At 37.0% G+C, this 554,311-nt stretch overlaps 1 long non-coding RNA gene across 1 annotated transcript; it reads left to right on the forward strand.

Moving 5' to 3' along the window:
• Positions 1–41,403: 41,403 nt before the first annotated feature.
• LOC133056709 (uncharacterized) lies at positions 41,404–460,285 on the forward strand. The gene is made up of 5 exons (XR_009692885.1): positions 41,404–41,511; positions 70,311–70,522; positions 401,235–401,341; positions 453,847–453,944; positions 459,552–460,285. It is a non-coding gene; the product is annotated as an uncharacterized LOC133056709 (long non-coding RNA).
• Positions 460,286–554,311: the final 94,026 nt, after the last annotated feature.

Raw genomic sequence — 554,311 nt, forward strand, 5'->3', positions numbered from 1 at the left:
CTTTTCCATTCCTGTGGCCGCTGCTGAGTTTTCCAAACTCGCTGGCATGTTAACTTCAGGACTTTAACAGCATCATCTTTCAGGATGTGAATTAACTCAGCTGGAATTCCATCATCTCCACTAGCTTTGTTCATAATGATGGTTTCTAAGGCCCACTTGTCTTCTCATTGCAGGATGTCTGTCTCTACGTGAGTGATCACACCATCGTGGTTATCTGAGTCATTAAGATCTTTTTTGTATACTTCTTCTGTGTATTCTTGCTGCCTCTTCTTAATAGCTTCTGCTTCTGTTAGGTCCATACTGTTTCTATCCTTTATACACGTTCTGAAATTATTTTGTTCTCCTCCTCTGTATTTATGTTGTTGTTGTTTAGTTGCTCAGTAGTGTCTGACTCTTTTGCGACCCATGGACTATAGCTTGCCAGGCTTCTCTGTTCATGGGATTTCCCAGGCAAGAATACTGGAGTGGGTTGACACTGCCTTCTCTAGAGAATCTTCCCAACCCAAGGATCAAACTTGTTCTCCTGCACTGGCAGGGGATTCTTTACCACTGAGCCACCTGGGAAGCCTATTCTGTATTTATGATTATGTTAAATGGTCCTTCAGCTTCCTGTTTTACCTAAAAATGTACCTTGGTTGTCACTCACTTTCTTTTTTCATTTTCCATCTCTGTGAATGAACAGCACACCCTCCACTCAGGCTCTTAATTGCATCTTATTTGTATTCTAAATTGCAACTAGGAATCATGATGGGTTAAATAGGACCCTAATCTAGCAGTAATGCAAGCCTAAGGAAAATCCTCTGTAGTTGATGTGTGTAGATAATACATTCAACATCATTCTAAGACTTTCTTTGGGAAACAATAGCCATTTAAAGTAGTCCTGTTAATACCATGGTTCTGATTAGAAACAGAGATTAATAGTTATCTAAAAGCAAGCACGTTTTTTAGTAAAGGTTGAGTTAAAATAAATAAGCAAACAAATTTCTCATTAGCACTATTTTGAACTGTGTTCCTTTATCTTTTGTCTTTTATAATTAACAAGAGTCTGAAACTAGTGGCTCATATGAAATATTATGCCATTTTACATAAATACATTAATTAGAACATTATTTACAAAAAACTGTCATGCTAGAAATATCCATAATTTTCCCCGTACAGTTAGAAAAATTGAAATTGAGAAAGGAATTTCCTTACACCACAATGGGCGGGGGGGGGGGGGCAGGGAGGAGAATGTGCCCCCAGATAGATTAAACTTGTATCTTGTCATTTAATGTTAATCTCAGTGAACATATTTGTTGATAATATTTTCAAATGCAACAAATGTTATGAAATGATACAGACATGTCAACATTAAGGTAAGAGAATTTTTAAAATGAAAAAGTCAGACTCAGATGACATGGTGACTCAGAAAGCAGAAATTCAAAAATTGACTCATAGTAAAATTTGCCAAACTGCCTGAGGCACTTCCCCATCAGTATGTGTAACATGTATTCAGCTATTGTAAAGTTTCTCTAACAGTCCTGGGAAGGACTCTGACAGTAACAAGGAAGATTGATAGCAGATTCCATGGCTCTTTGTTAATCACTTTAAAGAACACTGCTTTGTATTCTCTAATGTTGTGTCTGGAAATATATATGCTCACCACACCATATCGAAAACTTTTATCCTATTACCCATCTGCTGCCAGTAAATGATCAGTTTAATGCAAAAATGGGTGATAGGGGTGTGAAACTTAAAGAATTGCCAAGAACACAATTTTTCTAGCCCTCGTTCTATGAATCACCTTGTGGGAAATGAAAGAACCTAATGCACACCACATTTTGAGATGTTTCCTTAGGGGATTTAAATCACATTTCATGTAACTTGAGTTATATGATAATGACAAGCCTGTCTTCAAACATTCAGTTTAGTTCAGTCACTCAGTTGTATCTGACTCTTTGTGACCCCATAAATTGCAGCACGCCAGGCCTCCCTGTCCATCACCAACTCCCGGAGTCTACCCAAAACCATGTCCATTGAGTCGGTGAAACCATCCAGCCATCTCATCCTCTGTCTTCCCCTTCTCCTCCTGCCCCCAATCCTTCCCAGCATTAGGGCCTTTTCCAATGAGTCAATCTTCGCATGAGGTGGCCAAAGTATTGGAGTTTCAGCTTCAACATTAGTCCTTCCAGTGAACACCCAGGACTGATCTCCTTTAGAATGGACTGGTTGGATCTCCTTGCAGTCCAAGGGACTCTCAAGAGTCTTCTCCAATACCACAGTTCAAAAACATCAATTCGTTGGCACTCAGCTTTCTTCACTGTTCAACTCACATCCATACATGACTACTGGAAAAACCATAACCTTGACTAGACAGACCTTTGTTTGCAAGTAATGTCTCTGCTTTTAATATGCTATACACGTTGGTCATAACTTTCCTTCCAATGAGTAAACTTCTAATTTCATGGCTGCACTCACCATCTGCAATGATTTTGGAGCCCCCCAAAATAAAGTCTGACACTGTTTCCATGTTTCCCCGTCTATTTCCCAGGAAGTGATGGGACCAAATGCTATGATCTTAGTTTTCTGAATGTTGAGCTTTAAGCCAACTTTTTCACTCTCCTCCTTCACTTTCATCAAGAGGCTTTATAGGTCCTCTTCACTTTCTGCCATAAGGGTGGTGCCGTCTGCATAGCTGAAGTTATTGATATTTTGCCTGGCAATCTTGATTCCAGCTTGTGCCTCTTCCAGCCCAGCATCTCTCATGATGTACTCTGCATATAAGTTAAATAAGCAGGATGATAATATACATCTTTGACATACTCCTTTTCCTATTTGGAACCAGTCTGTTGTTCCATGTCCAGTTCTAACTGTTGCTTCCTGACATGCATACATGTTTCTCAAGAGGCAGGTCAGGTGGTCTGGTATTCCCATCTCTTTAAGAATTTTCTACAGTTTATTGTGATCCACACAGTCAAAGGCTTTGGCATAGTCAATAAAGAAGAAATACATGTTTTTCTGGAACTCTTGCTTTTTCTATGATCCTGCGGATGTTGGCAATTTTATCTCTGGTTCGTCTGTCTTTTCTAAAACCAGCTTGAACATCTGGAAATTCATGGTTCACATATTGCTGAAGCCTGGCTTGGAGAATTTTGAGCATTACTTCACTAGTGTGTGAGATGAGTGCAATTGTGCGATAGTTTGAACATTCTTTGGGATTGCCTTTCTTTGGAATTGGAATGAAAACTGACCTTTTCCATTCCTGTGGCCATTGCTGAGTTTTCCAAATTTGCTGGCATATTGAGTGCAGCACTTTCACAGCATCATCTTTCAGGATTTGAAATAGCTCAATTGGAATTCCATCACCTCCACTAGCTTTGTTCATAGTGATGCTTTCTAAGGTCCAAATTGACTTCACATTCCAGGATGTCTGGCTCTAGGTGAGTAATCACACCATTGTGATTATCTGGGTAATGAAGATCTTTTTTGTACTGTTCTTCTGTGTATTCTTGCCACCTTCTTAATATCTTCTGCTTCTGTTAGGTTCATACCATTTCCGTCCTTTATCGAGCCCATCTTTGCATGAAATGTTCCCTTGGTATCTCTAATTTTCTTGAAGAGATCTCTAGTCTTTCCCATTCTGTTGTTTTCCTCTATTTCTTTGTTTTGATCACTGAGGAAGGCTTTCTTATCTCTCCTGGCTATTCTTTGGAACTCTGCATTCAGATGGGAATATCTTTTCTTTTCTCATTTGCTTTTCACTTCTCTTCTTTTCACAGCTATTTGTAAGGTCTCCTCAGACAGCCATTTTGGCTTTTTGCATTTCTTTTCCATGGGGCTGGTCTTAATCCCTGTCTCCTGTACAATGTCAGGAACCTCCATCCATAGTTCATCAGGCACTCTGTCTATCCAATCTAGTCCCTTAAATCTATTTCTCACTTCCATTGTATAATCATAAGGGATTTGATTTATGTCATACCTGAATGGTCTAGTAGTTTTCCCTATTTTCTTCAATTTAAGTCTGAATTTGGCAATAAGGAATTCATGATCTGAGCCATAGTTAGCTCCCGGTCTTGTTTTTGCTGACTGTATAGAGCTTCTCCATCTTTGGCTGCAAAGAATATAATCAATCTGATTTCGGTGTTGACCATCTGGTGATGTCCATGTGTAGAGTTTTCTCTTCTGTTGTTGGAAGCGGGTGTTTGCTATGACCAGTGCGTTCCCTTGGCAAAACTCTATTAACCTTTGCCATGCTTCATTCTGTACTCCAAGGCCAAATTGGCCTGTTACTCCAGGTGTTTCTTGACTTCCTGCTTTTTCATTCCAGTCCCCTATAATGAAAAGGACATCTTTTTTGGGTGTTAGTTCTAAAAGGTCTTGTAGGTCTTTATAGACCCGTTCAGCTTCTTCAGTGTTACTGGTTGGGGCATAGGCTTGGATTACCATGGTATTGAATGCTTTGCCTTGGAAACGAACAGAGAAGAAATGGAGTAGCCATCATGGTCAGCAAAAATGTCTGAAATGCATTACTTGGATGCAGTCTCAAAAATGACAGAATGATCTCTTTTTTTTTTCCTTCAAACCTTAGAGATGGTCATTTTGAATACATATATTGGGCATAGTGACTATTATTTGTTTTTCATCATAGAGTATGTGATGAAACTCATTATTAGGATTTGGAGTTTATGAAAACATGTTTCCTTCCATTTAGCTGGAGGTGTTTCTCATACTGGTTGATCAGTTCCCAACATCTATAGTCAGATAAATAAAAAGCCCTTAAGAGTTGCAACAAGAGGAACAAAAATATAGTGGTGAGACATTTCATTTGTTGGGGAGATAGAATTTATTTCCTCAATTACTTGTGACTATCTGCAGGTTATAAAGAGGAATGTACATTAGCACAATTAACCATCTCTTTTTTTTCTTTTAATTGTGTTCGTGGATTCATTTCTAAGTATTCTAATCAGATTTTCTTCAGTGTCAGAAGTTAAGGCCAATGCCAAACTTATTTTTGTGAATAAAGAGATCACTTAGGTAGTAGATTTTCTTCAGTGCTTCTAGAAGTAATAAATAATAGCAAAATAAAGATACAATTAGTCATACCAGTAAGTTGCTCATTAGAAATATTTTAAAAAGACTAGACCATTTCCAAATTGGAAACAAAATTATTATTTAATAGAACAGTTGCAATTTGCTCTCATGGTGGAATGACTAGCTGGGACCAGTAAACAGCATAACACAGTTGTTAAATGTAAGGTGTAAGTAGGCAGAGTGTCTGGGTCAAATCCTGACTGTATCACTTAACAATTGTGTGATTTTGGGCAAGTTTCTTATCTGTATAGCTATAAAACCTATCCCAGACTCTTAAGATTACTTTAAATGTTGGATATTAAATTCACAAATCAGAAAGATGTTACTTCCATACATGTACCACCCCACTGCTTAAAAATTTCTTGAATAAAACTGTACAACCCTTCAGATGAATCATGAATGAATCCTAAGAATATAAACTACTGTGTAGAATGATAAAATATCCTTGAAAGAGATCTACAGCTCTGGAGAAGCATAATCTAAGAGAAACAGCTTATGTCAAGAAGGAGAATCAAACTCATTTTCTTTGTAACGAATGTAAATGTCTTATTGACTACACTATTGGTGAGCGTTTTCCCACATATGGCTGATTGTCTCAGTTGAGAGTACAACCAGGCTTCGTTTCTTGTAACTGGGCTGTATGTACTTTCAGAAAATGCAACTTAAGTTAAACTTGAATCAAAGGAAAACACATCAGAAAACATGAGTTGTATGTTAACAAAAGATCAACCAACCTTCTACATAACAAACCAAAGTATTTTAGATAAGGTAGACCATCATTGCTTTCTTTTAGAACAGGTAACAAAAAATTAAGCCTATCACTTTCTAAAGATTTAAAAACAAGACCTATCATATCATCAATCAGATATTTCCAAATAGTTGCCTGAGAGGCAATAAAATTTAAGTACAGTCTTCAGAGAGGCAGTAATTGCTAATCATTACTTTGATGTAGAATCTCAACTATGGTTATAAAGAATTTTTCTTCTTCTTATGGTTATTTAGTGCATTGCCCTCTTAGTAATTATTTTCATAGTTAAGGAATGCAGCCTTCTCTGTATTTAAAAACACACTTTGTATGTAGCTTCCCATAGTAGTTTTGCTCTCACGAATTAGATCAGAGAAAATAACAAATATAAGTTTAGGGTGTTTGCCTGGGAGGAGGATTGTCCAGGAAGAGAAAACTTGAATCAGTTTGTTATGGGTTGGAGAAGGCAGACTAGAGACAAGAATAAGTACTGGGATTGTATTGAGATGGTTTAATCAAAATGAGTCAGGAGATGCCTGGTAACTTGTTGTTCTGTGTCCTGAAACCTTCCTTCAGTAAGAGAAAATTTGAACAAAGTGAGGGGATGGATAGGTGTCAGTGGAGAAAAAGAAAAGAAGATAGAGAAGAGAAGTGGAAAAAGGTAAAATCTAAAGAAAGGAAAACTTACCAGAGGTGACAAAGAAGGAACTACTACTAAACAAGAAGGAAGGAACTACTAAACAAGTGATAAAGTCCACAATAAGCCAAGGATTATCTGATCTGATAAGGACTCCAATCACAAGGGCTACAGCTTTTAGGTCCAAAGCAGTAGAGGAGGCATGGACCTGGAAATGAGACCCACACAAAGCCAGTACTCTGGAATGAATGTAATCTCCTTGAACAAAGGACAAGAAAAAAAAAGTACCCACTGACCCCCAAACAGCAGATTGTTTCTACTCATGGCTTCATGTAGAAAAAATTCTCCTGTTAAAATGAAAACCAAAGCTTTGTATGGATATAGGTCTAAAAATGACAGCACTGTTGTAAAGTGGGGTGCACAAGAATGGTCATGTCTCAGGTCTCGGGCGAGTTTCAGGGATGCCCACCTAATGAGGGTCCCTGGCTTCACTCAGGAAAGAAGTCAGGAGCAGCCATAGGAAAGTGAAAGCAGGTTTATTTAGAAATATACATTTCATAGACAGAATGTGGACCATCTCACAAGGTAACAGTGGCCCTGGCTTTTGCGGATGATTAGTTTTTATGTCCTGGGTAATTTCATAAGCTAACAAGTGGGAGGAACATTCTAACTATCTTGAATAAAGAGTGAGCGTTTCCAGGAATTGGGCCACTGCCCACATTTTGGACGTTTATGGGTACTGTCATGGTGCCTGTGGGTGTGCCACTTAGCATATGCAAATTATACTAAAATAAGCACATAATGAGGCTCAAGGTCTAGGGGAAGTGGAATCTTCCACCATTTTGGGCCTATTAGGTTCTAACCAGTTTTTGTTGTATCCTCAATGGCTTTGCCTTTTTTTTTTTTTTTTTAATTAAAGGTTGCGCTCTGCCTTCTTCTCTCTTGTCTCAGTATTGTGTTGTTGTTCAGTCTCTAAGTCGTGTCTGATTCTTTGCAGTCCCATTGACTGCAGTATTCTAGGCTTCCACGTCTTTCACTATCTCCCAGAGGTTGCTCATATTTATGTCCATTGAGTTGGTGATGCTATCTAACCATCTCATCCTCTGCCACCTCCTTCTCCTTTTGTATTCACTCTTTCCCAGCATCAGGGTCTTTTCCAATGAGTCGGCTCTTTCCATCAGGTGGCCAGAGTCTTGGGGCTTCAACTTCAGTTTCAGCAGCAGTCCTTCTGATGAATATTCAGGGTTGATTTCCTTTAGGATTGACTGGTATCATCTCCTTGCAGTCCAGCACCACAGTTCAAAAGCCTCGATTCTTTGGCACTCAGCCTTCTTTATGGTCCAACTCTCACATCCATACATGACTATGGGAAAAACCATAGCTTTGACTCCATGGACCTTTGTCAGTAAAATGATTTCTCAGTACTGCATGATATCAAAACTCAAAAAATACTCCCCCTCCCCAAATTATCAAAGAGAGGATATTTCTACTTAGTAGGGAAAAAACATTCATAGTGGCTCTAAAAGAACATTTCCATGATCCAGAGCAACAATGATATCCAGGAGCAAAGGGGAAATCCTTTGCGGTGGTATCTCTGCAAAAGCTTTTGAACCACAGAAATACCATGAAATAGATTCAGCAGACACTGTAACAGGATGAATTCTCCAAGAATTAGAGCTAGTAGAACAATATAAATGATACTTTGTAATTTATAATTGCTAAGGTGCTACAAGAAGGAAGTTAAACAGTAATGCAAAATGCTTTGATTGAAAAAGAGGCAGATTAGCAAGAGAAACAAGGACCAAATAGTTTAGAAATGAAAACGTATGAATATAAAGTACACACTCTTGAGACAGGCCAAACAGCTGATTAGAAACACAGGAATAAATGTTGATGAACCTCAATATAGGCCTGAGGAAACCATATAGAAGCTGAAAAAAGAGGTAAAGTGATAAGAAACATGAAACAAAATAGATCTAGAGAGTAGAATGAGAGGTTACTTTATTTTTAATGGGAGATTGAGGATGGAGAATAGAAAATAAAGACAAAGCAACACTTGGAGAGGTAATAGTTGAAAAATTTCCAGAAATAGTAAAAAACAAAATAGTGAAGCCACAAAATTACTGTATATTCAAGAAGAGTAACAAAATCTGTTTTTAAAATGTAAATTCATGATGAATTAAAAATAAATCTTTCTTAAAAAGATATAAATATTGTTATGCTATCAAGATAAAGAACAACAATGTTAACATGTGACAACAACAACAAAACCACAAAGACTCATTTTATTATGAACATATGACTGTGATATAGTATGATTGTTAGTATTAAAAATTTACTATGACAAGTGACAGTATAAACAGGGTAAGACCATATATTGAGAAAATGTATTATAACACTAATATCTTAAAGAATATATAATTCAGCACAAAAGAGCCAACAATCCAACAGAAAATGTTTTAAAGACTATGATTAGGTAATTCACAGACTAGAATATGAATGGTTAATCATTATATGAAACAACTTTTAAAAGATAGCAAGCATTTGGAAAATATCTCATGTTATATTCTCAAAACTACTTTTGAAAGGAAGTACGTAATATCTATAGAAACTAAAATTTACCTTATGATCTAAGAATCCTATTTCAATTGCCATACTTTTGGCAGTCATTACAGCTTAGGATAAATAAGTGATGCCATATTATAAATGAATTACTATGTATTTACTTCCACAGTCTCTCCATTGTTCAAGGCGTGAATTTTAGTACTTTGTCTACCTACCTGACTCTTTAAAGGAAACTACACTGCTGGAAACAGTCATGGAAGAAGAAAAGCATAGGGCATCCCTTGAAGAAGTGACCACTGATTTTTACCAGAAAGAGATACATAGATCAGCAAAGCTAATCCCATCTGATAAAAAACACTATGCCTAAGAGTTAAAATGTCAGTTTGCTAAAGTGAAAGTAAAACTGTTAGTACTTAGTCGTGTCCAACTCTTTGAGACCCCAAGGACTGTAGTCAGCCAGGAGTATACTATATTACACACTATATTATGAAAGTGAAAGTGAAGTCGCTCAGTCGTGTCTGACTCTTTGTGACCTCATGGACGGTAGCCTACCAGGGTCCGTGGTCCATGGGATTTTCCAGGCAAAAATACTGGAGTGGGCTGTCATTTGCTTCTCCAGGGGATCTTCCCAAGCCAGGGATCGAACCCCGGTCTCCTGCATTGCAGACAGACGCTTTACTGTCTGAGCCACTAGGGAAGCCAGTCATCTATATTTCATACTCTATTACATACTAAATTACAGTCATACTATATTAAATACTATATTACAGTCATCTATATTACATACTATGTTACATACTCTATTACAGCCATACTATATTACAGTCATCTATATTATATACTATATTACAGTCATCTATATTACATACTCTATTACAGTCATACTATATTACATACTATATTACAGTCATACTATATTACAGTCATACTATATTACATACTATATTACAGTCATATGTTCTCTGTACATGGAGTTTTCCAGGCAAGAATATTGGAGTGGGTAGCCTTTCCCTTTTCCAGGGAATCTTTCCGACCCAGGGATCGAACCCAGGTCTCCCACATTGCAGGCAGATTCTTTATTGTCTGAGTCACCAGGGAAATTCAATTTTCTGAGTTAGTCATATATTCTTTCTCCAGAATTTGAGCAGAAAAGTTTTAAGATAACTCCACAGTAGCCGATCTAGAAACAAAATAATGTAGGTAATAAGAAAGAGATCAGAAGAAGAGAAAACCTATGAAAAGAATCAGGAAAGAGTTAACTTCCTTTCAGTTGGAAAAAAAAAAAAAAAAAAACTCTCTCCCACCCTATTGGAAACAGATGTTTTTGAACTCTAACTTTAAAAAAAGTGTAGATAACATAAAAATATAATTAATATAATTATAAGGCTAAATTGTTGCTGTTTGCATTTTGAACTATTTTTTTAAGAAAGTGTGTAATTTTATTTTTAATTGGAAACTTTTACAAGCTACAGAAATCACTTAACAATCCTATTTACCTAAAAATAAGGCAAATAAAAACCTTTTCCACATTTACGAGTATAATTCTCTTATGTGTTTTTCTCTTATGTGTTTTATGTTTCAAGGATACACTGACTTTATAAACTGAGGTTTAACTGTGATAGCTTAATTTTTTCCCTTAATTTTTGCCTCAGAGTTGGTTCTCCCATTTCCTGATAGAATAGATAATGAAAACTTGGTTCTTCATACATCTGACTTCCGAGTGAGAATTTGGAGGGAGTGGTATATAAAAATAGTGAAACACAAGAAACACAAACTGGCATTGAAAATAATAAGGTAAAATCACTCCTTAACTAAGAGTAGGATTATATATTTTGTGCCCCCAAGGAAAATTAGATCCTAACATAAATCAAGTATTTCTTTAAAATAACAAGTTAGGAAAACAAAAAAACAAGAAATAACTGAAGACATTATAGATGTTAACTCAGCTAGTAGTTTATGAGATATTTTTGAATTAATTATGCTGATACTTTTTAGGCAGTGGTGTAGCATGAAAGTAGTGGTGTGTGGGGATATTGGTCTATAGTTCTGAGCAGATTCCATTCCCATGGTTGTGAAAATAGAAAGCAGAAGAGACAGGAAGCAGCAGTGAATGCAATAGTTAAAACTCAGCTTGCCCTAAGGAGGAGAGGGGGAAGGGTGGAGGGAAAGAAAAAAGCAAGAGAAGACAGGTCATGTAAACCATGAGCCAGGAAGTGAATTCTTTAAAATGATGCTTGCCAGAAGCTAAATTCTTGTAAATGTGGGTCTTTTTTTATTTCCCTACGCTATTACTATTGGAATGAGGACTACTTGGGGACCGGATGGGAAAGAGGTCAGAAGTCACAAAATTGTAGTTTTATGAAGAATATAATTGCTCTGCTTCAGTTTTAACATTAAAAGCTATAGGCCAATGAAAAACAATTTGCCTTCTCATGAACCACCATTTCCAACATTTCTGGGAGATTTATATTATATGAGAAACAAATTTTATCCTACAGCATTGGTTTATGTTTTTAAAAATCTGTCTTTAGTTTAGAGCCGCTGGGAGGAGTTGGGAGGGGGCTCAAGGGCAGAGAGGAAGTTGTTACTCAGGAATGGCTGCTGCTGCAGTTGGACCAGGAGGAATCCAAGTGACTTAATAATCGCAGTTATCTAAAGAAGTTGGTCTGTTTCTTATCCAAGTGTCTAGTATAAAAATAATTTTTGGCCTGTAGACATAAAATGTCTCTCAATCATTAAAACCTCAAACATGCTAATCCAGAGTTCAGGTTATTGACTTCAGTGCTTTAAAGATGAAATACAAAAGTACGTCTTCTTACCATAGTATGTAAACGCAAACATATATATCAATTTCAGTGATGAAAATCATGTGTCAGACATATAGCTGTGATTGCCTTAGTGTTAAGAATCAACTAATGAAATAGGTGTTTGATTTCTAACAGTATTTTTACAGTTGCCATAAACCAATCATTATCATGTAAACCAAAGCAGAACCACCATTAAGGAACAGCTTGAGTAGAATGATGTTAGAAATGTTTAAACTGTAGAGTCTTTTAGAAAAACAGGAGAGGGAGAATGAGAAATGCTCCTTTTGTATTAATCTCATTTTAAGTCTCATTATAGGAACCTTAGTTAAGCATGAAAATGTACGCTTGCAAAAATTGCACAAACTTAATGTGACTTTTATCAGGCAAAATTACCTTCACTTTTAAATTCCCTTAGTGTGACTGATTTTACCCTTTAGATAAAATAAGTTTAAATTTCAGGCATTTGACATATCACTATGTCAAATGTATATTGTAGAAATGCCTATCTCTGCTTTCAAGAAGAAAAGTACCTGCTCAAGGGATTATTAACATCCTTTTAAAAGAAAATGTTTGTTCCTTTCTTTAAATTTAAGCTTTTTATAAAGTCTGCTCTAAAAATACATAATCAGAGGGAACAAATGTTAGATAAATAAAATTATTCAAATACCCAGAGGACATTTTCCTCTTTGCATGGTTAGCAACAGTGTCTAGATTTTCATATTCAGTGGTAGTATCTTTAAAGCTGGAGGTCTCTTTTCCAAGCACTAAATTGCTCAAGAATTTCAGGAACAATTTTTAGTAATCCAATGCTCAAAGAGCTATTATGGTTAATAAACTGCATCCCACCTGGGCTTTGAGTCAGAATACTCAGAGAGCTTCTAGAAATGACAGTATACAGAGAAAGTAAAGGTAAGATACAGTAAAATTTTTTTTACTAAAACATAACTTTTTTCATATTCTTAGAATTATTGAACATTAATTTATCATTTCAATATATATTAAAATAGCTATATTATCTCCAACTTCCTCAACTATGAAGTTATACAGAAATAATATTTACTGTACTCTATTTAATAACAGCACTTTCTTTCAATAAGACATTGTTTGGGAGGAAAACTATTTTTCCTTCCAGTTTTCTAGATTCTTAACTAGTTCTCTGTACCAAAACACAGATTAACAACAGAAAGCATAGAAACCTATTTAATCTGAATTTTACCTAACACAGGGGCCCTCATGAGGAAATGCAGATCTGTAGAAATGGTTAAACCTAAACATTTTTATGCTAGGTTCAATGAAGAGTAAAAAGTTGTGGGAGAATGTGGTAGGATAGAGGCTATGAGCTTTGTCTTAAACTAGGGGAAACTTAGAAGGTCTGTTGGTTTAGATTCCTTTCAGCACCCCTCTGTCTTCAAAGTGAAGGATGCTTCTTTTCTCTGGGTATAGGGAGGGCACTTCTCACATAAGGCTCTAGTGACCAGCTTCATTAGAGAAGCTCAGAGAGTCTTTCTGTCACTCTTCATTTCTTGGTTTCCTTCAGCTTAAAAGGGTCAAGATAAAAAAAAATAAAATAAAAGAGTGAACATGCCAAAGTGCCAGATTTGGGGGTATTGTGACCTGAGTCTCATCAATATCACAGTGGAGACTTCCAGAGTGTGAATTACAGAAAATAAAAGTTAATTAGACAAGTAGTGACATTGACTTCATTAAGATATCTGAGTATTTATCAGAGGATGTAATATCTCCGTGCTTTCATCAGAATGCAAGACAGACATAGTGTTACCTTAATTGGATTCAAGTAACAGGGAAGGACAACTTTCAGTGGGTGTCCTTATATGAGAAATCTGTAGAGTTAAAGAAGTATTAAACTCAGTATACTAGGTAGTGTACAAGTTGTTTACATTTGAAACAGGAATTATGTTATTAGAATATATTAGTGAGCACAACGTAATACCCATGTGAAAGTAAGTGTTTCTCCAATATTCTCTTGGGTGTCTGTCTCACCTGAATATCTCCAGAGTTGGTATAAAAATAGTCTGTCAATGGTTAAAGCAGACTGAGAAATAGCAGTCCTGACTCCTCTGGCTCATTTTCCAAAATACTTTTGGGCACCAGGGAGTGAAGCTTGCTTTTAACTCAGTGACTGTACAACAAGCATATTCCTCATGGAAAACATGTGTAGGAGGTCATATTTCCTCATCACAGCTTGGGTCACTCCTCTTAGAAAAACAGAAGAAAATGAATGCAATTATTTCACCTCAGTTAATTTCTGACTTTCCCCAATAAGACTTCAGTTTCAAATTATATTTTTGTGAAGAATGAATTTTTCAGCACTTTGGAAGTTTGAGCCACATGTGTGTGAGAGAGAGAGAGGGAGAAAGAGACAGAGACAGAGAGAAAAACAGAGAGAGAAAATGATTTATGATGTAGTATGGGAATCCTTATCTCTCACTGAATAGTACAGATGGGCTCATTTTTTACTTTAGCTAAATTTAAAAATATATAGTTTGGGGGGAAAAAAGGCTGCTTTTTGGTACCGGACCCGGTGTTCCTATTGGGCAAATTGTGAAAAAAAAAAATTGATTGAAAAGTTTATACTTAAAATATCTTGTACCTCAGCTAAGCAAAGTACTACTCAGAATGTGAGAAGTCCCAGAGCTATCTACTGAAGACAGTAAACTGATTTTTGTTTCTTCTTTTTTGTAACCATCTTTTTCTGTGATCACAACAAACTGTGGAAAATTCTTCAAGAGATGGCCATACCAGGCCATACCAGACCAATTTATCTGCCTCTTGAGAAATCTGTATGCACGTCAAGAAGCAACAGTTAGAACTGGACCTGGAACAACAGACTGTTTCCAAATAGGGAAAGGAGTACATCAAGGCTGTATACTATCACCCTGCTTGTTTAACTTACATAGAGCACATAATGCGAAATGCCGGGCTGGGTGAAGCACAAGATGGAGTCAAGATTGCCAGGAGAACTATCAATAACCTCAGATATGCAGATGACACCACCCTTATGGCAGAAAGCAAAGAGGAACTGAAGAACCTCTTGATACTTGATGAAAGTAAAAGAGGAGAGTGAAAAAGCTAGCTTAAAACTCAACATTCTAAAAACTAAAATCATGACATCTGATCCTCTCACTTCAAGGCAAATAAATGGGGAAACAATGGAAAGAATGACAGACTTTATTTTCTTGGGCTCCAAAATCACTGCAGATGGTGACTGCAGCCATGAAATTAAAAGACACTTGCTCCTTGCAAGAGAAGCTATGACCAACCTAGACAGCATATTTAAAAGCAGAGACATTACTTTGCCAGCAAAAGTCAATCTAGTCAAAGCTATGGTTTTTCCAGCAGTCATGTATGGATGTGAGAGTTGAACTATAAAGAAAGCTGAGTACTGAAGAATTGATGCTTTTGAACTGTGGTGTTGGACAGGACTCTCAAGAGTCCCTTGAACTGCAAGGAGATCAAGTTAATCAATCCTAAAGGAAATCAGTTCTCAATATTCATTGGAAAGACTGATGCTGAAGCTGAAGCTCCAATGCTTTGGCTACCTGATGCATATAACTGACTCATTTGAAAAGACCCTGATACTGGGAAAGATTGAAGGCAGGAGAAGGGGACAACAGAGGATGAGATGGTTGGATGACATAACTGACTCCATGGATATGAGTTTGAGCAAGCTCTGAGAATTGGTGATATACAGGGAAGCCTGGCATGCTGCAGTCCCTGGGGTCACAAAGAGCCAGACAAGACTGAGCAACTGAACTGAACTGAACTGTTCTTTTCTTTCTATAGTTTCACTTGCTGAGTGACTATTATATGACAAAAACCATGCTAAGCCTTGCTTGAAAAAGAACTAAAATGAAGACCTTGATCTAATAGAATTTATACCCTAAATGGGAAAATAAATACACATAAAGAAAAGAAATTAAAAATTATTGAGCACATGTTATATTTTAATCACATATTCACACAAACTATATAACTTGTGCTTTGTAAAAGTTCTTTGAGGTGGATACTATTAAGTTACAAATGTTGAACATAAGGGCAGTTAATTTCAAAGAGGCCCAAAGTCCTACTGCTAATGAATGCCAGACCTAGGATTTGAGCCAGAGAAGATTCTGTCTGCAAGCCATGGGTCTCTGTTATGTACCAAGTCCCTCTCCTCTGGTATGTTTTTCTCCATATAACTTCTTTGCTACATTTCTCACTTTCTATTCAATCATTCCTTAATGAAGGATGTACTCAAGATTTGCAGAAGGGCTCTTGGTGATGACCCCAGTAACAGCTGAGAAGTAAGAGAGGCAGATATTTTATACAAACACAAAACAGATAGAGTTCTTGTGGATCAAGATGAAGTTGATGGGCGTTTCCTTCAAATAGATTGTATCCTAACATCACATCCTAGAAAAAGGCTTTTAGAGAAGCCTTTCTTATCTCTTAAGACTTAACTCAAGTGGGCCTTGCTTTGGATTACCATCAGTGATAGGTGAAATTAAATATGGTCAATGTTCAAACTCTTAATGTTATATTGATATATCAGTTTATTGTGGCATTGTTTTTAGACAGTATATTACATGAGGATATACTGATTGAAATGAGTAGTTAGTTATGCCAAGAAGTCCAGAATGCACTGTGTGAGGACAATTCACAGAAAGAAAACAAGAATTCCAAATTTGAGTTCTGTAATGTACTGATACCATCCAACTCCCCAAAGGACAGAGAGATCTGATTCTGTCAGTATTAAATTGGATTTGTATCACCTATTGGTCCTGTTTGATATTAAGCTTACTGAAATGGTATTACCTAGACTTGAAGTCACAAAATATATGTTCAATTCTGGATTTGTTTTTATATAAAGTGTGTAATTTGAGCCAAAGTATTTTAGTTGTTTGGCCTGAGGTGATCCAGCCCTGAAATCTACAGGCTCTATGGTAGGGTTAATGGCAACCCCCAAGAGGGCTTATGCCAAAGGGCACCTCCCAGGACTGCTGCTGCTGGTGCCCTTGCCCCTGTGAGAAGCCACTGCTGACCCATTTCTCCAAAGGAGAACCTCATCACTAGCAGGTGGATCTGGTTCAGTCTTCTGTGGGGTCACTGCTCCCTTACCCTGGGTCCTGGTGCATACAGGATCTTATTTATGCCCTCCAAGAGTGGAGTCTCTGCTTCCCCTGGTCCTGTGGAAATCCTGTAATATGGCTTTCAAAGTCAGACTCCCTGGGGATTCCTAGTCCCTTTGCTGGATCCTTAGGTTGGGAAGCTTGATGTGGGGTTCAGAACCTTCATAACAGTGGGAGAACTTCTTTGGTACTTCTGTTCTCCAGTTTGTGTGTCTCCTACCTGGCGGGTATGGGATTTCATTGTATTGTGATTGTGCCCCTCTTGCTGTTTCATTGTGGCTTCTCCTTTGTCTTTGGATGTGGGGTATCTTTTTTGGTGGGTTCAAGTGTTTTCCAGTTGATGGTTGTTCAATAGCTAGTTGCAAGTTTGGTGCTCTTGCAGGAGGAGATGAATGCATGTCTTTCGATTCCACCATCTTGAACCAATCTCTCGAGACAAGGCATTTTAATCACTGTTGATCTCAATTTCAGTGGCTGAAAAATAGCAATAGGCAGTGTATTTCATACAAGGTAATACAAATATTAAATGAGGGAAGGTCAATAAAAATGCCTAGTTTAATATCTGGTATAGGGAGCTTAGTGGATATCAAATGACACTGGGAATAATTTGTTCAATCAGAAGACCTTGGGACTTAGTGCATCTGACATTTTGATGTATATTACTGAGCATTTGCCCAGGTTAGATCTTGGATGCTTAGACAGTGGATGCATGTACAGTGAACTAAACAGAAAGCATCTCAAGAAGAAAGAGGGGAGGACAGTGTACAATTTGCCACTGTACTGCTTCAAATAATGTAGTCAAGTTTTACAGTGCCCAAAAACAGAAGCAGAGCTCAGAATACTTCCACAGCAGATAAAAAAAAGTAGATGTATTAAGAAAAGTCTAGATGATAATTAAAAGCATGAAGAGCAGAAAGGCAAAACAAGGAACTAAGAATGGAGTCTGCAATCTGAAATCATCATCACTATTTTTGTAAATAATACTTTCTGCTTTTAATACTTTCAGTTCATAATTTCATTGCACATTTTCTGTTGCTTGGCAGTATGCTGTGCACTTAATGTATGTGTCTCCCAAATTGATATTTTGAAGCTCTAATCCACAACGTGATTGTATTTGGGGGTGGAGCTTTGAGAGTATTCAGATTAGAATGAGGTCATGACGGTACGGTTCTCATGATGAGGTTAGTGCCCTTGTAAGAAGAGGGAAAACACCAAAGTCCTCACACTTTCTCCCTTTCTGCCATGTGAGGACACAGGGAAAAGACTACTACTGCCTGCAGGTCAGGAAAAGGGCCTTCACAAAGAACTGAATATGCAGGCACCTCAATCTTGGTCTTCGTAGCCTGCAGGATTATGAGAAGTAGGTGTCTGTTACTTAAGCCATTAAGTCTGTGGTATTTTGTTAAGGCAGCCTGAGCTGACGAAGGTACAACATAAGCACTCATTTACAACCACACCCTTCTTCAACATCTCAGGTACTGAAGCTCGTGAGTTCAATAAGTTCCTGTTGATTCCCTTGAAATAAATTATCCTCATTTTTTGAAAAATTAAATCAAGTTGAGGATAATGCACAAACCTTAGGTTGAACTCAGGAAATACTCTTTGTTTGCTACCAGGTAGGGATACTGTGCAGAGAAGGCAATGGCACCCCACTCCAGTACTCTTGCCTGGAAAATCCCATGGATGGAGGAGCCTGGTAGGCTGCAGTCCATGGGGTCGCTAAGAGTCAGACACGACTGAGTGACTTCACTTTCACTTTTCACTTTCATGCATTAGAGAAGGAAATGGCAACCCACTCCAGTATTCTTGCGTGGAGAATCCCAGGGACAGGGGAGCCTGGTGGGCTGCTATCTATGGGGTCGCATAGAGTCGGACACAACTGAAGCGACTTAGAAGCAGCAGCAGCAGCAGGGATTCTGTGAGATTCATTTGAGAAGAATCAGAAATGATGATCAGGGTGCCAGGTGTTGCTGTTGTTCAGTTGTTAAGTCATGTCCAACTCTTTGTAATGCCATGGACTACAGCACACCAGGCCTTGCTGTCCCTTACTATCTCCTGGAGTTGCCCAGGTTCATGATCACTGAGTCGGTGCTTTATCCAACCGTCTCCTTCTCTGCCGCCCCCTTCTCCTTTTGCCTTCAATCTTTCCCAGCATCAGAGTCTTTTCCAATGAGTCAGCTCTTCACATCAGGTGGCCAAATTATTGGAGCTTCAGCTTCAGCAGCAGTCCTTCCAATGAATATTCAGGATTGATTTCCTTTAGGATTGATTGGTTTGCTCTCCTTGCTGTCCAAGGGACTCTCAAGAGTCTTCTCCAGCACCACAGATTGAAAGCATCAATTCTTTGGCACTCAGCCTTCTTTATGGTCCAACTCTCACATCCATACATGACTATTGGAAAGACCACATCTTTGAGTACACAGACCTTTGTCAGAAAAGTGAGTGTCTCTGCTTTTTAATACACTGTTTAGGTTTGTCATATTCTTTCTTCTAAGGAGCAAATGTCTTTTAATTTCATGACTGCAGTCACCATTTGTAGTGATTTTTGAGCCCAAGAAGAGAAAATCTGTCACTGCTTCTACTTTTTCCTTTTCTATTTGCATAAAGTGATGGGACTGAATGCCATGATATTAGTTTTTTGAATGTTGAGTTTTAAGCCAGTTTTTTCACTCTTCTCTTTCACCTTCATCAAGAGGCTCTTTAGTTCCTCTTTGCTTTTCTGCCATTAGAGTACTATTGTCTGCATATCTAAGATTGTTGGTATTTCTCCCAGCAATCTTGATTCCAGCTTGTGATTCATCCAGCCTGGCATTTCAGATGATGCACCTTCCATATAAGTTAAATAAACAGGGTGACAATATACAGCCTTGTCATACTCCTTTTCCGTTTGAACCAGTCCATTGTTCCATGTAAATTTCTAACTGTTGCTTCCTGATCAGCATATAGGTTTCTCAGGAGACAGGTATGGTGGCCTAGTATTTCTATCTCTTTAAGACTTTTCCACAGTTTGTTGAACTGTTGAACTGTCAAAGGCTTTAGCATAGTCAATGAAACAGAAGTAGATATTTCCCTGGAATTCTCTTGCTTTCAGTATGATCCAATGAATGTTGGCAATTTGATCTCTGGCTCCTCTGCCTTTCTAAACCCAACATGTAACTCTGGAAGTTCTCAATTCAAGTACTACTGAAGCCTAGCTTGAAGAATTTTGGGTATAACTTTACTAGCTTGGAAAGTGAGCACAACTGTCTGGTACTTTGAACATTGTTTAGCACTGCCCATCTTAGGGTTTGGGATGAAAACTGATCTTTTGAGGTTCATTGATTCATTCATTCAGTGATTCATTCACTTATTCAAGAAATGCTCTTTATATGCTAACAAGTAGGAATTCTGTATATTTTGAGATTCATTTGAGAAGAAACAGATAGTGATGACCCAAGTGCCATGGATCCCCATTATTAACTAATCAAGGTTTCTTTCTTTTCTTTGCTCTAGTTAAAACCATAAAGAAGGTTACGTAAAATTAAATTGAAATCATGAACTTCTAAATTTTAAAAGGAGGAACATGATTGAAAGTGATGTCCATACCTCTGACTTTCATATGTCATTCTATATTAGATTAGCACTGATTTTTTGTGCACTTTTTGTCAGTGCTTTGTATGTACCAGAATGTGTCTTAGAGGCATTTATTATCATCATCACCACAGTGGATTAAGGTAGGCTCTATCCATAACAGAGGAGGGAATAGACTCAGAATAATGATCTTGATGAAGCTACTGAGGCAGCTAAACATTTGAGCTGGGATATTAACCAATGCTGCCAACTCCAAGTCCCAGGCTTTTCCATATGAAAATGTAACTTCTGATGTCTTTGGTTATATAAATTTAAATGACCTTCCTTCCATGTTTTGAGTACTTTTTCACTGGAGAACCTAGCCTCAGCAAGTTCTTAACAATACACAGTAGCAGCGGTAGAAGAAAAGTGAGCACAAGTAAGAGTCTAGTTAGAATCTTTACTTATAAACAGAATATTTTCTCTTCACCATTTACCAAATGTGCAGAATATACCAAGCGTTTTGGTTATAACAGCAATGCATATGTTTTCCCCTAAGTTTTTCATTTAATTTACATGTTTTGAGGGATAATATTTAGGCTAATTTAGGATGCTACTTTCATTTTTCTATCAGTTACTTTTCTCTTTATAGAATATTAATTTTAATTTCTCTTTTACTGGCGGTTTCCCTTTTATCTTAAAATCAGTTCAGTTTGGGGAACTGAAGAGCAGATTCTGATATCTAACATATATCAGTTCTTCCTTTTTAGGAAAAGGCTAAGAAAACAGATACGCAATTGTAAAATATATTTTGGTGAATCATACACTTCTAGGTAAAAAAAAAATAAAACCATTATTTCTATTTCTGATAGTAACTAGACATGGTAACTATAATTTAGACTTCATAAGAAGATATACCTCATATATTTTCAATGATTTCTGTGCCTTGGGCTGCTACTCTCATAGGAAGAAATTTTATTTGAAGTTAGAAAGTAAAACATTCTATGGGAAAAACATAACAAGAACTGGGATGATGTGTGTTGGGAGGAGGGTTACAGTGTTAAATGGAGTGTTAGGCAAGGTTTCCCTGAAAAAATGACATGTAAGAAAAACTTGAATGAAGTGGGGAAATCTGAGGAAAAAGTGTTCTAGACAGAGAAGCTAGACAAAGACAAGAGTGTGATTAGTGCATTTGCAAAACGGAAGGTAGCCAGTGTGACTGAGGCAAGGTTAAAGAGGTAATGCACAGGCAGATTATTCACAGGTTTCTATACATAAAAAGGAAAATATATAACATAAAAAGTAGTATAATGTTTATCCTGGCTGCTCTATTGAGAATATAATGTAAGGACAAGAATGAATCCAGAAAGACAAATAAGATTATTACAGAAATGCAGTAGAGAAACCCTGGTAGCCTGGACCGAAATGGTAGCTATAGGACTGGTGAGAAGTGGTTGGATTCTGGATATATTTTGAAGGTAAAAACCAACAAGGATTACTGCTGTACTGAATGTGTGGTTTGAAGAAAGAGAAGAATCGATGATGACTTCAAGAATTTTGGCCTGAGGGGCTAGCAGGAAAGAGTGGTAGTTATTAATAATTGAGATTGGGAGACCCATGGGAGAAGCAGGTTTAGTGGGTGCAGATCAGGAATATAGATTTGGACACATCAAGTTTAAGATGTCTATCACACACACACGGTAATATGCTGAGATGGCAGCTTGAAATATGCGTATAGAGTTTAGGAGATGTGAATATGGCTGCTGTCATCATGTGGATGGTGTCTAAAAGCATGAGATTAGATAAGATCCCCAAGTGAGTAAATGTAGACAGAGATGAAAGCAAATCCAAAATCTGAGCAGCTGGTTAACTCCAACTTTAAGAGATAGACTTGGAAACATCAGCCATGTATACTGAGAGGTAATTGTCAAAGTGCAGGAGTAAAACTAGCAGAATGTACTGTATTGAACTTCAGGCTATAGACAGTTTCAAGGATCTGAGATAAGAACTGGATAACTTGTATAACCATGAATTTTGTGGATTCTTCAATACACCTTGACATGTAAAGTAATAATATTCTCATACACCATTATCTTATCAAACATTATGAGGTCAGAATTAAATATGAAATATTGGGCAGCTGTACTGTTTGTTGTACTACTTACTCATTGAAGGAATGATCAAAATTATCAGGGTCTCCTTATGGCAGAGAGCTATATTTCTGCCTCTTTCCATTATGAAACATGATAAATACGGCTGTACATTGTATTATACAGAAAATAAATGGTGGGAAAATCAAATGTTACACCCTAATTAGCATGAACTTTTTTTTTTAAAGTGCCAGAATACATTAGTGTTTTGTATTCTGATCACTTTGACTTTAAAAATCTAACAGTCTTGATACAAAAACCTATATATTGGGAACATTCATGTGATTTAACAAAGTATGAATTGTGTCCCAGCAGGTTGGCCATAGACTCCTGAAAAGGTAAGCTCCCTATATGTCCTCACTGGGAGGACATTTACTGACCAAAAGGGAAAAAAATACATGTACATTGTAATTTTCGTATGAAAAGAGAGGCTTTACACAATACTGAAAATTATCACAGAGCAAGACTGTGGGAATATGCATAAAAACAGCATATTTGTCTTGTTAATTATGTCATTATGATAAAAAAATGATGTAACTCCTGACCTTGAGGAATAATAGAAGTGATTTTAAGACCGATAACAAAAGATAAACAATCATAGTGGTCATTTTCTGTTTTTAACACCATATTTGGAGAATAAGCAGAGCCCGCATCTCACAGGAAACAGCTCTGTCGCTTATCTGTGAGCAGTTTCATATTCCAGGAACATCCGCTCCACACGCTCCCTCCATGTGCTCCCTCTCCTCGCTATTCTCAGCCCCACCTTGCCTTCTCGCCCCTTCAACACTGGACGGAAATTAGCTTCATCTGCAGCTCTTGATGTTCTTTCTCGCTTGCTCTTTCAGCCTTGCGCTCTCCCTGTCTGTCTTTGTACTTGGGCCTCCCCTGCACCATATGGCAGCTGAGAGCAGGGAGAGCAATGATCTGGCTCCGAACAAAAGGGGCTGCGGCGTCAGAGCGGCCCATGAATGCATGGGCCGCAGTCCTGTATCGCAGGGCCTCCGCCCTGTCCTGAGCACCCAAGGCTTGCTGACATCGCTGACTGTGTGGGTGGAGAAAGAGGGAGCTCCCTAGGCCTCAGGTTTAAATTCTTTCTCTCCGTGTGTCCTTTTCCCCTCTTCTTCCCTGCATTTTTGTTGTTGTTGTTTGTTTTTTAATTCTGTGCCCAAATCATGTTTGTTTACTAATGACAAAGTCAGAATGTGTGGCAGAATAGGAAATTAAGGAATTAAAGCAAGTCATCTTATTTACCTGCTTTGAAATATCTCTAGAGACGATGAAGAAACATACAGCTGTCTACACATGGAAAGGGAATCAGATACATTTCAAGAAGACCATACCCTTTTTTCCTTTCCCCTAAAGAATCATTCCACACACTTACACAAATTAGGCAGCTCATGAAAAACAATATCTGGTTAATACACAGGAATACAGGCATGAAGGAAGGAATTCTGATTATAAGAACTGCAATTTCTAAGATTATGCCTTTTATCGTATATTGCTGTTTAGTATGTCGTTCAAGAAAAAGGGCACATTCTCCATATTTCCCTTCTTCCCTCTTTCTTGTTCTTCCTGAACTCACATCCTTCTCCTATGCCTAGATATGCATCATTTGCTTCAGTGGAGAATTTCTGCAAAGCAGACACAACATTTATATTAGTGACGTTAACACCATGCTAGAAGAATAGTAAATTCAAGCTGTAAATCCACCAGCTTTCAGGAGACTCATTTATTCTGTTCCATGTGAAATAAAAATCTACTACAGGGGAAGAGTTGAATATGACCATATACCTTTATGAAGGAACATTTTATGCTTTATTGCTATTGGCTACTGCTGGTCTTCGAGGCTGGTGTTGATTTTATTTGATAAAAATAAGAGTTTAATAAATGGAAGAACACCTCTCAACCACTGTCCATCCACCCACCCACCGAGGCATCCTGGATCACAGAATGCCAGGTCCCTGGGGTTATTTAAAGGAGTCTGGGCAGGCCTCCAAATTCTGGTGTCTGACCTTTTACAAGTAGGCAACAATAACAGTTCCTCATGAAATAAATCAATGGACATGTGTAGAGTACTTCAACAATGCTGTGTACTTTTCCACCAAAATCTTTAATAATAGAGTGAAGGTTGTGTGGCTCATTTCAACACATTGTTCATAACACACTCTCTAAACAGTGTTTCTTTTAAGAAATAGTTTTAATTTGAACACATCTTCCTTTTCTCTTTAGCTATGAAGTCATTTCATACCTGCCAATTATAAGTGCAACTTTGAAAAACTCTCATGTATTGTTTTTCTTTGTTCAGTGTAGTCTGATACTGATCGCTTTCTGTCAGTAATTCAAAAGCAAAATTATATGGGCTTTTCAGTTCTTCATACATTCTCTTTCACAATTGCCATAAATGTTTGGTCTTATGCAAAGCATTCGTTAAAATAAACATTCATTAAAATAAACAGAGCCAAGAGCTGAGGGTGCCTGTGTTTAGCAAAGATCAGGTTCTGTATGTTTCTACAGGCAGTAAGAGTTATGTGGTACATCATCTGCCAGAAAGATTTGTATAGAGAGGACCCTCTGTGGTTCAAACAGAAAGCAAGCAACAAAGCAACCATTCAACCTTTTCTATTCACTGCGGCCACATCTGTTGACATGGCCTCTGCTCGATCCTGAGAGGTTTTGTCCTCCCACCTCCATTTCATTTTACACAGCTCTCTGGGGCTGGTGGTTGGAAGATTCTTTTTTTTCCCCCTTTAAGACCTAAGGATTCAGATCTGTTTTGTGAAACAAAAATCTGAAAAACAGGCTTACAGATAGCAGTTGGTCCTTTTTCTAGTCTATCCAGTTGGAGTTCTAGTGAAGGATAACTATAAACTCCAACTCTCTCATTAATTTTTAAAGTAAATTTAACACACAAGATAAGTTTCTTTAGGAGGCTAGGAGACTATATTATTTTCCCAGTTCTGCTCATTACTTGATGTCAGTTTGCTTTCTTCTGTTTGACACAGCAATTGTATTTTTTAAAAATAGACTCTTTCCAAGTGAAACTGTAATAAATGAACACACTATCTAGAAATCAAATATTACAGAATTCTCTATGAATACTTTATAATAACAGATTATATTTTTATGACACTTTATATGTTACAAAGTGATTCTATCCACATTAGTTTATCAGATTCTCAAAAAATCCCTGAGGAAGGTAGAACAGATATCATTATCACTGTATTACAAAAGAAAAACACAAGCTCACAAAAGTTCAATCAAGTAAATTTTAAAGATCTAATTGGCTTTATTGAACAATTCATGAATTGGGTGGCATCCCACCTAGTAGGAAAGAGAGGACCTTTGAAGAGCTGTACAAAATGGGAGGCTTAGATAAGCAGAAAGGGGGAAAGAGTGGATTGTTTTCAGGCATAGGTAAATTACCCATGAGGGATGGAAGGGAGCTTTATGTCACATTATGTCATTGGTGCTGACCAGAAAATTCCAGACCAACCAATTAAGACTACATTCCTGTGGGAAGTTGAACTGCCAGCAAGTTAAGTATTAAGTCTTGGTTTACTGACATTGGAGTTTAGCACAAGTGACTTCATTTCGGGATCAGTGTTTCTTTTTCTCGACACTTTTGATCAAACTCTCAGGTTAATTGAGAGATGTGATCAAAATTTAGGCATTAGTGTCACTCTTACCTATCTCTCTGATTCTCAAAGCTTTGTTGATCCCTTGTGTGGTATCCACAAGTCACGATGTTTTTGCTTAATTCCTATGATAGTGACAGATTCTCTTCATTCCTTTTCTGATGTTCCAGTCTTAGGGAGATCATTTGCTTAATGCTTAGCAGCTACAAACACATATTTAAAGCTTTTCAGATAATACAATGCACCAGGGAGATTATTATAATTATAATGAGCAAATTAATTCCCAGTGTTTGGAGGGCACTTCAGAGCCATGGTCCCCAAGACCCAAACCAATTAAAATCAACTAAGTCAAAGAAAATCATAGGTTGATGTACCATCCAACTACATTATCTTCAATTTACTTCGGAGAGATGGCTTGAAAAATATTTCTATCAGGCTCTAAATATCAGCTTTTGATCTCTTACCAACTCCGACCATAGGGCTACCTAATTAAAAAAAAAAATCCCTTGAAATATCTTGCCAGATTTTTAGCTGTTGTTGTTGTTCAGTCATGGTCATATCTGACTCTTTGTAGCCCCAAGGACTGCAGCATGCCAGGCTTCCCTGTCCTGCACTATCTCCCAGAGTTTGCTCAGACTCATGTCCATTGAGTCGGTGATGCCATCCAACCATCTCATCCTCTGTCGCCCCCTTTTCCTTCTTCCCTCAATCTTTCCCAGCATCAGGGTCTTTTCCAATGAGTTGAGTCTTCCCATCAGGCAGCCCAAAGTATTGGAATGTCCGCTTCAGCATCAGCCCTTCCAATGAATATTCAGGGTTGATTACCTTTAGGATTGCCTGGTTTGATCTCCTTGCAGTCCAAGAGATTAACAAGAGTCTTCTCCAGCACCACAGTTTGAAGGCATCAATTCTTCAGCGCTTAGCCTTTTTTACTGTGCAGCTCTCACATCCATACATGACTACTGGAAAAATCATAGCTTTGACTATGCAACTTTGTCAGCAAAGTGGTGTCTCTGCTTTTTAATATGCTGTCTAGTTTGTTACATTTCTGGCAATATTGATTGATTTCTTGGACTCAAGAGATGCCCTCAAAGAGGGTGCAAGTTATATTTTATTTTCCTATCTCTTCTGGGTACTTGGGTTTCTCTTACCTTGAGCAGGGTATCTCTTTATGGCTGCTCCAGCAAAGCACAGCCACTGCTCCTTACCTTGGACAAGGGTATCTCCTCACGGCCGCCCCTCCTAACCTTGAAGATGGAGTAGCTCCACTCAGCCCTCCTGCAACTGCGCAGCCGCTGTTCCCTGGAGGTGGGGTTGCTCCTCTCGGACACTGCCCCTAACCTTGGACATGCGGTAGCAGTGGAAACAGTGTTAGACTTTATTTTTCTGGGCTCCAAAATCATTGCAGATGGTGATTGCAGCCATGAAATTAAAAGACGCTTACTCCTTGGAAGGAAAGTTATGACCAACCTAGATAGCATATTAAAGAGCAGAGACATTACTTTGCCAACAAAGGTCCGTCTAGTCAAGGCTATGGTTTTTCCAGTGGTCATGTATGGATGTGAGAGTTGGACTGTGAAGAAAGCTGAGTGCTGAAGAATTGATGCTTTTGAACTGTGATGTTGGAGAAGACTCTTGAGAGTCCCTTGGACTGCAAGGAGATCCAACCAGTCCATCCTAAAGGAGATCCGTCCTGGGTGTTCATTGGAAGGACTGATGCTGAAACTCCAATACTTTGGCCACCTCATGCAAAGAGTTGACTCATTGGAAAAGACCCTGAAGCTGGGAGGGATTGGGGGCAGGAGGAGAAGGGGACAACAGAGGATGAGATAGCTGGATGGCATCACCCACTCGATGGACATGGGTTTGAGTAAACTCCGGGAGTTTGTGATGGACAGGGAGGCCTGGCGTGCTGCGATTCATGGGGTCGCAAAGAGTTGGACACGACTGAGCTACTGAACTGAACTGAACTGGGTACTAGTGATAGAGATCTAGGAGAGCTGACTCTGGTAGGAATTTTAATTTTTTTTTTTCCCTTGGCTATTAATGGTCTTCCCTGGTGGCTCAGAGGTTAAAGCGTCTGCCTGCAATGAGGGAGACCTGGGTTCGATCCCTGGGTTGGGAAGATCCCCTGGAGAAGGAAATGGCAACCCACTCTAGTATTCTTGCCTGGAGAATCCCATGGACTGGAGGAGCTTGGTAGGCTACAGTCCACGGGTTCGCAAAGAGTCGGACAGGACTGAGTGACTTCACTTGGCTATTAAATGGAATAACATATCAATTTACCAGAGGAAAAAACCCTCAGAGTCTCATCAACTTTGGGAGAGGGCCATATGGGTATCCTCCTGTGAAGAGAGATATGGAAGTGTCTGTAAGGCCATTAATTGTTGACTTTTGCTTATGATCGTGCAGTCTTTTTAGAGTGAGACAAACAATTCAGACAGAGGATTATTAGAATGAATGCTAAAGTAAAGGAAGTGGGGGAACAATAGGATTAAGTTTGTCTTATAGTCTTTTGTTTAATTTTTTTCCTTTTTACATTTTTTTTTCTTTTTAATTGAAGGATAATTGCTTTTCAATTTTGTATTGCTTTCTCCCATACATCAACATGAATCAGCCATAAGTCTTTTGTTTTAGATGTCTTGTATATTTAATTTTTGCATTAGCATTTTACAGCAAATCTCTCAATGAAGCTATTTTGAGATTTTTTTGGAGGTTTCTGCACACCAATTACAATAGGTATTCCATTCTGTTTGCTTGATTTGGAAGCCATTGTTTTTAAGTGCACTTTTAAAAACATTTTTTTAATCTTTTATTAAAAAATTAAATTACTTGCAGTGTTGTAAAGAATTTTACATATAATTTCTTTGCAGTGTTGTGTTAGTTTGTTGTACAACAAAGTGGATCAGCATAGGTATATATATATATATATATCTTTTCCATCTTTGTCCTCCCTCGCACCCCATTAACCCATCCTACTCCTCCAAGTCATCCCAGAGGACCGAGCTCTTTTTCAATAAACTTATCTTATTCGAATGTTCCTTCTAATGGCCATTGTAATTTCCCTGAGAGCTGGCAGCAGTTTGGGAAGACCCAGCTGCAAATGGAGTTCAATCCACATTTCTGCTTGGCCATATTTTGAGGCCCCAACCTGACAGTTGGGCTTACCAGTGGGCTCAGCCATAAAGAATTCACCTGCAATGTAGGAGACCTGGAGATGGAGGCACAGGTTCCATCCCTGGGCCAGGAAGATCCCCTGGAGGAGGAAATGGCAATCCACTGCAGTAATCTTGCCTGGAAGATCCCATAGACAGAGGAGCCTTGCAGGCTACAGTCCATGGGTGTCATAAAAGAGTCAGACACGGCTGAGAGACTAAATAACAATGGCAACAACCTGCCAGTTACCAGGTTAGGTTCTCAGGACACAGTAATATTTGGCCATTTTCACACACATCTACCACTTCTCGAGGACTTCCCCACTGACTCAGTGGGTAAAAATTCTGCCTCAATGCAGGAGTCACAGGAGATGTGGGAAGATCTGGGTGGGGAAGATTCCCCTGGAGAAGGGAATGGCAACCCACCCCAGTATTCTTGCCTGGAGAATTCCATGAACAGAGGAGCCTGGAGGGCTACAATCCATGGGGTCACAAAGCCAGATATGACTGAGCTATTAAAGATGCACCGCTTCTCGAATTGTAGTTCCTAGACATAAAGTAAGTTCTGGAAGGTGGCACACTTGACTAGAAATTAAAGATCTCACTTGTTTTAGTTGACCTTTATCTACACAAAGCAAAACAGACAAAATGACCAACATTAGGGACTGCTGTTAGCTTCAGTTGTTTCTGATTTATTAAACAATTGATTTCAAACATACAAACTTTGAAATGTTTGAAAGCTAAATAGTGAAAAACACTAATAGTAACAGGAGAGTAGCTGGCTGAAGAAATTCTAATAAATGCCACTCAGCACATGTTGCTTTATGTGAAAGAGAGTGAATGAGAGAAGGAGAAAAAAGACAGAAGAAGCCCTTCACTATCACAACACTAGTGCACAAGACAGAAAACCTTCATAGAAATGCTCTACAACTGTATTTCTCATCCCGTAGTTAGGCAACAACTATTTACTGGATGTATTAATTGTTATGGCCCAGAAAATTAAAAAAAGGTAGAGAAAGGTCATTACTGGATAAATTAAAAAATATTAGTCAGGAAATTTTACCTGAAAAGAGAATTTTAAAGATATCTCCCAATGAGAAGTAGCAAAATGACATTTCTTTAATTCTAATTGTTTTTATTATTTATTAAAACTTCCATGTAAATAACTTATGGTAAATTGATATTCAAGCAGTAGCATATTCTAGTCCACAAAATACTTGTAAAATTAAAAATTAGATCAGTCTTCAGCAGCCATAAAACTCAGTTTTAGCAGAGGATAGGAGATATTTCCAGTCCTGCTCTGACTTGACTTAAGTATGTGAAAAAAGATTCAAAACTTAAACTGTGAACTAAAATCACATTTTTTCCCTTCTATTCAGAAAAAATTATTTGAAGAAACATCAAACATAGCTTTAAAAAGAAAGATAAAAGGCACAAAAGTGAGTGACATTGATGGGGAATTGCATATAGTTGCCAAACTGGAATTCAAAACCATGCCTACATTTTTAAGAGTTAAAGAATAAAACAACAATGAAGATAATTGGTATTTCCTGAGCTCAAGGACTAGTCTCAACAGGACATATGGTTTCATTTTGGGGTCTCTTGTTTCTTATGAAAATGTTACTATTTCTGTAGGCATCTTCATTTATGGGAACAAGAGAAATAACTAATTAAACCGAGTTAGTTCAGCTGATTTTGGTTTTATCCTTTGGTTTTCACCTTTTAGCATAGTGAATAATTGGATTCTTTGTCGGGGTGGGGGGTGTATATTAAGTAGGGGAAAAGTAAAGCATTTAAAAATCATATTGTCTCAAATACATCCCAAATGGTATGTATTAGAAAAAATTGCAAATCTCCTTTACTGTATTTCATTGTTGCTAAGAAGTTTTATCCATTTTCAGTTTTACTTTTTCATGAACTAGAATGTGCTATTTCTTGAATATCAATTTATCACATTGCAATTCTAATAAATAAAAATTATTTCCCAGAAGTTATGGTATCATATAATTAAGACAGTATTTGTTCTATGACACATTCAAAAACAACTAAGAAAAGTAAGACTTCAAAGTTTATCAAGGGAAGTGGTATTTTTTAGGGAGAGTTGTTTTCTCTTTATTAGAAGGTCTATACCCAACCTTGACAAGATTTTCTAGAGCCAACTTATCTCAGTTCTTAAATATGTTGACATCAGAGGGCATTATGCTACACTGACTATGCAAAATGTATATGGCATTATATCCTACTACTAAATGGTTCGTTTATATAAAATATACATGAACAATTCTTAAAACAGATCATGTTTAATTCTAAATAAAAGAATCATATACAGAATACAAGAGGAAATCATTAATTATGCTATCTCAATACATAGCTTCAAAAGACTAAACTATTAATATATTTAAAAGACAGATAGGAAGAGTTGTTTTGGTTCATTCAAAAGCAGATTTTCCCAGAGTAATATGACATTTTGCTCTTTATTACCACTGAATATATTATATATATAGTATGTATATATATAATATTAAGTAAAATTTATATTTGTTAAAAAAATATATGTTGGCCCAGAAACTACCAGCCAATGTCTGTTTTAATGTAAATACATTTACCCTGTTTATACAGTCAAAGAAGACCCTACACTTCTCTCTTCTACTTACCAACCTTAATTATTAGGAATTACACACTCTAAAATATCCTTTTTACCATCATATACCCTTGGGTTAACACAATGAACAATTTAAGAGTTTTCCAAATCTGCCTCTCTCAAAGATATTCTAGTTTTAAACTCATTTCAGTTGGACTTTGAGGTAAAAAATAAAACTTTTACATTAGTAAAATGATTTTCCCATTATAGAAAACTGCAGAAAAGGTACTAAAAAACTTTAATGAAATATACTTCAAGATAATGATGAAAAGAGTGGGAAAGATGAAAATCTTTATAGTGGCTCCCATTAATCCCAGATTCTTTCTCTGTTTTCCTAAGACTCAGTAAATAAGGTCAAATTCATTGAATAGACTGTTTATTCAAATGAAGTCACACTAGAGCAAGCTTTCTTGAATGGTAACTGGGATAAAGCTATGTAGTTAATTTGTCTCATGAAATTGATTTTGAATCTTTCTCTGTATTAGAGAGGAAAGACCAAAATCTACCCAAAGATGAACACTGACAAGAAGAACTTTGGACTTCCACTAGTGAAAGGAAGCTGCTCATCTTATAACTCAATAAGAAAAAAGCATATGTCAGAAAAAAAAAAGAATAGATTTTTGCATATTCACATGTGTGAGTAATTTTGAGGGTTTTTTTTTTTTTTTGGTAAAGTTTCCAAAAACTAACTCTGTGTTATTGCCAATTCATTGTTATTATTTTCTGTTTGTAAAATATTCAGTAGTTACCTAATACTAGTAGAAAATAACAAAATTTGGAATACTTCCTAAGACAATAATGATTTCCAGCTGACTTATAAACAAGCTTTGTGTTAATATAGCTTCCCTTTTTGTGGTTCTGTCTCATTAAGACATTTTTGGTTGGGCACAAAAGGTTTCCGATTAAAAAACTCAACTCTGAACCAGTGTGGTTACTTGGGTCTGGTCTACATAAACAACATTTGCTGTGGCTATATGGGTTTTTATTTACCTTAGCAGTGTTTGTTCCTGTGATCCTGAGATCCTCAGGAAAAAGAAAGGAATGTTCTGGGATTTTACGGTAGAATGACATTTGCTTTTTAGGTTGGCAGTCACCATTAATTCCAGGTTTGTTTCCTCTAGGCTGTTTTTTTACTAATTAGCTTGCCTTTGTGTGATTTTTTTCTCTACATATGGCACTCACAGATCTTTGAAAACTAAACTGCACACACATACAAATGGTTGTGAATTCAACATGCATTCAACTTGCCTATAGAGAATGTGGAAATTAAAAAATAATGGAGCTATTTCAATGAACCCTAAAGCATTTACAAACAGTAATGTCTCCTACCCAAGTTTACTGAGGTTCATACCTTTGTGTTATAAAAGTTAGAAAATTAAAAATGGATTTAGAATGATAAATCAGCAGAAGCTGGTGAAAGGGAAGGAGCCATAGATGAAAAGAGGCTATTGCAAGGAAGTGGGAATGAGGTGGAATGTGCATTTATTCAAGGGGCAGAGAGTTGAAGTGGACTGACAATTATATTTAATTAACTAAATAAGAGCAATTTAGTCAGGAAAGGTCCCAAAATTATAGGTTTTGTTTTTTTTCTAGGAAATATGTGAGGGACTAGGTGAGGGAGACGTGCGAAGAGATAAGGGTTTTGTTCCAAGGGACAAGAGAATTATTCGAATGATTTCACAGATGACATTTCTATTCTAAAAACAAAGGGAAATACAAGAGCCCAACAAGAGAGAATGTCCACTGTCACTTGGAGAAATAAATTGATCGATTTGATAGACACTTAGTCAGAAGAGTATTCTTATCTTAATCATCATCACCCTCCCTGTATTCACTGTACTCCCATGGAAGCTTAATGCTTTCTCCTTCCTAATTCCATAGAATGCTAAGTCTGATATAAACTTCTATTGTGACACAATGTATTGTCTTGATTTTTGGTTTTATTTACTTTTTTTTTTTTCATTTCTTCCCAGAATTAGCATAGAATCTGATGTAATAGTAGATCTAAAATGTTTCCTAAACTAGAGAATCAAGTTCATCTGTGTTGTTTGCTATAGTATATCTACCTGTTTATGAATTTTATGCCATGAATTCCTTCTCTTATAGAAGGTCCATTGGAGAATAAAAATTTTAATCCAATTATGATCAGAAGAATGAGAAAACAAACTACAAACTGGGAGAAAATATTTGCAAAAGACACATCTAATCAGGGATTGTTATCTAAAATATACAAAGAACTCTCATAACTCAAGAATAAAAAAACAAACAACCTAATTAAAAAGTGGGCCAGAGACCTTAACAGACATGTCATCAAAGGAGATACACAGATGGCAAATCAGCATATGAAAAGATGCTCTTTATCGTATGTCATCAGGGAAATGCAAATTAAGACAACACTGAGATACCACTACACACCTGTTAGAATGACCAAAACCTGGGACACTGGCAACACCAAACGCTAGTGAAGATGTGGAGCAACAGGGACTTGCGTTCATCTCTAGTGGGAATCGAAAATGTTACCAACTCTGGAAGACGTTTTGATGATTTCTTAGAAAACCAAGCAGATTCTTATCCTACAATCCAGCAGTTGCACTCCTTGGTATTTATCCAAAGGAGTTCACAACTTCAGTTCAGTTCAGTTCAGTCGCTCAGTCGTGTCCGACTCTTTGCGACCCCATGAATCGCAGCATGCCAGGTCTCCCTGTCCATCACAAACTCCCGCAGTTTACTCAAACTCATGCCCACCGAGTCAGTGATGCCATCCAGCCATCTCATCCTCTGTCGTCCCCTTCTCCTCCTGCCCCCAATTCCTCCCAGCATCAGAGTCTTTTCCAACGAGTCAACTCTTCGCATGAGGTGGCCCAAGTATTGGAGTTTCAGCTTCAGCATCACAACTTATAACCACACAAACCTGCACATGATGTTTATAGTGGCTTTGTTCATAATTCTCAAAACTTGGAAGCAACCATGATATCTTTCAGGAGATCAATGGAAAAATAAACTGTGGTATGTACTGAAAATGGAATATTATTTACTGTTTAAACAAATGTACCATGAAGTCATAAAAAGTTATAAAGGAAACATATGTATTACTAATGAGTGAAAGAAACCAATATGAAAAGGTTATGTCCAGTATGCTCTAATTATATGATGTTCTGGAAAAGGCAAATCTATGAAGACAGTAAAAGAAAAAGAAAAAGAAATCAATGTTTGTGAGGGATAGGTAGGGGGAGGGATGAGTAGGTGGAGCATAAAGGATTTTAAAGGCAGTGAAAAATACTCTGTATGATGCCATAATGATGGATATAAGTCATTATATATGTGTCCAAAACCATAGAATATACAATGGCAAGAGTGAACCGTAATGTAAGCTAATGACTTTGGTTGATTATGATGTGTCAGTGTAGGCTCATCAGTTGTACAAAGGTACTTCTCTAGAGGGGCATATTGATAATAGAGAATCTGTCCATGTGTGGGGTAAGGGACTATATGGGAAATCTGTATATCTTCCCCTCAATTTTTCTGTGAATATAAAATTGCTCAAAAAGTAATCTTAATAAAAAAATTTAAAATGATATTGTGATTTATACAAATAATTGAGAGAAATGGAGAGATGTAAAGAATATGAATTTAAGGCTAGACTCATGGTTTGCCTCTCTTACGATGGAGCAATAGAGTACTAGAGCTGTAAATATTAAGAAGCTTATGTTCTGGGCTACGTGAAGGATAAGACTAGAATTTTATAATAGGAACTAAGAGACTGGACCAGGCTGGAGGCAGTGCTTCCCAAAAACTTGGGATTGATTCTTGCTGCCAGTGGGTCACAGCTGGGAGAATTTAATGAATAGAGTCCAAGTAGAGGAGATTTGACTGAACTATCTATGTGACTGAATGTCCTTGACACACTTGAGTGGGACCTGGGAACTGATGGATGTGTTTTGCTAACACACAATCACAAGAACCAGTATATTTAGATCTCTGCCACTCAGCATAGCTTTCAGGTTACTGTAATTGGATTGATAAATTTTATTCAACATCCTAAATCAGTCCATTTACCCATATGTATACAACAAATATAAATTTTTATGGCTGTTTTTTAAGATAAGTAGTATGAATTGTATGAATTAAATGCAAATAATTACAGGTCTGTAAACAAGGAAAAATATATGTGCACTCTAGTTGAATTGACATGGTGATCTTGATAACTGGTTCCGTAGGTGCACGAGGGGAATTTTGGCTTGGCACACGTTCATAAAACAACTAAGAATCTTTTTATGTTACTCTCTTACTGCCACGAAGGTTGATGGTGCTGCCCTGGGATGAACTGAGGAGTAGCCAACAGTTTTGATGAAACACTCTTAAACCAACCTAGTTGGTAATTTGATCAGTGATCTTTCAAATGCCAAACTCAACAGTAGTATGTTCCACATGAAATAAATAAGGAAAATAGTGTGCAAACACAAATACATTCAGAGAAAATTTAGGTCACTGCAGGGTCTTTATCTTCTCATTTGGCTCCTTGCTCTACTGTTTCTCATATCCTCTAGGTCCAAATACAGCAGTCGGTCTGTGAGACCTTTAGTCAACTTTAGAAGTCAAGATGAGGAAGTACACTTCTATTAGATTTGCTGAAATGTTTTAATTTAGAATGCACAGGCTTCTCATTTAGAATATATGTAGCTTAACCCTCAATTTGCCAGGGGAAAAAGTCATAACTTATTTGCTCTGGGCTTAATGAACACTTTAAATTTAATTTTCAAAATATCTTAAATCATTTTACAAGTAATCTGTAGAATTTTAAAAGTTTACTTAATTTTAAAAACTTAATTTTTATTAAAATTTTAATAATTTTGTTATAGTAAACTATCAAATATTAACAGTAGTATCAAGACATTTACTATTTTTATCAAGTTTGACAAGATGCTTCATCAAATACATATATAATACAATACAGATATATATATCCTTCTAGCAAAATGTGATGGTTAAGTTTTTGTCAAAAATTTTATGTCATGAAGTCCCTCTTCGTATTGATTGACTAATTAGGTCAGAAAATCATATTACCTTTTGTCTTTAGAATTATGTTGCTTCCTTATCAAATTTGAGTTTGAAAAATTCTTGTAAGTTTTCATCAATCTAAACACTGATAGTCTGAGATTTTGCTTATATGATCAGTTTTACCATCAAAGTGTAAGGTGCAGTTTTCTTTGCCTTTGCATTCACCTTCTGATTTGTCTAATGGTTTTGAAATGTCTTTCACTGACAGTTTTCTCCTCTTTGCTCAGATAGGCAGGAAAAAAACAAAACAAAACTGATTTTACTGTTTTCAATGAAAGCTAAAAGCAGATTATAAAAAATAATGACAGGCAGATTTCCTTTATGCCTTCTTGAAAGATGATGCATTACTTTGTACAACACAGTAAGAAAGCTAAAGAATAACAATTTATTTCACTTTTGTATTATTCTTCTAAATGTTTCATCATTCTTCTATATTCTTATTATTTTATGATTTTTTGGATAGTTGAGATAAATTGATGCACAACAGATGATGCAAAAATTGATACACAATGTATCTTTTACAAAAATAAAAGTGTTTAATGAACCCATATGGTAATTACAAAGTAGAATGAGTTAACAATTTTCTGTTTGAACTTTGGAGATTTTTAAGAAAGACTAAGACTCATGAAATATCAATCCTTACCAAATGCTCAAAAAAGAAACTAAAAAACTAGAATTGAGCCTAATGACCTTCAAGTCTGATAATTCTTGAGTGTTGCTGAGACTTAACGGAATGACGCCAAGAGGTCAGGGACATACACAAATCAGTAGACAGTGAAATACAATCACAATCATTGATTGTGTACAGAATGCATCTGCTAGGATGTTATGAAATTTTGGAGGAGAAGTCAAGTTCTACATGAAATAGGGAAACTAATAATGTGATAATAAGCTGTATATATCCAAACAAATTGTGATTTCTATACATTTTAAAAGGTCTTATTTAAAAATAAGAAATCTAACCCTTTGGTGTTAAGAAAAAGCTTATGTAAAGAATCTTACTATATATCATTATTCTGGCTTCACATAAATCTGATTTTGAATTACTTTACCCACCTTTAATTATAAGAGTAACCCTCTATGAGATTATGTATAGTGACCCAAGTAATGCCAAGAATTTCATGTTCAAACTCTTTTCTTATCTGATAGTTCTTGGAAGGTTGTCTGGTATTTCTTCCTTATCAAACAGTTTAATTCTTTAGTTATTAATATAAAAACATTCTCAAAATTCATATGTTTAAAGAGGAATGATTCAATTTTGCATTAGTTTTGTTAGTTTTGTATGTTTACTTTCAGATGGCATGTTCCAAGAAAAGATTTGAGATGTTTGCTTTGAGGACTTAGATGTTTCATTGGCTGGTATATAGAAACACACCCTTTTGAAGGAAGGGGCAATGCTCTGCGGAGGGTGATTTTGTATCCAGTCAGAGGACTGCAGGAAGTTAGTGAGAGACCATGTCCCAGAGAAAACTGGTGTTTTGCCAAGGGAGTACTGTACAGACAGGAGTGCAGTGTCAATACCACCAGACACTTCCACACTCATGGTGATTCGGTTTTCTCAGCACTTGACGGTCCTGACTTAGAAATAGTTCTCCAAAAACATGTATATGTTTATATCATGAGAGAGTTCTGAAACCACTGCAGTGACAGGTACTTTAACTGTGACAGGAGCCTCAATCTCTTCAACCAAGTACAGACAGAGGGAGAATATTAATGCCTTAATGCTTGCTTCACTTCTTTTCTACATTTAAGAATAAGGAGAAGGAAGTGAGGAGAAAAAGGAGAAGAGAACAGGAAGACAAGAAGGAAAAAAAGGTAGAGAGGAAAGGAGAAAGGAAGGAAGCGGCCTTTAAAAAATATTTGAAACAAATTTTGGAGAACTTAAAAGAGAAAATATAGATGTCATTTTGCACTGTCAGTCAGATATGCAGACTGCTATGGTTGCCAGCATCTTTTAGAAATCATGGAGGGATCACTGACAGACTGGGGATAAAGCCAACTGCAGGACTGAGTATTCTGGTTTAGCTCACATGATATATTCATCTTGAACTGCAGGGGGTACATTTTCTAAATAGGTCACTGGGGATCCCCACAAATCCCATTAGCTGGTAATAGGATTTGTGTGCATAAATTCTCTTGCCCTGAAAATTCAGATTTTGGTGTTTAATTTTCCATATGACCTGCATATCCATTAGTGTAAATTAGAAGGATAGTCTCTGGGAAATTTCACATAGATTTTTTTTTTTTTTCCTTTTGTCTTTTCTAAAAAGACAACTTTTTCCAAAGGTTAATATTTGAAAATTTCTTCAGTGTCTGAAAAGTTCTGAGGGAGGATTATGGAGCAGAGAAAATCCTGAAATACAGTTATTCATGTTTGTTAGCTTATTAGGAGAGGCTCTAAAGGAAAAAGTAATCCATTTCTTCTGCTATACTTTTAAACTGTGAGAACAAGCAACATTATGTTTTTTAAAAGTATGCTCATGTTTATCAATGTTTGTACAGTCAAGTTAACATAATTTTTGTTTTTGTACAGTGGGTATCCAAGAAAGTGTTACCAATTTTGATTTTGTGGGAATAAAGTCTGTCTTTGGATCCAAAGGTTAATTCCGGATCATGAAATTTTCAGGTGATGATCAACTTCTCAGCCAGTTAAGAAAAACAGTATCAACTTCCCATCCAGTCCCTATGAACTTAAGGAAGGAATACAGGAGATAAAGTCACAACTAGAACAAAACATAAAAACAACTTGTTTGAGTTCTCTGAGTGTTGTTTGAACTCCAAATCAAAGTAAGAGCACAAGGTTTTATTCTTTGAGCATGGACTTGTAGAATGAGGGCAAAAACAACAAAACAAAACTGTATGTGCCCTGGGCTTATTCGACTGAGTTTCAAACAGTTCATTTGACATAATAAGATATGTCTTACTGTGTAGCAGTAGCAATGACGATGACATGCAATGTCACTTGTTTAAACAAAAATGGAGAGAGTATGGTAAGGATACTATGGGATATACATCTTAGTCTGGCTAGAAAAGAGAATGGAGGCTGCCTGTAGCTCCAGCAAATGCCTCCAATATGTCTTTCTCATTTGTCCCTTTTAATAAGCTGAGAAAATAGCTTAATAGAAAACTGTCAAAATATCCGTATTTTGACAAAGGAAGACAGAGATGCTTGGAAAATTTACTTTTGCTTCCCAGGCGTACACCGTTATTTGTGCTTCAGTAACCTGGTTCTGCCTGGTTCTAAAGATAGCTCTGTGATCATCCAAGAGCACAACTGAGTGACTCTTAACCACCCCCCCCCCCCCATTTCATATCATCCCAAGAGATGTGAATGCTAACACAAGGGCAGATTTTAAGTTTCTGTTCTGTTTTGTTTTAGTGGCTATGCGTTTGGATAATCTTAAGTGCTGGATTTAAATCTTTGACTGTAGAGGATGGTTCAAGAAGAGATACATATTCCCATGCATGGATTCTCCATTCTTTTTCTTAAAAAGGACCTTGCATTTCCTCCACTATTATTTCAAAAGAAATTTCTTTTAACTATGGCTTAAAAACAGGAATGCAGTTTGGTTAGGGGAGTGACCATGTTGTTACCATGCGGAGATAATAGACAAATGAAAAAGAGTCCAAGCGGAAAGGGCCTGAAGGGTTTGGGGCTGACCTCACTCTCATGGTGCCAGAAGAAATGATTAACTTTGGAGGGTCAGCGTCTGGATTAACAGTTGCTTCAATAAACCTGGGTAATGCATAATCAAAGGTCTCAGCAGCCCTCAAAAGAAGAAATGGTTTATTTCATGCACCTGCGGGGCCTAGAAGGGCTGCTAAATTGGGCTCGGCTGGGGCAGCTCTTCCCCACACGTCCGTCATCTCCCTCTGATGCACTGAAGACTGAAGGCGAGTCTTCCTCCTGGTAACAGCAGAGGATTAAGCAAGAGACTAGAAAGCTGCAAGGCGTCTTGCGGCGCCATAGACCCAGAGCGGGTACACTATCATTTCTGCCATATTCTGTTCGCCAAAACAAGTCTCATAATGGTGGTGATGGTGGTTTAGTCACTCAGTCGTGTCCAACTCTTGTGACCCCATGACTGCCAGGCTCCTCTGTCCGTGGGGTTCTCCAGGCAAGCATACTGGAGTGTGTTGCCACCTCATGGCCAAAAGCCCAAAGTCAGAGGAAAGAAAACATACTGTATCCTTTTAATATAGGAGGAGCTACAAAGTCACGTGGCAAAAGGCACCTATAGAAGGCAAGGTGAATCACGGTGGGCCCGGATGCGAGTTGTTGCAGCGTTGCGGAGTAATCTCTGAGTAAGGAGAGAGGACTGAAGAATTGTTTGACTCCAAACCAGGAAGCTGAAGGATTTATGAACCAGGTAAGTCTGTTGGGTTTTATAACCCCCATGGCAAAAATTCAGTTCCCAGTGGTTTGAGGAATATTCAGGCAACTGTGGTAATGTGGTTTGTAAGACTTAAAGAGTCCTTCACACAGATGCTGTGTTAATTAAAAGATTAAGAGGTGTGTAATATCTTGGGCAAATGGGTATTTTAGCATCTACACTACCCTCTCTCTTTTTTTTAATGAGAAAAGAATTTTCTGAACTACAGAAATTACTGAACTACAGAATAATTAATATTGTATTAATTCAAACTTCCCTCATGCCCTCAGGCCTTTCCTTTGGTAAAATAGCTGTAATCACTTATGACTAAAACTTCACACTCATATTGTGCTTGAATTTTTATGAAATTATTTCACATCTATTATCTCAATGGATTCCAAATAACCCCATTACATGAAAAAGGCTGAGATTAATCACGCGGAATTACACATGAACCCACCCACCTAATTGTGGGCACTTTGCTGGTTCCAGAATTGTTCACACCCTGAAGGTCTCTAGCTCCCCTTTACTTCTCATTTCCCTCTCCTCTGAAGCCTTCCTACTCCTCCACCACTGCTCCTAACAACTACCCTATCTAACTGGTTTTCAACTTCCAAATGTTGTTGCCCAGGACCCTCTTCCTTCTTGCATGTGTTTCTATTTGGTGGGGGAAGAGCAAACAAGTGTTAGAGCAGAAGCGAGGATACAAGTGTAAGCAGCTGTGCTTTCCTCTGCCCAGGGCTGTGGGCTTCCAAGTGGATTTGCCGAGGGGCCATTTGCAAAAATTAGTTGGCTCAGCATCCTTTCTGGAATCAGAAGGAAAAAAGGAAAAAAAAAATATTACTGGTGGGGTGTGTGTGTTGGAAGTGGAGTGCTGGCTATTTTTTCAAATAGTAAAAATATAGAATGAAGGTGAGTGTTTTTGCATTTTTTTAAATAACATCTTATATGGTACATAAGTATTTTTACACTCTGGTCCTAGACAGTACTTACCCCTCAAAATGGGCGGGAAAGAGGCTGACTGGATCTTTCTTTAGCAGGTAATATTCATATCACCTTAAAAAAAAAAACAAAACAGTGGCCATGAAATTTCCACATGACTTATTTTGTATAGCGACTATGGATGTAAGCTCTTTGCAAACACTGCTATAGTTGTTGGAAGTATCTTAGAAACTATGCTATCACTCTGTATCAAAGATCACCAAGGTCTAGCCTGCCAGAATTGGTGGGCAGTAACAATGACTTTATTATGTGGTGTCAGAGTTCCTTGAAAAAGCTGTGTTTCTTTTTTTTACATTATCAGAGAACAAAGAGAATCATTATCTTTACAGGTGTATTCCTGTAAAGGGTTTCTGTTTCTATTTCTAAGGGTTCTGTTTCATTCTTAATGGGTACAGTTTGAGCTCTGTTGGGGAGCTACAGGGAGGAATTGCTTTCTTATTGTTTGAATTTGTTAGTCGTATGAATAAGAGCCCTTAAGTATAACATATATCCATGTGTGCCTGGGTAAATGCTGAAATAGATCTCTCTGAACAATATGTTACTAAATAATTTGCTTCATGAACAACTGTTTTTTTAAAGTACTGGTTATTATGGGATTTTGAGAGAATTTCTGGAAATAATGTCAGCAGATTGTTTTTTAGCACAATTTTGTCTTTTAATCCTGAACATTCTTGAATCAGGAAACAGCCCACTCTATACAACACACTCAACAGCTGACTCCCGCACTCGTGGACTCCAGCTTATGGACTGTGGTATCAGCAGATATTTTAAGAATAGATTTGCTAGAATTAAAATATTTTTATTAATGTGAAACTCTACATTTTTTGGCATGTGTGTTTTTCTGGTATTTAATTTTTTGAAAATGTACAGTTTTACCATAGAACATATGTATTATATTTATTAAAGGTATGGATTATCTTAATTTTCTAGATATATAAAAATCTATTTAGCTACTTTTAAAATACCTTATAATGATAATAATGATAAGCAGCAGTTATGTGACAATATACTACTAATACATATTGGCATTATTTCCTTAACTTCCCCAAACATGTTAAGAGGTAGATATTTATTTTTGTGTATTGCTTTATAGATGGGTAAACTCCTCTATGGAGGCTTCCCTGGTGGCTTAGACAGTAAAGAATCTGCCTCCAATGCAGGAGACCTGGGTTTGATCCCTGGGTTAGAAAGATCCCCTGGTGAAGGGAATGGCAGCCCACTCCAGAATTCTTGCCTGGAGAACTCCATGGACAGCTCCCCATGGAACCTGGTGGGCTGCAGTCCATGGGGTCGCAAAGAGTCAGACACGACTGAGTGACTAACACACACCAAACTCCTATACAGAGTCTGAATCACTTTCCAAAAAGTCACATAGTAATGTGAGAAAAATCCAGGTTTCAAAACCAGGGCCAGCTAATGACATAGGTCACTTTTTTAACCACTATGCTTAATTAATACCCAGAACTGGACATGAAACTTTAGAGCAATAATAGTGCAGCTTGTGCATTTTTTTTTTCTATCCTAGCATAAAAAATAGAAAAGCCAGTTGATACTGGAGACAGTTCCTTTCACAGAGTTTGAAATAAATAAAATAATACCTTAAGTAAAAATGTGTGGAGAAAAGGTTTTCTTTTCTCCAACTATTTGAACACTCTCCAGTGTGTTCTAGGCTTCTATGTGGTAGAAAGATAGCACCAACTGTTGGACAGAAAGGAACTGTGTCAAGAGGATAATGTTGTCTCATCAGTGAAATGGAAATCCATGACTTGAAGCACTGGGGCCCGGATGTGTGGCCCCACCAAGAGCAAGCTGTCTCTTTGGCCAGGGGATTATAATAGCTTCTAATGTGATTAAGGAGTCTACCTCAAAACAAAACAAAAACCGTTATACCAGAGCCAAGGCTGGGCTGTCAGCTTGTGGAGATGGAGCCAACAGTGGGGCTCTTTATTCAGCAGCACACGTGACAAAATTCAGCTCAAACTAAATGGGGCTACACTTTTAAATGAGGCCTCATGGATCCCATTATTTAGTAAGGGCATTTCTGGGTATCAAGTCTCACGCATGAAAAATCTAGGTGACCAGTTTTCCATGTGACAGCAGTTTATTAAATTGAAAAAACCTGAGCGAAAGGGTGCAAATGTTCTGGCAACTTTCACAATTTTCTTTCTCTTATATCTCTGCTTTGTCAAAAATGATACATTCATTGACTAGTAAATAAGCTTAGTGGTAAACTTAGTCTAAAATGATGGTGTGATACAAAGTAAATTTAAAAAATTACATGTCGTCTGTATTTGATGAAATTTCTCTGATGGAAATAATAAAGTGAATTGAACCGGCGCAGTCCCTGGAACCAGGAAAGACCCCTTGCATGTGTCTTGAATCTGATGGAAAAAGCTTCTCGGAAAAGGACTTGGTTTTAATTATTAAGCTGCTTCTATCACACAGATGCTCTCTGGGTAGAATTGTATAATTTTGCTTTCCTTGGTGCTGGAACCAGGTTATAAAATATGCATGTTTTATTTATTTGTCTTGGAATTAGTGGCTGAAGACTGCTTAATTTCATAACCATGAGCTTGTTCATTTCCTTTCCTGTCTTTCAGAGTGTGGAGGGAGATTTTTATACAGGAGCTAAAATGCTGTGATGCCGTTTTGCTCACATTAAGTTGAATTTTTGCCAGGTGTTATGTTCAGTGCAGTCACTGCTGGGGATTCTGTGGGTGTTAGTGAAAATTACTTGGACAGAAAAACAATATGTTGGCTCAGGACAGGCTGAGAAAGTGATGATGCAGGGGCACCAGGGAGTGCTTTGCAGTGTGTGGTGGTGGCTGGAATTCTTTCTGCATCATTTCCAACCCAAACATCTCCACTCAGAGCTTTGTCACTTTACAGTGACAGTATTATTTAGGCCAAACCTTCTTCAATTAATAGGTTTAGACTTTCTCCCTGCTTAGCACCTACCAAATCCATTAATTTTTAACACTATTTAAAGACAGTATGTCTTGGTTTAAACATGTGAAAATCAATAAAGAAATTATCAAGGAATGTAGGATCTTGATGAGAACTTTTAAACAAAATATAAGAGCTGTAGACAATAATAAAAATAGAAGCTTCTCTTCCTGTTTTGTCTCTCTCTTTTTTTTTTTCCCCTCTACCATTTAGTATATGTCTCTTGCTTCTCTCAGCAGGGTACATAAAGGGACCATCTGTTCTTTAGCTGTTTCTCCACATCAGTGACTTTCAAATCCTTTCCTTGAGGACTCTCTCACCCTTAGTTCTGGTTCCTTAATCCAACTAGTCAAACAGAATTACCCTTTCAGACTGAGTGCCTGCAACTTAGTTTACTTTTTTATAAACTTTAGAGATTTATAAATATGTAAGTAAATTATATTTATAAATAAATGCAGTTTTTATAAATTTATAATTTTTAAAGTTTCAAAGACAAGCATGTATTTTATAATCAAAGCCTTCCTGGTTAGCCTGAAACTGTCCAGTTTGGGTACTGAAAGGCTTGTGTCCTGAGACACCCAGGAATCCCAGGTACACATGGGAAGGTAGGTGGTCATCCAAAGAAGATAACAATAGTTCTAAACATCCTGGCAGCCAAGGCAAAGATGAAAGGCTGCTATTTATCATGGAACTCATTATTAGGAGGAGTAAAACCTATCAGTTCTTTTGTGTAACCTAGTGTGTGTGTGTGTGTGTGTGTGTGTGTGCGTGTGCACATGTGTTTGCTTGTTTTATTGCTAAATTACTAATTTTGAATAAAAGTTTGGTTAAGCATTACTGAGGAGGTACTGAATAACATTCAACACTTTGTCAGTTTCTCAAAAACAAGAAAAACAATGACAAAATCCTCCTAAATCCTAAAACAAATATGAAATCTATAGGGGTAGTTCTTAGGTTGATTTTTGGAAAAGGAAAGATCCAAGCCTGGATCCCACTAAATAAAAGTAATTCTGTGGGTATCTAAACAGCTAATGCCACTTTCTGGTAAGTTACATATATAAAATACTAAAGCAGTAAGTAGCTAGTTTGTCTCCTTAAGATACTATCCTGTGTGTGTTGAAAGTCACTCTGTCATGTCCAACTCTTTGCAGTCCTCAGGACAGAACACTGGAGTGGGTAGGCGTTCCCTCTTCTCAGGGATCTTCCCAACCCAGGGATGGAACCCAGGTCTGCTACATTGCAGGTGGATTTTTTACTGAGCCACTGGGGAAGCCCATACTATTCTATAACAATGATTTATCTCTGATAGATATTTTGCAGGACCTAAGTAGCAGAGTTAGACATTACAGTTTGGTATTTTTAACTGCTCATGACAGATCAACTGGTGTGATAGCTTAATGTTATCTAAAGTAGTGAGTCCAAAGTCCTAGGCCACCTAAATGTTATTACCACTTAAATTGAATCCCAGTAAATCCCTTATGACTAAACAGTGGAAGTGAGAAATAGATTGAAGGGACTAGATCTGATAGAGTGCCTGATGAACTATGGACGGAGGTTCATGACATTGTACAGGAGACAGGGATCAAGACCATCCCCATGGAAAAGAAATGCAAAAAGGCAAAATGGTTGTCTGAGGAGGCCGTACAAATAGCTGTGAAAAGAAGAGAAGCAAAAAGCAAAGGAGAAAAAGAAAGCTATTCCCATCTGAATGAAGAGTTCTAAAGAATAGCCAGGAGAGATAAGAAAGCCTTCCTCAGCAATCAATGCAAAGAAAGAGAGGAAAACAACAGAATGGGAAACACAGAGATCTCTTCAAGAAAATTAGAGATACCAAGGGAACATTTCATGCAAAGATGGGTTCAATAAAGGACAGAAATGGTATAGACCTAACAGAAGCAGAAGATATTAAGAAGAGGTGGCAAGAATACACAGAAGAACAGTACAAAAAAGATCTTCATGACCCAGATAATCACGATGGTGTGAGCACTCACTTAGAGCCAGACATCCTGGAATGTGAAGTCAGGTGGGCCTCAGAAAGCATCACTACAAACAAAGCTAGTGGAGGTGATGGAATTCCAGTTGAGCTATTTCAAATCCTGAAAGATGATGCTGTGAAGGTGCTGCACTCAATATGCCAGCAAATTTGGAAAACTCAGCAGTGGCCACAGGACTGGAACAGGTCAGTTTTCATTCCAATCCCAAAGAAAGGCAATGCCAAAGAATGTTTGAATTATCGCACAATTGCTCTCATCTCACACGCTAGTAAAGTAATGCTCAAAATTCTCCAAGCCAGGCTTCAGCAATACGTGAACCATGAACTTCCAGGTGTTCAAGCTGGTTTTAGAAAAGGCAGAGGAACCAGGGATCAAATTGCCAACATCTTCTGGATCATCGAGAAAGCAAGAGAGTTCCAGAAAAACATCTACTTCTGCTTTATTGACTATGCCAAAGCCTTCAACTATGTGGATCACAATAAACTGTGGAAAATTCTTAAAGAGATGGGACTACCAGAACACCTGACCTGCCTCTTGAGAAACCTATATGCAGGTCAGGAAGCAACAGTTAGAACTGGACATGGAACAACAGACTGGTTCCAAATAGGAAAAGGAGTTCGTCAAGGCTGTATATTGTCACCCTGCTTATTTAACTTATATGCAGAGTACATCATGAGAAACATTGGGCTGGAAGAAGCACAAGCTGGAATAAAGATTGCTGGGATAAACATCAATAACCTCAGATATTCAAATGACACCACCCTTATGGCAGAGAGTGAAGAGAAACTAAAAAGCCTCTTGATGAAAATGAAAGAGGAGAGTGAAAAGTTGGTTTAAAGCTCAACATTCAGAAAACTAAGATCATGGCATCTGGTCCCATCACTTCATGGGAAATAGATGGGAAAACAGTGGAAACAGTGACAGACTTTATTTTTTGGGCTCCAAAATCACTGCAGATGGTGAATGCAGCCATGATATTAAAAGACACTTACTCATTTGAAGGAAAGTTTTGACCAACCTAGATAGCATATTAAAAAGCAGAGACATTACTTTGCCAACAAAGGTCCATCTAGTCAAGGCTATGGTTTTTCCAGGAGCCATGTATGAATGTGAGAGTTGGACTGTGAAGAAAGCTGAGTGCTGAAAAACTGATGCTTTTGAACTGTGGTGTTGGAGAAGGCTCTTGAGAGTCCCTTGGACTGCCAGGAGATCCAACCAGTCCATCCTAATGGAGATCAGTCCTGAATGTTCATTGGAAGGACTGATGCTGAAGCTGAAACTCCAATACTTTGACCACCTCATGCAAAGAGTTGACTCATTGGAAAAGACGATGCTGGGGGGGATTGGGGGCAGGATGAGAAGGGGACGACAGAGGATGAGATGGCGAGATGGCATCACTGACTCGATGGACATGAGTTTGAGTAAACTCTGGGATTTGGTGATGGACAGGGATGCCTGGCATGCTGTGATTCATGGGGTTGCAAAAGTTGGACACGACTGAGCGACTGAACTGAACTGATATTTATAATAAATGCTTCTCATATTTTTGGGGGGCTTCCCAATTAGCTCAAATTATGAAGAATCTGCCTGCAATGCGGGAGACCTGGATTTGGTACCTGGGTTGGAAAGATCCTCTGGAGAAAGGCATGGAAACCCACTCCAGTATTCTTGCCTATAGAATCCCATGGACAGAAGAACCTGGAAGGCTACATTCCATGGGGTTGCAAAGAGTTGGACATGACCAAGCAAGTGAACACACATGACCGAGCAAGTGAACATACACAAACTTACTCAGGTGGCTATCCATATTTTCCATCATTTTCTTGGCCTTTTTGATTCTCAAGATGAGCCTGATCTCTTCCAACTAAAAATTGATCCAGCCTTTTTCATTCCACACGTTTGCTGAGCACTTTTCTGTGCCAACTACTGTTTTAGGTACCAAAGATGTAATGGGCTACAACAGACTGACATCCCTGTCATCATGCAGCCTAAAGTCTACTGGGTTGATATAGACAATGAGCTGACAACAAGGTGGTGATCAATACTTTGTAGCAAGGGAGATTCAAGGAACTAGGAGAGTGTTCTCCTTTCAAAGAAAGTCCTGTTGGAAAAGGGCCTAACAGAGAGAAGAGAGCAGGCCATGGAGATATAAGAGGAAGATATGGGAACTAGTGCATCTCTTTTTTGATACTGTTTTCCTTTGTACCACTATTCTTTATTACCCATTGCTTGGATATAGCACAAATGGAACAGTCTCAAGGTGTCAGTAAAATTTATTTTATAGTTAAAACAATAAACTAGGCACAAGATTGGAGTCTTACATCTTCCCTGTATCAAAATTGGAAAACAGCTGTAGTTCTAGTAACTAAATTTTCCTGTTATAATTTTGTGGCCTCAATAGGGTGGTTTTATGAAAAATACTACTGGATTAGAGAGTTGGGAAACCAGGGTTCTGATTCTGGCTACACTTCTAATAGATATGGCAGTTGTACAACCCATATTCTGATATTCCGATATTCTGGTTCTGTTTGTTTTTTTACATGTTAAGGAATATCAAGGTGTATCATACTGAAAATTCTAGTTCTGGAATAATTAAGATTCTGGAATTAGACCAATTCAAAACATTACTCCACTATAGAGAATAATAATGCGTCTCATGACCGCTCCCTTCCCACCTCATAAATGTACTGTTGTAATACTTTGATGCTTAATCATTCAGTCATGTCTGACTCTTTGCCATCCTTTGGACTGTAGTGTTCCAGGCTCCCCTGTCCATGGAATTTTCCAGTCAGGAATACTGGTGTGGGTTGCCATTTTCTTCTCCAGGGAATCCTCCCAACCCAGGGATTGAACTTGAGTCTCCTGCATTGCAGGTAGATTCTTTACCCACTGAGCCTTCAGGGAAGCCCATGGAACATTTAAAAAACACCCTAGAGAAGCAGTGTGCCATGTAGTGTGAAGCTGAAGATTCCCAATACGTTGCTCTTTTTTATAATTAAATTTATTTTTAATTGAAGGATAATTGCTTTATAATATTCTGTTGGTTTCTGCCAGTCAACATGAATCAGCTGTAGGAATACCCATGTCCCTTCCCTCTTGGACCTTCCTTCCTCCTCCCTCCACATCCCACCTCTCTAGGGTGTTACAGAGCCCTGGTTTGAGTTCCCTGAGGCATATAGCAAATTCCCATTGGCTATCTATTTTACATATAGTAATGTGTATGTTTCCATGTTACTGTCTCCACACACCCTGTACTTCCTCCTCTCCTCCTGTGTCCATGAGTTTGTTCTCTATGTCTATGTCTCCATTTGCTGCCCTGCATATAGGTTCATCAGTACCATCTTTCTAAATCCCATATGTATGCATTAATATACAATATTTGTTTTTCTCTTATTTATTTCTCTCTCTATCTAGGCTCCAGGTTCATCCACCTCATTAGAGCTGACTCAAATGTGTTCCTTTTTATGGCTGAGTAATACTCCATTGTACCACAGATTTTTTTATCCATTCATCTGTCAGTGTATATGTAGGTTGTTTCCATGTCCTAGCTATTGTAAATCGTGATGCAGTGAACACTGGGGTACATGTGTCTTTTTCAATTTTGGTTTCCTCAGGGTATATGTCCCGTAGTGGGCTTGCTTGGTCATATGGTGGTTTTATTCCTAATTTTTTTTTTTTTAAGGAATCTCCATGCTGTCTTCCATAGTGGCTGTATCAATTTTCATTCCCACCAACAGTGCAGGAAGATTCCCTTTTCTCCACACCCTCTCCAGCATTTATTGTTTGTAGATTTTTTGATGATGGTCATTCTGACTGGTGTGAGGTGATATCTCATTTTAGTTTTGGTTTGCATTTCTCTAATAATGAGTGATGTTGAGAATCTTTTCATGTGTTTATTAGCTATCTGTATGTCTTCTTTGAAGAATGGTCTGTTTAGGTCTTTTGCCCACTTTTTGATTGGGTTGTTACTAGGGGCTTGCCAATATGTCTCTCTCTTAACAGTTATAGTAGGCAGAATTCTAAATTAACTAACAATCACCTAAACTAATGTATCAGTAGAAATGGAATTGCTACAATAATCCCATCTAACTTTAAAAAAAAATCAACATACACTGAAGACCAAAATCTCATTTACTATCATAACATAGGTAATTTCAGTGAATTTTCCTTTAATGAATTTCTAGACAAAGATTTTTATTTTCCCAATACAAAGCATAAAATACCAACCAATGTGTCACCTGTGGCATTTATTCTACCTGCAGAGGACTGTGGGCCCATAGACTTAAACAAATGGATGTTTTGTTGTGGTCAGTTAGACTACACCTCTCTGTCAGTATGCAGCTTTGAGGCCACTGGTCAGTTATGTCATTGACACCTGTTTCCTACAGTTCTATAACTCAAAGTGGAAACAATTTTTTAACTCTTAGGACCAAAACTGAGGCACCAAACTAAAACTTAATGACATCCCACCTACGTCTCAGTTGTAACTCTCTTAAGCCTTTCAGTGATTTGTTGCAACTCTCAAACCCTTGTATTATTTATTTTGCTTTACTACTTTATTTTTAATTGAAGTATAGTTTATATACAATATTGTGTTAGTTTCATGTGTAGAGCATTGTGATTCAGTGTTTTTGCAGACTGTACTCCATTATAGAGTTTTCTAAGATAATGGTGTAATTCCCCATGCCATACAGTATATTGGTTGCTTATCTGATCTATATACAGTAGCTGAATTTGTTAATCCCATATTCCCAATTTGTCCCCCCAGTCCCACTTATCTATCCCCTTTGGTAACACAGGTTTGTTTTCTATATCTGTGAGTCTGTTTCTGTTTTGCATAGGCATTCATCTGTATTATTATTATTTTTTTTGGATTCCACATGTGATATCACACAGTATTTATCTTTCTCTGTCTGATTTATCTCACTAAGCATAATATTCTCTGGGTCCATCCATATTGCTGCAAATGGCAATATTTCATTATTTTATATGAATAATATTCCATTGTGTGTAAGTGCATAAATATATATACATACTCACATTTGCATGTGTGTGCATACACAATATATATGTACACATACCAAATCTTCTTAATCCAGTTTTCTGTTGATGGGCAAATGGGTTGCTTCCATGGCTTCAGTTCAGTTCAGTCGCTCAGTTGTGTCTGACTCTTTGCGACCCCATGAACCGCAGCACCCCAGGCCTCCCTGTCCGTCACCAGCTCCCGGAGTCCACCCAAACCTGTGTCCATCGAGTTGGTGATGCCATCTAACCATCTCATCCTCTGTCGTCCCCTTCTCCTCCTGCTCTCAATCTTTCCCAGCATCAGGGTCTTTTCAAATGAGTTAGTTCTTCTCATCAGGTGGCCAAAGTATTGGAGTTTCAGCTTCAACATCAGTCCTTCCAATGAACACTCAGGACTGATCTCCTTTAGGATGGACTGGTTGGATCTCCTTGCAGTCCAAGAGACTCTCAAGAGTCTTCTCCAACACCACAGTTCAAAAGCATCAATTCTTTGGTGCTCAGCTTTCTTTATAGTCCAACTCTCACATCCATACATGACCACTGGAAAAACCATAGCCTTGACTAGACAGACCTTTGTTGGCAAAGTAATGTCTCTGCTTTTTAATATGCTGTCTAGGTTGGTCATAACTTTCCTTCCAAGGAGTAAGTGTCTTTTAATTTCATGGTTGCAATTACCATCTGCAGTGATTTTGGAGCCCCAAAGAATAAAGTCTGACACTCTTTCCCCATCTATTTGCCATGAAGTGATGGGACCAGATGTCATGATCTTAGTTTTCTGAATGTTGAGCTTTAAGCCAACTTTTTCAGTCTCCGCTTTCACTTTCATCAAGAGGCTCTTTAGTTCTTCTTCACTTTCTGCCATGAGCGTGGTGTCATCTGCATATCTGAGGTTATTGATATTTCTCCCGGAAATCTTGATTCTAGCTTGTGCTTCCTCCAGCCCAGTGTTTCTCATGATGTACTCTGCATATACGTTACATAAGTAGTGTGATAGTATACTAGTGTAAATAATGTTTCAGTGAACATTAAAATGCATGTATCTTTCCAAATTATTGTTTTCATTTTTTCTGGATATATACCCAGAAGTGGAATTGCTGATTCATATGGTAGTTCTATTTTAATTTTTGAGGAAGTTCCATGCTGTTTTCCATAGTAGCTATACCAATTTACATTTCAACCAACAGTGTATGAGGGTTCCCTTTTCTCTACATCCTCTTCAAAATTAGTTATTTGTAGACTTTTTGGTGATAGCCTTTCTCACAGATATGAGGTGATATTTTATTGTGTTTTTGACCTGCATTTCTTTTAGTTAGTGATGTTGAGGAGCTTTTTGTGTGCCAGTTTGCTATTTGTATGTCTTCTTGGAGAAATACTTATTCAACGTATTCACATTTTTTGGTTGGGTTGTTTATTTATATGAGCTGTACTTACCAGTTGCATCATTTGCAAATACTTTTACCATTATATAGGTTGTCTTATTGTTGATGTTTCTGTTTGTTGTGCAAAAGCTTTCAAGTTTAAAAGCTTTTGGTTTTATTTATTTTGTCTTAGGAGACTGATATAAGAAAATATTTCTGTGATTTATATTGAGTGTTCTGCAAATGTACTTTTCTAGGAGTTTTTTAGTTTCAATTGTTAAATTTGTCTTTAAGCCATTTTGAGTTTGTTTTTATATATGGTATGAAGGAATGTTCTTATCTCATTATTTTACCTGTAGCTGTCCAGTTTTCCTAGCACTACTTGAAGAGAGAATCTTTTCCTCATTGTATATTCTTGCTTCATTTGTCATAGATTAAGTGACTATAGGTGCATGGGCTTATTTCTGGGTTCTCCATTCTATTCCATTGATCTGTGTGTCTGTTTCTGTGCCAAAATCACACTGCTGTTTTGGTTGCTATAGCTTTGTAAGATAGTTTGACTGTAGCTTTGTAAGATAGTTTGATATCTCGGAGGGTTATGCCTCCAGCTTTGTTCTTTTTTCTCAGGGTTGCTTTGGCAATTCAAGGTCTTTTGTGGTTCCTTATAAATTTTAGGTTTGTTCTAGTTCTGTGAAAAATGCCATGTGCTTTTGAAAGATCACATTATGTTCTGTAGATTTTAGAGTATAGGTCTTTCACCTTCTTAATTTTTTTCCTAAGTAATTTTATGTGATTTTTAAATGGGAGTTCTTAAAATTTTCTTTCTGAAGTTTCATTATTAGTATATAGAAACAAAATATATTTCTGCATATTAATCTTATATCCTGGAATCTTGCTGAATTCATTTATTTCTTATGGCTATTAGATGGAGACTTTAGGGTTCTCTCTGTATATAGACTATTTTGTCACCTGAAAATAGTGCCAATATTACCTCTTCACTTCCAAATTTGGATTCCTTATATTTATTCCCTATATTTATAGAGCTCTGTTAATAGAAGTTTTGAAAAATAGGCATCCTTGTTTTGTTACTGAGTGTAGCAGGAAGGCTTTCAACTTTAGTGTTGAGTATTGTGTGACAAACTTGGGTTTGTCATAAATGGTCTTTACTATGTTGAGATATGTTCCCTCCATATCCATTTTTGAGAGTTTTTAATCATGAATAGACAATGAATTTTGTTAAATGCTTTTCCTGTCTATTGAGATGATCATGTAATTTTTCTCCTTCCTTTTTTCTTCTTTTTGTTAATGTACTATATCACATTGATTTGCAAGTATTGAACCATGCTTTTGACCTGGGAATAAATGAAACTTGATCATGTTATATTATCCTTCTCATGTATTTTTGGATTTAGTTTGCTAATATTTTGTTGAGAGTTTTTGCATCTATATTCATGAAAGATATCAGCTTGTAATTGTCTTTTACTGTGGTGTCTTTGGTTTTGGTATCAGGGTAATAATGGTGGCCTTGTGGAATGACTTTGGGATTGTTCCATCCTCTTCAAATTTGTGGAATAGTTTGAGAAGGACAGGTATAAGTTCTTCTCCATATGCTTGATAGAATTCTCCTGTGAAGTCCTGTGGTCAGAAGCCTTGTTTGCTGGGAGGTTTTCTGTTTTAATGACAAATTCTAGTGATATATCTGTTCTAGTGATCTATCTGTTCAAATTGCCTATTTTGTCTTGACTCAGTCTTGTCATGCTGTATAATTTCTAGAAATTTTTTCCATTTCTCTTAGATCATCCAATATGATGGCATATAACTGTTTGTAGTATTTCCATGACCTTTTGTATCTGGGTGACATCAGTGGTTATTTCTCCTCTCTCTTTTATTTTGTTTATTTGGGTCTTTTCTCTTTCCTTCTAGATGAGCCTGGCTAGAGGTTTACCGATTATCTTTTTAAACAGAAACAGTCCTTGATTTCATTGATCTTTATTATTTTTTTCTTAAAACCGTGTTTTAAATATCTTTCTGTTTGAATTACTTAGTGTGGTTTCTATTTTCCTTAATGATCCTTATATATAATAGTATATACTTGTGTGTACTTAGTTATATACTTATGTGTACTTAGTCACTCAGTTGTGTTGACTCTTTGTGATCCCATGGACTGTAGCCCACCAGGCCTCTCTGTCCATGGGATTTTTCAGGCAAGAATACTGGAGTGGGTTGCCATTTCCTTCTCCAGGGTACTCTTCACAACGCAGGGAGTGGGTTGCCATTTCCTTCTCTAGGGGAATCTTCCTGACCCAGGGATCAAACCCACTTCTCCTGAGTCTCCTGCATTGCAGGCAGACCCTTTACCCACTGAGCCATCTAGGATGCCCCAATACATACGTACTGACACAAAAAAATAAGATCTAATTAGCACTAATCAGTTAGATAGCTAATTACTGTTATTTTATTATAATCATAAAAGAAAATATAAACAATTAAGATTTTTTATTTTTGAAGATTTTAACCTGTGTTGATACTTTCCCTGGTTTCACATTAGACTCATAGAGTCTCAAATGTTATTACATGTTGTTTATATGTTTCTCATCTGCAAGAAATCTTTGGCAGAAATAAGGCAGTTTCACAGATTATGGGATGTGTTTACATACAGTTAGAGTAGCTCAATCTAGAATTCTCCTCACATCTTACTTCCTACATTGTCCTTCACTTCTGAAAGAATCACCTTGGAGTGATGATTCATAATTAAAATGAACTCTTTAATATGTTCTTAGCCAGATAGTTAATTTGATGATCAGTACATATTATATATTTTTAGTTATTTTTTTATTAATGAGTTTTATAGTTTTACAAGTAAAAATGTATAGGTAAATGTGGCATATAGAACACTGAGAAGTAAATATATTAATTTTATTTATTTATATTGAGATATACTTGATATATAATATTGTATTAGTTTTAAGTGTACAACATAATGACTAGATATGTGTGTAATGAAAAATGATCATCGCAGTAAGTCTAGTCAGCATCCATCACTTCACATTATTTCTTGTGATGAGAATTTTTAAGATTTATTCTAACAACTTCCAAATATGAAATACAGTATTACTAACTATATTCACCATGTCATTTCATTATGTCCTCAGGACTTATTTTATAAGGGGAAGTTTTTACCTATTTGTCACCAGAAGTACTTTCTATAGTGTGATAGAGAGAGGGAGACCCTTATCTCTTCTGAGACCCCTCAAATGCATATGTAGATTTCTAAATTTTCCCCTACTCTCTAGGACTCCCGTGTTTGTCACACAGCTTTTGTGTAACTAATTCTATAAAGACAATATTTAAACATACATCTCCAATTAGACTTTAATATATCTACACTTGCAGACTGAGAAGTATCGGTATGTATATTAAAAATGTTACAGTTCTCAAGAATTTAACTAGCCTGCACTGAGACAGGCTATCTCACCCCAACAAACACATGAAATGGAGGCTATTCAGAGAAAAACCATCTTGTGGTAGTGAATATGAAATCTGCTGTTTGACAGGGCGAAGCATAACTGCTTAGCTATTTCTTTCAAGCTCCATATCCCCCTACAAAGGCCTATTCTTTGGGCCTGTAGTTCAGTTCACATCAGAAGAATGCAAATCTTTGATGTCTAAAGCTAGTTTAAGTACATCACAGAACATGAAATCTGTATCATTCTATGTGTATGCTGCAGTAGTCAATGAATTCATGTCTTGAATAGGGATCAAAAATTTTAATAGAGACATCTTATTTAACACATCTGGAGTATAATTCATAGGAAAATCTGAAAGTTTTATGTTAAAACTTCTAGAAGAAAAAATCTTAAATGAAGAGTTTGTAATAAGAAAAGTTTTATGTTTATGTGGCTTTACATTACATTTAACTAAATATCACCCTTGTTGACAAGGATAGAAAAGAACACACAATCAACTTTTACCAGCATGCTTAAATTATTATTAAGAATGCACCAAATTTTAGTATCTCTTAGCTAATACTTGTTCTTGAAAAATTTAATGCAGCAGAGGAAAGCATTGAGGTGAATAGTTTGTGTTTCACTGTCTCATACAGAGAGATCTTAGACCTCATATAAGAAACAGAAACATGGATTTCTTTTGGGGGGAAAAAGGAGTTAAAAAAGTTAGATTTAGGGGCCATGGACTAGACATTAAGCAGAGATTGTGTGTTGGATTCTTACAAGTCATATATATATATATATATATATATATATATTTTTTTTTTTTCTCATCATCACCTGTTCCACAAAGAAGTTCTAATTCATTATCTTAAAAATATGAGATACAGGTTTACCAGGAGAACCAGCCAAGAAAAAGGCCATGAAGTTGAGAAATTACACAGTTATAACTGATGGCAAAAAAACAGAATGCTTATTGTTAAACCTAAACAGAAATTTAAAAGTAATCCAGTTAAGTTCATCCATTTTTCTTTGGCCTTCCCAGGTGGCACTATAGAAATTTAAAAGTAATCCAGTTAAGTTTATTTATTTTTCTGTATATTATTATAAAAAGAACATAAACACATGGTAGAAAGATCAAAACAAAGATACACACACACACACACACACACACACATATACATATAATATTTATATACATACAGAGAGAGAGGCTCTTTTAGGTCTAAAAGCCTAATTCTTTGGTTCCTTCAGGTGAAATAAGTACTAAGGACTTACTGCTCATTTTCAGAAGGGCAAAAACTAGAAACCAGGCCTCCTAATTCCTACACTCATGATACTACATTTAAGAACAGGATGAAACATGTGTTCATTATGACAAAAAATAAAATTAAGAATTTATTTCTGCTTACATGCAGAGTTTTATACTATGCAGAGACTGTGTTCAAAAATCGAAATTCAACTTTTTGCAGGTATACATACAACCTACCAAGCCATTTCGGGGTAAACAAACATATCAGAGTTTTCCAATATGTGGTTGGCAAACCATTAGTGGTAGTGAGATCAACATGGTAGATCATGAAGACATTTTTTAAAATAAAATTAAATAGAACAGACAAAAAATAGCAAGATGTACTACTCATGGTAAGGGTAAGTAAAGTTTTGTAAAAGTTTTTACCTTTTAAGTTATATGTATAATGATATATTTATAACTTTATATATTTAAGTCTCAATGTATACATGTGGTTGCAATAAAATATATTTTTTCTTATTAGTCACAGGGAAAACATTTTTTTTCAGACCACTGGTTATAGAAATTCCATAAGAAATATATCCTATGTGAGACACAAAGAAGACAAGGAAATCAGATGTGAAGTCTTACTGCAGGAAATATGGTGATGCCAAAATGCAATATGCTTTTATTATAAAAATTTCTTTGGAAACAGGCAGACTATTTTGTTAATTAAATGCATCCCAGCGAGCCATCTCAAAGAGCTTTACTTTATGGAGATAACTTGTGTTATAGACACAAGATCTATGACTCTCCATTATTTTGTCTCTGCCTCTGTCTTTGCCTTTCTGGAGTTCACAGCTCACCTCCATCATCCTCAAACCAAGCCAAAAAGAAGTTTATATTAAAAATAAAGTATATGAAAAACAAAACCCACCACCACTATGAAGTTCTTGTTGGTTCCTAAAGACAGTGTCAACAATGAAGTTTTTCTGGCATTTCCTCACTGTAGTGTTGAAGAGTGAGGAAGATTTTATTTCATATGAACCAACTGAGCTTCCCTTGTGGCTCAGTCAATAAAGAATCTGTCTGCAATGCAGAAGACCCAAGTTCGATCCCTGGTGGGGAAGATCCCCTGGATAAGGAAATGGCAACACACTCCATGGACAGAGGAGCCTGGCGGGCTACAGTCCATGGGGTAGCGAGAGTCGGAGACAACTTAATGACTAAACCACCATCACCACAGTTCCAAGCACTGAATTACAAACTCATTAACAGTCACTTTTCAAATAGGTGATATGGATCTATACTGGAATACAGTTGAACACTGGTTCTTTCTTCCTTGGTACAAATGTCAGGCCTTTAGCCTACTGATAACCCCCTCTTCCTTTGTTACACTGAGGAGTATGTGATTTAAAGAGGACTTGGGTGCATTAAGGCAGCCCCCCCAGGAATGCTGTAGCTGGTACATGCTAATGATTGACTGTCTTCAGCCAAGCAATAGCATACAAAGTGTTAAAATCAAAATTCGGTTTAAAACTTCTGATAATCAATAACATAGTCATAGTAAAAGTAACCTGCAGAATAATGTTTCAGGCATAAATAGACTATATGATGGAGTATATCTTTTATGTATGGAGAGTGATGGCATTTCCACAAGTTCTGATTAAGCTGTTTTCAGCTAAGTCATATTTAAGTGTAAGTAGCAAGCAGCCTAGGGTTGCATTTATAGGCAGTCTACTGATCTCAATAATAAATCCTGGATTCATTTAAGCGCTGAAGTTGCAAACTGCAAATCCTGATCACCAGTTCTCAGAAGCAGAAGTTAAATTCAAATTTCAAGTTCTTAGCATACATTCTCTTTTGAATTAGTAAAATATTATAGGTTAAGCTACCTCCCAAATGTAGCTTTCTAATTCCAGCCATTAGAAGTCTTGTACGGGATTTATAGAATTTGTAACATGGTTTGGATTGTGATCACATATAAAAAATGAGTTAATTTCAGAGACATACTTTTAGTGTACAAGACATAGAAAATGAAACCTCTTTCTGAAAATAGTTTTGAGATTTATCTGTGATCACTTTTCTGAGTGCCATTTCTATATTGAAATTGAACCTCCTAATTTTCTCCCCTGTAGGGAAAAAAAATGGTGTGTCAAGTTTTATGATGCCATTAAGAGACTCTGATTGCTAGAGTTGCAACAACATAAATTGTCATGTCTGCGATAATAAAGACTGACCCTTGGAGATTATATATTTTTAAGTGTGACCTTATCTACACATACAGGGTGAAAATAGAATTGAGACAATGTAACTTGATGAATCAGTCTAAAGAACATGTTCACTAATTGAACCAAAGGAAGCTTCAATTTTTCCAGATGATATCTAAATTTTCCAGTTTCTTCTTATATTTATAACTGGAGCCTCTGGGCATTAGCCAAAATGATTATTTCTTGAATGTGATATTATTCCTTATGTCTCAACAGAAAATAAAGTCTGAGTCAGAATTATTTAATAATTTAATAGTTGCCACACATGCAATGACTTCTATAAATCAGGAGCTTCTCACCAGCCTCTACTATAAACTCTTAATTATCTAAACAACACATAAGGTCCATATGATGAAATAATATTGATACCCCAAACAACAGTAATTCTAAAAGTTCTACTAAGTAAAAGAAGCCAGACACTAAAGAGAATGTGATGTATGGTTGCTTTTATTCATGAAATCTTAAAAGACAAAGCTGTAGTGATCGGATACAAGAGGAAGATCTGAGTTTGTCAGGGGCTGGGCTTTCGAGAGGGGAAGGCTGCAGAGTGACCCAGCTGAACTTCGTGTGTGTGTGTGTGTGGTTAGTCATGTCCAACTCTTTGTGACTCCATGGACTATAGTCCACCAGGCTCCTCTGTCCGTGGAATTTTTCAGGCAAGAATACTGGAGTGGGTTGCCATTTCCTATTCCAAGGGATCCTCCCGAACCAGGGATCGAACCTGGGTCTCCTGCATTGGCAAGTGGATTCTTTACCACTATGCAAATGTTCTAAATCACACTGATGCTGGTGGTTATGGTACTGTATCCGTTTGTCAAAGGTCCTCACAAAAAAGCCCTGAATTTTATTGGGTGAAAAGTACATCCTAATAGAGTTGATATTTGAAAACTGAAAAAAGATAAACATTACCTGAGGTAAAGGTTGTATATCTGTTTTGGTGTTGTTATTTTTAGTGGGAGAAACAGGCTGAAGTTGAGTAAATTGAAATTGCACAAGGTCACACAGTCTGTGAACTGGACCCACTCCTGTTCAGCCCTAAGATGAAGAACTCCACAGAGGCAGGTGTGACATCACCAACTTCTGTTAATGGGTCTTGTCTGGAGTAGATACTCAACATATACATGCAATGCATACATGAATGAGTGCCTGGAAGCCCCAGTGTGGCCTGCTCTACTGCACAACCTTGCCTCATAATACATTTTCTTCTTCATAGTCTTCTATTTCTTCAGGAAAATCTGAACTGGGAAATCAGAAGTTCCTCAAATGGCAAAGGTGGTATAGAAACATACTAAATCTGTTGTACTACAAAGCCATAAATTACAGTCTTTACCTTTCAAATCAAAAGCTATTTATTCTGGAGGATTAGAAGCATGAATTTTTCATGTTGGCGTTGAGATTCTAGAGAGCATTACTTGCATAAAACTCCTTTACTGTCTTACTGCAATCCTGAATAAGAATATTGGAAATGTGTATATTACTGCTTTTTTGTGTTTTTGGCTGTGCCGGATTTTCCTTGCATCATACGGTCAGGTTACTTGGGGGCATGGAGGCTCATTAGTTTAGACACATGGGATCTAGTTTGGTGACCAGGAATCCGGGCACCCTGCATTGGGAGTGCAGTGTCTTAACTATTGGACTGCCAGGTAAGTCCCTACTGTTTTCTTTTTGAGTTGCTCTATTTGGGCCTTTTCTCTATGGAGTTCCTTCTAATTAGTTTGAAATGGGAGTTCCACATCTTGAAAGTGGTACAAAGACTCAGTGCTTGGTCAAGAGGCCCCGCCTTGACTTGTCTGATGGTCATTCTGTTTATAAATGGCTTTGTATCCTACCACACACTCCCCGAGCATACCCAGATTTTTGGTTTTTGTTTTTCTCTCTGAGATCTCAAACACCACAGTCTCTCCTTGCATCTGGAACACCCATGCTTACTGGAGAGGGTTTCTTATAAACAATTTAAATGTGGTTGTCAAAATCCATGCCAGCTGCTTCAGCTTCCTCCTCCATGTTCGGGATAATTACATTTGCAAATTACAAGGAAACAAGGTCTCTCTCTCATTTCCTTACTCTGTGTATCTCTCTTTTCAAAGACGTCCAGACTCACTGCCTATTTCGGATTGATGAAAAGTATAATTTAAAGAATGGTCTTTCTTCTTTCCTACAAAAAAAAAAAAAAATCCCTTTAAAAAGCTTCAGTGGAAGTATAGATTGCCTGTATATAAAGTTCATCCAAGATGCCATTAAAAAATAGCAAACAGATTGAGACATAAAAAAAGCAGATGTAGGTTTGGATTGGAAACATTTCTTTATAAGGATCATAAGTCTCTTGCTATCCATTAGCTAGAAATACCACCAAAAGATACATTGTATTAGCATTTAATGGAAGGAAGCAAAATAGTCAAAGCAATACCAAGGGCAGTAGCAGGACAATCATGTGTACACAAGTGAGGAAAACTCACTTCATCCCAATTATTTATATTCATCTAGTCACTTCATGCCTTGCAGGAGGTATATGATATGTACATAGAATCCAAGAAGAAAGAGAATGTATTATTGCATTTACAAGCTCGATCAAACTATTGAAGGCGATAAATTTCCTTAAAAAAAAAAAAGAATTAAGGATGCTTTTCCTTTAAGCTCTTTACCTCAAATGAGTCAATACATATATTTACATATCAATATCATGAGCATTGCACCTTTCACTGACAGTTATTAGACAGTTATTAGAAGTTATAGTATTTCTATTTTAGCACATAAGCTGCATTTTTTATAACTAAAAATGCTTATAAGGAAACAGATTGGTATAGGAACTAAAAAATGCTTATTTAGAAGTCTGAAAATTACTATGTACCAATGATATTCTTGGTGATAATATACATACATTTTAATAGTAGGTATTTCAGTGTAAAATACAAAGGAAAATGTACACAGAAACTTCTGGAAGGAATTTGGATCAGGGTTGAAAGATTTGACAAATGAAAATGTAGAAAGTTTAGTCACTCAGTTGTGTCCAACTGTTTGTGACCCCATGGACTGTAGCTCACCAGACTCCTCCATCCATGGGATTTTCCAGGCAAGAGTACTGGAGTGGTTTGCCATTTCTTTCTCCAGAGGATCTTCCCGACCCAGGGATCAAACCTAGGTCTCCCACACTGTAAGCAGACACTTTACCATCTGAGCCACCAGGGAAGTCATGAACATTTACTTAAATTTCAATTTCAAGTTAATTACAAATATTTTTTTACTGTAAGTATATCCTATGAAATGTTTGAAACACATTATACTAAAAAATTATTTGTCTGAAATTGAAATTTAATAGATGTATTTTATCTGGCAACCCTAATATTGGTATAAAATGGTATAAAAACAAAACTGAGTTACACTGCAAGTACTAAAGTGACTTCAAAATTAATATTATACTACGTAATCTTGAAATCTGTTGTCACTCTTTAGAAGATATGATAGTGTTGGCCGCCTATTCATGAAGCTTTCGTTTTTCAATGAAATTTTGTCATTGAATGCCAATGAATAGCAAGAAATAGTTAATCAAGTTTGTAATAAAGGTAAAATGTGATTAAATGAACATTAGAAGAGATGATATTTTTGCTATTTTTTTGTTATTTTTTAATTAATTTTTACTGGAGTATAGTTGATTTATAACATTGTGTTTCTGCTATATAGCAAAGTGAATCAGTTATACATATACATATATCCCCCCCCCCCCCTTTTTAGATTCTGTTCCCATATAGGTCATTAAAGAGTACTGAGTGGAGTTCCCTATGCTGTATAAGTCCTTTTTATTTATTTTATCTATCAGTTCAGTTCAGTCGCTCAGTCATGTCCGAGACTTTCGACCCCATGAACTGTAGTACGCCAGGCCTCCCTGTCCATCACCAACTCCCAGAGTCTACTCAAACTCATGTCCATCAAGTCGGTGATGCCATCCAGCCATCTCATCCTCTGTCGTCCCCTTCTCCTTCTGCTCCCAATCCCTCCCAGCATCAGGGTCTTTTCCAATGAGTCAATTCTTCGCATGAGGTGGCCAAAGTATTGGAGTTTCAGCTTCAGCATCAGTCCTTCCAATAAACACCCAGGACTTACCTGATCTCCCTTAGGATGTCTGTATATGTCAATTCCAATCTCCCAGTTTATTCCTCTCTCCCTTGATAGCCATAAATCTGTTTTCTACATCTGTGACTGTCTCTGTTTTGTAAATAGGTTCATTTGTACCATTTTTTAAGATTCCACATATAAGCAATATCATATATTTGTCTTTCTCTGACTTACTTCATTCTAGGTCCATCCATGTCACTTCAAATGGCATTATTCCATTCTTTCTATGATTGAATAACATTCCGCTGTGTATAAATACCACTTCTTTATCCATTCCTCCATCAGTGGACATTTCAGTTGTTTCCATGTCCTGGCTATTGTAAATAATGCTGCAGCAGACATAGAGATGCATGTATATTTTTGAATTATGGTTTTCTCTTGATATATGCCCAGAAGCAGGACTGCTAGATCATATGGTAGCTCTATTTATGTTTTTTTAAGGAACCTCCTTACTGTTCTCCATAGTGGCTATATCAATTTACATTCCCACCAACAGTGTAAGAGGCTTCCCTTTTCTCCACACCCTCTCCAGCATTTATTGTTTGTAGCTTTTTTGATGATAGTCATTCTGACCAGTGTGAAGTGACCCATCATTGTAGTTTTGATTTGCATTTCTCTGATAATTAGCAATATTAAGCATGTTTTCATGTGCCTCTGTATTTCTTCTTTGGAAAAATGTCTATTTAGATCTTCTGCTCATTTTTTGATTGGGTTGTTGGTTTTTTTGATATTGAGTTGCATGAGCTGTTTGTATATTTTAGAGATTAATCCCTTATCAGTCATTTCATTTGCAAATATTTTCTCCCATTCTGTGGGTTGTATTTTTGTTTTGTTTATTCTGCTATTGTTTTAAAAATATGTTTAGTTGATGAATAAAAGAGGAAATGACAATGTTAGTCCTTTATTTAAGGTTTGTAAAATCCAGAAGTTCTGGTACTACTTTTGTTTTTTTCATCATCTGAATCCCTGTGATTTTTATCTGATTAGAATCAGAGTAAGGAAACTGTTTTACCTTTTTTAATAACTGGTTTTCTTTCCATTGACTGATACTCACATGATTATGGCTCTTTTTAAATTTTTTTTATTATAGCTCTTTTTTTTGCTTTGGTTCAATCACCACCACACTTAAGTAAGAACTGTTATCTTATTTGTAATAAAATCTGCTCAAAAAAAAAGAAAGAAGGCTTGCACTTTCAACTTACTACTGATTATATTGTGCAGCTTTACTTGGACCACTTATGTCCTTTATAAACTACCTTCTTGGTCCACTTTATTCTCTTCTGTACATCTGTAGCAGCCTCTTTAATGGATTCCTCTCCTTTCCCTCCTGTCCCATTTCACTTCATGTTACACAGGGTAGGTATCTGACTTTTAAGAGATAAAATCAGATAGTATCACTTCCTTGTGTAAAACCCTAGGGTGTTTTTCCATCTCCCTTAGAATAAAAACCCAATTAATGACCAACCCCTAATGATCTGATAATTTAAAAATGATACCTCTCTAGCTATATTTATCCCTATCTCTTGTTTCTCAGACATGCCCCTAATTTATCCTCTTGCTGGGCAGTGCTTTTGTATTTCTTCCCTATGGAACGTCTTTCCTATAGGTAGTTGCATTACTCACTTTCTTAAGTGAGGTCCAGCTTCGATATCCGTTTCCATGTATATAGTAAGTCATCACCTAGCTCCATCCCTCATATGCATACTTCTTCACTTTTTTCCTCCTCATTTTTATTTTTCTTTACAGTATATCAGAATACCCAACACTAATTACTCATTTATTATGTAACACTTGTTATTTAGTCTCTTAGTCATGTCTGACTCTTTTGTGACCCTATGGACTGTAACCCACCAGGCTCCTCTGTCCATGGGATTTTCCAGGCAAGATTACTTGAGTGGGTTGACATTTCCTCCAGGGTATCTTACTGACCCAGGGATCAAACTCATGTTTTTGCATCTCCTACAATGCAGGTGGATTCTGTACCAGTGAGCTACCAGGGAAGCCCTTATATAACTCTATATATTAGAAAATAAGACAAACACACAGTAACCTCATCTTTCTTGTTTTTTGCTTTAGCTCCATCACCTACCACCTAGATTTTTTTTGTGTGTGTGTGTGGTTGCTGTTCAGTGGCTAAATCCTGTCGAACTCTTGTGACCCCATGGATTGCAGAATGCCAGGCTCCCCTGTCCTTCACTATCTGCTGGAGTTTGCTCAGATTCATGTTCATTGAGTAGGTGATGCTGTCCAACAATCTCATCCTCTGACACCCCCTTCTCCTTTTGCCTTCAATCTTTCCCAGCATCCGGGTCTTTTCCAAAGAGTCGGCTCTTTCATCAGGTGGCCAAAATATTGGAGCTTCAGTTTTAGTATCAGTCCTTCCAATGAATATTCAGGGTTGATTTCCCTTAGGACTGACCAGTTTGATCTCCTTGCAGTCCAAGTGACTGTCAAGAGTCTTCTCTAGCACCAGAATTCAAAAGCATTAAGTCAGCACCCAGCCTTCTTTTTAGGGTCCAACTCTCATATCCTTACATGACTACTGGAAAAACCATAGCTTTGACTAAATGAACCTTTGTCAGCAAAGTGATAAATCTGCTTTTTAGTATGCAGTCTGGGTTTGCTTCCAAGGAGCAAGCATCTTTTAATTTCATGGCTGCAGTCATTGTCTGCAGTGATTTTGGAGCCTAGGAAAATAAAGTCTGTCCCTGCTTCCACTTTTTCTGCTTCTATTTGCAATGAATTGATGGGGCTGGATACCGTGATTTTAGTTATTTGAATGTTGAGTTTTAAGCCAGCTTTTTCACTCTCCTCTTTCACCCTCATCAAGAGTCTCTTTCGTTCCTCTTCACTTTCTGTCATTAGAGTAGTTGCTTAATAACTATTTGTGGAATAAATAAATGAATTGAACATCCCTAAGCATGGAAACCTGGCCTAAGTCTCATAAAGTCTGGATTGGAAGACAGTTTTAGTAAAATAATTTTAGTTATATTAAAATTCTCCTTTCTGTATGATCTCAAACCTTGTTCCTATCCTTTCCTTTCTGAAATAATTTTGGTGTCTCTTGAGAACACTGACCTAGAGGTTAAGAAGCATCCATTACATAGAGGTATTTGCTCCAGGGGTTAAAGGGATATTCTTGGTACTTATCCTACTAGCCTGTCATATCTTACCAAACCGAATATGAAATTACAGGAGACAGAAAAGGTTCTTATTCTGAAATTTACTATAAATATAAAATGAAATAAAATATAAAATGAAAAACTTTCTCATTTAAAGCCACAATGATTGTCCTTCCAAGTAATTAACAGGAGTTTCATAAAAGAGCTTTAAGTACGTTTTTTCCAACTGGAGCCAAAATATAGTCCTAAAGATAAAAATCTTATATGATAATTTTGTCTAAGGGTCTGCTACGCCAAATAATCCAAAGAGATCACAGTATTACCGAATAACTTGAATAGGAGTGTTTACACTTACTAGAGATAAACATGCCATTAAAAGTTAAGGCTGAATGAGTGTTCCAAGGTGTTGGTCATAAATAATATGAAAAGCATCAATGGAATATGCCTAGCACATAGTAGTTGCTCCATAACGGTTAAATTATTAATTTATTCTTTTCTTTATTGAAGTCTTTAAAGTGATTGGAAAACTGTTTACTGAAAATAGAGTCTGGAAACTCAGACTTTCCTTTTTACAATATTCAAATATCTATTTTAGTTCTTCTTTTCTGCTTAACAGATGACTTCCTCCCTGAAGTTGCTTCTTTATGTGTTACACTGATACTCTGTGAAACTGAATCCCTTTCCAACATTTTTTTCCTAAGTTATCTCTTTTGATTTCTTCTCTTCCTCTTACTGGCCCATATGTCTAAATTTCTCCAAGACTCTGTATTTACCAGTGACCTTTTAAGTTCACGCCCTTGGAGAGTTCATAAATTTTCATAGCTCTAAATATTTCCTCTATGCTGATGACCCAAATAGCATTTCTAGTCTTCACTGTTCAATGAAGCTCCAGCCTCCAGACTTAGAATGCCTGCTGTCACATTACTGATTCCAGGGAAAAACGTTTTTCAAGAATTCACAGTGACTCTAGCTTCTTTCTTAAATTATATTTAGGGAGTGATCCTTAGGTTTAAATTCTATTTCTCCAGGTGCTTTTCCCAGGGTGCCCCAGGGTGAACCCTCTCCCACTGAAGTCACTATAAATTATAATTCCACCTTCTCAATTTCTATATATTTAACATCATACTATTCTTTTCTCAGAGTGCCTCCTGCACTTCTTAAATATCCAAAACCAGTATAAAGCCCTAAGAGAGATGATATGGTGGCTAAAAGATGGAAGAAGGTGAAAAAATAGGAGAATCTAATTTGCAGCTAACTGGATGACCCAGCAAAGTAATTTCTCCCTATGTCTCAGTTTCAACATGGTGTGTTTTGGGGTTAAAACTTTAACTCAGTAGTTCTGTTCAGTCTCATTAGCTCTTTTTCATATGAATATAATAATTCACCATTTTTCATATTTCTCAATGAGGAAGTAGTAACTGTCAAGCTTCTTGTGATAAGTTTTTTCTTCATTGAGAAAAGGTACCTGAAGCCAGGTCAGACCACTTCTTACGACAGTCAACTGACATGATGCCAAGTGTGTCTTCCCCTCATTGCAATATAAAGACCATAACAGTATGAAATAGAGCTAGAATTAAACCTGTGTACATCTGTGAGATGAGAGTGTGTGTTTGTGTGTGCATGTACCAGGCAACTGTTCATGGAAACTGAAGTAAATTTACATGTGGTAGAGTTAGAGGTCATAGCTGTCAATAATCCCAAAGACTTGGGAGGTTTTGAATATTTTAACAGTAAGAAAGGCAACAGGTTTTCTTTAAAAAATAATATCCATCTTTTTTCCTCAAAAGGTTCAGGAAATATCGAGACTTAGAAATGGACTACCTATCTGTGAATAAAGAGCTCACTATTTTCAGTGTCAATAAGTAGGAAATGTGAAAATGAGATTCCATAATCATTTAAATCAAATATATTCACTCCAAAACTGAACTATCATATATAATGAGTTTGTTGAGCAATCTTAAATGACCAAGTCGTAAACATGAAACCAGTTTATTTTGTTCAGTGTCTGCCCACATCTTTGTAAAATTGAGGCTCATATTCTTGCTGGCTAAAAGTCACATTTGTTACAATTCTTTGGCCCAATTTCATTGTTTTTCAGCTGCTTTCACTTATTTAGTCTCCTCTTGGTCTATATGACTCATCCTTATTTAAAACTTTATTTCATTTTCTAACAAAATTCTTTCCTTACCCCCAGGTGAGTATAAGCTGAAGTTCTAATGGCTACTACACAAGGGGGTTTCATGTGGCTCTTGTACTACTTCTTACTCACTTTTCATGATGCTGGCTTTTCAGGTACTGGTGCGTGGAAGAGAATGCAAACACAGATCCGTACTCACGTGACAGCTGCCATCCTCCTGACTGCCTCCCAAGGCACTGCGCATGCCCACTGTTCCAGCACTTTATCCACAGCGTCAGTGCCGATGGATGGTAACTCGCTTAAGAGCGTTGCCCTGAGGCACTCGTAATTCCCTGAGAGTCTGCGCTCTCCAATAGAACCCCAGGAGGTAAGTGGTTTCCAGCGGTGAAATCTCAGTAAAACCTCCAAGCCCAGCTGAGTCTGTTTGGACCTGTGGGCACCTGCAGGCTCCATCTCCCATATTCTTTGGGAAATGGGAACTGCTGGGAGAGGAATGTGGTGGTCCTTGACAATGACTCCCTCTGCAAGGCCTTTCTCAGTTCATTTCTCTACTGTTCCACTAGCAGAAAGCATTACAGCCAGCAGATTTCCAAGAACGTCATACCCGATTTGCCTTCTTGCCACTTTCCCTAATTGCTCAGGGAAAAAAAAAGCAGCCCCTAGTTTCCAGAAGAATTGGGTTACATCTTTGGATTAGATAGCATGGCAGGAATCAGGAAATCTTTTACTCATGCAGACAGACTTTCTAAGACAGTAATGCCTCCTCTTTTTCTTTTTCCCTTCTCCATCTATTTTATTCTATAAAGTTTCCGTGGCTTTATATAAGACAATTTGTAGCCCTTGGCATCTTAGCATTTTTACAGCCAAGAAAGGAAGAGCTATGCACTTCTGGCAAGACAATAGCATTTGAAGCTCAGCAGGCATGTGATTTTATAATCATGTCAAAGGACCAAACAACTATAACTTTTAACCCTTCATATTTGGGGTGATAATTCCAGGCAGTTGTATTATTTGACTTTTTGCTTCTCGCTTTCCAAAGTTCAATAGTGAAGCTGGATTCCCGAGGGAGAAAAAAGTACTTCCTGCATCTTGAAGCAGGATGGCATTAAGTTTCTTCCTTCCTTCCCATTGTTTGGTTTAGCTGGTTGACACTCTGAGCTTACTGTGAACAGCTTTTGGGAGTTTTAGGGAGGTTAACTATTGGGTTTCATCTCTAGCTTCATGTGAAGCATCTGCAAATAATCAAGATACAGCAAGAAGCTCAGAGTGGGAGCAGCCTCCGGGATTTGATTTAACTAAACCTTCCTGCGAGCCACATTTCTTTGTTTACATACATTCTTGCTCTGGAGGCCAACTTCCTGTCGTAAAGCTGCATACCAAATTTGAGCATTTAGAAAACAGCATCGCTCAAACCATCATAAACTATGGAAACAGACTTCAAGTCATTATTGTTTTTAAAGGATGTATTAAGGAAAAAAAAAAAGTAGCGCCTAACCCTCACTTTCTTGATTCAAATCTTTATCATCATATACATTCACACACTTATATATAGAAAGGAAAATTAGCGCTATTTTCTGCACAAAAATATCTGTCAGTACAGACCTTGTGTGGAGACATCAAAGTGACAGAGTCTGAAGACTGAAAAGGAAAGGAAGTTACTTTTCAAAAGTGATGAATCTCCACGAGAAGAGACACAGTGTGACCAATCCCATACAGTTAAATTCGAGCAATACAAGTCTCTCAGATAATTCTGGTGTCATGGTTCCTTCAGCTCCTTCAGTGTATCATCCTTTACCAGTTATTTTCTACTTTTTGGATCTATGTCTGCCTTCTTTTTCAAAACATCATTTACTGTACCCTTTCCTTCTTTCTCTTGGTTCTTCCTTCTCTCTTTCTCCCAATAAATCTCTTAATTTCCTTTCTTAGGTGATGTCTGTTTTTAGCATAAATGTGAGTACATTTGTATGTTCCTAGCCTACTGCTCTCCAAGATATATATATCATAAGATTCAGGGTCCAGTCTGTGCTTGTTGTTTAGTTGCTCAGTTGCATCCAACTCTTTGTGACCCCATGGACTACAGCACTCCAGACTTCCCTGTCCTTCACCATCTCCTGGAGTTTGCTCAAATTCATGTCCATTGAATCAATGATGCCATCCAAAAATCGTATCCTCTTTTTTCCCCCTTGTCCTCCTGCCCTCTATCTTTCCCAGCATCAGGGTCTTTTCCTGTGAGTTGGCTCTTTGCATCAGGTGGTCAAAATGTTGGAGCTTTAGCTTCAGCATCAGTCCTTCCAATGAATATTCATGGTTGACTTCTTTTAGGATTGACTGGTTTGGTCTCCTAGCTGTCCACAGTACTCTCAAGAGTCTTTTGAACTGTAATGTTGGAGAAGGCTCTTGAGAGTACCAGCGTGTGCTTCATTCAGCTCAGCATTTCTATGCTAGATCAAATTAAGACTTAATTAAATTATGTCTCTGCCACCTAGAAATCAATCTTTCCCTAGTCACCAGTGACCTCCTATTATTAAAAAATCAATGGGCAGCTTTTGCTGTGTGTTTATTACTTTCTCTAGAATTTGGTTCTCTTGATAGCACCCTACTTAAAATCTGTTCCCACTTTTGTATCTGTGACAGTACTAATTTCTGCATTAATCGCAATTATAGGCTCCTTTTCTTCCCACATACTTTAAATCTAGGGGCTTCCTAGGGTACCATTTTTAGATGTAGTGTTTTTCTAATCTACACATGTTCCCACTTCCTTTTCCATAGCATTAGTTACACAGTATATGCTGATGATTCCCACATCTATATATCTAGCTTCTGGTTTTCCCTCACTTAATGCATCCTTTTAGTGACCAGTTTTGCTCAGTCCTGTTTACAAATCTCTCTTGAATCTAGCATTTATCACTCTCTCCAATCTTGATTATGTTCTGTGCTCAGTCGTGTCCAACTCTTTGTGACCCCATGGACTGTAGCCCTCCAGGCTTCTCTCTCCATGGGATTTTCCAGTCTTCAAAATAGTATAATGTAAAAGGACCCAGACTCAAGACTCCCTGTGTGTAAATCTTGGGTCTGTCTCCTGTTAGCTTTGTATGTCTGGGTAAGTAACTTAACTCCACTGCACCTCAGCTTCCACATCAGTAAAATGAAGATGGAAAGAGCAACATTCACAGTGCATGTCAGTGTTACTATTATCACTATTTTAATTAATCATTTTTAAGAATCTCAATAGTTGTAATGACCACGGAACAGAATTCCCCCATTTTTGGCTCTCTTCACCTGAAACTACCGAAACATTGTTAATCAGCTGTACCCCAATATAAAATGTTGTGAGTGTTAAGGAAAAAAAAAAGTGATATGTTGGCAACAGCTCTATCTTCCTAAAGTGTTAGAATATCTTTTCAGTTCATTTAGTCCTGGGATGGTGCCCCTTAATTTTTATAATCTGACTGTGATGAGCCATGTTGTATGTGGTGATTCCTGCCAGTCTTTTGTACCTAACCAACCTGTTAGCGCAGAGCAGAACAAAGAATACCAGATCTCCCCTCCAACTTTGAAGCAGCAATTATGATGCCATATATGCAGCCTCTCAGTAATAGAATTATTTTCCCTTTGGCAAAAATTTTTATTTGTTTCTTAAACAGCATTCTAAACAGATAGACAAATTGAAAATGAGAGTTAATAATTTTTATGGGCACAGCCAAGTCATGTATTGAACCAGCAGTACTCAAATACAAATATCATTGCACAACTTCTAAGCATGCCCACCTGTCATTTATATTCTTTAGTTGTCTGACCTCCTTTACATTTTGTTCCTAGCATTGCATTCTACTCTGTCATGCTTCACTGTACTGAAAGCAATAACCGTGGACATGAAATAAATTGATTGTGTTCAAGAGAGATAGCGTAGATGGTAGAAGTAATTAAGTAGAGAGGTAAATCTTCCTACAAAACCAAACCTGACATTTTTTTTTGTAGTCCTGAAACTTTAGTTACTCCACATTGAAACTAGTGTTTACTTAAGTGAAAGAAAAGAACAGCCCAGTATGCACAGCACTAATGTGAGTTCTAGAAAGTGGACGATGAGGATAGTCATGAGCTAGCATCCTGAGAATCACTGAAATTGTAGACAGAAAAATAATTAGAGTTGGTTAGAACATTGTAATATACATATGTACCATAATATCCAGTTTCTCAGTATCTGAAAGGGCATAGGAATGATATTTTTGCTGTTTGTTATGGACATATATATATATATATATTTTTTTTAATTAAAGTAACTTGATTAGATTTTGGAAGTGTTGTGTGTATACCCATAATTTTATTTGTGATAGCAAACACAGAAAGACACAGTGGCTTAATAGAAAGAAATCACAAAATTGGAAGAAAAAACACATCTTTGCCAATTTCTGGGCTTCCCTGGTGGCTCAGACAGCCAAGAATCCATCTGCAATGCAGCAGACCTGGGTTTGATCCCTGGACTGAAAAGATTCCCTGGAGGAGGGCATGGCAACCCACTCCAGTATTCTTGCCTGAGAATCCCAATGGACAGAGGAGCCTGGCACGCTGTAGTTCATGGGGTCGCAAAGAATTGTACACGACTGAGCGACTAAGCACACATGTCAATTTCTCTATTACTTTTTAAAAAAGTGTTGACTTCCTTCATGTTTGTGAAACTGACGTGAAATACTTGAGGCAACTTTATCAAATAATATAATTTTTAAATTGTAACTTGAGAATTCTCTGTTCAGTTTTTCAGATTCATTAGAACAGCATTTGGTTAGGGTCAGTATTTTTAGGTATTTAAAAATGTAGAGTAATCTCATTAGAGTTACTTACACTACTTAAATTAGTTTTTTTTAGCTGTTACTGAAAGCATCTTGTTATAATGATTTCTGAGGTGACAGCATTACACATTTATCTTCTAGGACTGGTATGAATTGATCCTTGGCCTATTTCTGTAGTACTTTGTTTTGAGGGTTATTTTTTTTTGGGGGGGATAACTATTTAAAGCTTCTCAAATTATTTAGGTAATATATTCCAATAAATAATATTGCATATACTTACTATATATCAGTGCCCAGAGACAAGAGAGATGATATCTCTTAAAGATAAAACTGAATGAAAATTTCTTTCTTTGTTTACAGGTGTATGGCTCTAGAGCCATAATGTAGGATAGCTGAAAACACAGCAAAGGAAGGGCTTCTTTGTTTAGCTGTGTCTTCTTACATTTGTGAATATGGGTTGGGTCATAATGGCAGTGATAACAGGAGCGCTGGTGTTGAAGCGATTTGCCAGGAGTGATGCTGCCTCATCAGCCCCTCACACTGCAGCAGGGAGCTGTCAGCAGAACTGTTCCGAAGTTTGCTTTGTGGAAGGCAGATAAGTGGTCCCTCAGGTAAGAAAGACTCAGACAATAAAGCTTTACAGATTCCAAGTGACACCTTAGCTGTGTTTGAATGCGAACAGGAAGTCCATGCAGTTCTCTGCTGTAACGTGAAGTTTAGATTCCTCAGGAAGCCTGTGCTTTGTTCTGTACCCTTAGAAATTTCAGAATAGATGCCAACACGATATTAATATTTGATCATCTTTAATTTTTCAAAAGCTTTAATTTGAAACAATCAAGAGGCACATGGAATATATCATCTTCCTGAGTGTTTGTAATACTGTTATGCTGTAACTGGGTTTGTGCTTATCCAGATTTAATGAAACTTATGTAAAGAGGAAGACTGCATATCAAAATATTCTATCTTTATCACATACCATCCAAGTCCTTCCTTTGCTGTATTTTTAACTATTCTACATTATGACTCTATTTATAGGTTTTATTTTATTTAAATATCTTACCAATTAGCCTATAAGGTCTTTGAAGACAAAAATCTATGCCTGTCTAGGCTTATTGCAAATAATCAGAAACCAGTTAAATCTCTGAAATTGGAGGGACCTAATTAATAACTATCAGCTGAATGAATTAATGCTTTTTTAAGTGTTGTTTTCAAAAGTGTGAGGAAGACAGTACTGTTTGATTTAATCCTAGAGCATACAGTACAGTGAAGAAACACACCCCATGCATGTTTACTTTTAATATATGAATAATATTAAAGCAAGAATTCCTTTATAAAATTTCTTATATTCTTACTATGAAAAGCTACAACAAAAACCAAAACTATTTGTGCAAAATAAAATGGGAGAACAAATACAATATTTGTAAAAGTAAAAAAAATATACATGTAGAATTTCAAATATCAGCAGTATTTTTCCAGACTCTATCCTGATATTCTTTGTAAACAGAAGAAAATATATAGTAGAAAAATAATATGGTTATGTCCTTTGTGCAAAATAATATTGTTACTGATCTATCAGTATTTTTCTAGGTTTACAGAATTTTACTTGTCTGGTTACCATTGTGACCAATAGCAGAGGTTTATGAAATGACTGGCTGGAGGAAAGGGAGACAATTTATGTCTATGGAGTGTAGAAAAATTAACAGACCTCCACAGGCGTTAAACTCATGGTTTCATTGTGTTAGCTCAAGGCTTATCCCAAAGGAGCAAAGCTGCCAGGGTTTAGGGTCTGTTTCTTTTCTCATACAATGCCCTTTATAGCTCATCATTGCACTCAGCTTTTTCATAGCTTTGCAGCTTGAAAATTCCACCACTTTCTGGTTGCACAACTAATGTAAACTCCAAACTATAATCGACTTCTTAGTATAAGCAAATGTTCAAGACCATTTCCTAATATAGAAAGATATGCTATTTTGATCACGTTCGGCAGCGTTTGGCTATTTTTTGTTTTGTTTTGTTTTGGCCCACCCTGAAACCTCATTTTAATGTGGAAAGCTCTCAAATATTTAGATAGGAATATAAATAAAAATGACTCCTGTCTTCTTTTAGAAATCTATTGCTACTGTTACTCCTCTGGCATCATTTTTAATTTTTTGTATTTAACTACAATGAAAATTCTTAATTTGAGAGTTTTTTTTTCCCTCACATATAGCACTTAAGGTTTGTAAGTGTTTTATTAAAGATCAATTCACTTAACATATCCACATGCTTTTTTGTTGGCCTTCAGTATCTCAAACAATACTTACATGTAGTGGTTGCTTAATAGTTGCACTGTAACTACCTCTTGAAAAAAAATCATCACAAAAGGTAAATTCAGTTACTTTCTGAGAAAAATATATGTATATTTATAAACATATATAAGTATGCATATATCTATTGATCTGTGGTGGTGGTGGTTTGGTTACTAAGTCGTGTCCGACTCTTGTGACCCCATGGCCAGGTTTCTCTACCCATGGGATTCTCTAGGCAAGAATATTGGAGAAAGTTGCCATTTCCTTTTCCACGGGATCTTCCCCATCTTCCTGACCCAGGAGTCAAACCTGGGTCTCCTGCATTGCAGGCAGATTCTTAACCAACTGAGCCATATATGCATATACATGTATAGATATAGAGAGGATGCTACAGAAAATAAATATATCAAAATCAAAATCACCATAGGAGTTATGCTATGGAAGGCATATATGTGGCAGGTTTTGTTTAAATATGGTACTTTTGAGAATAAAGATATTCCCCTCATTTCAAAAAAGCTGTGTTGGATCTAGAAGACCTAAATAAAATGGACTGCATTGAGTAGTACATTTATATATTATTCCAAGAATAATACATGTCATAAGTCAAGAATTGCCACAGCAGTTTGCAAAATGGTCAACAAATAACATTAAACTCCAGTGCAAGGAATACTGCAGATTATTTTGTTGAAAGCCATTTACCCTGTACTTTGACAGAAACTGTTGGCAAATTATAATCAAAGCAGATCTCAACCTACACTTTGGTGTCATAGGAGTATACTTGACATATTACTTTGTTATCAAAGAGAAGGATAGAGAAATGAGGATGGCGAGAGTATGAACAGAGAAATGTTTTTCAGAGAAATTTTATTTTTTGTGTTTATCTTTAGTAAGATGCTTATAAGCTTACTATCTTTATTTTGGAAAAAAAAAAGACTCTCCAAAAGGAAAATAAATAAAATTTGAGCTTTTAGTGCAAATCCAGAGTCTCCTCTAAATTGTTCTTTGTTCTTTATATTTATTCTCAGACAGAAAAACATTTCCTATTTTTTTTTGATGTTTTAAATGTAAATTTTGAATATCAATATTTAAGTGACATAAGAGGACTTGAAACTGAAAGTACTGTGTCAATGTTAGGATGTTTCTAGATACAAATATCAGAAGGTGCCATGTGGTATACTTCTAGAAGGGAAATTCAAGAATTACACTTCTGTTTACAAAGCTGTAATGTAAAACCCTGTTAGGAATCCATATGGTGTAAGGAGTTTATTGTAATTCAATGTTTATATATTGTTAGAATGTCACACATTTTGTTTTCACTGGTGTCCATTGCTCCATCCTAAGTTTGGGGCGAGCTCACTGCTTTTCATCTTCCCTGGGCTTATGATTGCTTCTCCCCAGTTCTCTGAGGAGTTACTTCACATCCCAAACGAAAAACCACTTCGGGCTCTTATGACAGAAGTGTGACAGTGACCACACTCCTTCTGTTTCTTCCTAACCCTTACTCAAGACAGTAAATTCTGGCCATTGAATTAGAGTTCATCCAATTTCTCAGTCAACATCAACAAATAACTTTATTCTGGGAAGGCAAAACCTTAGGATCTATCTTTTTGTCCAAAGTTGGCACTAACTGGAGAAGGCATTATTAAACCTGAATTACTTTTAATCTCAAGAAACAAAACTGTAGGTTTTGTTCTCAGTGATCCAAATCAACCTCATTGATTTCTCAATGGGGGTACACGGTACTGCCTTACAGAATTTTAATAGGTGCCATGTAGAAAAAAAAATTCCCATTTAAAAAAATAACTTGGAGTGGGGAGTGATAAAGATGGGTTTAAAAAGTTAAAGAAGTGTCTTTAATGCAAGGATCTTGGAGTATTCAATGTTAATGTGCAGCATCTACAAGGATTTCCCTGATAGTTCAGTTGGTAAAGAATCTGTTTGCAATGCAGAGACCCCAGTTAAATTCCTGCATCTGGAAGATCCCCTGGAGAAGGGATAGGCTACCCACTCCAGTATTCTTGGGCTTCCCTTGTGGCTCAGCTGCTAAGGAATCCACCTACAATGCAGGAGACCTGGGTTTGATCCCTGGGTTGGAAAGATCCTCTGAAGAAGGGAAAGGCTACCCACTCCAGTATTCTGGCCTGGACTGTATGGGGTTGCACAAGAGTTGGACATGACTGAGCAACTTCCACTCAACCTACAAAGTGTCCTTTATAAAAGGGAATTTCAAGTTTCACCCAAACTCCACTGCTGAGTCAGCATTATACACAACTGCCTCCACCCTGAAGAAGTGCCACGTGACTCAACCACATTATATAAGAGTACAGTTTTCAAAGAAAATGAAAGAGTGCACATGGGCATAATCTCTAGTCTCGCTTTTCCTCCTGTGAAGTCCAGTGAGGCTCCTACAAAGTGTTTACTTTAACAGGCCTAACACAGGCAGCTCTAAGGACTGGAACCAGGAAATGGCTTTGGCTTACTCTCTGTCTCCAGGCAGAAGAGTGTGATTAACTTTGATACGTGGTTACAAACTTTGTACTGCCCAATCTTGCTTTCTCAAGTCTTTCATTAGGATTTCAGAAAACAGTCTAGTGAACAACAACTTATTCTGTCTCTCTCCTACAAATATTCCTCTTAAAGGCATTATGAGTGAAATAGTTTTGACTGAGGCCAGAACTGAAGTATTATGGGTACTACTAGCCAAAGTCACCTTAATATTTTTTGAAATCACACCTTAAATGCATCCTTTCTTTAATATTTCTGTCATATATAACTTCTATACTTGCTTAATCTCATAGTTTTAAAATTTGAATCTATGGAATAGCTGCTGATTAAGTAGCATTGAAATGTTGGTTTCACTACTTACTAGCTAGGTGGGCTTCCTTTTTTTTACTGTCTTTGAGCCTCAGTTTCCTAGAATATAAATGGAATTACTAATACCCATCTCCTTGTGTTATTTCAAGTACTGATTGAAAAAAAAAATATATATAAAGTCATTAAGATAGTACATGGCATGTCATAAGAGCTAGATAAATTGGAATAGCCACAGTATTCTCCTCTTATAATTTCCTCACTGCAGCACCAGATCAAATTGGATCATCCCTTTGTTTAATTCCATCCCCTGAGGTTCAATCACTTTTATTGTTGAATAGGTTCTAAACTTCCTGAAATTGACAGGTAACATCATCCCCTTCCTATTTAGTTCCCCTGATTGTGCCACTTTTCACTTCTACATCTATCTGGTCCCACCAGCATTAAATCTGTTCATTTAATCCATCAAGCTTGGACTACTTACTTGTACTTGCTGTGCTTATTCCCTAGAATTCTCATCTGCAATATTTTTATTTGGTTGAATCCCTTTTATCACTTAGGTCCCAGTCCAAATGTTGCCTTTCCTGAACATATATACATATACTATTATTTTAATGATATTTCCCACTCACTGAAATTCCCTTGTTTCTTTATTTACTTGTTTTCACATAGCTTCAACATTAGAATGGTGTCAGGTGTAGGGACCTTCTCTGTTGTGTTCAATGCTGTATTCAAAGTGCTTAAAATAGTATTTGGAACAAGGTAAATACTCACTTTTTAGTCAATAAAATTAATGGGGTAGACTGTGGCCTCATAAGTGATTCTGCAGTGGTTTTGGCCAGGACTAGAAATTGTGACTATTCTGGTATCTGGCACCAGAGGGAGGTGTCTGGGGGATAGCTGAGTGAGATATTTAGTCAGTATTCTTAGCTCTTCGTTTTAATTATTTTTACATTTCCTATTCAATGTTATGGTGGCTCAAACAGTAAGGAATCCATCTGCAATGTGGGAGACCTGGGTTCAATCCCTGGGTCAAGAAGATCCCCTGGAGGAGGGAATGGCAACCTACTCCAGTATTCTTGCCTGGGAAATCCCATGGACAGAGGAGTGTGGCAGGCTTACAGTCCATGGGGTCACAAAGAGTCGGACACAATTGAGTGACTTCACTTCACTTTGCCACCTCAGCTCTCTCAGGGAGAATACCTTCTTTGTCCTGCATGTCCTGGTTCTCCTGGCCAATCCCCTCTGCGGGATTCTCCTCTTCTTATTTCTGGGATATGACGGGACTAGGACTGTGGAGTGTAGGAGACCTGGGAAGTCAACTAAAGAAGGGAAGGCAGAGGGGAAATGGGACAACCTATACTCCTCTTCTCTTCTGTCACTGGGATTGCTCAGTCAAAATGGCCCATGATTGACTCTGTAGAAATGAGTGATGAGTATACTAATAGTAACAGTTTAAATATAATTCAAAAATATTTATTTAATACTTTATAGTTGTTAATCTATTTGTGTTTATATATTAAATAAATGTATATATGCATGAATATATGCATGAATGAGTTAATGAAAAGGCAATATTTTTATTTTTGCCTATGTTATTACAAAAGTTATTCTTTAGATATTTTATGATTTTTGACAGGAATAAAGCAAGTGGAAAAGAAGTTAGTTTTATTAGGCATAAATCAAGCAGATGAAAAAGAAATCCTTAGGTAATTTTATGTCAGCTAAATTTAAAACAAAATAATAGCATCCTTTTATGTAATTATTTCCATCATATAAATCAAAGGCTTTTTAGAGACATTATCTCATTCTTTCCAAAATCATTGTGTAGATTATGGTTTGGATAGAAAAAATATCTCTTTATATATAAAGAATAACTTAAAAATTCAGGCTGTGACAAACATTGTTTAATTTAGTCATTTCTAAGAAGCCTGAATTGACCAACTTCCTTTGGGTTGTATAACTATTTTTAGCTTAGGGCAGTTATTTATATATAATTCCCCAAGGAAACTATTTATTCTTAGCTCTATTCTCAGAATACTGATTTCGAGAGAGAGAGAGATACATGAAAGCAAGCTTAAAGAGTGGAAACTTATATGAGGTTTCACATATTTAAATAAAGATGCTTTTTTTTTTTTTTCAAGATTAGCAACTTCACAAAAATGTTATATTGGTACAATAGAGTGAAATTGATGATTCTCCTACATCACTGGTGATAATATTGATTGATCTATTTTTGAGAAACAACTAGAAAGTCTCTTGAATTCCATTTGGAATTAGTAATTTCATATCTTCAAATGTAGCATTGGCAAAGAATGCAAAATATTAAGAGGGGAAAAAACTCAATTCTAGAAAATGAAATTTAATATAACCTCCACTTGGAAATAAAAAAAGAAACAATTTAAAATGGACACAAATAAAGGACTGGATAAGAAAGTAATATAATACCATTGGAGGGATTTATGTGGTCATTAAAATATTTGCAAAGAATGTTGAACAATTTAATGCCTTAGTAAAGAGCCAGTATGAAATAGTGGATGCTCTCAAAAACATTAGCTTAATACTGATTAGATGTTGATTATTCTGAAGTTTACATATCAACTTTTAACAACTATTTACCGAAGTTCAATTGATTTCAAACTTATATAAGGCATATTATTAGTCATACTGTAGCTAATTCAGTTTGATGGGAGTGTGGAAAGCCATGTTGCTAAAATTGACTATTTTTAAAAGCAATTGAATTTAAAAGCAAGTTGACTATTTTTAATGCTTTCCTAGGGTTGTTATGGTTGACTAGTAACATGACGTTAAAAAATTTCCAAGCTAAACTCGTATTAGTCATGTACCACTGAGTAAAATTTGAGGAACTCAAGTGATTAGTCACATGTTGCTTTGGACCAAAAATAAAATAAAAGGGAAGAAAGAAAGAAAAAAAGAGGAAGAAAGAAAAAGAAAAATCTTAAAAGAGAAATTTTGGCTTTGGTTTTTGCTATTCTGTTTGTCACAGACTTTTGAAGGAGACCAGATTAAATTTTTCAGTTTTCCATGAAAGTTTACAAGCTCATCTTCTACTCACCTGATTCCTAGAGCATAAGCTCTATCATTCAGCCAAATATATGAGATTAGTGTGATACGCAGAATTTTGGTCCCTGTGGTCTTCATCCCCTGTGAATGTTTCCTTATGTGATCAAGGGAGCTTTGCATGTGGAATTAAAGTTGCTAACCAGCTGATTTTAAGGAGTATCCTGGGCTGTCAGTTGTGGCCAATGTAGTCACATGTGCCTTTATAAGCAGACAAGGTAGAAATAGAGGCAGAGAAGGACCGTTCTTAAAGACGAAGACGGCCTTGAGTCAAGGAAGTGGCTTCCAGAAATAGAGAACAAACACAGTGACAAATAACCCTACAGCTGCTTGAAACTGCATTGTGCCTTCCCTGCAAAAACCAGGGAATGGATTCTCACCCAGGGCCCCCAGGAGGGGCTGTCGCCCTGCTGACCCCTAGACCCCTACCTTGTAAGACGAAGCAGAGGCCTTAGCCTAGCCCACTTGACTTCTGAAGCGATGAGATACCCATACCCACCGCAACCTACCACCTAAAAAAATTGTTAAATAGTAAATCTGAATTTGTGGTATTTTGTTACAGCAGCAGAAAGAAGCTAATACACTAGTAGACCTTACTGCCTTCATTGGAGAGTACTAGTGTCTCAAGACAATACCGTCCAAAGGCCAAAAAGATAAAAAATCTGTTTATGAAGGAGTTGGAAAGATACAAAGTCACATTTTCCTCTAGATGATTCAATCAAATTGGATTAAGCCTGACAAAATTACCTTAGTTCTGTTTAGATTCACCTTCTTTCTCTTAATTGGATTTTAACACTGTTCCTTTGCCTTTATAAACTTAGGTTGGAAAAGCCTGACATGTTATATAACTGTTTTCACTTTTAGATTTTTGAAAAATTCACCAAAGCAAGGCAGTAGGACAGAGGCTGGCCTCTCCTGTGGCAGCCTGGTTAATCAGGGCCTCATGGTATCCTCACTGAGAGGAGTATATTCTGAAGCCTCAAAGGCTTCCTTGTTCATTCCTAAAGGTCCCCATCAGGTCATTAGTTTTACCATATTGGTGATCTGTTTGCTGTTATCTCTTTTGACTGACTTCAGTTCTTGCCCATCTCAAGCCTCTCTTTGGACCACAGTTGAAAAATGAAACTCTCTGGTACCACAAGCATCATTGGCCTTCGGGAACAAGATTTTCTCTCCATTGCCCAGTGATTGAGGTGATAAAGAAAATTCCTCTAGGTGCAAAACTGTCTCCATACCCAGACCACCTTCTTTGACTCACCTTTTTGACTACCAGCTGCCTTAAATGATTACATCACCTTTGAATATTATTCTGCAATGTGATATTTTTTTCCTGTCACTTTTTTTATACTTTTGAGTTATGTGCCTATTCAGCCTAAACTGTGCTGACTCCTTGAAATGTTTATGTACTCCTCTGAGATGAAAAAAAAAAAAAAAAAAAAATGTGCTGTTCTGAGAAATACATCACTTTCTTCCTGGAACCTGTGGATGTGAAGATGGCTCCTGTCTGCTTACAACTTAGGAATCAGAGAAGTGTTTGAGAACTGTTAATGAGACTCTGGGTGGGACAGTCAATATGAGGGCAAGGTCATAGGGAAGATCCATCCCGAAAGATTATACCAAAGTGCATTTCCAGGATGAATTTCTTATTTCTTCCATCTTTTGGAATAAATTATTTTTCTTTTTCTATGGGAAAAAAGTCCGAAAAATTTATTCTGTGCCTCTCTATATTGTTCTAATCACATATAACTATATGATAGGAGAAACTAGTGTTTTCTTCTCTATATTTAGAAGTTTAATAACCAATTATGCTGCTTCTCTCTTTTCACTGCTAGAAATCTGAGTGCTAATTCACTATTCAAATATAAGCATATGGTAATTATGGTCATAAATAAGACCAAACACATGTACCATCAGCACACTAGTTTTCCCCTTTATTGACTTTCTAATTATATTCAAACATCCCATGTTCTGATTTTTGTTTTAATTTTCTTCCCCTGACCTTATTGTGTGAATTTATTTTTGTAAGATCTTTGAAATTCTTTGCAGATTAATGTGGGAATATATAAAGTATAAATATCAATCAATCAGTGTTTATTTCTGAAAGTGTACCCATGTATATTTGATTTCTGAGATTGCTAAGAATGTATCAGTGTATACTTTCTGTATCAATCGATAAGAAGAACATCTAAGCTTAGGGATTTTGTTTCCCTGCTCTATCCATATTTTTTCCTCCTCGAACCTGCCAGTGAAGTGTATACAAAGTGCTTCTCTCAAGCAGATTCTGTTTAATGTAGCTACTGATCTTTGAGATATGAGAACTCTCACAGGGAGAAATAGAAACATAACTAGTAATATAGCATATAGCATTTAGAAAAGCTTTATCTTTTAATATTTTGTTATTACTCTGTTTTGTGTGAATTGTGTGTCTCCCCACTGACATGGGAAAGAAAATATGTCTAAGTCTTAACACCCCAGTATCTGTGAACGTGACCTTATTTGGAAATAGGATCTTTGCAGATCCTATTTAAGTTAAGGATTTCAAGATGACATCATCCTGGATTTAGGATGGGTACTTATTGTTACCCTTGTAAGAAAAATAGCAGAATAGCATACACAGTGGGCATATGAACATGATGGTAAAAATTAGAGTTATGCTGCCATTAGCCAAGGAACGCTTGGGACCACAGAAACAGGAAATGATGATTGTTGTTCAGTCACGCTGTCATGTCTGACTCTGCGACCCCATGGACTGCAGTATGCCAACTTTCTCTGTCCTTCTCCCAGACCTTGCTCTGTCCGTCTCCCAGAGCTTGCTCAAACCCATGTCCATTGAATCAGAGGTGTCATCCAACCATCTCGTCCTCTGTCACCGTCTTCTCCTCCTGCCTTCAATCTTTCCCACATTAGGGTCTTTTCTAATGAGTCAGCTCTTTGCATCAGGTGGCCAAAGTATTGGAGTTTCAGCTTCAGCATCAGTCCTTCCAATGAATATTCAGAGTTGATTTCCTTTAGAATGGACTGGTTGGATCTCCTTGCAGTCCAAGGGATTCTCACGGGTCTTCTGTAACACTACAGTTCAGAAGCATCAATTCTTTGACCTTCTTTCTCGTCCAGCTCTCACTTCCATACATGACTACTGGAAATGATGCTATAGTCTATGTAATTTCCCTCATATCTATTTCTCCTTTGACATCCTTGGAGGGAGAGGGGAAGGGAGGGGCAAGGGGTAACCACAGCAGTGCAGGAAGAGGAAGGAGGACTAAGAGGAGGAAGAAGAAGGAAAACAAAGGAATATATATTTTAAAAGGAGAAACAAAGATCACAGATATTTATTTTAAGCCATTGCTTAATTACTGGATCAAGCTTTTTGACTTTGGCTACTGAGTCCAGGTGAAAGGAATTATATCTATTTATAAAATTAACAGTTCTTAAGCTCAGATGTTGAACAGATTGCATTTGCACTTTCCCATCTTAATACTGTTTCACTGGAATGAACAGAAAAGAATGCTCTCTTCAAATGAACAGGTGTGGATCTGTATCTGTAATCTACCTGTCTTACTCCTTTTAAGAGACTGGGTTGCAGATTTGCCTTTGGAGGAAAACTCTTGTATCAAGTTTGCTGTGGCTTACGTCAGCTAAAGTGCTTTTAATTCTGCTCTTACTCTCAATAGAAACTTAATTATCACTTCTCTTCTTTTTTTCCTCAGAAGTATCTTAATTACTGGGATAACCCCAGGCCTATAGGGCCCTGGTTAAGAAAAAATCCTGCCAACCCAAATTCCTAGGTTGAGATAAAGCACATTTTTATATACTGAAAAATGACAGTTTATCCTGGGATTGACTCAGGGCAAATTAATTCCTATTAATGATTTTTTTCTTCTAGGGAAAAATCCCTTTGAAAGTTATGCTGCTGTGGATTTTTTTTTTTTTTTTTTTTTTTGCAGAGAATTGGCCTGAGGAAAGAAATTTCCTAGAATGAGAAGGTGTTTTTCTTCTTTTGTTTTTGCAGTAGGGAAAATTTTAAATATAGTTATTGATTCTGCTCCCAAATACTTAATAGAGCTCAGAGTTGCAGAAAACCAACTGTTGTAGAAGCTTAATAATGTCATAGTCAATTTTTGTGTACTGGGGATTGTTAATACTAAATGTTAGTATGAGAATCTATTCTAATTTCTTCCTCTGTACTTTCAAACCTCCATATTTCCTCTCTAAATACATAATCATTTTAGGTGTACCCCAAAGACCTTTTTCCTCCAATAAGTAGTCTACAGAGAATGTGTATTTCCCAATATGAAAAGGAAAACAGGGCTGTGAATACAGCACAAAATAGACTCAGATACATACTTTTGGAGGTAGACTGGGGAAAAAATTCCCTGTGGAAGTTCATGCAGGCACCAAGCTGTCCTTGCTTTCTAAGAAAGCTCACAGACTGCCAGTATTAACTCTGAGAATCTCACTGTGAAGCCTGACTAGCTATATTTCTTCCACCATCCCAAATCATCTAGTCTTGAATAGATAATTTATTGACCTAAATTCTGGCCCATTTCATTAGTGTGCACCCAGATACTATGTTGACATTGTTGTTATTCAGTAACTAAGTTGTATCTGACTGTGACCCCATGGATGGCAGCTCACCAGGCTTCCCTGTACTTCACTATCTCCCAGAGTTTGCTCAAACTCATGTCCATTGAGTTGGTGATGCCATCCAACCATCTCATTGTCTGCCACCCCCTTCTCAATTTGCCTTCAATCTTTCCCAGCGTCAGGATCTTTTCCAATGAGTTGGTTGTTTTCATTAGGTGGCCAAAGTATTGGAGCTTCAGCTTTGGCATCAGTCCTTCCAATGAATACTCAGAGTTGATTTCCTTTAGGATTGATTGGTTTGATCTCCTTGCTGTCCAAGGGGCTCTCAAGAGTCTACTCCAGCATTGTAGTTCAAAAGCATCAATTCTTTGGCCTTCAGCCTTCTTTATGGTCCAACACACAAATTTGTACACGACTAATGGAAAAACCCTTGCTTTGACTACATGGACCTTTGTCAGCAAAGTGATGTCTCTGCTTTATAATATGCTACCAGGTTTTTCATAGCTTCTCTTCCAAGGAGCAAGTGTCTTTATTTTCATGGCTGCAGTCACTATCTGCAGTAATTTTGGAGCCTAAGAAAATAAAATCTCTATTTTCACTTCTCTACATCTATTTGCCATGAAGTGATGGGACTGGATGCCGTGATCTTAGTTTCGTGAATGCTGAGTTTTAAGCCAGCTTTTTCACTCTCCTCTTTCACCTTGATTCAGTTCAGTTCAGTTCAGTTCAGTCGCTCAGTCGTGTCCGACTCTTTGCAACCCCGTGAATCGCAGCACGCCAGGCCTCCCTGTCCATCACCAACTCCTGGAGCTTACTCAAACTCACGTCCATCAAGTCGGTGATGCCATCCAGCCATCTCATCCTTTGTCGTCCCCTTCTCCTCCTGCCCCCAATCCCTCCCAGCATCAGGGTCTTTTCCAGTGAGTCAACTCTTTGCATGAGGTGGCCAAAGTATTAGAGTTTCAGCTTCAGCATCAGTCCTTCCAATGAACACCCAGGACTGATCTCCTTTAGGATGAACTGGTTGGATCTCCTTGGGTCTTGCAGTCCAAGGGACTCTCAAGAGCCTTCTCCAACACCACAGTTCAAAAGCATCAATTTTTCAGCACTCAGCTTTCTTCACAGTCCAACTCTCACATCCATACATGGCTACTGGAAAAACCATTGCCTTGACTAGACAGACCTTTGTTAGTAAAATAATGTCTCTGCTATTTAATGTGCTATCTAGGTTGGTCATACTTTCCTTCCAAGGAGTAAGTGTCTTTTAATTTCATGGCTGCAATCACCATCTGCAGTAATTTTGGAGCCCCAAAAAATAAAGTCTGACACTGTTTCCACTGTTTTCCCATCTATTTCCCATGAAGTGATGGGACCAGATGCCATGATCTTAGTTTTCTGAATGTTGAGCTTTAAGGCAACTTTTTCACTCTCCTCTTTCACTTTCATCAAGAGGCTTAAAAGTTCATCTTCACTTTCTGCCATAAGGGTGGTGTCATCTGCATATCTGAGGTTTTTGATATTTCTCCCGGCAATCTTGATTCCAGCTTGTGCTTCTTCCAGCCCAGAGTTTCTCATGATGTACTCTGCATATAAGTTAAATAAGCAGGGTGACAATATACAGCCTTGACGAACTCCTTTTCCTATTTGGAACCAATCTGTTGTTCCATGTCCAGTTCTAACTGTTGCTTCCTGACCTGCATATAGGTTTTTCAAGAGGTGGGTCAGGTGGCCTGGTATGCCCATCTCTTTCAGAATTTTCCACAGTTTATTGTGATCCACACAGTCAAAGGCTTTGGCATAGTCAATAAAGCAGAAATAGATGTTTTTCTGGAACTCTACTGCTTTTTTGATGATCCAGCGGATGTTGGCAATTTGATCTCTGGTTCCTCTGCCTTTTCTAAAAACAGCTGAACATCTGGAAGTTCATGGTTCACATATTTCTGAAGCCTGGCTTGGAGAATTTTGAGCATTACTTTACTAGCATGTGAGATGAGTGCAATCGTGAGGTAGTTTGAGCATTCTTTGGGATTGCCTTTCTTTGGGATTGGAATGAAAACTGATCTTTTCCAGTGCTGTGGCCACTGCTGAGTTTTCCAAATTTTCCAAATCACCTTCATTAGGTGGCTCTTTAGTTCCTCTTCACTTTCTGCCATAAGGGTGATGTTGTCTGCATATCTGAGGTTGTTGATATTTCTCCTGGCCATCTTGATTTCAGTTTGTGATTCATCCAGCCCAGCATTTCATGTGATATACTCTGTATGTAAGTTAAATAAGAAGGATGAAAATATACAGCCTTGTAGCACTCCTTTCCCAATTTTGAACCAGTCTATTGTTCCATGTCTGGTTCTAATGATTCCTTCTTGTCCTGCATACAGGTTTCTCAGGAGACAGGTAAGGTGGTCTGGTATTCCAATCACTTTAAGAATTTTCCAGGCTTCCCTGTGAGATAGTCAATTCCTAGGCAGGTTTTCCTAGTGGTCTGGAGTTCTCAAGGAGGGGAAAAGGACAAATGGTTTTTCCTTTAAGCCCAGAGCTGCTAATTGCACAACAAAACAACTCATCTTGCTCAAGGATATGTTTTCCCTTAAACCCTTGGCTGTGATTATATAACAACAATGTATCCTGCTTGAGGGCATGTTTCTCCTTGAGAACGTTCTGACTAATCCTGCCGTATTAAAATGTATATTATAAAAAAAAATGTATATTATGGGAGTGGGTCAGGTAAGATCTTTCTATTGTTAGTTCTAATCCCATTATCTTAAAAGGCAAATTGTGGGAGTGGTAAGACCTGGTAAGACCTTTACAACTTGAGACATTCTTTTGATTTACTATAATAACCAACTGAAAAAGTATATAGCTTCCTTGCTAAGACTAGTGATGGGGCACTCTTCGTCCCCCTTCTGAAGTCTATGTCAGAAGATTTCTCTGTCCCTTTTCGTACTTTAATAAAATTTGGCTACACAAAAACTCTTGAGTGATCAAGCCTGGTCACTGGTCCCGAGGGTAATTCTTCCTCTTCAGAGATCACACATCTGAGACCTTTCACTGTAAGCTGTCATCTGGTGGCTCAGACATGAAGAATCTGCCTGCAGTGCAGGAGACCTGGGTTTGATCCCTGGGTTGAGAAGATCCCCTGGAGAAGGGAATGGTGACCCATTCCAGTATTCTTCCCTGGAGAATTCCATAGACAGAGGAGCCGCGCAGGTCCATGGGTTTGCAAAGAGTCAGACATGACTGAACAACTAATACTTTCACCAAGAATTTCCCACAATTTGCTGTGATCCACACAATCAAAGGCTTTAGTGTAGTCAGTGAAGCAGAACTGTATTTTTGTGGAATTCCTTTGATTTTTCTGTGATCTAGTGGATGTTGGCAATTTAACCTCTGTTTTCTTTGCCTTTTTTAAATCTAGCTTGTACATGTGGAAGTTCTCAGTTCATGTGCTGCTAAAGCCCAGCTTGAAGGGTTTTGAGCATAATCTTGCTAGCATGTGAAATGAGTGCAATTCGTAAGTTGAACATTCTTTGGCATTGCCTCTCTTTGGGGTTGGAATGAAAACTGACATTTTTCAGTCCTGTGGCCACTGCTGAGTTTTCCAAATTTGCTGGCGTATGGAGTGCAGCACTTTAACAGCATCATCTTCTGGGATTTATGATAGCTCACCTGGATTTCCTAGCTTTGTTCATAGTAATGCTTCCTAAGGCCTGCTTGACTTCACATCCCAGGATGTCTGGTTCTATGTGAGTGACCACACCATCATTGTTATCCAAGTCATTAAGACCTTTTTTATACAGTTCTTCTGCTTATTCTTGCCACCTCTTCTTAATATCTTCTGCTTCTGTTAGGTCCTTGCTGTTTCTGTCCCTTACTGTGCCCATCTTTCCATGAATTGTTCCCACCTATCTCCAATTTTCTTGAAGAGATCTCTACTATTTCCCATTCTATTATTTTCCTCTATTTCTTTGCATTGTTTACTTAAAAAAAGGCTTTCTTATCTCTTCTTGCTATCCTTGGAACTCTGCATTCAGTATGGTGATTTGGGTAAATTTAAGTTTTAACAAAAGTAGATAGTTATAAATATGCATCTCTAATATAAAAATAATGTGGAATGTTTTCTCTGCTTCTTAAGTTTCTCCTTCATACTGTTCTTTTTGATTCATTTCTAAAATATTTTTAGAGAGTTACAGAAAGGGCTCCTCCATGAGATTTTAATGATACATTAAAGTATTTTATAATAACACTACTTTTCCTATACTGCTATTGATAGTTTACCTCAGATAAATATTTCTTTGATGTGTTCAATCCTAAGATGATGAAAGTTAATTAGAACAAAGTGATGAAGATTGATACTACACACACTGGACAATTGAATAATTCTAATCTGCAGATATTCTCTTACCAAAGGTAGTTTGTTTTTTTAAAATATAAACATAAATGCCTTTTGCTTGCAGTTAAATGCAGTGATAGTACAGAGTTGTGGAGCAACTGAAAATGTTCTAGTCAATTTTAATGGGGCCTTGCCTTAATGATCAGGGGAGTGGACAGCATGCAGACAATGTCATTCTCCCATGCACCCCAAACTTAAACAGCTATTCCAGCCAGTTTTTCTTTTCTCTTTTTAGGATATAAGTAGCTTAACTCTCTACTTGAAACATACCACAAATGAGAAATAGAAAACTTTATCCTAAGGAATGTAGAAGAAAGTAGTGACAGTGAAAAAAGAAAAATAGTATCTTTCCTGAAGATCTTGGCTACCCTATTAAGATGCTTATTGATCACATTGAGAGACTTCTAAGCATGAACAGATTTGAAAACAGCAATAACAAATGTGCAAGTCTCTCCATCTTTCAATATTTGACATCTGTATAATAAGCCATTCATTGGTATTTGGCAATTATTTATGATTTTCAAGTGAAGCACTCTTGTTTATTTGGATCTTGATTTATAATTTGAAATAATCTTCCCAGAAGAATATTAAATATTGTGGTTGACACATGAGTTGAAGTTTAGTCATCATCTATTACTGAAATATACCAAAATGAAATATTAGGTGTTTTTCTGTCAGCCTGAAATATTTCTGACAGAGAATTTTAAATAGATCATTAGTGTTCACACTTCTATTACATGATGAAAGATTCAGTTGATGATTGAAGAGCCTTTTCAGTTTTCAGAGTTACGTTGAGTTTTACAGATCATAGAATCACATAGTTGGAGGAATCGTAGTTACTGTTTAGACTTAGAACAGCTTAAAGTTCAAAGAGATTAAGTGACAGTTAATAACCTCCAATGTGAAATTTATTTTAAGTCAGATTGCCCTTTAGTTGTGAAAATTAAACAAAAATTAAATATGTCATAGAAATATGTAGAAAACATTCCAGCCTTGTGGATAGCATTGTGTCTAATACTTCAAAGTGAGTTAGTACTCTAAATGTTAAATAAGTTGGAGAAGTATGTTCCATCAGAATTCTACAACATATTGCAACTAAATGGTTGAAATCCTTTAGAATTCCTAGAATAAGTTAGTGCCATTTGAACAACTAACTTTATTTTCTCTCAACAGTGAAAGATCAGTGAAATGTTCTAAGAAAACATAGATAGTAGGACTTTGATAAATAGACTTTAGCCAGTTTAACAAAGTTTCATACAAATTAAGCATGTTAATATGCTCTGTTTGCTGATTGAAGCTGTGTAAATGGAAAAAGCCCAAACCATACAAATGGGAATCCATTTGCCTTCCACTAATTTGTTTTCACTTCTTGGCCTCCAAATTAATAGTAACTAAAATATGTCTGGAAAGAAGGCCTGATTATTAACATTTCTCCCTTTTCAGACTGTGCAAACTAATAAATCATAATTAACATTGGGGACAGTATCCATCTATTACTATAAAATATAACTGCAGCTACAAACTTATGCCCTCAGATACCTACCTACATACTTGTTTTAGAAAAACACATTTGTTTAAATAGTAAATACTTATAAAACAGGGGGATTGTAGGATTGCGAACCAATATAAATATACTCTGTTTTTACTCTCATTGCTTTGTTTTTTAAATTTGGGAGATGTTCTTTTTCCAATGTAGCACATATTTCTCCTTTACTAGTCTATAATGCCAGTTAATCAGAAAATGCATTTTGTTATCATTTTGTCACTAATGTAAAGAATTGCTGCATATTCTGCAACTGAACCAGTCGCTATTTTCCCACTTAAGAAAAATAAGGCATATTTTATTAAAATACCTATTAGATAATAAGTTTCAGTGCTAGTGAAGGGCTTTTTAACGGAGTTAGCTACATTTTACTCATTCCTGCAGGTAATGTAAGTGGAACTTAAGCATATTGATTCAAGTAAAGAGTTAAGAATTTAAATTAACTGAGACAGCTGTAGTATTAAAAACCTGATTGGAATGTCAAGTAAAGAATATGAAAAGGTGTGATTTTTCAGCCTGAAATTGCTATTAGAAAGGTCAATTCAGCATCTGTCTTTGTTATCTCTAGTTCAATATGATGTATTTAAGAGAAAACCTATGATTTCATAAAGGTCACTGGAGTCAGAAATGCCAAATCACATTAGTCTTACTTGGCTGACATAAAAGTTACCTACTGCCTATCTGCTTTTTTTTTTTAATGTTTCATTTTAAACTCTATTTTTTTAATCTTTTTACTTTAATTAAAAATTTTATTCAAGTGTAGTTGATTTACATACTGCCTATATGTATAATGTAGTGTTGCTTGATTTAGTTGTTAAATGATTATTTTAAGAGGGCATGTTTCTTGAAACATGTTTGCTCTAGGAAATAAACTTTTAAAAAACAATTGCATTGTATTAACAAAGTTAAAGAGTTCTGTTCTGCCAGCTGAGGCTCTTTGTCTTACTTGAAAGGTTTTATCCTTACATTTGACCATAACTAACAGGTTAAAACTTAGCAGAAACAAATGTATGCATAGACCACAGCATTTCTCAAATTTTTAAAGACATTCTTTTTTTTTTTTTTAATTCATGAACTTAAACAGAAAGCTGAACATTTGTGCATATGGTCACACTGTAGTGAGGGTAATTGGAACCAGCTGTTACACTTTGTAGTTTCTGGAAGCCTGTGTATTGCCTTCTAGCTACATTGACTTTGTGCAGGCCTTAATAAAAGAAATTAAAGAATGTGCAAGCCCGAATGACTTCCACATCCTTCTTCAGAAGAGCTTTAATTCAGACCAGATGCAAGAGGCATGACTTTTCTGTTACTACTTGTTTATAACCCACATGCAGATGAAATAATGATTTTTTATTGTCATGATTTAATGATTTGCAAGCTTTAACCATTCTTCATTTAAATGTATCTATTTATTGTAAGGCACCTTACTAGGTTATAGTTGAAGATTTATGAACACACACACGCACATGTCAAGGATATCTAACATCTCTTGTTTGTTTAAAATGTTTTCTGGTGTAACATATAAAGTAGCACATAGTCAGACAGAGATATTTGTTTATGGGAGGCGTGATAGAGTTGTAATATTTTAAGTTATCTTCTTTTGATTTTTCAGGCTAACAGCAATAGTTATGGTGAGAAATATATGATAGTTCAGGAGAGGATTCTGGGAAGACAGTGTCAGCATTTTAAAAAAATCTCACTATTATTCTGAATAGGTAAAATAATAATGGCTTCCTCAAAGATACCCATGTCCTAAAGATACCTATGTTCTGCCTTGCTTTATAAGGCAGAAGAGATTTTGTGGATATGATTAAGGATTTTGAGATTGAAGACTATGCTGGTTTATCCATTGGTGTAATGTAATCACAAAGGCAGGAGAGAAACAAGAGTGTCAGAGTCATCATAAGATATGAAGGTGGTACAGATGACTTTGAAGATGCATATGGTGACCCTGTACCAAGGAATGCAGATAGTCTCTGACAGTTGGAAAAAGCAAGGAAGTGGATTCTTCCACAGAGCCTGATTGGAACAAGGAACACAGCCCTGCTGACACCTTGGTTTTAACACAATGGGATTGATTTTTGACTTCTGATTTTTCAGAACTCAAACACAGTATACTTGTATTGTTTGCAGCCATTGAACTTGTTGTTATTTGTTATTGCAACAGTAGGGAAGTAATATATTAATACTAGTATAAATGGGACAAAAACAATTAAATAGCTTAGTAAAAATAACATGGACAGCATTTACCCAAAAGATTGAGTGGCATGGTATTCTTATGAGCACAAAATCTTAGGTGGATGGAAACAACGCCTATATTATATCAGCATCTCTGTGAAAGGAAAAAGAAGGAATCAATGCTGGAGCATTAGATGCATCTGAAAATAGAACATCAATTTTGTGGAAAATACACAGGGTTGAAACTAGCATGAGGTGAGGGTCAGGGGACATCTAATAGCAGGTGAGTGCAAAAGACTGATTGTAAGAAGGAACACAGAGCCTGGAACAGATGGGTTCCTATGAACCTCAAAAATGTATTTATCAGGATACCTTTCCAAGAAAGGAAGAATGCTGTAGATGAAATGAAAATTTAACAAGACGGAATATCAGAAATGGAGTAAAACAGAGGTTTTACCAAAGATTTGGAAGGGAGTAGAGCAATGCAGGTATAGAAAACAGGCTTTTATATGTTTTTATATCATACCCAGTAAAAAGGTGGGAGAGAGAAAGGAAAAACAAAAAAGAAGTTCTGTGAGGTTAGAATGCTTTCTCATTTCAAAAGTCTAGGAAAACAACTTTTCAATAAAAATAGGAAATAGGAAAACACTGGGTTAAACCTCATACAAAATGACAATAAGAAAAAAGATGGTACAGTTGTTCTTGAACAATGTGGGTATGAACTACCTGGGTCCAGTTATACATGAATATTTTTCAGTAATAAATACTGCAGAATGGCTTGATCTGTGGTTGATTGAATCTGCAGATGTGGAGAAACTGCAGATACTATGGGACCAACTATGTAAGTGGATTAACCCCTGAGTTTTTCAAGGGTCAACTGTAATAAATTCTCTGAAGACAAGGAAAGCATACATTATAGATGACCTCGAAAAACAGATCAAAAGATACTAAGAAAATGACAGTAAAAGCTCACCAATACTCTACTCAGGGACAATAGGACTCCTGAGTAGAAAAGAAAAACACAACAAGCCAGTTACTAAAACCATAATTCAGTAAACTTTCCAGAAATAAAAACTTTCCTGAAATAAAATATTTTAATTTACATGTTGATAGAGCACACTGTGTGACAGCATTAAGATATTCTACTTATTGGTCTTGCAGAAAAAGACATCAGACATCAGACAGTTTATGCAATTTTTTATCAGACTTTTTGACAGCAATGCTTTATGCCGGAGGGAAATGAGAAACATATTAAACAAAACCAAAGACAAAGTGTGAACCAAGGGTTTTGTATCTAGCAAAACTGGCTTTCAAGTATAAAGGACACAGAAGAGTTATTAACATGAAGAATGGGAATGGATTATTCAGGAATTCAGGAATATTCCTGAATATTTCCTCAGGGTTGGCTAGAAAATGCACTTAGATAACCACAGATACCTGGTCTGATAGCCAGAATGACAGGAGATGCATCTACCCAGGAATTGGTGCTGAGCTCTATAGTGAGTATAGTATGCGGTTGGTTATATGCTCTGATAATAGTGATAATACAGCTATTAAAATATAGGGAAGAATGGGGAGATTATACACACAAAGAATTGGATGTTTTCACAACCATATTTGTTGGTTGTATTAGTGTTATTCTGCTGCTGCTTTGTGTAATATGAGGATTAAAGAAGCGTTTGTGTGTCCTTTAAAGTTGCTCAGTCATGTCCAACTCTTTGTGACCCCGTGGACTATAGGGTCCATGGAATTCTTCAAGCCAGAATACTGAAGTGAGTAGCCTTTCCCTTCTCCAGGGGATCTTCCCAACCCAGATATCGAACCCAGGTCTCCCACATTTCAGGCAGATTCTTTACCAGCTGAGTCACCAGGGAAGCCCTAAGTGACCTTGAGAACTGGTATTGGTGCTATGGAAGGAAAGACATAATGGCATTGGAAAGGGAAATAAAGCTTCCTAGTTTTGATTGTTTTAAATGCTTATTTTATATTGGAGCATAGTTAGTTAACAATGTTGTGTTAATTTCAGGTGTCCAGCAAAGTGATTCAGATATACATATATAAATTCTTTTTCAGATTTTTTCCCATTTAGGCTATTACAGATATTTTGAACAGATCTGATTTGAACAGATTTCCCTGTGTGATGCAGTAGGTTATTTTTGATTATCTATTTTAAATATGTTAGTGTGTACATGTCAATCTCTATCTAGTCAATCTATCCCTCTCCTGATCCTTCCCCCAGTAACCATAATAAGTTCATTCTGTTCGTCTGTGAGTCTGTTTCTGTTTTGTGGATAAGATTATCTGTATCATTTTTTTTTTTTTAAGATTCTGCCTATAAGTAATACTATATGATATTTGTCTTTCTCTGATGTATTTAGTATGCACTCAATATGCCAGAAAATTTTGAAAACTCAGCAGTGGCCACAGGACTGGAAAAGGTCAGTTTTCATTCCAATCCCAAAGAAAGGCAATCCCAAAGAATGCTCAAACTACTGCACAGTTGCACTCATCTCACATGCTAGTAAAGTAATGCTCAAAATTCTCCAAGCCAGGCTTCAGCAATATGTGAACCTGAACTTCCAGATGTTCAAGCTGGTTTTAGAAAAGGTAGCGGGACCAGAGATCAAATTGCCAATATCTGCTGGATCATCAAAAAAGCAAGAGAATTCCAGAAAAACATCTGCTTCTGCTTTATTGACTATGCCAAAGCCTTTGACTGTGTGGATCACAATAAGCTGTGGAAAATTCTTGAAGAGATGGGAATATCAGACCACCTAACCTGCCTCTTGAGAAATCTAGATGCAGGTCAGGAAGCAACAGTTAGAACTGGACATGGAACAACAGCCTGGTTCCAAATAGCAAAAGGAGTATGTCAAGGCTGTATATTGTCACCCTGCTTGTTTAATTTACATGCAGAGTACATCATGAGAGATGCTGGGCTGGAAGAAGCACAAGCTGAAATTAAGATTGTTGGGAGAAATGTCAATAACTTCAGATATGCATATGACACCACCCTTAAGGCAGAAAGTTAAGAAGAAGAAGAAAAGCCTCTTGATGAAAGTGAAAGAGGAGAGTGAAAAAGTTGGCTTAAAGCTCAACATTGAGAAAACTTAGATCATGGCATCCACTCCTATCACTTCCTGGCAAATAGATGGGGAAACAGAGGAAACAGTGACAGACTCTATTTTTGGGGGCTCCAAAATCACTGCAGGTGGTGATTGCAGCCATGAAATAAAAAGATGCTTGCTCCTTGGAAGAAAAGTTATGACCAACCTAGACAGCATATTAAAAAGCAGAGACATTACTTTGCCAACAAAGGTCTATCTGGTCAAGGCTATGGTTTTTCCAGTGGTCATGTATGGATGTGAGAGTTGGACTATAAAGAAAGCTGAGCATCGAAGAATTGGTGCTTTTGAACTGTGGTGTTGGAAAAGACTCTTGAGAATCCCTTGGACAGAAAGGAGATCCAAGCAGTTTATCCTAAAGGAAATCAGTCCTGAATGTTCATTGGAAGGACTGATGTTGAAGCTGAAACTCCAATACTTGGGCCACCTGATGCGAGGAGCTGACTCATTTGAAAAGACCCTGATGCTGGGAAAGATTGAAGGCAGGAGGAGAAGGGAACAACAGAGGATGAGGCGGTTGGATGGCATCACTGACTCAATGGACATGAATTTGAGTAAACTCCGGGAGTTGGTGATGGACAGGGAGGCCTATCGTGCTACAGTCCATAGAGTCGCAAGGAGTCAGGCATGACTGAACAACTGAACTGAACTGATGTACTTAGTATGATAATCTCTAGGTCCATACATGTTGATGCAAATGGCATTATTCTCTTTAAAGACTGAGTAATAATTCCATTGTATATATGTACCACATATTTTTGATCTATTCATCCACTGTTGGACATTTAGGTTGCTTCCAAGCGTTGGCTATTGTAAACAGCACTGCAGTGAACATTGGGGTTTATGTATCATTTCAGACCATGCTTTTCCCTGAATATATGCCCAGGAGTGAGATTGCTAGATCTTGTGGTAACTGTTTTTAGTTTTTAAAGAAACCTCCATACTGTTCTCCACATTTCCACTAACAGTATAGAAGGGTTCCTTATCTTCACACCCTCTCCAGTATTTGTTACTTGTAGATATTTTGATTATGGCCATTCTGACTTCTGAAGTCGTATCTGAGGTTGTAGTTTTGATTTGCATTTCTCCAATAGTACTTAGATGCTCAGCAAAAAAAATGTTTTCATGTGCTTTTTGGCTATTTGTATGTCTTCTTTGGAGAAATGTCTGTTTAGATCTTCTACCCACTTTTTTGATTGATTTTTATATATGTATATATATACATATAATAAATTTGGGGGAATAATCCTTGTTGGTTCCATCATTTGCAAATATTCTATGGATTGTATTTTCATTTTGTTTATGGTTTCCTTTGCTTGGCAAAAGCTTTTGAGTTTAATTAGATCCCATTTTCTTACTTTTGTTTTTATTTCCATTATTCTAGGAGATGACTGAAATTAGATATTGCTGTAATTTATGTCAGAGTGCTCAGCATTTTATATCAAAGAGTATTCTACCTAAGTTTTCTTGTAAGAGTTTTAAAGTAGCTGATATTTCACTTAAGTCTTTAATCCATCTTGAGTTTATTTTCTGCATGATGTTAATATTCTAATTTCATTTTTAAATTAATATATGAAGTTGTCCAGTTTTCCCAGCACCGTTTATTGAAGAGACTCTCTTTCCTCTATTATATAGTCTTGCCTCCTTTTTCATAGATTAATTGACCATAGGTGTGTGGATATCTTTCTGTGCTTTCTATCCTGATCCATTGATCTTTATTTCTAGTTTTGTGCCAGTACAACACTGGTCTGATGACTCTAGCTTTGCAGTGTAGTCATTCCTACAGCTCTGTTTTTCTTTCTCAAGATTGCTTTGGGTATCTGGAATCCTTTGTGTCTCAATACAAATTTTAAGATTTTTTGTTTGAGTTGTGTGAAAAATGCCATTTGTATTTTTTTTCTTTTAAATTTATTTTTATTGAAATGTAGTTGATTTACTATGTATTTTTTCTGCTATACAGCAAACTGACTCAGTTACATATTTTTTTAATTTTCTTTTCCATTATGTTTTTTAACAGGATACTGAACATAGTTCTCTGTGCTATATAGTAGTAGGACCTTGTTGTTTATTGACTCCATATATTATTACTTACATCTGCTAACCCCAAACTCACAGTTCTATCCTCCCCCAAACCCTTCTGCCTTGGCAACAAATATGTTCTCTATCTCTGAGTCTGTTTTCATTTTTTAGATAAGTTCATTTGTGTCATAGTTTAGATTCCATATAAGTGATACCATATTTGTCTTACTTCACTTAATGTGATAGTCTCTAGGTCTATTCATTTTGCTGCAAATGGCAATATTTCGTCCTTTTCATACCTAAGTAGTAGCCCCTTGTGTATAGGTACCACATCTTCCTTATCTGTTCGTCTGTTGATGGACATTTAGGTTGTTTCCATGTCTTGGTTATTGTGAATAGTGCTGCTATGAACATAGGGGTGCACATTTTTTTTGTTTTAATTTTTTAATTAAAGGATAATTGCTTTACAGAAATTTGCTGTTTTCTGTCAAACCTCAACATGAATCAGGCATAGGTATACATATATCCCCTCCCTTTTGAACCTCCCTCCCATCTCCCTCCCCATCCCACCCCTCTAGGTTGATACAGAGCCCCTGATTGAGTTTCCTGAGCCACACAGCAAATTCCCCTTGGCTCTCTATTTTACATACGGTAATGTAAGTTTCCATGTTATTTCTTTCCATACATCTCACCCTCTCCTCCCCTTTCCCCATGTCCATAAGTCTAGTCTCTATGATTGTTTCTCTACTGCAGTGCTGTAAATAAATTCTTCAGAACCATTTTTCTAGATTCCATGTATGTGCATTAGAATACAATATTTATCTTTCCTTTCTGACTCACTTTACTCTGTATAATAGGTTCTAGGTTCATCTACCTCATCAGAACTGACTCAAATGTGTTCCTTTTTATGGCTGAGTAATATTCCGTTGTGTGTATGTACCACTATTTCTTAATCCATTCATCTGTCGATGGACATCTATGTTACGTCCATGTTCTAGCTATTGTAAAAAGTGCTGCAATGAACAATGGGATACATGTGTGTTTTTCAATTTTCATTTCCTCAGGATATATGGCTAGGAGTGGGATTGCTGGGTCGTATGGTGCTTTTATTCCTAGTTTTTAAGAAATCTCCATACCGTCTTCTGTAGTGATTGTATCAGTTTACATTCCCACCAGCAATGCAAGAGCATTTCCTTTTCTTCATACCCTCTCCAGCATTTATTGTTTGTAGACTTTTTGATGATGGCCATTCTGACCAGTTTGAGGTGATATCTTATTGTGGTTTTGATATGCATTTCTCTAACAATGAGCGATGTTGAGCATCTTTTCACGTGTTTGTTAGCCATCTGTATGTCTTCTTTGGAGAAATGTCTGTTTAGGTCTTTTCCCCACTTTTTGATTAGGTTGTTTTTCTGGCATTGAGTTGTATGAGCTGCTTGTATATTTTGGAAATTAATCCTTTGTCAGTTGTTTCATTTTCTATTATTTCCTCCCATTCTGAGGGTTGTCTTTTCACCTTGCTTACAGTTTTCTTCACTGTGCAAAAGCTTTTAACTAGCTCCCACTTATTAACTTTTGTTTTTATTTCCATTATTCTAGGTGGTGGGTCATAGAGGATCTTGCTTTGATTTATGTCATCGAGTGTTCTGCTTATCTTTTCCTCGAAGAATTTTACAGTTTCTGGTCTTACATTTAGGTCTTTAATCCATTTTGAGTTTATCTTTGTGTATGGTGTTAGGAAGTGTTCTAGTTTCATTCTTTTACATGTAGATATCCAGTTTTCCCAGCAACATTTATTGAAGAGACTGTTTGCCCCATTGTATATTCTTTCCTCCTTTGTACAAAATAAAGTACCCATACGTGCATGGGTTTATTTCTGGGCTTTCAATCTTGTTCCATTATCTATATTTCGGTTTTTGTGCCAGTACCATACTGTCTTCCTGACTGTAGCTTTGTAGTATAATCTGAAGTCAGGAAGGTTGATTCCTCCAGCTCCATGCTTCTTTCTCAAGACTGCTTTGATTATTTAGGGTCTTTTAAGTTTCCATATGAATTGTGAAATTTTTTGTTCTAGTTCTGTGAAAAATGCCATTAGTAATTTGATAGGGATTGCATTGAATCTGTACATTACATTTGGTAGTATAGTCACTTTCAAATATTGATTCTTCCTACCCAGGAACATGGAATATTTCTCCATCTCTTTATGTTGTCTTTGATTTCTTTCATCAGTGTCTTATAATTTTCTGTGTACAGTTCTTTTGTCTCCTTAGGTCAGTTTATTTCTAGATATTTAATTCTTTTTGTTGCAATGGTGAATGGGATTAATTCCTTAATTTCTCTTTCTGATTTTCACTGTTAGTATATAGAAATGCAAGTGATTTTTCTGTATTGATTTTGTGTCCTGCAACTTCTAAATTCACTGATTAGTAAGTTTCTGATACTTTCTTTAGGGTTTTCTATGTACCGTATCATGTTATCTGCAAAGAGTGAAATCTTTAGTTCATTTTTTACTATCTGGATTCCATTTGTTTATTTTAAAATGGACTGAAATGGGTGAATTTAACTCAGATGACCGTTATATCTACGACTGTGGGCAAGAATCCCTTAGAAGAAATGGAGTAGCCGTTCATACTAAACAAGAGTCTGAAATGCAGTACTTGGATACAATCTCAAATTACACAATGATGTCTGTTCGTTTCGAAGACAAACCATTCAATATCATGGTAATCCAAGTCTATGCCCTGACCAGTAATGCCGAAGAAGCTGAAGTTGAATGGTTCTATGAAGACCTACAAGACCTTCTAGAACTAACACCCAAAAATGATATCCTTTTCATTATATGGGACTGGAATGCAAAAGAAGGAACTCAAGAAACACCTGGAGTAATAGGCAAATTTGGCCTTGGAGTACAGAATGAAGCAGGGCAAAGTTTTTCCAAGAGAACCCACTGGTCATAGCAAACACCCTCTTGCAACAACACAAGAGAAGACTCTACATGTGGACATCACCAGATGGTCAACACCGAAATCAGATTGACTGTATTCTTTGCAGCCAAAGGTGGAAAAGCTATATAGAGTCAGCAAAAACAAGATTGGGAGCAGAATGTGTCTCAGATCAGGAACTCCATATTGCCAGATTCAGACTTAAATTGAAGAAAGTAGGGAAAACCACTAGACCATTCAGGTATGACCTAAATCACATTCCTTATGATTATACAGTGGAAGTGAACTATGGATGGAGGTTCGTGACATTGTACAGGGGACAGGGATGAAGACCATCATCAAGGAAAAGAAATGTAAAAAAGCAAACTGGCTGTCTGAGGAGGCCTTACAAATAGCTCTGAGTAGAAGAGCTGTGAAAAGCAAAGGAGAAAAGGAAAGATATACCCATTTGAATGCAGAGTTCCAAAGAATAGCAAGAAGAGATAAGAAAGCCTTCCTCAGTAATCAGTGCAAAGAAATAGAAGAAAACAGTAGAATGGGAAAGACTAGAGATCTTTTCAAGAAAATTAGAGATACCAAGGGAACATTTCATGCAGAGATGGGTTCGATAAAGGACAGAAATGGTATGGACCTAACAGAAGCAGAAGATATTAAGAAGAGGTGGCAGGAATACACAGAAGAACTATACAAAAAAGATCTTCATGACCCAGATAATCACTATGGTGTGATCACTCACCTAAAGCCAGACATGCTGAAATTCAAAGTCAAGTGGGCCTTAAAGCATCACTACGAACAAAGCTAGTGGAGGTAACAGAATTCAGGTAGAGCTATTTCAAATCCTAAAAGATGATGCTGTGAAAGTGCTGCACTCAATATTCCAGCAAATTTGGAAAACTCAGCATTGGCCACAGATCTGGAAAAAGTCAGTTTTCATTCCAATCCATAAGAAAGGCAATGCCAAAGAATGCTCAAATTACCACACAATTGTACTCATCTCACTCGCTAGTAAGTAATGCTCAAAATTCTCTAAGTCAGGCTTCAACAATGCGTGAACCATGAACTTCCAGATGTTCAAGCTGTTTTTAGAAAAGGCAGAGGAACCAGAGATCAAATTGCCAACATCTGCTGGATCATTGAAAAAGCAAGAGAGTCCCAGAAAAACATCTATTTCTGCTTTATTGACTGTGCCAAAGCCTTTGACTGTGTGGATCACAATAAACTGTGGACAATTCTGAAAGAGATGGGCATACCAGACCACCTAACCTGCCTCTTGAGAAACCTATATGCAGGTCAGGAAGCAACAGTTAGGAATGGACATGAAGCAACAGACTGGTTCCAAGTAGGAAAAGGAGTACGTTAAGGCTGTATATTGTCACCCTGCTTATTTAATTTATATGCAGAGTACATCATGAGAAACCCTGGGCTGGATGAAGCACAAGCTGGAATCAAGATTGCCGGGAGAAATATCAATAACCTCAGATATGTAGATGACACCACCCTTATGGCAGAAAATGAAGAAGATTAAAAGAGCCTCTTGATGAAGGTGAAAGAGGAGAGTGAAAAAGTTGGCTTAAAGCTCATCATTCAGAAAACTAAGATCATGGCATCTGGTCCCATCACTTCACGGCAAATAGATGGGGAAACGGTGGAAGCAGTGGTAAACTTTTTCTTTGCGGCCGGGGGGGGGGGCGGGGACTCCAAAATCACTGAGGATGGTGACTGCAGCCATGAAATTAAAAGATGCTTACTCCTTTGAAGAAAAGTTATGACCAACCTAGAGAGCATAGTAAAAAGTAGATGCATTGCTTTGTAACACAGATCTGTCTAGTCAAGGCTATGGTTTATCCAGTAGTCATGTACAGATGCGATAGTTGGACTGTAAAGAAAGCTGAATGCTGAAGAATTGATTCTTTTGAACTGTGTTGTTGAAGACTCTTGAGAGTCCTTTGGACTGCAAGGAAATCCACCCAGTCCATCCTAAAGGAAATCAGTCTGGAATATTCATTGGAAGGCCTGATGTTGAAGCTGAAACTCCAAAACTTTGGTCACCTGATGCGAAGAGTTGACTCATTTGAAAAGACCCTGATGCTGGGAACGTTCGAAGGCGGGAGGAGATGGGGACAACAGAGGATAATATTGTTGGATGGTATCAGTGACTCAATGGGCATGAGTTTGAGTCAACTCCAGGAGTTAGTGATGGATGGGGAGGCCTGGCCTGCTGCAGTCCATGGGTTTGCAAAGAGTCAGACACAACTGAGTGACTGAAGTGAACTGATTCTCTGATTTCTGTAGCTAGGACTTCCAGAACTTTATTGAATTATTTGGGGAAAGTGGGCACCCCTGTCTTTTTCCTGATCATAGGGGGAATTTCACCATTGAGAATGTTTGCTGCAGGCTTATCATATATGGCTATACTATTTTGAGGTAGGTTTATTCTATGCCCATTATTTGAAGTGTTTTAATTATAAATGGGTGATGAATTTTGTCAAAGACTTTTTCTGCATATACTGAGATTATCATATGTTTTTTATTTTTCAATTTATTTATGTGGTGTATCACATTGGCTGATTTGGTATATTAAAGAATCGTTGCATTTCTGGAATAAACCCAACTTTTTCATGGTGTATGAGATTTTGATGTGTTGCTGAATTCTCTTTGCTAAAATTTTATTGAGGGCTTTTGCATCTATGTTCCTCATTGATATTGTCCTGCAGCTTTCTTTTCTTGTTTTGTCTTTGATTTTGGTATCAGGGTGATGGTGGCCTCATAGAATGAGTTTGGAAGTATACCTTCCTCTGCAAAGTTTTGAAACAGTTTTAGAAGGATAGGCATCAGCACTTCTCTAAATGTTTGATAGAATGCTCCTGTGAAGCCGTCTGGCTCTGGGCTTTTGTTTTTTGGGAGATTTTTGCTCACAGCTTCAATTTCAGTGCTTCTAATTGCGTTATTGGAGAAGGCAATTGCAACTCATTCCACTACTCTTGCCTGGCAACTCCCATGGGTGGAGGAGCTTGGTAGGCTGCAGTCCATGGGGTCACAAAGAGTCTGACATGACTGAGCAACTTCACTTTCACTTTTCATTCTAATGCATTGGAGAAGGAAATGGCAACCCACTCCAGTGTTCTTGGCTGGAGAATCCCAGGAAGGGAGGAGCCTGGTGGGCTGCCGTCTATGGGGTCACAGAGTTGGAAACGACTGAAGAGACTTAGCAGCAGCAGCAGTTGGGTTATTCATAATTTCTATTTCTTCCTGGTTCAGTCTTGGAAGGTTGAACTTTTCTAAGAATCTGTCCATTTCTTCCAGGTTATCCATTTTATTGATATATCGTTGTTCATAATAGTCTCTTATAATCTTTTGTATTTCTGCATTGTCATAATCTCTCCTTTTTCATTTCTAATTTTGTTGATTTGATTCTTCTCTCTTTTTTTCTTGATGAGTCTGGATAAAGGTTTGTCAATTTTGTTTATATTCTCAAAGAACCAGCTTTTAGTTTTATTAATCTTTACTATTGTTTCCTTCATTTATTTTTCATTTATTTCTGTTTGGATCTTTTTGATTTCTTTCTTTCTACTAATTTTAGGGGTTCTTCTTTTTCCAGTTGTTTTAGGTATGAAGTTAGGTTGTCTATTTGATGTTTTTCTTGTTTCTTGAGGTAGGATTGTATTGCTATAAACTTCCTTCTTGGGACTGCTCTTGCAGCATGCCATGGCTTTTGAGTTGTGTTTTTATTGTCATGTGTTTCTAGAAGGTTTTTGATTTGCCTTTTGATTTCTTCAGTAATCTGTTGGTTATTTAGAATTGTGTTATTTAATCTCCACGTGTTTGTGTTTTTTACAGTTCTTTTTTTATAATTCGTATCTAGTCTCATAGCATTGTGGTCAGAGAAGCTGCTTGATATGGTTTCAATTTTCTTAAATTTACTGAGGTTTGATTTGTGACCCAAGATGTGGTCAATCCTGAAGAATGTTCCATGCGCACTGAAGAATAAGGTGCATTCTTCTGCCTTTGGATGGAATGTCCTGAAGATATCAATGAGATCCATCTCATCTAATGTATGATTTAAGACTACTGTTTCCTTATTATTTTTCTGTTTTGACGATCTGTTCATTGGTGTGAGTGGGGTGTTAAAGTCTCCTACTATTATTGTGTTACTGTCGATTTCTCCTTTTATGTCTGTTAGTGTTTTTCTTATATATTGAGGTGCTTCTATGTTGGGTGCATAGATATTTACAATTGTTATATCTTCCTCTTGGGTTGATCCCTTGATCGTTATGTAGTGTCCTTCCTTATTTCTTGTAATCTTCTTTAAGGTCTATTTTGTCTGATATGAGGGTTGCTACTCTAGCTTTCTTTTGCTTCCCATTGCATGGAATATATTTTTCTGTCCTCTCACTTTCAATCTATATGTAGCTTGAGATCTGAGGTGGGTTTCTTGTAGACATCATATATATGGATTTTGTTTTTGTATCCATTCAGCCAGTCTGTGTCTTTTGGTTGGATCATTTAATCCATTTACATTTAAAGTAATTATTGATATATATGTTCCTGTTGCCATTTTCTTAATTGATTGGGGTTGATTCTGTAGATCTTTTTTCTTCTCTTGTATTTCTTGACTACATAAGTCTCTTTAACATTTGTTGTAAAGCTGATTTGCTTGTACTGAATTCTCTTAACTTTTGCTTGTCTGAAAAGCTTTTTATTTCTCCATCAGTTTTGAACGAGATCCTTGCTGGGTACAGTAATCTTGGTTGTGGGTTTTTCCCTTTCAGTACTTTAAATGTATCCTGCCATTCCCTCTGGCCTGCAGAGTTTCTGCTGAAAGATCAGCTGTTAAGCACGTGGGGTTTCCCTTGTATGTTGCTTGTTGCTTCTCCCTTCTTTAATGTTCTTTCTTGGTGTTTAGTCTTTGTTAGTTTGATTAGTGTGTGTCTTGGCATGTTTCTCCTTGGGTTTATCCTGCATGGGACTCTTTGTGCCTCTTGGACTTGATTGACTATTTCCTTTTCTATGTTGGGGAAATTTTCATCTATAATCTCTTCAAAAATTTTCTCATCCCTTTTCTTTTTCTCTTCTTCTTCAGGGACCCCTATAATTTGAATGTTGGTGCATTTGATATTGTCCCAGAGGTCTCTGAGACTTTCCTCAGTTCTTTTCATTCTTTTTCCTTTATTCTGCTCTTCAGAAGTTATTTCCACCATTTTATCTTCCAGCTCATTGATTTGTCCTGCCTCAGATATTCTGCTATTGATTCCTTCTAGAGTATTTTTAATTTCAGTAACTGTGTTGTTTGTCTCTGCATGTTTATTCTTTAATTCTTCTAAGTCACTGTTAACTGATTTTTGCATTTTCTCCATTTTGTTTTCAAGGTTTTTGATCATCTTTACTATCATTATCCTGAATTCCTCTTCAGGTAGTTTTCCTATTTCCTCTTCATTTATTTGGAATTCTGCATTTCTAGCCTGTTCCTTCATTTGTGTAGTGTTTCTCTGCCTTTTTATTATTTTTATTTTATTTAACTTATTGTGTTGAGATCTTCTTTTCCCAGGCTTCAGTGTTGAATTCTTTCTTCCTTTTGGTTTCTGCCCTCCTAAGTTTGGTCCAGTGGTTTATGTAAGCTTCTCTAGGGTGAGATTTGTGCTCAATTTTTGTTTGTTTGCTTTTCCTCTGATGGGCAAGGCTGAGTAAGGTCTTAATCCTGTCTGCTGATGATTGAGTTTGTATTTTTTTAATTTGTTGTTTAGGTAAGGTATCCTGCACAGGGTACTACTGGTGGTTGGGTGATGCTGGGTCTTGTATTCCAGTGGTTTTCTTTGTGTGATTTCTCACTATTTGATACCCCTAAGGGTTAGTTTTCTAGTAGACTAGGGTCTTGGAGTCAGTGCTCCCACACCAAAGGCCCAGGGCTTGATCTCTGGTCAGGAACGAAGATTCCACAAGTGGTTTGTTATGGTATTAAGTGAGATTAAAACAAATATCCAAGATCAAGAAACCAAGGATGAACCCCAGACAAATGGCAGTTACAAATTCAAGCAAATAATAATTGAAATAATGGACTATACCAATATACATAAAACCCCAAGAGCAAAGTCAGAACAGTCCAACAAAAATAAAGTACAATAAATTGACCCAGTGAACAAAGGAAATAAAAAATTATATTTACCAGTTAAGAACAAAACTAACTAAAGCACAAACTGGAAAAAAAACTAAAGCAAGGTGCCAATTGGGGAATAAAGCAATGAGAATAAAACTAAAAAACATTTGAAAAGAAAGTAAGGAAAGGAAAGAAAGAATAGATTTGCAAAGTTAAATAGAGGTAGATGAAGAAGATTTATATATATTAAAGATTAACTGCAAGGGGAAAAGAACAGTAGGAAAAGCAAACAAAGAAATAAATGTAGGGAAAAAATGGGTTTAAAAAATTAAAAATTAAAATAATATAAAAGAGAAAAGAAAAAAAATGGAAGAACAAAGGAAAAACTCCACAGAACTGCAAAAACACAATGTAGAGGCAGAAGTTTATAGCAACAATAAAAAATATGACTGAATATACACATATACACCCGTAAGCAAAATCAGAAGAGTCCAACAAAAATAAAGTACAATAGATTGAACTGGTGAACAAAAGAAGCCAAAAATTATGTCTACCAGAACTAAACTAACTAAAGCACAATCTGGAAAACAAAACTAAAGCAAGATGCCAATTGGGGAATAAAGCAATGAAAACAAAACTAACAAATGTGTTGAAATGAAAAGACGGAAAGAAAGGAAAGAAAGAATAGATTTGCAAAGTTAAATAGAGGTAGATAAAGAAGATTTATATATATTAATTTATATATATTAAGATTTATATATATTAAAGATTTATATATATATTTATATATATTAAAGATTAACTGCAAGGCACCAGTCCCGAGCATGTGTCTCATGCATCCAACCTGGGCTGGTGATCTGTTTCACCCTTGATAATATACATGTTTCGATGCTGTTCTCTCAAAACATCCCATCCTTGCCTTCTCCCACAGAGTCCAAAAGTCTGTTCTGTACATCTGTGTCTCTTTTTCTGTTTTGCATATAGGGTTATCATTACCATCTTTCTAAATCCCATATATATGTGTTAGTATACTGTATTGGTCTTTCTCTTTCTGGCTTACTTCACTCTGTACAATGGGCTCCAGTTTCATGCATCTCATTAGGACTGATTCAAATGAATTCTTTTTAATGGCTGAGTAATATTCCATGGTGTATATGTACCACAGCTTCCTTATCCATTCATCTGCTGATGGGCATCTAGGTTGCTTCCATGTCCTGGCTATTATAAACAGTGCTGCGATGAACATTGGGGTGCATGTATCTCTTTCAGATCTGGTTTCCTCAGTGTGTATGCCCAGGAGTGGGATTGCTGGGTCATATGGCAGTTCTATTTCCAGTTTTTAAAAAAATCTCCACACTGTTCTCCATAGCGGCTGTACTAGTTTGCATTCCCACGAACAGTGTAAGAGGGTTCCCTTTTCTTCACACCCTCTCCAGCATTTATTGCTTGTAGACTTTTGGATAGCAGCCATCCTGACTGGCATGTAATGGTACCTCATTGTGGTTTTGATTTGCATTTCTCTGATAATGAGTGATGTTGAGCATCTTTTCATGTGTTTGTTAGCCATCTGTATGTCTTCTTTGGAGAAATGTCTGTTTAGTTCTTTGGTCCATTTTTTGATTGGGTCATTTATTTTTCTGGAATTGAGCTGCAGGTGTTGCTTGTGTATTTTTGAGATTAATTCTTTGTCTGTTGCTTTGTTTGCTATTATTTTCTCCCAATCTGAGGGCTGTCTTTTCACCTTGCTTATAGTTTCCTTTGTTGTGCAAAAGCTTTTAAGTTTCATTAGGTCCCATTTGTTTAGTTTTGCTTTTATTTCCAATATTCTGGGAGGTGGGTCATAGAGGATCCTGCTGTGATTCTTGTCGGAGAGTGTTTTGCCTATGTTCTCCTCTGGGAGTCTTATAGTTTCTGGTCTTACATTTAGATCTTTAATCCATTTTGAGTTTATTTTTGTGTATGGTGTTAGAAAGTGTTCTAGTTTCCTTCTTTTACAAGTGGTTGACCAGTTTTCCCAGCACCACTTGTTAAAGAGGTTGTCTTTTTTCCATTGTATATCCTTGCCTCCTTTGTCAAAGATAAGGTGTCCATAGGTTCGTGGATTTATCTCTGGGCTTTCTATTCTGTTCCATTGATCTATATTTCTGTCTTTGTGCCAGTACCATACTGTCTTGATGACTGTGGCTTTGTAGTAGAGTCTGAAGTCAGGCAGGTTGATTCCTCCAGTTCCATTCTTCTTTCTCAAGATTACTTTGGCTATTTGAGGTTTTTTGTATTTCCATACTAATTGCGAAATTATTTGTTCTAGTTCTGTGAAGAACATCGTTGGTAGCTTGATAGGGATTGCATTGAATCTATAGATTGCTTTGGGTAGAATAGCCATTTTGACAATATTAATTCTTCCAATCCATGAACTCGGTATGTTTCTCCATCTGTTTGTGTCCTCTTTGATTTCTTTCATCAGTGTTTTATAGTTGTCTATGTATAGGTCTTTTGTTTCTTTAGGTAGATATACTCCTAAGTATTTTATTCTTTTTGTTGCTGTGGTGAATGGCATTGTTTCCTTAATTTCTCTTTCTATTTTCTCATTGTTAGTGTATAGGAATGCTAGGGATTTCTGTGTGTTAATTTTATATCCTGCAACTTTACTATATTCGTTGATTAGCTCTAGTAATTTTCTGGTAGAGTCTTTAGGGTTTTCTATGTAGAGGATCATGTCATCTGCAAACAGTGAGAGTTCACTTCTTCTTTTCCTATCTGGATTCCTTTTACTTCTTTTTCTGCTCTGATTGCTGTGGCCAAAACTTCCAAAACTATGTTGAATAGTAGTGGTGAGAGTGGGCACCACTCTCTTGTCTTGTTCCTGATTTCAGGGGAAATGCTTTCAATTTTTCACCACTGAGGGTAATGCTCGCTGTGGGTTTGTCATATATAGCTTTTATTATGTTGAGGTATGTTCCTTCTATTCCTGCTTTCTGGAGAGTTTTAATCATAAATAGATGTTGAATTTTGTCAAAGGCTTTCTCTGGATCTATTGAGATAATCATATGGTTTTTATCTTTCAATTTGTTAATGTGGTGTATTACATTGATTGATTTGTGGATATTAAAGAATCCTTGCATTCCTGGGATAAAGCCCACTTGGTCATGATGTATGATTTTTTTAATATGTTGTTGGATTCTGTTTGCTAGAATTTTGTTAAGGATTTTTGCATCTATGTTCATCAGTGATATTGGCCTGTAGTTTTCTTTTTTTGTGGCATCTTTGTCTGGTTTTGGAATTAGGGAGATGGTGGCCTCACAGAATGAGTTTGGAAGTTTACCTTCTTCTGCAATTTTCTGGAGGAGTTTGAGTAAGATAGGTGTTAGCTCTTCTGTAAATTTTTGGTAGAATTCAGCTGTGAAGCTATTTAGTCCTGGGCTTTTGTTTGCTGGAAGATTTCTGATTGTAGTTTCGATTTCCTTGCTTGTGATGGGTCTGTTAAGATCTTCTATTTCTTTCTGGTTCAGTTTTGGAAAGTTATACTTTTCTAAGAATTTGTCCATTTTAGTCATTGAATTTAAAGGCCACCTTAAATCCAGGATAATTTCATCCTGAGAGTCTTGCTGTTAATAATTGCATCTGCATACTCTATTTCCAAATAAAGTAACAGTACATGGTTCCAGATGGACTTGACTTTTGAAAGTCACTATTTCACTACATGAAACTGATTATTTTAGTCCAGAAGAGCTGTGATGGGATAGAAGAAGTGGAATAATAAAACAGGGGGTGTTTAGAGTATAAAATTTTGTATATGAAATAAAGAAGGAATTCAAAAAGTGGAATGCTTACATGTAAAAATCTTTGAAACTGAAGCAGCTCTGAATGCTGAGCCATTTCTTTGAAGAATATAGGAGAAAATCCAAACTGCAGAGGAATCAAAATGCAATGGAAAGAGAGGAAACCAGAATAGAGAATGTTGACACACTTTCCAAAAGCATAAATGGAAAGAAAGCAGAGAGAGACAGTATCAAGTGAGGTGCTTGTTTTTTGTTTTTTGAGCTAAAATAAATATATTTCTGTGCTAATGGAAAAGAATCAATGAAAAGGAAAGTGAAGACAAAATAGAGGGAAATTTGATGGGCAAGTAATAAGAGAAAAGAAAGGAACAGAGTCTTTCGTGCATGGGGGAGTTCTAGCCACAGGTAAAACTGATAAGCAGTGTGTGTATGCTAAGTCACTTCAGTCGTGTCTGAGTCTTTGCAACCCTATCAGGCTCCTCTGTCCATGGGATTCTCCAGGCAAGAATATGGGAGTGGGTTACCATGCTCTCTTTTAGAGGATTTTCCCAACCCAGGGATGGAACCTGTGTTTCTTATGTCTCCTGCATTGGCAGGAGGGTTCTTTAACCACTAGCACCACCACCTGATGAGCAGAGAAGGTGCTAAGTTCCTAGTATGCAAAGAAGTTGAGAGAGGCAAGAAATGGAAGGAGGTCACCCTTAGTGTCTTAACTTATCTGAGAAGTAGGAGGTGTGTCCTGCTGAGGTGAGGTTACAGATGGCTTGAGGAGTATGGTGACCATTTAGAAGAGCCACTGCTTAGCACAGAACACCAGTGGAAACTGGAGGCTTGTTGTTGGCTTTTTATTACACTTTACAATTACGTAATGCTTGAGGATCTCCCGACGGCTGAGATTTCTTACTGTAGTTCTCATATGGCATGGAAAGACTGAGGTTATTTACCTCTGAGTTTGGTAAATGACATTGCCTTCAGTGCTTGTCTACAAATTGGAAAGAAAAGTCAATCCTGTAGTCCATTATTTGCTAAAAGGCTGTTGGAAATTTATTCAAGATATTGGCTTCCACAGAACCTACATACGGATTGTATTTATGTCCTGCTGACACCAAGCAATTTATGAAGCTAAATAGAAAGATCAGTCTTGGAAACAGGGTCATAATATTTCCCTGTAGCTATCACCTAAGTAAAGTGAAACATATTAAAGATCTCATTATAAAGAAACTTATCCACCAAACCTTGGAAATGAACTCTGAAAACTAGCCAATGACTTTGAGATTCAAACAGTTTCTTAGAGTAGCATTTGGTCCTAAATTTAATCTGTAACAGAAGAAGAAAATGGAATGGAATTCATCATATCACTTTTCAGAGTAAAGCCCTCGATCAGAGAACTGGGTGGTGAGTAAGAGAATGGACACTGGAGCCAGAAGCCTGGGTTTGACTTTGTGTCTTGTTACTTCTGCCACCTTATATGTGTTAGTTAACCTTGCAGTGCCTCAGCTGTGCCATATGCAAAATGCCATATGTAAGATGAGAACAGAAGCAATACCATGCCTGGTTGTATGAATTGAATTAATAGTTATAAAGACACAGGTAGAGCCTAGAAAATAATAACCTTAAAACATTCCAGGTGCTTTACATATAAGTCAGATTTCATAGGATAAAATCAATTTACACACATGCACATGTATATATATATACTCTCACATACACACTCACACACACACTATTATTTTTCTTATTGTTGGATAATTGAGGATGAACAGTACTTTCTGAAAGCCACCAGGATGCAATTTAACCCTATTACAAAATAGGAATAATCAGATTAAAAAATTAGTTTTTGGTCAATGTATAGCTGAGTCTCTGAACATTAATGAGAAATGCATTCTTATGTTTTCTCTTGCTCCCAAAGGTATTTAATGAATAACTGATTCTTATATAGATACAGGATGGTAGGTTAGATTCCCTGCTTGTGCTTTTCAAATTCTTTTTATTCTTTCTAAATAGGTTATACATATTATTTCATTTCTTATATATAATAACTTCATATGCGAGGTGGGTAAATATTGATGGGCTTCCCCTGTGGCTCAGACGATAAAGAATCTGCCTGCAATGCAGGAGACCCAGGTTTGATCCCTGGGTTGGGAAGATCTACTGGAGAAGGGAATGGCTGTATTATAAAATATAAACCTCTTGAGTCACTTATGAAATTACAAATGTTACATTCAAATCTGTGGAGATCCCATTCTTTGTGTAAAAATGAATTTGTGTGCTCCTACTCTGAAACATAGAATTCTACATATGTTTCCATGTGTGTACTGAAAATCTGTGTATGATCTGAACAAATCTCAAACATTTTCATTGGCTTTATGAAATTTTTCATTGTTTTCAAAGTGGACATTTTTCTCCTAGCAACCAGTCTGCATGATTTGCCCACTGTATGTTCAGCAAGGTACAGACCCACAAACACATTGGGATCATGGACTTCAGGGAGGTACATTTATAAGTAGGGAACTAGTGTATGTTTGTCTTCTGGGCATTTATGACTCCTTTTGTAGTTGATCTTAGTTTTTTGACTCCCTGGACTGAAAAGTGACCTCAGGAAGTTCATCATTGCCCAGGAATACTTTGAAAATATATCTTTGAAAATATATCAACAGCACAACAGTTAACATTACTGCCTAATTCTTAAGGCATATAGTTTTACCACTTGTACTGAAGCCCCCATGTGATTTAATGGTATATATTATCTCATAGTGCTCTGTAATGGTTTGGCTATTACTATATCATACTTATGAGACTCTAAATTCTCCAGAGTTCCTTACAAGAGATACTCATATGGTACCCCAGCATAGACTGCTGACTCACTCTTTTGTCTGTCTTGACATTTTTTGCATGTGCTTTAGAGTTGAACTCAAATTCCAAATCACCTATGACAGTCTGTATTGATTTCTCCCTCTCCTGAATTTCCAGAGCAATATTCTATTCCTAGTAGTTTGCAGGGATTTCCCCCCCAAATATTCATATATAGACATGTGCTTTTATTTGGAAATGCTATGTATTTGTAATTTGTTTCCCTTGTTCAATTGTAAGCACTCCAGCATACTTTGTATTCCCTTGGATGGGCCACGACACTTCCTTCAGTAATTTGCATAGAGCATGAAACAACAAACACTTGGAGAATCAAAATTTATGCAACTTATGTGCATAAAATGCAGCACTTTTGTCTCATATTTCTTTCCTGTTTTCTATATTACCTAGAATAGCTGAAAGGCCATAGTACTTTTTTCCAAAAATGTGTATGCGATGGCTGTTACCCAACTGATAGCCCCATAGAAAATCTGTCTTGATGTTCAGATGGCTTTGAGGAAATGTGACAGAGCATAGAAAAAGCAAATTATTAATTTCAAACCATGGTAAAATCCCCTTTAGTGATAAATAGATGATGTGGATTTACAAGGAAAGGTGTGCATTTATAGAAAAGACAGCTGTCATACAGAAGAATAAACATGGATTTTAAAGTCTTATTAGAGTTTTACTCCTGGCCCTATTTCTTAATAGCTGTGTGATTTTGAACAAGTTTTTGTTTATTTTTAACTTGTCAAAAATTCATTTTTTATATAAGAAACTCATTTTTTATTATTATGTAATGAAACTTATACCAAAAGGGTTTGACTTAATGTGACAACAGTGACAAAAGTGCTTTTAGCTATATGAAGTTAGAATTTTTAGAATTATTTTGATATTAAAATACGTTACTCCAACAGAATTCATATTTCAGTTCTTAAAAAATTTAAACACTATCTTACCTAAGTAATATAGTACCGTATACAAATATTCTTCACCAAAAAAAGAGAAAATAAGAAGAAAACAAAAAACCATCTTGTATTTCTAGAGTATTTTCTTTGTGACAAGTTGTAACTCAACCAGAATTTATTGAGTACCTCTTGAATACAAAACACGTTCTTATCTGTAAAGAACAAAAAGGCCTCACGAAATGAAATGTCATGAGTCATCCTTTTATGCTACTATGCATGCATTTTTATTAAAAATGTTTAAATCAACACTTGAAACTGAAGACATTGTAAAACTTTTGTTGTACTCTTTCTCCATCTTCCACAAGTCAAAGGAAAGTTTAGTAAATTCTTAAGGAAATTAGACACTAAGCTGATTATTAAATAATGAATAAGTTCATTATTCATTCATTCATTCATACATTCAAGTATTTACTGAATATTTGTTTTTTGACCCAGCATGGTAAATATTGTATATTCTAGGTAGGTAGTTGTAAACTATACATACATGTACTCTCCGTTTCTAGAGTTTGTGGCCTAGTCAGGAAACAAAATATATGCAGGGAAACAAATTTAGCATGTATATAAATGAAATTTGTGATAAATGAAAAAAGGAATAAAGGGGAGTGTAGGTTTTGAGATTAACAATATAGGACCTACTTTCAAAGAGAAGGAAGGAAACTCTTGTTCAGTGAAGTGACTCTCAGTTGAGTCCTGAAGGATCAGAAGTCAGTGTTGTGAAGAGCAGAGGAGGGATGTTTACAAAGCCCCTGAGGAAAGAAGTGTGGTGCACTTCTAGACTTCTGAGCCTAGAAGCTTCTGTGGTTGGAGCAGGGAGCGAGACAGAGGTGGAACAAGAGAGGACAGTTGGATAGACAGGACTGGGATCACGCAAGATCTTGGGAGCCATGGTAAGAAGTCTGGATTTTATGTGAGGTGCAAAAGCAGTGATCTTACCCTGTTACAAAGGGTAACAGATTGACACCTTTAAAAATGGATTTTCTTTAAGTTGGAAGAGAGAAAAAGGGGAAGCATCGAGATCATCCAAAGCCTCTTGCAGAAGCCTGTGTCACCTCAGTGATAGGTGATGGTGGTTTGGACTAGTGTGGTAGCAGAGAGTGAAAGCATCTGTCTGTAGTACATTTGACTTTAAAGGCAGAACTGGCAGTGGAGGAAATTGAACTGGGGCTTCATTTAAAATTCTTGACTGACTTTGGTGAGAGGAGGGAACAGAGATTTTTATTAACTTTACTGCTACCCATACAAATATATTCATGGAAATCATATCTCTGGTCTGCCTGGCCCTAAAATACTTTATCTTGGAACATTCTATTACTTCCAGGAAGTTATGGTCTCCAGATTGTCAAACATTATTTTTTACACATATATTTAGCACTCTCTATGTACCAGATACAGTGATGGATGTTTACTGTATATATTTTCATCTAATTTCCATGACAATACTATCTCCATTTTTGAGCTAAGGAAAAAGGAGAAAATAAGAAACTTGTCCAAGGTCATACCACCAATTACATTTAGTGACTAAATATAAACTTGCCTGCACCTGACTCAAACGTCATGCTTTCTGTCCTAATTTACCAGTTATGTCTTTCCTTTTTCCTTCCTTCCTCTCTCTCTCTTCATTCCTTTATTTTAAGAAGTTATAAGTTTATTCATATTTTAGGGTTTTTTTGCATTGATTTTATATTATTTTATTCAGAACATTTACTTTCTGGGTTCTACAAATAAGTTCTTCATTTCTCCTTACTATTCTGACACTCTAAATAAAACACAGAGGGGAGGTATTAACAGGTGATTCATCCTGAAATAACTCTAAATCACTGTTTTCATTCTGAAACTTCCAGGCTCCCCAGAGGCAAGCCTAGCTCTGCCCTAGCATGCTGATAGAAATTTGGATGAATTTACCACTTGTCACTTGAATTTACCAATGAGACATATTCTGAACTTGGCTTCTTATCAAACATTCCTATGTTTTCCTACAAATATTTCATGTACTTAAATGAAAATAGACCCCAGATGGACCTAGCTACTCTTACTTCTTTAATATAGTCTACCTTCAGAACTTGTTACAATGAAAACAAATGGATAAAGTTAAGCAGTACAAAGCCATATGAATCCCTTTGAGTAGAATGGGGAATCGCCTAAAACAGTAGTTGTAGAAAAAGCAAATATAAAGGAAAGGAATATCCTTGACTGACCTAGATCAGTTTCTCAACCTCAGTACTACTAACATTTTGGACTGGATAATTCTTTATCGTGGGGGCTGTCCAGTGCATTGAACATGTCTGCCAGCATCTATAGCATCAACTCACTTGATTCCAGGAGCAGCACACCCTTCCTCCCCCAAGTTATGATGACTAATAATTTCTCCAGATATTGTCAGATTTCCTGTAGGCTCAAAATCACCTCTGGTTAAGAACTATTGTTCTAGAACACAGGATGCTACTCAGGGGGATGGGGGAACTTTTAGAAAGTTCCCACAATATTTTTACAGAGTTCCCATGATGTTTTTAAATTGCTAAGTACTAGCTGGGTTATAGAAATGCGTACAAGATACACTCAGTGTTGGGGAAATTGACTTAGTACTTACCTAATGGTATAATGATAAACATTTGTGTTGTTCAGAAGAAGAAGAAATGAATAACTTTGACTGGAGTTTGGGCTACTGTGAAGATGACATAGCCTGGATGCTACTCCAGGTGAATGGGGTGGGGCAGTGGTGTCTGCAAAGAGGATGAACCTCCAGATAGGAAAGAAATACCCTAGGCAAAAACACCAACTGCAGATGTGCTTGGTTTTGTTTGGAGAAGTGAACATTATTCACTGTACAGGGTAGAAAAGAAGTTTGCTGACATGCTATCAACTCAGTTGAAAAAGCCTCCTTATGAGAATTCCTGGTGGTCCAGTGGTTAGCACTCAGCACGTTCACTGCAGGGAGCATGAGTTCCACCCTTGGTCAGGGAACCAAGATCCTGCAAGCCTAGTGGTATGGTTGAAACAAAATAGTCTTCTTATGCCTAGAAGTTTATGTCATATTCCAGAGACAAACAGAAGTCATTAAATGGTTGCAAGCAGAAATTTTGTGATATGACTTCTAGAAATGGAGAGTTGTGTGAATAGGTAAGAAAGTTGTCACATTTGCGGGTCTGTATTAGGTGTCAGCAAACTACAACCTGTGGGCAAAATCCAGTTCATTCACTACCTCACTGTGTAAATAAAGTTTTATTGGACACAGCCTCACTCACTCATGCCGCAAGGGCAGAGTTGAAAAGTAGAGACTGGATGGTCTGAGGGCCTAAAATATTTCATATCTTGTCCTTTTACCAAAAAAACTGCTGCTACTTTTACCAAAACTCCTTGATGGCTCCATGAAATGTGTCCACTCAAAATTTGTATATTGAAGCCTTGGCCTTTGATGTGACTCTGTTTGGAGATAAGGCTTTTAAGGAGGTAATCAAAGTAAATGAGTTTCTAAGGGTGGGACTGTGATCTGATATGACTGTTGTTTTTATAAGAGGAAGAGCTCTCCTCTGCATGTTGCACAGAGGAGAGCCCATTTTGAGGACATAGCAAGAAAGTAGTCAAATATGATCTAAAGAGAGAGGCCTCATCAGAAATCAGAAATCTCCAGAGCTGTAAAAAAATAGGTTTCTGTTGTGTAAGACACCCTATTTGTGGTTTTTAGTAGACTAACACACTGACCCTTAGCCTAGGTCATTTATTTAAGAACATCATGCATGTATGATGTATGTGACAGGATTTTTATAGAGCTTTAAAATGACAGAGATGAGAAAATCATTTCTCCCTTACTGAAGCTTATATAGTCTAGTAGAAAGAGATGGATGACAACGTGACAAAATTCCCTACATGTACAACTTTTAAACAGTTTTATTGGATAGATTCACCTGGCTCGTCCTTTTAACCCTCCAAGAGTAAGAAAAGCAAATATATTTTGTTACCCTCTGGGAGAATGTGACCATTTGTTCTTCTCTTTCTTTAAAAAAAGGGTAAGCAGAGTGTTTGTATGAATAGTTTAGTGTCTTATTTTAATGTTTTTTCAAAGGACATTGTCAAAAAACAAGATGACTTGAAGGAATAAGAGAAATGCTTTGAAGGTGCAAGAAAATGCTTATGTCACACCAGAAAGAGATCACCCTGGCTGGGGGAGGGCTGGAAAAAATACATCTTGTTCTTGAACCTTAGCATTCAGGGCCCTCTTTTCTAGCAGTAACTCAAGGTCATAGCAGAACTCCATGAAGGATAGCTTCCTAGTAGGTCTAAGAGAGCAAAAATGGGTTCTTGAATGGTGAAAAAAATCTTGCATAATGTAATATTTTGTGGCCTCTTTAATGATCATAACAGACTATAAAGAGATGGACAGTATAGCTATACAGAGGCAATTATTAAGGAGAAAAGAGTTGGGAAACACTGGTGTAGGAAAGTGGAGCAATTCTGAGAATCCCACTGAGGATCCTGCCTTCTCTGTGAGACTCCTGTCCCAAGTTTAGATAGAAGCAGCAGAGGAGCCACACCCAAGGACCACATGGGCATCAAAAACTATATTTCAGCAGTAAACTAAAATGGTGGGTGACTGAGGGGCCTCCCCACACCCTGGTACTATAATAGAGTCCTTCAGAAATGTGGTAGCAACCTTGGGACAAAAGAGCTCTAAGAATAGTTGAAGTTGAGTTCTTCAGCATAGTGGGCCTCAAGTTGAGAACCTGGGAAATGGACTACTATGGCTTTCTTGTACTGAGTTGGTAGATGATATTTAGACCTGTTGCTATGAAAACAATAATAAGGAATAAATGGTTAATAATGATAAGTCTGAAGGAGCGGGTGCTGAGAAAACAATACTAAACTCTAAGACAGGAAGCAGAGGAAGGGGTAAGGTATTTTTAGAAAAGGATCAATAGGTAAGATTCCAATTAAGGGATGATGGCAGTCAAGTGGAAAACAGTGGTAGTGGAAATTGGACATTTACTACCGAGTAGAGGTTTAAGAGATATTTAGAAGGTACAGTTGATGGAATTGGGCTACTAATTGAATCTCAAAAGGAGGGAGTGCATGAAGGAGGTATTTCCTTTCTGGAAAAGTAGGAAGAGAAGCTGAGGTCCTGGGAGAAAAACAATGCTGGTTTCCTTAGGACAAACCCAAAGTTCTAAATACTTCATAATAAATTTTGGTAAAGATTGCTTGTCTTAGAGCAAAGTTTGTAAATTGACAGCCGTTAGGCTAAACGCCTTCAGAGAGGTCTGTTCATGGAATTGTATTGTTATTCTTCAGTTGCTAAGTCGTGTCCAACTCTTTGAGACCCCATGGATTGCAGCACACCAGATTTCCCTGTCCTTCGCTACCTCCTGGAATTTGCTCAAACTCATGTCCATTGCATTGGTGATGCCATTCCAACCATCTTATTCTCTGTCGCCCCCTTCTCCTCCTGCCCTCAATCTGTCCCAGTATCAATATTGGCAACACATTTAAGAAATCGATCTTTTTAAAATAGAAAACAATAATTTGTCAACATCTAAAAATCATACAATATATTCATAATAAACCAGATTTGCGAGATCTTGGGTCTTCATTCTCACCTAACCACAAAAAACTCAGCTGGAGCTGTGACGTGGAAGCTTCCTTTAGAATGGGAACATTGTCCAGTTTACCTTAACCTTTCCACTCCCCTGAGGTCTTCCCCTCTGCTTCATTCAGTGCCTGACTGGCTCCACAGGACTTCAGCAAGTACCAGAACTACAGGAATGAAACTATCAAAGGCATCATAGGATGAAATATGCCTCCAACCCAGAGAATCAAGGGTGTGCAATACGAAAACAGAAGTTTAACTGAAGCCCTGCATTTGCATGGCATTTATGTTAGCAGTGTTTCAAGAAAAGGGGAAGACTAGCTAGGATAGATTTACAAGAAAATTAAACATGAAATCAGAAAATATGCACTCAGAAGAGATGCAATAAAATACTATAATTGAAAGAAAAAGTCAAGTAGGCTTTCTAGTTTTGGTAGAATTTCCAATTCTTTCTAAATTCTCAGTGAAGAGGCTTTCTAAACTTAGCCCCAGAATTTAAACTTTAAGCTAATTTGTTATAATTATCAGTGATGCCTATCTCCCCAAGAAAATGCACAGTCTCCAAATTATCACATAATGTTTACCCCTTCAAAAATTTTACAGTTTTACACACCTATCTTCACCACATCCGTACTTATTTATTTAAAAGCTGTTCTCTTAGGCTGATTTCTCCTCCAGTGCTAGAAAGAGAAGTGCTAAAGAACAAGCCCATTTTATCACAGAAAGTTCACTGTGGTGACATTCTTCTCCGATTTCTGAAAATACTGAACTATTTTGCACCCAGCTTGACCCAACAGCTGTAGCTCTTCTGCTCTCCTTCCCTAATTTGTTTGCATTTGGCTTATATTCCTAGCTCTTCGGAGTGCTGATAATTATAGTTGTCTGGGAGGCTTGGAGGCTGTAAAAAATCTGGACCTTCTCACATTTCAGCACAGGCAGACAGGGTTCAGGCTCCAATTTGGAACTGCAGAGACTTAAATGGGGCATGTGATCCCAGAGACATCAACAGCAGTCAGCCAGCTTGAAGACTCTTCTCCAAAGCCTCTCGCCATATGTTTGGCTACACATTGTGGATCAAACAGGCCAAAGTGTTACACAGGATTCAAATGGACCACTGTTAACATATGTGGTTGGCATGGAGCAACTGAAGTGTTGATAGTTAGAACCTCATAATTCCAGTTACAATATCATTGGAATATTTTCCTCCTCTTAGAGACACCTTTACAATCTACTTCTTAAAAAAAAAAAAAAAAAAAAACACTTCATAAAATGATTATAGAGCACTTTGAATGGAAAGAAATAAAAAATAATAAAATTTTACATTGAAGTTTGTTTTTAGGAGATATGGGCAAGAAATGATGTCCGATATGTTTAAATGATAGTGATCATATCAGTTTGCAAAGATTTTAAAGTTATGGAAAAGATTGTCCAGATATATAAGAACATTTTTATATTTCATAGCTAATAATGAATTTAGTACTGGGACTGAGTACATGGAGAAATTTAAAATGTAGCTCTTCCTAGAGATTCTAAATTGAAAACCTAAAATGGAGTTAAATTCATGTTAAAACGTTAAATTTAAGCTGGAAATACAGTTTCAAGGATTTGGAAATGTGCTCTAAAACATTTAAATTTGGTTTCTTCTATGTCACACTGACCTAGTCAACATGGAGCCAAAGATGCCTGTCGGAAGTAACTTCAGTATCAGTATTAATGTTATTTTGTTCAGTTTTTGGAGAAGTAGTAGTCATGTCCGTGACAAACTCACTCCTCTTAAATGGTTGTTCTTTAAAGATAAAACTTTTGTAAAATCAGACAGGGATTTGAGACTTACAGTTTTTTCCCCAATGAATTTTCTTTTTACCTGTTTGGATTTGAGATTGAATGAATAAACAATTAGGAGAAGATTATATTTTCCCTATTTTCAACCCCTTCTGTGAATAAAACTACTACCTTATTATACTTCAGAGATGTCAACTGCTTCAAAGAGCTATTACATTCATGTTTAAAAAAGATTTTTCTTTTCCGAAGACTGCAAAAATAACCCAACTAAGAGTTGTTAATTATCATTAAACAGTGAACATTTTTAGTGTTTCTTCAAGTCAAGTCATGGTTCCCAGAAGAAGGGGAATTAGAGTTACATCAAGCATGAAACATGTGTTTTAAAAAGTGACTTGCCTCAGAACTAGAACTTCATATGAGAGCTTAAAAGATATTTTGTTTAGTTTTAGCACTTAATGAGATAAAGTTCACAGTTTTGAAATGTGGCTGCCTTGGAAAATCATATTTGGAGAATGTGTATGAATCTGTAAAAACAAACACACCCTATAGAGAGCTTTTCAGCATGGCTGGAACTGACAGAAATCCAGATGTTCTCCTTTTATATTCTTGGATGACCACCAAAGAGCAAGCAAAAAATAGCACCGGTCAGGGCTGACCCATATCACTTGAAGAGGAAGTACTAACCTTAAGACAGCAGGAATTATTCAACATTCTTCAACAGAAAGCTGGAGATCCTCGCAACTTGGCACCGCTCTGCACATATGAGTCCCAATTAAATTTGCTGTTATAAAAATATGCATTTGACTATATACCACCTACCATCCACACACACTCCAATCAACCCAATGGCCCGTTTTATTGAAACTTCAGTTTTTAAAACAAACACTAACAGATCAGGGCTCTGGCTCTTCTAAATCAACAAAAAACAGAACATAAGATAAGCCTACTTTAAAAGCCAACTGCTTGCCTGTCAAGAGTGTGACAATTTGCCAGTACGAAAGTTTGAACCCAAATTCTAATCTTTCCTTCAACACCTTCTACTTCTGTGGGTCCCCCAAAGGATACAATCTGACAAAAGTACCAACTATGGAGATAGAATTTCCTTTCTCCTCTTATTTATTAAAAAAAGTTGAATTAAGTGCAGCCCTAACTTGAAAAAGTAAAAGATACCACTAAAAATTAAATACTGCTGTTAAATAAGAAAAGTGTCTCTTAGTCCTGGAGAGTTTGTGTGTGTGTGTGTGTGTGTGTACATAATTTTCTGGGGTCTATTGAGGCAGATACAGATCAACTATGGAGTGTGCTGATGGGTTGGAAGGAGAAATCAGTGACTGAGAAAATACAAAGTGTGGAAAGAAAATAAATAGTCTGAAAACTGTGGGAAATCTGCTACCTTTGCCTTTAGAGAGAAAAGAAATGTCTGTGGAAAGATAAAGGGCAAAAAACCTGAAAACTTTTCCCAAAGCAGAAATAAAACAGCTGGAAATTAAAAGGATCAATAGAGGTTAAATCAGTGAGAAGGCAAATCTTTGAGAATTAAAAATACCAACTACCAAAAAAATTCAAAGTCAGAAGAAAAGTAAGTAAATCTTCATTATGCTCCATTTTTCATGTGCTGCATTTTTCATATGCTATGTTCTTCTTTATACTATGTATTAAAAATACAGAAATATTTGTGAAATAAAATCTCATAAAAAATTTAGATTTACTCACTTTACAGCAGAAATTAACACAGTATTGTAAATCAACTATACTTCAGTCAAAAAACTTAAATTTAGCTTTATTTTATCCACATATTCTGAAAGCTATGTTAATATCTATTTTAAAAATATATGATCAGGTTTTGTGATGAAACTCATAGTTCACTCTACTGTGTATTATGTATATATTTTTAAGATCACATATCTAAAGAAATAAATGCACGGAATTAGATAAATACTATACTAGTAATATGCTAAGTAAATAAATGTATTAGAAAATATTTACTGCTACTAGTCAATTTAAGCTATTTTATGTAGATGTTTATTTTAACAAGAAATACCATTGTCTCAGTAAGTTTACTATTTTTTAGTTTCTCTTAAAAATCATTCTACTTCTGCATTATGTAGAAAATATCTTTGGCTAAACTCATGTGATTTTCTTTTTTAAACTTTTTAATAGTAAACTGAGACGACAATTCTAGGAAAAGGAGTGCAATTTTTTAATACACTGAAAAGGTAATGTTATTTCTAGATACATCATATTTATAGTTTAATACAGAAGAATGAATCAAACAATGCAATTCATCAAAATCCATAAAGAGAATTTTTAATACGTGGCAGTCCCTTTCAAGTTAATGATTTGTCTGACTCTCAGGATGATGATGGCTTCCAATTGCATCAGTTCTTGGCAGGTTGATAGACAGGCATTTAAGTGAATCTCTAAAACTTGATTCTGTCACCTAATGACAAAAACAACCTGATGGTATGCAATTATTTCAATCAATCAATCAACAAGGATTTTGAGCACACACCATTTTCTCATCATTATGCTAGATGTAAAGAAGTGTGTTAAAAGATAAAGGAGTGTAAGATATTGATACAAACTGAAAAAGTATGCAAATTGGCTTGAAGAAGAAAAAACAATACACATGAAATAATTAGCAAAGTTCATGGCATATTCTTTTTTTTTTTTTCTTTTTTTCTTTATTTATTTTTTATTAGTTGGAGGCTAATTACTTCACAACATTTCAGTGGGTTTTGTCATACATTGATATAAATCAGCCATAGATTTACACGTATTCCCCATCCCGATCCCCCTCCCACCTCCCTCTCCACCCGATTCCTCTGGGTCTTCCCAGTGCACCAGGCCCGAGCACTTGTCTCATGCATCCCACCTGGGCTGGTGATCTGTTTCACCATAGATAGTATAGATGCTGTTCTTTTGAAACATCCCACCCTCACCTTCTCCCACAGAGTTCAAAAGTCTGTTCTGTATTTCTGTGTCTCTTTTTCTGTTTTGCATATAGGGTTATCGTTACCATCTTTCTAAATTCCATATATATGTGTTAGTATGCTGTAATGTTCTTTATCTTTCTGGCTTACTTCACTCTGTATAATGGGCTCCAGTTTCATGCATCTCATTAGGACTGATTCAAATGAATTCTTTTTAATGGCTGAGTAATATTCCATGGTGTATATGTACCACAGCTTCCTTATCCATTCATCTGCTGATGGGCATCTAGGTTGCTTCCATGTCCTGGCTATTATAAACAGTGCTGCGATGAACATTGGGGTGCATGTGTCTCTTTCAGATCTGGTTTCCTCAGTGTGTATGCCCAGAAGTGGGATTGCTGGGTCATATGGCAGTTCTATTTCCAGTTTTTTAAGAAATCTCCACACTGTTCTCCATAGCGGCTGTACTAGTTTGCATTCCCACCAACAGTGTAAGAGGGTTCCCTTTTCTCCACACCCTCTCCAGCATTTATTGCTTGTAGACTTTTGGATAGCAGCCATCCTGACTGGCGTGTAATGGTACCTCATTGTGGTTTTGATTTGCATTTCTCTGATAATGAGTGATGTTGAGCATCTTTTCATGTGTTTGTTAGCCATCTGTATGTCTTCTTTGGAGAAATGTCTGTTTAGTTCTTTGGCCCATTTTTTGATTGGGTCATTTATTTTTCTGGAATTGAGCTGCAGGAGTTGCTTGTATATTTTTGAGATTAATCCTTTGTCTGTTTCTTCATTTGCTATTATTTTCTCCCAATCCGAGGGCTGTCTTTTCACCTTACTTATAGTTTCCTTTGTAGTGCAAAAGCTTTTAAGTTTCATTAGGTCCCATTTGTTTATTTTTGCTTTTATTTCCAATATTCTGGGAGGTGGGTCATAGAGGATCTTGCTGTGATTTATGTCGGAGAGTGTTTTGCCTATGTTCTCCTCTAGGAGTTTTATAGTTTCTGGTCTTACATTTAGATCTTTAATCCATGCTGAGTTTATTTTTGTGTATGGTGTTAGAAAGTGTTCTAGTTTCATTCTTTTACAAGTGGTTGACCAGTTTTCCCAGCACCACTTGTTAAAGAGGTTGTCTTTTTTCCATTGTATATCCTTGCCTCCTTTGTCAAAGATAAGGTGTCCATAGGTTCGTGGATTTATCTCTGGGCTTTCTATTCTGTTCCATTGATCTATATTTCTGTCTTTGTGTCATGGCATATTCTTAAGAGATGATTCATGTTGAAGAGCCAAAATTGCTATAAAATGTTAAGGATGGTAAAATGGTAAATAAGTGTCAGAATGATGAGAAGTAATTTCAGTGGGACAGACTTTGGAAGGGAGTAAAATTTAGATAGGGAAAAGGGGAAGAAACTTTTCCAGTTAATGAATGAACATCCATAGCATAGCATGAGTGCATAGCATTCACCAAACATGGAGGACAATGGGAAATAAGTACAGATTCTGAGCATGTGAAATGAGCCATTTTGTCAATGGAACTGGATGGATCTGTCAGAGAACAAAGAACATATTGATAACCCATAGATGTACATGGAGAGCCTTGAAAATCAGACTTTGATTTTCAAATCAAATCAGCTCAAATCAGAATTTGAGCTTGATGAGATAAGTGACTAGGAGTCAGTAGTAATTTTATTATAGAGGAAAATATGATGAAAGAGTAAAACTAATGTAGAATGCAGATGAAGAGGAGAGAAAAAGTGATTGAAAGGGCCAAAGCATTCATAATGAAGATAGGATATATTGTAAATTAATATAATTCAAAAGTAAACCTGGTTTTCAGCAGTCAACCATGCAAACTAACCATGCAAATTAACTAAATTTAGTGTCAGAGACCATTAAGTGGTCATTTGAGTACTGGATGGTGGCGGTGTTACCAGCGTTCGGAGAATGATGATATAAAGGATAATTCAAAGGAACACTAATACAATAGAAAATGAGCGATATAGGCTACACCCTTATTCAGACTCCAATTAATTTTACTGCTGCCTCTAGGCAGGCCTTTCTGTGTGTGTCTGTGTGTGTTTAGTTTGTTTTTATTTTGCTTTGTTTTGCTGAAAATTATTAGTAGAAGAGTAGTTGCAATTTTCTCCATCTGCCCAATAAGTTCTTTCTGTTGTAGTGGGAAGTTACGCTGTTCTGTAAGATAATACATATGATGTACTATATGATGCATTTTCTCATAGAACAGCGAAATTTCCCCCTACACCAGAAATAATTTATTGGGGTTTCCCTGGTGGCTCAGGTGGTAAAGAATCTGCCTGCAATGCAGGAAACCTGGGTTCAATCCCTGGGGTCGAGACATTACCCTGAAGAAGGAAATGGCCACCCACTCCAGTATTCTTGCCTGGAGAATTCCATGGACAAAGGAGCCTGGCGGGCTACAGTCCGTGGGGTCATAAAGAGTTGGACACGACTGAGCGACTAACACTAAGCTGTTCTGTGAAAATACATCAAAGCTCTTTTCATGATGATATCGTATGCAATTATTTCAATCAATTTCATTATGTTTTTATGGGATCCCATGTTAATTAGGTACAATACTACTTTGAAAAGGTAGTTGGTAGAACATTCAAGTTCACAGCATTTTTTAGTTTCTATACTTTCATTCCTTTAATATTTTTGTCCAATTAAGGCACTAAGAAATGGCCACTGAGAAGAAATTCTGTATGTGCTCCTTCTATTGACATCAAATGGCCGCATGAAAGTAAATGTGTATAACTGGTTGTTTTTCTATAGTGCCCACATTTATGACTACTTTGGGAACCAATTATACTGCAGCATAAGTTCCTAAAACCTTCAGAAGACCACAGTGAAAGGAATCTGAGGAAAGTCCATTAATAGCATTGCATAACTTGTTATATAGCCTTAATGAGAAAAAATTTATCAATTTCAGTCCCTCATTTTCCATAATAGATGAAATGAGGTATTAGACATCCAAATGATCAGGTCATGAATATGTATAAAATTTTATTAGTATAAAATAATAGTAACTATTTTATTGATATATATTATGATTGTTTGATATAAGCTTTAGTTCTTCAGATATAGCTGAATATCATGGTAAAATCATTATCTAAATGTATTAAGACAAATTGTATTATTAGTATGTGTTAAAATGTTACAAGAGGCAGAATGAGAGTAAGGGAGTAAAGACACATTTCTCATCCTCACTGTTTCACCAAGTATGTATAACTTAGGAAGTTACTTAACTTCCAAGGATCAAGTAATTTTCATCTGTCAGTTGATGTGATGTGGGCTAGGTCAACATGTCAAAATAATGTTACAGCAAATATAATTCTACTGTATATACATATTTATTAAGGAATGAAGGTAAATTGATTTAGCTTTGTAAACAGCTTAAAGAAAATTAAGGAGGTTTCTTTACTGCATAAATTCCCAGGGATTTTGGTATACTCAGATGTCACATAAACAACTGAGTATCTGTTTATTGTGAATCTCCAAACAAGATGATTAAAGAGTTGAGTATAAAATCAACATGATTTTCCAAATGTATTCTGTGTTGTAAAATTCGTTATGATGACAGTTTAGGCAATACCAGATTAGACCTTACTTTTGCATTTTACACAGTACTGAAAATCTTTTAACACTATCCTTTGTCCAATAACAGTGGCTTTTCTAGTGTTTCTCAATATGGTCTGTCAAGATCCCAGGTCCCCTGGATCATCTTTTTCTGAGGATTTGTCCTAGCAGGTTGGACTGAGAATCAACTGGACTAATCAAAGCTTAATGTATTTAAACAAGAAGAAAAATAAAATAATAATAAAAAATCTGGCCCATAACTCAACACTCAGGATTTTGAAGTCAGTGTGCTTTGTGGTTTATTATAATAATACCATGTTTTAATTGATTATAGTTTAATTTAGTATAGTTGAATTGCAGTGTCATGTTAATTACTGCTGTACACAAAGTGACATATATGCATATACATACCCGCTTTTTCACAGTCTTTTCCATTATGGTTTGCTACAGGATATTGAATATAGTTCCCTGTGCTATGCAGCAAGGCCTGGTTGTATATCTATCTTGTACACACCAGTTTGCGTCTGCTCATTCCAAACTCCTAATCATCCCTCTTCCATTCCCCTCCCCCTTGGCAACCACCAGTCTGTTCTCTCTGTTCATGATTCTGTTTATGTATCATCTATAGGTTCATTTATATTGCACATGTAAGGGTTTTCATATGGAATAATACCACATTATTAATCACGTCTCAAAGCATTTTGAGAATACAGTGTTCTCCATGTTGCTCTCATTTTAGTAAACTTTGATTACTATTTCTCTTCTCTATTTGAACAAGTTTGTTTTTCAGGTAAGCTTATTTTACTTTTAGTTATGCCATATGAATAAGACTAGCTTTATTGCTTAGTGTTGGTGAGCACCGAGGTCTGCAACTTCCGGTGACCCTCTTACAGATAACCTTCTGTCCCACCAGAATAGGCTCTATCTCCTGCTTACACAGTCTTACACCACCCTCCATTGGTCATCACAGCACTTGGGGCAATTTGTAGATAGATACATATATAACTGTGGGTATTGGTGATCATTTGATTAATTTAGATTATTTGATTAATGTTTCCCCTGCTCTCATCCAGGATTATAAACTGTGTGAGGACAAAGCCTAGTCTTCTTTGCTTGCTCTTATTTTTTGTTAAGTCTAGAACCCTGCCTTACCCATAGTAATTCCTAAACAAATGTTGAACTTCAAAAGCACTTAGTTTATAGCCTTCTACATGTAAATGTTTGCTCTTAGATCTAACTGTTCTTCTTTAGCAAAAAGAGATAAGATATCCATTTCCTTAGTTTAAAACTTTTGATCCTTATGGAAATAAAATTTTTCCTGTCAGTGGTAGTGTTTTAAATAATTATCAACCAATCAGGTTTAACTTAGCTGAGAATGAAGTATCATCTGAGAATAGTATGAAATGAGAGAGAGACTAGGGGTGGGAGATAAGTGGAGAAATGATAAATAATAGATACTTTTCCTTAAATTTACTTTGCTATCAAATAATTGTGTCTGAATCTAGGTTTGGATTCTTAGTTTTCTAATTCTCTAAGAGAAAGCTCAAATATAGTCTTTTGTTATTTAAGAAAAGCTGATGTAATCTCTATTTTGCAATGACTATATTTTCTAAGAGGAGCTGAGGCACTTCTTGAAGCTAAATAGCAAGTCAATAGAGAAAGGGAAGTAAACCAGAATCTCAGAATACATCTGGACAACTCATGAGGATTCTGCCCATAATCACTATAAAACACACAGCCAAAAGATACATGAGGAAAATTTATCCCCATCTATAGAGAACATATTTTGTAGTTTGTGTTACTTTTTAAAGATGAAACAAAATAGATAGCTTTTATGTGTGAAACCCTACCTCAGAGCAGGATAAATGTTGAACTATTAAATATGTATTACAGATTTGAAATTATAGGTACCACAGTGACCATAACACAGTTCACATAAATATGAAAGAGTTTATGATATTTTATACAAGGCAATGAGTGCCATTTGCCATAAAACAATGTTGCTTACTAGTGGTTTTTGGGGTTATTTTAATTTGAAAGTTTAAAGTTTATACCACCATAGTCTGAATTGGTTTGTATTTAACAATATATTCATGTTTTTTGTATGATCATAATTATTTGCATTCAACTTTATTCAGTGTAAAGGACAAAACAAGCAAGTGGGGAGGCCATACATTTCTACTAATTTTTTTTAGTTGAAATTAGTACTTTTGTTGCTCTCTAGTATACTATCAAACCAAAAATCCAAGTTTAATTTCATAATAGTGCATCTATAATGTGCAAGCCATGTGCTAGCTAGTGTAGGAAATGAAAAAAATAAACCACAAATGTTGCTGCTTTAGGATCTAATGCCCAAGGAATGAATAATCAAGTAGCTAAATATGATGGTTAAGTAGTAGTGTTAATCGCTCAGTCGTGTCTGACTCTTTGTGACCCTATGGATTGTAGCCCTCTAGGTTCCTCTGTCCATGGGATTCTCCAGGCGAGAATACTGGAGTGGGTAGCCATTCCCTTCTTCATGAAATATTCCTGACCCAGGGATCGAACCTGGGTCTCCTGCATTGCAGGCAGATTCCTCACCATCTGAGCCTTCAGGGAAGCCCAATATGATGATTACATGCATGAAAAACAGGAGTCTTGGAGAAGAGAACCAAGAGAAATACAAAAGAAGGAGGGACCATATCTACTTGATTGCTCAGAAGAAACTAGACTTAAGTGTGTGAGTTGATCTGGGTTTATGGAAATGAGTAAAATGTCAACATGAACCTTATCTATAGATAGATTGTATTTTAGCATATCACATTTACATTCATAATTAGGACATTATTCAAAATGATTTTTCTATACAATCAATCAAAACCTTTTGATTCTAAATTCAGGTAGGATTCTCACCATCATGATGTTAGTAAAAATTTTAAAGGAGCAACTTCTTAACAATCATAATTTAGTTTGGAATCATGAAGAACTGTGAACAAATTTACACTCCAAATGTATATTCTTTGCCACCAGTATACATACATACAGTTACAAAAACACACACAGTAGTAGGCTACACTCTCTCTTACAGATAGAGACAGGCCTTTGTCAGTTCGTCTCTCCACTTTCCATTTATGAGGCTCCCTTTATATGGCAAAGTGCTTAAGTGTAGCAATATAAAGGGTAAAAGAGAGAGGGACCTTCAAGAGAAATAATTCTAACTGATCTTTTATTCTAAGTACAGGCAGTTCCCAGTGACACCACAGTACATCCACTCCAGCGGAATTTTGAGAGGGAAGAATGGATCTCTTAGTTGAGATAGAAAAAATGCTTAAATATTAACCAGATAACATATGTAAGGGAGTGTTGAAATCTACACAAAAAAGGAAACCATTTTCAAAAGTAAGAAAATACTTCAGTTTGAGACACTGGCTTTAGTTATATATGGTGAGTATATACATTATCAGTTGAGAGAGATGATGTGAAACTAGAAAGAGAAAACTTAGACATGAATCATTAATGATTTTATCATTTATTTTAAGGATTTCAAATATTGGATAGAAAACTTCTAACTGCTAAAACAGCTACTCATTATATAAAATAAAATTGAAAAAATATAAGGAGGTATTTATAAACCCATAATACTTGGGAGATCTTAATATAATCCTTTCAGAAATTGACATATCAAGCAGAGTATAATATGTATACAGAAGTTTTGAACACAGCATGAAGTTTATCTATTGGTCATATGTATACCACTGTATCCTCTCAAATTGTTTCCAGGCATACATGGAAATTGAAACATGATAAAATTAAAAAGTAAAACACTGACATTGATCAGATAGGACTTTGAAGAATAGTTAGGACATTTAAAAAAAAATGGGATCAAAGTGGGCTACATAAGACAGTTCAACTGTTAATGTATTGTTTTAGTTCTTTACTTTTTTACAAAAAAAAAAAATACAAAATGTTGAGGGTTGACAAAGCTTGGTGATAAGTACATGCGCTTTAATTTTTTTGGTTTTCTATAGGCATGAAATATTTAATAATTAGAAAAGGGTTAGATATAAAAGGAAAAACTTGTAAAAAGACAAGGATGAAGGAACCAGGGAGGAAGGTAGACTTCTAGAACATGGTTATTGAAAGTAAGGGAAGGAAAGAACTTTTCCAAAGAGGAATTGATCAGCAATATGCTTCACAGGTGGCACTAATGGTAAAGAACCTGCCTGCTAATTCAGGAGATGTAAGAGATACAGTAAGATACTCAGGAGACACAAGAGATGCAGGTTCCGTCCCTGGGTTGGGAAGATGCCCTGTAGGAGAGCATGGCAACCCACTTCAGTATTTTTTCCTGGACAATCCCATGGACAGAAGGGCCTGGAGGGCTACAGTCTGTAAGGTCACGAAGAGTTAGACACGACTGAAGTCATTTAGCACACATGTACATAATAATATAAAATGCTTGTGAGGTACCAAATAAGATAATTATACATGTACACACAAGCATAGACACAAATACTGTAGATGAAGATGGTCTTGTTGAGAGAGGTTTAAAATATCAATGAGGAAAAGGCCATTTTTCAATGCATCGCAGAATGAATGGGCAGTGAAGAAAGGAATAAAGAACATATGTACAGCTCAATAAATAAATCTGACAATAAAGGAAGGAGATTGGAGTTTAGGGAGGGTGATTTTCAGTTTTCCTTTTTTCTTAATGACTGGAAATCTTTGAAGTTATTTCAATGCTGATAAAATGAAACCAACAAAAGAAGAGGTCTACTAACATTGTCAGATGAGATAAAAGATAGTGAAGTCATTAAGAATAAGTTTAATGAGATCTGGAGTATCATTACAGGGATTAACCTGGGGCTAGAGAAATGCTTCTTTGATTCTACCTGAAAGATAGAGGAAACATGCTTCCATGTGCAAGTTGGATGGCAGAAAATTAGTGAAGATCTCTGGATTAAATATCCTTAGTGATTTGAGAGGCAACTTCTAAAAGTAACAATGGCAGAGTGATGACTATTTTAAATAAGCTGTGGCAAATGAGAGAGACTGAAAAATAATCTGCTGGCAGCCTTGAGGATTCAGTTAAATGTAAATATCATGAATTCAGAGTCACAGACTGCACTGTTAACAGCTTTTTGCCAGCAATTCAGGAACCTGCATGTTGCCATAGGAAAGTGAATGTTTAGAAGACTCTTTAGTGTAAGTGTTTGCGAGGCATGTACAGCAAGAACAGAATGTAAGTGGCGAGCTAAAGAATGACAAGAAATTTAATTGTAATGATACAGAATAGATTGAAATAATGAATCATGTCCTCCCCTGAAGTCTTTTCTCACCCACATCTAACATACTGTGCCTTTATCAATTTTGTGAAATTAATGAACTATATACAGATGGTCCCTAATTGTCAATAGATAGAAAATGTTTTCTTCATTTATAATACAGTCAAACAGAATATTTCTTTTGCACTTTTCTGAACAAATGTATATCTTTAAATATTTATTTTAAAAGTTGCATTATTACCATACTTTTTGTTGAAAGCTAATAGCACATTGCTAATTTCATTCTAAAAGATTTTTATTTTAAAGGTATCAAGTCACTAAGAAACTGTCAAGGTGGATAATTTATGATGGTTTTGATTTTATAAAGTGTCACTGTTTTCTCTCTTGGTATTTTTCGGTCCTTATTGTAGTTCAGTCGCTTAATCGTGTCCGACTCTTTGTGACCCCATGGACTGCAGCATGCCAGTTTTCCCTATTCTTAATCATCTCCTGGAGCTTGCTCAAACTCATGTCCCTTGAGTTGGTGATGCCATCCAACCATCTTATCCTTGTTGTCCCCTTCTTCTGCCCTCAATCTTTCCCAGCATCAGGGTCTTTTCCAGTAAGTCAGCTCTTTGCATCAGATGGCCAAAGTATTGAAGCTTCAGCTTCAGCATCAGTCCTTCCAGTGAATATTCAGGATTTCCTTTAGGATGGACTGGTTTGATCTCCTTGTTGTCCAAGGGACTCTCAAGAGGTTTTTCCAACACCACGGTTCAAAAATATCAGTTCTTTGGTGCTCAATCTTCTTTATCGTCCAACTCACATCTATACATGACTACTGGATAAACCTTAGCTTTGACTACACGGACATTTGTTGGCAAAGTAATGTTCTGCTTTTTAATATGCTGTCTAGGTTTGTCATAGCTTTTCTTCCAGTATAACTGTTTCCTCTATTGGTATTTTTTTTGGCTTAAAGCCTACTTTACGTGTATGATTATACTCTCATTCTTTTGGTTAGTCTTTGTATGATAAAACTATTATTGTATTTTACTTTCACATTCTACATTCTTATACTTTTGCCTCCTGTAGTTGGATTTCTTTTTGGATGTTAGTGTTTTTTCTTGATCCAGTCTTGTGTCTTCTATTTGCAGCATTTGGCACAGTTACATTAACATAATAAATATGTCTGTCAGTTGCTTAGTCATGTCTGACTTTTTGCAACCCCTGGGAATGTAGCCCATGAGGCCCCTCTGTCCATGGGATTCTCCAGGCAAGAATAGTGGAGTGGGTTGCCATTTCCTTCTCTAGGGGATCTTCCTGACCCAGGGATTGAACCTGGGTCTCCTGCATTGCAGGAAGATTCTTTACCATCTGAGCTATAGTTAGGTTTAAATCTATGATCTACAGTTTCCATCTACAATTAGTTATTTTCTCTTTTTTCTTAACTTCTTTTGCGTTAACAATTCTTATTTTTGTTTTCTATCCCTTTATTTATTAGTTATAATTCTTTTTGTATTATTTTCAAAAGTTCTTATAATTTTAGTCTGAGTTGATGTTTATGGTATTATAAACTTACAATAGACAACCTTTAGTTATATTTTTACTATATTCTGGGTAATGCAAGGTTATTACAACTCCATTTGTTTCCGACCTCATTTCATGCTCTTTTTCATCATTTACAAATGTCTGTTATTGTTCAGCCACTCAGTCGTATCCCACTCTTTGTGACCCCATGGACTGCAGCATGCCAGGCTCACCTGTCCTTCACTATCTCACTGTGTTTGCTTTAACTCATGTCTATTGAGCCAGTGATGCCATCCAACCATCTCATCCTCTGCCACCCCCTTCTCCTGCTCTCAATCTTTCCCAGCATCAACACCTTTTCCAGTGAGTTGACTCAGCGTCAGGTGGTCAAAGTATTGGAGCTTCAGCAGCAGTCTTTCCAATGAATATTGAAGGTTAATTTCCTTCAGGTTGACTGGTTTGATCTCCTTGCTGTCGAAGTGACTTTCAAGAGTTTTCTTTAGCACCACAATTTAAAAGCATCAGTTCTACAGTACTCCTACAGTGCTTAGCCTTCTTATGGCCCAACTCTCACATCCATACATGTCTACCAGGAAAACCATAGCTTTGACTATATGGACCTTTGTCAGCAAAGTGATGCCTCTGCTTTTCAATATGCTGTTTAGGTTTGTCATAGCTTTTCTTCCAAGGAGCAAGCATCTTTTAATTTTGTGGCTGCAGTCACCATCCCCAGTGATTTTGGAACCCAAGAAAATAAAGTCTGCCACTGTTTCCATTGTTTCCCATCTGTTTGCCATGAAGTGATGTGACTGGATGCCATGATCTTCATTTTTGAATGCTGATTTTTAAGCCAGCTTTTCCCCTCTCTTCTTTTACCCTCATCAGGAGGCTCTTTAGTTCCTCTTTGCTTTCTGCCTTTAAGGTGGTATCTTCTAAATATCTGAGTTTGTAGATATTTCTCCTGCAGTCTTGATTCCAGCTTGTGATTCATCCAGCCTGGCATTTTGCATGATGCACTCTGCATAGAAGTTAAATAAGAAGGATGACAATATACAGCCTTGACATACTCCTTTTCCAATTTTGAAACAGTCCATTGTTCCATGTCTAGTTCTAACTGTTGCTTCTTGACTTGCATACCTGATTCTCAGGAAGCAGGTAAGGTGGTCTGGTATTCGCACCTCTTTAAGAATTTTCCACAGTTTGTTGTGATCCACACAGTCAAAGGCTTTAGGATAGTCAATGAAGCAGAAGTAGATGTTTTTCTTTATTTCCCTTGCTTTTTGGAATTCCCTTGCTTTTTGAAAGCAATTCCCTTGCTTTCTGAAATTCCAATGCATGTTGGCAATTTGATCTCAGGCTCCTCTTTGCCTTTTCTAAATCTAGCTTGTACATCTGGGAGTTCTTCATTGATGTATTTTTAAAGCCTAGCTTGATGGATTTTGAGCATTACCTTGATGGCATGTAATGTGGGTGCAGTTGTATGATAGTTTGAACATTCTTTGGCATTGCCTTTCTTTGGGATTAGAATGAAACTGACCTTTTCTAGTCCTGTGGCCGCTACAGGTTTCTCCAAATGTGCTAACATATTGAGTGCGGCACTTTAACAGCAACATCGTCTGGGATTTGAAGTAGCTCAGCTGAAGTTCCATCACCTCCACTAGCTTTGTTCATAGTAATTCTTCCTAAAGCCCACTTGACTTCACACTCCAGGATGTCTGACTCTCTGTGAGTGACCACACCATCATGGTTATCTGGGTCATTAAGGTCTTTTTGTATAGTTCTTCTGTGTATTCTTGCCACTTCATCTCTTTTGCTTCTGTTGCTGCTGCTGCTGAATCACTTCAGTCATGTCCAACTCTGTGCGACCCTGTAGACGGCAGCCCACCAGGCTCCCCTGTCCCTGGGATTCTCCAGGCCAGAACACTGGAGTGGGTTGTCATTTCCTTCTCCAGTGCATGAAAGTGAAACGTGAAAGTGAAGTCGCTCAGTCGTGCCTGACTCTTAGTGACCCCATGAACTGCAGCCTACCAGGCTCCTCCGTCCATGGGATTTCCCAGGCAAGATTACTGTAGCGGGCTGCCATTTGCTTCTGTTAGGTCCATACAATTTCTGTTCTTTATTGTGCCCATTTTTGCATAAAGTGTTCCCTTGATATCTCTGATTTTCTTGAAGAGATCTCTAGTTTTTCCCATTGTATTGTTTTCCCTCAATTTCTTTGCCTTCTTCAGAAGGCTTTCTTAACTCTCCTTGATATTCTCTGGAACTCTGCAGTTAACCGGGTCTGTCTTTCCCTTTCTCCTTTGCCTTTGCCTTCTCTTCCTTTCTTAGCCATTTGTAAAGCCTCCTTAGACAACCATCTTGCCTTCTTACATTTCTTTTTCTTTGGTTTGGAAATCCTTACTTATATCTTTAAGAAATTAGCCATCAGTCCTCCTGTTGCCCTTGGAAGATAACATGTCTTTCTGCTAATAAGTTTGTCTTTTTGTTTTAGGTTTCAGTAGTTTCACAGCGCTGTGCTTAGATGAAGGTAAATCTCAAACATTCTCTCTTTAAATATCACCTTTTCCCAGTGCGTTTTTTTCCTGAAAGTGAAAATGTTAGTCGTTCAGTTGTGTCTGACTCTCTGTGACACCTGTGGACTGTAGCCCGCCAGACTCCTCTGTCCATGGAATTCTCCAGGCAAGGATACTGGAGTGGAGAGCCATTCTCTTCTCCAGGGGATCTTTCCGACCCAGGGATTGAACCCTGGTCTCCTACATTGCAGCCAGATTCTTTACTGTCTGAGCCACTCAGGTAGCCAGTTACATCAGACCTTTTCACTTTCCACTAAAGTCATGTATCTTTAATGTACTTTCCCATACTTTTCATCCTTTTTTTTTTCATGATCCTTCACTTTGGAGTTTCTTCAGAATTATCTTCCAGTTTATTATACTTCTCTTCTGCTGTATGTTACAGAGAATTCTTAATCATATTTATTATTTTCTTTTGCTTTGACTCACATTTGATTATTTTCAGGGAGCACACTAATGACATTCCCTTTTTTCATCCTTTATGAGCTTTTTAATCATATTTTTTAAAGTCTCTACCCAACACTCCAGTATTTTTATAGTTTGAAATAATTATGTTATTTTTAATAAATAATTTTTCTTTGTGGTCTTTTTTCCCTGTTTTATGACAGACACTAAATTTTTAATTTGAATGATGAATGTACCTGTTATATGAAAATGGGTACAGCCTATAAATGCTATTGTCTCTTTTGTGAGGCCTTAATTTTCATCTAGCTTACCAACCAGGTCTGAGCAGCAGATAAAGGACTTTAATTTAGCTAAGTAATCATATTATATATCTAAAACCCTGTTTAAACATATGATATCCATAAGTATTTCTTGAACATAATTTTAATAAATCATGAAAAACATTTTCAAGTCCCAAACTTTAAACATTTTTTAAATTTATTTTTTTAATCGAAGGATAATTGCTTTACAGAATTTTGTTGTTTTCTGTCAGACCTCAACATGAATCAGCCTGAATCAACATGAATCAGGGGATACACATATCCCCTTCCTTTTGAACCTCCCTCCTATTTCCCTCCCCATCCCACCCCTCTAGGTTGATACAGAGCCCCTGTTTGAGTTTCCTGAGCCATACAGCAAATTCCAGTTAGCTCTCTATTTTACACATGGTAATGTAAGTTTCTGTGTTACTCTTTCCATACATCTCTCCCTCTCCTCCCCTCTCCCCATGTCCATAAGTCTATTCTCTATGTCTCTTTCTCCATTGCTGCCCTGTAAGTAAATTCTTCAACACCATTTTTCTCGATTCTGTATATATCCATTAGAATATGCATATTTCTGTTTCTGACTTACTTCACTCTGTATAATACGTTCTAGGTTTATCCACCTCATAAACATTTTTATATTTTAAAAAATTACGAATACTTAGCACTGTGGACATAATCTCATTATAACATGGTAGCATTATATACATACATCTGGAAAACAGTGCTTAAGATTGGGTTCACTCTTCAGTGCATTCGTGGGCTCATGTGGCTTCTGTGGCATACAATTCTAATAGATTTCTGAAAAAGCTACAAAATAATCCTTTAGGAGAGAATATATAATATAGACAGAGTTCCTGGTATGCTATGTATTCACTGTAATGTTTTTATATTATATTTATGTACATATGACATATATGAAAGTGAAAGTATTAGTCACTCAGTCATGTCTGACTCTACGATCCCCTGGACTAGAGCCCACTAGGCTCCTCTGTCCATGGAATTCTCCAGGCAAGAATACAGGAGTGGTTTGCCATTTCCTTCTCCAGGGGATCTTCACAACCCAGGGATCAAACACCAGTCTCCTACATTGCAGACAGATTCTTCACTGTCTGAGTCACAAGGGAAGGTCATGACATGACTATCTAGTTTGTATTTTATATATTACAATGGCATATATTTACACATTAATGTATATGATTAAAATTACCTTTATAGATTATAATATTTATTAATCCCTCTTATTTCAATGTTTTTTCAGAAATCTGACTTATGAAGTAAACTTGCAAAATATATTCCATGTTCCTCCCACAGAAACATTCTTAAAATGAGAGACTTCACCAAAGAATTGGTATAGTGTATCTATCAATATAAAAATGTGGTATTATTAGGTTGGTGCATATATAACTGTAGTTTTGCATTGTTGAACTTTGCCATTTGATATTAGAATACATTCTTAAATAAATGTGGCTATGTTATGCATCATTTTAATGTGTGCGTCTTGCTTTTTGTTAATGATTTATTACTTGCTATTTATTTTATATGTATTTTGGCCTATGAAAATGATGTTAGACAAAAATCAAATTTGGGCATTTTTTTATTCAAGTTCAAAATCAGTCATAAATCAGCAGAGACAACCCTCAACATCAGTAATGCATTTGTTCCAAGAACTGCTAATGAACATACAGTGCAGTGGTGGTTCAACAAGTTTTACCAAGTGGACAAGAGCCTTGAAGATGAGAAGCTCAGTGGCTGGCCATTGGAAGTTGACAGTGACCAACTGAGAGGATTATTGAAGCTGATCCTCTTAAAACTATACATGAAATTGCCCAAGAACTCAGCGTCAACCATTCTGTCGTTGTTTGGCATTTGAAACAAATTGGAAAGGTGAAAAAGCTCAATAAGCTTCATGAGGTGACTGCAAGTCAAAAAAATCGTCATTTTGAAGTGTTGTCTTCTCTTATTCTAGTATAACAGCAACGAACCATTTCTCAGTCAGATTGTGACGTGCAATGGAAAGTGCATCCTATAAGACAACCAGTAATGACCCGCTCAGTGGTTGGACTGATAAGAAGCTCCAAAGCACTTCCCAAAGCCAAACTTGCACCCACAAAAGGTTCATGGTCACTGTTTGATGGTCTGCTGCTGCTCTGATCCACTGGTTTTCTGAATCCTAGTGAAACCATTACATCTGAGAAGTGTGCTCAGCAAATCTGTGAGATGCATGAAGAAACAGCAACACCTGCAGTTGGCACTGGTCAACAGGATGGACCCACTTCTCCACAACAATGCCTGACCGCACATCGCCCAACCAACGCTTCAAAAGTTGAATGGACTGGTCTATGAAGTTTTGCCTCATCCACCATATCAACCTGACCTCTTGCCAACTGACTACCACTTCTTCGAGCATCTCAACAACTTTTTGCAGGAAAAATGCCTCCACAACCAGCAGGAAGCATAAAATATTTTCCAAGAGTTCATTGAATCTGTAGCATGGATTTGCATGCTACAAGAATAAACTTATTTCTTGTTGGCAAAATTTTGTTGACTGTAGTGGTTCCTGTTTTGATTAATAAAGATGTGTTTGAGCCAATTTATAGTGATTTAAAATTCAGGGTCTAAAACTGTAATTACCTTTGCACCAACCTAATAAAAGGAAAAATAGAGATTTTTATAAAATTGATAGTAATGAAATTACATCCAAAGTCCCAGAATATTGGCATGAGTGTGCCCCTTTATAAGGGATTTCACCTTATAGGAAGGAAGTGACTATGAAAGTGTCCTGGAACTTTGAAGGACCATACTCTCTAGAGAGCAAAATTCATACAACCAAGCAGAACATTACAAATTTGGGGGGTAAAGAGTAGATTATTTTTCCTCAAGTATTAGGGCCTTCTCTTAAAAAATCTGTAGTATTATGAACTTAGATTGATATTGCAGGAACATTTTAGTAAGTGATAAAATTAAAGAATTTTATCCAAGTAATCCAAGTCACTGCCCTTACTTTGCTGTTGGCTCTGAACAATTAGCATCTCACCAAGAAACCCATTTTTAACTGCCCTGCCCTGATTTACAAAATCTATACAGTTAACCTTTTTAAAACTTGTAGTTCCAGTTGACTGCTTTAGGCTATTTAGAATAACTTGTATCATACTAAGCCCCCTACTGAGAATAACTATGAAAGATAATAGATTTTTTTTTAAAGGGTGGGGGCATTGAAAAATAACCAAGGTATCCAAGAAGGGAGAGATGAGGGACGGGATCCCCGAGGAAAGGAAATCAAAGAGAAGTAAGTTAACATACTGCATGTGGTTATCCTTCCAGGCATTTGCCAAATGCTGTGTATGTGGAAGACAAGGACAGAACACCAAGTAAAAAATAGTAAAAGGCAAAAAAAAATGTTAAACAGTTGTTTTTTTCCCCCAACTATCTCTAGCAGAAGAGCCACCATGTGGAATTTGGGGGTCAACAACAAAGTGGGGCCCTTGTAAACATCCCTAGGTCTCAACTCAGGTGCTTGAAATGGTTGTGACTTTGGCATAGACCATTTAGGAACTTTTAAAAATGCCTTTCATGTTTTATATTTGTAAATATAGAACACTGACTCACCAACAGGTGTATTCCGATTACACTAACATAATGGTGATTTGAACTTTTTCTGACAATTTAATTGTAAGAACTATTTCACAAAATCCCCACTGGTCTAGAACAAATCTATGTACTTAAGGTAATTTATTATGCAGATGTGGCTCCAGGGCATTGAATATAATATTATTAGAGTACCCAAAACATGTCAGAATGCTTTAGTTTATCAAACTTTTGTTCACGAAGTACTCATTGCTGTCATATCTCACAGTAGACTTTTTAGCTATCTTTTGTTCACATGCACTCAGCAAATACAGGATAGTACCTCTTGCAAATCTGAGTTTTAAATCTTTAAATTAATAGGCATAATAATGACTCTGTTCTTAGTTATCTTCCCAGCATTATAAATCTTGGGAAAAGCAACCTATCAGTGGTGAGGCAGTGGACATTGAATTCTTTTAATAAAATAGGTTTACTTTTAAGTGTTGGTGGTTATTCCTAGAATGACTGTGTTCAGATCTGTATTAACATGAGCTCTTCTTAAGGGGATGTAGATCTTTCTTAGTTCTAGTGCTGGAATAGTATATGTAAAACAATTTGGGGGCTATTGTTCATTTGCACAAATGCTAACTAAATATCTGTAGTCTACCAAAAGGCAGGAGGAGAAGGGGATGGCAGAGGATGAGATGGTTGGATGGTATCACCAACTCAAAGGACATGAGTTTGAGCAAACTCTGGTAACAGGGAAGGACAGAGAAGCCTGGCATGCTGCAGTCCATGGGGTCGCAAAGAGTTGGACACGACTGAGCATTTAAACAACGTAATAAAAATATGCTTGGTTTTATGGAAATACAAAATATTTAACATCCTTCTTTCAGAATCATTTCTGTAAAAAGTGTCCCCCAAATCCTTTGAGACAGTTTTAAAAACAATGAAAAACAGTCACAGGAAGCTATTTTAAAATGATATTTTTTAATTGAGTTTTTAAAAAAATTTATGTGTAGGTATGAAATATCAATAACCTCAGATATGCATATGACACCACCCTTATGGCAGAAAGTCAAGAAGAACTAAAGAGCCTCTTGATGAAAGTGAAAGAGGAGAGTGAAAAGGTTGACTTGAAGCTCAGCATTCAGAAAACTAAGATCATGGCACCCGGTCCCATCACTTCCTGGCAAACAGATGGGGAAACCGTGGAAACAGTGGCTGGCCTTATTTTGGGGACTTCAAAATCACTGCAGATGGTGATTGCAGCCATGAAATTAAAAGATGTTTACTTCTTGGAGGAAAGTTATGACCAACCTAGACAGCATATTAAAAAGCAGAAACATTACTTTCCAACAAAGGTCCTTCTAATCAAGGCTATGGTTTTTCCAGTGGTCATGTATGGATGTGAGAGTTGGACTATAAAGCAAGCTTAGAGCCAAAGAACTGATGCTTTTGAACTGTGGTGTTGGAGAAGACTCTTGAGAGCCGCTTGGATTGGAAGGAGATCTAACCAGTCCATCCTGAAGGAGATCATTCCTGGGTGTTCATTGGAAGGACTGATGCTGAAGCTGAAATTCCAATACTTTGGCCACCTGATGCGAAGAGCTAACTCATTGGAAAAGACCCTCATGCTGGAAAAGATTGAGGGCAGGAGGAGAAGGCGACGACAGAGGATGTGATGGCTGGATGGCATCACCGACTCAATGGACATGAGTTTGGGTAAACTCTGGGAGTTGGTGATGGACAGGGAGGCCTGGTGTGCTGCAGTTCATGGGGTCATAAAGAGTCGGACACGACTGAGTGACTGAACTGAACTGATGATGCTCGGATGTTAATCTAACTGTTATTAGATACTTTGTATGCCAATTTAAAAATTGTAAATCCTGAGACATTACATGTAAGTAATTTAGAAAAATTTACAAAGCTTTCCAGTTGGAACATTCCTAACACTTAAACTTGGAAAGAAAATATAAAAGTAGTGAAAATAGGATGATTATTTTGTAAGACTGGATATTCCTGTTGGTGTCTAGACTTCTGTTAATATATATTAGATGTATTCAGCAATGTATTTGTCAGTTTAAGAAAGAGAATCCTTTTTCTGAATTAGGCTAATCCAATAATACATGGAACAACAGACTGGTTCCAAATAGGGAAAGGAGTACTTCAAGGCTGTATATGGTCACCCTGCTTGTTTAACTTATATGCAGAGTACATCATGAGAAACACTAAGCTAGATAAAGCACAAGCTGGGATCAAGATTGCTGGGAGAAATATCAATAACCTCAGGTATGCAGATGACACCACCTTATGGCAGAAAGTGAAGAGGAACTAAATAGCCTCTTGATGAAAGTGAAAGAGGAGAGTGAAAAAGCTGGCTTAAAGCTCAACATTCTGAAAACTAAGATCATGGGTCCCATCCCTTCATTGCAAATAGGCGGGGAAACAGTGGAAATAGTGACAGACTTAATTTTTGGGGGCTCCAAAATCACTGCAGATGGTGACTGCAGTCATGAAATTAAAAGATGCTTGCTCCTTTGAAGGAAAGTTATGACCAACCTAGGCAGCATATTAAAAAGCAGAGACATTACTTTGCCAACAAAGGTCTGTCTTGTCAAAGCTATCGCTTTTCTAGTAGTCATGTATGGATGTGAGAGTTGGACTATAAAAAAAGCTGAGCACCGAAGAATTGATGCTTTTGAACTGTGGTGTTGGAGAAGACTCTGGAGAGTCCCTTGGACTGCAAGGAGATCCAACCAGTCCATCCTAAAGGAAATCAGTCCTGAATATTCATTGTAAGGTGATGCTGAAACTGAAACTCCAATACTTTGGCCGCCTAATGGGAAGAACTGACTCATTTGAAATGACCCTGATTCTGGGAAAGATTGAAGGCAGGAGAAGGGGACAACAGAAGATGAGATGGTTGGATGGCATCACTGACTTGATGTACGGGAGCTTGAGTAAATTCCGGGAGTTGATGATGGACAGGGAGGCCTGGCATGCTGTAGTCCATGGGTTCACAAAGTGTCAGATACGACTGAGTGACTGAACTGAATAATATGTCAAATTGTATTGTAATCCATAACACACACACACACACACACACCTCACCCCACCCACCCAATTGTGAAATCAGTTGAGCCAGAACACTAGGTTTAAGCTGCAAGTTCAAATTTATAATCAGGGATTTTTTTTTAATCCTTATGATAAAACAAATACATGTAGGCAAAAGTTTCACAGCATCATTATACAAAGATGCATAATCTTTTTATATTTATTAATTTTAATTGAAGTATAATTACTTTACAATATTGTGATGGTTTCTACCATACATCAACATGAACCAGCCACAGGTGCACATTTGTCCCCCCATCCTGAAACCCCCCTCTTACCTACCTCCCCACCATTTCCCTCTGTGTTGTCCCAGAGCACTGGTTCTAAGTGCCCTGCTTCATGCATTGAAGTTGCACTGGGCATCTATTTTACATAAGGTAATATACATGTTTCAGTGCTATTCTCTTAAATCATCCCACCCTCACCTTCTCCCACAAAGTCCAAAAGTCTGTTCTTTACATCTGTGTCTCTTTTGCTGCCTTGCATATAAGATCATCACAGTCATCTTTCTAAATTCCATATATATGCATTAATATACAGTATTGGTGTTTCTCTTTCTGCCTTCTTCAGTCTGTACAAGGCTTCAGTTTCATCCACCTCATTAGAACTGACTCAAATGTGTTCCTTTTTATAGCTGAGTAATATTCCATTGTGTATATGTACCACAACTTATCCATTCATCTGCTGATGGACATCTAGGTTGCTTCCATGTCCTGGCTATTGTAAACAGTGCTGCAATGAACATTGGGGTACACGTGTCTCTTTCAATTCTGCTTTACATGATGTGTATGCCAGTTGGGTTGCTGGGTCATATGACTATTCTATTTGTCTATTCTATGGCTATTTTTTAAGGAATCTTCACACTGTTTTCCGTAGTGGATGTATCTGTTTGCATTCCCACCAACAGTGTAAGAGGGTTCCCTTTTTTCCACACCCTCTCCAGCACTTATTCTTTGTAGGCTTTTTGATGGCAGCCCTTCTGACTGCTATGAGATGATACCTCATTGTGGTTTTGATTTGCATTTCTCTAGTAATGAGTAATGTTGAGCATCTTTGCAGAATCTTATTGCAGTGTTACATGAGAACATCCTTTCTTTTAAAACTCAAATGCTCTGTAGTTATCTTTTTTGAGAATGAGAGCCAGAGCTGCCAAGAGTAGATTATCTAACACAGCCACCTTTTTTTTTTTTTTTTTTTTGGCACGATTGATTGACATCACTAAATATATTAATCTAGGATGATGATTCCACCTTAAAAATAATCTCCATAGAGAAAAATTTGAAAACAAGATAGTTATATCCACACCTCATTTGACGCTTTAAGTTTTTTAAACTACTTAGTGATATTTTTCAGTTGTTTCCTCTGAATTTTAAAATATCCTCTGTTTTCAAAATGTAAAGGTGGTAGATATAAGAAGTGGAATAAGATACTTAAATAATTTGAAACCAGAGTAAATTTTTGCAGACATCTGACTGGAAAGGTCTTGACAGATAGAAAGTTCACTGTATTTGACATTCAAACAAGCAGTCAATGTTTAAAGAGAAGTTCTCCTTGTTTTTGAAATATTGATTTGAGGAGAAAATAAGTTGTTAGGAGGAACTCTAGCTACTTGAAGTTCAAATCTATGTGCATTTCAAAGCTATCTCAAGGAACAGTTGCCCCTATAAAGATAAAAAGCATAAATACATTAGAAATGAGAAATAATTATCTTGAATTTCAAGCCTGATATAAATGTGGAAATGCTCCATTGACGTGGAAAAGTTTCAGAAGGTAACTAATGCCAATGTGCTTAATGATTTAGAAAAACCTTGGTATGAGGGAAAAAAACAATTTTTCCTTGTTAATAAAATAAATGTTACCATTTGTATGTTTTCAATATGGTTTAATATAGATAGATAGCATGCATATATATATTTCCTCAACATAAAATGTTTCCTTGACAAGAATTCATAAACAAGAAGAAAACCTTTGTCTACATTGTGATTTAATCCTAAATTCAAATTTTGTATAATTTTCAAGGTAGAGCTAAAAGAATCACTTGTTGTTTGTTGTTTAGTCGCTAAGTTGTGTCTGACTCATTGTGAACCCTTGGACTGCAGAATGCCAGGCTTCCCTGTCCTTCACACTCTCCCTGAGTTGACTCAGACTCATGTCCATCAAGTCGGTGATGCCATCCAACCATCTCATCCTCTGCTGCTGTCTTCTCCTCTTTCTCTCAGTCTTTCTTGTTATCCAGTGAGTCGGCTCTTCACATCAGGTGACCAAAGTGTTGGAACTTCAGCTTCAGCATCAGTCCTTCCAATGAGCATTCAGGGTTGATTTCCTTTAGGATTGACTGGTTTGATCTCCTTGCAGTCCAAAGTTCTCTCGAGAGTCTTCTCCAGCATCACAAAAAAGAATCAATAAGAAGGAATATTTTTTCTTCAACTACCTGACCTAAATTTTCAGCTTCTAGAATATTCCAAATGATTTAAGTAATGACAACCTAATTTCTCAGAACTTTGTGCACGTTAAAAATGGCATATTTTTTTCAGAATATGGCTGTTACACCTGCATGCAATCAGAAATTTTTGTTTCGTTTTTAGAAATTCTCTCTACCTTTCTTAAAATATGCAAGTTCGCCAGGTGTTTGTAATGTTAGTTTGGTAGCAGAGTTATGAAAACTTAATAGTGCTTTTTCTTCCTGTCACTTTGAACTAACTTTTTCATCTGTGCTGTAACAGACTTGTGGGTAGTATATTTGTTATGTTCACAGTAAACTAAAATATCTTCCATTTACTTCAAACATTTCTCTTTTCTTTGGGGAAAAAAAAGTATCACTCAGCCACATGGTTTTACCTTTCTTTAAAAAGCAGTCTGTTTGCTGTAGGTTTTGTTTTTCCCTATCATTGACTCTTCCTAATTTTTTTTCTGAAGTTCAGTAGGAACTTTTTAAAAGTTTTTTAAGAAGCAAAAGATAAACAGGTTGAGAAATTTCTCAAGTCTATAATCCAAAATTGGAAGGAACTTTTTAAAGTGGTCTTACAAAGGAAAGTAGAATCATCTATAAGGAATAGACTTAAAAAAAAAAAAAACAGTTTTCCCTCTGTCTTTTAATCAACTGTTAAAACTTTCATTAAAAATTATGAATGGTATGAATAATAAAGAACATGATTTCATATTTGATCCAGTAATAGGAAACAGATGACACAAAAGGTGATTCAGTGATATCTGAGAGTAATCCAGTTGAAGTGTAAAAAAAAAATCTGTGACCACATTAAAATTAACATATAGTTTAATTAAAGCATGATACCAGTTATTACATGCTAGATTGTAATTAATGGGTAGCTTTGAGTATTTTCTATTTTTCTTTTATAAACCTGTGTTTAAATATGCATCATTTATGTAAAAATGCTAGCAAAGGAGTAGGAGATATTTTATTAACTTTTATTGGAGTTGAGTTGCTTTACTATGTTGTAATAGTTTCTGTTGTACAGTAAAGTGAGTCAGCTGTGCATATGTATAAATTTTGGATTTCCTTCTCATTTAGGTCACCACAGAGCACTGAGTAAAGCTCCCTGTGCTAAACAGTAGGTTCTCATTACTTATCTGCTCCATACATAGTAGTGTATATGTGCCAGTCCCAATCTAAGGGAGGAAGAGATTTGGGGAAGATTGCAATGGTGGTTTACAGAAGAGAACCACAAAGACTGATAGGATAGTGTGGTGATGTTGGAAGGTGAAAAATCTTTGTGAGGCATTATTGTTTTGAGAAACAAGGAGCCATAATGTTTACTTGAGGTTTTACCAATTGTCTGCTATGGTGTGGTATTCCCTGGGTGTCTTATTCAAGTAAAAGTCTGGATCCTGACCCTTAAGCTTCTAATACATTTTGAATACAAGTTAAATCAGCTTTAGAAAGTGCCAACGATGCAGATATATCTCTCAAACACAATGTTGAATGAGAGAAAGTAGATACAAAGGAATGACTTATATTAATGATTTAATTAATAGAAAGCATAGGTAGCTCAGCTGGTAAAAAATCCCCTGCAATGCAGGAGACCCTGGTTCAATACCTGGGTTGGGAAGTTCCCCTGGAGAAGGGACAGGCTACCCACTTCAGTATTCTTGGGCTTCCCTAGTGGCTCAGACAGTAAAGAATCTGCCTGCAGTGTGGGAGGCTTGGGTTCGATCCCTGGGTTGGAAAGATCCCCTGGAGGAGGGCATGGCAAACCACTTCGGTATTCTTATCTGGAGAATCTCCATGGACATAGGAGCCTGGTGGGCTACAGTCCCTGGGGTTGCAAGGAGTTGGACATGACAGAGTGACTAAGCGCATCACAGCACGTAAAACAAGCAAAGCCAGTATGTCCTTTACAGAGTTAGAACAGTGGTTGTCCTTGAAGGAGGTTGTTACAGAAAAAGGTAGAGAGAGCAGTGTTGACAATACACTGTATCTTAATCTGGGTATTGGGGTCACAGTTATGTACATTGTGGGATAATTCATCAAGATATGTGCCTATTAAATGATATGAATTTTTGTTTTGTAATTATAATTAAAAATTCTAAATAAATGTATTGATAAAATGACAAATATATAAGCTTGAAAATAAATCTGGAATTTTTTAAAGGCATATTTTGAATAAATTCTTAGAAGTGGTTAATGGTAAATGATTAAAGGCTCTATGAATTCTCAATTGAGGAAATGGGTAACTTTTTTCTTTTTTAAGATAATTTTATTTACAATGTTGTATTAATTTTAGGTGTACAACATAGTGATTCAGTTATACATATACATATATTAATTATTTCTCAGATTCTTTTCCCATATAAATTATTACAGAATATTGAATGAAGTTCCCTGTGCTATATAGTAGGTCTTTTTTTTTATTATCTATGTTATATATAGTAGTGTATGTATGTTAATTCTAAGCTTCTAATTTATTCCTCTCTCCATGTTTCTCCTTTGGCAAAAATAAGTTTGTTTTAGAAATCTGTCAGTCTGTTTCTGTTTTGTAAATACGTTCACTTGTATCATCTTTTAAAATTAGATTCCACATATGAATGATACCATATGATATTTAATTTTGTCTTTCTGATTTACTTCACTATGACAGACTCTATGTCTGTCCATATATTGCATATGGCAATATATCATCCCTTTTTATGAATGAGTAATATTTCATTGTATATGTATACCACATCTTCTTTACCAGTTCATCTGTCAATTAACATTTAGGTTGCTTACGTGTCTTGACTATTGTAAACAATGCTGCAATTAACATATTTTTGAATTATAGTTTTCTATGGGTATATTCCTAGGAGTGGGATTGCTGGATCATGTGATATTTCTATTTTTAGTTTTTTGGAGGAAGGTCCATAATGTTCTCCATTGTGAAATACCAATTTACATTCCCACCAATAGTGTAAGAGGTTTCTCTTTTCTCCACACTCTTTCCAGCATTTATTATTTGTGGACTTTTAAAAAATTTATTTTTTATAAAAAAAAATTATTTACTTTTAATTGAAGGATAATTGCTTTATGGTATTGTGTCAGTTTCTACCAAACATTAGCATGAATTAGTCACAGGTTTACCTATGTCCCCTCCCACTTGAACATCCCTTCCAGCTCCCTCCACATCCTGCCCCTCTAGGTTGTTACGAAGCCTCAGTTTGAGTTCCCCGAGTCGTGCAGAAAGTTCCCATTGGCTATCTGTTTAATATGTGGTAATATATGTTTACTTGTTACTCTCTCTGTACCTCCCACCCTCTCCTTCCTCCCCTCCCCAGCCATATCCATAAGTCTATTCCCAATGTCTGTGTCTCCACTGCTGCTCTGCAAATAGGTTCATCAGTACCATCTTTCTAGATTTCATATATTTGTGTTAGTAGTAAATATTTGTTTTTCTTTTTCTGACATACTTCACTCTGTATAATAGCCTCTAGGCTCATCTACCTCAATAGGACTGATTCAGCGGCTGCTGCTCCTTCCCTTGAACGAGGGGTATCTCCTAACCTTACACTAAGGTTAGGTCATTTGAAATTTTTCTTGTTTCTTGAGCTAATGTTGTATTGTTATATACTTCCCTCTTGGCACTGCTTTTGCTGTGCTCCATAGGTTTGGTTTATCATGTTTTCATTGTTATTTTTCTCTAGGTATTTATTAATTTCCTCTTTGATTTTCTTTCAGTGACTCATTGATTACTTAGTGACATATTGTTTAGCCTCCACATTTTTTGTTACAGTGTTTTCCCTGTAATTGGTTTCAGATTTCATAGGATTATTGTCAGAAAAGATGCTTGTTATGATTTCAGCTTTCTTAAATTTACTGTGGCTTGATTTGTGACCCAAGATGTGATCTATCCCGGAGAATGTTATGTGTGCACCTGAGAAAGTGTTTTCTGCTGCTTTCAGATGAAATGTCCTGTAAATATCAATTAAGTCTATCTAATCCAATGTATCAGATAAGTCTTGTCTTTATTGATTTTCTGTTTGGATGATCTGTCTATTGGTGTAAGTGAGGTGCTAATGTTCCCCACTATTATTGAGTTACTGTTGATTTCCGCTTTTATGGATGTTAGCATTTGCGTTATGGATTGAAGTGTTCCAATGTTGGGTTCAAATATATTTACAGTTGTTATATCTTCTTCTTGGATTGATCCCTTGATCATTAGGTAGTGTGTTTCCCTATACTTGTAACAGTCTTTATTTTAAAGTCTGTTTTGTCTAATATGAGTATTGCTACTCCACCTTTCTTTTGATTTCCATTTGCACGGAATATGTTTTTCCATGCCCTCACTTTCAGTCTGTCTGTGTCCTTAGGTCTGAAGTGAGTCTCTTATAGACAGCACATGTACAAATCTTGTTTTTATATCCATTCATTCAGTTTCTTTCTGATTGGAACATGTATTCAATTTGCATGGTGTTCTTTAGTATGTATATTCCTGTTGACATTTTATTAATTGTTTTGGGTTTGTTTCTGTATGTGTCTTTTCTTCCCTACCTAAGTGTTCTTCTTTCTTGTGTTTCCCACCTATAGGAATTCCTTTAGCATTTATTGTGAAGCTGGTTTTGTGGTGCTGAATTATCTTAGCTTTTTCTTGACTATAAGCTTTTGATTTCTGTCTTGAATCTAAATGAGAACCTTTCCAGATAGATTATTTTTTTTGGTATTATTTCACAGTAATCTTTAATCTTTGAAAAAGATGCTTCTTTGCTGTTAACCTTTTGAAAAACTATTTAAAATATTCATCTTTACTTTATCTTTCAAATATAATTATCTCCATACAAATGTTTGTTGTATTGTTCAGAAGCACACTAAAATGTGACTTTATTTGGGTGCATTGGTGTCTTTAGAATTTTTAGTCTTTTTATCCAGTATTTTGGTATGTCTCTTCATCCCTTAAATCTTTTAGAGACTTTAGGTGAAGTATTATTTTCCTTATACAGTTAAGCTTGCATATTTTTTTAAGTTTTATTCTTAAGTATTTTATTTTTGTGACTAGAGTTAATTATATTTTCTAATTTTATATTCTTTTAAATTATTTCATATAAATATATAGAAATCTACTTATTTGTGTACAGTGCACTTCTTTACACATACATCAGTGACTTTTTAAAAATAGCTAACAAAGTATGCCAACATTTATTAAATAGCTGTCAATTTCCCAATTAACTCTGTCGCTTCCTCATGATATATGTTAATACTATTAGTTCCCAAAACATAAATTAATTTCTTCTTTTATAACTTTACAGTTTATTATGGAATTATGACTCATTCATTTTAGTTTCATCAATTTGAAATTTTAAAATGGAATTTAAGAAAAGATTTTCAAATTTCTAAAATAAAAGTTAAAAATTGTAATTTGAGTTGGAATTGCATTACTTTTTAATACAATTGAAATGTTGAAATTGTTCAACACTTTGAAAATGTTCAAGCTTTTTGTTCTATAACATGCTAAACCTCGCATTTCCATCTTTTTATATACTTGATATTAGATGGTTTTTATTGCTTTCTTCATATATGACAGTACTACAGTGTTTATTGTAGTTACACTGTGACTATATATACTATTATGAATGAGTTTCCAATTATTTATTTCTAACTAATCTTTGTGGGATATAGCAATTATTAATTTCCTTGTCAAGAATTTTTCTTATACTGACCTATTGGACTAAATTTTCTTTACAAATATAATAATTTATCATTTAAATATTATTCTGAATCCTGTCCTTCTGTAAATAAAAACACTTCTTTTTTTTTTTTATTTATTTATTTTTATTATTATTATTATTATTTTTTTTTCCCAGTGGGTTTTGTCATACATTGATATGAATCAGCCATGGATTTACATGTATTCCCAATCCCGATCCCCCCTCCCACCTCCCTCTCCACCCGATTCCTCTGGGTCTTCCCAGTGCACCAGGCCGGAGCACTTGTCTCGTGCATCCCACCTGGGCTGGTGATCTGTTTCACCATAGATAGTATACATGCTGTTCTTTTGAAATATCCCACCCTCACATTCTCCCACAAAGTTCAAAAGTCTGTTCTGTATTTCTGTGTCTCTTTTTCTGTTCTGCATATAGGGTTATCGTTATCACCTTTCTAAATTCCATATACATGTGTCAGTATGCTGTAATGTTCTTTATCTTTCTGGCTTACTTCACTCTGTATAAGGGGCTCCAGCTTCATCCATCTCATTAGGACTGGTTCAAATGAATTCTTTTTAATGGCTGAGTAATATTCCATGGTGTATATGTACCACAGCTTCCTTATCCATTCATCTGCTGATGGGCATCTAGGTTGCTTCCATGTCCTGGCTATTATAAACAGTGCTGCGATGAACATTGGGGTGCATGTGTCTCTTTCAGATCTGGTTTCCTCAGTGTGTATGCCCAGAAGTGGGATTGCTGGGTCATATGGCAGTTCTATGTCCAGTTTTTTAAGAAATCTCCACACTGTTTTCCAAAGCGGCTGTACTAGTTTGCATTCCCACCAACAGTGTAAGAGGGTTCCCTTTTCTCCACACCCTCTCCAGCATTTATTGCTTGTAGACTTTTGGATAGCAGCCATCCTGACTGGCGTGAAATGGTACCTCATTGTGGTTTTGATTTGCATTTCTCTAATAATGAGTGATGTTGAGCATCTTTTCATGTGTTTGTTAGCCATCTGTATGTCTTCTTTGGAGAAATGTCTGTTTAGTTCTTTGGCCCATTTTTTGATTGGGTCATTTATTTTTCTGGAATTGAGCTTCAGGAGTTGCTTGTATATTTTTGAGATTAATCCTTTGTCTGTTTCTTCATTTGCTATTATTTTCTCCCAATCTGAGGGCTGTCTTTTCACCTTACTTATAGTTTCCTTTGTAGTGCAAAAGCTTTTAAGTTTCATTAGGTCCCATTTGTTTATTTTTGCTTTTATTTCCAATATTCTGGGAGGTGGGTCATAGAGCATCTTGCTTTGATTTATGTCGCAGAGTGTTTTGCCTATGTTCTCCTCTAGGAGTTTTATAGTTTCTGGTCTTACATTTAGATCTTTAATCCATTTTGAGTTTATTTTTGTGTATGGTGTTAGACAGTGTTCTAGTTTCATTCTTTTACAAGTGGTTGACCAGTTTTCCCAGCACCACTTGTTAAAGAGGTTGTCTTTTTTCCATTGTATATCCTTGCCTCCTTTGTCAAAGATAAGGTGTCCATAGGTTCGTGGATTTATCTCTGGGCTTTCTATTCTGTTCCATTGATCTATATTTCTGTCTTTGTGCCAGTACCATACTGTCTTGATGACTGTGGTTTTGTAGTAGAGTCTGAAGTCAGGCAGGTTGATTCCTCCAGTTCCATTCTTCTTTCTCAAGATTACTTTGGCTATTTGAGGTTTTTTGTATTTCCATACAAATTGTGAAATTCTTTGGTCTAGTTCTGTGAAAAATACCGTTGGTAGCTTGATAGGGATTGCATTGAATCTATAGACTGCTTTGGGGAGAATAGCCATTTTGACAATATTAATTCTTCCAATCCATGAACACGGTATGTTTCTCCATCTGTTTGTGTCCTCTTTGATTTCTTTCATCAGTGTTTTATAGTTTTCTATGTATAGGTCCTTTGTTTCTTTAGGTAGATATACTCCTAAGTATTTTATTCTTTTTGTTGCAATGGTGAATGGTATTGTTTCCTTAATTTCTCTGTCTGTTTTTTCATTGTTAGTATATAGGAATGCAAGGGATTGCTGTGTGTTAATTTTATATCCTGCAACTTTACTATATTCATTGATTAGCTCTAGTAATTTTCTGGTAGAGTCTTTAGGGTTTTCTATGTAGAGGATCATGTCATCTGCAAACAGTGAGAGTTTTACTTCTTCTTTTCCTATCTGGATTCCTTTTACTTCTTTTTCTGCTCTGATTGCTGTGGCCAGCACTTCCAACACTATGTTGAATAGTAGTGGTGAGAGTGGGCACCCTTGTCTTGTTCCTGATTTCAGGGGAAATGCCTTCAATTTTTCACCATTGAGGGTGATGCTTGCTGTGGGTTTGTCATATATAGCTTTTATTATGTTGAGGTATGTTCCTTCTATTCCTGCTTTTTGGAGAGTTTTAATCATAAATGAGTGTTGAATTTTGTCAAAGGCTTTCTCTGCATCTATTGAGATAATCATATGGTTTTTATCTTTCAATTTGTTAATGTGGTGTATTACATTGATTGATTTGCGGATATTAAAGAATCCTTGCATTCCTGGGATAAAGCCCACTTGGTCATGGTGTATGATTTTTTTAATATGTTGTTGGATTCTGTTTGCTAGAATTTTGTTAAGGATTTTTGCATCTATGTTCATCAGTGATATTGGCCTGTAGTTTTCTTTTTTTGTGGCATCTTTGTCTGGTTTTGGAATTAGGGTGATGGTGGCCTCATAGAATGAGTTTGGAAGCTTACCTTCTTCTGCAATTTTCTGGAAGAGTTTGAGTAAGATAGGTGTTAGCTCTTCTCTAAATTTTTGGTAGAATTCAGCTGTGAAGCCATCTGGTCCTGGGCTTTTGTTTGCTGGAAGATTTTTGATGACAGTTTCGATTTCCTTGCTTGTGATGGGTCTGTTAAGATCTTCTATTTCTTCCTGGTTCAGTTTTGGAAAGTTATACTTTTCTAAGAATTTGTCCATTTCATCCAAGTTGTCCATTTTATTGGCATAGAGCTGCTGGTAGTAGTCTCTTATGATCCTTTGTATTTCAGTGTTGTCTGTTGTGATCTCTCCATTTTCATTTCTAATTTTGTCAATTTGGTTTTTCTCTCTTTGTTTCTTAATGAGTCTTGCTAATGGTCTGTCAATTTTGTTTATTTTTTCAAAAAACCAGCTTTTAGCTTTGTTGATTTTTGCTATGGTCCCTTTAGTTTCTTTTGCATTTATTTCTGCCCTGATTTTTAAGATTTCTTTCCTTCTGCTAACTCTGGGGTTCTTAATTTCTTCCTTCTCTAATTGCTTTAGGTGTAGAGTTAGGTTATTTAATTGGTTTTTTTCCTGTTTCTTGATGTAAGCCTGTAATGCTATGAACCTTCCCCTTAGCACTGCTTTTACAGTGTCCCATAGGTTTTGGGTTGTTGTGTTTTCATTTTCATTCATTTCTATACATATTTTGATTTCTTTTTTGATTTCTTCTATGATTTGTTGGTTATTCAGAAGCGTGTTATTTAGCCTCCATATGTTTGAAGTTTTAACAATTTTTTCCCTGTAATTGAGATCTAATCTTACTGCACTGTGGTCAGAAAAGATGACTGGAATGATTTCAATTTTTTTGAATTTTCCAAGACCAGATTTATGGCCCAGGATGTGATCTATTCTGGAGAATGTTCCGTGTGCACTTGAGAAAAAGGTGAAGTTGATTGTTTTGGGGTGAAATGTCCTATAGATATCAATTAGGTCTAGCTGGTCCATTGTGTCATTTAAGGTTTGTGTTTCCTTGTTAATTTTCTGTTTAGTTGATCTATCCATAGTTGTGAGTGGGGTATTAAAGTCTCCCACTATTATTGTGTTACTATTAATTTCCTCTTTCATACTTGTTAGCGTTTGCCGTACATATTGCGGTGCTCCTATGTTGGGTGCATATATATTTATAATTGTTATATCTTCTTTTTTGATTGATCCTTTGATCATTATGTAGTGTCCTTCTTTGTCTCTTTTCACTTCCTTTATTTGAAAGTCTATTTTATCTGATATGAGTATTGCGACTCCTGCTTTCTTTTGGTCTCCGTTTGCATGAAATATTTTTTTCCAGCCCTTCACTTTTAGTCTGTATGTGTCTCTTGTTTTGAGGTGGGTCTCTTGTAGACAGCATATATAGGGGTCTTGTTTTTGTATCCATTCAGCCAATCTTTGTCTTTTGGTTGGGGCATTCAACCCATTTACATTTAGGGTAATTATTGATAGGTGTGGTCCTGTTGCCATTTACTTTGTTGTTTTGGGTTCACATTTATAAAACCTTTCTGCATTTCCTGTCTAGAGAAGATCCTTTAGCATTTGTTGAAGAGCTGGTTTGGTGGTGCTGAATTCTCTCAGCTTTTGCTTATCTGTAAAGCTTTTGAATTCTCCTTCATATCTGAATGAGATCCTTGCTGGATACAGTAATCTAGGTTGTAGGTTATTCTCTTTCATTACTTTCAGTACGTCCTGCCATTCCCTTCTGGCCTGGAGGGTTTCTATTGATAGATCAGCTGTTATCCTTATGGGAATCCCTTTGTGTGTTATTTGTTGTTTTTCCCTTGCTGCTTTTAATATTTGTTCTTTGTGTTTGATCTTTGTTAATTTGATTAATATGTGTCTTGGGGTGTTTCGCCTTGGGTTTATCCTGTTTGGGACTCTCTGGGTTTCTTGGATTTGGGTGGCTATTTCCTTCCCCATTTTAGGGAAGTTTTCAGCTATTATCTCCTCGAGTATTTTCTCATGGCCCTTCTTTTTGTCTTCTTCTTCTGGAACTCCTATGATTCGAATGTTGGGGCGTTTCACAGTGTCCCAGAGGTCCCTGAGGTTGTCCTCATTTCTTTTGATCCTTTTTTCTTTTTTCCTCTCTGCTTCATTTATTTCCACCATTTTATCTTCTACCTCACTTATCCTATCTTCTGCCTCCGTTATTCTACTCTTGGTTCCCTCCAAAGTGTTTTTGATCTCATTCATTGCATTATTCATTTGTAATTGACTCTTTTTTATTTCTTCTAGGTCTTTATTAAACAGTTCTTGAATCTTTTCAATCTTTGTTTCCAGGCTATTTATCTGTAACTCCATTTTGTTTTCAAGATTTTGGATCATTTTTATTATCATTATTCTAAATTCTTTTTCAGGTAGATTCCCTATCTCCTCCTCTTTTGTTTGACTTGGTGGGCATTTTTCATGTTCCTTTACCTGTTGGGTATTTCTTTGCCTTTTCATCTTGTTTAGATTGCTGTATCTGGAGTGGGCTTTCTGTATTCTGGAGGTCTGTGGTTCCTTTTTGTTGTGGAGGATTAACCCAGTGGATGGGGTTAGACGATTGGCTTGTCAAGGTTTCCTGGTTAGGGAAGCTTGCATCAGTGTTCTGGTGCGTGGAACTTGATTTCTACTCTTTGGAGAGCAATGGAGTGCCCAGTAATGAGTTTTGAGATGGGTCTATGTGTTAGGTGTGACCTTGGGCAGCCTGTATGTTGATGTTCAGGGCTATGTTCCTGCGTTGCTGGAGAATTTGCGTGGTATGTCTTGCTCTAAAACTTATTGGCTGTTGTGTGGTGGTTGGTTTCAGTGTAGGTATGGAGGCTTTTGGACAGTCACTTATCACTTAAAGTTCCTTGTAGTCAGGAGTTTTCTGGTGTTCTCAGGTTTTGGGCTTAAGTCTCCTGCCTCTGGATTTCAGTTTTATTCTTCCTGTAGTCTCAGGACTTCTCCAACTATGCAGCCCTGATAAGAAAACTTCTAGGTTAATGGCTAAAAGATTTTCCCCCGTTAGGGACACCCAGAGAGGTTCACAGAGTCACATGAAGAAGAGGAGAGGGAGGAGGGAGATAGAGATGAACAGGAGGAGAAAAAGGGGGACTGAAGAGGAGAGAGACAGATCTACACAGCTGTCTGTTCCCAGAGTGTTCTCCGTAGCCCAGTCACCTACAAAGATTCACAGAATTGGATTGGGAAGAGAAGGGGAAAGGAGGAAATAGAGGTGTTCTGAGGTAGAAAACAGAGAGTCAAGATTGGGAGAGAATAATCTTCGGTTTAAAAATAGGGCTTCTCTTCTTTTTTTTTTTGTAAGGTTATAGTGTATTGAAAATGAAAATTAAGGAGTAGTAGAGGAGTACTAGAGGACTTTAAAAGAAATAAGAGAAAAAGAAAAATAGAAAATAGAAGAGAAAAAGGAAAGAAAAAAAAGAAAAAAAAAGAAAGAAAAAGAAAAAAAAAGAAAAAAAAAAAAAAAGGAAAAAAAAAAATTTTTTTTTTCCCCCCTAATTAAAAAATCGTAAAAGTCTATGGAAATGAAAGTTAAGGAGTAATGGGGGAGTAATAGGGGATTTTAAAGGAAAATAAAAGAGAAAAAATAAAAAAGAAAAAAGAAAAAAAAAGAAAAAAAATTAAAAAAAGAGAAAAAAGTAAAATTATATCTAGGAGTTTCTCTGGAGCTGTTGCGGTCAGTGTGGGTTCGGCTCAGTTTCAGATAGCTCCTCGTTCCAGCTTATGCTTCTCGATATCTACAGGCTCCTCCGGTGTAGTCAATGTTTCCTAGAGGGATTTTAATCTGTTGCACCAGTCCCTTCTGAAGCGGTTCCCTTTGTTTATTTGGCTTCTGTTTGCCGGTCTCTTCAGAGCCTCATTTCCGCCCTGACACAGGCGGGCGGAGGTGGACTCTTATTCAGGTAGCTAGTTCCGTCGCTCTGCGGGGAGGGGCTTGCGCCGCGGGGCTTTCGCCGCGGGGATGGGCTGGGGCTGCCAGGAGGGGCTGACGCTGCTCTCTCCTCTGCGCTGCTCAGGCTCCCGGCTGTTCTATATGGAGCGCGCCCCGCGCTGCGCGAGGTTCCAGCCCTCGGGTGTTCCACAAAAGCGCGGAGGGAAAAGCTGAGCCTGCTCTCAGTGCCTTCCGCGTCAGAGCGGTCCAGGCAGCCAGGGGCTTGGTGGGCGCACCCCCCCTAGGTGTGGCGCGCCCACTCCCCTCCACGGACCCAGTCTCAGTTTCCGCTGGCGCCAGTCGGGTGCGCGCGCCTTCTGCCCTCCGCGTCCCCAGCCCCAGTCCCCGCCCGCGCCGGTCGGGTGCCTGCGCCCTGTGTCTCGCCGCGACCTTCCCCTCCCCCCTGCCTCCTGCCTCCGGCGGGGCTGGGCCGGTCCGCAGCCTGCGAGCTCCTCTCTGGACCCTCTCGGTCTCTTTGTTCTGCGAACGGCCGACAGTGTGTTCGGGCCGGCTAATTTACTCTCTCTCCTTTGGTCTCCCACAGTTCAAGTTGGCAACTCACAGAAGCTCCCTCTGATTGTCCTCAGGGCACTCAGGCCCGGACCCTACCCCAAGCAATGCCGCCTAAGAGCTCCCGGGACGGATCTCCGTCCTTAGCTCTTTTGTCTCACTTTTTATCTTTTATATTTTGTCCTACCTCCTTTCGAAGACAATGGGCTGCTTTTCTGGGCGCCTGATGACCTCAGCTAGCGATCAGAAGTTGTTTTGCGAAGTTTGCTCTGCGTTCAGTTATTCTTTTGATGAATTTGTAGGAGAGAAAGTGGTCTCCCCGTCCTACTCCTCCGCCATCTTGGCTCCTCCCATAAAAACACTTCTTAATCATTTAACTTTTTTCTGTTTTATATCTCCATACATAAACCATGCTTTTTAGATCATTATCTCTTTCTTTTTAAATTGAGTAGAAATGCCTCTAATGTGGTGGTTATTAATATACTGGGGTAAAAAAAACTTTTAAAAAATATTATGAGAGTTATAAGTCTTGTTTAATGATGACAAAGTTTTATCATTCACAAAACTCGAATGGTTTTTGAAGACCATTTACCCTATATGGCTGCTTTTCATACCTGATACTTGTATCAGGTCTTTTGGACATTTATAATCTGGTGCAAATACAGCAGAACAAATGACAATTAAATGGTGATCTGTTTTTATATTTATGTGATCCCTGACTTGGAAGTATGTTTATTATGCTGAGAAATGCACTTCATCTCTGTCATCTCTCCGATGTAACTGTGCTGCTTATCTCCAAATCAATAAACCTTAAAAGTGCCTTGTAATAGTTACAGTATGTTTCCCCAGGGAGAAATTGTTGTGTTAGGTTTTTGATGGGTTTTGACACTCTACCAGTTTCATCTGACAGTGAATTGAAAGTTGAACAGTGCACTGAGCCTTGCTGGTAATTTAATACTATCCTTGGAATATTGTCTTTCAATCTCGGACAGAAAGTCACTATTTGTGAAAACTTGGCCTAAGTTTGTTCTTATATCATGGGTTTGGTTTCATCATAACAGAGAGATTAAGAAGTAATGTCTTAAAATAAACATGGTAGTCTTATTATTGTTAGTGTAATAATGTTTTTAAGGCAGAATACAAGACAACAAAGTAGATAAGTCAGCACCATTCACCATACTTCTGCCTCTCCCACAGTTGCTTCAGTTTTCTTCTGTTAAAAGTAGAAGACATAGCCTCAAATCCCAGTGCCTCCCTACTAACTAATAGGGCCCTAAATAGGTCATTTAAGTGATCTAAGATGCATCCACTTTAACTGAAAGAAGAAATAATGGTGAGACAAAGCTTGTCAAGTTTAAATCACTATACAAATGCCATTGTCTTGATCTTGTTGCTCCAAGAGAACCTTGTAGTGTTACACCTTACACAGACTGCTTGCTGGAATCTTTCCTGGCTTTTCAAGTTTCCATTTCTTTATTGCTGTTCAGTCACTAAGTCATATCTGACTCTTTGCGTTTCTGATAGACAGGACTTGTGCATCTGAAAATCTGTTACAGTAAACCTATCACAGGAAAAGTTTAAAATCAATATCACATAAGCTAAGAGCATCTAATTGGAGGAGCTGATGAAAAATTTGTAACTTCTAGTATTAACTTTGTCATAAAGTTATAGAAATGAGAGAAACTGTTATGGAAACCCAAGACAGTCAGGAACCCTTCCAGTACTGAGTGATACTCTAGGGAGTATGAAAATGTCAAGTGATAAATATTATAAAAGATAATCTATAGGGATTCCTTAGGAGATTTTCTGGTAAGTCTTGGAGCTGTGCTGCAGAAGCATGAATACAGGAGAAATATGGTGAACTCTGAGGGTACTTTACACTTCAGAAGGCTTTTGAGGATGACCAATTTGTCTGGTAAAAATATAAGGTGATAATTTAAAATTATCATAGTGGATATTCACTAGATACTAGAGGTGCTTTGGGGAAGTAGTAAATTTAATTTAACTCCTACTAATTTTGTATATGTTGGGAAATTTTCCAGAAAATAATTTGAGTCTAGATCTGGTGTATGTCTGATACATTTATATCTGTTTCAGTTTACTAATCTAAAAATAATATGGTAATAAAACACAAACCAAACAGCAAACATACAAATGTCACTCTTTATATGCTTGAAAAATTATTGTCCTCCTTTTTGTGTAACCATGTTTTTGTTAAGAAAGGAAATGGCTCAAGAGTTTGAACATTTTTGTTCACTGTTAGGAATATTTATTTTTGGTTTAGAATATAAAGAAAAGAACTTGAAATAATTACTTCAGCCATTGAACTGAGGAACTAAAAGATCAAAGGAATTTCTCACTTATTTCAATGACTAAGAAGTGATAAATCTTTCCATTCTTAAATTCATGTGATGAAATATTATACATGTGAATGGTTGTTTAGTGTGAAGAAAGTGTGCAACTCTCAATAAACATATTAAGATGGAGTATAGAATAGGAAAATATTTAAAATTAGCAAGAAGAGTACTTCTTGAACTACCTTAAGATTAGAGGCCTCTTAGAAAATTTTCATCTTCTAAATATATTCAGGCAGAAAATTGTTACTCTTTTGAAGGAAGTGGTTAAGAGGCCTGGCTCTGTCATTGGGATGAGAGCAATCAGAGTGGAAGGCAGACTAGCTGAATTTTTAATACAAGGAAAATTGTAGTAAAAAAGTGCATACACACACACTTTTTAGTGGTCAGGAAGTTTAATATCTATTTATTATTTTGATTCTGCTCAGGATCAGGATTAGAAGGTAACAGCTTTCCAAGGGAAAAGATAGAAAAACACTTAGATTTTGAGACACACAGTGTTTTCTAAATATTCAAGGCTTATTTGTCTAAGTATTTGAGAACCCTACTGGCTTGTATATGAATAATGCAAAGTAGATAAAAACCCACTGTAGAATTCTACAGATACACAATCAATACGTGCTACAATAACTATAATTCACAGAATTCCAGTCATGATGATTGTTAAGGTTTCCAAATGAAATGCCAAAGAATGAATGAGTTTCTTAGATTTGGGAAGACAAGAAACAAGGTCTTGAAGTTATTTAGCTGAATCCGTGCTGTATGCTTTGATTGCTGGATATTGGCTTCATTGATGGGCTGAATTGTATTTCTTCAAAATCCAAGGTGGAAGTCCTAGCTGCTGGAGCCCCAAAATGTAATGACATTGGATATAGGGCCTTTAAAGTGGTATTAAGTTAAAATAAAGTCATTAGAATGAGTTGCTAATCATATGACTGGTGCCTTAGAAGAAGAAGACAATTGGACAGAGATATGCACAGAGGCAAGACTAGATGAGGATACGGAGAGAAAATAGATGGCCAACCACAATCCAAAGAGAAAGGCCTCAGAAGAAACCAGACTTGCTAACACTTTGATTTCAGATCTGAGTCTCCAAAATTGTAGAAAATCATTTTCTGTCATTTAGTCCATCTAGTCTGTGGTACTCTGTTATATCAGCCTAAGCAAGCTAAAACATCATCCTTAAAGGAGACCTACCCGCTTTGGGAATATTAGCTGTCTGCTCTCTTATGTTACAGACTGGAATAATGTAATAAGATAAGAAAATTTTTCAAAATATGAGAATTTTTCTACACTGAGGTGGTGTGACAGAGAGTAGGAAAATGATTCTGGGCTGATGTTTTATATGTAGTGGATAAAACATTCCATGAAGATTATAGCAAATTTAAGGATAATAAGTAGTCAGATTTTCAAGAAACTTTGATAGTCTTTGATAGTCAATAGTGAAGACAATATTTGAAATAAACTATAAATTTCTCAAGTATTAACTTTATTTGGAAGTTACTGACACAAACACTGATCCATTATCGTCTGTATGCTTATTTGTTGCAGTGGTGCCTTAATAGAGTACTGAGGGTCTAGTCTTGTCAGTCATCATAGAGCCTGTCAACTTCAGCTTCTTCAGCATTACTGTTTGGGGCATAGACTTGGATTTTTGTGATACTGAATGGTGTGCCTTGGAAATGAACAGAGATCATTCTGTCATTTTTGAGATTGCACCCGAATACTGCATTTTGGACTCTTTTGTGACTATGAGGGCTACTACATTTATCCTAATGGATTCTTGCCCACAGTAGTAGATATAATGGTCATCTGAATTAAATTTGCCCATCCCAGTCCATTTTAGTTCACTGATTCCTAAAATGTCAATGTTCAGTCTTGCCATCTGCTGTTTGACCACTTCCAATTTACCTTGATCTATGGACCTAACATTCCACGTTCCTATGCAATACTGTTCTTTAGCATCGGACTTGACTTCCATCACCCGCCACATCCACAACTACACACTGTTTTTGCTTTGGCTACATCCCTTCATTCTTTCTAGAGTTATTTCTCCACTCTTATCCGGTAGCATTTTGGGCACCTACCAACATGGGGAGTTCATCTTTCAGTGTCCTATGTTTTTGCCTTTTCATACTGTTCATGGGGTTCTCAAGGCAAGAAAACTGCAGTGGTTTGCCATTCCTTTCTTCAGTAGACCATGTTTTATCAGAACTCTCCACTATGAGCCATCCATCTTGGGTGGCATTACAGGGCGTGGCTCATAGTTTCAATGAGCTAGACAAGGCTGTGGTCCATGTGGTCCATGTTTGGTTAGTTTTCTGTGATTGATTTATAAGACCTTATACAAACACCAAAAAAAAAAAAAAAAAAAAAGATGTCTTTTTTCATCAGAGGGGACTGGAATGTGAAAGTAGAAAGTCAAGAGATACCTGGAGTAATAGGCCAGTTTGGGCTTGGAATACAAAATGAAGCAGGGCAAAGGCTAACAGAGTTTTACCAAGAGAAAACACTGGTCATAGCAAACACCCTCTTCCAACAACACAAGATAAGACTCTACGGGGCATCACCAGATGGTCAACACTGAAATCAGATTGATTATATTCTTTGCAGCCAAAGATAGAGAAGCTCTATACAGTCAGCAAAAACAAGACTGGGAGCTGGCTGTGGCTCATGTCATGAACTACTTGTTGCAAAATCAAGACTTAAGATGAGGGAAGTGGGGAAAATCATTAGATCATTCAGATATGACCTAACTCAAATCCCTTTAGATTATACAGTGGAAGTGACAAATAGATTCAAGGGATTCGATCTGATAGAGTGCCTGAAGAACTATGGACAGTGGTTCATGACATTGTACAGGAGGCAGTGATCAAGACCATCCCCAAGAAAAAGAAATGCAAAATGGGTGTGTGAGGTGGCCTTACAAATAGCTGAGATAAGAAGAGAAGTGAAAGGCAAAGGAAAAAAAAGGAAAAATATACCCATCTGAATGCAGAGTTCCAAAGAAGAGCAAGGAGAGATATGAGAGCCTTCCTCAGTGATCAGTGCAAAGAAATAGAGGAAAACAGAATGGGAAAGACTAGAGATCTCTTCAAGAAAATTAGAGATACGAAGAGAACATTTCATGCAAAGATGAGCATAATAAAGGACAGAAATGGTATGGCTCTAATAGAAGCAGAAGATATTAAGAAGAGGTGGCAAGAATACACAGAAGATCTATGCAAAAAAGATCTTCATGACCCAGATAAACATGATGGTGTGATCACTCACCTAGAGCCAGACATCCTGGAATGCAAAGTCAAGTGGGCCTTAGTAAGCATCACTAATAATGTGATAGTGGAGATGAGGGAATTCCAGCTGAGCTATTTAGTCCTAAAAGATGATGCTGTGAAAGTACTGCACTCAATATACCAGCAATTTTGGAAAACTCAGCAGTGACCACAGGGCTGGAAAAGGTAAATTTTCATTCCAGTCCCAAAAAGGCAATGCCAAAGAATGCTCAAACTACCACACAATTGCACTCATCTCAAACAGTAGCAAAGCAATGCTCAAAATTCTCCAAGTCAGGCTTCAACAGTACACGAACCATGAACTTCCAGATGTTCAAGTCTGATTTAGAAAAGGAAGAGGAACCAGAGATCAAATTGCCAACATGTTTGAACATAGAAAAAGCGAGAGAGCTCCAGGCAAACATCTATTTCTGCTTTATTGATTATGCCAAAGCCTTTGACTGTGTGGATCACAACAAACTGTGAAAAATTCTTAAAGAGATGGGGATACCAGACCACCTGACCTGCCTCCTGAAAAGTCTGTATGCAGGTCAAGAATCAACAGTTCAGACTGGACATGGAGCAACAGACTGGTTCCAATTTGGGACAGGAGTATGTCAATAATGTATTTTGTCACCCTGCTTACTTAACTTATATGCAGAGTACATCATGTGAAATGCCAGACTGGCTGAAGCACAGGCTTGAATCAATATTGCCAGGAGAAATATCAATAACCTCAGATATGCAGATGACACTACCCTTATGGCAGAAAACAAAGAGGAACTGAAGAGCCTCTTGATGAAGGTGAAAGAGGAGAGTGAAAAAGCTGGCTTAAAACACAGCATTCAAAAAACTAAGATCATGGCATATGGTCCCATCATTTCATGGCAAATAGATGGGGAAACAATGGAAACAGTGACAGACTTCATTTTCTTGGGCTTCAAAGACACTGCAGATGGTGACTACAGCCATGAAATTTAAAAATGCTTGCTCCCTGGAAGAAAAGTTATGACAAACCCAGACAAAACATTACAAAGCAGAGACGTTACTTTGCTCATCAAGGTCCATCTAGTCAAAGCTATGGTTTTTCCAGTAGTCATGTATGGATGTGAGAGTTGGACTATAAAGAAAGCTGAGTACTGAAGAACTGATGCTTTTGAACTGTGGTGTTAAAGAAGACTCTTGAGAGTCCCTTGGACTGCAAGGAGATGAAACCAGTCTGTCCTAAAGGAGATCAGTTCTGAATATTCCTTGGAAGGACTGAAGCTGACGCTCCAATACTTTGGTCACCTAAAGCGAAGAACTGACTCACTGGAAAACACCCTGATGCTGGGTAAGTTTGAAGTCCAGATGTCATGATCTTAGTTTTTTGAATGTTGAGTTTTAAGCCAGCTTGTTCACTCTCCTCTTTCACCTTCATCATGAGGCTCTTTCATTCCTCCCTGCTTTCTGCCCCTGGGATGGTGTCATCTGCATATCTGAGGCTATTGATATTTCTCTGGCAGTCTTGATTCCAGCTTATGCTTCATTCAACCCAGCATTTTGCATGATCTACTCTGCATATAAAAAACATTTTCTTCTCCTGCTGGTTGTGTTAAGTGCTTTCCCTGCAAGAAGTTATTGAGATGCTTGAAGGAGTGGTAGTCGGTTGGCGAGAGATAAGGTGAATATGGCAGATGAGGCAAAACTTGGTAGTCCAGTTCATTCAACTTTAAAAGCATTGATTGTGTGATGTGCAGTTGGGCATTGTCACAGGGAAGAATCAAGTGCATTCTGTTGACCAATGCCAGCTGCAGGTGTGGCAGTTTTTGGTGCCAGTTTTCATTGATTTGCTGAGCATACCTCTTGGAGGTACTGGTTTCACTGGGATTCAGAAAGCTGTAGTGGATCAGATGGGTAGCAGACCACCAAACAGTGACCATGACCTTGTGTTTTGGTGCCAGTTTGACTTTGGGAAGTGCTTTCGAGCTGCCGCTTGGTCCAGTCACTGAGCTGATCATTGCTGGTTTTCATATAAAATCCATTTTCTGTCACAAATCTGAATCTGATGGAGAAATGGTTCATTGTTGTGTAAAGAAGACAAAACTTCAAAATGATTTTTTAAAAAAATTTTGGTCAGTTCATGAGGCATATACTTACTGAGCTTTTTCATCTTTTCAAATGGTCAATGTTGAGCTCTTTGGGAAGCTTTTGTATAATGTAAGAAGATCAAGATCTTCTCAGTTGGTCATTGTCAGTTTCCAGTGGCTGGCCACTATATTCCTCATCTTCAAGACTCTCATCTCTTTTGCAAAATTTTTTGAACCACCATTGTGCTGTATGTTCATTAACAGTTCTTGGGCCAGATGGGTCATCGTTGTTATGAGTTGTCTCTGCTGTTTTACGACCCATTTTGAACTCAAATAAAAAAAATCACTTGAATTTGCTTTTTGTCTAGCATCATTTTCATAGTCTAAACTAAAATACAGAGCAAGTAATGTCATTAGCCAAAAAGCATAATTCAAGAAATGTGCGTTAAAGTGGTATATAACATAACCACATTTATTTAAGAATCTATTCCAGTATCACACAGCATATTTCAACAATGCAAAACTGCAATTACTTTTGCACCAACCTAATATATTCATTGACAGATAATGTGATTTACAATAAATAGTACCATGTTCTTATTTCCTTATAAAACTGTGTGCTCTTTTCAATTTCAAAATAAGTACCCAAGATTAGCATTTATGGGACTAGAAACTCTACAAATTCTGCACTTGTAGAATTATACTTTATAACTTATTGACTCAAAATAAAACACCTAAATTTATTTACTATAAATAAAAAACAGATGGTAAGTATCTTAAGAATAGAATTTCAATGCAATTTTTGACAAAGGAATATTAAGAATTAATTTGAATTATGAACTGTGCTGTTGAAGAAAACTCTTGAGAGTCCCTTGGACTGTAAGATCAAACCAGTCAATCCTAAAGGGAATCAGTCCTGAATATTCATTGGAAGGACTGATGCTGAAGCTGAAACTCCAATACTTTGGCCACCTGATGCAAAGAACTGACTCAGTGGAAAAGACCCTGATGCTGGGAAGATTAAAGGTAGGAGGAGAAGGGGATGACAGAGGATGAGATGGTTGGATGACATCACCAACTTGATGGACATGTGTTTGATCAAGCTCTGGGAGTTAGTGATGGACAGGGAAGCCTGGCATGCTGCAGCATAGGGTTGCAGAGTCAGACATGACTGAACAACTGAACTGAACTGATTAATATTCCATTTTGACTATTCTGACATTTACTATAACATATCATGCTTATAAAATTATTTGGATTATTTTCAGTTTCTTAAATTATTGAAGATTTAGACATGATTTGTGTTAGCATGGATTTTTTCCATGTGTACTGGAAAAAGCAATGACCTTTCGGCTGCTCCTTTAATCTCTTTCAGCCTCAATTATTGGTCTGTGAAATGGGGAAAGTTATACTGAGCTACATAGCTCACAAGGTATGTAAAAGATAACTAAATTGATCTATTTATAAGAAAGTCATATAAAAGCACCATATTTGTACAGGTATCATTAATGTGATCTTGGCTGCCATAGTGTTTGTAAACAGCTGAGTAGTATACAGGTTACTTGGGTATTCTCTAAACCAAGATATTTTGAGCTTAATCTCACCATTACCAGAATAGACAGTATATTGTATGTCAACCAGTGACATCTCAAAATATTTTTTATAGGTATGTAACTCAGTAGTGAAAATTAGGAGAAAAGTGGACAAAAACTGAGGGGAAAGAGTTGTCTGCAATGGGAGAGTGAATGGTACAAAGGTGAATCCAGAAGCAATAGCTTCAAAGGAAAGTGTCTTTTGCCAGAAGTGTTCCCAGTATAAGTGTATAATAATCCTGAAAGTGACTGGATTTTATGAAGCAAAGCAGATAATTGAAACAGGTGTCTGGCATTAGGAGAGATCAAAATAGTTTCTCTTCTGTAGAAATGCATATTGATTCCAAGGAGACCACCATGCCAGCTCTCTGTAGCACATGGAATTGTGTAAGAAGTCCCAAGTGATTAAGAATGAAAGACAGTCAAAACAGGGGAGCATGATACACAATAAAATAGCTTTGTTTTGCTCTTGAATGTCTATTATCTTTCAAAGATATTGAGGCCAGTGATTATGTTTTCATTTGCTAATGATTACGAAAATAGTGTGTGTTTTAAACTGAGACTTAGTATAAATTTTTTTTGATTGGCTAAACATGAAATCAATGCAGTGGATATGAAAGATAGCTGTGCACATAGTTTCTCTGTCAGATTATGGAGGTGAGAGTCTAAACTATGCCATAGTTTAAAATGGCATAAGAAACATGAGTTGACTTATGGTCAGAAGTGAAAATTCGTTATTAAAAAAAAAACGTATGGAGTTTCCAAAGGTTACTGAAAACTCAACATATTGAGGCTGTATACCACTATCTTCTAATAGATCTATAATAAAAAGCATTGCAATAAGTTCAAATTCATTACTGGTGTCAGTTTAGCCAAACATTAATACTAAACATAAGATATGAGAAATAATATTGGATATTTTCCCAGGACATTAATTTCATTCTATTTACATGATAAAGTTTTGTTTTGTTTTTTTTTAAACCGAGGACTCTAGAGTGTATTTAACTACAGTTCTTTTTCACTCCTGACCCAGTTTTGAAGCCATAACTAGGAGTTGGTCAATTCTTGAACAGCTGGTTAAGTCCATGTTCCCATAGCCTCTCATACTGGGGTTACTATGCACTTGCCCTAATTGCTAAGAGCAGGTGCCAGAAAACAAGAGACAGAAAGAGAGAAGGAGTGTGAGCTCATGTCAGTATTCCCCAGAGTCTGTAAAATTATTCAGTTTTATAGGGAGCCCCGGAAACCTAGCTAACCCCATCCTTCTTTTTTTTAATATGAAGTCACTAATTTTTTTTGAATTCTAGTTCATTTACAACGTTGTGTTAGTTTCAAGTATAAAGCCAAGTCATTCAGTTTATATTCAGTTTATATATATATTTGGTTTATATACATTTTTTTCAGATTCGTTTCCATTATCAGTTATTATAAGATACTGAGTATAATTCTGTGTGCTATACAGTAGGTCCTTGTTGTTTACCTACTTTATATATTGTGATATGTATGTGTTAATTGCAGACTCCTAGTTCATCTCTCACTTCCACCTCGCTATCCCCTGTGGTAACCAGAAGTCCCCTTTGTATATGTAAGCTTCCCTCTATAGCTCCAAATTGCCATTACTCATTTCTCAGGTGCAAGTGGCTTTTTGGCCCTATTTGGCAGCCTTCCAGTGTTTGGCGATGTGTAACAAACAGTTCACCCTTTGACCTATCTTAGTGTCATTTTGTTGTGTTCACTGTCAAAAGAATCTTTATATTTTGTAAAACAGATAGGTGGATACAAAATTGATGAAACATGCAAAATGTCTTTAAGCATCTCTTCATCTACATGGGAACCAAATGATATAGAATCTGATAATGATGAATAGCTATCTTATCAATTAAACACTATTATATGCAAGGACTGTTACATGGATCATCTTTATTTCTTAAAATAAACTTGAAGTTCTGAAACTATTAACATTCTATTTTATAGGCCAATTAAAAGTCCATTTTAATTGTTAAGAGATGGGGGAGAGAGAGAGACAGACTGAAAGAGTGGCTAAGCAAGCCACCTAAACACTGATAAAGATATCTGAAAATTAGCTGGGGAGATTTTGGAGGAAACTGTTTGATGATGGAGTAGATGCTGCTATGCAATTACCAAGACCCATTTTATTTTCCTTCTGGACACACAGATGCCTAAATTTTGCAACTGCCATGCAATTAAGTATTGTCTTGCACAGAAGTCTAGTTAATAAAGTTATGGCAGTAAACTTCTATATTTAGGCTATAAAAACCACTGAGGAATAAATCTCTATGCTTTTTTTTTTCCTTATTGACTTCATGTATGGAGATGACACTCAAGAGTGACCTTTGGAGCCAAAAGTTAGAGACAAAACATATAAGGAATCTGCATTTCTGCCTCAGTATTGCAGAAAAGCTACCAACAGGGAGGAATATCTGTTTTTTACTGATAAGAGTGATAAACAAATTGTATTAAATTAACTTATCAAGTTCAATGAATTTATTAACTATGTCAACTAGCTTATAAACTGAAACTTATTAAGATAAGTGATTTCCAATAGTTTGGCTTTTGTGATGAGAGATTGTAGTTGGGCTACTGTTTTGTAGGAAGTACTAGAAGAGATAGGCCTTTGACATTTGGGCAAAGGTAATGGCTTTAGTTTTGGGCTTGTGGAGAGTGAAAATGTGTGCAGTATCTCAGTAGAGGTCCTGGAAGGCAGTTAGATGTATGCTGGTGGAGAAAATGTAAGAATTCTGCAAAGGAGAATTTGAGTATCAGTAACTCCAAGTCCACATTCCAGAGTGACATAGAAAAGAAAATGACCTAAAAAGATTAATATGAGATAGAAGTAGAAAAAAAAAAAAAAAACAATCTGAGGTAACATCAAGAGCAATAGCAATAAACCATTCAGTTAATTTACTTTAAAAGTAGCCTTTACCTTGATTCTATTTAAGCAACAACAACATATAAAATGGTGTGAACTTAGCGGTGCAAGGAGTGAAGTTAAATGGAGTAGAAATAGAGTAATGGGATTTCTATTGTAATAAAATAATTCTTTCCATTATGTAAGAGATAACCACATTGGGTAAAAGTAATGATGAGAATTGCCCACATTTAAATTTTAAATAGTGATCATGGAAGATTGTATTCTGGTTAGAGATTAGTAGGTTTGAAAATGCACATAATTCTAGCAATTGGTTCATCTGCTATGAAACAAAGCTAAATGGCACATTTATATCCTGTCCATATAAATGCTTATTCAACCCAAATGGAAGCCATGCCATTCTTTTTTAAATGTATTATTCTAGGCTTATTCTTATATAAAATATGGTTTTTTTTCTTTTTGTTTTTTTTTTTTTTTTAGGTCAAAGAAGTTTTTTAGAAAAAGGTTATTTTACACTGGGTTACAGTTGATTGACAATATTGTGTTAGTTTCACATGTACAGCAAAGTGATTCCTTTGTGCATATATATATGTATCTGTTCTTTATCAAAGTCTTTTCTCGCTTGGGTTGTTACAGAATGTTGAGTTCCATAGGTCCTTGTTAGTTATCCACTTTAAGTATGTACTGTGTGGGTTTTTCTGGTGGCTCAGATGGTGAAGAATCTGTCTGCAATGTGGGAGACCTGGGTTCAATCCCTGTGTTGGAAAGATTCCCCTGGATTAGAGCATGGCCACCCACTCCAGTATTCTCGCCTGGATAATCCCCATGCACAGAGGAGCCTGGCAGGCTGCAGTCCTTGGGTCGCAAAGAGTCAGACATGACCAAGCATGCATGTGTATACATTAGTCCCAAACTTCTAATTTATCCCTCCTCCAAAGCTTGGTAACCATAAATTTGTTTTCTAATTCTATGAGTCTATTTCTATCATGTAAATAAATTCATTTGTATCATTTCTTAAAATTCCACATATGAGCATTATTATATGATATTTATCTTTGTCTGACTTGTATTTTAACTTGCTATGATAATCTCTAAATCCATCCATAGCTGCAAGTGGCATTATTTCATTTGTTTTTATGGCTTAGCAATATCCCACTGCATGTGTGGTTTGTGTGTGTGTGTGCATGTATTATTTTGAATTATACTTTTTTCTGAGTATATGCCCCAGAGTGGGATTGCTTGATCATGTGGTAGCTCTATTTTCAGTTTTCTAAGGAACCTCCATACTGTTTTCCATAGTGACTCTTACCAATTTACATTCCTCCACATTCTCTCCAGCATTTATTATTTATAGAATTTTGATGATGGCCATTCTGACTGGTGTGAGATGATACCTTACTATTGTTGTGATTTGCATTTCACTGATAATTAACAATGTTGAGTATTTTTTCATGTGCCTCTTGACCATCTGTATGTCTCCTTTGGAGACATCTATTTAGGTCTTCTACCTGTTTTTTGATTGAGTTCTGTTTTCTTGATGTTGAGTGGCTGTATGAGCAGTTTTATATTTTGAAAATTAACCCCTGTTTATGTGTTTTGGAGGTTAATTTTTTTTAATTATATAAGACAAAACAGATTCAAGCAGAGTAACTCGTAAAAATTTCATGGCAAATTCATTAGAGGATCATATCTCTATTTTTTAAAAATATTATAAAATTGCCAATATGCTACCCTTCATTTTGACACATAAAATTGAAAGTGAGCTTAGGAAAATAATGAATGGCAAATGTTATTCTTAAATGTTAATAAGTCAAGCGATGATTAATATTTGACTAACAATCCAGTTTCTAAAGCATCTATAAAAAGAATTTATCTTAATGCTACAATCAATGAAAGGGAAAGCCTTGTGATTTGCTACATGTTAGTTGTATCAGTCATTCATCTATGCTATTAACAATCAAGAGATACTCTTCTTCTCTTAGTTTAAATGCCAGAGAACATATATTCCTACACAGTTCTTCAAACCTGCTGCTGCTGCTAAGTCACTTCAGCCGTGTCCAACTCTGTGTGACCCCGTAGACGGCAGCCCACCAGGCTCCTCCATTCCTGGGATTCTCCAGGCAAGAATACTGGAGTGGGTTTCCATTTCCTTCTCCACCTCAAACCTAGTATGAGTTTACCAAATACTTGTTAAATAAATTAATATATAACAAAGTATGAAAGAACTATTATGTCTTTGTATGCTGTAATCCAATTCTTATTTACCTTCTGAATTTCTTCTTATTAATACTATTTATCCCCAGATTTCTTTATAATCTATAGCAGGTATTACTACTTTTCTAGGTTCTATAACAAAAGATATCTGAAGAACATCTCTTAGCTCACTTTGATTACTAAATGTGTTTTATTAGCCAAAGGCAATTAAATTCAGGGTAGCTCTTCTGGTAGGAATTTTTTAAAATGACTGAATGACATAGAGTATTAAGCATAGCATTGAAAACATAAAAATTGAAACGCTCCTTCAAAAGGAAAGTGTAAAGAGATGATGAAAACAAATATGATATCCTTTTCAAAGAGTTACACTTTGAAAAGGAGAGCAAAAGAGAAATTTTAAACATCATGGCTTTTTTTGGTATCACTTCTTCACTGGTAAAAATATAGTTCAAAACTATTATGTGCTGAAACCTGCAAGCCATAAAATTTGGGGTAGTTTTATTTTCAAATACCTGGGGAAGACATGGGGTTTGGCAAGCAACTGGTAATTCTTTATAGAGTTTTTATTCTGGTTGCTAAACAAGACACAGTGAAGATGAAACAAAGAGGTTGACAATAATACATATCCCTTGAGAATAACACACATTCCTATTTCACGTTCTGTGTAATCAACATTTAAAGTGGCAGAATACACAACTGAGTCTCACTATTAGGCATTTTTCCAAGCATAGAACTGTCCATAGTGTTTGATTCATTTATAACATTTAAGAATAAATGTCTGATTGTAGTAGAACTTAAACATCAATATGTTAGTTTACATCTTAGGTGGAAGGTAGAGAGTAAGAATATTTTCCTCAAAAATCAAGGCATTTTTTTCTCCCCATTCTATGAATTGTCTCTGTTCGTGTTCTGCTGTGGCACTGCTAGGTTTTATAATTGTATAATATCCCCAGTAGCTGAAGTTTTTAAGTAACTTGATTTTCTAAAACTTGTTTTAGTATGGTGTGTGACTCAGCATGTGTTTATTTACATGCTACAAAAAATATCCCAAATTTCATTTTTGTTGACAATCAGCCACTTTTAAAAATCAGAGTATAGTTGATTTATAATGCTGTGTTAGTTTCTGCCATACATTAAATTGAATCAGTTATACATATACATGTCATATTTGTCATTAAGTATTGAGTAGAGTTCCCTATGCTATACAGTAGGTTCTAATTAGTTATCTATTTTCTATATAGTAGTGTGTATGTATCAATCCCAGTCTCCCAATTTATCCCTCCCCATTTTCTTCCTTGATTACCATAAGTTTGATTTCTACATAGATGACTGTTTTATAAATAAGGTCCTTTGTTCTGATTTTTTTAGATTACACATATAAACAATATTAGATGATATTTGTCTTTATCTTTTGACTTGCTCCACTCTGTGTGACTATCTGTAGGTTCATCCATGTCACTGCTAATGGCATTATTTTTTCATTTTTGTAGCTGAGTAATAATCAGCTACTTTTGACTGTTTTTAATGCCCATCACCAAGTATCATACAAGTTACTGTACTTCATGGAAAAGCCTTATTTTGGAGTTGTATCTTAAAAAAAAAACTTCATAGAAAATAAATCATCATTAACTAAACTTTGTTGTTCTGATCTTCAAACAAAAATTGATTCAAAACATCACAGACATTGACAGTTTCAAAAAAAAATGTCATACTACTTGAGATATATAAAAGGCCTAGTAAAGAGAAACTTATGAGTGAAAAGATTTCTTGTTCAAAGAATTTCATTTCCTAAACATGAAAGACCCTCTAATTTTCTCCAAATGAATGCCAGTTCTAGTATATTTTATGACTATCTTTATTGATGTTAGTTACAGCCTGAAATACAATGAAGTGACCCTAATATAGAATCTCTCAAAACATTTACTAGACTCGCCAGGAAGCTTTGTCAGCCTAGACATTGGAAGTATTCCAAAACCGTTACTTAGTAACTCTTCAGGATTTCATCTGAATAAGTAAACCATCTCATTTTTAATGATTATGTAAAATAACATTCTTCCATTTCAGTGTTTTCCCTTCTTGAACTGATCTTAGTCGTTCTGTGAAGATGGATTGGGTTCTAGCAACTTCTCTGAACACCTGGGAGGAGTAAGCCCTGGCTCCTTGCCATCATTACAGAAACATTTGTCTCCTGTAAACCTAATTAATGATCAGAGATCCCAATGTGATAGAAGGTGTTAAATGACTGTGGACCACCCCTTGTGAAATTATGTCTACAGTAATCATCATGGGGCACGGTATGCCAAAAAAAAAATTATTTCACAAAGCTATCATTCTGAATTAACATAATGTAAAATGGCAGAGTACAGATGGTTCCATGTTTTTTTTGTTTTTTTTTTTTAACAATTAAACCTAAGAACATAACACAGGGTCTTGGTGTTCATGTTGTGCCAGTGACTTCAACTCAATGGGGAAAGAGTGCTTGGAAAGCATGTTCAGAATAAAAAGTATCCATCATTCTACTTTTTGTAACTATGAAGAACTCTTCACAATTTGATTATGAATCCATCTACTACTGCAACCAGGAACAGGTAGTTCCACATATACCCCGGAACTGACATAGGGATTTTTGTTCCCATTTTTAACTTATTTTCATTTCTTCTGTTGGTTCCAAAACCACACCTAAAAGAATGAAAAGAACACTTATTTTCAATGGAAGGCAAGAGAAGGAATGTTTAGAAGAGAATTATTCCTCAGTCAGTTAGCTAGACTTAGACTGCATTTAGAGCGAATACATTAAAGGCTACCAGACAGTGGCACTTGCCAATTTCTGTGTATTAAACTTTTTTCCTATAAAGTCTACCCATATAAGCTTGAATTGAACCATCATAAACATCTCCAGCAGTCCTATCTCCAGGGAAAAAAAGACTACTACCAACTGTTTCATATACACAATCACTTGTTCAATCTTGGAGTTCCTGTGTTTTTTCTTTCTTGTCATTGGATCCTACTGTGATTCCAACCCCCAGAGGTACTTTGACTTTAGCCACTTTGTTTTGAATTTGCTGACCTTCACACCTTTCCAGCATACAATCAACAAAAGTTGAGTGATCTCCTCCTGCAGCCATGAAGTTACACGCCTCAGAACTCCTGCTGTGGGAAGCATAACTGATGAAGAACCCCAGTTACCATGGTTGGAATCCACCACCAAGTTCACACAGAAACCACCCTTACTCCAGGCTTTGTCCGACAATAAATGAGATTGGCAAAGATACGGAATCAGGTCTACTTCTATGGGTTATAGGACTTCATTAAAGGCAATATGCTTCCATGAAGACAGCAGGTGGTGTCTGAGGTTTGCAAACAGTCTCTATGCAACATCCATAGAAGACCAAAATTAAATATTGTGCTTTTCTTCCGGTTCTGTTAAACAACTCAAGGGGATTAAATAGTTAATTTTTTTCAAATGATGTGAGAAATCACTTTTTTTCAAGAGAGACTTGCCTGATTCCGGTTTAGAGTCATTTATATTCACGTATTCAGCATCTAAGGTGGCTCAGATGGTAAAGAATCTTCCTACAATGTAGGAGACCTGGGTTCTGTCCCTGGGTTGGAAAGATCCCCTGGAGAAGGGAATGGTAACCCACTCTGGTTACTTGGAGAATCCCATGGACAGAGGGACCTGGTGGGCTACAGTCCATTGGGTCACAAGGAGTTGGACACAACTGAGCAACCAACACTTAACTTATTCAGCACGTATTATTTTTCTAAGGAAAGATTAGTGTCCAATAATTTTTTGTTTATAAATACTTACTGAATTAACTGATATGAATTTTTTTATCATCTACTTACAGAGGAAAATGACCATCAGTGTTGCATATATCAGATCACATTTTATGCAGAAAATCAGGTAGGCAGGGTTTCATTGTTACAGAAAATGTATATAGGAAAAAGATGTAAATAAACAATTCATAGAAGAAATAATATTAAGTAAGCACATAGAAAGCTCGCAGTTTCAGTAGTAATGTAAGGAATATAAATAAAAAATACATTTGAGATATTTATCACCTATTACTTTGTTGTTGTTCAGTCCCTCGGTCTTTTCTGACTCTTTGGGACCCTATGGACTACAGCACACCAAGCTTCCCTGTCTTTCACTATCTCTTGGAGTTTGCTCAAACTCATGTCCCTTGAATTGATGATGCCATCGAACCATCTCATCCTCTGTGCTCCCTCCTCCTCCTGTCTTCAATCTTTCCCAGTATCAGCATCTTTTCCAGTGAATTGGCTCTTTGCATCAGGTGGCTAAAGTTTTAGAGCTTCAGCATTAGTCCTTCCAATGAATGTTCAGGATTTATTTCCTTTAGGATTGACTAGTTTGATCTCCTTGCAGTCCAAGGGACTCTCCAGAGTCTTCTCCAGGATCACAGTTCAAAAGCATCAATTCTTTGGTGGTCAGCCACCTTTATGGTCCAACTCTCACATCCATATATGACTACTGGAAAAACCATCGCTTTGGCTATATGGCCCTCTGTCAGCAAAGTAATGTCTCTGCTCTTTAATATGCTGTTTAGGTTGGTCATAGCTTTTCTTCCAAGGAGCAAGGGTCTTCTAATTTCATGGCTGCAATCACAGACTACACTCATTTCTGAGCCCAAGAAAATAAAGTCTGCCACTGTTTCCATTGTTTCCCCATCTATTCACCATGAAGTGATGGGACCTGATGCCACAATCTTAGTTTTTTGAATGTTGAGTTTTAAGCCAGCTTGTTCACTCTCCTCTTTCACCTTCATCAAGAGGCTCTTTAGTTCCTCTTTGCTTCTTGCCATTAGGATGGTGTCATCTGCACATCTGAGGTTATTGATATTTCTTCTGGCAATCTTGATTCCATCTGTGTTTCATCCATGTACATCTCATGATGTACTCTGCATGTAAGGTAAATAAGCAGGGCGACAATATACAGCCTTGACGTGCTCCTTTCCCAATTTGGAACCAGGCCTTTGTTCCATGTCCAGTTCTAACTGTTGCTTCTTGACCTGCATTCAGTTTCTCAGGAAATGGTTAAGGTGGTCTGATATTCCCTTCTCTTTAAAAATTTTCCACAGTTTGTTGTGATCCACACTGTCAAAGGCTTTAGTGTAATCAATGAAGCAGTAGATGTTTTTCTGTAATTACCTTGCTTTCTCTATGATTCAGTGGATGTTGGCAATTTGATCTTTGGTTCCTCTGCCTTTTCTAAATCCAGCTTGTACATCTGGAATTTCTTGGATCACGTATTGTTGAAGCCTAGCTTGAAGGGTTTTGTGCATTACCTTGCTAGCATGTGAAATAAGCACAATTGTGTGATAGTTTGAACATTCTTTGACATTATTGGCAAAAATTAAAAAAGATCAATGCATGGTGGCTAGGAAGACATAGAGAAGTAGTCTATTTTGTAGATTTCTGAAGTCATACAACCTCTTTTATGAGGGTTATTTGACAATTAAAAATTTCAACTATGCTTTCCTTTATATACAGAGTAATTCTTAAAATACAAATACTCATGATGTAAATTGTACTGATAATAGATGGTTTGTTTACCAGCCAGAAAATGGAACCCAATATAACTTGTCAAAAAATTAACAAAATATCCATGTAGCTTATGAAGAAAACATACACATCTTCTAAATTTTTTAAATAATGTTTTTTGTGTGTACATGTTTGCATGTATGTTATGTTTAGTCTTCATTTTTTAAAAAGATACTGGGAGCCATTATTTATAGCATCATCTTACTTAGTTTTCAGATAATAATATGCATATTGGTGTGATAATAAAAAAGTCAGGAAAGATATGAATCATATTATTAACAGTGATTTACTTTAGGCAAGGAAGATTATGGGGGATTTTCATCTTGTATTTTATAAGATTCTGTACTGTTGGAATGTTTTGATAATAAGCATAAATCACTTTCATAATCAGGAAAGTAAAACTATTAATTCTGAATTCATTATAATTATGTAGTATTATACTTTTGCAATATAATATAATTGTATATACATTTATACTTTTGTAATTATCCTTTTATAATTATGATTATACTTATTATATCATTATACTTATGTTTATAGTTTTGGTTTCATTTTGTGAACTAATTCCCTTTTTTCTATTTTAATAATTTGGGCTCTGTTATTAGGCAGAAAATACACTTGAGTAATTGAAGTTCATAAAAATGATAACATACAATCCAGTCATATATATATATATTGTTAATATTGTATGTATGTGCATACACACATGTGTATGTGTATGATTCAAATATTTTCAATTATTTGATTTTGTCCCAAATAGGTATGGTGTCCCATGGACACAAAAATATTCTACAAAATGCTGCTGCATGCTTTTTTGCACCTTGTAAGTAATGTCATGATGAAATAACAGTTTACTACCTCTCTTTCTAGAATTCAGCCAATTTATGTGCATAGATTTATAGAGTCAAGGGATCTATTGAAATAGTCATTCCTGAGGGTCAGTTTTCAATCTCCGCTTCCCTTTTAATGATTAAGATAATTTCATTGCCACCTGTGTTTCCAATTTGCAAAGGTCTACCTCAGAAGACCTCAAGGGGCCTATTGATAATCACACAATCTGAAGGCAGAGATAAATGACCCATTGTGTTTTACTGAGAAGTTCTAATGCAGAAACTGACAGGCTGTGCGAATTACTGAGCTATTAGATCATTTCACAGAGAAAGTGCTGTACGCTTTTGTGCCTCTACTTTCCCGCTCTACAAAAATGATGATTCATACATAATTGAAGGGATGTCATTTCAACACTATGGCTAGAATTTTGAAAATCTCAAACAGCTTGTATTTTTTTCATTACATGATAATTCTTTTTTTAAAAAAAAAATTTGAGTGTGGAGGAGTGATGAATATTTTGGCTTTTCCTCTCACAAATGTTCTTGAACAGAACTGCTCTCTGCTTCCCATACCAGATGGAGGAGTAGCAACATACTGAAGTTTTTGGCAAGGAGGAGGAGAAGAATAGTGTGAATCATTCCAAAGTGGCACATCAGAGGAATCCCTGGGGAATTAGCCAAGACCATGTTGTAGGAGAAAAGGGAACTAGTTTTATTTATAACTTTTTCTTATTTTGCAGACTATTAAAAAGGCAGATATTCAAAGACAAAAGGAAATGTGAGTCTGGTTAATCTTATGAGGAACTACAAACTGAGCTATGTTCTTTAAAAAATTATGAAACCCAAAACAAAACGTGTATGCATGTGAAAATTCCTGTGTAAAAACCAGACTCACTATTGTCAATACTTCTTACTTCTTACCAGTACACCAATATAGTATATTTCTCTTCACAGGGAAGTGGCTTGCTATGTATAGTACGCTAAAGAAAATATATTTGCCTTACTTTATTTTCAAATTGACCTGTTTTTAAAAGAATAATATATAAAGCCCCCTACCCAGCCATCTAGGTTACCCCAGAGCCCTGAGCTGAGCTCCCTGTGCTAGATAGAAGGTTCCCACTAGCTATCTGTTTTACACATGGTAATATATACTTTTTAGTCCCAATCTCCCAATTCATCCCCCCCACCGTATCCACATGTCTGTTCTCTATGTCTGCCTCTTGTACCATTCTCTATGTCTGCCTCATCTGTACCATTTTTCTAGATTCCACATATATGTGTTAATATATGATATTTGTTTTTCCTCTTTCTGACTTATTTCATTCTGTATGACAGACTGAGTCCATACACATCTCTACAAGCGACCCAGTTTCATTCCTTTTTATGGCTGAATAACGTGTGTATGTGTGTGCGTGTGCATGTGTGTGTGTGTGTGTGTGTGTGTGTGTGTGTGTGTGTACCACGTCGTCTTCATCCATTTGTCAGTGAATGTTTAAATTGTTCCCACATCTTTCCTATTGTAAGTAGTGCTGCAATGAACTTCAGGGTGCATGTGTCTTTTTGAATTAGGGTTTTTCTCTGGATATATGCCCAGGTGTGAGATTGTTGGGTCATGTGGCAGCTCTATTTTTAGTTTTTTAAGGAACCTCCAAACTGTCCTCCATAGTGGCTGCTATCAATTTACATTCCCACCAACAGTACAAGAGGGTTTCCTTTGTGCCACACCTTCTCCAGCATTTACTGTTTGTAGACTTCTAAATAATGGCCATTCTGATGGGTATGAGGTGATACCTTATTATCGTTTTGCCTTTCTCTGATGATTAGTGATGTTGAGTATCTTCACATGTGCCTCTTGGCCATCTCTATGTCTTCTTTGGAAAAATGTCTATTTAGGCCTTCTGCCCAATTTTTGATTAGGTTGTTTGTGTTTTTGTTATTGAGCTCTTTGTGTGTTTTGGAGATTTATCCCTTGCCAGTTGCTTTCTTTGCAGAATTATTTTTCCCATTCTGAGGATGGTCTTTTCATCCCGTTTATGGTTTTATTTGCTGTGCAGAAGTTTTTAAGTTTAATTAGGTCCCATTTGTTTATTTTTGTTTAATAATATAATTTTTTAATCACTGGCCAATAAGGTATTCCCAGACAACTGTGCATACTGTGTCATGAGAGATGATAATATATACAGCCTCTGTATCAGTTAATGTAGTAGTAAGTACCCTGAGGAAATAATGAGCATTAAAAGAGGAAAAAAGAAACTTTCTAGGATAATTGTCAGACTTTTAATTTTGAGAATAAGCTACCTGAACTTCAAAAAAACTAAAAAATATACCTAATTCACTATACCTGAAACTGAAACTGAAGTCGCTCAGTAATGTCTGACCCTTTGCGACCCCGTGGACTGTAGCCCACCAGGCTCCTCTGTCCATGGGATTCTCCAGGCAAGATTACTGGAGTGGGTTGCCATTTCCTTCTCCAGTGGATCTTCCTGACCCAGGGATCGAACCCAGGTCTCCCGCATTGCAGGCAGATGCTTTAACCTCTGAGCCACTAGGGAAGCCCTAATTCACTATACCTAGTTAATAATTAATACATCTGGGACATAAATATAGATCTGTTTGAGTCTAATGTCTATGTATTTTGTAACCATGATACCTTGCCTTTCCCATGGAACTGTTAAAATTCACTTTTTCTGTAATGTTGCAAAAGTGATTTCATGAGAGAGAAATTTCATTATCACTTATATCATTTCATATTTTGAGACATTTTAAAATTAGTTCCTCTAATGTTACTTTAAGATAACTACTTATCTCTCTTCTATTATAAGCCAAAAATGGGTTTAAATTAACTTAAAATATCAGAATGACAAAAACTAAGATGACAATTCTGACTTAAGTTAATGTTACTCTTTTATTTTTTGTAAAGTTTATCTTAGATAATAGAGAAGTTAGAAGTGCATTTACAGACCAATATATTCAATGACTACCAGACTCTCTGTTTTAAATGAAGAATATATCAAGTTTAAAATAGTCACTGAAATAAACTGAACAAGAAGAAACATTTCCCAATCTATATAAGAGATACTGATTTTTACGCTCAATTTATTCATCCTTTATTTATGTAATGGAATTCTACATTCTCCCTCATAATAATTTTGGGGAGGTCCTTTTCTACCATTTAGATTTCTCTGCTAATTTTTCTGTTAATCTTGAGCATATTTTTCTTTGCATCACAAGCATAGTTATAATAGATGCTTTAAAGTCTTTGTAAATTCGAAAATCTTGTACCAGCATTCATTTCCAGTGAAGGTCAACTTGTGTGTTGTCTCCTAGACATTATGAATATATGTTGTAAAAATTCTGTGTTCTATTATATTCCCCTGAAGAGTGCTGAATTTTGTTATTCTTTTAGCCATCAGTTAATTTCAGTTTAGTTCAGTCACTCAGTCGTGTCCGACTCTTTGCAACCCCATGAACTGCAGCATGCCAGGCCTCCCTGTCCATCACCAACTCCAGGAGTTTACTCAAACTCATGTCCATTGAGTTGGTGATGCCATCCAACCATCTCATCCTCTGTCATCCCCTTCTCCTCCTGCCCTCAATCCTTCCCAACATCAGGGTCTTCTCCAATGAGTCAATTCTTCGCATGAGGTGGCCAAAGTACTGGAGTTTCAGCTTCAGCATCAGTCCTTCCAGTGAACACCCAGGTCTGATCTCCTTTAGGATGGACTGGTTGGATCTCCTTGCAGTCCAAGGGACTCTCAAGAGCCCTGCCAACACCGCAGTTCAAAAGCATCAATTTTTCGATGCTCAGCTTTCTTCACAGTCCAACTCTTACATCCATACATGACCACTGGAAAAACCATAGCCTTGACCAGACAGACCTTTGTTGGCAAAGTAATATCTCTGCTTTTAAATGTGTTATTAATTTGGTCATGACTTTCCTTCAGTTAATTTGGTTGGAATGAAATTGCAAACTCTCTTTTGAATGGCAGATCAAATCTCAGTTCAGTGCTCTGATTCTTGCCTTGGGCTTCTTGAAGTCTGGAGTCAGCCAGGAGTTTGAGTGTAGATTTCAGGGCTCCTATCTGTGACTTGACCTGTTTTGGAAATTTTCACTTATTTTCCAACAGTTGTGATTGCCTGAAACCCAAAAGATTACTGGCTTTTATCAGTGATTTAGCTGCCCTCTATGGCATAGGATAGAAACTCTCACACCAAAAGTTGTAAAATTAAGAAATTGCCGTATACCTTCCCCTCTCCAAAGGTTGATTTCCCTCCTGAATCTCTTTGCTTTTGGTTACCTTCTAATGCCTTTGATAGTTTTGTTTAGGTTTGGTTTTTGCGTATCCAGGGATACATTTCTGTAATTTTAATCTTATATTAATTTTATCAGTTCTATAGTTCATTAGCATACTTATTGGATTGCAGGTAACAGAGATACAACTTAGTCTATCTTAAACAAAACAGAGGGATCAAGAGCTCACACTACTGAAATATCCAAGGTTGATTTCCAGAATAGCTAGATTAAGATTCTCAGTATCACCAGGAATTTCTTTTTCTTACATATATTATATCTTACTTCTGACTCCTCTTCATAGGTTTTGTTCTGAAGGATCCTCTCCCCATACAGTTTTTAAAACTCCGGACCTAAATGTTATCAGCTTAAGGACCTCAGCAGAAAGAGATCTTTCCCACTGGTTCCAGGAAAAGTCTTAGAACCAGCTTGCATGTTTTTGGCTGGTTAACCCATTCCTAAACCAATCCCTATGACTGCAGTGGACCAAACACAGGTCATGTGTTTGACCCCTGGAATGCCTGTGAGTCCAGTCCCATCTGGGGCTTCCCTGGTGACTCAGATGGTAAAGAATCTGCCTGCAATGTGGGAGACCTGGGTTTGATCCCTGGGTGGGGAAGATCCCTTGCAGAAGGGAGTGGCTATTTACTCCGGCATTCTTGCCTGGAGAATTCTGTGGACAGAGGAACCTGGCAGGGGCTACATTTCAAGGGGTCACAAAGATTTGGACATGACTGAGTGACTAACACTTTAACACTTTCACTTTCAGAGCCACCTAGTCCACATAAGCTAAGAATGAGGAGAGCAATTCCCTAAGGAAAATTGGGTGATAATACTTAATGAAAGAGAGCGTAGTAGATAAGTCAAACAACAGAATCTCTCTGTTGGCACAGACAGGAGAAGAAAAACATGTCAAGCTGAGAGAAGGGTAATAACCAGTAACAGATGGTAACCAAAGTAGGCTCTTGTTCATTGACAGCTTTGTCCTTAGTGCTCTTGAGAGCCAAGTCTGAGTCCCCTCTTAAGCACAGTGCCTTTCTTTGACTCTTTTCATTAGAGTTCTGATCTCCCTTCCCTTTGCCACAGAAACAGGGATTTAGTTCAGTTTCATTTTACCAACAGTAAACAATTTTCCCCATGCTGCCCCAGAGCAGCTTAGGACATATGTCCAACAAAAATGTCTCCTTTTCTAGAGGACTTGGAATAGGCACAACTTTGCTGGCAACAGTGACCAGCAAATCTGCTGAGAAAAGGAAACAGAATATCCATGTCAAAAAAAAAAAAAAAAGATAAACAAGAAAAAATACAAACATTTTATAAATAGAATAGGTAAAGACTAGTTCTTTTGGGTTACAGATAATTTTTGTTCTTTGTGTGATTCATACAGATATATAAAAAGAATATATATAAAAAGAATAAAAAAATAAATTCAATTTTTTTTTGTTTTTTGAAAAAATTATTTTAATTGGAGGCTAATTACTTTACAAAATTGTGGTGCTTTTTGGGGTGCATTGACAGGAATCAGCCATGGGTGTACATGTGTCCCCAATCCTGAACACCCCTCCCACCTCCCTCCCCATCCCCTCCCTCAGGGTCATCACAGTGCACCAGCCCTGGGCACCCTGACTCATGCATCGAACCTGGACTGACGATCTATTTCACATATGGTAATATACATGTTTCAATGCTATTCTCTCAAATCATCCCAACCTTGCCTTCTCCCACAGAGTCCAAAAGTCTGTTCTTTACATCTGTGTCTCTTTTGCTGTCTTGCATATAGGGTCATCATTACCATCTTTCTAAATTCTATATATATGCATTAATATACTGTATTGGTGTTTTTCTTTCTGACTTCCTTCACTGTGTATAATAGGCTCCAGTTTCATCCACCTCATTAGAACTGATTCAAATGCGTTTTTAATAGCTGAGTAGTATTCCATTGTGTATATATACCACAACTTTCTTATCCATTCATCTGCCAATGGACATTTAGGTTGCTTCCATGTCCTAGCTATAATGTGTCCATTGTAATGGCTCTTAATCCCCAACTCATCGCCATACAGTTGGTTGTTTTTGCTCTGGCTGATCTTTCCTGGGTGACATGCATTCATAAGGCATCTTTGTAGCATTAGTGAACTCACTTCTAATATTATTATTACTTCTTTTCTCTCTACCAATCATCTCTATAGGGAAAGATCTTTTAATTGTTTTTACTGATGTTTGGAATTTTTTTTCTCTTTATTTGGAGAGAGCTGCTTTACAGCTCTAGTTTTACCCCTAATAACTTGGTTAGACTTCTGATTCCCCTCCCTCACCTATGTCATTGCCCATTATATTCAGAGTCCACTGTAGCAAGTAGAAATTCTGGTTCTTATTCATCTACTGTGTGTGTGTGCTAAGCCACTTCAGTTGTGTCCAACTCTGTGCAACCCTGTGGACTGTAGCCCACCAGGCTCCTCTGTCCATGGAGTTCTCCAGGCAAGAACTCTGGAAGAGGCTAAACAGAAGATTCTCTTGAGATTTTATATTAGAGAAACTACAGATATTTTGTCCACTTGCAGATTCTTCTGTAAACAGAAGCAAAATCCCAAAGCAGTTGGGAGTTTAAATCTGTTGTCTTGTTTGCACATCTTCTGATGATGTGTTTTCTACTCTCCCCATAAACATGACCATCACCTCATAAGCCATATCCCACTGTATCCGTTGGCATTTACCATTTCCTCAAATGATTAAGGGAAAAAAAAAAAAGCTTAAATTGGGCCAAACATATAAGACCAAAGTATGAACTCACTTTTAAAAGATGAGCTACTTTAATCACTTACAAGAAGAAATAAACTATAGCAGATGTTTGTTTTTCCACTTGTCCATGTATCACCATATGAAATTAGCAGCACTCTGCCAACTGGCCTATACAACTTGTGTTTATATGTATGTATATGTTTTCACTCATCTGTATACTCATATAGATACATGTTTATGTGGTATATATCATATTACTCAGTACTTAAGGATAGTATTTACATAGCCTTGCACCAGCAGTTCATTCATCTACCCTGGGAATAGTGTTAATTGCTCTATTATACTAATGTTTTATATATAACCCAGCCTTCAAATGAGCTTCATTTAAAATTGGCAGTGTTGGTTTACACCTGCAAAAAGGTGAGTATTTTTCTCCTAACTTGGGAGTAGAGAAGACTGTTTCTCATCATTTGGTATATGCCTAAAGAATAATATTTTTGTTTGCTCTGATTATTATGCAAAGCCACAAGGCAGACTTCGTATTGAAAGAAATCTGCTAAAGAACTTCAGGGGGAAATCATGACTTGAGTGTCATGAGAATAACCACATGTTGGATAGGATATTTATTTAAAACATTTGTTTGAATACATACGAGGCAGAGTGAATAGAATTACAGAATTATCTTGTTTATAAATTCACTATTCCATTATTTAGATAGCATTGCCAACTTTAAAAATAATTTTTACCTTTCTTAAGATATTTTACTAATGGAGACTGTATTTTCTTTCTTTGCATAATACAAATAGAAAACATTCAGCTCTAAATAGGTATCCTCATTCACACAGTTTATTTGAATAGCATAGATTAAGTAATTTAGAGATATGTGGGGTAGTCTAATTCTAGTATATGAAATGTGTCAGTTGATGTATTAACTAGTAATGATCTCCATTGGTCCATGATGACGCAGTATCAATGATTTAGAGGCTTGAACCATCCCATCAGTTTCATGTGAACTTTTTATTTTCCACTCCAACACCAAGGTCACCTTAAAGCTCCCCCTGGGTACAAGTTGCGGGGGTGGGGGTGGGTGGGGAGTGGCAAAGAGAGAGAGGGAGAGAAGAAGAGGGAGTGAATATACATTTAGATTCCATTTTTAAAATTAAAAGAAGTTCTGTGAATTCTGAGTTTTCTTGAGAGTTTCTGAGGATAATTTGGACTGATAAATTCTCATGTAGTTTCTTCCTTGAATAGTTGTGACTTCGCAGAGTTCACATCAACATAGTGTTTATTGAACATCTGTTCTATGCCTCTGGGGACTCTGAGAGAGACTAGGAATATAAGGAGGAGAAGCTTGTATGTTGATCTCATTATTTCTGTAGTATGATAAATAAATGGTGTCTTAAACTAACTGTTTCAGCAAGTAGTAATGTTTTAAGGCATTTCCTAAGGAGTTAAAAAAATAAAACGGAGTGAGCAGCTCTGCTGTTAGATTCAGTTAGTGCTTTTCCATTAGGATAGCTTAGTTTTGTTTTCCAGGTCTCTAAACAATTACCAACATTATAGGGGAGATAGAAGAAATGTTGACTGCTTGATCTCAACCCCACTTTTTTTTTTCCATTTATTTTTATTAGTTGGAGGCTAATTACTCTACAATATTGTAGTGGTTTTTGCCATACACTGACATGAATCAGCCATGGATTTACATGTATTCCCCATCCTGATCCCCCCTTCCACCTCCCTCTCCACCCGATCCCTCTGGGTCTTCCCAGTGCACCAGCCCTGAGCACTTGTCTCATGCATCCCACCTGGGCTGGTGATCTGTTTCACCCTTGATAATATACATGTTTCGATGCTGTTCTCTCAAAACATCCCACCCTTGCCTTCTCCCACAGAGTCCAAAAGTCTGTTCTGTATTTCTGTGTCTCTTTTTCTGTTTTGCATATAGGGTTATCACTACCATCTTTCTAAATTCCATACATATGCGTTAGTATACTGTATTGGTCTTTATCTTTCTGGTTTACTTCCTCTGTATAATGGGCTCCAGTTTCATCCATCTCATTAGGACTGATTCAAATGAATTCTTTTTAATGGCTGAGTAATATTCCATGGTGTATATGTACCACAGCTTCCTTATCCATTCGTCTGCTGATGGGCATCTAGGTTGCTTCCATGTCCTGGCTATTATAAACAGTGCTGTGATGAACATTGGGGTGCTTGTGTCTCTTTCAGATCTGGTTTCCTGGGTGTGTATGCCCAGCAGTGGGATTGCTGGGTCATATGGCAGTTCTATTTCCAGTTTTTTAAGGAATCTCCACACTGTTCTCCATAGCGGCTCTACTAGTGTGCATTCCCACTAACAGTGTAAGAGGGTTCCCTTTTCTCCACACCCTCTCCAGCATTTATTGCTTGTAGACTTTTGGATAGCAGCCATCCTGACTGGTGTGTAATGGTACCTCATTGTGTCAACCCCACTTTTTATCTTATTTGTACCATTATCAGTCTGTCAGTATTACTGTTGAGATAAACCTGGATACAGAAAAAACACCTCCTTTCTGTATATAAACTCAATCAATGCAATGAATAAAATGCATGTCCTTAGGAAGAGAAACCAAGATATGCTTATCCTTTACTGGATGACTCCAAGGTAGCAGAAATGGCCAAAAACATACCTAGATTTCTTTTCTTCAGTTAGGTTACCTAAATAAGTAAGGGCTCAAATTCAGCAGAGTTTCTGTGCTATGTTGGTCTGAGTAGAGAAAATAGATGCACAGATCATAAATTAAGGCCTGGAAAAAGCCTGTGAACTTCTGCCAGCAATAGCTAATTTGCAACAATGGGGGCTTCGTGAAAATGACAATTTCAGTCGGCATGGGGAGGCAGGCAGAGCCATTTGAAAGGATGGAGAGCCTAGTGCCTGCCAACTGATGTTGGCGGGGGATTGTCAACCCACTGAGCACTAGGACTCATCAGCATATTTAGTGTTATGAGCACAGACATCGTCCTTAAAAACATAAGCCATGAGAGGGCAATGCGGGCTGCAGACTGCAGAGAATAGCATTGCAGACAGGTGGATGGCACAAATACTTATAAAAGTTGTGGCAAATGAAAATCGGAATAGAAAGGAGCCAGATATGAGGGCAAAGAGATAAAAGGCCAGAAGTAAATTCACGAGAAATGTGAGTAGAATTTTTAATAATAATTTTTTCTATTAATAATAACAACAGAAGGAACAAATATTGACTGCAAAAAGAGGAAAAGATAAGTAATGCCAGCAAATCCAGAAAAACAAAAAGGGAATAAAAGTTATTCTACTATCATCACCACAAATAGTACTGTTAAGACTGCTTTAAGATCTTCTAGGATTTTTAGCACAATAATTTAAAATAATGAAAAGTATTAAGAGTTTGTTTGGACAAATCTATTATTATGAAGATAATGTTAACTTTGCTCCCCCACATGTATTATAAGCAATCTGTAAATTAGGGTAATTGCAGTAAACGACCACAAATATTATGAAGCACCTCTATTAACTTGAGATTTTACCTGCATAATAGCAAATAGATATTTTGAGGACATTTGCTCATGTGCATAAAATGATTGAAATTAATGAGACTGTAAACTAGTTCTAATTATATTACACTAAATTCCTCTGTTTCAGATAATTTGTAAACAGGTGTTATATGCCACAAGAAAGCCTTTCAGTTGTTCATTAAATACATAGTCTTACTTAGTCTTAGCTATGTCATGCTTTAATTTAGTATTGAAAATACAGATGATAATACATCTTCAGGTACAGTGAGATACAATGTTAAAGCAGTAACTGATGAGTTTTCCTACTCTGAGCTTTATGGAGCTTCTCCAGTTGTATCTATCTTGTCACTCAGCCTGGAAATTGAGTTCACAGTTTTCCCTAGAAAAATTATACTTTTAGAGGCAGTGAGCACCTGCTCTTCAAACCTTTCCTTCTCAAGCCCAGAATAGATTAATATACTCTCACTGAGGAAGGGCAAAGAGAGCTTAGGGGGAAAAGGAAGAGAATTAAACTCTGGAGTTTACTGCAGATTTTGCAGCAGTAGAACAGGGCTCTGCAGAGGAGCAGGGATATTGATTGGGTTGCTGAGGTTGGATGGGAATGGGAGGTGGTCTTTCCACATCCTTTGGGTTCCAGAATGCCATGGAGGGAAAAAAAAAAATCCCAGTATCTCCAATAAAATTTAAGGCTTTTGTTAAGAGAAATAAGCTACTCTTTCGTTAAGAGAAATAGGAGAGACTCAGGGGAGGCTGAACCCTGGGAACCTCTGTAGATACCAAATTGAAAAGTGTCCTCCACACCGCTATAACTATGGCTTCCACAGACTACGACGGAGGATGGCCTCAGGTCTGCACACCCTGCCCCACAACCGATTGCATAAAGGTGGGTCAGGTTTTTCTGTCATTAGAATAGGGTTTGAAAATTTTTAATAATCCTGCTACAAAATAGAAAAAGTAGAAAAAAATCACCTTGTGTTCATCCTTGGAGGTTTCCTGGGTAGCTCAGCTGGTAAAGAATCTTCCTGCAATGCAGGAGATCCTGATTCAGTTCCTGGGTTGTGAAGTTCCCCTGGAGAAGGGATAAGCTACCCATTCCAGTATTCTTGGGCTTCCCTCATGACTCAGATGGAGAAGGAAATGGCACCCCACTCCAGTTATTCTTGCCTGGAGAATCCTGTGGACAGAGGAGCCTGGTGGGTTGCTGTCCAGGGGATCGCACAGAGTTGGACACGACTGAAGCGACTTAGTGTGCATGCAGCATGACTCAGATGGTAAAGAATCCACATGCAATGCATGTGAGAGACCTGGGTTCAGTCTCTGGGTTGGGAATATCCCCTGGAGGAGCGCATGGCAACCCACTCCAGTATAGTTTCCCTGGTGGCTCAGATAGTAAAGAATCTGCCTGCAGTGCAGGAGACCTGGGTCAACACCTGGGTTGGGAAGATCCCCTGGAGAACTGAATGGCAACCCACTCCAGTATTCTTGCCTGGAGAATCCCATGGACAGAGGAGCCTGGTGGGCTACAGTGCATGGGGTCACAAAGAGTTGGACACTACTGAGTGACTAACACCTGTTTTGAATATTCAAACTCGACAAAGCTGCATGCCTATTTCTAGCATATTTAAGAGCTGCTACTTACATTCTTGGGCTTCCCCAGTGGCTCAGGGATAAAGAATCCATCTGCAATGCAGGAGATGCAGGTTCGATCCCTAGGTTGGGATGATCCCCTGGAGGAGAAAATGGCAACCAACTCCATCCAGTATTCTTGCTGGAAAAGTCCCATGGACAGAGAAGCCTGGAGGGCTACAGTCCATAAGGTTGCAAAGAGCTGGACACGACTGAGCACACGCACATTCTTAATAAACCTCACAGTAACTCTGTGTTGTGGGTGTTACAGGTCCCTACTCTATTCATTCATCATAAATAAAATGTCTTAGGGCTATTAAGTGCCCAAGTGGAAAAAAAAAAAAAAGTGCCCAAATGTGCACCAGATTCTGGATATTCTCTGTTATAACAGATGCCTCTTGTGCCCCACCTAACCTCTACAGAGTCCAAATTAGTTCTAACCTTTTTTTTTTTTTTTTTTTTTTTTTTTTATTGGCAACCAGGTTTGAGATGGTGTGGCCTAACAACTACTTACATCTCAGCAGCCATGGGTGCCTCACACTCATGCCTGTGCAGTGTGAAAATGTAAGGTTGTTCATTATCCCATGAATGACCCTTGACCAATGGGGCTTGGGAACCAGGGACCACTTTTTCACTTTTTGTTCCCTTGAGTAAACCATTCTGGGTTTTTAGAATCTCTTGGTGTCACTGAATCTCAGTTATGCTCTGCAGCAACCAACTCAACAGTGAATCTCCTACTTTATGTCACTTCCCTCACTTCCGCAGCCTGCTCTCTACCGTTAACTCCCAATAAACCATCCATCCATCCATTCATCTATCCATCTCACACACACTCACATGTGTGCAATAGAATGTCTGTGTATGTGTTGTGGGTAAAGAGCTATGGCACTAATTTTTTTAAAAATGTTTTAATTCATGGTCTCAGAAAGCTTATGGTTTTGTGGAAAAATTGCTAAAGCTAGAGATTATAGTAGTTTAGACACTTTTTTGAGACTAAATAACTAATGAGAAGTGCAGCTGGATTTAAAAACTGGACTGAACAATCTCAAAATGTGTTCTTTCCACTATAAAGTGAAAACCAGCAATTTATAAGTGCTGTAGTTCATGTTGCAATGTTGTTAAAATTTTCCCTCATTAAGCATACTGTATTTTCTTCAAAACAGACAATGATGTCACAGAAGTAAGGAAAATGGGATATTGTATAAGCTGATTTAGATTGTGATGTTTAGCAGCAGGTTCAAAGAAAGTAAGTTTGGGTTAAGAGCCACACGAAGAGTGGGAGAATAAAAATACAAATAACTTGCTTAATTTTCAGAGGAGATTAAGTCAGACAGACATCAAATAATTCATATAAATCATTTGGACCCTCAAATCCAAATAACTTCCTTTCTCTCTGTCTACAGTTTGAAATAAAGTCTTTGGAAAAATAATGTCCTGAAAAGTACAAAATTAATTAGTAGACCTCTACTAAAGCTTCAGAGTTATGGCTATATATTGCATTGCTTCTGCCAAATAGTTGTGAACATTTGATTAAGGACTCTATAGAAAGGCTATTTTTCAAAATCAATACAGGTTGTCTTTAGTTATACATATTTGAATTTCACTGTAGTTAACATTACGTGATAGTATTCTAAAATATAAGTACTCTTCATGATGTCATTTTCTTCCAATCAAGGGTTCATCTTAAACAGTATTTTCATATTTATAGAAAAAATATACAACTGATCATTAATATTTGTTTCAGGGAATTTAAAAGTTCTTCCACAGATTTTTCAGAGTCCTCGTAAATGCCTGAGGTTAGAGTTGAAAATCTAGTGGGTATCATAAGGCAGTAATTAGGTGGACTCTAGTGTCCCTACCTGATATTTCAACTAGAGCAGGCTTCCTTAAGTATGTTGCTTTGCCCTTCTGGTGAGATTGGGCTTCCTGGTAACTCAGTCAGTAAAGAATCCACCTGCAATGCAGGAGACATGCGTTCAATTCCTGAGTTGGGAAGATCCCTTGGAGAAGGAAAATGGCACCCCACTCCAGTGTTCTTGCCTGGGAAATCCCATGGATGGAGGAGCCTGGTGGGCTCCAGTTTGTTCCTTGGGGATCACAAGAATTGCACAAGACTTAGAGACTAAACCACCACCACCACCAAGATATAATCATAGGAATGTTTTATTGAGATAATTGAGAAATATAAAAATTAAAGCAATGATGCCAATTGAAAGAAATGTTATTAAATTAAAAATAATTCAAACAAAATTGTAGATTTAGGTGTGTTAAAATTTTTAAATCTTTAGCTTGACTTGCAAGATAACTAAACTTAAGGAGGCCAACTAATTGTTTAGTGCTAAAAGAATAAGTGCAATTAAATAACAAACATGACAATATAGAAATACATGGTTGGACATTTTTAAACATAGGTTAAAACTAGAGATATGTCATATTTTTAATCACTGGAATTTTAACAAATTCCTTCAACATTTATTGAGCAGCTGCTTTGTGTCAATCCCTTTCTGACAGGTAGGGCTATCCCAGTGCAGAAAATGCCTTCTTGGAACATTCTAGCATAGAAAAGGAAAACAATAAAGAGAAACAAACCAAAAGTAAATTATACCTTAGGTTGTGTGACAGTTTCCTCTGGCTACTGTAGCTATTAAACACAAATTTGGTGGCTTAAAACAACACAGATTTATTCTCTTACAGTCCTAGAGGACAGATGTCTGAAACCACTTTCAGAGCGCTGAAGTCAAAGCATCTGCAGAACTCTTGGGGAAACACTATTTCCTGGCCTGTTCTAACCTCTGTAGGTTACCTGCAGTCTGACTCGTGACCTCTTTGCCCTGTCGCTCCAATCTTCTCCTTTCGTCACCAGTCTCTTTCTCCTTTTTTTGTATTCAGTCTCTTTCTCCTCTTTAAGTGCACAGGTAATGGCATTATAGAGCCTGGTTCATATAAATAACACAGGATAATAGTCCTGTCTCCATCTCTTCAGTTTCATTACTTCTGAAAAGGTTCTTTGGTCATGTTAGATAACATTCAGAGGTTCTAGTCATTAGCACCTGAATATTTTTTTGGGTAATCACAAGTGACTACCATGCAACATAAGAAAGATTAAGAGTAGTCTTGAACTGCTATTTTTAAGTAGCATCATCAGGGTAAGCCTCATTGAGTAACAATTGACCAAAGATGGGTAAATAGTTGGTTCTGTGAATATACAAGGCAGAGAACCACAGGGAGAGTAATAGCCATTTAAATAGTTTAAGGAGATGTGTTCACGTGTCCATGATTGAATTGGGAAAGAGGAGAGAAATGAAATATAAGTCAGGAAGCAGGTGGAAGGGTTATATGAAATTTTTTAAGGAAATCAGCAGTTATTCTCAGTGAGATGAGGAGCTGTTTCAGGTATTGGGGTTGAGAGGTGACATGACTTAAAGCAGGCTCACTCTGGCTACTGTGTTGAGAGTATTCTAAACAGCAAGAGTGAAAGGAGGGAGATCCATTAGAGAGGGATAGCAGAAAGGCGAGAAAGAGCTTATAGCTGGTACCAGAGTGGTGGTAGAGAAGATGGGAAGAAATGCTTAGACTCTGAATATGTTTGAAAATTGTTCCCAAATGATTGATCAATAGGTTGAATGGAGTATAAATGAGAAATTGAGGAGAAAAGGCATCTCTGAAGTTGTGGACTGAGCTTTAGAAGGAGAGGACTGTAGAAGGATAAATTTAAGAGTAAGGTCAGGAATTCATCTTTAGATGTGCTAGTTTGAGATTTCTATTGGGCATCCAAGTGAAAGTGTAAAGTAGCCACCACTTGAGCAAGCTGTAGAAGGAAGTATTCTCAGCAAACAGCTGTGCTTTCAGAGTTTCAGGGAGGTAGTGAAGGGTGTAAGGAATTATTCATGATAATGGTTCTTGAATTCCAGATGATACAGTGGATGGGTTCACAAAATAGAGAATATGCCAATACTCCTACATGGGGTAAAGTCCAGAAGATAAGATGTAAGCTGTGTCACTGCTATCTCCCTTTAGGGAAGAAAGTAACTTACTCAAAGGATTATATAAATGAGTTTAGGGAGGGATTTACCATCTGGACTTCCCTGGTGGCTCAGATGGTAAAGGATCTGCCTGCAGTATGGGAGACCTGGGTTCAATCCTTAGGTCGGGAAGATCCCCTTCAGAAGGGAATGGCTGGCTACTCCAGTATTCTTGCCAGGAGAATCTCATGGACAGAGGAGTCTGATGGGCTACAGTCCATGGGGTCGCAAAGAGTTGGACATGACTGAGCTACTAACACTTGCAGTTCAGTTCAGTCCAGTCATGTCTGACTCTTTGCGACCCCATGAATCACAGCACACCAGGCCTCCCTGTCCATCACCAACTCCTGGAGTTTACTCAAACCCATGTCCATCGAGTCAGTGATGCCATCCAGCCATCTCATCCTCTGTCATCCCCTTCTCCTCCTGCCCCCAATCCCTCCCAGCATCAGGGTCTTTTCCAACGAGTCAATTCTTCGCATGAGGTGGCCAAAGTACTGGAGTTTCAGCTTCAGCATCAGTCTTTCCAATGAACACCCAGGTCTGATCTCCTTTAGGATGGACTGGTTGGATCTCCTTGCAGTCCAAGGGACTCTCAAGAGCCCTGCCAACACCACAGTTCAAAAGCATCAATTCTTCGGTGCTCAGCTTTCTTCACAGTCCAACTCTCACATCCATACATGACCGCTGGAAAAACCATAGCCTTGACTAGACAGACTTTTGTTGGCAAAGTAATGTCTCTGCTTTTTAATATGCTGTCTAGGTTGGTCATAACTTTCCTTCCAAGGAGTAAGTGTCTTTTAATTTCATGGCTGCAATCACCATCTGCAGTGATTCTGGGGCCCAAAAAAATAAAGTCTGACACTGTTTCCACTGTTTTCCCATCTATTTCCCATGAGGTGATGGGACCAGATGCCATGATCTTAGTTTTCTGAATGTTGAGCTTTAAGCCAACTTTTTTACTCTCCTCTTTCACTTATATTAAAAGACTTTTTAGTTCCTCTTCACTTAGGGAGGGTAATAAAATAACGTATTGCCCATTACTGGATACTCTGGGGACTGAGGAAGGCACTTTCCATAGTTCCTGGGATAAGAAGCCTAAACTGAGACTGCCTCAGGGAAATGGACCCATCTTCACCCTAAATGAAGAACATCTGGGAAAGTCAGATTTTTTTTTTCCCCCCTAAATGCATTGTCCCTATTTGGCCCCTGGTGATGATAGAAAATGGTTTTTGGATGAGTGGCCTTGGTCCCAGGACACAAGGTCCACTCAATCTGTGTTGAGGGTACAGCAGGTTCATTAGACAGTTCCCTGTAGTCTGTGCTGCCTCACTTGAGGGAGTCTGGTTTTAATCCCAGTGCCTGGTGCCAAGTGTTGATTATCTGTCTGACAGGTTGCTTGGAGAAAACGTGACTTCCTCTTGAAGATGATTGATGAAGTTGAGAACATCTGGAAAAGATACTCTGCTTAACTTGGGTCTCTTCTGGATCCCTGTGCATATAAAGTAGAAATCCTTGAGGAAACATGATCTTAGTTCCAGAGTGTACATTCACAGGGAATAGGTATTTATATTAGACTTTTGCATTTTAGAATACCCTATTTTTTATAATCTACTTCAGTCTAAACTAAGTTTTTCAGAGCATCCACTAAATTTTTAATTTCAGCAACTACATATCTTATTTCTGGACATTTCATTAGAAATATTTCCAATTCTTTTTTTTCCTTCATAATGGATTTTATTTTAATTGTATTTTGTATTTCTTCTTTTATATCTCTGATCATTTAAAAACATATAATTTATGGTCTCTTTCAAGTTGTTCCATCATCTCAAGTTCTTGGGATGCATGCCAATTCATCTATTTATTTTGTCTGCCACTCACTTTCTTTAGAGTAAATGGATTCCATTTTTTTCCCTAAATTTTTAAACTTTTAGCTCATTAGCTGCTGGCTCTTTGTAAGTGTGTGTTTGGGAGGTAAGGGGCATATCAGACCTGACAAAGATTAGTTGTTTCCTTTTGATATCCTATGGGATTCACATGAAACCTTCATTCAGATGAAGAATTTTCCTTTGAAAAGAGAAATAGCTAATATTTGTTTCTATAGGGTATTTCAGAGGGTGGGTCCCAAACAGGGTTTGATCTGGTTTCCTTGGTGTTGTTAATTTTTAGAATTGGGGTTCCCTCAAGATACTGTACGTTCTGAACCTATAGTATTGTGTAGTTTAGCCTTGTATTTTTCATTATTTTTCTCTCCAGCCCAGAGAGTGGAGATATATGCTATGTTGATTTGTTGTTTAGTCGCTGAGTCGTGTCTGACTCTTTGCCACCCTGTGGACTGTACCCCACCAGGTTCCTCTGTCTGTGGGATTCTCCAGGCATGAATACTGGAGTGGGTTGCCATTTCCTCCTCCAGGGGATCATTCCAACCCCAGAATAGAACCCAGATCTCTTATGTCTCCTTCATTGGCAGGCAGGTTCTTTACCACTAGCACCACCTGGGAAGCCAATTCCCAATCAATGCCCTGAGCCAGGGAGCACTGGCTTGCTTGTTCTTTATTCACGACTCTTGAGCTATTTATTGCAGTGTCCTGGATCTGGATGAGGGCTTCAGTTCCAGAGGCTCATCTTTCATGAGCTCGTGAAAGTGAATGTGTTAGTCGCTCAGTCATGTTCGACACTTAGTGACCCCGTGTTCGGTATGAGCCCATGACCAGTTCTGGAATCCTTGTGTGTTGGCATTTGAAGCTCTGTTTGTGTCCATAAGGTTCGATTCCTGGGTGGGGAAGATCCCCTGGAGAAGGAAATGGCTACCTACTCCAGTATTCTTTCCTGGAAAATTCCATGGACAGGAGGAGGAGGAGCCTGGTGGTCTACAGTCCATGGGGTTACAGGCCAACGCCTGGTCCATTTTCCCCATGGGTTCCTGCAATGCCTTCTCTAGCTATGACTCCCTTCCTTATTTCAGACTCTGGGAATTCCTTTATTTTATACATACAGCTTTATATTTACTCATTATGCAATATTTGGAGCACAGATATAGTTGCATTGAGACAAAGTAGAAAGTAGCTCTGTCTACCAACTTCATGGAACTGGATTTTTCCCTCCTTTTTAAAAAAAATCAGTATTTATTGGGTAGAGTTGCTCAGTTCCCAGTGTATAGCAAAGTGAATCAGTCATATATATATATAAATCCCTTCTCTTTTGGATTTCCTTCTCAGTTTGGTCACCACACAGCACTAAATAGAGTTCCTTGTGCTACAGAGTAGATTCTTGTTAGTTATCTATTTTATAAATAGTATCAATAGTGTATATGTGTCAATCTGTTTCCCAGTTCATCCGGTCCCCTTTTCTCCCTTCATATTCATATGTTTGTTTTCTGTACCCATGTTTCTATTTCTGCTTTGCAAATTAGATCATCTATACCATTTTTCTAGATTCCACATATATGCGTTAATATATAATATTTGTTTTTCTCTTTCTGACTTACTTCACTCTATATGATAGTCTCTAGGTCCATCCACATCTCTACAATTGATCCAATTTTAATATTCCATTGTAAATACACACCACATCTTCTTTATCCATTTCTCTGTTAATGGACATTTAGATTGTTTCCATGTCTTGACTATTGTAAATAGTGCTGCAATGAACATTGGGATGCATGTATCATTTTGAATTATGCTTTTCTCTGGCTATATGCCCAGGAGTGGGATTGCTGGGTGATGTGGTAGTTCTATATTAGTTTTCAAAGGAACTTCCATTCTTTTTTCATTTTTTGTTTTATTTCTTTTTTAGAGGTAGGTGGGAAACAATTATTTTTTTAACTGTATTAAATTTAAAATACACCTGTTCTTCATTCTTAATAATTTTTTTACCTACTCTGTGTTCCTCTACTAATATTGCTTCAATGATTTCTAAACCCTTGAAGACGAATCCTACATGCAAGTGTTTTCAAGACAATGTTGTTGATATATACTATATATATATTGTTGTTGATATAACATATACTATTAGCACTGTGTGTAAGAATAAATGTAATATAAAATAGTGTTAAATCTTATCAAAACTAAATGGTAAAGATATGAAGCTTATCAGAAAGATAATTATCTGTGTAATAGATAGCATGGAAATTGTGTGCTTTGGGTATTTTTTAAAATCCCCATTAATAATTGATTTGTTCAAATCATATTTGATTAAAAAAACAGAATACATTTAAAAATTTAACTCACCAATTGGAGTGGATTACAAAAATATTTGACAGATTCTGTATTTTGAGCTGGTGTAAAACTGAACTACATTAAACTTTAAAATTTTTTTCTGATTATTAAGATCATAGTCAGAAATCAGCATGATAAACTAGAAAAAAAGAAAATATTGCAAACCAGAATGTATGAGGAAATAGCATAAGGTGAAGGAAAAACATAATAGTAGCTTAAAAACTTATTTGAATGTGACATAAAAATTTTAAAAGAAGACTATAATTTCAAACAGCACATATGAAAAATGAAATATTATACAATTGATGAGGAAGGTAGTTCAATTTGAGAGTAATACAGTGTGTGTAAATCTCTTTATAGGAACTAATTCATAGTTCATATAAATGATGATAATCATCAACATCATTATTTTCCCCCTGTAGTTATAATAGCCATTATCATCACCATTAATAGAGGGCCGAAAGCATAGAGTAGAAACGACACTAACCTTATTTCCCAAGGACCCATTTCAGATCCTGGTTTCATTCATTTATTACTTACATGGTAGTGGATTAGGTCCATCAATTTATTACATTGTTTGCTTCTGAAAAAAAAAATAGATAACAATAATGCCTGCCTTACTAAACACACAGTGTTTCAAGAATTAACTTTAAAAATGCATCATAAAAGGCTTCCAAAGAATAATGATATGTTTTCATTGTATATAAAAAAGAAAACAGTAACAGTTGACTCCCTTTTATATGCCTAGAACTGAGTTTTATATTAGAGTAACTTTAGAGAATAAGTTACCCTCATTTTACCCAATATAATCTACCTAAAATGTACCATTTACTATTTAAACATTTACAATCTTCTTACAAATATAAAGCAAGCTCATTGGCATATCACTTGTATCACACATTGACACATCGCATTTATTGTATCATCACTGTAAGTGAAGCAATTGTTTAGACAAAGATATCTTACTTGCTTCATTTGTAGCAGTGAACTTTTTATATCTATGCTTATTTGTCTGACTTATCTCCTAGCTGGAGTATTCAGTACGTACCTTTTCCAGAAAATGTTCATGGTTCTAAGACACAAATGTTCACAGTTTCTAAGTCATTACGCTCATCATGATTGATTTCTGTTGACACTGCGCATGGTATGTGATATTTGTGTATATGTATCCATTGAAGGAATGTGTGACCAACAATAATGAAAGACAGGGAGCGGTTGCCTCTGATTACTTCCAACCTTGGTTCCTTTTGGTTAGATCCTTGCTGCTTCCATATCTATTTTCCATCAAAAAGAACTCTATCGGGCTATAATGACATATATATATATGTGTCCATTTAAATTAAAATTAGATTTAAGATGACCTTCAAAATTGAGTTCTCTAGTCACACTATCCCCATTCAAAGTACTCAATAGCCATATATGACTAGAGACTACCGTATCAGGTAGCATAGATGAGGCATATTTTCAGCAGATCAGAAGACCCACAAAATAGCATTACTTTAAGATGTCTAGATTTGTCTAAAGATTTCTCACAATCACAAATTCAGAATTCCATCCAAGACATTGGATTTTACTTTCACAAAGTTTAGACCCTTTAACTTTTTTGAGGCATCCTTGTAAGAGTCCCTTGGACTACAAGGAGATCCAACTGCAAGGATGGATCCCCCAGTCCATCCTAAAGGAGATCAGTCCTGGATGTTCACTGGAAGGACTGATGCTGAAGCTGAAACTCCAATACTTTGGCCACCTCATGCGAAGAGTTGACTCATTGGAAAAGACCCTGATGCTGGAGGGATTGGGGGCAGGAGGAGAAGGGGACGACAGAGGATGAGATGGCCGGATGGCATCACCAACTCGATGGGTATGAGTTTGGGTAAACTCTGGGAGTTGGTGATGGACAGGGAGGCCTGGTGTGCTGCGATTCATGGGATTGCAAAGAGTTGGACACGACTGAGTGAACTGAACTGAACTGCAAGCCTGTATAATGAGTTGAGTGTTTTTCTCCAAGCACATACTAGTTAACCAGTGACATTTTGGTTCTCTGGTTGTTATTCTGATCAACAGTTCATTCATTCACCATTCAGATTTTCTTCATTAAGCTGTTGCCTTGGTAATAAGGGCACTGAGTAGCAAATGTAAATTGCTGGGAATTTTTAAGGAATAACATTAGAGGAGACACAGTCCTTAACTGATGTAAAACTATATGGGACAAATCCTGAATTTGTCAGTACTGAAAGGCCAAGTTTGAGATCCATTATATTGTAAATTGTCACTGCTTTATTTCACCATAATCAATTATATGGTTTCTTCATATTGTTGGGTTTTTTAAAAAAATAATAATAATTAATTTCTGATTTTTTATACTTGTCTATGCTTACAAAACTTACTTCCAAGTGAGATTCATTAAATTTAAATTCACTGATATAGATAGAATAAAAGAAAGAAATTACTGCCAAAAATCAATGAAATATGTTTTCCTCTGGAAGAACCAAAGAGTACATACTGTGGTACTTGAGTAAAGAATAATTTTCAGCACACTTTTAGACCACAATATAAAAGCAAATGTATTTCTAATCACAGATGTACACTTTAACTGAATTCCTGCACAGCCAAAAAAATGGAATTAAAATGAAAGTTTTCATCCAGCACAGTTTGGCACAATTCGGACAAAGGAATAAAATTATTTACTTATTTATTTTACTGAATTCAGTGAAATAATTTGCATGAGGTTAGCCTCTTTCACCCTGAAATAAGGTGAGAGTAAATGGAAAGCTATCACTTTATTGATTTCACATATTTATTACATGGAGAGATTGTGACTACAAAGATTTGGTAAATGCAAAAGTACAGTTGTAACGACATACAGACCAAGCCTGGCGATGGACTAACCACAAATGTTAATGGGATTGGATCAGGAAAGAGAAAATGAAAACTAGATCTTTTAACTCATTAAAAACTGATTAAGAACATCTAAAGGAAGTTAAACATATTTAATGTTAGAGCTGTGGTCCTGCTGTTTTAGAAAATTTAAAAAAAGATCTAAGCATCTCTCTCTCTCTCCCGCTCAGAGCCCCCTCTCTTTGTCCCTTCCACGCAATTCTTACTTTCAGAATCAGAGGAAGGGAAGTCCATAGCTGAGAATAAGTCTGTTGCCCCAGAGCAGTTGCATATTCCCAGAAACTAAAGGCCCCAGCGTGGGTGTTAAGAGGAACTAGAGTTGTGAGCACTAAAGGAAAATGCTGTCTGTGGTGTGTGGTACATTCCAACAGGTAGTAGGTTAGAACAGATGAGTTATCTTGAGTGAAGCATGAAGATCAAGAATTTGGCCACCCAAGGAAATGCCTGTCACTTTTATAAATTGATCCTTGCCTTGATGTTTTTTGTTTTTCTTATTTTCTGACAATAAAACTTGTTTTTAACTATACAAAATAACCAGGGTATAAAAACGCACATTTTATACACAGGAAAAGCTGCTGTTGGATTTCAATGTAACGTTTCCTAAGATTTCGTCAAAAAAGGAATATTCCCCTGAATTATAATCTTGGGTCTTTACAGAAGATCATATATCACTAAGGGATAACAACTACACTAGAGAAACCCACTGTTTCTCCACATGCATGCTGTTGGCATTTGGGCCTCAAAGGTTCTGCATTTTGTGCGATTGTCCATTGCATTGCAGGATATTTGACCTTCCTACTAGTAAATGACAGAAGTGTCTCATAATCATTCAAGGACAAAAAAAAAAAAAAAAAAAATTGCCCTTTCTCAACATATATACAGTGTTTCCAAATAACCTCTAGGGTAAAAAGGTAAGTTGGTTTCACCTGTGTTAAATACGATGACGAAGGATTGCAGAAGAGGGACCTCTGACTACCTGAGGGTATGAGAGAGGGAACTTAAGGTTGTTAATACGTAATGAATAAGGGACAGATAATTACTCTAGATCATTGTTTTTTGAGTCATTTCTCCTCTGTGATTTCTTATTTCTTTACTTACCTGTTGTTCCTATGATTGTCTTTTTGGTTTTATCTATCGAGCTTTCTGTTTATCTGTCTATCTAGTGGCTTTAGATACTTGGTTACAAAAGTATGCTTGTTACCATGAAAGAGAACCCAGTTTGCAAACAAAATTAAATCGCAGTGGGTATATATAGCAACCATAACAGTACTAACTTACCTGAACTCCTCTCCTGTTCTACTAGGCGGCAACATTTTCTTTACTTGATTTTTAAATAACCTGTCTAGGAATTATGAGTCTGCATTTTAAACTCATTTCAAGCTTCACTTCCCCTGCAAGGCTAAATCTATCTACATGGAAAGTTCAAAAGATGTTGTTGATTCTGTAGCTAGATTCACGTGATTCCATAGCAAGATGGGGAAAGAAACATTCCAAGGGGGTAATGAGATCATTTGTTATGATATTGCCCCTCCCCTCCCACCCCTGAGGCTTTCTGACCTCAAACCTGACCTCACCTGTTGGAGAAAATTGCATTGTGCAGAAACAGCCCAATTCAATACAACAAGCATTTTTTTTTATTTCCCTAGATTTTGTTGTCGTCCTATGCAAGATTGTGTAAGGGCATGGGTGACAGCTCTCAAAGTGCCCAGTGTTCAGGTAAATGGAATAACTGTAATGAAACAAGACAGTTGCTCTAACTGTAGGATTGACACTGACACCCTCACTCCTAATCAATTCTATTTTAGTTCAAGTGTCGTCCTATGAGGGCTCCTCAGTTCCACTGGATAATCTGATTCAAATGATAGGAGCTAGCAGCTCAGAGGACTCTGAGATCAATAATTCCTCATTTTATAATTAGAGAGAATATAATCCAAGTGATAATAACCTGGTCACATTTATCCAGGGAGCCACCCTGGATAAATGCTTATTAAAGGACATCTAAGCAACTTACATGCATTTTGCAATGGTTTTCTGAAGATTAGGTGTTCAGTTTGTTTTTGTCTTTCTTTTTTATTCATATTCTGTAAGGTTGGTTGGTCTCGGGGAGATAAGGGGAAAATGCAGAGGAGAATTATTTGGAGTGGAAGTGAGGTGAAATATTGAAGGTCTAAGGAGATAATTTAGAGATGATGTCTTTAACCATTGCTATGTAAGCATTTATCTCGTATGGCCTCAGTTAATCTAATTAATTATTTCCCCCATAAGGACTTCAATTTCAAAATTATAATTTTATTTGGAGAAATTTAATTGAACATTTTGTAAAAATCCGTTAGTTTCATATATATATGTATGTATGTGTGTGTGTGTGTGTGTGTGTGTGTGTGTGTATATGTATATATATATATATATATATATAGTGATGCTGTGTGCCTGATATCATTACTTCATTAGAAAACATAATCTGCAGAGTTATCATCATACAGAGCACAATTCCTTGTGCTATACAGTAAGTCCTTGTTGGTTTTCTATTTCAAATATAGCAGTGTACATGACAGTCCTCAGATCTTAATCTATCCCCCACCATCAAGCTTCCCCTCTGGTCACCGTAAATTTGTTCTCTAAGTCTGTGAGTCTGTTTCTACCTTGTAAATAAGTTCATTTGAATCCTATTTTTTAGATTCCACATATAGGCGATACCATATGGTATTTGTCTTTGCTTTACTTCACACCCAAAACTAATATAACATTGTTAATCAACTGTATTTTAATATAAAATAAAAAACACAGTGTTGTTCAGTTGCTCAGTCATGTCTGACTCTGTGACCCCATGGACTGCAGCGTGCTATGCTTCCCTGTCTTTCACCATCTCCCAGATTTGCTCAAACTCACGGCCACTTAGTCAGTGTTGCCATCCAACCATCTTGTCCTCTGTCACCCTGTTCTCTTCCTGCTTTCAATCTTTCCCAGCATGAGGGTCTTTTCTAATTAGTCAGTTCTTCGTATCAGTTGACCAAAGTATTGGAGCTTCAGCTTCAGCATCAGTCCTTCCAATGAGTATTCAGGGCTGATTTCCTTTAGGATTGAATGGTTTGATCTCATTGCTGTCCAAGAAACTCTCAAAAGTTTTCTCCAACACCACAGTTAAAAAGCATCAGCTCTTTGGTGGTCAGCCTTCTTTATGGTCCAGCTCCCACAATCATACATGACTACAGGAAAAACTATAGCTTTGTTGGCAAAATAAAGTCTCTGCTTTTTATTACACTGTCTAGGTTTGTCATAGCCTTTCTTCCAAGGAGCAAGCATCTTTTAATTTCATGACTGCAGTCACCATCTGCAGTGATTTTAGAGCCCAAGCAAATAAAGTCTGTCAGTGTTTCTATTGTTTCCTCATCTATTTGCATGAAGTGATGGGACTCGATGCCATGATCTTTGGTTTTTGAACGTTGAGTTTAAAGCCAGCTTTTTCACTCTCCTCTTTCACCTTCATCAAGAGGGTTTTTAGTTCTTCTCTGCTTTCTGCCATAATAGTGGTGTCATCTGCATGTCTGAGGTTATTGATATCACTCCTAGCAATCTTGATTCCAGCTTGTACTTCATCCAGCCCAACATTTCGCATGATGTATTCTGCATAGAAGTTAAATAAGCAGGATGACAATATACAGACTTGATTTACTCCTTTCCCAATTTTGAAACAATCTGTATCTGCATGGTAAAACTGAGGATGATTCTAAAATAATAAAATTAATCTATTTTTATATTCATCATTAACTAATTGATTATCTAGATGACTAAGTCTCATACAGATGAAAAAAGACTTGTTTCATTTTCTCTCAAACAATAGCCTTCTTAAAATACTAAATGAGATGATATGTATTCAATACAATAGTGTACTTTCACTAAAATACTTTCTGCTCAAAGGTACCCTAGTGGAAAATCAGGACAATATGACCTGCTGTCCAGGTTCCTTTACATTTTAAAACAAACATGGAGAAAAATGAGTGAATGCATATCTTCACTCAAAGAAAATTTTCAAAGCGCTACATGGTCTTCTGTTTTACGTCCCTTTGGCTTCTTAACTTGGCATCTAAACTGCAGATGAAATACATGGAAATTATTTCCTACATCCTTAGTCATCTGTTCTGTTCTTGTTGATGGAAGATGCTCTATAGGGGAAAGTAAAACATTTTCTCAAATAGGATTAAGCAGTTGTGCACCTTGTTGTTTTGGGGATGTAGTATCTCCTAATAGCACTTAGTGTTTTTAAATACAGGTGATGATTGATACAGGCTACAATAGGGATTAAGTTCTACCTTTGCTACATTGCTTGCCTATGCAAACTGTGGGAGATATTTACACTTTATAGATACCCCAGAAATATGAGCAAGTGTTAGTTTACATGGCATACATGTACAAAAAGTACAGTGATTTAGAAAATTTTTACTGGTGATCGTAACTCAGCGCACTAGACCATCAGTATGCTCATATTTGACTCCAAGTTGAAAATTTTAGAGTTAAATTAGTAGAGGTAATATGTCCAAACTTACATCTGAGTGAGAAGTTGTTAATGGTTGATTGGTGATGTGTCTTCAAGGATCATAAATCTTTATTTTTCATTGTTGGCATATGCTAATGATACTAAAAAATGCAATTTGATTTAGCTTTTTTCAGGGGGGAAAAAAAAGCATAGTCAAAGTTCAGTTTGAAAGGAGTAATTCCAATGTGCTCCTCAGACAGCGACCTAAGCAGATAACCTTGTTTTTATTTTAATGATGTTATAAAAGAACAATTAAATATGAACTTGCTCTTGCTTCCATTAAATCTCCCAGGCCATTTGCATTTGTGTACTTTCTGCCTCCCTCCAGTTACAACCTTCAGGAAATGTTATTACTTCAATCAAATGCTAACCTTTCCTGCTCTGGATGCCATCTGCTCTTCCATCTCAAGGATTTTGCTCCTTGATTAACCCCTCTTTCTTGCAAGGTTGGCTTCTCTTTCTCCTCTTAACCAATTCACTGAGCAGAGAAACATGCATTAAATCACTGATTATCAGGGAAAAAGTAGTATGGGCTGTCCTTTCATCTCACTCTTCCCATCTATGGCTGCATTTCTCTGATATCCTTCACAGTAAAACCACTTGAAAAAATTGTTTGCAATTACATCTTTACTTCCTCTTCATCTCCCACTTTTCTCTTGAAATCATTTGAAATGTCTTCACATTCCACACTTCATGAACATTACTATTATCATGGTAGCTTTGCCAAATTTAATAATCACTTGTTGGAGCTTATGTTTCAATAGCATTCAACACAGTTCACAAGTCTTAAAATATTTTCTTCTTCTGCCTTCACTCTTACTGTTCTCCTGGTTATTTTTCTTCGATTTTGCATTATCTTTTTCAAAATTCATTGCTGCTTTCTCCTATTTTTATTGGACTTGAAAGTGTTGAAATGCTTTAGTGTTCAGTTCTAAGTCCCTTTCTCTTCTTCAGGTAATTTTTTCTCCAGATAATAAATCTCATTGAGAGCAAAGGCTTTAAATAATATCTCTATAATATCTTTCTCTATTATTGAAGTCTGTAGACTCATTTCCAAGCAGTCCATCAGTTATCTACTTTGAGTGGAAACTAACCACCCTAAATTTAACAGGACCAAACAAAGTACTTGTTGTTACTCCAAAACCTACTCCTTCTGCTTTCTTATTTATATCGGTAGATGCCACCTCTATGTGCCCAGATGCTCAAGTCAAAACCAAAGAAACATTCTTGATTCGTCTCTTTTTGTCACCATAGCATCCAATCCATTAGCAGATCCTGCTTCCTTTGGAAGCAGTAACTTCCAAAATGTATCCCGAAAATATAGTCCCCTTCATTCAGTTCTCTACCCAGCAAACGGAGTTTGCATATCCATAAGTGCTTAACTCCAGTTTATGTACTTTACTCCAGTGACTTCTTATAATCGCAAAGAATCTTTTCATTATGCTTAGAATCTTTACATTTCTTTACAATTTCTGAGTCCGGCTATTAGAATCCCAATCTGGTACCTTTATTTACAACTCCTTTCTCTGTCTATTATAACCACACTTACACAACTTCTATTTCCTATTTGTATATTAGCACATTGTAGAAATGTTCTCCTTTGCACAGAATGTTATTTTTTTCTTCCTGGAATACTCTTCCCCATAATCTTGGAATATCTGGATTTTTCTTATAATTCAAGCCAGAACTGTAGTGCTGGTTATACAGGCCATCTGTGGTAGCCGTATTCAAGTCTTAGCTCAGATTTCATCCATGGGGAAAGACTTTCTTATCACTAAATCTAAAACAAAACAAGAATTAAACAATACAACAAAATTCAGAGTAATTTGTGGAATCTGGAGCAGAAGAAGTGCAAAAAAATGTGTTCTGCTATTTTTACCTAGAAGTCTCTGCTAATGTGTTTAAAAAATTATTTGTAAAATGAATGATTTTGATCCATCTCTCTGTGAGAATAAACTCTGCAAAATCATAAAAGCTGACAATCATGTCAACTACTCTAATTTCATTCAGCTAGACAAATGGCAGGTTCAGTTCAGTTCAGTTCAGTCGCTGAGTCGTGTCCGACTCTTTGCGACCCCATGAATCGCAGCACGCCAGACAAATGGCAGGTAAACAATGAGAAGTGATTCGATTAAGTGGAAAGAGCATGTGATTTGAAATTAAAGAATTTGCATTCAAGTTATAGGAATGACCTTTTGACATTTTGCAACTTTGAGCAAATATACTATCCTCTCTAAGCCTCAGTTGCCTCAGATTCAAAACCAGGACAGTAATTCTAATAATAACCTCTCAGACATAGATATTTTAAATACTAAATAAGCACTGTGTATGTATGTGGGTGCATGCTAAGTCACTTCAGTCGTGTCTTACTCTTTGTGATCCTATGGACTGTAGCCTGCCAGTCTCCTCTGTCCATGCAATTCTCCAGGCAAGAATACTGAAGTGGGTTACTGTGCTTTCTTCCAGGGAATCTTCCCTATCCAAGGATTGAATCCACATCTCTCATGTCTCCTGCATTGGCAACTGGGTTCTTTACCACTAGCATCACCTGGGAAGGCTGGTATATTTATATCTATACCTATATCCATATAAATATCTGTATTTATCACTTTTGCAATATAGAAAGCTTTACAAAAGGAAATGTCATTATTAGATAAAAATCTCACTTAGTAAATATGATATCACAGATAGTTTTAGTGTTACAGAAAATTTTAAAAAAGACTATAGACAGAAACTGCTATATAAATAGATTGAGGGGAAAATGGAAATGCGAACCTGAATAGAGCTGTAATAGCAAAGCTTTATTCGTATACATGTTATCCCTAAAGATCAGTGTGGTCAGAAATAAGAGTAAAATGAAAAGATAGAATTAAGAATTACTTTGGCATTAAGTTTGGAGACCAGCAGTGATATAGTGCAAAAGCATGAAAAGAGACATTATATAGCTTGTATTATTAGGACAGAAATACAAAGCAAAATGGATAGAATTTCCAGGTATAAATGGCTACTTGGACAATCCTACCAAAATGATAGTAGTCCAGTTTTATTTTGCTTATAAATATGAGATGGAAAGAGAATGGGTGAAAAGAGTGACAGGATTTTTAAAACTGGGAAAAAGATATAGCAGAGACCTTAAAGTATTCAGGAAAACTAAATCCTAAGCCAAGAGTGAGAAAACCCAAGAGCTAAGCTGGTGAACAGTTCAGAATTCCTAAAGATTCAAAGCTTGATAGCACCAAGCTGTGGGGTTATGGAGAGAAGGAAAGCTACAATAAAAGATAAGCTTGAAACTCTGTAAAATTAAACTACTTTCTCAGATACGCTTCCAATAGTAACTGTCCTTCATAAGTGTGATCATACAAAGACTACAAGGACTATGAAAGTTGGAGCCCCATATAAATAAAGAGGTAAATAGAAATTAGGAGAAAAAGACTAGGCTGAAAGATTAAAACTTGAAAATAAAAACAATATATTCAGAGGGATAAGAAAGCATATTGAATATGATAAAAAAAATAAGATATTATTTTTCAAAAAAAAATGAAGGGAAAGATCTTGGAAATTAAAACTATAAAGAGTCTTCAGATTTCAAACTGAACCACTGCATTCCTCTAGTAAATTCCATTTCTGTTCTCAAAAATTATACTTTCACAATTTCCCTTCTCTCTTCAAGCCTTTTTACCCTCAAAACTTTTCTCCTCTAGTCTCTGCATCTATGTGCAATCACGCCACCGCAATCCAGTTGCTCTACCCCCAAACCTGCTCTTTCTCATGCTTCCTCTTACCCTGCTCTCCCTATTGTCACTTAACACATAGTGTATCACCAAGTCCTGTTTCCTCTACTTCCAAAACACATGCTTAATCCATCCATTTCTTTACATCGCCCTCACTCTCACCCCAGTCTGCATCACTGCCAGCTTGCACGTGGACTACTGCAACAGCATCTCCCAAATCTTTCTCATTGCACTTAAAATTAAAATCTAAATCTCTTACTACAACTTAAAATCTCACCATAATTCAGGTCCCATCTTCCTTTGAATTCATCCAACCCCCTTTTCTCTTATTTACTGTATTCACTTCCCTCCAGTCATAATGACTATATTTCTTTTTCTTTTCTTTTCTTTTTAATTAACTTGAATATAATTACAACATTATGTTAGTTTCTGCTGTTCAAAAAGGTGAATCAGCTTTGTGTACACATATATCCCCCCCCTCCCTTTTGGACCTCCTCCCCCATCCCACCTCTCTAGGTCATCACAGAGCCCTGAGCTGAGCTCCCTGCCTTATACTGCCAGTTTCCACTAGCTGTTTTAAGCTCTCCTGGTGACTCAGTCAGTAAAGAATCCCCTACCGATGCAGGAGATGATGCAGGAGACAAAGGTTCGATTCCTGGGTGGGGAAGATCCCCTGGAGAAGAAAATGGCAACCCACCCCACTATTCTTGCCTGGGAAATCCCGTGGATAGAGGAGCCTGGTAGGCTGTAGTCCATAGTAATGTATATATGTCAATCCTAATCCCCCAGTTCATCCCTCCCTCCCCCTACCCCATCTGTGTCCCCATGTCCCCTCTCTGATCTGCCTCTTTGTTCCTGCCCTAGAAATAGGTTCATCTGTACCATTTTTCTAGATTGCACAGATTACTCAACCATAAAAAGGAACAAAATTGGGTCTTTTATAGAGATGTGAATGGACCGAGAATCTGTCATACAGAATGACATATTTCAAATGCTTCGTTTTTCTAGAAAAATTCGAGCAAGTCTGAATTTTCCTAAAAGTGACTTGCTATATTTTGTTTTTTCACTGTTAGTATTGTCACCTAAAACTTAAAAGGGGCTTACCTGTGGACTCATTGGTAAAGAATCTGTCAGCTCATGCAGGAGATGTGGGTTCAATTCTTGGGTTGAGATCCCCTGGAAAAGGAAATGTCAACTCATTCCAATATTTTTGCCTGAGAAATCCAGTGGACAGTGGGGCCTAGTGGGTTAAGTTCAAGGGGTCAATAAAGAGTCAGGCACAACTTAGCAGCTAAAACAACAACACTTAGAGGAGTGACTATCTTTGAAGTCTCATAACATTAAGGCATATCCTGGGTTTGATAAATCCATATTGACTTAATCTAAACTATACCTCACCCTTTTAATCTGTGGATTCAATACTTCCTTGATTTCAGGAACACTGTCTTAAATTATATCTCTGAATATTCTATTTCTCCTTTTCTTTTTTCTCTTCCAGGTAACAAAATATGTATACCTTTCTTTGGCTCCATTCTCTTTACATTTTTAAGAAATTATTTGAGTTTGTTTTTCAAATGTATTATCTGTGTTGCTGCTCTATTTTCATCCATATCCATTTTTCCTTCTTTCTGGGATCCATAGGACCTCATTTTTGTTATAATTTAAATTTTCCCTTCTTTTTCTTGGGCACCACCAACCAATTATTCATATTCTTTTGTTGTTTTATTTTATCCTTAAGCCCTGTATCTCTGCTGCAAGTTCCTCATTCATGGAGGTTGAGTTCATCCAGTTCTTTGAACCCCATAGAAAACTGCATGGCATGGTTTCCCCTGACATGTAGCAACACTCTTCTGCTATGAGCTCTTCATCTTCCTTTTGTTAACTGTGTGTCTTCCTTCCTTCCTTCCTTCCTTCCCACTTGCTTTCCTTCTTCCCCAACCCCTATCTCTGTGTGGGTGGCTTGGAATTTAACCATCTTCATTTCTCAAAGATCTGGAATGGTCAGTAGCTTCTGCAGTGGCCCCTCTTCTGAGCCATACGCACAGTCAACTGGTAGCAAGGAAGGTGGCTTTTCGTGTTTCATTTCACAACCCCTTTCCTTGACACTTTGTGGCTTAGGCAACTACTCCGTAGCTCCTGCAACCTGTACACCACTCCCACCTTATTTCAGACAGGGTGCCATGAGATTAGCTCATAAAATCTGGACAGTCATTGCATAGTGCCTGCTCTGCCAGCATGGTCTTGACACAGCCCATCAGGCATCTTCTCTCAGATCTACCTTCCCCACATCACCTCCTGTATGCACATCTTATGTTGTCTGATTGTCAGGTCCACACTTCCCACATCTGCCAGATCTACACATCTCATGTCATGTCTTAGATCAGCTGGTCTGATCTGTCCATCAGATCCTCATGCCCCATGTCATATCCTAGATCAGCTGGTATGATGTCATCTGTCAGATCTCCACGTCTCAAATAGGCTCCAGGATCTGCATGTCTGATGTCCTTCTGTAGTGGGTGATCTTAGTCTAGAGCCTGTAGGGTTAGGCTTATACCCAAAAATAATACACAGGGATTGGGAAGAGAGAAGTTCACATACAGCAGGGATCCCCCACCCTCAGAGAAGTGTAATTCAAAGATGCTTTAAGATCATTGGAGTCCTGACAAATCCATTTTTCCTAGCAGAGTCTTTTCCCTAAAAAATGTAAGCTTTATGAAACCTCCTGCTAAGACCTGCTTGAGATGCTCTGCTGTGTTGGTGTTGGACATCTCCTTCCTTACAAGATGTGAATTTGGTCAGGTCTCTGGATTCTGGTCTCACCTGGAGTGGTCATAGTCCTGCTCTAACTCCCTCAGAAAGCCATCTTGCTGTGTGGACCATAGGGGATGGGGATGAATGAGTTAAGATTGTGTAAGCTGCTGGAATAAACACCTATCTATATGATGGTCAACAGGAAATCAGTTATGTAGAGCTCATATAAAGTCCAAAATATGAACTGCTGATTGAAGATGTGTCCCCACCAGAGGTGACTCAGGTTCAGGTTCCTTCTTTTTGTGTAGCTCCAGCAGTTCCATTATTTGGCCTCCAAGGTCCAAAGTCAAGCTAGCAGAAGGTCAAGGAACAATGAAAGTTTTGTAGGTGGTTTTATGAGTGAGTTGTGGCAGGATAAGCGTCTGTTCTGCTCACCTTTCCTGACCTCAGTCTCATCACTTCTCCTCACATGGCACCTGAGACCTGGCATGCTTGGTCTAGCTGTGGGTCTTGAAAGTCTAGGATGCACTTGTGACCACTGCAGTGTCTCTGCCCCTCAAGTGTTCACGAGAATGACACAGACCAGGTACAGTGCTGAGTGAAGGCTGAGCTTCTGTTGTGCCGTCAGGATGGGACTGCGTGGTACTACCTTGGGTCATAGGATTCCTCTTCCTTGTGCCTACACAATGCGTAGGAACACCTGCTCATCCCAGCACCACTGCTCTGGCGTTACTCTTGGGAAACTTCCCCGGTGGCTCCGTGGTAAAAATCTGTTTGCCAATGCAGGAGGAACTGTTCAATCCCTGGGTCAGGCAGATTCCCTGGAGAAGGACATGACAACCCACTCCAGTATCTTGCCTGGAAAATTCCATGGGTAACAGAGCCTGGCGGACTACACTCCATGGGTTCAAGGAGTTGGACTCAATTTAGTGACTGAACAACAACAAAGGAATTCAAAACAAAGGAAAAAAAAATGGGAAGAGGGGAGAAGGAAAAGCAGAAAGGGAAGGAAGGAAGGAAGAAAGGAATGAACAGAGGAAACAGGAAACAAGGTAAAAACAAGGAAAAGAAAAAATGGAGAGGGAGGAGGAGAGGAAAGAAAATCTGCTGTATTTGAATGTTTTGAGAGATGATGTATATTTAGGAAGAAGATTGGAGTATAATTTGATTATACTGCAAAAAAATAGGCAATTATTAAACTTATGGAAATAAGTAGATTATTAAAAAAAAAAATCATAGGAAACCATTTGACATAGTTGAGCATAGGAAAGGTGTAATTGGATAAGAGAATATGGTAAACACTCTCTCTCTTTGACCAAGCTTCAAGCGAGCTCCTTGAGTCCTCTCTTCCACGAGGCTTCCTCCTGAGCCCTGTCTTCTGCCTGCCAAGCCCATTTCAAGCAAGAATCCTGTTAATCAGTTTGCAAGAATTCCTCCCACCCTTGATAGCTGATTAAATTTCTCATCCCCACTCTTGACATCTGGTCACCTTGGCATGCCTCAGCAAAAATCCTGTTAATTTGGCTTAACAAGCATGCCCCTCTGCTTGATGTCTCCTCTTAGTAGTTTTCCATCCATTGACTCCCTCACTCTGCTCCTTGGCAACAAATTCCCAGATGTCTTCACTGCATTTAGAGTTGAGCCTGAGCGCTCTCCCCTATAGTGAGAGTCTTGAGCCTGATCTCTCTCACCTATTGTGACATTCTTGACACCTATTGCAATAGTCCTGAATAAAATATTCCTTACCATTTTCATGAGTATCGAAATATTTTTTCAACAGGTACATATAAAAGAATAAATCCTAACCTTCCATAGGGGAAGATAATATTCCTAAAAGAAGAATCAAAACATACCAGCATTAGTATGTTTTTAGACACATGGAGGTAAACATCAAATGAAAAAGCTTAGGTTTTAAATGGTCACATTTGGAAGTGAAGGAATGTGGGGATTACTTTGTGAAAAGGAAAGGAACACTTTTGCTTTTTATCAACCATGTAGAATTATTTGAAACTAGATGTGTGTGTAACTTTTAGTTTTTCTTAAATGCATAGAATACCAAACTGGAAAACAAAATTAATTATGTGTATTTATAAATACATGCATATATGTATTACAATCTATGGATCATTAATATTTGGATAGATGAAATCAAAATCATTTTATCATACATTAAATTCTTAATTACTAAATAATTAAGATGAGCTTTAATGAGTAGTTAGGGCTATTTTCAGAATAGATGTCATAAAAGCTATGTACTTTTAAATTTTATCTAAAGACCAGAAGCTGATAAATAAGATGAATTGACCCAATGTTTCTAGTGTGATGTACAAGAGTCTTCCTTTTCCTAAGCTATAGAAAAAGGTTTCCATAGAAATGATCTCCTCCATTCAAACTGCACAGGAAACCCCAATTGTCTCTTACCCTTTGACCACTGCAGTGTGGGCCTTACTTTCTTTTCTGTTTCATCCATCCCTTTTCCATCTACCCACTAACACGCAATAGCATGGTCAATATACTGTGACTTGGAACTATCCACACTCGAAGCAAATAACTGAGACCCACTCAGCCTGAATTGTCCTCTGTCTCTCAAGGAAAAGAAAAGGAAATAAGGAGGGAGAGAGTGGGTAGAGTATATGCCAAGGAAACAAATGCAGAGGCTCCCAAATATTTTCCCTGCATGCTTGTTTCCTTTTTCTCGGATATCTAATTGGAAGCTGTGAATATCCACCATCCCACTGTTTCTCAGAAGTCTAATCTGAAGCCAACATAGTTCTGAATTAGAATAAGTGCAGCATTTGCCAATGATGTCTGTGTTTTGCAGGTGTCACTGCCAAGGGCCAATGCTATCCAATATTTGCTCACCACCACCCACGTGGGACCAAACCCACACTTAATAAGACAGGGACTGCATTGTCATGACATATGTGCAATAATATTCCTTGCGTTTAAGCCCCAGAAGCACGGTTATTTAGCTAACATAGTCTTCTACTATTATCATAGCAGTTTTTCTTCCAGCAGTAAAAGTCTCACCAACTACAGTTAGGCATTTTCTGCTTTCCAATTACTTGCTGATGCTATGCCAAGTACAGAGTAATATTTTCATGTATCATTAAACAAATGCAGTTGTGCTCCCCAAACAGGTTTCATTTTGGGCTAAACTACATCCATTAAAGCTTTTATAAATGGCACACCCTTCAGCTTATAGTTTCATTTTGCTCATAAATATTTAAGCTGCACAGATAATACCTCAACTTCCCAGCAAGTGCTGCATTAGCTGGGCAATCTTTAAAGCATAAAACTTTGTAGCAGGAGGAAACTAGGAAGGGAAAAAGAAGTTGTACTAAGAGCAGAAAATGTAACAGAATTCTAGTATTTCCTTATTTTTTAAAATAATCTTTTTCCTTCCTATAAATATAAAAGTAATCATTTGAAAGATGCATTTAGCAATGATAGTACATTTAAGGGTGGAAAGTGAAAGTGTTAGTCGCTTAGTTGTGTCCGATCCTTTGTGACCCCATGGATTGTAGCCTCTGTCTATGAAATTCTCCAGGCAAGATTACTGGAGGGGGTAGCCATTCCCTTCTCCAGGAGATCTTCCTGACTCAGGGATTGAACCTGGGTGTCCTGCATTGTAGGCAGTTTCTTTACGACCTGATCCATCAGGGAATCCACACCTTTAAAAGCAGCAGGTACTATAGATTTAAATTTTTTAATGGGCAGTTTTTTTTGTTTTTTTTTTCTGAATACTTCAGTCAGTTCAGTTCAGTTCCTCAGTTGTGTCCGATTCTTTGTTACCTCATGGACTGCAGCACACCAGACCTCCCTGTTCATCACCAACTCCTGGAGTTTACTCAAACTCCTGTCCATTGAGTCGGTGATGCCATCCAACCATCTCATTCTCTGTCGTCCATTTCTCCTCCTGCCTTCAATCTTTCCCAGCATCAGGGTCTTTTCAAACGAGTCAGTTCTTCACATCAGGTGGCCAAAGTATTGGAGTTTCAGCTTTAGCATTAGTGCTTCCAATGAACACCCAGGACTGATCTCCTTTAGGATGGACTGGTTGGATCTCCTTGCAGTCCAAGGGACTCTCAAGAGTCTTCTCCAACAACATAGTTCAAAACCATCAATTCTTCAGTGCTCAGCTTTCTTTATAGTCTAACTCTCACATCCATACATGACTACTGGAAAAACCATAGCTTTGACTAGACGGACCTTTGTTGGCAAAGCAATATCTCTGCTTTTTAATGTGCTGTCTAGGTTGGTCATAACTTTCCTTCCAAGGAGGAAGCATCTTTTAATTTCATGACTGCAGTCACCATCTACTGTGATTTTGGAGTCCAAAAAGTAAAGTCTCACTGCTTCCATTTTTTCCATGTCTATTTGCTATGAAGTGATGGGATCGGATGCCATGATCTTAGTTTTCTGAGTGTTGAGTTTTAAGCCAACTTTGTCATTCTCCTCTTTCACTTTCACCAAGAGGCTCTTTAATTCTTCTTCACTTTCTGCCCTAAGGATGGTGTCATCTGCATATCTGAGGTTATTGATATTTCTCCCAGCAATCTTGATTCCAGCTTGTGCTTCATCGAGCCCAGTGTTTCTCATGATGTACTCTGCATATAAGTTAAATAAGCAGGGTGACAATATACAGCTTTGACGTACTCCTTTCCCGATTTGGAACCAGTCTGTTGTTCTATGTCCAGTTCTTTCTGTTGCTTTCTGACCTGATACAGATTTCTCAAGAGTCAGGTCAGGTAGTTTGGTGTTCCCATCTCTTTAAGATTTTTCCACAGTTTATTGTGATCCAACTGTCAAAGGCTTTGGCATAGTCAATAAAGCAGAAGTAGATGTTTTTCTGGAACTCTCTTGCTTTTTCTATGATCCAACAGATGTTGGCAATTTGATCTTTGGTTCCTCTGCCTTTTCTAAATCCAGCTTGAACATCTGGAAGTTCATGGTTCACATGCCGTTGAAGCCTGGCTTGGAGAATTTTGAGCATTACTTTGCTAGTGTGTGAGATGAGTGCAGTTGTATAGTAGTTTGAACGTACACTGGCATTGCCTTTCTTTGGGATTGGAATGAAAACTGACCTTTTCCACTGCTGAGTTTTCCAAATTTGCTGGCATATTGAGTATAGCACTTTCACAGCATCATCTTTTAGGATTTGAAATAGCTCAATTGGAATTCCATTTGAAGACTTACTAAGAGTGAAAAATAAGCCTAAATCCAGAGATGTCAATGTAGTAATTATAAGAGTAAAGTGAAAGGATAAGTTTAATTCCATATTTTTGTCACAGAAAGTTTGAGGTGAGTGAAAGACTGTTCTGTACAATGGGTGAATTGCCTTGGTTCAACTAGTCAGGGATAATAATCTGGTTGCTAAGAACCAAAACCCAGACCTTCTCTCCTAAGTGAAGGGAGGTTTATGTTAAGAATGCAAGGTAGAACCTGGAACCCAAATGCAGTAATTCCTAGGGCAATAGTTCCCTCCTCTTCCTCTTGGCTAAGCCTCAGAAGCCAAGCTCTGCTCATTTCTCCTTCTGCTCTTTTTCATTCTCTGTAAAAGAATCTTCCTCAACAAGATTCTTAGTTTCAGTTTCCTCTTAATTTATTTTATCAGAGGATTTGGGTAAGCACTGAACGAACTCTGATCATGACTTTCTATAACCCTAAAGTTCCAGAGACATCATCTGGAAAACACTTTTGTAACTCATTTCAAATTTTTGGAGAAAATGATAAAGTCAGCCTGATCATATGCTGAACTCAGTTCTGTCATTCTGTGCAAACATTGATTTCTAGGCTTAATTTCATCAGAGTAGACCAATTTAACATAAGCAATGTAAATAAGAAACATAGTCCACAAATGTCTATGAAAGAGTCTTCAAAAAGGCTTAGTTGGAGGTCAGGGTTTTAAAAGAAATGGGGATCTTCCTCGAAACAATTTTATATTTCACATTCGAATTTACAAATTGCACTCATGTACATTTTCACATATGGTTCTTGTGATACCCTTGTGATATATGGAGGGTGGTACCACTTTGTTTAAAAATAAAATGCCAAAAGTCGGAAAGGTGGGATCAAATGGTGTTTAGGTTAATCATTTGGACACAGCCTCTATAAGTACCTTCAGTGTGCCCATAGACTTGAAACTCTTTTTATAGCTCTAAACCAAGCTTGTAGGATGAAAAGGGCTGTTTTGATGTGGGTGCTACATACAAAAAATCTGGCACTAGCTTCTCACCCCCTCATTCTTTATTCTGGTCTATTGGACGAATTCTTTCAAGGAAGATAAGCTGTTTATTTGTTGGTTTGAATGAGGCTTAGGTTAGTTCAGTTCACTTCAGTTGCTCAGTCATGTCCAACTCTTTGCAACCCTATGACCAGGCTCCCCTGTCCATCACCAACTCCCAGAGCATGCTCAAACTCATGTCCATCTAGTAGGTGGTGCCATCCAATCATCTCATCCCCTTTTGTCCCTTTCTCTTGCCTTCAATCTTTCCCAGCATCAGAGTCTTCTGAATGAGTCAGTTCTTCACATCAGGTGGCCAAAGTTTTGGAGCTTCACCTTTAGCATCAGGATATTCATCAGGACTGATGAATATCCAGGACTGATTTCTTTTAGGGTTGACTAGTTTGATCTCCTTGCAGTCCAAGGGACTCTCAAGAGTCTTCTCCAACACCACAGTTCAAAAGCATCAATTTTTTGGGGGTACTCAGCTTTCTTTATGGTCCAACTCTCACATCCATACATGACTACTGGAAAAACTGTAGCTTTGACTAGATGGACCTTTGTTGGCCTATTTATGTCTCTGCTTAAGCATGACCAAATAACTATCTACTAAACTGGAAAAACAGCAAAATAAAAGGGATGTTATTAATAATTAAGATAAGATGACAGGCATAGTCCTGATGGTCTTATGTCAACCGAGTTCTGTCACTACCCTTCTTAAGATGTATGTTATGACTCTTTCCTTCTAGAATATGGTTCATTTTCATGGGCTAATCTTCTCTTTCCTGGAGAAAACTTTGTAGTGTGGGAAATCTGTATTTCAAGGGTTGAAACAGGATGGATATTATTACAATATCTTGAAGTGTGGTGAAGTCACGGAATTTTTAGTGCTTTTCATCTATTTCTTATATACCAACGAAAACCTGATTCTTCTACCATATAGTGATCAGAACCAGGGCATCATTACCTTAGAGATATTTAGTTACAAGAGTTCTTGAGTAAATATAAAAACCTTTTATAGGGAATATGTTTTATAACCTTTTCTCTCAAACTTTGGCTTGCTTTACAACAAATGTTTTATATTTTCTCCCAAACTGTGGCTTGCTTTTGCAATTCATTAACAGTGGCTTCTGAAGGGCAAAATTTTTTAATTTTTGAGACTAAAATATTAACTTTTAGTTTTCATGCTTATTGTCTTAAGTCACAAAGATTTTTCTAGTTGTTCTTCCAGAAGCTTCGCAACTTTAGATTACACAGCTATATAAAGTATCCACTATGAGTTAATTTTCATATAATTTTTGCATATGCTGTGAAATAAGGATTATTGTTCAATTTCATTTATTTGTGCTTCTATTTACTTTTGAATATCCAAGTGACCCAGCTGATTAGTTGAGAAGATTAATCTATATGGTGAGATAATATGCCATATTATGGCATATTGTGGCAATATATTATGGCAATATATCAATTTTTCATCAGTTTATCACTTGATGGGTATTTGAACTGCTTCTGCCTTTTGGCTATTATGAATAATGAATATTTGTGTATAAGTGTCATTATGAATAGTTATGTACAAGTGTTTATGTGTACCTGTGTTTTCATTATCTTGGATTATTCTCAGGAATTGCTGAGTCATGTGGTATTTGTCTTTAACTTCTTGAGAAACTATCACAATTCTTTTTATCAAGTAGCTATCACATTTAATTTCCACCAGTGATATATCTGGCTTCCAATTTTTTCACATCTTGTCAATGTTTGTTATCATCTCTTTTTGATTATAGTTGTCCTAGTGAGTGTAAAGTGTTATCTCACTGTAGTTTCAATTTGTGTTTCCCTAGTGACCAATGACATTGATCTTTTCATATGCTTATTGGCTACTTATACTTAATAATTCTTTGGAGAAATATTTATTCAAATCCTTTGCCCATTTCTAAATTAAATCATGTATCTGTTGTTGAGTTATGTGTGTGTTAGTTGCTCAGTCGTGTCTGACTCTTTGCAACCCCATAGAATGCAACTCACCAGGCTCCCCTATCCATGGAATTCTCCAAGCAAGAATACTGGAGTGGGTTGCCATTTCCTCCTCCAGGGTGTTGAGTTATAAGTGTTCTTTATTTATTTTGAATACTAGGTCCTTATTAGATATATGATTTGAAAATATTTTCTCCCATTGTGTAGGTTGTCTATTACTTTCTGATTGTGTCTTTTGAGGCATGAAAAGTTTTCAATTTTGATGAAGCCCAGTTTATTTTTCTTTGGTTGTTGATGCTATAGGTGTCATATCTAAGGAATGGTCACCTAATTCAAGGTTATCGAGGTTTATACCTATGCTTTCTCCTAAGCATTTGTTATCTTTAGCTTTTGCCTTTAGGAATTTTATTTTATTTTTAATCCTACTTGGATTTTGTTGAGCTTCTTATCAGATGTGTAAATAAATACTTTTAACAAATTTGAAAAAAAAAAAGACTATTATTCTTTCAAGTTTTGTTTCCCCCCTTCTCTCTTTCCTCTCCTTCTAGAACTCTCATTGTATGTATGTTGGTATAGTTGATGACATCTCACAGTTTTCTCAGGCTCTTTTTGTTTTCCTTTCCTTTTTTTCTTATTCCATAGACTGAATAAACCCAACTGATCAGGCTTCAGGTGTGCTGACTTTTTCTTTATCTGCTAAACTCTGCTACTGATACCCTCTAGCAAATTTTTTATCTTAGTTACTGTACTTGTCAGCTCTATTGCATCTATATGGTTTTATTTTATAATTCATACACCTTTATTGATATTCTTTTTCTGGTTAGACATCAAACTAACATTTTCCTTCAGTTTTTAAACATAGTCCCTTAATTCTTTGAACATATTTAAAACATATTTAAAATAAAGGATGTAGCGTCACTGTCTAGTAAGTCCAAAAGCTGGATTTTCTTAGAAACAGTTTCTATTGACTGCTTTTTTTCCTATGAACCACACAATTTACTGTTTCTTTCCATATCTAACAGTTTTTGTTGAAAACTGGACATTTTAAATAATAGAATATGGCAGTATTTCTCCCTTACTAGGATTATTGCTGTTTGCTTAGGGACATCTCTGAACTAATTGTGTAAAGTCACTTTATCATATTGGCCACTTAAATCTTTGTTTGGCTATCAGCCAATCAACAGACGAAGATTATTCTTAGCTGTCTCAAATGAATAAGCCTCCCGGTCTTTAGGGAGGCATACCTTCAATACTCACCCAGAATCTACAGTTTCATCTTAGCCTTCACGTCCTTTTTATCCAGTCTTAAGATGAGCTGGAGGTGAGCGCTTAGAGTCTGCTCAGGTTTTCCTTAGCATACACACTGCCATGGGTATATGTGCAGCTGTATGCGTGGATGTAGCATTCCATATTTCCAGGATTGTGCCATAGCCTTTCAGTTTCCCTTAAAAACATCTCATTCACTCCTCAGAGTTTTCTTTTAAGCTTTTGGCTAGCCTATTATTTGCCATGAATCTTATCTACTCCTTCAGTATTCAATAATTGCATTTGGCTGTTTAGTAATATATAAGAATTGCCTCTAACTGATTTTCACAAATGTTTTTAGAGAAAGCTCTCACTAAACCCATTTAAAAGTTCTAGGGTTTATAGGTGATTATATCTTCTGCAAATACGGGTTGTTTTACTTTGTTTCCAGTTTGTATGCCTTATTCCACTGGGTAGAACTTCAAACCCAGTGTCAAATAGGAGTGATGATAAAGGTCATCCTCACTTTTATTCTAATCATGGGAGTGGGGAGAAATTTAGTATTTCACCATTAACTCTGATGCCATCCACGGGATTTTTGTAGACACCCTTTATGTAGTTGAGAAAGTACTCTTCTATATCCAAATTACTAAAAAATTTTACAAAAGCATATTGGATTTTGTAAAAATTATTTTCTTTTGCATTGACTGAGCATATGATATAATGTTAGATTGATTGATTTCCAAATCTTAAGCCATCCTTTTATTCCTGCAGTAAACCTCACTTGGATATATGTATATATCAGTTCACTTCAGTTGCAGAGTCATGTCCAACTCTTTGCAACCCTATGGACTGCAGCATGTGAGACTTCCCTGCCCATCACCAACTCTTGGAGCTTGCTCAAGCTCATGTCCATTGAGCCGGTGATGCCATCCGACCATCTCATTTTCTGTCATCCTCTTCTCCCACCTTCAATCTTTCCCAGCATCAGGGTCTTCTTCAGCGAGTCAGTTCTTCACATGAGGCGGCCAAAGTTTTGGAGTTTCAACTTCAGCATCACTCCAGCAATGAATATTCAGGACTAATTACCTTTGGGATTCACTGGTTTGATCTCATTGCAGTCCAAGGGACTCTCAAGAGTCTTCTCCAACACCACAGTTCAAAAACTTCAATTTTTTGGTGCTCACCTTTCTTAATAGTCCAACTCTCACATCCACACATGACTGGAAAAACCATAGCTTTGATTAGACAGACCTTTGTTGGCAAAGTAATGTCTCTGCTTTTTAATATGCTGTGTAGGTTTCTCACAGCTTTTCTTCCAAGGAGCAAGTGTCTTTTAATTTCTTGGCTTCAGTCACCATCTGTAGTGATTTTGGAGCCCCCAGAAGTAAAGTCTCTCACTATTTCCATTGTTTCCCTATCTATTTACCATGAAGTGATGGGACCAGATGCCATGATCTTAGTTTTCTGAATGTTGAGTTTTAAGCCAACTTTTTCACTCTCCTCTTTCACTTTCATCAAGAGGCTCTTTAGTTCTTCCCTTTCTGCCATAAGGGTGGTGTCATCTGCTTATCTGAGGTTATTGATATAACCTCAATCTTGATTCCATCTTATGTTTCATCCAGCCCAGCATTTCGCATGATGTATTCTGCATATAAGCAGGGTGACAATATACAGCCTTGATGTACCCCTTTCCTGATTTGAAACCAGTCTGTTGTTCCATGTCCAGTTCTTACTGTTGCTTCTTGACTTGCATACAGACTTCTCAGGAGGCAGATAAGGTGGTATGGTATTCCTATCTCTTGAAGAATTTTCTGGTTTGTTGTAACTCACACAGTCAAAGGCTTTGGCACAGTCAATAAAGCAGAAGTAGATTTTTTTTCTGAAACTCCCTTGCTTTTTCAATGATCCAACAGATGTTGGCAATTTGATCTCTGGTTCCTCTGCCTTTTCTAAAACCAGCTTGAACATCTGGAAGTTGACAGTTTATGTACTGTTGAAGCCTGGCTTGGAGAATTTTGAGCATTACTTTGCTAGTGTGTGAAATGACTGCAATTGTGTGGTAGTTTGAACATTCTTTGGCATTGCCTTTCTTTGGGATTGGAATGGAAACTGACTTTTTCCAGTCCTGTGGCCACTGCTAAGTTTTCCAAATTTGCTGACATATTGAGTGCAGCACTTTCACAGCATCATCTTTTAGGATTTGAGCTAGCTCAGCTGGAATTCCGTCACCTCCACTAGCTTTGTTCATAGTGATGCTTCCTAAGGCCCACTTGACTTTTCATTCCAGGATGTCTGGCTCTATGTGAGTGATCACACCATCATTCTGGGTTATCTGGGTCATGAAGATCTTTTTTTTTATAGTTCTTCTATGTATTCTTGCCATCTCTTCTTAATTTCTTCTGTTTCTGTGAGCTCCATACCATTCCATTATTGTGCCCATCTTTGCATGAAATATTCCCATGGTATATTTAATTTTCTTGAAGAGATTTGTAGTCTTTCTCATTCTATTGTTTTCCTCTATTTCTTTGCACTGATCACTGAGGAAGGCTTTCTCATCTCTCCTTGCTTTTCTTTGGAACTCTGCATTCAAATGGATACAACTTTCCTTTTCTCCTTTGCCTTTAGCTTCTCCTCTTTTCTCAGCTATTTGTAAGGCCTCCTGTAGACAACCATTTTGCCTTTTTATATTTCTTTTTCTTAGGGATGGTCTTGATCACCACCCCCTGTACAATGTCATGAACCTCCATAGATAGTTCTTCAGGCACTCTATCAGATCTAATCACTTGAATCTATTTGTCACTTCCACTGTATAATTGTAAGGGATTTGATTTAGGTCATACGTGAATGGTCCAGTGGTTTTCCCTACTTTCTTCAATTTAAGTCTGAATTTGGCAATAAGGAGTTCATGATCTGAGCCACAGTCAGCTCCCAGTCTTGTTTTTGCTGACCATATAGTTTCTCCATCTTTGGCTACAAAGAATATAATCAATCTGATTTTGGTATTGACCATCTGGTGATTTCCAAGTGTAGAGTCTTCTCTTGTGTTGGTGGAAGAGGGCATTTGCTATGACCAGTGCATTCTCTTGGCCAAAATCGGCCAGCCTTTGCCCTGCTTCATTCTATACTCCACAGCCAAAATTTCCTGTTACTCCAGGTATCTCTGTTTCTGACTTTTGCATTCCAGGCTCCTATAATGAAAAGGACATCTTTTTTTGTTTTCTAGAAGGCGTTGTAGGTCTTCATAGAACCATTCAACTTCAGCTTCTTCAGCATTAGTGATTGAGGCGTACACTTGGATTACTGTGATATTGAATGGTTTGCCTTGGAAACAAACAGATTATTCTGTCATTTTTGAGATTGCACCCAAGAACTTCATTTTTGTCTCTTCACTTGACTATGATGGCTACTCCATTTCTTCTAAGGGACTCTTGCCCACAGTAGTAGGAATAATGGTCATCTGTATTAAATTTGCCTGTTCCAGTCCATTTTAGTTCACTGATTTCTGAAATGGAGATGTTCACTCTTGCCATCTCCTATTTGACCATCTTTTCCTGCAAGAACTCCAAAATTACAACTCATTGCTGAACAACTATCCACAGGAGAATATTGGATCCCACCAAAAAAAGATACCCCACATTCAAGGACAAAGGAGAAGCCACAGAAAGATGGCAGGAGGGCCAAAACTGTGTCTAGAATCAAAGCCCATACCCATCAGAGACACTTGGAGGGCTCAAACAGAAGCTTGTGCGCACTTGGAGACCCCACAGAGACTGGGATAGACCTGCCTTTGAGTGTTTCAGTGTCTCCTGCAGAGGTACGTGCCGGTGGTGGCCTGCTGCAGGGGCAGGGGTTCTGGTGCAGCAGACCTGGGTATGGCATAGGCCCTCTTGGAGAATGTTGCCACTAACCCCACCATAGAGCTGCCAGAACTTACACAGGGCTAGGGAACAGACTCTTGGAAGGCACAAAGAAATCCTTGTGCATAGCAGGAGCCAGGAGAATGGACTCCACAAGAGACTGACCTAGACTTGCCTGTGAGTGTCCAGGAGTCTCTGGTGGAGGCGTGAGTCGGTGGTGGCCTGCTGCAGGGCTGGAGCACTGGGTGTGGCAGTGCATGCACAGGATCTTTTGAAGGAGGTTGCCATTATCTTCATTACTTTCAGGATAGTTTGGTCTCAGGTCAATCAGGTCAAACAACAGGGAGGGAACATAACCCCACCCATCAAAAGGAAATTGGATTAAAGATTTACTGAGCATGGCCCCACCCATCAGAACAAGACCCAGGTTCCCCCACAGTCAGTCTCTCCCATCAGGAAGCTTCCATTAGCCTCTTGTCCTTATCCATCAGAGGGCAGAGAGAATGAAAATCACAATCACATAAAACTCATCAAACTGATCACATAGACCACAGACTTGTCTCACTCAATGAAACTATCAGCCATGCCGTGTAGGGTCACTGAAAACAGATGGGTCATGGTGGAGAGTTCTGACAAAATGTGGTGTGCTGGAGAAGGGAATGGCAAACCACTTCAGTATTCTTGCCTTGAGAACCCCATGAACAGTATGAAAAGGCAAAAAGATAGGACATTGAAAGATGAACTCCCCAGGTCAGTAGGTGCCCAATATGCTGCTGGAGAAGAGTGGAGAAATAACTCCAGAATGAAGAGACTGAGCCAAAGAAAAAACAATGCCCAGTTGTGGATGTGACTGGTGATGGAAGTAAAATCCGACGCTGTAAGAACAATACACACACACACACACACACACACACACACATATGTATGTATAAAAATTAAGTATTTTTATGTCCACATTTGTAATATATAGTGTTCTGTAGTTTTATATATATTTTTGTAGTATGTTTCTGTCTTTTAATATCAGAGCAACAGAACCTTCATAAAATGAGTTGGAATCATTTCTATTAGTGAATAGTATAGACAATCTCTAGTCATTCTCTATTATTTTAAAGAACTTATATAAGATTGAAATTATTTTTCCTTAAACTTTACAAATGATTTAACAATAGATAAATCTGGGCCTGGAGTATTATTTATAGGAACACTTTAAATTATGCACTTGATGTTTTACATAGAAAGGTACCGGGCTCTGCTCGTCATCTATTGCTCTTTAACTGAGTTTTTATAGTTTGTCACTTTCAAAGACTCTGCCTATTTCATTAAAATTATTAAATTTCTTGCTGTGAAGTTTACTAAATAATGGAGGATTTTCCAGAAAGTTTTTCTTACAAGGGTTAAGCTATCTCACTGAACTAGAAATTAAAACTAAGCATTTGAACATAAGAATACATGTTTTCATTCTCTTTCCCAACAGAACAATGATGTTTTCATACAGCGTAATCTCTGAAAAATTCCACTCATGAGAAAATGAGAATTTTTTTTTTGAAAATGAGAATTTAAAAAGCATTTGATGTCTGAGAATTATTAATAAAATGATTTTTATTTTACAGACCCACTTAAAGTGTTTGATAATTTGATAATTGCTGGCATAATCCATCTTAGAAATTGTCAATTCTGTTCACTAAGTTGCTTGGACAAGAAATCTAAGAGAAATTCTGTCTTCATTTTTCCTCATCAAAACCCAGATCCAATTCATCAACAGTACATGGCCAAAGTAAGATATACAAGTATTCAGCTGTTTTAGCTGGCTTTAGAGTCATTGTGAGTTAAGTGTGATATGATCACCATATTCTGAAACTCCCACCACCACTGTTTTCCCATCTAGTATAGTTGCTTTCACATCTTATAAATGTTTCATCTATCTTTCCTCTCTGTTTTTCTTTATAATATTAGGGAAGAAAGTCATCATCTTCGGGAAGACTAGCATGTGCTGTGCACCACTGCCCACTCCATCATGTTTTGCATCCCAGTCTCATGCTTACTCTTTCTCCTTGCCTAAAATACTCAAACATTAGAACATGAGCGAGAACCATAGACCTCCTAGAGCTGTTTATAATAGTTGCTTTGTGTCTACTTCCCTGGTTCCAAATCCACTTCCCAGTTTATTCTGTCTCTATCTTATTTAAAACTATTGAACCAACATCCTCACTGGATCCTAACTCTAGTATCGTGGGCAGAGATCATGTTTTTGTTCTTCTAGCATATCATAATTGGTTTTACTTAATTGATTTGTCACTCCAAATTCTTTAGTTCCTTTGGCTCCAGCCTCTGAAAACCAGCCTCTAACATGGACAACCAGTCCTTTGCATATTGTAGCCTATGACAGAGAGTCAAGTTCAGACAACTTCATCTTTAATTACCTTCTTTGCATTACTCTTCATCTTTTGCTCATTAATGCCTATACTTGACATTCTCATTCTTTCATCCTTCTTTACTTTCTTTCCCTTTTTATTCTACTCTTTGTATGATCTGACAAGTATTCTAGTTATAAAAAGAAATAATTTTTCTAAGTTGAATGTTTTAAATGGAAGAACTTAACATTCTTTTCTAGAATGGAATGTTTATAGATAGCCAACAGATTTGAAATGCTATCCAAGATCTGCCAGCAACACATGGTTTTGTTTAGAAACTGTGTTCATATTGAAATAGGATTTTTAACATCCTTTAAACAATCAATTAAAAATTTCAGATAGTTTTCTTAGTTGTTTACTGAAACCAAATAACATATTTTGGCATGGCTCCAAGGATTCATTAAATTGAAAGAATCTCATTAAAATGTCAAATGAAATGACTCAAAGTCAAAAAGTTAGTCAAAAAAAGTCACATTTTGAAAATAATATTTAAATATTTTCCCCTTACTTTGAAAGTGGTTGGCAAATTTAGATGTGCAGTATAAAAAGAAAAAAATGACTGTCTGTGAAATATTTTACATTTGAAATGATAAGGGCTTTTCCATATTATAGAAGGCATCCTATATGGCAATTAGAATTTTAAAAAAAAGTAGATCAGTATATTTCAAACTTAAGCAGAGTCACAGGGGAAAATAGAGAAAAAAATTGTCTTATGGCTTCTTGTGTTCTCTAACTAACTTGAAGCTGGTATTTTTGTTCTAGGATGCCTAATATTTTAAGTGTTGCTATTAATAAGATATTCTGATAATATGTAAGATTATATTAAGAATCTATCATGCAGTATTTATTTGACTCACTGGGCTAGGTAATTGGAATCTCTTTATTTTTCTCCATTTGACTTCTGTCCAGACTCCATTTATTTGCTCTCTTAACCACTCAATGTTTTAATAACTTATTTTCTAGAATCTAGTATTATATACATGAGAATAATCTTTGTTTACTAGAGGATTATAAAGAGTAACATGAACATTTGCTATGTACTTTGAAGTTTTATAGGAACATGATTTTCACATGAAAAATGTTAATGTTTATCGAATGGAAGTTGTTTTCATGAGTGTTATTATTTGCAGATTCTTGTGGATTAAATTGTGTTACGTCCTCCATGTAATCCATAATTTTAGTTAATTCCATTTCTAACACTTCACATTATACAGGACATCTATAGGAAGCAGTTTTAAGGACCTGACTCCTTTACAGAGAAGAAAAGAATCATTGAGAGTCAGCATGGGAAGTCCAATGTGACTTGTGTTACAAACTGTAACATCAGTTTGTTGTCAATCGGGCCCCTACGATGAGTACAGTGTCCAAAGTACTATAGTGTAATTCACATCATTATACTGACAACCTCCATAAACTGTTACCTATTACTTCATATTAAAAAATAATTAAGTTTTGATAGCATCAGAGCACCTCATTGTAACTCAAATCCAGTATAAAATAAATCTCATTTTATTGATCCTCTAGATTAGTTTTTGTCTCCTCTAGACTGCCTATAAAGAACCAATTCAGATCATCAAAATTAAGTTTAGTGGGAAGATAATATTTAAATGAATAATAGCCAGATTGCATCAGTAAACTCCTCTTTTCAAAATAGTCTTAAATTGAAAGCATACCTAGGAAATAATATAAATGGAATTAAAATGATTTTAAATAGCTTAAAGCTATTATGATAATTTAATCCATCATTTATAATAGCAACCAAAACCACCCTAATACTGATAATGAAGGCTCTAGATGTTTCCTTCCCAAAACACAGGTTAGAGGTCATGACTTTCAAGTTCCTGATATTTCTCTTTACTTTTTAAAAACTTACATTTAAAATTTGAGGAGCTCTTTTTACATATGCTAAAGAATTTCCATATATTGCTTGTAATAGATTTAACAGCCAGAAGGGAAAGATGCTGTTGTTATTCCCCATTTATAGATGTGGCTTGGAGTAGTGAAGTATCTTGCTTAAGAATAAACCTCTAACATGGACTTTAACTAGGACAGCAGAGAGCATTCTGGTTATTATGGAGCTTATGTATGGTGGTGACTCTACTTCTGTTTTGTAAATAAGTTCATTTGCACCCCTTTTTCAGATTGCACATAGAAGTGACATATGATATTTGTCTTTCTGTGTCTGACTTCCTTCACTCAATATGACCATCTCTAGATCTATACATGTTGTTGCAAATGGAGGTATATGATTTTTTCCTATGGTTGAGTAATATTCCAGTGTGTGTGTGTATGTGTGTATATCACTTCTTCTTTATTGATTCCTCTGTCATTAGACATTTAGGTTGCTTCCATGCCCTGGCTGTTGTAAATAGTGCTTCTATAATACTAGAAGTGCATATATCTTTTTGAATTATGATATTCTCTATATACAAAGGAGTGGGATTGCTGATCACATGGTAGTTCTACTTTTAGCTTTTTAAAGAATATCCATACCAGTTTCCATGGTGGCTGTACCAATTTACATTCCCATCAGTAGTGTAGGAGTGTCACATTTTCTCCACACCCTCTTAAGCATTTATTGTTTGTAGATTTTTTTGATGATGGCCATTATGACCAGTGTGAGGTTACCCTTTATTGTAGTACAGTGAAAGTCAGAGTCAGACATGACTTAGTGACTAAGCAACAACAAATAATAATTAGAGATACTGAGCATCTTTTCATGTGCTTTTTGGCCATCTGTATGTCTTCTTTGGAGAAATGTCTATTTAGATCTTCCACCCATTTTTTGAGTTTTTGTTGTTGTTGTTATTGTTGTTACAGACCTGCATGAGCCATTTGTATATTTTGGTGATTAATCTTTTGTCAGTTGTTTCATTTGCAAATGTTTTCTCCCATTCTGAAGGTTGTCTTTGTTGTTTCCTTTGCTCTGCAAACACAACCCTTTTAATTAGATCTTATTTGTTTCTTTTTCTTTTCATTACTCTAGAAGCTAGATCAAAAAAGATCTTGCTGCAATTTATTCAGAGAGTGTTCTGCCTATGTTTAAGAGTTTTATAGTATCAGACCTTACCTTTGGCTCCTTTTATTTTGAATTTATATTTATATATGGTGTTAGAGAATTCTACTTTCATAATTTTGCATGTTATCTATTCAGTTTTTCTGGCAACACTTATTGAAGAGATTCTTATATCTCCTCTGTAGATTCTTGCCTCCTTTGTCATAGGTTAGGTGACCATGAGTATGTGGGTTTATCCCTGGACTTTCTATCCTGTTTTATTGATCTATATTTCTGTTTTTGTGCCAGTGCCATACTGTTTTGATTATTGTAGCTTTGTAGTCTAGTCTCAAGTTAGGGAGCCTGATTTCTCCAGCTGTTTTTCAAGATTGCTTTGTCTATTAGAGATCTTTTGTGTTTCCATATAAATGGTTAGAATTTTTGTTTGAAATCTGTGAAAAATGCCATTTGTAATTTGATAGGAATTGCATTGAGTCTGTAAATTGCTTTCAGTAGTATAATCATTTTCAGAATACTGATTCTTCCAATCCAAGAACGTTGTGTATATCTCCATCTTTTTGTGTTATCTTTGATTTATTCCTTCAATATCTTATAATTTTTTGTGTACAGGTCTTTTGCCCCCATAGATAGGTTTATCACTAGATATTTTATTCTTTTCATTGTGATGGTAAATTGGATTGTTTTATTGAATTCTTTTTTCTAATCTTTCCTTGTTAGTGTATAGAATATAGAATGCAAGAGATTTCTGTGTATCAATTTTGTACCACACAGCTTCACCAAACTCATGATGAGCTCTCGTAGTTTTATGTGACATATTTAGGGTTTTCTATATATCGCATCATGTCATCTGCAACCTGACAGTTTTACTACTTTTCCAATTTGGATTACTTTTATTTCTTCTCTAATTGTCATGGCTAGGACTTAGAAAATGGTGTTGAAAATAGTGGTGAGAGCAAACATCTTTATCTTGTTCCTGATCTTAGAAGAAATGTTTTTAGGTTTTCACCACTGAGAATGAGGTTTGCTGTGGATTTGTCACATTGCCTCTGTGCCCACTTTCTGAAGAGTTTTTCTCAAAAATGGACATTGAATTTTATCAAAAGTTTTTTCTGTATCTATTGAACTGATCATATGGATTTTAGTATTCAATTTGTTGATGTGGTATATCACACTGATTTGTGCATATTGAAAAATCCTTGCATCTCTGGGATAAATCCCACATGATCATGGCATGTGGACCTTTTAGTTTGTTGTTGAGTTTAGTTTGTTTTTGTTTGCTAGTATTTTGTTTAAGATCTTAGTGTCTATTTGTCAGTGATTTGGGCCTATAATTTTCTTTTTTGTATGAGTGATATCTTTGATTTTGTTATCAGGATGATAGTGGCTTCATAAAATGAGCTTGGGGCTTGGAATGAGTTCCTTCCTCTGCAGTTTTTTGGAAAAATTTGAGAATATGGGTGCTAACTCTTTTCTAAATGTTTGACAAAATTTGCCTGTGAAGCCATCTGGTCCTGGACTTTGATTTCTTGGAATATTTTAAATTAGAGTTTCAATTTCATTACTTGTGCTTGTTTAGTTCATATTTTCTATTTCTTCCTGGTTCAGCTTTAGGAGATTGTGCCTTTTTAAATTTCTTCAAGATTGTCCATTTTAGTGGCATACAGTTGCTTATAGTAACCACTTAGGGCCCTTTGTATTTCTATAGTTGTAACTTCTTTTTCATTTCTAATTTTATTGATTTGCATCCTCTCTTTTTTTTTTTCTTGATGAGACTAGCTAAAGGCTTATCAATTTTATCTTTTCAAAGAAACAGCCTTTAGTTTCATTGATCCTTGCTATTGTTTTCTCTGTCTCTCTTTCATTTATTTCTGCCATGATCTTTATGATTTCTTTCCTTCTACTAACTTTGGGTTTCATTTGTTCTTCTTTCTCCAGTTGCTTTAGGTGTAAGTTTAGGTTGTTTATTTGACATTTGTCTTGTATTTTTGGGGTAAGATTGTATTGCCATAAACTTCCGTTTTAGAACAACTATTGCAGTATCCCGTAGGTTTTGGGTCATATTTTCATTGTTATTTGTCTCTAGGTATTTTTTGATTTTCTATTTGCTTTCAGTGATCCTTTGGTTATTTAGTAACATACTATTTAACCTCTATGTGTTTGTGTTTTTTAGGGTTTTTTTTCTGTCATTTATTTCTAATTTCATGATGCTGTGATTGTAAAAGATGTTTGATATAATTTCAGTTTTCTTAAATTTACTGAGGCTTGATTTGTGACCCAATAAGTGATTTTTCCTGAAGAATATTCTTTGTGGACTTAAGAAGACAGTGTATTCTGCTTTTGGATGGAATGTCCTATAAATATCGAGTCTATCTGGTCTAATGTGTCATTTAAGACCTGTATTTCCTTATTCCCTGTCTGGATGATCTGTCCATTGGTAGAAGTAGGGTGTTAAAGTCTCCCACTGTTATTGTGTTACTGTTGATTTCCCCTTTTCTACTTTTAGCATTTGACATATCTATCTAGGTGCTCTCATGTTGGATGTATAAATATTTATAATTGTTATATCTTCTTGGGTTGATCCCATTATCATTATGTAGTGTCCTTCCTTGTCTCCCGTGACAGTTTTTATTTTAAAGTCAGTTTTGTCTGATATGAATATTGCTCTTCCAGCTTTCTTTTGATGTCTATTTGCAAGAAATATGTTTTTCCATCCCCTAACTTTTAGTCTATATGTGGCCCTAGGTTTGAAGAGGGCCTCCTGTAAACAGTATATATATGGGTCTTGGTTTTATACTTATTCAGTTAGTCTGTGTCTTTTGGTTGAAGCATTTAATCCATTTATTTTTAAGGTAATTATTGATACATATTTTCCTACTGCAATTTTCTTGATTGTTTGGAACTTGTTTTTCTGTCTTTTTTCTTCCATTCCTTTTTTGTGTCTTGCCTAGAGAAGTTCCTTTAACATTTGTTGTAAAGGTGGTTTGGTGATTCTGAATTCTCATATGTTTTGCTTCTTTAAAGCTTTTAATTTTTCCCTTGAATCTGAATGAGAGCCTTGCTGGGTAGAGTTCTTGGTTGTAGGTTTTTCCCTTTCATCACTTTAAATATATCCTGCTACTCCCTTCTGTCCTGCAAAATTTCACTGAAAAATCAACTGATAACATTATGGGGATTCTCTTGTAGGTTCATTGACCCATTTTAATATGTATATGATTTGCTGTTGTTATTCAGTCACTAAGCTCTGTCTGACTTTTGTGACCCTGTGGACTGCAGCATGCCAGGATTCCCTGTCATTCACCATCTCCCAGAGCTTGTTCAAAGTCATGTCCATTGAGTTGGTGATGCCATCCAACCATCTCATCCTCTGTCCCCTTCTCCTCCAGCCTTCAATCTTTCCCAGCATCAGGGTCTTTTCTAATGAGTCGGCTCTTCACATCAGGTGGCCAAAGTTTTGGAGCTTCAGCATCAGTCCTTCCAATGAATATTCATGATTGATTTCCTTTAGGGTTGACTGGTTTGATGTCCTTGCATTCCAAGAGACTCTCATGAGTCTTCTCCAACACCACAGTTCAAAAGCATCAATTCTTCAGTGCTCAGCTTTCTTTATGGTCCAACTCTCACATCCATACATGACTACTGGAAAAATTATAGTTTTGACTATACAGACCTTTCTTGGCAAAATAATGTCTATACTTTTTAATATGCTGTCTAGGTTTGTCATAACTTTCCTTCCAAGGAGCAAGCGTATTTTAATTTCATGGCTGCAGTCACCATCTGCAGTGATTTTATCGCCCAAGAAAATAAAGTCTGTCACTGTTTCCATTGTTTTCCCATCTGTTTTTCATGAAGTGATGGGACTGAATGCCATAATCTAAGTTTTTTGAATGTTGAGCTTTAGGTGTATATGATTATGTCATTATAAATGGAAAATATGTAGTTAAAGTAATTTTATGAAACATTTTTCTTTCAAACACAGATTTTGATATCCTGAAGATAAGTGATTCTAGTTCATTAAAGATATTATTATACGTATATCTGTTTACTTAGAAAAAATTATCATGTTCTAAGTATAATTGAAATTAACTTTGTTCTCATAGTAAATTTCAGACTTCTCCATTAAAATTTATTTTTATTAAGATTTATGATAAATAACACCTGATTTTATTTTGAAATCAAGGAAATGATAGACTTTTTACACTTAGAAGTGTGACTATACACTAATATAATTTATACTGTATTTAAACTCGCATACTAATGTAACAAAAAGAATGGAATTAAATAGACCATCTTTGGTTAATTGCCTCTGGTTCAGTTAAAATGACCTTTGTAAAGTGTAAAGTGAAGTCAGATACAAACACATAGTTTAAGGGCACACGTACTAAGCAAGGCAGTCTGTCAGCACAGAAAGCAGCCTGTTCTCTTAGGGGCGTTGCTGTGGTGAATGTGCGAGGTTGACCTGAAGTGGTGTTAATTCCAAACCAAACCCAAATGTGCAGTCACTACTGCTGCAGTGCTTGTTTGACTTCTCCAAACTGTTAACAGTCACTTTTTACATTGCTTATAAAAATGGTGATTTTACATATTTATTCAGCGAGTCAGTCTCAAGGTTGACTGACAAAGATTGCAGAGAATTTATTTACCTTAAATCCATATTTCCTTACTCAAAATGTGGTCAGAATGTTAAAGAAGCGACATAGCATGCAGACAGGTGTCGTATAATTCCCTATGGCCTACTTGTGAGAAATAAGTCTAAATTCGAAGATGAAATTGTGCATTCATAAATCACTAAGTGGCATTGGGGGAGCTTGTGATATTTTCCCTTTGAAAAGGGTTAGGTTGACCCACAAGACAAGAAAGTGAATATATCCTCATTATCCTCAAGGCAGGCAAAGTGAGGCAGCTGAAAGCACTAACTCTGGAGCTTGACAGCCTATGTTTACATCCTGCTGACTGTGAACTTGGGGTGGGGATAGGGGCTCTTCAACCATCACTGCCTCAGTTCACTCACCCCTGGTGCAGATAAAAGTAATGCTTCCTAGAAGGGCTTATTGTGAGGACTGAGTTAATATATGTAATGTATTTTGACTGGAACCTAACATAGAGTAAACACTAGGTAAGTGTAATCTCTTTTTAAACTGATGTCTTCTTTCATTTTAACTGCCTGGTAGCAGACTGGGCCTTGAGAGAGACAGAAAGTGAGGGAATGTTCTGTCTGGGGAGCTGCTTGATTATGAATACAGTGATCCAGGCAGTGCTGTGAGGATGTGCTGTAATGGAGTCACTTTTACAGGTGAAGTGTCTGCCTGGGCTTGCATCCTAGTTTGTCCCTGAAAAGCAGTATTACCTCATGAAAGTTATTTAACCCCTTTGCGTCTAAGTTTCCCCTTTAGTTATGTAGGAAAAATACCTACATCTCATGATTGGGGTGGGGGTGGGCGGAGCTTCCCTGGTGGCTTAGGCAGTAAAGACTTTGCTGGCAATGTGGAAGACTCAGGTTTGATCCCTGGGTCAGGAAAGTCTGCTGGAGAAGGGAATAGCTACCCACTCCAGAATTCTTGCCTGGAGAATTCTGTGGGCAGAGGAGCCTGGTGGGCCACAGTCCATGGAGTCGCAAAGCATCGGACATGACCGAGCAACTAATACCTTACAAGATTTGAGGAGAGATTAAATAGGTTACCACATATAAAAGGCACAGAGCTTTATCTAGGTGTGTGTGCCCAGTTGCTCAGTAGTGTCCTACTCTTCAGGACCTCATGATCTGTAGCCTGCTAGGCTCCTCTGTCCATGGAATTTTCCAGGCAAGAATACTGGAGTAGGTAGCCATTCCCTTCCCCAGATTTTCAAGAACTGGGGATCCAACTTGAGTCTCTTGTATCTCCTGAATTGGCAGGCAGATTCTTTACCACTGTGCCACCTAGGAAGTCTGGCATGTAGTAGACAGTCTGTAAAGCTTCGTAGCTTTTATTCAGACAGAGAGAGTGTAAGGCAGAGATCATTTGAATGGCATTAAGTAGGAAGGAATAGGGAGAAACAAGAAGTTAAAAATGGGTTAAGAGAATTAACAGTAAGAATAAGTATTCTCAGAGAGGCAGAAAGGAGGACAGGATTGAGTGAGGGTGGTCAAGAGTCTCCCCTGGGTTGGGAAGATCCCCTGGAGGAGGAAATGGCAACCCACTCCAGTTTTCTTGCCTGGAGAATCCCATGGATAGAGGAACCTGATGGGCTACAGTCCATGGGATCACAAAGAGTTGGACATGGCTGAGTGACTTAGCACACACACACAGTCAAGAGTCTACATTTTTAAAATTCAGTGGACCATAAATCCTAATCCTAATGAACAAGTTTGTTCATTGTGTGATTTTTTTTCTTTTAAAAGTATCTCTAGATTTCAAGTTTAATACCTAATTCAGTTATTCTTCTAATTTTCTGTACTTGTATTTTAACCATATTTTCACAGTTTTGGCATCCACTCATACAGTTATAGATATTTCCAAGATGTTTTAAATCTTTTGATATCTTGGAGCTCTCTCATACTTGAAAGAATAAAAATGATTTTAGGCAACAGTAAGAGTGAGGCTCATCCCCAAATGAGCAAATTTGTCTCTACTTTACCTGCATAACCATAGAACAGGATTGTCATCTCACTGCTGAGATGTGATGATGCTACAAAAATGGAGGTCGTTCAAATAAGACACAAAGTCCTCTCTGGCTAGTTCAGTTGTACACATACATTCACATAAGCTACTGCCTTCTATTTTGGGACTAACCAGATCAAATAATCAAATTAAATATATTCTTTTTGTATTTTAGAAATATTTTGAAATCCCAAACAATTGGGAAAATAGAGAATGATAATTATGTAACAGAATAATTTATCCCAAAGTACTTACCGAGGACAACATCAAGGGTAATGCTGTTGTCAGGCGATCATATCCAAAAAGTCTCCTAAAATGTTTAATTATAGCCCAAAGAACACATCTGACATTTATTTAAGCAATACCTATTCCATAAATTCTTCATTGTATTAATTATAATCATATAATTGCAATCCCATGGACTGTAACCCACCAGGTTCCTCTGTCTATGGGATTACCCGGGCAAGAATACTGAAGAGGGTTGCCGTTTCCTTCTCCAGGGGAACTACCCAACCCAGGGGTAGAATAAGGTCTCTGGTATTGCGGGCAGACTCCTTACCAACTGAGCCACAAGGGAAGCTCTGTTCCATAAATTCTTAATTGTATTAATTATAATCACATAATTAGGTAGTTAGCTATTTTCATTTAGACTATTGCTACTTATAGTATTATTTATGAACCAGCTGATCATAAATAGAAATCCTCCAGAAGCTTGTTAGAAAGGTAGGCTCTGAGACAACAACCCAGAGTTATTAGGATTGTAGTCTGATAAAATCCACAGGTGATATTTTAGTAGTAAGTGTAAGATGCATAAATCTAAGCTAGTTTCTCAATGCATGTTCCATATCAGAATCACACACTGTTAGGAGAACTCATGGATAAAGGTGAGTTTTTATATGTTAGTCAACAAAGTAGACGGAAATAGAATCTAGAAATAACTAAGCATTTTAGAGACAGAGAATATGTAATTACCCTAATTTGGAATAAGACAAAATTCAAACTACATATGTATATTCATAACCAAGATCCATAGGAAAAAAGTAACAAAAGAGGAAGGCAGTTGGTCAAAGAAGAAAAATAATTGGGAACCAACATATTCACTAGGGAGTCCTAGATTTTTTTTGGTTAGTTTTTAGTTTTGACAGTAAATTTTTTATTGGTTTATGTTGAGTTGTTTTGTTTGTCTTTTAGTTTCTGCATGTGCAAAGAACAATTCTAGCTCAGAATCCAAAGACAGAGTCAAAAAGTAATTGCACAAATTTGGAACAGAGAGAGTGGGGATGGGACCACAAAGCTAAGTCATCCCATGTCATCTTCATTTCATTGACTTACTTGAGTCTGGGTGTTCTCTGGTTTGAGTTTGTTAAAAAAACATTCATGATGTTCATCTGTGTAACAATAGCTGCTATACATACACGTTAAGTAATGTATAAATGGTGAAATTTAACATTTTAGGTAAACATTGTCCATTTGGTTAGATAGATGTAATTTTGAAAATCTTGGAAGATTTAGGCAATTATTTGCAGATGTGTGGAAAGAAAGATGGGTTTTCATTTTACTCATTATTGATGCCTTTACTAAAACCTTTGTTAAATTTGCATTTAGCCACATATTTCCATTGTGGTAATTAAGAGTAAATAAAATTTGTTAAATAATCCAATCCAATACAAACCAATACAATACAATTATGTGAAGAATCCACATAATTCATAAATGAATTCCTAGTAAAGTGATAGCCTGAAACTTTCATAGTCTCTTTTAAAAAGATAATCAAAATTCCCTTTTTGTTTTAATTCTATCTGATGAGAATTTTTAATGTATTTATAGGGGAAAATGTGTGAGAAAAGAAAGACTAGACATTGGGAGAAGTTTTCTTTTGTAAACTAAAAACTGAGATACTAAACTAATAATTAAAAAGAATGTTTATAATGTAGTCAATTTTTTAAAGATACTGTATTTCAGAATTAGTTAATAATTTTTATTAGTGGGGTCAAAACCATTGTTGATACAGGGCAATACTGTGTCTGTTCTAGCTCCAGGTAAAAATCTGCTAAAGTCAGGATTATAACATCCAAATATTAAGGACATTTCTGAACTATCAAAGGCTTCTAAGGTAATCCATTCTGAATGAGTCACTGAAAAAGATACTTCTGGAAGCTAGTTCAATACTTAGTGGTAAATAAATTAAAGTGAAAATCCTTATCAAGTTTGAAAATATTTTATCTTTTTCATCTATTTTAGGAACCACTATATTAGCAGAAATGAAAATGTTTGAAAATTACTTCGGCAGTGTTTGAAATTCCTAATGAAATTCCTACACATCCATAGGCAATTATAGTTAGACTTCTCATTGGAAATCTAATCCTATGTGATTATTTTACAGAATAGAGAACATTTAATCTACAGGGTCCTTTTTAATCATAAAATGCTGTTTCTGAGAAGTATGTGTGAAAAATAAGATATAATTTCTCATTTTGGTAAAACTTGACTCTTCTCAACAATCAATTCAATACCCTGTCTGTCTCTCTCTTTCTCTCATTTTGGATGAGGATAAAACATTTTTTATGCTTCCCTAGTGGCTCAGTCAGTGATAAAGAATTCGCCTGCCAATTTAGGAAATGCAGGTTCAATCCCTGTTTCAGGAAGATCCCCTGGAGAAGGGAATGGCAACCCACTCTAGTGTTCTTGCCTGGGACATCCCATAGACAGAGAAGCCTGGCGATCTACAGTCCATGGGGTCGCAAGAGAGTTGGAAATAACTGAGCAACTGTGCTGTGAGACTAAATACCCACAAAAACCTTTTCTGCCCTGCCTTTTCTATTCTTGCCTTCATTTGTTTTTCTAATCCTTTAAAACTTTACAGTGGAGTTCACTTTTAAGTTTACTATGCTTTTTGAGCCTCTCCTCTGGCATATTCATACCAAACTATTTCTCCTTCTCATTTCAGTTTAAACCCATAAGTCAACCGTACCTTTAAACTTAATGGCAAACCAGAAATGAAATCAGAATTGGGAAAGTTTTAGAGTAAGATAAGACTATCTTAATCTCTTACTGTAAAGCTCACACCTCTGGTACTTTTTTGGTTACCTTCAGAAGAATGATTTAGATCTTGAATATCAGTACTTTCAATCACTAAAGGAAATGCAGTGATTGTTGTGGGCTGTATAACACTCAGTTTTGCTAATGAAGTACTTGTATATTTATTTCAGAATTGGAAAGCTAGGTGACTTTCACATGTTCAGTAAACTCTGAAGCTTAAGTAGGTCTGTAGAAGTTAGGGTTCAGTTCAGTTTAGTCACTCAGTTGTGTCGGACTCTTTGCAACCCCATGAACTGCAGCACGCCAGGCCTCCCTGGCGGAGGCCTGCCGGAGTCTACCCAAACTCATGTCCATTGAGTCAGTGATGCCATCCAACCATCTCATCCTCTGTTGTCCCCTTTTCCTCTCGCCTTCAATCTTTCCCAGCATCAGGGTCTTTTCACATGAGTCAGCTCCTCGCATGAGGTGGCCAAAGTATTGGAGTTTCAGCTTCAACATCAGTCCTTCCAATGAACACCCAAGACTGATATCCTTTAGGATGGACTGGTTGGATCTCCTTGCAGTCCAAGGGACTCTCAAGAGTCTCCTCGAACACCACAGTTCAAAAGCATCTTTGGTGCTCAGCATTCTTTATAGCCCACTCTTACATCCATACATGTCTACTGGAAAAACCATAGCCCTGACTAGATGGACATTTGTTGGCAAAGTAATGTCTCCTCTTTTTAATATGCTGCCTAGGTTGGTCATAGTCTTTCTTCCAAGGAGCAAGCATCTTTTAATTTCATGACTGAAATCACCATCTGCAGTGATTTTGGAGCCCTCAAAAATAAAGTCAGCCACTGTTTCCACTATTTCTCCATCTATTTGCCATGAAGTGATGGGACTGGATGCCATGATGTTAGTTTTCTGAATGTTGAGCTTTAAGCCAACTTTTTCACTCTCCTCTTTCACTTTCACCAAGAGACTCTTTGGTTCTTCTTCACTTTCTGCCATAAGGGTGGTCTCATCTGCATATCTGAGTTTATTGATATTTCTCCTGGCAATCTTGATTCCAGCTTGTGCTTCATCCAGTCCTGTGTTTCTCATGATGTACTCTGCATATAAGTTAAATAAGCAGGGTGACAATATACAGCCTTGACGTACTCCTTTCCCTATTTGGAACCAATCTTTTGTTCCATGTCCAGTTCTAACTGTTGCTTCCTGACCTGCATACAGGTTTCTCAAGAGGCAGGTCAGGTGGTCTGGTATTCGCATCCCTTTCAGAATTTTCCACAGTTTATTGTAATCCACACAATCAAAGGTTTTGGCATAGTCAATAAAGCAGAAATAGATGTTTTCTGAAACTCTCTTGCTTTTTCGATGATCCTTTGGATGTTGGCAATTTGATCTTTGGTTCCTCTGCCTTTTCTAAAACCAGCTTGAACATCTGGAAGTTCATGGTTCACGTATTGCTGAAGCCTGGATTAGAGAATTTTGAGCATTACTTTACTAGCGTGTGAGATGAGTGCAATTGTGCAGTAGTTTGAGCATTCTTTGGCATTGCCTTTCTTTGGGATTGGAATGAAAACTGACATTTTCCAGTCCTCTGGCCACTGCTGAGTTTTCCAGATTTGCTGGTATATTGAGTGTGTAGCACTTTCACAGCATCATCTTTTAGGATTTGAAATAGCTCAACTGGAATTCCATCACCTCCACTAGCTTTGTTTGCAGTGATGCTTCCTAAGGCCCACTTGACTTCACATTCCAGGGTAGATTCACTTGAAAAAAAAAAAATCAACCATAAGGGAGATTTATGATATTGATAAAAGAGAGAAACATAGCTAAAGTCCTATAGAAAACCAAATGAAAGAAACCAAGAATTAGCAAAGATTATTTAGTTCAAAAGTCATCCAACCAAGCCATAAATGATAAGGGGAATTTATGGGGGTTAGTAAAAAGAGGAAATAGGAACAATGAAGTAATTGTGGTGAAGATATTGGATGATGTCAATGAGAAGGTAATTAGAATAGCACAATGGCATGTATGGTTATAGTTTTAAAAGGAGAAGTGGAAAATTATCCTGTAGTTTGTTTCTGTCTTGAAGCCAATTATTCCCTGTCTTTCAAAAATTATATTTCCTCATTCAATCATAAGTTAGCTGTTTTTAATACTTTTGGATATGATAAGTTGAAACAGTCCAAGATTTATAAATTTTTCAAGTAGATTTTTCCTCAAGTCTGAATCACTTCTCATCTCAAAATTTTAATAATATACTAACAATTATGTTGTTCAAAAATATCTTTCCATTGCTCTCAGGTAAACAGTTTTTCCATGTTTCTTTTTCTTTTTCTTTTTAACCTCTGGGCACTTTGGAGGTTTTAAATCTAATCTTTGACACTCCTTTTATTCAAGAGTAAAGACAAATTCCCTGCTAAGTCTGCCCCAACTTGCAAACTTCTGAACAAAATAACAAATTATTATAACTTCACGTCACCAAATTTGGGGTTCCTTTGTTACATGGTAATAAATAACTGATAGAGATATTTTTACCTGAGGTGGGGGGTGATTCCATAACAAAAAGCAACATGTGTTATGGGTTTGCGCTGGACAGCAGGAAGAAGCCAGGAAAGCCACAAGGAGAGTCTTAGTGAAATAGCTCAAAGGCTACTGAGGAGGTTGTTGCTGAACGTGTAAAGGAAAATGAAGGAAATGTTACTGGAAACTGGAAGAAAGGGGACTCATTAAGCCATGGTGGAACTGTTGTTGACCTGTCTCCTGCAGTAAATGCCGAACACAGGAGATGACCCTAATGAATTCAGTGAGCTAGGAGAATGTTGAAAATTCCACCTAGCTGCTTCTTGATATTTATGGGGAAAAAAATGCAAGAGGAGAGAGAGTGCAGGATGAGGGACTGCTGTGTTAAGTATAAAGGAGCCAGAATTTGATAAGTTCAAAAATAGAACACTTTCTAGGCTTTTCCATATGACAAAAAAAAAAAAAAAAAATCCTCAAAATAGTAAATGCTTTGGTACACAAAATCTAATTCTGTGTGAAGCTGTAGGGTTCATATATTGGAAAAAATTGAGATGGGTAACTCAGAAACCCTTTCCAACAGACAGAAGGGCTTATAAGAATTAGAAGGGCATGTTTTGAAAATCCTTCCCATTTAACAGTGGGGTTTCTATAAAAGTCTTAAAGGACCTTGGTGTCTCAGAAGGCGTCATTCAGGAACCCAAGATAGAGAAGGACTTTTTGCAAAAAGACTTGTAGGTGTGACTTTTAACTAGTAGAACATAATTACATGGAAAACCCACTCAAATTTAAGAGAATTGTTCTGGTGAAAGCAACTCCAGATAAGAATAAAATGGATCCCTAAATGTTTATGGGCAAAAAAGTGGTTGAAAAGAATTCAGGGCAGAGCCATGAGCCCAGAGAATGCAGACAAGAAACACAGACAGTAATTTTTCTAGAGCCATACTGAGGCCTAATTTGTTGTTGGTCTTGTTCAGTCGCTAAGTTCTGTCAGACTTTGAGACCCCATGGACTGCAGCATGCCAGGCTCCTCTGTCCTCCACCATCTCCCAGAGTTTGCTCAAATTCAAGTCCATTGAGTAAGTGATGCTATCTAACCATTTTATCTTCTGTTACCCCCTTCTCCTTTTGCTTTCAATCTTTCCCAGCAACAGAGTCTTTTCCAATGATTCAACTCTTCACAGCAAGTGGCTAAGTATTGGAACTTTCAAGGCAGCAACAGTCTTTCCAATGAATATTCAGCATTGATTTCCTTTAGGATTAACTGGTTTGATCTCCTTGCAGTCCAAGGGACTCTCAAGAGTCTTCTCCAACACCACACTTCAGAAGCATCAGTTCTTCAGTGCTTAGCCTTCTTTATGATCCAAAATAAAGTCTCTCACTGTTTCCATTGTTTCCCCACCTATTTGCCATGAAGTGATGGGTCTAGATGCCATGATCTTAGTTTTTTTAATGTTGAATTTTAAGCCAGCTTTTTCACTCTCCTTGGTCACCTTCATCAAGAGGCTCTTTAGTTCCTCTTTGCTTTCTGCCATTAGGGTGGTGTCCTCTGCATATCCAGGATGTTTGGCTCTAGGAGAGTGATTACACCATCATGGTTATCTGGGTCATTAAGATCTTTTTTGTACAGTTCTTCAGTGTACTCTTTTCACTTTTTCTTAATCTCTTTGGCTTCTGTTATATCCTTACCATTTTTGTCCTTTATTGTGCCCATCTTTCCATGAAATGTTTCCTTGGTGTCTCCAGTTTTCTTGAAGAGATCTCTAGTCTTTCCCATTCTATTGTTTTCCTAATTCTTTGCATTGTTCACTTAAGAAGGCTTTCTTATCTCTCCTTGCTATTCTTTGGAACCCTGCATTCAGTTGGATATATCTTTCCCTTTCTTCTTTGCCTTTCTATTCTCGTCTTTTCTCAGCTATTTGTAAGGCCTCCTCAGACAACCATTTTTCCTTTTTGCATTTCTTTTCTTGGAGATGGTTTTGGTCTCCTGTACAATGCTATGAACTTCCATCCATAGTTCTTCAGGCACTCTGTCTATCAGATCTAATCCCTTAAATCTATTTGTTACCTCCACTGTATAATCATAGGGGATTTGATTTAATTCATACCTGAATGGCCTGGTGCTTTTCCTTACTTTCTTCAATTTAAGTCTGAATTTTGCAGTAAGGAGTTCATGATTTGAGCCACAGTCAGCTCCTGGTCTTGTTTTTGCTGACTGTATAGAGCTTTTCCATCTTTGGCTTTTCACCACCAGACACATCCACAACTGAGAGTTCTTTCTGCTTGGGGCCAGTCAGTTCATTCTTTCTGGAGCTATTAATAATTTCCCTCCAATCTTCCCCAGTAGCATATTGGACAACTTCCGACCTGGTGTGCTTATCTTCTGGTGTCATATCTTTTTGCCTTTTCATACTGTCCATGGGGTTTTTTCAGGCAAGAATACTGCAGTGGGTTGCCATTTCCTCCTCCAGTGGAACATGTTTTTCCAGAACTCTCCTCTATGACCAGTCCTTCTTAGGTGGCCCTACATGGCATGGGTCACAGCTTCATTGAGCTACACAAACCCCTTTGCCATATAAGGCTGTGATCCATGAAGGAAGATGCTTTTAAAGGCCCAGCCTCCAGTCCCCCACCCCAAAGGTGGAGTCCCCAACCTCCAGTCTACGGACCTGTACCTCCTGTCAGATAAGCAGCGGCATTAGTTCAGAAATACAGTATGTTGTATACATAATATGCTTGAATCATTCTGAAACCATCCTCTCGCCTGCCCCCTGCCCCTGTCCCCCAGCCCTAGTTTGTTCAAAAAATCATCTTCCACGATACTGGCTCCTGGTGCCAAAAATGTTGGAGACCATTGGTCTAAAGGATGGAAACAGGCCCAACTGAAGTTCACAGTTGTGATATACTAGTGACTGCTCCGCGCCTCTTGTTACTCCCTTTTGAATGGGAACATCTATGGCAATTATCTTACATCATCCCCTTGCTCTGTGTCATATGTGTTACAGAAGAAATAACTTATTTATGTCCCAGGTCTTCAGATTTGCAGAACCATACTTAAGGAGCTGCCTATAAAAAGCCAAACCCCCAGAGCCTCATCTGCACCCTGGTCTCACCTGGACCTACTTTGGTTAATGAAACTTGAGGCTCTGAGCCTGAGACCAATTCTGTAAAGTGTTTTAGGGTCTTGAAAGAAGGTATATTTTACATGTGGTGAGAATGTAAATAATCTACAGCCAGAAGGTATACTGTGGCAGTTTTAAAGCACAACTCCAAAATGTTTTGACATTCCTCCCATTGATCAGGAGCTTTACATGCCTCATTGTTAAATTTAGGCTCTTTGACAGCTTAACCAAAAGTATAGGCTGGAAGTGATTCTTTACTAGTTTCTAGTGCTAAGTCACTTCAGTCATGTCTGATTCTTTGTGACTCCAGACTGTAGCCCACCAGAATCCTCTGTCCCTGGGATTCTCCAGGCATAAATACTGGAGTGAGTTGCCATTTTCTTCTCCAGGGAATCTTCCCAACCCAGGAGTCAAACTTGTGTTTCTTATGTCTCCTGCATTGGCGGGCAGGTTCTTTACCATTAGCACCACCTGGAAAGCCCCATACTAGCTTCTAGAGCCAGAGCTTAAAAAGGTGGATTCTGTTTCCTATATTTTGCAATTGCTCCTGAGACCTAGTCCTTCCCTGTGAGAGGAGAAGACTCTGGGGAGGCCAATGTAAGAGAAAGTCAAGCCCTTGGCCATCAGTCAGTACTAATTTGCCAACGTTGTGAGAGAGCTACTCTGCAGTCTACAGTTGTACTCTGAGAAGCAAGGGGCTGATTTCACAGAGTCCTGCTCAAATTGCATATAAATGAGTAAAATAAATAATTCATATTGCTTTATGTAACCAAGTTCTTGGGTGGTTTTTAATGCTGCAGTAGATAACTGACACAAATTTACTACACAACGTTTACTCAGCAAACCAAAATGAAGTGATTCTTGGGAGTTCCCTGGTGGTTCAATGGTTAGGACTGGGTTCTTTCACTACCATGGTCCAGCTTGGTTCTGGAACTAAGATCCTGAATGCCATGTGGCATGGTAAAAAAAAAAAAAAAAAAAGTTCTTCAGATCTGTAAATTTGTATCCCTATGTCTTTCATAATTTTTAAACTCTGTCTTTAAAAGATTTCTCTGTTAATTTCTCTGTAATTGATGTTATCCCATTACACATCTATGGCAATACATTATTTCTACAACTTCCTTATAGGAGCTTAGTGGGATCTATTACTTGCACATGAAATAAATCATAATTAAAATTTATACAAAATTAAGCTTAATAGAAGATGAATATTAATCTGGGTTCTCTAGAGAAACTGAACCCACAGGAATGAGGGAGAGGGATTTATTATAAGGAATTGGCCCATGCTCTTATGGAGGTATGTAAGTGTAAAGTCTTCTGGGCCAATGACCCCAGGTCAAGTTTGAAGGTCTGACCCTGCTATAGGACAGAGAAGAGATGATGTCCCAGCTCAAGGCCATCAGGCAGGAGAATTCTCTTACTCAGGGGGAGAGAGAGAGTCAGCTTTCTGTTTTGTTTAGTCTTTCAGTGGATTGGATCATCAGAGAGAGGGGTTTGCCTTACTCAGTTCACAAATGTACTTGTTAATATTACCTAAAAACACCCTTATCACACTCTGAAAAGCATTTTGTAACACCACAAATAATGTTTGATGAAACATTTGGGTACCCTATGGCCCATAAAATTAGCTATCACAGGGAGCCAGACATTTGAGAGTATGAAGGCAAGTGGGCCTTAGAAAGCATCACTGCAAACAAAGCTAGTGGAGGTGATGGAATTCCAGCTGAGCTAGTTCAAATCATAAAAGATGATGCTGCTCAAGTGATGCACTCAAAATGCCAGCAAATCTGGAAAACTCAGCAGTGGCCACAGGACTGGAAAAGGTCAGCTTTCATTCCAATTCCAAAGAAAGGCAATGCCAAAGAATGATCAAACTACCACACAATTTCACTCATTTCACACGCTAGTAAAGTAATGCTCAAAATTCTCCAAGCCAGGCTTCAGCAATACGTGAATCATGAATTTCCAGATGTTCAAGCTGGTTTTAGAAAAGGCAGAGGAACCAGAGATCAAATTGCCAACATCCGTTGGATCATTGAAAAAGCAAGAGAGTTCCAGAAAAACTACTTCTGTTTCATTGACTACACTAAAGCCTTTGATTATGTGGATCACAACAAACTGTGGAAATTTCCTAAAGAGATGGAAATACCATTCCATCTTATCTGCCTCCTGTGAAGCCTGTATGCAGGACAAGAAGCAACAGTTAGAACTGGAACAACATAGGACAACAGACTGGTTCAAAATTGGGAAAGGATTATTTCAAGGCTGTATACTGTCACCCTGCTTATTTAACTTATATGCAGAGTACATCATACAAAATGCCAGGCTGGGTGAATTGCAAACTGGAGTAAAGATTGCAGGGAGAAATATCAACAGTCGTAGATATGCAGATGATACCACTCTAATGGCAGAAAGTGAAGAGGAACCAAAGAGCCTCTTGATGAAGGTAAAATAGGATAGTGAAAAAGCTGGCTTAAAGCTCAACATTTAAAAAACTAAGATCATGGCATCTAGTCCTACCACTTCATGGCAAATAGATCAGGAAAAAAATGGAAGTAGTGACAGATTTTATTTTCTTGGGCTCCAAAATCACTGCAATGACTGCAGTCATGAAATTAACAGACACTTGTTCCTTGGAAGAAAAGCTATGACACACTTAGACACATTTCTAGTGTATTAAAAAGCAGAGATATCAGTTTGCCAACAAAGGTCCTTATAGTCAAGACTATGTTTTTCCAGTAGTTATGTGTGGATGTGAGAGTTGGGCCATAAAGAGGGCTGAGCACCAAAGAATTAATGCTTTCAAACTGTGATGCTAGAGAAGACTCTTCAGAGCCCCTTGGACAGCAAGGAGATTGAAACAATCAATCCTAAAGGAAATCAAACCTGAATGTTCACTGGAAGAACTGATGCTGAAACTGAAGCTCCAATGCTTTGGCCACCTGATGCAAAGAGCTGACTCATTGGAAAAGTTGGGAAAGACAGATGGGAAAGATTGAGGGCAGGAGGAGAAGGGGGCAACAGAGGATGAAATGGTTGGATGGCATCACAGACTCAATGAACATGAGTTTGAACAAACCCCAGGAGATAGTGAAGGACAAGGAACCCTGGTGTGCTGAAGTTAATGGGATCGCAAAGTGTCAGACAGAACTGAATCAGAACAACAACGAAATATTTAATAAAATATACTGGAGCTAGAAATCCCCAATCCCCTGCAAAAACGAATTTCTACTCTTAAATAAAGAATTCCATATTTCCATACCCTCAAAGAAATTTGTCATTGTTGAAGAAATGTTGCTGTCTAAATTAACTTCTATGTGTGCCTTACTTTTCAATCTGTTCTTGAAAGCACCTTATCCTTATAGATTTGCATTACTTCCTCCCACTGGAAGTCTTTAACTGGATTCCCCACTACTTCGTAATTATACATGCAAGACATTTAACTTGATCTTGTAACAGGATTCATACCAAAGTTTTCTCCAAGTGAAAGCACCGTGGGTTAAGGCCTCATTTCCAGCTACTAAAACATGTTTTAGGGTAAAAAAAATTAAAATAAACATAGTTTCTATTGTTCAAATCTTATACAGATTCTTGACTTTGTACAAATATTGACATAGCAATTGCCAATGGTTAAAAAACAGCTAGTGATTACCCTCAGCTATTTTCTAAGATATTGGAATTCTTTTCAACATTATATTGCATTTTGCTACACATCTAATTGTCATTTAAAGGCAAGAATGTAAAGAATTTCAGACCCATTCCAGGCACAAAATTACACACTTAATTAGTATGTCTTGCTTCAAAATTTGAAAAGATTGCTTTTCCTTTTTAGAATTGGAAAGTGTACCATCATTTTCAGTAAATTCAGAAATCACAGTGTGGAGTGTGAAGAGTTATGTATAGAGCTTAATGTATAGTGATTAAACTTCAGTTTCATTTCAGAGGTTTGGATATCTTTCTAGAGCCAGTTAAGTCATCATACAAACTCTGAGCCACCTTTGCATATACTTGTTGCTTATTTACCCCTGGTTTATCAATACTGAATTTTATAATAGAGTTAACACAGAATTGGATCTAATATCTGTCACTAATTAGCTATTTTTGACCTGGCACAAATTATTTAATCTTGAAGCTCAGTTTTCTTGACTGAAATGAGGATAATCACAATCCCTACCTGATAGAATGACAGCAAGGATTAAATAAGGCAAATATATTAAATGTTTAACAAAGGGCATATTAAACTTTCAATAAGTGCTATCTGTATTTATTTTAAATATAATATAATTAGTGTAATTTCTGAAATTAATGTGAGAGAATACATTTTGATTCCTGAGGAAATTAAGCTCTTTTTTAAGGAAGATGCAAAGCCACTCAGAGAGAGATTGACGTGCTGTAATTCTATGACTATAACATGTGCTGACATTTTCAAGTGATCATAAAGATAAATTCAAGAGTGTTCAAGTTTATGCACTGTTCCATCTACCCCCAACCGACCCGCAGTCCCCTGGGGAATATAACCACGTTTGACTTCTTACGGTTTTTGTGTACAGTTTCAGGTATCTCCTCTTTGAAACTTTTGGACCTTCTCCATCTTTGTTTCTGCTCTTGTTCTTTTGTATTCCTAATTAGGCATCTCTGTTAGGTAGATGACTCTTCATATGCACTGGGCACAGATAATAATAAGTGTCAATAATAAGTGACACTTCACGAATTTAGAAAGGGAGGTATAAGGTCACGCCTATGCAATAAAATTAAGCTTGTGAAATAAAGGGATATTAACATCCCCTTTTGAACTGGACAGCTGATACAGGATATGGAGATAGTCTTTTCTCCTTACATGACATACTTGTAATTCAATCGCTCTTGTCAAACATGGTGTTAAAAAGAATTTAGATGACTACCATCACTGCTATCATACACAGACCCAGGCATGTTCACACGCACATTTAAGTTTCCTAACAACTACAAACTACTTATTTTCAGATCTGAGCTGTCAGAAACTTGGGTAGCCTGAACACATCAACAGTTTCTTCATTGGAAATATTTTATATAGATTTGAATTTGTTGTTGTTTAGTCACTGAATTATGTCCTACTCTTTGTGCCCATAGACTGTAGCATACCAGGTTTCTCTCTCCATGGGATTTTCCAGGCAAGAATACTGGAGTGGATTGCCATTTCCTTCTCCAGGGGATCTTTCTGACCCAGGAATTGAAACTGTGTCTCTTGCATTGGCAGATGGATTCTTTACCACTTAGCCACCAGGGAAGCCCATAGATGTGAATTAGGAGTTGGCAAACACTTACCTTCATCTAAAAATTTAATTTGTGATTATTACTGGGTTCTTGTACATTGTAAAATACTATAATTTGTTTTAAAAATACTTGCCAAAACATGTGGAAATCACACATAATGCATGAGTTTTCCCTGAATCAAACTGATGACTTAATGTTAAGATTTTTCTTAAGAAGTAAGTAAAGACAAATTACCATACTCTTGCTAATGTACTTTTTCACTATCACATGGTCACTCACCCAACCATTTCAAGGAAAGATCTCAATGAAGGTCAATCCTTCTCAAATGAAAAACAACATAGCCTGTGTCAGCCTAGACCAGGGTCAAGTGGTTCTGATCTTTCCATTAGGAGCATTATCTTTTGTTGGTGCTAGACCAGTAGTCATGTACTTATGAAGATGGGGGTGGAAAGTAGACTCCATTAAGTGTTGTGGGAATCTTTCTATGTTAATGCTTAATATGTGCTGAGACCGTAGTGAAGATGGAGAAAAGGTCTGACTTTTAATTTCCATGACTACTCTTTGTTTTGAACTACTAATGGGAAAAATACAGTAAGAAGGTGGTTTGGATCTTGTTCTAGAAATGAAGTTAGATTTACTTGTCTCCTCTTATTTAAATTTTGTTTGGGCTAAAATAGCTTGTGGGGCTCCTCTGGTGGCTTAGATGGCAAAGGATCTGTCTGCGGTGCAGGAGACCTGGCTTTGATCCCTGGCTTGGGAAGATGCCCTGGAAGAAGGGAAGCATAACCCTCTCCATTATCTTTCCTGGGGAATTCCATGGACAGTGGAGCCTAGTGGGCTCCTCAATCCATAGGGTCATAAACAGTTAGACATGACTGAGTAACTAACACTAAATTTGTTTTCCTTCCTTCCTTAACATAGCTTGCTCCAGCTTGCTAACTTAACAGGAATGAAGTGAGCTCTGAAACAACAGTCAGAGTCAGGTTAATAGCTATGACCAGGGTTCCAGAAATAATTTAGCACCACTACACTTAAATTAGAAAGAAAAATGTTGGCTAGAGTTAATGAGCTGTTTGAGGGTCACTGAGATAATTATACAAGAAAAATATTATTTTGCCTTTATGCTTTACAATCCCTGCCTCCTGAGACAGCAGCAGCCTCCTTTCCTTGGGCTACTTTAAAGATACATGGTAATGATTTACTCATTATGTGGCCCTCACAATACTCATTACAGCTCTAAAAGAATCTGTCTTTCATAGTTAAACGTAAGATATTTATGACTCATGAATATGCATTAAAAGAAACAAGATAAAAATGAAGTCAGTATTAGAGTGTAAGTTTCTAATATGGTGGCCACCTCAGCCACCCAACTCCCATATTACTATGAAAATCCTACCAAGTATAAAACTGTTTGCCTTTACTACTTCTCAGTTTGATAAAATCTATTTCCCTCTGCAGATTACATGTCCAACAACAATAAATATAGTGATAACCTGTCTCAACTATTAGGAATACGTAGAAGAATTTTGTCAGTTTTAATGAGATCTTGATGGTATTTAACTAGACCTCTTAAGTGATATACTAGATGACCTTATATATGAAGTCTTCTGAATCAGAATATGCCAATTCTTTAATCTATCCAAGAGAGTTAAGAGATAATGCAATCTGAAGTTTATAAGGCATCTACTAGAGGTCAGGCTTAGTTCTTAATGAGATCACATTCCTAAATTTTAACTATGATCAATTCTATCATCATTCCCATTTTGCAGGTGTACAAATTACATTAATTAGATTATACAAGGTTCCAAAGCTAGTTATGGAAAAATCAGGATTTAAACTAGTGCTTACCTTAATATGGGGTACAATTTCTTACCATTGTTCTTTACTACCCCAATTAATGTTTTGAACACAAAAATCATGCCAGACCTTGTGTTAAATGTAAGAATAAACTAGCAAGTTCTCCAGATTTCACACTTCGGCTGGTAAACCTTGTTCATATGGTAAGCGCAGTACTGAAGGTCTGTGCAACATTTATTGTCGTCCAGGGAAGGGAGTAGTTAACCCTATCTCAAGGGTATCTATCAGAGAGGTCTTGAACTTGACTTGAAATATGAATATATGAACAGCAACAGGGTGGGGAGGATAGGCAAGGTAGACTTGTGTGTGAAAACACATGGAATATGGAATAAATGCCACATGTATTCAAAGAGTTAAAATTGTGCCAGTGTGTTGCTTCGTCTGGAATATGGAAATCAAGCAAATCAATCAGGCTAGAAAGAGACAGTGTTGAAGAGTTGAGAACTAAACAAATTTGCATATAATGCTAAAGAGTTTGCATTTACTCAGCAGATCATGGGAAGCAATTGATAAGTTGTCAAGGGAAGCAACATTAGCAGATTTAAATTTAGAAGGTAATTCTCAGGTGATAATTTGAAAAACATACTAAAGGAGTACATAGGAAGGTCAGTTAGGGTTCTCTTGCCATAACTATTTTCAGTTGAGGGTAAGGGAGGAAATTGAGTACAACCAGGTTTCTGATATTAGTGATAGAGCTGATGTTAGTAATCGAAGAAACAGGTACATTAAAAAATGGGTTTTTTCTTCAACTTCTAAAGTGACTCCTGGCTTACATTTGTACTAAAATCCTTGAACTTCTTAAATTGGGCCACCCTCAACTGGCCTCCAATGCCCATCTCAGATATGACCAAAGAGGATGATTAGATTGGGATCAACTGGAATGAAAAGCTAAGGATGTGGAGGAACTCTGATGGGGAGTTTCTCCACATTGGAAGAAATGAGGGCCTAACCAAAGGATTTATTTCCCTGCCAAGGCAGGAAATGTTAACCTGCACAGTAAGATTTCAGCAGTGTTATGCACTCATGGCCACTGTATAAATCTTAGAGTTCCTTTTCTTCAGTTGGATGTATTATTTCAAGTATGCTGTTCTTAATGATGATATCAGGATACAATTATACATAAAGTGTTATGGTATGGATTACTTGTTTATTCGTTTGAGGGCCATCTGCCCAAGAGGAGCTATTTGTTGTTGTTGTTTAGTTGCTGGTGGTGTCTTTCTCTTTTGCAACCCCACAGACTAAAACCCACCAGGCTCCTCTGTCCATGGGATTTCCCGCAAGAATACTGGAGTGGGTGGCAACCTGCAACTCCTGCATTGCAGGTGGATTCTTTACCCACTGAGCCATTGGGAAGCCCTTTAAATGGGTAACTAAAAGTTAAATGAGGTCCTGTGAGTGAGATTTAGTCCAGTATGACTGGTGTCCTTATGTAAAGAGGGAGACACACTGGGACGTGTTTGTATAGAGTGCGCCATTGGAGCACACAGTGAGTAGGTGCCCATTTGCAAGCCAAGGAGGGAGAGTTCATGAGAAACCAAAACCACCAAACAACCTCACCTATAAAGGGTCTGTTTTCCAAAAACACAAAGGTAATTGTCTATGAGATGTGATCCCTTATTATGTAGAAACTAAAATGTTAGTTTGATGCCAGAGTAGAGACAAAATGAAGGAGATTCTCCTTTCTTTTTATATTTGGGAGATAGATGGACAAAAGAAACATTTATATCTTAATGTTACAGTGTGATCTATAATCATTTTTGCTCCTTAAATATATAATTACATCTATAAAATCCTCCCCCACAGCCAAAATTTTTACAAAATCTTTGCAAGAGTCATAGCCATTTGTGGATCTGCCTATGCAGAAGAAGATTCTGCCTTTTTGGGTGTATTTGAGACATTAGTTAACAATGAGTGTATGTACCTAACTGGGCTTATCTTGGTTAATCTTGAATAACTGTAGCTATGAAAAGAGTTTACATGTCCTGCCTTTATTACTATCTCACTAACTGATATTTCCAGTACAGCAGAAAGCACATCCTGTTTACAGACTTTTCCAAGACTCTGTTTTTATTTTCTCCAGTGTTTGTGACAATGGTTTTGATTCATCTTTAGACTACACCAAACACAGAGTAAATATGGCAGTATATTTCCCATAAAAACATCAGTATGTAACTCTTACCTGTTTGAGCAAATTAGAACAATGATTGTTGACTCTTTAATCTATAAAAAGTATATTGCAGGCCCAGAATCAGTTAATGAGTTAAAAAGGAAGGACAAATTATATCAGTTATAAGTTGAGTTAGTTTTGGCAACATGTATAGTGCATAAATTTGGACAGATCCAACTGAGTTTTTGAAGAAGAATTTTAAAATATCCCTAAAGATACTTTCAAGAAATTTTTGTGATTGAGGGAAAACAAAAATAAGAATGATTAAGTTAATTGAAATGATTGGATTCTGACAGTTTGTTCCAGTAGGAGTAAGAGCCTCTCAGGAGCAGGGTGCAGTTCAGTTCAGTTTAGTCACTCAGTTGTGTCACCCCATCTATGCCACCCCATGGACTGAAACACTCCAGGCTTCCCTGTCCGTCACCAATTCCCAGAGCTCATTCAAACTCTGTCCATTGAGTCGGTGACGCCATCCAACCATCTCATCCTCTGTCGTCCCCTTCTCCTCCCGCTTTAAATCTTTCCCAGCATAGGGTGTTTTCCAATGAGTCAGCTCTTAGCATCAGGTGGACAAAGTTTTGGAGTTTCAGCTTCAACATCAGTCCTTCCAATAAAAATTCAGGACTGCTTTCCTTTAGGATGGACTGGTTGGATATCCTTGCAGTCCAAGGTTCTCTCAAGAGTTTTCTCCAACACCACAGTTCAAAAGCATCTATTCTTTGGCTTTTTTTATAGTCCAATTCTCACATATACACGTGACTACTGAAAAAACCTTAGCTTCGACTAGATGGACCTTTGTTGGCAAAGTAATGTCTCTGCTTTTTAATATGCTGTCTAGGTTGGTCATAGCCTTTCTTCCAAAGAGGAAGTATCTTTTAATTTCATGGCTGCAGTTACCATCTGCAGTGATTTTGGAGCCCAAGAAAATAAAGTCTCTCACTGTTTCCACTGTTTCCCCATCAATTTGCCATGAAATGATGGAACCAGATGCCATGATCTTAGTTTTCTGAAAGTTGAGTTTTAAGCCAACTTTTTCACTCCCCTTTCACTTTCACTTTCATTAAGAGGCTCTTTAGTTCTTCACTTTCTGCCATAAGGGTGGTGTCATCTGCATATCTGAGGTTACTGATATTTCTCCTGGCAGTCTTGATTCCAGCTTGTGTTTCATCCAGTCCAGCATTTCACTTGATGTACTCTGCTTGTAAGTTAAATTAGCAGTTGTAAGTTAAATTAGTAGTTAAATTAGCAGGGTGACAATATACAGCCTTGATGTACTCCTTTCCCGATTTGGAACCAGTCTATTATTCCATGTCTAGTTCTCACTGTTGCTTCTTGACCTGCATACAGATTTCTCAGGATGCAGGTCAGGTGGTCTGGTATTCCCATCTCTTGAAGAATTTTCCAGTTTATTGTGAGTTGCACAGTCAAAGGCTTTGACATAGTCAATAAAGCAGATATAGATGTTTTTCTGGAACACTCTTGCTTTTTCGATGATCCAGTAGATGTTGGCAATTTGATCTCTGGTTCCTCTGCCTTTTCTAAATCTAGCTTGAACATCCGGAAGTTCATGGCTCACTTACTATTGAAGCCTAGCTTGGAGAATTTTGAGCATTACCTTGCTAGCGTGTGAGATGAGTGCAATTGTGCAGTAGTTTGAACATTCTTTGGCATTGCCCTTCTTTGGCATTGCAATGAAAAATGACCTTTCCCAGTTCTGTGGCCACTGCTGAGTTTTCCAAATTTGCTGGTATATTGAGTGCAGCACTTTCACAGCATCATATTTTAAGCTTTGAAATAGCTCAATTGAAATTCCATCACCTCCGCTAGTTTTGTTTGTAGTGATACTTCCTTCATAAGGCCCACTTGACTTCACATTCCAGGATTTCTGGCGCTAGGTGAGTGATCACAGCATCATGGTTATCTGGGTCATGAAGATATTTTTTGTATAGTTATTCTGTATATTGTTGCCACCTCTTCTTAATTTCTTCTGCTTCTGTTATGTCCACATCATTTCTTTCCTTTATTGTGCCCCTCATTGCATGAAATGTTCCATAGGTATCTCTAATTTTCTTGAGAGATCTCTAGTCTTTCCCATTCTGTTACTTTCCTCTATTTCTTTGCACTGATCACTGAGATCACTTTGCACTGATCTCTCCTTGCTATTCTTTGAAACTCTGCATTCAAATGGGTATATCTTTCCTTTTCTCCTTTGCCGTTCACTTCTCTTCTTTTCACAGCTATTTGTAAGGCCTCCTCAAAGAACCATTTAGTCTTTTTACATATCTTTTTCTTGGGCATGGTCTTGATCATTGCCTACTGTACAATGTCATGAACCTCCATCCATAGTTCTTCAGGCACTCTATCTATCAGATCTAGTCCCTTGAATCTATTTGTCACTTCTACTGTATAATCATAAGGGATTTGATTTAGGCCATACCTGAATGGACTAGTGATTTTCCCTACTTTCTTTAATTTATGTCTGAATTTTGCAATAAGGAGTTCATAATCTGAGCCACCATCAGCTCCTGGTTTTCTTTTTGCTGACTGTATAGAGTTGGCTGCAAAGAATATAGTCAGTCTGATTTTGGTATTGACCATCTCATGATGTCCATGTATAGAATCGTCTCTTGTGTTTTGGAAGAGGGTATTTTCTATGACCAGTACATTCTCTTGGCAAAACTCTATTAGCCTTTTCCCTGCTTCATTTTGTACTCCAAGGCCAAATTTGCCTGTTATTCCAAGTATCTCTTGACTTCCCACATTTGCATTCCAGTCCCCTATAATGAAAAGGACATCTTTTTTGGATGTTAGTTCAGAAGGCTTGTAGATCTTCATAGACCCATTCAAATTCAGCTTCTTCAGCCTTAGTGGTTGGGGCATAGGCTTGAATTACTGTAACGTTGAATGGTTTGCCTTGGAAATGAACAGAGATCATTCTGTCATTTCTGAGATTGCATCCAACTACTGAATTTTGGAATCTATTGTTGACTATAATGGCTACTACATTTCTTCTACGGGATTCTTGCCCACAATAGTAGATATAATTGTCATCTGAGTTAAATTCACCCATTTCAGTCCATTTTAGTTCACTGCTTCCTAAAATGTCAATGTTCACTCTTGCCATCTCATGTTTGACCACTTCCAATTTACCTTGATCTATGGACGTAGCATTCCAGGTTCAATACAGCTTTGGACTTTACTTCCATCACCAGTCATACCTACAACTGGGTATTGTTTTTGCTTTGGCTCCATCTCTTCATTCTTTCTGGAGTTATTTCTCCACTGTTCTCCAGTAGCATATTGGGCACCTACTGACCCTGGGTAGTTCATCTTTCAGTGTCATATCCTTTTGCCTTTTCATACTGTGCATGGGGTTCTCAAAGCAAGAATACTGAAGTGGTTTGCAATTCCCTTCTCCCGTGGACCACATTTTGTCAGAACTATCCACCATGACCTGTCCATCTTGGGTGCCCCTAAATGGCATGGCATAGGCTGTGGTCCATGTGATCCACTGCTGACCTATACCTCTGCAGGAGACACTCAAACACTCAAAGGCAGGTCTGGCTCTGTCTCTGTGGGTTCTCCTGGTGCATACAAGGTTTTGTTTGAGCCCTCTGAGCATCTCTGGTAGGTATGGGGTTTGATTCTAAATGCAATTTCTCTTCTCCTGCTGCCTTGTTGGGGCTTCTCCTTTGCCTTTGGATGTGGGATATCTTTTTTTGGTGGGATCCAACTTTCTCCTGCTGATGGTTGTTCAGCAGTGAGTTGTAATTTTGGAGTTCTCACAGGAGAAGATAAGCACATGTCCTTCTACTCCGCCAGGGTAGAGAGGGAAGGTAGCAAGGAAACCAGAATTGAAAGAGACACGTGTACCCCAATGTTCATCGCAGCACAGTTTACAATAGCCAGGACATGGAAACAACCTAGATGTCCATCGGCAGACAGATGGATAAGAAAAGCTGTGGAACATATACATAATGGAATATTACTCAGCTATTAAAAAGAATACATTTGAATCAGTTCTAATGAGGTGGATGTAACAGGAGCCTATTATACAGAGTGAAGTAAGTCAGAAAGAAAAACACCAATACAGTATATTAATGTGTACATATAGAATTTAGAAAGATGGTAACGATGACCCTATATGCAAGACAGTTAAAGAGACATGGATGTATAGAACAGTATTTTGGACTCTGTGGGAGAAGGCAAGGGTGTGATGATTTGAGAGAATAGCATTGAAGCATGTATATTATCGTATGTGAAACAGGTCGCCACTTCAGGTTTGATGCATGAGACAGGGTGCTCCTGGCTGGTGCACTGGGAAGACCCTGAGGGATGGGATGGGGAGGGAGGTGGGAGGGGTGTTAAGGATGGGGGACACATGTACACCCATGGCTCATTCATGTGAATGTATGGCAAAAATCACTACAATATTGTAATTAGCCCCCAATTACAATAAATAAATTAAAAAACTAATAAAATTTAAAAAAAGGGAAGGTAGATGTAATATAAGAAAAGGAATCAACTATAAAGGCATTTATATTAAATTATTTAACAATAATTTACATAGTTTTGCACTAATAAGATTGGGCAATCTTCATGAATAAAGAAATATGTATGCATTTACTTAAAATATAACAGATATTTAAAATATGTTTTTAAAGAGTCTCTTTTAAGTATACATGACATGGTTGACAGAAATCTAAGTGACTAGCATTCTGATGTTTTATCATTTTGCATTACTAAATATCTGATGCATAAATAATTATTGCATATAAATATAGGCTAGTTGTTCAATATAAGTTTCACACCATTCAATCCAATCTATATTCTTTAAACTTCAAAATTTATTCTTCAGTGGACAGCAGTCTTTTAACCCAAATCACTTAGAGCCTAAATTGGTTGCTCAAAATTAAGTTTTTATTAAAATAAATCCTATGAATAGTTTAAGTTAATCTGATAGCTTACTTCATCTAGAAATATATTGCCTAGACTTTATTGTATATATAATATTCAAATTTTATTTTTCTAAAAGCTTGAATATCCTCCTATTATGGCCATTCAGAGAATGTGGAAATCAGGACACATGCCCATTCTTCCCTGCTCACTGGGGGACAAACATCACTCAAGGGAACAGGTGTTCTTTCCATCTCCTCTGCCAGCTTCCTGCCCACTCCCAGGTGATGGTTCTATTGGATACGTTAACTGGGTGCCAGAGCTTGACAGGCCCACTAACATTTGGCTTGAGCCCTTTTATATATGGCTCTCAGAAATGAATGTTAAAGAGAACCTACCGCAACAGACTCTGGGAAAATGTCCAAAATATGTGAAACATCATAATGGAAGGAAGGAAGCAATAATACTGCCCTCTTCTGATTCAAGGAGGAAGGCAGGCAATTTCAAATGAATATGGGCTTTCCTAGTGGCTCAGAGGCAAAGAATCCTTTTGCCAATGCATTATTGATTATTCTGGAACCACAAGTAAACAAAATTGACACATAATCTATGACATACTAATGATTATAAAACAATCTGATTTCTGAGATGTTAGCATGTGAAAAAATATCATTTGGGAGATGAACACAGTAATATCTGCTATTTAATGAGTGCTTTTTACTTTTGTTGGAAATTGTGCTTAATGTTTTATTTACAGTAATTCACTCTCAGAGCATATAAGCTATTAGTATTATTGGGTATGTTTATGGTGCTGTTTCTACAAATTGAGAAAATTGAGGCTTAGAGAAGTTAAACATCTTCTCCTTGGCTAGACAGCAGACAGAGAAGGACTCAGGATTTGTACTCAAATTATATCTGACTAAAAAATTTGGTAGGAAATGACGAGTGCACAATCACTAAAGGGCAAAAGAATTGTGAATATTAATATTATTTATATCATAGATATAAGGAAACTATGCATAATTGAATCTAATGGGTAAAGTAAAAATAGGAATCCATGGTGCTCCTAAATTTTCAAATACAGGGAATTATAACTAAAGCCATTATCCTCACAGTCATGGGTATATTCTGAAGGGTAACTGAATTCAGGGAAAATAATATTTGTTTAGGAAAGGCTGAGTTTCCAATAATGTCAGGGAAACAAATTTGTATTGCCATTTGGCTTTACACATATGGGACTGAAGCAAAGGTGAGAAACCAGGGAGTGGGATGTAAAAACCTTTGAGAGGACAGATCGTGTGAGTCTTTAAGGAGGGGAGCGGGAGACACAGAACCAAATTAGAGTAAGAACCACAGTTATGAATCAAGAGACAAAGGGCCAGCTCTGGAGAAAGAGAAACTAGCAGAAAAGAACAGAACAAGAATAATAAAGAGGCTTAAAGATCAAAAGTCTAAAGAATTGGAGAGATTTAATAAAACACGAATTGAGAAAAGGTTATTCAATTGAGGTAGGCAGGTGGTGATATTAAGAGAATAATTTCCGTAGTAGGGTGCTTTCAGAAGCCAGATATGCAGAGGATTAAAACGTAAATGAGTTGAAGCTGTGGCACAGGTGTGCCTCACGTCTCAGGAATTGGCAATAATAGGAAGAAAGGAACGAGAATGTTACCATGGAACTCTGTGAAAAGGAGAAATTTAAAATGTCAGCTAAAGAGGCATTGGGGAACGAGAATGAATCAAATGCAGAACATAATTTGAAAATGCGCTATAGAGAGATGTTTGAGAGGTGTGAGAGTTCTTCTGTTCACTGCCCAATATTTTATTGAGTCACTATTGTGAACAGCACTGCCAAGGCTGGGGTTGGAAGGACGGCTCAAAGCATACTTCCTGAGCTCAAGATGGGAAAACTGAGATATTAAAAGGCAACTGAACTATAGCAAATAATGTGTAGTAGGCAAAGGAAACGCAGAGGAAAGGGCCTACCTCAGATGCAGGACAGCAAGGTTGCTGTGGAAGTGATGTCCAAACTGACGTTTAAAACCTAAGTGTGTGGACGGCAAGGGGGCAATGAGAAAGAGCCAGAATTTGGGGGAGCACTTAGCTCTTTTAGAAAGCTGTACATAGAATGGCATGTGTCTTGAGTGAAAGGAGAATAATGATGGGAGATGCAGTCAAAAAGGGTAGAAGGGTTCATGCGAAGAGGATTCATGTTCTAAGATCATGGCATCCGGCCCCATCACTTCATGGCAAATAGATGGGGAAACAATGGAAACAGTGAGAGACTTTAGTTTTTTGGGCTCCAAAATCACGGCAGATGGTGACTGCAGCCATGAAATTAAAAGACACTTGCTCCTTGGAAGAAAATCTATGACCAACCTAGACAGCATATTGAAAAGCAGAAACATTACTTTGCTGACAAAGATTTGTCTAGTCAAAGCTGTGGCTTTTCATGTACTCATGTATGGTTGTGAGAGTTGGACTATAAAGAAAGCTGAGCACCAAAGAACTGATGCTTTCGAACTGTGGTGTTGGAGAAGACTCTTGAGAGTCCCTTGGACTGCAAGGAGATCCAACCAGTCAGTCTTAAAGAAAATCAGTCCTGAATATTCATTAGAAAGACTGTTGCTGAAGCTGAAGCTCCAGTACTTTGGCCACCCGATGTGAAGAACTGACTCACTGGAAAAGACCCTGATGCTGGGAAAGATTGAAGGCAGGAGGAGAAGGGGACGACAGAGGATGAGATGACTGGATGGCATCCAACCATCCATGGACATAAGTTTGAGCAAGCTCTGGGAAGGACAGGGAGGCCCAGTGTGCTATTGTCCATTGGGTTGCAAAGAATTGGACACAACTGAGCTACTGAAATGACTGACTGACATTTAACTACAGCTGTTTACAATCAGGTTGCAAACACACACAGAAAACACTTGTGCAAAATTTAAGCTGAGTAAAAATATATTCTCATATGATTCAGAAAATCTCAGTAGATTTTCCGTAAAAGCCCATCTTTAGTATTTTTATCAAATAAATGGTATGTTAGTTATATATTCATTTCCTGTGACTGCTGGAACACATTATCACAAACTGGCTTAAAACAGCCCAAACTTATCATCATATAGTTCTGAAAGTCAGAAGATGAAGTTGGTCTCCCTTAGGTTAAAATCAGAGCTACCTGTCTTTCTAGAGATTCTAGAGGAAATCCTTTTTTTTTTTTTCCTTTTCCAGTTTTTGGAGGCCAAAAAATCTCTCTTTTCCTTTTTATTGGAGTATAATTGTTTTACAGTGTTGTTAGTTTTTGCTGTACAATGAGGTGAATCAGCTATGTGTATACATACATGCTCTCCTTGTTGGGCCTCTCTCCCTCTCCACCCCCATGCACCCATCCAGGTCATCACAGAACTAGCTGGGCTCCCTGTGCTTTTATTCACCATCCTTTCCTGAATATACAGATCCAGTAAAATTGGGTGACTCCTTCTCATGCCACCATCTCTCTGGTTCTCTTTCTTCTGCTTCCCTCTATTATTTATAAGAACTCCTGTGATGTGTAAAGCCTCCCAGGTAATCCAGAATAATCTCTGCATTACAAGGCCAGCTGATTAGCACATTTAATTCTTTCTGCAATTCTTTAATTGCTCTTTGCATTTAACCTAAGTAAATCATAGTTTCTGGGGTTTAAACATGGACATCTTTGGGAGGCCATTAATCTGCCTACTGCAACTATGTATAGGGACAGAAGAGAAAGTATGCAATGGGAAAGACCAGTAATGAGTCAACAAGCATTCAATGAATATTTGCTATATGCAAAGAACTTTATCAAGTATTATATAATATTTTTAAATATCAAAAGACATAGTATGTCCAAGAGAGTTGAAGTCAAACTATAAATATCAAAGTCAAACAAACTATAAACTAATACAGCAAGTGAAGATAGTGTAGTAAAATTTGAATAAATAAGTATGGAGAACAATTAATTAATTTTAAAAATAATAAAAGTAAGATGAATTCTACCCGAAGTGATTTTCTAAGGAAGTGTTTCTAAGTGTTCTAAGGAAGATTTCTAAGTTGGTGTCCTTGAGGAAATAATAGACATGGAATAATATAGAATGAAGAAAAGCATTTCAAGTAAAGGATTTTTTTTTTTGTTTTTGTTTTTATGTGGCCAAGTAACCCATTATTCTTGAAGAAAACTATCATTATGGGGACATCTGATTTATGTAAAGTAGTATTGATCATTATATCTTGGAAGATTCATATTTGAAGGCAGAATACCTAAATTAAAACTGGGAGTATTCTCAATTGCCCTGTTGCTTCAGAAGAGTCATTATCTCTCTTAGAAAAATAATATATTTTACCTGTCTCTGTAGATTAATGTCATGATCATGGTATGAATGTGCCTTATAAACTTTAGAGTGCTATGCATGTTGGTACAGTTAGAGTAATTATCATGGCCCTTAATTAGATTGAAGAATTAAGATTCTAATTTATGAAAAATATAAATAATAAGTTTATGATTCACAAACTTTGAGTTACATATGGAGTGTTATAGACACTTGCTATAGAATTAAAAAGATTAAATCAAAGGGTACAATTTGAAGGCCACAGTTGAAGTAGATTAAGAAAAAGATGAACTAGATTTGGATGAGGAATAGAGAACTGCACAGAAATGTTTGCAGAATGTGTTACAATGAAATGCATCCATCAAAACTGGTAATTGACTTGGCAGGGATTGGAAGAAGAGCAAGAACGCAATATCAAAGATTGCACATAGGAGCAAAGGGCTTCCGTGATGGCTTCAGTGGTAATACTGTGGGTGAAAGGGCTCTGTTCAGGCTTAGCAGTGTTATAATCTGATACTCATGTCTGCCATTAAAGTGATCACACATATGTGTAGGTTTAGTACCTATCGTCTTTGATGTTGAGAAGTTCGGAGATTCATTGTACATATGCTGATGTTCTTTATAGCAATTACCACAGCGTAACTAGGTACTTCCTTGTCTTTCTAAATTTTGATTACAGGTTTCTTAAGGTCAAAGCTGTCTCTCGTCATTGCTTTTCATAGTGCCTACCATAGCAATAGCTCAGCAAATGTTTAAATGAATCAAATAGTTACACGGCTTTCCTGAGTTTGTCTCATACAGTTTTTGCAAGTAGCTATCTCCTCCATGAGTTGGCAGAGGCCATCTCTAGTCAATTTGCATATCATCAGTCATTCAATATACAATGGCTTTGCAAATTCTTGGCTCCCAATAAGTGTTTTCTCATTTGAGTTGAGGACAGGTAACTTTGACAAAAGAAGTTGTATAACATACAGCCACACACTTTGTAAATTACCCTCAAATTACAAAATGGGCTTGATATTCCTTTATGGTGACATATCAATATTTCATAATGAGTATTGGAAAACCATACATATCATTAAAATGAGAAAACTAGATCTAGATATCAACTCCATCAAAGTAATGTCCTGGCACCTTGGCTGTTAAGGGTGGTAGGAGGGAGACAGGATGGATGAAGAAAAGGAAGGAACAAAGAAAACTCAAACTCTTTGGGAACACACATTTTTCCCCTCCTACTTTCCTGGTGGCTCAGATGGTAAAGCGTCTGCAATGCTGGAGACCTGGGTTTGATCCCTGGGTCGGGAAGATCCCCTGGAGAAGGAAATGGCAAACCACTCCAGTACTCTTTCCTGGAAAATCCCATGGACAGAGGAGCCTGGTAGGCTATAGTCCATGGGGTCACAAAGAGTCAGACATGACTGAGCGACTTTACTTCCTTACTTACTTACTTTATATCCAAACTAAAAAGATTTCACTATTCCCATAGTATAGCAAATAAAATGCCTTTTATTAAACTATATTTTTACAATTGTCTATAATAAATTGTTGATGACACTGAATTCACAGTATATGATTTGTACATCCTCTGGGGTTTTAAGTCATATTGCAACATGATCTGAAAATGAGGCAGCTATTTGGCTGGATAATCTGATAGACAATTCTTTGCTTTGCTTTTAAGAAGCCCAAATAGCTAAAGACAATCAGTGGGAGAACTTCACAAGGAAGTCTTTTGGTTCCCATATGATGCAACATTTTCTTTCTACTTATCAGTGAGAGGCACTTAATGAAAAAGGCAGAATATCTGCCAGAGTCATCAAGACTCTTTCCCAAAGAAAATAAAAGAGAACCAAATGATTGCTTGAATAAGTGTTTAGAAATGCTAGTCTTTTTATTTCCTTCCATAGGAAATAAATGGGAAAATAGCATTTCTATTTATTTATAGAATTTATTTATAGAATTTCTATTTATTTATAGAATCTATATATTTATAAGCTGCAGTTCTGAATAATGAACTCCAGCGGCCATGCCAAATCTCCAGCAAATTGCCCAGCTGGCAGGGAGGTGTGAAGGAGTGGGCAGTGACAGAGTGTAGAGAAAATCACCAGCTTTAGTCATTGAAGTAGCACCTTGCCTGGAATCAGAATGTATAAGAGGTATGTCACTGTTTCACAAATCTCATTGTGAAGTCAACTGCCTACATTTTACTTCACCTGGGCCAGTTTGACAAATGACATCATGGTTTGTTCTAAAATCACGGAGTTTCAATATCTTACCAGTCTAGCTCCTAGGTGTAGGAGGATGCAGAAAGATTAAAAACACTTGTTATTGGTTCAGTGCCCTCCTTAACAATACGCTGCTCCTCTCCAGTCCCTCTGCTGTTAGTGATTGTGCAGCTCCAGTTCTATTATTGAAGAATGGCTTGAAGAAAATGATACTACTCTACAGTTTATAGCTTCCTTGGCTCCCTTCAGCTTTCTAAGATAATAGCCAAAGGATGCAGGGAATGTAATCAAGACCTTCTTTCTTGGATGCCAGTTGACATTTGTAGATCTCTAAGATCAATTTTCTCCTGGCTACGTGTCATCTGAGATGATTTCAAAGGAATTCTCTTTATCTAACTTGATTTGAAATTGTCTTAGTATCTTCAGAAAACTTTAGCCTAGTCATTAAATGATGGCAATTAAGGAATTGCAATAGAAGGAATTTTTTAGGTCAATGTGCATTTATCTGTAATTTCTACTGCTTTCTTTAGAATTGGTTTAGTTTACAATGCTGAAGCACATAAACTGTTTACATTATTGTCAAAGGATTAGCTTTCACAGTTTTCACATTCTACCATTACTTTTTGATTTATAAAACCTTAGTTATCTTACTGTGGTTCTTGTGAGGTTCTCAGATCAAGATGTAATTGGTTTACATTATATATGTAAGGTAAGTGCATGAGTGTGTGCATGCTAAGTCGTGTTCAACCCTTTGCAACCCCATGGACTGTAGTCTACCATGTTCCTTTGTCCATGGGATTTTACAGGCAGAATACTGGAATGGGTTGCCATTTCCTACTTTAGGAACTCTTCCTGACCCAGGGATCAAACATGCTTCTCCAGCATCTCTTGAGTTGTCAGGTAGACTCTTTACCATTGCACTATGAGACCAGGTATAAATAACTTAATTTAAGCCTGTAAATGTTTTATCCTGAAAATATTTATATTGCTAATGTAGATTTTATCCCTTTTTAATATAAAAGTGTTCTACATCCTCTGATACTCTTTATATATTGTTTCCATTAGGCAGGTTCCTTCCTTAGTAGGTACTACTTACTATGGTCTTCCCTGGTGGTGGTTCAGCAGGTAAAGAACCCTCCTGCAATGCAGGAGACACGTGGGTTCAACCCCTGGGTCAAGAAGATCCCCTGGAGAAGGAAGTGGCAACCAACTCCAGTATTCTTGCCTGGGAAATCCCATGGACAGAGGAGCCTGGCAGGCTACAATCCATGGGTTCACAAAAGAGTCAGATACGACTTAGTGACTAAGCAACAACTACTGCTACTTGATAGAACAGAAATAGTATATGTACCTTGGTGCCACAAAAACTTAGGCTCCACTGCCCCATTTTTAGCACCCCCTAATTAAAGTGTGGGCTTCCCTGGTAGCTTAGTGGTAAAGAATTCACCTCCCAGTGCCATAGACACCAGTTTGATCCCTGGATCGGGAAGATACCCTGGAGAAGGAAATGGCAACACATTCCAGTCACCTGCCTGGGAAATCCTGTGGACAGAGGAACCTGATAGGCTATAGTCCGTGGGGTCGCAAAAGAGTGAGAAAACACTAAGTGACTAAACACCGACAATTAAGATGCACACAGCATTTGAAAACTTTTAGACCTTCACTACGTAAATTATGGCCTGGGTACCAGTAACAGAAGCTCTGGGAGGAAACTTAGATATGCAGAATGGTTGGCCTCACCCTAGGCCAATTGTATCACTATCTGAAGTTTAACAAGATTTCCTGGATGAATTTTATAGACAGGAGTTTATGATGCACTGCTTTAGACATTTTATGTTGCATCATAGAGGTAGGCAGCCGCATTCCTGCCCTTTGTCCCTTTAAAAGGGATATTTTTGGAGGGAGAAGATATTGGCTTCCAAGCAGGGAGACTTGCTGATGATTTGTCACACTGGTCGGAATCAATAGCTTCCTTCGAACCCAGATCACTATCCATTGGCTACCGTTTACTGGTCTCATTTTATCACTTCTGGTAGTAGTAATTTTTTCTAAAAGTGCCATTTTTATTCCCGCTTTCCCTTCTTTAGAGCCTCTTTCCTGTCACCATCTCAGCTAAGCCCTTTCCTAGTAAATGGTAAGTACCATAGCTCTCAAACAATCTGTATAACATCCTCCAGTGACATTTTTTTCTCTTTCTCTTTCCACCATGCTGGCTGCTAGAAACAAGCACTATTCTAGGCCCAGTCTGAGTTCCAGGAATTGACATTTCTTCCCCTTTCACATGGTTTTTGTTGGAATCAGCAGTTTCTTCACAGCAGTTTCTTCTGATCAGTATTCAGCGGAATATACCACCACAAAGCCTCTCCATAGCTCAGAGGTGTTTTTCTGCATAGCCTTCTTCCTCCTGTCCTCTGATCTATGAACTCTAGCTACCTTGCTCTTTCTGCACATCAGCTCCATCCCTTTACTGCAGAGAGACGGCCAGACTCCAGTTAGCGCCCCTCCCTGCCCTGTTGCTGGAGACTCTCAGGGCAGAACCTGGGGCAGTTGGGGCCCCTTTCCACTACCTCTGCCACCCTGGTTTGCCTCTTGTCATTCAAGGGTACTTGTTTTTTGTTGTTTGACATCCAGTACCTGAAAAATCACTGCTAGTTTTGTTTTGTTTTTGCTGTTTTAAGCCAGAGGTAAATCCAGTCCATGTTATTTCATCTTGGCCTGAAGTAAAAGTCTCAATTTCATCTTGATGTGAAGTTAGCAAGCAGTGTTAAAATCACATTTGCATAGAGAGATCCTTTACATTGGTTCTTTAAAACTTAAGCTTTTATTTTAAATAAAATTAAAAGCCATTGCTGAATTTGGAGCATAATGACATGGAAATGTGCATATTTTAAAAGGGGGAAGTTAACGAATTAGGTCCATTTCTCTCTGCAACCTATGTATAGAATATGCTCAGTAGATGCTATGTATGTGTGTGTGCTCAGTCGTGTCCAACTCTGCGACCCCGTGGGTTATAGCCTGCCAAGCTCCTCTGTCCATGGGATTTTCCTGACAAGACTAGTGGAGTGGGTTGCCATTTTGATAAAGTAATCTAGTTAATTTTTTGCCTTAGAACCTGGATAGAGTATCTTATCAATTTATTTAATATAAACTTTTAAAGTGTCTATTTGGGTTACTATTTGTCTATTGTGATATTTCAGACTCCACACTAGATATGTGATTCTTCCTACTCCAACCTCTTCTTACAAAAATTAGATGAGTATATTGCACCCATTTTTGAAGAGAAAAATGAGACTTAGAAAGTTTAACATCTTTTCTAAATTTGCACACTTGGTAATAAAATTCAGTGTCAAATTTGTCTGGCTGAAGTATCTATGCTTTGAGACATTTTTACATACATTCAAGGTACTGTATAATAAGTATATTCAGAAAACATAACTTTCACTTTCTTGCTCTAACTGAAATCTGACTCTCAAACTTAATCGCTGTTTCCCCTGAAAGCTTCCAGTGGGCCATGAGATGAGACAGATTTCTTTTGTGCTTCTTATTTCTAACCTTCAGACTCTTACCTGCCATCCCTTTTCCATAAAAGCCCCAGGTTTGAAGCTCACTTGCTTTTATAGGGCACATCACCTGCCACCTGTCTTTTCTGCCTTCTCTGTAGGCCTGGGATTACTCTTTGCAACCCTATGGACTTCAGCATGCCAAGCCTCCCTGTCCATCACCAACTCCCAGAGCTTTCTCAAACTCATGTCCGTCAAGTCAGTGATGCTATCCAACCATCTCATCCTCTGTCATCCCCTTCTCCTCCTGCCTTCAATCTTTCCCAGCATCAGGGTCTTTTCCAGTGAGTCAGTTCTTCACATCAGGTGGCCAAAGTATTGGAGTTTCAGCTTCAGCATCAGTCCTTCCAATGAATATTCAGGAATGATTTCCATTAGGATTGACTGGTTGGATCTCCTTGCAGTCCAAGGGACTCTCAAGAGTCTTCTCCAACACCACAATTCAAAAGCATCAACTTTTTGGCATTCAGCTTTCTTTATAGTCCAACTCTCACATCTATACATGACTACTGGAAAAAGCATAACTTTGACTAGACAGACCTTTGTTGGCAAAGTCATGTCTCTGCTTTTTAATACACTGTCTAGGTTGGTCATAGTTTTTCTTCCAAGGAGCAAGCACCTTTTAATTTCATTGCTGCAGTCACAATCTACAGTGATTTTGGCCCCCCAAAACAAAAGTCTGTCACTGTTTCCATTTTCCCCCCATCTATTTGCAATGAAGTGATGGGAGCAGATGCCATGATCTTAGCTTTCTGAATGTTGAGTTTTAAGCCAACTTTTTATCTCTCCTCTTTCATGTTCATCAAGAGGCTCTTTTAGTTCTTCGGTTTCTGCCATAAGGGTGGTTCATCTGCATATCCGAGGTTATTGATATTTCTCCTGGCAATCTTATTCCAGCTTGTGGTTCATCTAGTCCAGTATTTTCCATGATGTATGTACTCTGCATATAAGTTATATGTACTCTACATATAAGTTAAATAAGCAGGGTGACAATATACAGCCTTGATGTGCTCCTTTCCCAATTTGAAACAAGTTTGTTGTTCCATGTCCAGTTCTAACTGTTGATTCTTGACCTGCATGCAGATTTCTTAGGAGGCAGATCAGGTGGTCTGGTATTCCCATCTCTTTCAAAATTTTCCACAGTTTCTTGTGATCCATGCAGTCAAAGGCTTTGGCATAGTCAATAAAGCAGAAGTAGATGTTTTTCTGGAACTCTCTTGCTTTTTCAGTGATCCAACGAACGTTGGAAATTTGATCTCTGGTCCCTCTGCCTTTTCTAAATCTAGCTTGAACATCTGGAAGTTCATGGTTCACATATTACTGAAGCCTGGCTTGGAGAATTTTGAGCATTTCTTTGCTAGTGTGTGAGATGAGTGCAATTGTGCAGTAGTTTGAACATTCTTTAGCATTGCCTTTCTTTGGGTTTGGAATGAAAACTGATCCTTTCCAGTTCTGTGGCCACTGCTGAGTTTTCCAAATTTGCTGGCATATTGAGTGCATCACTTTCACAGCATCATCTTTTAGGATTTGAAATAGCTCAACTGGAATTCTATCACCTCCACTAGCTTTGTTCATAGTGATGCTTCATAAGGCCCTCTTGACTTCACAATCCAGGATGTCTGGCTCTGGTGAGTGATCACACCATTGTGGTTATCTGGATCATGAAAATCTTTTTTGTATAGATCTTCTGTGTATTCTTGCCACCTCTTCTTAATATCTGCTTCTTCTGTTAGGTCCAGACTGTTTCTTTCCTTTATTTTGCCCATCTTTTCATGAAATTTCCCTTGGTATCTCTAATTTTCTTGAAGAGATCTCTAGTCTTTCCTATTCTATGGTTTTCCTTATTTCTTTGCACTGATCACTCAGGAAGGCTTTCTTATCTCTCCTTGCTATTCTTTGGATCTCTGCTTTCAGATGGGTGTATCTTTCCTTTTCTCTTCTGCCTTTCACTTCTCTTCTTCTCTCATCTATTTGTAAGGCCTCCTCAGACAACCATTTTGCCTTTTTGCATTTCTTTTTCTTGCAGATGTTCTTGATCATTGCCTTCTGTACAATGTCATGAACCTCCATACATAGTTCTTCAGACACTCTGTCTATCAGATCTATCTCTTGAAACTATCACTTCCTCTGTATAATCATAAGGGATTTGATTTATGTCATACCTGAATGGTCTAGTGGTTTCCCCTATTTTCTTCAAATTAAGTCTGAATTTGGCAATAAGAAATCACGATCTGAGCCACAGTCAGCTCCCAGTCTTGTTTTTGCTGACTGACCATACCCCTTACCCTACTTTTTTTTCTTACTCTATAATACTTATTGCCTCAGAAAAAGAAACTGCCTTTGAATCAAAACCAAAAATTGACTAAAGAAATTTTTGTCCTCTAGAGAACTGACAATACTGTACCTCTAGGGAGTCTGGTTCTTTAGTTCTTTCATTCAGGAAAACACTATGATCCATATCTATGGAAACTTTTCCATCTATGTCCTCTTGGGCATAGTCAGATCCAAGAATGAAATGAAGAGGATGCTCAATTTCTTTACATAGTATAGTAAGGAACAGTGAATTCCTCTAGGCCATAGAAGTAGAGAGATGACTGAGAATAGTACAGTTCAGTTCAGTTGCTCAGTTGTGTCTGACTCTTTGACAGTAGAAGTTTTAGAAATATATGCTTTAGAGAGAGGAATAGCTGAGGTCTTTGGATAGTAATGTATAATGCTAAGTGTTAAATGGTTCCTTTTTTATGTTTTAGTTATACAACTACCTTAGCATCAGTCCCCAAAGTGCTGTACATTTCTTCAAAGAACCACAGTGTTGCAGGAACAGATGAAAAATGCAGGGTTCCATATTGGTAATAAAACAGATAAGGCGAGAAAAAAATGGACCATTTGAGATGTCAGGAAAAATTGTGATTTTGAAATGGGCCAAAAAGGACTAGCAGGGGTACTTTCTGTTTACTCCCTACAGGTGATCCCTGTCTTTCATGGTTTTTGAGCTACTTTGCAGCTTCATCAGTTGTAGAAAACATGTAATAATGCAAATGATGCCTGTTCACAGAAGTGTAAGTTGGTTGTGTCCAGTAGTTGTATAGTCACTAAGTCATGTTCAACTCTTTGTGACCCCGTGGACTGCAGTAACCCAGGCTTCCTTGTTCTTCACAATTTCCCAGAGTTGGATCAAATGTATGTCCATAGCATCAGTGATGCCATTCAACCATCTCATCCTCTGCCACCCTCTTCCAATTTTGCCTTCAATCTTTCCAAGTGTAGGGTCTTTTCCAATGATTCAGCTCTTTGCATCAGGTGGCCAAAGTGTTGGAGCTTCAGCTTCAGCATCAGTCCTTCCAATGAATATTCAGGTTTGATTTCCCTTAGAATTGACTGGTTTGATGTCCTTGCAGTCTAAAGGACTCACAAGTCTTCTCCAACACCATAGTTTGAAAACATCAATTCTTTGGCCTTCAGCCTTCTTTAGGGTCCAACTCTCACATCTATGTATGACTACTGGAAAAACCATAGCTTTGATTATATGACCCTTTGTAAGCAAAGTGATTTTTCTGCTTTTTAATACGCTGTCTAGGTTTGTCATAGCTTTTCGTCCAAGGAGCAAGCGTCTTTTAATTTCATGGCTGCTGTTACCATCCACAGTGATTTGGGAGCCCAAGAAAGTAAAATCTGCCACTGTTTGCATTTTTTCCTATCTATTTGCCATGAAGTGGTGGGACTGGATGCCATGATCTTAGTTTTTTGAATGGTTTAAGCCAGCTTTTTCACTCTCTTCTTCCACTGTCATTAAGAGGCTCTTTAGTTCCTCTTCACTTTCTTCCATTGATTATTGACTGTGCTATACCAATTTTTGCATCTATTTTAAGTTCATTTTAGCATTTCTTTACTTTATAGTTATTTTAAAAATTCTCCTTTTAGTAAGCAATAACATATTTTCAATTCATTCATTAATTGAGTTAAATGAAATACTTAACATGTGTTCATTTTTATATTTCTAAGAGATCCAAAATGTTACCTTAAAGGAAAAAAAAGTATTCTTTAATGAAGCTAAGACTATCAGAAATCAGACTACTTTGGGCAACATTGGAATATATCTGGCTTAAGATTTTGCAAAAATAAATAATTTGTGTTATGTCCAAAGTTTATCAGAAAATTCATTTTTGAAATTGCAAAAGGAAGACATGTGTTTTTTCTTAAGTTTTGTGAGTAAATATAGGTATTTACTTAGCAGTCTAAATTATGTAGTAGATGTTTTGAAAATCTTAACTCTTTTCATGCCACTACAGTGCTTATCCGATTGTTTAGCTTTTTTCCCTTTCAAATATTTTTAAATGTGCTTTTAAATTTCTTTTTGCTTTTGTAGTTTTTCCTGTGAAAAGTCTTAAAATCACTGGCTTTTCCAAAATAACAGAGATCAAATTCAGCAAACTTTTTCTATAAAGGAACAGGTAGCAAATATTTTATGCCTTGCTGACCATATGGTCTCTGTCACAACTATTCAGCTCTGCTGTTGTAATGCAAAAGCATTCACAGAAAACACAAATGAGCCCCCCAAAATTTCTTACACAAAAGCAGGATTTGGCCAGTGGGCCATTGTTTGCCAACCTCTGAGATAGATTATGATTTATTTACTCAGAGGTCATTATAAAACTATTAAAATAATTAGTTGGAACTTTTGGAGTTAGAAATTATTTGATGTAATTAAGAGTAAGAAGGAGAATGCAGATTTTTTTTATCATTCTATTAAAATATGTATAGATATAGATTATAAATAAGGTTAAATAATGGGTAAAAACTATGAAAAGATTCTGTAATTCAATAACATTGCCAGGAACACAGCATGATGAATATAAAAGATCCATCGCTAAAGATCCACTGCTTAAAACAAAAAGAAATTTGGTCAAAATCAGAGTAAAAGTGAGCGTTCTAGTTCAGTTTAGTTCATTTCAGTCTCTCAGTCGTGTCAGACTGCAACCCCATGAACCGCGGCACACCAGTCTTCCCTGTCCATCACCAAATCCCGGAACTTGTTCAAACTCATATCCATCGAGTCAGTGATTGCATTAAACCATCTCATCCTCTGTTATCCCCTTCTCCTCCTGCCCCCAATCCCTCCCAGCATCAGGGTCTTTTCCAATGAGTCAGCTCTTCGCACCAGGTGGCCAAAGTATTGAAGTTTCAGCATCAATTCTTCCAATGAACACCAGGACTGATCTCCTTTAGGATGGACCGGTTGGATCTCCTTGCAGTCCAAGAGACTCTCAAGAGTCTTCTCCAACACCACAGTTCAAAAGCATCAATTTTTCAGCTCTCAGCTTTCTTTATAGTCCAACTCTCACATCCATACATGACTACTGGAAAAACCATAGCCTTGACTAGGTGGACCTTTATTGACAAAGGTCAAAGGCAAATTTGGACTTGGAGTACAGAATGAAGCTAAGCAAAGGCTATTAAGAGTTCTGCCAAGAGAACGCACTGGTCATAGCACACACCTTCTTCCAACAATACAAGAGAAGACTACACATGGACATCACCAGATGGTCAACACCAACATCAGATTGATTATATTCTTTGCAGCCAAAGATGGAGAAGCTCTACACAGTCAGCAAAAACAAGACCGGGAGCTGACTGTGGCTCAGATCATGAACTCTTTATTGCCAAATTCAAACTTAAATTGAAGAAAGTGGGGAAAAACCACTAGACCCTTCAGGTATGACCTAAGTCAAATCCCTTATGACTATACAGTGGAAGTGAGAAATAGATTTAAGGGACTAGATCTGATAGACAGAGTGCCTGATGAACTATGGATGGACATTCGTGACATTGTACAGGAGACAGGAATCAAGAACATCCCCAAGAAAAAGAAATGTGAAAAAGCAAAATTGCTGTCTGAGAAGACCTTACAAATAGCTGTGAAAAGAAGCAAAGGAGAAAAGGATATACCCATTTGAATGCAGAGCCTTCTAGAGAAGGAGATAAAAAATATGTAATCAACTCGAAGTCTTTGACAGTGAGTTGTCAAAGTTTCAGTCAATTTCTTGTTGTTCTATCAAAACTTAAGAGGAATTTTAATCAAGGAATAGCTCTGATATGTTTCATCAGAAGAATACAGCAAAGACAGCAGCTATTCCAGAATAGGCAGAGTATATGCTCACCCCACCCTAAGCCTGATGATAAGGAATGAATAGGAAAATCCCCTGGGAATTAAGTCTGGTCAGATAATAAAGAAAACACTTAGACTCTTTTCAGAGGACAAAGCAGGAATCTTTAACTGCTGTTGTTGTTGCTCCTTGTTCAGTTCTGTCCAGTTCTTTGTGACCCCATGAACTGTAACATGCCAGGCTTTCCTGTCCTTCAGTGTCTTCTGGAGCTTGGTCAGAGTCATGTCTGTTGAGTCAGTGATGCCATCCAACCATCTCATCCTCCATCATCCCCCTTTCTCTCCTGTCTTCTGTATTTCCCAGCATGAGGGTCTTTTCCAATGAGTAGGCTCTTTGCATCAGATGGTCAAAGTATTGGAGCTTCAACTTCAGCATCAGTCCTTCTTATGAATATTCAGGGTTAATTTCCTTTAGGATGGACTGGTTTGATCTGCTTGCAGTCCAAGATACTCTCAAGAGTCTTCTCCAACACCACAGTTCAAAAGCATCAATTCTTCAGTGCTCAGCCTTCTTTCTGGTCCAGCTCTCATACCCATACATGACTAGAAAAACCATAGCTTTGCAAATATGGACCTTTGTCAGGAAAGTAATGTCTCTGCTTTTTAATACACTGTCTAGGTTAGTCATAGCTTTTCTTCCAAGGAGCAAGCATCTGTTAATTACATGGCTGCAGTTACCATCCACAGTGATTTTCTAACTCAGGAAAATAAAATCTGTCACTGTTCCCATTGTTTCCCCATCTATTTGCCATGGCATGATGGCACCAGATTCCATGATCTTAGTTTTTTTTTTTTTCATGATCTTAGTTTTTTGAACATTGAGTTTTAAGCCAACTTTTTAACTCTTCTCTTTCACTTTCACCAAGTGGCTCTTCAGTTCCTCTTTGCTTTCTGCCATTAGGGTGGTGTCATCTGCATATTTGAGGTTATTGATATTTCTCCCGGCAACCTTAATTCCAGCTTGCTCTTCCTCCAGCAAAGCATTTCACATGATGTACTCTGCATATAAGTTAAATAAACAAAGTGACAATATACAGCCTTGAAGTACTCCTTTCCCAATTTTGTTCTATGTCCATTTCTAACTATTGCTTCTTTACCTGCATACAGGTTTCTGAGGAGGCAGGTAAGGTGGTCTGGTGTTCCCATCTGTTTAAGAATTTTCCAGTTTGCCATGATCCACACAGTCAAAAGCTTTCGCATAGTCAATGAAGCAGATGTATATTTTTCTGGAATTCTCTTGCTTTTTCTATGATCCAAGGGATGTTGGCAGTTTGATATCTGGGTCCTCTGCTTTTTCTAAATGCAACTTGTACACCTGGAAGTTCACAGTTCTGATACTGCTGAAGCCTAGCTTGGAGGATTTTGAGGATGACCTTGCTAGTATGTGAAATGAGTGCAACTGTGCTGTAGTTTGCACATTCTTTGATGTTGCCCTTCTTTGGCATTGGAAAGAATGATGACATTTTCCAGTCCTGTGGTCACGGCTGAGTTTTCCAAACTTGCTGGCATATTGAGTGCAGCACTTTCCCAGCATCATCTTTTAGGAATTGAAATAGTTCAGCTGGTAATCCATCACCTCCACTAGTTTTGTTCATAGTGATGCCTTCTAAGTCCCACTTGACTTCACAATCCAGAATGTCTGGCTCTAGGTAAGTGATCACACCATTGTGATTGTCTGGGTCATTAAGATCTTTTTTGCATAGTTCTTCTGAGTATTCTTGCCACCTTTCCTTAATATCTTCTGCTTCTGTTAGGTCCATACCATTTCTGTCCTTTATTGTGCCCATCTTTGCATGACATTTTTTTTGGTATGTTTAATTTTCTTGAAGTGATCTCTAGTGTTTCCCATTCTATTGTTTTCCTCTATTTCTTTGCTCTGATCACTGAGGAAGGCTTTCTTATCTCTCCTTGCTATTTGGAACTCTGCATTCAGATGAGTATATTTCCTTTTCTCCTTTGCCTTTTGCTTCTCTTTTTTTCTAAGGTATTTATAAGGCCTTCTCAGACAGCCGTTCTGCCTTTTTGCATTTCTTTTTCTTGCTGATGGTCTTGATCACCGCCTCCTGTACAGTCATGATCCTCCATCCATACTTCTTCAGGGACTCTGTCTATCAGATCTAATTCCTTGAATCTATTTGTCTCTTCCACTGTATAATCATAAGGGAATTGGTTTAGGTCATACCTGAATGGTCTAGTGGTTTTCCCTACTTTCTTCAACTTAAGTCTGAATTTGGCAATAAGGAGTTCATGTTCTAAGCCACAGTCAGCTCCCGGTCTTATTTTTGCTGACTGTATAGAGCTTTTTAATCTTCAGCTGCAAAGGACAATAAAGGCCATAAGACTTCCTATTTGGTGCTACTGGTAAAGAACTCACCTGCCCATGCAGGAGACTTAAAGAGACTCTGGTTCCATCCCTGGGTCAGGAAGATACCTTGGAGGAGGGTGTGGCCATCCATTCCAGTATTTTTTCTTGGAAAATCCCATGGACAGAGGAGCCTGCTTGGCTACAGTCAGTGGAGTTCCAAAAAGTTGGACATGACTGAAGCAACTTAGCACAGAGCGCTGTTCAGTAAAGAGAGTGTTTGACGGTAGGTGAAGACGTATGGTCTCATGAAGCGTTGCTGTGACAGTTTTCAAAGTTGACTGTTTTACTGTGCTGTTATGTAGTCCCCTAAACAGAGGAATGGATCTCACCCAAAGTTTGGTTCATGTTGAGACAATGCCGCACACAGGAAAATGGTGTGAAAAAGTTTATTACTTATGTAATGAAGACTCTGGAGAGTATAGGTGGTCTCTCAAGCAGATCTGAAATGGCTTCAGAAAACAAAGGTGACTGGCTGAAGTTTTTATCATCTTTATTAGATAGGCCTGGAGAAGAATCTTGCTTGGTTGAATCTCTTACCTGTGCCATAGGAAGGCAACACAAGTCTCCTTATTAGCCTGATCAGGTGTAGTATTCCAGGGGAAGAGGGAAGGCTGAGGCTCAAAGCTGTCAATAGTCAAATATATAAAAAAAAAAAAAAAAATGGAATCAGACTCCTTATTACACATAGTAATACCCTGCACCATTATCAACGTTCACATTATTCATATATTAAAATTGAAAACATGCATATAAGAGGATAGAATCATCATAATTCTATCTGACAAAGGCATTCATAGGTGACAACTTAGCAGATGGTCTGTATCCATAGATCTCTAACTTGGCTGTATATTGGAATCATCTTTTGTGTTAGTCACGCAGTTGTGTCTGACTCTTTGCGACCCCATCAGATTCCTCTGTCCATGGAGTTTTCCAGTCAAAAATATTGGAATAGGTTGCCATTTCCTACTGCAAGAGATCTTCCTGACCCAGGGAGCAAACCTGTGACTCTTGCATCACCTGCATTGGCAGGAGGGTTCTTTACTGATGACACTTGGGAAGCCTAGAATCATCTTAAAGGCATTAAAATATTTTTGATACTTTTATCTCAGCTCCAGAAAATCTGATTGAATTGGTCTGAACTGATCCTGGGTCATTGAATTTTATAATCTCCCTAGTTGATCTTAACTTGTAGCAAAGTTTAAGCATCACTGTTGGAGAAGACATGTGTCTGTGCACATTTATTCCAGTAATAAATAGGAAATATAACTATTCATACCATTTATAAGCAATTTTCATTTAACATATCATAGAGTATCTTTCTGTGACCATAAATACAACACCTATAGCATCATTATAATGTCTGCCTATTACTTTACTATATCAATATACTGTAACTTCTATCCCAACAAGCCTCTGTGCAGGAGATTTCATTATATCAAATTTGTTATACTTTTAAAAACACTTAAGAATATCTTTTATATGTACAATCTTGCTCATTTTTATAATTCATAGTGAAATTTTTCTAGGAACATAATCACTGACTTATAGAATGTAGATATGTTTAAGTCTATTTTCTGTCATCCCTCTAGCAGGAAATGAGGTTGTATATATCCCTAAAACTCCACCATGTTGGGTATTAAGGTAGAAATAAAAATGTAATTAAACTCTGTAATTTAACTTACTTTAAACTGAACAACAACAATAACATTAAAAAAAAAAAAAAAAAAACAACTCTGACTCTATTTCCTAAGAGCAAGTCTGAGGAACTGATTCATTAGAAAAGACCCTGATGCTGGGAAAGATTGAAGGCAGAGAGGAAGAGGACGACAGAGAATGACATGGTTGGATGGCATCACCGACTCGATGGACATGAGTTTGAGTAAACTCCAGGAGTTGGTGACAGATAGGGAAGCCTGTTGTGCTGGAGTCCATGGGGTTGCAGAGTCGGACACGACTTGAGCAACTGAATTGAACTGAACTGAACAGTAAGTCAGTTTTCCCAGATTGGTTATTCAATTGTCCTTGATTTGCTAAACTCAGAAAATTTATTTCTAAACTGGGGCAATGATGATACCTACCTCACATATTTTCAGGATGAACTAAATTAGTTAATATATATTAAGCACTTAGAATATATATTAAGCACTTAATATATATTAAGAATATGTATTAAGTATACAGCATGTAATAATTACTCAGCATGTGATCACTATTATTTTCATGATCATCATCATGACAGCATTTACTATATACTGTGGGTCTGTTTCTTTTTTCTGAGTTCTGTGGGACAGGATCATAGCTAACCTTGCCCCAGTTGCCTAAGTTTCAGTGAGTATATCTTTGACATACATATCTTCATATCAGAACATTTTGTTTTGTCAAAATGGGTCACTCTTCTGGCTATTTTCACATATTCTATTGGAGAAACTTAAAATCATATTGTCAGATTCAAAAGGGCAATTTCATTCTGTTTTTTTTATTCTGCTTCAGTTAAATATGAGTCAATTAGAGCAAGATTTACATTGCTTACAATTGTTTATTCTTTCTACCGAGTGGAATGTTATGCCTCTACCTATTGTCAAATTTCCTCTTACGTGCACCTATAAATTCATGTAGTTTTCCTCAGAGAGGTTTTGCATATTCATATTAAGTTTATTGCTAGGAATTTTATATTTGTATTGGATTGTCAAAGGGTTACTTTTATGTTTTATTTTCTTTTTATACTTAGTATATTTGGTTGATCGCTTTATTATATTTATTTGTAACTGACTGACTTCACTGAATTCCCTGGGTAGTTATAATTCAAGTCTTCTCTTTGTGTGAAGAATACTGTGTGTAGCAGCTAAATCTTCATTCCAATTTAGGATGGGATTAAGAGATGGGGTAGAGGGGATAAACTGTCCTCCTCAATTTCACCTTTAGAATTAAAAAATGTGCTATCCCTTTTACTTAAAGAGTCTGCACTTCTTTTTTGGAGTCAAATATTGTCAATGACTAATTATAAAAAATTTTAGGTAAGAAGGTAACTAAGGAAATATAACGTTGTTCAGTTGCTCAGTCATGTCTGACTCTGCAACCCCATGGACTGCAGCATGACAGGCTTCCCTGTCCTTCACCATCTCCCAGAGCTGGCTCAAACTCATGTCCATTGAGTCGGTGATGCCATCCAACCATCTCATCCTCTGTTGTCCCCTTCTCCTCCTGCCTTCAATCTTTCCCAGCATCAGGGTCTTTTCCAGTGAGTCAGTTCTTCACATCAGGTGGCCAAAGTACTGGAGCTTCAGCATCATCCTTCCAAATATACTAAATAGAGCCTTACCTCACAAAATTAACCACCACTGTCCCTTTACCCTAGCAGCTATAATAAGTATACCTCTAAACTTTAATTTTACCAGTATATATCTGAAGTAAAGCAGCTCTAAATGTACTCCAGTGGACTCCTCAGTTCAGTTCAGTTCAGTTCAGTCGCTCAGTCATGTCCAACTCTTTGCAACCCCATGAATCACAGCACGCCAGGCCTCCCTGTCCATCACCAACTCCTAGAGTCTACCCAAACCCATGTCCATCCAGTCGGTGATGCCATCCAACCATCTCATCCTCTGTCGTCCCCTTCTCCTCCTGCCCCCAATCCCTCCTAGCATCAGGGTCTTTTCCAATGAGTCAAGTCTTCGCATGAGGTGGCCAAAGTATTGGAGTTTCAGTTTCAGCATTAGTCCTTCCAATGAACACCCAGGACTGATCTTCCTTTAGGATGGACTGGTTGGATCTCCTTGCAGTCCAAGGGACTCTCAAGAGTCTTCTCCAACACCACAGTTCAAAAGCATCGATTTTTCGGTGCTCAGCTTTCTTCACAGTGCTACTCTCACATCCATACATGACCACTGGAAAAACCATAGCCTTGACCAGATGGACCTTTGTTGGCAAAGTAATGTCTCTGCTTTTTAATATGCTGTCTAGGTTGGTCATAACTTTCCTTCCAAGAAGTAAGCATCTTTTAATTTAATGGCTGCAATCACCATCTGCAGTGATTTTGGAGCCCCCCAAAATAAAGTCTGTCACTGTTTCCTCATCTATTTGCCATGAAGTGATGGGACCTGATGCTATGACCTTAGTTTTCTGAATGTTGAGCTCTAAGCCAACTTTTTCACTCTCCTCTTTCACTTTCATCACGAGACTTTTTAGTTCCTCTTCACTTTCTGGTGTCCAAACAAAAAGGTGATCTGTGATATCTAAATTATCTTGTATAATAGCACTGTTATCTGCTTTTGCACTTTGTTGCCTTTTACAATGATAGTGAAATATTTGTAATAAAACTGGTGTTACTAGCATGAATCAAGGCGGCAGCATGAATCTGCTAGTAATCATGGCGTTCTTCATGCACTTGCAGACAAAACAAAAAACCAGTTTCAATTAAGAATGCCCTGATGGAGCAGTAAAAACTACTATTAAACTACTTTTATTATTTTATGTATTTTTAAATCTCCGCTCCTCTGTGCTTAAAATTTTAGAAGTATTATGTCTTCTTGATGCACTGACCCCTTCTTATTACATAATGTTTCTCTCTATTCTGGTCATATTCTTTGTTACAAAGTTGATTTTTTTCTATTAATATAGCCATTTCAGCTTTATTTTGATTATATTTGTAGATTATGTTTTAAATTTCCATTCAATTTAAAGTAGCTTAGTTATAGATAGTATCTGTTTGGGTCTCTGTCTTCTATTTGGTATGTTCAAAGCATTTATAATAATTTGATATTGATATGTCCATTTTGCTAGCTATGTTCTATTTAATCTGTTGTTCATCCCATATTTCTGCCTTCTTTTGGATTATGAGTTTTTATGATTTTAATTTTTCCATCATTGTTATTCATAACTTTCAAGAAAAAGATTTTGCCTTAGAGTGTATATAAGTACACACACACATATAATTAAAAGTGGACTGAAACAAGTTAGCTGACAACCTGTTACCCAGCAATAGGAAGCTTGCATGGTAACAACCTAACATAACATACTCCCAGTACCTCTCTCCCATCCTTTGTAATACTCTCATCTTATGTTTTACTCTCATGAATGTTATCAGTGTACAATAAATTGCTTTCCCATTTATTTCAGATAGTTTTGTTCTATAGAAATTAATTTTCTTAAGTTTTATGTTTGCACTAATTCATGCCACCTACATTTCTTTGAGTTGACCTATCTTCCCTCCAACAGTGAATATTGGGCCCCCAAATCTGTGCTAGTTTTCTGTTGCTGCATAACAGGTTGTTGTCATTGTTTAGTTGCTAAGTTGTGTCTGACTATTTTGCAACCCCATAGACTGTAGCCCACCAGGCTCCTCTGTCCATGGGATTTTCCTGGCAGTAATACTGGACTGGGTTGCCATTTCCTCTCCAGAGAATCTTCCTGACCCAGGGATCCTCCTCATGTCTTCTGCATTGACAGGTGGGTTCTTTACCACTCAGCCACTGTGTAACAGGTTACCACAAACTTAAAATGACACCCATTTTGGAACTAAAAAGAGGTGATGGCTGCATAATATTGTAAATAAATATCACTAAGTTGTGTACCTTAAAATGGTTAATTTCCTATTATGTAAATGTTACCTAAAAACATACATAACCATTTATTGACACCAAGGATTTTTATTCCCTTAAGTAACTGATTAGAGCTTATTCAACTGAAGGTGATAAAAATAGAGATAAAAAGAAAACAGAAAAGACACATTTATAATCTAACAGTTCCTTTGGTCAGAAGTCCAAATACAGTGTCTTCTCAGAGTCATCAAGGCTGAAATCAAATTTTTAGCTAGGGCTGCAATTTCATTTCAGGTTCTGTCACCTTCCATGATCATGCTGGTTGTTGGCAGAATACAGTCTCTCATGCGTGTAGAACTAAGGTCCTCACTTTCTTGCTGTCCATTAACTGGGGGTCATTTCTAGAAGCTGAACATGCCTACCTTTCCTTGCAAATCCTGGCAGATTGCTCATTCAAAGTTAACCTGAAAATCCCTCTTACTTCAGGATGTGGAGGGACAAACCTAGGATTCTGCCTCCCACCTCACGTTATTCATGATGCTCCAAGGGTTCTGAGGCCTTTCTGAGTAGAAACATTCATCTACTGTTTGTTTCTTGTGTTTGGGATGAGATGGGTGTGGCAGATTTTTCTCAATGTCTGTTGCATCTATAGCTTTAAACCTTCCCCTTTGACTTCACTTCAGAGAGGGTCTTTCTCTGTGCTCTTAACCTTCCTCTAGCAGTGAACAGCTATGACTTATAACTCAGATTATTATCATGCTTGTGGAGGGCAGGAGAGGGGTTCCCAGTTGTTTGGGGTCAGCTTCTATCTTAGGTAGGTAGTATGTTCCTGATTTTGGTTGTGGAGCCTTTATGTGCTTTTGCCCATCTCCACCTGTGGCGGGACACTTCTAATTATCTGGCTTCAAGAAGTATTCCTGCCCCTCCTCCAAGGGTGGTGGTTGTTGTTTAGTCACTCAGTCGTGTACAACTGTTTGGACCCAATGGACTGTAGCTTGCCAGGCTCCTCTGTCCATGGGATTCTCCACGTAAGAATACTGGAATGTGTTGACATTTCTTCCTCCAGGGGATCTTCCCCAAACAGAGGTGGAACCCGTGTCTCCTGCTTGACAGATGTTTTCTTTACTGCTGAACCACCAGCATGCTTAGAGAGAATTATTTTCCATTCTTTTCCCCCAACTGGAATGGGTTTTCACCCTTGCCCCAAAGGTGATATGATTTGCTGTCCAGTCTTTCTGATTTAAGGTTTTTGTTTCATAGAGGAGATAGAGACTAAAAGATATTATCTTTTTCCTAGCAATGCACCAAAAAAGGATTTCTTGAGTCTCTTGCCCTCATGTTTTGTCATGAGTTCATACTGAGGTCTTTGTGGAAGAACCTGTGAGATTGTAAACATTCCAATACTTCTGTATTTTCATGTTTAGCCATATTCAACATTGAACAATTTATTAAAAATTTTGGCCTCCAGAGTGTCCTGTATTTGTTCCAGTTAGGCAAATATTAACATCCTATGTCTCCTTAGATGTCTCTGCTTTTCTTTAATATTAGCTTAGTTGGTTGCCCTGCAGCCATAACTGTCTGATAGGTTCAAGATAATGTGATTTTGTAGGTTATCTGATACTATATTGCTGTCAGTGTGGAAGCAGCCCTCTTTTTAGCTTTTTTGCATCCTAGGAAAGACTTGTTAATTTTTGTTGTTATTGTGAGTGTCCATTAAAATCAGTTCCCATGAGGAAAGTAAGTATACCTATGGAATCACCATAACTGATTCTTATTTGATGAACATTACGTATTTGTTGAATGAGGCAATAAAGATATGAACAAAAGAATGGGTAAATCAATGAGTTATATAGAGGAGATTTAACAGGAAACTATTAGAAAGGCACCAGAAGGAATGAAACCTTAAGATCATTTTTAGATTTTTACTGCCAGATATGTGAGACAAAAATTTATCTCATTTTTAAGCTACTCATGTGCGACAGTTTGTTACAACATCAAAAGAAAACTAATACACATGGTAGGAACAGAAGGTATGAGGTTAAAACAAACTCAAAGAGTCCAAAAGTCTGTTCTATACATCTGTGTCTCTTTTCCTGTCTTGCAAATAGGGTTATCGTTACCATCTTTCTAAATTTCACATATATGCATTAGTATACTGTGTTGGAGGAGTTGAGGGTGAGATGATCTGAGAGAATAGCATTGAAACATGTATATTATCAAGTGTGACACAGGTCACCAGTCCAGGTTGGATGCATGAGACGAGTGCTCGGGGCTGGTGCACTGGGATGACCCAGAGGGAAGGGAAGGGGAGGGAAGTGGGAGGGGGGGTCGGGATGGGGAACACATGTAAATCCATGGCTGATTCATGTCAATGTATGGCAAAACCCACTACAATATTGTAAAGTAAATAGCCTCCAACTAATTAAAACAAACAAACAAACAAAGTATGACTAAGTTTTACAGAGATGGTACCAGAGAAATAAAACTACTAATGTCATTTCTATTTTTATTAATGTATATAGTGTGGTTATTTTTCATAATATAAATTTATAATTGAACTTTTAAAAGTATTACTACTAATATCTGCTTTATCTATTGCTCCTTGAATTTAGTGGAAATATGATTTTTTTTAGTACAATGTGTGCATAAATGTTGATCAGAGACAACACGGATTTTAGTTACATGCCCATGTCCATGCTAACCATGTTACCACTTAATAGTTTGACTTATTTCATCTCTTGGTACTTGAATCCCTGGCTTTATATTTTGGCAAGTGACATCTTTAAAATCCCCTTCTCTGACTGTTATTCCTGGCGTTTGTCCAGTCTTGATTTCAACTTTCCCATCTCCAGAAAAAAAGGATAAAAGTGACATAAACTACATATTTGTCAACGTAAAAGCTTGTACATGATCTCCCACCAACATTTCATACATGAATGTATCTCACATGTGCATACCTTAAATCTTTCTGAAACCCAAATTTTTACTTGAAATAGGCTGAAAATCAACTAGCAATGATGAAAAATTTTCACCAGAAAGGACATTTATAAGATATGAGTGCTGAAACATATGGTTGTGTTGAAAACTTCTATGTGCTTCGGTTCAGTTCAGGCTCTCAGTCATGTCCAACTCTTTGTGACCCCATGGACTGCAGCATACCAGGCCTCCCTGTCTATCACCAACTCCCAGAGCTTGCTCAAACTCATGTCCATCAAGTCAGTGATGCCATCCAACCATCTCAGTCTCTGTCATCCCCTTTTCCTCCTGTCATCAATCTTTTCCAGCATCAGGGTCTTTTCCAAGGAGTCAGTTCTTCATGTCAGGTGGCCAAAGTATTAGAGTTTCAGCTTCAGCCATCAGTCCTTCTAGTGAATACTCAGGACTGATTTCCTTTAGGATGGACTGGTTTGATCTTCTTGCAGTCCAGGGACTCTCAAGAGTCTTCTCCAACACCACAGTTCAAAAGCATCAATTCTTTGGTGCTCAGCTTTCTTTATGGCCAACTCTCACATCCATACATGACTACTGGAAAAACCATAGCTTTGACTAAATGGACCTTTGTCAGGAAAGTAATGTCTCTGCTTTATAGTATGCTATCTAGTTTGGTCATAGCTTTTCTTTCAAGGAGCAAGTCTCTTTTAATTTCATGCCTGCAGTTACCATCCTCAGTGATTTTGGAGACCAAGAAAATAAAGTCTCTCACTGTTTCCATTGTTTCCCCATCTATATGCCATGAAATGATGGGACTGGATGCCATGATATTACTTTTTTGAATGTCGAGTTTTAAGCCAGCTTTTTCACTCTCCTCTTTCACTTTCATGAAGAGACTCTTCAGTTCTTCTTTGCTTTCTGCCATTAGAGTGGTGTCATCTGCATATCTGAGGTTAATGATACTTCTCCCAGCAATGTTGATTCCAGCTTGTGCTTCATCCAATCCATCATTTTGCATGATGTATTCTGTATATAAGTTAAATAAGCAGGATAACAATATCAGCCTTGACATACTCCTTTCCCGGTTTGAAATCAGTCTGTTGTTTCATGTCCAGTTCTAACTGTTGATTCTTGACCTGCATACAGATTTATCAGGTGGCAGGTCAGGTGGTCTAGTATTCCTATCCATTTAAGAATTTTGCACAGTTTGTTGTGATCCTCACAGTCAAAGACTTTGGCATAGTCAATAAAGCAGAAGTATATATACTTTTGGAACTATCTTGCTTTTCCTATGATCCATCGGATGTTGGCAATTCAGTATCTGGGTCCTCTGCTTTTTCTAAATCCAGCTTGTACATCTGGAAGTTCTTGGTTCACGTACTGTTGATGCCTCATTTGGAGACTTTTGAGCATTACTTTGTTCACAAATGCTCTTTGCTCTCAGATGAGTGTAATTGTGTGGTAATTTGAACATTCTTTGGCATTGCCTTTCTTTGGGATTGCAATGAAAACTGGACTTTTCCAGTCCTGTGGCCACAGCTGAGTTTTCCAAATTTGTTGGCATGTTGAGTTCATCACTTTCACTGCATTATCTTTTAGAATTTGAAATAGCTCAACTGGAATGCCATCACCTCCACTAGCTTTATTTGTAGTGATGCTTCCTAAGCCCCACTTGACTTCACACTCCATGATGTCTGGCTGTAGGTGAATGATCACACCATCGTGGTTATCTGGGTCATTAAGATCTTGTTTGTATAGTTCTGTATATTCTTGCCACCTCTTCTTAAAATCTTCTGCTTCTGTTAGGTCCATACCATTTCTGTCCTTTATTGTGCCCATCTTTGCATAAAATGTTCCCTTGGAATCTTCAATTTTCTTGAAGGGATCCCCTGTCTTTCCCATTCTATTGTTTTCCTCTATTTCTTCACACTGATCACTGAGGAAGGCTTTCTTATCTCTCCTTGCTATTCTTTGGAACTCAGCATTCAGATGGGTGTATCTTTCCTTTTCTCCTTTGCCTTTAGCTGCTTTTCTCAGCTATTTGTAAGACCTCCTCAAACAACTATTTTGCCTTTTTGTATTTCTTTTTCTTGGGGATGATCTTTATGACTGCCTCCTTTACAATGTGCTTAGTTCAAGATATATGAAGAATTCCTCAAGGAACAATGACTATGGTTGGACCATTTACAGCATTGTTCTCCATATATGTGGACAACTAATTGCAACTATGCTCTTATTAATACAGTGATAGATATCTTGGTAATCCTAAAGTTGTTCAACTAAAATATTGGAATGGCCATGCCCATGAATGTGATACACTTTCCCTTTAAAACTTACATTTCTAATCCCATAAGTAAATTGTCTACTTATTCCTTTTTTATAAAATTTATTTATTTTAATTGGAGGCTAATTACTTTACAGTATTGTAGTGGGTTTTGCCATGCATTAATGTGAATCAGCCATGGGTGTACATGTGTTCCCCATCCTGAATGCCCCTCCCACCTCCCTCCCCATCCCCTCCCTCAGGGTCATCCCAGTGCACCAGCCCTGAGCACCCTATCTCATGCATTGAACCTGGACTGGCAATCTGTTTCACATATGATAATATACATGTTTCAATGCTATTCTCTCAAATCATCCCACCCTCACCTTCTCCCACAGAGTCCAAAAGTCTGTTCTTTACATATGTGTCTCTTTTGCTATTTTGCATGTAGGGTCATCATTACCATCTTTCTAAATTCATATATATGCGTTAATATACTGTATTGGTGTTTTTCTTTCTGACTTACTTCACTCTGTATAATAGACTCCCGTGTCATCCATCTCATTAGAACTGATTCAAATACATTCTTTTTAATAGCTAAGTAATATTCCATTGTGTATATGTACCACAGCTTCCTTATCCATTTGTCTGCTGATGGACATCTAGGTTGCGTCCATGTCCTGGCTACTGTAACCAGTGCTGTGATGAACATTAGGGTACACAGGTCTTTTTCAATTCTGGTTTCCTTGGTGTGTATGCCCAGCAGTGGGATTGCTGGGTTATATGGCAGTTCTGTTTCCAGTTTTTTAAGGAATCTACACACTGTTCTCCATAGTGGCTATACTAGTTTGCGTTCCCATCAACAGTGTGAGACAGTTCCCTTTTCTTTGCACCCTCTCCAGCATTTATTGTTTGTAGACTTTTTGATAGCAGCCATTCTGACCAGCGTGAGATGGTACCTCATTGTGGGTTTGATTTGCATTTCTCTGATAATGAGTGATGTTGAGCATCTTTTCAGGTGTTTGTTAAGCATCTGTATGTCTTCTTTGGAGAAATGTCTGTTTAGACCTTTGGCCCATTTTTTGATTGGATCGTTTATTTTTCTGGCATTGAGCTGAAGGAGCTGCTTGTATATATTTGAGATTAATTCTTTGTCATTTGCTTTGTTTGCTATTACTTTCTCCCATTCTGAAGGCTGTCTTTTCACCTTGCTTATAGTTTCCTTCGTTGTGCAAAAGCTTTTAAGTTTCATTAGGTCCCATTTGTTTATGTTTGCTTTTATTTCCATTACTCTGGGAGGTGGGTCATAGAGGATCCTGCTGTGATTTATGTCAGAGAGTGTTTTGCCTATGTTTTCCTGTAGGAGTTTTATAGTTTCTGGTCTTACGTTTAGATCTTAATCCATTTTGAGTTTACCTTTGTGTATGGTGTTAGAAAGTGTTCTAGTTTCATTCTTTTACAAGTGGTTGACCAGTTTTCCCAGCACCACTTGTTAAAGAGATTGTCTTTTATCCATTCTATATTCTTTTCTCTTTTGTCAAAGATAAGGTGTCCATAGGTGTGTGGATTTATCTCTGGGCTTTCTGTTTTGCTCCATTGATCTATTTTTCTGTCTTTGTGCCAGTGCTATACTGTCTTGATGACTGTTGCTTTGTAGTATAGTATGAAGTCAGGCAGGTTGATTCCTCCAATTCCATTCTTCTTTCTCAAGATTGCTTTGGCTATTCAAGGTTTTTTATATTTCCATAAAAATTGTGAAATTATTTGTTCTAGTTCTGTGAAAAATACCGTTGGTAGCTTGATAGGGATTGCATTGAAGCTATAGATTGCTTTGGGTGCTATACTCATTTTCACTATATTGATTCTTCCAGTCCATGAATATGGTATATTTCTCTGTCTATTTGTGTCCTCTTTGATTTCTTTCATCAGTTTTTTATGGTTTTCTATATATAGGTTTTTGTTTCTTTAGGTAGATTTATTCCTAAGTATTTTATTCTTTTTGTCTCAATGGTGAACGAAATTGTTTCCTTCATTTCTTTCTGTTTTCTCATAGTGTATAGGAATGCAAGGGATTTCTGTGTGTTAATTTTATATCCTGCAACTTTACAATATTCATTGTTTAGCTCTAGTAATTTTCTGGTGGAGTCTTTAAGGTTTTCTATGTAGAGGATCATGTCATCTGAAAACAGTGAGAGTTTTACTTCTTTTCCAATCTGGATTCCTTTTATTCCTTTTTCTTCTCTGATTGTTGTGGCTAAAACTTCCGAAACTGTGTTGAATGGCAGTGGTGAGAGTGGGCACCCTTATCTTGTTCCTGACTTTAGGGGAAGTGCTTTCAATTTTTCACCATTGAGGATAATGTTTGCTGTGGATTTATCATATATGGCTTTTATTATGTTGAGGTATGTTCCTTCTATGCCTGCTTTCTGGAGGGTTTTTTATCATAAATGGATGTTGAATTTTATCAAAGGCTTTCTGTGCATCTATGGAGATAATCATATGGTTTTTATCTTTCAATTTGTTAATGTGGTGTATCACATTGATTGATTTGTGAATGTTGAAGTATCCTTGCATTCCTGGGATAAAGCCCACTTGGTCAGACTGTGTGATCTTTTTAATGTGTTGTTGGATTCTGTTTGCTAGAATTTTGTTAAGGATTTTTGCATGTGTGTTCATCAGTGATATTGGCCTATAGTTTTTTTGTTTGTTTGTTTGTTTTTTGTGGCATCTCTGTCTGGTTTTGGTATTAGGGTGATGGTGGCCTCGTAGAATGAGTTTGGCAGTTTACCTTCCTGTGCAATTTTCTGGAAGAGATTGAGTAGTATAGATGTTAGCTCTTCTCTAAATTTTTGGTAGAATTCAGCTGTGAAGCCATCTGGTCCTGGGCTTTTGTTTGTTGGAAGACTTCTGTTAACAGCTTCAATTTCCGTGCTTGTGATGGGTCTGTTAAGATTTTCTATTTCTTCCTGGTTCAGTTTTGGAAGGTTATACTTTTCTAAGAATCTGTCCATTTCTTCCAAGTTGTCCATTTTATTGGCATATGGTTGCTAAGAGTAGTCTCTTTTGATCCTTTGTATTTCTGTGTTGTCTGTTGTGATTTCTACCTTTTCATTTCTAATTTCGTTGATTTGATTTTTCTCCCTTTTTTCTTGATGAGTCTGGCTAATGGTTTGTCTATTTATTTATCTTCTCAAAGAACCAGAATTTAGCTTTGTTGATTTTTGCTGTGGTCTCCTTTGTTTCTTTTTCATTTATTTCTGCCCTAATTTTTATGATTTCTTTCCTTCTACTAACCCTGGGGTTCTTCACTTCTCCTTTTTCTAGTTGCCTTAGGTGTAGAGTTAGGTTATTTATTTGATTTTTCTCTTGTTTCTTGAGGTAAGCTTGTATTGCTATGAATCTTCCCCATAGCACTGCTTTTAATGAATCCCATAGGTTTGGGATTGTTGTGTTTTCATTCTCATTCATTTCTATGAATATTTTGATTTCTTCTGTGATTTCTTGATTATTCAGAAGCGTGTTGTTTAGCCTCCATGTGTTTGTATTTTTAAAAGTTTTTTTTTTTTTTTTCCCCCTGTAGTTGACGTCTAATCTTACTGCATTGTGATAAAAAAAGATGCTTGGAATGATTTCAAATTTTTGAATTTACCAAGGCTAGATATATGGCCCACGATATGATCTATCCTGGAGAAGGTTCCGTATGCACTTGAGAAAAAGGTGAAATACATTGTTGGGGTGAAATATCCTATAGATATCAATTAGGTCTAACTGGTCCATTGTATCATTTAAAGATTGTGTTTCCTTGCTAACTTTCTGTTTAGTTGATCTCTCCATAGGTGTAAGTGGGGTATTAAAGTCTCCCACTATTATTGTGTTACTGTTAATTCCCCTTTTCATACTTGTTAGCATTTGCCTTACAGATTGTGGTGCTCCTATGTTGGGTGCGTATATATTTATAATTGTTATATCTTCTTCTTGGATTGATCCTTTGATCGTTATGTAGTGTCCTTCTTTGTCTCTTTTCACAGCCTTTATTTGAAAGTCTATTTTATCTGATATGAGTATTGCTACTCCTGCTTTCTTTTGGTCTCCATTTGCATGAAATATCTTTTTCCAGCCCTTCACTTTCAGTCTGTATGTGTCCCTTGTTTTGAGGTGGGTCGCTTGTAGACAGCATATATAAGGGTCTTGTTTTTGTATCCTTTCAGCCAGTCTCTGTCTTTTGGTTGGGGCATTCAGCCCATTTACATTTAAGGTAATTATTGATAGGTATGGTCCCATTGCCATTTACTTTATTGTTTCAGTTTCGAGTTTATAAACCTTTTCTGTGTTTCCTGTCTGGAGAAGATCATTTAGCATTAGTTGAAGAGCTGATTTGGTGGTGCTGAATTCTCTCAGTTTTTGCTTGTCTATAAACCTTTTGATTTTTCCTTCTTATTTCAATGAGATCCTTGCTGGGTACAGTAATTTAGGTTGTAGGTTTTTCTCTTTCATTGCTTTAAGTATGTCCTGCCATTCCTTTCTGGCCTGAAGAGTTTCTATTGAAAGGTCAGCTGTTATCCTTATGGGAACCCTCTTGTGTGTTATTTATTGTTTCTCCCTTTCTGCTTTTAATAGTTGTTCTTTGTGTTTTATCTTCATTAATTTGATTAATATGTGTTTTGGGATGTTTCGCCTTGGGTTTATCCTGTTTAGGACTCTCTGGGTTTCTTGGACTTGAGTGGCTATTTCTTTCCCCATTTTAGGGAAGTTTTCAACTATTATCTCCTCAAGTATTTTCTAATAGCCTTTCTTTTTGTCTTCTTCTTCTGGAACTCCTATGCTTCAAATTTTGGGGCATTTAGCATTGTCCCAGAGGTCTCTGAGGTTGTCCTCATTTCTTTTAATTCTTTCTTCTTTTTTCCTCTATGCTTCATTTATTTCCACCATTCTATCTTCCACCTCACTTATCCTATCTTCTGCCTCAGTTATTCTACTGTTGGTTCCTGCCAGAGTGTTTTTGATCTCAGTTATTGCATTACTCATTATTGATTGACTCTTTTTTTCTTTTAGGTCCTTGTTAAACATTCCTTGCATCTTCTCAATCCTTGTCTCCAGATTGTTTATATGTAGCTCCATTTTGTTTTCAAGATTTTGGATCATTTTTACTATCATTATTCTGAATTCTTTTTCAGGTAGACTCCCTATCTCCCCCTCTTTTGTTTGGTTTGATGGGCATTTATCATGTTCCTTTACTTGCTGAATATTTCTCTGCCTTTTCATCTTGTTTAGATTGCTGTGTTTGGGGTGGCCTTTCTGTATGCTGGTAGTTTGTGGTTCTTGTTTATTGTGGATGTTCCTCCCTGTGGGTGGGGTTGGAAGAGTGGCTTGTAAGGTTTCCTGGTTAGGGAAGCTTGTGTCGGTGTTCTGGGGGATAGAGCTGGATCTCCTCTCTCTGGAGTGCAATGAAGTGTCCAGTAGTGAGTTTTGAGGTGTCTATGGGTTTGGTGTGACTTTTGGCCACCTATATTTTAATGCTCAGGGTTATGTTCCTGTGTTGTTGGAGAATTAGGTTGGTATGTCTTGCTCTGAAACTTGGCTCTTGGGTGGAGCTTGGTTTCAGTGTAGGTATGGAGGCTTTTGGATGAGCTCTTGTCAATTAATGTTCCCTGCAGTCAGGAGTTTTCTGGTGTTCTCAAGTTTTGGATTTAAGCCTCTTACTCTGGCTTTCAGTCTTATTCTTACAGTAGTCTCAAGACTTCTCCATCCATACAGCACCAATGATAAAACGTCTAGGTTAATGGTGAAAAGATTCTACACAGTGAGGGACACCCAGAGAGGTTCACAGAGTTACATGGAGAAGGGAAGAGGGAGTAGGGAGATAGAGGTGACCAGGAGGAGAAGAGTGGGGATCAAAAGGGGAGAGAGCAATCTAACCAATAATCAATTCCCTGTGTGCTCTCCACAGTCTGGAACGCTCAGACAGGTACATGGAGTTAAGTAAAGAAGAGAATAGGGAGGAAGGAGATAGAGGTGACCAGGAGGAGAAGAGGGGGAGTCAAAGGAGAGAGACAGATTTAGCCAGTAATCAGTTCCCTAAGTGTTCTCAGCAATACATGAACTGTGAATTTCCAGATGTTCAAGCTGGTTTTAGAAAAGGCAGAGAAACCAGAGATCAAATTGCCAACATCTGCTGAACCATCAAAAAAGCAAGAGAGTTCCAGAAAAACATCTACTTCTGCTTTATTGACTATGCCAAAGCCTTTGACTGTGTGGATCACAATAAACTGTGGAAAATTCTGAAGGAGATGGGAATATCAGACCACTTGACCTGCCTCTTGAGAAACATGCATGCAGGTCAGGAAGCAACAGTTAGAACTGGATATGGCACAACAGACTGGTTCCAAATAGGAAAAGGAGTACGTCAAGGCTGTATATTGTCACCCTGCTTATTTAACTTATATGCAGAGTACATCATGCAAAACGCTGGATTGGATGAAGCACAAGCTGGAATCAAGATTTCTGGGAGAAATATCAATAACCTCAGAAATTCAGATGACACCACCCTTATGGCAGGAAGTGAAGAAGAACTATAAAGCCTCTTGATGGAAGTGAAAGAAGAGAGTGAAAAAGTTGGCTTAAAGCTCAACATTCAGAAAACTAAGATCATGGCATCTGGTCGCATCACTTCATGGCAAATAAATGAGGAAATAGTGGCTGACTTTATTTTTCTGGGCTCCAAAATCACTGCAGAGAGTGATTGCAGCCATGAAATTAAAAGACACACACTCCTTGGAAGGAAAGTTATAACCAACCTAGGCAGCATATTAAAAAGCAGAGACATTACTTTGCCAACAAAGGTCCGTTTAGTCAAGGCTTTGGTTTTTCCAATGGTCATGTATGGATGCGAGAGCTGGACTATAAAGAAAGCTGAGTGCCTAAGAATTGATGCTTTTGAACTGTGTTGTTGGAGAAGACTCTTGAGAGTCCCTTGGACTGCAGGGATATCTAACCAGTCCATCCTAAAGGAAATTGGTCCTGAATGTTCATTGGAAGGACTGATGCTGAAGCTGAAACTCCAATACTTTGGCCACCTGATGTGAAGAGCTGACTCATTTGAAAAGCCCCTGATGCTGGGAAAGATTGAAGGCGGGAGGAGAAGGGGAAGACAGAGGATGAGATGGTTGGATGGCATCACTGACTCAATGCACATGGGTTTGGGTTGACTTTGGGAGTTGGTGATGGACAGGGAGGCCTGGCATGCTGCGGTTCATGGGGTCTGAAAGAGTCCAACACAACTGAGCTACTGAACTGAACTGAACTGAAGTGTTCTACACAGCCCAGAACACCCAAAAAGATTCACAGAGTTGGGTAGAGAAGAGAAGGGGGAGGGATGAGGTAGAGTGACCTGGGGGAGAAAAAGGAGAGTCAAAAGTGGGAGAGAGCAATCAAGCCAGTAATCACACTCCTAAGTAAAAATGGGTACTGAAGATTGGATTCTTAAAGTTACAAAATCGATGACAAAAACCATAAAGCAAACATTAAAAATCTAGAATAGAGGTTAGATTCTCAAAAATACCATATTAAAAAAACAAAACAAAATCACAAAAATTATATATATATATATATATATATATATATATATATATGAAATTTGCTTTAAAATAGGGTCTTTTTTTTGCAAGATAACAATAGGTTATAAAAATGAAAATTAAGTAATAAAGAACTTAAAAATTAAAAAATTACTTAATGATAATAGTAAAATATATGTAGGAATTTCTCTGGAGCTGTTGAGGGCAGTGTGAGGTCAGTTCAGTTTCAGATAGTTCCTGTTCCAGCTTATACTTCTTCTCAATGTCTATAGACCCCTTCCAGTGTAGTTAGTGCTAACCACAGGGTTTTACTCTGTTGCACCTGTCATTTCCAGAGCAGTTCCCTCTTTGTTTATTTTGGCTTCCTCTGTTAGCAAGTCTCTTCAGAGTCTAACTTCCGCCCTGACACAAGGGGTGAAGGTGGTCACTTATTTAGGCTCACTTGTTCAGTTGTGCTGTGGGGAAGGAGGAGCATTGCAAACAAATATCACTGGCGTGTGTGGGGAGTGCTCACAGTGTCTGTGCCGCACTGGGTTTGCGTCTGCTCATAGCATGTGTGCATTCCCAGTCTGCACTGCTCAGGCTTCATGTTGCTCTACAGGGGAACTGTCTAATGTGGGCCCTGGGTTGCGTGCACTTCCCAGGTCTAAGCCGCTCAGGTTTAGGTTCTTGGGGACTCCACAAAGGCACAGACTCGGTTGGACCTGCGTTTTGTGCCATTCACAGGTCTGAGCAGCTCAGGCAACCAGGTGCTTGACGAGTGCACTCTCCCAACTGAGCAGTGCATCTTATCACCTCTCCCATCCCAGCCCCTCGGTTTCCTGGGTGTACCGCAAGAGTGCTGTCTCAGGTGTGCCATGTGTCTCCTCTGGGAAGCTGATCTCTGACTGTGACCCTCCTGGCAGATGTCAACCATCCAGGATCCCAGGAAGACTTCGTTAGTAACTGGGAGCCTGCTCACAGTTTGGTGGAAGATGCTGTCTCTGGGGCCGAGATTGCCCCTCGCCTTCCAGCTCTGGCTGTCGCCTGCCTGCCTCTCTGCCTTCAGCAGGGGCAGGGGCCGGTCCACAGCTGGCTAGCTCTGCTCTGGTATTCACTCAGTCCTTTGTTCTGTGAGCAGGCCAGGCTGTGCTTCAGAGCTTTACGCAGGAAAGTTCTCTCTCTCTCTTTTTTTTTTTCTCTCTGGCTATTCCCACAGTTTGGGTTGCTATTTCACTTTAGCTCCCTCAGATTGTCCTCAGGACATTCAGGCCTGGTCCCTACCCTATGCATGCAGCCCGCGCCTTCCTGTCCAGCCCCCGCTCGCTGCTGACAGACGTGGGCGTCTGGGCTACCTCTCTGCTGGGAGTCACGGCTAGGTGTGTTATCTATGGGTTCTTTTTTTTTTTTTTCCTCCCGGTTATGTTGCCCTCCAAGATTCCAAAACTCCCCACGGACTTGCCAGTGAGAGGGTTTCCTGGTGTTTGGAAACTTCTCCTCCTTCACGACTCCCTCCCTGGGATAGGTGTCCATCCCTAACTCTTTTGTCTCTCTTTTTATCTTTTATATTTTGCCCTACTTCCTTTCGAAGAGAATGGGCTGCCTTTTTTGGGTGCCTGGTGTCCTCCGCCAGCATTCAGAAGTTCTTTTGTGGAATTTGCTTAGCGTTCAAATGATCTTTCAATGAATTTGTGGGGGGAGAAAGTGGTCTCCTCGTCCTATTCCTCTGCCATCTTAGGACCGCCCCCTGTACTTATTCTTTAAATAATCTCACCATACTCTGCCAGTATCTTAAGGTTAAAATTTCGAGGAATTGATTTTCCCATGATTTAGGTTTTGGTTCACCTCGTATTATTTGAATCCCTATTATAAATAGCCTTTTTTTATATATATATACACACACACACATATAGCCTTTTTATACACATTAGCTAAAAAAGTACTTTGTTGAAGATACTTTGTGAATCTTTGTCATTTGACATATGAGTCTAACCTATGGATAGCAGATAGGAAAGAGATTGTTGTTGTTTAGTTGCTAGGTCATGTCCAGATCTTTGTAACCCCATGGACTGCGGCATGCCAGGCTTTGCTGTCCTTCTCTAAGTCCTGGAGTTTACTCAAGTTCATGTCCAGTGAGTTGATGATGCTATCTAACCATCTCATCCTGTCATCCTCTTCTCTTCTTGCCCTCAATCATTCCCAGCATTAGGGTCCTTTCAACTGAGTCAGCTCTTCAAATCAACTGGCCAAAGTATTAGTTCTTTGGCCAAGTATACTAGTGGCCAAGTATTAGTATTGGAGCTTCAGCATTAGTCCTTCTAATGAATATTCAGAGTTGATTTCCTTTAGGATTGATTGGTTTGATCTGCTTGCAGTTCAAGAGACTCTCAAGAGTCTTCACCAGCACCACAGTTTGAAAACATCAGTTCTTCAGTGCTCAGCCTTCTTTATGGTTCAACTCTCACATCTGTACCTGACTACCAGAAAAAGCCATAGCTTTGTCTATATGGACCTTTGTTGACAAAGTAATATCTCTGCTTTTTAATACTCTGTCTAGGTTTGTCATAGCTTTCCATCCAAGGAGCAAGTGTCATTTAATTTCATGGCTTCAGTCATTATCTGCAGTGATTTTGGAGCCCAGAAACATAAAATCAGCCATTGTTTGCACTTTCCCCACCCTCTTATTGCCATGAAGTGATGGGACTAGATGCCATGCTCTAGTTTTTTGAATGTTGAGTTTCAAGCCATCTTTTTCACTCTCCTCTTTTACCCTCATCAAGAGCCTCTTTAGCATCTCTTTGCTTACTGCCAGTAGAGTGGTATCAGCTGCATATCTAAAGTCATTGATATTTCTCCTGGCAATCTTTATTCCGGCTTGGGATTCATCCAGCCTGGCATTTCTGCATAGAAGTTAACTAAGCACGATGAGAGTATACAGCCTTGACATACTCCTTTCCCAATTTCAAACTGTTGTTGCATGTCTGGTTCTAACTGTTGCTTCTTGACTTGCACACAGGTTTCTTAGGAGGCAGGTAAGGTGGTTTAGTATACCCAACTTCTTAAGAATTTTCCACAGCTTGTTGTGATCCACATAGTCAACTTCCCTGGTGGCTCAGATGGTAAAGAGTCTGCCTGCAATGTGGGAAACCCGGGTTTGATCCCTGGGTCAGGAAGATCCACTAGAGAAGGCAGTGATAACCGGCTCCAGTATTCTTGCATGGAAAATCCCATGGACAGAAGAGCCTGGAGGGCTACAGTCCATGGGGTTGCAAACAGTTGGACACAACTGATAGACTCCAATACTTTGGCTACCTGATGAGTAAAACTGATTCATTAGAAAAGACTCTGATGCTGGGAAAGATTGAGGGCAGGAGGAGAAGGGGATTACAGAGGATTAGATGGTTTGATGGCATCACGGACTCGATGGATGTGAGTTTGAGCAAGCTCTGGGAGTTGGTGATGGACAGGGAAGCCTGGCGTGCTATAGTACATGGGATCACAAAGAGTCGGACATGACTGAGCGACTGAACTGACTGGGAGACTAACACTTTCACTTTTCACACAAAGGCTTTAACTTTTGGTCAATGAAACAAAATTAGATATTTTTCAGGAATTCCTTTGCACTCTCTACAATCCAAAGTGTGTTGCCAATATAATCTCTGGTTCCTCTGCCTTTTCTGAATCCAGTTTGTACATCTGGAAGTTCTCAGTTCATGCACTGCTGAAGCCTAGCCTGAATGATTTTGAACATTGCTTTGCTAGCCTGTGAAATTACATGCTAGCATGTATTTTCAACATACATTGGCATTGTCCCTCTTTAAGATTGGACTGAAAATTGACTTTCCCAGTCCTGTAGCCATTGCTGAGTTTTCCAAATTTGCTGGCATATTGAGTGTGGCACTTTAACAGCATCACCTTTTAGGATTTGAAGTAGCTCACTGCAATTCCATCGCCTCCATTAGCTCTGTTCATTGTAATGCTTCCCAAGGCTCAGTTGACTTCACACTACAGGATGTCCGGCTCTAGGTGAGTGAACATACCATTGTGGTTATCTGGGTCATCAAAACCTTTTTAATGTAGTTCTTCTGTGTATTCTTACCACCTCTTCCTAGTCTCTTCTGCTTCTGTTAAGTCCTTGCTATTTCTATCCTTTCTTGTGTCCATCCTTGCATGAACTATTCCCTTGATATCTCCAATTTTTTTGAAGAGATCTCTGGTTTCTCCCATTTTATTGTTTCCCTCTATTTCTTTGCCTTGTTCACTTAAGAAGTCTTTCTTATCTCTCCTTGCTATTCTCTGGAACTCTGTATTCAGTTGGGTATATCTTTCTTTTCCTCCCTTGCATTTTGCTTCTCTTCTTTTCTCATCTATTTGTAAAGCCACCTGAGAGAATCACTTTGCCTTCTTGCATTTCTTTATCTTTGGGTTGGTTTTGGTTCCCACCAACTGTACAATGTTAGGGCTTCCCTGGTGGCTCAGATGGTAAAAAACAATCTCTTGCAATTCAGGAGACCCAGTTTCAATTCCTGGGTTGGGAAGATCCCCTGGAGAAGAAAATGACCACCCACTCCAGTATTCTTGCCTGGAGAATCCCATGGACAGAGAAGGCTTGTGGACTACAGTCAGTGGGGTCACAAGAGTTGGAAATGACCAAGTGACTAAGCAATCCCAGAGGTCCAATGTTACGAACTTCCATCTGTAGTTCTTCAGGCACTTATCAGATCAAATCCCTTGAATCTATTCATCTCCTCTACTGTATAATCATAAAGGATTTAATTTAGGTCATATCTGAATGACCTAGTGGTTTTCCCTACTTTCTTCCATTTAAGCCTGAATTTTTCAATAAAGAGCTCATGATCTGAGCCACGGTCACCTTCAGGTCATATTTTTCTGATTATATAGAGCTTTTCCATCTTTGTCTGCAAAGAATATAATCAACCTGATTTTGGTATTGACCATCCAGTGATGTCCATATGTAGAGTTGTCTCCTGTGTTGCTGGAAGAGGGTGGTTGCTATGGCCAGTGTGTTCTCTCGACAGAAATCTGTTAGCCTTTGCCCTGCTTCATTTTGTTCTCTAAGGCCAAACTTGCCCATTATTCTAGGCAAGTTTGATTTGCCTGACTTCCTACTTTTGTGTTCCAGTCCCCTGTTATGAAAAGGACATCTTTTTTTGGTGTTACTTCTAGAAGGTCTTGTAGGTCTTGATAGACCTGTTCAACTTTAGCTTCTTTGTCATTAGCAGTTGTATAGACTTGTTTTGCTGCAATGTTGAATAATTTGCCTTGGAAACAAGCCAAGATCATTCTGCTGTTTTTGATATTGCATCCAAGTACTTCATTCAGACTCTTTTGTTGACTTTGAGGGCTAGTCCATTTCTTCTAAGGAATTCTTGCCACAATAATAGATATAATTATCATCTGAATTAAATTGCCCATTCCACACAATTTAGTTCACTGATTCCTAAGGTATCAGTGTTCACTCTTGCCATCTCCTGCTTGACCACATCCAATTTATCTAGAATAATAGACTTAATATTCCAGTTTCCTATGCAATATTGTTGTTTACAGCATCAGACTTTACTTTTATCACCACACACCTACAGCTGAGTGTCTTGAACCCCTTCATGAATCACAGCCTTGTTGTTGTGAAGTGGTTGTGTAATCTAATGAAGCTATGGGCCATGCCATGTAGTACCACCCAAGACAGATGAGTCATAGTGAAGAGTTCTGATAAAATGTGCTCCACTGGATGAAGGAATGGCAAACCACTCCAGTATTCTTGCCTTGGGAACCCTATGAATATTATGAAAAGGCAAAAAGATATGACACCAGAAGATGATCCCCCCCCCCCCCCACTGCCAGATTGGAAGGTGACCAATATGCTATTGAGGAAGAGCTGAGAAATAGCTCCAGAAAGAATGAAAGGGGGAGGTAAAATGGAAGCGATGCTCAGGAAAGAGGGAAAACCAAGAGAAATTAAATGAATTATGTGTGCCTTATATTGAAATGAATAATGTTCAGATGTCTCAATCACATACTTGAATTTGTTCATACAGGGACAAGGGCTCTGGTGTACTCTGATGTACCTGCCCATTAAAACAGCTCAGAGATGCTGGAGTGGGTGTACAGAGAACTGAAGGTGTGAATTTCTGCTTTATCCTTTTCCCCTCTTTCACTATAAAGCTGTGTGCAGTTTTCAGACTGCTGAGTGAAAGTTGGCATGGTGGTTTCATTAGCACACTGTTTTGATGAACTGAACTCACCAACCATAAACATCTAAAGTGTGGTGACAGTCAGGTTCATTTTAGAAGGCCTTTGGTTCTGGGAAATAGAAGAAAAATAATCTACATTATTTGCAAAGCCCTTCTGAGAGCCCTGGTTGAGCATCCGGTTTTGTTAACTGAAATAGAAACAATTTCCTCTTGACTTGCTAGTGTTCCCTCCCCTTGACAGGTACTCAATGAAAGAAACTAAAGCGCCTTTGTGTAATTAAGTATTAGCCTGTGAGAGCCACTCTGACTCATTCTTCATTTTAAATTGTTTCCATCTACTTCTTTTTTTGTCTAAGTTTCTATTGGGTGTTTCGTCCACTTTTCTAACATATTCCTTTACCACTACTATTTCTTTGTCTCTGGTCTTGCGTATCTCCTAAATTTCCCTTAGCCCTGCAAGTCACAGACACCCACTGCTTTGTATTTTTGTCTTTCCATCTTTTTTGTTTGAAAATAAAGCTTGAGAGCTAGAGAGTATTCAGTTGAATGTATCCTCAGTTTAAGCAAACTAGGAGCTTTTAAAAATGAATCATGTGTTTCCTTGAGATGAATTCTGTTAGCAGAAGAATTCTCCCCTTTCTAAGGGCACAGTAAGAAAAATTTCACATCTCCAGGGCTCAGTCACTTAAAAATAAGGGTATAAAGTCATTTTGAGGAAATGCTAAGCCTTCAAACTTATCTTACACTGCAGCCAGCTTTTTTAGCCTATTTTAGGAACTTAGTATGAGCTCCTCTGTTTAATGGGCAGGTTAATTTAAAGCTTAAAATTATTAAGAATTCCAGTGCAGTCATAAATAATGCAGTTTATAATATTCTTATCAAGCACATAAAGATACATTTGTCTTCCATTAACAACATACTTTTAAAGTAGTCTGACCTCTTCAGATGTGTAAGAACATGCAATTAATGCAATTTGTCACAGGTCTTTTACACATTAGTAAGATGTAATTAATTGTCTGTTTTGTCTAATTAACTTTTCAGACACTGGCAGCTCTTGTTCTTTTCATACAAAGCAAGTGTGCCCTATTTGCAATTCTAATACTTGACAGAGACTTCTGACCATGAGGGACTTCCCACATGGTCCAGTGGTAAAGAATCCATCTGCCCACACAGGAGATGCAAGAGACACTGGTTCGATCCCTCGATCGAAGATCCCCTGGAATAGGAAATGGAAACCCTCTCCAGTATTCTTGGCTGGAAAATTTATGGATAGAGGAGCCTGACAGGCTCCGGTCCATGTGGTCGCAAAGAGCTGGACATGACTGAGCATGCACACGTGCTGTCTGACCATAAACTCAAGTTTACAAATCTTAGAAAAAGAGCATAAGACAATTAAGAATCCAACAGAGAAATAGTATATATTTTAGAATATTAATATTTTAAGTGTAAGAATAAGGAAAATCCTGGGACTCCCCAGGTGGCTCTAGTGGTTAAGAACCCGCCTGCCAATGCAGGAGACATAAGAGACCTGGGTTCAGTCCCTGGGTCTGGAAGATCCCCTGGAGAAGGGCATGGCAACCCACTCCAGTGTTCTTGCCTGGAGAATCCCATGGACAGAGAAGCCTGGCAGGCTACAGTCCATGGGATCACAAAGAGTCAGACACAACTGAAGTGACTTAGCATGCATGAAGAAAAATGCTACTTAAAAATAGGTGTCTCTAAATCATGAGAGAAATTTATATTACAAAATAAATGAAAAAAAGTAAACATTCTAAGGATATATTCACATATAAGTTCCATACAGTCATCTCTCAGTATCCATGAGAGATTGGTCCCCGGGCCCTCCCCTTATACCAAAATCCACAGATATTCAAGTCTCTCATATAAAACAGCCTAGTATTTACCTATAATTTATGTACATCATCTCTTTTGCTTTAAATCATCTTGATTATTTAATAATACCTAATACAATGTAAAAACCATGTAAATAGTTGTAAGTAAAATCTAAATACTATATAAATAGCTACCTGCATGGCAAATTCAAGTTTTACTTCTTGGATCTTTATAAAAGTTATGGTAATTATTTTGATCTGGATTGGTTGAATCTGTGGAGAGAGAACCCAATGAATATGGAAGACTGACTATAGTTGTTTTCATATTTGTTCATTATTTCACTTGCCATTCTCATTAATTTATTAGTTAATTCATTTTTGAATGCCAACTTTCTACAAGATTGTTAGTGGGTAGAGATGTGAGGATTAGTAAATAAAAACACTACCTTTAACAGAATGCATGTTACTTAACCATGAAATTAATAGTGAAATTAACTGAACCTTGAAATAAATACCTATACTCATATGTAAACTTTTATTTTCCTAGTGAAGTGTAGATCAGAGTGAATTTTTATGACATATTTGTTCAACATGAGCTAATATACTTACTCTGTTCTTCATATTTTTAAGTGTAAAATTAATAGATTTTAAGTACAAGTATTTAAAAATCATTTATAAATATCTTATGAAATATTGAATGTATTCAAAATATTGTTTTAGAGGATATAATAATTCTAATAGGTACTGTATTTGACACTAATTCTGCAACAAGTCACCAGTGGGCCTTTTTAAAATTCTGAATCTGTGATTCTGGATAGAAGCTCTATAGGGAACTGTGATGTTGTTTGAAACATGGTATCAAAACTGTGTTTACTCAAATTACCAATGTGACAAATAATGGAGCATTTTACATTCTGTATCTGTGAGTATTTTCTTAGGATACCCTCTAGATTTGAAATGCTTGGAACAAAGTCCAAATTTAACAGTTTTTTCTTTTTTTAGAACTCCTAATTCATACAGTTAAATCACTTTCTAGATAATTCCCAGAAATTTGACACTATATGAAAATACCAATTTTACTCAACTGTATTATTTTTAAAAATTCATATTTGATTTTAAAAATTCTCTATATCTTGCATTATGAGTGATGTCTCTCTTGTATGTATTTGAGTTGTGTGTGCTGTGTGTGTGCCTAATTGCTCATTTGTGTTTATAACCTGCCAAGTTCCCTCGTCTATGGGGATTCTCCAGACAAGAATACTGTAGTGGGTTGCCATGGCCTCCTCCAGGGGATCTTCCCAACCCAGGAATTGAACCTGGGTCTCCTTCATTGCAGGTGGATTCTTTACCAGCTGAGCTACCAGGAAAGCCCCATTTGAGTTGTGTACATAAAATTAAATATTTCCCTATCATATTAGTAGCAAAAATATTATTTAAGAAATTTGCATTTTCATTGTAAAATAATGATGTACTAGTTAAAATAATGTGCTCTGGAGTCAGAACACCTGGGTTCTAACCATGGCTATGCTTTTATTTACTGTGTTTGTCTGTGTAATTTCTTAAACTCTCTCTTCTTTAATTACTTCATCCATAGAAGGGACAGTAATAGCATCTATATCATTGAGTTATCATGAGAATTAGATGTAATTCTCTTAATGTAAATTAAGAGATGTAAAATGAAAAAAAACATTAATGCAAATCTCTTCAGAAAGCTTTCATTCTTTTAAGCTGGTTGCTATCCTTTTAGCAACTATAATGTTATATTGGATTATCATTCTTTTTTCTTCAGGGCTCATGCCCACTTTCATTAGAATCAACCCTAATCTCCTCACGCTCACTGTAAGCTCTCAGTAAATGTTAGCATCAATTTATTGTTTCACTGTAATGCTAAATATATATAAACATTTTAAGTCTAATTACCATCTGTCCCCATACAAAGATATCACATTATTATTGATGACATACCCCAGGCAGTGCTTTTCATTCCTGTGATTCCTTTATTTTATAATTGGAAGTTTGTATCTCTTGTAGAAATTTCACTCACCTGTTTCTCTCATTTCCCCACATGCCTCCCCTCTGGCAAATAACTGTTTGTTCTCTGTATCTATAACTCTGTTTTGTTTGTTCATTCATTTTGTTTTTCAGATTCTACTTATAGGTGAGATGTATGGTATTTGTCTTTCTCTGAATTTTTTCACTTTGCATAATGGCTTTTAGGTCCATCAGTGTTGTCACAAATGGCAGAATTTCTTTTAAATTGTAGGATAATTGCTTTATAATGTTATATATTTTTTAACTATATAACAATGTGAATCAACCGCAAGTGTGTGTGTGTGTGTGTGTGTGTGTGTGTGTGTGTGTGTGTGAACTGGGCTCCCTGTGTTATGTAGCAACTTCCCACTGGCTATCTATTTTACACATAGCAGTAGTGTATAGACCTAAGTCTGTATACTCTCTCAATTCATCCCACCTTCTCCTCCCACCACTGTGTACTCAAGTTCATTCTCTACATTTGTGTCTCTATTCTTGTCCTACAAATAGGTTCATCAGTACCATTTTTCTAGACTCCATATATATGTGTTAATATATGCTGTTTGTTTTTCTCTTTCTGACTTCACTCTGTATGAAAGATTCAAGGTTCATCAATCTCAGTTCAACTGACTCACATTGTTCCTTTTCATGGCTAAGTAATATTTCCATGTATGTAATTACAACTTCTTTAACTAATTGTCTGTTGATGGACATCTAGTTTGCTTCCATGTCCTGAATATTGTAAATAGTGCTGCAGTGAACATTGGGGTATATGTGTCTTTTTGAATTGTTTTTTTTCTTAGTGTATATGCCCAATAGTGGGATTGCTGGGTGATACTAGTTTTATTCCTAGTTTTTTTAAGGATCTCCATACCGTTCTCTATAGTGGCTATATCAATTTACATTCCTTCCAACAGTGTAATAGGATTCCATTTTCTCCACATCCTCTGTAGAATTTATTATTTGTAGATTTTTTTATAATGGCCATTCTGGTCAGTGTGAAGTGATACCTCATAAAAGTTTTGATCTGCATTTTTCTAATAATGAGCATCTTTTCCTATATCCATTGGCCATCTGTATGTCATCTTTGGAGAAAGGTCTGTTTAGGTATTCTGCCCATGTTTTTATTGGGTTGTTTGTTTTTCTGGTATAGAACTACATAAGCTGCTTTTGAGCTGCTTTTGTAAAAAAATCTACATGTTTTATAGATGAATCTTTTGTCAGTTGCTTCATTTGCAATTGGGCTTCCCTGATAGCTCAGCTGGTACAGAATCTGCCTACACTGTGAGAAATCTAGGTGCAACCCCTGGGTTAGGAAGATTCCCACTTTACCCAATTCTGAGGGCTATTTTTTCATCTTGGTTATAGTTTCCTTTGCTGTGCAAAAGCTTTTATGTTTAATTAGGTCCCATTTGTTTGAGTTTTTATTTCCATTACTCTAAGAGGTGGGTCAAAGAGGATTTTGCTGTGATGTATATCAAAGAATGGTCTGCCTATGTTTTCCTCTAAGAGTTTTATAGTTTCTGGCCTTATAGTTAGGTTTTCAATACAGTGAAACTTTACTTTTCTGTATGGTGTTAGACAGTGTTCTGATTTCATTATTTCATGAACAGCTGTCCAGTTTTCCCAGCACTACTTATTGGAGAGGCTGTCTTTTCTCCATTGTGTATTCTTGCTTCTTTTGTCAAAGATAAGGCGCCCATAGGTGACTGGGCTTATCTTTGGGCTTTCTATCTTGTTCTGTTGGTCTATATTTCTGTTTTTGTAGCAGTTCGGTTCAGTTGCTTAGTCATGTCTGACTATTTGTGACCTCATGGACTGCAGCACGCCAGGCTTCCCTGTCCATCACCAACTCCTGGAGTTTGCTCAAACTCATGTCCATTGAATCAGTGATGCCATCCAACCAACCATCTCGTCCTCTGTCGTCCCCTTCTCCTCCCACCTTCAATCTTTCCCAGCATCAGGGTCTTTTCAAATGAGTCAGCTCCTCGCATCAGGTGGCCCAAGTATTGGAGTTTCAGCTTCAGCATCAGTCCTTCTAATGAATATTCAGGACTGAATTCCTTTAGGGTGGACTGGTTGGATCTCCTTGCAGTCCAAGGACTCTCAAGAGTCTTCTCCAATACCACAGTTCAAAAGCATCAATTCTTCGGTACTCAGCTTTCTTCACAGTCCAACTCTCACATCCATACATGACTACTGGAAAAACCATAGCTTTGACTAGATAGACCTTTGTTGGCAGTTCTCTGTTTTTTTGATATGCTATCTAGGTTTGTCATAGCTTTTCTTCCAAGGAGCAAGTGTCTTTTAATTTCATGACTGCAATCACAATCTGCAGTGATTTTGGAGCCCAAAAAACTAAAGTATATCACTATTTCCATTGTTTATCCATCTATTTGCCATGAAGTGATGGGACTGGATGCCATGATCTTAATTTTCTGAATGTTGAGTTTTAAGCCAACTTTTTCACTCTCCTCTTTCAGTTTCATAAAGAGGCTCTTTAGTTCTTCTTCCCTTTCTGCCATAAGGGTGGTGTCATCTGCATATCTGAAGTTATTGATATTTCTCCCAGCAGTCTTGATTCCAGCTTGTGCTTCATCCAGCCTGGCAGTACCACACTCTTTTAATTACTATAGCTTTGTAATATAGTCTGACATCAGGGAGCCTGATTTATCCAGCTCTATTTTTCTTTCTTAAGATTGCTTTGGCTATTTGAGGTATTTTGTGTTTGCATATAAATTGCAAAAATATTTGTTCAAATTCTGGGAAAATGTCACTTTTAATTTAATAGGGATTGCATTGCATCTGTAATTTGCTCTGGGTAGTGTCATTTTCACAATACTGATTCTTCTAATCCAAGAACATGGTAGTCTCTCCATCTGTTTGTATTGTCTTTTATTTCTTTCATCAGAGTCTTGAAGTTTTCTGCATGCAGGCCTTTTGTCTCTTTAGATTGGTTTATTTCTAGGTATTTTATTCTTTTAGCTGCAATGATGAATGAGATAAATAATCCAGATTACTTATTATTTATTGAAGAGGCTGTCTTCATGGTATATTCTTGCCTCCTTTGCTGTAGAATAATGGGTTATATAACTATGGATTCATTTCTGTACTTTCTTTTCTGTTCCATTGATCTATGTGTCTATGTTCATGTCAGTAGCATACATTCCTTACAAAGGAATGTAAAGATTTCTTTGTAGTAATTTTGTATCATGTGACTTTACTACATTTATTGATAAAATCTAATAATTTTCTGTTGCATCTTTAGTTTTTTCTATGTGTAGTATTATGTCATCTGCATGACAACATTTTATTCTTTTTATGGCTGAGTAATATTCCACTGTAAGTGTCTGTATTATAAATACATGTGTATAATGTATATAATATGTATGTGTGTATGTGTGTGTGTGTGTGTATATATATATATATATATATATATATATATATAGTCACTCCTTTACTCATTCATCGACCTATAGGCACTTAGGTTGCCTCCATGTTTTGGCTCTTTTAAATGATGCTACAATGAACACAGGGATGAGTATATCTTTTCAAATTCATGTTTTCATTTTCTTTGTGTAAGTAACAGAAGTGGAATTTGTGTGTCATATGATATTTCTATTTTAATGTTTAAGGTAACCTCCACACTTTTTCACAGTAGTTTTACCAGTATACATTCCAGCAGTGCATGCGGATTCCTTTTTCGCCACATCCTCACCAACACTTGATATTTCTTCTCTGATTATAGCTATTCTAGTGGGTGTGAGGTGATGTCTCATTGTGGTCTTCATTTGTATTTTCCTGATGATAGTGATGTTGAACATCTTTATATAATTCTGTTGGCTGTCTATATATCTTCTCTGAAAAATATCTATTCAGGTCCTCTGTCCATTTTTATTTAGGTTGTTTTTTTGATGTTGAATTTTATGAGTAATCAGTATATTTTGAATATTAACCCCTTATCATATAGCACATCATTTCCAAATATATTCCCCATTCAGTAGGTGGCCTTTTCATTTTGTTGATAGTTTGCTTGGCTACAAAAAACTTTTTGCTTTAATGTAGTCTCACTTGTTTATTTTTGCTTTTGTTTCTCTTGTCTAACGAGACTTATCTATAAGAATATTTCTAAGACCAATGTCAAAGGACATACTGACAATGTTTTCCAAAGAAGTTTATAGTTCAAACATTTAGGTCTTTGATCCAGTTTTGAGTTTATTTTTGAATATGGTATGAAAGCACAGTTCAGCTTGATTAGTTTTTACATGTAACTGTCCAGTTGTCAACACTATTTATTGAAGAGGCTGTCTTTTCTTCATGGTATATTCCTGCCTCCTTTACTGTAGAATAATGGGTTATATAACTATGGATTCACTTCTGTACCCTCTTTTCTGTTCCATTGATCTATGTGTCTATGTTCATGTAAGTACCATACTGTATTGATGACTATAGCTTTGAAGTATAGTGTGAAGTCTGGGAGCATGATCCATCCTCCTCTGTTCTTCCTTTTCAAGATTATTTTGGTTATTTGTGATCTTTCTTGTTTCCATACATTTCTTGCTCTAGTTCTGTGAAAAATGCCATTGGTATTTTGATAGGAATTGCATTAAATCTGCAGATTGTCTTTGGTATGGTCCGTTGAACAGTATTAATTTCACTAGTCCATGAGTCCAGTATATTTTTCCACTTGATTCATGTAGCTTTCAATTTCTTTTATTAGTGTCCTAAAGTTTTTCAAGTACAGTTTTTATTTTTATACCTCCTTACTTAGACTTACTCCTAGATATTTTATTCTTTTTGATGCAATTCTACATGGGATTGATTTCTTAGTTTCACTTTCTGATAGTTCTTTGTTAGTATACACAAATGCAGCAAATTTCTATATATTAATTTTGTATGCTGAAATTTTACTGAATTCATTTATTAGTTCTAGTAGTTGTTTGTTGGTGTCTCTAGGATATATATATATATATATGTGTGTGTGTGTGTGTATAGTATTATGTCATCTGCAATCAATGTCAGTTTTACTTCTTTTCCAATTTAGATTCTTTCTGTTTCTTTTTCTTATCTGATTTCTGTGGCTAGGTCTTTTGATATTATGTTAAATTTAGTAAGAGTGGGCATCTTTGTCTTGATTCTGATCTTAGAAGAAATGCTTTCAGCTTTTCACCATTTAGTAGGATGTGACTGTGGTAAATAATCTTATAGTGGTCATCATTTTGTAATATATAGAAATATCAAATCACCACTATTTAGTGCACTAGGAACTAACATATTATTGTAGAGTTCAGTTCAGTCACTCAGTTGTGTCCGACTCTGCGACCACATGGACTGCAGCACTCCAGGCCTCCCTGTCCATCACCAACTCCTGGAGTTTACTCAAACTCATGTCCATTGAGTCGGTGATGCCATCCAACCATCTCATCCTCTGTCATATCAAATCACAACTATTTTGTGCACTAGGAACTAACATATTATTGTAGTTATTATACTTTAAAAAAACAAACTGATAGAATAGGTGATCAGATGTGTGGTTACCAGAACTGGGGGTGGAGGGGTATGGAAGAGGGGGAATTGCATGAAAGTAGTAAAATGGTACAGGCTTCTAATTTAAGATAAGCAGGTACTAGGGATATAATGTTAACATGTTTAGTATAATTAACAGTGCTATATACACTATATAACTTCCACTGTAGCTCAGTCAGTAAGGAAACTGCCTGCAATGCAGGAGACCCAGGTTCAATTCCTGGGTCAGGAAGATCCCTTGGAGAAGGAAATGGTGACCCACTCCAGTATTTTTGCCTGGAGAATCCCATGGGTAGAGCCTGGCAGGCTACAGTTCATGGGGTTGCAAGGGTCGGACATGACTTAGCGACTACACCACCACCATATACTCTGTATGAAAGTTCTTGACAGATTAAATCCTAAGAATTCTCATCACAAGGAAGCATTTTTTAAATTTTATGTCCATATGAGATGAATGTTCATTAAACTTTTATGGTAATCGTTCCATTATCTATGGAAGTAGAACCATTAGGTTGTACACCTTAAACTTACACAGTACTGTATCAATTTTATCTCAATAAAACTAGAAGAAGGAAAAAAAGATACCCACAAAGAAGCATTTTTTTCTTTAATAAAACAAAACAGTAACCTAAGTGTTTACAAGTAGACAGATGAATAAAGAAATTCATATGATAGGGCATGATCTAAGGATGAAATATTGTACAGCAGAGAGAATGGCTACATTTCAGAAACATAATGCTGCAAGATGTCACATGATCTATATACATCTTTTAACTTGTGGCAGTTAAACATTACACCAGAGACAATATTCAGATTGTTTGTGAATGCACACCTATGGGTATAAATGGATTGAAAGGATAAATATTAAATGTATGATATTTGCTGATCCTGAGGATGGAAGAATAGGAATACAGGTGTTAGTAAAAGATGGATTTAGTTATATCCATAATATCTATAATATATAATCTCTTTGGATAAAAAAGTTGGAAATAATTGTAAAGAAGTATTAGCTATTATTAATTCTGGGTATTTAATGTTAATAAAACATTGATATTTGTAAATCTTTATAAATTCCTAAAATAATAAAATAAACACATAAATACAGGCATTTTAAGGTCAGGTCAAAATTATCACTATTTTTCATGTTTTTTTCTTTGCTATTATGTATTGAAAGATCTTGACTTTCTCATCATCAGTTACATATTAAATTGTTTTTGTTCTACAGTGTTTTATGTTCTGTCCCCAAAAGTCTTACTTTTTGCTTGTCTTAATTCTAAGACGAACTGTTGACTTGATTTTTTTTTTAAACTCATAGGTAGCCATTCTTTCCCATATAATTTCTAAAACAGCTAAAAATTACATATTGGCATATATATATGCCTTTAACACATGCTCAGTTTGTATGCAGATTTCTTTCCAGAACTATATGTTCTTCTACACTGATCTGTTATTTATTTTACCAGTTGCACATCTTTAATTACTATAGTTTTCAAATATTTTTTGATCTGACAATTCAAGTATTCTTTTATTTATTTTTATTTTCAACATTGTACATTGTATTAGTTCCTTTGCTCTTTTAATTATGCAAAATGGACTTCAGAATCATAATTTTTGTTTCTTTAAATTCTCATTGTACTTTCTATTATAATTAAAGCCTATAAATCATGCAAGAAGAATCATGCTTTTACAGCCTTCAATTACTTTATTTAGAAATATTGAAGATGCTTTAATTTATTCAATTTATTATGGCATTTATGCATGTAGAATTGATGCTTTTGAACTGTGGTGTTGGAGAAGACTCTTGAGAGTCCCCTGGATTGCAAGGAGAGCCAATCAGTCAATCCTAATGGAAACCAGTCCTGAATATTCATTGGAAGGACTGATGCTGAAGCTGAAACTCCAACACTTTGGCCACCTGATGCGAAGAGCTGACTCCTTGGAAAAGACCCTGATGATGGGAAAGATTGAAGGCAGGGGGAGAAGGGGACAACAGAGCATGAGATGGTTGGATGGTATCGCCAACTTGATAGACATGAGTTTGAGCAAGCTCTGGGAGTTGGTGATGGACAGCGAAGCCTGACAAGCTGTAGTCAATGGGGTCACAAAGAGTGGGACACAACTGAGCAACTGAACTGAACTGATGGCATTTATGAGCAAATTTAGAGATATATTTTTGTAGTCCTATACATACTGTATAAATAACATATACTTTATATAAATTACATATTTGTTTAATAATTAAAATATTGGCTCTCTTGTTCATTTTAGTCTACTACTTAAACTTTTTTTTTAGTCTTTCCCACATTATCTCTTTAATTTTATTTCTCTAGGTTTTTCTTTATACTTCTAAATGTTATACTACTTTAAGTTTTGATGTATCATCTCAAGACTGATGATTATTAAACCCCTGTTATGAATTCAGCTTTGTTGTGATCTGACATTAGTTTGTTCCCCCTTTTCTTAATTGCTTATAAAAAGAGAAAATGTGTCTACCCTCATAATCAAAATGGTTAGCTCAGGTTCTGAAATTTTTAGAAATTCCTTTGTAGCTTCCATCTGTTACTAAACAGATTATATTTTGTCTTATTCTAAGGTTATTTTGATGGGAAAATATTTTAAATTCTAGTAGTAGTTTTCTTAGCTAATTAAATATATCAGTATTTTGCTAGTACAGGAATTTGATACTTATTAATTTGTAATCTCAGTTTTTGGCTTAATGAGTTTGTGTTTTTGTTATTCCCTATAGAATCAGTTTCACTGCTCTCATTCCTTTTGAATTGTTTGCAATTCTGTCAGCAACTGTGTTAAGTTAGATTACCATACTCTGGTCTTTAATGATCTTACTCAGTCTTTCATAAAAATCACTTTTAATCTTCCACTACATGCTTAGTGAGTCTCTCAAGTCTCTCAAGTTCAATTCAGATCAGTTCAGTTGCTCAGTCGTGTCCAACTCTTTGCAACCCCATGAACCAGGCATTCCTATCCATCACCAGCTGCTGGAGTCTACCCAAACCCATGTCCATTGAGTCAGTGATGCCGTCCAACTATCTCATCCTCTGTCGTCCCCTTCTCCTCCTGCCCTCAATTTTTCCCAGCATTAGGGTCTTTTCAAATGAATCAGCTCTTCGCATCAGGTGGCCAAAGTATTGGAGTTTCAGCTTCAGCATCAGTCCTTCCAATGAACACCAAGGACTGATTTCCTTTAGGAGGGACTGATCGGATCTCCTTGCAGTCCAAGGGACTCTCAAGAGTCTTCTCCAACACCACAGTTCAAAAGCATCAATTCTTCGGTACTCAGCTTTCTTCACAGTCCAACTCTCACATCCATTCATGACTACTGGAAAAACCATAGCCTTGACTAGATGGACCTTTGTTGGCAAAGTAATGTCTCTGCTTTTTAATATGCTGTCTAGGTTGTTCATCACTTTCCTTCCAAGGAGTAAGTGTCTTTTAATTTCATGGCTGCAATCACCATCTGCAGTGATTTTGGAGCCCTCAAAAATAAAGTCAGCCATTATTTCCATTGTTTCTCCATCTATTTGCCATGAAGTAATGGGACCAGATGCCATGATCTTAGTTTTCTGAATGTTGAGCTTTAAGCCAACTTTTTCACTCTTCTCTTTCACTTTCATCAAGAAGTTCTTTAGTTCTTCTCCACTCTCTGCCATAAGGGTGGTGTCATCTGCATAGCTGAGGTTATTGATATTTCTCCCGGCAATCTTGATTCCAGCTTGTGCTTCTTCCAGCCCAGCGTTTCTCATGATGTATTCTGCATATAAGTTAAATAAGCAGGGTGACAATATACAGCCTTGATGTACTCCTTTTCCTATTTGGAACCAGTCTGTTGTTCCATGTCCAGTTCTAACTGTTTCTTCCTAACCTGCAGTTTTCTCAAGAGGCACATAAGGTGGTCTGGTATCCCATCTCCTTCAGAATTTTCCACAGTTTATTGTGATCCACACAATCAAAGGCTTTGGCATAGTCAATAAAGCAGAAATAGATGTTTTCCTGAAACTCCCTTGCTTTTTCTATGATCCAGTGGATGTTGGCAATTTGATCTCTGGTTCCTCCGCCTTTTCTAAAGCCAGCTTCAACATCTGGAAGTTCACGGTTCACGTATTGCTGAGGCCTGGCTTGGAGAATTTTGAGCATTACTATACTAGTGTGTGAGATGAGTGCAATTATGTGGTAGTTTGAGCATTCTTTGGCATTGGAATGAAAACTGACCTTTTCCAGTCCTGTGGCCACTGCTGAGTTTTCCAGGTGTGCTGGCATATTGAGTGCAGCACTTTCACAGCATCATCTTTTAGGATTTGAAACAACTCAACTAGAATTCCATCACCTCCACTAGCTTTGTTCATAATGATGCTTCCTAAGGCCCACTTGACTTCACATTCCAGGATGTCTGGCTCTAGGTGAGTGTGAGTGATCACACCATCATGATTATCTGGGTCGTGAAGATCTTTTTTGTACTTTTTTTCTGTGTATTCTTGCCACCTCTTCTTAATATCTTCTGCTTCTGTTAGGTCCATACCATTTCTGTCCTTTATTGAGCCCATCTTTGCTTGAAATATTCCCTTGGTATCGCTAATTTTCTGGAAGAGATCTCTAGTCTTTCCCATTCTATTGTTTTCCTCTATTTCTTTGCACTGATTCCTGAGGAAGGCTTTCTTAGCTCTCCTTGCTATTCTTTGGCACTCTGCATTCAAATGGATATACCTTTCATTTTCTCCTTTGCTTTTCGATTCTCTTCTTTTCATAGCTTTTGTAAGGCCTCCTCAGCTGTTTTGCTTTTTTGCACTTCTTTTCTTGGGGATCAGATCAAATCATTGACTCATGTTTCCAAAGATTTCAAATATAATCTTTGTAGCTAGTGTATTTTGCATTTCCTAGCATTTTTTGTTTGTTTGTTTGTTTCTTCTTCTGTTTTTTTTTTTTTTTCCTCTTTGCATTTTTGTCCTCTTCCCAGTTGTGATTTCCCCTTTTGAGTCTAACCTCTTGTATCTCAGAGGTCTTTTCTTCTTTGATATATTTGATAGCACCAAGGATATAACTCATAGTATTTCCATATTTTATTTTTAAAAATCTATCTTTAGAGATGTACTTACTCTGATTTTCTCCTAATATTTTTGGGAAGAGATCTTATATTTTTTAAAAAGTTTCAACCTTCTGTTAGTGAATAGGGATATATTTATATGAGCTTGTTGTTTTGCCAACAAGTAGAGTAGGTAGTTGATATCTCTTGTTGTTGACTTGTAATGTTTTTTCTTAACCCCAAATAGAACTAGTTCAACCTGCAGTGTCCTGCATCTTTTCATTTGATGTTGTCCTGAACATAAAGATGGAAATTTATTTCAATATCTTCAGAGACTTTGAGAGCTTAGAAAAATGGTACTGATGAAAAAGCTGAAGAATTCTGCTGTTCAAGAACAGGTCAGGATATATTGATTATAATCATTATTATAAAACTTGTATTATTATCAAAATAAACTAGCCACATCCAATTCACAAGTGTTAATAATACAAATGACAACTAGAATCACAGAATATTAAAACTGGGAAGGAAGATACTCATTCAGATCAAGCTCAGAATTATTTTTTAATTTGAAAAAAAGATTTTTTTAACTTTAATATATTTATTTTAATTGGAGGTTAATTGCTTTACAGTATTGTGTTGGTTTCTGCCATACCTCAACATGAATCAGAAATAAGAATACATTCATCCTCTCTGTCTTGAACCTCCATTCCACCTCTCACCCTATCTTACCCCTTTGAGTTGTCACAGAAAACTGAATTTGAGCCCCATACATCATATAGAAAATTTACACTGACTATATGATTTTACATGTGGTAATGTATATATTTCAGTGCTACTCTCTCCATTCATCCTTCACTGCATCCAAAAGACCAGAAGCCCAAAGATGTAAAGTAGGGATTTGATGGCAGAATCTGGAATTTGACTCAGAGTACCAAGTGTCAGTGATGTTCTTATGATCAGGAATCAAGGGTTCAGGAATCAAGACACTAGAACAGGAAAGCACGAAAAGTTCACCAGTTTGATAAGTAGATAAAGACAAGATAAACACAATAAGGAAAGAGTGAACCTTTTTTCTTGACCCCTACAAAGATTCTTCCAGAAATGTTTGAGTAGATGTCATTGCATTAGAGAGTGATAATGTGTCTAGAGAACCATAGGTAGATGATATTTTAAAGAACCTAGCACTTAAAAATGTAGATTCCTGACTTACTTGCACCTGAGACTTGGTATTAATTGATAAAATTGACAAAGCATGGAAAAAAGAGGATTTTTTTTTTAAATTGCTGTTAGATCCATATCTAAAATCCATCACATTGGGAGTTATATGTGTTCAGTTTCCTCTTCAGCAAAATATCAAATGTGAAATATTTCTTTCACCAGTTATTAAGTTATTGCCAGTTATTAAGTTATCTAGTTATGAAGATTATGAGTGAGATTATGTATATAGTGAATATCCAAAACTCCATTTTCTAGTTCATCTCTGTAAAGGATCATTCAGGGGTCTGTTCCTCACATCGGGGCAATTGTTTGAGTCAGAGCAAAAAAATTTAAGGCTAAGAGTGAAACAGCTGATCTGTGGCAGCCTAAATGGAATAAGAATCAGACAGTCCTTGCCACAGCCCTACTTACTGGGGACAGGGATGCAGGTCCCCTGGACGGCTAAGCAGCTGGGAGCTGGAATTTAGGGACTGTGGAGACATCCCTGGGAAAGGGCTGCTGTTGATTGTGGAGAGACAGATTGAGGGGATGTGAGGGAGGAGACTGTGATGGGAAATGCCTGTAGAAGAAAGTTGGGCAGCCATGGAAGCAAGGCGATACTGCTGAGTCACACGTAGGGGGTGGAGCCATCACCATCGCCTCTCTCTCCCCACACGCCAGCATCGGCAGCTGAACAATCGAGAGGCTGGCCCAGAGAGTGCCTGCCACTCTGAACTACAAAGTAGGACCCCAGCCAGGGGGGCCCCTCTAGGTGCCTGACGCACCAAACAACAGAGGAGGACCCCAGGCAAGGGAGCCGTCTGAGTGCCTGAACAGGTGGAGCTATGGAGAAAGACTGGCCAGAGAGGCCTTCTGATTGCCTGCTGGAAGAGACTTAAAAAAAGACTCTGAGAGGGCCGTAACTCCTGGGGTGGAGGCAGTAAAGTCTCTGCACGCTTGGGGCCATAGGGTCCCCACAAGCCAAGCAGCCGTGCCACCTTCACGCTCAACTCTTACTGGGGCAGAACTGCCACAGGCCAAACAAGCCTTGTGTCTTTGTGCACAGGGTCGCTTCAGTCGTGTCCAACTCTTGCGACCCTGTAGACTGTGGCCTGCCAGGCTTCTCTGTCAGAGGGGTTCTCCAGGCAAGCATTCTGGAGCCTATTGGCCAATACTGGTTGTCCTACTCGTCTAGAGTGCTATATTTCCTGCTTCCCTAGCCACCAACATCCCTGAGTACCTGGTGTTGCCAGAACCCCTGGGACCCAGGCAGCTACACCGCCTCCACACCTGGCCCTCATGAGGCAAACCCAAGCCCTCCAGGGCAGCCTTGGGAGCAAACCCCAGTGGATGACCCACAGGCAGAGGTCCAAATAAAACCACAGTTGAAACCCAGGGGCAGTGTGGCTAAGGAAGAAGACCCAAAACCTTCCCACTAGCTGTACAAGCTGCAGATTAAATCTGCATGATCAACTAGGCAGACTCTGTGTCTATGGAATGTATAAAAGCACATTGAGAGCTCCCACAAAAGAAAATGCATTAGTTCTGATAGCTGTGGACATTGGAGGCAAGAACACACAGATGTAGGACCAGATTAGTATCTGAGCTGCCCCCACAACAGGTCCAGAGATCAGCACAGTGTTGGAGGGCATCCTAGAGAGGTGAGGTGAATTGTGACTCCCAGCGAGGGAAACGACTCTTGACAGCAGTAACTCAAGAAAAACATTTAATATTCCTTGTTTTGACTTTTTCTGTAGATTCTTTTGGGCTCCCCCCCGCCAAAAAGAATCTTTTTTAACCCCCTGTTGTAGTTGTCAATTTTATTGGCACTATGAAATCTATTTAAGCTTTTTTCCCCAGTCACATTTTTTATTGTTGTTATAAACCTTTGCCTCTATGTTGGGCATAGCAATCCTCATATCAGACAAAATGGACCTTAAAATAAAGAAGATTACAAGAGATAAGGAAGGACACTACATAATGATCAAGGGATCAATCCAAGAGGAAGACAAAATAATTGTAAATATCTATGCACCCAACATAGGAGCACCTCAATACATGAGACAAACAGTAACAGACATAAAAGGAGAAATTGACTGTAATGCATTAATAGTAGGAGACTTTAACACCCAACTTAAACCAATGGACAGATCATCAAAAAAATTAATAAGGAAACACAAGTCTTTTTTAAAAATATTTGTTTATTTTAATTGGAGGCTAATTGCTTTACAATATTGTAGTGGTTTTGCCATACATTGACATGAATCCACCACGGGTACCCATGTGTTCTCCACCTGAACCCCCCTTTCACCTCCCTCCCCATCCCATCCCTCAGGGTCATTCCAGTACACCAGCCCTGAGCACCCTGTCTCATGCATCGAACCTGGACTGGCGATTTGTTTCATGTATGATAATATACATGTTTCAATGCCCTTCTCCCAAATCATCCCACCCTCGCCCTCTCCCACAGAGTCCAAAAGACTGTTCTATACATCTGTGTCTCTTTTGCTGTCTTGCACATAGGGTTATTGTTACCATCTTTCTAAATTCCATATATATGCATTATTGTATATAATGCAATATACTGTATTGGTGTTTTTCTTTCTGACTTACTTCACTCTGTATAATAGGCTCCAGTTTCATCCACCTCATTAGAACTAATTCAAATGTATTATTTTTAATGGCTGAGTAATATTCCATTGTGTATATGTACCACAGCTTTCTTATCCATTAATCTGCTGATGGACATCTAGGTTGCTTCCATGTCCTGGCTATTATAAACAGTGCTGTGATGAACCTTGGGGGTACATGTGTCTCTTTCAATTCTGGTTTCCTTGGTGTGTATGCCCAAAGCAATCTTAAGAAAGGAGAATGGAACTGGAGGAATCAACCTGCCTGACTTCAGGCTCTATTACAAAGCCACAGTCATCAAGACAGTATGGTATTTGCACAAAGACAGAAATATAGGTCAGTGGAACAAAATAGAAAGCCCAGAGATAAATCCACACACCTGTGGACACCTTATCTTCAACAAAAGAGGTAAGAATATGCAATGGAGAAAAGAGAATCTCTTTAACAAGTGGTGTTGGGAAAACTGGTCAATAGCTTGCAAAAGAATGAAACTAGAACACTTTCTAACACCATACTCAAAAATAAAATCAAAATGGATTAAAGATCTAAACGTAAGACCAGGAACTATAAAACTCTTAGAGAAAAACATAGGAAACACAAGTCTTAAATGATACATTAGAGGAGATGGATCTCATTGATATCTTCAGGAGATTCCATCCAAATGCAGAAGAATACACCTTCTTCTTGAGTGCACAAGGAACAGTCTCCAGATTAGACCACATCTTGGATCACAAATCAAACCTCAGTAAATTTAAGAAAATTGAAATCATATCTAGCATCTTCTCTGACCACAATACTATGAGACAAGATATCAATTACAAGAAAAAAAACTGTAAGAAACACAAACACATGGAGATTGAACAATATGTTTCTAAATAAAAAACAGGTTACTGAAGAAATCAAAAGGGAAATAAAAAAAATTTCCAGAAACAAATGACAATGAAAACATGACAACTCAAAACTCATGGCATGCAGCAAAAGCAGTTCTAGGAGGCAAGTTTATAGCAATATAATTCTACCTCAAGAAACAAGAAAAACATTAGACAACCTAACTTTATACCTAAAACAACTGGAAAAAGAAGAACAAAGAAACCCCCAAATTAGTAGAAGGAAATAAATCATAAAGATCCAAGCAGAAATAAATGAAAAAAAAAAAAGAAGCAATAGGAAAGATTAACAGAACTAAAAGCTAGTTCTTTGAGAAGGTAAACAAAATTGACAAACCTTTAGCCAAATTCATCAATGAAAAAAGAGAGAAGAATCAAATCAACAAATTTAGAAATGAAAAAGAAGTTACAACAGACAATGCAGAAATACAAAAAATTATAAGAGATTATTATGAACAGCTATATGGCAATAAAATGGATAACCTGGAAGAAATGGACAGATTCCTAGAAATGTTCAATATTCTGAGGCTGAACCAAGAAGAAATAGAAATTATGTATAACACCATTAGAAGCACTGAAATTGAAGCTGTGAGCAAAAATCTCCTTAAAGACAAAAGCCCAGGATCAGATGGCTTCACAGGAGGTTCTATCAAAGATTTGAAAAGTGAAAGTTAAAGTCGCTCAGTCACATCCAACTCTTTGCGACCCCATGGACTGACTCTGGAATTCACCAGGCCAATATGCTGGAGTGGGTAGCCTTTCCCTTCTCCAGGGGATCTTCCCAACCCAAGGATTGAACCTAGGTCTCCTGCATTGAAGGTGGATTCTTTACCAGCTGAGCCATAAGGGAAGCCCAGGAACCCTGGAGTGGGTAGCCTATCCCTTCTCCAGGGGATCTTCCCAACCCAGGAATTGAACCAGGGTCTCCTGCATTGCAGGCAGATTCTTTACCAACTGAACTATCAGGGAGAAGAGCTAATACCCATCCTTCTGAAACTGTTTGAAATAATTGCAGAGGAAGGAACACTTCCACACTCATTCTACAAAGCCACCATCACCCTGATACCAAAACCAGACAAAGACAACACAGAAAAAGAAAACTACAGGCCAGTATCACTGATGAACATAGATGTAAAAATCCTCAATGAAATTTTAGAAAACAATTGAGCAACACATCAAAAAGCTCATACACCATGATCAAGGTGGGCTTTATTCCAGGAATGCAAGGATTCTTCAATATATGAAAATCAATCAATGTGATACACCATATTAACAAATTGAAAGATAACAGCCAAGTAATAATCTCAATAGATGCAGAAAAAACCTTTGACAAAATTCAGCATTCATTTATGATTAAAACTCTTCAAAAATGGACATAGAAGGAACCTACCTCAACATAGTAAAGGCCATACATGATAAGCCTACAGCAAACATTATTCTCAATGGTGAAAAAAATAAAGCATTCCCCCTAAGATCAGGAACAAGACAAGGGTGTCCACTTTTACCATTATTTTTCAACATAGTTCTGGAAGTCATAGCTACAGCAATCAGAGAAGAAAAACAAATAAATGGAATCCAGATTGGAAAAGAAGAAGTACAGCTCTCACTGTTTGCAATTGACATGATACTGTACATAGAAAACCCTAAAGATAATATCAGAAATTACTAGAGTGCATCAGTGAATTTAGCAAAGTTTCAGGGTATAAAATCAATACACAGAAATCACTTCATTTCTGTATACTAACAATGAAAAATCAGAAAGAGAAATTAAAGAGTCAATTACATTCATCATTGCAACAAAAGGAATTAAATATCTAGGAATAAACTTACCTAGGGAGACAAAATAACTACACAGAAAATTATAAGACAATGAAGAAAGAAATCAAAGATGACATAAATAGATGGAGAGATATTCCATGTTCCTGGGTAGGAAGAATCAATATTGACTATACTACGAAATGCAATCTACAGATTCAATGTGATACCTATCAAATTATCAGTGGCATTTTTCACAGAAGTAGAACAAAAAATTTCACAATTCACATGGAAACACAAAAGACCCCGAATAGCCAAAGCAGTCCTGAGAAAGAAGAATGGAGCTGGAGGAATCAACCTTTCTGACTTCAGATTATACTACAAAGATACAGTTCTCAACACCAATTGATACTGGCACAAAAACAGAAATATAGACCAATGGAAAAAGATATAAAGCCCAGAAATAAACCCATGCACCTCTGGGTACCTTATTTTTAACAAAGGAGCCCAGAATATACATTGGGGCAAAGACAGCCTCTTCAATAAATGGTGCTGGGAAATCTGGACAGTTATATCCCAAAGAATGAAATTAGAACACATCCTAACACCACACACAAAGATAAACTCAAAATGGATTAAAGACCTAAATGTAAGACCAGAAACTATGAAACTCTTGGAGGAGATAGGCAGAACACTTGATGACATAAATCAAAGGAAGATCCTATATGACCCACCTCCTAGAATAACAGAAATAAAACCGAAAGTAAACAAGTGGGACCTGATTAAACTTCAAAGCTTTTGCACAGCAAAGGAAACTATAAGCAAGATGAAAAGACAACCCTCAGAATGGGAGGAAATAATAGAAAATGAAACAACTGACAAAGGATTAATTTCCAAAATATCCAAGCAGCTCATACAACTCAATACCAGAAAAACAAACAACCCAATCAAAAAGTGGGAAAAAAACCTAAACAGACATTTCTCCAAAGAAGACATACAGATGGTTAAGAAACACATGAAAAGATGCTCTACATCGCTCATTATTAGAGAAATGCAAATCAAAACCACAACGAGATATCATCTCACACTGGTCAGAATGGCCATCAACAAAAAGTCTGCAAACAATAAATGCTGGAGAGGTTGTGGAGAAAAGGAAATGCTCTTGCACTGTTGGTGGGAATGTAAATTGATCTAGCCACTGTGGAAGAGAGTATGGAGATTCCTTAAAAAACTAGGAATAAAACCACCATATGACCCAACAATCCCACTCCTAGGCATACCCTGAGGAAACCAAAATTGAAAAAGACACAGGTATCCCATTGTTCATTGCATCACTTTTTACAATAGTTAGAACATGGAAGCAACCTAGATGTCCATTGACAGATGAATGGATAAATAGTGGTACTTACACACAATGGAATAATACTCTGCCATAAAAAGGAATATCTTTGAGTCAGTTCTAAAGAGGTGAATAAATTTAGAACCTATTATACAGAGTGAAGTAAGTCAGAAAGAGAAAGATAAATATTGTATTCTAATGCATATATATGGAACCTCGAAAAATGGTACTGAAGAATTTATTCACAGGGCAGCAGTAGAGAAAGAGACATAGAAAACAGGCTTACAGACATGGGGAGAGGGAAGGAGAGGGTGAGATATATGGAAAGAGTAACATGGAAACTTACATTACCGTGTGTGAAATAGATGGCTAAAGGGAGTTTGCTGTATAGTTCAGGAAACTCAAACAGGGGCTCTGTGTCAACCTGGACAGGTGACATGGGGAGGCAGATGGGAAGGGGTTGAGGAGGGAGGGGATATCTGTATACCTATGGCTGATTCAAGTTCAGGTTTGACAAAAAAACAGTATTTTATAAAGCAATTATCCTTCAATAAAAAATTAATTAAAAAAAACAGATTGTTGAGTGGAATGATTAATTAGATCATATATATCATCCTTTTTGTCCCCATTTTCAAGTCATGACTATGAGGAATATATACTTGTTTAAAATAAACTAGAATATTTTTATTCTATAATTCTTTGGTTTTTGTACAATGAAGTCACTCTGTGAGATGAGGACAGCAAAGTGTTAGTACTGGGATCAAATGCCAGATCCACTACCTGCCAAGCTGGTGAGCTTGGATAAATTGGTCAGCCTTCCTAAGCCTCAGTTTCCTCAACATTAAACAAGAAAATGAATCATTTCTAGTCTTATTTGAGGATCCATTAATTTATTATATTTGCACAGTATATTTGGCACATACTTACTGAGTGCTTACTAGTATGTGGATGACAGAGGGATGAGAAGGTTAGATGGCATCAATGACTCAATGGACATGAATTTGAGCAAACTCTGGGAGATGGTTAAGGACAGGGAAACCTAACATGCTGCAGTCCATGGGTTGCAAGGAATCGGACATGAGTGAGCAACTAAACAACAAGTGCTCACTAAAATACATAGTTGTTTTTCATAATGAAGCTATAAAAATTAATGCATGCTCATCTTTAAGTTACACTATGGATTTTTCAGGTAATTAATATCTCTTCCTTCATTAAATAATTACAGTATTTCATACATTAAAGTTAAACATGTTGAGGATTGAATCTACATTTTTACTTAAACCACTTAGGAAAATAAGTTGCTTGCAAATAAGGATCTTATTTTAGTGCTTAGTCTGCATTCTCAGAATGAATTGAAACTTGAATGTTTGTTAAAATTCATATTTTTAACTATCCTGTAATTGAAGACTATGAGACAATACTAAGCAGTGTAAGAGCAATTTTCTAATGTTTTCATTAGAATAATGACATTCTCAGCAATTCTTTCCTTCCATGTAGTTGTTGAACATTTTATATATGTATTAACATATATATGTGTATTGCAAAACTTAGTGGAAAGTGTTCATTGCAAAAGATAAAGCTTTAAGGAAAGCATAGTATTATTTTAAGTATAGATTTTACATTTTTATATGAAATTTTGTGGGGAGAAAAAAACCCAGCTGAAGTGAGGATTCTTTGATTCTAGAACACCCAAAATGATGTTATATAAATCTTGTCTTGCTATGCTGTATATAGACTGACAGGGACAGAATGAAAACCAAAGCAAATATGAGGTAAAAATGATTTTTTATTACTTTAGGTATTTCTAGATGTCAGATAAAAATGAGAACATTGCTAAAAATTTTACAGAGTGACAGCTCTGCCTTATGGATAAAATTCTAAAGTTTGATGTATGAGGCAGAAAATGTGAAAAATATTATGAAGTACTACTCTGACATAATGATGGAAAGCTGCTGGAAGTGTGCTAACACCAGAGAAATATAATAGAATAAAGTTAAACTTGGAAGAATGTAATTTTTTAAAATCCTGCCTACCCCAGAAACATGAATTTGGGCCTTCAAAAAATGCAAACCACTAACTTTTATTTTTTATTGACTTATAAGTGTTCACCTTTATTACTTTGAGATTAATTTCTCAATGAATGTCTTTGTGTATTTATCAAATATGAAATATAGAAAGTTCTTTAAGAATCATGGTTGGTTTGCTATGCTCCATTCTACTAGATTACTGTATGATAAATTACTAATTCAATGTCGCTATACCTGTATTCTCTCTTCATACACTCTTCTAAGTGATAGTAGGTGTTTGTTTCCTTAGTCCACATAGTAATCATTACCCTTTATTTACATTCACATTAGTAAATTAGATGATCTAATTCAATGTGTCCTAGCCTTCATCTTTCAGTATGTGAATACCTAACAGATTCAGGCAACTGGCCTGCCTCTCTTAAAATTTTGCTCTTAGGCTGATTTATGTCAATATTGGTTCCTGAGAAAATCATCTTTTACTGTCTGGAAGCCTGAACCTGCCCTCAGCTTGATACAACAATTACTTTTGCCTCTGTAAGAAAACCCTTTCCTTCAACTAAATTTTGCCTTTGTTAAATTAGCTAAAGTGGTTTCTGAGGCTTGAAACCAAAAGGAAAAAACCAGTATAGGCACCATACTTATTAGTTGAAGGCATGTAGTTGAAAGTGCCATGATGTTCTTAATACCTTTAGTAAGTTAAACCTCCTAGTTCTATAAATAATGCTGTCATGGAATTTTATTTTGAAGGAAATTCTGGTTCACTGATTTATTTCCCCCCATGTATTTCTGATGCTGAGAATACTCCTTATGAATTAGTAAATTAAGTCAAATATTATTATCCCTTGTATGTAGGTAAGTTTCTACATTAATTCTACCTTAGAAAGTGAATCCTTCTTTGTAAATGCTAACCACATGATATAATGTATTTATATAAGATTTTAATTTTTCAGATTGCAGACCAGAATATGAATTACTTTATTTTATTGTCATGAACGTTTTTCATGAAGTTTTGTTATATGTAATATACATTATATTGTATATTTGTACAACATATATAACATGTGATGTTAATATATATATATGTGTGTGTGTGTGTGTGTGTGTGTGTGTATAGTATTCAGCAACTGCTTCAAAGAAAGAGACTTCATTTCCTTAAGAATGCCACTATTCTGAACAATTTAATGGAAACATTAGGAAATTGCATTTATGTTGCTTAGCTTTAGAAAATCTCAAATTATATGTAATTTACAAGGTATACACTTTATTTGGATTTAATGTATTATAGGCACCAATGAGAATCATAGCCATAAAAATAATTATTTTGGAGTTTATTTCTCATTAGACATATTTATATAAATATTAACATTGAACTAAACATAAAAGATTAATTGAAAATAATTTTTATTCATTTAATTTATTTGCATAATAGTAATTATTTTATAGAAATTTTTGAGTAATAAGTGAGATAATCCATGAAAAGCTCAACAGAAAACTGAAGATATCATAAATTCTCAATAAATATTAGTTGTAATACTGAAAATTTAATATGATGATAATGATGTTTCACATCAACTTGACAATGATCTTGTCTAAACATTATTTTTCTATCATTAATACTGTTATAAGCTGGTTAGGATAGTATATATTTCTCACCAACACTTGCTATAATCAAACTTCTGTGTTTTTCTTACACTGATAAGTGTGAAATTATATCTTATTGCTGCTTTAATTTGTATTTTCCTGAATTGTGCAGCTGAACCCTGTAAATTACTTAACTACACACCTTGCCTATTTTTTATTTAAAAATATTTATTGATAAAATAGACATACAACATAATGATTTGATATATGTACATATTGTGAAAGAGTATGACAATAAGTTCAGTCAACATCCATCACCACACTAGAGTTACATAGCATTTCTTCCTTTTTCATTCATCAGTCAGTAGATACATAAGTTGTTTCCATGTCTTATCTATTGTAAGTAATGTTGCAATAAATATGGTGAAATATATAAATGTATAATATGTACACATATACACATATATTTGTGTATTTCTATTTTGTGTGTGTGTGTGTGTGTGTGTGTGTGTGTGTGTGTGTGTAGAGAGAGAGAGAGAGAGAATGAGTGATTTTGTTTCCTTTGGATAAATACCCAGAAGTGAAACTGATGGGTCACATATTATTTCTAATTTTATATTTCCATCAACAGTGCACAAGGGTTCTCTTTACTCTACATCCTCACCAATGCTTATTTTCCATCTTTTTGAAGATAGCTATTCTAACAGTTGTGAGGTGATATTTCATTGTGGATCTGATTTATATTTACATGATGACTAGTGATGTGGAGTACCTTTCAATGTACCTGTTGGACAGTTCTGTGCCTTTTCTTTTGGAAAAATGTCTGTTTAGATCGTCTGCCTATTTTTATTGTATCTCTTTTTCTGTTATGTTGTATCCATTCTTTTCCTTTATTGGTCAAATTACAGCCCTTAAAGGTGGCAATATAGCTGTTTTCCAAATTACGTGTTGCCATTCCACACTTAAAAAATTTTTTTATTTGAGTATAGTTTATTTATGATGTCATTTCAGGTGTAAGGGTCTTCCCTGGTGGCTCAGACGATAAACAGTCTGCCTGCAATGCAGGAGACCCAGGTCGGGAAAGTCCTCTGGAGAAGAAAATGGCAACCTACTCCAGGAGTTTTGCTTGGAAAATCCCATGGATGGAGGAACCTGGGGGGCTTCAGTCCATGGGGTCGCAAAGAATTGGACACGATTGGATGACTAGCACATTTTCAGGCGTAAAGCAAAGTGAGATCAGTTATACATATGCATATATCCATTCTTTTTTTTTTTTTTTTTTTTTTTGAGATCTTTTTCCCCCAAGTATGCCATTAGTTTCCTGTGCTATATGCAGGTTCTTAGCAATTACCCATTTTATATATAATAGTGCATATATGTCAACCACGATCTCCCAATTTATTACTCCTTTTAATCCCCTAGTAACCCTGAGTTTGTTTTCTACATCTGTGATTCTACTTCTGCTTTGAAAATAAGTTCATTTGAAAATAACTCCATTCGTTTTCGATTCCACATAAAAGTGATATCACATGATCCTTGTCGTTCTGTGTCTGACTTACCTACTTCTCATACTTCCAGTATAAGAATCTCTAGGTTCATCCAGGTTGCTGCAAATGGAATTATTATTATTATTATTTTATATGACTAAGTAGTATTCCAGTGTATATATGTAGCACATCTTCTTTATCTCTTCCTCTGTCAATGGACATTTAGGTTGCTTCCATGTCCTGGCTCTTGTAAATACTGCTACAGTGAATATTGGGATGCATGAATCTCTTTGAAGTATGGTTTTTCTCCAGGTAAATGCTGAGGAGTCGGATTTCTGGATCATATGAAAACTCTATTTTTAGCTTTTCAAGGAATCTCCATACTGTTCTCCATAGTGGCTGCACCAGTTTACATTCCTACCAGCAGTGTAGGAGGGTTCCCTTTTCTCCACACTCATTCCAGCATTTATTGTCTGTAAATATTTTGATGATGGCTGTTATGACCAGTGAGGTGATATCTTGTTATAGTTTTGATTTGTACTATATTTTGATTTGTATTTTTCCTATTAATTAGTGATGTGGAGCATTTGGCCATCTATATGTCTTCTTTGGAGAACTGTCTAAGTCTTCTACCCATTTTTTTATTAGATTGTTTGCTTTTCTGATGCTGAACTGCATATGCTGTTTTTATATTTTGGAGATAAATGCCTTCTTGGTTTCTTCATATGCAAATATTTTATCCCATTTTTGAGGATTGTGTTTTTGGTTTGTGTGTGATTTCCTTTGCTGAATAAGAGCTTTAAAGTTTAACTGGATCCCATTTGTTTCTTTTTTTTTTTTTTAATTTTATTTGTATTATTCTAGAAGGTGGATTGAAAAAGATCTTGCTGCAACTTTTGTCAAACAGTGTTCTGCTTATGTTTTCCTCTAAGACTTTTAGAGTATCCAGCCTCACATTTAGGTCTTTAATCCATTTTGAGTTTTTTTGTGTGTATGGTGTTAAGAGAGTGCTCTAATGTCATTCTTTTTCATGTAGCTATCCAGTTTTCCCAGCACCTCTTATTGAAGAGACTTATTTTCTCCATTGTATAGTCTCTCCTCCATTATCATAGATTGTATGAACATAGGTGTGTGAGTTTGCCTCTGGACTTTATATCTTCTTCTATTGATCTGTGTTTCTGCTTGTGTGTGTGTGTGTGTGTGTGTGTGTGTGTGTGTGCATGTGCACCAGTACCATACTATTTGATTACTGTAGCTTTCCTGAAGTCAAGAACCTGATCCCTCCAGCTGCATTTTTCTGTTTGGTTATTTGAGATCTTTTGTGTTTTCATCAAATAGTAAAAATTTTGCTGTACTTCTGTGAAAAATGCCATTAATAATTAGCAATTGCATTGCATCTGTAGACTGCTTTGGGAACTGCAGTTGTTTTTACAAATTGGTTTTTTGTATCTAGAAGCTTGGTGTATATCTCCATCTGTTTGTGTCATCTTTGATTTCTTTTATCAGTATCTTACAGTTTTTAGAATACAAATCTTTTGTCTCCTGTGCTGTGCTGTGCTTAGTCACTCAGTCATGTCTGAACTCTGTGTAACCCCATCTAGCCTGTCAGGCTCTTCTGTCCATGGGGATTCTCCAGGAAAGAATACTGGAGTGGGTTGCCATGCTCTCCTCCAGGGGATCTTCCCAACCCAGGAATTGAACTGGGCTCTCCTGCATTGCAGGTAGATTCTTGTCTCAGTAGTTAGGTTTATTCCTAGATATTTTATTCTTTTCAATGTGATGGTAAATGGGATGGTTCCCTTAATTTCTCTTTCTGATCTTTCATTGTTAGTGTATGGGAATGCAAGAGATTTCTTTGTTTTAATTTTGTATCCTGTGACTTTACTGATTCATTGATGAGATATACTAATTTTCTGGTAACATCTTTAGAATTTTCTATGTGTAGTATTGAAAGGTTGTTGCTAAACCATGAAAGATGCCAGGATTCTTGGCCTCCGGAGGAGAATTCAATCCTGGGCCAGAGACAGGCTTGATTGCTCAGAGCTTTTGTATAATAAAGTTTTATTAAAGTATAAAACAGATAGAGAAAGCTCCTGACATAGACAGAAGAAGGGGGCAGAAAGAGTGCCCCCCTGCTAGTCTTTAGCTAGATGTTATGTAGCTACTCAGTTCAGTTCAGTTCAGTTGCTCAGTCGTGTCCGACTCTTTGCGACCCCATGAATTGCAGCACGCTAGGCCTCCCTGACCATCACCAGCTCCTGGAGTTTACTCAAACTCGTGCCGATCGAGTCGGTGATGCCATCCAGCCATCTCATCCTCTGTCGTCCCCTTCTCCTCCTGCCCTATACAGCTACTAGCAGTCTGCTAATTAAAGAAAGGAAATGTCTCAAAAATCTTGAAGGAAGACAGATTACCATACAAATAGTTTCATTAACATAGATTAGGAGAACAATGTATGCATATAACATACTGGTTTGTCAAGTCAGTTCTGAGCCTAAACTTGAGACTTTAGGTGGAACCAACTTGAAGATAGAGTCTAGTGCAAATGCATAGTACATTAACATAGCTTAAGACAAACATTTCCATAAGAAAAATGCATTGGATAGCTCAAGGTTTGAGAAAAGTTAAGTTCGGGTGGAACTAGGTGTCATTATGGCAATGCAGAATTTTAAGAGAAACCTCTTTTTAAATTTGTGTAGAGAAGGGGAAAAAATATAACACTAGTTTGTTTCCTCCTGCCACTTAAGAGAGAGAGAAAAATGTCTGACACTTGCAACCTATTTACTCCGTTTGGAGACCCCTGGCCTTCCTGCCTGTTACCCTCTCAGCATCATGCCATCAGTAAACAGTGACAATTTTACTTCTTCTTTTCCAATTTAGATTCTTTTTCTTTTTCTTCTCCAATTGTCATGGATAAGACTTTAAAAATTACATTAAATAATTATTTTTACTTTTTTCTTTAAATCTTCTGGTTTTTCCTTTAACTCTTCTATCTCCGTGTTAATTTTTCATTGTTTTTGTTGTTATCTTTTAAAATATCAACCTCCATTCTTTTACTGGCTTAGAGAAGGCTTTAAATCCAGTGACTGTTTCCCTTATAAGAATACCCTGGGATGACAGGCAGAGATTAGAATTATGTATTTATAAATCAGGGAAAATCAAGAATTGTGGACAACCAACAGACGCTAGGAAGAGGCAGGGAAAGTTTATTTCCTAGAGCCTTCTGATGAAGCAAGGTGCTGTCCGTGCCTTGGTTTTGAACTTCTTAGCTCCAGAACAATGAGATAATACATGTCTGTACTACTAAACCACTCAGTTTAATCTGTTACAGTAGCCATGGGAAAGTAATACAAGTGTGGAGATGATTTTGTCAGATCTTATCAACTATGATGATTTCTAGAGTATATAAAATGATGTACTAAATCACTGCATCCAAAAAGCTTCTCCCTATCCACAGATACTTTGACTTCCAAAAAAATGTAGCTTCAATTAAAATCCTTGTGTCTAAGAAAATTTTAATGGAACAACAGAAAATATAAATCAAAATATTGCTAATATATTGTCCAGATACAAACTAGACTTTTTTTTTTTTTTTTACTTCTCTGCATATTCGACAGACAGTGAAAGCATACATTTTGGCAAATTCCATTCCATTTATAAATTTCATACCAGTGAAAATGAAAAACACATTACCTGCTTAATGTCTTACATGTGTAAAAAATACTGCTAAATAGGGTTATGATTTTCTCACCTAAAGATATTAAGGCTTTCATAATGTAAGTCATAAATAAGTAGGGTTTGTTGAGTAATGGTCCCCAAAGATGTCTCGGTCCTAATCCCCAGAATGTGTGAATGTTACCCTATATGGTGAAGGAATTTTGTAGTTGTGAATGTTAATCCTGCAACAGTGAGATTATTCTGGATTACCCATATAGGCCATTAAATGTAATCACAAGTGTCCTCCTTAGTTAGATATGTTTCTACAAGAAGGCTTTCACTGTCGTGAGCCATAAAAAAGATGCTAAAATGTTGGCCTGCTGCATTTAAATGTTGTCTAGAAATACTAGCAATGTGGAGGAAAAATAAAATTTCCTTCTCTAATTTGGAAATGCATTGAGGATGAGAATAGAGATTGCGATATTAAAATAGAGAGTTACATGCTATTTCCTTAAAATGTTTGAGAACTTTTGAGGCCATGAGAGGTCTAGAAAAGAATGAACTAACAACATCTAAATTGACCAGTATTACATGTAGGTTTTGACAAAAATTCAAACTGTGGGAAAAATAAATTTTTTGGAGTAGCACTGTTTCAGAATATTTTGATATCACCAGAAAAGAACCAAGTTAAACAGAACTTTTTCATTTTCTTTACTATAACTAGTTTATATAGAATGCAAGTTAAATTTCACAAGATCAACGGCCTCTGTGCTTTAAAATCATTTTCCCTAAGGAAACAAAGGTTTAAGTTTTTAAATAATATCTAGTATGCTTCCACATTTTTAAAAAAGGTGCAATTTCAGGCTTAATGTATGTAATAAGTTTATAGGTACAAAGGGCCTGATTGACAAATCACTGATGATCTACCAAAATAAGTCTGTGGATAAAAAGTTGGCATTTTGGGAGTTGTTACTATTGTAGTCAATGAAACAGAGGCAGATTTTTTTTTTTTTTTCCTGCAATTCCTTACATTCTCTTTGATCCAGTGAATGTTTGCAATTTGATCTCTGGTTCCTCTGCCTTTTCTAAACCCAGCTTGAACGTCTGGAAGTTCTTGGTTCATGTAATGCTGAAGCCTAGCCTGGCGAATTTTGAGCATAACCTTACTAGCATGGGAGATGAGTACAGCTGTCTGGTGGTTTGAACATTTTTTACTACTGCCCTGCTTGGGAATTGGGAACTTGCTGACATATCAAGTGTAACATTTTAAAAGCATCAACTCAGGATTTTAAGAAGCACTGCTTAAAGTCCATCACCTCCACTAGCTTTATTGGCAGCAGTGCTTCCTAAGCCCCACTTGACTTCACACTTCAAAATGTCTGGCTCTGAGTGAGAGACTACACCATCATGGTTATCTGGATCATTAAGATCTGTTTTGTACAGTTCTTCTATGTATTCTTTCCATCTCTTCTCGATCTCTTCTGCTTCAATTGGGTCTTTACTGTTTCTGTCCTTTAATGTGCCCATCTTTGGATGAAGTGGTCCTTTGATATTCCCAATTTTCTTGAAGAGATCTCTTGTCTTACCCTTTCTGTTGTTTTCCTCTGTTTCTTTGTATTTTTCTTTGAAGAAGGCCTTCTTGTCTTTCCTTGCTATTCTCTGGAACTCTGCATTTAGTTGGGTGTACCTTTCACTTTGATTTGCAGATGATACCACCCTTATGGCAGAAAGTGAAGAGGAACTAAAAAGCCTCTTGATGAAAGTGAAAGAGGAGAGTGAAAAAGTTGGCTTAAAGCTTAACATTCAGAAAACTAAGATCATGGCATCTGGTCCCATCACCTCATGGGAAATAGATGGGGAGACAGTGGAAACAGTGTCAGACTTTATTTTTGGGGGCTCCAAAATCACTGCAGATGGTGACTGCAGCCATTAAATTAAAAGACCCTTACTCCTTGGAAAGTTATGACCAACCTAGATAGCATATTAAAAAGCAGAGACATTACTTTGCCAACGAAGGTCTGTCTGGTCAAGGCTATGGTTTTTCCAGTGGTCATGTATGGATGTGAGAGTTGGCCTGTGAAGAAAGCTGAGCACCAAAAAATTGATGCTTTTGAACTGTGGTGTTGGAGAAGACTCTTGAGAGTTCCTTGGACTACAAGGAGATCCAACCAGTCCATCCTGAAGGAGATAAGTCCTTGGTGTTCATTGGAAGGACTGATGCTGAAGCTGAAACTCCAGTACTTTGGCCACCTCATGCGAAGAGTTGACTCATTGGAGAAGATCCTGATGCTGGGAGGGATTGGGGGCAGGAGGAGAAGGGGATGACAGAGGATGAGATGGCTGGATGGCATCACTGACTCCATGGGTATGAGTTTGAGTAAACTCTGGGAGTTGATGATGGTCAGGGAGGCCTGGCGTGCTGCGATTCATGGGGTCGCAGAGAGTCAGACACGACTGAGTGACTGAACTGAACTGAACTGAACTGAACGTTTCACTTTCTCCCTTGCTTTTCACTTCTCTTCTTTCCTCAACCATTTGTAAAGTCTCCTCAGACAATGACTTTGCCTTCTTGCATTTCTTTTGTTGAGGGGATGGTTTTGTTTGTTGTCTCCTGTACTATATTACAGATCTCTGTCTATAGCTCTTCAGGCACTCTATTTACTTGGTGTAATCCCTTGAATCTATTTGTCACCTCCACTGTATATTCATAAGGGATTTGATTTAAGTTGTACCTGGCTGACCTAGTGGTTTTCCCCACTTTAGTTTAAGCCTGAATTTTGCTATTAGGAGTTGATAATCTAAGCCACAGTCAGCTGCAGGTCTTGTTTTTGATAACTGTATATAGCTTCTCCATCTTCAGCTACAAAAAAATATAATCAATTTGATTTTCATATTGACCATTTGGTGATGTCCATGTATAAAGTCATTTCTTGTCTTGTTGAAAAAGGGTGTTTGCTATGAACAGTGCTCTCTTTTGACAGAATTCTGTCAGTCTTTGCCCTGGTTAATTTTGTACTCCAAGGACAAACTTGCCTCTTTCTCCAGTTATATCTTGACTTCCTACTTTTGCATTCCAGTCCCCTCTGATGAATAGAATTACTCTCTTGGTGTTAGTTCTAGGAGGTATTCTAGGTCTTGATAGATCTGATCAACTTCAGCTTCTTTCGGCATTGGTGGTTGGGGCACAGACTTGGAATAATGTGATGTTGAAAGGTTTGCCTTGGAAACAAACTGAGATCATTCTGTCCTAACATTCCAGGTTCGTATGCAATACTGTTCTTTAAAGATAGGGATTTTACGTTCATCACCAGACACATCCACAAGTGAGCTTCATCTCCACCTTGGCCCAGCAGCTTCATTCTTTCTGGAGCTATTAGTAGTTGTCCTCCTCTCTTCCCCAGTAACATATTGGACACCTTTCAACTTGGGGGACTCATCTTTTGGTGTCATATCTTTTTGCCTGTTTATACATTTCACCAGGTTTTCACAGCTAGTATACCAGAGTGGTTAGCCATTCCCTCCTCCACTGGATCATGTTTCGTCAGAACTCTGCAATATGACCCGTCCGTCTTGGATGGCCCTCATTGCATGGCTCACAGCATCACTGAGTTAGGTAAACCTATTCACTACAACAAGGCAGTGATCCATGAAGGGGATTTTGGGAATATGGGATACTAACTTTTAATCTAAAAATCAGCTGTCACTAATAAGTTAAATTCCCAAGTATTTCATGTTCAAGTGTGTGTTTTGAGATTATTTACATTGATATTATTGTGTAGATTGACATTAGGACTTGGTGGAATGTTGGCTTGATAAGCACAGAGCTGTAAGTCAGTCAGTCAATTTCACACTGGACTATCCTCACTTTGCCACTCCTGTAAGTTTCTTCACAGAGAAAATGAAATAGACATTTACTTGCTGAAATCCTTCACACCTCTATACAGTTTTGACAGTGCTATTTGCTGCCTAAGAAAAAGGGTGTATTGAAAGATACAGGCAATTCAGAGAAGTATTATTTTGAGAATAAATTAAGTAAAATTATATCTTATACTATAATAGATGAGATAAACATATTGTGGCTGACAGATTGCAAAGTGGCTACTATGGTGACCACCTCCTACTGTTCTCACCCCTTGATTGTGGATGGGGCTTGTGACTTGCTTTCATTTTTTATTATGAGTTTCCTTTTTTTAAGAGCACTTAAAATTTCACAGAAAAATCTGACAGAAAAGTAGAGATTTCCCTTTACCTCTGCCCCCATACATGCATAGCTTCCCCTGTTATCAGTATCTTCCACCATCATACATTTGTTAAAATTGATGATCCTACATTGATATAGCATTATCACCCAAAGCCTGTAGTTTATATTTTGTTTCACTCTTGGTGTTGTACATTCTATGGGTTTGGAAAGCTATAAAATGACATGTATGCATCATTATGATATCTTAGAGGTACTTTCACTGTCCTAAAAAGCCTCTGTATTCCACCTCTTCATCCCTCTCCTCAGCCTCCAATTTCTAGCAACCAGTGATCTCTTGATTGTCTCTATAGGTTTCTTTTTTCAGAATGTCAGAGTTGGAATCTTACAGTATGTAGTGTTTTTAGATTGGCTTCTTTCGGTCATTAATATGCACTTAAATTCCCTCTGTCTTTTCATGACTTACTAGTTCACTTCTTTTTAGGGCTGAATAATATTCCATTGTCTGTGTATGTTGTTGTTCAGGCGCTCAGTCGTGTCTGACTCTTTGCGACCCCATGGGCATCAGCATGCCAGGCTTCCCTGTCCTTCTCCATCTCCTGGAACTTGCGCAAATGCATGTCCATTGAGTCGGTGATGTAATCCAACCATCTCATCCCCTGTCACCCCCTTCTCCTCCTGCCTTCAATATTTCCTGGTATTAGGGTCTTTTCTAATAAGTCTGCACTTCATATGAGCTAGCTGAAGTATTGGAGCTTCAGCATCAGTGCTTTCAATGAATATTCAGGACTGATTTCCTTTATATTTGATTGGTTTGATCTCCTTGCAGTCCAAGGGACTCTCAAGAGTCTTCTCCAACACCACAGTTCAAAAGCATCACTACTTCAGTGCTCAGCCATTTTTATGGTCCAACTCTCACAATCACACATGACTACTGGAAAACTCATACCTTTGACTAGACAGACTTTCTTGGCTTAGTAATGTGTCTGCTTTTTAATATGCTGTCTAGGTTGGTCATAACTTTCCTTCCAAGGAGCAAGCATCTTTTAATTTCATGGCTGCAGTCACCATCTGCAGTGATTTTGGAGCCCAAGAAAATAAAATCTGCCAGTCACCTATTGAAGGAAATCTTAGTTGCATTTGGCAAATATGAATAAAGCTACTATAAACATCAATGTACAGATTTTTGTGTCAACAGGAGTTCTGCACTTCTTTGTGTAGACAGCAAGGGTTGCATTTGCTGAATCTTTTGCTAGTATGAGGGGTTTAGTTTTGTAACAAACTGCCAAACTCTTCCAGAATTGCTGCATCATTTTCCATTTCTACCAGCAATGAATGAGAGTTCCTATGTCTCCACATTCTCATCAGCATTTGTAGTGTCATTTTGGCAGATGCTGGCCATTCTAATAGATGGATAGTAGTATTGATTATTATTTTACTTTGTATTTCTTTGATATGATTGGGAGCATCTTTTCCTATGATTATTTTCCATCTGTGTATCTTCTTTCTTGAGATGTCTATAAAAGTCTTTGGCCCATTTTTGATAGGATTATTTGATTTCTTACTGCTAAGTTTTGAGTTTTGTGAATATTTCCAACATGGAGGATAGGTTTTGGGGGTTTTTTTTATTTTTATTTTTTTGGCCACACCACATAACATGCAAGATCTGAGTTTCCAGACCAGGGATCAAACCCATGCTTCCTGCAGTGGAAGTGTAGAGTCTTAACCACTGGACTACCAGGGAAGTCACTGTGTTTTCAATAAATACCCTTTATAAGATATATTTTTGCAAATATTTTATCTCAGTCTGTATTTCTATTATTTTGACATGTCTTTCACAGACCAGAAGTTTTTAACTTTAATGAAGTGCAGTTCATCCTTTATTTCATGAATTATGCCTTTGGCATTTAGTATAAAAAGTAATTACCATGCCAAAGGCCATTAAGGCTAATTTGTTTTCTCACAGTAGTTTCATAGTTTTGCATTTTAGATTTATGTCTATGATTCATTTTGAGTTTTGTGAAGGGTGTAAGGCCTGTATCTAGATTTATTTATATATTTATTTTTGCATGTGACTGTCTAGTTATTCCATCACTATTTGTTGAGGAAATTGTCATCCATTATGTTACCTTTGTTCCTTGGTCAAATCCAGTATTCTTGCCTGGAGAATCCCATGGACAGAGGAGCCTGGAAAGTTACAGTCTATTTTATCACAAGAGTCAGACACATGAGCGAAAGCATGCGCACACACACATATCAATTGACCATATTTATGTGGGCTAATTTCTGGGCTCTCTATTCTCTTCCACTAATCTATTCGTTCGTTATTTTGCCATTACCACGCTGTCTTGACTACTGTCGATTTAAATAAGTCTTAAACTCAGTCCTCCATCTTGTTGTTCTCCTTCAATATTGTGTTGTCTATTACAGGCTCTTTTACCTCTCCATATAAACTTTAAAAATGGCTTGTCATTTTCCACAAAATAATGAGCTAGTATTTTGATTGGGATTACATTGATCTATAGATCATATTGGAAAGGATTGACAACATTGAATCTTCCTACCCATGAACATAGAATTTCTCTCCATTTATTCAGTTTTTCTTTTATTCATCAAAGTTTTGGAGTTTTGTTCATATGTATCTTATACATATCTTGTTTGATTTATACCTAAGAATTTGATTTGGGCATCATACATTGTGTTTTAAATTTCCAGTCCCATGTGTTCCTTGCTAAGTATAAGAAAATGATTGACTTTTGTATATTATTCTTGTAATTAATGCAGCCACATTGCTTGAATTGCTCATTAGTTTCAGGAAGTTTTTGTTTAATGTTTTTGGATTTTTTACATAAGTGGTCACATCATCTATAATAAATAACAGTTTCACTTCTGCCTTCCAGAATCTATGCAGCCTTTATTTCTTTTTATCAACTTATTTTAATCACATTGACTTCTAGTATAAGGTTTATAAATAGTGATACCTGGGGACATTCTTAAATTGTACCTGGCATAGTAGAAGAGCATCAGGTTTCCCACCAGGAAGTATGTTACTAGCTGTAGATTTTTTTATATATATATTCTATATGAAGTTGAGATAATTTCCTTCTATTCTTAGTTTGCTGAAAGTTTTTATCATGAATGAGTGTTGGATTTTTGTCGAATGTTTCTTGTGTTTACTGATATGATCATGTGATCTTGATTTTTTTAGCCTATTTATGTGATGGCTTTTTTAAATTGATTTTCAAATTTTGAACCTGCTTTCCATAACTAAGTTAAATGTTACTTGATCATAATGGATAATTCTGTTTATACATTATTAGATTTGATTTGCTAATTGAATATTCTAAGGGTTCTCTCATTTGACATGAACAGTGTACCTCCAGAATAATCAACTACACCCTGAACTTCATGTAACTAATCAGAATTTGTGGGTCATTATTAGTTTGGTCTACCGATTGAGAATCAACATTACATCATCAACAGTATATATATATAAATATATACACATGTGTGTGTGTACTTCCAGTTTAATCAAGTAGAAGTGTCTTATCTCTAGGCTCTGGTTATATAGGCAGCAGAATTTAAATATCCCTATGTAAACACAACATTATAAGTTCAAAATGCATATTAGAATTTGTCTCACATGATTGCACATTGGTTCTGTCTCTACCACCAGCCCCCCCATTTTCTTCTTTTCTTAAAAAGATTTGAAGTAGTTATTGAAAAGAAACTGTTAGTCAAATTGAACATTTAGATTTTGTTTAGTGGGTTTAGTTATGACAGCACTTCGTTTACCAGTGTCCAGAAATCCTAGTAAAATTTCTTCACCCTTGCTATCCATTTTATTAAGGCAGATGGACTTTGGTCCCCTACTGGGGTTGTACCAAGAGATCCCAGTCATCTTGCCACTCAACTTATCACATCTCTTTAATTCATACCATTTCACTGGCACCATTTGGAAGGGACTCTGGATTCCTCCTCTGTGTTATTATCACTAAAATTAATCAAGGCTAAAGCAAATTGAGTAAATTCATTATGGTCTTTGTGCAATATTAGGGGTTGGGAGTAGCTATACCACCTATTTTTTATGGTAATCCATTAAATTTTTAATAATTGCTCCATCTCTTTTTTATGTCATTTTTAATTATATGAACATTCTACCTGGTTTAATTGTCACAAGAGTAATATTTCATCCATTTAATTTGTATTATTTTCTTCTTAAATTGTAACTATTTTCCCATTATTCAGCCCCATTCTGTGGAAGCTCAGCAAGGATGTACTCTACAACATCTGTCACATCTCTCTGCCTTATGTAACTTTATTCTTTTTTAAAAAAAATTTACTGGGGTATAGTTGATTTGCAGTGAGCACACACACCACAGAATTTCAGGTGTACATGAAAGTGAATTAGTTACACATGTACACATATGGAATCTTTTTTAGTTTCCTTTCCCATTGAGTGAGTTGCCAGTGTCATAGAGTAGGACACAGTTAGTTATCTGTTTTATATATAGTAGAGTGCATATGTCAATCCCAGTTTTCCAATTTATCCCTCCTCCCCCATAACCATAAGTTTTATTGGTGCATCTGCAACTCTGTTTGTAAATAAATTCATTTGTAACCTTTATTTTTGATTCTATGTATAAGCAATACCATATGATATTTGCTTTTATCTTTCTGACTCACTTCACTCAGTATGACAATCTTCAGGTCTGGCTATGTTGTTCCAAATGGCTTTATTTTGTTCTTTTTTACGGCTGAGTGATATTCCATTGTTAAACCACATATTCTTTATCCATTTTCTGTCAGTAGACATTTAGGTTGCTTCTGTGTCTAGGCAATTGTAAATAGTGCTGCAGTGCATTTGGGGTGCATGTATCCTTTTGAGTCAGAATTTTCCCCAGATATAGGCCCAGGAATGGAATTCCAGGATCATATGGTACTTCTGTTTTCGGTTTTGTAAGGAACCTCCATACCATTCTCTATAGAAGCAATATTGAAACATACTCACTAAAGACTTTAAAAAGTATTCCACATTCAAAAAAAAAATGCACGTGAACTGATGCTCAACATCACTAGTTATTAGAAAAATGCAAATCAAAACTACAATGAGGTATCACCTCATACCAGTCAGAATGGCCATCATAAAAAAATATACAAACAATAAATGCTGGAGAGAGTGTGTAGAAAAGGGAACCCTCCTATTGGATGAGGGTCATTAGGGCTTCCCGGGTGGATGACAGTAAAGAATCTGCCTGCAATGCAGGAAACCTAGGTTTGATCCCTGGGTTGGGAAGTCCCTTGAAGTTTGAAATGGCAACCCACTCTAGCATTCTTGGTTGGAGAATTCCATGGACAGAGGAGCCTCCTGGGCTACAATCCACGGAGCCGCAAAGAATCGGACATGACTGAGCAACAAGCAACACACACGTCATTAAAAAATATGCCTACTTCTGTTTGGTGTCATGTGTGTCCACCAAACACAGATTCATGGGCAGTAAGTTGGAGTCCTTGGCAGCCTTTAGATTTTTATCAGTTATTTTTGTTTTCTCCAAAGCAACCAAAAGCAAAGGAAGTACCATACAAATTTCTAACAATCCATTTATCTTCCTCTCTGTTGTGGATCTACCACCTGCAATTCCCACTGGTAAATGTTCTTCACTTTCAGTTGTCACAGTAATTGAGTGAGGACCTCTAAACAGAGGTTGTCAGGAAACCATCCTGGTTTTGCAGATTCTACATTCTGCCATCTGTCATCCTTCTTTTTCCTAAACCAGGCCTTAGCAATTACTTGCATTATAGAGTCAAGTGTATTATATTTAACCTGCTTATAGTGCCAACTGTAGCGATTAAACAGTCAGATAATTGAAAGAACATTTATAGGATAAACTCATTTACAATTTTAATAAAGGATATGATACAGGAAGAATGGAAGTGCAAGAAATCATCTTAGAAATCAGAAAGCTTCCAAGCACAGCCTCTAGGATTTTTCATAGAATATGCTTCATTTTCAAATTATGTTCCTAAGTCTTAGTTTCAGGGGAGTCAAAGTATGGGTTGACTCAGGGGTCTCCTATATTCCACTGATAAAGTACCTAAAACCAGGCTGTATAAGCAGTTAAACAAGGTGTAAGCCATTAATTAATACATTTTTGATTAACAATGGAGACAAGAGTATAGAGTTGTGTCCAGGAAAACTGTGAACTTTAAACAGGACGTTAAAAGTACTCAGTCAGTCAGTCAGTCAGCCAGTTCAGTCACTCAGTCGTGTCTGACTCTCTGCGACCCCATGAATCACAGCACGCCAGGCCTCCCTGTCCATCACCAGCTCCCAGAGTTTACTCAAACTCACATCCATCGAGTCGGTGATGCCATCCAGCCATCTCATCCTCTGTTGTCCCCTTCTCCTCCTGCCCCCAACCACTCCCAGCATCAGGGTCTTTTCAATGAGTCAACTCTCCGCATGAGGTGGCCAAAGTATTAAAGTTTCAGCTTCAGCATCAGTCCTTCCAATGAACACCCAGGACTTATCTCCTTCAGGATGGACTGGTTTGATCTCCTTGCAGTCCAAGAGACTCTCAAGAGTCTTCTCCAACACCACAGTTCAAAAGCATCAATTCTTCGGTACTCAGCTCTCTTCACAGTCCAACTCTCACATCCATATATGACCACTGGAAAAACCATAGCCTTGACCAGACGGACCTTTGTTGGCAAAGTAATGTCTCTGCTTTTTAATAAGCTGTCTAGGTTGGTCATAACTTTCCTTCCAAGAAGTAAGCATCTTTTAATTTCATGACTGCAATCACCATCTGCAGTGATTTTGGAGCCCCAAAAAATAAAGTCTGACACTGCTTCCACTGTTTCCCCATCTATTTCTCATGAAGGGATGGGACCAGATGCCATGATGTTAGCTTTCTGAATGTTGAGCTTTAAGCCAACTTTTTCACTCTCCTCTTTCAGTTTCATCAAGAGGCTTTTTAGTTCCTCTTCACTTTCTGCCATAAGGGTAGTGTCATCTGCATATCTGAGGTTATTGATATTTCTCCCAGCAATCTTGATTCCAGCTTGTGCTTCATCCAGTCCTGTGTTTCTCATGATGTACTCTGCATATAAGTTAAATAAGCAGGGTGACAATATACAGTCTTGACATACTCCTTTTCCTATTTGGAACCAGTCTGTTGGTCCATGTCCAGTTCTAACTGTTGCTTCTTGACCTGCATATAGGTTTCTCAAGAAGTGGGTCAGGTGGTCTGGTATTCCCATCTCTTTCAGAATTTTCGTACTAGCATAATTCATCTTTATGTTGGCCAAGTGTTAGAACCAAATGTCCAAGCATATCTGATTTAAGCGTGGAACTACCCCAGACCAACTTTAAAGCAAACCTATTTTTGAATCAGTTCAGTTCAGTTCAGTCGCTCAGTCATGTCCGACTCTTTGCGACCCCATCAATTGCAGCACGCCAGGCCTTCCTGTCCATCACCAACTCCCAGAGTTTACTCAAACTCATGCCCATTGAGTCAGTGATGCCATCCAGCCATCTCATCCTCTGTCATCCCCTCCTCCTCCTGCCCCCAACCCCTCCCAGCATCAGGGTCTTCTCCAATGAGTCAACTCTTCGCATGAGGTGGCCAAAGTATTGGAGTTTCAGCTTCAGCATCAGTCCTTCCAATGAATACCCAGCACTGACCTCCTTTAGGATGGACTGGGTGGATCTCCTTGCAGTCCAAGGGACTCATAAGAGTCTTCTCCAACACCATAGTTCAAAATCATCAATTTTTCGGCGCTCAGCTTTCTTCACAGTCCAACTCTTACATCCATACATGACCACTGGAAAAACCATAGCCTTGACCAGACAGACCTTTGATGGCAAAGTAATGTCTCTGCTTTTTAATATGCTATCTAGGTTGGTCATAAGTTTCCTTCCAAGGAGTAAGCATCTTTTAATTTCATGGCTGCAATCACCATCTGCAGTGATTTTGGAGCCCCAAAATCTGACACTGTTTCCACTGTCTCCCCATCTATTTCCCATGAGGTGATGGGACCAGATGCCATGATCTTATTTTTCTGAATGTTAAACTTTAAGCCAATATGCCAGCAAATTTGGAAAACTCAGCAGTGTCCACAGGACTGGAAAAGGTCAGTTTTCATTCCAAAGAATGCTGCTGGATTTTTGAATACCTTTTCCTAATTTGCCAAAATGCGTATTTATTTTAAAAGAATGTTAAATGTTGTCTGATGCTTTTCTCCACATATATTGAAATAATTATACAGTCTTCCTCCTTTATTTAGTGGTACAGTGTCAAACTGATTTTTTTTTTTATTAATAGACCTTATTTCTTAAAAGCAGTAATATGTTTACAGAAAAGTGAACAGAAAGTACAGAGAGTTTCTATATGCTCCTTCTTCTGCTACCCACAGTTTCCCCTATATTTGACATCCTGCACTGGTAAGCTGCATTTGTTACAAGTAGTGATCCAAAATTGATCCGTTATAATTAATGGATCCATGGCTTAAATTAGGGCTTATTCTTTGTGTTGTACAGTTTTATGGGTTTTGCCGAATGCATAACATCCTGTGTTCCCCTTTATGGCATCATATTGAATAGTTTCACTGCCTTAATAATCTCTCTGTTGTTTAGTTGCCAAGTTGTGTCCGCCTCTTTGCAACCCCATGAACTGCATGTGCTAGGCTTTCTTATCCTTCACTCTCTCCCAGAATTTCCTCAAACACATGTCCATTGAGTCAGTAATATTATCCAACCACCTCTTCCTCTGTCACCACCTTGTTCTCCTGCCCTCAGTCTTTCCCAGCATCATGGTCTTTTCCAGTGAGTTGACTCTTCACATCAGGTGGCCAAAGTATTGGAGCTTCAGCATCAGCAGCAGTCCTTCTAATGATAATCTCTTAAACTTTACCTATTCATCCATCTGGCCTCTACTCCACCCCTACCCCAAAACATGGAAAACCTGATCATTTTACTGTCTTCATAGATTTAGATTTTCCAGAATGCCATGTAGCTGGTATCGTACAACATGAAGCCTTTTCAAACTGTATTCTTCCACTTAGCAATATGCATTAAAGGTTCCTCCATGTCTTTTCATGGCTTGAAAGCTCATCTCTCTTTATCACTTAATAACAGTCCATTCTATGAGCATGCCACAGTTCGTTTATCCATTCACCTATTGAAGAGTACCTTGGATACTTGGTTGCTTCTAAGGTTTGATATTATGAGTAAAGCTGCTATAAACCACTATATGTAGGACATAAATTTTTGACTTATTTGGGTAGGATTACAATATATGGATCACATGGTAAAACTATATTTGTTTGTAAGAAACTGCTAAATTGTCTTCCAAAGTGATTGTGCCATTTTGCATACCTGTCAGCAATATATGCGAGTTCTTGTTGCCCTACGTCCTCCTTACTGTTGTCAGTGTTCTGGATTTCAGCCATCCCAATGCAAGGGAGAGTGTTAGCCCTTAGTGGTATCCAACTCTCTGCAACCCCATGGACTATAGAGCACTAGGCTCTTCTGTTTATGGGATTTTCCAGGCAAAAATACTGGAGTGGGAGGCCTTTTCCTTCTCCAGGGGATCTTTCCAAGCCAGGGATTGAACCCAGGTCTCCTGCACTGCAGGCAGATTCTTGGCTGTATGAGTCACTAGGGTAATAGTATCTCATTGATGTTTTAATTTGCCTTTTCCTGATGGCATATAATGTGGAGCATCTTTTCACATGCTTATATCTGGATGTCTTCTTTCTTGAGCCATCAGTTAGTCTTTGGCCTGTTTATTAATCAGATTGTTTGTTTATTTATTATTGATTTTTAAGAGTTCTTTATATCTTCTGAATACAAGATTGATTTTTTTTTAATGTTAAACTTGAATTTCTGGAATAAACTCCACTGGGTCAAAATATAGTATTCTTTTTGTATATTGTTTGATTTTGTAATACTTTATTAAGCACTTAATATCGATATTCATGAAGTTATTAGTATGAAGTTTATTTTTTTGGTGATAGCTTTGCCTGGTTTGTGACCAGAGGAATCTCAACCAAATGAAATGTGCTGGGAAGTACATTCTACTCATCTATTTCTAGAACACATTCACTGTGGCTTAATCTCAATTCTTAAATAACTGATACAATGGAACAATTTAATATTAGAATTTTCTTTGTGGGTAGATTTCAATTATTATTTCAATGTCCTTAATAGATATATGAGAATTAAGATTTACTATTTCTTCTTTTGTCAGTTTTGGTAGTTTATGTCTTTCAGGAATTTATCTTCTTCATTTAAGTTATCAATATTATTGGTGTAAAGTTGTTCTAATATTACCTTATACCTTCAGTCTGTGTAGGATCTTTAGTGGGGCCCACTGTTTCATTCTTGACATTACTAATTTTGTTCTCATTCTTTTTTCCTTATTCAGTCTAGGAGACCATCAGTCTGGTTGATGTTTTCTAACAAACAACTTTGGGCTTTTTAAAGATTTCTCTATTCATCTGTTTTCTATTTTATTAATTTCTAATCTTGTCTTTATTTTCCATCACTCTACTTATTTAATTTTCTAACTTCTTAAGGAGAAGGACTAATTAATTTTAGATGCCTCTTTTTCAATAGAAGTATTTTAAATTGTATATTACTCTTTAAGTGCTTCAAATTTTGACTTTTTAATTATCACCTAGTTCAAAATATTTTCTAACTTACATTACTATTTTTTTCTTTTTACCTGTGAAACAGTTAAGTGTAATTTACCTGAAGTCCAAATATTTGGGTTTTTTCTGGCATTCTGCAGTTACTGGATGCAGTGTAGTTTATATGTAAATTTGACTAAAGTAGTTAATGGTGTCAGTCAGATGTTCTATGTCCTTACTCATTATTTTTATCAAGCTCCTGAGTTTATCAATATCTTCCCCATAATTGAATGTATTATGGTCTCTAACCGTTATTGTGAATTTGTTAATTTCTCCCATAAGTACTCTCAATCTTGCTTCATTTATTTTAAAGCTCTGTTACTAGGTGATATACATTTATAATTCAGAAAACTATGCTTAATATAGTATGATTTTGGAAAAAATTGCCAAACATTTCATGCATATTTATCAATTTACCTATTATTTATCTACTTATATAAATATACACATACATATTTGCATGGAAAATATGTGTATGAAAGAATACACAAAGTATCTGAAGGAGGAGAAGAAGAAGGAAGATGGAAAGTAAAACATACAGTTTAGGATAAATTTTTGATTGAAATTTTACCATATTTGCAATGTAATGGTGGCTCAGATGTTAAAAATCTACCTACAGTGCATAAGACTCAGGTTTCGTCTGTGGGTTAGGAAGATCCCTTGGAGAAGGAAATGGCTACCTGCTCAAGTATTCTTGTGTAGGAAATCTCATGGACAGAAGAACCTGGCAGGCTACAGTTCATGGGGTCGCAAAGAGTCAGACACAACTGAGCAACTAGCAATGATAGAATAAGCTATAATGTTATTATTTAGAATTCAAATCACTGTTAAGTATTTTCAAAATTACTTTCAGTTGATAAATATATTTCCTTACTCTCATATAAATATACAGACCTGCCCATGCAATGTGTATGCATGTGTGCACACACACACACATTGTAGCAAAAAGGAAAGATTGAATGTTATTTATTTATTTATGTGAAGAGATATAGTTTCAAATTCTGAAGGATTAGTGTTTGCATTTTGGTTTCTTTTTGTTGTTGCATATTTTAATTACTATAATGAAAAGATAATACAACACTTTTTAAAAATTAAGTAATCAAAAAACTCATTTAACAATATTTATTGGGTATGAGGCAATCTTCTGAATGATTTGTATGCTTATGAAAAAAATTTCAGGAAAAAAGAAATGCAATTAGGATAACTGTACACTTTTTCCCTGTCTTGTACATTTTATTATGTCTAAAGAATAGAAGAAATCACCATATTTTTCTTAAATGTAAATTGCTTCTTTAGTCTAAAGCTGAATCAGTGTCATATACATAAAAACAATTGATCTCTCCAAACCAGCTAAAAGTGCCATGCTAAACATCAAAAAAATATGGCTTAGAGCTTCCCTGGTGGCTCAGACGGTAAAGGATCTGCCTGCAGTGCAGGAGACTGGGGTTCGATCCCTGGGTCAGGAAGATCCCCTGGAGAAAGGAATGGCTACCTACTCCATTATTCTTGCCTGGAGAATTCTGTGGACAGAGGAACCTGGCTGGCAGGTCGCCTGCAGTCCATGGAGTTGCAAAGAGTCAGACAAGACTGAGTGACTAACACTAACATTACCTTTTCATAAGAGACTCAGTACTTCAGCTAAATAAGTAACTCATAATTTGAAGATAGCATTTTAGTGGGGAAAAATAATATAAATTCTCTTGCTATGTGTAGTTCTGCTTAGTAATTGTGAGTTTATTCTAATATATATGTGCATGAATTTATTATTCATATTAAAATCTCAAATACACTTAAGCAAAAGCTACAAAAATATTTATATGTCAAAATATACATGAAACAATTTAAATATTATTCATACCACTGCACTGGATTCATTTCATATTGGAAATCATCTTCACTCTAAAAATAAAGTTAAAATTAGTTTAAATGTATTTCAAATTAATATCAATGCTCAAAGCAAAATTACCACATCTGGAGGACAGTATCACGACTACTGAAAATAGTAAAAATTTATATATTTGGTAGTCATCATTTTTGTAAAATACTAATGTAAGCTAGCACATAATCTTTATTTTGTTTAATGCAAGTGTGTTAATATTTGAATTCATTTATGAATTCACCTGAATATAATTAATTAAGTATATCTTGAACATCTATAATATACAAAAACTAGGATAAATACTACAAAATATAGAGATGAGCAATTATAATAAATAACAAATATAATATAAACACAATCAATGACATTAGATACTCAAACTGCTATAGATTGTTGGAGGAAGGGAAAAATCACATGAAGTTTGATGGGTCAAGATATTTTTCAGTGTTAAAGAAATGATGGCAGGAGATAAGACCAGATGAGAATAAATAAGAGAGTAAGAAGATGCCTACTCTGCCAGGGTATTTCTTTATTATTATTCAGGACAAATGTCAATTGTTGGTACTTTATACTTCATTTGAGAAATGAAGCTTATGAATTGGAAGTAATTCCATGATTTGATCCATTAGATGGAATGTTTAGAAACTTAAAGGGGATCCCACAAGTATTCCTCTTTCAAAATCCAGGTCAATTTACAACCTACCTAGCTTTCTGTGTTCTCCTGTTTCTTCTGAAACAGACCACAGATATGCTATTTTTGAGACCATCTAGGGAATGGAACAACTCTATATTTATAAACATTCTTATTCCCATGGAGAAGAGATACACAACCTCTTCTACAGACTGCACATGAAAGAGTTTTACAGATGATATATAATTACAGTGTATATATATCTATATCTATATATACTCTTTTAGAAGATAGCTGTGATAGGCAGCATCTAAGGTGGATGGCAGTGATTGCCATCCCTTGACATTCATGCCCAGGTGTAAACCTCTCCATTTCATGTGGGCGGAATTTACCAACTCCTTTCTTACAAAGAGATTTGGTAAAAGTGAAAAAGTGATGCTGTGTCAATTCGGAGATCAGGTAATAAGACTGTAACTTCAGTTACCCCAGGAAGACCAGCTGCCACATCTTGAAGCATCCCTTCATGATGCATTATCCTTTCACGGGGCAAGGTACTGAGATCTGCCAAAACCTAATGAGTGAATTTATAATTCGGATCCCTCTCCACAGCTAGCCTTCAGGTGAGACTGCAGCCCCAGTTAAGAGCTAAACCTCAAGAAAGACCAAATTCAGAGGTGACCAGATCCAGACCCACCAAGTCTGTGGATAATAAAAGTTATTTTTAAATAGCTAAATTTTGAAATATTTTGGGGCATAGAAATAGATAAAAAATACAGAGGCATAAAACATCACCAGACTCAACTCTTTCATGTCTTAATGACACAGCGGTCTTCCCTTCAATCCAAATGGCCCAGATGGTCATACAGCACCTAAACCCTCTGAACTCAAGTAACAGTTGAAGTCACTATTCAGTTACCTACATTAGTAATCATTGGAAATACACTTGCAATGAATAAAAATATATGAGAAAAAATATATTGGAATTAAGAACATAATTTGAGGAAATTCTTTGTTTTTATGCATACTATGTGAAAAGACACAGATAATTTAGTTCTTGGCAACCCCAAAGATATCATGAAATAATCAGAACACTTTAAAGTTTTTTCCTTATTATCATTCATGCCCTTATATATTCAACTACATAATAGATGTTAAGATACTTAGTAGGTTATTGATAATGGATATGAACACAATTTAGTACAGAATTTGAGTTTTGAATAGTGGTGTTATTTTGTATTGAATATAAGATAATGTTATGTATGGATGATCCATAAGGGAGTAAGCTTTGGAAAAGAACAAAATTGTTAAATATGTTAATGTACTCACCCATTTTTTTTATATAATTTTTTTCCGTTTATTTTTATTAGTTGGAGGCTAATTACTTTACAATATTGTAGTGGTTTTTGTCATACTTTGACATGAATCAGTCATGGATTTACATGTATTCTCCATCCCGATCCCCTCCCACCTCCCTCTCTACCCGATCCCTCTGGGTCTTCCCAGTGCACCAGGACCGAGCACTTGTCTCATGCATCCAACCTGGGCTGGTGATCTGTTTCACCCTTGATAATATAAATATTTCAATGCTGTTTTCTCTAAACATCCCACCTTCACCTTCTCCCACAGAATCCAAAAGTCTGTTCTATACATCTGTGTCTCTTTTTCTGTTTTGCATATAGGGTTATCATTACCATCTTTCTAAATTCCATATATATGCATTAGTATACTGTATTGGTCTTTATCTTTCTGGCTTACTTCACTCTGTATAATGGGCTCCAGTTTCATCCATCTCATTAGAACTGATTCAAATGAATTCTTTTTAACGGTTGAGTAATACTCCATGGTGTATATGTACCACTGCTTCCTTATCCATTCGTCTGCTGATGGGCATCTATGTTACTTCCATGTCCTGGCTATTATAAACAGTGCTGCGATGAGCATTGGGGTGCACGTGTCTCTTTTAGATCTGGTTTCCTTGGTGTATATGCCCAGAAGTGGGATTGCTGGGTCATATGGCAGTTCTATTTCCAGTTTCTTAAGAAATATCCACACTGTTCTCCATAGCGGCTGTACTAGTGTGCATTCCCACCAATAGTGTAAGAGGGTTCCCTTTTCTCCACACCCTCTCCAGCATTTATTGCTTGTAGACTTTTGGATAGCAGCCATTCTGACTGGCGTGTAATGGTACCTCATTGTGGTTTTGATTTGCATTTCTCTAATAATGAGTGATATTGAGCATTTTTTCATACGTTTGGTAGCCATCTGTATGTCTTCTTTGGAGAAATGTCTGTTTAGATCTTTGGTCCATTTTTTGATTGGGTCATTTATTTCTCTGGAATTGAGCTTCAGGAGTTGCTTGTGTATATTTGGGATTAATCCTTTGTTGCTTCGTTTGTTATTATATTCTCCCAATGTGAGGGCTGTCTTTTCACCTTACTTATAGTTTCCTTTGTAGTGCAAAAGCTTTTAAGTCTCATTAGGTCCCATTTGTTTATTTTTGCTTTTATTTCCAATATTCTGGGAGGTGAGTCATAGAGGATCCTGCTGTGATTTATGTCGGAGAGTGTTTTGCCTATGTTTTCCTGTGGGAGTTTTATAGTTTCTGGTCTTACATTTAGATCTTTAATCCATGCTGAGTTTATTTTTGTGTATGGTGTTAGAAAGTGTTCTAGTTTCCTTCTTTTACAAGTGGTTGACCAGTTTTCCCAGCACCACTTGTTAAAGAGGTTGTCTTTTTTCCATTGTATATCCTTGCCTCCTTTGTCAAAGATAAGGTGTCCATAGGTTCGTGGATTTATCTCTGGGCTTTCTATTCTGTTCCATTGATCTATATTTCTGTCTTTGTGCCAGTACCATACTGTCTTGATGACTGTGGCTTTGTAGTAGAGTCTGAAGTCAGGCAGGTTGATTCCTCCAGTTCCATTCTTCTTTCTCAAGATTACTTTGGCTATTCAAGGTTTCTTGTATTTCTATACAAATTGTGAAATTATTTGTTCTAGTTCTGTGAAAAATACTGTTGGTAGCTTGATAGGGATTGCATTGAATCTATAGATAGCTTTGTGTAGTATAGTCATTTTCACAATATTGATTCTTCCAATCCATGAACACGGTATACTTCTCCATCTGTTTGTGTCCTCTTCTTTTTCTTTCATCAGTGTTTTATAGTTTTCTATGTATAGGTCTTTTGTTTCTGTAGGTAGATATACTCCTAAGTATTTTATTCTTTTTGTTGCAATGGTGAATGGTATTGTTTCCTTAATTTCTCTTTCTGTTTTCTCATTGTTAGTGTATAGGAATGCAAGGGATTTCTGTGTGTTAATTTTATATCCTGCAACATTACTATATTTGTTGATTAGCTCTAGTAATTTTCTGGTAGAGTCTTTAGGGTTTTCTGTTTAGAGGATCATGTCATCTGCAAACAGTGAGAGTTTCACTTCTTCTTTTCCTATCTGGATTCCTTTTACTTCTTTTTCTACTCTGATTGCTGTGGCCAGAACTTCCAACACTATGTTGAATAGTAGTGGTGAGAGTGGGCACCCTTGTCTTGTCCCTGATTTCAGGGGAAATGCCTTCAATTTTTCACCATTGAGGGTGATGCTTGCTATGGGTTTGTCATATATAGCTTTTATTATGTTGAAGTATGTTCCCCTATTCCTGATTTCTGGAGAGTTTTAATCATAAATGGATGTTGAATTTTTTCAAAGACTTTTTCTGCATCTATTGAGATAATCATATGGTTTTTATCTTTCAATTTGTTAATGTGGTATATTACATTGATTGATTTGCAGCTATTAAAGAATCCTTGCATTCCTGGGATAAAGCCCACTTGGTCATGATGTATGATTTTTTTAATATGTTGTTGGATTCTGTTTGCTAGAATTTTGTTAAGGATTTTTGCATCTATGTTCATCAGTGATATTGGCCTGTAGTTTTCTTTTTTTGTGGCATCTTTGTCTGGTTTTGGAATTAGGGTGATGGTGGCCTCATAGAATGAGTTTGGAAGCTTACCTTCTTCTGCAATTTTCTGGAAGAGTTTGAGTAGGATAGGTATTAGCGCTTCTCTAAATTTTTGGTAGAATTCAGCTGTGAAGCCATCTGGTCCTGGGCATTTGTTTGCTGGAAGATTTCTGATTACAGTTTCGATTTCCTTGCTTGTGATCGATCTGTTAAGATCTTCTATTTCTTTCTGGTTCAGTTTTGGAAAGTTATACTTTTCTAAGAATTTGTCCATTTCATCCAAGTTGTCCATTTTATTGGCATAGAGCTGCTAGTAGTAGTCTCTTATGATCCTTTGTATTTCAGTGTTGTCTGTTGTGATCTCTCCATTTTCATTTCTAATTTTGTTAATTTGGTTCTTCTCCCTTTGTTTCTTAATGAGTCTTGCTCACGGTTTGTCAATTTAGTTTATTTTTTCAATAAAACAGCTTTTAGCTTTGTTGATTTTTGCTATGGTCTCTTTAGTTTCTTTTGCATTTATTTCTGCCCTAATTTTTAAGATTTCTTTCCTTCTACTAACTCTGGGGTTCTTCATTTCTTCCTTCTCTAGTTGCTTTAGGTATAGAATTAGGTTATTTATGTTACTTTTTTTGTTTCTTGAGGTAAGCCTGTAAAGCTATGAATGCTAGCACTGCTTTTACAGTGTCCCATAGGTTTTGGGTTGTTGTGTTTTCATTTTCATTTGTTTCTATGCATATTTTGGTTTCTTTTTTTATTTCTTCTATGATTTGTTGGTTATTCAGAAGCGTGTTATTTAGCCTCCATATGTTTGAATTTTTAATAATTTTTTTCCTATAATTGAGATCTAATCTTACTGCACTGTGGTCAGAAAAGATGACTGGAATGATTTCAATTTTTTTGAATTTCCCAAGGCTAGATTTATGACCCAAGATGTGCTCTATTCTGGAAAAGGTTCCATGTGCACTTGAGAAAAAGGTGAAGTTGATTGTTTTGGGGTGAAATGTCCTATAGATATCAATTAGGTCTAGCTGGTCCATTGTGTCATTTAAAATTTGTATTTCCTTGTTAAGTTTCTGTTTAGTTGATCTATCCATAGTTGTGAGTGGAGTAGTAAAGTCTCCCACTATTATTGTGTTACTATTAATTTACTCTTTCATACTCATTAGCGTTTGCCTTACATATTGCGGTGCTCCTACGTTGGGTGCGTATATATTTAAAATTGTTATATCTTCTTCTTGGATTGATCATTTGATCGTTATGTAGTGTCCTTCTTTGTCTCTTTTCACAGCCTTTATTTGAAAGTCTATTTTATCTGATATGAGTATTGCAACTCCTGCTTTCTTTTGGTCTCCGTTTGCATGAAATATTTTTTTCCAGCCCTTCACTTTTAGTCTGTATGTGTCCCTTGTTTTGATATGGGTCTCTTGTAGACAGCATATATAGAGGTCTTGTTTTTGTATCCATTCAGCCAGTCTTTGTCTTTTGGTTGGGGCATTCAACCCATTTACATTTAGGGTAATTATTGATAGGTATGATCCCATTGCCATTTACTTTGTTGTTTAGGGTTCACGTTTATACAACCTTTCTGTGTTTCCTGTCTAGAGAAAATCTTTTAGCATTTGTTGAAGAGCTGGTTTGGTGGTGCTGAATTCTCTCAGCTTTTGCTTATCTGTAAAGCTTTTGAATTCTCCTTCATATCTGAATGAGATCCTTGCTGGGTACAGTAATCTAGGTTGTAGGTTATTCTCTTTCATTACTTTAAGTATGTCCTGCCACTCCCTTCTGGCCTGGAGGGTTTCTATTGATAGATCAGCTGTTATCCTTATGGGAATCCCTTTGTGTGTTATTTGTTGTTTATCCCTTGCTGCTTTTAATATTTGTTCTTTGTGTTTGATCTTTGTTAATTTGATTAATATGTGTCTTGGGGTGTTTCGCCTTGTGTTTATCTTGTTTGGGACTCTCTGGGCTTCTTGGACCTGTGTAACTATTTCCTTCCCCATTTTAGGGAAATTTTCAGCTATTATCTCCTCGAGTATTTTCTCATGGCCTTTCTTTTTGTATTCTTCTGGGACTCCTATGATTCGAATGTTGGGGCGTTTCACATTGTCCCAGAGGTCCCTGAGGTTGTTCTCATTTTTTCTGATTCTTTTTTCTTTTTTCCTCTCTGCTTCATTTATTTCCACCATTTTATCTTCTACCTCACTTATCCTATCTTCTGCCTCCATTATTCTACTGTTGGTTCCCTCCAGAGTGTCTTTGATCTCATTTATTGCATTATTCATTTTTAATTGACTCTTTTTAATTTCTTCTATGTCCTTATTAAACATTTCTTACATCTTCTTAATCTTTGTCTCCAGGCTATTTATCTGTAACTCCATTTTGTTTTCAAGATTTTGGATCATTTTTATTATCATTATTCTAAATTCTTTTTCAGGTAGATTCCCTATCTCTTCCTGTTTTGTTTGACTTGGTGGGCATTTTTCATGTTCCTTTACCTGTTGGGTATTTCTCTGCCTTTTCATCTTGTTTAGATTGTTGTGTCTGGAGTGGGCTTTCTGTATTCTGGAGGCCTGTGGTTCCTTTTTATTGTGGAGGTTTCACCCAGTGGGTGGGTTTGGACGATTGACTCATCAAGGTTTCCTGGTTAGGGAAGCTTGCGTCGGTGTTCTGGTGCATGGAACTGGATTTTTTCTCTCTGGAGTGCAATGGAGTGTCCAGTAATGAATTTTGAGATGGGTCTATGTGGTAGGTGTGACTTTGGGCAGCCTGTATGTTGACGCTCAGGGCTATGTTCCTGTGTTGCTGGAGAATTTGCATGGTATGTCTTTCTCTGGAATTTATTGGCTCTTGGGTGGTGGTTGGTTTCAGTGTAGGTATGGAGGCTTTTGGATGGTCTCTTATTACTTAATGCTCCTTGTAGTAGGAGTTTTCTGGTGTTCTTAGGTTTTGGGCTTAAGTCTCCTGCCTCTGGATTTCAGTTTTATTCTTCCAGTAGTCTGAAGACTTCTCCAACTATACAGCACTGATAATAAAACTTCTAGGTTAATGGTGAAAAGATTCTCCACCATGAGGGACACCCAGAGAGGTTCACAGAGTCACATGAAGAAGAGGAGAGGGAGGAAGGAGAAAGAGATGAGCAGGAGGAGAAAAGGGGGAACTCAAGAGGAGAGAGACAGATCTACGCAGATCTCTGTTCCCTAAGTGTTCTCCATAGCCCAGATACCCGCCGAGATTCACAGAATTGGATTGGGAAGAGAAGGGGGAGGGAGGAAATAGAGGTTTTCTGAGGTAGAAAACGGAGAGTCAAAAGTGGGAAAGAGTAATCAACACACTCCTGAATAAAAATGGGTACTGAATATTGGATTGAAAAATGTCCAAAATTGATATCAAATACTGAAAAACAAAGATTAAAAATCTAGAGTAGAGGTTAGACTCTTAAAAATACAATATTAAAAACAAAAACACAAAAAAATTTAGAAATATACATGAAGTTCAGTTTAAAAATAGGGCTTCTCCTTTTTTTTTTTTTGCAAGGTTATAGTGAAATGAAAATGAAAACTAAGGAGTAATAGACGAGTAATAGAGGACTTTAAAAGAACATAAGAGAAGAAAAATAAAACAAGAAAAAATTTTTTTCTTAATTAAAATAAATAGTAAAAATATATGAAAATGAAAATGAAAGTTAAGGAGTAATGGGGGAGTAATAGGGAATTTTAAAAGAAAATAAGAGAGAAAAAATAAAAAACGAAAAGAAAAAAAATTTTTTAATTAAAAAAAAAAAAAGTAAAAATATATCTAGGAATTTCTCTGGAGCTGTTGTGGGCAGTGTGGGTTTAGTTCAGTTTCAGATAGCTCCTCGTTCCAGCTTACACTTCTGGATATCTATAGGCCCCTTCCAGTGTAGTCGGTGTTACCTACATGGATTTTTTTTTTTTTTTTCCAGTGGGTTTTGTCATACATTGATATGAATCAGCCATGGATTTACATGTATTCCCAATCCCGATCCCCCCTCCCACCTCCCTCTCCACCCGATTCCTCTGGGTCTTCCCAGTGCACCAGGCCAGAGCACTTGTCTCGTGCATCCCACCTGGGCTGGTGATCTGTTTCACCATAGATAGCATACATGCTGTTCTTTTGAAATATCCCACCCTCACATTCTCCCACAAAGTTCAAAAGTCTGTTCTGTATTTCTGTGTCTCTTTTTCTGTTCTGCATATAGGGTTATCGTTATCACCTTTCTAAATTCCATATACATGTGTCAGTATGCTGTAATGTTCTTTATCTTTCTGGCTTACTTCACTCTGTATAATGGGCTCCAGCTTCATCCATCTCATTAGGACTGGTTCAAATGAATTCTTTTTAATGGCTGAGTAATATTCCATGGTGTATATGTACCACAGCTTCCTTATCCATTCATCTGCTGATGGGCATCTAGGTTGCTTCCATGTCCTGGCTATTATAAACAGTGCTGCGATGAACATTGGGGTGCACGTGTCTCTTTCAGATCTGGTTTCCTCAGTGTGTATGCCCAGAAGTGGGATTGCTGGGTCATATGGCAGTTCTATTTCCAGTTTTTTAAGAAATCTCCACACTGTTTTCCATAGCGGCTGTACTAGTTTGCATTCCCACCAACAGTGTAAGAGGGTTCCCTTTTCTCCACACCCTCTCCAGCATTTATTACTTGTAGACTTTTGGATAGCAGCCATCCTGGCTGGCATGTAATGGTACCTCATTGTGGTTTTGATTTGCATTTCTCTAATAATGAGTGATGTTGAGCATCTTTTCATGTGTTTGTTAGCCATCTGTATGTCTTCTTTGGAGAAATGTCTGTTTAGATCTTTGGCCCATTTTTTGATTGGGTCATTTATTTTTCTGGAATTGAGCTTCAGGAGTTGCTTGTATATTTTTGAGATTAATCCTTTGTCTGTTGCTTCATTTGCTATTATTTTCTCCCAATCTGAGGGCTGTCTTTTCACCTTACTTATAGTTTCCTTTGTAGTGCAAAAGCTTTTAAGTCTCATTAGGTCCCATTTGTTTAGTTTTGCTTTTATTTCCAATATTCTGGGAGGTGGGTCATAGAGGATCTTGCTGTGATTTATGTCGGAGAGTGTTTTGCCTATGTTCTCCTCTAGGAGTTTTATAGTTTCTGGTCTTACATTTAGATCTTTAATCCATGCTGAGTTTATTTTTGTGTATGGTGTTAGAAAGTGTTCTAGTTTCCTTCTTTTACAAGTGGTTGACCAGTTTTCCCAGCACCACTTGTTAAAGAGGTTGTCTTTTTTCCATTGTATATCCTTGCCTCCTTTGTCAAAGATAAGGTGTCCATAGGTTCGTGGATTTATCTCTGGGCTTTCTATTCTGTTCCATTGATCTATATTTCTGTCTTTGTGCCAGTACCATACTGTCTTGATGACTGTGGCTTTGTAGTAGAGTCTGAAGTCAGGCAGGTTGATTCCTCCAGTTCCATTCTTCTTTCTCAAGATTACTTTGGCTATTCAAGGTTTCTTGTATTTCTATACAAATTGTGAAATTATTTGTTCTAGTTCTGTGAAAAATACTGTTGGTAGCTTGATAGGGATTGCATTGAATCTATAGACTGCTTTGGGTAGAATAGCCATTTTGACAATATTAATTCTTCCAATCCATGAACACGGTATGTTTCTCCATCTGTTTGTGTCCTCTTTGATTTCTTTCATCAGTGTTTTATAGTTTTCTCTGTATAGGTCCTTTGTTTCTTTAGGTAGATATACTCCTAAGTATTTTATTCTTTTTGTTGCAATGGTGAATGGTATTGTTTCCTTAATTTCTCTGTTTTTTCATTGTTAGTATATAGGAATGCAAGGGATTTCTGTGTGTTAATTTTATATCCTGCATCTTTACTATATTCATTGATTAGCTCTAGTAATTTTCTGGTAGAGTCTTTAGGGTTTTCTATATAGAGGATCATGTCATCTGCAAACAGTGAGAGTTTTACTTCTTCTTTTCCTATCTGGATTCCTTTTACTTCTTTTTCTGCTCTGATTGCTGTGGCCAGAACTTCCAACACTATGTTGAATAGTAGTGGTGAGAGTGGGCACCCTTGTCTTGTTCCTGATTTCAGGGGAAATGCCTTCAATTTTTCACCATTGAGGGTGATGCTTGCTGTGGGTTTGTCATATATAGCTTTTATTATGTTGAGGTATGTTCCTTCTATTCCTGCTTTTTGGAGAGTTTTAATCATAAATGAGTGTTGAATTTTGTCAAAGGCTTTCTCTGCATCTATTGAGATAATCATATGGTTTTTATCTTTCAATTTGTTAATGTGGTGTATTACATTGATTGATTTGCGGATATTAAAGAATCCTTGCATCCCTGGGATAAAGCCCACTTGGTCATGGTGTATGATTTTTTTAATATGTTGTTGGATTCTGTTTGCTAGAATTTTGTTAAGGATTTTTGCATCTATGTTCATCAGTGATATTGGCCTGTAGTTTTCTTTTTTTGTGGCATCTTTGTCTGGTTTTGGAATTAGGGTGATGGTGGCCTCATAGAATGAGTTTGGAAGCTTACCTTCTTCTGCAATTTTCTGGAAGAGTTTGAGTAAGATAGGTGTTAGCTCTTCTCTAAATTTTTGGTAGAATTCAGCTGTGAAGCCATCTGGTCCTGGGCATTTGTTTGCTGGAAGATTTCTGATTACAGTTTCGATTTCCTTGCTTGTGATGTGTCTGTTAAGATCTTCTATTTCTTCCTGGTTCAGTTTTGGAAAGTTGTACTTTTCTAAGAATTTGTCCATTTCATCCAAGTTGTCCATTTTATTGGCATAGAGCTGCTGGTAGTAGTCTCTTATGATCCTTTGTATTTCAGTGTTGTCTGTTGTGATCTCTCCATTTTCATTTCTAATTTTGTTAATTTGGTTTTTCTCTCTTTGTTTCTTAATGAGTCTTGCTAGTGGTTTGTCAATTTTGTTTATTTTTTCAAAAAACCAGCTTTTAGCTTTGTTGATTTTTGCTATGGTCTCTTTAGTTTCTTTTGCATTTATTTCTGCCCTGATTTTTAAGATTTCTTTCCTTCTGCTAACTCTGGGGTTCTTCATTTCTTCCTTCTCTAATTGCTTTAGGTGTAGAGTTAGGTTATTTAATTGGTTTTTTTCTTGTTTCTTGAGGTAAGCCTGTAATGCTATGAACCTTCCCCTTAGCACTGCTTTTACAGTGTCCCATAGGTTTTGGGTTGTTGTGTTTTCATTTTCATTCATTTCTATACATATTTTGATTTCTTTTTTGATTTCTTCTATGATTTGTTGGTTATTCAGAAGCGATCAAGTCACTTTAAAGGGGACAAAAAAAGAGGGGGAGAAGGGACTAAAAATTAGAGCTCATTGCAGACTTGTAGTTAAGACCATTCAGAGCTCAACGTCTACAGTGTTCTCAGAGCTATATCAGAAAGCATGACTCAAATATTTTCTACTCTACATGTGCCAATAATTCACTAATTTAGAACAGGGACTCTGGTTCAGTATGTGTGAGTTCAAATCCTTGGTCCACCAGTGGTAGCTTTGTGAACTTTAACCAGTCACTTATATTCTCAATTTCCTCATCTCTAAAATGCAGAGAATAGTCCTTTTTTTGTCAAAAAGTTATTTGTAGAATTAACTTAGTTAACACTTATAAAAGACAGCAGGAATTTATTTTTAGAATTAGCTTAGTTAATGCATATAAAAGACAGAACGAGGTCAGGTATGTAGTGGATATGTGTGTGCTGTCGGTCCAGTCATGCCCAACTCTGTGCGACCCTATGAACTGTAGCCTACCAGGCTCTTCTGCCCATGGGATTCTCCAGGCAAGAATACTGGAGTGGATTGACATGCCCTCCTTCAGGGGATCTTCCCGACCCAGGGATCAAACCCAGGTCTCCTGTAAGGTCTCCTGCATTGGCAGGCAGGTTCTTTACCACTAGTGCCACCTGGGAAGCCCATATAGTGGATAGAATACATACATTAACTAATTAAGGAAAATTAATGTTAATAATTTTCTACGAACAAAACTAGTGGAGGTGATGGAATTCCAGTTGAGCTATTTCAAATCCTAAAAGATGATGCTGTGAAAGTGCTGCATGCAACATGCCAGCAAATTTGAAAAACTCAGCAGTAGCCACAGGACTGGAAAGAGTCAGTTTTCATTCCAATCCCAAAGAAAGGCAATGCCAAAGAATGCTCAAAGTACCGCACAATTACACTCATCTCACACGCTAGTAAACTAATGCTCAAAATTCTCCAAGCCAAGCTTCAACAGTACATGAACTATGAACTTCCAGATGTCCAAGCTGGTTTTAGAAAAGGCAGAGGAACCAGAGATCAAATTGCCAACATCCACTGGATCATCAAAAAGCATGAGAGTCCCAGAAAAACATCTATTTCTGCTTTATTGACTATGCCAAAGCCTTTGACTGTGTGGATCACAATAAACTGTGGAAAATTCTTCAAGAGATGGGAATACCAGACCACCTGACCCGCCTCTTGAGAAATCTATATACAGGTCAGGAAGCAACAGTTAGAACTGGACATGGACCAACAGACTGGTTCAAAATAGGAAAAGGAGTACGTCAAGGCTGTACATTGTCACCCTGCTTATTTAACTTACATGTAGAGTACATCATGAGAAATGCTGGGCTGGATGAAGCATAAGCTGGAATCAAGATTGCCGGGAGAAATATCAATAACCTCAGATATGCAGATGACACCACCCTTATGGCAGAAAGCAAAGAAGAACTAAGGAGCCTCTTGATGAAAGTGAAAGAGGAGAGTGAAAAAGTTGGCTTAAAGCTCAACATTCAGAAAACAAAGATCATGGCATCTGGTCCCATCACTTCATGGCAAATAGATGGGAAACAGTGAAAATCACAGTAGATGGTGACTGCAGCCATGAAATTAAAAGATGCTTGCTCCTTGGGAGAAAAGTTATGGCCAACCTAGACAGCTTATTAAAAAGCAGAGACATTACTTTGCCAACAAAGGCCCATCTAGTCAAGGCTATGGTTTTCCAGTAGTCAAGTATGGATGTGACAGTTGGACTATAAAGAAAGCTGAGTGCCAAAGAATTGATGCTTTTGAACTGTGATGTTGGAGAAGACTCTTAAGAGTCCCTTGGAGAGCAAGGAGATCCAACCAATCCATCCTAAAGGAAACCAATCCTGAGCATTCATTGGAAGGACTGATGTTGAAGCTGAAACTACAATACTTTGGCCACCTGATGTGAAGAGCTGACTCATTGGGAAAGATCCTGATGCTGGGAGGGACTGGGGGCAGGAGGAGAAGGGGATGACAGAGGATGAGATGGATGGATGGCATCCCTGACTCAATCGACATGGGTTTGAGTAAACTCTGGTAGTTGGTGATGGACAGGGATGCCTGACGTGCTGCAGTCCATGGGGTCGCAGAATCAGACGTGACTGAGCGACTGACCTGAACTGAACTGAATGTTAATAAAGTAAGAACTCTCCAGAAAAACACCAGAAGCTTCTGTTTACCTACTGAAGTGAAGTCGCTCAGTCGTGTCAGACTCTTTGTGACCCCATGGACTGTAACCTACCATGCTCCTCCATCCATGGGATTTTCCAGGCAAGAGTACCGGAGTGGGTTGCCATTTCCTCCTCCAGAGGATCTTCCTGACCCAGGGATCGAACCCGGGTCTCCTGCATTATAGGCAGACGCTTCACCATCTGAGCCACCGGGGAAGCCCGTGTTTATCTACTAGGCAGTAATAATTTTATTAAAACTGTTTAAGTATATACAACTAAATAATATATTTGTGGTAGGGTACAAAGAAATAGGTACATGTTTATGTGCTTATATATACTTAATACATAGAATATATTTTGCAAGCATGCAAGAAATAGTTTTATTTTAATATACATTTTACAAGGATTCTTAGAAATCATTATTAAAGAGTCACTTTTTTTGATCAAAGTATAATAACATTAGAAATTGAAAAATTAACACAAAACAGAACTTGAACACAGACCAAGAACATACCAGCTAGAAATTTAAAACCAAAGCTTAACTTTTAGCTATTAAAATAAAAACTAAAATTGCAGATAATAAAGGCAATAACACTGTCAGATCTTTTGTAGTATCTGGTAAAAATGATCAGGTGAAAAATTAGCACTATTATGTACCTAGCTTACAAGAAAAAGGAAAAAACTGGAAGCAAAGGGAAACATTGAGTTTACAAAATAATTAAAAGAACAACAAAACATAACAAAGGAATGGAGAAGAAATTAATTTTAAAAAATAAAAGCTAGCAAAAATTTATAAAACAGAAATCAGAAAAAATCAAAGTTTAGTCACATATAAAAGTGAATGACAGAATATAAAATATATTTTATATAGATAGAATATAAAAGGCTTATTTTTGACTACTTGTTTCAGCTCCATATAGTTAATTTAAAAACTTGGATTAGAAAAACTGTCCAAATGGGATGGAAATCTAAAGGAACAATTCTAAAGAACTGCTTGAGAAAATTAAGAAGTACCCTTCAGAAACCTCATGTCCAGTTATTTTACAGGTACCTTTTTTTTCATTAGGAAATAACAGCTCTAATTACATTTAAAGAAAAGAGGAAGGGCAAAATAGGGGTGTGGGATTAAGTGATACAAACTACTATGTTTAAAATAGATAAGCAATAAGGATATATTATATAGCACAGGGGATTGTAGCCATTATTTTCTGATAAGTTTTAATTAATTATAATCTATAAAAATACTGAGTCTCTATATTGTAGACTTGAAATTAATATAATACTGTAAATCAATTATGCTTCAATAAATAACTAAATTCATAAATTCATCTAGATCATAGAGAAAAGTAAAAATTTATAAAAATGATTTTTAGAGATAGGAAAATCACAAACCTTAAAAACAGTAAAGAATAAATTGAAAAAATTACTGATGAATATTACTTATGAATATAAGTCCAGTAATGCTAAATGGATAATATATTAATACATAAGTATTTAAAAAATGTAAAGATTCTTCAGTATAGGGATATTTTTAGATTTATTGATTCAAAGGAAAAAAGGAGGTGCTTTTCTACACTAATTAATGAAAACACTCTTATAGACACTCCACCTAAAATAAGGGAAACATCTGGGAAAAATAGTTTGTGATGTCTTTAAGGAACAATTGGGTAGCATGTAAGAAATTGAATTATTTCACCTTAATATCTTCATTCCACCTACTCCAAAAACAAAATTATTTTGAATATTCTTGATAGTACTAGGTGATCCAACTACACATGCAGTATATAAATAAGAATATTTTTGCCAGATGGTGTTACTGTATTTGTGCAAAATTCTGAAGGCTCAAACAGTATGGTTGGAAACTATAAGAAACTGTATTAAAACGACCTATACATAGAAAACTATAAAACACTGATGAAAGAAATCAAAGTGGACACAAACAGATGGAGAAACATACAGTGTTCATGGATTGGAAGAATCAATATTGTGAAAATGGCTATTCTACCCAAAGCAATCTATAGATTCAGTGCAATCCCTATCAAGCTACCAAAGGTATTTTTCCCAGAACTAGAACAAATAATTTCACAATTTGTATGGAAATACAAAAAACCTTGAATAGCCAAAGTAATCTTGAGAAAGAAGAATGGAACTGGAGGAATCAACCTGCCTGACTTCAGACTATATACTACAAAGCCACAGTCATCAAGACAGTATGGTACTGGCACAAAGACAGAAATATAGATCAATGGAACAGAATAGAAAGCCCAGAGATAAATCCACGAACCTATGGACACCTTATCTTTGACAAAGGAGGCAAGGATATACAATGGAAAAAAGACAACCTCTTTAACAAGTGGTGCTGGGAAAACTGGTCAACCACTTGTAAAAGAATGAAACTAGAACACTTTCTAACACCATACACAAAAATAAACTCAGCATGGATTAAAGATCTAAATGTAAGACCAGAAACTATAAAACTCCTAGAGGAGAACATAGGCAAAACACTCTCCGACATAAATCACAGCAAGATCCTCTATGACCCACCTCCCAGAATATTGGAAATAAAAGCAAAACTAAACAAATGGGACCTAATGAGACTTAAAAGCTTTTGCACTACAAAGGAAACTATAAGTAAGGTGAAAAGACAGCCCTCAGATTGGGAGAAAATAATAGCAAATGAAGCAACAGACAAAGGATTAATCTCAAAAATATACAAGCAACTCCTGAAGCTCAATTCCAGAAAAATAAATGACCCAATCAAAAAATGGGCCAAAGATCTAAACAGACATTTCTCCAAAGAAGACATACAGATGGCTAACAAACACATGAAAAGATGCTCAACATCACTCATTATTAGAGAAATGCAAATCAAAACCACAATGAGGTACCATTACATGCCAGTCAGGATGGCTGCTATCCAAAAGTCTACAAGCAATAAATGCTGGACAGGGTGTGGAGAAAAGGAAACCCTCTTACACTGTTGGTGGGAATGCAAACTGGTACAGCCGCTATGGAGAACAGTGTGGAGATTTCTTAAAAAACTGGAAACAGAACTGCCATATGACCCAGCAATCCCACTTCTGGGCATACACACTGAGGAAACCAGATCTGAAAGAGACACGTGCACCCCAATGTTCATCGCAGCACTGTTTATAATAGCCAGGACATGGAAGCAACCTAGATGCCCATCAGCAGATGAATGGATAAGGAAGCAGTGGTACATATACACCATGGAATATTACTCAGCCATTAAAAAGAATTCATTTAAATCAGTCCTAATGAGACGGATGAAACTGGAGCCCATTATACAGAGTGAAGTAAGCCAGAAAGATAAAGAACATTACAGCATACTAACACATATATATGGAATTTAGAAAGATGGTAACGATAACCCTATATGCAAAACAGAAAAAGAGAGACAGAAATACAGAACAGACTTTTGAACTCTGTGGGAGAAGGTGAGGGTGGGATGTTTCAAAAGAACACCATCTATACTATCTATGGTGAAACAGATCACCAGCCCAGGTGGGATGCATGAGACAAGTGCTTGGACCTGGTGCACTGGGAAGACCCAGAGGAATCGGGTGGAGAGGGAGGTGGGAGGGGGGATCGGGATGGGGAATACATGTAAATCTATGGCTGATTCATATCAATGTATGACAAAACCCACTGAAATGTTGTGAAGTAATTAGCCTCCAACTAATAAAAAAAAAAATTAAAAAAAAAAAAAGAAACTGTATTAAAGTGGTTAACTACACAACTATAAAGTCCATAATTTGTGTACAAGAACAGAGAAAATCAAATGAGAAAAAAGATTTCATTTGCAACAAATAGAGAGAGTTATGAAGGGAAGAAAGAGGGAAGAGAAAAGATGATAGATAATATATGGTGACAGTGTACTTAGAAACTGCAGATATACAAAGAAAACTTGAAATATTTGTGTAAGACATGAAATAAGACTTGAGTAAGTGGAATCATAAACACTGTTTTTGATTAGAACTCCTTCACATTTAAGTATGTCATTTTTCCCCTGAATTAATCTGAAATGAATGTATCAAATAGTTTCTGGGACTTAACAGTCCTAATGTTAAAATTCTTAACAAAAATATTTTTGAAAAGGCCAGGATAGTCTAAAGAGAAAATGAGTAGATGGTAAGTAGTCTCATTAGGTAACTGAAAGATGCTTAAAGCTTTAATAATTAAAACAGCTTCATATTGGCCCCAAAATAGGCAGACATTAATGGTGCCAATTAGCAAATTAAGAAGTAAACATGAACAAGTATTGGAAGATAACATAGGATGACCTGCCATTTGCAATTAGTGAATAAAATACAGATGCTCTGTAAATGCCAGACACATGGCTAGCCATTAGAAAGGAATAATGCTGATTTTTAATTCCCCTTGAAACAAAAATTAACTGCAAATGAACCAAACAGTTAAATATTAAAAATAGAATCTATAATGGTGCTGTAATAAAACAATATATTTTTTAAAGATTCTTAGTTGAGAAAGTCCCTTATAAGCAAAATTTTTAGAATTTAGATGAAAATATGCCAAGTATGAAGTAAAAAGAGAAACTATATTCATCCACATAATTGTAGATAGTGATAGTTGTCGTACAGTTGCTAAGTTGTGTCCAACTCTGAGACCCCATGGACTATAGCACTCTAGTCTCCTCTGTCCTGCTCTATCTTTGAGTTTGCTCAAATTCACGTCCATTGTGATACTGATAGGGTACTCTTTTCATTGGTATATGTTCACTGCACAAATATAACACTTGTTCTATGATTAGTTCCTTCTCTTTTTTTACTATTCTACATGAAGCTGTCATGAATATTCTTTAATCTGTCTTTGGTGGACATGCACACTCATTTCTCTTGATAATCCACCTATGAGAGGAATTGCTGATAGGAAATGTATTTGGCAGATCTTACTAAACAATATGGTTGTATTTATTTACACACTCACTAACTGAAAGAAAATTTCACCTACTACAGAAATTGTCTAACATTTGGTATTAGGAAACCTTCTATTTTAGCCATTGATGGGTATATACTGATACATCTTTGCAGTTTAATTTGAATTTCTCATATTATTAATGATGAACACCTTTTATAAAATTATTGTTATAGTATTCATGTATTCTTCTGTGAAGTATCTCTAGTCTTTTGCCCATTTGCTATTTAGATTTTCTCTTACTGAGTTCTTTATACGATCTGAATTGTTGTTTGGTCACTCAGTCATGTCTGACTTTTTGCAACCCCATGGACTGCAGCACTCCAGGCTTCTCTTGTCCTTCACTATCTCCCGGAGCTTGCTCAAGCTCAAGTCCATTGAGTTGGTGATGCCATCCAACCATCTTATCCTCTGTCGTCCCCTTCTCCTTCTGCCTTCAATCTTTCCCAGCAACAGGGTCTTTTCCAATGAATCAGCTCTTTTCATCAGGTGGCCACACTATTGGAGCTTCAACTTCAGCATCAGTCCTTCCAATGAATATTCAGGGTTGATTTCCTTTAGGTTTGACTGGTTTGATGTCCTTGCCCTCCCAGGGACTCTCAGTCTGAATATAAGTCCTTTCTAAGCTGTATGCAATGTAAATATCTTCCATTCTATGACTTCCTTTTCATCCTGTTAACAGTATCTTTGATGAACAGACAATCTTAAATTTAAAGATGCTTCCTTCAGTTTTCTATTGCTGTGTGACTACACATTATATTATTTACTCACAATTCTGCAGTTGAGGAGGGTATGGCAGTCCCTGGTACTTGCATTTCTTGCTTGGTAACCTGCTTCCCATAACACAAAAGCAGAATGCCTTGTCTTCCACATTCTTTTAAAGTGCATTACAGTGTCACAATTGTGCCAATGCACTCAAAGATTCTCATTGTAGTTTGTATTAACAAAATGTTAAAAAGGAATCAACTGTCTATTAATATAAGGCTCAGTCAATGCATCAAAATACAGTTGTTGAATTAAATATTCAGTATGCTGCTACTAAGATAATGAAGTAGAATGAGCCAAAATATATAGTGAAAATTGAAAATTGCTTGAGAGGATAAATGTATATAAGTGTGTGTAGGTATAATATGTCTCTTTTGTTTTAAAAATCAATGTATTTGTGCATATTCATACACAAATTATAGTAAGATACACAAAATAATGTTAACAATGTTTGCATAGCAAAAAGAGCCTTTTAGAATCTTGTATAGAAAAGAGTTTCTCTTTTTCACCCCTTTTTGTCATAGGCATATATTAATTTTCCTTTGAATATTAGTAAAATATATAAATGTACCATTTCAACATGTCAACATTAACAAGATAAATAGTGCTGAATATGTGCGTATTTAGCACACAATTTACATGGCTGTCATGAATATATTGTCATTATTGCTTTTGATTTTAAAGTTTAAAGTTCAACCTATATATTTCTAAGTACACAAAAAAAACAATAAAACTTGATGATAATAAAAGCAAGATGAGAACCCCAGTAAAATGTCAGCATAATCAGGAACACCCCCAGGCAAAAATGAATTCTTTGAGAGGATTTTTTTTTAATGGCTTCAGAAACTTACACAGATGTCTGAAAATAGTATATGTAAAAACATCCACACTGCATACATTTCATGATGCCACAAAGCATGTGATGCAAGTTAATAAGAGGCATCACTGTACCTCCTAAGGAAACATCTGTCAGGAATGCAGTTGACCTATTCTTGTTTACTGTGCTCATTTAATCTTGACTTTCATGACCCTGATAGGAACCATCTACTCTTGCATTCCACATGCCACATTGTTTCACTTGGGTATTTTTGAGACAATTATGATTTCTATGACTTATGAAAAATCATTAAAATATAGCATTTTCGGGGTTCCAATGTCAACTACCAGGTGTCTTTTCCATGTTTTTCTCCCTTGTATACAGTTGTTTTTTCCATTTTATCATTTAATTCATCTTTACTAAAATATCAGATTCTATCTTACTGCAGTGTATACAGGAGAGCATTAGGCTTCATCACAGAGGCTTTAATTATCAGCACACACACCTGATTTCTGAGTCAGTCTCAAATGTCAGTTCTGTAAAAACTTTATAGCACTTGTTTTTCTCCATGCTTTTGAGAATTTTGGAATAAGTAGACATTCATATTGATGAGATCTGTAGGTCTAGTGCTACTTTGTTAATATAGTACTCCAAAATATTTTTTTAAAGTTTTAATCATTGGAATATTTGGGCTGTGGATCAGAGAAGCAGGAGTGTGTTACTGATAATTTTTTAAAACATAGAAAACCTAAGATGTGACTTGGTATTCAAATAAAATTGTGTTGGAAATGCAGATTTGAAATGTAACCAAAGCCCTAAGTTTAGCCTGGAGCAAAGCTTCTAGTCAAGCTAGGGAAAAAATGGTTTCTATGGGCATTTGCCTGCAGGCAGTGTTTTGTTACGGCCGCTGTGCAGGCTGCTGAGTTACCAACTAGGCTCTCAGAGCAATTTGCAAAAGGCTATGGTTTGAGTGCATACCCTTCTTCCTCTGTAGCTTCTCTCTGGAGCTGGGTGGGAAAAATAAAGTTAAAGCCTTAAGAAAGAAAAACTGTTCACATTCTACTGCTTTTAGCTTTAAAAGCTCTGAGCTAGCACCTATGTGTTGCAGAAGTTTTGATTAAAAGTTAAGAAAAAAAAATCAATACTTTGATTCCTGTGATCCTGCTATTGCAATCACTTGCTTTATGATGAATAAAGCTATTATTGCTACTGAGTGAACCAGAAAAATCTAGACTCAGAGCCAGACCTAAATTATGACATGAAGTCAGACATCAAAATGAATTTTCACTTTTTTATTGCTTCATGTATTTTATTTACTGTAGTGAACATATAGACTATGAAAACATAAATGTCACATCTTCTCTTTGTAAAAAGAACATGCTCTAACCCCTAGTTGCCAAATTACTGGTAAAATGGGAACACTGCTGCTTTTATTTAAACAAAGGAACAGAATGTTAAGATGCTGCCTTTATTATTAGTGTAGACAACAAATTATTTTATGCTTTCATTACTCTATATTGCAAATGTGGAAAATAGATGGAAATAATAAATTACAAATAAAATAATTATGATGTAATCTCCAAACACAAAGTACAAAGGCAAATGTAGTGACAGCAGCTTCATGAAATATGTAGAGGGTCATGAAGGCATTTATGGAATTAATTGCCTACTTCTGAATTGAATAACTCTGTGTAAGCACATTACTCATACAGGTAAGAAAGATGTTCCTCAAGGCATCAGTGTAAATACTTAAATCACATATCCAGTCCCTAGAATAAAGCAAATATAATGAGCATTATGTTCTTCCCGGGTAGCAATAGTGATAAAGAACTTGTCTGCCAGTACAGGAGACATGAGAGATGGGGGTTCAATCCCTGGGTCAGGAAGATCCCCCGGAGGAAGAAATGGCAGCCCACTCCAGTATTCTTGCCTGGAGAATCCGATGGACAGTGGAGCCTGGCGGGCTACAGTCCTTAAGGTCAGTAAGAGTTGGATACAACTGAAGCAACTTAAAGCACACACACGCAATAAGCGCTGCTGCTGCTGCAAAGTCACATCCCTTGCGTCCAACTCTGTGCGACCCCACAGACGGCAGCCCACCAGGCTCCCCCGTCCCTGGGATTCTCCAGGCAAGAACACGGGAGCGGGGTGCCATTCCCTTCTCCAATGCACGAAAGTGAAAAGTGAAAGTGAAGTCGCTCAGTCATGTCTGACTCAGGACCGCATGGACTGCAGCCCACCAGGCCCCTCCGTCCATGGGATTTTCCAGGCAAGAGTACTGGAGTGGAGTGCCATTGCCTTCTCCGGCAATAAGCACTACAGAAATATCTTTCACCTTTGGTTCCTATGAACATATGTCCTTTTAGCTTATTTTTATTTTAGGAAGTTTCTGTCATCAGTAGGGGTGAAAGATTAAAAGAATAGAAATAATTGAAGCCATTAATATAATATCTAGTTCTCATTTCTATTAACTTTTCTGTATTTCAAATTAATATTATCACACATGATTGTTTTTGCTTCACCTATATTCGTGTTAAAATGAAAGATTATCCAACTATACTAACTGTAAAAACAAATGGAAATTACTGAATATCTTGAGGAAGAAAAAAAGAAGAGTGGTTATAAGAACCATTGTCTAGTGCAGTTTTATAAACCAGCCAACAAATCTTGGAAAATCTCTGATATCCTAAGCTATAGGTAAGTTAATACTAATGTAATCAAAAAAGAATAAAAGAGAACAGCACAAAGAATGGAGAAGTGTAAGAATTAGAAACTGGGCACTGACTGACCATCAAAGCTGAAACTGATTGAAAACTTTGTTAGTACTATGCACTATGCTTTGAGTACACCGTTCTGAATCCCTTCCCCGCAGTATAGGTTTCATTATGTAATTATATGGCCATGGCAGACCGTGGTCAGTGAAACGAACAAACCTGCCTTCAGTTTCTTCAGCTAAAAGGAGGCTGCTCTGGCATCTGAAGGCAAGCTGGCCTCCAGCACAGTTCATGCCTTCCTGCTGCTGGGCTGTCCCTCAAGTTTAAGGATGGCTTCTGTGTTTATTACAGAAGAAGACAGATGTTTTCCAGATAGGAAGAACCTGACCTGTGAATCATTTGAAAACAAGTGATTTGACACTATTTGACAACAAGTGATCCATAACTGATGAATTATGTACCAGAATACTGGGAGAAGTTTCAGATGAAATTATTGGGTGCATGCTCAGTTGCGTATGACTCTTTGCGACCCTATATGGACCGTAGCTTGCCAGGCTCCTGTGTCCATGGAAGTTTTCAGGCAAGAATACTGGAGTGGGTTGCCATTTCCTACTCTAGGGTATCTTCCCTACCCAAGGATCAAGCCCATGTCTCTTGTGTCTCCTGCATTGGCAGGTGGATTCTTTACCACTCTGCCACCTGGGAAGATTAAGGAGGTGACATTACTATTGGAAGAATCAAAAAGAATAAAAAGATGGAAGGATGTAGCTTGTGTTTTCCAAAAGACAAAGAAACTAAATTCTGATAATTATTAGCAGATGTTATTATATAGGTCCTGGTTATTAAGTTTCTAGAATTCGATATTTAAAATGTGTGTGCTTAGAAAATAAGACCATTAATCACCAGCAGTCTTAATTGCTTCATTTAGTACATGTCATTATGACTAATATAATTTTCTTTCTTCTTATGTGAAATTAACAAGGCATTTGTCAAGGTTTTTCATATAACCTAGTGGATAGGAACAGAAATGTGGGTGACACAGAAGTTTTGAGAGACATTTTTTTTTTCATAATAATTTAACCAATAATATGAATAAAGACACTAAGTACATTTTGAAAAATTTGCAATTAACAGGAAGGAAGTGGTCATTAGTGAAAGTAATTAAAATCTAAAGGAAGCTTAACATAATAGAACAGTCTGCCTAGTAAAATGAACTTAAAAGTGAGTAAATAAAAATTCTTGCATTTAGTTCAAAAAGAATGGAAGAAAATAATCATTTGATTGGGAAATAGTTGGGATGTGAGAAGGCTTGATATCTGAATGTTAGCTATTAAACTGAATATCAGTTTGAATTAATACTTAACAGTATGTTGGCATAAAGTACTAACTCATATAACTAATGCAATGCTACCCTAGATGACTGGAACTGTAGTTTTGTTAGATTGCTGAACTTCAGAATATTGACTTGGGGTTTGAAATGACCAAAACTTCTCTCATTGCAGAGCCATCTAGGGATAAAAGAGATTTCCTCTGTAGGTTATATGTTCTCAACTATGGCAGATATCAAAAGTGCATATGCATATATTATATATGAAGTTTGGGGCTTCCCTAGTGGCTCAGAAAGCAAAGAATCTGCCTGCAATTGCAGGAGACCGGGGTTCAATCCCTGGGTTGGGAAGGTCCCCTGGAGAAGGGAATGGCAACCTACTCCAGCATTCTTGCGTGGATAATTCCATGGACAGAGTAGTGTGGCAGGTTACAGTCCATGGGTTGTAAAAGAGTCAGATATGACTGAGTGACTAACAGTTTCACTTTATATGAAGCTAAGCATTTTAGTTTTTTCCCCTATTTAAAGTGTATAATTCAGTGATTTTTGCTACAACCAAAACTGTACAACAATTTTGCATCCATTACCACAATCGATTTTAGAACACTTATTCCCTTTCACACATGCCCCGCCTCCCCCAGTTCTTAGCAACCACTGATTTATTCTCTGTCTCTAGATTTGTCTGTTCTGGATATAATGTATAAATGGAATCATATGTGGTCTTTCATGACTAGATTCTTTTACTTAGAATGTGTTTTCAAGGTTTACCTGTGTTTCAGTTTGTGTCAAAACTTCATTTCTTTTTATTGCTTAATAATCTGTTAATCCACTCATCAGTTGATAGACATTTGGATTGTTTCTGCTTTCTGAAAGTTCAACCATTGTTGTGAATAATGCAACTATGAACATCTGTGTATGAGTTTTTGTGTGGATATATGTTTTCAACTCTGCAAGTATATACCTTGAAGTGGAATTGCTGGGTCCCATGGGCTTTGCAGGTGGCACAGGGGTAAAAAAAACTGCCGGTCAATGCAGGTGATGCAAGAGATGTGGGTTCGATCCCTGGGTCGGAAAGATCCACTCCAGTATTCTTGCCAGGAGAATCCCAAGGACAGAGGAGCCTGCAGGCTACAGTCCCTGGGGTTGCAATGAGTCAGACATTACTGAGCATACACACGTACATAGTAATTCTGTTTAACCTTTGGGAAGAATTGCCAGACTATTTTGCTAAGCAGCTGCACCATTTTAAATTTCCACCAGCATTATATGTGTGTGTGTGCTCAGGCATGTCCAGCTCTTCGTGACTCCATGAACTGTAGCCAATCAGGCCCCTCTGTCCATGGATTTTCCAAGCAAGACTCCTGGAGTGGGTTGCCATTTCCTACTCCAGGGGATACCCCGACCGAAGGATCAAATCCATGTCTCTTACATTGGCAAGTGGATTCTTTACCCCTGCGCCACCATAAGGGTTTCAATTTCTCCACATCATCATCAACACTTATGTGTTTTTTACTATAATCATTCTTATAGTATGATGTGGTATCTCCCTGTGGTTTTGGTCTATATTTCTTTGGTGGCTAATATTGATCATCTTTCTTTTTTTTAACTTAAAATTTCTTTATTATTTATTACTTTTGCTGCACTGCAGAGCTTGTGAGATCTTAGCTATCAATATTTATCATATAAGGAAATGAAATAGAAATTTAAAACATATATTAATTCAATTAAATGAAACAATAATTAACCTATTATAGTTAACACATAAGTAATACTTTATGTAAAACAGCTATTTTTTTAAAAGCAAAAAGTGACATTTTTGCAAATCTGTTTATGGGTGAATATTTCATGGAGAGGTGGGTTATGATATTCACTTCTGTATTCAATCAATTATACCTTGGTTTTGGTTGTACATAAAGAAAATCTGGCCTCACACAAATACATAGATGGAAAGGAGAAGCATTTTAACAGCCTTTTCAGATAATCATGTATTTTGTTTGATATTATACTAAAGCTCAACAAGTAGTACTATACTAACAGTTATTTGAAAATGAAATCTAAAACTGTATTAATGAATTTTTTCTCCTGTGTATAGTAAAATACCTTGATCTATTCTATACTTTCTTTTTAAGGAAAAGCTTTATATTTTAATACCCTTTTCTCAAATTAAAAAACATTGAGATGTAATTGACATATTAGTTTTCAGGTGTACAGTGTGATGTTTCAATAGTTCACACTTTGAATGGCTGGATTATCAAGAATCATTTTGTAAATGCAGTCATCAATTGGAAAATATTGGTTTACTGAGTTATACAGACCTTCCAAAAGGTGAAACATTTCATCAGAGAGTATTAAAAAAAAAAGTCACATTCATCAGTACTACTGCTAATCTCATCAGAGAAACCCCTAAGTATTAGAAAGCTGTGAGTTTCATACAAGTTTTTCAAAATTCTGATTTGAGCTGTCAAGCCCAAATTTTATTATTGGCAATAGCTATCAGTAGTAGTTTTCCCTGAAATAACAATTACTATATTCATTTTTTGAGAAAACTGGCTGTAAAATACCCAAATCTACATTACCTTAGTTTATATAACACTTGATATTCAGTTAAAAAAAGTTCATGAAAAGAGTGGCCTTTTCTGTTCATAATTTAAACTATTGCTCTTCCTTAGGACAACCATCATACTATATCATACTTAACAGAAACGCTTCATGTGTACTTCCTACTAAGCCATACAGGCTAATAATAAAACAGATGTGTACTTACAAAGATTTTAAAAAATAATCTTTGCTGTTTTATTTAGGAAAATCTTAAGTCAACTAACTTTTTTCTTTTTTATTCTTGAAAGTAAATTCATGGTGATGATTATTTTAATGACAACTAGTACACTTTCCTGCTGCTCCCTTGATTTCTACTGAAATGAAAAAGTGAAGTCGCTCAGTCATGTCCGACTCTTCGCGACCCCATGGACTATAGCCTACCAGGCTCCTCTGTCCATGGGATTTTCCAGGCAAGAGTACTGGAGTGGGTTGCCATTTCCTTCTCCAGGAGATCATCCCAACCCAGGGATTGAACCCAGGTCTCCAGCATTGTAGGCAGACGCTTTACCATTTAAGCCACCAGGGAAATCTATATTCCTACTGAGTCTAGATTTCTACTGAGATGCCAGTATTTCTACCCATTTTTTTTTGCATCATCAGTGCAAAAACAGTACTGCAAAACAAAGGCAAACAATGTCATCTTATTATGAAAATAAGTTGACCTTAAGAACCCCTGAAAATTCTCAGCGAACACTGGGATGCTACAGAACATGCTTTGAGAACCTGTGGCATATTGGTTGGGAGTGTGGGATACAGAGCTTTCCTACCTGGGTATGAATTACAGCTCTGACTTTATCACTGTGATCAAATCACTTAAACTTGCTTCACCTTATTTTATTCCTCTTTAAAATGGAGATAATAATAGTGCTAATCAAAATGGTTGTGTGAAAGAACTGTTGTTGATACAGTACTAAATTTTTCTTAGCTCTTGGTACCATATTAATAAAGCACACTTGCTTATTAACTTAGTAGGAATACTGTGCATTCCGTGAATTAATTGTGTTGCTCTATTATCTTTGAAATATTTAGTAATTTAAGTTTTCCACTTCTGTGAACCAGTTTTCTCCATGAGCCAAAAAATGGCAGTTTAAATTAATCTTCTAAAGAACAATACTCCCTATGTTCTCCTCTAGGAGTTTTATAGTTTCTGGTCTTACATTTAGATCTTTAATCCATTTTGAGTTTATTTTTGTGTATGGTGTTAGAAAGTGTTCTAGTTTCATTCTTTTACAAGTGGTTGACCAGTTTTCCCAGCACCACTTGTTAAAGAGGTTGTCTTTTTTCCATTGTATATCCTTGCCTCCTTTGTCAAAGATAAGGTGTCCATAGGTTCGTGGATTTATCTCTGGGCTTTCTATTCTGTTCCATTGATCTATATTTCTGTCTTTGTGCCAGTACCATACTGTCTTGATGACTGTGGCTTTGTAGTAGAGTCTGAAGTCAGGCAGGTTGATTCCTCCAGTTCCATTCTTCTTTCTCAAGATTACTTTGGCTATTCGAGGTTTTTTGTATTTCCATACAAATTGTGAAATTATTTGTTCTAGTTCTGTGAAAAATACTGTTGGTAGCTTGATAGGGATTGCATTGAATCTATAGACTGCTTTGGGTAGAATAGCCATTTTGACAATATTAATTCTTCCAATCCATGAACACGGTATGTTTCTCCATCATAAACCAAAGCAAGATCCTCTATGACCCACCTCCCAGAATATTGGAAATAAAAGCAAAAATAAACAAATGGGACCTAATGAAACTTAAAAGCTTTTGCACTACAAAGGAAACTATAAGTAAGGTGAAAAGACAGCCCTCAGATTGGGAGAAAATAATAGCAAATGAAGAAACAGACAAAGGATTAATCTCAAAAATATACAAGCAACTCCTGCAGCTCAATTCCAGAAAAATAAATGACCCAATCAAAAAATGGGCCAAAGAACTAAACAGACACTTCTCCAAAGAAGACATACAGATGGCTAACAAACACATGAAAAGATGCTCAACATCACTCATTATTAGAGAAATGCAAATCAAAACCACTACCATTACACGCCAGTCAGGATGGCTGCTCTCCAAAAGTCTACAAGCAATAAATGCTGGAGAGGGTGTGGAGAAAAGGGAACCCTCTTACACTGTTGGTGGGAATGCAAACTAGTACAGCCGCTATGGAAAACAGTGTGGAGATTCCTTAAAAAACTGGACATAGAACTGCCATATGACCCAGCAATCCCACTTCTGGGCATACACACTGAGGAAACCAGATCTGAAAGAGACACGTGCACCCCAATGTTCATCGCAGCACTGTTTATAATAGCCAGGACATGGAAGCAACCTAGATGCCCATCAGCAGATGAATGGATAAGGAAGCTGTGGTACATATACACCATGGAATATTACTCAGCCATTAAAAAGAATTCATTTGAACCAGTCCTAATGAGATGGATGAAGCTGGAGCCCATTATACAGAGTGAAGTAAGCCAGAAAGATAAAGAACATTACAGCATACTGACACATGTATATGGAATTTAGAAAGGTGATAACGATAACCCTATATGCAGAACAGAAAAAGAGACACAGAAATACAGAACAGACTTTTGAACTTTGTGGGAGAATGTGAGGGTGGGATATTTCAAAAGAACAGCATGTATACTATCTATGGTGAAACAGATCACCAGCCCAGGAGGGATGCACGAGACAAGTGCTCCGGCCTGGTGCACTGGGAAGACCCGGAGGAATCGGGTGGAGAGGGAGGTGGGAGGGGGGATCGGGATTGGGAATACATGTAAATCCATGGCTGATTCATATCAATGTATGACAAAACCCACTGGAAAAAAATAATAATAATAAAAAAAAAAAAAAAAAAAAAGAACAATACTCCCTTGCTCTGATTTTATCTTGATCTTCAGAATATAAATCCAATTCTTTCTCTTTACACATAGCACTTATAAACATCTTTATTACATGGCTTTTCTTTACTCTTTAATTGAAATATATTTAACATATAACACTGTATAAATTTAAGGTGTCCAACATGTTACTTTGATCCATATATATATTGTAATATGATTCCCACTGGAGCAATAATTAGCACCTTTGTCACAGTTTAGTTCAGTCGCTCAGTTGTGTCTGACTCTTTGTGATCCCGTGGACTGCAGCATGCCAGGCCTCCCTGTCCATCACCAACTCCTGAAGTTTACTCAAACTCATGCCCATTGAGTCAGTGATGCCATCCAACCATCTCATCCTCTGTTGTCCCCTTCTTCTCCTGCCTTCAATCTTTCCCAGCATCAGGGTCTTTCCCAGTGAGTCAGCTCTTTGCATCAGGTGGCCATAGTATTGGAGTTTCAGCTTCAGCGTCAGCTCTTCCAGTGAACATTCAGGACTGATTTCTTTTAGGATGGACTGGTTGGATCTCCTTGCTGTTCAAGGGACTCTCAAGAGTTTTCTCCAACACCACAGTTCAAAAACATCTATTCTTTGGCACTCGGATTCTTTATGGTCCAACTCTCACATCCATATGTGACTACTGGAAAAACCATAGCTTTGACTAGACGGACCTTTGTTGGCAAAGTAATGTCTCTGCTTTTTAATAAGCTGTCTAGGTTGGTCATAACTTTTCTTCCAAGGAGCAAGCATCTTTTAATTTCATGGCTGCACTCACCATCTGCAGTGATTTTGGAGCCCCCAAAATTAAAGTCTGTCACTGTTTCTACTGTTTCCCCATCTATTTGCCATGAAGTGATGGAACCAGATGCCATGATCTTAGCTTTCTGAATGTTGAGCTTTAAGCCAACTTTTTCACTCTCCTCTTTCACTTTTATCAAGAGGCTTTTTAGTTCTTCTTTGCTTTCTGCTATAAGGGTGGTGTCATCTGCATATCTGAAGTTATTGACATTTCTCCTGGCAAACCTGATTTCAGTTTGTGCTTCATCCAATCCAGAATTTCTCATGATGTACTCTGCATATAAGTTAAATAAGCAGGGTGACAATATACACCCTCTGTTACAACACATATATGCACCTCTGTCACCACACATGATTTCTTTCTAGTGGATAGAATATCTAAAATTTATTCTTAGCAAGTTTGATGATTATGATACATGACCATATACACTATATGCATAAATAATACATCACTATATACATATATACATTATAATACATGCACTGATTTAGATCCCTAGGACTCATTTACTACTCATTTCAAGTTACTCTTAAACAACATTTGTCTTTTCCTTCTACTCCACCCTCCTACCTCCAGTAGCCACTATTTCAGTCTCTCCTTTTACAATTTTGACTTTTTAGATTGCACATACAAGTGATACCATACAGTGTTTTTTTCTGTCTGACTTATGAGACTTAGCATAATGTCTTCAAGGTCAATATATATCATTGCAAATGGCACGATGTCCTTCTTTATCATGGCTAAATAATGTTTCTGTGTGTGGGGTGTGTGTGTGTGTGTGTACATACCACATCTTTTTAATCTGTTCATCCATTGATGGTCACTTAGGTTGTTTCAATATTTTCACTAATTTGAATTATGTTGCAATAAATGGGAATGCATATATTTCTCTGTATTGCATTTCTGTTTCCTTTCTTGTACCATATGGTAGATCTATTAATTTTTTAAATATATCCATAGTTTTCTATAAAGACTGCACCAATTTACATTCCCATCAACAGCATTCAAGGGTTCTCTTTTTCCACATCCTTGCAACAATTGCTATTTCTTTTTGATGCTAGCCATTCTTACAGCTGTGAGGGGATATCTCAGTGTGGCTTTAATTTGCATTTCTCTTATGCATTTAGATGTCTTCCTTGGAGTAATGTGTCTTTAGTATCTCTACTCATTTTTAAATTGGATGCTTTTAATTTTTTTTTTTTGCCTTTGAGTTGTATGAGTTCTTGATATATATTAGATATTAACTCCTTATCCAATATATGGTTTGTAAAATATCCCTCATTCCATAGGTTGCCTTTTCATTTTGTTGTTTCTTCTGCTGTGTAGAGCTTTTAAGTTGATGTACTCCCTTTTGTTGAATTTTGCATTTGTTGTTCATGCATTTAGTGATGTATACAAAAAATCATTGATCAATGTAGAATAATTTTCTATGTTCTAGGAGTATTATGGTGTCAAGTCTTATGTTTAAGTCTTTGATCCATTTTAAGTTAAATTTTGTGAGTGATAAAAGGAATTAAATTTCATTGTTCTGCATGTCTTTACCCAAATTTCCCAGTGACATCTGTGGAAGAAACTTTTCTTTCCCCACTGGATGTTCTTGATTCTATTCTATTCCATTGGTTTATGTGTCAGTTTTTTGCCAGTGCCATACTGTTTTAGTTAATATAGTTTTGTAGTATGGTTTGAAATTAGGACATAGAATGCCTCTGTCTTTATTCTTCTTGCTCAGAATAGTTTTGGCTATTCGGGGTCTTTTCTAGTCCCATAAAAATTTTGGATTTTTTTTTTCCCTGTAAAGAAGGCCACTGAGATTTTGGTAAAGATTCTGTGAATCTATGATTGGCTTTGGGTAGTATGGATATTTTATAATGTGAATTCTTTCAATCCATGGACATACAATGTCTTTCCATTTTTCTGTGTGCCATCTTTGATTTCTTTCAACAAAGTCTTGTATATTTCATTTTTCAGATCTTTCACATCCTGGGTTAAATTTATTCCTAGGTACTTTACTGTTTTTGATAATATTGTAAACAAGATACTTTCTTTCAATTTTTCAAGCATTTCATTATTAGTGTATAGAAATACAATTAATTTCTGTATGCTAATTTTATATTCTGCAACTTTAATGAATTCACTAATCAATTCCAGTAAATTTTTGGTTGAGCCTTTGGAATTTTTTGAATACAAAATTGTATCATTTGTCAAAAAAAAAAGTCAATTTTACTTTTTCCTTTCCAGTTTAGTTGCATTTTATTTCTTTGTCTTGTCTAATTGCTCTAAGCAGGTCTTCAAGTACTATATTGAATAACAGGGGTGAGAGTGGCCATCCATGTCTTGTTCCTGATCTTAGAGAAAAAGTTTTCAATACTTCACCACTGAGTATATCTGTTGTGGGTTATTGTATATAACCTTTGTTATGTTGAGATATATCACTTCTATACCTTATCTGCTGAGGAATTTTTATCATGAAAAGATGTTTTATTTTGTTAAATACAGTTTCTGCATCTACTGAGATGATCATGCAACTGTTATCTTTTATTCTATTAATGTAATGTATTTTATGTATCAAATTGTATATGTTGAAACATACGTTCATCCCAAGGATAAATCCCATTTGGTCATAGTATGTAACACTTTTCATGTATTCTCAAATTTAGTTTGCTAATATTTTGTTGAAATTTTTATGTCTATTTTTATCAGGAACATTGGTCTATAGTTCTTGTTATTTGATTTTAGTGTTCTTCTATGCTTTTGATGAGTAATGCTGGATTATTCAGTAGAACAAGTTTGGAAATGGTCTCTCTTTTTCAATTTTTGGAAACATTTGAGAAGCACTGGCATTAATTCTTCTTTAAATGTTTGCTAGAATTCACCAGTGACACCATCTGGCTCTGGGCTTTTCTGTTTTGACAGATTTTTTTATTACTGGTTTAATATTTTTACTCATTATTTGGTCTATTCAGATTTTCTACATCTTCCTGATTTAGTCTTGTGGGTTGTGTGTTTCTAGGAATAGATAACATTTTTTCCCTAGGTTATCTAATTTTTTGGCATACAGTTGTGAATAGCACAGGCATGGATGGTATGCATTCAGTTGTGTCTGACTCTTTGCGACCCCATGGACTGTAGCCCACCAGGCTCCTCTCTCTGTCCATGGAATTTTTCAGGCAAGAATGTTTCAGCCAAAAAATGGAGTGGTTTGCCATTTCCTTCTCTAGGGGATCCTTCCAATTCAGGAAGATCCTTTTCTCTTGCATCTCCTACATTGTCAGGCAGGTTCTTTACCCCTGGCGCCACCTGGGAAGCCCTAGTACACGCACACCTCATTTTATTGCCCTTTGCTTTATTACACTGTCCAGATATTACATTTTTTACAAATTGAATGTTTGTGGTCACTCTCAGTCAAGCAAGTCTGTCAGTACCATTTTTTTTTTTTTTTTTTTGCAATAGCATTTACTTACTTCGTGTCTCTGTGTCACATTTCGATAATTCTCACAGTATTTCGAACTTTTTATCATTATATTTGTTATGGCTATCTGTAATCAGTGACCTTTTGATGTTAGTATTGTAAAAAGATTGAGACTTGCTGATGGTTCAAATGATGGGTTAACAATAAAGTATTTTTAGCAGTAAAGTATTTTTATTTAAGCTATACACATTTTTAGACGTAATGCTGTTGCTCACTTAATAAAGTACAGTATGGTGTAACATACCTTTTATATGTGTTAGAAAATAAGAGAATTGTATGATTCACTTTATTGTAATATTTGCTTTATTGGAATTTTCTGAAACTGAACCTGTAATATCTGTGAGGTATGCCTATAGTCCCCTGTGACCCTATGTTTTTCTGTAGTATCAGTTGTACTTTCCTTTTTAATTTCTATTTTTGAGTGTTCTTTTTTTCCCTTGATAGTCTAGCTAAAGTTTTCTCAATGTTGTTTATCTTTCTGAAAGACCAACTCTTTGTATCATTGATCATTTTTACTGTTTTTCTCATCTGTAGTTCATTTATTTCCATTCTGATCTTTATTATTTCCTTCCATCGGCTAACTTTTGGCTTAAATTGTTCTTCTTTTAATTCCTTGAAGTATGAAGTTAGATTGTTTAGTTGATATCTTTCTTGTTTCTTGATGTTTGTATATTTTGCCATGAAATTCACTCTTAGAAGTGCTTTTGCAATATCTCATAGATTTGGTAAGTTGTATTTCCATTTTTATTTTCATTATTTTTTAAAATTTGTATGTCTGTTAAATCTCTGTGGTCTAAAGCATAGGTCAATTCCAACATTTCCTTTTTGATTTTCTTTCCAGATGATCTATCCATTACTGGCTGTAGGGTATTGAAATCTACTATTATTGGATTGCTCTCTAATTCTTGTTTCAGATTTGCTACTATTTACTTAATATACTTAGGTGCCCATATGTTGGGTGTGTATATATTTATATCTTCTAAATGTATTGAGTCCTTTTTCTTTATATAAAGATCTTTGTCTTTAGTTACCATTTTCAGCTTCAAGTCTATGTTATCTGATATAAGAATGGCTATGTACACTTTATTTTAGTTTTTTACTTGAATAAAATTTCTTCTTCTGTCCTTTACTTTGGACTTCCCAGATGGCTCAGGGGTAAAGAATCTGCCTGCCGATGCAGAAGATGCAGGAGACCCAGGTTTGATCCCTGGTCCAGGAAGATCCCCTGGAGGAGAAAATGGCAACCCACTCCAGTACTCTTGCCTGGGAAATCCCATAGTCAGAGCAGCCTGGTGGGCTACAGTCCATGGAGTCTCAAAAAGAGTCAGACACGACTTAGCAGCTAAACAACAACAACAACATCCTTTACTTTGAAACTCTATCTGTCTTTAGAGCTGAAATATGTTTCTTGTAGGTAGCAGACACCTCTGTAACTAAGGTTTTATGACTTTTCTTGCTTCTTAAAATTCCAAGAGTCTGGCCATTAGAAATTTTTCTTTTGTATTCCAGAAGGTGGAGCTATAGCTCCCTGGCCTATTATTAGATTATCCTCTTTGTCTACTCCAGAGATCCCTCTAAGAGTTTGCTAATGGGGCCTGCGACAGAGTGCAGTGGGAGGGAGGGGGGAGATGTGGGTTTGGCACTTGAGGATTTGGGGGTACCCAGAGGCCTGGAAGGGGCATCCGTGAGTGGGATACTCCCAGAGGTTTGTGGATAGACTTTCTGCTGAAGTCCTGAAGCCAGCAGCAGGGAATGTATTCCTTTGATACCCTTTGATATTCTTATCTGTTCCTTCTCTTTCTCCTCCTTCCCTCTACCCAGTCATAGAGGTTCCTCCTCAAAAATCAAGAGCTGTTGGAGACAAACAGCTTGCTCCAGATGCAAGCCTTACCCCTGGGGTGGTTGAGCAATCACTCACAACTTTTGCTTCCCACTTCCTTGGCAGGAGAGGTCACCATTACAACAGCCAAAAGTTTAGTTCCCGTGGTGTTGCTCTGAGGTGGAAGCAGGGTGGCATGATTCCCCCTCTCTTCTATGTCCAAACTTCCTTCTATCCTGATTCAATGGAGTGTTGGAATCTCGCCTCTAGCAGGCTATGCTTTTTATTAATTATTTCTCGTCCATGAGTATCTGCCCAGTTGTACACTCTCCAAGTTTGGTTTTTTTTTTTTTTTTGTCTTCCTAATCAAATCCAGTGGAGTGTGGAGCAGGTTCCCTGAATCCCTTGGATCCACAGCCCTTACCAAATTCTTGTTTGGTTATTTTGGGATGCTCTTGTGGGCTAGAAACCTGGGTCCCTTGGCATAAAGTACAGAGGCACTTTTGTTTGGTTATGAGTATCTGATTAGTTGTTTAAAAAGGGAGAGAGAAAAAAAGATGAATGACTTACGCTACCATGGGGCTGACATCACTCCTAATAAATCCTCCAGTTTTATAATTCATAGTTTATAAAAAAAGATTTCTAGTAGATGTCACCTTCTGGAGAAGTCAAAATCACATAGCCAATGTACACTATCTTTTTAAGTAAATTTGTAAAATATGAGTTTGCTTCACTTCATGTATAATTAACAGATTTTTGAAATGAGATTTCTGTACTTCATTTGATAAAGAAAATTCTTGATTCCTGTTTTATAAATGAGGGAAGTCAAAGACTACTATGAATCATAAAGGAATATCTACTGTTTGTTGGCATATAGGATATATATATTGTCGGAAACCTTTGGCAAGTGCTCAGAATTCTGAAAAATGTTAAACTCCTGACCTAAGGTAAACAGGATGAGCAGTAGATGAGAAAACATACAGTATATATGTATTTATGGTAACCTCCTCTCTGCCATACACATACAATTAAAATTAAAAGTCAACATTTTTAGACATAAGTATATATGTGTTAATTTGTTAAAGTTATACTCTAGCCAACTGTGGCTGAATTCGCAGCAGGGCCAGTTTCTTAGGCATGTAGCCTGTGTAGCTATTAGGAAGGCCTTCCCACCTTTGGCTGAATGCTGTATTGTTATTATGTTAAATTTCTCTAGGTTTTTTTCAACAGGGGTCCTATATTTTCATTTACCACTGGACTCCAGTGGTAGGAATGCATATAATTCTATAATCAGGATAAGAATATCAAGAGACAGATAGGTGGAAGACAACATAATCTTTTATGATTTGGTCATGGAGTTTGTGCAGCATCACTTTTACAACCTTCTATTAATATTTATTGGGGCAGGGCTTCCCTGGTGGCTCAGTAGTAAAGAATCCGCCTGCCAGTGCAGGAGACACAGGTTCCATCCCTGGGTCAGGAAGATCCCCCGGAGAAGGAAAAGGCAGCCCACTCCAATATTCTTGCCTGGAGAACCCCATGGACTGAGGAATGATGAACTATAATCCAGGGGTTCACAAAAGACTCAGACATGACTAAATGACAACAAACAATTCATTGGGTGAGTCACAAAATTCCATCCATTCAAAGGAGGCGAAATAGACTATCTCTTCAAGAATGGAAATACTTCTATAGTCATTTTTTGGATTTTACCTGCCATTCATGTAGAAATTGTATGAGTAGTTAACATATGGGCATTACTTCAAATACAGCTTTTCGTCACAACTCAAAGTGATGCTTAGAAAAATGCATGTTCCTGGGAAAGAGTTAAGAGCACAAACTTCAGAATGTAACCCCTGAGTTTGAATCCTACTTCCTGTTGGGATTTTGGCAAGGTGCTTAACTTACTACCTAAGTTTTCTTATCTATATGATTAGAATAATCATAGAAATTACCTTTTCTGATTATGCATGTAAGGATTAGATGACTTGGTACATGCAAAACCCCGGGCCCTCAGTATTTTGTTATCTGATATGATTGATGGAACTTATATAGAGAGAATATAATGAGAAATAACACGTAATGCTTCCTACTCCCTCTAACCTGTCACCTCAGACTCATAATGAAGATTACAGTAGAATGAGGCAAAGACAGTGTATTCCCTTGCTAGAGCTGCAAATGGCTTCACAGAGTGCCACAGACTTGGGGAGGCCTCAACAACAGAAATTTATGTTCTCATAGTTCTGGAGGCTAGACGTCTAAGATTGAGGTGTCAGCCGGTCAGTTCTTTTCAAGAACCAAGAGGGAAGTAACTGTTCCTGGTCTCTCTGCTGGCTTTTATGTGGCCATCTTTTCCCTGTGGCTTCACATCGTCAGCACCCTGTTCATGTTTGTATTCAAACTTTCTCTTCTTTTAAGGACACCAGTCATAGTGCGTTCAGTCCATCCCAATGACATTATTTTCATTTAATTAGCTTTTTCAGGACCCTTTCTACAAATGGGATTACATTCTAAGATATGGGGGTGGGGTGATTAGGGCTTCAACATGAATTTCTACAGGGATACAATTCAGCTCACAACAGACAGTAATTTTGATGAATATCATTATAGAGAAAATATGTTTCATTGCTCAGAAGTTATCAATAATTTGCCACAAAATTTTCCTAAAAGTTAGTTTTTGAAAGTAACTGAAAATATCATGAAAGCTAAATGAGTGATTCTAAGCCTGGATAATGCCATTGGATTACTAATTTCATAAACTGTGAAAAAAACTGTACCATATCACAGCATGTAATTTTTCTCTGCATAACCACCTTCATCAATAAGGCTAGTGGAGGTGATGGATTCCAGTTGAGCTATTTCAAATCCTGAAAGATGATGCTGTGAATTTGGAAACTCAACAATGGCCACAGGACTGGAAAAGGTCAGTTTTCATTCCAATACCAAAGAAAGGCAATGCCAAAGAATTTCAAACTACCACACAATTGCACTCATCTCACTTGCTGGCAAAATAATGCTCAAAATTCTCCAAGCCAGGTTTCAACAGTACGCGAACTGTGAACTTCCAGTTGTTTAAGTTGGATTTAGAAAAGGCAGAGGAACCAGCGATCAAATTGCCAACATCCTCTGGATCATCGAAAAAGCAAGAGAGTTCCAGAAAAGCATCTACTTCTGCTTTATTGACTATGCCAAAGCCTTTGACTGTATGAATCACAACAAACTGTGGAAAATTCTTCAAGAGATGGGAACACCAGACCACCTTACCTCCCTCCTGAGAAATCTGTATGCAGGTCAAAAAGCAACAGTCAGAAATAGACATGGAACAACAGGCTGGTTCCAAATCGAGAAAGGAGTACGTCAAGGCTGCATATTGTCAGCCTGCTTATTTAACTTATACGCAGAGTACATCATGTGAAATACCAGGCTGGATGAAGTGCAAGGTGGAATCAAGATTGCCAGGAGAAATATCAATAACCTCAGATAGGCAGATGACACCACCCTTGTGGCAGACAGCGAAGAAGAACTGAAGAGCCTCTTGATGAAAGTGAAAGAGGAGAGTGAAAAAGTTGGCTTAAAACTCTACATTCAGAAAACTAAGATCATGGCATCTGGTCCCATCACTTCCTGGCAAATAGATGGGGAAACAGTGGAAATAGTGAGAGGCCTTATTTTGGGGGGCTCCAAAATCACTGCAGATGGTGAGTGCAGCCATGAAATTAAAAGACGCTTGCTCCTTGGAAGAAAGACTATGACCAACCTAGACAGCATATTAAAAAGCAAAGACATTACTTTGCCAACAAAGGTCCATCTAGTCAAAGCAATGGTTTTTCCAGTAGCCACGTATGGATGTGAGAGTTGGACAAAAAGAACACTGAGCGCCAAAGAATTGATGCTTTTAACTGTGGTGTTGGAGAAGACTTTTGAGAGTCCCTTGGACAGTATGGAGATCCAACCAGTCAATCCTAAAGGAAATCTGTCCTGAATATTCATTGGAAGAACTGATGCTGATGCTGAAGCTGAAGCTCCAATAATTTGGCCACCTGATGTGAAGAGCTGACTCACTGGGAAAGACTGAAGGCAGGAGGAGAAGGGGATGACAGAGGATGAGATGGCTGGATGGTATCACTGACTTGATGGACATGAGTTTGAACAAGCACTGGGAGGTGGTGATGGACAGGGAATCCTGGCATGCTGCAGTCCATGGGGTCACAATGAGTCAGACACCACTGAGCGACTGAACTGAACTGAACTGAAACCTTGATGGGAGACATGTCTTATTTTATCTCCATGGGTCCTTTATATAGAAAAGAAATTTAAGCCTCTGCTTTATTGAACTTAATTGAATTCCCCTTAAAGAGATGACAACTCCAGTGTTTACATATATCTCTTCTCTAACTCAGAGTGAAGTAATTTAATAAACAATACTTGTAGTGCTTAAATTTATGCACTTCCATTAGATTGAACCACAATATGCTGTTTTGCTCACTGTTGTGCATCTGTGTCTTCTCTCCAAATTGATGGAATGTTTTCTTTATCATCAGAACCCTGGATGTGCCACTTTGCCTGGTGTCACTTTGTCATCTTATGTGATACCTACCATTTAAACCAAATGTGTGGATTGCTCTAATGTTTCTTTCACAACTTGATTACTAACCATAATCACGTTCTGAAATTCTCAAAAACTTGCAAAAAGGCCAAGTAACCAAAGCCTGTATCAGAAGTCTGTGAAGCTGCAGTGAAGAACTTGTTTCCTTTCCTGAAGCTTAATATCAAAAGAGCAAAGAGTAGAGGAAGTTGGGGTCCCACGGTCCCAGGAGAGCTGTGGAACTCACATCTTGGTAGTGACATATCTTCTGTATGCAGAGACCCCAGTGTGAGACCTTAGTAGCATTTTGATTGTTACCAATGGATTGATTTTTTTGAAGTGTAATGGACTTATAACATTATATTTCAGGTATAAAATGTAATGATTGAGTACTTGTATATATTGCAAAATGATTACTACTATAAGTCTAGTTTACATCTGTCACCATACATAGTCACAAATTAATTTTCTTGTCGTGAGAACTTTTAAGATTTATACTTTTAGCCACTATCATACACATAGTCCTGTATTATTAATGATAGTTACCATGTTATACATTATACCCCTATAACATATTTATTTTATAACAAGAAATGTGTACCTTTTGACCCCCTTCACCCATTCTGCTCACCCGCCTTGCTTACCCCCTTCCCTCCCCCTGCCAGCTCAGCAACCACCAGTCTTTTCCTCAGTATCTCAGTTTTGTTTTAATTCTGTTTTTTAGATTCCGCTATATAAGTGAGATCATACAGCATTTGTCTCTCTTTGACTTATTTCTCATAGCATAATACCCTCAAGGTCCATTCGTGTTGTTGCAAATGGCAAGATTTCCTTCTTTTTATGGCTCCATCTTTTGTGGTCGCATTTTCTTCATCTTTTCATCCATCAATGAACTTCAACACTTTAGGTTTTTTCACATCTTGGCTTTGGCAAATAATGCTGCAATGGTATCTTTTCACATTAGTGGTTTCCTTTTCTTTAAATAAATACCCAAAGGTTGAATTGCTGGTATGAATGTTCCATTTTTAATTTTTTGAGGAACCTCCATAATGTTTTCCATAGTAGCTGTACCAATTTATATTCCCACTAACAGCGCACAGGAGTTTTCTTTCCTCCACATCCTTGCTGATGCTTGTTATTTCTTGTCTTTTTGATAATAGTTATTCTAACGGGTGTGAAGTAATATCTTATTGTGTTTCTGGTTTGCATTTCACCAATGATTAGTGATGTTGAGCATCTTTTCATGTACCTATTATCAATATTTATGTCTTCTTGGGAAAAATGCGTATTCAAATACTCTGCCCACTTATTAGATTGTTTTTTTCCCCCGCTGAGTTGTATGATTTCTTTATATATTTCAGATATTGATGTCTTATCAGATATATGATTTGCGAATATTTTTCCCTTTCATTTTTTTGATGGTTTCCTTTGTTGTGAAAATGTTTTAGCTTGATGTAGTTCCTTGTGTTTATTTTGCTTTTGTTACATTTGCTTTGGGTGTCAAATCTATAAATCACCCCCAAGACTGATGTCCAGGAGCTTTTGTGTTTGTTTGTTTACTTATTTGACCGCATCATGTAGCTGATGAGATCTTATTTTCCCTGACCAGGTATGGATCCCAGACTCTTGATAGTGAGAGTGCAGGGACCACTGGACCACCAGGGAATTCCCTCTAGGAGGCTTAATGTCCATGTTTTCAACGGGTGTTTTATGGTTTCATGTGTTACATTCAGATTTAATTGTTGTGTATGGTGTAAAATAGTAGTCTAGATTTGTTCTTTTGCATGTGACTATCCAGTTTTCCTGTCACCATTTTTTGATGAGATTATCCTTTCTTCATTGTGTATTCTTGGGTCCTAGAGAAGGAAATGGCAATACACTACACTATTCTTGCTGGAAAGTTCCATGGACAGAGGAGCCTGGTGGGCTATAGTCCATGGGGTTGCAAAGAGTCAGACATGACTTAGGAAATTTGTAATAAACCCATGCATATATAGGCACTTAATTTACTTCTGGACTCTACTACATTGTGTTGATATATAAATATATCTGTTTTAAAGCCAGTAGTATACTTTTTTCCCCTAAATTTTACTAGCTATTTTATTTTTTAGTTATTTTAAAATGCAAATTAAGATATATTGAGAATTTTTTTCTTATCAGATTGGGGAAAAATAAAAATGAATTTTAAAATTTGATGGGAATGTGATTGTTCTGATTATTATAACTTTGTTATGTAGTTTGAAATCAGGGAATGTAATGCTTCCAGATTGGTCTCCCCCACTCCCCTCAGGTTTGCTTTGGCTTTTTTGCAATCTCTTGTGATTCCCTATAAATTTTAGGATTATTTATTCCATTTCTGTGAAAAACGCCATTGGAATTTTGATAGAAATTGCATTGAACCTGTAGATTGCTTTGAGTGGTATGGACAATTTAACATATTAATTTTTCCCATCCATAAACCTGGAATATCTTTCCATTTATTTGTGTATTATTAAATTTTCCTTTATCAATATCTTATAGTTGTCAGTGTAGAGATCTTTCACTTCCTTGGTTAATTTAATTCTGTGTATTTTATTCTTTTTGATGCAATTGTAATAGGATTATTTTCTTTCTTTTCTTTCACAGGAAAACACCATAGTCCAGTTTCCCACATTTGGAGAAGTCGCAGAGGCCAGCATATCTGGAGTGCGATAGATGAGCCTTGCCCTGGGGCAACCACCTTCATGACCATGGTATCTCGCCTGCCAGGCGATGATGGCATTGTTTTCTTATTTTTTTTAATTGTTTTCTTAATTTCACATTCTGATAATAACTTATTAGTGTAGAGTAATGCAATCACTTTTGTGTAGTTATGAATCTTGCAACCTTACTGACTTTGTGTATTAGTTCTGACAGTTTTAGTGGAGTCTTTAGTATTTGCTATATATAGTAATATGTCACCAGGAGATAGAGACTATGTTGCTTCTTCCTTTCCAATTTGGATGCCCTTTTTTTCTTTTTCTTGCCTAATTTATCTAGGTAGGCATTCCAGTGTGATGTTGAAGACAAGTGGCAAGAGTAGGCACTTACTCTTGATCTCAGAGGAAAAGCTTTTAACTTTTTATTGTTGGGTATGATATTGTTGGGTATGATATTAACTATAATCTTGTCATTAATGGCCTATATTTTGTTGTGGTACATTTCCTCTATACTAACTTTGTTCATAAAATCAGTGTTGAATTGTGTCAAGTGCTTTTTCTTCATCTGTTAAGATGATTGTGTAATTTTATCCTTCATTCTGTTAATGTAGTGTATCACATTGATTGGTTTGCCTTTGTTGAACTACCCTTGCATTCTTGGAATGAATCCCATTTGATCATGGTGAACAATCCTTTTAATGTATTATTGAATTTGCTTCACTAATTGTTGTCTGGGATTCTTGCATGTGCATTCATCAGGGATACTGGCCTGTAATTTTTTTTTTTTTCTTGTTGGCATTCTTGTCTGATTTGGCATTATGATAATGCTGGCCTTGTAAGAGTTTGGAAGGGTTTCCTCCTTTTCTATTTTTGCAAGAATTTGAGAAGTACAGGTATTAAATCTTATTGTAATGTTTGGTAAAATTTACAAGTGATGCAGTCTCGCCCCGACTTTGTTTATTGGGAGGTTTTTGATTCTGATTTAATATGCATAGTGATCTTTCTGTTCAGATTTTATTTCTTCATGTTTCAGTTGGTAGGTTTTATGTTTCTAGGGATTTACCCATTTATTTTAGGTTGCCCATTTTGTTGGTGTATAATTATTCGTAGTAGTCTTTTTCAATCCTTTGTATTTCTGTGGTATTAAGTATAATATTGCCTCATTAATTTCTATTTTTTTGTAGTTTTCTGAGACTTTCTAAGTGATTTTTGATAAGATTTCAATCTTCTTAAATTTGTTAGGACTTGTTTTATTGCCTTATATGATATATTGTGGGGGACTTTCCATAAGCACTTGAGAAGAATGTGTCTTCTATTGCTTTTAGATGGAATGCTTTTACATATCTGTTAAGTGCATCTGTTCTAATGTGTCATTTAAGGCTGATGTTTCCTTATTGATACTCTATCTGGATGATCCATCCACAGATGCAAGTCAGGTAGCATAGCCCCCTATTATTATTACATTGATGTGTATTTCTCCCTTTGAGCGAAAAAGTGAAAGTGAAAGTCACTCAGTTGTGTCTGACTCTGCAATCCCATGGACTGTAAGCCCACCATACTCCTCTATCCATGGAATTCTCCAGGCAATAATACTGGAGTAGGTAGTCACTCCCTTCTCCAGGATATCTTCCTGACCCAGGGATTGAATGCAGGTCTCCTGCATTGTAGGTAGATTCTTTACCATTTGAGCCACTACATTTGTCAATATTTGCTCTATATATTTAGGTGCTCCTAAGTTGGATGCATAAATATTTACCAACATTACATCCTCTTGTGGGATTGACCCCTTTATCATTATGTCATTACTTTCTTTGTCTCTTGTTAAAGTCTTTGTCTTAAAGCTTATTTTGTCTGATAATCATATAGCTATGCCAACTATCTTTGGGTTTGTATTTGCATATAATATCTTTCTGTCCCTCTACTTTTAGTTTGTGTGTGCCCTTACATCTGAAGTGAGTCTCTTGGAGGCAGCATTTAGGTGGGTCTAATTTTCTTGCCCATCAGTCATTCTACATATTTTGACTGGAGAGTTTAGCCCATTAACATTAGAAGTCATTATTTATAGATGTGTATTTTTGGCCTTTTTGTTCATTGCTTTCTGGCTGTTTTTTATTTCCTCTCTGTTCCCTCTCTTGCTCACTTCCTTTGTGGTTTGATGACTTTCTCTTTGGGTATGCTTAGATTCCCTCTTCTTTATCTGTTAGTATCTACTACAGGTTTTTACTTTATGGTTACCATGAGACTTTCCAATAATATGTGTATTTGTAACAGTCAATTTTAACTTGATACCTTAAGTTTGAACACATTCTGAGCCTCCTTCTCCCACCTATATTTTATGTTTGTGATGTCACAATTTACATATTTTGTCATGTATAATCCCTTAACATATTATTGTAAGTTATTTTTACTACTTTAGCTTTTTCACATTCATTCTAGCTTTATCCATGACTAATCTGTTACCTTTACCAGTGAGATTTGTACTTGTGTAGGTTTTTCTGATACTAACTTGTGCCTTCTTTTTAACTTAAAGAAGTTCCTTTAACATTTCTTGTAAGGCAAGTTTAGTACTGACAAATTCCTTTACTTTTTGCTTGTCTGGAAAAGTCTTTATCTTGCCTTCAATTCTGAATGACAACTTTGCCAGGTATAGTACTCTTGGTTGGAATATTTTTTCTTCCAACACTTAGAATATATTGTGTCATGCTTCTGGCCCACAAAATTCCTGCTGAAAACTAAATTTATAATCTTATGGATGTTCCTTTGTATATAGCTAGTTGTTTTTTCTCTTACTACTTTAAAATTATCCTCATAAGTTTGATATTTTAATTATAATCTGTCTTCATGCGGGTTCTTGTGTTAACTTTATTTGGAACTCTCTGTCCTTCCTAGATCTGAATGTTTGTTTCCCTCCCCATGTTAGGGAAGTTGTCAGCTATTATTTCTTGAAATTATTTCTTTAATGATGTACTCTGCATATAAGTTAAATAAGCAGGCTGACAATATACAGCTTTGACATACTCCTTTTCCTATTTGGAACCAGTCTGTTGTTCCATGTCCAGTTCTAACTGTCGCTTCCTGACCTGCATACAGATTTCTCAAGAGGCAGGTCAGGTGGTCTGGTATTCCCATCTCTTGAAGAATTTTCCAGTTTATTGTGATCCACACAGTCAAAGGCATTGGCATAGTCAATAAAGCAGAAATAGATGTTTTTCTGGAACTCTCTTGCTTTTTCCATGATCCAGCAGATATTGGCAATTTGATCTCTGGTTCCTCTGCCTTTTCTAAAACCAGCTTGAACATCTGGAAGTTCACGGTTCATGTATTTCTGAAGCCTGGCTTGGAGAATTTTGAGCATTCCTTTACTAGCATGTGAGATGAGTGCAATTGTATGGTAGTTTGAGCATTCTTTGGAATTGCTTTTCTTTGGTATTGGAATGAAAGTTATGACCAACCTGAAGAGCATATTAAAAATCAGAGACATTACTTTGCCAACAAAGGTCCGTCTAGTAAAGGCTATGGTTTTTCCAGTACTCATGTATGGATGTTAAGAGTTGGACTGTGAAGAAAACTGAGCACCGAAAAATTGATGCTTTTGAACTGTAGTGTTGGAGAAGACTCTTGAGAGTCCCTTGGACTGCAAGGAGATCCAACCAGTCCATCCTAAAGGAGATCAGTCCTGGGTGTTCATTGGAAGGACTGATGCTAAAGCTGAAACTCCAGTACTTTGGCCACCTCATGCGAAGAGTTGACTCATTGGAAAAGACCCTGATGCTGGGAGGGGCTGGGGGCAGGAGGAGAAGGGGACAACAGAGGATGAGATGGCTGGATGGCATCACTGACTTGATGGGCATGAGTTTGAGTAAACTCCGGGAGTTGGTGATGGACAGGGAGGCCTGGCGTGCTTCAATTCATGGAGTCGCAAAGAGTCGGACATGACTGAGTGACTAAACTTAAACTGAACTGAACTGAGTATGTTTTTCAGTTTACTTATTATGGTAACCCACTCCATTATTCTTGCCTGGAAATCCCATGGATGAAGGAGCCTGGTAAGCTACAGACCATGGGGTCGCAGAGAGTTGGACACAGCTGAGTGACTTCACTTCAGTTCTGTGATGTCCATAAGGTATTTTCTTATATTTTCTGTCTCTCTGCTGATGATCTCACTGTGGTCATCTGTTCTTTTCTAGAATTAGTTGTTGACTGTTCCACTGAACTCTTTATGGGGTATTAACTTATCTCTGTTTCATTCATTTCTTTTTGACTTTCTATGTTGGTTTTCATGCCTTAGACAAAACAGCTGCCTCTCCCAGTCTTGAAAGAGTGGCTTTGTGTAGGAACTGAATCTTATTGTTATATCATGCCCTCACCTTTTTCTCTCAAACTTGGATGATTACCAATGCAGCCAATGCAGTCTATTTTATCTTTAATGACTTCCAGTAGTTGAAGTTGTGCAAGACTTGTCATTGTCCCAGAGGGGAGCATCTCATTAAGCACCTAGATTCAGGCTGATTGGCAGCCAGGCAGCCACTATTAAGGTATGCAGACCTAAGGGACTGCAAGTATAAGTATCACTACCAGAGCCATGCAGTTCAGAGTGTTGCCTGGTTAGTAGTAGTTATGAAAGTGGGGGCTCCAGATATGCATATAAGTTCCTTCCCAGGAGATACCTGTGAGCTGTAGCAGAGCAAAAGGAGAGTGCAAAAATAACAACCACTATTCTATGTTACTGATAGTAGCTCCATAGATCATACCTGAAGCCTGTGTCTCAGGCTAAAACTCCAGAATAAGCACAGAAAGACTTTGGGTGTGTTTCAGTCTGCTGTTTGTACAGTGTCACAGAGAATGTAGCCTGTCAAGAACTGACTCTCTGATTATTATAAGCCCATGGAATCAGGACACAAGCTTTCCTGGCCACCAGAGCCAGGTGACACACAGACATCCTCTAGCCACAGACAGTAACTGGGGTGTCAGAGAAAGGGATACCCTTTTCTTTCTGGATGATACCAAGCATCTGGAGTGAGGCAGAGGCAGAGTACAGAGACTTCATCCAACAGCCTCCTTTACTGAGAGCGCCACCACAGGGCTCTAGATGTGTGCCAAGCTGGAAGGCTGCCCCTCATATCAATGCTCCTGCAGAAGCAAATAGACTCCTTTCACAGAAAGACAGAGGGTATGTTTCTCTGCTGTCTGTGCAGTGCTCTGGCAGGCTGTCTGCCAAGAACTGTCCCTCCGTTTTTGCTCCACTATCATGGGACCTAGGATCACTAGCCACCTTGGCCTCTGAGTGGCAACCCTAAAAACTGGCACACCTGATGTAAGAACCAGATACATGTAAAAGCTCCCATCTGGGAGATAATGGTGCTATGAGTGTGGCAGAGAGGGTGCCTGGACATAGCAAGCCCTGGGTGGAGCAAGGCAGAGGAAGAGTGTATAGATAACACCCACAGGGAGGAAAGTGAAGGAAAAAGAAGCTGGAATCCACTGGCTGGAGCAAGGCAGAGGTAAAGCATATAAATGGCACCCACTGTTGAGGGAGAGAGGGGCTAGATGGTGCCCCCTGGCTGGAATGAGACAGGGGGAGAGTGAAAGACGGTGCCTGCCAGCTAGCAGGTCCCTAGATATGCACTAAATTAGATTCCTGCTTCTCAGGCTGAAACTTCAGGATTAGCAAATGAACCTCTTTCACCTAATCTGGACATCTCTAGATTGACTGCCTCTGCACTGACCCCCGAGATGGGTGAGTTTGTACATGAGCCCTTTACGAACCATTTCTCACTTCACTATGGCATTGTGGCTTTCATGGACATGAGTCTCATTGATTTCAAAGCTAGATGTTTTGGAATCTTATCTTTTAGGTGCAGGTCTTAAAATTTGGAGCACCCACTGTGTGGTTCAAACCCTTTACTCCTTAAGGAGAACCTCCAGGCTTTGAGTGCCCTCTTGATTGAGGGTCTCAGCACTGGGGTGGGGAATTCATGGTGAGATTGTGTTCCAGCTTCTGGAATCCAGTGTGGGATTTTTTTGTTTGTTTTCATTTGCCTAATGTGTAGGAGTTGCTCAGTCAGTTTCTAAGTTTTTTCTGAGGAAATTGTTACATACTTACAGATTTAATGTGTTCATGGCAGGAGGAGAGTCCAGAATTCTGCTATGTTGCCCTCTTGAACCAGAACCCAGAACTTTGATTATTAAAATACAGACAGTTATTACAAATGGAGGGACTAGGAACAGAGAGATAGCACCTAACTGGCTGCACAACCGAGTTTTATGTGTCATCTAAAAATAGCAGTAAAATCATTTGAATGGCCATTTTTCATCGTAAGTTATTCTTCATAATTATCTTTTGGCATACTAGGTCTAACCATATGAATATTTATAACCAACCAATTCTTATCTTTCAAAACATCTCGAATATCTAGTTGGAAAGTGAGGTTCAATGCCTTTCCATATTTAGCTTTAAAAAAAAAATTAGGACATTTTAAAAAAAGTTAGAATGAGTATTTCAATTGCAGATATATAGTCTGCTCTTTGAAAAAAGAGAAAATAAAATTAATTTACATAATAGATTACTCTCTTTCTGTGGTTTGAAATGCTTTAAAAGTGAAGTCCTGTTTAATATATGGAGTTGCAGGGATACCTGAAACAGTAAAATCCTGGAGAAATATGGCTAATAAATTAAATTTTACCTATTTATCTGGATAATACAAACATTTTTTAAAATATAAAAATGTCACTTTAAAAAAAAATCCACAGTTGCAATTGGAACACAAATACTTGAATATTTCAACAAGGGACTGTCAACATGCAGCTCTCATTATTGATTGACTCTTATTAATTAACTTGCCATATTTTAAAAATTAAAATTATTTTGCCTTTTACTTATGATTTTATTTAAGTTTTAATATTCAAATAAGATAATTTAAAAAATTTTATGATCTGTCTATGCTTCTTGTCTTGAAATTTAATACTGTTGAGCAACAATTTCGTCAAAATCCTCCACAGTCAGTATAAAAAGAAGAAATAAGACTTTGAAAAATCAGAGGCTCTGAATGTCTAAGCAATAAATAATCATGTTGTATACAAAAACCTAAGTAATATAATTAATTGCTAACTTTATAAAAATCTTTAAAAGCGAGAGAAACTTTACCTTGTGATTAAAAAAAATAGGAAGATAGAATTGTGAGGCAGGAGTTGGAAGAGAGGGGAAAAAGAAAAGAGGAAAGACAAAAATTGTAATTACTTTTGGCTTTCCATTGACCAGTTAATCTTTCTGGTAAAAAGAGGTCCCTCATTTTATAAAAAACAATTTGACAAAGAACTAATATATTAGGATCAACAGCATCCTTTTTTGTAATCCCTAGGATTAAGGGGAATAGGAATCTTCTATATATTCATGAGGGTGTAATTGTGAAAACTTGAGGAAATGTTAAATATTAGGGAGTAAGAGTCACATATGTTATATACGTTCATTTCAGTTCAGTCACTCAGTCGTGTCCGACTCTTTGCAACCTCGTGAATTGCAGCATGCCAGGCCTCCCTGTCCATCACCAACTCCCGGAGTCTACCCAAACCCATGTCCATTGAGTTGGTGATGCCATCCAGCCATCTCATCCTCTGTCATCCCCTTCTCCTCCTGCCCCCAATCCCTCCCAGCAGTAGGGTCTTTTCCAATGAGTCAGCTCTTCACATGAGGTGGCCAAAGTATTGGAGTTTCAGCTTCAGCATCAGTCCTTTCAATGAATACCCAGGACTGATCTCCTTTAGGATGGACTGGTTGGATCTCCTTGCAGTCCAAGGGACTCTCAAGAGTCTTCTCCAACACCACAGTTCAAAAGCATCAATTCTTCGGCGTTATATATGTTAGATATCAGGAACAAGAGTTGTAAAAAGAAAAGTCATAGAAGGGTGGGAAAATCTGGATAAGATGTCATAGTGGGGTTGTGGTCAATTAAAAAACAGTAAAGTAAATGATGCTGCAGGTCTTGAAGATTTAGAAAATATAGAATGAAAAAACTCTCTTAGCCATTTTGTCTAGCAATGACCTACTTTGGACCATTATACCACTTTTGAAATATAGGTTTTCTGTTTATAAATACCTAAATTTTAGTTCTGAAATACTTCCAACACACAGCACATAAAACAAGCTATGCCACGCCTGTGGGGGCCAACTAGATTATAAAGGTTGTGAGAAGGAGAACTTCAGGTGGGTTCAAGATTGTTGTTGTTATTATTGAACTAGCAGAAGCCATGCAAAGGATTATGATAAGAGAATCAACGTGATTGGAAGCAGGTTCCCAATTCCTTCCTAGGTCCTCCCAGAATTGCACACAAATTTTAGTCAGGACTGCCTATTGGAGGGAAGAATCTGATAGACCCAAAGAGCTCAGAGTTTCAGGGGCTTGTAGCCTTTTATTCCAATTCACTAAACATCTCATAAAAAAGTTGCTCACCACTCAACCACCATTTGTGAGCCATAAATAAGTACAGATCAGAACAGACAGAGTGGACAGTCAGGTGCACCGGCCCAAATTCTACCCACTGCAAAGATTTCTCTTCCCACTGACCATTTAATGAAGATTTTAATGCTACAGACTTCCATTTTAGTTTGGTGATATTATATCACATATCACCATCTAGAGGACAGGTATAATCTTTTTCTTCATTACCCAGTCATGGGAGCTTTCCATGAGGCCATTGATAAGGTTTGAGAAAGACCAGGCAATAAAACAGGGGTAAGTACATGCACTGGGAGTGCACGCTACCTGCTCATGCAGCCTAGTCGTGTTTTCAAGATCTTCTTCAGGACTTCTTCTTCGAGGTATTGGGAACTCAACAGTGACATATGGAGTTTACCTTCCAGGAGACGGAGACAAAATAAGAAATTGAAAGGACATGCTTTATGTACAGTAGTGAGTACTAAGGAGAAAATTTTTAAATAATGAAACATAAAGCAGGTAGAGAAAATGATAGGTTGCTTACAGCAGCGAGGAAAGGTAATAGTTGGGTGAACAGAATGAAAAAGGAGGTAAAGCAAAATGCTGTGTGGGCATCCACGGGAAGAATGTTCCATGCAGAGAGAGAACCTGTGCAAATCGGCTGAGGTCGGAGCTTGCTTAGATGATTAGAGGAGACCTGTGTGACTGTAGCACAGTGGAAAAGGAGAAGAGTGGACACTGTTGATGGCAGCCTGATATTTACCACCTTACACACTTTTATTTCTCGTGGTTAATTAGGAAGCCATTAGAGAACTTTGAGCAAACATGCAACATCATTTGACTGACATTTAAACAGGATCATACGGGCTTCAATATTTCAGAATCAGTTAGGATCAGTTAGGAGACTGTTTCAATTGTCCAGGAGAATCATGTAGGTTAATGGTGTAGGTAGTAAGCAGTGTTTAACCCTTAGGCCAGGAGGCTATTTTGATGGGTTAGTGTTAGTTACTCAGTAGTGTCTGACTCTTTTGCGACCCTATGGACTGTAGCCCAACAGGCTCCACTGTCCATGGACTTCTCCAGGCAAGAATATTGGAGTGAGTAGTCATTCCTTTCTCCAGAAACCTTTCCGACCCAGGGATAGAAACCACATCTCCTGTGTTCATGGCAAAGTCTTTACTGTAACAGCCACCAGGGAAATCCTAACTATTGGAGAAAGAGAAGAAATGCCTTGAAGAAATGGAAAGAACTAAGATGAGAAACACTTTTAGAGCTAGACTGGGGGGATGTGAAATCATATCCATTCTGGACATATTAATTTGGGGTACTGCTCAGTCAGTTGTGTACATTTTATATGTATACATAAGATAGAAATTGGGAATCAACAGCCTGGAGATGTTTACAACTGAGATTGTATGAGATCATCATGTGAGTAATCCAGGGAAGAAAAAAGTCTGCAGACTGAGCCCTGGGGATTGCACTGCTGAGCTCAGAGACAGAGCCACGAGCAGGAGCCAGCATAAGGGAGTGACATGCAGTAGGCAGAAAAGAAGCCAGAAATTCAGGAGTGTGTATGTCTCACAAGAGTGTCAGGGAAGAGTGATTAGAGTCACATATTAGATTTTTAAATTTCATTCCCCACATCTCGTAATCTTTTTCATAGTATCCATCTAGTTATGGCTCTATGCCAAATTCTAGACATTTTCCTCAGGGGCAGCACAGCAGAGTGGTTGAGAGCACAGGTCAGAGCCAGCCTGCTTGTCACTACCAGATTCCAGCCAGCAAGAATGTACTAATGAGTGTACTTCTAAAAGTAATAATAAAAAATAAAAGTAAAAAATATAAAAAATAAATAAAATAAAAGTAATAATAAAATAACAACAAAAAATCATAGTCTAGCAATTACCTCTTTAGCATTTGTAGGTTTGGTAAGCATTTAGTCGGCATTAGTTATCATCTAGCTTCCAGGTTACTAATTTTCTGTTCACCTGTTTCTAATCAATTGCTTACTGTGTTAAATGGTTAAATGACAATTTTTAATTTCTGAAACTTATATTTAATTCTTTTCAAATATCCCTATTATGAAAATCTGTCTTTTATTCTTATAACTTGATTTTATATTATGTTTTTAATTTGAAGCATATCTTCATAATGTCTACCAGTTTGTTTTATTCCCTGAATTTCTGAGGTTCTATTCAACTGGCTTGGTATGGCTGTAACTCTCTTATATGAAAGATTTTTATTTGATTGTGTTTTTTTGTGGTTGTTGGATTGTGAGCTTGACTTCTGGGTTTTTATTTATAAAGAACCTGTAGGATCAAAGAGATTTTGTTCTTGCTTTTGCCTAGAACTCCAAGCCTACCACCATCTTCTGGGTCAACACTTATTTCCTTGTGTAGGTTTCTAACTGTAGAGTTTCCAGAACCATTTGGTTACTGTTCACTGAACCAAAGGGCTTCCCCAGTGGCTCAGCAGTGAAGAATCTACCTTCAGTGCAGGAGACTTGGGTTTGATCCCTGGGTCAGGCAGATCCCTCAGAGGAGGAAATGGCAAACTGCTCCAGTATTCTTGCCTGGAGAATGCTATGGACAGGGGAGCCTACTGGGCTACAGTTCATGGGGTCACAGGGAGTCAGCATGACCGAAGTGACTGAGTACACATGAGCCAAAAGCCCAGTAGATAAAGATCCACTGTTTCAGGTCAGCACCCAAGTAGACACGCTACCTTCCTCATCATCCCCATGTGTAATTAGGCAGACTCTGTGCACCTTCTTCATGGGAATGGAGGCTCTGAGTGTCTCAGCTTTATGTGGGAGTCTCAGTACTAAATCCTTGCTTAGGTGTCCAAGAAAAGTAACCAAGCTCTCTCTGCAATCCCACTGCCAGCTCACTTTCTTATAATCTGCCTTGGAGTTCTATTTTGTTTCTCTGCTTGGAGATTTCCCTTTCTTACAGTGAGAATGCCTCTTAAATTTTATCCCACATTTGTAGCAGAGTTAATTTTTGTAGGTTGGGGTCAGAGATTGAAGCCGCATTATCTATTTCACCATATTACCAAAGTCACAATCACTCTACATAGGTTTTCAAGCCTGGAATTTTATGTTAAGATTATGTATGAAGATTGGTCAGAGGTATACTGAAGGAATACACAGTTGGAAAGCAAGTTGTAGTTGTATACACTTCCAGGTCAAGGTAAAAATCTCCAGGAATAAAAAAGACAGGAAGATGTGATAGTATCATCATTTGAGTATTAAATCCTATTTTTCTACCCTTGTAAGCAGGCATTTATTTACCCCACCACATGGCTTTCCATTATGTTTATAGGACATAAGTTAGATGAAATAGAAATGAAAATATTCTCAGTGAAATAGCTAAATTAGTCCAGCTATTTTGTAAAATAAAACTACCAGAAGTAGTTTCAGTTTTTATATAAAAATTCTGATCCTGTCTCAGTATTCTTATTTTGGAGTAGTCTGTAACATTATGACTACTCTGTAAAAGTTTTAAGTTTCACAAGTTATGAAGTTATAAAGACCTAGCTGCAAGGAAGAAGGAGCTGAGATAAATCTAACTCATTGAATTTTGCTGTATCAATCTTTTTTAGAATGCTATGCTTGCTTATATTGAGTTTTCAATTCAGATATAGAAGATAATTTGGTACTGAAAAGCAATTGTCTTTGACTTGGCATTAAGAGGATCCATGTAATTCACTATGCTATTTACCTGTTTAGGAAATCAAAAATGTGCTAGCAGAACAACAAAAATTGTTACAGCCCCGTCAGTTTCATTTTAACATGGTTAATGTTTAAATGCAACAGAAACAGGAATACAGACAAGAATATGATTTGGTTTGCTATAATTGGGAGTCTTTGTTTTTGAGAATCTGTACTACATTTGATAAAACAATATGTAGTTAGTTCTGCTGAATAAGGACATATCCAATCTTACGAATGTGTTTGCTGTAATTCAAAATATCATGTAGGCAAATATATTTGAAAAAATGAAATTTTAAAATATTGACTTTTGTGGAAATCACACAACCATAAGTAGCAAAATTATTTCATAAATAAAGTATGAAGGAATTTACTTAAAGATACGAACATTGAAAATTTTATGTAGCACCACCAAATTACTTTGAAAAGAGAAATATAAAGAAATGTAGCCTGTGACAGTCCAGGGATACTCCAGTCCTGGTTATATTCTTTTGTATGTAGTAAATTAGATTTTTCAGTTTTAATCAGGAAAAATACATTGTTTTTGCAACTCAGTTTTCTGTCAACTATGTTATTACTCTAAGATTGGTTCTAAACATTTCTATGCAATTCCCAAGTCGTTTGTACTTATTATTCTTGTGCTACTTGCAATGTACCTATTAGTTCAGTGAGTTTAACTGTCAGGATTGCTGTAAGTCAATGTCTATGTCAAGTGAGAAGCCAGATGGCAAACCAATGATAGCTGGGAATTAAACAAACCAAATTTATAGGGTGTATATCATCACCCCATGTCATGTGGTTTTACAAAGGAAACTATAAAACAGTGTGTATAATATCCTTCATGGCATGCTTTGCACATGTATGTTTTTGTAGTACTTACTTTCAGTGTTTTGCTAGCACTTTTATATCTTTTGATAAGTCAGAGGAGACCCTGACTTATAACTAATTAAAAAAATAAAAGTAAACACTGCTCAATTAAAAATTGTTAAATAATATGTTTTCAAGGACTAGGGCTCATGTGTATGTGTGGAGTATATACATGCATGTATATGTGAAGGGCTTTCCTGGTGGCTCAGACAGTAAAGAATCTGACTGCAATGCAAGAGACCTGGGTTCGATCCCTGGGTCAGGCAGACCTTATGGAGAAGGGAATGGCTAACCACTCCAGTATTTGGGCTTCCCTGGTGGCTCAGAAGGTAAAGAATCTCCCTGCAATGCAGGAGACCCAGATTCCATCATCCAAAAATTAACTACACTCATTTTTCTGCTTTTTTTTTTTTGTCCCCACTATTCTATATAACTCAAACATTTCTCTTTGCTTGTATGTTACCTTTGGTTTGGTTTGTGGTCCTATTTAATTAAATGCTGGGATTTCTTTGTAGGTAAATAATTGCTTGGATTTTCGGCTAGTAGAACTTCTCTATCCATTACTTTTCCAAACAATTCTTTAAAGCTAAACAGGATTTTTTTTTCCTTTGCATTGCTTTTCAATATTGTCAGAAATGTTTCCATAATGAAGAGAAAATTACTTCAGTAAAATTTTCATGTTTATTACATCTCATGTACTGTTCACTGTAATGAATAACTATTTAACTATTACTTTCAAAGACTTGCAGCTCAACAGTAATTCTGCTTTCCTCATTATTGCTGTAATATAGCTGCATCATTGTAGCTGATATTTTTTGCTTCACAATCATGCATCTTAAAAAAATAGTTTTTTTTTTTTATTTTATTTTAGAGGAGCTGGGCCATTGCTGTGATAAATTCCAACCCAAGAAAGCAGTCATTCAGAGGCTGAGATAGTATTTCATCCACGTTGTAAATGTCACATGCCATAGCATCTGAGGTCAGTTCATTCTATGAACACTGAAATTATAGTTATATAACAGTTTAATATGCTCATACCAAACTCAACAATATAAAGTAAGTCATTCTTTTCTTATACAAGTAGAAAATTTGAATGAAGATTGAACTTTAATTTTAATAGTTAAAAATGGCAAGAACAATTTCTGCTCTGCACTTTGTGAAGGCTACAGGTCTCCAGAAGCACGGAATGTATTTGTTGAATCTGACAATGGTGGTTGGAGGAGTCTGACTCCAGGCCAGAGTACCCTGAGTGTCCTTTCAGGCCCGACTATAGGCAGTCACACGGACTTTGTTTTCCCAGCCTCATGGGGAAAGCTGCTATCTCCTCACTAGATTTGTTGTGTAGCCCGCATGTTAGAGTTTTCCAAAAAGAGTCAAGTGAAGGACTAGAGGTTCCTCAAGTCCAACCATGTTCAGACATATACCTGCTTCTTGGCATAGGTGCTGCTGTTCAGAATCCTCTTTACTGGGGCAAGTGGCCCAAGGGACTATGTAGGTGTCTCTGCCATCGTGGGAAACCTTGCCTAAGACACCCTTCTTCACTGGCTCACACTTAGGTCACCTCCGTTCCCTCCTCAAGCCCCTCAGGTCCATAAAGACAGGGCTGTTTGTTTGGGGGTCATGGGCAGTCAGATGATGCCTCCTGTCTATCTGCACCACATGGCACAGAACACTTGCCTTGCTGTTGTGTGTGAAGACATGGAACCCTGGGCAACTGGCATCTATTTTTGCCTTTTGAAGTGCTACTACAGTGAGTCAACAAGCTTGTCTGTTACCTTTGGTTTGGCTTGTTGTCCTAATCGACCACTTTGACAGCTGAGAGCTCCACGTGGCTCACAACTTCGCTTTTCATTTGGTGGCTTTTCTTAACATTCTTTTTATGAAACTAATGACCAAGTAACATAGACATTTTTAAATACTGTGAATTTTATAATGAAAAAAGTATCCTTTTCTTAGAATACAGATAAAAATATTGGCTATATGTATACTCATATTTATAGATAAAGCAAAGAAGAAAAGTCTATTTTAAAATAATAGCATATAAAATAGTCATCGTAATCACATAGAGATTCATGCTATCTTATTGATGCTACTAATGCAGTATTTCCTGTGTTCAAAATTCTTGGGTTTTGGTTTCCATTATTACTGTATTTTATAATATGTAGCTTTATGTAATAACAATGTCATATTCATATGCTAACAATTAATATAATGTAAATGCTGAACCTTTCTTCCTGACACTTTAGGCATTAAATTAATCTCTTGAGAAAGAAGTTGTTATTCAGGCTACATTAGTAGAGACCGATATTATGTGCAGGAAAACAAAGTTTCATTGTTTAACAGATGCCTAATTAGGGAGTTGAGCACTTGAATCAAGTGAGGCATGGAAATGGATTATATAGCATTTACATGTGGAGCCCATTATTTATCAATAAGAGTAATAAATGCTGCTTTAAAGGGAAACTCACCAAAGCTTAGCTGAACTTTGAGCTTCTAATTTTTCCTTTTCTTCTTTGATAATTTAAATGACAGAACATAACTTTACCATTACATAGCTTCTGTTAAGTTAAATAATTGATTAGTTATCCCAATGAAAAGACTCAGCAACCATAAAACTTGAATCTTGTAAAGCTTTATTTTCAGAAACACACCATAGATATTGTTAAATTTAACAAAGAATCTGTGAAATACTGATGAAATAAAGCAAGAATTCAGGCACTGCAAAATTCCACAGATGAGCTGAGTTAGGAAGATAGCATTGGTAGAAATGAAGTGTTCTGTAGAAAAACAGCTTCTTTGCATAACACATATGTCTAACCAATAATGGATTGCTATATTCTTTTTCAAAATTTTTTTTCAAAAAAATATTTGCGTTTTTAGATCTTTAAGACCATATATATAACTGGAATGAATATCTTTAACACTATTTCTGACTTTCAAACAGATAGAGTCTTATACTACAATTACTTAATCCTAAATATTATATATAAAATGTGCCTCTGTGATCTAGCACAAACTGCTCTGGGAGCAGAAACAATTGCTCTGCCATTTTGGAGATGGTTCAGTTCAGTTCAGCTCAATCGCTCAGTCGTGTCCGACTCTTTGCTACCCCATGAATAGCAGCACGCCAGGGCTCCCTGTCCATCACCAACTCCCGGAGTTCACTCAAACCCATGTCCATCGAGTCGGTGATGCCATCTAGCCATCTCATCCTCTGTCGTCCCCTTCTCCTCCTGCCCCCAATCCCTCCCAGCATTAGGGTCTTTTCAAATGAGTCAGCTCTTCGCATCAGGTGGCCAAAGTACTGGAGTTTCAGCTTCAGCATCAATCCCTCCAATGAACACCCAGGACTGATCTCCTTTAGGATGGACTGGTTGGATCTTCTTGCAGTCCAAGGGACTCTCAAGAGTCTTCTCCAACACCACAGTTCAAAAGCATCAATTCTTCGGCGCTCAGCTTTCTTTATAGTCCAACTCTCACATCCATACATGATCAATGGAAAAACCATAGCCATGACTAGATGGACCTTTGTTGGCAAAGTAATATGTCTCTGCTTTTTAATATGCTTTCTAGGTTGGTCATAACTTTCCTTCCAAGGAGTAAGCGTCTTTTAATTTCATGGCTGCAATCACCATCTGCAGTGATTTTGGAGCCCAGAAAAATAAAGTCAGCCACTGTTTCCACGGTTTCCCCATCTATTTCCCATGAAGTGATGGGACCAGATGCCATGGTAAGTGGAGTTTAATATGACTTTAGTATGAGGTCAGGGACTCCTCATACTTAACAACAGAAGTAATGGAATAAAGAAACTTTTGTGGTTTCAGACATAGCCACTACTATATATACTAAATATATATTATATATATATATATATATATATACACACACATATATATCTGCAGGGCTAGTTAAGGAGAAGTATATTGCCTATGATGGTATAACTATATTCTAGGAATATGCTTAATTCTTGATAAAGGCAGTTCAAAATATAGTATTTGTTTTGACATCTCAATCCCAGGAAACCATGTAAACCATAGAACTTAAATTAAGTGTCTGAAGGAATACTAAATAGTACATAATTAAATGCTAATGTTCTTTTTTGGAGTAGAGTCCATTATTTATGAAATACTCTGGAATACTGTGGTTTTAAATAATTTGATCAGTTTGAACTGCCGTCCATCTTCCCCATCCCTACTCTCCTACCTCTGGTGAGCACCATCCAGGCTGGGGAAAGCCAGCCTGCTCTGCTCTTCACTCTTCTTCCCACACTGCCTACTCAGAGCTGAAGAACCTGGTGGCTGGACTGGCTCTGCAGTCTCTTCTTCTGCTACATTGGTAATAGGAGGGGGCTAGGATGGAAGTGGCAGCTATCTCAAGTCACCTGAACATTGAAGGATGCTTCTGTTCATTGTCATTGTCTTTAGATAGTACTCTCTGGCCACTGATGACCTCCAGGTGGTAAATAAAAATCTGGCTCTTTTGTGAAGGGTTCCTGTGCCTCTTTTGAGAAAGACCCTAAAGTCGTTCCTAGAGAATAGGAGTTCCAGTCTCAAGGTGATCATGGTAGCACTTGACTGTGGTTGGACTAGTTCAGCTTCTTTATAAAGACTTAGGAGGTTGTCTAATCCCAGATTTTAAGACTCATTTTATAGCTGAAGCACATAGATCCTCTTTGTCCTCAGGAGTCAGTCCTTGGTGCCAGTTGAAGAAACCATGAAAATCCTACTAAATGTCTTATTTGACAACTATAGTTCTTTGGGAACACTCTGATATGAAACCTGTGGACAGCTGTGACTTTGTTGAGGACATTAAAAGATGTCTGTATGGTGTTAAATGCAGATGTATGACTACTACTAGGAAGGTTCAATTACCCAGTTAATTTTCAACAATGCTTTGAAGAAACTATAGAGGGTTAGAAAGATTACTGAGTTAAAGAATTATATCACTTAAAGTATGTGTGTGTGTGTGTGTGTGTGCGTGCATGCACATGCATGCACATGTACATAGGGAGAGACCTACAGTTAGGGAGCCAGAAAATAAAATGACAGAGAGAACAATCAAGGTAATAGTGTTTCACCACAGACTTTGAAGCCAGTTAGCTTCAAAATCAGTGTTTGGAGAATATAATAGAGTCTACTTCAATGTCAAGTGATACAGAGTTCTACTGAATCATAGTGTAATTGAAGATATGACAATTTCTTAGATACTACTAAATGCTTCAAGGAAACAAAAATAGGAAGGAATGAATTTTAAGATAGATTTCTTTTTTAATATACCTAGGGTAGGAAACTTCCTGGGTAGCTCAGACGGTAAAGAATCTTCCTGCAGTGCAGGAGAGCCGGGTTCAATCCCTGGGTTGGGAAGATCCCCTGGAGAAGGGCATGGCAACCCACTCCAGTATTTTTGCCTGGAGAATCCCATGGACAGAGGAGCCTGGCAGGCTATAGGCCATGGGGTCACAAAGAGTCAGACATGACAGGGTGTGCACTGATGGGAGAGTAGGAATAGATCTATTATGATGACAGTTATCTTTTATCTTAGTGGGAGACTTTGTGGAGAAATAAATGAAATGTTTTAAGTTTTGATCAAATAAAGTATGCACATGATTAAAGAAAGGAGCATACTGATTTGACATAAAAGCAACTCTCCCTTCTTTATTTTTTTCATATTCTCTCCTCTTCCTTGCAGGAAAAAAAAATACTTTGAATTCTCTTGGATCTTTCTTCTGAAACCTAATATTATTTAAAATATATTTTCTTATAGATATTTTTAAATCATTTTAAACCATTTTCTATAGACTTTTTTCTCTGGAAAAAAAAAAAAGAATATAGCTCAATAACAAAATTTTTCTCCTGTCTTCCCTCCTCTATTCCTTCCTCTTCTTTTGGTGGTTATCAATTACAATTTTTTTGGTTGCCATTATCATGAGGTTTTGATATAACAGTATATATGTACACATGATTAAGTTGCTGATCTCTTCATTTCAAATGCATTTCCAAAATCCTGCATTTGTACTGTCCTCTTCTCTTGATTGCTGGTTTTCATATCACATTTTTGAGTGGATGATTTCCTACCTTTATTGTATGTTTGCCTTTCTTTACCAGTGAGCTTTTCCATTTTGTAATTCTTTTTTCTAGTTGTGGCCTTTTCTTTTCTACCTAAAGAAGTTCCTTTAGCATTTATTGTAATGCTGGTTTGATGGTGCCGAATTCTTTTTGCTTGTCTGTGAAGTTTTTGAATTCTCCATCAAATCTGAACAAGAGTCTTGCTGAGTATACTTGGGTCTATTTTTCCCTTTCATCATTTTAAATATATCAAGTGATTCCCTTCTGGCCTGTAGAGTTTCTGCTGAAAAATCAGTTGATAGTCTTACAGGGATTCCTTTGTATGTTATTTGCAGTTTCCCCTTGTTGATTTTAATATTTTTTGTCTTTAATTTTTATCAATTTGATTACTGTGTGTCTTGGCATATCCCCCCTTGGGTTAAGTCTACATGTGACTCTGTGCTTCCTGGTCTTGGATGACTATTTCCTTTCCCATTTTAGGAAAATTTTTGACTGTTATCTCTTCAAATATTTTTTCAAGCCCTCTTTCTCTCTCTTCTCCTCCAGGACCTCTATAATGTGATTGTTGGTGCATTCAACATTGTCCCAGAGATCTCTTAAACTGTCCTCATTTCATTTCATTCTTTTTTTTTTTTTTTATCCTTTTCCATGGCAATGATTTCCACCACTCTGTCTTCCAGCTCATTGGTTTGTTCTTCTGCCTCATTTATCCTATTGATTCCTTCTACTGTTTTTGTTTGTTTGTTTGTTTTTCACTTCAGTTATTGTATTCTTCAACTCTTTGCTAAGGATTTCTTATAACTTCTCAATCTGTGCATCCATTCTTTTCCTAAGTTATTGGATCATCTTTATGATCATTACTCTGAACTCTTTCTTTAGTAGACTGCCCATTTCCACTTCACTTTGTTATTCTTCTGGGGTTTTATCTTGTTCCTTTGTCTGCAGCATATTCCTTGGCCATCTCATTTTGCTTAGAATTCTATTTGTATTTTTATGACTGTAATAGCTTAGTTACATTTCTCAACGGTGGAGAAGTGGCCTTCTATAGGGGATGCCTGTTGTGTCCCAGCAGTACCCTCGCTTCTTGTCACCTAAGGATCAGAAATTGGCTGGTTCCAGCCTAGGCTCTTATCTGTGTTTGTACACTCAGTTCTACAAGCTGCAGGATCAGAGTTTCCTTCCTTCAGTGTCTGATGAGTGCAGATTGTCTAGAGGCTTGTACAGGCTTCCTGGTGGGAGGGGCCAGTGTCTGCCCATGGGTAGGTGGAGCTGGGTCTTGGCCCTCTGTGGGGAAAGGCCATGTCAAGGGGCATGTCTAGAGATAGCTGTGGGCTCAGGAAATCTTTAGCCTCCCTATCTGATGACGGGTGGAGCTGGGTTCCCACCTATTGTTTGTTTGACGTGAGGTGTCCCAGCTCTGAAACTTATAGGCTGTTGGGTGGGGTCAGGTCTCTGCACCAAGGACCCAAACTGTGTACCTCCAGCTACAGGTCATGTAGTTCCCCCTATGTCTGCCACCAGCTTTTATGTCCCCAGAGGGAGCCACAGTCACCCCCTGTTGTCCAGGAGACCTTCTTAAGACCAACAGGTAGGTCTTCTGAGTCAGTGTCTATAGAGTCAGTGCTTTTGCCCTCAGTTCTGGTGCGCACACAAGCTTGTGTGTGCCCCCTGGAATGGAATCTCTGCTTTCCCCCGTCTTGTGGAGCCCCAGCAGTCAAGTCCCACTTGCATTCAAAGCCAAATGCTCTGGGGGCTCCTCCCCCTAGCCCACACTGAGGAGCAGTGTGGGGCTAGAGCTCTCACTCCGGTTGGGGAACTTCTATGATACAATTATTCTCCAGTTTGTGGGTCACCCACCCAGGGGGTATGGGATTTAAATAGATCACAAGTGTACCCCTCCTAACATCTCATGGTTTCTTTATGTCATTGGTTGTAGAATATCTTTTTAGGGTAGATTCCAGTCCTTTTTATCAGTGGTAGTTCAGCAGTAGTTGTGATTTTGGCGTGCTCATGAGGGGAGGGGAGCTCAGAGTCCTTTTACTCTGCCATCTTGTCCTGGGCACTCCACTTTTCAGTATAGTGAGTGATGTCAGGATTTGTCATTCCTTTCTTTAAAACCTTTAAGTAAATTTACTTGGTATATATTGTAATGTACTTGTCCACCTACTTCTTATTCAATAAATTATGCAGAGTGTCAGGGAAGACATAATTGGGTTCTATATAGCAGCTATTTTTCCCTTTCTTTTTTCTTTTTTTTTTTTTATTTTTCCCTTTCTTGACTGGTTTATAGGACAGTATTTTCTGCTGCCCTCCCTTCTGCCCTTGCATCCTGTTTAGGACTATCCCAAGTAAGTATGCTTAGAGCTATGGCTGACCTCATGGAGTAAACTACCAATGCAAAAGGATGGCTAAGATGGTAGCGCATGGGCCTTGATAACTTGAATGGGTCTCAAAAAAAAAAGCTCTGGGGATGCTTAATTCCAAACATTTTGTTAAAGAAAATAATAGAAGACCATATGGTTTATGTCAGATTTATTTGACTAGTCTCTTACTTGTAGCTGAAAATACTCCTAATACATGATCACTTTTGCCCTCATTCTCTTCTGCCCTCTTTTCCTTCCAGTTGGCAAATTTATTTATCTATCCTTTCATTTTACCTTCTCAAGGTGGAATAACAAAGATATAAATATGAGAAATATTTTATTGAGAGGCAATTTCCATAAAGGTTAGAGAATATCCAAAATTAGCCAGAGGTTTAACAGATGTGAATTAAGAAAGAGGAAACCACAGGAAATTAAGCCAGAGAAAAGATCAGGAGATAGTACAAGAAAAGCTATTTGGACCTATTTGGATCAACAGGTAAGTAGCATTTATCCAGTCATTTAAAAGATAAGAATAATTCAGGGGAATTCATTTTAAAATGTGAAATAGAAGGGAAATAAAGATGAAAGCTAAGGATTTAGGACAATCCAAGAACAAAGACACAGTGGAACAGATTAAGGAGTCAGCAATATTCCCAATAGTGAATGAAGTTTTAATTTATGAGAGAGATGATTTTCCAAATCTGTGGGGGGAAAGTTAAATCATTTAGTAAACTTGATGGGAAAATGGATTTTTAATAATTTAAAAAGTGGATTTTTTTTCAGTATACACATTTGCACGTGTACAAATAATTGCAGTAAAATTCAACCTAGATATCTATAGCAAAATATGAAAAATGTAGAAAATATAGGAGAAAATCTTTCTGAATACAGGGAAGGGCAGGGCAGGAACCTATTGGCAAAAATCAAGATAGTATAAGCCATTAACGAAACATTTAATACACTTGACTATTTTATAATTAAAATTAAAATCTTCTGGACACCTGAATCAATACAAACAAGTTAAAAGCATACACAGGGAAAAGGTATTGGTTACACATATAAATAAGCACTTCTGTTCAGTCGTTAAGTCGTGTCCTTCACTATCTCCTGGAGTTTGCTCAAACTCATGTCCATTGAGTCAGTAATGCTATCTAACCATCTCATCCTCTGCCACTCCCTTCCCTCTTGCTCTCAGTCTGTCCCAGTGTCTTTTTCCAGGATTTTTCCCAATGAATTGACTCTTCGCATCAGGTGGCCAAAGTATTGGAGCTTCAGCATCAGTCCTTCAATGAATATTCAGGGTTGATTTCCTTTAGAATTGACTGGTTTGATCTCCTTGCTGTCAAGGGATGCTCAAGAGTCTTCTCCAGCACCAGAGTTCAAAGGCATCAGTTTTTGATGCTCAGCCTTCTTTATGGTCCAACTCTCACATCCATACGTGACTACTGGAAAAACCATAGCTCTGGCTAGATGGACCTTTATTGGCAAAATGATGTCTCTGCTTTTTAATACACTGTTTAGGTTTGTCATAGCTTTTCTTCCAACGAGCAAGTAAGCATCTTTTAATTTCGTGGCTGCAGTCACCATCCACAGTGATTTTGGACCCAATAAAATAAAATCTGTCACCGTTTCCAATTTTTTCCCCATTTACTTGCCATAAAGTGATGGGACCAGATGCCATCTTTTTGGTGTTTTGAATGGTGAGTTTTAAGCCTGCTTTTCCCACTCTCCTCATTCACCTTCATCAAGAGGCTCTTTAGTTCCTCTTTGCTTTCTGCCATAAGGGTGGTGTCATCTGCCTATCTGAGGTTGTTGATATTTCTCCTGGCAATCTTGATTCCAGCTTGAGCTTTATCCAGCCCAGCATTTCTCATGACATACTCTGTATATCAGTTAAATAACGAGGATGACAATATACACCCTTCATGTATCTCCCCCGCCCCAATCCCCCCGCCACCCGCCGCCCTACCAAAATTTGGAACCACTCTGTTGTTCTATGTCCAGTTCTGTTGTTTCTTGACCTGCATACAGTTTTCTCAGGAGGCAGGTGAGGTAGTCTGATATTCCTGTCTCTTTAAGAATTTTCCACAGACTGATGTGATCCACACAGTCAAAGGTTTTCATGTAGTCAATGAAGCAGAAGTAGATAAATAAGCATAGAAATGCATAGTAAAACTTGGATCAAGTTAAAAACATAAGAGATAACTTTGCAAAATCTTCAAAGGGTGAGGGGGTAATCAAATTTTAAATGTATTTGAGAAGAATGGCTTATCTCACAGTAGTCAGAATACTTATCCATTACTTTCTTTCCTTAAAAGTCTGGGCCTTTCCCCCATGTACCCTGACATCCTTTGTTAACAGGCAAATCTCCAAGCTAAATGACTTCCCTGAGTTTTCATCCTTCCCTAGACTGACTTCACAGTAATTCTCAATCTTCTGGATTAAGTCCCAAGTCGTATCCATGTAAATGACCTCTTCTGTTTATTATATCAATAGGGCACCTGGATTCATATTGCTCAGGTCTGTCCATCAAATCTAATTTTGATAGCTTGGTGCTTTTCTATAATTGAGTCCTTACTTTCCAGTGAACCAAACTGGTCTTCCTGTCTAGTTCTTTTCCTCTCATATAGCAACATCTTTGAATCCTGCATCCTCAACCACCCAAGTGTATTCTTAATTGATTCATTGCTTTGGCATATCTTTAAGATTATTGGATACATTTTGCAAAATAGGAGCTCCTCTGTATGCACTTGTTACTTCTATATAGGTAAATATATTCTATAACATACACTTGTGTTTGCTGATATGGGATTACCAAATTCCACAGTAGGATAATGTTTAAAATGTTAAAAAAATATAGTAAGTATGAGCTTTCATTAACCTTGCTACATAAAGACAGGGTTTTCTTTCTCAAAATCATCTTTCCTGTATCTCTCCCATTATCCTGAGAAAATACAGGGGGAATATTAAGACCTAAAAGAGAATAATTTTTCTCCAAAATTATGTCTTCCCATTTAGAATAGATAATCATATATTCCAAAAAGTAGCTGTAAAATAGATATTTTCTAACTCTAAGAAAATCTTGAGTCTCATTCTTAGGTAGCACAGTACTAATGACTGAGACAGATGGCTCTTCATTACTCTACGTAAAGGACAGACTCTTGGATATAAAGTCGACAGCAGATGCTTCAGGAACATTTTTTATGAGAAACAAAACAGAGGAGACATTCATAAAAGGCTCATTATCTTATTAAAGGGCAATTAAGCCATACCGACCATTTATTAAATAAAATAAAGAATTAATTATATACCCTGAAAAAGTGAATTTTTCAATGTTTTAAAGTCACTTTTGTGTGGCTTATTAGATTAAAAAATTCTATACACTTGTAAGGCTAAGTAAAAACAAAAACCCACATTGAATTTCATTTTCCGTTTCTTGAGATTTTAATGATTAGCGTGTTCAGGTGTGATGCTAGTATGCTACGATATTTAAGGTTGTGCTCATAACACTATATAAGTTATGTGCAAACTATAGACACAGTGTCTAAAACCTAGTGTTGCCCAAGCTTGTCAAATTTTGTAGCTATAGTTGACTGCTGAGTAGGATTTTTTAAGGCTTATGTCACATCTGCTGGTCATTCATTTTTCCTATTTTACAAAGTGAGCCATTTAAGTGCAAGCTACAAAACACCTATATTTCTGCCAACATACAGCATGATAATTCCAATATAAGCAAGTGATAGCTAACATCTGGGCTAAACTCAACCTCACTGTTCAACTTTGGAGTAAGGCAGAAGAAAGGAGCTAGTTCCATGCCTAAATAATAGGTTGCAAATTAATTACACATTTACAAAGCAGGCCACTTGTAAAATTTTAAAGACCAAGAAGCAAACCTCACATGTAATCTTTTCTGGCAAGTATGAACATACAAAGCATATTTCTGCAATCAGTTGCATACTAACCTTTAAAGACTCCTTTTCACTGCACTTTTTTATCAAAGTTTTTAGTTTCTATTTTCCCTCTTGGTTTTGTTTGTATGTTCTCTATTTTTTTAGGTGTTTAAAAAATTCTCCAGGATGTTCCAATATTCTGACAAACTATTAAAACATGAGTTCGAACACCTGTGTCAACCAGAGTCATCTGATAACTTAATTTCTACGTATTTTGAGTGATTGCTACAGGCATCTTAAAATCTGGCCATGATTGCCCCAGCATTCATTGTTATTCATCAGTCAACATATAGGTGATGGTAAGGCTTAACTTGCTCAGGTCCTTTTTATAGTTCAAGGATCTTACTTTCCATAGCTTTGTAAATTCTCAATTATCCATGGATATTTTTCACATTTGAAGTTCCACGCTTCCACATCATAGGGATAAAAGTCCAAGGGACGTGAGCTTTTTTTTTTTTTAAAATCAGAATGAATATTTATTTTTTTCCATTTATTTTTATTAGTTGGAGGCTAATTACTTTACAATATTGTAGTGGTTTTTGTCATACATTGATTCATGTCAATGTATGACGTGAGCTTTTTTATACCCAATAAGATTTTTAACTTGCTCGAAATCAGCCGGGCATGGAAAGATCGTTAATAAATATTGGGGGGAAAATGAACTGAAGAAATGACTTTCAGAGGAAAAAAAAGATAACCACCACTATGCATTTTCTAGAGATTACAGAAAATGGAGTTTAGATAGCTCTGGTTTCTTCTAAAGTTTGGGAATTCAGGACTTTGAATTTAGCTAGGATCCAAATCAATGCACAATATTGACAAATTTATGTAGGGCTAATATGTACAATCTGTTGGGCCATGGATTTTGGATGACTTTGATTAACCCTGAAAAAGGCTATAAGAAGCAACCTATAAGGGCTGACATTACTCTCAAAACAGCTACAATAGCTGTTGCTGTCTGTATGTGGGAACCCTCCCTTATAGCACTTTAAATGTAGTACATTTCTAGTAATAGAAGCATATAAAAAATATAAAAATCTGCTTCACAAATTATAGTAAGATCTTTTTACCTGTGTATGCATGCTCAATCACTCAATCGTGTCAACTCTTTGTGACCCCATGGACTGCAGCACACCAGGCCTCCCTGTCCATCACCAACTCCCAGAGTTTACTCAAACTCATGTCCATTGAGTCAGTGATGGTATCCAACCATCTCATCCTCTGTCAGCCCCTTCTCCCCCTGCCTTCAATCTTTCCCAGCATCAGGGTCTTTCCCAATGAGTCAGTTCTTCACATCAGGTGGCTAAAGTATTGGAGTTTCAGTTTCAGCATCAGTCCTTTCAATGAATATTCAGGACTTATTTCCTTTAGGATGGACTGGTTGGATCTCCTTGCAGTCCAAGGGACTCTCAAGAGTCTTCTCCAACACCATACTTTAAAAAGCATCAATTCTTCAGTGCTCAGCTTTCCTTATAGTCCAACTCTCACATCCATACATGACTATTGGAAAAACCATAGCTTTGACCAGACGGACCTTTGTTGGCAAAGTAATGTCTCTGCTTTTTAATATGCTGTCTAGGTTGGTCATAACTTTTCTTCCAAGGAGCAAGTATCTTTTAATTTCATGGCTGCAGTCACCATCTGCGGTGATTTTGGAGCCCCCCAAAATAAAGTCTGTCACTGTTTCCACTGTTTCCCCATCTATTTGCCAGGAAGTGATAGGACCAGATGCCATTATCTTAGCTTTCTGAATGTTGAGTTTTAAGCCAGCTTTTTCACTCTCCTCTCTTTCACTTTCATCAAGGGGCTCTCAGTTCTTCTTTGCTTTCTGCCATAAGGGTGGTGTCATCTGCATATCAGAGGTTATTGATATTTCTCCCAGCAACCTTGATTCCAGTTTGTTCTTCAACCAGTCCAGCATTTCTCATGATGTACATTTCTCATGATTTAACTTATATGCATAAGTTAAATAAGCAGCATGACAGTATAGACCCTTGACTTATTCCTTTCTCGATTTGGAACCAGCCTGTTGTTCCATGTCCAGTTCTACCTGTTGCTTCTTGACCTACATACAGCTTTCTCAGGAGGCAGGTTAGGTGGTCTGGTATTCCCATCTCTTAAAGAATTTTCCACAGTTTGCTGTGATCCACACAGTCAAAGGCTTTGCATAGTCAATAACTCAGAAGTAGATGTTTTTTTGGAACTCTCTTGCTTTTTCGATGATTCAGTGAATGTTGGCAATTTGATCTCTGGTTCCTCTGCCTTTTTTAAATCCAGCTTGAACATCTGGAAGTTCACGGTTCATGTACTATTGAAGCCTGGCTTGGGGAATTTAGAGTATTACTTTGCTAGCATGTGAAATGAGTGTAATTGTGCAGTAGTTTGAGCATTCTTTGGCATTGCATTGGTGATACTGGCTACTAGAACAAAATTCATACTCACAGGATTAACAAACTGTACCTAAACTGACAGCATCATCAAGTATTTTAAGAAATTCAATTCTTTTGTAAAGTCTGATATTTGATTGGAAAAAGTCTAAATGTCAGTAGAAAGGCTATACAAGAGTAATCTAATTGAGACAACAAAATGTATAAATTTAGGTAAAGAATTCAGTGAGTGTATAGGGTATGCATGCTATGTTATCAGTCTTTGTGTGCTATAGGTCTTTTAATTTGTGTCAAGAAAATATTTATGCTATATAAAGATTCATTGAAATCAAAGATTTAGTTGGAATAGATGTATTACAATTTATAGCACTTGAATCTCAGAATATTGGTGTAGCAAGGCAGTGATTTAGTAGAATAGTATTCGAGTATTCCAAAAGTCTAGTGATCTCTACTTGTGTTTATTACTAATGATCTTGTGTGTGTGTGTGATTTTTCTAGTACTAGAGAGCTGAGTTCCGTTGATGAAAAAAATCAGTCTGACTAAGAAAGAAATATAAAACATTATTCAAGCTGAGTTGAGGATTATAACCTGAAACATCTCAAAAAGCTCTGAGAACTGTTCTACTCGTGGGAGTTCAAAACACAGCTATACACGTTTTGAGACAGACAACTGTACATTAAATCATGTAGATAATCTGTACAATCCAAATCTGCAAGTACAAAATGAATAGTGGGTTATGGGTCATTGTAGTCCCTTACAAAAGGGGTCCCCAATCTCTGGGCTGTTGACCAGTACCTTCTATCAGATCAGCAATGGCATGAGATTAGAAATAAAGTACACAATAAATAAAGTGTTCTTTAATCATCCTGAAACAAACTCCCCATCCCTGGTCCATGGAAAAAAATATTGCCTTCCACAAAATTGGTCCCTGGTGCCAAAAATGTTGGAGATTACTGCTTTCAAGATTAAGAAGGAAGATTATCTCCTAAGTAATTGTCTTGTTGATGCCAGGAGAATGTCCTTTGTAGTTGAGCAGGTATTTCTGCTGATGGGGTGGTTTGGTCGATGCAGAATGTAAATACACAATGCACAGTAGAGGGGAGAGATGAGGCCAGAGGACTGAGATGTTTTATGTTTAAATTTTCCTTGACTTGAGATAGAATACAAATTTTTATTTTATTACCTCAAACTATAGCTGTAATTTACTAACTTTTTAGCCTGGGTTAATTTCCTTGTGCTTCCATTTTGTAAGACAGATAGTAATGGTATCATACTTCTATGGTTGTTTTGCAAAGAAATGAATGAACATATGTAAAACTCTCTCCTGCTGTTTTACACTCAAAAAATGTTGGTTGCTGTTTTTATTGTTACTTGGTTGAAGCTCTTTGCATACAACACCCCCTGACCTCCTTTGCTAAGAAATCTGGTACAGCAGTGGGCTAGGAGAGATGAGGAATTTGTGGTCTTGGATCTCTGTTCTCTCAGGGATATCAGAAAAGATTACTGAGGATTATTTTATTAGCTGATGAGTCTGAAGATAGGTTAAGAAACTATCTTTATCCTTCAATCCCTAACAATTGGGCTTTAGAGATGGAGCAGTGGTAAAGAATCTGCTTGCCAAGGAGGAGACGCCAGAGATGCAGGTTTGATCAGGAAGATCCCTGGAAGAGGAAATGGCAACCCACTACAGTATTCTTGCCTGGGAAATACCACGCACAGAGGAGCAACAACCCTAATAATTACTGTCATAATTGATAATTAATTTTTGCTTCCTCAGTGTTTGATAAATGACAAGCTGTGAGCATTTATATAATGGAAAAAGTACTCTGGGCAATAAAATATCAGAGAAGGCTCATGGTATTCATCTCAGAAGCTCTGTGTTCCAAATCCAAAACAGAGGAATACAAAAGGAGAGTCAGATCCAACACAGAGAAAGTGAAAAGCCCAGGTGACCACAGGAGCTGACTTATTGCAACAGCAGGCAGTAAAGATTTCTCTCTCTTATAAACTGTCCTTCCAATCCTGTGATGACAAGCAGGCAAGATGTTGTAGAATTGGCAGCGGTAGTACCTGGAATCATATCAATCCTGAAATAGAATTGGCAGAAAGTAGGATTTAGACAAGAGGGAAGATGGAGCCAAGGGCAAAAAGTCACTCTGTGGAAGGTAGACCTATCCAAGCTACATTTCTTAGACATGAAAGGAAAGAGAATCTACAGTTTTATATTCCCTGAAGTGATTTCTGGCTGCAGACATCTTGTTTTGGGAGTGTTATGGTGTTTGCTTGGCTTTGCACCTTGTAGAGAGTAGGGTTGCTTTATGTGAATGCATTGTGTGGGCCAATTCTCTAAGAGAAGAAAACTGAATAATTACTGAGCATTTGATAAGTCCCTAAGTTGAGGGATATCTCACTGCATCATTTAATCATAATAATTCTGTGAGTTAATATCCTTTTAAAAATTTTACTGATAGCATTTTCATGACTTAATTTTTAGCAAATAAAGAGGCACAGATTACATAATTTGTCAGACATCAAATTGTCACTAATAGTTAAGATTCTCCATAAATACTTCAGGATGAATGAGCTGTAAAACTGCTATTTTCTTCTTTCTTGTCGTTTACCTACAGAAAGAGCCATTGTGAATTAATTCGCTAAAGATTTTTTTTGTCTATATGATTAAACTGAATTAAGTTTAGCACCTGTCTCACATATATTTCCTGAAATTTTAGAAACTTTGAAGAACTTATTGGTGACATGCAGGAAAAAGAAATGATTCTTTTGAAAAAAATCTATGATACACAAAAAAGGGTTAGGCTATACGGATGTAGATTAAAGTAACTGAAGTTAAAATAGATTGCATAGAGGCATTGTGTTAAGAAAAGTAAGAAATCTCCATTTCACAGGTAATGTTACACATGAACAAAGAATGTAAGGGGAGATTTCTTATTATTTAAGAATTACAGAAATATTTGTTTAAATAGCTGCTAAGTATAGTACACAGCATAAATGAACTCTTGCCTCTTCTATAACTCACTGAATGTTGAGGAGGAGGGAAGGATATTTTGAGAGATTCTCCCAATACAAAGATTTAAACTGCACTGTCATTTCTATATCAGGAATTCCCAAAGTTGTACTAGATTTACTTTTACGTTTATATAAAGAAACAATATCTTTAAAATCATGGCTTATCATTCCTAATTTGTGTATGCTAATTTATCTTTTAGTTGACTGAATATCAAGTAATTTTTCTTAATCAAAAGAAGTTTATTCATGTCTCTATTTGCTAAGTGTATATACTGACACTTGGGCTTCCCAGGCGGCTCAGATGGTAAAGAATTTGCTGCAGTGTGGGAGACCCAGGTTCAATTCCTGGGTCGGGAAGATCCCTTGGAGAAAGGGAATGGCTACCCACTCCAATATTCTTGCCTCGAGAATCCTTAGACTTTATGTTCATGGTTTTTAAAATTGTTAACTATTTTTAACTGAGATGTAGTTGAAATATAACACATTAGTTTCAGGTATACAACAGAATAAATCAATATTTACCTATAGTGCAAAATGATCACCATAATAAGTATAGTTAATATCATATTATGAAGTTAAAAGTTTTTCTTGTGATGTACACATTAAATATTTACTCTTAGCACTTTCCAAAATGCAACACAATATTGTTAACCATAGTCACCATACTGTACATTATGGCTCCATGACATATTTTATAACTGGAAATTTCTGGTTGTCTTTACCCAACCCCCAGCTAGAAAGCACCAGTCTGTTCTCTGCAACTATGAGCATGGTTTGGTTGTGTGTTTACTGGGGTTTTCTTTAGATTCTATATGTAAACAAGTCTTAAGGTATTTGCCTTTCTCTGACTTATTTCAGTTAGCATAACGCCCTAGGATCCATCCATGTTGTTATGACAAGAGTTTCTCCTTTTTTAAGACTGAATAATATCCCATTGTGTGTATGTGTATCTATATCTATCTCTATATGCCTTCTTTAACCATTCATCTATCAATAGAAACTTAGGAGGCTTCCCTGCCTTAGCTATGGTAATTATACTTTAGTGAATTGGGAGTACAGATATATTTTGATATTGCTACTTGTTTTGTTAGGATAAACACCCAGAGGTGAAACTGCTGAATTATATGGTAGTTCTACATTTAATTTTTTGAGGAAGCTCATATAGTTTTCCATAGTGGCTGTACCAATTTACATTCCCACAAAGCACAAGGGTTCCTTTTTTCTCACATCCTTGCCAACACTTGTTACTTCATTTTGGTCTTGATTCTTATTTCCCTGATGATTAGTGATGTTAAACATCTTTTCATCTTCCTGTTGGCCATCTGTATGTCTTTGGAAACATGTTATTGAATTATATGAATTTTATATATGTTTTGCATGTATATAATTTGCAAATATTTTTCATCATTCAGCAGGATGGTATCCTTTGCTGTAGTCTCATTTGTCTATTTGTATTCTTCAGTTCAGTCACTCAGTCATGTCTGACCCTTTGCGATCCCGTGGACTGCAGCACACCAGGTTTCTCTGTCCATCACCAACTCCCGGAGTTTACTCAAACTCATGTCCATCGAGCTGGTGATGCCATTCAACCATCTCATCCTCTATCGTCCCCTTCTTTTCCTGCCTTCAATCTTTCCCAGCATCAGGGTCTTTCCCAGTGAGTCAGTTCTTCACATCAGGTGGCTAAAGTATTGGAGTTTCAGTTTCAGCATCAGTCCTTTCAATGAATATTCAGGACTTATTTCCTTTAGGATGGACTGGTTGGATCTCCTTGCAGTCCAAGGGGCTCAAGAGTCTTCTCCAACACCACAGTTCAAAAGCATCAATTCTTCAGTTCTCAGCTTTCTTTATAGTCCAACTCTCACATCCATACATGACTACTGGAAAAACCATAGCTTTGACCAGACGGACCTTTGTTGGCAAAGTAATGTCTCTGCTTTTTAATATGCTCTCCAGGTTGGTCATAACTTTTCTTCCAAGGAGCAAGTATCTTTTAATTTCATGGCTGCAGTCACCATCTGCAGTGATTTTGGAGCCCCCCAAAATAAAGTCTGTCACTGTTTCCCCACCTATTTGCCACGAAGGGATGGGACCCATGATCTTCATTTCTTGAAAGCTGAGTTTTAAGTCAGCTTTTTCACTCTCCTCTTTCACCTTCATCAAGAGGCTCTTTAGTTCCTCTTCACTTTCTGCCATAAGGGTGGTGTCATCTGCATATCTGAGGTTATTGATATTTCTCCCGGCAATCTTGATTCCAGCTTGTGCTTCATCTAGCCCAGCATTTCACATTTGTACTTTTGGTGTCATTCAAAAAATTATCAACATGACCAACATGCCTATGTTTCCTTCTAAGAGTTTTATAGTTGTTGTAGGCTTGTGGGGCTTGAGAACCTGTGGCCACAAGAGCCAGGTGACATAGGAGTATCCCTTGGGCAAAGCCACAAAAATCAGGGTACCAATAAGGGTTATGAGCTCTTTGTGCAGGACTGGAGTGAGGAAGACTGTAAAAATGATGTCTGCCAGACTTTATCCCCAGAGAGTTTTCAGTAGGTTCTTAAATGTGTGTGAGTTAGAGGCCTGCCCCTCATTTCAACGCTAGAAGCAAATAACGTCTTTCGCAGAAAGTCTGGGAGTGTTTCAGTTGGCTGCCTCAATGTCGGGCTTCAGAGCAAGTGAGTTTGAGAGCCCTTTAAGGAACTTTTCTCTATTCACTCTAGCCCTCTGCCTCTTGTGGATGCAATCCTTGTTAACCTTCAAAACTAGATGTTTCGATGTCCTCTCAGGTAGAAGTCTAAAAGCTGGGGTGCTCAATGTGAAGTTCAAACCTTTTGCTCCTCAGGGAGAAGGTGGGGTTTGGGGTCCTCTCCTGATGGTGAGTTTGCATCTCAGCCTCTCCCAGCCATTTTAAAGTATTTTCCTTCTCACTCACCTGATATGCAAGAGCTGCTCAGTGCTTTGTTCACTGTATGTTCTTCAAAGGATGTTGTTCCATTTGTAGCACGGATTCAGTGTGTCTGTGGAAGGAGGTGAGTTCAGGATCTTTCTACACTGTCATCTTGAACCAGAACTTCCATTCCTGTGTCAAACAAGTTAAAATATGAGTATTATAAAAAATTTTAGGAACAGTCAACTGTTGGCTTACATAAAATTTGCTGAGAAGAATCCTGGAACCCGTTATTTTGTGCTGCTTGTTTACGATAACCATTTTTCTTTTCTGTCTGAATACCATAGGTTTCTTTCTTAATCCTTCAAGTTCAATAATGTTATCAGTATATATGTGTCATTATTTTATATCCACTTTTCCTGGAACAAATTTTGCATTTTTGGTCTAAAGTCAATTCTATTTCAGGAAATCTATCATTCCTCTTTAATTTTTAAAATATTCTCTTCTTTTAGAAATCCACTCACCTGTTTTCCTATGTTTTACACACTCCTTGTGTTTGTCCTTATCCCTATCTCTGTTTTCAATAGTATTTATTCTGTCTTTTCTGGTTCAAATGTAGTTTTCTTTTCTGTAGTGGTTTTATTTCTCTGTTTTCTATGCTTTGCTGATTTATACCTTATCTGCTAATGTGCCTCCTCTCTTTTTTAGTCACTACTGCAATTTCCTTTATATGTTAGAATTTTTTCCTTTAGTTTATGTGCAGATATGGAGATGTATTTTGTGTGAAATGTTTTCTGTTATTGGGGCAGAATTACTTTTTCTGTAGTGTTATTCATCCGAATTTTGATAAGTTTATCACTCCTACCTTTTCTACAGTATCTGTGCATATATTCTTTTTTTGCCTTCACTTCATCTGTGAATAAGGTAATTCTATTGATATGTGGTACAGCTGTTTGCTCAGCGATGGTTAAGGTGAGTAGATGGATATTGATCTGGGATCACAACTTTGGGAAGAAACTGCTGAGAATTCAGTTTTTGGCATTCTGACCTCAGGACAAGCAGTCACCAAGGCAGAAGATGTTAGTTCTCAGTGAAGCTTGTGGCACTTGGGTATTTGTTTGATGGTTAGTGTTGACTTCTGCTTAGTCAGTTCCATTCTTTGCTGTAAAACTGGATGCTACTCACATTCTATTTTCCATTATGGTTCATCACCCTGAGAATATAGAGATGATGCACCAACAATATCCTTCCTTCTTTTATCCGTAATTTTTCACTGGGTTTCAGAAGAAACATAGTATAAACAGGTGACTGCTTTAACAACAATTTTCTTTCTTATTTTGGCCACTGAATTTATCTTTTCTGAATTTCACTTAATAAATTTAATCTGACTCACTTGATTGTATATATAAATCACAGTTTAATTGGTATTTCCATGAAACCATAAGTAAACTTCTTGCTTTGCATTGACACTTCACATAAAGCACCAATTACCTGACCATTGGGAAAAGGTCTGTGTCACTTTCACGGCAGTGAATTTTTCAGAGTAGTTTTAAATGCAGTTGTGACATACATGATGTAATACTAAATTATGAAAAGTGTTTAAAATAGTGGGGAGAGGACCTACTGTATAGCGCAGGTAGATCAGCTCAGTGCTTTGTGGATGGGATGGGGGTTTCCCAGGTGGCATTGTGGTCAAGAATCCGCCGATCAGTGCAGGAGATGCAAGAGACACAGGTTTGATCCCTAGGTCAGGAAGATCCCCTGGCAGAGGAAATGGCAACCCACTCCAGCATACTTGCCTGGAGAACCCAAAGGACAGAGGAGCCTGGCAGGCTACAGTCCATAGGATCACAAAGAGTCAGACATGACTGAAGTGACTTAGCCTGAACGGATGGGATGGAGGGGAGTGGGAGGGTGGTCCAAGAGGGTAGAGGTCTATGTATACCTATAGCTGATTCACTTCACTGTACAGCAGAAATTAACATTGTAAAGCAACTATACCCCCAATTTAAAAACAGAACTCCAAACTGTTTAAAGCAAGAAAAAATTATTTCTGGATGTAGCAATATTCACACCCTTTACTATGCAATTAAATGAACGAGCAACTATTTGCTATTGCATTAGTCTTCCATAAGAAAAGGAGAGCATGTTTAAATATACAACTTCTAAATATCATTTTCACAATGTCAAATTTACTTTATTCCTTTCTAAAAGGTTTTGTGGTATCTTTTAGAAGCAAAAGATATAAAAATATTTCCTCAGTACCTCTTTCCATTAATCAATGCCTAATTTTTTGGTGTCACTGAAATACTGTTTTGCTTCCCTGGCATACCAGATCATTTTCTTCACCTTTTGCATGAGTACATCTGCCTTTCAATTGTAAACCCTCAGTCATAGATCCTTAAAATCTGTGCTCTCTTCCAGAGTCTGTCATGATACTGATTTTTTTTCTTCCTATCTTAAAAATCTCTTATTGGCAATATAACTTTGGAATCACCCTTAATAAAACAATATCTTACATGTCTTTAGTTTCCCATTTTCACTCAGATGTACAATTTAAACTTGTGGAAATACACAAATGCTCTGATATAGAAAATGAGACCATTGAGTTATCGAGTATTATAAATATGTGTGTTAGTGTGTCAGTCGGGTCCTACTCTGTGTCCCCATGGGCTGTAGCCTGCCAAGCTCCTTTGTCGGTGGGATTTTCCAGGCAAGAATACTGGAGTGGGTAGCCATTCCCTTCTCCATGGGATCTTCCCAATTCAGGGATCGAACATGGGTCTCCTGCATTGCAGGCAGATTCTTTACCATCTGAACCACCAGGGAAGACCTTAATTATAAATATATAAGACACCAAAAATATTAGAAACTGCTGAAGGTAAGGAACAATAAGAAACAGGACTTGAAAATGATGCCTGAGCACTTGGAAAACACTCACTGTTTTCTATAGTGTAAACCTTGGTTTTCAGACCTACAAATAAAGAAATTTATATACAGTCATTGGTTAGCTCTAGGACACTAACTCATATCTGTAATATGTTAATGATGCTGCTTTCTTCACCTGCCCCCAGTCAAATGAGTTTCTCATGGCATGAGCTCTTCTAGTTTAATTTTTCTACCATCAGATTCCTCTCTATTTCATGGCAAAAAGATGAAGTCTCTGACTCGCTCATTTGTGGGGCTGACTATGCTGGGCGCCACCTTACTTTCCTCCTGTCTTTGAGACTGAGCTACCAGCATGTGTCCGATGCTGTCCTTTGCTGCTTTGGTCCATAAGCTATACAGGGGAGACTCAACAGAGGGTGCTGCACCCTACCACAGTTGCTTTGAACGGAAGGGTTTTGTGCTTAGTTGCTCAGTCATGTCTGACTCTTTGCGACCCCACAGACTGTAGCCCGCCAGGCTCCTCTGTCCATGGGATTCTTCAGGCAAGAATACTGGTATGGGTTGCCATGCCCTCCTCCAGGGAATCTCCCCAACCCAGGGAGCGAACCCAGTTCTTTCACATTGCAGGCAGATTCTTTACCATCTGAGCCACCAGGGAAGCCTGACTGGAAGGGGAAACCTATGTAATTCTTCAAAATACAGTACCCACTTGACTCTGGATATATGCCACCTTTTGCAATATTAACTATCCATTTTACAAAGTCATATTTAATCTCTTATCTACCTCACTATCCCAATTGGATGAGAAAATTAGTGCTATAAAACCCTAAAGCCTAGGCTAATTTACCTCATAATAGATTAATGTATTAATCAAAATGCTAATTGTTTTACAGAGAGAAATAAAACAGCCAGGCAAAAGAAAATACTTGTTAGCTGATATCTTTTAAACTGTTATCTTTTAAGAAAAACTGTGTGTGAAATCATGATTATTAGATGATTTTATGTTAAATATGCAACCACACAATCAGGGTAAGGCTTACTGGGTAATCTTGATGGACACTGTCACCACCATGCAAGTTTGATGCACCTATTTTCTTATAAAGATATACATTTCAAGAGGATAACATACTTAACTCTACTGGTCTATTAAAAGTCCTTTACTAGAACTACTGAAGATACTAAAATTTTCTTCATTGCCACTCTGTTTCTAGCTTCAAGGTAAATACACAAATCATTCACTTCAGGTAAAGGAGTCTTTTCTTCAGACAGGGTATAATGTATTTGAACAAGCTACAGAAGTGGACTTTCTAATATAGTCATTGGTTAGCTCTAATTTAGTAAGTAGATATTTTCTTTATCTACATACAAAACAACATGAATAGGGCTTATATATTTTTATATCTCCTGTGGCAAAGATGGCTATTATCTGTCCCCAAATAGTTTTCCCAAATTGTTGTGTACAATTCATGCTGATAGCAACTGTCTGAGTAGACAATGTATTTTCCAGTCTTCCTAAACATCTTATGTCCATGTGACTGGGTTCTTACCAATGGAATATGAGCGTAAGTTCTTAAATTCTTAAAATTTTAAGAATTCTTAAATTTTAAATTCTTAAAATTCTAGGCCTGGCCAGAAAAACCTCTTATAAGATCCTATAATCTTGATTTTCCCTCAAAATCAAGCTGAATAATGTTAACTCCCAAGGTGATACTGGGAATCTCTGCTAAAGATGGTAGAGCCTCCATCAGCCTGGGTTCCCAAAAGAATGTGTAAAGAAATGCTTCCAGAGAGTGATATCATCAAGACTGTGACATAAGTCATTCCTGACTTTGCTCCCCATCACAAGAACAACAGCTGACAACTTTCATAGACAAAACATTAATGAGAAAATCCTAGTACACCGGAGTGAGGATGAAGCACCCCCTGCAGTACCGAGACCAAGACACGCTGCACGAGGAGGTAAGAGAAGTAGCTGCGTGCTGACCACGCTGCCCCTCCTCAGGCTAGCAGAGTGTCACACCGAATGGCTGTCCCTGAGTCTGTGGTTCCTCCAGAGGGGAAAGAGCAGCCAGGGTAACATCCATCTCCCCAGGATTGTGGGCCACTTCTGGGAAGGCCCTACTTTGGTTCTGAAGGGCATGACTAAGGGAATCTAATTGTGACAGAGAAGGAGGAAAGGGCTTCCAACAATCAAGTTCCTTCCTGCAATGCTCAAGTAGTAATCCTGAGAAGCTTTTGCCATCCTAAGAGCCAAGTTGGTGGTGCAGTCTGATTCGGGAACTTAGCACGGTGCAGGTCAGCCTGATTCAGGTCCTTAAATCAAAAGCCTCTGGAGCTAGTCTGTCCCTGCCCAGGCAGGGGAGCTAATTCATAGAGAGCACCCTTTCCATTGCTGAATACAGCTCCCAGCCTCACCTGACCAGAAAACATGGCCAAAACACCTAGAAAGCCATGTAGCCCACTAATGTTCAAGTGAAGAGTCCAGCAGGCAGAGCTAATTATTTACAGAGCAAAGCCAGTGGCCCCATTTGGCCAGGGAACCTGGGGTGCCAGTCAAGTTCAGTCAGGAGCACAAAGAGCCTTCCTGATTTGGATCCAGCTCCGCCACACTGCCCTAGCAAGAAAACTAATTCATAGCCATGTTCACTGCTAAATCGAGCTTCAAGCTACCCAACCAGATGTTCTAACCAGAGCACGTGGGAAGCTGCTTAGTCCACCAAGCAGACCTGCTTAAAGGATACATTGAACAGACCAGCACAATCTGTGGCTTTCCCCATCTGCAGAGCAAAACTGGTGGTTTCTCTGGTCAGAGAATTCAGTGCATAGCTGTGCCTGATTTGAGTCCTCAAAACAAAAAGTTCTGCAGGTCCTAGGGACAGTTCTGCTGTCCTGCCAGTGCAGATAAGCTAACTAACTCATAGCACTGAAGTGAAGAAGTGAAGTTGCTCAGTTGTGTCCGACTCTTTGCGACCCCATGGACTGTAGCCTAATAGGATCCTTAGTCCATGGGATTTTCCAGGCAAGAATACTGGAGGATATAGAACCTAGTCCCAACTATCTATGTCAGTCTCATCAGAGAACCCAGGTGACTGCAGAAATCATACTTCAGTCTTGCTTGGACAGGGAAGCAAGCCAGCAGTCCTATCCAGATCACCTCAGAGCTCAGACAGTTGCCTCACCCCAAGATAGTCCATGATATCGGGCCCAACCTGTCCAAGGGATTTAACTGTGGAGACATCTAGAAAGACAAAATGAGCTGACTGGTAAAAAACAAAAAAACTACTATCTCTGCCACAGTGGAATTGTAAAGTCTGGAAGATGATAGCACATTGACAGATACCAAGGACCATGAAAAATGAGATAAACATGACACCACCAAAAAACTAATAAAGCTCCAACAACTGACCCTAAAGAAGAGAAGATATATGAAGTGTCAGACAAATAGCTCAGAATAATCCTCTTAAACTTTAGTGAGTTATCAAAAAATACAGACAACTTAATGAAATTAGGAAAACAATACAAATACAAAATACATTGAACTGAAGAATGCAATAGCTTCAAGAGCAGACTGAACTGTGCAAAAGAATCAGTGACCAGGAACACAGGATATATGAAATTATCCAGTAGGAGGAGCCAAAAGAAAAAAAAAAAAGAAAAATGAAGGAAGCCTATGAAACTTCTTGGACACAACCAAAAGAAAAAAATGTATATACATTATGGGAATTCCAGAAGGAAAAAGAGAAAGAGACAGATAGTGTATGTAAAGTAATAATGGCTGACAACTTCCCAAACCTGGGGAAAGAAAGGGACATGCAGATCCATGATGCTCCAAAGTTCCCACAATGGGGCTACACCTAGATAACATTAAAATTAAATTGTCAAAAGTCAAAAAAATGTGAAAGCAGCAAAGGAAAAGAGATTTAAATAAAAGGGAACCCCCATTTCTTTTTTGGTAACCATAGTTTGTTTTCTATAACTGTGAGTCTATTTCTGTTTTGTATGTAAGTTCATTTGTCCCTTTTCTGGATTCCACATATAAGCAGCATGGTATTTGTCTGGCTTACTTCACTTAGTATGATGATCCACAGGTTATCCATGTTGCTGCAAATGGCATTATTTCACTCTTTATATGGCTGAGTAATATTTCATTGTGTAAATATACCACATCTGCATTGTATACTTTAAAAGGATGCATTTTATGATATATAATTTTTTTTTTCCTGGAGACTTGGTTTATTTTTTTATCTCAAATTTTAAAAATAAAGTCAAAGCAGACTGTTCAATTTTTATTGTTTTTGATGGTGTTTCAATGACTCTAATTTTATAATTTATTCTAATTTTAGACATAGTTTTACTCTTGAGTATGCCCAAACTTTAAAATCATTGAAAGGTTTTTAAATGTCTTTCTATTGTATAAATTTTATTGAAAATATGTAAGTCACTTACATTCTTGCTCATCACTAAGAATTAGGAACTCCTCTGGAAGCTTTTTTTTTAAATTATAGTACATGATTTAGTTTGTAATTATGCCCACATTTGTATGATTGTAATCAGTAATGATATTCCTCACTAGAAATTTCCAAGAAGATGGAACCTTATTTGTTTTGATTCACCAGCACCTGGCAATCTGTAAGATATTCAGCAGATATTCAATAAGTATTTGTGAATAAATCAATGGCTGATTCATTGAAAATAAATGGGAACCCCTGTAAGATTTGGCAGATTTTTCAGCAGCAATTTTTCAGGCCAGGAAAAAAATTGAGTAGTTTATTAAAATGTTGAAATAAAGAAAAAAAATCACCAAACAAGAAATCTAGATCTTGCAAAGCCATCCTTCAGAAATTAAGGACAGATAAACATTTTCAGAAAACAAAGGCTGAGGTAATTCATTGTCACAAATTCTGACATATAAGAAATGCTAAAGGGAATTCCTTGAGTGGAAGTAAAAGTACCCTAATAGTGGGCTTCTTTAACACCACACTTATATCAATGGATAGATCATCCAGATAGAAAATCAATAAGGAAACAAGGCCTTAAATGACACAGTAGACAAGATGGACTTAACTGATATTTATAGAATGTTCCAAATGAAAGCAGCCACATACACTTTCTTCTCAAATACACCCAGAACATTCTCAAGGATAGACCACATCTTGGGCCACAAATCAAGCCTCAGTAAATTTCAGAAAACTGAAATCGTATCAAGCATCTTTTCTGACAATGCTATAGGATTAGAAATCAATTGCAGGGCGGGGGTTGGGGGGGGGGACCTAAAAAACAATGACATATATACTAAACAATGGATTACTGAAGAAATTCTAAAAGATCCTTAAAGAAAAATGACAACAAAAACAACAGTCCAAGACCTAAGAGGGAAGTTTATAACAATACAATGTTACCTCAGTAAATAAGAATAATCTCAAACAACCTAATCTGACACCTAAAGCAACGAGAGAAAGAACAAACAAAACCCAAAGTTAATAGAAGGAAAGAAATTGTGAAGAACAAAGCAGAACTAGATGAAATGAAGATGAAGAAAATAATAGCAAAGATCAGTGAAAGTAAAACCTGGTTCTTTGAGAAGATAAACATTGCTAAACGTTTAGCCAGACTCAGGAAAATATAAGGTTTTCACCATACTCCTTCATCTGCTGCAATGCTTCTCTGTCTTTTCATTGTGCTTAATTTACAGTGTTCGCCATCTCCTTTCTTAAGGCTGGAAGGTGATAGTTCCTTTTAATTGTTCAGGGTCTCCCCTCCAGGGGTGGTGTTGCTTCAGTGTCTTTGTGAAGGTTTCCTAGTTGGGGATGTATGCATGTGTTGTGGACGGTGCTGGATCTTATCTTCCTGCAGGGGAGTGCCAAGTCTTGTAGTGCATTTTGGGGTGTCTATGGGCTTGGTATGACTTTGAGCAGCCTTTCTGCTAATGGACAGGTTGTATTCCTGTTTTGCTAAAGGTCTGGCATGAGGCATCCAGCACTGGAGCTTGATGGCTTTGGATGGAGCTTACTGTAAGTGCTGAGATAGAAGCCTTTGGGAGAGCTCTCACTGATTAATGTTACATGGGTTTGGGAGCTCTCTGCTGATCCCAAGTTCTGGACTCAAATCTCAACCCCTTAAAGGCTGAGAGGCCTGACCCGTTACTGTAGACCAAAAAAAAAAAAAAAAAAGGATAAAGCTTTTGCACAGCAAAGGAAACTATAAACAAGGTAAAAACACAATCTCAGAATGGGAGAAACTAATAGCAAATGAAACAACTGACAAAGGATTAATATCCAAAATATACAAGCAGCTCAGGCAGCTGAATACCAGAAAAACAAACAACCCAACCAAAGTGGTCAGACAACTTAAACAGACATTTCTCCAAAGATATACAGATGGCTAATAAACACATGAAAAGATTCTCAATACACTAATTAATAGAGAAATGCAAATCAAAACTACAATGAGGTATCACCTCACACCAATCAGAATGGCTATCACCAAAAAAATCACAGACAATAAATGCTGAAGAGGGTGTGGAGAAAAGGAAACCCTCTTGCAATGTTGGTGGGAATGTAAATTGATACAGCCACTATGGAGAACAGAATGGAGAATCCTTAAAAAACTAGGAGTAAAACTACTATATGACTCCACAATCCCAATACTGGGCATATACCCTAGAAAACCATAACTGAAAAAGACACATGTACCCCAATGTTTATAATAGCTAGGATATGGAAGCAACCTAGATGTCCATCAGAACAAGAATGAATAAAGAAGTTGTGGTACATACATACAATGGAATATTACTCAGCTATAAAAAAGAACTGGGTCTGTCCTAATGAGCTAGATGAACCTGAAGCCTATTATACAGAGTGAAGTAAGTCAGAAAGAGCAAAACAAATATCAAATATTAAAAGAAGGTACTGAGGAACCTATTTGCAGGGCAGCAGTTGAGACATAGAAAACAGACTGTGGACACAGCCGGGGAAGGAGAGGATGGGACAAATCGAGAGGATAGCACTGAAACATACATATTACCACATGGAAAGTAGATTGCCAGGAGGCAAAAAAACCTCTACTCTGAAAACTATAAGTGCCTGATGAAATGGAGCTGGGGAACTCCTTGACTTCAGATCATAACACAATACTATAATACTCCTTGACTACACACTACAAATACAGTATAGTCCTAGCACAAAAACAGAAAAGATCAATGGAATAGGATAGAAAGTCGAAAATAAATCCATGCACCTATGGTCAACTAACCTACAACAAAGGAGAAAGGACTCCACAATGAAGAAAAGTCAGTCTCTTCAATAAGTAGTTCAGGGAAAGCTGAACAGCTACATGTAAAAAAAAAAAAAAAGAAGAAATTAGGACGCCATATGCAAAAATAAAGTCAAAATAGATCAAAGATCTAAATGTAAGGCTGGACACCATAAAACTCTTAAGAGGAAAACATAGGCAGAACAACCTCTGACATAAATGACAAAAACATCTTTTTTGATCCACCTCCTAATGAAAATAAAAATAAACAAATGAGACCTGATTAAAAGCTTCCACACAGCAAAGGAAACCATAAACAAAATGAAAAGACAACCCACAGAAAGGGAAAGAATATTTGCAACGGAAGCAACAGACAGGGGATTAATCTCCAAAGTATATGAGCAGCTCTATGTCAGAAAAACAAACAACCCAATCAAAAAATGGGCAAAATATCTAAATATGTATTTCTCCAAAGAAGACATACAGATGGCCAAGAACACATGAAAATATGCTCAATGTCACTAATTATCAGAGAAATGCGAATCAAAACCACAATGAGGTGTCACCTCACAACAGTCAGAATGGCCATCATCAAAAAGCCTACAAAAAAAAAAAAAAGGCTGGAGACAGTGTGGAGCAATGGAAACTTTTCTATACTGTTGGAGGGTATAAATGGGCACAAGCATTATAGAAAATAGTGTGGAGGTTCCTTAAGAAACTAAAAATAGAACTACCATATGATCCAGCAGTCCCACTCCTGGGCATATATCCAGAAAAAAACTCTAATTTGACAAGATACATGCACCCCAGTGTTTACAGCAGTGCTATTTACAATATTGAAGACATGGAAGCAACCAAAACATCCGCTGACTGATTATATGGTGCTTATATACAATGGAATATTACTCAGCCATGAGAAGAATGAAATAATGCCATTTTGCAGCATCATGGATGGACCTAGAGATTTTCATATTATGTGAAGTAAGACCTTGAGAGAAAGACAAATATCATATATCACATGTGGAATCTAAAAAGAGATACAAATGATATGGGTTTTTTTTACAAAACAAAAACAGAATCATGTATGTAGAAAACAAACATGATTAACATGGGGGAGAGGAAAGGAGATTGGGATTGATGTATACACACTACTACATATACATTGCTAATAAGGACCTAATGTATAGCACAGGGAATTCTGCTTAATATTCTGTAATGACCTATCTGAGAAAATATTCTAAAAAAAAGAGTGGGTATATATATAACTGATTCATTTTGCTGTGAATCAAAAACTAACACAACATTGTAAGTCAAATGTTGAGGTTTGACAGAAAACAAATTCTGCAAAGCAACTATCCTTCAATTAAAAAATAAATATTTTTAAAAATTAAAGAAAAGTGAATCCTTCTACACTATTGATGGGAATTTAAATCAATACAACCACTATGGAGAACAGTATGGAGTTTCCATTAAAAGCTAAATACAGAACTACCATATGACCCAGGAATTATGCCCAGGCATATATCTAGAGAAAACCATAATTAAAAGGACACATGTACCCCAGTGCACACACTATTTGCAATAGCCCAGACATGGGAGCAACCTAAATGTCCATCGACAGAGGAATGTATACAGAAGATATGTATACACACAATGCAATATTCCTCAGCCATAAAAAAATAATAGAATAATGACATTAGCAGCAACATGAATGGACCTAGAGATTATCATACTACATGAAGTCAGACAGAAAAAGGCAAATATAATATCATTTATATGTGGAATCTAAGAAAATAATACAAATGAATTTACTTATGAAATGGAAATAGACTCAGACTTAGAAATCAAACTTGTGGTTCTCAAAGGTGAAAGGTTAGTGGAAGGGACAAATTAGGAGTTTACAATTAATATATATACACTTTATATATAAAATAGATAATCAACAAGGTCCAACTGTATAGCACAGGGAACTCTACTCACTATTCTGTAATAACCTGTATGGGAATAAAGAAATAAAAAATAAATAAATAAAATATATTAGGAAAACCTGTATGGGAAAAGAATCAGAGTAAGAATGGATATATATATATATATATATCCACCTTATATATATATATATTGGGTTGGCCCAAAAGTTCATTTGGGTTTTTATGTACAATGTTTTAATAAAAACCCAAATGAAATTTCAGGCCAACCCAATATAGAGCTGAATCACTTTGCTCTACACTTGAAACTAACACAATATTGTAAATCAGCTATAATTCAATATAAAATAAAAATTACATTGAAATAACAGAATTATAAGATAGTAATATAAATTTTTTGTCAAAGTTAGATTCTGTAATATAGTAATGATGGTTCATTATTTACTTACAAGTTGTTTAAAAGTTAACAACAAATGTAGAAATAATCATAACTATAGTAATCTGTTATTGGATGCCCAATATAAAAGTATATAAAGTGTAACTTCAATACCCTAAATTGTGGAAGGTGAAGGTGAATGTTTAGAAATGCTATCAATGCTAAATTGTTATTAGCTTAAAATAGTGTCTTGCAATTTTAAGATGTTTTATATAAATCTCATGATAAGCACAAAGAAAAACCTTGTAGTAATTACATAAAAGAGCAAAATGGCAAAGCATATTGATATCAAAAGACATCAAAACATAGGAAAAGAAAGCAGGATAAGAATCTGTGAACAATGAATCTACAAAATAGTCAGAAAGCAAAGAACCACAAAACCACAATGAGGTACTATTACACGCCAGTCAGGATGGCTGCTATCCAAAAGTCTACAAGCAATAAATGCTGGAGAGGGTGTGGAGAAAAGGGAACCCTCTTACACTCTTGGTGGGAATGCAAACTAGTACAGCCGCTATGGAGAACAGTGTGGAGATTTCTTAAAAAATTGGAAATAGAACTGCCATATGACCCAGCAATACCACTTCTGGGCATACACATTGAGGAAACCAGATCTGAAAGAGACACGTGCACCCCAATGTTCATCACAGCACTGTTTATAATAGCTAGGACATGGAAGCAACCTAGATGCCCATCAGCAGACAAATGGATAAGGAAGCTGTGGTACATATACACCATGGAATATTACTCAGCCGTTAAAAAGAATTCATTTAAATCAGTTCTAATGAGATGGATGAAACTGGAGCCCATTATACAGAGTGAAGTAAGCCAGAAAGATAAAGAACATTACAGCATACTAACACATATATATGGAATTTAGAAAGATGGTAACTATAACCGTATGTGCAAAACAGAAAAAGAGACATAGATGTACAGAACAGACTTTTGGACTCTGTGGGAGAAGGTGAGGGTGGGATGTTTTGAGAGAACAGCATGTATATTATCTAGGGTGAAACAGATCACCAGCCCAGGTGGGATGCATGAGACAAGTGCTCGGGCCTGATGCACTGGGAAGACCCAGAGGAATCGGGTGGAGAGGGAGGTGGGAGGGGGGATCGGGATGGGGAATACATGTAAATCCATGGCTGATTCATGTCAATGTATGACAAAACCCACTGCAATGTTGTGAAGTAATTAGCCTCCAACTAATAAAAATAAATGGAAAAAAAAAAAAAAGAAAGCAAAGAACAAAACAGCAATAGTTAAGTCCTTACAAATTCATACTTACTTTAAACGTAAATGGATATAGTTCTCCATTCAAAAGAATAGAATGGCTGAATAAATAAATAAAGAGATTCAACAATATGCTGCCTGTAAGAGACCCACTTTAGCCTTAAAGAAACACATAGAGTGAAAATAAGGTGATAGTGTGTGAAGGAATGGAAAACAGATGGTAATCATAAAAAGGAAATTAAAAATGAGTAGCTATACTTATCAGACAAAAACATTCTTTAGACTAAAATGGTAAAAATAAAAAAGGTGTTTATAATGATAAAGGGGTCAATCTACCAAGAAGATTTACAACAATTGTAAATATTTATGTACCCAAAACTGGAGCACCTAATGTGTAAAGCAAAAACAAATCAAGCTAAAAGGACAAATAAACAGTAATGCAATTATAGTTAAAGACTTTAAATCCTACTCTCAACTATGGCTAGATCATCCAGACAGAAAATCAATATGGAAACGAAAGATTTGAACAATACTATAGATCAAAATAAACGTGACAGACGTATACAGAACACTACTGTCAGCAGCAGAAGACATTCTTCTCAAGCACACCAGGAACATTTTCTAGGACAGATCATGTTAGTCCATAAGTCTTAGCAAATTTAGGAAGACTGAAATCCTATCAATATCTTCTCTGATCATGTGGCATGAAACTAAAAATTAATAAGAGGAATACTGGAAGACTCATGAATTCATGGAAATTAAACAACATTCTCCTGAACAACCAATAGATAAAAACAGAAATTACAGGGGAGCGAGAACAAATTGAGCCCAACATTAGCAGAAGAAAAGAAAAAAATGAAGATTAGAGCAGAAATAAGTAGCAAACAAGAAAACTATACAAAAGGTTAACAAAACTGGGGCTGGTTCTTTGAAAAGATAAAATTGTATAAAACAACAAAAAATTAGCTAGACTAACCATGAGATAGAGGGCCCAAATCAATGAAATTACAAATGAAAAAAAGAGACATTGTAAGTGACATCACAGAAACATAAAGGATCATAAGGGCCTACTGCTAACAACTACATGCCAACAAACTGGAAAATCTAGAAGACATAGAAAAAGTCTTAGAATCATACAATATGCCAAAACTGAATCAAGAGGGAAACAGAAAATTTCAAAGATCAAATACTAGTAAGGAGATGGAATTAGTAAGCACAAATCTCCCATCAAAGAAAAACTCAGGACCAAGTGACTTCACTGATATATTTTACTGAACATTTAAAGAATTAATACGAATCCTTCTTAAAGTCTTCCCAAAAAGTCCAAAAGGAGGGAACACTCTCAGAGTTACTTTACAGAACCTGCATTACCCTGAGACCAAAGCTAGTAAAGGATACCACTAGGAAAAAACAAAACAACTGTAGGCCAATATCCCTAATGAATATAAATACAAAATTCTCAATAAAAACTAAAAAAAAATGAATTCAGCAGCACATTAAGAGCATCATTCACCATGATCAATGAGATTTAACCCTGGGATGCAAGGATGGGTCAACATACAAAAATCAATATATGTGGTGCTGCCGATTGTGCTCAGTCATGGCTGACTCTCTGCGGACTGTAACCCACCAGGTTCCTCTGTCCATGGGATTTTCCAGGCAAGAGTAATGGAGTGGGTTGCCATTTCCTTCTCCAAATATATGTGGTATATTGTATTAAATAGGATGAAATAAATCTCTCAAATGCAGAAAAAGCATTGGACAAAATGTATCATATGTTCATGATAAGAACTCTTAACAAATTAGGTATAGATAGAATGAAAGTGCCTCAACATAATAATGGCCATATCTATAGCAAGACCACAGCCTACATCATACTCAATAGTGAAAGATGGAAAACTTTTCCTCCAAGCTGAAGTGTGTCCACTCTCACAACTCCTATTTATTATAGTATCAGAAGTTCGAGCTTGAGCAATCAGACAGCAATAAATAATTAAAGCATCAGCATTGAAAAGGAAACAATAAAATTGGCTATATTTGCAGGTGACATGATTTTATAACAAGAAAAGCCTCCACCTAAATACTGTTAGATCTAATGAATGAATGCAATGACGTTCCAGGATACAAATTTAACACACAAAAATTCATAGTTTATCTCTTCACTAATAACAAGTCATCTGAAAAAGACACAAAGAAAATGATCCTATCAAAAATAATAAAATAAAATATTAGGAATAAATTTAACCAAGGAGGTGAAAGATCTCTACACTATAAGACACTGATGAAATAAAAAGAGACAAATAGATGGGAAGGTATCCCAAGCTCATGAATGGAAAGAATATTGTTAAAATAGCCTTACTATTACAAAGCTTCCTCTACCAACATTACAAAGGCAGTTTTTTTTTTTTAATAGAAGTAGAATAAACAATCCTAAAATTATATAAAGCAACAATAGGCCACAAATAGTCAAAGAAATCCTAGGAAGAACAAAGCTGGAGGCATAATACTTATGATTTCAAGCTATATTATAAAGGTATAATAATCCAAACATTATGGCACTGGCACAAAAACAGACATGTAGACCAGTGGAACAGAGTTTAAAACCCAGGTATTAAACCATATGTACATGATCAGCTAACATCTGACAAGGAAGCCAAGAATACCTATTTTAGAATAGAGAAAAAAGGAAGGAAAGTGTGAGAAAAGACAGTCTTTTCAATAAAAGGTGTCAGAAAATTGGATATTCACATGTAAAAAAGACCCTTATTTTACATCACTCACAAAAATTAACTCAAAATACATTAAAGACTAAAATACAAAGGCCAAAACTTAGAACTTGCATAAGAAAACAAGTGGTAAGCTCCATTACATGGATCTTGTCAATGATATTTTGGATATGATACCTAAAACTCAAGAAACAAAATCAAAAATAGTTAACTACATCTAACTGAAAACATCTGAACAACAAAAGAAATGATCAACAAAATGAAAGGACAATTTGTGGAATGGTAGAAAACATCTGCAAAGCATATATCTCATCAGGAGTTAATATCCAAAATAAAGAACTCAATAGCAAAAACTCCCCAACAAATCCAAATAGTCTGATTAAAAAATGAATAAAGGACCTGAATAGACATGTTCCATAGAAGATATATGAAAGGCAAACACATATATCAAAAGGTGCTCAAAATCAATAATCATAAAAGAAATCATGTCAAAACCACAATAAATTACCTCACTACTTCACCAATGTTGTGAAGCGATAATAAATGCTGGAAAGAATGTGGAGAAAAGGGACCCTTCATGCATTGCTGGTGGAAATGTAGGTTGGTGCAGACACTATGGAAAACAATTTGAAAGTTCTTCAAAAAGTTAAAACTAGAACCACCATCTGACCCAGTATTTCCATTTCTGGGAATATATCAGAAGAAATTGAAAACACTATGTCATAGAGATAGCTGCATATCCATGTTCATATAAGCATTATTTACAATAGACAAGGCTTTCCCAGTGGCTCAGATGTTAAAGAAACTGGCTGCCAATGCAGGAGACCTGGGTTCAGTCCCTGGGTTGGGAAAATCCCCCAGGGAAGGAAATAGCAACCCGTTCCAGTATTCTTGCCTGGATAATTCCATGGATAGAGGAGCCTGGTGGGCTACAGTCCACCAAGTTGCAAAGAGTCAACACGACTGAATGACTATCACTTTCACTTTTTTCACAACAGACAAGACATAACAAAATAAGTGTCCATAAATGAAAGAATGGATAAAAAAGTTGTGTATGTATATGTATGTATGTGTGTATACACACACACACACAAAGAAGTATTATTCAGTCATTAAAAAAGAAGGAAATCCTGCCATTTGCAACAATATATATGGACATTGAAGGCATTAAGCTAAGTGAAGTAAGAGAGACAAAGACAAATATTGCATTATCTCGTGGAATCTCAAAGAAAAAACCCAGAAAAAAACAAAAAGAAGAAACAAACCCAAACCTCATAGAAAGAGAGATCAAATTTGTGGTTACCAGACAAACAGAGGGAACCAGGCCGGGGAGGAGTGAGGGGGTGCTGGGGCCACGTGGAGGTGGGATGGGGGTTGGAAAAAGAGTTCAAAAGATACAAAGTTTCAGTTAATAAACAAGTACTAGGAATGGAATGCACAACATGATGACTAGTTCACACTGCTGTATGTATATCTGAAAGTCAGAGTAAATTTTAACAGTTGTTTTCACAAGGAAAAATATATACATATACATTAAATATATTTGTGTGTATACATATATGTAATGATGGGTGTTAATTAAACTTATTGTGGCAATAATTTCAAAATTATGTAAACCAAATCATTACACTGTATACCTTAAACTTATACAGGGCTATATGTTAATATCTCAGTGAAACTGGGAAAAAACATATAAGTTAATATCAGCTTTAAGAAGGCAAACTTTAATCAAGTCATCTAATAAAATACAAGGAAAGAAATCACAAAATCACTTCTGAGGCAGCCCTGGCAAAGATGCATCACCTGAATTTAACCATGAGGAAACTTTAGACAAACACAAATACAGACTACTCTACAAAATAATCGCCATGTGATCTTCAGAGATTCCCTGGTCATGAAAGTAAAGGGCAGACTGAGGAAATGCCCCATACTGAAAAGGACTAAAGGAACACGATGACTTAAGTAATGTGTGAGGGCATTATTGGGACAATTAGCAAAACTTGGCTGGCTGTGGGAATTCGATGACAACAGTGTACAAGAGTCAATTTCCTGATTTTTATATTGCATCATTATTATGTGGGAAAATATCCTTGTTTATAGAAAATGCACACCAAAATCTTAATGCTCTTCTTGGAACTGACTGTTGTTTGGAAAGAAAAAGCAAAAGCAAAACCGTCTATCGGTCTTTCCAACCACTCATCCTCACATCAACTTCTGTAAGCCACTGAGATTTTAGGGTTGATTTGTTATAATAATAGGTAGGCTACCTTAAAAAATGTGCCTCTTGGCTTTCTCAATGACAGATAATTTATTAGTGTGGGACTTGCTGTGCCTTAGCAATTATTGATCCCAGTTGAAACATGTCCATTGCTTCTAAATTCATCCTCATAATGTCTGTAACCTTACCTTCCAAGTTTCAGGTTTCTTGCAGTCACTACTATATGCTACAGGAAGGGTTAGTCAACCGGAGCCTGCAGGCCAAGTCAGCCAGCTGTCTGCTATTGTATGACCCGTAAGTAAAGGGTGGTTTTATATCTTCAAATGGTTGGGGGGGGGGGGGGTAAGGAATCAAAAGAATAACACTTTGTAAAGTGAAAAATATATAAAATTCAATTTGCAATGTCCATAAATAAAGTTTTATTGGAAGACAATTATGTCCATTTGTTTACATATTTTCTATAGTTGCTTTCCTACAAACAGCAGACTTAGACAGCTGTCACAGAGACCATATTGTCCACAAAGCCTAAAATATTTACTAGCTGGCCTTTCACCAAAAAGAAGAAAAAAGTAAAAGGGAAAAAAAAGGTGCTGAAGCCTGTCCAACAAAAAACAAAAAAGGTTCCCAAGCCAAGTTTTTATTATAAGGCTAGATAGCTGCTAAGAGCACAGACTCTGAAGCCTGAACCGTGGCTGCTCCATTTACCACCTCTGTGATCTTGGGAAACTGACATATTGTGTCTCTATATCAATATTTGACTGGTCGTAATAACAGCACACAATTCAGAAGGCTGTGAGAATTCCATGAGTTATTATATGGCAGGCCCTTAAACTATTGCTTGACAATAAAATTAGCATTTTCCTTTTTACATTTCCTTTTTTAATTTAAATTGTCCCTTTCCCCATCATCACACATCAAAGTATAAGGCTGTGATTTTATATGGGTAAGAAATTTCACACATGCACAAAAAATACTTTATGTTCCATTTTATGAAATCCAAGACCAAGCAAACCTAACTATTAGTAATAAAAAGTCAGAATGGTGGTTTCCTCTGATGGTGAGTGGGTATAAGAGTGAATGGGTATGGGTGTTGGCTGGTAAGAAATACAAAGGAGCCTTCTGGAGAAATGAATCTTTCTCTGTCTTTAATCTGAGTCTAATTACAGGTGTGCACATGTGTAAAAATGTATCAATCTGTATACTTAGTTGTGTATTTTAATAAAGTCACTATCATGTTTAAAAGGAGAAACCGAGAAAGGGTAACATTTGTATTATCCTGCAGTGAAGTTTTAGAATTGTAGCTCATCAACAGAATTGGAAACAGTTGTGTACTGAGTGAATGCCAAGAGGCCAAGTCATGGAGTAAGATTCCCTGGAGGGTGGGAAACTGCAAACCACTCCAAAGGCCACTGAAAAGTGGTGGGAATGTTAGTGGAACACTCACGAGTCTAAGCTTGCTTTTGCTGTTCATCAAGTCTCTGAAATCGCCACAGCTTTCTTACTCCTGTTGCCACCCTACACATAAAAAGCATCTGGGAAAGCAGGCAGCAAACAGCAGCAGCTGTTAGTACTGGCGCAGAAGAGAGGAGAGTGCAGATATGGCAGCGGGAAGCAGAAGAGCCACAGAACCGGGCCAAGCAGCAGCGTGCCTGAGGATGGCAGAGAACTCAGTACCGGGAGGGTGGCCAGCAACGTTTCCACTTTCTAAAGCTACAAAGAAAACTTAAACATGAATACGGATCCTAGTCAAGTCACGACTACATAACTTATAATTCAAATGCCCTTTACACAAAAACATGCTCAGTTTCTCAGTATCCTGAACCAATGATAGAGTCTAACACTGATATTTTTACTAGCGTCTTTCGGCTTACTAAGTACTTGTGAGTTTGCTAAGCAGATCTTGGGCAAGATGAAATACTTTACTTGTCAACACATTTGCTGCTCTCTTTGAACTTCCCAGCAGTTTCAGGTAGCCCGGATAAGTACCGTTTAAGCAAGCTTGTATTTACAATGCCTGCTGAGGACAGAAGAATAAGAGATAAAGACTAGGACACTACTGCACTTAGAAGAAGACCTTGCCTAAAGCCCAAAGGAAGATGACAGGATGAATCCACATGTAAAATTATTATGAAAAATAAGAATATACAAAAAACTCATGGTATTGCCATGATAAAAAAGAAAAAAGGAAAATTTTTCTATAGCAGGAAAACTCCATCCAAAAGAAAGTTGGTATTGACTAGACTTTAAACAAAAACTAATATTAAAAATAGTCATATGTGGATACTTTGTTTTTCTCCAGTAAGAAAAACCTAATTCTAAGCTAATATGCACCAAATAATAAAGTTTTGTAAAATAAACACCAGCTGATAGAATTATGAAGAGAAAATCCCAGATTCATCACAGCAACAGAATTTTAACACACTCTCTTGGATAGATTGCTCTTCCCAAGTCAGAAAGTACATAGAAAAATTAAAGAACAAAATTAATACACTTCATACAATAGGCATATAAAGAACATATTTCTCAGGAGTTATTTTAAGCATAGATCAAGCATTTATGATAATTGATATAAATTCCTATAAATTCAAAATGACCATTATCATAAAACACCATGCCATAAGTTTAAAACAATTTAAAGATAAGTAGAACTTCCCATCCGGAGAAGGAAATGGCAACCCACTCCAGTATTCTTGTCTAGAGAATCCTGTGGACAGAGGAGACTTGTGGGCTGCTGTCCATAGGGTCACACAGAGTTGGACACGACTGAAGCGACTTAGCAGCAGCAGCAGCAGCAGAACTTTCCATTAAGCCAAAATTTAAGAATGCAAATCAAAATAAATCCTGAATCAAAGATAAATAATACTAAGAAACAAAAAGATTTACATGTAAATCATACAGAAATACTTATAGAATTGAGCTTATGAAATATATTGAGATAAAAATAAAGTTAAAACTGTATTTCAAACGTTAACCTAGAAAAGAAATGAATAAAGATTTAAAATTAATAGGAATTTATAATCCACTTTGATCAAAAGAAAGAAAAAGATCAAAACATATCATGAGAATATAAAAATAAGAAATAATAACAAAAATTCATGAAATAGCAATCGAAATGTAAAAGTCCAAAGGGAAAAGTGTTTTTTAAGACTAATATTTAAAAACTTCTGATGAAAGTGATAAAGAGAAATGTATTCTCATAAATATGAAAACTAAGAAACGAATAGCTTTCTAGAAAGATAAGATGCATCAAAATGGCCTGAAGAAGAAAGACACTGACAACTTGAACAGTACTACAACCATGTAACACTGAATCGAAAACTAAGTGAACTGTGGTGTTGGAGAAGACTCTTGAGAGTCCCTTGGACTGCAAGGAGATCCAACCAGTCTATTCTAAAGGAGATCAGTCCTGCGTGTTCACTGGAAGGACTGATGCTGAAGCTGAAACTCCAATACTTTGGCAACCTGATGTGAAGAACTAACTCAATGGAAAAGACCCTGATGCTGGGAAAATTGAAGGTGGGAGGAGAAGGGGACAACAGAGGATGGGATGGTTGGATGGCATCACTGACTCAATGGACATGAGTTTAAGCAAGCTCTGGGAGATGGTGATGGACTGGGAAACCTGGCGTGCTGCAGTCCATGAGGTGGCAGAGAGTCTAACACAACTGAGTGACTGAACAACAGCAAAACTAAGTATCTCTCTCTCTAAAACCCATAGACCTAAACTGATATTACACATCAGGATTGTCAAATAATCTAAAGACAAATAATTTCATCTGTCAAGACTCAGAAAATGTTAAAAAAAAGGAAATATCTTCAAATTCCAGCATAATCTTACATATGCTGTCAAAGGACATGTGAGAATGGAAAAATATAGGTAAATTCCATTCATCAATACAGGAACAAAAATCTTGAGGAAATAATCAGGAAGGTGAATCTTTCAATATATAAAATCAAGACACACCATGAGCAAGTTGGACTTATCTTGGGAATTCAAGTTTGGTATAACATTAGAAAATGATTCACTAACTAATGGATTAGAAAATACAGTTGAACATCTCAAAAACACTCCTGAAGAAGGAGAGTACAATGAAGAGATTTACCTATTATAAGTACGACACCACAAAAATGAACATAAAGTATTATTGAAACAGAGCAAGACCCTATGGCCCTTGTCTCCCATGCTCTCTGCCTGCGTTTTTTATGTGGAAAAAGTTTGTGTGCTCAGTTGCTCAGTTATGTCTAACTCTTTGTGACCCTCTGGACTGTAGCCCACTAGGCTCCTCTGTCCATGGGATTTCCAGGCAAGAATACTGGAGTGTGTTGCATTCCCTTCTCCAAAGGATCTTCCCGACCCAGGTATTGAACCCACATCTTCTGTGACTCCTACACTGCAGGAAAAACATTCAGTTCAGTTCAGTTCAGTTGCTCAGTTGTGTCCAACTCTTTGCGACCCCATGAACCACAGCACGCGAGGCCTCCCTGTCCATCACCAACTCCCAGAGTTTACCCAAACATTATCAAAAGAATAAATTTAACCAGAGAAGTGAAAAAAATGCAGAAAAAAAGGAAAACAGTCAAAGGAGACCAAGTAATAAAACTTTAGTCATTAAGTTTAGTCAAGGACCTCGAGTTCATTCTCGAGGACTATAGATAATATTCTGAGCTATATCCTGTGACCTGTTTTATAAATCCTGAAACCCTTACCAGGCAGAAGATGTTAACTGCATGATGAGCACAAGCTGCCACACTTCTGAGAACTGGCCTCTAGGAAGAGGCTGGCCCTGGAACTGAAAATTAACTATACTTAAAACAATCAAAGTGACTCTGATCAGACCACCAATGACCACTTTCAGGATCATTTGTCAGAGCTGACCGTGCTGTTTCTGCATGTAGGTCCCTCCCTCTGTCTATAAAAGCTCTTGCCCACTGTCAGTGGAGGGAGTCTGTCTTTGGACAGGCATCTGCCTTCTCTGCTCCATGCCCTCCTTTTGTCTTCCCCCACCTCCCCACCGACCCACCTCACACCAAACCAAGCTACTTGTAGCTGGCATCCAAAATAAAGCAAATTTTCCTTTCTACCAGCCTGGCCCTTTTATTGGCTTTTGACCAGCAAGCAGTTGGACCCTACTTTCAGTTACATTACGAATATAGTAATGCAGCAGAATACTGTCCAGCAATAAAGATGAACAAATGTACGAAAACATGGTCAATGGTTTTTGAGCAAGTAATTAGCCATATTAAAAAATGAAATTGGATCCCCAATCATACCACACACAAAAAGCAATTTTAAGTGGACTAAAATCAATGTAAAAATAAGAAATCATAAAGCTACCAAAGACAATGTAGCAGAATGTATATCTGATATTGGGGCTGGATAAAACGTTAATGAAATAAATATGAAAACATACAAACCAAAAAGTTTACAAGTTCTACTACATTAATTAGGACTTATATTCATAAAAGATAAGTCAAACTTGGTGAAATATTTGCATCATGTAAAACTGAAAATATGTAGAAAATACATATATATATTTTTTTGAAATCTACAAATGAATATGAGACAGACAATCCCCCCCGAGAAGTGGGAAAAGATACTATTATAAAAATAGAAAAAAAGAAAAGCTAAATGACCAATAAATATATAAAAGATGCATTACCTAAAGAGCTTTCAAAGAAAGTGAAATTAAAATCTAGTGAGATTGGGTTTTATACTCACCAGCTAATTATGCTAAACAAGATTTTACAGTTTCAAAAGGTGAAATAATGGCAAAGATGCAGAACAACTAGAACTGTTACATAATGCTAGGAAAAGGTAATTTGTGGAACTACTTGGAAATCAATTCGGTGCTTTTTTGTTAAAGGTGAAATTTCTAATTTTTCTTTTTCTTTCAACAACAGGCTTACATAGATGCAGAGACACTGAAGCCAGACGGTATCACGGCCCTTTCACTAATTAGCTCTGTAAAACCTTGGAATAACACGACCTTTCTCTGACTCAATTTCTTCATCTGTAAAATAATTTTAACTTAGAACCCTGTCTGTCGTGCAGTAAACATTCAATAAATGTTAGCTGTGCTTGTATGAAGTAATGAAAATCATTTTAAAACAATATAAATCACAGGATACACCTGTTAGCTTTGAGAAAAAATATTTTTTTAGGCATGACCTTTAAATTTTTAATTAAAAATTATTTTTTTAACTACCCTGACAGGTAAAATTATTTGTGACACAAGAAATTCTGATAAAACTGAGCTTAAGAACTGGGGAAATACAGTATTTAAATCCATTTATCACCAAGAGGTACAAGCACGTTCTTAGAACTGAGGGGACTATAATCATTTATAAGCAAATGCCACAAGCTTACCACCCTAAAGGTCTTCCGACCTGTGAGACTCAGAGGACAGCCTTCAGAGCAGAGCCTAATGAAGCTTGCCCTTCTGTTTGGTACATTAACTCAAGCACATGACTACCTGCTGGAACGCTGAGTCTCCGACAATCTCTGGCACATGCACACCAGCCTTCCCATTGCTTTGCATCCTCCGCTATATATTAAACAGACTCAGGAGTTAAACAAGAGAATCCTCATCTCAGGCCACACCCGCTCCATTTTAATTAAGTTCTTCAGATGAGACCCAGGAAGGAGAACATTGAAAAGCTCAGCAGGAGCTTCCAAAATGCAGCCAAGGTTAAGCACCATCAGGTTAGAAGAAGCCCTCATCACTCCACCCTAAAAAGTCCAGTCAGTGCCCCACGTGGTCTGAATTTTACTTGACCCTCTCGATGAGCTAGCCTGCCAAGGATTGATGGTCTGAAGCTCTAAAGGTTCAAATTTGTTTTTGTTTTTTTTTTTTTTCCCTTTTGGTATATACATTAAGGTACAAACTTTGTTTTATGTATATAAAGACCAGAAAATGAACAAACCACTGGAATCTGTAGTTTCACCTGAGGTTAAAGTCCTATGTAGTGGGACTTCCCTGGTGTTCCAGTGGCTAAGACTCTGCACTCCCAATGCAGGGGGCCTGGTTGGGAGGTAGATCCCACAGGACCCAACTAAGAAGTTCGTAGTGCAAATAAGACCTAGCACAGACAAATAACTAAATATTACATATACATGAAATCTTGTGTAGAGTCATACAGCTGAGGCTGATAGCATGTCCTGCGCTTACCTGCCACAGAGGCCTGAACCATCACGTCACAGTCCTGAAACTACCTACAATTAACGATATTTGAAAAGCACTCCTCATTCAGTCTCCATGAGAAATGCACCAAATAAGCAGAAATGCAGTGGTGAGTTTACTCCATTTACAGAGGAGAAAGTCTATATAGACTCTTTGAAAAACAAAAACTGTTCACATAGAAGAGTATCTTAGAACCATTCTATTGTCCTTACTGATATGTGATGATTATTAGAAGGTAAGTTCCTAATCATATTATACAATATCAACCAAATGTCTTTGGGCACCAACAACAGATACCTGCATTATTTGACTTCTGTATTTACATATAAGCATATTTCTTACAAGCTGGCTATTATCTCTTGAGACATTCATTTGCTTATTTTATAGCACTTTCAAAAAGGTTGATTAAATGGATACATTTTTTAGCATACAGTTTTAGATATATTTTATTGTTTTGTTCAGTTTTCTGAAAGAGATTATTTTTTTCTTTAAAACTAGTTCTTTATGCAGATGCTTAAACCTTACTCAGATATTTCTGCTTACCCTTCACTTTGAGGATTTTTTTTTTCCAGTGCAGTGCTCTATGAATTAATCCATGTCTTCATATCTTAAATATATTAACAAGGACACAAACACTATCAATTTTTGTTATTCTTATGGTGAAAAATTCATCTTCATCTATTTGTAAGCCTGAACATCTAGTGATTTTGAGTAGAATTATTAACAAGCATAATTCTTTTCTTGTAAGGGGAAAAAGTACAAGAATGATTTAAGTCACAAGTAATAGATCTTAACTATACTGGGAAAGAAAGAAATACAAAAGATTGGGAAAGCAGAGTTATTATAAATGTATATAGGTGTCTAGAAATGGTCCCTAATGTAATTGGTAGATGGAATTTCCCATTTACTCAAAGGCACATGAATCCAACTAATGTATAAAAAATCTCCTTATGTTATTGGCAGGAAAATTAAGATATCTGACTGAATTAAGGTAGAGCCAAGCCAGAAGACAAGGATAGGTTAGGTCCAATATTAGAAATAATGAGAATTTGTTTAAAATGGAGCCAGCAAAACCTACAGCAAAAAGCATACATAAACCACGGAAACTAATGATGGTGCATGGATGCTGTTGATGCCCATTAAGTCCCCTTTACCAGGCTAATGTACGGTATTCAGCTGTGACAATTGTCTACTCACGCCTCACAGCTGTCCCTTTTGCCAAAGAATTGACCTGGGTCTTGGAATGTTAAGTAACCCTCATCACCCCTTCTCAGCAATTCACCTAATATGACATAAAAAGGTCGCCACTCCAGTTTCATCCATCTCATTAGAACTGATTCAGATGAATTCTTTTTAATGGCTGAGTAACATTCCATGGTGTATCTGTACCACAGCTTCCGTATCCATTCGTCTGCCTCCAACTAATAAAAATAAATGAAAAATAAATAAATAAAAGGAATGGGATACCCAAAATTAATAGCCATTGTAAACCAACTGCTTTTGAAAACACAATTCATTAAAATAAATAAATAAATAAAAAGGTTGCCCCTATCCTCAACTTCTCACCTTACCAGCTTCAAAGCTGGATAAGTTCTGTGCTATAATTCAGCTCCAGAGTCCCCTCTGGGATCAGGATAAAGCTAGTCTCACATTCTCTACTTACATTTTTTTCCCTTCCCTGCTTCCCTTCCCTTCCCAGTAAACCACTTGAGTAAGAATCCCCAACTCAGCCTAAGGATCGTTGTCTGGAAACCTAAACTCTTGAAGTTCTGTAGTCTTAGCTTGAGTTGAGTGAGGAATGTGCCAGTTAAAAGGAAATCGGAAATCTGGCTCATGGGGTTTCTAAGAAAATAGGAATTACCTATTTCCACACTGTTTTTCTCACATCATAAGGCTACTAGCGGTTTCGGTGCAGTAGTCCTGCCATAGTCTTCAGAGATTCCACCCCTGATTGTGAACACGGGTGTCCAGTCCTTGTGGACAACCAGCCTCTTGCTGCTGATCATGCATGGGAACGACAACTCTGCAAATTGGCAAAAACATACTTGCATTTTACATTCCATGACTCTTGCAGTTTGCAAAGCTTTACATTTCAGTGACTTGATGTGTTTTACCTCAGAGTCCTCAGTTATGAAGTAGTGATATATCTGTCCTGCCCTCACTGACAGTTCTTCCAGACTTGTTTGCGAACCTTTACTCTGTGAGACTCACTGACAAGGGTGTGTTCTCATGGTTCCCACCGCATGGGAGAGAACACAGACAGAGGCTTACATGAACTTGGTAAGTTCCACAGGCTTCTGTTAAGGAATCCAGAATAATATTGGCAAATAACTCTCTGTTCTACACTGGTTCTAAATGCTGTTAGGTGCAGGCCAAAAGAAGATACTGTATGAAATTGAAAGCTAGGTATAAGGTTGCCAAATTTAGCTGATTAAAATATCCAGGTAAATTGAAATTTCAAATAAACAATTTTTTTTTCAATATAAGTATATCCATATATTACTAGAGACACATTTATACTAGAAAATATTGTTTATTTGAAATTCATATTTAACTAGGAGTCCAATATTTTCTCTGATAACTCAACCCAGGGGTACACCTAGAAGAAGGCATATTGTGACCAGGAGCTACTCTTCTATACAACCAACCTGTCACAGATGGATGGCAGACAGTGGAGGATGTGGTGGTTTCCAAAGGAGGCCAGCTCAGCTCCCCAGGCCTCTGAATGCGTCCATGTGACTACCTTACCTGAGACAACCCAGGCTTGATCTCTTTGCTGAAGGATACCATGCCAAGTCTTCAACACTCCATTTGGTGAGAGGTGCAAGATACAACACTTAACAGAATTTCCCTGTCATTCATGACACTCTGGAGAGTGACTCAGCAGCATCTCATCAGCCTTGCCCATCAGAGCCTCTCTCTAAATGTCTTCACAAAGAGCTCCCTGCTCAAGCTTAATGCAGATACTGCAGGTTCTTTCCCCCAATAATGGATGTGAATGGAAACAATGAGATCCATTATCTTTAAATTTCATGCCTTTTTTTGTTATTTTTCCCTACTTGCCCTCCATTGAAAGTATGACGTCCTTCCTGCCTACACTGTAGATGGCATCAAACTAATTGGCCAGATCACAAAGTTCAGCCTAAGTTCAGATCCTGGTAAAAATGATGACTCAGATTTGATTGTATATGCTTTCATTTCACTACTGGAAATGAAAGCATAAATACACACATAAGCTCATAGATTTCTGTGAGTGATTTAGGCTTCTGTTGCCTGACTCATTTACTGCTAAAGTATACCCAATGTGTGTCAGTCTTTGCATCTCAGCAACCTATGCAAGGGCTTCCCACATGGTACTAGTGGTACAAACAAACAAACAAACAAAAAAAAACCTGCCTGCCAATGCAGGAGACATAAGAGACCTGGCTTCAATCCCTAGGTCAGGAAGATCCCCTGGAGGAATAATGGCAACCCACTCTAATATTCTTGCCTGGAGAATCCCATGGACAGAGGAGCCTGGTGGGCTACACGGCATAGGGTCACAAAGAGTCAGACACAACTGAAGCAACTTAGCACACATGCACACAACCTATGCAAGCTGACCTTCCATCATCCAGAGCCTGCTTTCCAAGGGAGCATGGTGCAGGTCACCCACCTTCACCAACCTGAGGCTGACTCCAACCTCCCCACGGGGATCGAGATGTACGAGAACACATCTCCAACACTGAGTTACAAGACATGGAGCAAGAAAGAGTCCTCGCGTACTCATTTGATGAAATTACAGGTGATATATATAAACTAAAAAATAATGGACATAAAGATTTTGTAAACAGTATCTTTAGACCTTGTTTTAAAATGACATGTATGCCAATAGGAAAATAGGTCCATTGTAAAAAGAGACAACTCACAGAAGAAATACAAAATTGACTCAATAGATAACTTTAGCAGTAACTAAGGGATTGAAAATTGAAATGCACACACTAAGAAACATTTTCATCCATTAGATTTTTAAAAATTGGTAAGACAGATAACAACCAGAATTGACAATGAGGAGGAAAAAGAGGCACTTTTATAAAGTACTGATGAAAAAAGTGTAAAATGATAATGCTCATTTAAACAGTGCCCTTTTTTAAATGTTAATATCTGTCAATTTAGCAATTCCACTTTGGGTATATACCTTAGTAAATTTTTACACACATACAGAGAGGAATAAAAAGGAACAATAATGCATGGAATAATGAAAGGTTGTAAAAAACCTACATCCACAAAATATAATAAATATATCAACATTATAGAATACTAGGTAGTAATTTTAAATTCTATGTCCATATATAAAGATATCTAAAATGTACCAATAAATGAAAAGACTAGTTTTCAGAAAGATGGGGACTTGATTCCATTTATATCAAAGAGATGGGAATACCAGACACCTGACCTGCCTCTTGAGAAACCTGTATGCAGGTCAGGAAGCAACAGTTAGAACTGGACATGGAACAAGACTGGTTCCAAACAGGAAAAGGAATACATCAAGGCTGTATATTGTCACCCTGCTTATTTAACTTATATGCAGAATACATCATGAGAAACACTGGGCTGGAGGAAGCACAAGCTGGAATCAAGATTGCCGGGAGAAATATCAATAACCTCAGATATGCAGATGACACCACCCTTATGGCAGAAAGTGAAGAGGAACTAAAAAGCCTCTTGATGAAAATGAAAGAGGAGAGTGAAAAAGTTGGCTTAAAGCTTAACATTCAGAAAACTAAGATCATGGCATCTGGTCCCATTACCTCATGGGAAATAGATGGGGAGACAGTGGAAACAGTGTCAGACTTTATTTTTTTGGGCTCCAAAATCACCGCAGATGGTGACTGCAGCCATGAAATTAAAAGACACTTACACCTTGGAAGGAAAGTTATGACCAACCTAGACAGCATATTAAAAAGCAGAGACATTATTTTGCCAACAAAGGTCCATCTGGTCAAGGCTATGGTTTTTCCAGTGGTCATATATGGATGTGAGAGTTGGACTGTGAAGAAAGCTGAGTGCCGAAAAATTGATGCTTTTGAACTGTGGTGTTGGAGAAGACTCTTGAGAGTCCCTTGGACTGCAAGGAGATCCAACCAGTCCATCCTGAAGGAGATAAGTCCTGGGTGTTCATTGGAAGGACTGAGGCTGAAGCTGAAACTCCAATACTTTGGCCACCTCATGCGAAGAGCTGACTCATTTGAAAAGACCCTAATGCTGGGAGGGATTGGGGGCAGGAGGAGAAGGGGAAAACAGAGGATGAGATGGCTGGATGCCATCACTGACTCGATGGGTATAAGTTTGAGTAGACTCTGGGAATTGGTGATGGACAGAGAGGCCTGGCGTGCTGCGATTCATGGGGTCGTAAAGAGTCGGACATGACTGAGCAACTGAACTGACCTGAACTGAAGCATAATCAGGACTTCCTCGGTGTTCTATGGTTAAGAATCTGCCTGCCATTGCAGGGGACATGGGTTCCATCCCTGGTCCGGGAAGATCCCATGAGCCACATTACAACTAAGCCCATGTGCCACAACCACTGAAGTCTGTGCTCCACAATAAGAGAAGCCACTTCAATGAAAAGCCCGCCACTGCAATGAAGAGTAGCCTCCATTCACCACAACTAGAAAAAGCCCAAGCACAGCAACAAAGACCCAACTCAGGCAAAAATAATTCTTTTTTTTAAGTAAGCAAAATCAAAATATACTTAGAAAGTAGAAAAAGAATGAAATAGGTAAAGGCCAACTAACACTAATAATATTTTAAAGGAGTACAATTTGGGGAGGCGGAAAGAGACAGTTTCCACTCTTCGTTTGAGGTTTTAAAATAACCATGGATTCACTTATTGTGTAATTGTGAATGCACATAGACATGTATATGATGGAATAATAACCACCACACAGCTTCTTCGATTTTACAGGTGGCATCTGTGTATCTTCTCCTTGGATCAAGGATCTGTCTACTGAGCTATACTGACTAATAGAATATGGCAGCACTGATGCTGAAATAGTTTCCAGGCCCAGGTCTTACAGAGTGGCCACTCCCACTTCTCCCTTGGGACACTCACAGGTTGTTCCTATGGGAAACTAAGCCAGCATGCTATGAGAAGGTGAAGTCATGCGGAGTCAATAGTCCCTAGACAACGGTCAATAACACCTACAGGCCATGTATATCAGCCATCTTGGACATTCAATCTAGCTGAGCCTTCAACATATGACTACAATAATACTAAAGACTGCAAGCAAGAAGTGCCCAGCTGAGCCCAGTCAACACAGAGAGTTATGAGAGATATTCATAAATTGTTTTAAGTTGCTAAATTGTTGTTGTCGTCTTTTTGGAATGATTCATTACATGACAATGGATAAAAAGAGTAATATAAACAGTATGCTTTAAAACACTCAGCAATATACATATAAGATTTCAAATAATGAAGATTATGAATTATCAAATCCATGAATCTGGAGAAAGTTGATAAATAAGTCAAGGTTTATCCTCACTGCCTGGCACAGTCTTTGACATGTAGCAAATGTTTCATTATTATGGTAAAATACAGACACAGGAGCACTATACAGAAAAGGAAAGGTTAAGAGAGGGGGAGGGTATCTAACCTTACTGAAAGTGAAAAATATATCTTCTCCAGGATTCTTCAAATTCCCTTCAGCAATTCAGAAAATACACATTCTGCTTTATTTTACACTTGTGTTTTATTGTAATCATCTATTTATATATAGCTAACACTTACACCTAACAAAAGAAAGGAAAATATAAACAAGCATGTTTTGCCCCAATGCCTTTGATTTATCAGAAACTATTTGTGCCGTGTGTTTAGTCCTATCTCTTTTACGACTCTATGAACTGCAGCCTGCCAGACTCCTCTGTCCAAGGAATTTTCTAGGTAAGAATGCTGAAGTGGGTTGTCATTTTCTTCTCCAAGGCATCTTCCTGGATCAGGGATTGAACCTGTGTCTCCTAAATTGGCAGGCAGATTCTTTACTACTAAGCCAACAGGGAAGCCCCCCAAAAATTTACATGCATAGTTTTACATAAACATAACTTTTTCCAATAAAGTTATGAAAATATTTTTATGAGTAAACCTAGAATAGGACTTTCTTGAAGGTGTGCATTTAAAGCACAACTCCTCCTTATAGAAGACCATATAATAATTGTCATATTATGGGACTAACCAGTATTATTGTCTTCTTCAAATGGAGGGAAGGTTACCTCCTAAAGAGTTGAGGCTCACCAAAAATGTTTTGCAGCCATGAAATTAAAAGACACTTACTTCTTGGAAGGGAAGTTATGACCAACCTAGACAGCCTATTAAAAAGTAGAGACATTACTTTGTCAACAAAGGTCCGTCTAGTCAAGGCTATGGTTTTTCCTGTAGTCATGTATGGATGTGAGAGTTGGACCATAAAGAAAGCTGAGCACCGAAGAACTGATGCTTTTGAACTGTGGTGTTGGAGAAGACTCTTGAGAGTCTCTTGGACTGCAAGGAGATCCAACCAGTCCATCCTAAAGGAGATCAGTCCTGGGTGTTCATTGGAAGGACTGATGTTGAAGCTGAAACTCCAATACTTTGGCCACCTGATGCGAAGAGCTGACTCATTTGGAAAGACCCTGATGCTGGGAAAGATTGAAGGCGGGAGGAAAAGGGGACGACAGAGGATGAGATGGTTGGATGGCATCACTGACTCAATGGACATGGGTCTGGGTAGACTCCGGGAGTTGGTGATGGACAGGGAGGCCTGGCATGCTGCAGTTCATGGGGACGCAAAGAGTCGGACACGACTGAGCGACTGAACTGAACTGAAAAAAGTTTTGAGTTCAGAATTCTGAGTATAATAATATTCTTATCCTGAATAAGTGCAAATGTGTACATTGTATTTGAAGATTATCATTGCTGAAAATAATACATTGCTTGTTATTTTTAAAAATGGTGAAACTGGGAGGAGGATACTATAAGGTAACATTGAGGAAAATGAAGAGCTGTACATGAAGGGCATAACCTTACGGTTACTGGAATGGCCTATAGTTTGATGCATAAACCTTAGGGCCACAGATGAAACAATTTGTAAAAGTATACTTCATAATATCAGCACTAAGGTAGATTGTCATCAGTCCACAAAGAGAATGTCACACTCATCTGAAAGAAAGCCAAGAGACCTCTGCTCCTAGATACACATACAAAGCAGCTGGTCTCGTTGCAACCCTCATATCAACCACAGCCACTGTCACTGAAAAAAATGAAATAAAAACAAAGCAGAGAACAAGCAATGAAAATCACGGAGTTTTATGGCATCACAAAGCAATCAAGGCATCAGAATTTGAGGGGCCACAATCTCAGGGAAAAAGTAAAATCACTGAAGTGAACTGATATTTTCTTATTTTCCTTGCAGTATTAAATGTGTATTCTTAATCCACATGCATTAAGAGAAGAATCCAAAATTAAAGTGGCATCTAAGAAATGGAGAGTTAAGCAGAGCCTTCAGGAATCTCACAATAGTGGGAAAGAATCATTGGAATTTGGGTTACAGAAGTAGCTAGGACTTGTGGGGCCAAGACCTAGGGAAAAAGGAAATAATGGAGGACAGAGAATATTCTGAGCTAAATTTTCACTTGAGATTTTTAGATTCATGGGATCAGAAGCTGAGATTAGCAGAGTGGAAGCAGAAAGACTAAAAATCTAGGCAGAGCTTCTAGCAATCTCGTATTGCTGGGGAAACACAAATTAAAGTCTGGGCTTCCAGAAGAAGAGGTATTGATTAAGATGCCCTGCTTTCAGTTGAGACTAAAAAAAATTGTGTGATACTAGCAGGGATGTAAATTTCTCCCAATGACCTTGAAGAATAGGAATGGGTATTTTTGTTTTGGTACAGGGAGATTCTGCTTTACAAAGTCACTCAGGAATCCAGGCTGCCAGTGGCCATACCATCTTCAAAATGTGGCTTCTGGGAATTCCCTAGCCATCCAGTTGTCAGGATTCCATACTTCCATGGCAGGGGACATAGGTTCGATCCCTGGTCAAGGAAATAATATCCCGCAAGCTGTGTGGCATGGCCAAAAAATCAAAATCAATTGCTTTACAAAAATGTGGCTTACAAGTGAAATTAATCTCTCACTCCACTGAAGACTGGGAGATAGATATCACAGAGGGAGAACAGAAGGCTTTGATGGGCTAGTACAAGTAAGTGGTCAGTATCACTTCCAACCACATTCCACTGACAGAACTCCGTAATATGGCCACCTTTAACTGCAAGGGGAATTTAGCTTTGAACTCGAGAGGCAGGTAAATGAATTTGATGAACAGCCAGCCAGTTTCTGCCATGGCCTGTTTCTCATCATGTGTTGTTCAGTCGCCCAGTCATGTCTGACTCTTTGGGACCCCATGGACTGCAGCGCGCCAGGCTTCCCTGTCCATCATCATCTCCCGGAGCTTGCTCAAACTTATGTCCATTGAGTCGGTGATGCATTCCAACCATCTCGTCCTCTGTCGTCCCCTTCTCCTCCTGCCTTCAATCATTACATGTGTAAATCTCATCATTCACACATAAAATAGCATTCCTTTGAATAATGCTAGACATAAAAGTGGTATTTCACAACTTAATTTGATTTTACTACATACAAGTAAAATTCCTCTATGAACTCCATTCTCTTAGAGCAAGGAGTTGCCATATACTTAACAACAATAACAACAAACCCGAAACTATCCAAGCTCAAAATGATATCTACAAGCTTTTTGCTGACTTAACAGGAAAATGTAACAGAAACCCCTTTAGTTCTCAGTTTATGCATACCAGTGATAAATGTGTTACAAAAAGAAGGAAATTCTACAAGTTGAGAAACTAACAATATAAGTAGTTATTAAAGACTGTAAACTGCTGGGTAGGATGGATATTTATAACCAGTAATGGAACTTTTAAAACAGACATTCTCATGGCATTTTGCGCATTAACCGTTTTCAGAAGCTAAACAAATTGCTTTGTGATTAATGCCTCATTTGAACATACCATGGTAAGAAATCCTAAGCAGTTGCTTTTGAGATAAACTGTCATTTTCAGTCAATTTATTTTATTATGCTTTCAGAATTTATCCCCATTTTTTAAGGATACACAACCCCAAGGATGTAGTCCTAATCACTGTGTCTTTCACTAAGATTTTTCAGGGAGATACAGATGTGCTTTCTGCACAGGTATTAACTTATCAAGTTTTATTTTAGCAATCAAGGAATTGCAAATAAGCAAAAGGAGAGGTCACAATTAAGCAGAAAATGTATTGATTCCTGTGTCCTACATTTATCACAGAATCTACATTATAAATTTCATCACAGTACATAGAAACTTTTTCTTTGGTAATAGTTCACCTTGCCTTTGGTTGGGTTTAAACAAGAATTGGATATGATTCATCCATTTTATCAGTCCTTGGTTCTGTTTTAGACATTGTAAAATACCTTGCCCTCTAATTTATATAGTTTGTTCAACTAATGTTGAGAGATCAGTCAAATAAGGAAGTGAAGCTCTCAGCTAACATTTGTTAACTTGGCTAACATCTGGTAAGCATTTTTTCCTTGTTCACTATATAATTGTCTTATTTATTTTACGTCTCAAATTGATCACACCTCTCATGTAAGATGGATATTATAGGGACTGACATTTAAGTGTTTTGTCTAGTGTGACTTAATTAGCACCTTTCCTTCTGACTGGACCATGCCTTTCTAGTCATTAAATATTTGAAGTATTATCATCTCTGGGAATTGTTATCCCATTTTATAGAACTAAGCATTTCAAAAGAAAAGCAGATTTCAGGGCAACCAATGATAATGGTTAATATACCCATCTGGTAAAAGATGGAATAGAGGCACAAATATATCAAAATCCAGGAACAGAGTCTTTATAACATGTTATATTAAATACCTTTGTAAAGTAAATTGCAATCTGTACTTATGCTCAGTAGATTAGTCATGCCTGACTCTTTGTGACCCTAAGGACTGTAGCCTGCCAGGCTCCCCTGTCCTTGGGATTCTCCAGGCAAAAATACTGGAGTGGGTTGCCATTTTCTACTCCAAATCTATACTTAGTCAAATACTTATTTTTGTATGACATTTATTAAATCATAACTTTATAAATTTTGAGTAACATGAGGAAAACATATCCATGCACTAAAAAATGTATTTAATTATCAGAATGAGAAACAAAAATTATCATAGTGTAGTATATTCACTGTTACAGAGTGCAGTGTGTCTAATGTTATAAGCAGATTAGCACAACATCAACCCAAACCAAACAGTGAAGTCCTGAAAATAGCAAGGCATTGGGTTAACCAAAAAGTTTGTTCAGGTTTTTCCATAAGATGTTACGTTAAAAACCTGAATGCACTTTTTGGTGTGTGTGTGCGTTTGTGTGTACTTGACATTACAAAAAGGTATTGGAGCATTAAGGTACCAAGGGGGAGTTTCTTTTCCTCTTTCTTAACTTTCATTTTACTCAACACACACACGCACACACACACACACAAAACCTTTAAAGCATACACAATCTTTTTCTCTACCACATAACAATTATGAGATAACCTTAAATAAATCAATAATATTTTGCTTTGTTTTGTTATCCTTGGACTAACTTGGGTACTTATTATTATAATAAAAGTTGGGCAGTCAACAGAACTTATTCATATTTACAAAAATACATGTCATCTGGCTCTGTCTGCAGGGAATCTATACCCTAGTTCAATCTTAATTCCTTATAACATATCCATAAATCTCCAAACAGCTAATCATGAAAATATTAATGAAATGAGCACATGCTTTATTTATAAGTCTTGGCTTACTAGGCCCTTATTACATTGCCAGAGAGAAGGAATATTAAAATAAATGATATCTGTGTTCAGCACTGAAAATAAATCAAAAGAGTCACAATGTCAGTTATAATAGATTCCAGTCAAGTGTCATTTTGTTGCCTTAAACTGAATTAACATTTTCAACAATTCTAGAATACTTTCAGAAAACTATAAATGACTAAATGGAATAATTAAAAACCCTAAGTATATGAAGTACTGAAAGATAATGCTTTATATTGTATACATAAAGCAATATCCTTAATATGTTTTAGATTATTCAGAATTATATATTAGGGATCTACACACTGAACCATAAGTTTAAAATGGACTAAACCATGTGCTTTATATTTATAAAAGTCAGCGATATAACTTGTGGTGTGCTTACTCTCACAGTTGTATCTGACTCTTTGCAAACCCATTGATTGTAGCCCGCCAGGATCCTCTGTCCATGGATTTCCCAGGCAAGAATACTGGAGTGGATTGCCACTCCCTTCTCCAGGGGATCTTCCCAACCAGAGACTGAACCTGTATTTCCTGTATTCTTTACTGTCTCAGGCACCGGGGAAGCCCGTAACATATGGTAGAGCTTTATAAAAACATAATTGATTTATTTTTTACCTTGTTTGTTAGGGTGAACTATTTGACTTAAACAAAAAATAATTGCTTGCTGGAAGCAGAATCCTTCACAAATCCGTAAAGCAACAGGTGGCTGTTCAGCCTGCCTTGCCACCAGGAGGCGACATTCTCACTGGACATAACTGTGAGCCACATGTGGGGCCTTTGGATGAGATAATTCTCAGAATTTACTATTGAAACAAAGAGTACGTCATCTCTAATTTGTAGCCTACTATTCTTCCTTATCCTTTTCAAAAACTATTCATGACTTTTCAAATAGTTTTGGCTTCTCTCTTATCTGTTGAGTGGTTGCCGTTTTGTGAAACTTCTTTTTACTCCGTTAGTCTTGCTTTGGCTGCTCCTGCAGAAAACCCTTAGAGCCCTTTTTCCATCAGAGACATTTCAAAACCCTCTCTCTCCAGACACTCATGCCTTTGAATAGATTGAACATATCTAATCTGTACATGTATCCAGCTGTTTATATTGTTCTAATTCATACATATGGCAGCAGTCAAAATTTAACAGAATGTGCATTTAGAATTGTGTTCAAAACAAAGGATGGCTTGAAACAGGAGTGGCAAGTTGAATTTGCCATGAATTTACTGTGTCTCACAAATGACCCGCCACAGAATTACATTCTCATCAAGAATGACCAGTTAATTAACCTTTGTATAATTCAAAGTCATTCACTCATTACTGCAGGCAAGCAAAGTCATCACAAGGATACCATACTCCTTTCTCAGTACAAGGAAATTGTCACCTTTATTCATTAGAATTTTTGTCTTTGGCTCTTAATGCTAAATAGCTCTCAATGCTAATGCCTGCCTTGCCTTTATGCTATATAACATTAAACATTATTGACAATTTAAAATACAACAGGTATCAACAATACCAAAACTATCAGCAGTTTTCTAAGAATTTACTTTCCTATCTTTGTAAAAATCATTTACAAAAATGTCATTGCAACACTTATAATTTCATAAATACATTCTGCATTTAATTAACTAAAATTTCAGGTTTGGGGACCCATTAAAAACATTTCATCTTTTCAGTCCTCTAAAAAGAAATGGGTAACTTCTCTGAAAGTTTTCCCTATGGATTCCTACTATATAACTGTTGTCTTCAAAATGTCCATTTCCAGTTTAAGCTTTTCTCCTGAGGTTTGCAACCTCTATTACTTATCAGCACACTCATTAGTTCTCATTCTAAAACTAAGCTCACCATCCCCCCACAAAACCTGCTGTGTGGCCATGCTCCCTATCTTACTAAACAGTACTGCCATTTATCCCAGTTACTCTGGTAGGAAATCCAGGTGTTACCCTGGACATCTCTTCACTGTCATCTTTCACATTTACTCAGCCACAACCTGTAAATTCTACCTCCTGCCTGTTTCCATCATCTGTCTACTGCTCTGTCCTCCAACCACCAACTTTTTTTGCTTGGGCATTTGGAAGAGCTTTACAACTTATCTCTCTGCTCCATTAGAATCTAACCTCGATTCTGCAGGCCAGTCTTAACTAAAACACAAAGTTAATGATTCTCTTCTCTCTTAAAAATCCCTTGATGATTTCCCATTTTCATTAGGATAAAACCCACATTTGTTAAATCCCCTCCATGAATTCTTCCCAATACAGTTTCCACCCTCCAATACTGTAATGCTTACCATCCCTTTTCAGGTATTAAACTTCTTTCAATTTATCTAAGAAATATAATTTCTTATCATCATACATTCATAATTTCTGCAATATCTGCCTGAAATTCACCCATCAGTCCCTGGATAATACCGGTCCATCATTCACGTATCAGTTTAAACACTACATAAGTCAGGAGACTTACTCTGACCCGTTAGATTAAATCATGTGCCTGACTGTCTTCCCAGTGGTCTTTGTATTTCCCCAATATTAACATTCTCTCTTGTATCTTCTCTTGTCTCTCCCGCTTCTCTCTTGTGAGCTTTTCAGTTCATCGAGGTGTGGCTCCATCCGCCTTGTTTAACAGTGTCACACCAGCCTCTATCACATGCCTAGGACTTTAAAAAAGACATTTCTAGCTTTAGATTCAGACTTTAGACATATCAGAAACTGAAATATTTTTGAAAGTCAACTTAAATTCTGGGGAGAGGGATATTCAGCAGCCTGGATCCTGAGCCAGAGAGCTGATTAAGAATTTAGATCTGCCCCATACTAGCAGTATGACCTTGGGCAAGTTACTTAAGCTTCTCTGTGCCTCAGTTTGCTCGTGCGTAATATGAAGATAATCATATTTACCTCATAGCTATATTAACAAGGTTAAATGATAAAAATACAGTGATTACAAAGTGTCTGGCACATAGAAAATCTACAGTAAATATTATTTTACTAGTATTTAAAGCAGGAAAATACAGACTCAGATTGTGTTCAAATTGTTGCTTTGATACACTCTTGTCATCTTGATCAGGTAACACAACTTTCAAAATGTCAAAGTCCTCTTCTCCATAAAACTGGATGGTCAAAAAGTGCATAGTAAAAATAAGTCAGCTCATGTTAATGATAGGCTATTTTAGACAGTTGGACTGGGAGAGAGAAAAGTTCTTGCTTAAGCTGAAATCTGGTTCACTTAGAGCTGCAGCATTTGTAAATTTGAAACATAAACTTCAGTTCCTCTAACATCAGTTAAAAACTTTATCCCTTATTGTAATTAAAAATAGATGAACATATAATGCACATTAGGTACAAATGCCCAGGAGTACCAAATTCAACTGAAATAAAATTGAATAGTAACTTGAATGAAAAGTAGTTCCTGTGAACTGGTCCATCTGGAAAAAAAAAAAAAAAAAAAAGCAAGTTCTTTTTTTCCATGGAGTAAAAGTAAAATATTTAGTCTCTTGTTATTTTTAGATTGCCTCTCAGGAGTGTTGAAAGATATAACTCTGGACATGATTTAATAGATTCTTTCCTTATGCATGTTTTTTTTTAAACCTAGATTATGTTAAATTAACTATGTTAACTGAAAGATTAAATTTTTAACTACTACTACTCTTATCTTCCTTGGTCATGAAATGTTAATACCATGTTTCTCTGGTTCCCTCATTCCATTGTGTAGCATTTACTGTGATAGAACTTGTCATCTGGTACTCATGGCCTGGATATGACATCATGCTGAGCCAAATGAAGTTTGAACTAACACCAAATCATTATTATTAGCAATCTCATCCTGCCATTATATTTAAGTCATTTTCCTTCATTCCATGCTGAATGGAATCATTACTCTAAATGTGAAATCCTAATACAAACATGTATTATCCAAATTGATCACAATATATACAAATAATTTAGAAGTTGACAGTATCAGCCATGCTACTTTTGCATACGGTTTTAAATGTGCTACTGAATGATGCAAATGGAAGAGGTAGATTATAATACATCATTAGACAAGTAGCCAAAAATGTTCTGAGCTGGACCAGAGGCAAAGCATCACAAATCAAGCAGACCCTTCACCTATGAACAAGAACATAGCTTTTTCTTTCACAGTAGTTTCTCAAAACAAAAGTAATCCCTCTCCAGTGGTTTACAGTGGACAATTTTCTGTTTTTCTGGCTGTATCACAACTTTTGAACATCCTTGCTATTTTGGAGGACTTCCACTTTTCTGGTTTGAGCTTCTCTAGGGCATAACCTACAAAACTTGATTCCCTTTTCTTTGGTGCTCAGGCTCGAGTAATGAGATTGGCAATCATAAATGCAAGACCTCACTTCAGAGCTGAGCCACGTGAAGAAGGAAAATGAACACAGAACTCACTTTGCTAAAGGGTGCTGGCAGAGGCAGCTGGCCCTGTGAGTGGCAGTTGTGGCAAGACTGCATTCCTGGCTCTGGAATCATTCCGGTAGAGGTGGCAGTAGGTGGAGTTCCTGGCAGGGGGCATGTGGAGAGTGGGGGCGGCCGCGGTTTAGCCACAAGCCAGTTCTGTGGCATGGTTGTGGGCAGTGGTCATGGAAGTTGAGTCTCGAACCTGGTTATTTAGACTTATTTACCCTAGCATTCTATAGGCCATCCATTTAAAAAATAATAATAAATGCCTATTCTGCTTTATCAGTAAGAGTCAATTTCTGCGCTTTTAACAAAACTCTCTAGAGTTCTTTTAATAACTCCAAACGGATCAACTCTAGCTGGAATTGCAGCAAGAATGGGAAATAAAGAATGATGCAATTAAAATTTTAAATTATCATTTTCAACTGCTGATAGTTGCCAGGTACTGTGTTTAAGCCTGTCACATATCATCTCATTTAATCATCACAATAGCTTAATGAGGATAATCTTATCCCCATGATGCAGAGCAGAGAGACAGAGATTAATTAACTTGCCCAGGGTCTCAGAGATATTATCAGAGCCCTGTGACACTGTAGATTTAGGTCACCAGTATTCTTGCTTATGGACAAATTGTTTCATATTGCTGACAAGTTTAAAGCAATGAGGTAATGAATCAGCTCACTATTTGCATCAGCTGTTGTTAGCCACATGACTCTTATTTCCAGCTGGCTCTAATAAGTGTTGAAGTATTGGCGGACTCACTACCCTTTCTTGGCACTTTTCCCATGTTTATCTTCAGGTCTGAGGTTCTTCGAGTGAAAGCCCAGGATCTGCACTTTAACACATTAAACATCAACTTTCAACTTTGCTTAGATGAATAGGTTCATCATCCCTTAGACGTCAACATAAAGTCAGAGTAATCCTGGGTCTTTTCTTGTCAGTTCCTAGGAGTACTTACAGAATATAAACAATTTTTTATCTGAAAATTTTTCTGCTTTAGAAAGAACCAAGCAACTAGAAACAGAAGACCTTCTCAAAATCCAGATTGAAAAAAATTATTGAAAAATCCTATGGAAATTGACAGGGCAGATCCCAAACTGGAGTATATTTAACACTAGTAACCATTTGTTATCCCTGGAAATATATGACTACAGAAGCAGTTCAACAGATTAAAAAAAAAATACATATAACATTTTAAAAGTTAAATTATTTATAGAATATCAATAGTTCAAAAAAAAATCTCTGCAAAGAAATCTAAACTATGTATTGGTTTCTCCTATTTCCAAAAAGATCCACAGTACCTTTGCAAGGGATTGCTGAAAAGGGCACTTAAAGTCCAAACAAAACATTAAATAAGCAAAACGGGACATGTGTGTGGAAAGTATTTGAACAGACATATAACCTGCACCCATGTCTAAGGATTTCTCCTCTTAAAGGTTGCTTAGCTGGCCTCAGTCCTTTGCAGAGTCCCCATCCTGATGTCATACAGACCATTCTCCTAAATAATGTAAATTGGCTGCCCAAGCAGAAAATTCTACTTTAGTGCTAAATCTCCCTTGCTGGGGGCTTCTCAGGTAGCACTAGTGGTAAAGAACCCGCATGTCAATACAGGAGACTTAAACAACATGGGTTCGATCCCTGGATCAGGAAGATCCCCTGGAGAAAGAAATGGCAACCCACGGAATATTCTTGCCTGGAATCTGATGGAGAGAGGAGCCTGGCAGGCTACAGTCGCAAAGAGTCAGACACGACTAAGGGACTCAGCACGCATGCATTGTCCCTCGCTGAAGATTTCGCCTTTCTGTTAATCTTCCATCTGTGACCTCAGAACCTATCAACTTGCAGCTGTCCCATTTCATTGGCCACGTTTATTATTTTTTATAAGGCAGAAATGATTTTGTTACATTTTTCAAACTTTTTCCTATGTTGTATTTGTGTTTGTCACTGTTTCCCTATCTGTTTAAATGCTGATTGTTTTAATTCCGCCCATCTTTTTTTTTTTTTTTTTTTGGTCTCTGTCTATTTTGATCAGTTTTAGGGAAGAGGAAAGGTGGGAGTCTGCTCTTAGCATCAGCTCTAAGCTCCAAAAGTTAAAGACTTTTAATATTTTTGTTCATCACCTTATTCCCAGTGACTAGCAGATCACCTAGTATACTCATTATCCCTAGGTAATCCATTTCTTCTTACTTAGCAGAAGGTAGTTAAAGAGCCTTTTGATGAGAGCGAAAGAGGAGAGTGAAAAAACTAGTTTAAAACTCAACATTCAAAAAACTAAGATCATGGCATCCGGTCCCATCACTTCATGGCAAATAGATGGGGAAACAATGCAAACAGTGACAGACTTTATTTTCTTGGGCCCCAAAATCACTGCAGATGGTGACTGCAGTCAAGAAATTAAAAGATGCTTATGACAAACCTAGAAAGCATATTGAAAAGCAGAGACATCACTTTGCCAGCAAAGGTCTGTATAGTCAAAGCTATGGTTTTTCCTGTAGTTATGCATGGATGTAAGTGTTGGACCATAAAGAAGGCTGAGCACCCAAGAACTGATGCTTCAAACTGTGGTGCTGGAGAAGACTCTTGAGAGTCCCTTGGACAGGAAGGAGATCAAATGAATTAATCCTAACAGAAATCAACCCTGAATATTCATTGGAAGGACTAATGTTAAAGCTGAAGCTCCAATACCTTGGCCACCTGATTTAAAGACCCAACTCTTTGGAAAAGACCTGATGCAGGGAAAGACTGAAGGCAGGAGGAGAAGGGGATGACAGAGGATGAGATGGTTGGACGGTATCACCGACTCAATGGACATGAGTCTGAGCAAACTCAGGGAGATGGTGAAGGACAGGGAAACCTAGCGTGCTGCAGTCCATGGGGTTGCAAAGAGTCAGGCCTGACTTAGGAACTGAATAACAACAATACATTTGCCTTCATAGATTTTGGAGTGTTTCCAGGTGGTACCAGTGGTATAGAACCAGCCTGCCAATGAAGGAGACATAAAGAGACTCAGGTTCGATCCCTGCATCAGGAAGATCCCCTGGAGGAGGGCAAGGCAACCTACTCCAGTTTTCTTGTCTGGAAAATCCCTTGGTCAAAGGAGCCTGGCAGGCTATAGCCCACAGGGTCGCACATAGTCAGACACGACTGAAGTCGTGCACACATGCATGCAGATTTTGGAAACATCTCAACTAGCATAAGCTCTAATTTCCTAATTTGTAAAATAAACAAAAAAAATTTGCTGCTTCATATGATAGTTAAAGGCACAATCTCTAAATGTATATGTGATAATGCTTTGTAAACTATAAATGTTCTTATCATTAGTTATTTTTTTCACGTATCCCTTGGGTAAAATACATTTCATTAGTCCCTACTTCTTCTGCCTTGGTGTATGAATTCACTTTGATTTCTTTCTGTCAACAGTTTTTCCTCTTCTCCTACATAATTATAAGCTTTTCTTGAAATGATATTTGTAGAAATTAAAGTGGATATTTTGAAAAAACACAGTTTTTATTTGCTAATAAAAATCTGTCCATTGGAAGACCTATTTCTTATTAATCAAAACCCATTACTCTGGTCATTGTCATACCAAGGACTGTCTTCAAGAATAAGCCCCTCAGGTTTTATATAGTATTGGTCTCAGTTAATTCAAGCATTGAAAATATGCAGTTTAGGAAAACTGTATTCAAATTTGAACTGAGTAATATTTTATTAATATGTAGGAAATGTATTTCCTTCTCATTCAATTTCTAATTAACTAGAACCTTTCATTTAAATAAAGATAAACCATGTTTGGTTCTTGGTACTTAAATTCCTGCAAAAATAATTCTGTACTAGCTTTTCAGACACACAAGTCTGTACCTGATATTATTCTTTTACTTAATTATGTCAAGAAAAGACAAGATTGTACCATTTATTCATTTTCATATTAATTTAATTTTAGTATTCAAAGATGATTCCCTTTATAGTACAAAAGGGAAAATAAGAACTAAATTGGAATCGTTCTTATCCTTTCCCATTCCAAAATGAAAAATGTCCTTAAAATCATTTATGTTCTGAAAGAACACTGATTTTTAATACGAGAAAAACTTTAGATAAGTTAAGGTAGGGGCTTTTGAGCTAAATTTTGTCCTCCCTAAAATTCATATATTGAAGTTCTAACCCCTGTACTTCAGAATGCCACCATATTTGGAAACAAGCCTTTAAAGAACTCACAGATACAGAGAACAGACTTGTGGTTGCCAAGGGGAAGTGGGTGTAGGGAAGGACAGATCGGGAGCTTGGGATTAGCAGAGGCAAATTATTCTATACATATGTATAGAATGGGTAAGCAACAAGGTCACACTGTATGCACAGGTGACCCGTATTCAATATTCTGTGACAAACCATAATAGAATATAAAAAGAACACACACACACACACACACAGATGACACCACCCTTATGGCAGAAAGTGAAGAACTAAAGAGCCTTTTGATGAAAGTGAAAGAGAAGAGTGAAAAAGTTGGTTTAAAACTCAACATTCAAAAAACTAAGACCATAGCATCCAGTCCCACCACTTCATGCAAACAGGTGCAGAAACAATGGAAACAGTGAGAGCTTTTATTTTGGGGGGCTCCAAAATCATTGCAAATAGTGACTACAGCCATGAAATTGAAAGACGCTTGTTCCTTGGAAGAAAAGCTATGAAAAATCTAGACAGCATATTAAAAAGCAGAGACATTACTTTGGTGACAAAGATCCATCTAATCAGAGCTATGGTTTCCCAGTAGTCATGTATGGATGTGAGAGTTGGAGTATAAAGTTGAGTGCTGAAGAATTGATGCTTTTGAACTGTGGTGTTGGAAAAGACTCTTGAGAGTCCCTTGGACTGCAGGGAGATCCAACCAGTCCATCCTAAAGGAAATCAGTCCTGACTATTCATTGGAAGGACTGATGCTAGATGAAACTCCAATACTTTAGCCCCCTGATGTGAAGAACTGACTCATTAGAAAAGACGCTGATGCTGGGAAAGATTGAAGGCAGGAGGAGAAGGGGACGACAGAGGATGAGATGGTGGATGGCATCACTGACTCGATGGACATGATTTTGAGCAAGCTCTGGGAGTTGGTGATGGACAGGGAAGCCTGGCGTGCTGCAGTCCATTGGGTCACAAAGAGTCAGACACAACTGAGCGACTGAATTGATGCATGTATATACTTGTAAAACACTCACTGTGCTGTACAGAAGAAATCAACACAACACTGTAAATCAACTATACTTCAATACTTTTTTAAGAAATTAAAATGAAGTCATCATGGTGGGCCCTGATCCAATATGACTTGTGTCCTTTTAAGTACAAGAAACATGGACATGAACACAAAGAAAGGCAAGATGATGGGATGACCCAGGGCCAAACTGTCCCTCTACAAGCCAAGAAAGAGGCCTGAACAGATCCTTCTCTCATATCCATCAGAAGGAACCAACCTCTGACATTTAGCCTCCAGAGCTGAGAGAAGATAAAGTTCTATTGTTTGAATAACTGAAGGATAATCCTCCAATTATCCTGCTATAGCAGCACCCTACCCAGAAGCCTGTCAGTGGGACTTCATTATGACAGCCCTATTACAGAGGCTAGGCACAAAACAGGGGAAAATTACCTCTTAGCCTTAAAAGAAGAGGTCTGCTTTCACTGTTATGTAAACTAGTGGCTAAACCTTTCTTATATGCTTCATACTCTTTATAGAATCTTTAAAAATAAATGTGTCTTCAATTCGATAACATTGCCTGAAAGAATAAGTGATGTTTTAATTACACAGTTCAGCTCACTGTTCATAATAAATGAACATATACAATTTAATATGTTAGTGAGAGAGGATAACATTTTATTATCCACCTTCTTTCTCATTGCTTCAAATCTGAATAAAGCAAAGATCATATCATCAAAGATCATATTGTAAGATCATAACATATTGCAACATAAAATATGAGAATTGATAAGCAGGTAACCTATAATCCCAGCCAACCAATAAGACAAGACAGTGGAAGTCCTCCTCCTTTCTTCCTGTAGTAGGTGCCAATGCTGCTGTGTGTGCTCAGCCCTGTCTGATTCTTTATGACCCCATGGACTGTAGCCCGCCAGGCTCCTCGGTCCACGGGATTTCCCAGGCAAGAATTTCCTCCTCCAGGGGATCTTCCCTACCCAGGGGTCGAACCCCTGTTTCCTGCATTTAGGTGGATTCTTTACCACCAATCCACCAGGGAAGCCCATAGTAAGTACTAGCGGTGCCCTATCCACATTTCATTCACAGAAGAGGTGCAGCCCATCCCCCATCTGGGGTGAATATTCATTGCAAACAGCTCGCAGATTCCCTCCTCCTACTCAGAATTGTCCATGGCCAAATGGGAGCTGCTTTGCCCATAACATTAAGCCTCCAGAGAAGAGGGAGCAACCAGTAGCCAATGACTGACCTACATAGGGTGCCACAAAACGGGACCAACTCCATGATGCAATTCATGCTCCAGATCTTCCATGGGCCGAGTCTGAACCCCGCCTCCAGCAGAAACCACTCCAGTGACCTTTTGCTATATCATATCCTGATTTATCGGGGCTTCCCCAGTGGCTTAGTAGTAAAGAATCTGCCCGCAGTGCAGGAGACACAAGTTCTATCCCTGGGTCAGGAAGATCCCCTGGTGCAGGGCATGGCAACCCACTCCAGTATGCTTGCCTGGGAAAATCCCATTGACAGAGATCCTGGCAGTCTGCGGTCCATGGGATCACAAAGTCGAACATGGCTGAAGCGACCGAGTAGCAGCAATATATCCCGATTTATTACCATAATACCTGGGAGCACTCTCAGTAATTCACTTACACAGTAACTCAGGCTCTGCTCCTAGGAAAACCGAGCTCAGGCTATTGGTATGAGGAGGAGTCAGAGGAAGCATACTCTAATGATGGGAGTCTCGAGTTTGATGACTCACCGGTCAATGGGAACCCATCACTAGTTCCCTAAGAACGGGAATTCGCTCAGTCGTGTCTGACTCTTTGCGACCCCATGGACACCAGGCTCCTCTGTCCATGGGGTTATTCTAGGCAAGAGTACTGGAGTGGGTTGCCATTTCCTTCTCCAGGGGATCTTCCCGACCCAGGGATCGAACCCAGGTCTCCAGCATTGTAGACAGACGCGTTACCGTCTGAGCCACCAGGGAAGTCCTCTAGTGGCAGGTGAAGAAAGCCTCTAGTATACTTCCGCCCTGAGGTGCGCTGCTGCCCCCTCCACAGTCTGTATTCTCCGGGAACCGGGTGAGCTGACACAACATGGAGCAGGAAGGGAGGCGCGAGCTGGTGCAATCATATGGGAGAAACAGTAACTCCGCTGTGGAGTCAGGTGACTATGGCTAAGTGCTTGTCATACTGGAAAGAGAAAGAGAGAGGCTTAGATTTCATAATAAAAACTTTCCAAGCAAAGTGTGAGCCAGAGAGCCTTCTTGAAAGCATTTAAAATGCCAATAATTCAACTGTAGCTAAAGGGTGGTAGAGCTGAAGATCAGGCCCAAGTCTGAGTTGTGAGAAAGGCAGACGTTTAAAGAAGGTTGCGTTTTTAACTTAGCCGAGTATTTCATAACAGACTCAGAGCCCTGCTAGGCAAGAAGTGGGAGCCTTGAGGCTTTGCATGGACATATCTGGGATTAAATCACCTTCACTACCTGAACTCCCAGAATCCCCTGAATCCTATATGATAACAGAAGGAGCCACATGTCTTTGAAATAGGAGCAACCTTTTACCTAAAGACCACGCAGAGTTCCTAAATATAACACATGCTCCATAGATAATCTGTAAGACAAAGGGCTTATTTTCCTTAGAATCTGCTCCCTGGATCCACAATTTGGGTCTTTTTTTCAGCAAAATCTGACTGGCAGTGTTCTAGGCCTGCTAAGAGAGGACAGAGATTATATATCAAAGAGCTGCAGAGTTTGTGCAAGCAGAAAACAAGAAAATGCCTGGAAGTGAACCCTGAGGCTGTAGCATCAAGAGAAGTAGAATATCAAAACAGATATGGGAGAGTTTGTCAGTTTAGGGACACTCTCCCATGACACAGAGATTAACATGGCTGAGATGGACCAAATACACTTCTGGGTATGGCTTTTAGAAGGTTACAAAACAAAACGGCTCAAATTAAATAAAGATGAGGTGCCAGGACTGTCAATTCAGACTCTGGAAAAAGAGATAAAAACTCAGAGCAGTCGGTATTCTAGAATGGCTCTACTATTTAAATATTAACAAAGCAGTAACGGACTGCATTTCTTGGAAGAATCTGGAACACACCCCATATACCATGGCAGTAAGAAAAGCAGACTGCAAAGAACCAATAGCATTGTTGGGAAGCTCGCCAATGGCTGCTCTCTGCAGGCTGGGTGGGACTGATGGTAAGAGATACTGTTCAAGAACAAGGCTCCTGAGTAGCAGTGAGATGCTAGTATCCTCAAACAGCAGTGGACATAATTACTGTAATAAGCAACAAGGTCAGAACACAATTTTTAAAACATCAGTCTACAGCAATCTATTGTCATGGATAGTAAAACATAATTTTCCTAGAAATTTGTGACGGGGCAGTCAATAAGGATATTTCTTAACATATACAATAAAAATAATCAAGTATAGATGAAAAGGCTGCCGACTCAGCTATACAAATGGAAAATCATGATCCTTCCTGCAGTTTTCAAACCTGAGCCAGTCCTCAAACTCAGAGCCTATTAGCTATAGGAGTGACAAAGTCTCCATCAAGGACTATGAAACACCATGCTGATTACACACTATGGCAGTTTCCCCAGTCCTTTATCTTCCAGGGGACCTAGAGCCATGTACTTAGGTAATACGCAATGAGAAGAGGAATGTTCAGATTTCTGTAGGGTGGCTGAACAGAGTCTGATCTGACAAGGCAGAAAGTGCAGTCCTGGCTTAGGCTTGGGTCCATATGATCATAGGTACATTGGACATGCAGACTCAACCAGTAGTTATTTCCCAGGTTCTCAAATATATGATTGAAATGGACAGACTTACAGTTGGTAAAACCCCTTAAAAGCTGCTGTAGTTGGATAGCCAAAGTGAAAGTTCTATGTCTCAATTTTCTATGCTACATTAAAAGGGATTATCACAGGAATTAAAAAAAAAAACAACAATTCTGTATGACAGAGGTCCAGGTGGGCTCAACTATATTCTTTGCTTAGAGTCTCACAAGGCCTCTTATCAGAAGGCTCTGGAGAAGTATCCACTTCCATGCTTGTTACAGTTTTTGGAAGAATTCGTTTTCCATCTTGTCCTTGCTCTGTGTCTCTTCTATCTCAGCAATGGAGAGCCTCCCTCAGGTTGAGTGACTTACAGGAAGATCTCTGACTTCTTTTGCCCCAAGTTGGCAAGAACACTCTGGTTTTCAAGGGCTTACATGACTTGATTAGGCCCACCAAGATAATCTCTTTTGCCATATAATGTAGCCCAATCATGGAAGTAATGCCTGGGACAAAAATCATGTAGGCTGTATCAGTTTCCTGTTGCTGTGCAAAGAAAAACAAATTTAGGGGCTTAAATGATAGAAATTTATCTCCTGGGGCTCGAGTCTGAAATGGATCTCAGTGGGCCTACATCAAAGTGTTGGCTGAGCTGCATGACTTCGGGAAGCTCTAAAGGAGAAGTTCTCAACTTCTTGGCTTAGAGTCCCTCAGAGCCAGCAATGTCAAATTCAGCCTTCCTCACACTGCCATTGGTCTGGTGCCTTTTGCCACCCTCTTTCCCTTCTGAGAACTTAGTGATTACATTGGACCCACCTGCATTATCCATGTTAATCTCCCTATTATAAGTAACAATTAGCAATCTTAATTCCACTTGCAACATTAATTCCCCTTTGCCATATTCACAGGTTCTGGGGGTTAGGACACTGACATTTTTAGGGGCTCATTATTCTGTCTACCATAGGGGCCACCTTAAAATTCTCTCTACTATACCCTGAAACAGCACCCACCAGCCAAGACAGTAAACTAAAAACAACAACAAAAGCAACTGCAACTAGTGAGGAATTGACTAATATCCTTGCAGCCCAAGGGACTCTCAACAGTCTTTTCCACCATAGTTCAAAAGCATCAATTCTTTGGCAGTCAATTCTGAGCAGTCAATTCTAAAGGAAATCAGTCCTGAATATTCATTGGAAGGACTGATGCTGAAGCTCCAATACTTTGGCCACCTGATGCAAAGAGCTGACTCATTAGAAAAGACCCTGATACTGGGAAAGACTGAAGGCAGGAGAAGGGGACAACAGAGGACAAGATGGCTGGATGGCATCACCGACTCAATGGACATGAGTTTGAGCAAATTCAGGGAGATGGTGAAGGACAGGGAAGCCTGGTGTGCTGCAGTCCACAGGGTTGTAAAGAGTTGGACAGGACTGAGTGACTGAACCTCAACAAAAGTGAGGAATAGCAGAAATAAGTGTGACCGCCAATGACACAAGGATGCAGGGGTAGTGGTCCTCAACATATTCCCCTGGGTAAGCAGAAATGCTAGCCGAAGGAGTGACAGCTTATAAAACCCTACTCTTCCTAGAAATTGTGACCAACTAGAAATTGAAATAAGCTGTGTCTGAAGGCAGTAGATTCAATGTGAGAAGCAAGAGGATCTGAGTGCTACAAGTGGAAGGCTATCATAGGTGCTCTGGGTACCCCACCCATATCCCCTTTGCCAGATCACTGAGTTCATCCAGCAACTAGATGTCTGTTTCTGAGGATTATACACATTTTTATATAAATTAAGGATATGTATACAAATATTATAAATATAGCTCTAATAACTTCATTGCATTTCTTAATTTATGTTATTTCAAGGATTTTTAAATTTCTTAACTACAAAGAAATGAGGTTAGAGCATTTTTGTACATGAATATATTTATCTAAATTTGAATCTTTTCAGGAGAGAAATTGCTAGAGAAAAAAGTGTGTATGCATTTTAATCTAATTGTCAAAGTGGTTTTTCTGTCTTTTTGGTAAGTAGTTGAAGCAATTTACAGTATTTCAAAGAAAGTTAATGTATTCACAATATTATGCATTTTTGCCAATACTGGTCTTCTAATATTTTAATGTGTCCTAGTTTCTAGAGTGTGTAATGAATGGTCTTATTATTGTTGAGGTTTCATGCTGTAGTTACCTGGTTACCTATGAGGTAAAGCATTTATTTTTCATTTCTTTATAATAATTCAGGTTTCCTCTTTTGAGAAATGTCTGTGTGTGTGTGTGTGTGTGTGTGTGTGTATATACATATATATATTTGATTATTCTTTTGTAGAGTTACCTTTTTCTTATTGATTTAGAGTAAATCATTAATTCTCAATATTAGCATTTGTGCAAATTATCTCCAAGGTTGTGATTGCATCTTGTATTATTATTTGTTGATGCATACTTTTTTTTTAATTTAGTTTTTCATTTAAAGTTTTCATTTTTAACTTCTTAGAAAAATCCCCCCTACTCCAAAGTCATGGAGATATTTTCCTAAATGTCCTTCTAAACATTTATAATCCTTACTTTCAAATTTATATCTTTAAATCCTTAGAAGAGATTTTTGTTATGAGTTTATCATAACATATGAGTAGTCATAACATATAAGTAGTTCCAGTATCATTTACTGAATTGTCTTTTTTCTTATCCTGATCAGCAATGGTAGCCCTGTCATTTATTACCACTCTTTATATGGGCCCATTTCTTGGTTTTCTTTTCTTTTTATCAATGAGTCTCCTTCTATATCTTTAAACCAATGACACTGTCCTAATTATTATGTCTTTAAATTCTCTTTATACTTGCTAGAACAGGTTGACCAAATTAATTATGGCTATATTACACCCTTCCATTGTACTTGAAAAATAGATTTATTGAGTTCCATTAGAAATTTTGATTGAATATATGGAATAATTAAGTAAATTGATATCTTCCTATACAATTAGAACTTTTCGTCCTTTTACATTTTGACATTATTTTTATAGTTTTTTCTACAGTTTCATGCTTTTTCAACATTTCATTTCTAAGTTTTCTAAATTTTATATTCCTTCAGTAGTCTTTTGTTGAAATTTATTTTTAAATGATTTTATTAATTATTATTTAATATATAATACAATTACATATTTGGAAAGTCAAAAATATCTCTTACTTCTCTTCTCCAAAACATTTTTCCCTTAACCAAAAATATATAATGTTATAAAATTTTAAATAGATTTTAAAACTTCTCTTTGCTTATATATGAAAACATATATATATATTTCCTTTATCTAAATGGAATATTATATATATATTTATAATATAGATTATATATAATGGAGTACATAGAGAATATATGTTACTTGCATGTCTTTTTTAAAAGAATAATAAAATGAACTACTGTGCATAACCACCAGCTTTAGAAATGGCACAAACCATCCCCTCAGATCCCTGTTATCATCCCTAATCACATATTCCATATTCTACTTTATGGCATTGGGAGAGATGCTCTCTGAAAGCATTTCATGTAAGAAAATCCAGTTTTTCTCATCATGGCCCACAATAGCATCTTCGCCATCTTTATTATTGCTTTAGCTGAAAAGCTCATAGATTCTTTTTTCTACAACAATGCATAGCTCTTCTCCAGTAGCTTTTCTTCCCTCCTGTAATCCTGGAGTCTGTGTTTCAGCACAGGCTCCGTCCTGTGGTGCAGTGGCTATGTGGCCATTATCTAGGAAAATGCCCAGTAACTCTAGGCACAACCTGGCAATGGCTGTGAATTGGCATGAATATGCTACTAACTCATCAGAGAAGTTCGTGGAGTATCTCCCCATAATGCCAGATCATCTATGTCTTTCTATGTCCTCAGACAGTTCATTTGTAATTTTAATTAGGTTAAATTCTTGTTATTTGTAATGTGTCATCATAAAGAACATTTCAGCTTACTATTTTTTTTTTCTTGTGGTTATTGCTTTGCAAATTGTTTTTCTCTCCAGAACTAATAGATACTACTAATTAGCTCTCATTGTTTGTTGTTCTGTTGTTGCTTTTTCTAGGTGGATGATCGTAAAATCTATGAGTGAATTGTATGTCTCCTCCCTTAAGTCTTATGCCAGTCTTTTATGTTTCTTTTCTTATGCAATTGGACAGAATTTTCAGTATTCTTTTATGTACTAATGATGACTATGGAGTTCTTTGTTACATTCCCTGTCTTAAAGGGAATGAATACAGTATTTCATTAGGGCTTGGTCTATAAAACCTTTTTAAATTTGGTAAGTTTTTTCCTTATCCTAGTATGCTAAGAGTTTTATTTTTAATAAAAAGTATTTAACTTTATCAAATGCTTTTTCTACATTGACTGAAGTAATTTATGATTATTCTCATTTAGCCTGTCAGTATCTCAAATATATTAGTTGACTTTAAGATATTGAAAAACTTATGTTTTGTGATAAAACCTACATTTTCATAATCTATTATTTTAAATTATCAGATTCACTTAGCCAATAATCTACTTATAAATTTTGCATGTGTTCCCATATAAAACAGAAAATAGCTCTTTTTTTTGAAGGTTTGGTAGAACTCACATGTAAAACCTCCCTGAGCTGTAGACTTGAGAAAGGAAAACTTCAATGGCCATTTCAGCTTCTTTATTGCTTATTGATCTGTTCAAATTCCTTTTTCTCATTCTCTGAGAGAAAAGTAATTTACTCAATTTTCTGTTGCCATTTACTGACAGACATAAAAATTTAGCTCATGTTCCATGGATTCCATTGCTTATGCTCTTAGCAATTGTGATAACTATCACACAGCCATGTCTTTAGAAAATATTCTTCCTAAATATGGTGTATGAAGGAGGAACTAAATAGAATTAAACCCAGTGAAAATTGTGTACACAGAAAAGCACTCACTTTCCTGAAATAGAGATTGAAGTCCAATGTAATGAGGGAGAAAAATAAATCAGAAAGGTTATAACAACAACCCAGGAACAAATTAAGAGTATAGAATGTATTACTGATGATTGGAAATAAAAGAAGATGGTAGATGGTCAAAAGAGAAGAACATGAATTAAATATAAGATAAATAAATGCTCTGAAAAATGTCAAGTGGAAATATGCAATTTCTTTTGGCAGAAAACAAAACAGCTTAGACCATAAAAGAAAAAGGCAGAAAGGGAGAACCGGTAGTCAATGAATTCAGTTATGTATCTCGATGGTGTGAATATCCATTCTTTTCCCTCCTTGAGTTTCCTCCTGTGTGGAGGGAGTCATTAGCATAGCCTTCCCTGTCTCTCTCTACTCACTCACTCCTCCCAAAGGATGGAGGAATCATTTAAAGAGGATCTTGGCAGAATATCCCTGCCCCTTCCACCTTCTTTCATTTTGGATGAGTGGTCTCTAGAAAGTATTCTGCTCTGTCCCATCTCCAACCCACTAGTTCTAGAGGATCCAGCTTGAACCCCTCCATGAGGGCCCTGACCTAGGCCACAGCTGTCAGTGATGAGGTGGCTAAATCTGTCTGATTTGGGGGTCTCAATATTAGGATTAAGCATAAGAAAAAATTTCCAAAACAGCTTTTCCATTAATTAAGTTTAGATTTGGCTTCTCAATCTGCCCATTCTTTTGTTCTACTTGTCAATGCGTTCAGAACTCAGGAAAGCATAATGAGTGATATTTTTTTAATTCATCAAGTACCAAACATGTACTAAGACTTATATAAGATAAAATACATTAGTGTTTAGAAATTTAAAAAAAAAAAACAGTTGACTTGTTTGAAATAGAAATAAGAATTTGTGAAACATTTGCATAGAAGTGAATGCTAAAATTGTGGGAAAAAATATGGAAAATTAGTTTGAAGCTCTAACTTTGAGAATTCCTTAAAAAATAGAATGTGTATTCCAGAATACAGGGAATTACTTGAAATAATAAGAGCTAAATCAGAAACCAAAAGAAAAGCAGTTTTTAAGAAAAAGATTCTTGACAATATCAGATTCCCAGAGGGCTTGGTAAGAACAAGATACAAATGACGCACTCGAAAAGCATATTTCTACATGTGGCAGGAGGTGAGCACCATGGTTTTCCTAGGATTTTGCAAGAGAGAATAAGAGAAACAGAGATCAAGAGAGAGGTAGGGAAAGAGAGAGGTGGGGGGGAGAAGGAAAAGAGGGAGACAGAGGAAAGAGAAAGAAGTTACAGTATTCTTAAGAAAGCACATAATGTTTCTTTATTTCCTGGGAAATTTTTCAGTTCTAAAATTAGATACACTTAACACACATAAAGTTCAGTTCGGTTCAGTTCAGTCGCTTAGTTGTGTCCGACTCTTTCCAACCGCATGGACTGCAGCACGCCAGGCCTCCCTGTCCATCACCAACTCCCGGCGCTTACTCAAACTCATGTCCATTGAGTCTGTGATGCCATCCAACCATCTCATCCTCTGTCGTCCCCTTCTCCTCATGTAAAGATACTTGTAACAAGAAGAACAAACAGTACCCTCTGTCCTCCCCTTCTCCTCACATAAAGTTACTTGTAACCTAAGAAGAACAAACAGCACACTGACGCAGGACTTTATGGGCTTCCCAGGTGGTACTAGTAGCAGAGTCCGCCTGCCAGTCCAGGAGAAGTAGGAGACACAGGTTCGATCCCTGGGTCAGGAAGATCCCACGGAGAAGGAAATGACAACCCATTCCAGTATTTTTGCCTGTAAAGTCCCATGGACAGAGGACCTGGCTGGTTATACAGTCCATGGAGTTGCAAAGAGTCGGATACGACTAAAGCGACTACTTAGTACAACAGGCCAGTGCATGTGGGAATGGGGAAAGGAATTAAATTTATCAGAAATGTGACTACAAAATGGTTTCTGTGCTTGGCTGGGGACTTTCAATTTTCAGTTCTTGACTCCTTCAAAGTAAAAACAAGACAACAAACAATTAAGAATTTTAAAAACCTGCCACCTTTTATTCTCTTATCTTCTTTCCATTTTACTCCACACTTCCTGATTTTTTCATCCCAGTTTCTTTTTTAAATCTTTCTCTTTTGCACTTTCCTGAATACCTAAATAATATTTAAATCTAGAAAAAGCCTTGCTAGGGTTTGACTGGATTTGAGAGAGAAAGATTGGGTTTGCTATGCTTTTTACCTCTTTGTTTACCTCTTTTTTACCTCTTAGTTTATCCTCATCTCAAAGTTCTAAATTGTAATAAATTAATTTTAACTTTAGAGAGATGCATGGATCCAGCCTCAGTGGGGGAAAACTAGTTTCATTTTCACCACTCTCTATTAACAGTTAGAAATTCCCAGTATTATTAGTCTGTATTCAATTCTGCAAATGTTGATCCTGAAAGGATATATAAATGCACCATCACTATCTTCAGATGTTTCCTCTGGAGAAAGAGAGACTAGCTCCTCTAGATTTTCCACACCTTATTATGAATATTTAATGTAGACAAATTTAAGGATATGAATAAATATGCAGTAATAACTCATGGGACCAGCAGCTTGGCAATAATTGCTTCCCCAGACCCATCTTTAGTTTATATTTAGACTCTTGTTCTACCATTGACCAACTTTATTTTCCCAAATTACCAGTCAGCCAGAAGAGACACATTTCCTAAATGTTTTTATTTAATCAGTACATAAATTATATGTATCTAATCAGTTTATAGATTGATTTTCTTAGATCAAATTCTATAAACTATGGTCAGCAATGAGAGTAAGAGGGAAGGATCATTACATGGTATAAATTATTGTTCATTTGACATGGCTGAATAGATAAAAGAGATGAAGAGAAACCAGGAATTAGAAATAATACATTCAGTACCCATGATCATCAATATTTTTTAATATTACCTACACATATAACACAAGAGAAGACTCTACACATGGACATCACCAGATGGTCAACATCAAAATCAGAATGATTCTATTCTTTGCAGCCAAAGATGGAGAAGCTCTATACAATCAGCAAAAACAAGACCAGGAGCTGACTGTGGCTCAGATCATGAACTCCTTATTGCCAAATTCAGACTTAAATTGAAGAAAGTAGGGAAAACCACTAGACCATTCAGGTATGACCTAAATCAAATCCCTTATGACTACAGAGAGGAAGTGAGGGATAGATTTAAGGGACTAGATCTCATAGACAGAGAGCCTGATGAACTATGGATGGAGGTTCGTGACACTGTACAGGAGACAGGGATCAAGACCATCCCCATGGAATAGAAATGCAAAAAGGCAAAATAGTTGTCTGAGGAGGTCTTACAAATAGCTGTGAAAAGAAGAGAAGTGAAAAGCAAAGGAGAAAAGGAAAGATACACCCATTTGAATGCAGAGTTCCAAAGAATAGCCAGGAGAGATAAGAAAGCCTTCCTCAGTGATCAATGCAAAGAAATAGAGAAAACAACAGAATGGGAAAGACTAGAGATCTCTTCAAGAAAATTAGAGATATCAAGGGAACATTTCATGCAAAGATGGGCTCGATAAAGGTCAGAAATGGTATGAACCTAACAGAAGCAGAAGATATTAAGAAGAGGTGGCAAGAATACACAGGAGAACTGTACAAAAAAGATCTTCACGACCCAGATATCACGATGGTGTGATCACTCACCTAGAGCCAGACATCCTGGAATGTGAAGTCAAGCAGGCCTTAGAAAGCATCACTATGAACAAAGCTAGTAGAGGTGATGGAATTTCAGTTGAGCTATGTCAAGTCCTGAAAGATGATGCTGTGAAAGTGCTGCACTCAATCGTCCAGCAAATTTGGAAAACTCAGCAGTGGCCACAGGACTGGAAAAGGTCAGTTTTCATTCCAATCCCAAAGAATGCTCAAACTACCACACAATTGCACTCATCTCACATGCTAGTAAAGTAATGCTCAAAATTCTCCAAGCCAGGCTTCAGCAATACGTGAACCATGAACTTCCAGATGTTCAAGCTGATTTTAGAAAAGGCAGAGGAACCAGAGATCAAATTGCCAACATCTGCTGGATAATCTAAAAATCAAGAGAGTTCCAGAAAAACATCTACTTCTGCTTTATTGACTATGCCAAAGCCTTTGATTGTGTGAATCACAATAAACTGTGGAAAATTCTTAAAGAGCTGGGAATACCAGACCACCTGACCTGCCTCTTGAGAAACCTGTATGCAGGTCAGGAAGCAACAGTTAGAACTGGACATGGAACAACAGAGTGGTTCAAAATAGGAAAAGGAGTACGTCAAGGCTGTATATTGTCACCCTGCTTGTTTAACTTATATGCAGAGTACATCATGAGAAACACTGGGCTGGAAGAAGCACAAGCTGGAATCAAGATTGCTGGGAGAAATATCAATAACCTCAGGTATGCAGATGACACCACCCTTATCGCAGAAAGTGAAGAGGAACTAAAAGGCCTCATGATGAAAGTGAAAGAGGAGAGTGAAAAAGTTGGCTTAAAGCTTAACATTCAGACAACTAAGATCATGGCATCTGGTCCCATCACTTCTTGGGAAATAGATGGGGAGACAGTGGAAACAGTGTCACTTTATTTTTTGGGGTCCAAAATCACTGCAGATGGTGATTACAGCCATGAAATTAAAAGATGCTTACTCCTTGAAAGGAAAGTTATGACCAACCTAGATAGCATTTAAAAAGCAGAGACATTACTTTACCAACAAAGGTCTGTCTAGTCAAGGCTATGGTTTTTCCAGTGGTCATGTTTCAATGTGAGAGCTGGACTGTGAAGAAAACTGAGCACCAAAAGATTGATGCTTTTGAACTGTGGTGTTGGAGAAGACACGTGAGAATCCCATGGACTGCAAGGAGATCCAACCAGTCCATCCTAAAGGAGATCAGTCCTGGGTGTTCACTGGAAGGACTGATGCTGAAGCTGAAACTCCAGTACTTTGGCCACCTCATGCGAAGAGTTGACTCATTGGAAAAGACCCTAATGCTAGGAGGGATTGGGGGCAGGAGGAGAAAGGGGCGACAGAGGATGAGATGGCTGGATGGTATCACCGACTCGATGGACGTGATTTTGAGTAAACTCCAGGAGTTGGTGATGGAGAGGGAGGCCTGGTGTGCTGCATTCATGGGGTCGCAAAGAGTCGGACTGGACTGAGCGACTGAACTGAACACATATAATATCATCCCATGTATGATTAAAAACACTTGCTCTTTCCTCACACATTCAGACAATTTATTCTATATTAATGATACATAGAACCATGGTATATGCAGCTTTTGGCATCAAAATTCAATACCAATGTTAGTGCCATTCTTTCACCTTTGACATTTTTAGATGTTACCAATATATCCACTAAAGAATGATTGGAGAAAGCGAACACATATTTGATAATCATAATGCCTATTTAATTTTAAACAAATAAGAAATAACTATGAATTTTATTGTTGTTTATTTGTAAAGTCAAGTCTGACTCTCTTGAGACCTGCCAGGCTCCTCTTGTCCATTTGATTTCCCAGGCAAGAGTATTGCCATTTCCTTCTGCAGTGGATCTTCCCAACCTAGGGCTGGAACCTGCATCCCCTGCATTGGCAGGTGGATTCTTCACCAGTGAGCCACCAGCGAAACCATTTCATTCGTGGGCACTAATCTCTGCAGTTAATAAAAAGCTCTTTCCTTTGCTCATTTCTATGTGCTGCAGTATTGAGCCAGTACTTCCAATAAGACTTTTTGCCAGATATCTTTACTTAGGTGAATCTAAGTCCAAGTTGACTATATTGGCCTGTATTCAGTGCTCCGATAAGGTTCAGTTAACCTTACACTTATCACGAGGTGATAAGACACTTAGGGATTCCTCTGCATTCTACTCTAAGTGCATTTGGCCTCCAACATGCAGTAGAAATATTTACTATGGAAAATTTATCATGTATTCATCCAACAATGTAATATGTCTACCTTCATATATAAAACAAACACAAAATTGTGTTCTCATATCTAATAAGGGGCCCAAAATTTTAAGATCTTCTTTCAGATTTATTGGAATCATTATTATTTTCTCTGGTAGACATGTCATTCCATTTGGTGGTAAACCCCCAGACCCACAGACACCAGTATACAGTTCAGGAAAAATCTGACAGTCTATTATATGTAATGTTTTAATGAATTCTTAGTCATTATTTCCTTAAATATTACTTATGCCCTAATTCGCTATCCCCCCTTCAGAAGCTGCTTGTGTCTGTATCATTCTATCTCTTCTGAAATATATTTTCTCTTCTGTATTTTTCACACATGTATCCATCCATACTACATTTTGGCTATTTCATTTTCATCTGTTTCACATTTAACTTACTAGCTCTCCTGCTGTGTCTACTGTGCTTAATTTTAGTTCTTGATTTTATTTATTTATTTATTTGTGTTTTAGTTATTGTGTCTTTCAGTTGTAGAAGTCATATTTGGTTATTTTTGCAGTTCCTAGATGCCTTCTGAAATTTTCCTAATTACTTGATTCTACATAGTGAGAAAATAATAGTTTTTCAAAAATAAATGGATGAGACCTAATCCAGTTTATAAGCTTTTGCACAGCAAAAGAAACCTTAAGCAAAATGAAAAGACAACCTATAAACTGGGAGAAATTATTTTCAAATGATGTGACCAATAGGGCTTAATTTTCAAATTATACCAACAGCTCATAATATTCAGTAACAACAACAACAAAACAGAAAATTTGGCAAATGATCTAAATATACATGTCTCCAAAGAAGACATACAGATGGTTAAAAAGCACATGAAAAGATGCTCAACATCACTAATTATTAGAGAAAGTCAAATCAAAGCTACAGGTTACTACCTCACACCTGTCAGAATGGCCATCATCAAAAAATGTGCAAACAATAAATGCTTTATAGGTAATAAATTCTGGAGAAAAGGGAACCCTTCTACACTATTGATGGGAATGTAAACTGATACAGCCACTATGGAGAACAGTATGGAGCTATCATATGATCCAGCAATCCCACTCCTGGGCAAATATCCAAAGAAAACCATAACTCAAAAAGATGCATGCACCCCCAATGTTCATTGCAGCACTATATACAAGAGCCAGGACATGGAAACAAACTAAACGTCTATCAACAGAGAAACTGATAAAGAAGACATATATATATATATATATACAATGGGATATTTATCAATCATAGAAATATAAGATATAATGCCATCTGCAGCAACATGGATAAGCCTAGAGATTGTCACACTGAATGAATTAAGTCAGACAGAAAAAGACAAACATCATATGCTATCCCTTATATGCAGAATCTACTTTAAAAAAGTAGATTTGTTGAAGTTATTTTATAGAATTTATCTATAAAATAGAAATAGAGTCACAGATGCTGAAAACAAACTTATGCTTTCCAGGGGATAAGTGAGGGGGAGGGATAAATTGGAAGACTGGGATTGACATGTACACATTACTATTTGTAAAACAGATAATAAATAATGACCTGCTGGATAGCACAAGGAACTCTCCTCAATACTTTGTTACGGCCTATATGGGAAAAGAATCTGAATTAGAGAAGATAGATGTCTATGTATAACAGATTCACTTTGTTGTACACCTGAAACTAACACAACAGTGTAAATAAAATATAGTTCAATAAATTCTTTGAAATATATATATATATATATATATATATATATATATATATATATATGAAATGGAATATTACTCAGACATTAAAAGGAATGAAATAATGGCACTTGTAGCAACATGGATAGACCTACAGAATATTACATTAAGTGAAATAAGTCAGAGAAATAAATCCTGTGTCAATTATGTATGGTCTAAAAAAAATAAAAGAAGGGTATATACCAAAACCAGAAACAGATTCACAGATATAGAAAATAAAGTAGTGGTTACCAGAGGACAAAGGCAAGAAAAGAGAGGCAAGTTAGGGATATGGGACTAAGAGATACAAACCACTAGGTATAAAACAGAGAAGCAACAAGGATATATTATTGTATAATGTAGACAGTTATAACCATTTATCTTTAAAACCTTTTAAAGGAGTATAATCTATAAAAACAGAGAATCACTATGCTGTACACCTGAAACTAATATTGTAAAGCAACTCTACTTCAACTTAAAAAAAAAAGAAATGTAAAAATGTATTGGCAATATTCAAAACAGCATGTCAAGAGCCAGCAGTGTCAGCAATTTGCAATGATGTCAGGCACAGGGGGGAAAGTAGTGAGCACTTCCCCTGTGGTGCATACCATTAGTCATTTCACCAGAGAGATAGGGATATTAAAGCAAAAGATACCACTGCATATCATCCCCAACTATGTTAAATCTTGTATGAAAAGACAAAATTTTTGTTCATCTCTTAGCGTGAGAAAAATGTCTCCTTTGTACAATCCTGGCAAGTTTTAGGCTCTCAAGTCTTTCTTAAACATAACACGTGACTCATTACAGAATCCAACAACAGGAGTGTAAATGAATTTATCTAATTAACAATAACACACATTCATACTCTTGGATATCATTATCAATTTTTATAAAGTTGACATAAAAAATAGCAAGCAAATCCAAAAATGAACAGTGGATACCTTAGCTCTGGTATCCAATAAATTTAGGAATTTGGATAGCTCAACTCTCCAAGGGAGTTGAGATTGTGTACTCTAGATATTAGACTTGTTCTAGCTTATTTTTTGTCAATGACATTCTATGAAGTCTGGATTTTTGTTCAACCAATTGGTGTATCTGAGTCTTTGTCCCCTAGGAATAGTCAACAAACAAACAATTCCAGGATTTTTTTTCATGAGCTGGTAAGATCCAGTTCAACTCAGTTTATGTGTCCCTTTAATATTATGAGAAAAGTCTGCAACAACAGCTAAGGTAAATCATCTTTGCAAATGTGTCATCTCCCACTTTTCAGTGATAATACATATTATTCATGCAAATTTCCAGACTCTGCCAAATCTAGCTTCCTTTTCACTTGCTAACTGTAGCCCCAATTACCCATGATTCCCTTTTGTGACATATATACTTCTCTTTAGAAATACTTGCTTGTTTGGGGCCTATAGCAGCTGAGTACCACCCCTTACAGTCCTTATCATAACCGAGCAGTCACCACAGGCTCCTGGGCTTCTGTATTCCACGGTTACTGTGCTTACTCCAAGGCATCTGAACACTGGAGCCACCCAGCTTGATCCCAGGCTAAAAGATAACACTTTAGTCCCCTATCTGTGGCAGGAAAAGTGGCTCTTTCAGCAATTCTGTCACATTTTACAGTCTCCCTACAGCCACCATCTATAGGAAGGGATGTTTTTCATCTCCAAGATAAGGCAGTTAAACACCACTTCCAATAACACAATGCACAGGGACAGAGTAATGGTTGTCCTATCACAGTTTCCAACTCTTGCAAACCATATACCCACCTAGCTAGTAAAAATATAAAAGTAGGGTTTGCAAGAAAAAAATAACTAGTGAAGTAGCAGAGAACACTATAATCTCCAGGCTTTAAATTTTTCCAGAGAGATATACTTAGACCAGATAGAGTTAGACTATATGCAATACTGGCAAATATTCCAACAGAGAGAAACCTTGTCTTTGAAATGTCCTATTATTTATAAGTATAAGGAGCAGGGAACATCTATGTGTCTATATAGCAATGGAAGGCTCCTGGTGGAGAAGTATTCTCAATAGCTTATAATTCCCTGTCTTCTACTGGGCCAATTCTGTTAAACTACTAGATGGCTCAGATGGTAAAGAATCCATTTGCAATGTGGGAGAGCTGGGTTCGATCCCTGGTTTGGGGAGAACCCCTGGAAAAAGGAACAGCTACCTCTTCCAATATTCTGGTCTGGATAATTCCATGGACAGAGGAGCCTGGCAGGCTACAGTCCATGGGGTCACAAAGAGTCAGACCCGACTGAGCAACTTTCACTTTTCACCAGAAATCAGAAGGAATGAGCTTCAGGACCATCCATTTTTGCTTTGTCTCCTAAAGGTAATTTTGTCTTCAGTTTAAAACGGTGTGTCTCAGTGTAAGTTTCAGCTAAATTGCTGAAATCACTATTTCTTTCCAGAGTAGTGTTTGAGACCAAGATGGAGAACTTGCAAAAAAGTTGCAAGTTATGTATTCTTGGTTAACCACACACTTCTGGTGTAAAAGTTGTCAGAAAGTAAGGCTGAAATTCAAAGAGGATTTTTGAAAAGAATTTTGCTTTGAGTGTCACCATTCCCAAAGAAGAATACAGAGTTTACTATACTTTTGAATACAAGCCCAGTGAAAAGGCTTCAAAGCTACTCAGTAGAAAGCTTGGTCAACATCCTGTTTCATTTGTGAGATGATCAGTAAAATAGTGTCTCTGTCATTCTTTAGAAATGTAAACAGAGGGTCTGGCTGAGGGTCTTTGTCACAGCAGAACATGAGCCACAGTTTTAGGAAAATCTCATTCCCAGAATTAGCTGGGAGAGAGAATTAATGTTTTGGACCAAATATTGGTCTTAACTAGAAAAAAGGTTGGTGCTGGATTGTTGGATTATGCTGGATACTTCAGGATAACCAGACAAAAGCAAATAAAAAAACTGAGGAAAAATAAGCTGAAGTTGATACTGGATGCACAGCCAGTATCTTTAGAACAACTAAAGAACCAAGGGAAACAGTGAAACTATGGTTGAAAACTATGTTTGATAAATGCACTGAAACTAGGGATTGCAGGCATTCTCATAAGAAAAAGGAAAGCACCTGATGAAAGTCTACTAGCTTCAGAAAAGGATAACACCAGCACAGTGCCAGATAGGTACGATTATTGCCAACCCTTTCCTTCTCTTTCAAGGCTCAGAAGTCGTGGCTAAATGAGTAGAGAGACTGGAACTGACAGCAGAGTTAGAAGAGCCTGATCTTGCCATCTCTGTGAAGTCACTACAGCTTGACTTCAGCTCAAAAAGCGGAGACCGAAATGGAATTTGAATTTGTATCACTATTGCACTGGGTCAGGCATATTAAGTTCCCGATAGAATCTGTTTTCTGTGAGCCAGTGGTCAAAGAACTTTCTTATACTTAATACTCACAAAAGAAGACAAAGCAATCTTTTTATCTAGTTATGGGAAGAACTAGAAGTACAAAATCTAAAGTCCCAGTGGGGAAAAAAACATTCACACTTCATGAGTTATCCTTGTTAAATTATTATATGTAATTGTATTACATACTTATATAGTTATATAGTTTATCATATTACATTAAAATAAAACTTTTAAAATTTAAGTTTTTTAAAGATCTTTTAAAAAGTATATCATGTTTAGACTTTAGTTACTGCAAATGTTAAAGGTAGCGCTTTTACTAACATTTGTTAGGACAGGTTGCAAAGCATGTGGCTCATTAACACTTTGAATTCCACATGTGAGGAAACATTCAGCTATCTCATCTAACATTGTTATATCCTATTTTCATCTTAGACTAGAAAAAATTTGAATCTCAAGAGTAACACTGAATTTTTTAAAAAATATTTACACTTCTAAAACAAACTGCTATGTAATGTGACTGTCAAGCTTTAAATCATTCACATGAAACTGACTATATTCAGAAACATTCTAATGGAAAATATAGAGAATGAAAGGGGGAAAAGGAAAAACTAATGAGCCATGGTTTAGTAAGACATCTGTACTTTTTTTCCTCTTTATATGGGCTTTTCCACTGTCAATTTGATTAATGGGATGTCTCTAAATGTATCTCCTTTTGGATATCTTTTATCTCAACAAGTCCATTTCATGTTCTTGCCACCAACATTTCCAGTAGATTTCTTCTAACATGTCAGAATGACAGATAAGTTTTCGTAGTCAGCCTTATAGAGAGCTCATTATTTTTTCAAACTAGTGTAATTGTCCTGAAGGTCCCCAAAGCAAAGGGCCTTGGAGTGCCCTGTGATTTCCAAACTCATGCTAAATAAAGGTGTCCACTTCTGGGCTTAAAATAAGGGTTTAAGTCACTGAGCAAGGTCTACTACTGATTTCTTGTAAAGATTTATGAGTTAATTGGAAAAAAACATTTCAAATATCTTAAACAGATCAAATTGATATTCAATTTTTAATGTAATCCATCTGTGATTTCTTTCATAAGAGTTGGCTAATAACAGTATAATAATATATCATCTAAAATTTACTTAATTCAGGGTAAAGATTTCTGATTGAAAGTTTGAATAAAGTAGCATTTCTATAATACATAATATAAAATTGCAATAAAAAGCACTATTTTATTCCATGAAATATTTATAAAACACATATATATTTATGTCATTTCCTTTTAAAAACACTCAACTGGACTGTAAAGTTTAATCATCTACCTAAAACTATTTTTTGTCAGATATTCGTAAAAAAAAAAAAAAACCAATATTTGTTGGTATTACTTAAGTATGCAGAAAGGTATTTAAGCTTAGAAATAAACCCACACAAACCTATGGTCAATTAATCTATGACAAAGGAGGCACGAATATATAATGGAGAAAAGACAGTCTCTTCAGTATGCAATGCTGGGAAAACTGGACAACTGCATGTAAAAGAATGAAATCAGAACACTCCCCAACACCATGAACAAAAATAAACTCAAAATGGATTAAAGACCTAAATGTAAAACCAGATACTATAAAACTCCTAGAGGAAAACATAGACGAGACACTCTTTGACATAAATGACAATATTATCTTTTTGGATCTGTCTCATAGAGTAATGGAAATAAGAACAAAAATAAACAAATGGGACCTAATTAAACTTAAAAGCTTTTGGATAGTAAAGGAAACCATAAACAAAACAAAAAGACAACCTACAGAATGGGAGAAAATATTTGCAAACAATGCAGCCAACAAGAGATCAATCTCCAAAATATATAAACAACTTATACAGTTCAACATCAAAAAAAAAAACCAAACAACTCAATCAAAAAATGGGTAGAAGATCTAAATAAGACACTTCACCAAAGAAGACATGCAGATGACCAAGAAGCACATGAAAGATGCTCAGTATCATTAATAATTAGGGAAAAGTAAATCAAAAACACAATGAGGTACCAACTCATACCAGTCAGAATGGTCCTTATCAAGAAGTCTAGAAATGATAAATGCTGGAGAGGGTGTGAAGAAAAGGGAACTTTCCTGCACTGTTGGTGGGATTGTAAATTGGTACTATTATGGAGAACAGTATGAAGATTCCTATAAAACTAAAAACATAGCTATCATATGACCCAGCAACCCAATCCTGGGCATACAGAGAGAGAAACCTGTAATTCAAAAAGATACATGCACCTAATGTCCACAGAAGCGCACTATTGAAAATAGCCAAGACATGGAAACAATGCAAATGTCCATCGACTGAGGAATAATAAGATGTAGTGTGTATACACACATACACACACACACATACACTCACATATACACACATACAATGGGCTATTAATCAGCCATAAAAAATAATGAAGTAATGCTCTTTGCAGCAACATGAATAAGTCTAGAGATTATTATGCTAAATGAAGTAAGCCAGATGTGCTAAGTAGCATCAGTTATGTCTCACTCTTTGCAACCCTCTGGACTGTAGCCCTCCAGGCTCCTCTGTCCATGGGATTCTCCAGGCAAGAATACCGGAGTGGGTAGCCAATACCTCCTCCAGGGGATCTTCGTGACCCAGGGATTGAATGTCTCCCATGTCTCCTGCACTGCAGCAGATTCTTTACCACTGAGCCACCAAGGAAGCCCAACAGCTAGATCAGTTCCATTCAGTTCAGTCACTCAGTCACGTCCGACCCTTTGAGATCCCATGGACTGCAGCACGCAAGGCTTCCCTGTCCATCACCAACTCCCAGAGCTTGCTCAAACTCATGGCCATTGAGTCGGTGATACCATCCAACCATCTCATCCTCTTTCGTCCCCTTCTCCTCCTGCTTTCAATCTTTCCCAGCCTCAGTGTCTTTTCTAATGAGTCAGCCCTTTGCATCAGATGACCAAAATATTGGAGCTTCAGCATCAGTCCTTCCAATGAATATTTAGGATTGATTTCCTTTAGGATTGACTGGTTTGATTTCCTTGCAGTCCAAGAGTCTCAAGAGGCTTCTCAAACACCACAGTTCAAAAGCAGCAATTCTTCAGCACTCAGCCTTTTTTTATTGTCCAACACTCACATCTGTATATGACTACTAGGAAAAACCATAGCTTTGACTATATAGACCTTTGTCGGCAAAGTAGTATCTCTGCTTTTCAATATGCTGTCTAGGTTGGTCACAGCTTTTCTTCCAAGGAGCAAGCATCTTTTAATTTCATGGCGGCATTCACCATCTGCAGTGATTTTGGAGCCCAAGAAAATAAAGTCTGTCACTGTTTCCATTGCTTTCCCACCTCCAAGAAGTGATAGAATTGGATGCCACAATCTTTGGTTTTTGAATGTTGAGTTTTAAGCCAGCTTTTTTACTCTCCTCTTTCACTTCATCAGGAGGCTCTTTATATCCCTATGCAAAAATACAAATCTAGACACAGATCTAACACCCTTCACAAAACTTCACTCAAAATGGATCATAGTCCTAAATGTAAAATGCAAAATTATAGTAGGCCTAGAAGATAACATAGGAGAAAACCTAGATGACCTTAGGCATGGCAATAACTTTTTAGATACAATACAAAGGCCACAATTCATGAAAGACAAATTGATCAATTGGATTTCATTAACATTAATGTAGCATTAGCTTTTGCTCTGTGAAAGACAACTTTAAGAAATGAGAAGACAAACCTCGGGCTGGAAAAAAATCTTTGCAAAAGATATCTCATAAAGAATTGTTAGCCATAATGTTAAAAGAACTCTTAAAAATCAACAATAGGAAAACAACTGACCCAAATAAAAAATAAGTCAAAGACCTAACAGACACCTCACCAGAGGAAATATACAGATGGCATGTAAGCATATGAAAAGATGCTCAACATTGTATGTCATCAGGGAAAGGGATTGTATTAGTCACTCAGTCGTGTCTGACTCTTTGCGACACCAAGGACTGTAGCCCTTCAGGTTCCTCTGTGCATGGGATCTTACCAGGCGAAAATAGTGGAGTGGGTAGCCATTCCCTTCTCCAGTGGATCGTCTCAGGTCTCTTGTGTCTCCTGCATTGGCAGGCAGATTCTTTACCACTAGTGAAATGCAGACTGAAACAACTGTGAAAGTGTTAATTGCTCAGTTGTGCCTGAATCTTTTGTGACCCCATCAACTGTAGCCCACCAGGTTCCTCTGTCCATGGGATTTTCCAGGCAATAATACTCGAGTGGGTAGCCATTCCCTTCTCCAGGGAATCTTCCCAACCCAGGGATTGAACCCTATTCTCCTGCATTACAGGCAGATTCTTTACCATCTGTGCCACCAAGGAAGCCCAGACAACTATGAGATACCACTAAACACCTATAAGAATGGCCAAAATCTGGAATACTAACATCAAATGCTGGTGAGCATGTGGACTTTAGGATCTCTCAGTTCATTAATTGTGGAAATGTAAATAGTACAGCTACTCTGGTAGACAGTTCAGCAGTTTCTTACAAAACTAATCATACTTATCATTTGATCCAGTAATCACTCTTCAGTATTTACCCAAAGAAGTAGAAAACTTATGATCCCCAGCCCCCTCCCAAAAAAAAAAAAAAAAACAAACTCTGTACGTGGATGTTTACAATAGTTTTATTCATAATTGCCAAAAGTTGGAAGCAATCAAGATGTCCTACAATATATGAATGGGTAAATGATCCATTGGATATTCAAGCAATGTAATATTACTCAGTGCTAAAAAGAAATGAGCTATCAAGCCATGAAACTTCTTCCGTCAATATAGAGGAAAGTTAAATGTATATTACCAAATAGAAGTTAGTTTGAGAAAGCTACATAATATATGGTTCTAACTACATGACATTCTGGAAAAAGCAAAACTAGAGAGACAGTAAAAAGATCAGTGTTGGCCAGGGGCTGAGGGTAGTGCGAGGGATGAACAGGAAGATCACAGGAGTTTTCAGTACAGTGAAAATATTCTTCATTATACTTTAAAGATGAATATATGCTGCTATACATTTGTCAAAATCCAACTGTATAACACCAAGAGTGAATCTAAAGTAAACTATGATGGGGTGATGATGTGTCAGTATCGCTTCACTGATCACACCAAATGTACCACTCTGGTGGTGGTTATTGATGATAAGAGAGGCTATGCTTGTTTGGGGGCAGGGCAACATGAAAAACCTCTGTAACTGCTTCTCCATTTTGGTATGCTGCTCTGCAAATGAAAAAACAAATGAAAAAAATACTGACAGACCAATTCAAAGATTCATTTTTTGGTGTCAGGAAAAACAGAAAAGTTATTCAGTAGTCATTGTTAAACTACATGCAAAAAGAAATGAATGTAATTTTAAAGATACTAATGAAACTTAAAAGCTTTTGCACTACAAAGGAAACTATAAGTAAGGTGAAAAGACAGCCCTCAGATTGGGAGAAAATAATAGCAAATGAAGAAACAGACAAAGGATTAATCTCAAAAATATACAAGCAACTCCTGAAGCTCAATTCCAGAAAAATAAATGACCCAATCAAAAAATGGGCCAAAGAACTAAACAGACATTTCTCCAAAGAAGACATACAGATGGCTAACAAACACATGAAAAGATGCTCAACATCACTCATTATTAGAGAAATGCAAATCAAAACCACAATGAGGCACCATTACACACCAGTCAGGATGGCTGCTATCCAAAAGTCTACAAGCAATAAATGCTGGAGAGGGTGTGGAGAAAAGGGAACCCTCTTACACTGTTGGTGGGAATGCAAACTAGTACAGCTGCTACAGAGAACAGTGTGGAGATTCCTTAAAAAACTGGAATTAGAACTGCCATGTGACCCAGCAATCCCACTTCTGGGCATACACACTGAGGAAACCAGATCTGAAAGAGACACGTGCACCCCAATGTTCATCGCAGCACTGTTTATAATAGCCAGGACATGGAAGCAACCTAGATGCCCATCAGCAGATGAATGGATAAGGAAGCTGTCGTACATATACACCATGGAATATTACTCAGCCGTTAAAAAGAATTCATTTGAACCAGTCCTAATGAGACGGATGAAACTGGAGCCCCTTATACAGAGTGAAGTAAGCCAGAAAGATAAAGAACATTACAGCATACTAACACATATATATGGAATTTAGAAAGATGGTAATGATAACCCTATATGCAAAACAGAAAAAGAGGCACAGAAATACAGAACAGACTTTTGAACTCTGTGGGAGAATGTGAGGGTGGGATATTTCAAAAGAACAGCATGTATACTATCTATGGTGAAACAGATCACCAGCCCAGGTGGGATGCATGAGACAAGTGCTCGGACCTGGTGCACTGGGAAGACCCAGAGGAATCGGGTGGAGAGGGAGGTGGAAGGGGGGATCGGGATGGGGAATACGTGTAAATCTATGGCTGATTCATATCAATGTATGACAAAAAAAAATAATAATAATTAAAAATAAATAAATAAAACATTGACAATAAAAAAAAAATAAAGATACTTAGTCTGTTTCATAGTCAACTAAGAATCAATTAGATGAGTAGTTTCCTAAAATAAGTTTTACTACCAATATAATTCATTACATATTTGTTTAAGCTTTTTATTATGAAAGTTAATTTCTTTCCAGGCAAGATCAAGGACTACGTCATAGAAAAAGATTTTGTCCAAGAGGTTTCTAATATCATCTTTATTCTGGGGGTTTGAAAAGTCATGTCTTATTACATATGATGTAGATGTGTGTTATCTGAACTCAAGTCTTCAGAATATCTTAACTCTTCACTACAGCATCTGGAATTCATCAGAAAAATTATTTTCTAGGATCCCCTTTACAGAGTATTACTAAAATTCATATATATATATATATATGCAATATTGCACAGGAACCTAGAATGTTAGGTCCATGAATCAAGGTAAATTGGAAGTGGTCAAACAGGAGATGGGAGAGGGAACATCACCATTTTAGGAATCAGTGCACTAAAGTGGACCAGAACAGGTGAATTTAATTCAGATGACCATTATATCTACTACTGTGGGCAAGAATTCCTTAGAAGAAATGTAGTGGCCCTCATATTCAACAAAAGAGTCTGAAATGCAGTACTTTGATGCAATATCAAACACAATAGTGAAAGGGTAACAGGCAGGAAGGCCAGGGATCTCCAAACGGAGGAAATAGGCTGCAAGTGCCAGACATTTTTATCTCTCTTAAGCGGCAGGAGGAAACAAACCAGCGATATATTTTTTTTTCTTCTCTATACAAATTTAAAAGGAGGTTTCTCTTAAAATGCTGTGTTGCCATGACACCTGGTTTCACCTGAAGCTAACTATTCTCAAACCTTGAGTTAACCAATATATTTCTTTTTCTTATGGAAATGTTTGTCTTAAGCATTGTTAATTTACCCCAGACTTTGTAAATTCTGCCAAATGGCCCAACCTACTTACTCAGATATTGTTCCCCTAATCTATGTAAACGAAACTATTTGTTGGTAATCTGCCCTTCTATAAGATTCAAGTCAATCGTTTTATGGCCAGGGATGAATTATCTGGTGCCATTCTAAATTCTAAGACATTCCTTTCTTTTCATTAACAGACTGTGAGTGACTATATAACTTACAGCTAAAGACTAGGAGGCGGGTATTCTTTCTGTCCCCTTCTGAGGCCTATGTCAGAAGCTTTCTCTATCTCCTTTATAATTTAATAAAACTTTATTACACAAAAGATCTGAGCCATCCAGCCTCGACTCTGGCCCCGGATTGAATTCGTCTCCTCCGGAGGCCAAGAATCCCGGCGTCTTATCGTTCAGCACCAACCTTTCAATAGAATGATTTCTGTTCACTTCCAAGGCAAACCATTCAATATCACAGTAATCGAAGTCTATGCCCTAACCACTAGTGCTGAAGAAGTTGAAGTTGAACAGTTCTATGAAGATCTACAAGACCTTCTAGAACTAACACCAAATAAAGATGTCCTTTTCATCATTGGGGACTGGAATGCAAAAGGAGGAAATCAAGAGATACCTGGAGTAACAGGCAAATTTGGTCTTGGAGTATAAAATGAAACAGGGCAAATGTTAACAGAGTTTTTCCAAGAGATGGCCCTAGTCAGAGCAAACACCATCTTCCAACGACATAAGAGATGACTCTACACATGAACATCACCAGATGGTCAATACCAAAATCAGATTGATTATATTCTTTTCAGCTGAAGATGGAGAAGCTCTACATAGTCAGCAAAACAAGACCAGGGGTTGACTGTGGCTCAGATCATAAAATCCTTACTGCAAAATTCTGACTTAAACTGAAAAAAGTAGGGAAAACCACTAGACCATTCAGGTATGACCTAAATCAAATCCCTTATGATTATACAGAGAAAGTGACAAATTGATTGAAGGGATTAGATCTGATAGATAGAATGCCTTAAAACTATGGACAGAGTTTGTAAAATTGTACAGAGGCAGTGATCAAAACCATTCCCAAAGTCTTAAATACCCAGACAACCATGATGGTGTGACCAGCCCCGCCAAGCCAGACATTCTGGAGTGTGAAGTCAAGTGGGCCTTAGGAAATACCATATGAACAAAACTAGAGGAGGTGATACAATTCCAGCTGAGCTATTTCAAATCCTAAAAGATGATTAAAAGACGCTTACTCCTTGGAAGGAAAGTTATGACCAACCTAGACAGCATATTAAAAAGCAGAGACATTACTTTACCAACAAAGGTCCATTTAGTCAAGGCTATGGTTTTTCCAGTGGTCATGTATGGATGTGAGAGTTGGACTATAAAGAAAGCTGAGAGCCGAAGAATTTATTCTTTTGAACTGTGGTGTTGGAGAAGACTCTTGAGAGTTCCTTGGACTGCAAGGAGAGCCAACTAGGCCATCCTAAAGGAGATCAGTCCTGGGTGTTCATTGGAAGGACTGATGCTGAAGCTGAAACTCCAATACTTTGGCCACCTGATGCGAAGAGCTGACTCATTTGAAAAGACTCTGATGCTGGGAAAGATTGAGGGCAGGAAAAGAAGGGGATGGCAGAGGATGAGATGGTTGGATGGCATCACTGACTCAATAGACATGAGTTTGGGTATACTCCAGGAGTTGGTGATGGACAGGGAGGCCTGGCATGCTGCAGTTCATGGGGACGCGAAGAGTTGGACACAACTGAGTGAATGAACTGAACTGAAAAGATGATGCTGTGAAAGTGCTGCACTCAATATGCCAGCAAATTTGGAAAATTCAGCAGTGGCCACAGGACTGGAAAAAGTCAGTTTTCATTCCAATCTCAAAGAAAGGCAATGCCAAAGAATGTCCAAACTACCACACAACTACACTCATCTCACACACTAGCAAAGTAATGGTGAAAATTCTCCAAGCCAGGCTTCAATAGTTCGTGAACCGAGAACTTCCAGATGTTCAAGCTGGATTTAGAAAAGGCAGAGGAACCAGGAATCAAGTTGCCAACATTTTTCAGATCATAGAAAAAGTAAGAGAATTCCAGAAAAATATCTACTTCTGCTTCATTGACTATGTAAAGCCTTGGACAGTGTGGATCACAGCAAACTGTGGAAAATTCTGAAAGAGATGGGAATACCAGACTACCTTCAAGAAGCAACAATTAGAACCAGATATGGAACAACTGACTGGTTCCAAATTGTGGAGAGGTGTATGTCAAGGCTGTATATTGTCATCTTGCTTATTTAACTTATATGCAGAGTACATCACGTGAAATGCCAGACTGGATGAAGCACACACTAGAATAGAATCAAGATTGCATGGAGAAATATCAATAACTTCAGATATGTAGATGATATCACTCTTATGGCAGAAAGTGGAACTAAAGGGCCTCTTGATGAAGGTGAAAGAAGAGAGTGAAAAAGCTGACTTAAAACTCTGCCTTCAAGAAATTAAGATCATGGCATCCAGTCCCATTTCTTCATGGCAAATAGATGGGAAACAATGGAAACAGTGACATACTTTATTTTCTTTGGTTCCAAAATCACTGCAGATGGTGACTGAAGCCATGAAATTAAAAGTCGCTTGCTCCTTGGAAGAAAAGCTATGACAAACCTAGACAGCATGTTAAAAAGCAGAGACATTACTTTACCAACAAAGGTCCATCTAGTCAAAGATATGTTTTTACCAGTAGTCTTCTATGGATGTGAGAGTTGGACCATAAAGAAAGATGAGTGTTGAAGAATTGATGCTTTGAACTGTGGTGTTGGACAAGACTGCTAAGAATCTCTCTGACAGCAAGATCATACCAGTCAATCCTAAAGGAAATCAGCTCTGACTATTCTTTGAAAGGACTGATACTGAAGTTGAAACGCCAATACTTTGCACCTTGTGCAAAGAACTGACTCATTGGAAAAGGCCCTGATGCTGGGAAAGATTGAAGGCAGGAGTAGAATGGGATGACAGAGGATGAAATGGTTGTATGGTATCACCAACTCGATGGACATGAGTTTGAGCAAGTCCTGGGTGTTTGTGATGGACAGGGAAGTCTGGCATGCTGCAGTCCATGGGGTCACAAAGAATCAGACATGACTGATAAACTAAACTGAACTCAATTATAATTCCTGCAAAGGAAAATGATATTTAATTTTTTAACAAAAGCTGGAAATCTATGCAAATAATGAAACAAATATATTAAGGTCTGTCCTAATACCTGGGGCTTCCCAGATGGTGCTAGTGGTAAAGAATCTGCTGGCTAATGCAGGAGATGCTATTTCCATCCCTCAGTTGGGAAGATCCCCTGGAGAAGGGGGACCTCTGAGGTGGTGTTAGTGGTAAAGAATCTGCCAGCCAATGCAGGAGACACAAGACTCTGGTTCAGTTCTTGAGCTGGGAAAATCTCCTGGCGGAGGGCACAACAACCCATTCCAGTGTTCTTTCCTGGAGAATGCTGTGGACAGGGGCGATTGGCAAGTCATGGTCCATAGTGTTGCAGAGTCGGACAGGACTGAAGCAACAGCGCAGCCCAGCGCACCTGGAGAAGGACATGGCTACCCACGGCAGTGTTCTTGCCTCGGAAATCCCATGGACAGAGGAGTCTGACTGGCTACAGTCCATGGGGTCACAGAGTCAGACATGACTGAGCATGCATGCAGGTGTATCCTAAATTTAACATTAGAGTTTAAGATTAAATATTAGTTGGCTTGTTTTTTTAACCATTTAAACTAATTGCTATTATGTATTTTTTGTGATTGTTCTTATACTCAAATGTATGTATGTGTGTGAGAAACATTATCCAGCAAGAAAAGGAGGCCCATCAGTAGACATGTATCATATCAAATATGGGAAGGCAGTCTCAGAATTTTAGTATACCTTGCTATTCTTTCCAATGAAAACCAGATACTCTATTATTGATGGCATTTTCCATTATGATATGTCATCAGGATTTCACAGTGAAAGGGTGACTTTGATGAAATAATAAAGCAGAGAAAGCAAAGCAGAGTGGATTAAAATATTTATCTTTCTTTTAAAGTTCAGCATGTTACTTCAGTAAAAATATACACAAAATTGAATGTGATGGTGGCTACATAATGTTAGCTTCTCACCAATATAAGAAGAGGCATGGAATGTTGAAAGTTGTGTCTCTGCTGAATACTGTATTATTTTGATAATATAGCAGACTAGTTTATAATGAAAATAAATTCTAAAGCTAGTATATTAGAAGGGGAGGAATTAATCTTGTATTTTTCAAGATTTTTAGGTAACAGTACTTATGCAGAATATTTTTAATATAGGACCTACATATATATTCACTTTATATGGTTCTTATTAAACATCTATTTAATTCATTATAGTGTTATCTCATATTCATTGAGCTCTCTGGCAGTAAATATTGCTATTCAAAATACACTGAAAGGTAGCAAAGAATTCAGTATAATTCAAGATACCCAGTATCAAAACTTAGGAGCTATTGTTGTATTTTAAGATGAGTAATAGTTAAGTGTAGTGGCTATTTTGATCATGGATGAATAGGTTGTCACCATATTTTGATAATCTTAATGTGAACCACAATGCTTGCAATTTCATATTACAATTTGACAGTTTTATTAAATTTGTCTAAGTAGAGAGATAGGACACATTATGTTTATCAATCTTTTTTTTTTTGTTGTTGCACTACATGACTTGTAGGATTTTTAGTTCCCTGACCAGGGATCAAACTGGGGCCCTCAGCAGCAAGAGCACAAAGTCCTAACCACTGGACTGCCAGGGACTTCCCATGATTATCAGTCTTAAGAAAAATAAATCATCACGACAATTTCTTTACCTCTACTCAAATAATAAACCTACTGTTAAGAGATCTCCAGAATCTACTACGGACAATATATTATGGATATAAATAACAATGGATAATTTGAATATTTCATTCCTAATCTATAGAAGGTATTTCAGTTCAGTCGCTCAATCGTGTCCGACTCTTTGCAACCCCAGGGACTGCAGCACTTCAGGCTTCCCTATCCATCACCAACTCCCAGAGCTTCCTCAAAATCATGTTCTTTGAGTTGTCCCTAACACATCAGACAATCTTACTGCAAAACTGAAGTAGGTACAGATACATAAAGTATCCCCTCTTGGTTTGATCTCCTCAGACTGCAAGGAAATCAACCCTGAATATTCATTGGAAGGACTGATGCTGAAGCTGAAGCGCCAATACTTCGGCCACCTGATGCTAAAAACTGACTCACTAGAAAAGACCCTGATGCTGGGAAAGACTGAGGGCAAGAGGAGAAGGGCACAACAGAGGATGAGATGGTTGGATGGCATCACTGACTCGATGGACATGAGTTTGAGCAAACTCTGGGAGATGGTGAAGGACAGGGAACCCTGCGTGCTGCAGTCCATGGGGTCGCAAAGACTCAGACATGCCTGAGTGACTGAACAACGAATCCCCTCCTCAAGGCTGACATAATCCAGGGGGAGGGCATACCATTTGGCAAACTGGACTAAGGCTAAATTACCTCTTTTACAAATCCTTGTTGAATGATTTCTTTCTGTGAAAAATCTATGCCAAGTATTGTTGATCACAGCACTACCTTGTATATATAAGGTAAACATAACCCTGTGCTTCTCCCCTAAGAAATCATAACCTCTCCAAAGTCAGGGATGACACAGGGTAGAAATTAATCGTTAAATTACTGTCCTATTTTCTACTGAGCGGACTTTTTAAAACCTTAAAAATGTAATTGCTTCTATTTGTAGCATTTCATAGTTCACTTAAGATTTTATATTCATTATTGTATATGTCTATGACATCGGAAAATTGGGTGTGATTATTGTGCTCCTTAAGTATTATATAGTTGGTAAGCACATGAACCAGGACTATAAAAGCAATTCTGAATCTTCGTCTATTGTACTTTCCTTTTCAGCAATTTATCATGAAAGAGCTGCTACCATTAAAACAATGTGACATGTTAAGGATACTATTACATAGTGGTTTTGCATAGCTAACTTACTAAAAGTGAATCTAGAGACAGCTGGAAGTTTTAGATACAAGGTGCTCCGAGATTTCAGTCTTCATTTCCTCCTTCCTTAAGAATCATAAAAACAGTTATAAAATAGGTCTAATAATGCTGACAGAAAGCAATTTACCTCCCAGTTTTCAACTGAGAAATACTAATCTCCGGGGGGTATAATCTCGAGGTAGCATTCTTGGAGTTGCATTTGCTTAAGGATTTTCCACAATTTAATGGGAAAAAAGTGTTGGCCTGAAAAACAGCAGGTGAATTCCCATTTATAGCCCTGCGTGAAGCCCACTGTGACCTCTAGAATGGAACAAAAGAATGTCCTTTTCTCTTGGATGCAAGGCTTTTGAAGTCTGGATTTCATCCTAGTTATCATTGTTCTTTTCCCACTAAGACACTAACATTTGGAATAGATTCAATAACATTTTGCTTAACTTAATTGAATTTTAAAGCACAAACATTTGCTTATTTTTAGCCAGTTTCAACCAAGTTTAGACACTGAACTCTTATTCACTGAGTAAAATGGGCTTCATGACATTTCCTTTTCATCCTTTTTTTGAAACTGAGAAACACAGATAGAACACTCAACTAAATAACTAAGAGGCAGAAAAATTCAAAGCAAATGTTTAAATAAAATTGACAGTTTGAACCTCAACTTTCTCATTTGTTCTCAATCTAATATAATTAAATTTAAACTTTATTTAACATTTCTTTAACCTTTGTAAACATTACCCAAAGTCACTGAAACATAGTTTTGATCTATCCAGGTATCAAGAGTTCAAGAGCTGATTGACTCAAAATATATTTTTTTTCTTTTTAATTGGAATGTAATTGTTTTACAATGTTGCACTGGTTTTTTCTGCACAACAGTGGGAATCAGCCATGTGTATACATACATGCCCTCGCTCTGGAGCCTCCCTCCCACCACCCCCATCCCACCCCTCTAGGTCATCAGAGAGCACCAAGCTGAGCTCCCTGCATAATACAGCTGCTTCCTGCTAGCTATTTTACACGTGGTAGTATATACATGTCAATGCAGGCATAGGCACGGAAGAAATACTTGGAATCTCTCAACTTAAAGTATTTCTTATGTGCCTATACCTGCCTCCTCTCTCTGCCAACAAACATGGCAAGAACCGTAGCAGCACCCGGGGATTCTTCAATGAAAGAACATGGCATACGGGGTCCTACTGATTCAGGGAGAAAGTGGTCATGTATGAACATGTGTGTATCACTCACACACATACTTAAAATATATCTATGTTTGTTTTGTGAATATATATAAACCGCAAGCCACATTATCCATCACCAGATTTTTTAAAAAATTGGAGATTATAGATATATTAACAAGATTAAAATATGTAAGAAAATTATAGTGAAATTCAAAAGAAATGATGACAATTTATTCTGGAAAAATAGGCCTTGTCTCTCTATAACCCCACTCTTCCTTGAGTCACTGGCATTTACAGTGTTGATTATAGGACCTGGAATCCCCCCTCTTTTCTTTCCTGCTTATTCAGATTCTACTCATTCATCAAGTTCCAACATATGTATCTTCTATTCCATGGGATCGTCCATGAAAACTCAGGCCCACACTCATCTTATATCACACATGGATATTACCATGGCTAATGTTTAACTTTCTGAATTTGTGTAGGCATTTAGTTTTTATCTTACACATTCATCTAGTTCTTGACTGTAAGCAACTGAACCAAGTCTAGATTTATAGGATTAATGAAGCCTATAGAGTCAGGCTTGGGATATAAGCAGGATCTAGGGATGCTAGGAAACAGGAAAATAGCTCAGGTTGGTTCCAGAAACAGTTTGATTAACATGTGCTATCTTCTACTGATTCAGTACCTCAACCTCCATGCCAAAAACAATGTCTTAACTCCCTATATATTAAAACCTCAAGATTCAAAGTGTCAGCAAATTATGTCTTCTCTTCCCAGCACCTGGAGAAGAGTTTTCTCAGCTTCAATATGGTGGCAGTGCAGCCTTGCCTCTTAGCACAACTTACTCCATGAAAGCTCCTCCTAAATGGAGAGAATATTTAAATTTGAGCAAGTCAAAATGCTTAGAGATGTCTACAATTTTAAAATTTATAATATACGCTCACTAAAGTTACAAGTGCATTATATCTCATTTTTACATTCTTCACTCTGCTCAAAACAATGTTGGCTCTATGGTATACATTGTAACATTTGCTAACAGACTAGTGAGTAGAGATAAGCATAAGACCATCTCTTCCAAAGCCAAAATTTCATGTTTCTAAACCTTGATTCAGATAACTATTCTCATATCCCTAGGCCTTCCATAATCAGACAGTTCAACATATGCTATGGAACAGCTTTAATCATTGCACACTAACAATAAACATGTATAGTGTATGCATAAACTGTAACATGTACTTTAGAGAATCCTACTGATGTACAAAACACAATCCGTGAACCAAAGACCCTCATAATCCTGATAGAGAGATGGATGTTTTTTCTCATGAGAAACAATTTTGAAAAAAGGCTAAGATAGTCATAAGCAAGTGCATATGATGTATAGAGGCTCCTTGCATGGGCGCTAAGAATTTACCAAGTAACCAAAAGATTAATGTGGACTGTGTTTACTTCAAGATCATGAGTATAAATTGATTTATACAGTCTGAATTCAAGGACGAATAACATTCTCAGAGTAAAAATCTGATGAATAATAATATTGAGAAGCAGCTTGATTTATACAACACTAATAAAAAGTCCTTGCACTGCATTGGTAAAATAGGCTTTATAATACCAATTGTCAGTGTTTCAGTTGAACATATTTTTTTTTTTTTAATTTTCAGGCAGGAGACTTCATTTCCTTGAAAAATTCAAGAAGTTTAACATTTTGAAATTGACAAATTTAGTTCATTAATTCAGATGTCTGTGAGCATTTCTCTGAACACTTTTGCTTCATAATGCATGATTGTTGCATTCTTTCTGATAAACTTGTAAAACAGAAAGGAAAAAATCACTGAATGAGAAATTTTTCTGTTTTTCTGTAGTATCATTTTCAAAAAGGAAAAAAAAAAAAAAAACAGCTTTGTAGAGATACAGATAAAGACTTAAAGGTATTTTTGTTATTTTTCCTGAAGGTTGTCTTAACATTATCACGTCAAGTTGGAGTCTTTTTGATAAACATGGTGTTCTGATACTGAAGTATTGAGCACAAAAGTAAGAAAACTTTCTTTTTTGTGTGGTCCCAATAGGAAGTAGATTGAATGCCCAATTATGATCATTACAGAAGAATTTAACAAAGAGTATTAATAAATAAGTATAACTTGTATATTGTGAAGAAACTATTAGAGAGAATGTCAGATCACAGGGTTAACCCTAGGTCCCCAAAGCTAGGTCAGAAGATGCTATAGTTACAGGGAAGGGCTGCCTTGAGAGAAGCCATAACCTTCTTTCAAGGGTCTCCATACCCTACTAGCCCTTCCTTCCAGTCTGCTCCTTAGGCTTTCAAAGGGCCAAATTCTGTTAGAAGCCAATAATGTTGTCCACCCAACTCAGTCTTCTGGGGGCAGAGAAAAGGGCAGAGAAAAATAGAGAGCTGACATGGAGGGGCAAAGGGATTAATTCAGCAAGCAGAATCTTACATAATGTTCCTAGATTTTTACCAGGTTTTCTAGTAAACAGATATGCTACTAGAGTTTTCCTAAATTACGAATTTACATTACAAAGGCCCATGGCAACCCAGTGATAGATTTCACTAAACAGTAAGAAAACATTAATTAAGATTAGTAGACATTAAGAAGTTAATGATGAATCGAAGCATGACTTTTAATGCACTAATCAATTGTGTATTGTTTAACCAGTGCATGAGAATTATTTATTCACCTGCACATTTCTTAGGAGTTTGACAAAGTTTTAAAGAACTTTGTCAAAAACCTCTTCCACAGGAAAAAAATTTAAAGATAAATCTTGTTTCCTTATTCTAAATTAGTAACATTATATATTTATTCAATTACTTATCACTCAAGAAACATTAATATAAGTCTACTACTTATTCAGTATTGAGTCCTTGAACTTTGCGAGTTCAACTAGTCAATAAACTCTAATGGAAGGCAAACCACTATGAACAAATTAAATTCACTTAAAATACACTCAGTTAATAACACTTTCAAAGTCTAAGTTCTTTTAAATCATTTAACCTTCACAGGAAACTATGCCATTTCCCTCCTTTCTGTTTACTGCTGGTGTGATCTGTGCTGAAAAATCAGCATTTCAAGGATCAGCTATGTGTATGACTTTACTTTTTAAAAAATATATTGAATTATTTGGTCTGCAAAACATCAAAAGGTTGGACTATCCATCAAATTGCAGATTTCTTAAGGTCAGAAATTATGTTCTCTATTCCACTGGTAATTTTATGCTTCCTTATTCAGGGTCACAAACAGAGCAGTTACTAAGTTCATATAGTTGCAGATCTCAAATTTAACCTCAGTTCTTAATTAATCTCTGTGCTAGACTGACTGAACTGAGTAATGCCTTATTGTTTCTTCACATATGAAAATATCAAGCATTCCACTGCCAAATATTTCATTATGATTTTATCTACCCTCTTGAAATGTTACTCAATATTTCTACCTTCAATAGTATTCTACTATTGAATCACTGCTGTTAAATTAAATTAGATGAGCTCACATTTTTACACACTTTAATGGCAAGAAATATTCCCAATTCAATAGCTTTAAAACAATATGGCTGCATCATCTGCAATCCTGAGAGTCTGTATACCACTATATTAAGAACAGAGCTCAAACTGAATATTCCACACTCACAACTGAGGTCTGAAAAGGAAAGCTGCAGTGAAATTCTAAGGATATATCTAAAAACAAGTGAGACATTTAATATTACTATGATATAGACTCCTAATGTTGGCAAATTGCCTCTGCCTGAGATCTATAATTTGTACCACTCAGAAAAAATGGGACACCGTCTTCTAAGTCAGTTTTGTTTTGTTTTGTTTTTAAGCAGAGAGTAATTAGCCTCCAACTATAAACATAAATGGAAAAATAAATAAATGAATAAATAAATAAGAAAACATTAAAAAAAAATAAGCAGAAAGCTCTTTTCCATCTGCTTCTAGCTTTCTACTGGGTTGGCTGAAAAAGTTCCTTTGGGCTTTTCTGTAACATCTTATGGAAAAATCTAAATGAATGTTTTGATCAATGCAACACATTAATTGTGAAATAGCTAGCTAGTCTGTTTTTATGGAACAACAGACTGGTTCCAAATTGGCAAAGCAGTACGTCAAGGCTGTATATAGTCACCCTGCTTATTTAATTTATATGCAGAGTACATCATGTGAAATGTGGGCTGGATGAAGCATAAGCTGAAATCAAGATTGCTGGGAGAAATATCGATAACCTCAGATATACAGATGACACCACCCTTATGGCAGAAAGTGAAGAAGAACTAAACAGCCTCTTGATGAAAGTGAAAGAGGAGAATGAAAAAGTTGGCTCAAGACTCAACATTCAAAAAAATTAAGATCATGGCATCCAGTCGCATCACTTCATGGAAAATAGATATGGAAACAATGAGAGACTTTATTTTGGGGGGCTCCAAACTCACTGCAAATGATGACTACAGCCATGAAATTAAAATACGCTTGCTCCTTGGAAGAAAAGTTATGACCAACCTAGTGGAAGTGGAAGTGAAAGTCACTTAGTCATGTCTGACTCTTTGTGACCACATGGACTATATAGTCCATGGAATTCTCCAGACCAGAATAATGGAGTGGGTAGCCTTTCCCTTCTCCAGAGGATCTTCCCAACCCAGGGACTGAACCCAGGTCTCCTGCATTGCAGGCGGATTCTTTACCAACTGAGACAATGACCAACCTAGATAGCATACTAAAAAGCAGAGATATTACTTTGCCAACAAAGGTCCATCTAGTCAAAGCTATGGTTTTTCCAGTAGTCATGTATGGATGTGAGAGTTGAACTATGAACAAAGCTGAGTACCAAAGAATTGATGCTTTGGAACTGTGGTGTTGGAGAAGACTCTTGAGAGTCCTCAGACTGTAAAGAGATCAAATCAGTCAATCCTAAAGGAAATCAGTCCTGAATATTCATTGGAAGGACTGATGCTGTAGCTGAAACTCCAATACTCTGGCCACCTGATGCAAATAACTGACTTATTGGAAAAGACCTTGATGCTTGGAAAGACTGAAGGCGGGAGGAGAAGGGGAAGACAGAGGATGAGATGGTTGGATGTCATCACCGACTCGATGGACATGGGTTTGAGCAAGCCTCGGGAGTTGGTGATGGACAGCGAAGCCTGGTGTGCTGCAGCCCATGGGGTCACAAAGCATCAGACACAACCGAGCAACTGAACTGAACTGAACCAGCCTTAAAATCAACAGACCTGGCAGAAACCAGGTGTGAGTAGGGTGTGGGTGGAAGGGCTATACCCCGTATTACACCACTGCCTGGGTGAGAGAGTTCCAAAAAGTGTGATTCTTTTCAGGGGAATTTAACCCTAAGGATACTGAGTTTGGATAATGGAAGTTTTTCTTATTTTCTTTTTGCTTGTTTGCCTGCTTTAGTATCTTTTTGAGCAATCGTGATAGGGAAAATCACATCTCACAAAACAATGTTTTTCTAGAAATTGAGTGCTAGACTGACAGATGAACAAACAAACTTAAATTCTAGCTGTGGGGCTGGAGGGATCTGTAACCATCACCAAGTCAAAAGGGAGCCAAGGCAAGTATATCCAACACTTACCTCTTAAGGAAAATTGAGTCTTATGGAAGGTCATTTCACTTGAGAATGAAATAATCAGAAAGTAAAGAAGGGAGTGAGGGAAGGAAGGAGGCAGGGAGGAAGGAGGAGAGGAAGAGATGGAAGGAGGGAGGGAAGGAAAAAATAAACCCTTATGGTTGATGAACAATAAAAAAAGGGGACTGTAAAATCATCCTGAACATTTATGAAAAGTAAACACCTCTGAAAATATTGCAGTGCTGTTTCCAGAGAGAAAATTCAGGAAAGCATTTGTCACTCTAAAAACTTATGCAAAAAGATATAGCATGTATGAAATTAGAATGAAACTCCAAGAAACAATATTAGGTTGAAATGAAGAGAAAAGTTGATACAGAAGGAACTGTGAAGAATCTAAACATCATAATTTTCTGTGAAAATTCTCCAAAGCAGAATTTCTAACAAGTGCATCCAGACTACACGTGGCTTCATTGGCAGAAGTGATACAAGGAATAGCCATCTGAAGGAAGACCATCTTAAAAACAATTTTCAACATGTACAACGTGTTTATATATAAAATACTGTTTTCATCTCAGCTTGTTTTCTTAGGAAATGTACCCTTGTCACAAATTCCCTGAGCTCACCACTTTATAATGCTCTCTTTTCCTCCGTGTGTATCAAATAAGGACCTCAGCATTTACAGAGTGCAACACTGAAGTAATGCAAAGGAAGGAATAAAGTGAGGAACACAAGAGGTAAAGGCAGACTTACTGTGTGCCAGGGTGGGAATCGTTAGTTAAACATACATAAGGAAGTAGAGAGGGCCCCCAGCTTTCACACCTGGTGACTAGCAGCAGTGATTCAGATGGAACTCAGACACAGGAATTCAAGAAAGTTCCAGATGAAGTGATCAGCTGTACCTACAGATATGATATAGATACTATAAAGATAAATCAGCAAGGGATAGAATTCCAGAAGAAGCTAACCTTTAAATAGCCAAGGTACAAATTTCAGTGAAATATAGAACATTAAGATGTCTAAAATTTTATTTTAGCTTTAATTAATGCCACTTAGATATCTGAAAAGAATCCCTGCCATGAAATGAAAGGATTAAAATACAATCAGCAAAGTATTACAAAGTAGCAAGTTCATCAGCGCGGAAGTGTTGCTCATCTGAATTCAGACTTGCTAGGTTGGTTGTGTGAAAAGAATTGATGACGAACAGAGACTGTGCCACCCCATGAACTGATGGAAACGAGCAATTTAAAGATCTGTCAGTGACTTACTGGGGCACGACCTGGAGCGATGCATTGAGCTTTGGAAAAGACAGTGGCTGCAGTTGAAAGAATCTAGAGTTGGGAGGCAATCAACCACAGAGTTAATTCATTTTAGCAAAATCTTTGTGTTTTGCTGAGAGAAAAAAAAAAATGAAATTACGCTCAAAAATAGGCCATGTAACTGAAAGCTCAAGACTGTAATCACAGAAAATAATCTCTTGGCATAGCATTTTGCAAGTGACTCTGGGTTAATGACAGTCACAGCACCATCAGCCCATCTGCATGCATAAGCAGAAGTGTTCAAGGAATAAATTTAAACTATGAAAGACCTTAAATTCTTATGTTAAACCCTTAGAGCTAGTTTTCCATACAATTAACACATATATCATTCCAAGAGGCAAATAAGTTAACAGTTGCAATGTAAGGAACTCGAAGTTAAATAAATACAAGAGATATGGATATAATTTCTCCTACTTCTGAGAAAATGTAAAATGAGGTGATTTTCCATGACAAATGTAATTAGTACGATTTTACGCATTTTGGCCTTTACATTTATGATGCTCGAATTTTCTTGTATATCTTCAATGACATTAAGCTATCACACTTTTCTCAGTTAAAAAGTTTACTGCTTGTGTATTAGAACTTTCCAAAGCAAAATCAATCCTAGGATATTATTCTTTGGATACTGTGTATGTCATTTAAAATGCAATTTGAAATATTTCTCTAGCTACATAGGAAGAAGAAAATTCAGAAATCACATATGAAGAATGGTTTATGGGTAGGTTTTATTGTTAATCTGTGTTCAGATGAAACTGTGGTGCTCAGAAGAAGCATGTAAACAATAGTTCCACAAAACATTCAGTGTGACTTTAATAATTCAAAGACTGCATAACCAGAAGAAGAAAACTATAAATGTGCACTATGATTTCAATTTTTAAAAAATCCCTGAAACTGGGACTTTATACTCTGCCCAAGGATATTAGCAGAATTTATTGTATGTACAACCTGTTTTTACATGACCAGACTTGAAAAGGGATTCTCTTTCCTGGACAATTTTTAAGTTGTGGCAGTTCTAGGAAGAATAACAACATATGAAAGGATTACATCTAACAGATGAAATGTGAATCACTTTTATTTCATACCAGCCGAAACTAATCAGAACATTGACACTGGTGAGACAGACAAAAATAAAAAGCAAAGAAAAGCTAAGTTGAGATATATAAAAACTGAAATTTTAGGGTAATATTTCTAGTCATTTCCAGACATGTTACTCAGTTTGTAAATGAAAGGAAGAGCTATCTGATGGGTAGTTGGTATCTGAGTTAAATTTTTCAAGTAAATCTTTCATTATATTAAAAAGTACAGAAGTTATTTTCCTCAAATTGTTCATCTTGTTGTGTCTGATTCTTTGTGACCCCATGGAGAGCAGCATGCCAGGCTTACTTGTCCTTCACCATGTCCCAGAGTTTGCGCAAACTCATGTCCACTGAATTGATCATGCCATCCAACCAGAGGTGACAGTTCATCTTAGAAAGTTTAAAAATATGTTTTTTGGTTCATTTTTTTAAAAAATTATAAATTAAAAAAATTTAAATTGTTATGAAAGAAGTGAAAGTTGCTCAGTCATGTCAGACTCTTTGCTACTCCATGGACTATAAAGCCCAAGGAATTCTCCAGGCCAGAATACTGAAGTGGGTAGTAGCCTTTCCCTTCTCCAGGGGATCTTCCCAACCCCGGGATCGAACGCACGTCTCCAACATTGCAGGCAGATTCTTTACCAGCTGAGCCACAAGGGAATATAGCATATGTTGTGTTAGTCTCTGCTGTACAGAAAAGTGAATCAATTATATACACACACACACACATATATATATACATATATCCACTTTTTTCCCCACATAGGTAACTACGGAGTTCTGGATAGAGCTCCTTGTGCTATTCAGTAGGTCCTTATTAGTTATCTATTTTATACATGGTGGTGCGCACACGTCAACCCCATCTCCCAGTTTACCCCTCCCCGCCCCTTCCCCTCGTGGTGACCAGGCTGCTGTGGCTTCGGGGCTGTGCTCAGTCGTGTCTGACTCTTTGCCACCCCATGGACTGTAGCCCGCCAGGCTCCTCCGTCCATGGGCTTCTCCAGGCAAGAATACTGGAGTGGGTTGCCATGCCCTCCTCCGAGGAACCTTCCCGGCCCAGGGACTGAACCTATCGCCTGCGTCTCCTGCTTTGGCAGGAGGGTTCTTTACCGCGAGGACTTCCTGGGAGGCCCCCTGGTAACCGCAAGTTTGCTCTTTACATCTGTGAGTCTATTTGTACGTATGTGTTTTTAGAACTTAATACTACTGGCCCCCTAAAATGCTTCAGGGGATTGGGGGCAGGAGGAGAAGGGGATGACAGAGGATGAGATGGCTGGATGGCGTCACCGACTCAATGGGCATGAGTCTGAGTAAATGCCGGGAGTTGGTGATGGACAGGGAGGCCTGGCGTGCTGCGATTCATGGGGTCGCAAAGAGTAGGACACGACTGAGCGACTGAACTGAACTGAAAATGCTTCAACTTGAGGAATACAAGTGTGATAATTTCGTTATGTCTTTAGTATTTAAAAAGCGTAATTATTAGGCTGAGAAGGTATCTAAAAAGAGTTCTGGTATATACTCACACTCACATAATTTAAACCCATAAACCAGCTAAATTCAGATATGAAGAGTGTACACCTTAACTTTGAAATGTCATCAATGTCAATAAATGTGATTTGTTAAAGTTTAAGTTTTGGACAGGATTCACTTCTGTTAGTTCAACAGAGGAAAATATTTATGAGTAGATACTCAGATCAGGAAGACTGCGCACCAGAATGCAACTCAACTCATTACTTTCTCCATTGAGAAAATCTGATGTCAATTAAAGTAGATAGTGTGTTTCATAACACAGCAAAAAATTATGAATTATACAAAGGTTAATGCACTAAATTGAAGATTATACATTTTATTATATGATAATATGAAAGCTGATGATAAATAAATGTTGTTGCATGCTGATGTGTGATTATTTCTAAGGAGAAAGGCTCTGTTGATAATCTTTGAATCATGGAACAAACTTTTAGCATGACTGAAAACAGGTTTCGGTTTTGCACAAATTGTATGAGATGTGCTTTGTTTCACCACACTGGGTTATTTATCTAATGTCTCGGGTATTTTAAAAGTTTATTTTAATATATCTTAGCAAAGAATGAATGTGTCAGACATTTTTAAATGATAGGAATGAAAGACTAACACAAAAGGTAGATATATAGAAGATTAGATATTCCCCATAATTATCAGAGAAATAGATGAGTGACATGCAGTAGATGGTATTACAGTTTATGAAAGTTATTCAAGAGCAACTTACATAATAAAATAACTATTTTTTATGAAAAGAAGATATACACATATGAAACTAATAGACCCAAAGTCCATTTTACTTGACTAAATCTAATTTAAATTTAAGTATAGCTTTCAAAGCTATCCTGTTGGAAACTACTATTAATCAAGAATTTAGGATGAATTTTTAAAATAATTACTTGTCTCACTCTGGATAAAACATAATAAATATCCTGAGATTGTTATATAAAAATTAATGAACAAAAGCAACAATTAAATAGAATAGGAAGACCAGAAGGCGGAGCTCTCATAACCCATGACAACAGCAGAGCCCGACAAGGAGAAGAAAAACTGTCTGGGCGAGGACTCAGCCCTATGTCCTTTGTTTACCACAACCCTCCCAACATTCATTTCTTCTTAAAAAAAGTTCTTCCCTTGCTCTGTAGGGACTTAGAGATGACTTGCTATGGTTGCAGACTCTGAAGTGTAATTCTTTGCTGATCCCAAATAAACCCATCTTTGCTGAAGAAATATTTGGCAGTCTGTCTGTTTAAGGTCAACAACTAAAATTGCTTTAAAACCTCTTCCTTCATTACCATTGACATACCATTGTGAGACTGTTTCTATGCTGTGAGTGCTATTAAAACAACACATAAAAGGGTTTCTGGAATGTATAAATGAACAAGCAAGAAGCAAACACTTGGTCACACTTAAAACTTTACATAGTTATAAACACAATGTTCCTTCAGAGTATTCATATAGGCATTTAATAAAGGCATTGGCATTTTCTTTATACATTTTGTTTAACTATAATGTGGAACAACAGATTTACAAGTGGAATAATAGTCTGTGTTAATTATTCCCAAGAATATTTCCAATTAAAAATCTCTTCAGTTTCTGTAATTTACATCTTTCATCCTGTTCTAGTTGTATTAATTATGTTTATTAAAATGTAATTTTATGTTTGTTGAATCTAGTAGTAAATAAATGGGGCAAAGCAGAATGTAAATATAAAAGGATAGCACAGGGATTCTTGTAGTAATAAAACTTTCCTGTATCTTTTTTTTTTCCCTTGTATCTTGACTGTGATGATAAATAATAAAACTGTACACATAAATTTGCATAGAATTAAACACATACACACAAACACACACAACTACATGTCAAACTGGGTTGTCACATGATGTCAATGTCAGCCTCCTGATTATAATACTGTGTCTGCTACTGTAAGACACAGCCACGAGGGGACATTGGGTGAAGGGGACTCTCTGCATTCCTTTTTACTACTGCGTAAGACAATCTTCAATTATCTCAGAATAAAAAGTCTTTTCATAAGTACTTTAGGAACGAAAGTAATTCAAAACACAAACATGAGCAGAGAGGTATTAGAGATGTTAGGGTTAGTAAAGACAGAGAGGTATTAATTCCCAGCTAGTCACAGATTTCAGCTGTGCTACGGACTTCCAGCTAAGACTCCTTGCAACCCAGCAATGGTGTGAAAATCCAGTCCTGAGCTGCTAGAAACTATTGGAAAACATCTTATTCCTGAACAAACTCTTCTTGTTAAGATAACCTGATCACCACAAGTCAGAACACGAGTATTCAAAAGGTCTTTGCTGTTTTATGCTTCATAAGCATCTGCCTTGCCTTTTAGGTTGTACAAACACTTGATCTGCATTGTAACTTGTATGATTCAATGTACCTTATGTTCAAGGACCATCCTTCTGCTTTCTTGATGAGAGAAGTGCCTTTGACAACTTGCTTATAAAATGTGTAAAAAGGCTCTAAAGGTTTTATTAATCAATTAAAAAATGTCTTATTTCTAGTAGTAAGAAAATATTTTGTTAAAATAACGTCATAAAAGTGTTCTTAAATGGAAAAGTATTATAAGAGTGAATCATAATTTTCTATCTTCCATTATAAATAAGTTTATCATTTAAATTAGAAGTAATTTATGGTGCAACAAATTTAATTTATGGTGCACAAAACTGTATAATAATTCAATGAATGGAACAATTCGCACACTTATAAAATAGTTTTATTGAGCTTTGACCTGAATGTAACAGCTCATGTAACAAGATATAATTATAGGATTGGATAGTCATAATTTTTTATCAATCTCATGTAAATGAATTCAACTTCATAAATAAATAAGTATGGAATGTTTTTAATGGCAACAATGTCTTTGATACGTCTCTCATCTAGAGATGGTGTCTAAGCTCCACTTGAATCCATATGGATCTGTGATGATTTTGACCAATAGCACACAGAGAAAATGAAATTATATACCTTCTAGGTTGTTGCTGTTTAGTTGCAAAGTTGTGTCTGACTCTTTTTACAACCACATAGACTGTAGCCTGCTAGGCTCCTCTGTCCACAGGATTTCCAGGCAAGAACCCTGGAGTGGGTTGCCATTTCGTTCCCAGGGCTTCTTTCCAACCCAGGGACTGAACTCCAGTCTTCTGCGTTACAGGAGGATTTTTTTACTGCTGAGTTACCAGGGAAGCCCATAGGACTAGGTCAAAAAAGAAATGCAGCCTCCAGCTTACCTGTAGGGCTATTTACAGTGGAGTCCTGAGCCGCCAAATGAGAACTTCAACTACTCTAAGGCTTCCGTTCTGTGAGCCACCATAAGGAGACACGATGCGTAGGCTCTCTAGTTGACTGTACTAGCCACACTCTCAGCCAACACTCAGCATTGGCTGCCAGTCACAGGAGTGAGTCATGTTGGATGCTCAGCTCAGTCAAGTATGAAAATAACTACAGTCATAGCCCACAGCTAAACCCCTCCCAAATTCTCAGCTTACCAAACTATGAAAATGGAAAAAAGAAGGTTATTTTCACTCACTGGTTTATAAATCACTAGTTTTGAAAGTAATTTGTTATGCAAGATTAGGAATTTAGCCCAATAAATGTAAAATGGTAATCAATTAGATAAGAAAGTTAAATATAAAAAGCATGGAGCAGTCAATTATGTTTTACTTGAGCAACAAAGAGTTTTATTACCAGGATCTGCAGTATGAATTTTATTCATTGCAATCCAAGACCAAGGAAATTAGTTGTGTTTCACTGCAGGGTTCAGAATTTCATCTTCCAAATAAGGTTAAAAATTCAAAAGAGGTTAAAACCAAAATAAAATGAGGATGAGTCTTAAAGGTTACCCAGGGAACACTTTATGCACTGAATTGAAAAATTAAAATACAGAATACAAGTTGAAAAGTGTCTTTCAAGTCTCCATTTTGCTTTGATTCGTTCAACACAGACAAAACTATATCCTTAAAACAGCCATATTAACGTGCAGCTCAGGTAGAATTATCAAGTAATCAATCCCAGATTTTACTTGCCTGTCCAAAATCTTGGGCCTTAACCCAAATCTATAAATATATTTTGATATCAAATCTGAGATCAAGAAACTTAAGCCAGTATGAGATTTCAATTCCAATCTCTTTATTTGTATTATAAATCAGTTTGTAAGCCCTGTAAGGTATAGAAATATAAAATAAGGAACCAAATCAGATCAATAGTATTAATATTTATGTATTAAGCTTAGTAATAAGTTTTCTAAATATGGTAATCATTCTGTTTGTTATTTAAATATTTGAAATGCTTAAAAGAATCTGATGTATTTGAAGACCTACCATATCAATCTTTGGATTTAATTTTAAATGCTTAGGTTTGCAAAGCATGCTTGGATTGATACATAATATGAATTTTTATATCTAAAAATTTAGACATTAATTTTTTAGTTTAAGTACACTGGTAGACTTTATTTGATATATTTGTAAATCCATCTTTTGGATATTCAAAGTCTTGAGAGATTCAGATGTATTAAATCTGTGACTACAGTTTGAAATATATTTTATAAATGTGATCAATTATATAAGTGATATAATACATTAAAGAAGACTTTAATCTGTAAAGGTAATTGAATTAATTATGGTCAAAGAAAAATGAATTTTCAGTATTTTTACAAAAGCTATCAGATTTCTCTGCTATCCAAAAGTCTACAAGCAATAAATCCTGGAGAGGGTTTGGAGAAAAGGAAACCCTCTTACACTGTTGGTGGGGATGCAAACTAGTACAGCCACTATGGAGAACAGTGTGGAGATTCCTTAAAAAACTGGAAATAGAACTGCCGTATGACCCAGCAATCCCACTCCTGGGCATACACACCGAGGAAACCAGATCTGAAAGAGACACGTGTACCCCAATGTTCATCGCAGCACTGTTTATAATAGCCAGGACATGGAAGCAACCTAGATGCCCATCAGCAGACAAATGGATAAGAAAGCTATGGTACATATACACCATGGAATATTACTCAGCCATTAAAAAGGATTCATTTGAATCAGTTCTAATGAGATGGATGAAACTGGAGCCCATTATACACAGTGAAGTAAGCCAGAAAGATAAAGACCAATACAGTATACTAACACATATATATGGAATTTAAAAAGATGGTAACTATAACCGTATGTGCAAAACAGAAAAAGAGACACAGATGTACAGAACAGACTTTTGGACTCTGTGGGAGAAGGCGAGGGTGGGATGTTCTGAGAGAACAGCATTGAAACAAGTATACTCTCAAGGGTGAAACAGATCACCAGCCCAGGTTGGATGCATGAGACAAGTGCTCAGGGCTGGTGCACTGGGAAGACCCAGAGGGATGGGATGGGGAGGGAGGCGGGAGGGGGGATCGGGATGGGGAACACATGTAAATCAATGGCTGATTCATGTCAATGTATGGCAAAACCACTACAATACTGTGAAGTAATTAGCCTCCAACTAATAAAAATAAATGGAAAAAAAAACTGAAAGAAATGAAAAAAAATAATAAATTAAAAGCAAAATTATGTTATATTTAAATTGATAAAGTAGTTAAAAATATCTGTAGTTTTAATACATGAACTATTAAACATGGATAATGCAAATAGTCATTGTACATAATAGAGTTTACAGTCCATGGCATTCTCCAGACCAGAATGCTGGAGTAGATAGCTATTCCCTTCTGCAGGGGATCTTCCCGACCCAGAAATCCAACTGGGGTCTCCTGCATTGTAGGTGGATTCTTTACCAGCTGAGCTACCAGGGAAGCCAGAAGTAAGTATAATTTCATAATTTGAAGCCAAATTATTAATTATTAATTGATGATCTTATGAGACTTAGAACTTGGTTTACTGATTGGGAACTTTAATAAATGCACTCTAATGTGAAGAAACTAAAAAACCTGAGATACAGGGAGTCCATTCGCTATATAGTGGACTTTATAATCGCATAATACTTTACATATCAGAGATCACTTACAGCTAAATACTGGAGTGAAGGTATTCTGGATCACAAAGGCCACGTGTGCTTGGGCTACAAAGTCACATGAAAGCTGCTTTATAAATATTCCATGAAGTAATTTCATGGGAAATAATTTTTTTCCACTTGGGAAAGAGAGGCCAGGTTCCCTACTGCTTCTCTCTGTACAGTGGGCCTCCTTCAAATTCATTCATTCACTTAGGGTATACCCCTTTGGCCCTTATTACACGCTTCCTAGCCAATATTCTGTTGAGTGGGTCAAGATTTTGCCTCATGCAACTGACACTTCATGTAGCTAGCAAAGAGAAGTACAAGGTGACCAGAGTTTATAGATTCTCTCATTTTATCTGCTCATCTCCCTAGATCCCTGTATTCAACTTATTTTTCATTTAAAGAAGTTTCCTTACATTCTTACAAGGTCTGAAATTCACATTAAAATATGAATTAAAAAATACATATTACACTTTATTCTTAAGTTAATTTGAAAGTAATACAGTTATCACCATTCCAACTCTAAATTTATAAATCTAATAAGCCAGAAATAAAAAATAATATCACTTAATCAACAAATAAAAATGAAGTATATTACTATAAACTTCACAATTTTTCCATGATCATATAGAATTGATGAATTTTTCATAGGCTATTCTTTCTTCATCTCAGAGCATCTGATTCAGAAACATTATCAAGGTGACAGCTTTCATAGGTCAAATAAGAAAGGGAAAAAAAGAACAAAATAACCCGTTTCAAAAATGTAAGAAGCTTTAAGCAATTTTACAAATTTTACTAGAAAAAAAGGAAATATAAAAATCACTATTAGGTAAAAAAATTTCTTTAGTAAGTAATTGATGAGAACATAATGGTAGTTTATTTGTATTGAAGGTGATTTTTATGCATAGGAAATAACTTAATATCTATGTAGATATTCCTAGCAGAAGCCAGCTAATCTGAATTATTCAGCCCAAATTTATGCTTATAAATCAATTGAGAATATCTGTAACCCAGGCAAAAATTTTACTCTTTTCTGAAATTACAAGGGCAATATATTAAAATGGAAAAACTTTAGCAGGAAGAAGTAGTTGATACTTGTCATTACTCCTCCAGTTTCTTGGCTATGAGATCTTGGCAAGTCATCCAAACTTTGAGGACTCAGTCATTTCATTTAACATATAGGATTAATTGATTGCCACGCTGAGGCAAGGAAACAAGATAGAGGATTGATGGAAATCTTTTAGAAAGTTTAGGTCAATAATCTGTCATAGTGATTCATTATTTCTTAACTCCTTCCTTTCTTCTTTCCTTCCTTACTCCTTCCCCCTCTTTTATTCCTGTCCTACCCACCCACCACACACTCCCAACATGTATCCTTCCAGCTGCATGGTAATGTTTTAAACCTGTGTGTTCTATCTTCTAAAACATGTTTTAGCCTAGAAAGGAATAGGTGTACACTTAAAAACACTGACTCTCTGGACTACAATGGCTAAGCTGTAGTCCTATGTAGAGATGAAGTTAAAGCCGATTTCAATCACTTAACTTGTTACCAGTTATCCTCTAATTAAAATGAAACAAACCAAAGCAATGAACCAAAAAAGACTACAGATTTCAAAGGTTAAGGAGAATTATGGCCCAAAGTTCTTAGAACCTTCTAGGTCTCCGGAGTTTAAGAATATATATTACACTCATTTCTTCTAAAAAAATGGAGCCATAATCTTGGACTTTTTACAGCTAGACTTACCAAATGGAAAGCCCTGGTTATTATTAGCTGCTTGAGTAGTTGAGTTTATATTTCACTGACTTCTCAATCCATTACACAGAGTAATTTTCCTTAGCCAAAAAATGATTTTTATGGTGTGTTCTTAAAAAATCCTAATTATAAAGGAATATGCAGTGACTGCTTATAGCTACAGCCCCAGCTCATGATTTATTTTACAAGTCTTTGCTCACAGTTCTTTGCTGAAGACATTCTTTGTGTTTTATTACAAGTTTCTTCCATTGCGTCATGCTCTCAGTGGGATAGTGCGCCTATATTTTATTTTATTCTGCCATTAATTACCTGGGGGCCTGTATCATGTCTCCCTCAGACCCATTTATTATAATGGTGCCTGCGATGTCCCTGCAGCTAGAAGTCTGTCAGCATTTCCATTAGAAACCCCATTTCACAGGGGCTTAAAATTTAGCTGTAAAATTGTGCTTTAGGCTGTACATGTTTAGAGTACATGATATGAAAGAGCTATGAAGCTCTTTACTTTTAGCTCTAAAAAGCCAAACTTGGGGAGGGGAAAATCTGTTTCAAAGCTGATGTGCACATAGGTCTTAATTTTCATGAGAAAAACAATTTTTTTTCCTAAAACAATGTAGTTCTATAAAAGTGTTTGCAGGTATTGCTTTATTCTTTACAAAATGGAAACATATTTGTGTACATGTTACATGAAATTCAATAAATCTAGTGATAGCTATGATTCATATTTCTTTGGTTCTTCATGTTAATTCCACATACATACAAGTGCAGATTTTTAAAAGAATTATGACTTACTCATTGAAAAACTCAGGAAATGTTCTAATGACAATATAATACTGACCTTTTAAAATGTTCTAAGAGCTTGCTATAGAGTTGTTCATTGCAAAGTATTAAATTTGAATATTATTTGCCATGAGAAATATTTTGAAATTCAGAAATCATAAGTTTCTGAAAAATTATCACCCAGAGGGATATTGATATTATCCTTATCTTAGGTATGATTATCAGTAGGATTGCCAGATAAAATACAGGACATCCAGTTAAATGCTAATTTTAAATTGAAAAAAATCCAAAAATTTCTGTATAAATATGTCCCAAATATTGCAATGAATATACTTATATTAAAAACATGTATCTGTTGTCAATCTCAGACTCTAACTTAACAGTGTGTCTTGTATTTTCATTAGCAAAATTTGGCAGTCATAAATATTATTGATCATATTTAATATTCTTCTAACCTAAGGTGAAGAAATATGGAAACAGTAAGAAACTTTATTTTCTTGGGCTCCAAAATCACTGCAGATGGTGACTGCAGCCATGAAATTAAAAGACACTTGCTCCTTGGAAGAAAAGCTATGACAGACCTAGACAGTGTATTAAAAAGCAGAGACATCACTAGATATTATATTAAAAAGCAGAGATAAAGGTCCATATAGTCAAAGCTATGGTTTTTCCAGTAGTCATGTATGGATGTGAGAGCTGGACCATAAAGAAGGCTGAGTGCCAAAGAATTGAGACTTTTGAACTGTGGTGTTGGGAGAAGACTCTTGAGAGTCTCTTGGACTACAAGGAGATCAAACCAGTCAATCCTAAAGGTAATTAACCCTGAACTGGAAGGACTAATGCTCCAGCTGAAGCTCCAATATTTGGGCCACCTGATGCAAAGAGCTGACTCATTAGAAAAGACCCTGATGCTAGGGAAGATAGAAGGCAGGAAGAGAAGGGGACAACAGATGATGAGATGGTTGGATGGAATCACAGAATCAATGCACTTGAGCTTGCGCCAGCTCCAGGAGATGGTGAAGGACAGGAAAGCCTGGCATGCGGCAGTTCACAGGGTCGTAAGGAGCCAGATACAACCGAGTGACTGAACAACAGTGATTATTTTTCATATTCTTCTGACCTAAAGCTACAATTAAATGTTCTAGAATATATGAGAAATAAAAGAATGAGATAATAGTCTTGGATTTTTAAAAAACATTGCATAGGTTATAGAAACACTCCTCTAAAGAGTAAGCTCATTGTCAGGAAATACTAAGTTATTGTGGACAGAATTCAAAGTGGAATTACATGACAATGAAGAAGAAAAGAGAGATATGCTTAATGGAAAGAGACTCCCTAAAGATAAAAATTGAGATTAGTTCAGTTCAGTTGCTCAGTCGTGTCCAACTCTTTGCGATCCCATGGACTGTAGCACACCAGGCTTCCCCGTCCATCACCAACTCCCAGAGCCTACTCAAACTCATGTCCATCACATCGGTGAACACAAAGACACTAAAGGAAAAAAATATAGCGACAAGAACTAAGAAGGCACTTCCATATGTACAATGTCCCTTGTGGACTCTATCAAATATTCGAATTATTTCTGAAGTAGAAATCTACTAAATACCTTTTAAGTACACCTATCAGATTTTATAATAACAACCAGAAATACTCTAGCAGCTGCAAGAGACTAGATGGAAACAAATGGAGCTAATAGTTGGAGAACTGATGGAAAATTAATAGCCAAAGAGTTTGGATGACTTGGGTAGCCATAGCAGTTACTAATGGTAAAAAGAGTCAATCAAAAAAAGTGTCTTCATTAAGCATCAATTAATCATATATCTAAAAAACATTTATATAATACAAAAATAGGATTGATAACCTACCAAAAAAAGACATTTTATATCTATTTATATGAACTACAATTGCACAAAACATAAACACTATTGTAAAACCAGTCAGAAAGGTTTTAATGACCTGGATAACCACAATGGTGTGGTCAGTCACCTACAGCCAGACATCCTGGAGTGTGAAGTCAAGTGGGTCTTAGGAAGCATTGCTACAAAAAAAAGCCATAAGAGGTGTTGGAATTCCAACTGAGCTATTTCAGATCTTAAAAGATGGTGCTGTTAAAGTGTTGCACTTAATATATCAGCAAATTTGGAAAACTCAGCAGTGGCCACAGGACTAGAAAAGGACAGTTTTCATTCCAGTCCCAAAATAGGACGATGCCAAGGAATGTTCAAAGTACCATACAATCACACTAATTTCACAGGCTAGCAAGGTAATCCTCAAAATCCTTCAAGTTAAGCTTCAACAGTACAGGGACCAAGAACTTCCAGATGTGCAAGCTGGATTTAGAAAAGGCAGAGGAACCAGAATCAAATTGGCAACATCCATTGGATCATAGAAAAGCAAGGGTATACCAGAAAAACATCTACTTCTGCTTCACAGACTATGCTAAAACTTTGGCTGTATGAATTACAACAAACTGTGGAAAATTCTTAAAGAGATGGGAATACCAAACTACCTTGTCTGCCTCCTGAGAAACCTGTACAAAGGTCAAGAAGCAATAGTTAGAAGGGGACATGAAACAATGGACTGGTTCAAAATTTGGAAAGGAGTACATCAAGGCTATATACTGTCACCCTGCTTATTTAACTTATATGCAGAGTACTTATATGAGAAATGCCATGCTGGATGACTCAGAAGTTGGTATCAAGATTTCCAGGAGAAATATCAGCAATTTCAGATATGCAGCTAATACTACTCTAATGGCAGAAAGCGATGAAGAACTGAAGAGTCTTCTGATGAGGGTGAAAGAAGAGAGTGAAAAAGCTGGCTTAAAACTCAACATTCAAAAAACTAAGATCATGGCATCTGGTCCCATTACTTCATGGAAAATAGATGGAGAAAAAGTGGAAACAGTGACAGATTTTATATTCTTGGGCTCCAAAATCGTTGCAGATGGTGACTGCATACGCTGAATTAAATGATGCTTACTCCTTGGAAGAAAAGCTATGACAAGCCTATACAGTGTATTAAAAAGAAAAGACATAAGTTTACTAACAAAGGTCCATATAGCCAAAGCTATGATTTTTCCAATAATCATGTACAGATGTGAGAGCTGTAACATAAAGAACGCTGAGCACCAAAGAATGATGCTTTCAAATTGTGGTGTTGGAAAAGACTCTTAAGAGTCCCCTGGACAGCAAGAAGATCAAACCAGTCAATCCTAAAGGAAATCAACCCTGAATATTCACTGGAAGAACTGATGCTGAAGCTGAAACTCCAATACTATGGCCACCTGATGGGAAGAGCTGACTTTCTGGAAAAGATCCTCATGCTGAGAAAGACTAAGGGCAGGAGAAGGGGGTGACAGAGAATGAGATGGATGGATGGCATCACTGACTCAATGGACATGAGTTTGAGCAAACTCTGGGAGACAGTGAAGGACAGGGAAGTCTGGCGTGTTGCAGTTCATGGGGTTGCAAAGAGTCAGACACCACTTAGCAACTGAACAAAAACAAAACCTATCAAACATGTGAATCCACATGGAGGGACTTTTACTGATGCAAATTTAAGTGAAAGGGCAAAAAGAAAATAAAATCATATGTATAAAAGAAATATGAATCTGAAACATTGTCAAGCAAATATGAATGTGTGGGTCAGAATAAGACACATTATTTCTACAAGAACTTAAATATATTTGGAGCAATGTGACATGACATAATTCAAAAGTATATCTCACCAAATATTTCCTTATTTTCACAAGATGGTTTGGATTGGCTTTCTGCTTGCTTTTTACAGTGCTTCTCTGGTTGTAAACGCTATTCAGTTTCTTCAACTACCATTGAATATCCTCACTCGCAAGAAGTCTTCACATTTTAAAGATAGATTTTTTTTAATTGCGGTATCATACACACCATAAGAACTTCACCATTTTAAACATTTTAAGTAAGATTACATTCATAAAGTACATTCATAATATTCTGTAACCACTACCACTACCAATTTCAAGAACTTATTCACCATCCCAAACAGAAATTCTATACTCATTAAGTCATAACTCCTCATACCCCCTCTCTGTAGCCCCCTAAAACCTCTATTTTACTTTCTATCTCTATGAATTTGCCTATACTAGGGACCTTATGTAACTGGAACCATGCAATATTTGTCTTTTCAAGTCCTTTTAATTTCACTTATAATGACTTCCAGATTCATCTATGTGTACCAGAATTTTATCATTTTTTAAATGGCCAAAATAATTAGATGGTAGACAATAACCTAGACAGTATGCTATAAAGCAAAAACATCAGTTTGCCAACAAAGTTCTTATAATGAAGGCTATTTTCTTTCCAGCAGTCACATATGGTTGTGAGAGCTGGACCATAAGGAAGGCAGCACGCCAAAGAATTGATGCCTTCAAATTGTGGTGCTAGAGAAGACTCTTGAGAGTTCCTTGGACAGCAAAGTGATCCAACCAGTCAATCCTAAAAGAAATCAACCTTGAATACTCATTGGAAGGATTGATGCTTAAGCTGAAGCTCCAATACTTTGGCCACCTAATGCGAAAAGCTGACTCACTGGAAAAGACCCTGATGTTGGGAAAGATTGAAAGCAACAGGAGAAGGGGGCAATAGAGGATGAGATGGTTGGATGGCATCACCAATGCAAGGGACATGAACGTGGACAAACTCCAGGAGATGGTGAGGGACAGGGAAGCCTGGCATGCTGCAGTTCATGAGGTCTCCAAGAGTTGCACACGACTTGGAGACTGAACAACAATGACAAAGAATCTGCTTGCAATGTGGGAGACTGAGTTCAATCCCTGGGTTGGGAAGATCCCCAGAGAAGAGAATGGCAACCCACTCCAGTATTCTTGCCTGGAGAATTTCATGGACAGAGGAGCCTGGCAAGCTATAGTCCATGGGATTGCAGAGAGTCAGACATGACTGAGTGACTAGCATAAACAACATTCCACTTTATGTCACATTTTGTTTATCAGTTCATTTGTTGATAAACTTCTGGGCTGTTTCCACCTTTTAGCTATCATGAATAATGCTGCTATGAACAATGGTATACAGGTACCTGGCTTCCCAGATGGCTCAGTGGTAAAGAATACACCTCCCAAGTAGGAGACCCACGTTTGATCTCTAGGTTGGAAAGATCCCCTGGAAAAGGAAATGACAACCCACTCCAGCATTCTTGCTGGAAAACCCAATGGACAGAGGAGCCTGGCAGGCTATAGTCCATGGGGGTCACAAAGAGTCTGACATGACTTATTAACTAAACAGCAATAGCATACAAGTATCTATTTGAGACTCTGCTTTCAATTCTTTTGGATATATACCTAGGATATTACCAGTTCATATGATAACTTGGGTTAAATTTTAAGAAACTGCCAAGTTTTTTTCACAGCATTTGAATCATTTTACATTCCTACCAAATGTGAATGAGGTTCCAATTTCTCCACATTCATGTAAGCATTTTTATTTTCTATCTTTTGTTTGTTTATAGCCATCCTAATGAATATGAAGAGATATCTCATTGTGGTTTTTATTTTCATTTCCATTATAATTGCTGCTGTTAAGCATCTTTTCAAGCTCTTGGCCATTTGTACATTTTCTTTGTAGAAAAATGTCTATTTAAATCCTTTGCACATTTTTTAACTGTGTTGTTTGTTTTGTTGCTGAGTCATATGAGTTCTTTCTATATTCTGGATATTATTTCCATATCAGATACATGGTTTCCAAATGTTTTCTGCCATTCTGTGGGCTGTCTTTTCACTATTTTGATAATGTCTTTTGATACACAAAACTTTCAATTTTGATAAGTTTATCTATCTTTCTTTGCTGCCTATGTTTCTGGTGTCATACTAGACTTGATTCTTTAAAACACTGTTTTAAAAAAATAAATAAATAAATACAACACTGTTTTATGTTAGTGTGCTTGATAAAATAACTGTTCGGTCAGACAATCATTTTTTAATTTAAAAAAACTGAATTTTGCTTGCTTCTGCTGCTGTTGCTGCTAAGTCGCTTCAGTTGTGTCCGACTCTGTGCGACCCCACAGACAGCAATCCACCAGGCTCCGCCACCCCTGGGATTCTCCAGGCAAGAACACTGGAGTGGGTTGCCATTTCCTTCTCCAATGCACAAAAATGAAAAGTTAAAGTGAAGCCACTCAGTCGTGCCCAACTCTTAGTGACCCCGTGGACTGCAGCCTACCAGGGTCCTCCGTCCATGGGATTTTCCAGGCAAGTGTACTGGAGTGGGGTGCCATTGCCTTCTCTGTGAATTTTGCTTAAATAATGATATATCAACCTGTCTAGCATTGAAATTCCAGAAAATAACAATGAAAACCTCAGAGGAAAAATATAAAGACAACTGTCGAAAGTTACTGGAGAAAGAACAAAGTGTAGCAGAAATGGGGGGTGTGGCGCATAGGAGAAAGGAAAATCATACTGATTGATATCCAGGGCCATGAAAGCATGACCTGGTTTGTATGGTACTTGGAGAAGAAAGCTAAAGTCTCCCAGGGCTGATACACTGTCAAAAGTTGGATATTGGTGCTTCTAGAAGTGAAAATTGCAATGCGCAATCTTATAAAAGAGCTAACTGTAGATTGTGTAGTTCTAAAATCAGCATGTAAATTTCCACCAAATCTTTAGCTGACTCTTAATCTGTGTAAACACAAAAGAGATTCTCAAGAATCCAATAGAAAGCAGTACCTGGAAGCTAAAGAGCTAAACAGAAATTTTTAGCAGCTGCCCAGTACCTGGGGCATAGTTTGCAGACCCCATCAAGTTCCACCAAGTTAGATGTTTGACCAGATAATATCTGGGTACCTCGTGGCGTAATTAGTGTGTTAGTCCCTCAGTCGTGTGACACATAAAATGAACCATCATCACGGAAAGTTAAAGGATGCTCTTTGTGGTAGGCAAAATAATAATCCCTGCTATGTGAGGACATAAGAGGAAGAAAGTAATCCATAAATCAGGAAGAGGGGATTCATCAAGAAGCCAACCATGATGACATTCTCAACTGGTTTTTTTTAAACTTCTGCCTCCACGACTATGAGAAATAAATGTTTGCTGTGTAAGCCATCAAGTCTATCTTATTCTGTTATACCAGCCCCCAACTGATTAAGATATGTTGGAAAACTAAGTATTTATTTTATACTCTAGGAAGAAAGGATCTTTATTGCTATAATAATCTTCTATTTTCCACATTAGTCATGGACAATTTTAAAAAATACAGTCTCCAAAATTATAAAGAAATCTATAAATGGTATTTTAGTATATTTTAGAGATTCTCATAGAATCTTTTAACAGATAATGGTATCAGATTTATTAGTCAGGATAGGCTTGGTTTGGCTGAAACAATAAATATCCCCAAAATATTCCCGGTAGCTTAAACAGAAAAGTTAAGTGTTCTTTCAGACGATATATTCACTATGATTCAGCTGTGTATTTATTTCTAGGTAATCGGTAATCTGCTTTCCATATATATATAGATAGATATATGCCTATTCTTAACATTTAATGAGGGCTTCCCTGGTGGCTCAGTCGGTAAAGAATCCATCTGCAATGTGGGAGACAAAGGTCCAGTTCCTGGGTTGGGAAGATCCCCTGGAGGAGGGCATGGCAACCCACTCCAGTATTCTTTCCTGGTGAATCCCCATGGACAGAGGAGCCTGGCCGGCTGCAGTCCATGGAGTTGCAAAGACTCCAAAATCACTGAGTGACTAAGCAAAGCACAATATAAATGAATCATACATTATCTTTATTTTTTGATTGATTCTTTTCACTTAGCATGTGTTCAAATTGTAGCATATTTTCAGTATTTCCTTCATTTTTATTGCAAAATTTCTAGTTTTTCCACATTCTGACCAACATTTACTACCTTTTTTTCAGTGATTCAAGCATATGTGAAGCAGTCTCTCATTGCAGTTTTGATTTGCATTTTCGTAGTAACATTGGAACATCTTTTGTTGAGAATCTTTTTTATGTGCTTATTGACTATCTGTATATTATCTTTAAAGAAATATCTAGTTAAATGTTTTGCTGATTTTATTTGGGTTATTTGATTTTTTATTATTGAACAGGAAAAATTCTTTATATAATCTGGATACAAGTTTCTTATCACATATATGATTTGCACATATTTTTTCCCACTCCATGGATTGTGTTTTTACTTTCTCAATAGTGTCCTTTGAAGGACAAAATTTTTAATTTTGATGAAGTATATAATTTATCCATTTTATTCTGTTACTTCTGCTTTTGGTTTTGTATCAGAAAAACCACTCCTAATATTGAGAATCACAAATTTATTCCTATGCTCTCCTCTGAGCTTTATAGTTCTATTATACTTCAGTCTATGATCTGAGTTAATTTTTGTATATGGCATGAAAATGGTCCAACCTCAGTCTTTTGCCTGTGACTATCCAGTTGTGCCAGCACCATGGGTTGAAAGACTATTCTTTCCACCACTGAGTTTTCATGGCACACTTTGAACTGACAGCAAATATAAGAGTATTCTCAGCCTGTCCTGCCTAAACTACAACATCTGTTACTTGTCAGGGATTGGCAGAAGGAAACGGCAACCCACTCCAATATTCTTGCCTGGGAAATCCCATGGCAGAAGAGCCTGGCAGGCTACAGTCCATAGGGTCACAGAGTTGGACATGACTAAGTGTGTGTGTGCACGCGCATGCGCACACACACACACATACATATTCATTTGTTGTAAGCCCTAAGGATAACTTTCAGAGACAATGAATAGTTGTTTTTAACTTATTTTTGTCTAGTTATTGATTCAGTGGGGAGCAGTCTACAGAGTTCCTTATAAGGGCATTCCACAAATAAAATCTTCTTCCTGTGTGATATATTTATTTTATGTGACCTGTTAGTATTCTACCAAGATGCCCATAATGTGCTTCAAAAAGCAGAATTTTACTTGTTAGATAGCAAAAAAAAAAAAGAGAGAGAGAGAGAGAGAAACTTAGAAATAAATTACAAAAACTAAACCAAAAGTAATTTTTAATTTTAATAAAATGAGACTTTCCTGAATAATAGCTGTGCAAATAATAGAATCACATAGAAACGAGATTTCTTGGAAAGTATTAAAAGTAGCACATTTAACATATACGATGTAATCAAACCAGTACCTTGGGATTGTTTCTATTAGGATTAGTTTCCTCTGTAAGTGACAGAATCTCTATAACAACAGTAGTTTAAGCAAGATGGAATTTTCTCTCTTTTCCATTAAAGAAAAAATTCAGAAAATAAGAAATCCAGAATTAGTACATCAACCTGAGCTTAGTCAGTATCCTTCCAGCCTGTTGCACCAAAATGTTTGTTCTAGTATTAGCCATCATGTTTGCTTTGCAGAAGAAGAATGAGCAAAAAAGTGGGAAGAAAGACAACAGCTTCCTTCAAAGGCATGACCCAGAAACTGCACATGCTATTACCACATGAACAAGTTGTAAGGATAGCTGAAAATTTTTGTCTTTATTCTGAGCTATACCTGTTCAGTTAATATTCAAGGATCTATCACTGAGGGAGAGAACAGTTATTGGGGGGGCAACTCTTGTACTCTTGTATGAATATAGCCATTTTTATTTATTCAGAGGAGTAACTGAATAATAACAGTAAATTAAAAGCAAAAGGCAAGGTGATTAAAATTAATACTTAATAATTATAAGAAAAAGTACATCAAAAAGAAAATTCAAAATATTGATATTCATTGGGAAAAAAGCACAATCAGGAAATATAAAAACAGAACTTCCCTGATGGTCCAGCTAAGTTCAGTTAAGATTCCGGTTAAGACTCCGTGCTTACAGTTCAAGGGACCCAATTCAATCTCTGTTCAGGGAACTAGATCATGCATGCCACAACCAAGAGCTAGCAGGCCATAACTAAAGATCCTCATGCTCTAACTAAGTCCCTGGGCCAGCAAAATAAATAAATAAAAATAAGTATTTTAAAAAATAAATAAAATACAATGTTACACTGGATAAACATAACACTGAGAAATAATGTTTGCTTTATCCTAATTATACGAAAATTCTTAAGGAACTGTATGACTTCTGGAAAAACACAAAATTCCTAAATTCTTTAAAAAGAGGGAGCACTTCCAAAATGACAGTGAAAATCTCAGAAAACTCTGTTGCTTCATAAAAGCAATAATAATGACAAATTTTTTTTTAAATCAACTTCTTCTGAATTCTGGAAGCTAACTAAAGGCTTGCAACAATCTGAGATTTATTCAATAAAAAGACTGGATCCCATATTAGAACAGAGAGCTCTGCAGCATATAAACTTCTCCTATTGTAAAAGTCACCTCCCACAGCTCTGAGGTAGCTTTGCAAATCAATAGCTTCATGACCAAAGTAGTGATAACCAGCAGCCTACAAGCCATGAGCAGGCAAAACAGGTTTATATCTCTCTAGAAAGACTTACCTCAGAGACTTCATTCTATCTGATCCATCTGGCAGTTGCGTTGATAACTTGTCCTTATTGAACTGACTCACAGCTCACTCAGGGAGAAAAACCCTATCCCCAGGGTGTTTGTCAAAAATAATCTACAGCAATTATTTAAAACTGCAATTGCTTGAAGCAGTGAAACAAGGTTGAGTAAACAGGAAAAAAAATGTATTTGAAAAATCTAGAAAATGAGATGTCCATAGGGGGCTTTGAAAACCTCTCCAATACTTCTGAAAATACAGATGGTCACTTGCATGTCCAGCATTGTGCACGTGACTGAAATATTTGAGAAGGCCTTAAATGCTCACTCTGGCTGACTGTAAGGCCCTATCCAAGAAAGATGTGTAGTCTAAGGCAGAATGATAATCTGCCAGAGTAAAGAAGGTATGTCTGATCACAGGACAAGGGGAGGGCCCAGGGAGTTTTTCAATGTATTTACGGAAATTTCTATTCAATTATTAGTTGACAACTAAGCTAACTGAACAGAGAATTCAGTGGTAGCATATCACAAAACAATATAAGTTTTGGAGAATTTTTCTTGTAAAGTCACTAAAAACAAACTGCAAAAGCAACACCAAAAAATAACAACAAACAAATGAGACATCTGATTTCTAGGATTGTCACTGTTAGTATTTTAATTATTCAATTTTTATCAAAAAAATATGAGCCATGGCAATAAAGAGAATGCATGCCTCATAGAAAGTTAGTTTTTAAAAAAAAATAACAAAAGTTACTTCAAATTGACCAAGAAGAGAGAAGATTCAAATTAGCGAAATCAGTAATAAGAAAATTACTACTGATCTTAAAAATATAAAAGGAATTATAGAGTAATACTAAAAACAACTGCATTCAGACAAATTAGATAACTTAGATGAAGTAGATTCCTAGAAAAATATAAACTACTAATACTGTTTCAGAAACTAGAAAATCTGAATAGGTGTATATTGAAATATATATAAATATCAAATATATTGAATATATATAGAAATATATATTATACATATTGAATATATATTCTATATATATTGAATATACATATTGAATATATATTCTATATATATTGAATATATTGAATATATATTCTATATATATAGAATATATATATTAAAAAGGTATATAGGTAAAATATATACCTGAATATATATATATTTTATATTCAGGTATATATCTGAATAGGTATATATTGAAATATATATATATTGAATATATATATTGAAATATATATATTGAAAATCTGAATAGGTGTATATTGCAATATATATATATATATAAATAAATATATTGTAAATATATTGAATCAGTAATTTTTAAAAAGTTTCCCCAAAGAAAGTCCCAGGACCAGATTGCTCATTCTTAAATTCTACTTATCTTTTAAAGAATTAATAACAATCCTTCCTGGCCTCTATCAAAATATAGAAGAGGGGAAATCACTTTCCAATTCATTTTCCAAGGTCACTTCTACCCTGTTACCAAAACCAGACAGTGATATCACAAAAATAAGAGAGAAATATCCCTTAAGAACATAAATGCAAAATTCTCACAAAAATATTAGCAAACAGAATCCAACACATGCAAAGATGATTAAACAGCATGACTAAATGGAACTTATGCCAAGAATGTAAACTGGTTTAATATTTGAAAATTAACCAATGTACTATACCAATACTGACAGAATTAAAAGCAAAACTGCGTGATTATCTCAAAATATGCAGAAAAAGCATTTGACAAAATGCAATAGCCCTCCATGATAAAACACCCAATAAACTAAGAATGGAAGGAAATTTCCTCAACCTCTAAAAGGACATCTTTGAAATCCCACAGATGACATCATATTTAATGATAAAAGACTAAATGCTTTTCTCCTAAAGTAATGAATTATACAAGGATGTCTGGTATCGTCACTTATATTTGACATTGTACTGGAGGTTGTAGGGAGGACAATTAGTCAAAGAAATGAAACAAGAGGCATCCATGTTGGAAGAAAGAGGTAAAACTATCTCTATCCATAGATAATATTATCTTGTGTATAGAAAATCTAAAGGCATGACCCAAAGAATTATTCAAACAAAATAACAAACTAATAAAGGTTGTGGAATGAAATATCAGTAAACAAAAACTTAGCTGTATTCATATACATAACAAAGAACAATCCAAAAATAATTAAGAAAACACTTTCTAAGTATACTTCAATAAAACTGGAAAAATATTTTTTTTCTGTACAACAAAAAGAAAAAAATAGTTCAAAAAAATTTAGCATAAGATATGCATGACTTGTACACCAAAAACTGTAAAACATTGTTGAAAGAAATGAATAGGGAAACTTCTATATTAAAGTTATTTTAGATAGTTTTAAAATAGAAACTATCTATTTAAAAGTTAGTATTGCTAAGATGACTATATTCTCCACATGAATCTTTTCCTTCAGTGTAAACCCAATCAAATTCCAGCTTTCGTTTTGCAGAAAGTCACAAGTTATTTCTGAAAGTCATATGGAGATGGAAGGGATTAGAATAACCAAAGTAATCATGAAAAAGGACAAGTTGGAAGACTTACTTTTTAAATTTTAAAACTTAATACAAAACTACACTAATTAAGAAAATGTGACGCTGGCATAGGATTAATGAGATAAAACCAAAAGACCAGAAATAAACTCTTACATTTATGATCAGCTGATTTTTAACAAATGTGGGAAGTCAATTCAAATGAGGGAAGAATAGTCTTTTCAACAAATAGTAGACAACTAGATAGCTACATGCAAAAGAATGGAGTTGTGCCCTTCCTTCATATCATATACAAAAGTTAGTTCAAAATGACTTATACACTAAAGTTAAAAGACAAAACTATAAAACTCTTACTATAAAACTCATATAAGATAGGAGTGAACTTTCATGAGCTTCGGTTACCTAAAACCTTTTCATGTATGATGGCAGAAACATACATTTTTAAAAAGTAAATAAATTGGGCTTTTTCAAAATTATAAAATTTTGTGCCTCAAGGAACACTATTGAAATAGCAAAAAGAAAATTATTTGGTTATTCCTCTTAAAGAGAATAGATGTCCAGGAGACCTATTTTCATACAAAGAGGCTTTCTGCATAAGCAAGATGACTTCTGAGCAGGTACAAAAATGGCTTGAGAGAGTCCAGATAAGAGGCTGATTTGAAATTTTTACAGTTACAAGGGGATGAGGCTGGGTTGTGAGTCCCTGTGTATGGGACTTTCCCCTCCAGTACCAAAGTAGGGAGAACCTGGACTTTCTAATTAGCTTACTCAGCTGTGAGGCAAAGGGAATCCAGATGGGTAGAACTTAAAAGTGCCAGGAGTCCAACATCAAAAATTAAGCCAGAATCTTTATTACAATATCCACAGAAAGGGAAAAAACAGTTGTGAATCATATGACATACAGCCCATGAAAATTTGGCTCATGTATTTTGCATATAGAAAAACTTCTTATAATGTAGTAATGAAAAGACAACCCAATTTTAAAATATGGAAAAAATCTTAATAGACATTTTTTTTCAAAGAAGATATACAAATGGCTAAGTAACATGATGCTAAGTGATGTCTAGTATCATTAGCTATAAGAGAAATGCAAGAAACAGGAGATAATACTTTGTACACTCTAAGATGGCTAAAATAAAAAAGACTGACAATAGCATGTGTTAGCAAGGATATGGAGTTGTAACCCTCAGACATTGGTGTGGGATTGAAAAGGGATGCAGCCCCACTGGAGAGCAGTTTGTCAGTTCTTAAAAAAATAAAACATTCAATTACCCTGTGACCAGCCATTCCCCTCATAGGTATACATCAAAGAGAAATGAAAACGTATCCAATCAAAAACTTGTGCATTAAGTGTTCACAGCAGCATTATTTATAATAGCCAAGACATGGAAATAATGCAAATGCCTATCAACTGATGAGTGGATTTTACAAAATGTAAAATATACATAAAAGTGATATTATTTGATGATAAAAGGAATGGCATAATGACACATACCATAGTATGAATGAACTTTGAGACAATTATGTTATGTCAAAAAATTCAGTTACCAGAGAACCCATACATTGTATGATTCCCTTTATAATGAAACGTTCAGAACAGGCAAATCCATACCAATCCCTACCACTGAAAGTAGATTAGTGACTGCCTAACAAGAGGGAGGAAGGAACTGAGATTGTTAAATAGTACAAGGTTTGTATTTAGGGCATTAAAAATATTTGAAAATTAGATAATGATTATGGGTGCACACACAAATCTATGAATATACCAAAAAATACACTAAAATGTTTTATATATGTGAATTGAATCTTATATGAATTATATCACAATAAAACACACAAACCCAAAATCACTTAAATGTGATGATAATGCTTATTTTTGCAATTATGTACAAATCTTGGAAGACATTTATTTTAGTAAGTATACATGCTAATGTGAACATAGTTGTTATGTGGAGTGTTAGAGAAAACTCTGTCAAGAATGTAACTTTTTATTACCCAAATTAGTTGAACGCAAATTTTCATCCCTGATGCTTTGAGTTGGACCTTATTTTTCCCTTGGAGATACCCTGTTTTAATTATTCTGCTCTCATTTTATATTTAATTATCCATTGGAAAAGGAAGCCCTAAATGTGTGAGGCTGTAAGGATAATGTTCACCTCTGATGTCCCTTAGAAGGAGGACCTGGGTCTCCTGCATTGCAGGCAATTCTTTAGCGACCGAGCCACTGGGCCAGTCATGTTTAAGCCTGTCCCGCTGTGGTATGAGTATGGGTTAGCAATTATACAGTCAGCTTACCCATAAAGGCTATTTTAGGGGTCCATGAACATGATCAAGACTCTAATAGGTTAAATTATTTTATAACGAATTCTTTTCAAGCCAAACTACCTGATGATGTTTAAGGATGCAAGGTTACATGGTAAAAGAATAAAGAAAGTGATTACCATAAAGGTCAGTGAAGTATAGTGATTTTCGCCCAGGGATGATCCCCTTCCCTCCTCACCATTTGTCTACCTGGCAGTATCTAGAGGCATGTGAGCTTGACACAGTTACCTGGGGATAAGAAGTATATGGAGGACAGAGGAGGTAGGAATGTTCTGCTGACATCTAGTGGATAGAGATCATTGATGCTGTTGAATATTCCACAATACCCAGTTGGGCTGGCTTCAACAAAAACTTGGTACTAAGTTTCTACAGTGCCGATGTTTAGAGAATCTGAGCCAGTTAATACATTTAAAGGGGAGGAATATAAACTGTATGTGCGTGTGTGTATATATATGTGTGTGTGTGTATGTATATGTGCTATGTATGTTTATGCAGTTTTTTAATGCATACTATATTTAATTTTAAAAAAGCAAAAGAAGGAAGGGGAGGATGGAAGGTGGAAACTTTAACAGACAATGACAGGAAATAAAATCAATTATCATATAATTATCTCCAAATATTTTGAGATCTTTCAGACTTTCAAAGAAGGAATAATTATCACCTTATGTATAGCATTTGAAAATAAAAATATGTCAAGCTTTCCAGTTTACTGTATTATGCAAAATAATCCTTTTAAGAAAATATTAATTCCAAACTCAGCCTATGAGGCCACCATTACCCTGATATTAAACCAAAGCTATCACAAAGAAAGACTATATAATAGGCTGATATCACTGATGAACATTGATGGAAAAATCCTCAGCAAAATACTAGCAAAATGACTCTAACAATGCATTGAATGAATCATACATCATGATCAAGTGGGATTTATTCCAGGGCTGCAAGTATTTTTCAATATCCACAAATAGATCAATATGATATACTACATTAACAAACTGAAGAATAAAAACCATATAATCATCTCAATAGATACAGAAAAGGCTTTTGATAAAATTCAACATTCATTATGATAAATACTCTTCAGAAAGTGGGCACAGAATATACTTCATTGGAAAAGACCCTGATACCAGGAAAGATTGAGGGTGGGAGGAGAGGGGGAAGCAACAGAGGATGAGATGTTTGGATGGCTTCACTGACTCACTGGACATGAATTTGAGCAAACTCTGGGAGATAGTGAAGGACAGGGAAGCCTGGAGTGCTTCAATCCACAGGGTCACAAAGAGTCGGAAATGACTTAGTGACTGAAGAACAACACTCTCAGCATAATAAAGGCCACATATAAAAACAACCAACAGCTACCATCATACTCAATGCTGAAAATCTGAAAGCATTTCTCTAAGATCAGGAACATGACAAGGCTGCCTACTCTCACCATTTTTATTCAACACTGTTTCAGAAGTCCAGCACAGCATTAAGAGAAGAAAAAGAAATAAAAGGAATACAAAATGGAAAAGCATAAGTAAAACTGTCCTTCACTGTTTTCAGATAACATGATGCTATATATATGGAAAATCCTAATGATGCCACCAGAAAATTACTACAGTTTACCAATCAATGAAGTTAGTAAAGGTATTAGATACAAAATTAATATACACAAATCTGTTGCAATTCTATACACTAATAACAACATATCAGAAAGAGAAATTAAGGAAACAATCTCATTTAACATCACATAAAAACACTAGGAATAAACCTACCTAGGGAGGAAGAAGATCTGTACTCAGGAAACATAAGACTCTGATGAAACAAACTGAAGATGACACAAACAGATGGTAACATAAACTGTGTTTTTGGATTTGAATAATAAGTACTGTTAGAAATGACCATACTACTCAAGGCAATCTACAAATTTAGCAAAATCTTTATCAAATTAACAGTGGCATTTTTCACAGAACTAGAACAAAATTTTTAAATTTTGTATGGAAACACAAAAGACTCTGAATATCCAAAATAATCTTGAGAAATAAGAACAGAACTGGAGGAATCATGCTCCTTGACTTCAGATTATCCTACAAAGCTATTGTAATTAAAACAGTATGATACTGGCTCAAAACAAACACATAGATCAATTGGCCAGGATAAAAAGGCCAAAAATGAAACCCACACACTTATGGACAATTAATCTGCAACAAAGGAGGCAAGAATATATGATGGAGAAAAGACAGTCTCTTCAGTTGTGGTACTGGGAAAACTGGACAGCTACATGTAAAGAATGGGATTAGAACATTCTCTAACACCATAAACAAAAGTAAATTCAAAATAGGTTAAAGACATAAATTTAAGACCAGATACTACAAAACTCTTACTGAAAAACAGGCAGAACACTTTCTGATATAAACTGCAGCAAGATTTTTTTGTATCCATCTACTACAGTAATGGAAATGAGGACAAAATAAACAAATGGGGCCAATTTAAACTTAAAAGCTTTTCCACAGCAAAGGAAAGGAAACCATAAAAAAAAAAAAAAAAAAAGACAACTATGGATTGGGAGAAAATATTTGCAAATGATGCTAGTGACAAGGAGTTAATTTCTAAAACATAAAAATAGCTCATGCAACTTATAAATATCAAAAAACAAACAGCCTCCCCCAAATGAGAAGACCTAAATAATCTTTTCTCCAAAGAAGACATACAGATGGCTAATAGGCACATGAAAAGATGTTCAATACTGCTAATTATTAGAGAATTGCAAATCAAATCTACAAGGAGATAGCACACCAATAGCATACCAAAATTCTAATTCAAAAAGATACATGCACCCTAGTGTTCACAGCAACACTATTTACAATAGCCAAGACATGGAAGCAACCTAAATGTCCATCAACAGATGAATGGATAAAGATGTGGTATACATATACATATATATGTAGTATGTACATGTATATACATATATATGTATATACATACACACACATAATGGAATATTACTCAGCCGTAAAATTGATAAAATAATGCCACTTGCAGCAACTCAGATGGACCTAGAGTTTATCATACCACATGAAGTAAGTCAGATGCAGAAAGACAAATATCATTTATAAATGACAAATATTAATGATACACTTATATGTGGAATCTAAAAAAAATGACACAAAAGAACTTAGTTTACAAAATAAGAGGTGGACTCACAGGCATAGAAAACAAACTTCGACTACCAAAGGGATAAGCGGGGGAGAGATAAATTAGGAGTTTAGGATTAACATTATACACACTACTATGTACAAAATATGTAAACAATAAAGACCTACTGTATAGGGACAGGGAACTAGATTCAATATCTTGTAAAAACCTTTAATGGAAAAGAGTAGGAAAAAGTGTATATATATATATGTGTGTGTGTGTGTGTCTGTGTGTGTAACATATATGTATATTTACACATATACATAGGAGCCTTGCACATACAGAGGAGCCTGGCAGGGTCCATGAGGTTGCAAGAGGCAGACATGATTAGCGACTAAACCAACACCGCCCTGTATATCTGAATCACTTTGCTGTACACCCAAAACTTACACGTTATAAGTTAACTGTACTTCAATTTAATAAATGGTTAAAAAAGAGAGAGAAAATATCACTGAAAAGATTGTTTATTTTACCTGTACTATTAGTGTAAAAATTTTAATCAATTTGTAGAAAAGTAAACTTAGAGGTGGAAAGTCAAGCATGCTTTAATACTAGAAAAGTTATTAAATATTATATCACATTAACAATTCAAAAACTTAAGCAAGTCCCCTTATATTGAGGAAAATATTCAATAAAATTTGTTAATTTTCAACTTAGTAAGAAGAGAATATCTTAGTATGAAAAAATATCTATCGCAAAGCAACATCTAAATTATAATTAGTAACCTGTTTAAGATACTTAATGCTGTAAGAATTCACATTTAAACAAGAAAGAACAAATGACTATTACTATCATTTAATTTGTACACTTTCCCAGAAATTCAAATTAGTCCAATAAGACTTTCAAACAGAAAAAAAAGGCTATATCCTTTTAGAGCCTGTACTAGTTTATTCCACATTGTTCCTGTAAGCTTCTAGGCTGCATCATCATTTATCTTTTTGTATATGAGAGTCTCAAAATAATGAGAAATTTCATAATGTAAGCTCATAATTTTTCATACAAAGTAATATGTGTAAGAGACATAACCCATATTCAATCTTTAATTCAGTCCTCATATTCATTGTTATTCTTACCAAATCTTTCCTAATTTCATCCCTAAGACTCCTAGGCAG

Source organism: Dama dama, chromosome 5 (assembly GCF_033118175.1).
Source record: "Dama dama isolate Ldn47 chromosome 5, ASM3311817v1, whole genome shotgun sequence".
Lineage (NCBI taxonomy): Eukaryota > Metazoa > Chordata > Mammalia > Artiodactyla > Cervidae > Dama > Dama dama.